General features: G+C 52.9%; 162 protein-coding genes and 2 non-coding genes across 164 annotated transcripts; 80 read left to right on the top strand and 84 right to left on the bottom strand.

The window, feature by feature from the left end:
- The first annotated feature begins 28088 nt into the window (after positions 1 to 28088).
- Positions 28089 to 28213, top strand: IWZ02DRAFT_t109. Its single transcript has one exon. It is a non-coding gene; the product is annotated as a tRNA-His (tRNA).
- A 510-nt stretch (positions 28214 to 28723) lies between these two features.
- On the bottom strand, positions 28724 to 31169 carry IWZ02DRAFT_461564 (MBOAT family protein-like protein). The gene is made up of 5 exons (XM_066768222.1): positions 31039 to 31169; positions 30933 to 30977; positions 30782 to 30881; positions 29711 to 30729; positions 28724 to 29659 (listed from the first exon to the last, which is right to left on the bottom strand). The coding sequence occupies exons 1-5, from the start codon at positions 31058 to 31060 to the stop codon at positions 28995 to 28997; spliced, it is 1851 nt and encodes a 616-aa protein (XP_066618886.1). The 5' UTR covers positions 31061 to 31169; the 3' UTR covers positions 28724 to 28994.
- Positions 31170 to 31438: 269 nt separating this feature from the next.
- Positions 31439 to 33115, top strand: IWZ02DRAFT_384829 (cyclophilin-like domain-containing protein; the record flags this gene model as incomplete). The annotated part of the gene is made up of 1 exon (XM_066765361.1): positions 31439 to 33115. One exon carries the CDS (start codon positions 31439 to 31441, stop codon positions 33113 to 33115), a length of 1677 nt encoding a protein of 558 aa, XP_066618887.1.
- A 56-nt stretch (positions 33116 to 33171) lies between these two features.
- Positions 33172 to 34180, bottom strand: IWZ02DRAFT_85169 (S-adenosyl-L-methionine-dependent methyltransferase). Its single transcript, XM_066771309.1, has one exon. It carries the CDS (start codon positions 34097 to 34099, stop codon positions 33227 to 33229), a length of 873 nt encoding a protein of 290 aa, XP_066618888.1. The 5' UTR covers positions 34100 to 34180; the 3' UTR covers positions 33172 to 33226.
- Positions 34181 to 36132: 1952 nt separating this feature from the next.
- IWZ02DRAFT_385001 (uncharacterized protein) lies at positions 36133 to 37377 on the top strand (the record flags this gene model as incomplete). The annotated part of the gene is made up of 3 exons (XM_066765372.1): positions 36133 to 36348; positions 36589 to 36933; positions 37042 to 37377. Coding segments are annotated over 3 exons (897 nt in total), but the record flags the coding sequence as incomplete, so codon positions are not given.
- Positions 37378 to 38885: 1508 nt separating this feature from the next.
- On the bottom strand, positions 38886 to 39563 carry IWZ02DRAFT_85179 (uncharacterized protein). Its single transcript, XM_066771310.1, has 3 exons — positions 39430 to 39563; positions 39085 to 39381; positions 38886 to 38996 (listed from the first exon to the last, which is right to left on the bottom strand). Coding segments are annotated over exons 1-3 (336 nt in total). The 5' UTR covers positions 39432 to 39563; the 3' UTR covers positions 38886 to 38959.
- Positions 39564 to 39863: 300 nt separating this feature from the next.
- Positions 39864 to 41498, bottom strand: IWZ02DRAFT_461572 (nucleoside phosphorylase domain-containing protein). The gene has a single exon (XM_066768223.1). The coding sequence runs from the start codon at positions 41384 to 41386 to the stop codon at positions 40352 to 40354; it is 1035 nt and encodes a 344-aa protein (XP_066618891.1). The 5' UTR covers positions 41387 to 41498; the 3' UTR covers positions 39864 to 40351.
- Positions 41499 to 44297: 2799 nt separating this feature from the next.
- IWZ02DRAFT_85206 (Gcd10p family-domain-containing protein) lies at positions 44298 to 47025 on the bottom strand. Its single transcript, XM_066771311.1, has 3 exons — positions 46916 to 47025; positions 46640 to 46771; positions 44298 to 46546 (listed from the first exon to the last, which is right to left on the bottom strand). The coding sequence occupies exons 2-3, from the start codon at positions 46726 to 46728 to the stop codon at positions 44740 to 44742; spliced, it is 1896 nt and encodes a 631-aa protein (XP_066618892.1). The 5' UTR covers positions 46729 to 46771; positions 46916 to 47025; the 3' UTR covers positions 44298 to 44739.
- A 347-nt stretch (positions 47026 to 47372) lies between these two features.
- IWZ02DRAFT_85210 (uncharacterized protein) lies at positions 47373 to 50373 on the top strand. The gene has a single exon (XM_066771312.1). It carries the CDS (start codon positions 47477 to 47479, stop codon positions 50132 to 50134), a length of 2658 nt encoding a protein of 885 aa, XP_066618893.1. The 5' UTR covers positions 47373 to 47476; the 3' UTR covers positions 50135 to 50373.
- Positions 50374 to 51544: 1171 nt separating this feature from the next.
- IWZ02DRAFT_508759 (uncharacterized protein) lies at positions 51545 to 55506 on the bottom strand. Its single transcript, XM_066770456.1, has 3 exons — positions 55045 to 55506; positions 54550 to 54993; positions 51545 to 54501 (listed from the first exon to the last, which is right to left on the bottom strand). The coding sequence occupies exons 1-3, from the start codon at positions 55337 to 55339 to the stop codon at positions 51635 to 51637; spliced, it is 3606 nt and encodes a 1201-aa protein (XP_066618894.1). The 5' UTR covers positions 55340 to 55506; the 3' UTR covers positions 51545 to 51634.
- A 1621-nt stretch (positions 55507 to 57127) lies between these two features.
- Positions 57128 to 58451, bottom strand: IWZ02DRAFT_85255 (uncharacterized protein). The gene is made up of 2 exons (XM_066771313.1): positions 57431 to 58451; positions 57128 to 57378 (listed from the first exon to the last, which is right to left on the bottom strand). Exon 1 carries the CDS (start codon positions 58320 to 58322, stop codon positions 57498 to 57500), a length of 825 nt encoding a protein of 274 aa, XP_066618895.1. The 5' UTR covers positions 58323 to 58451; the 3' UTR covers positions 57128 to 57378; positions 57431 to 57497.
- A 46-nt stretch (positions 58452 to 58497) lies between these two features.
- IWZ02DRAFT_471780 (HotDog domain-containing protein) lies at positions 58498 to 59322 on the bottom strand (the record flags this gene model as incomplete). Its single annotated transcript, XM_066768901.1, has 5 exons — positions 58498 to 58786; positions 58838 to 58889; positions 58940 to 59081; positions 59141 to 59198; positions 59258 to 59322. 5 exons carry the CDS (start codon positions 59320 to 59322, stop codon positions 58498 to 58500), a joined length of 606 nt encoding a protein of 201 aa, XP_066618896.1.
- Positions 59323 to 59709: 387 nt separating this feature from the next.
- On the top strand, positions 59710 to 61190 carry IWZ02DRAFT_384944 (major facilitator superfamily domain-containing protein; the record flags this gene model as incomplete). Its single annotated transcript, XM_066765371.1, has 3 exons — positions 59710 to 59787; positions 59846 to 60941; positions 60994 to 61190. 3 exons carry the CDS (start codon positions 59710 to 59712, stop codon positions 61188 to 61190), a joined length of 1371 nt encoding a protein of 456 aa, XP_066618897.1.
- A 303-nt stretch (positions 61191 to 61493) lies between these two features.
- Positions 61494 to 62033, bottom strand: IWZ02DRAFT_384646 (mitochondrial 37S ribosomal protein mS33; the record flags this gene model as incomplete). Its single annotated transcript, XM_066765348.1, has 3 exons — positions 61494 to 61572; positions 61655 to 61857; positions 61995 to 62033. The coding sequence occupies 3 exons, from the start codon at positions 62031 to 62033 to the stop codon at positions 61494 to 61496; spliced, it is 321 nt and encodes a 106-aa protein (XP_066618898.1).
- Positions 62034 to 62696: 663 nt separating this feature from the next.
- Positions 62697 to 63365, top strand: IWZ02DRAFT_368274 (ribonuclease III domain-containing protein; the record flags this gene model as incomplete). Its single annotated transcript, XM_066764373.1, has 1 exon — positions 62697 to 63365. A coding segment is annotated over one exon (669 nt), but the record flags the coding sequence as incomplete, so codon positions are not given.
- Positions 63366 to 64381: 1016 nt separating this feature from the next.
- Positions 64382 to 65150, top strand: IWZ02DRAFT_85328 (uncharacterized protein). The gene is made up of 2 exons (XM_066771314.1): positions 64382 to 64466; positions 64607 to 65150. Exon 2 carries the CDS (start codon positions 64706 to 64708, stop codon positions 65063 to 65065), a length of 360 nt encoding a protein of 119 aa, XP_066618900.1. The 5' UTR covers positions 64382 to 64466; positions 64607 to 64705; the 3' UTR covers positions 65066 to 65150.
- Positions 65151 to 66732: 1582 nt separating this feature from the next.
- On the bottom strand, positions 66733 to 67896 carry IWZ02DRAFT_436407 (uncharacterized protein; the record flags this gene model as incomplete). Its single annotated transcript, XM_066766524.1, has 1 exon — positions 66733 to 67896. The coding sequence occupies one exon, from the start codon at positions 67894 to 67896 to the stop codon at positions 66733 to 66735; it is 1164 nt and encodes a 387-aa protein (XP_066618901.1).
- Positions 67897 to 68808: 912 nt separating this feature from the next.
- Positions 68809 to 71234, bottom strand: IWZ02DRAFT_461592 (cytosine-5--methyltransferase NCL1). Its single transcript, XM_066768224.1, has one exon. The coding sequence runs from the start codon at positions 71153 to 71155 to the stop codon at positions 68921 to 68923; it is 2235 nt and encodes a 744-aa protein (XP_066618902.1). The 5' UTR covers positions 71156 to 71234; the 3' UTR covers positions 68809 to 68920.
- Positions 71235 to 71429: 195 nt separating this feature from the next.
- Positions 71430 to 72221, top strand: IWZ02DRAFT_384693 (cell-cycle control medial ring component; the record flags this gene model as incomplete). The annotated part of the gene is made up of 2 exons (XM_066765354.1): positions 71430 to 71540; positions 71610 to 72221. 2 exons carry the CDS (start codon positions 71430 to 71432, stop codon positions 72219 to 72221), a joined length of 723 nt encoding a protein of 240 aa, XP_066618903.1.
- A 755-nt stretch (positions 72222 to 72976) lies between these two features.
- Positions 72977 to 74321, bottom strand: IWZ02DRAFT_85391 (cofilin). Its single transcript, XM_066771316.1, has 5 exons — positions 74316 to 74321; positions 74144 to 74203; positions 73624 to 74078; positions 73431 to 73479; positions 72977 to 73365 (listed from the first exon to the last, which is right to left on the bottom strand). The coding sequence occupies exons 3-5, from the start codon at positions 73929 to 73931 to the stop codon at positions 73228 to 73230; spliced, it is 495 nt and encodes a 164-aa protein (XP_066618904.1). The 5' UTR covers positions 73932 to 74078; positions 74144 to 74203; positions 74316 to 74321; the 3' UTR covers positions 72977 to 73227.
- A 370-nt stretch (positions 74322 to 74691) lies between these two features.
- On the bottom strand, positions 74692 to 77130 carry IWZ02DRAFT_85382 (chaperonin Cpn60/TCP-1 family). The gene is made up of 3 exons (XM_066771315.1): positions 76791 to 77130; positions 76562 to 76703; positions 74692 to 76505 (listed from the first exon to the last, which is right to left on the bottom strand). The coding sequence occupies exons 1-3, from the start codon at positions 76884 to 76886 to the stop codon at positions 74995 to 74997; spliced, it is 1749 nt and encodes a 582-aa protein (XP_066618905.1). The 5' UTR covers positions 76887 to 77130; the 3' UTR covers positions 74692 to 74994.
- A 1321-nt stretch (positions 77131 to 78451) lies between these two features.
- Positions 78452 to 81560, bottom strand: IWZ02DRAFT_85526 (uncharacterized protein). The gene is made up of 4 exons (XM_066771317.1): positions 81347 to 81560; positions 80612 to 81190; positions 80147 to 80562; positions 78452 to 80093 (listed from the first exon to the last, which is right to left on the bottom strand). Exons 1-4 carry the CDS (start codon positions 81399 to 81401, stop codon positions 78642 to 78644), a joined length of 2502 nt encoding a protein of 833 aa, XP_066618906.1. The 5' UTR covers positions 81402 to 81560; the 3' UTR covers positions 78452 to 78641.
- Positions 81561 to 89156: 7596 nt separating this feature from the next.
- Positions 89157 to 89753, bottom strand: IWZ02DRAFT_508770 (uncharacterized protein; the record flags this gene model as incomplete). The annotated part of the gene is made up of 2 exons (XM_066770457.1): positions 89157 to 89618; positions 89688 to 89753. The coding sequence occupies 2 exons, from the start codon at positions 89751 to 89753 to the stop codon at positions 89157 to 89159; spliced, it is 528 nt and encodes a 175-aa protein (XP_066618907.1).
- A 1928-nt stretch (positions 89754 to 91681) lies between these two features.
- On the top strand, positions 91682 to 92789 carry IWZ02DRAFT_508779 (uncharacterized protein; the record flags this gene model as incomplete). Its single annotated transcript, XM_066770458.1, has 3 exons — positions 91682 to 91756; positions 91883 to 92084; positions 92139 to 92789. The coding sequence occupies 3 exons, from the start codon at positions 91682 to 91684 to the stop codon at positions 92384 to 92386; spliced, it is 525 nt and encodes a 174-aa protein (XP_066618908.1). The 3' UTR covers positions 92387 to 92789.
- Positions 92790 to 95522: 2733 nt separating this feature from the next.
- IWZ02DRAFT_436416 (uncharacterized protein) lies at positions 95523 to 96327 on the top strand (the record flags this gene model as incomplete). The annotated part of the gene is made up of 3 exons (XM_066766525.1): positions 95523 to 95558; positions 95611 to 95677; positions 95732 to 96327. 3 exons carry the CDS (start codon positions 95523 to 95525, stop codon positions 96325 to 96327), a joined length of 699 nt encoding a protein of 232 aa, XP_066618909.1.
- Positions 96328 to 97897: 1570 nt separating this feature from the next.
- Positions 97898 to 98381, top strand: IWZ02DRAFT_85647 (uncharacterized protein). Its single transcript, XM_066771318.1, has one exon. The coding sequence runs from the start codon at positions 97936 to 97938 to the stop codon at positions 98176 to 98178; it is 243 nt and encodes an 80-aa protein (XP_066618910.1). The 5' UTR covers positions 97898 to 97935; the 3' UTR covers positions 98179 to 98381.
- Positions 98382 to 99014: 633 nt separating this feature from the next.
- Positions 99015 to 100703, bottom strand: IWZ02DRAFT_436417 (glycoside hydrolase superfamily; the record flags this gene model as incomplete). Its single annotated transcript, XM_066766526.1, has 5 exons — positions 99015 to 100173; positions 100224 to 100351; positions 100404 to 100417; positions 100477 to 100545; positions 100595 to 100703. The coding sequence occupies 5 exons, from the start codon at positions 100701 to 100703 to the stop codon at positions 99015 to 99017; spliced, it is 1479 nt and encodes a 492-aa protein (XP_066618911.1).
- Positions 100704 to 103182: 2479 nt separating this feature from the next.
- On the bottom strand, positions 103183 to 104605 carry IWZ02DRAFT_484856 (Der1-like family-domain-containing protein). The gene is made up of 3 exons (XM_066769201.1): positions 104252 to 104605; positions 103809 to 104190; positions 103183 to 103757 (listed from the first exon to the last, which is right to left on the bottom strand). Exons 1-3 carry the CDS (start codon positions 104441 to 104443, stop codon positions 103582 to 103584), a joined length of 750 nt encoding a protein of 249 aa, XP_066618912.1. The 5' UTR covers positions 104444 to 104605; the 3' UTR covers positions 103183 to 103581.
- Positions 104606 to 104729: 124 nt separating this feature from the next.
- IWZ02DRAFT_461630 (histone H3) lies at positions 104730 to 106038 on the top strand. The gene is made up of 3 exons (XM_066768225.1): positions 104730 to 105158; positions 105227 to 105348; positions 105425 to 106038. Exons 1-3 carry the CDS (start codon positions 105026 to 105028, stop codon positions 105638 to 105640), a joined length of 471 nt encoding a protein of 156 aa, XP_066618913.1. The 5' UTR covers positions 104730 to 105025; the 3' UTR covers positions 105641 to 106038.
- A 327-nt stretch (positions 106039 to 106365) lies between these two features.
- IWZ02DRAFT_502280 (uncharacterized protein) lies at positions 106366 to 108563 on the bottom strand (the record flags this gene model as incomplete). Its single annotated transcript, XM_066770299.1, has 3 exons — positions 106366 to 108168; positions 108222 to 108287; positions 108477 to 108563. 3 exons carry the CDS (start codon positions 108561 to 108563, stop codon positions 106669 to 106671), a joined length of 1653 nt encoding a protein of 550 aa, XP_066618914.1. The 3' UTR covers positions 106366 to 106668.
- A 1945-nt stretch (positions 108564 to 110508) lies between these two features.
- IWZ02DRAFT_85698 (histone-fold-containing protein) lies at positions 110509 to 111689 on the top strand. The gene is made up of 4 exons (XM_066771319.1): positions 110509 to 110525; positions 110703 to 110958; positions 111027 to 111112; positions 111220 to 111689. Exons 2-4 carry the CDS (start codon positions 110943 to 110945, stop codon positions 111541 to 111543), a joined length of 426 nt encoding a protein of 141 aa, XP_066618915.1. The 5' UTR covers positions 110509 to 110525; positions 110703 to 110942; the 3' UTR covers positions 111544 to 111689.
- Positions 111690 to 113601: 1912 nt separating this feature from the next.
- On the top strand, positions 113602 to 116117 carry IWZ02DRAFT_85785 (putative R3H domain protein). Its single transcript, XM_066771320.1, has 2 exons — positions 113602 to 114394; positions 114466 to 116117. The coding sequence occupies exons 1-2, from the start codon at positions 114047 to 114049 to the stop codon at positions 115987 to 115989; spliced, it is 1872 nt and encodes a 623-aa protein (XP_066618916.1). The 5' UTR covers positions 113602 to 114046; the 3' UTR covers positions 115990 to 116117.
- A 505-nt stretch (positions 116118 to 116622) lies between these two features.
- Positions 116623 to 117399, top strand: IWZ02DRAFT_85802 (uncharacterized protein). The gene is made up of 2 exons (XM_066771321.1): positions 116623 to 117318; positions 117374 to 117399. The coding sequence occupies exon 1, from the start codon at positions 116731 to 116733 to the stop codon at positions 117136 to 117138; it is 408 nt and encodes a 135-aa protein (XP_066618917.1). The 5' UTR covers positions 116623 to 116730; the 3' UTR covers positions 117139 to 117318; positions 117374 to 117399.
- Positions 117400 to 117979: 580 nt separating this feature from the next.
- On the top strand, positions 117980 to 120650 carry IWZ02DRAFT_471789 (glycoside hydrolase superfamily; the record flags this gene model as incomplete). Its single annotated transcript, XM_066768902.1, has 5 exons — positions 117980 to 118101; positions 118131 to 118675; positions 118743 to 118754; positions 118810 to 119145; positions 119203 to 120650. The coding sequence occupies 5 exons, from the start codon at positions 117980 to 117982 to the stop codon at positions 120648 to 120650; spliced, it is 2463 nt and encodes an 820-aa protein (XP_066618918.1).
- A 401-nt stretch (positions 120651 to 121051) lies between these two features.
- IWZ02DRAFT_436424 (uncharacterized protein) lies at positions 121052 to 122836 on the bottom strand (the record flags this gene model as incomplete). Its single annotated transcript, XM_066766527.1, has 2 exons — positions 121052 to 121888; positions 121982 to 122836. The coding sequence occupies 2 exons, from the start codon at positions 122834 to 122836 to the stop codon at positions 121052 to 121054; spliced, it is 1692 nt and encodes a 563-aa protein (XP_066618919.1).
- A 1275-nt stretch (positions 122837 to 124111) lies between these two features.
- IWZ02DRAFT_408615 (uncharacterized protein) lies at positions 124112 to 125305 on the bottom strand (the record flags this gene model as incomplete). Its single annotated transcript, XM_066765694.1, has 2 exons — positions 124537 to 125305; positions 124112 to 124503 (listed from the first exon to the last, which is right to left on the bottom strand). Coding segments are annotated over exons 1-2 (1083 nt in total), but the record flags the coding sequence as incomplete, so codon positions are not given.
- Positions 125306 to 125351: 46 nt separating this feature from the next.
- On the bottom strand, positions 125352 to 126908 carry IWZ02DRAFT_85887 (prephenate dehydratase). The gene is made up of 2 exons (XM_066771322.1): positions 126529 to 126908; positions 125352 to 126438 (listed from the first exon to the last, which is right to left on the bottom strand). Exons 1-2 carry the CDS (start codon positions 126580 to 126582, stop codon positions 125458 to 125460), a joined length of 1035 nt encoding a protein of 344 aa, XP_066618921.1. The 5' UTR covers positions 126583 to 126908; the 3' UTR covers positions 125352 to 125457.
- Positions 126909 to 127209: 301 nt separating this feature from the next.
- IWZ02DRAFT_471791 (eukaryotic peptide chain release factor subunit 1) lies at positions 127210 to 128636 on the bottom strand (the record flags this gene model as incomplete). Its single annotated transcript, XM_066768903.1, has 3 exons — positions 127210 to 128343; positions 128394 to 128443; positions 128510 to 128636. 3 exons carry the CDS (start codon positions 128634 to 128636, stop codon positions 127210 to 127212), a joined length of 1311 nt encoding a protein of 436 aa, XP_066618922.1.
- Positions 128637 to 128996: 360 nt separating this feature from the next.
- Positions 128997 to 131825, top strand: IWZ02DRAFT_461658 (transmembrane amino acid transporter protein-domain-containing protein). The gene is made up of 3 exons (XM_066768226.1): positions 128997 to 129630; positions 129685 to 130733; positions 130783 to 131825. Exons 1-3 carry the CDS (start codon positions 129461 to 129463, stop codon positions 131559 to 131561), a joined length of 1998 nt encoding a protein of 665 aa, XP_066618923.1. The 5' UTR covers positions 128997 to 129460; the 3' UTR covers positions 131562 to 131825.
- A 473-nt stretch (positions 131826 to 132298) lies between these two features.
- IWZ02DRAFT_461660 (putative methyltransferase-domain-containing protein) lies at positions 132299 to 133360 on the bottom strand. Its single transcript, XM_066768227.1, has one exon. The coding sequence runs from the start codon at positions 133328 to 133330 to the stop codon at positions 132404 to 132406; it is 927 nt and encodes a 308-aa protein (XP_066618924.1). The 5' UTR covers positions 133331 to 133360; the 3' UTR covers positions 132299 to 132403.
- Positions 133361 to 133503: 143 nt separating this feature from the next.
- Positions 133504 to 134411, top strand: IWZ02DRAFT_461662 (60S ribosomal protein uL23). The gene is made up of 4 exons (XM_066768228.1): positions 133504 to 133556; positions 133663 to 133715; positions 133777 to 134069; positions 134119 to 134411. Exons 1-4 carry the CDS (start codon positions 133532 to 133534, stop codon positions 134204 to 134206), a joined length of 459 nt encoding a protein of 152 aa, XP_066618925.1. The 5' UTR covers positions 133504 to 133531; the 3' UTR covers positions 134207 to 134411.
- On the bottom strand, positions 134412 to 135146 carry IWZ02DRAFT_426182 (Tim10/DDP family zinc finger-domain-containing protein). Its single transcript, XM_066765900.1, has 2 exons — positions 134876 to 135146; positions 134412 to 134776 (listed from the first exon to the last, which is right to left on the bottom strand). The coding sequence occupies exons 1-2, from the start codon at positions 134991 to 134993 to the stop codon at positions 134613 to 134615; spliced, it is 282 nt and encodes a 93-aa protein (XP_066618926.1). The 5' UTR covers positions 134994 to 135146; the 3' UTR covers positions 134412 to 134612.
- Positions 135147 to 135402: 256 nt separating this feature from the next.
- On the bottom strand, positions 135403 to 136240 carry IWZ02DRAFT_384581 (Alpha/beta hydrolase fold-1; the record flags this gene model as incomplete). Its single annotated transcript, XM_066765345.1, has 2 exons — positions 135403 to 135780; positions 135833 to 136240. The coding sequence occupies 2 exons, from the start codon at positions 136238 to 136240 to the stop codon at positions 135403 to 135405; spliced, it is 786 nt and encodes a 261-aa protein (XP_066618927.1).
- Positions 136241 to 136899: 659 nt separating this feature from the next.
- IWZ02DRAFT_86100 (uncharacterized protein) lies at positions 136900 to 139288 on the top strand. The gene is made up of 3 exons (XM_066771324.1): positions 136900 to 137822; positions 137902 to 137995; positions 138051 to 139288. Exons 1-3 carry the CDS (start codon positions 137261 to 137263, stop codon positions 139216 to 139218), a joined length of 1824 nt encoding a protein of 607 aa, XP_066618928.1. The 5' UTR covers positions 136900 to 137260; the 3' UTR covers positions 139219 to 139288.
- On the bottom strand, positions 139289 to 141196 carry IWZ02DRAFT_86110 (uncharacterized protein). Its single transcript, XM_066771325.1, has one exon. It carries the CDS (start codon positions 140970 to 140972, stop codon positions 139359 to 139361), a length of 1614 nt encoding a protein of 537 aa, XP_066618929.1. The 5' UTR covers positions 140973 to 141196; the 3' UTR covers positions 139289 to 139358.
- An 881-nt stretch (positions 141197 to 142077) lies between these two features.
- Positions 142078 to 142960, top strand: IWZ02DRAFT_86126 (uncharacterized protein). Its single transcript, XM_066771327.1, has one exon. It carries the CDS (start codon positions 142172 to 142174, stop codon positions 142925 to 142927), a length of 756 nt encoding a protein of 251 aa, XP_066618930.1. The 5' UTR covers positions 142078 to 142171; the 3' UTR covers positions 142928 to 142960.
- Positions 142961 to 145728: 2768 nt separating this feature from the next.
- On the bottom strand, positions 145729 to 148207 carry IWZ02DRAFT_86118 (uncharacterized protein). Its single transcript, XM_066771326.1, has 2 exons — positions 147707 to 148207; positions 145729 to 147661 (listed from the first exon to the last, which is right to left on the bottom strand). The coding sequence occupies exons 1-2, from the start codon at positions 148075 to 148077 to the stop codon at positions 145873 to 145875; spliced, it is 2160 nt and encodes a 719-aa protein (XP_066618931.1). The 5' UTR covers positions 148078 to 148207; the 3' UTR covers positions 145729 to 145872.
- A 3767-nt stretch (positions 148208 to 151974) lies between these two features.
- Positions 151975 to 154383, bottom strand: IWZ02DRAFT_86180 (cora family metal ion transporter-like protein). The gene is made up of 2 exons (XM_066771329.1): positions 152691 to 154383; positions 151975 to 152645 (listed from the first exon to the last, which is right to left on the bottom strand). The coding sequence occupies exons 1-2, from the start codon at positions 154136 to 154138 to the stop codon at positions 152066 to 152068; spliced, it is 2028 nt and encodes a 675-aa protein (XP_066618932.1). The 5' UTR covers positions 154139 to 154383; the 3' UTR covers positions 151975 to 152065.
- Positions 154384 to 154934: 551 nt separating this feature from the next.
- On the top strand, positions 154935 to 155727 carry IWZ02DRAFT_461680 (microsomal signal peptidase 12 kDa subunit-domain-containing protein). The gene is made up of 3 exons (XM_066768229.1): positions 154935 to 155274; positions 155325 to 155384; positions 155429 to 155727. Exons 1-3 carry the CDS (start codon positions 155224 to 155226, stop codon positions 155627 to 155629), a joined length of 312 nt encoding a protein of 103 aa, XP_066618933.1. The 5' UTR covers positions 154935 to 155223; the 3' UTR covers positions 155630 to 155727.
- On the bottom strand, positions 155728 to 156530 carry IWZ02DRAFT_461682 (E3 ubiquitin-protein ligase RBX1-like protein). Its single transcript, XM_066768230.1, has 4 exons — positions 156210 to 156530; positions 156081 to 156159; positions 155963 to 156033; positions 155728 to 155916 (listed from the first exon to the last, which is right to left on the bottom strand). Exons 1-4 carry the CDS (start codon positions 156459 to 156461, stop codon positions 155818 to 155820), a joined length of 501 nt encoding a protein of 166 aa, XP_066618934.1. The 5' UTR covers positions 156462 to 156530; the 3' UTR covers positions 155728 to 155817.
- A 468-nt stretch (positions 156531 to 156998) lies between these two features.
- On the top strand, positions 156999 to 158249 carry IWZ02DRAFT_358901 (uncharacterized protein; the record flags this gene model as incomplete). Its single annotated transcript, XM_066764322.1, has 1 exon — positions 156999 to 158249. A coding segment is annotated over one exon (1251 nt), but the record flags the coding sequence as incomplete, so codon positions are not given.
- Positions 158250 to 162130: 3881 nt separating this feature from the next.
- IWZ02DRAFT_384685 (choline dehydrogenase) lies at positions 162131 to 164147 on the top strand (the record flags this gene model as incomplete). The annotated part of the gene is made up of 3 exons (XM_066765353.1): positions 162131 to 162499; positions 162546 to 162899; positions 163110 to 164147. Coding segments are annotated over 3 exons (1761 nt in total), but the record flags the coding sequence as incomplete, so codon positions are not given.
- Positions 164148 to 165528: 1381 nt separating this feature from the next.
- On the bottom strand, positions 165529 to 172996 carry IWZ02DRAFT_86308 (uncharacterized protein). The gene is made up of 2 exons (XM_066771331.1): positions 168718 to 172996; positions 165529 to 168670 (listed from the first exon to the last, which is right to left on the bottom strand). The coding sequence occupies exons 1-2, from the start codon at positions 172810 to 172812 to the stop codon at positions 165863 to 165865; spliced, it is 6903 nt and encodes a 2300-aa protein (XP_066618937.1). The 5' UTR covers positions 172813 to 172996; the 3' UTR covers positions 165529 to 165862.
- Positions 172997 to 173851, bottom strand: IWZ02DRAFT_86307 (uncharacterized protein). The gene has a single exon (XM_066771330.1). The coding sequence runs from the start codon at positions 173772 to 173774 to the stop codon at positions 173181 to 173183; it is 594 nt and encodes a 197-aa protein (XP_066618938.1). The 5' UTR covers positions 173775 to 173851; the 3' UTR covers positions 172997 to 173180.
- A 462-nt stretch (positions 173852 to 174313) lies between these two features.
- On the top strand, positions 174314 to 176216 carry IWZ02DRAFT_461700 (Deoxyhypusine synthase). Its single transcript, XM_066768231.1, has 3 exons — positions 174314 to 174802; positions 174862 to 176021; positions 176089 to 176216. Exons 1-2 carry the CDS (start codon positions 174554 to 174556, stop codon positions 175714 to 175716), a joined length of 1104 nt encoding a protein of 367 aa, XP_066618939.1. The 5' UTR covers positions 174314 to 174553; the 3' UTR covers positions 175717 to 176021; positions 176089 to 176216.
- IWZ02DRAFT_86347 (uncharacterized protein) lies at positions 175892 to 177409 on the top strand. The gene has a single exon (XM_066771333.1). The coding sequence runs from the start codon at positions 176064 to 176066 to the stop codon at positions 177132 to 177134; it is 1071 nt and encodes a 356-aa protein (XP_066618940.1). The 5' UTR covers positions 175892 to 176063; the 3' UTR covers positions 177135 to 177409.
- Positions 177148 to 180700, top strand: IWZ02DRAFT_384909 (uncharacterized protein; the record flags this gene model as incomplete). The annotated part of the gene is made up of 2 exons (XM_066765368.1): positions 177148 to 177394; positions 177441 to 180700. The coding sequence occupies 2 exons, from the start codon at positions 177148 to 177150 to the stop codon at positions 180698 to 180700; spliced, it is 3507 nt and encodes a 1168-aa protein (XP_066618941.1).
- A 1876-nt stretch (positions 180701 to 182576) lies between these two features.
- On the bottom strand, positions 182577 to 182735 carry IWZ02DRAFT_384679 (uncharacterized protein; the record flags this gene model as incomplete). The annotated part of the gene is made up of 1 exon (XM_066765352.1): positions 182577 to 182735. One exon carries the CDS (start codon positions 182733 to 182735, stop codon positions 182577 to 182579), a length of 159 nt encoding a protein of 52 aa, XP_066618942.1.
- Positions 182736 to 183800: 1065 nt separating this feature from the next.
- Positions 183801 to 184661, top strand: IWZ02DRAFT_86341 (uncharacterized protein). Its single transcript, XM_066771332.1, has one exon. The coding sequence runs from the start codon at positions 183913 to 183915 to the stop codon at positions 184369 to 184371; it is 459 nt and encodes a 152-aa protein (XP_066618943.1). The 5' UTR covers positions 183801 to 183912; the 3' UTR covers positions 184372 to 184661.
- Positions 184662 to 185128: 467 nt separating this feature from the next.
- Positions 185129 to 187169, top strand: IWZ02DRAFT_508839 (uncharacterized protein; the record flags this gene model as incomplete). The annotated part of the gene is made up of 3 exons (XM_066770459.1): positions 185129 to 185296; positions 185354 to 185717; positions 185885 to 187169. The coding sequence occupies 3 exons, from the start codon at positions 185129 to 185131 to the stop codon at positions 186892 to 186894; spliced, it is 1542 nt and encodes a 513-aa protein (XP_066618944.1). The 3' UTR covers positions 186895 to 187169.
- Positions 187170 to 188120: 951 nt separating this feature from the next.
- IWZ02DRAFT_426208 (uncharacterized protein) lies at positions 188121 to 189640 on the bottom strand (the record flags this gene model as incomplete). The annotated part of the gene is made up of 1 exon (XM_066765901.1): positions 188121 to 189640. Exon 1 carries the CDS (start codon positions 189519 to 189521, stop codon positions 188121 to 188123), a length of 1401 nt encoding a protein of 466 aa, XP_066618945.1. The 5' UTR covers positions 189522 to 189640.
- Positions 189641 to 191303, top strand: IWZ02DRAFT_461709 (ubiquitin fusion degradation protein). The gene is made up of 3 exons (XM_066768232.1): positions 189641 to 189823; positions 189872 to 190189; positions 190235 to 191303. Exons 1-3 carry the CDS (start codon positions 189821 to 189823, stop codon positions 191033 to 191035), a joined length of 1122 nt encoding a protein of 373 aa, XP_066618946.1. The 5' UTR covers positions 189641 to 189820; the 3' UTR covers positions 191036 to 191303.
- IWZ02DRAFT_86455 (XPA protein C-terminus-domain-containing protein) lies at positions 191119 to 192590 on the bottom strand. The gene has a single exon (XM_066771334.1). It carries the CDS (start codon positions 192468 to 192470, stop codon positions 191310 to 191312), a length of 1161 nt encoding a protein of 386 aa, XP_066618947.1. The 5' UTR covers positions 192471 to 192590; the 3' UTR covers positions 191119 to 191309.
- Positions 192591 to 192753: 163 nt separating this feature from the next.
- Positions 192754 to 194718, bottom strand: IWZ02DRAFT_493879 (uncharacterized protein; the record flags this gene model as incomplete). Its single annotated transcript, XM_066769969.1, has 1 exon — positions 192754 to 194718. The coding sequence occupies one exon, from the start codon at positions 194716 to 194718 to the stop codon at positions 192754 to 192756; it is 1965 nt and encodes a 654-aa protein (XP_066618948.1).
- Positions 194719 to 195471: 753 nt separating this feature from the next.
- Positions 195472 to 198314, bottom strand: IWZ02DRAFT_86457 (fungal-specific transcription factor domain-containing protein). The gene has a single exon (XM_066771335.1). It carries the CDS (start codon positions 198004 to 198006, stop codon positions 195793 to 195795), a length of 2214 nt encoding a protein of 737 aa, XP_066618949.1. The 5' UTR covers positions 198007 to 198314; the 3' UTR covers positions 195472 to 195792.
- Positions 198315 to 198589: 275 nt separating this feature from the next.
- On the bottom strand, positions 198590 to 200170 carry IWZ02DRAFT_508849 (isopenicillin-N N-acyltransferase; the record flags this gene model as incomplete). Its single annotated transcript, XM_066770460.1, has 3 exons — positions 199745 to 200170; positions 198790 to 199678; positions 198590 to 198740 (listed from the first exon to the last, which is right to left on the bottom strand). Exons 1-3 carry the CDS (start codon positions 199782 to 199784, stop codon positions 198590 to 198592), a joined length of 1080 nt encoding a protein of 359 aa, XP_066618950.1. The 5' UTR covers positions 199785 to 200170.
- Positions 200171 to 200554: 384 nt separating this feature from the next.
- On the top strand, positions 200555 to 201131 carry IWZ02DRAFT_385031 (uncharacterized protein; the record flags this gene model as incomplete). The annotated part of the gene is made up of 2 exons (XM_066765373.1): positions 200555 to 200736; positions 200786 to 201131. Coding segments are annotated over 2 exons (528 nt in total), but the record flags the coding sequence as incomplete, so codon positions are not given.
- Positions 201132 to 201423: 292 nt separating this feature from the next.
- IWZ02DRAFT_86551 (glutathione transferase) lies at positions 201424 to 202693 on the top strand. Its single transcript, XM_066771336.1, has 2 exons — positions 201424 to 201560; positions 201615 to 202693. The coding sequence occupies exons 1-2, from the start codon at positions 201522 to 201524 to the stop codon at positions 202542 to 202544; spliced, it is 969 nt and encodes a 322-aa protein (XP_066618952.1). The 5' UTR covers positions 201424 to 201521; the 3' UTR covers positions 202545 to 202693.
- A 3405-nt stretch (positions 202694 to 206098) lies between these two features.
- On the top strand, positions 206099 to 207263 carry IWZ02DRAFT_493884 (uncharacterized protein; the record flags this gene model as incomplete). The annotated part of the gene is made up of 3 exons (XM_066769970.1): positions 206099 to 206404; positions 206595 to 207061; positions 207125 to 207263. 3 exons carry the CDS (start codon positions 206099 to 206101, stop codon positions 207261 to 207263), a joined length of 912 nt encoding a protein of 303 aa, XP_066618953.1.
- A 296-nt stretch (positions 207264 to 207559) lies between these two features.
- On the top strand, positions 207560 to 207943 carry IWZ02DRAFT_385097 (uncharacterized protein; the record flags this gene model as incomplete). The annotated part of the gene is made up of 1 exon (XM_066765377.1): positions 207560 to 207943. A coding segment is annotated over one exon (384 nt), but the record flags the coding sequence as incomplete, so codon positions are not given.
- Positions 207944 to 211782: 3839 nt separating this feature from the next.
- IWZ02DRAFT_436453 (uncharacterized protein) lies at positions 211783 to 212783 on the bottom strand (the record flags this gene model as incomplete). Its single annotated transcript, XM_066766528.1, has 4 exons — positions 211783 to 211878; positions 211918 to 212353; positions 212395 to 212543; positions 212652 to 212783. 4 exons carry the CDS (start codon positions 212781 to 212783, stop codon positions 211783 to 211785), a joined length of 813 nt encoding a protein of 270 aa, XP_066618955.1.
- A 1190-nt stretch (positions 212784 to 213973) lies between these two features.
- On the bottom strand, positions 213974 to 216114 carry IWZ02DRAFT_385135 (Cupredoxin; the record flags this gene model as incomplete). The annotated part of the gene is made up of 3 exons (XM_066765381.1): positions 213974 to 215298; positions 215362 to 215545; positions 215611 to 216114. 3 exons carry the CDS (start codon positions 216112 to 216114, stop codon positions 213974 to 213976), a joined length of 2013 nt encoding a protein of 670 aa, XP_066618956.1.
- Positions 216115 to 217689: 1575 nt separating this feature from the next.
- Positions 217690 to 219575, top strand: IWZ02DRAFT_86597 (glycoside hydrolase). Its single transcript, XM_066771339.1, has 2 exons — positions 217690 to 218039; positions 218094 to 219575. The coding sequence occupies exons 1-2, from the start codon at positions 217955 to 217957 to the stop codon at positions 219455 to 219457; spliced, it is 1449 nt and encodes a 482-aa protein (XP_066618957.1). The 5' UTR covers positions 217690 to 217954; the 3' UTR covers positions 219458 to 219575.
- IWZ02DRAFT_86583 (uncharacterized protein) lies at positions 219567 to 221681 on the bottom strand. Its single transcript, XM_066771338.1, has 2 exons — positions 220752 to 221681; positions 219567 to 220688 (listed from the first exon to the last, which is right to left on the bottom strand). The coding sequence occupies exons 1-2, from the start codon at positions 221274 to 221276 to the stop codon at positions 219693 to 219695; spliced, it is 1521 nt and encodes a 506-aa protein (XP_066618958.1). The 5' UTR covers positions 221277 to 221681; the 3' UTR covers positions 219567 to 219692.
- A 478-nt stretch (positions 221682 to 222159) lies between these two features.
- On the bottom strand, positions 222160 to 225244 carry IWZ02DRAFT_86581 (striatin Pro11). Its single transcript, XM_066771337.1, has 4 exons — positions 224888 to 225244; positions 224532 to 224810; positions 222625 to 224487; positions 222160 to 222578 (listed from the first exon to the last, which is right to left on the bottom strand). Exons 1-4 carry the CDS (start codon positions 224973 to 224975, stop codon positions 222313 to 222315), a joined length of 2496 nt encoding a protein of 831 aa, XP_066618959.1. The 5' UTR covers positions 224976 to 225244; the 3' UTR covers positions 222160 to 222312.
- Positions 225245 to 228946: 3702 nt separating this feature from the next.
- IWZ02DRAFT_471809 (cytochrome P450) lies at positions 228947 to 230535 on the top strand (the record flags this gene model as incomplete). The annotated part of the gene is made up of 2 exons (XM_066768904.1): positions 228947 to 229000; positions 229045 to 230535. 2 exons carry the CDS (start codon positions 228947 to 228949, stop codon positions 230533 to 230535), a joined length of 1545 nt encoding a protein of 514 aa, XP_066618960.1.
- A 99-nt stretch (positions 230536 to 230634) lies between these two features.
- Positions 230635 to 231989, bottom strand: IWZ02DRAFT_86934 (uncharacterized protein). Its single transcript, XM_066771340.1, has 3 exons — positions 231910 to 231989; positions 231057 to 231833; positions 230635 to 231004 (listed from the first exon to the last, which is right to left on the bottom strand). The coding sequence occupies exons 2-3, from the start codon at positions 231653 to 231655 to the stop codon at positions 230734 to 230736; spliced, it is 870 nt and encodes a 289-aa protein (XP_066618961.1). The 5' UTR covers positions 231656 to 231833; positions 231910 to 231989; the 3' UTR covers positions 230635 to 230733.
- Positions 231990 to 232868: 879 nt separating this feature from the next.
- On the top strand, positions 232869 to 233615 carry IWZ02DRAFT_436460 (uncharacterized protein; the record flags this gene model as incomplete). Its single annotated transcript, XM_066766529.1, has 2 exons — positions 232869 to 233141; positions 233193 to 233615. 2 exons carry the CDS (start codon positions 232869 to 232871, stop codon positions 233613 to 233615), a joined length of 696 nt encoding a protein of 231 aa, XP_066618962.1.
- A 252-nt stretch (positions 233616 to 233867) lies between these two features.
- Positions 233868 to 235124, top strand: IWZ02DRAFT_461744 (uncharacterized protein). The gene has a single exon (XM_066768233.1). The coding sequence runs from the start codon at positions 234058 to 234060 to the stop codon at positions 234985 to 234987; it is 930 nt and encodes a 309-aa protein (XP_066618963.1). The 5' UTR covers positions 233868 to 234057; the 3' UTR covers positions 234988 to 235124.
- IWZ02DRAFT_461745 (uncharacterized protein) lies at positions 235125 to 235594 on the bottom strand (the record flags this gene model as incomplete). The annotated part of the gene is made up of 1 exon (XM_066768234.1): positions 235125 to 235594. The coding sequence occupies one exon, from the start codon at positions 235592 to 235594 to the stop codon at positions 235169 to 235171; it is 426 nt and encodes a 141-aa protein (XP_066618964.1). The 3' UTR covers positions 235125 to 235168.
- An 893-nt stretch (positions 235595 to 236487) lies between these two features.
- Positions 236488 to 238715, top strand: IWZ02DRAFT_86976 (glucose transporter-like protein). The gene is made up of 7 exons (XM_066771341.1): positions 236488 to 236983; positions 237035 to 237113; positions 237169 to 237629; positions 237684 to 238068; positions 238119 to 238181; positions 238232 to 238283; positions 238338 to 238715. Exons 1-7 carry the CDS (start codon positions 236636 to 236638, stop codon positions 238552 to 238554), a joined length of 1605 nt encoding a protein of 534 aa, XP_066618965.1. The 5' UTR covers positions 236488 to 236635; the 3' UTR covers positions 238555 to 238715.
- On the bottom strand, positions 238691 to 239807 carry IWZ02DRAFT_461749 (uncharacterized protein; the record flags this gene model as incomplete). Its single annotated transcript, XM_066768235.1, has 1 exon — positions 238691 to 239807. A coding segment is annotated over exon 1 (602 nt), but the record flags the coding sequence as incomplete, so codon positions are not given.
- A 543-nt stretch (positions 239808 to 240350) lies between these two features.
- On the bottom strand, positions 240351 to 242108 carry IWZ02DRAFT_86982 (uncharacterized protein). Its single transcript, XM_066771342.1, has 3 exons — positions 241601 to 242108; positions 241464 to 241548; positions 240351 to 241400 (listed from the first exon to the last, which is right to left on the bottom strand). Exons 1-3 carry the CDS (start codon positions 241631 to 241633, stop codon positions 240694 to 240696), a joined length of 825 nt encoding a protein of 274 aa, XP_066618967.1. The 5' UTR covers positions 241634 to 242108; the 3' UTR covers positions 240351 to 240693.
- Positions 242109 to 242869: 761 nt separating this feature from the next.
- On the bottom strand, positions 242870 to 244301 carry IWZ02DRAFT_86985 (beta-lactamase superfamily domain-containing protein). Its single transcript, XM_066771343.1, has 2 exons — positions 243408 to 244301; positions 242870 to 243359 (listed from the first exon to the last, which is right to left on the bottom strand). Exons 1-2 carry the CDS (start codon positions 244255 to 244257, stop codon positions 242980 to 242982), a joined length of 1230 nt encoding a protein of 409 aa, XP_066618968.1. The 5' UTR covers positions 244258 to 244301; the 3' UTR covers positions 242870 to 242979.
- Positions 244302 to 244454: 153 nt separating this feature from the next.
- IWZ02DRAFT_426236 (inorganic phosphate transporter Pho88) lies at positions 244455 to 245488 on the bottom strand. Its single transcript, XM_066765902.1, has 4 exons — positions 245343 to 245488; positions 245260 to 245280; positions 245071 to 245210; positions 244455 to 245020 (listed from the first exon to the last, which is right to left on the bottom strand). Exons 1-4 carry the CDS (start codon positions 245357 to 245359, stop codon positions 244626 to 244628), a joined length of 573 nt encoding a protein of 190 aa, XP_066618969.1. The 5' UTR covers positions 245360 to 245488; the 3' UTR covers positions 244455 to 244625.
- Positions 245489 to 246476: 988 nt separating this feature from the next.
- Positions 246477 to 247442, top strand: IWZ02DRAFT_436467 (uncharacterized protein; the record flags this gene model as incomplete). Its single annotated transcript, XM_066766530.1, has 1 exon — positions 246477 to 247442. One exon carries the CDS (start codon positions 246477 to 246479, stop codon positions 247440 to 247442), a length of 966 nt encoding a protein of 321 aa, XP_066618970.1.
- Positions 247443 to 247693: 251 nt separating this feature from the next.
- IWZ02DRAFT_493898 (uncharacterized protein) lies at positions 247694 to 248947 on the top strand (the record flags this gene model as incomplete). The annotated part of the gene is made up of 1 exon (XM_066769971.1): positions 247694 to 248947. The coding sequence occupies one exon, from the start codon at positions 247694 to 247696 to the stop codon at positions 248945 to 248947; it is 1254 nt and encodes a 417-aa protein (XP_066618971.1).
- A 98-nt stretch (positions 248948 to 249045) lies between these two features.
- On the top strand, positions 249046 to 250061 carry IWZ02DRAFT_87031 (uncharacterized protein). Its single transcript, XM_066771345.1, has one exon. The coding sequence runs from the start codon at positions 249145 to 249147 to the stop codon at positions 249826 to 249828; it is 684 nt and encodes a 227-aa protein (XP_066618972.1). The 5' UTR covers positions 249046 to 249144; the 3' UTR covers positions 249829 to 250061.
- On the bottom strand, positions 250062 to 251951 carry IWZ02DRAFT_87030 (uncharacterized protein). Its single transcript, XM_066771344.1, has 5 exons — positions 251573 to 251951; positions 251441 to 251526; positions 251366 to 251387; positions 250855 to 251314; positions 250062 to 250768 (listed from the first exon to the last, which is right to left on the bottom strand). Exons 1-5 carry the CDS (start codon positions 251858 to 251860, stop codon positions 250296 to 250298), a joined length of 1329 nt encoding a protein of 442 aa, XP_066618973.1. The 5' UTR covers positions 251861 to 251951; the 3' UTR covers positions 250062 to 250295.
- Positions 251952 to 252692: 741 nt separating this feature from the next.
- On the top strand, positions 252693 to 254105 carry IWZ02DRAFT_87091 (Alpha/Beta hydrolase protein). The gene is made up of 3 exons (XM_066771346.1): positions 252693 to 253104; positions 253155 to 253385; positions 253431 to 254105. Exons 1-3 carry the CDS (start codon positions 252823 to 252825, stop codon positions 254082 to 254084), a joined length of 1167 nt encoding a protein of 388 aa, XP_066618974.1. The 5' UTR covers positions 252693 to 252822; the 3' UTR covers positions 254085 to 254105.
- A 34-nt stretch (positions 254106 to 254139) lies between these two features.
- Positions 254140 to 254745, bottom strand: IWZ02DRAFT_493901 (uncharacterized protein; the record flags this gene model as incomplete). The annotated part of the gene is made up of 3 exons (XM_066769972.1): positions 254140 to 254232; positions 254276 to 254589; positions 254637 to 254745. 3 exons carry the CDS (start codon positions 254743 to 254745, stop codon positions 254140 to 254142), a joined length of 516 nt encoding a protein of 171 aa, XP_066618975.1.
- Positions 254746 to 255193: 448 nt separating this feature from the next.
- IWZ02DRAFT_87093 (uncharacterized protein) lies at positions 255194 to 256461 on the top strand. Its single transcript, XM_066771347.1, has 4 exons — positions 255194 to 255577; positions 255626 to 255697; positions 255746 to 255939; positions 255986 to 256461. Exons 1-4 carry the CDS (start codon positions 255370 to 255372, stop codon positions 256307 to 256309), a joined length of 798 nt encoding a protein of 265 aa, XP_066618976.1. The 5' UTR covers positions 255194 to 255369; the 3' UTR covers positions 256310 to 256461.
- A 33-nt stretch (positions 256462 to 256494) lies between these two features.
- Positions 256495 to 258707, top strand: IWZ02DRAFT_461765 (monooxygenase). Its single transcript, XM_066768236.1, has 7 exons — positions 256495 to 256785; positions 256842 to 256879; positions 256932 to 257017; positions 257062 to 257275; positions 257324 to 257609; positions 257693 to 257965; positions 258068 to 258707. The coding sequence occupies exons 1-7, from the start codon at positions 256740 to 256742 to the stop codon at positions 258346 to 258348; spliced, it is 1224 nt and encodes a 407-aa protein (XP_066618977.1). The 5' UTR covers positions 256495 to 256739; the 3' UTR covers positions 258349 to 258707.
- An 831-nt stretch (positions 258708 to 259538) lies between these two features.
- Positions 259539 to 260733, top strand: IWZ02DRAFT_426245 (uncharacterized protein). The gene is made up of 2 exons (XM_066765903.1): positions 259539 to 259993; positions 260046 to 260733. Exons 1-2 carry the CDS (start codon positions 259579 to 259581, stop codon positions 260696 to 260698), a joined length of 1068 nt encoding a protein of 355 aa, XP_066618978.1. The 5' UTR covers positions 259539 to 259578; the 3' UTR covers positions 260699 to 260733.
- Positions 260734 to 264068: 3335 nt separating this feature from the next.
- On the top strand, positions 264069 to 266106 carry IWZ02DRAFT_87136 (uncharacterized protein). Its single transcript, XM_066771348.1, has 3 exons — positions 264069 to 264869; positions 264923 to 265272; positions 265337 to 266106. The coding sequence occupies exons 1-3, from the start codon at positions 264230 to 264232 to the stop codon at positions 265694 to 265696; spliced, it is 1350 nt and encodes a 449-aa protein (XP_066618979.1). The 5' UTR covers positions 264069 to 264229; the 3' UTR covers positions 265697 to 266106.
- On the bottom strand, positions 265784 to 267828 carry IWZ02DRAFT_493906 (uncharacterized protein; the record flags this gene model as incomplete). The annotated part of the gene is made up of 3 exons (XM_066769973.1): positions 265784 to 266497; positions 266558 to 267382; positions 267454 to 267828. 3 exons carry the CDS (start codon positions 267826 to 267828, stop codon positions 265784 to 265786), a joined length of 1914 nt encoding a protein of 637 aa, XP_066618980.1.
- Positions 267829 to 269722: 1894 nt separating this feature from the next.
- On the top strand, positions 269723 to 270181 carry IWZ02DRAFT_385089 (uncharacterized protein; the record flags this gene model as incomplete). The annotated part of the gene is made up of 2 exons (XM_066765376.1): positions 269723 to 269915; positions 269988 to 270181. Coding segments are annotated over 2 exons (387 nt in total), but the record flags the coding sequence as incomplete, so codon positions are not given.
- Positions 270182 to 270939: 758 nt separating this feature from the next.
- IWZ02DRAFT_87604 (uncharacterized protein) lies at positions 270940 to 272886 on the top strand. Its single transcript, XM_066771352.1, has 2 exons — positions 270940 to 270986; positions 271355 to 272886. The coding sequence occupies exon 2, from the start codon at positions 271417 to 271419 to the stop codon at positions 272779 to 272781; it is 1365 nt and encodes a 454-aa protein (XP_066618982.1). The 5' UTR covers positions 270940 to 270986; positions 271355 to 271416; the 3' UTR covers positions 272782 to 272886.
- A 358-nt stretch (positions 272887 to 273244) lies between these two features.
- IWZ02DRAFT_87210 (uncharacterized protein) lies at positions 273245 to 274537 on the bottom strand. Its single transcript, XM_066771350.1, has 3 exons — positions 274146 to 274537; positions 273844 to 274086; positions 273245 to 273793 (listed from the first exon to the last, which is right to left on the bottom strand). The coding sequence occupies exons 1-3, from the start codon at positions 274349 to 274351 to the stop codon at positions 273568 to 273570; spliced, it is 675 nt and encodes a 224-aa protein (XP_066618983.1). The 5' UTR covers positions 274352 to 274537; the 3' UTR covers positions 273245 to 273567.
- Positions 274538 to 275169: 632 nt separating this feature from the next.
- IWZ02DRAFT_87639 (uncharacterized protein) lies at positions 275170 to 276870 on the bottom strand. The gene is made up of 4 exons (XM_066771353.1): positions 276716 to 276870; positions 275927 to 276613; positions 275466 to 275868; positions 275170 to 275354 (listed from the first exon to the last, which is right to left on the bottom strand). Exons 2-4 carry the CDS (start codon positions 276546 to 276548, stop codon positions 275339 to 275341), a joined length of 1041 nt encoding a protein of 346 aa, XP_066618984.1. The 5' UTR covers positions 276549 to 276613; positions 276716 to 276870; the 3' UTR covers positions 275170 to 275338.
- A 1160-nt stretch (positions 276871 to 278030) lies between these two features.
- Positions 278031 to 280070, bottom strand: IWZ02DRAFT_502326 (uncharacterized protein; the record flags this gene model as incomplete). The annotated part of the gene is made up of 4 exons (XM_066770300.1): positions 278031 to 278153; positions 278230 to 279140; positions 279188 to 279294; positions 279394 to 280070. The coding sequence occupies 4 exons, from the start codon at positions 280068 to 280070 to the stop codon at positions 278031 to 278033; spliced, it is 1818 nt and encodes a 605-aa protein (XP_066618985.1).
- Positions 280071 to 280493: 423 nt separating this feature from the next.
- Positions 280494 to 281529, bottom strand: IWZ02DRAFT_87513 (uncharacterized protein). Its single transcript, XM_066771351.1, has 2 exons — positions 281217 to 281529; positions 280494 to 281072 (listed from the first exon to the last, which is right to left on the bottom strand). Exons 1-2 carry the CDS (start codon positions 281410 to 281412, stop codon positions 280648 to 280650), a joined length of 621 nt encoding a protein of 206 aa, XP_066618986.1. The 5' UTR covers positions 281413 to 281529; the 3' UTR covers positions 280494 to 280647.
- Positions 281530 to 282208: 679 nt separating this feature from the next.
- On the top strand, positions 282209 to 283207 carry IWZ02DRAFT_471818 (uncharacterized protein; the record flags this gene model as incomplete). Its single annotated transcript, XM_066768905.1, is given in 4 exon segments — positions 282209 to 282525; positions 282545 to 282674; positions 282696 to 283040; positions 283109 to 283207. 4 exon segments carry the CDS (start codon positions 282209 to 282211, stop codon positions 283205 to 283207), a joined length of 891 nt encoding a protein of 296 aa, XP_066618987.1.
- Positions 283208 to 286523: 3316 nt separating this feature from the next.
- IWZ02DRAFT_436483 (uncharacterized protein) lies at positions 286524 to 289127 on the bottom strand (the record flags this gene model as incomplete). The annotated part of the gene is made up of 1 exon (XM_066766531.1): positions 286524 to 289127. One exon carries the CDS (start codon positions 289125 to 289127, stop codon positions 286524 to 286526), a length of 2604 nt encoding a protein of 867 aa, XP_066618988.1.
- A 4288-nt stretch (positions 289128 to 293415) lies between these two features.
- IWZ02DRAFT_87776 (heterokaryon incompatibility protein-domain-containing protein) lies at positions 293416 to 294705 on the top strand. Its single transcript, XM_066771355.1, has 2 exons — positions 293416 to 293648; positions 293721 to 294705. The coding sequence occupies exons 1-2, from the start codon at positions 293634 to 293636 to the stop codon at positions 294513 to 294515; spliced, it is 810 nt and encodes a 269-aa protein (XP_066618989.1). The 5' UTR covers positions 293416 to 293633; the 3' UTR covers positions 294516 to 294705.
- A 27-nt stretch (positions 294706 to 294732) lies between these two features.
- On the top strand, positions 294733 to 295489 carry IWZ02DRAFT_87795 (uncharacterized protein). Its single transcript, XM_066771356.1, has one exon. The coding sequence runs from the start codon at positions 294950 to 294952 to the stop codon at positions 295439 to 295441; it is 492 nt and encodes a 163-aa protein (XP_066618990.1). The 5' UTR covers positions 294733 to 294949; the 3' UTR covers positions 295442 to 295489.
- A 788-nt stretch (positions 295490 to 296277) lies between these two features.
- IWZ02DRAFT_87797 (armadillo-type protein) lies at positions 296278 to 304085 on the bottom strand. The gene is made up of 4 exons (XM_066771357.1): positions 303878 to 304085; positions 303764 to 303828; positions 297021 to 303709; positions 296278 to 296970 (listed from the first exon to the last, which is right to left on the bottom strand). Exons 1-4 carry the CDS (start codon positions 303931 to 303933, stop codon positions 296605 to 296607), a joined length of 7176 nt encoding a protein of 2391 aa, XP_066618991.1. The 5' UTR covers positions 303934 to 304085; the 3' UTR covers positions 296278 to 296604.
- A 172-nt stretch (positions 304086 to 304257) lies between these two features.
- IWZ02DRAFT_461821 (uncharacterized protein) lies at positions 304258 to 307076 on the bottom strand. The gene is made up of 2 exons (XM_066768237.1): positions 306966 to 307076; positions 304258 to 306898 (listed from the first exon to the last, which is right to left on the bottom strand). The coding sequence occupies exon 2, from the start codon at positions 306717 to 306719 to the stop codon at positions 304305 to 304307; it is 2415 nt and encodes an 804-aa protein (XP_066618992.1). The 5' UTR covers positions 306720 to 306898; positions 306966 to 307076; the 3' UTR covers positions 304258 to 304304.
- Positions 307077 to 307186: 110 nt separating this feature from the next.
- IWZ02DRAFT_461823 (uncharacterized protein) lies at positions 307187 to 308963 on the top strand. Its single transcript, XM_066768238.1, has 2 exons — positions 307187 to 307344; positions 307470 to 308963. Exons 1-2 carry the CDS (start codon positions 307229 to 307231, stop codon positions 308491 to 308493), a joined length of 1140 nt encoding a protein of 379 aa, XP_066618993.1. The 5' UTR covers positions 307187 to 307228; the 3' UTR covers positions 308494 to 308963.
- Positions 308964 to 312095: 3132 nt separating this feature from the next.
- IWZ02DRAFT_508967 (FAS1 domain-containing protein) lies at positions 312096 to 313479 on the bottom strand (the record flags this gene model as incomplete). Its single annotated transcript, XM_066770461.1, has 4 exons — positions 312096 to 312363; positions 312489 to 312919; positions 312973 to 313162; positions 313217 to 313479. 4 exons carry the CDS (start codon positions 313477 to 313479, stop codon positions 312216 to 312218), a joined length of 1032 nt encoding a protein of 343 aa, XP_066618994.1. The 3' UTR covers positions 312096 to 312215.
- An 882-nt stretch (positions 313480 to 314361) lies between these two features.
- Positions 314362 to 315919, bottom strand: IWZ02DRAFT_385106 (cation efflux family protein family; the record flags this gene model as incomplete). The annotated part of the gene is made up of 3 exons (XM_066765379.1): positions 314362 to 315091; positions 315148 to 315497; positions 315554 to 315919. The coding sequence occupies 3 exons, from the start codon at positions 315917 to 315919 to the stop codon at positions 314362 to 314364; spliced, it is 1446 nt and encodes a 481-aa protein (XP_066618995.1).
- A 105-nt stretch (positions 315920 to 316024) lies between these two features.
- Positions 316025 to 317495, top strand: IWZ02DRAFT_461831 (uncharacterized protein). The gene has a single exon (XM_066768239.1). It carries the CDS (start codon positions 316053 to 316055, stop codon positions 317304 to 317306), a length of 1254 nt encoding a protein of 417 aa, XP_066618996.1. The 5' UTR covers positions 316025 to 316052; the 3' UTR covers positions 317307 to 317495.
- Positions 317496 to 318504: 1009 nt separating this feature from the next.
- IWZ02DRAFT_436492 (chitin binding domain-containing protein) lies at positions 318505 to 319251 on the bottom strand (the record flags this gene model as incomplete). The annotated part of the gene is made up of 1 exon (XM_066766532.1): positions 318505 to 319251. One exon carries the CDS (start codon positions 319249 to 319251, stop codon positions 318505 to 318507), a length of 747 nt encoding a protein of 248 aa, XP_066618997.1.
- Positions 319252 to 320145: 894 nt separating this feature from the next.
- On the top strand, positions 320146 to 321509 carry IWZ02DRAFT_87877 (cyclin-like protein). The gene is made up of 2 exons (XM_066771359.1): positions 320146 to 320435; positions 320501 to 321509. Exons 1-2 carry the CDS (start codon positions 320184 to 320186, stop codon positions 321158 to 321160), a joined length of 912 nt encoding a protein of 303 aa, XP_066618998.1. The 5' UTR covers positions 320146 to 320183; the 3' UTR covers positions 321161 to 321509.
- On the bottom strand, positions 321489 to 323270 carry IWZ02DRAFT_87887 (uncharacterized protein). Its single transcript, XM_066771360.1, has 3 exons — positions 322917 to 323270; positions 322617 to 322845; positions 321489 to 322512 (listed from the first exon to the last, which is right to left on the bottom strand). Exons 1-3 carry the CDS (start codon positions 322953 to 322955, stop codon positions 321818 to 321820), a joined length of 963 nt encoding a protein of 320 aa, XP_066618999.1. The 5' UTR covers positions 322956 to 323270; the 3' UTR covers positions 321489 to 321817.
- A 6443-nt stretch (positions 323271 to 329713) lies between these two features.
- Positions 329714 to 331307, top strand: IWZ02DRAFT_436496 (uncharacterized protein; the record flags this gene model as incomplete). The annotated part of the gene is made up of 2 exons (XM_066766533.1): positions 329714 to 329842; positions 330054 to 331307. The coding sequence occupies 2 exons, from the start codon at positions 329714 to 329716 to the stop codon at positions 331305 to 331307; spliced, it is 1383 nt and encodes a 460-aa protein (XP_066619000.1).
- Positions 331308 to 336094: 4787 nt separating this feature from the next.
- Positions 336095 to 336973, bottom strand: IWZ02DRAFT_461842 (uncharacterized protein). The gene has a single exon (XM_066768240.1). It carries the CDS (start codon positions 336875 to 336877, stop codon positions 336356 to 336358), a length of 522 nt encoding a protein of 173 aa, XP_066619001.1. The 5' UTR covers positions 336878 to 336973; the 3' UTR covers positions 336095 to 336355.
- Positions 336974 to 339377: 2404 nt separating this feature from the next.
- IWZ02DRAFT_461845 (uncharacterized protein) lies at positions 339378 to 340839 on the bottom strand. The gene is made up of 2 exons (XM_066768241.1): positions 340614 to 340839; positions 339378 to 340557 (listed from the first exon to the last, which is right to left on the bottom strand). Exon 2 carries the CDS (start codon positions 340527 to 340529, stop codon positions 339759 to 339761), a length of 771 nt encoding a protein of 256 aa, XP_066619002.1. The 5' UTR covers positions 340530 to 340557; positions 340614 to 340839; the 3' UTR covers positions 339378 to 339758.
- A 2529-nt stretch (positions 340840 to 343368) lies between these two features.
- IWZ02DRAFT_436498 (uncharacterized protein) lies at positions 343369 to 343842 on the top strand (the record flags this gene model as incomplete). The annotated part of the gene is made up of 1 exon (XM_066766534.1): positions 343369 to 343842. One exon carries the CDS (start codon positions 343369 to 343371, stop codon positions 343840 to 343842), a length of 474 nt encoding a protein of 157 aa, XP_066619003.1.
- A 1424-nt stretch (positions 343843 to 345266) lies between these two features.
- On the bottom strand, positions 345267 to 345355 carry IWZ02DRAFT_t114. The gene has a single exon. It is a non-coding gene; the product is annotated as a tRNA-Asp (tRNA).
- Positions 345356 to 359058: 13703 nt separating this feature from the next.
- IWZ02DRAFT_484922 (concanavalin A-like lectin/glucanase domain-containing protein) lies at positions 359059 to 359673 on the bottom strand (the record flags this gene model as incomplete). The annotated part of the gene is made up of 3 exons (XM_066769202.1): positions 359059 to 359239; positions 359305 to 359555; positions 359612 to 359673. 3 exons carry the CDS (start codon positions 359671 to 359673, stop codon positions 359118 to 359120), a joined length of 435 nt encoding a protein of 144 aa, XP_066619004.1. The 3' UTR covers positions 359059 to 359117.
- Positions 359674 to 360518: 845 nt separating this feature from the next.
- Positions 360519 to 361103, bottom strand: IWZ02DRAFT_436500 (ankyrin repeat-containing domain protein; the record flags this gene model as incomplete). The annotated part of the gene is made up of 1 exon (XM_066766535.1): positions 360519 to 361103. One exon carries the CDS (start codon positions 361101 to 361103, stop codon positions 360519 to 360521), a length of 585 nt encoding a protein of 194 aa, XP_066619005.1.
- Positions 361104 to 365731: 4628 nt separating this feature from the next.
- On the bottom strand, positions 365732 to 367133 carry IWZ02DRAFT_461862 (S-adenosyl-L-methionine-dependent methyltransferase). Its single transcript, XM_066768242.1, has one exon. It carries the CDS (start codon positions 366863 to 366865, stop codon positions 365858 to 365860), a length of 1008 nt encoding a protein of 335 aa, XP_066619006.1. The 5' UTR covers positions 366866 to 367133; the 3' UTR covers positions 365732 to 365857.
- Positions 367134 to 368890: 1757 nt separating this feature from the next.
- On the top strand, positions 368891 to 369512 carry IWZ02DRAFT_493928 (uncharacterized protein; the record flags this gene model as incomplete). The annotated part of the gene is made up of 3 exons (XM_066769974.1): positions 368891 to 368931; positions 368975 to 369200; positions 369255 to 369512. 3 exons carry the CDS (start codon positions 368891 to 368893, stop codon positions 369510 to 369512), a joined length of 525 nt encoding a protein of 174 aa, XP_066619007.1.
- A 698-nt stretch (positions 369513 to 370210) lies between these two features.
- IWZ02DRAFT_88002 (serine/threonine protein kinase, CMGC family, CDC2/CDK subfamily) lies at positions 370211 to 371940 on the bottom strand. The gene is made up of 2 exons (XM_066771361.1): positions 370941 to 371940; positions 370211 to 370891 (listed from the first exon to the last, which is right to left on the bottom strand). The coding sequence occupies exons 1-2, from the start codon at positions 371883 to 371885 to the stop codon at positions 370463 to 370465; spliced, it is 1374 nt and encodes a 457-aa protein (XP_066619008.1). The 5' UTR covers positions 371886 to 371940; the 3' UTR covers positions 370211 to 370462.
- A 100-nt stretch (positions 371941 to 372040) lies between these two features.
- Positions 372041 to 373802, top strand: IWZ02DRAFT_384651 (S-adenosyl-L-methionine-dependent methyltransferase; the record flags this gene model as incomplete). Its single annotated transcript, XM_066765349.1, has 4 exons — positions 372041 to 372202; positions 372251 to 372517; positions 372568 to 372769; positions 372817 to 373802. The coding sequence occupies 4 exons, from the start codon at positions 372041 to 372043 to the stop codon at positions 373800 to 373802; spliced, it is 1617 nt and encodes a 538-aa protein (XP_066619009.1).
- A 751-nt stretch (positions 373803 to 374553) lies between these two features.
- Positions 374554 to 375152, top strand: IWZ02DRAFT_88025 (uncharacterized protein). The gene has a single exon (XM_066771362.1). The coding sequence runs from the start codon at positions 374731 to 374733 to the stop codon at positions 375034 to 375036; it is 306 nt and encodes a 101-aa protein (XP_066619010.1). The 5' UTR covers positions 374554 to 374730; the 3' UTR covers positions 375037 to 375152.
- Positions 375153 to 376636, top strand: IWZ02DRAFT_88026 (major facilitator superfamily domain-containing protein). The gene is made up of 2 exons (XM_066771363.1): positions 375153 to 375672; positions 375729 to 376636. The coding sequence occupies exons 1-2, from the start codon at positions 375268 to 375270 to the stop codon at positions 376404 to 376406; spliced, it is 1083 nt and encodes a 360-aa protein (XP_066619011.1). The 5' UTR covers positions 375153 to 375267; the 3' UTR covers positions 376407 to 376636.
- Positions 376619 to 378930, bottom strand: IWZ02DRAFT_461875 (putative monooxygenase). The gene is made up of 6 exons (XM_066768243.1): positions 378614 to 378930; positions 378490 to 378555; positions 378309 to 378428; positions 377829 to 378255; positions 377294 to 377748; positions 376619 to 377224 (listed from the first exon to the last, which is right to left on the bottom strand). The coding sequence occupies exons 1-6, from the start codon at positions 378654 to 378656 to the stop codon at positions 376791 to 376793; spliced, it is 1545 nt and encodes a 514-aa protein (XP_066619012.1). The 5' UTR covers positions 378657 to 378930; the 3' UTR covers positions 376619 to 376790.
- A 991-nt stretch (positions 378931 to 379921) lies between these two features.
- IWZ02DRAFT_88073 (putative pyoverdine/dityrosine biosynthesis protein) lies at positions 379922 to 382114 on the top strand. Its single transcript, XM_066771364.1, has 3 exons — positions 379922 to 380361; positions 380424 to 381424; positions 381472 to 382114. Exons 1-3 carry the CDS (start codon positions 380013 to 380015, stop codon positions 382003 to 382005), a joined length of 1884 nt encoding a protein of 627 aa, XP_066619013.1. The 5' UTR covers positions 379922 to 380012; the 3' UTR covers positions 382006 to 382114.
- A 1616-nt stretch (positions 382115 to 383730) lies between these two features.
- Positions 383731 to 384089, bottom strand: IWZ02DRAFT_436507 (uncharacterized protein; the record flags this gene model as incomplete). Its single annotated transcript, XM_066766536.1, has 2 exons — positions 383731 to 383879; positions 383933 to 384089. 2 exons carry the CDS (start codon positions 384087 to 384089, stop codon positions 383731 to 383733), a joined length of 306 nt encoding a protein of 101 aa, XP_066619014.1.
- A 1123-nt stretch (positions 384090 to 385212) lies between these two features.
- Positions 385213 to 387150, bottom strand: IWZ02DRAFT_88097 (uncharacterized protein). The gene is made up of 6 exons (XM_066771365.1): positions 386918 to 387150; positions 386699 to 386834; positions 386487 to 386643; positions 386314 to 386394; positions 385516 to 386267; positions 385213 to 385458 (listed from the first exon to the last, which is right to left on the bottom strand). Exons 1-6 carry the CDS (start codon positions 386937 to 386939, stop codon positions 385437 to 385439), a joined length of 1170 nt encoding a protein of 389 aa, XP_066619015.1. The 5' UTR covers positions 386940 to 387150; the 3' UTR covers positions 385213 to 385436.
- A 140-nt stretch (positions 387151 to 387290) lies between these two features.
- IWZ02DRAFT_461886 (uncharacterized protein) lies at positions 387291 to 390964 on the top strand. Its single transcript, XM_066768244.1, has one exon. It carries the CDS (start codon positions 387372 to 387374, stop codon positions 390666 to 390668), a length of 3297 nt encoding a protein of 1098 aa, XP_066619016.1. The 5' UTR covers positions 387291 to 387371; the 3' UTR covers positions 390669 to 390964.
- Positions 390965 to 391500: 536 nt separating this feature from the next.
- On the bottom strand, positions 391501 to 395011 carry IWZ02DRAFT_461887 (vacuolar protein sorting-associated protein 35). The gene is made up of 7 exons (XM_066768245.1): positions 394795 to 395011; positions 394097 to 394731; positions 393525 to 394047; positions 393000 to 393474; positions 392402 to 392947; positions 392199 to 392345; positions 391501 to 392137 (listed from the first exon to the last, which is right to left on the bottom strand). The coding sequence occupies exons 1-7, from the start codon at positions 394926 to 394928 to the stop codon at positions 391976 to 391978; spliced, it is 2622 nt and encodes an 873-aa protein (XP_066619017.1). The 5' UTR covers positions 394929 to 395011; the 3' UTR covers positions 391501 to 391975.
- Positions 395012 to 395289: 278 nt separating this feature from the next.
- On the bottom strand, positions 395290 to 396452 carry IWZ02DRAFT_88156 (uncharacterized protein). Its single transcript, XM_066771366.1, has one exon. The coding sequence runs from the start codon at positions 395980 to 395982 to the stop codon at positions 395407 to 395409; it is 576 nt and encodes a 191-aa protein (XP_066619018.1). The 5' UTR covers positions 395983 to 396452; the 3' UTR covers positions 395290 to 395406.
- Position 396453: 1 nt separating this feature from the next.
- On the bottom strand, positions 396454 to 397655 carry IWZ02DRAFT_461890 (3-hydroxyacyl-CoA dehydrogenase). The gene is made up of 4 exons (XM_066768246.1): positions 397462 to 397655; positions 397310 to 397409; positions 397126 to 397259; positions 396454 to 397079 (listed from the first exon to the last, which is right to left on the bottom strand). Exons 1-4 carry the CDS (start codon positions 397594 to 397596, stop codon positions 396483 to 396485), a joined length of 966 nt encoding a protein of 321 aa, XP_066619019.1. The 5' UTR covers positions 397597 to 397655; the 3' UTR covers positions 396454 to 396482.
- A 128-nt stretch (positions 397656 to 397783) lies between these two features.
- IWZ02DRAFT_88204 (timeless protein-domain-containing protein) lies at positions 397784 to 401488 on the top strand. The gene is made up of 3 exons (XM_066771369.1): positions 397784 to 397905; positions 397958 to 398195; positions 398244 to 401488. Exons 1-3 carry the CDS (start codon positions 397828 to 397830, stop codon positions 401396 to 401398), a joined length of 3471 nt encoding a protein of 1156 aa, XP_066619020.1. The 5' UTR covers positions 397784 to 397827; the 3' UTR covers positions 401399 to 401488.
- An 866-nt stretch (positions 401489 to 402354) lies between these two features.
- Positions 402355 to 403263, top strand: IWZ02DRAFT_355152 (uncharacterized protein; the record flags this gene model as incomplete). Its single annotated transcript, XM_066764281.1, has 3 exons — positions 402355 to 402500; positions 402609 to 403032; positions 403144 to 403263. Coding segments are annotated over 3 exons (690 nt in total), but the record flags the coding sequence as incomplete, so codon positions are not given.
- A 1788-nt stretch (positions 403264 to 405051) lies between these two features.
- IWZ02DRAFT_88185 (uncharacterized protein) lies at positions 405052 to 405987 on the bottom strand. Its single transcript, XM_066771367.1, has one exon. It carries the CDS (start codon positions 405874 to 405876, stop codon positions 405262 to 405264), a length of 615 nt encoding a protein of 204 aa, XP_066619022.1. The 5' UTR covers positions 405877 to 405987; the 3' UTR covers positions 405052 to 405261.
- A 1382-nt stretch (positions 405988 to 407369) lies between these two features.
- On the top strand, positions 407370 to 409974 carry IWZ02DRAFT_88189 (uncharacterized protein). Its single transcript, XM_066771368.1, has 2 exons — positions 407370 to 408731; positions 408782 to 409974. The coding sequence occupies exons 1-2, from the start codon at positions 407543 to 407545 to the stop codon at positions 409717 to 409719; spliced, it is 2127 nt and encodes a 708-aa protein (XP_066619023.1). The 5' UTR covers positions 407370 to 407542; the 3' UTR covers positions 409720 to 409974.
- A 1229-nt stretch (positions 409975 to 411203) lies between these two features.
- Positions 411204 to 413684, top strand: IWZ02DRAFT_88251 (uncharacterized protein). The gene is made up of 3 exons (XM_066771370.1): positions 411204 to 411466; positions 411595 to 411671; positions 411772 to 413684. Exons 1-3 carry the CDS (start codon positions 411286 to 411288, stop codon positions 413545 to 413547), a joined length of 2034 nt encoding a protein of 677 aa, XP_066619024.1. The 5' UTR covers positions 411204 to 411285; the 3' UTR covers positions 413548 to 413684.
- Positions 413685 to 413774: 90 nt separating this feature from the next.
- Positions 413775 to 415222, bottom strand: IWZ02DRAFT_426314 (brix domain-containing protein c). The gene is made up of 2 exons (XM_066765904.1): positions 415008 to 415222; positions 413775 to 414958 (listed from the first exon to the last, which is right to left on the bottom strand). The coding sequence occupies exons 1-2, from the start codon at positions 415197 to 415199 to the stop codon at positions 413822 to 413824; spliced, it is 1329 nt and encodes a 442-aa protein (XP_066619025.1). The 5' UTR covers positions 415200 to 415222; the 3' UTR covers positions 413775 to 413821.
- Positions 415223 to 415330: 108 nt separating this feature from the next.
- On the top strand, positions 415331 to 417078 carry IWZ02DRAFT_461901 (ATP-dependent rRNA helicase RRP3). Its single transcript, XM_066768247.1, has one exon. It carries the CDS (start codon positions 415355 to 415357, stop codon positions 416834 to 416836), a length of 1482 nt encoding a protein of 493 aa, XP_066619026.1. The 5' UTR covers positions 415331 to 415354; the 3' UTR covers positions 416837 to 417078.
- A 272-nt stretch (positions 417079 to 417350) lies between these two features.
- Positions 417351 to 420070, top strand: IWZ02DRAFT_384588 (eukaryotic translation initiation factor-like protein 3 subunit 8; the record flags this gene model as incomplete). The annotated part of the gene is made up of 4 exons (XM_066765346.1): positions 417351 to 417684; positions 417741 to 418350; positions 418398 to 418764; positions 418814 to 420070. 4 exons carry the CDS (start codon positions 417351 to 417353, stop codon positions 420068 to 420070), a joined length of 2568 nt encoding a protein of 855 aa, XP_066619027.1.
- Positions 420071 to 420207: 137 nt separating this feature from the next.
- IWZ02DRAFT_385057 (EAP30 family protein) lies at positions 420208 to 421061 on the bottom strand (the record flags this gene model as incomplete). Its single annotated transcript, XM_066765374.1, has 2 exons — positions 420208 to 420535; positions 420586 to 421061. 2 exons carry the CDS (start codon positions 421059 to 421061, stop codon positions 420208 to 420210), a joined length of 804 nt encoding a protein of 267 aa, XP_066619028.1.
- Positions 421062 to 421342: 281 nt separating this feature from the next.
- Positions 421343 to 422726, top strand: IWZ02DRAFT_493949 (60S ribosomal protein uL30; the record flags this gene model as incomplete). Its single annotated transcript, XM_066769976.1, has 3 exons — positions 421343 to 421359; positions 421806 to 421917; positions 422100 to 422726. The coding sequence occupies 3 exons, from the start codon at positions 421343 to 421345 to the stop codon at positions 422724 to 422726; spliced, it is 756 nt and encodes a 251-aa protein (XP_066619029.1).
- Positions 422727 to 422868: 142 nt separating this feature from the next.
- On the top strand, positions 422869 to 423681 carry IWZ02DRAFT_88463 (uncharacterized protein). Its single transcript, XM_066771372.1, has 2 exons — positions 422869 to 423087; positions 423213 to 423681. Exons 1-2 carry the CDS (start codon positions 423011 to 423013, stop codon positions 423589 to 423591), a joined length of 456 nt encoding a protein of 151 aa, XP_066619030.1. The 5' UTR covers positions 422869 to 423010; the 3' UTR covers positions 423592 to 423681.
- A 2663-nt stretch (positions 423682 to 426344) lies between these two features.
- IWZ02DRAFT_436521 (uncharacterized protein) lies at positions 426345 to 426935 on the top strand (the record flags this gene model as incomplete). The annotated part of the gene is made up of 1 exon (XM_066766537.1): positions 426345 to 426935. One exon carries the CDS (start codon positions 426345 to 426347, stop codon positions 426933 to 426935), a length of 591 nt encoding a protein of 196 aa, XP_066619031.1.
- A 321-nt stretch (positions 426936 to 427256) lies between these two features.
- On the top strand, positions 427257 to 429201 carry IWZ02DRAFT_88336 (uncharacterized protein). The gene is made up of 3 exons (XM_066771371.1): positions 427257 to 427530; positions 427579 to 428089; positions 428144 to 429201. The coding sequence occupies exons 2-3, from the start codon at positions 427626 to 427628 to the stop codon at positions 429045 to 429047; spliced, it is 1368 nt and encodes a 455-aa protein (XP_066619032.1). The 5' UTR covers positions 427257 to 427530; positions 427579 to 427625; the 3' UTR covers positions 429048 to 429201.
- A 2793-nt stretch (positions 429202 to 431994) lies between these two features.
- IWZ02DRAFT_88507 (P-loop containing nucleoside triphosphate hydrolase protein) lies at positions 431995 to 434184 on the bottom strand. The gene has a single exon (XM_066771373.1). The coding sequence runs from the start codon at positions 433745 to 433747 to the stop codon at positions 432116 to 432118; it is 1632 nt and encodes a 543-aa protein (XP_066619033.1). The 5' UTR covers positions 433748 to 434184; the 3' UTR covers positions 431995 to 432115.
- A 107-nt stretch (positions 434185 to 434291) lies between these two features.
- On the top strand, positions 434292 to 435614 carry IWZ02DRAFT_461919 (uncharacterized protein). Its single transcript, XM_066768248.1, has one exon. The coding sequence runs from the start codon at positions 434324 to 434326 to the stop codon at positions 435272 to 435274; it is 951 nt and encodes a 316-aa protein (XP_066619034.1). The 5' UTR covers positions 434292 to 434323; the 3' UTR covers positions 435275 to 435614.
- A 585-nt stretch (positions 435615 to 436199) lies between these two features.
- Positions 436200 to 437290, top strand: IWZ02DRAFT_471844 (uncharacterized protein; the record flags this gene model as incomplete). The annotated part of the gene is given in 5 exon segments (XM_066768906.1): positions 436200 to 436385; positions 436408 to 436542; positions 436595 to 436746; positions 436863 to 437073; positions 437093 to 437290. The coding sequence occupies 5 exon segments, from the start codon at positions 436200 to 436202 to the stop codon at positions 437288 to 437290; spliced, it is 882 nt and encodes a 293-aa protein (XP_066619035.1).
- Positions 437291 to 437410: 120 nt separating this feature from the next.
- IWZ02DRAFT_88518 (stress response protein Rds1) lies at positions 437411 to 439334 on the bottom strand. The gene is made up of 2 exons (XM_066771374.1): positions 438331 to 439334; positions 437411 to 438280 (listed from the first exon to the last, which is right to left on the bottom strand). Exons 1-2 carry the CDS (start codon positions 439073 to 439075, stop codon positions 437532 to 437534), a joined length of 1494 nt encoding a protein of 497 aa, XP_066619036.1. The 5' UTR covers positions 439076 to 439334; the 3' UTR covers positions 437411 to 437531.
- A 1260-nt stretch (positions 439335 to 440594) lies between these two features.
- On the bottom strand, positions 440595 to 441665 carry IWZ02DRAFT_384914 (NADP-dependent oxidoreductase domain-containing protein; the record flags this gene model as incomplete). Its single annotated transcript, XM_066765369.1, has 1 exon — positions 440595 to 441665. One exon carries the CDS (start codon positions 441663 to 441665, stop codon positions 440595 to 440597), a length of 1071 nt encoding a protein of 356 aa, XP_066619037.1.
- A 517-nt stretch (positions 441666 to 442182) lies between these two features.
- Positions 442183 to 442764, bottom strand: IWZ02DRAFT_493956 (uncharacterized protein; the record flags this gene model as incomplete). Its single annotated transcript, XM_066769977.1, has 1 exon — positions 442183 to 442764. The coding sequence occupies one exon, from the start codon at positions 442762 to 442764 to the stop codon at positions 442183 to 442185; it is 582 nt and encodes a 193-aa protein (XP_066619038.1).
- Positions 442765 to 443588: 824 nt separating this feature from the next.
- IWZ02DRAFT_493957 (uncharacterized protein) lies at positions 443589 to 444137 on the bottom strand (the record flags this gene model as incomplete). The annotated part of the gene is made up of 1 exon (XM_066769978.1): positions 443589 to 444137. One exon carries the CDS (start codon positions 444135 to 444137, stop codon positions 443589 to 443591), a length of 549 nt encoding a protein of 182 aa, XP_066619039.1.
- A 159-nt stretch (positions 444138 to 444296) lies between these two features.
- On the top strand, positions 444297 to 445607 carry IWZ02DRAFT_509017 (ferulic acid esterase A faeA; the record flags this gene model as incomplete). The annotated part of the gene is made up of 4 exons (XM_066770462.1): positions 444297 to 444631; positions 444689 to 444963; positions 445021 to 445425; positions 445476 to 445607. Exons 1-4 carry the CDS (start codon positions 444490 to 444492, stop codon positions 445605 to 445607), a joined length of 954 nt encoding a protein of 317 aa, XP_066619040.1. The 5' UTR covers positions 444297 to 444489.
- A 1692-nt stretch (positions 445608 to 447299) lies between these two features.
- Positions 447300 to 449628, top strand: IWZ02DRAFT_436530 (putative MFS peptide transporter; the record flags this gene model as incomplete). The annotated part of the gene is made up of 5 exons (XM_066766538.1): positions 447300 to 447303; positions 447362 to 448066; positions 448113 to 448253; positions 448300 to 449306; positions 449398 to 449628. 5 exons carry the CDS (start codon positions 447300 to 447302, stop codon positions 449626 to 449628), a joined length of 2088 nt encoding a protein of 695 aa, XP_066619041.1.
- A 759-nt stretch (positions 449629 to 450387) lies between these two features.
- IWZ02DRAFT_436531 (profilin) lies at positions 450388 to 451103 on the bottom strand (the record flags this gene model as incomplete). Its single annotated transcript, XM_066766539.1, has 5 exons — positions 450388 to 450522; positions 450585 to 450737; positions 450859 to 450943; positions 451007 to 451022; positions 451091 to 451103. 5 exons carry the CDS (start codon positions 451101 to 451103, stop codon positions 450388 to 450390), a joined length of 402 nt encoding a protein of 133 aa, XP_066619042.1.
- Positions 451104 to 452927: 1824 nt separating this feature from the next.
- Positions 452928 to 454480, top strand: IWZ02DRAFT_461940 (ubiquitin-conjugating enzyme/RWD-like protein). Its single transcript, XM_066768249.1, has 3 exons — positions 452928 to 453330; positions 453440 to 453559; positions 453685 to 454480. Exons 1-3 carry the CDS (start codon positions 453298 to 453300, stop codon positions 454003 to 454005), a joined length of 474 nt encoding a protein of 157 aa, XP_066619043.1. The 5' UTR covers positions 452928 to 453297; the 3' UTR covers positions 454006 to 454480.
- Positions 454481 to 458754: 4274 nt separating this feature from the next.
- IWZ02DRAFT_385115 (rab-GTPase-TBC domain-containing protein) lies at positions 458755 to 460170 on the top strand (the record flags this gene model as incomplete). Its single annotated transcript, XM_066765380.1, has 1 exon — positions 458755 to 460170. The coding sequence occupies one exon, from the start codon at positions 458755 to 458757 to the stop codon at positions 460168 to 460170; it is 1416 nt and encodes a 471-aa protein (XP_066619044.1).
- Positions 460171 to 461010: 840 nt separating this feature from the next.
- Positions 461011 to 461375, top strand: IWZ02DRAFT_461945 (uncharacterized protein). Its single transcript, XM_066768250.1, has one exon. The coding sequence runs from the start codon at positions 461055 to 461057 to the stop codon at positions 461274 to 461276; it is 222 nt and encodes a 73-aa protein (XP_066619045.1). The 5' UTR covers positions 461011 to 461054; the 3' UTR covers positions 461277 to 461375.
- A 1151-nt stretch (positions 461376 to 462526) lies between these two features.
- On the top strand, positions 462527 to 466153 carry IWZ02DRAFT_471851 (ATP synthase regulation protein NCA2-domain-containing protein; the record flags this gene model as incomplete). The annotated part of the gene is made up of 7 exons (XM_066768907.1): positions 462527 to 462543; positions 462616 to 463425; positions 463482 to 464339; positions 464400 to 464525; positions 464581 to 464799; positions 465521 to 465726; positions 465828 to 466153. 7 exons carry the CDS (start codon positions 462527 to 462529, stop codon positions 466151 to 466153), a joined length of 2562 nt encoding a protein of 853 aa, XP_066619046.1.
- Positions 466154 to 466621: 468 nt separating this feature from the next.
- On the bottom strand, positions 466622 to 467217 carry IWZ02DRAFT_484957 (uncharacterized protein; the record flags this gene model as incomplete). Its single annotated transcript, XM_066769203.1, has 3 exons — positions 467027 to 467217; positions 466951 to 466983; positions 466622 to 466855 (listed from the first exon to the last, which is right to left on the bottom strand). The coding sequence occupies exons 1-3, from the start codon at positions 467138 to 467140 to the stop codon at positions 466622 to 466624; spliced, it is 381 nt and encodes a 126-aa protein (XP_066619047.1). The 5' UTR covers positions 467141 to 467217.
- Between the last annotated feature and the right edge of the window lie 2981 nt (positions 467218 to 470198).

Below are 470198 nucleotides of genomic sequence, written 5' to 3' on the forward strand. Positions count from 1 at the left end.
CTTCTTCGCTATAGTGTATTAGTTATTCCTAACTAGGATAACCTTCGCGCGAGAATAATTAAAGTAATATATACTACCTACGTTACTACCCATCCTAGAATAAATAAAATGCGAAAGTTACTACGTTAATATTATTATTAGCCCAGCTAGACCCGTACTATTAAGAGATATAGCCGAAACTACTATATCTACCGCCGGAACTATGAATTTACCGATAAGATACCTAGCCTTCTACATCCTTTACTAATCCCTAACCGCCCCTAGTAACACTTAGCTATAGATTTTAAGGAGATACCGTAAGACTAAAATAGATTTAATTATATTCTAGTTATTATAGACCGGTTATCTTAAAGGACCTTTAGTTTACCTTACATAAAGAAAATTAACGCTAAAGGAGTAGCTTAGCTGTTTTACGACTACGTCTACTATATTTTCGGAAATCCTAAAAGTATACTATCTAATAGAGGTCCCTAGTTCATTTTAGCCTTCGTGAAAGAACTTTATAAGTTAACTAGCATTAAATAGCACTTTAATTTAGCTTATTACTCTTAGATAAACGGGATTACTAAGATAGTTAATTAGGTTCTTATACGCTAACTACGACCCTTTATGAATTACTACTAAAACGATTAGTCTAATCTTTTACTATTAATAGATCTAGCTTAGGCTACTCTCCTATATAAGGCTATAGGTCTTACTCTAGTAGAAGTAGATCTTAGCTTCCTACTACGTATATATTATAACTAGACCGCTCGTACGATAATAAACACTTTACTTAAAGGTAGAACACGGTCTATAGCTTAGTCTCTTTAAAAAAGAAGATAAGAGGCCTACGAATACGCTTATAAATTAATTCGCTAATTATAAGAAAAGAATTATTAATAAGTAAATAAATACCGTCGTACGCCTAACTTTAGTATTAGAGACTTAGTCTATATAAAGAAGACTAGCTAGATAACGGACTAGCTAAATGTTAAGCTAGACTCTCTAAACGCGGGACCATTTAAGATTACTAGAATAAAAAGACATTCGTACGAATTAGATCTTCTAAAAAGCATAAAGGTTATAAACCTTTTCTACGCTAATCGCCTACGTAAAGTAGCTATAGACCTATTACTATAATAGAGATACACTAAACTAGAACCCGAGATCATTAATAATTAATAAGAATAGAAAGTTAACTTTATCCGCGTAAGTAAAGTTACTTACGGAGTTCTAAAGTATTAGGTTTAATAGGTTAGATACGATTAAGATAATAAATAGTATGTAGTAAGTTCTTTTATTAGGTCTCCCTAGAAAATAGAGGACTTCTATACTACTAATCCTTCTACTCCTAGGCTACCTAGGAATCTAGAAAAGTAGAAAAAGGCCTTCCTCTAATAAGAATTATAGGAAGAGACGTAATCTAATAACTAACCTACCTATCCTCTAGTAAAAAGAATCCTCCGACGCTATAGTAAATAACTTCTTTTCCGTATAAACTAATTTATCCTTATCCCTTATACCCCTACTCTTCTTCCTCCTTATTAGTAGGGGCTAGCGCCGACTTTTTAAATTTAGGCCTTATTAGACCTTCTAAGGAATCCTATAAGAAATTATTAACTTAATTATCTATTATACGGCGAAGGGTAAGGTACTACCTAGGCTATATCTTATCCTTATACCTTTCGCGTTAATTTAGAGGATGAGCACCTATAAGGTTACTTATAGTATAGTCTAGGTTACTAGTGCCCTAGATATAGTTCGCGTAATAACCCTATAGGAAACCTAGTAACTTATAGTAACCGTAAAAGATACGAGTAGAGAGGTTATCCTAATACTTAGTATAACTAGTAGCCTAATTAATACCCGTGTATTAGATTAAATAAGCATCGCGCGAAGAAGTATAAGATTCTATAGACGTAAGGTTAAAACGATTCTTAGAAACCGTAACGACCGCATAACGGGCTAAGTTACTAAGACCTAACATACGTAATGCGTATTAGCTAGCTTTATTACCTCTAAGGGACTTCTATAAGTTAGTTAGCTATTACGTAAGGACTAATAATAGTGTAATATACCTTAGCTAGTTTTTTAAAAGTCTTATATAGGATGAAAGCTATAGACTTATTAGTAGTATCTACCTCTAAGTCCTAATCTAAAGGTTCCGCTAAGGACTCTATAGGTAAAGTAGCTAGATAAATAATACTACTATTATTACCTTTATACGAAGGTATACTAGGTAGCTCTATAACGTAACGGCTACTAGAGCGCGTACGTAAGGGTAAGGTAGGTAAACTAGCTTACGTAACGTTTATATAAGGATCTATAGGTAGGATAATAACGTACGTAAGCTCTTAGGAGCTAGGTACTATACCTAGACTTATTAGCTTTACTTTACCTTTTTAGACTTAAAATATATAAACGATCGGATAATTACGCATAATATATTACGCGACGGGCTTAAGTGGCCTTACCCTTCTCTTAAGGTGTTATATTCACGTAAACGCGCTAGGAGCGACGAGATTAATTAGATACTTCACGCGATAATTAGTTAAGCATTCTAGACTAACTATAAACGCGAACTTACTATTATTTAGTGTTAGCGGTATTCTATAAAGATAAGTAATATCTTTATTATATACCGTATGGTAGATGGTTTATAGTAGAGAATGTAGTAGATTCTTTACTATAAGAGAACTTCCTTAAAGGACTAACTAGTAGGCTACCTAAGGGTGTTTATATAGAAGAACCTATAGATTCTAGAGAGTTCTATCTCTAGGTAATTAGTAATAGGTTCTTCTATTAATAGAAGACGATTTCTAATTAATCTAGACTAGAAGATTCTAGGCCTTAGTAATGAGACAATCTAGAATAAGGGCTAGAATCTGAAAGAACCCGTAGGAATAAGTTCTTAGTAATAGAAGAGGTCTAGAAGAGTCTAGAACAGTCTAGACTTATTCTTAGGCCTCTAACACTCCCCCTAACTTATTACGCAGGGTAATAGAGAGGAATTTAGTAAAGAGAGCCTTAGTAAGTACCTTAGTTAAGGCGTCTATAGGCATCTTCTTTAGTAGTAGTAGGTTCCCTATTACTATAGAGTAAGTAATAAGAGATATCTTCCTCTATATTACTTAGGCCTTCTATAGTAACATAGCTGCTACTACTAGGGATTCTAACCTCTTTAAAGGTCTCTCTAAGAGGATGAGGTACTTCTTCTATAGGGCTATTAATAGTAGCCTCTATAGTGGTCGATTCCTTAGAGGATTTTTCTCTAAGGCGCTCACTTCTCCTAGGCTCCTCCCTACTAGTATCTATAGTAGTTATAGACCTAGATCTTAGTCTATTAGGAGGGCTAGTTATAGAAGAAGGAAATATAGGCTTAGTATAGTCTATATCTTCCTTATCTTCTATACTTTTAGTATAGGGAGAAGGAAATTCATCCTCTTTAAAGGTAACATCCCTAGTGCGTATAATAGCTTGTTTTTCTATATCCCAGCATCTATAAATATGCTCCCCCTTAAAGCCTAATAATATACTAGGCCTAGAGCGTGGAGAATACTTAGAGGATATAGTACGCTTTTCTCTAGGGATGTTTATAAAGACTTTACTTCCGAAAGTTTTTATATAAGAGAGATTTATAGTAGGAGACCTGCCCTCAGCTATATTTAGCCGGGCTAGAGGCGAAATACCCTCTAGGGACTTCTTAGGGGTCCGGTTTAGAATATAAGTGGCGGTTTTAATAGCCTCTGGCTAGAAGGTAAGGGGGACCTTAGAATTTAAGAGAAGGCAACGGGTAATAGTATCTATTAACCCATATGTCCTCTCTATAAGCCCGTTTTGCTCTAGGCTATAAGGAGAACTCTTTTCTAGAGTTATTCCTTTATTTTCAGCTAGTAAATCTAGCTGAGTTCCCCTATATTCTAGGCCATTATCTAGCCTTAAAGACTAGACTTTACTATGCGGCTCTATAAGTTTAAGATAGTAAACTATCTTATTATAGGCTTCTCCTTTAGTAAATAGGGGGAATACCCATGTAAACCTACTATAATAGTCTATAAAGGCTATATAGTAGGTGTATCCCCCTATTCCCTTAGGAGTAATAGGTCCTACGACATCTAGACCTATCTTCTCATAAGGTTTAGAGACCGCTACTAGTGTAGTAGATATAGTACGCTTAGATTTAGCTAAAGGGCATATAGAACAGTCTATTTTACTACCCTTAATAGGTAGTAGTGCCCTAAGAGCTTCTAAGTTTATATGCCCTAACCTATTATGCCATAGGTTTAAATCTACTATATATGAGTGATTTATAGTAGATTCTACCTTAGGTAGTATAAATAGGTTATTCTGAAGTAAAACTTCGGCATATATCTGCTCTCTTTTATCTATAAGTCTTAAGTTCTTTATATCTAGATATATACCATGTGTATATAGCCTAGATATAGAGATAAGATTTATAGATAAATCGGGGATATAGAGAGTGTCTAGAAGGGTTAGATTTATCCTTCTATTAGCGTACTTAAAGGTAATAGGTATAGTACCTATTCCTTTAGCATAGATCTCTCCTTTACCTAGTTTTATAGGTAAATTTACTTCTTTTAAAGAAGTAAAGAGATCTTTATGTCTAGACATATGGGCTGTAGCGCCGGTGTCTAGAATCTAGTCATTTAGGCTAGGACCCGCGGTAAAATAAGAGGTATAACTCGTAATGTGTAGGGTATCCTCTAAATCCGTAGGACTACTATTATTTTCTTTACCCTTTAAATTCCTAGCTCTTTTATAGCAGTCCTTTTCTAGATGGCCATTCTTTTTACAATAAGAGCACTTCTTAGTACTCTTATTATTATAAGTAGAGGCGTTCTTTTTAGAAGAAGATTTCCCTTTATTACTAGTTATAGTAATAAGGGCAGTATTACTTTCTTCTTCTAGTTCTCGGCGCCGAGACTCTTCTACTAGACGCTCTATAAGGTGGTCTAGAGTAGTCTCTTCTTTTAGCCCTAGCTAGGCTACGGCGCTCTATGAAGAATAGCTACTAGGTATATTACTAAAGAATACACCTAGTTTCTGCCTCTCCGTTAAGGCCATCTTAGTCTAAGATAATAGGGTTATCTCATCTAATAGATTAGCCACCTAGGTATTAATATCTCCCGTATCTTTAAGGCTTAGTAGCCTTATAAAGTGTGAGACTTCCCATAAAAGTCCCTTAGATTCGCATCTTTTTCTAAGGGCTTCTCCTATAGAACTTGCAGTTCTATAGTAGGCAATGCTAGAATAAAGTTTAGGATCTATAGAGGTCCTAATGAAAGTCCTTATTCTAGCATTATTAACCTCCTAGGTAGGATCTTCTACTTTAGGTTAAGATTTAGAGTCTAGATGGGCTTTTAGCCCTTCTATAATCACTATATCATTTATAGTAGATCGCTAAGACTCCTAGTTCTCAGGGCCTTTAAGTTTAGGAATGCTAGGGAATTCTTTTCCCATATTTCCTAGTAGAAGATGTTCCTTTCTTAAGGTATATTAAAGATTTTATACCTTATAGAGGTCTTTAGAGTATAAAACTCTATGTACTTATAGTTTTAAGCGGAAACTATAAGTGTATGAAGTCTCGAAGTTTATTAGGTGCTAATGGGCCTGATGCACCTAATAGAAAGTAGGGAGATTATTAGAGTATCGATGTTTTCTCTAATAACTTAGCCGGGAGTAGAGATATAAGGAATCTGATTTCAGATCCTTGTCCGCCGAGTTTTTCTCTTCAAAACGGTATACTACTTTGCTTACTAAGCAAAGTATTCGGGTCGATGCGGGTCGAAAACGTTTCGAAGTGTCGTGAAGTTTTAGTGTTCCTCGTGCCAAGACACTAGCGGGAACTAGTGTAAACGGGTAACGCTTAGGCCTAATATGGTATAGAGGCCGCGCAGCCACACCTTATATCAACGTAGTTGATAGAAATGTGAGGAAATCCGGAGAAAGGCGGAGAAAGGTAAAGAATAGGTAGCGAATAAGGTTATTCTAGACCACTAGAAGGTTCTAGAATAAAATCCTAGGTAGATATAGGCCCGACGGTCCTAGGAAAAATTCAATAGGCTAAGAGCCTAAGGATAGGGCTTAGGATACTAGTCCTTACCCTAAAAAATGCCTTACTTATATAAATAAGTAGGCTTTCCCTAGACTTCTTTATAAGTTTAGCTTAATAGCTATCCACCGAGATAGTCTTACTAAGCCTTACTTATAAGAGCGGTCTAGTATAGAAAGAATAGTATATTCTTTCTTATAAGTAGGGAAGGAAGTAAAATCCTACTTATAAATTATAAGGGAAGCTATATAGTAATCTATAGATTACTATTAGCTAGGCTCATAACCTGTTAGCGGTATTCTATAAAGATAAGTAATATCTTTATTATATACCGTATGGTAGATGGTTTATAGTAGAGAATATAGTAGATTCTTTACTATAAGAGAACTTCCTTAAAGGACTAACTAGCAGGCTACCTAAGGGTGTTTATATAGAAGAACCTATAGATTCTAGAGAGTTCTATCTCTAGGTAATTAGTAATAGGTTCTTCTATTAATAGAAGACGATTTCTAATCAATCTAGACTAGAAGATTCTAGGCCTTAGTAATAAGACAATCTAGAATAAGGGCTAGAATCTGAAAGAACCCGTAGGAATAAGTTCTTAGTAATAGAAGAGGTCTAGAAGAGTCTAGAATAGTCTAGACTTATTCTTAGGCCTCTAACATTTAGCTTAAGCTAGTTACTTAAGTAAGAGAATTAAGAGTAAAGGAAGAGATAGGAAGTAGAGATAAGTAGAGTAGGTATTATTATTAAGGGTTAGTAAAGAAGGTTAGTTAAACCATAAACCTAACGATAAGATATACCTAGTAGTTCTATACTTTACGCCCTTACTAATATAGCGCTAGTTAGTTATCTACGTAAGTACCTACCTAATAAGCTAACTTAGGCTTTCTCTTAGGGGGGGAATATTATAATAGCTAATAAGCGAGATAACGCTAGTAACGCGAGTATACTACTACGTAATTACTTAATAAGCCGAAGTAAATCATAACTAAGCTGCGTAAACTAGCTAAGCCGAGTAAGCCGGCTATACTAATAAATAATAATACTACTAAGGCTATATAGCCTACTTAGTAACTAATAGAAATTCGCGCGAATAATAAAAAGATTAATTCTTTTATCTATTATAATAACATAACTAAAGTAGTAATTTACGTAGTAAGAAGAGAGTTTAGTTCTTATTTTAATCGTTTAGATTTTATTTTACTTCTTATATAAATATATATAGAAGATAGTAGAGTATCTAGTATCTTCTATATTTATAATAATTAATAAGACTTTACTTAACTTCATCTTTTCTCTACTTAACTTTAATTAAATTCTTTTAATTTTATATACGTCCGACTAAGTAGATAGCCTTCGGGCTAAAGCCTACATATTAGCCGTTTAACGATTCGTGATAATGCCCTTATAAAGGAGGCTACTAGGTTACCCCTAGAGAATAATAACTTAAGTACTACCCTACTTAGAATGCGCGTATAATAAAGAACTATAATAGAATAGATAGTATATACTATATAATACTAGGAAGCATAGATAACACTATCCTAGGGGTTATACGTACGTAACTTCCTATCTATACTAAGGACGTCTATCTAACTCCCTAAGTATAGATAACTAGAAGTATTAGCCTACTTCTAACTAAAACTAAACTATAGCTACTTTAGAGCCTACCTATTACGGTTTAGTAAGATAGACTAGGATAATTATAGCTATAATAATACTGCCTAATAAACACTATAACATCTTATTAGTAACTACCTACTCTATAGCTCTACTAGGAGAGAAGCTATATAGGAAGCGCTTAAGGCGTACGACGATAATAGTAGGAAAACAGCCTCTATACCCTATAGAGAGCTATTCTAAGGAGAAGTCGGTCGATAATTTATACTTAAATTTATACGTTAGACGAAGGTTTCTACTAGGGCATTATCACGAATCGTTAAGCGGCTAATATGTAGGCTTTCGCCTAGAGGCTATCTACTTAGTCGGACGTATATGAAATTAAAAAGAACTTAATTAAAGTTAAGTAATTAAAAGATGAAGTTAAGTAAAGTCTTCTTAATTATTATAAATATAGAAGATGCTATATACTCTTCTATCTTCTATATATATTTATATAAGAAGTAAAATGAGAACTAAACTCTCTCTTTACTACGTAAATTACTACTTTAGTTACGTTATTAAAATAGATAAGAAATTAATCTTCTTATTACCGCGCGAAGTTTCGTTAGCTATTAAGTAGGCTGTATATCCTTAGGAGTATTTATTATCTATCGGCACCGCCGGCTTATACGGCTTAGCTAGTTTACGTAGCTCGGTTATAATTAGCTTCGGCTTATTAAGTAATCGCGTAAGGGCGTAGTTATAATATACTCGCGTTACTAGCGTCTAATAGCTATCGCGATATTCCCCCCTAATAGGAAGCCCGAGTTAGCTTATTAGATGCTCGCGCGGATAACTAACTAGCGCTATTTCGGTAAGGGCGTAAAGTATAGGACTACTAGGTATATCTTATTATTAGGTTTATAGTTTAACTAACCTTCTTTACTACTACCTTAATAATAATAATAGACCTTACTTCTATTATTATATCTTCCTATCACTCTTAGCCTATCTCTTACTTAAGTAACTAGCTCTAGTAATAACTCTAGTAATAATAGTAAGTCCTCCCGTTTATGGTAGGTCTAAAAACGCTTAACTAATTATCGCGCGATAGTATCCGATTAACTTCATCGCTCTAAGCGCCCTAAAGGCAATATAATGCCTTAAGAGGATGCTAAGGCAACTTAGAACCGTCGCGTAAGACGTTACGCATAATTAGCTAATTATTTATATATCCGGAGTTTTAAAAAGGTAAAGTAAAGCTAACTAGTCTAGGTATAGTACCTAGCTCCTAAGAGCTAGCGTACGTTACTATTCTACCTATAAATCCTCGCGCGAACGTTACGTAAGCTAATTCGCCTACTTTACCTTTATGTACGCGTTCTAGTAGCCGTCGCATCGGTATACTACTAAGTATACCTTCGTATAAAAGTAATAATAGTAGCATTATTCATCTAGCTACTTTACCTACGGAATTACTAGCGGAACCTTTAGATTAGGACTTAGAGGTAGATGCTTCTAATAAGATTATAGTCTTCATCCTGCGTAAGGCCTTTAAAAAACTCGCTAAGGTATATATTACTACTTACTTATCCTTACGCGATAGCTAACTTATTATAGAAATCCCTTAGCGGTAACGAAACTAGCTAACGCGTAATATATATACTAGGCCTTAGTGACTTAGCTTATTATACTATCGTCCTAGTTTCTAAGGATTATTTTAACATTATATCTACGGAATCTCATAGTTCTTCGCGCGATGCTTACTTATTAGAGGCCTAAGAATAAGTCTAGACTATTCTAGACTCTTCTAGACCTCTTCTATTACTAAGAACTTATTCCTACGGGTTCTTTCAGATTCTAGCCCTTATTCTAGATTGTCTTATTACTAAGGCCTAGAATCTTCTAGTCTAGATTAATTAGAAATCGTCTTCTATTAATAGAAGAACCTATTACTAATTACCTAGAGATAGAACTCTCTAGAATCTATAGGTTCTTCTATATAAACACCCTTAGGTAGCCTGCTAGTTAGTCCTTTAAGGAAGTTCTCTTATAGTAAAGAATCTACTACATTCTCTACTATAAACCATCTACCATACGGTATATAATAAAGATATTACTTATCTTTATAGAATACCGCTAACAGGTTATGAGCCCGGCTAATAGTAATCTATAGATTACTATATAGCTTGCCTTATAATTTATAAGTAGGATTTTACTTCCTTCCCTACTTATAAGAAAGAATATACTATTCTTTCTATACTAGACCGCTCTTATAAGTAAGGCTTAGTAAGACTATCTCGGTGGATAGCTATTAAGCTAAACTTATAAAGAAGTCTAGGGAAAGCCTACTTATTTATATAAGTAAGGCATTTTTTAGGGTAAGGACTAGTATCCTAAGCCCTATCCTTAGGCTCTTAGCCTATCGAATTTTTCCTAGGACCGTCGGGCCTATATCTGCCTAGGATTTTATTCTAGAACCTTCTAGTAGTCTAGAATAACCTTATTCGCTACCTATTCTTTACCTTTCTCCGCCTTTCTCCGGATTTCCTCACATTTCTATTAACTACGTTGATATAAGGTGTGGCTGCGCGGCCTCTATACCATATTAGGCCTAAGCGTTACCCGTTTACACTAGTTCCCGCTAGTGTCTTGGCATGAGGAACACTAAAACTTCACGACACTTCGAAACGTTTTCGACCCGCATCGACCCGAATACTTTGCTTAGTAAGCAAAGTCGTATACCGTTTTGAAGAGAAAAACTCGGCGGACAAGGATCTGAAATCAGATTCCTTATATCTCTACTCCCGGCTAAGTTATTAGAGAAAACATCGATACTCTAATAATCTCCCTACTTTCTATTAGGTGCATCAGGCCCATTAGCACCTAATAAACTTCGAGACTTCATACACTTATAGTTTCCGCTTAAAACTATAAGTACATAGAGTTTTATACTCTAAAGACCTCTATAAGGTATAAAATCTTTAATATACCTTAAGAAAGGAACATCTTCTACTAGGAAATATAAGAAAAGAATTCCCTAGCATTCCTAAACTTAAAGGCCCTAAGAACTAGGAGTCTTAGCGATCTACTATAAATGATATAGTGATTGTAGAAGGGCTAAAAGCCTATCTAGACTCTAAATCTTAACCTAAAGTAGAAGATCCTACCTAGGAGGTTAATAATACTAGAATAAGGACTTTTATTAGGACCTCTATAGATCCTAAACTTTATTCTAGCATTGCCCATTATAGAACTGTAAGTTCTATAGGAGAAGCCCTTAGAAAAAGATGTGAATCTAAGGGACTTTTATGGGAAGTCTCACACTTTATAAGGCTACTAAGCCTTAAAGATACGGGAGATATAAATACCTAGGTGGCTAATCTATTAGATGAGATAACCCTATTATCTCAGACTAAGATGGCCTTAACGGAGAGGCAGAAACTAGGTGTATTCTTTAGTAATATACCTAGTAGCTATTCTTCATGGAGCGCCGTAGCCCAGCTAGGGCTAAAAGAAGAGACTACTCTAGACCACCTTATAGAGCGTCTAGTAGAAGAGTCTCGGCGCCGAGAACTAGAAGAAGAAAGTAATACTGCCCTTATTACTATAACTAGTAATAAAGGGAAATCTTCTTCTAAAAAGAACGCCTCTACTTATAATAATAAGAGTACTAAGAAGTGCTCTTATTACAAAAAGAATGGCCATCTAGAAAAGGACTACTATAAAAGAGCTAGGAATTTAAAGGGTAAAGAAAATAATAGTAGTCCTACGGATTTAGAGGATACCCTACACATTACGGGTTATACCTCTTATTTTACCGTGGGTCCCGGCCTAAATGACTAGATTCTAGACACCGGCGCTACAGCCCATATGTCTAGACATAAAGATCTCTTTACTTCTTTAAAAGAAGTAAATTTACCTATAAAACTAGGTAAAGGAGAGATCTATGCTAAAGGAATAGGTACTATACCTATTACCTTTAAGTACGCTAATAGAAGGATAAATCTAACCCTTCTAGACGCTCTCTATATCCCCGATTTATCTATAAATCTTATCTCTATATCTAGGCTATATACACATGGTATATATCTAGATATAAAGAACTTAAGACTTATAGATAAAAGAGAGCAGATATATGCCGAAGTTTTACTTCAGAATAACCTATTTATACTACCTAAGGTAGAATCTGCTATAAATCACTCATATATAGCAGATTTAAACCTATAGCATAATAGGTTAGGGCATATAAACTTAGAAGCTCTTAGGGCACTACTACCTATTAAGGGTAGTAAAATAGACTGTTCTATATGCCCTTTAGCTAAATCTAAGCGTACTATATCTACTACACTAGTAGCGGTCTCTAAACCTTATGAGAAGATAGGTCTAGATGTCGTAGGACCTATTACTCCTAAGGGAATAGGGGGATACACCTACTATATAGCCTTTATAGACTATTATAGTAGGTTTATATGGGTATTCCCCCTATTTACTAAAGGAGAAGCCTATAATAAGATAGTTTACTATCTTAAACTTATAGAGCCGCATGGTAAAGTCCAGTCTTTAAGGCTAGATAATGGCCTAGAATATAGGGGAACTCAGCTAGATTTACTAGCTGAAAATAAAGGAATAACTCTAGAAAAGAGTTCTCCTTATAGCCTAGAGCAAAACGGGCTTATAGAGAGGACACATGGGTTAATAGATACTATTACCCGTTGCCTTCTCTTAAATTCTAAGGTCCCCCTTACCTTCTGGCTAGAGGCTATTAAAACCGCCACTTATATTCTAAACCGGACCCCTAAGAAGTCCCTAGAGGGTATTTCGCCTCTAGCCCGGCTAAATATAGCTAAGGGCAGGTCTCCTACTATAAATCTCTCTTATATAAAGACTTTCGGAAGTAAAGTCTTTATAAACATCCCTAGAGAAAAGCGTACTATATCCTCTAAGTATTCTCCACGCTCTAGGCCTGGTATATTATTAGGCTTTGAGGGGGAGCATATTTATAGATGCTAGGATATAGAAAAACAAGCTATTATACGCACTAGGGATGTTACCTTTAAAGAGGATGAATTTCCTTCTCCCTATACTAAAAGTATAGAAGATAAGGAAGATATAGACTATACTAAGCCTATATTTCCTTCTTCTATAACTAGCCCTCCTAATAGACTAAGATCTAGGTCTATAACTACTATAGATACTAGTAGGGAGGAGCCTAGGAGAAGTGAGCGCCTTAGAGAAAAATCCTCTAAGGAATCGACTACTATAGAGGCTACTATTAATAGCCCTATAGAAGAAGTACCTCATCCTCTTAGAGAGACCTTTAAAGAGGTTAGAATCCCTAGTAGTAGCAGCTATGTTACTATAGAAGGCCTAAGTAATATAGAGGAAGATATCTCTTATTACTTACTCTATAGTAATGGGGAACCTACTACTTATAGTCAGGCTATTAATTCTTCTAATAGCCTAGACTAGCAGAGAGCTATGCGGGAAGAATATAATTCCCTTATTAAGAATCAAACCTGGATCTTAGTAGACCCCCCTAAGGATAATAAAATTCTTAGAGGCAAATGGGTCTATAAGATTAAAACTGATAATAAGGGAAATATTACCCGCTATAAGGCTAGATGGGTAGTGTAAGGCCAAAATCAGGAGTATAGTATAAACTATAAAGAGACTTTTAGTCCTATAGTCTCACCTATAGTTTTACGCCTACTACTAAGCCTTTCTGCCCATTTAGACCTAGAAATCGTACATATAGACGTCGAAACCGCCTTCCTAAATGGGAAAATAAATGAAGACGTCTATGTACATTAACCTACAGGCTTTAAGCTTAATAATAAAGTCTGTAAATTAAAGAAAGCTCTCTATGGCCTAAAACAAGCCCCTAGGGCATAGGCAGCCTGTTTTAGCCACTTCTTAGAAGAGAACGGCTATAAACAGCTTCTATCTAAGGCCTGCTTATATACTAAGACCTTTAAAGAAGGCTTATTTATATGGGTCTTAGTATACGTAGACGATATCCTACTTTTTAGTAAGGATATGTCTATTATTAATTCTTTTAAAGAATTAATAAGGTCTAGGTTTACTATTAAGGACCTAGGACCTATTTCCTATTATTTAGGAATTCAAGTCACCCGGGATAGGTCTAAAAAGACTATATCTTTATCACAGGAAGGCTATCTTTCTAAAGTCTTAGAGACTTTCTCTCTAAGCTCTATTACGCCTTCTAAGACTCCTTATTTATATAAGGAGCTTCCTAGACCACCCGCGGACTATTAGGCTAGTGAAGACCTTATTAAAGAGTATAGATCTTTAATAGGCTCTCTTCTATATGCTATAGTCTATACTAGGCCTGATATAGCTTATATACTAGCTTCTTTAAGCTAGTATTTAAGCTGCCCTCTAGTAGAGCACCTTAGAGCTGCTAAAAGAGTCTTATCCTATCTAAAAGGAACTAAAGATTATACTATTACCTATAAGGGTACTAGTTTTAATCTAGAATCCTACTCCGACTCTAACTTAGGGAATGAGCTTAATAGACATTCTCTAGCAGCTTATATTATTTACTCTACTAATGGGCCTATAGCCTAGAAGGCTAGTAGACTAACCTATGTCTCTATTTCTACTATGGAGGCAGAATACATAGGTTATAGTATACTAGCTAAGGTTATCCTTTATATTAAAGGATTTTTAGAAGAGTTAGGTTATAAAGACCTTATACCTACTGCTATAGTCCTTAAAGGGGATAACATACCGGCTATAGCTACTACGGAAGATGCTACTAAAAAGTCTAAGAATATAGACATAAGGTATCACTTCTTAAGGCAGCTAGTTAAAGAAAATCTTATAAGATTCTCCTATATCTCTACTAAAGAGATGCCTGCAGACGCCTTAACTAAGGTACTTACTAAGGCTCTCTTTACTAAATTCCTCTCTATTACCCTGCGTAATAAGTTAGGGGGAGTGTTAGAGGCCTAAGAATAAGTCTAGACTATTCTAGACTCTTCTAGACCTCTTCTATTACTAAGAACTTATTCCTACGGGTTCTTTTAGATTCTAGCCCTTATTCTAGATTGTCTCATTACTAAGGCCTAGAATCTTCTAGTCTAGATTAATTAGAAATCGTCTTCTATTAATAGAAGAACCTATTACTAATTACCTAGAGATAGAACTCTCTAGAATCTATAGGTTCTTCTATATAAACACCCTTAGGTAGCCTGCTAGTTAGTCCTTTAAGGAAGTTCTCTTATAGTAAAGAATCTACTACATTCTCTACTATAAACTATCTACTATACGGTATATAATAAAGATATTACTTATCTTTATAGAATACCGCTAATAATAGGTCTATAGCTACTTTACGTAAGCGATCGGTATAGAAAAGGTTTATAACCTTCATGCTTTTTAGAAGATCTAATTCGTACGAATATCCTTTTATTCTAGTAATCTTAAATGGTCCTACGTTAGGAGCGTCTAATTTTAGATTTAGCCGGTCCGTTATCTAGCTAGTCTTCTTAATGTAAATAAAGTCTCTAATATTAAAGTTAGGTATATAACGGTATTTATTAGCTTATTAGTAGTTCTTTTCTTACGATTAGCGAATTAATTTATAGGCGTACTCGTAGGCTTCTTATCTTCTTTTTTAGAGAGACTAAGCTATAGACTATGTTCTGCCTTTAGGTAAAGTAGTTATTATCGTACGAGTAGTCTAGTTATAATACATACGTAGCACGAAGCTAAGGTCTACTTCTACTAGTATAAGACCTATAGCCTTATATAGGAGGGTAGCCTAAGCTAAATCTATTAATAGTAGAAGATTAGACTAGTCGTTTTAGTAGTAATTAATAAAGGGTTATAGTTAGCGTATAAGAACCTAATTTACTATCTTAGTAATTCCGTTTATCTAAGAGTGATAGGCTAAATTAAAGTGTTATTTAATACTAGTTAACTTATATAGCTCCTACGCGAAGGCTAAAATGAACTAAGGACCTTAATCTAATAGTATACTTTTAGGATTTCCGAAATTTTAGTAGACGTAATCGTAAAAAAGTTAAGATACTCCTTTAGCGTTAATTTTCTTCGTATAAGGTAAACTAAAGGTTCTTTAGGATAACTAGTCTATAATAATAAGGATATAATTAAATCTCTTTTAGTCTTACGGCATCTCTTTAAAATCTATAGCTAGGTGTTACTAGGAACGGTTAGGAATTAGTAGAGGATATAGAAGGCTAGGTATCTTATCGGTAAATTTATAGTTCCGGCGGTAAATATAGTAGTTTCGGCTATGTCTCTTAATTATATAAGTCTAGCTAGGCTAGTAATAGTATCGCTATAATAGCTTTCGCATTTTATTAATTCTAGGATGGGTAGTAACGTAAGTAGTATACATTACTTTAATTATTCTCGCGCGAAGGTTATCCTAGTTAGGAATAACTAATACGCTATAGTAAAGAAGTAATCTATCCTATAGCTTCTAATATGATTTATTTTCCGGTTAAAGACGGGCTATTTCTCTCTATAGTTTAAGATCTAGGTTTTCTCTATTCACGTAGAGGAGTTCATTAAGGAAAATTATTAGTAGAGAAACTTCCGGCTCTATCATCGTAAGTAGGACTACCTAGGAAGTAGGAATAAGATACTACTCTTATACGGCCTTTACTTTCTCTTTTTAAGTCTTAAGTTGCTCTTACTTTCTTATAAGAACATCTATAATAATATTTTCCTTTCCTAGTTAGTAGGTAAACCGGACTTAGTACTTAGTAAGTTACTTAGCCTATCTCACTTATCGTGCGGATAATTAGTGCTTAGAAGTAAAGTATTCTAATGCTTAATAGTCCGTAATTACGAGAAAAGGTTTATAAAGGCCTATAAGCATAGATCTTCATTCCTCTAGTCCTTACATAATAGCTAGGAGTTCTTTATTAGGTATTCCGTAACGGAGTTCGGCGTCTAACATTACCTTAGAATAAAAGGATACCGGTTTCTATTCGTAATTTTCTTAATATTACGATAGAACTCCCGTAACTACTCTATTACTTACATCTATTTCTATATAAGTATCTAAAGTTAGATTATAGTTTACTAATAGTGCTTCACTATATATTAGTTTCTTAAGGTTCCTAAAAGATTCTTCCTTAACTAGCCTAAGTTATCGCTACTTTACTTTTAAACATAGTTTTTCTAGTAGCTAGCTAATTCGTCCGTAGTTAGGAAGGAATCTCTAATAGAAGTTATAGAATTCTAAGAAAGACTAAAGAGATTAGAGGGTTATAGGTAATTACTAGGTACGAATAGGTTTAATTTTTTACGGGTCTATTAATATACCCTTAGTAGAGATAATATATCCTAAGAATTTCGTGCGAGTAGTTAAAAACTTACTCTTTTTTATGTCGGCTTATAGTCCCGCTTTTCGTAATTATTAAAGAACTTTAAGGACGTATTAAGTATAATCGTGCGGGTTCTTAGAAATAATAAGAATATCGTCCATAAAAGCGATAATGAAATCATCTAAATAGTTAAAGAGAACTTAGTTAATAAAACGTTAAAAAGTAGCGGGCCTATTACTTAGCCTAAAAGGTAAAACGCGGTATTTAAATAGTCCGTATCTCGTGCGGAAGGTAGTATATTCCTTAGACTATTCTTAAAGTCGGATTTAATAGAAAGCTTATTAAATATCTAGTTTTATATAGACCTTTCCTTTACCTACTCTCTATAAGAGTTCTAAGATAAGAGGTAAAGGATATAAGTCCTTCTTTATCTAATTATTTAACCGTCGGTAGTTAATATAAATTCGCTAACCACCTCCGGGTTTTTTTACTACTAATACTAGAGAGGCGTAGGGTACGTAACTCTTAGTAATGAATCCTTTCTTTAAATTCTCTTAGACGTATTCCTTTACTGCGGTAAGCTATTCTAGAGACATTCTATAGAGGGGACTTATTAGTAGGCGCGGAGAATCCTTATGCGTAAGAGAAATTTAATGATTAACTCCCGTATAAGAAGGTAGTAGCTAGTTAGACTCTTATTTTAAAAAGATATTACGGTAGTTCTTATACTTAGAGGGTAAATAATCATTAAGGTATTCATTAAAGGCTTCATCTTTATCGGCTTCGTCGATATCGTCTAGTATAATAGAATAAAGATCTACTACTTCTATTAGTATTTTTATAGGTAGGTTAATTTCTATAAGAGAAGTGAAAAAGGTTTCTTAGTTATTAACTTTAATATCGTCGGAGATATATATTAAAGAAATTAATTAGTTTATCCGTAAAACTTTACTTCATGCGGATAATTTTAGAACGTTTAAAAGATTTAAAAAAGAAATTCGGTCTAGAGGATCTAACTAAACGAGTTATTAGTTACGGTAATCCGGAAGAATATAATAATATATAAGGAACTAGCGGCCTAGAATAATATTATAGCGCCTAATATCTAGTATAAAGGTATATATTATAACTAGCTAATGTTAGAAATAGAATTATAATTAATAAATGAAATTAAGTTACTTATTTATGCGTTAGTTAAACCTAGAGACTTTAAGGTTCCCGCTAGTAATCTTTCTTTTCTTAATCCCTAATTCCCTAAGTTATAGAAGAAGTTAAGGATAGATAAAGCTAGATCCGTTTACGCTAGTATTAACTAGGGCATAAACGGGTATAGCGCGACCGCTAGCTATAATTATAGTTTATATAGTAAACGGGTATCCTCTAATAAGGTCATAAACATTCACCTATAAATTAGTAATTTATAGAGCTCCGAGCTTATGTCTTAGGGAGGAGACTTCCCCTAAGACTCATTATTTTCCGATAAAGAAGAGTATAGTTCCGATATTATACGCTCTTCTCCTTCTTTTTCTATTATAGTATTAACTATCTTTACTTCGGTTTCTAGGCACTATTAGATAAGGTATCTAAACTTTCTACATTAATAGTAGGGTCTAATATCGCCTTAGAGTTCCGCTTTTCCTTTATGTATTAGATTTTCCGTTATCGCGCGAGGAGTAGATCTCTATAATGACCTTAAAAAAGGCTATTCTCTTAAACTTCTACCTATTAAAAGAGTAGATTTACCTACTTATTCCTATTATTATTTCTTTATACGGTCTTCCTAGGATGATAAAGATATATTTTAACCGTTTTAGTACTTAATTATACTTCGTGCGATAGGGTACGCCTTTTAAAGGTATTCTTTAAATGAAATAGAGTCGTCTTATTTAATTCCTACTAAATGAGTTTATAGTAGGGGATCTAATAAAGAGTGAAAATCCTCTTTCTATTATTTATGCGGAAGGTTAGCTTCTAAAGCTAGGTATACGAACTCTAACTAGAACTTCTAAAGATCCGTAGGAATTTTATAACGAAGGTCCTTTAGCTTCTTCTTTACATCCTTTCACTAGTATAGATTCTTAAATACTTACTTAAGCTAGTAATATAAGTTAGTATTAAGGACTAGATCATCTATCTTCGCGTAGGCATAAAGAAATAGTACTAAATGCTATACTACCTCACCCTATATCCTAGAGAGGATGTAACTTATAATGGCTTCCTTAGTATCTATAGTAGTACCTCTTTTAAAGTGGTCCTTATTACTACGGATTTTATTATTTATAAGGAGCTACTAATACTCGTACGTAGGGTTTTAGCCGTTCGTTAATTCGGGTAGGTCGGGCACTCTTAGTATACGTTTCTTCTTTTTCTAGGATCCGTTCTCTTCTAAATACTATAAACTTATTAACTAAATAGTATCTTCGCGCGATGAAGTTTAATGACTTAAAATCCTTTCCGCTAAGTTAAGGATAACTTATTTAAGAGTCTTAATTTATATCTTTATATGAATAGTAATATCCTAGGTTTATCCCTTTATAAGAGGAGTAATCTTAGATTAATAGTTATTAGCTTCTTCTAGTAGAATATGCCTAAAAGCTTCTTTAACCTAAAATTATATTACGTAAAAAAGACCTTTCTCTTATACTTACGTATTAAGCTTAACCGGTAACAGGGAGTAAAAAGATTAAAATAAGAAGGGGAGTACCTATCCTCTTCCTTCCTCTAATTTATAAGGTAATTTAGTACCTCTACGCGAGGGTATTTATTATTAACTACTAGACTCCTCTTAAGTACTAGTCGTGTAGGCTTAATTCTTAGCTATACTATCCGCGCATGGAATAGTCTTCTACTTTCTTATAAGTAGGTACGGAGAGGACGCCTTCTTAATGTTTACACGCTATACTATAGCCTTATAAAGACTTCTATAGTTAATACGTACTTAATACTCTTTAGTCCTTAGATAACACTAATGCGCCTTACTAAGATGACTTAAATTTCCTTCTTAAATAATAGACGGTTATATATAAGGCTCGGGCTATACATATAGTATACCTAGTTTAGGTATTCTAATACCTTCCTTAGGTAATAAAAAAAATAGGATAGGGATAATACCTAGAATAATCTTCTATATCTATTACGAATCGTTAAGCGGCTAATATATAGGCTTTCACCTAGAGGCTATCTACTTAGTCGGACGTATATGAAATTAAAAAGAACTTAATTAAAGTTAAGTAATTAAAAGATAAAGTTAAGTGAAGTCTTCTTAATTATTATAAATATAGAAGATGCTATGTACTCTTCTATCTTCTATATATATTTATATAAGAAGTAAAATGAGAACTAAACTCTCTCTTTACTACGCGAATTACTACTTTAGTTACGTTATTAAAATAGATAAGAAATTAATCTTCTTATTACCGCGCGAAGTTTCGTTAGCTATTAAGTAGGCTGTATATCCTTAGGAGTATTTATTATCTATTAGCACCGCCGGCTTATACGGCTTAGCCGGTTTACGTAGCTCGGTTATAATTAGCTTCGGCTTATTAAGTAATCGCGCGAGGGCGTAGTTATAATATGCTCGCGTTACTAGCGTCTAATAGCTATCGCGATAGGTATAGCACATATAAATAGTAGACTAAGGGAAAAGAAGAGTAAAAAGAAGAAGAGAGAATCTATTCTAAGCTCTACTAGTGTTAGAGGCCTAAGAATAAGTCTAGACTGTTCTAGACTCTTCTAGACCTCTTCTATTACTAAGAACTTATTCCTACGGGTTCTTTCAGATTCTAGCCCTTATTCTAGATTGTCTTATTACTAAGGCCTAGAATCTTCTAGTCTAGATTAATTAGAAATCGTCTTCTATTAATAGAAGAACCTATTACTAATTACCTAGAGATAGAACTCTCTAGAATCTATAGGTTCTTCTATATAAACACCCTTAGGTAGCCTGCTAGTTAGTCCTTTAAGGAAGTTCTCTTATAGTAAAGAATCTACTACATTCTCTACTATAAACCATCTACCATACGGTATATAATAAAGATATTACTTATCTTTATAGAATACCGCTAACAACTAGTAGAGCGAATAATAAGCTCTATAATCCCTCTACTTATAGTTCCCGTAGGCACTACCCTAGAACCCCTCTAACTAAAGATAATCTAAAAAAGAACCCCTTTATCCGTAATCTAACCGATACCCTCTAGGCTTATACCCCTCCTCTACCTTATATAGAGCTTCTACTAAGACCCTAGCCCTCTAGATTAGAAAGGCGTTAACATAGCTTAGACGACTACTCTATAACTACTCTAGCTAAACCCTCCTACTCCTAATAATAAGTAGACGACCGTTTAGCGGTAAGGTAAGGGCTTAACGCTATTCGTCCGTATAGTATACCTAGGCTAGGGCGGCATATAGAGCTCTATTATTAGTAATAATGTTAATATATAGGCGTCTAATAGCGGTAATAGGGCTAGATTAAATTATAAGTAATATTAGCGTAGATTAAACTTAGGTTCTTTAGCGTTATTTATTTTCTATAATAAGTGTTAGCTAACTATACTAGCCGGCTAGAAGATATACGCTACTAGTTAAAAACCTTACCCGCTTTTTTTACCTTTATAGGTGCTAAGAAAGGTATTATATAACGCTAACTAAAAATAGTACTATTAGGGATAGTACTAGAACGCTATAGTAGAGCGTATATATAATCTACCTTACCTACTACCCTATACTATATTTACTTTTCTATATACGCCTTCTTCCTATCCCCCTTCCTTTTATTACTCTTACTTCATGCTACCTATCTACTTAGATAACGGTAGGAAGGCTAGTTCTTAGCCCCCTCTTACCTAAAAAGAGCCTAGATAAACTATCTATCTATAATAACCCTATACCGATATTATACTAAGAATTATACTTAATTATATAAGATTCTTTAGCTAGGCATCCCTACTTACCTTATAAACGTACGCGGTATCCCCTATAGATAGCTCCGTCTTAGATAGCCTATAGCTCTAGTAAGACGTAAAATAATTAATTAATTAATTAATTAATTAATCTTTAGCTAGATATTCCTACTTATCTTAGCTAACTTTTTCCGGTCTAGCTACTAATTCTTAGAAAACAGCCGTGCTTAAAATAAGTTATTACTATACCTATAAAACCTTTACCTAACTAAAACCTTATACCTATCTTTTCTTAATAGCGCTTTAGCGTATAAGTAACTAGATAGGGTAGAATAAGATATACCCTCCCCTATAGGAGGGTAACTAGGATGTAGTAATAGGAAATACTATAGAAGAGGGTGAAATTCCCTAGTAAAGCCTATAACTAGACCTCATTAATAACGAGAAAAAACGTACGGATGATCCTCGGGTAAACATCTACCTACTACTCCTACTAGCTTCTAGGTATAGTGCCTTAGGCATATCTACAGCCTTAGGCATAACTATTTTAGGCTAATAGGGAAACTCTACTTCCTATATGCCTTCTAGCCTACTAGCTATCTCGTATAAGGAGTTTCTTACTCTAACTATAGGTAGTAAACGCCTAGCACCCTCCCCTAACTTACTAAATAAGAGAATGTTTACTTAGCCCTTCGTAGCGAACTTTTATATAATAAGCGAAGCTCTTAATGTAGCTCTCTTATGTATAGTTAATACTACCCATCTCACGCTAGATATAGAGATGAAGAGAAAGCTCCTTAATCTTACTACGGTATTTAGAGACTTTACGGAAAAGGGAAGGGTTAACTTTACTAAGTTAATTCTTACTATATAGATTCGTTCCCTAGAATTAGTATCTTATACGCTAGCCTAGAAGGCCTAGTAGACTTAGGCCCCTACTCCTAAACTAAGAATAGTACCTACTATATCCCCTCCTAGCTCCTAGGCTACTAGATCCCCTTATATATTTACCTATATAGTAGCCTAGGGAGCCTCCTAGAGTAGCGTACTATAAGAATAGACGGTTATTAAGAAGAAAACCTAAACTCCCCGCCTTTAGCCGACTCTTTAGGAAAGATAAGTCATCGTAAGAGGCTAAATCCCTAAGATTACTAGCCTTACCGTATAAAATAGCATTAACTAGTAGCTATAGGCAACCGGCCTTACTGCCCCCGTTATCGCCTTTATAAAGGAATCCTTTAAGGGTAACCTAATCCTTATATACGCACCTAGCTTTACTACTAACTTTCTTCTTAGTAAGAAAGAGGTACTACTTTATACGTTCCTAGGGGCTTCCTTTTAAGCTAATATCCCCTAGTTTAAAGTTATTACCTACGGTATTCTAATAGTAGACCTAGATAAAGTTAATATTACTAAATTCATTACTAATAAGGTAGTAACCTTTAACTCTAGACTAAAGGTAATTAGGGAGCCCTACTAGCTTACCCCTAAGGAACGCTATATAACCTAAAAAGTAGGTTTAGTAGTTCTTACTTTCGCTACGGAGGTAGAGGCTAAAAGGGCTATCGTAAAGAGGCTAAACATTATAGGAATTAGTGTTAAAGTAGAAAAGATACATAATACGCCTACCTCTATATAGTATAAGAAATGCTAAACTTTTAGATATAACTCTATACGGTGTATAAAAGCTCCTAGGTGTAAATACTACGCGGAGGCCTACCTCTCTACCGCCTATAAATGCCCCTATTATATGATAAAGGGTAAGGCTTATCTCTATATAGCCCTCTAGTACGTTAATTACTATAGGAACTACTAGGCTATAGATAAATAATGCCCTATTACTACCTTAAAGCGTAAAGCATAATAGAGGACATTAAAATCCTATAAGTTAACCTTAATAAAAGCCTCCTACCTATAGAGACGGCCCTTTAACTTATAGTAGAGATAGGGGTCTACCTAATCCTTATATAAGAACCGTAGATAGTAGCGTAAGACGGAAGTCTATAATTAGTTAGCTACCTATCTTTCTACTAGATCCTCCCCTTATACGGGTAGAAACGCCCCTATACGCTAGTATACTAGTTAAGATTCATATAGGGAGTCTAGATTAACTTTCGTCTAGATATCCTCCCTAGTAAGGATACCCTTATGCTAGAGATAGAAGGACTAACCATATAAACTCGCCTTATTAACGTGTATAATGAAGCTAGGTAAACCTAAGCTAATAAAAACCTTCCTTATATAATAGAGAGGGTCCTAAAATATAATAAGGTAGAAACCCCCTCCCTCTTTATAGGGGATTTTAACGAACATTATCTATTCTAGGACCCCCTAGCCGTATAATTACTAGGGGCTAAGAAGCTAATAGACTAGATTAAAGATAATAACCTTAAGATTATAAATACCCTAGGGGAAGGCATATACTTCCGCTACGGTATAGCTAATAAGACTATTATAGATCTTATAGTAGCCTCCTTATCTATAGCTAACCTCGTACGAGACTAGTAAATAGTTAAGGTAGGCTTAGACTATAAGGGAATACTATTTACTCTTACTATTTAGTCCTAGCCTAGAGGCCCCGGATAAGCTCAGTATAACATAAAGGAAGCTAAATAGCTAGAATTTTAGGAACTATATCGGACGAGACTTACTATAGCTATATAGGCTATATAACCTAAGATTATAAATCTTCCCGCCTAAGCCCCTAATAAGGTCCTTACCTAGAAGAGTAATATCCTAATACTTAACTAAGTAGGGGAGGCACTTTAAATAGCTATTAGTAACTCTATAGCTATATATATCCCTACCTACGCTCCTAAATCTAGGGTAAAGCCCTAGTAGATAAGAGATCTATCTAACCTTCGTACGAACATAGTAAGGGCTAGATGTACGAAGAATAGGGAAGAGTATAAGGTAGCTTAGAATAAATATACTATAGCTCTAAAATTAGTAAAGTCTAACTACTAGGAATTCTTCCTTATAGAAGAAACACCCCGTACGATTTTCTAAGCTATAGTTTATACCTACCTATCTACCTCTAGTCTTATCCCATAAATTTAAGATATAAGAGGGACCTTATACTCTTCTTTCCCTAGTAAATGCTAAGCCCTCTAGGAGAAATTATTCCCCTTACCCCCTTAGGCTTAGTCGTACGACTAGGCATCCTATTAGCCGGACCTAGACTAGGAATAGCTATTACTTACTAAAGAAGAGCTAGCTAACGTATACTCCTCCTAGATAAAGGGTAAGTCCCCTAGCCCGGATATAATTACGTAAGAAATTATTATTAAAGTATATAAGGCTGCCCTAGAGTACCTCCTTTATATCTATTATATACTATTTAACTAGGGCTACTAACTACTTCTCTAGAGAGAGGTACGCGGAGTAATCCTATAAAAGCTAAGTAAACTAGACTACTCCTAACCTAAGGCGTATAGGGTTATCTCTCTTCTTAACTACCTAGGGAAGGTACTAGAGAGACTTTTCATAAAATAGCTTAGGGCACTTACTAAAATGACTAACCTACTCTACCCCTCCTAAATTAGGGGTAGGCTAAAGAAGTCCATAATAGATATAGCTCTCCTCCTAACTTATTAGGTCTAGGGAGCTAGATAGTAGAATAAGAAAGCATCTACCCTCTTTCTTAATATATAAGGGGTATTTAACCATGTAGCCTATAACTAACTCCTTACGGTTATAGCTAGACTTTAGCTTCTAGTACGCCTTCTATACTAGGTTAAATCCTTCCTATAGGATCGTACGACCTAGCTATTATTTAATAGCTAGATAGAGAACCTCACCCTAGTCTAAATAGGAATCCCCTAGGGAAGTCTAGTCTTACCTATCCTGTTTCTTATATATATATGAGAGATCTTTTAAATAGGGGCCGTTAGCCCTCTCTTATATATAGATAACATCTCCCTTACCGCTATCTCCTCCTTATAGAAACGTAACGTAACCCTCCTATAAAGAGCTACGTCGTACGTTTTTTAGAAAGGGAAAGAATGTATAGTAGACTTCGACCTTAATAAGATAGAGCTTATCTACTTCTCTACTAGGAAAATAGACCTAGTCCCGGTCTACCTACTAAATAGGGAAAAGATATAGCTAAAACCCCTCGTACGATAGCTAGGTATTCTATTTAATAAAGGTCTTACCTTTAAATAATACCTAGCTACCCGTATCGCGTAAGCTAAGGGGGCCTTCTCTAGGCTTACCTAGCTAGTAAATACGGAATGAGGCCTTTCTCCCTAAGCCGTACGATAAATCTACCTAGTATGTATGCTTAGTATAGTAGACTACGGCAGCTAAATCTACTAGAAGAACTAGGCTAGCTTTATAAGGAGCTACTAATCCCTATAGGGAGTAGCACTTTAAAGGATTCTTAGAGCCTTCTAGATAACCCCTACCTAGCTAATAGAGCTAGAAGTAGCTCTTCTCCCCCTAGCCCTACGCCTTAATAAGGAAATTAGGTCTTATGCCCTCTAGGTAAGGAAACTTATACTAGTACACCCTATCCGTAAAGCCCTTAAGTAAATCCCCGCTCTAATAGAAGGGGACCCTATATAAAAGTAGCTAACTTAGCTTAAGAGAGTAAAAGCTAGCATTATACATCTTAAGAGTAATAGCTAGGAGAGAATCACGCACTTCTACTTTCCTCTATAGAAGAGATCTCTCCCGTATAAGGTATATATTAGTACTAATTCTAAAGAGGAGGAGGCTATAGCCTATTAGTAGATAGTAAATGAAGCCCCCTCCTTAGATGTTTATATCTATATAGATGCTTTATACATCCCTAGTAGAAAAGGAATTAGTACGGCTTTTTACGCATAGAACCCATCTAGAGATATACTATATACTAGTAAGGGAGCTAACCTTAGCCTACTACTAATAGTATATAACGGGGAACTAGATGCTATTCCTACTACACTTAAGTAGGCTATCTCGTACGGCCTAAAGAATAACTATATTAAGGTCTTTATAGATAACTAAGCCGCCCTCTAGAGGCTTAAGGTCCCCTCTAATAACGCCGGCTAGGAATGCTAAATACGAATAGTTTAAGCTATAAACACCCTCGTATAAATAGAATGTAGGGTTTCCCTATACTAGGTACTAGGGCATACTAGTATCTATAGGAACGAATAAGCTAATTATATTATAAAGGAGGCCGTATTAGATACCTTACCCTCTAGGGATAGGACTAGCTTTACTTACGTCTAGTAATAGCTATAAGCATAGATATATATAGAATAGGTAACGTATATTACTAAAATAGCTAAGAAAGCTATCGTACGAAACCCTAATACCTACTATGCTAACCTATAGTAGAAGCCTAGAGGATACATTAAAATCCCCTATACGGAATAGTAATACGCCTTAGCCTTCTACTAACTAACTTTTAGGCATAGCTACTTTAAAGCCTACCTATACCGCTTTAGAAAGATAGATATACTATACTACCCCTACCGCGGCATCGTAATATAAAACCTAAAATACCTACTTCTTAGTTACCTAAGATATAGTAGTATATAAGAGAAGCTACTAGCTAGCCTCTTAATATAGCTAGCTAAGCTAGTATATAGGAGTAATCTCTTAATAGAGCTCCTCCTAAATACTTATCTAGGAATCTCCTATATAATAGAGTTCCTCTAGTTAATAAAGGTATCTACCTATAAGTAGTATCTTAGTCTTATATCTAAGGAGGCCTAAAACCCTTACTAACCCCCTACCTAAGAAGGCTATAAACCCTTACCTTAGTATACTTCCCTATATTTCCCTTCTATACGACCTATTTCTCTATTCTTACGCGTAGCTACCTACGGTTATACGAGTAAAATCCTTATATAATGGCTAACTATTCCCTAAAAACCTACCTATATACCCTATAGTAAATTATTATATAATAATAAACTAGATAGTCTAGGCACTCCTTACGTAGTTTCTTAGCTATTTATATATAGGGTAGCCCTGTTCTAAATAGCTAATTAGCTCTACTAGGACGTAAAATTAAATTAATTAATTAATTAATTAATTAATCCCTACTTACCTTATAAACGTATATAGTATCCCCTATAGATAGCTCCGTCTTAGGTAGCCTATAGCTCTAGTAAGACGTAAAATAATTAATCAATTAATTAATTATGAACTTCCTAGGTAAGCTATATATTCATAATTAGTTTCGTATTATTACATAATCCACACGGTGATGTGGTGTAGGGGTAGCATGTGTCGTTGTGGAGTATCCACAACACCAAGCCGAGCTTGGTTGTTAACCTATGGATGTTCACGAAACCGACCCGACCTGGGTTCGATTCCCAGCATCGCCAGCTTGATGCTTCCGCGCGCAGCGTGGATCACAACACGTTCTTTTTTGCTCTTTTTGCCCTTCACGGGAGAAGAGGATGTGACGGACGGCTAGACGTGTGAGAGGTCAGGTTCGCTGGCTTGACGTTAGTGCAGTCTCTTTTGACTCCAATTGGAAACAGAGATTAGTTGCCAGTGGCGTTCAACACTTGATGTTGAGTGCTGCTGGCGCGTGATGCGCTGCGTTGCCCACACCATCCATCATAAAGACAACACAACAACCAACAGCATGCAAGCATTTTGACGTCAGCCTGCGTCAACAACAAGCAGCACCGCCGACGGAAGACAATATCACGTCGACATGAATGCAAAGTTTGGCTCGCGGTGCCAACCTTCTCCTCCAACACTCGTAGCAGGCAGATGGAGAGCGCTCCCAGTCTACGCGCGCTCTCCATCTGCCTGCTACCTACGTACATTTCTCATGTGTGCCACGACCTTTTGTCACCAAGCTTCGCAAGACAAAGGAGAAGACGTCGAGGATTTGCCAATTGATACAGGCATTTGACATGATTATGTGGATGATTTGGCTATGCACAGGGCAAAAAAACAGACGATTGGACACACCAACCAACGCTCAACCAAAGACGACGAGACACCACTGATCAGTATACTGATCCACAGTCTCCCCTGACGTTCGACTGAACAAACGCTGGCAGAAAGCGAAGCGGAAAACATGGATATTAGCCAGCCTCGTCCACAACTTTCCTCCTCGCCATACTCCTCCAACCCTCCTCAAACCATCTACTACTTCTTTCCCTTCATCTTCTCCTCGACCCACTCCCTCACCTCCGCCACGCCAGGCGGTCCCTCGCCAGCCGCCTTCCTCCGCTGGATCTCGGCCTTGACCTCATCAATGGCATCCTGCATCTCCCTCTCCGGATCGTCGGGCAAGCCGAGATATGTCTCCTGCCTAGTGATGCCACCAAAGCTCTCGGTGCTGGTGTTGCGGCTGAGGCCCGGCTTGGCGCCCAGTGCCTCGCCGAGAATCTTCTCCTCGAGCAGGTCGTCGACCGTGAACGATGCCGGCATCGTCTTGCGCTGCTTTAGCTTCTCAGGAGAGAGGGCAGCACCGGCGCCGGAAGCGGTGGCACGTTCGGGTGCTTTGGCGCCAACGCCGGGACCGGCAGACTGGCCCTTTGCGGCACGTTGCTTGAGCTTCTTTTGCAGAATTGCTTTGCCGGGGCTGTTGAGGAAGCCAAAGCTGGCGGCCACGCCGACAATGGTGTAGAAGTAGACGCGCTTCCAGACGAGGAAGGAGTCGGAAAAGCTGAGAAGAATGAATGGCATGACGGTGTAGGAAAAGGAGAGCTGCGTAACGAGCCAGGTGAAGATGTCGTAGTAGATTTTGTTGGGTAGCGGGCGTTGGCCGTCGGGGGTGAGGAAAAAGGGACGGAGGAGACGACGTCCATCTGCAATCACGTTAATATGTGGACTTGTCAAGAGAATTGGTGGGAACTTGCGCTTTGCGATGGTTTGGAGGAAGCTTGCAAGGACAAAGGCCATGTAGTATCCAGGATAAAAGCCATGCCAAAAGGCCGAAGTCACAAATGTCGCCAGGGTTGCGCGGAAACCAGGCTTCTTCCCCTTAGGAGTGACGCGCAGATACATGTAGTTTTTGAGCCAGAGGTTGGTGTTGACGTTCCAATTACCCAAGTACGCATGGGTGTTTTGGGCCAGCTCGATTCCAAGAGGCTTGACGTTCTGGAGCCTATTCCAGTTGACGCGGCCAGTCTTGGGGTCAACTCCCTTGTACCCAATACCACTGAGTATGCATGATCCCTCGGTCAACAACCAGACTCCATAATACTTCATGCGAGTAGTCATGCCTAGCATGTGGAGCTGGAAGACGCGCTTGAGGAAGTTGTGTTTCATGTACTCTTCGCTAAGGAGCATTTCAGGGTAGTACCACGCCGAAAACTTGAGGAAAGAAAAGATCCAGATGAGTCCATAAATCGCCTTCCACGTAGCCGGCGTACCACTACGAGGAATCTTGCGATGCTTGCGGGTTGGAGGTGCATGTGTCGGATCAACCCCCGGAGGCAATTTGAACATGCTCGTGGTCAGCCACTGGCGGTAGTCGATGTAATCAAAAGCAGGGCCTGCGAAGAGTGACGGGAAGAAGAGCACGTATCCGGTATAGTCCATGAGGGACGGGAATTCGCGTATGGCACGCTCCTTTTGGTAGTCTGAGAGTTCGCTCTCAGGCAGCCGACCATCATGGACGTTCCAGCAAAAAGCAGTGAGCTTCATGACCAGGACCATTTGTGCTCCGGTAATGTCGACCGTCTGTGGCGCATTTCGGAATTGTCTGTCGAGGTGGTTGACTGACATGTGACCCATGAGGAAGACGAAGCCGATCCAAGGCATAAATGGGCCATCGATGTATTTTGCAATGGCGTATGCTCCTGCAGAACTAATGAAGAGCGTCCGCAGACCCGTCCAAAGGTCGAACAGGCCGACAAGGTAAAAGAGCGCGACCCTTTGCAACTCAGCACATGTCTCTCACACTTGCAGGTCTGGGAAAGACGCACGTTATTATAAAGAGATTCTTTTGCCATGGTTTCGAATCAGGTATGCGCTTGAGGACACCGGCAAGCGGATAGGAGAGTAGAAAAGATGCGATGAGCTTGACTGCAAGATTTAGCAGACACGCTCAGATTTGCAAGGGGTGGAGGGGCGTACGCTCGTCGGTGGAAGCTCCCAGCACGTTTGCAACGTACTCGAAAGCTAGGCCAGAGCAGTTAGTAGCTTTTCCGGCTAAGGGCGAAGCTTTGGAAGCTGTGCGTACGGAGGTTGATGTAGGGCAGCATGGTGGGGGTGGTGCAGCTGCTGAGGTTGTCAAAGAGGCTCAAGATTCACCGCATCCTGTGAGGTTTAAGAGAAAGAGAACCGGCGTGGTGAGAGTTTACTTCGTGTCCCACACGGCCAGTGACGTCCTCGCGCCGGGGCACGCACGGACATGGGCGGTGAATATTGTGACCGCGTTTCTTCGGAGAGTAACCGGTGTCGGCGGCCATGTTTATTCCCCGCCAAAGCCCTCCACGCTTTCGACTTCCTGCCTGTCCACACGCCGTCGCGCCCTCAACGCCAACCATCCAGTCCTACCGCGGGTCACCTCTCTCCACTCCTCGGACCAAGACCACCAGCGTCGACGCTCCGGCCCCGCGCCCGCCGCCCTCGCTGTCGCCATGTCTTCAGTCTACAACTTAGAGCCCCAACCTACGGCCAAGGTCATTTTGCACACCACCGCCGGAGACCTTGCCCTGGAGCTCTTCGCAAAACAGACCCCCGTCACGTCGCGTAACTTTCTACAGCTCTGTCTCGACGGCTACTATGACAACACCATATTCCACCGCCTGGTCCCGGGCTTTATTATTCAGGGTGGTGATCCGACGGGCACTGGCTCCGGCGGCGAGAGCAGCTACGATGGCGAGCCCTTTGCAGACGAGTTCCACTCCCGCCTCAAGTTCAACAGGCGAGGTCTCTTGGGTATGGCGAACACGGGCCAAAAGGACGACAATGGAAGCCAGTTCTTCTTGACTTTGGGGCCAACGCCGGATCTTACTGGCAAGAACACCATGTTTGGGCGCATCGAGGGCGACACCATCTACAATTTGATGAAGATGGGCGAGGCCGACCTGACTGAGGAAGAGGGCAGTGAAAGGCCGCTGTATCCCACCAAGATTACAAGCACAGAAATTGTGGTAAATTTCTTCGATGACATGGTAAAGCGGGTGCAGATTGCACAACCAGTGGCGCAGGAGAAGAAAGGTCCGAAGAAGACCAAGAGGAAGGCAGCCAAGCAGCTGCTCAGCTTTGGCGGCGACGAGGGGGATGACGCAGGCTTTGCGCCTGTGGCCAAGAAGCCCAAGTTCAACCCCAAGCTCGTCAGTGCAGAGGACGACACCAAAGTCTTTGCAGAGAAGGGAAATGCAAAGGCACCTGAACCAAAGCCCCCCAAACCAGCTCGAAAACCAAGCCCAGCGCCCGACGTGCCATCTGAAGAATCTACACGTAAAACACAAAAACAATCTCCCTCGCCCCCACCAAAGCCATCCGCGCCTGTCCAACCTCCGCGCCGCTCGTCCCGCTCCCCGTCCAGCTCAGACTCCGATTCCGAAGATGAACCTGCCCCAAGAGTGAACTCTGCCCTGGAGCGCACAAACGCTGAGATTGCGGCGCTCAAGGCAAGCATGAAACGCACAACTAATGCCCCCAAAGAAGCCCCCAAGAAAAAGTCTGCGTTGGAAGCCATGATTCCCGAGACGGCGACAAGGGGGCGCAAGCGGCGAGGTGGAGGAGCCAGTGACCCACGCGCAGACCAGCAAGCTTTGGACATTCTGAGTGCCTTTAGGAGCAAGCTTGCGAGCGCGCCGGAGAATTCAGCGCCTGAGCGAGACCAAAAGAAAGAAGAAGCACCTGATAAGAAACACAATTTGAGTGGCGACGTGGACGAGGACCCGGAGGCGACTTTGTGCGACTTGCACTTTATACCCAACTGCCAGTCGTGCAAGGCGTGGGATGACCCTGGTGCAGCGCAGGAAAATGAAGATGCCAACGACGTGGGATGGATGAACCACGCGCTAAGCTTTGAAAAGGATCGCCTTGGAAAGGACTTGGAATGGAAGAGGAAGAACGAAGAGGAGCTGGTCGTGATTGACCCAAGAGAAAAGGCAAAGGAGATTGTGGGAGAGAAGAAGGGTAGGAGAGACGGAGAGAGAGATAGGAGACATGGAGACAGAGAGAAAAGGGGTGACAGAGAAAAAGGTGGGCGACCCGAAAGGGAACGCGGCCGGCATGACAACTGGCGGAGCGATGGGAGAGATAGGGAGAATCGGCGCGAGAGAATCATGAGGAACCTGTAGGGCGGATAATGGTATGAAAACGACTGCCAACTCTTCCAAACCAACCAACAGTTCAAACATCGATGACAATATCGGTGATTGTCTGGTATCGAGGTCTAACTTTCAAAAACTTCAAGCCCAGTCTCTGCGGAAGAAAATGGCTTCTCCCTGAGTGTTGTTGTACCACGCGTCGTCCAGCTGGGCGAATTCCCTCCACGCCTTGGCCATACTCTCCAGCTCTTCTCTAGTGGTATACTTGCCATCCAGCGCCCTAGTCATAAACTCGCTCTCCGTTAGCCGCCTCGCCCACGTCTCACACCACTGGACCAAACTTTCCTTTTCAAAGAAAATGGACCCGGCCTGCACAATGATATCCTGCGGAGCGAACCCAGCCTTCATCCCCAACCGCTTCAAGCGCCTGCCGGTCATGGGCTCCGTTCGCTGATCGCGCGCCATGCGCATCCACAGCGCAAACCACACACCCAACGTCCTGCCGGGGCCCTGCTCGCTCTCGTCCGGGAACCAAATGTGCGCGTCGCCCTCGCGCACGGCAACGATGCCGCCGTTCGGCTTGGCCACGCGGCGCATCTCGCACAGCAAGCCCACCGGGTCCGCCACGTGCTGCACGACCTGGTGGGCGTGCACGACGTCAAAAGTGCCGTCGGCAAAGGGCAGCGCGAAGGCGTCTGCCATCTGGAAAGACACGTTCGTCACGCCCGAAGGGACTGCTGCTGCCAGCCGCTCGGCGAGGGCTATCACTTCCGGCGAGTAGTCGACGCCTGTCACGTGGCCTTCTGGCACGAAGGGCGCCAGCGTCGTCGTGATGCTGCCTGGCCCGCAGCCCACGTCGAGCACCTTGTGCGTGGGCTTGAGGTGGGGCAGGAGATAGGCGGCGCAGGACTGCGCCGTGCGGCGGCTGTGGGCGTCGACGACGGCCCGCGAGTGTCCTAGGAGGTAGACCTTGTTCGGCGGGGCTGGTTTGACGGGAGGACTCAGGTGGGCCATAATGTCGTTGTTGTTTTCGTTGCTGCAGATATGGGATGACAATATCTGCTGCGGGTGTGGCGTGAGGCTTTTTTTTTTTTTTTTTTCGAGTTCTCAAATCAGGCGAACTGGGGCGCGGAAGGTGGATGTGGAGAAGCCTATATAGGGAGCAATTTAGAGGAATTACTGAAAGTGAGGGTTGCGGAGTTGGAACCGCGACCCACGACTGGATCTATAATTGAACGATGGTTCCGATATTTCCGATGTGTCTTGATGTGGAGAAGAAGCTGCGAGGGCTGTGATATGGGAAACCTTGGACCGTTTATGGTGTTTGACTGCTTTATTTCCGGCAAGCATCGGGCGGGCGGCATTAAGCGAGACGGGAGTCTGCATGTACAATTGCGTCAGTGGTGTTGCCCCTCCACCCACTGGACTCTTCGACAGCGCTTCCGCGTCAAAGACGATTGTTGAGGGCTTAACAGTTGGACATTCGATGATTAGCGACGACTGCGCCACACCCTCGTCCAAAGGAAGTTGGCCGTGTGCCACGCGTCTGCCTGCACCCACGCATAGGTAACTTGGTCCCTGCAGACCCTGTCCGACGTCATGTCCTTCTTGCTGTACAAAAACCCCTCCAACCGCCAGGCAGACGACTTTTGATTTCCTCATCCCCTCATCTTTCTCCTTTCTTGGTTCTTAATCAAGGCTTTACCAAGATGGCCGACGACAAGCCCCAGGAACATGCCCAGCAACCCTATCAACCCTACCAACCTTATTCTTCGTCACAGAATTCGCCTCCGTCTGCGCCATCTTACCAGTCTTACAAGCCTTGTACGGCATCTGGATCTTCCCCATCGGAAGAGCAGAAAGAATCGGCATACTTGCCATACCGGCCAGCTCAGCAGGGTGCTCCAGACCGAAACGGCTCTCCCTCTGCATTCAAAGACGATAGTCAAGTCACAGAGGACCGGCATCGGCTTCCCGAGGCGCTCCAAGTGTCTGCGCCTCCTAAACGAAAAACTCCACTGCTGAAATCTGGAAACGAGGACTACCTGCCAGGAACCGAAAAGGCGCAGCCCGAACCCGAGAGCAAGGAGCAGTATCGGGCTTACTCTCCCGAGGCTCAGCAGCCTTCGGCGGCTCCCGAGAGAAGAGACTCGCCGGCCGAAAACGCAAGCAAGCACTACGAGCCAGATGTTGTACTGCAGTCCGAGCCCACACAGCAGCATCGGCCTTTTTCGCCCGAGGCCCAGCAAACATCGGCGCTTCCTGAGAGAAAAGACTCACCGGCTGAACATGCAAGCAAGTCTCACGAGCCAGCAGTTGCGCATGCGCAGTCTGAGCCTGAACAGCAGTATGGGCCGTTTTCACCAGAGGCCCAACATGTGCCAAGCACGGTGAATGATTCTGTACCCCAGATCGTCACTGCGCCTTCGGAGGTCCACGATAATTCTGCAGAGACAAGGGATGCGCAGCCGGAGCCAACTCAGCAGCACCAACCACAGAAAAATTCCATTCCTGCAGCTTCGACAGCATCAGATGATCCCGCGGATGGCATATACGACTTGCCCTCTGAAGTCCCCCCCGCGCTGCCACCAAAAGTCAAGGAGGATCCGCAAGAAAGCCATGCAGCTCCAGCAGTTTCTGAATTCCCACCTGATAACAAGACTGCAATTCAAGAGCCGCCCTCAGCGCCGTCGTACTCTGAATATCCACCGGACAACAAGAAGGCATTCGACGAGCCGACTTCGGTACCAGGACTTTCTGACTATCCACCTGATCGCAAAGATGCATCGGGGCCAAAAGAATCACCGCATGAGTTTGAAGAGCAGCCGCCGGCATATCACGAAATCCATCCACCTGTTCAGGACGGAGCCCAAGATGGTGCCTCGGAACCTATTAGGGAGTACTATCCACCTGACCTCAAGCATGCCGTGCCTGAGCCCGCAGAGTACGCTCAGTCGGAAGTGGAAACGCCTCCACCTTTTCCACCCCGACCAGCAGACTACCGCCCTCCGCTCCCTCCGCGCCGATCCTACCAAAAGGTCGAGGACGACGATCCCTCCAACCCTATTCACTACACACGCGACCCTCACAAGCTCATTGCCTACCTCATCCCATTTCCCAAGCCCAAGCTGAATAATGTGCCCGTCGAGAGCATCCCGGACCGCTTTCTCATCTACACGCCGCCACCGCCTCCACTCACCAAACCCGCCGAAAGTGAGAAGGAGGGCCGCGTGCACAAGGTGCAGCGCAAATGGCAAGAAGAGGTGCGCAACGCCAAAATGAGCACGGCAAAGGCTGCCAGCTGGCAGGGCATTCGCAGCAAAGCTACAAAGGGCATCGACTGGGCCATCAAGCAGACGACGAGCTCCAACCTCGACTTTGTCAATCGCATGACGGGATCTGCTACCAGCGAAAATGCCAACGCGCCAAAAGCTATCGAGGGCCATCCCGAGGATGCTTCCGCACCGGCCACCGCCACTGCGGACAGCACCGCCGCCGACAAGGAGAAAGACGGAGGCCCCAGCAAGGCCGTCCCCTTGACGCACCTGACGCTCGTGTACCCGTCGTCGCTTCCATACACGCCAGCAGAGCTGCGCCGCGAGTTCATCAGCAGCATGCTGCGCACAACGTCAAAAGCGCAGCGCGACTCGATCCTCGCCACGGGGCTCCTCCCCGTCAGCGTCGTCGTCGACACGCTCATCATGTTTGTCTGGCCGTTTGGCGGCCTTTTCGAGGCCGACACCGTCTGGGCCTACAGCTCGATCCGCGGCGCCAAGATTGCCCGCTCGACGACCAAGCGCTTGCAGGCGACGAGCGAGGCTGATGGCGTTGATGATGGCGCTGCCGCCGTCGACGCAGATGGCCATTTCCAAGTGTCGCCCGCCGACGTCAAAGACAAGGACAAGGATAAGGGCAAGGGCAAGGGCAAAGAAAAAGACAAACCCAAAACCAAGAAGAAGAACAACGACCAGGAGCCGACGCTCTCGCTGGAATTCAGGCCATCCTCACGCCTGTCGACGCTGCAGCGCTACCTGGCGCACCGCTGCCACGAGCGCAGCCCGGCCTTCTTCCCCTACCCGTCGGGCGCCTGCCCCACCGAGACCGAGGTCCTCGAGGCCATAGCGTGGGCTCCGAGTCAGGCCGGCGGCGCCACGCGCAACTGGGAGGACGAGCGGTGGGAGGTGGCCGAGGTCAAGGAGGACTTTAGGGGTATCATGAGTAAGGGTGCTCGCGAGTGGGAGAAGTGGTGTCGGTTGTTTGAGGAGGATCCTAAGAAGGCGGGGAAGAAATAGAGTGCGGGAGGTTGTGGGAGGTTTTTTGATTGGAGGCGGGTTTTGTCGTTCAGTTGGCGGATACCCTGTTGCTGAGCTGATTCTTTGGAGTACCAGTGTCTGATAAGTTTTGCTGCGCGATGTTGTGATCCATCTGTCTTTGTGAAATTCTTGTGTGCATTCTAATCGAATGCCCTCTCGTTGGACCGCTTCCAACACATCAATGCCCTTGACAATGTTAGTGGCAAGGTCCGCCGGCAGGCTGAGTCTCAGGCCTTTCTTTGCTAATGAGGAATTCGAGGAGATCTTTTCTTTGCCATTCTTCTGCGGCAGCCAAGGCATCATCTAGGCATATCTTTTGCAGGTGCTCAAAGGCCCTTCGAGGATTGCCCTTTCTGAGAGCTGTCTCGACACAAAAGGTCACCAGCTGCACATGTTTTCTGACATCAGCGCCCGAGGCAATCTATGCTTGACTCTGTTCAATGTAAGAACACTCAAATGCCGATAGAGCTTGAAATGGGTCAGCACCATGGTCGAGGAGAAATTCCAAAATCTGGTAGCATGTCGCTTTGGTGCAGCCCTCAACCAGTGGACTCTTGATAGAGGCGTTTCTGACCGGGCTACGTCGTTGACATCTGCACCCCACTTGATCAATCGTTTGATGCTCTCAATTTTCCCCCGGAAGCATAACAGGTGGAGAGGGCCCTCGCCGCAATCGTGCTTATTTGGGTCAGCGCCTCGTTGAAGGAGGACTCGACACTGTCGAATGCGTCATTTTCACGGTCGCAAAGGTCCTGAAGGGCAGTTATAGACCCCTTTGAGGCATTAACGTCCGCGCCCCAATCTATCAATGTCTTCATATGCTGAAGTCTGACCTCATCAACATCTATTTGTTCCCCATGCGAAGCATTGGCGTACGGGACCCAGTCAGTCTTCTTTGATACCGTAACTTGAAGCCGTCATTCTAAAGGATCCATGTATGTGCTCAAGCAGTCAACGTGGATGCAAAGCTCAGCGGCCCTGAAAGGTTCGGATCAGCGTCTGCTTCGAGAACGATTCCGATGGTGTTGATGGCGAAGTAAGTTGCACAATGGCAAACTATGTTGAGCGGAGGGCACACGATTTTGATATGAGCGGCGTTGAGGTCTACCCGCAAATTGCTTTGTAGTAAAAGCTTGAGCGTGCTTTCGGTGCAAGAGTGAGATCAAAGAAGTACAACTGCGGCGTGAACAATTTCAGCGGACTCATGTTCCAGGAATTCATGGTGAAGGTCATTCAAATCAAAACCCTCGCATGCCTCCTCAAAAACCGACTCGGACAAGGAGTACTCAAGTACCACGCAAAATACTCTTTGTTTCAGGAAGAATTGAGCTATGAGCTCTTCGTTTGCCTCTTTCAACCCCTCAAAATTGAAAAAGTCGTCCAGGACTTTCGATGTGCAAAAAAAAAAAAAAAAAAAATATGGATCAATGAATAAATATTTCTCTTCTCAATGGTCCGGGATGGAAATTTTATTTTCAAGATCATCGAGGCGATCGAAATCAGATAAGAGAAAAAGATTTTCACGACACTCGTCTTGGAGGATGCTTCGGAGAAGTTGGTGTCAAAAGGATTGTCTGTCGCGTGAGATTCGAGGAAGTCTTGAATCGAAGAGTGAGCAAAATAAGCTCTGAACGTTCATCAGGATCGTCATAATCCATTCTTGTGACAGGAATGGAAAGTACTGACGATATGGAATCGAAGTCTTTCATCACATTTCGTGATTGAAATGCATCCTCGAGGTTTGCGCAGCACGGATCGATTACCATAAAGTCAAGTGCCTCATCAACCGTGATGATGGAATCCGAATAAGTCATGAGCTGGAGAAGCTGGAAGACGCCTCTTTGGTGGCTACTCGGGACTTGTGACAGGCTCCTGATGTAATATATGTTCAGGTCGTTCGGCAGATTATTGAGAGCTTGTTCAACGGCGGATGCTAACGCGCACATCGCGATTTCCCCCAGCTGAAGGTCAGCTAGTCGAAACCTGCAAACGTCAGCGTTCTAAATTTATCCCTCTTTGTAGAAAACATACATGGCCCCCGCCTTTTGTGTGATTGTTGACGTTATCTTATCTTGAATATCAGGGCTTGCATGTCATCTTCAAAACTCCTTGCTCTCAAGCTTATCTTCAACAAATTTGCAAATGTCGCTCCTGGAATTGACATCGAGTGTTTTTATATGATCCAGTGGCAGCGTGCTTTCAATGTCTGACTGCTCGCTTCGACTGGTGACAAAGAATTTCAAGAAATTTGGCTGTTTCCCTCCTTCATTGGATCGATCACAGATCCAATCTAGGACCGGTCTCCGTGATTAGCTCCCCTAAGGACATTCATCTCGAGCATCCAGGATGATTTTGGTCTCACTGATGGTTGCAATTGCGTCTTTGAACATAAGCGTCAGCTTGTCGGTTGATGGTTGGGTGGTCGCAGATTTGTAGTCCACAAAGAGTTAGTAAACGATTTCCATGCTTGTGGATTGCAAGATCCAGAAAATAGCTATTGGACAAGAGAGCAAAGGAGTAAATCAAAAGATTGTTTTTTCAAATCTTGGAAATCGAAAAAGAAGATTAAGACTACGCACTCCCGATGCGGAAAGGGACGAGACAGCTTCTGCTTCTGTGAGAGCTTCAGGTCATTGATCGCAGATGCCACGAGGCAGGTCTTACCACACCCACTAGGTCCACGGAGCCATATGAAAGGAGGAGATGAATCGTACTTAAAAGAATGAAAAGCCAGATGCTGAAGCAACCAGTTTCCAGTCCGTGCATGGCGTAAAGGTAGGGCGCGGTTGTAGTTGGTGGACGGATCTGGCGCATTGAGCCACCTCTTGATGTCTTCTAACCTCTTCACATCGAGAAGCGTTTTTCCTGTCTTAAAAATTTTTCCTTCCGGCTAGGTCACGGAAGACGTTGTCGGCGAAAGGCAGGATTCTTTTTAGACTCAGCGCTTGGGGGACTAACATTGATTAAGCCCCTTCACAACTTCTCCGACAGCTTTGATGATTTCGACTTCCCTTGTCCCCAGATTTTGAAGAATCTCCTTAAAAAATGCGGCTGTAGTTATTGCAGCATATCGCTGCCATTTGTCGTTTTTATGTGAATCTGCGTAATCACTGACTCCTCTTACAACAAGGCAAGGGAAATCCTTCAGTCCAGCGGCCTCCATTTCAAAACATAGACAATCGAGGTTGTTTTCAGTTCGTAACGCCTGTGCAATAGAGTCCCGCACTGCGCCGCTCTTGATTATGCTGTCTCCAGAGACGATCATGCCGTAATGGATCCGTGGCTGCTTCGGGTCCATTCGTTCCTTCCGGATGAGTGTGTGTTCTTTTCGACAATCGTTGCATTTAGTGCCGCCGACATGCTCATAATCCGACCGAAATAGATGATCATTTTCTGCTCCCTGGAATGAGTATCCTGGAGTTGATCTTTTCAGCTTCGGGTATTTCTGGAAGACTTCCTCTATGAGCGCAGGTATTTTGGTATCCTGTCCTTCGTGCTTTGCTTGTAAGGATTGGACTCCAGCCAGGAGCTTTTTAGGTGGTTTTGCAAGAATTCTAGTCCGTTTGAAACCTTGACTTGTGAGCTTTCCGAGCTTATATTGAACAGTCCCTCCACTCGTCCCTCCGGGTATACCGACGACGATGTCCCCAAGTCGTACGTCTTGTTCTGCGTCCAGATTTGGTACCACTCCGCCAATGCCGACGAAAAGACCGAAACGTATATGCGGAAAGGTCTTCGCCATCTGAGTTGCTGTGGTTGCTGCCGAAACTTTTTCCATGGACTTTCGCGGCAGCGCCGCGATCACCACATTGTGGGATCCGATCCGACTAGATTGGTAGTTGTTGTCATCAGAGACTACATTCAAGTCTTGCGGATAGTCATGCCTCTCATCAAGCATCGCGTTGATAGCTGTCAGTTCAATGGCAAGCGCAGTGATTAGTCCGATCGAGTATTGGTTGCATGTTCGAAATGGCCGCTTCGAAGACATTCCTCCCCGCGAGGAAGTAGGTTTGCGAGCCTACGATCCCCAGATTTGACGCGGGCGTAGGTATCGAAGGACGCGGTGACAAGTTGGACAAAGAGTCGTAAGTTGATGACAGCCTCCCGAAGAAAGAAGGCAGAGAGGATTTTAGATCTCGTTGGAATCTGAGTGGTGTCCATGGCAAGGCTGAAGACTTGTTCACATGACGCTGCAAGAACATTTTGTCAGCCAAATGTGGAGGTGTATTATCCTCCCAACTAGATTGAAGCCATCGCTCCCAAATTCAGCTACTGATAGGACTTATGGCATGGTGACCTGCCAGTGGGTTGAATTGTAACGCTGCGGAAAGCAAAAGGAATTGTGGAAAAATGTTCCCTTAGCCCGCCGCTAAAATTCGAGGATTGGTTGAATAATTTTGCTTTCATGGCGAGCTGAGTTGCCTGCAACCCTAATTATCGTGCAGAGGCAAGGCTGAACAAGACTCGGCCCCCAAGCCAGGGAATGCCTCGCTTCGAGGACAGCTCTCCCATGAACCGCAACAGCTTGACGTGATGAACTCAACTTCGATCTCGAAAGCCGAAGCAGCTTTCCCGAGCGCAACTCCGAATGATCACAGCGGAAGGATTTTGCTGCATGCGTGCCTAGTTCTAGGTGATCTGTTTCCAGGTGCTATGTCTCATGACTGAATGAAAAGTTGTATGTTCTGTCGTTAAAAAGAGAAGCAGGGCATATTCGTAGGTTTAGATGAAGGGGATAACCAACACCATTGGTTCTCCTGTTCAATCCAGTATTTGAACCTGAGCAGAAAATCGACAATGCGTGTATACCTAACACTACACACTTGGACCCTCAACGCCGTATTGTGGACGGCATGTCTTGTTCTTAAAAAGAGCAAAGAGACGATTTTAGGATACAACTATGATTGGGAGGCTGGATTCCAGGTGCTTCCTGTTGTCCCACACGCCTAAAGGACGGCTAATCAACAATTATTGCTAGCAGCTCATGAAGCTTCGAATATATCAACGGCACTTCGTTCAAAAAAATCTCAACTTCAAAATATGTTAAGGAAATTACTTCAGAATCACTTTCTAATTCACTTTCACATTCAACTCTAGCTTTGACGCGAGCATCGGGTTCAGTTACTTACACCTCTGGAAGGTTGTTTACGGCATGAGTCTTAAGCAATTTTTCCCAGATAGAGCTGTTGCACATGCTCACTTAAATCTAATGTGGAGCATCGGCCAGCTTTGTGGATTTTCATGGGAAGATAGAACTGAAAAGTTTCACTGCTGTTGATGTCCGACAGTCTTGACTGTGTTTCAACCATGTGACTAAGTCCTAAGTCTTCTTGCGTGATCTAGTGCCCTGTATCGGGAGTGTTCTTAATTTGAGAGTCTCTTCTTCTCCTGGAGCCACCAGCGGTGACGTATTCGAATGAAATCTAGAGACGTTTAGATTTGCCCCGACATCAAAAACATTTTTCGAATCTCGTTACCTGGGTCGCACGAGCAACAGGCGACGATGAGCGGGGCCAAGACGAGCAGAGAACGGAATCAATTAACGTCTGCTTCTTGGCGGAGTAGGCATCTAAGCGTTCTCTTAAATCCAAAGTAAATGCAAATTGCTAACAGAAAGGCAGGTACCTCCTTTTAGTCCTCTACTATTAGTATAAGATTAAACTTGTTCTAAACTCCTATAACATGTTACTAGTAAAATTGGGATTTAACTATACGAGCATGATAGGACTAATTAGCGCTAAAATAACTTAAAGCAGGAGTTATTAATGTGTGTCATCTAAGGCCTTAGTAGAGGACTTCGCTATAAGTACTAGCTCTACTACTTTTAAGAGAGGGAATTTTTCCGTAATTTCGTTAGAAGGAAAAGACGTTTTGTCTCTAAGGACTTCCTGAATTGAGAGCAAGTAAAATAGTGAATTCTAGGGGTGGAAGGGTCTTGCCTGACATTATGTGTCATCCACTCTTCCGGACTGCACCCATCACAGGTCTCATCACCTCGATGATCGTAACCTGGCATGAAGAAGCTATTTTCCACACCTTAGTATTCATAGTTATACTCTGTCGTGCCCAGTCCCTCAGTAGTTTATGATGATGCTCGGAATTTAGATGCGTGTGCGCTTGAGCCTATGCCTTCTTTTCATCGTTGTAGCTGCGACGAGGAGAGGTTCGGGCAGCTTGTTAAGAGATCCAATACGCCGAAATCCTTAGATGGTCATTTTTCCAATGTCGTACTGCACAACCCCGTCAGTCTGTCCCTGGGGGGTGCTAACAATAATGTCTCCATATCATGTTCGGGGCCCGGAACACGGCACCCAATTCCAACCATCAAACCGAATCGAATTGAGGGAACGTTTACAATCAACTCGGACACGGTCTTTGCAGCGGAGACCTTGCCAGTCATCCCCTCGTCAATGCAGGCAATAATAACATTGTGTCCAGCGATTTCACCCTATTCGTAGGACCTGAGATGGGTGCTGTCCTGAGGAGGATTGTGCAAACTATCTAGGACGGCTGACACTGCCGTCGACTCGATTTCAAGAGCTGTGATTATGGCGACTGTGAACTCATCGCGGCTCTCCAGAGACCTTGGTCCCGGCACTTTGTCTGTTCTAAGAGGATCTGCTTGGGGACGAGAACGGATGTTGGAAGGCAGAGCGAGGTCTAAATTCGTGTGAAAGGCTGAGGCCCAAGGAGAGAACACTCCGTTTTCAGCCCCCGATCGCGCGTCGCGCATGACCACGTACAGGTAGCGGGGCACAGGGCTGACTTATCAGCCTCAGTCTTGCTGTGAATTTGGTAATCGTCTCAATCATGGGGCGCGACTTCCTTTCTGGCTCTGGTGCCACTTACACCTGGGCCGTATGCTGTCTCGACAACTGCATTACTGTCTTCTCGGCACGTCAGTGTGGCAGATATCTGCTTTGGGACCTAGATGTGGTGGGCTGTAATCGTACACATAAAGCGTGGTGAGAAGCTGCCTAGGCACTGTGACTTTTGCGAGGTCGATTTGTCCGTGTAGGTTTGGGCGATGTTGGACTAGATGGTCAAGATCTGGACTCAGCGTTGTCAGAGTGGAGGTAAGGAAACGGAGTAGCTCGCCGCCCTGAGAACGTGACGCTAGACTTTGAAAAGAAAATGAAAACAAGGAATGATGTGGACGTGTGATTAAAAGGAGCCAAATATGTCAATTCGTGCCACCAAAAAAGCCAAGGCCAGAGCAAATGTCGGCCACAACACACAGCCATGCGATGGGGAATATGGGGAGTAATTGCAAAAGGTCCACCAACGCCATGTATGATCCAAAAATGAGCCGATCCCAATCATGACTCTACCTTTTACCTCTCATGCGTTGGCCTTTGGTGCGCTCTCGCCCTCCGGCTGCTCACCATCGACCTTTGTCTTCTTGGCCTCCTTTTCTCCTTCCGTCTGGCCATCGGCCTTTTCTGCCGTCTTCCTCTTCTTGCCAAAGTTGCCTCTTGCTGCTATGGGGCCCTCTGCTGGCAGTACTCGCGTCCCCGTGAAGACGAAGCCCTCAGCGCCACCCTTGCTCGTCATGAGCGGATGCGTGCGACCCGGCAACACTTGCCATGCTCGGACACGACTTGTCTGCAGCATCGGCGCAAGTAGGAGAGTCGGATTGACGGGAAAGTCCTCGTCAAATACGCGCTTCTCCTCCTCTGTCGCAGTGTCAGGGCTATACGGCTTGTCGGAGTTGATTGTGCGTTGGATGAATGCGGCTTTGCGTTCGCGAGAGTAATAATCCATGACTTCGGAAAGAGGCTCGATAGTCGGGCTGTACGCGACGACCTGAGCGCCGCCGCGCAAAAGGGGCACAGTGTGCCTGAGCACGCTGGTCGGGCTCATCCACGATGCGACAATCAGCCCGTCAAAGCCACCACCTCGCGTCTCGGCAATCACGCGCCGGATGCGCTCCCACCTGCGGCGTTTGCGGTAGTAGGTCCCGCGCTTGCCAGACTTCCATGTTGCGAGGACTTCTGGTGCTACGATTTCGGGCTCTTCGTATGATACGTCGGCGGTAGGATCGAGGAGTTGGAGCCAAGAAATGGTCTTGAGGTTCGTGTGAAGTGGATGTGTGGGGGATTGCGCGGGAGATGAGGCGTCGTAGTTGAAGTACTTGAGGAGGCCAAGATTGGGCTGCGCCGCCGAATGGAGTAGCGTGATGCTGTTCGTGGTAGCTGATTGGGCAGGAATGATGTTGTGATGTGCTTTTGACGTTTTGGGCTTTGTTGATTTGGCGTCGCCATTTGGAGTTTCCTGTTTTGAGTCTGCGGTTTCGGAGTTCGCATCCAGAGCCTCTGGTTGATCCTGTGCAGACTCGTTCTCTGCCGGCGCGTCCGGCATATCCTCGTCGCTGCGCTTGTCCTCTTCTTCCTCTGAAAACTCGCCATCCTCCTCTTCTGAAGGATACAGGATTCCCATCTTTTCGGCCAGAGAGGCAACAATGAGCCCTCCCGTCTCATCCACTACCAGCCATCTTCCGCCTCCTATCATAGCGCCATCCCCAAGCTCGACCGGTGTGCTCGCGCCTCCGTAGTGAACATTGCCCCATGCGCCGATAAGACCAAGCATCTCTTCCCTCGCCTCCATGATTCTGTGAGCCTCCCTTTCTAGCATGACCTCGGTCAGCATGCCCACATCCATTGGCAATACTTCGAACCTCTTGAGGTACTTCTTGCTCTTTCGCAGGGTGTACTTGGCAAGACTGAAGCTCGTCTTTTCGTCCAAAGCTTTGTGTGCTGCCATGATCTTCTTGATAATGTCCATGCCAGAGCTGGTTCCGGCCTTTTTGAGTTCCTCAATCTCCTCCATGGATAGCGCTTGTCGGCTCGGGTCGTCGATGGTCAAGCGATTTGAGCGCATCAAAACCGAACCATCTTCGGCGACAATATCGAACTCGACGCCGCCATTTTCACCCTCGTTTGTTGGGGCAGTTGGCGTTGCGCCTCCGGGTTGCGCCTCCGATTCCTCGGACTTGATGACTTCGTCGTGCAGCTCAGAGGCGGATACGACGCGCAGTTCAATCTTGTCCTTTCCATCCTCACGATCCAGGATTTCGTACGTTAGGTTGTAGGGCCGGCCAAGGAGTTGGCTTGCAGGGAAGCTTCCGAATTTCCCGATGGAAATGGTGCTGCCTGAAGGTCAGCGCTTGGGTGTTGGGGAAGCCGACTGTGGCTGGTCATGGAGCGGGAGCGACGGCTCACTCGAATTGACAGAGACCTACGTGTTTGGAGCGATTTCGACGACTTTGAGAAGGCCTGAGGGGAGGCGCAGCACAATGTGGGTGTGCGGGCGGATGTGAGAGTGGACCATGGCGGAGGTGCCGAGGGAACGGATGGAGTGGTTGGAATTGTGGCTTGGAAGTGTATGATTAGATCAAACCATGGCCCTAAGAACAGTGGGGCGGGTGGAGCTGAAGGGTTGTGAAGAATGATGATGGAAATGTTTGGTGGATGGGCAGAATTACATAGAAAAGTTGGGCGGTGAGCAGTGATCGTACCTAGTGCACGGACGCTCGACTTTTGTGCTTGTAGTGGCGGTGCACCGCCACTGGCAGATTCCCGGGAGACATGGTGCTGACAAGGTGCTGACATTGGTTGAGAATGACTGGGCCTCACGTTCAGGTGCAGCGAGACTCCAGAGTCATTGAAGCCTTTTAAGAGAGTCGCTGCATGTCTCCATCTTTGTGAAGCGACACGGCTTCAGCAACAAGTTGTCAAACACCAAAACTTGGCCGTTGACAACATCGGGCAGAACCATGTGGCTGTGCAGGCTAAGCGGCTCCGCGTCATCGCCTTTGCCGGCAGCCAACCACCACCATCTGAGCCCACGTACCTCTCGACGCAAACTTAAGCCGTCGGCTCCTCTCACGCCTGTGTCGCCTCTTCCTCCTCTATCACCTCTCCTTGCCACCGAGTCACTCTCCGACTTCTCTATCCTTTGTCGCATTCCAAAAATACCCAACCCGGACCCGCGCCGCAGACAGCCCGTCAGCTCCGTGGCTGCCTGCATACTACTTTGCCAATCTTGAATCATTCCTTTACTCTGTTTGGACAGCCACATGGTCCGGAAACCAGATCTCGTCCCAGTGCCCCTCTCCCAGGCCATGCATAATCCACCCTACCCCACCACGCCTCCAGACGAGCATCCTCCCCCACTCTCGTCTCCCTACGATGCCTCGGCCTACCAATTCGTCAATCACGAAGACGCTCGCCCGACCGGCTCGAGATCAAACTCTTCTGCGAGTGAGACTTCGGACTGGGAGGAGCCTGGAGACTCGGATGACGAGGTCCCCGCTCCATTGAAGGTCGGCGCTGGCAGGCGGCAGTCCAGTATAGCGGCCAACAAGGATGCTACTCTGCCAGCGCCATTGAGAGTTGGTCCACCGAGCGGGAGTCCAGTACCCAGGATCTCCGTCGAGGACCAAGACCGACCACCTCTTCCTGAAGTCAAGACACCTGAACCCGACGCCAAGAAAGAAGAACCCCCCAAGAGCGAGGATTCGCCAAAGAAGGACGAATCGCCCTCGATCCAACACCGACCTACAATACCGCTTCAGTCGCAGAATCCGTATTTGCGCCTTCAGACAACTGGACAAAGCAACGATGATGGAGAGAGGAAGCCGTTTTGGGAAGGGTCTGCTGCGGCCGAAGTACAACAAGAGCCGGTGGAAATGCCGTTGGACAACAGCACGCCGATAGACGCGTTTTCAAGAATGTCTCTTGGTGAGCAGAAGCCTCAAGGACAAGAATCGCTTTTGTTGGACGCTCCTGTCGAGGAAGAGCGTGGACACGGAAATCAAATATTGGGAACACAAGGTGAAAGCAGCGAAGCAGCGGCAACGTCTTTGGAAACCAAAGCAGAACCGGAGGCAAGAACCGCCCCTGTCGCGCCGCCAGCAGAAGAAAAGGAAATACCACCGGCATTGCCACCGCGTAGAGCGCCAGACGACATTCCTCCTCCAAAGCCGGCACGCCCGCAAGAAGCAAGTCCGACTGCTGAGACCCCTTCGAGCCAACAATCAAGGCAAAGAAGAGAGCACTACTCGATCAGACATGTCCGTTGGCTCGACTCGCGAACAAACAAACTGCGCCACGCTCCCGTCCTGACCCAAAATGCTAACGGTCCTTGTCCTTTGCTTGCGCTGGTCAATGCGCTCATTCTCAATGCGCCAGAGGGTCGGCAGACGCCACTCATGGAAACACTTGAGAATCGGGAAACAGTCAGCCTTGGCCTGCTCTTGGACGCCGTGTTTGAGGAATTGATGTCCGGCCCTAATAGTGCCGCGGCTCAGAGTCTCCCAGACGTTGGCGATTTGTATGCCTTTCTTCTTGCACTCCACACTGGAATGAATGTCAACCCCCGATTCGTAACATCAGATTCTTCAGGGGCTGGCGATTTCGAACAAACGCGAGAGATGCGCCTTTACAGCACGTTTGGCGTTCCTCTCATCCATGGATGGCTACCTCCTCGGGACTCTAGGGCCTACTCCGCGTTCGACCGACGTGCAAAGACATACGAAGATGCGCAAAATGTCCAGTTCCATAAGGAAGAGCTTGACGCCAAGCTCACTTCAACCGGGCTTTCGGAGGAAGAGCAGGCGCTTTACGAAGATCTTTTGACAATCGAGGACTTCTTCCGAAGCTACTCGACGCAGTTGACGGATCATGGTCTTGAGGTCATGAGGAAAACCTTGAAGTCGGGCCAAATTGCCATCTTATTCCGCAACGACCATTTTTCCACCGTTTACAAGCATCCCAAAACTGGAAGGATTCTTTCGCTCGTCACGGATGCCGGATATGCAAGCCACGAGGAGATTGTGTGGGAGAGTCTTGTTGATGTAAAGGGGCAGGGGTCGGAGCTCTTCTCTGGCGATTTCAGACCCGTCTCGCACGGCCAACAAGGTGACAAATCGACAGAAGAGCTTCGCAATGACCCTGTTGTGGATGACGACAGCGGCTGGCAACCTGTCCAGCATCGAAGACGGCATACCGGTGGTGCCGGCAACATTCATACCGACGCCGGTGTCACCTCTCCCCAGGAATCTGGCACCCTTGACTCCTCGGGGCAGGTTAAGAGCTCCCGCACCGAGCAAGAAGATGCCGACCTTGCCCTCGCACTGCAACTTCAAGAGGAAGAAGAGGACCGACACCGTCGCGAGACAGAGGCACGAAGACGACGCGAAAACGAGCTCTCGCAGTCCTTCCTCGGCAACGAAGCTTCGCGCAACAACCAGCGATCCGCTTCCGGCTCCAATCCAAACCCCTCGCGCATAATGGATACGATCCGGAACAACGATATTCGTCCGCTCATCCCGCCCCGTCGCACCGGCCCGCAACAAGCCCAAACCACGCACCGCCCGGCCGATGACGGCGATGAACCGCCGCCGCCAACCTACGAACAGGCGCAAAACTCGCCCGTCTACAACCCGCCCTCAGGTCTGCCCAATCCACCCAGCAACCCAGCTGCCGCGCGCCACGGCCGCGGCCAGTCGGCGTACGCGTCCACGTCGCAGAGCTACTACCTCGGCGGCGAGGGTCGTGGGTCTGGCAGGGGTCGCGGCGCAAATGTGGCGGCGAGGGGCAGAGGCCGAAGACAGACGACTGGGCCTGGCGGCGCGGCTGGCGGGCGTCTGATTGATCGCATACCCGATGGCCATGGGACGGGGGCGCAGGCAGGCGAGGTCGGCGAAGGCAAAGACAAGTGCTGTGTAATGTAGTCGCGGCAGCGAGGTGGTGGAAGGATGTTATCGATTCGAGTTTCTTTGGCGTGGCGCGGTGTATTGAGTGGCGAGCGCAAATCTGGCGTTTGGGCGACATTTTCGCAGCAGCAGCAGCAGCTTGCTCTCCATCTCTACCGTCTTTACTGCGAGCAAGCAAGATAGCACAGGAGCACAGGACCACTTACATACTTGCAGTTCAGTACAGGCGGCCAATCGGTCGGTAAAGGGTTTACAGAAACGGGGATTCAGACATGGTTATGGATACGGAAGGACGGACTGGCAGACGTACAGACTTCGATTCGGACTAACCCCTTTTCAATACCTACCTCTTGCTTACTACTTACTCTACATAATCTTGTAATACCCTGTCTCCCTACTGTTGGTCTACTGACTATCGGAGGAAGCTATTTATGTATATAGTTGATAGGACAACGAAGTAAAGAAAGAAGACATTGACTTGCACAGCGACAGTCAATTATGAATTAAGCACGTGAGGAGACACTCGCCCTTGCACAAGGAACTGGGGAAAGATGATAGTTGCAATGCGCCCTACCGGCGCGGATGCGTGTGCCTCGTGGTCTGCGGCGTCTCGCTCTTCAAGTATATGAACCCAGCCGACAGGTCTCTAGAAAGCGAAAATTCGCAAATCGACAAAGCCATCCCTGTTGCACAAGTACAGCACTAAAGGAACGGGGACCGTCGCAAAAACACTTCTCGGTGAAGTAAACGGACTTTGGTTTAGTTTGCCTGGGAGGCTCGCTCTTCACAACATCACGAAAAATTGAAGGTTTCAGGTAGGAAACACATTTTCCGGAAACGCTGTCATTCACTATGATGACATGATGAAGAGCTCCAAGAAGAATATATAGTCGCAGAGATCAACGTGCGTAAGAAAGTGATGCAAGCTAGAAAGACTGAGAGTTCCTAACTTATAACTAAGAAACGCGCCACCGCGAACAAAGAAACAAGTGCTCCACTATGAAGGGAACACGACCTAGCCCACAGTTTGATAGGGGTATTAGGATAGTAACTTTAAATATTTACCGCTGATACAGCTCTCCCGCTGTCTTGATTGCTGTGAAAGTGTGGGAGATGGCGCGTTCTTATGTACAAGAAAAGGGAGGCTCATGGGACTGGAGGCGAGTGGATCTTCATACTGGAGGATGCCCGTGATAATACACTTATGTGTTGCGTGTGGGAGACTGGTATCAGCGCATAGAGAAAATCAGGGATGCGCGTGATATCGAATGCTCCCCTTAATTGTGACATCTTGATGTTAACACCACGTTAAACCTCAGCTGACTAACAGCTTTTCGGTTTCTTATGGAGGAGCTGGATGGATGACCTTCGGTCGTAGCTCTAGGGCTTAAGCAGACTCTACTGTCAAGTGTTGATTATAGTGAAAGGCATCGTTATTCATAAAGGTCTACTAATTTACATGATAGCACATTGTAAGCCCAAAAAAAACCCCCACAAGTCCTACAAGCAAACACCATCCTATCTATCCGCCCTCCCAACATCAATGCCAAACCTCTTCACCTCCCCATGTGGACCCTGCACCCCCGAACTCCACCAACCCAGCGAAAAGACATAGCCCTGCCACACACCCCTCCTCTCCAACTCCTTATCATCCCACCACTGCGCCTCGCCGTTGAACTTCTCCGCGCTGAACATCTCCATGTTGCCAGCCAACAGACTGGCGCCCGCCGCAATCGACGCCGGATTCTTGGGCAGCACACGACGCGTATCCATGACCCAAAAACTCAGCCCGATGCACAGCGCCAGCGCGACGAGCAGACCGTCGAGGATGCGGGTCGACACGCCGCTCTGCTTGAGGCGATAGACGTGCGGGTTCGTCAGCGTCGCGGTCGTCGTTGCGGCAGGGGCGTGCGCCGCATCGGCGTCGAACAGGACGCGAATGGCAAGATTGGCCGTCTGCGCAACGACGATGCGGTACACGTGCGTCAGACCGGCTGCGATCTTGTGGAAGCCGGCGTCGTCCATGTATTCGCGCATGGGGAAGGCCTTGGGGTCTTCGGTCGTGCCTGCTTGGTAGATGACGGCTTGAAAGGCCGGGTCGTAGAAGCCGGACACGGGCCCGGCGAAGTTTGCGGAGCCAAAGATGGAGGGAATCATGGCCGAGGGGAAGGCGGGCATGAAATCTGTTGCAAAGGTTTGATTGGAGAAGGTCTGAGGTGGGATGCTGCTGTCTATGTTCGCGTCGAGGATGGCAAAGGACGTTGAGGAGAGCGTGACTGAGGTTGAGAACTGCTGGATCTTGAAGGCGCACGTGAAGGCCCGCCAGTTGGAGTCATTTGTTCCATAAGCTCCGCAAAGAGTGTTGCCGAAATTGGCATCCGTGTCCTCGGTGTTGGAAATGTCGAAAAAGCCAAAGGCGTCAGATCCGGGCAACGGCCATGCTCCTTGCATGGAACAACCTAATTCAGTGTATTCGGTAAAATTAACATTTCCGTACAGCCAGTCTGAGATGTTTTTCGGGGCTCCAGGGGTGAGCGAGCAGTCAAGATCGCCCCTGATTGCTGGGAGCCGTGTATAGAGCTTGCTTCCGTTGTTGGCAGTAAAATTTGAGAGACGATCTTGCATCACTGCATCTTGGAACTCGACCTCAGGAAAAACTAGCTCGTCATGCGTCCAAGCAGGGAAGGAAAAGTTCTGTGTTGTGAGCAGACCAATGTTGAGAGAGGCTTGCTTGAACGCATCGTAGCTCGAGCCTTGGCCCAAGTCCTCCGCCCGGAAGGACGAGTTAAACTGATTGACTGTCGACAGTGTGACGAGTTGACGAGTCTCAATTGGCTGAGCGGTGTAAAGACCGCTGACGACGATCGTCAAAAGTGGAGCCATGAGCATTGTGACAGCCATTAAGAAGACTGGAAAGTGCCTGTTCATCGCAGAATGCCACAAGGACTGAATCGCCGTTTTTGAAACGTATTCTCTGACTATGTCGTTGCGCGTACTCGAGTACTTGGTGCGCAGGACGTAGAAGGGAAAGATGAAGACGATGCCAAAGGCAATCGTTCCGACCAATGTCTGCGCAATCAACATCACGATGGCAGGGACGTAAACCCAAATGAAACGAATGTATCCTTGCGCGTCGACTTGGGCCAGGCCGTTGCTCTTCTCGGATCTCCAGTATAGGATTTCGAGAGCGACAGCGACCAGAATGAGAGAAATTGCGACCACTACCTTGAATATTGGCAAGATTGATAGCGGACGCCACCACTTGATCTTCATGTCCTTCTCCCTGGTATTCTCCACAGCGGATACGTCGCTCTTCATGTCTGTAAGGATCTCGACCGAGAAATGGCATCTACTCTCCACATTCTGGACTATGCTTCGGCATTTAGTGCCAAGCAAGTGCGAGCGAACGCTTTCAAGTTCGGAAGAGCCTTGGTGGCAAAGTCTATCCAGTAGTGAAGGACTGTTGGCGAGGATAAGTGCTAGACTTCCAATCGTGGAGGGATCGCGAGGTGTGAAGTTGCGGGGCGCCATGGAGAGCATCGCAAGAGCCACAACGATTTTCAAGACAAGTAATGCTGCCATGAGGTACAGCGAAAGTCCCCTGACACGAAGGCGTTGTGCTGTCGAGTAGCACGTTCCAGTGGTTTCCTTCCTGGCCGGGTCCATGAGGTCTTGCTTTGCCATCTGGGCCGTTGCCATGCTGAAGAGATCGTTCGTCACTTTCTTCAAGGTGTCGGGATTTTTCAGCTCACTCATGTTATACGTGTTGTTCGAGAATGTTTCCAGGAATGCCCACATCTGCAACCAAGGCTTCGCAGCCAATGAGCTGTATGCGTATGGGTTGTCCAAGATTAACCCTGCAGCCTCAGTCGATGTTTGTAGGCCCTCCAACAAATCCCAACCAGTGAAACCAAGGGCTCCAGCAGCGGAGGTTGAAGTTGTGGTTGCGTTACCGAGGAGGTTGCCGGTTAAGTCCGTCCGGACCAAAACGTCGTTGATACTGTACTTGGGAGAACAGATCAACGTCGTGGTTTGATCTGGGAGAATAGTCGTGTTGAACGAGTAGCCTGAAATGTTTTGATAGATGCGGCCAACGATGACCACAAGGCGCTGGGCGTCCGGGCTACCAGCAGTGTTTGTACAATTGATGGGGAAAACATCCCCGAAGTCGCACTCATCCGTTGCCGGATCGCTGTCGCTGCAACCATTTCCGTAAGTCATGTTTCTGAGTTGACAAGACGGCGAGTCAATGTCAATATGAACGTCGATGCCGTGGCAATGAGAATCGGAACAGAAGGTGTCGTAAGACCTAATCTTTGCGGTCTCGCAATCTAGCTCTCCCTGGAAAGCACGAGCAACACTTTCGATCTGGAAATTTCCAGCGCCTGGGTAGTCTTCAGCTACCGGGATTCTTGGAAACTAAAGAAACTTACCAGAAAGAGGGCTGGAAAGATTGAGCGTTTGAAAGGCCATGTCCCTTGTTGTACCGGGCGTGTAGGCCAGAGTTCCATTGTTGATTGCGAGAGTAGACAAAACCGGGGAGCTTCCAATCGCCGACGACTCGAAGGTGTTGACGAAATCATTTGAGGTGACAAGTTGACAGTTTGGGTGCTGGATCTGAGTGTTTTGGAGAACCAAGAGACCGGTGGACGCAACGGTGAGCAGTTTGATTAGCAGAGATCCAACAATTGTGATCACAACAGGCCAATGGGCATGGCGCAAAGACTTGATGAAAGCTTCGGTCTCCGACACGGTGATGTAGTCAAGCAGCAGAGTGTCAGAAGAAATGGTGGTCTCCTTGTGGAGCAACACCCACGGCATGGCCTGCTTCGTCCTGTGCTCGACTTGACCCCATAACGCTGCCACGATTGCTAACACTGTCAGAAACGTCAGTGGTCTGGATATGGCATCAAGAGCGATTGGAATACCAGCTGTTGGACCGTAGGTCCACAGATAATGGTTCGTGGACTTCGCCGTTGTGATTCCGTTCTTTTTGGTGTCAACGATCGCCAAGATTACCAGTCCAAGCAGGAGAAGGAGGTAGCAAGCGATGAAAGCGAGGATACTCTTCTTTTGCAGGAATGAAGGAGTCCATTCGGGCAATCTGTCATTCATCTTTTCCATTTCGCGGCCATCGTCACTAGATGAGCTTGCTTCTTGGACCTGTTCTCTCCCTTCTTTCGTTTGTATGACGCCGTTTTTGGAAGGTGCAACCTGTGCCATCGCGAGTGCGAGTGAAAGTCGAGTATTGTTGTCGAAGTGTCGTGTAAGTGTGTTCGAGGGACCACATAGTATTTGCCAGAGACGTTTCCAGGTGTGGCAGCCAGCCTAAACAAGCCATGATGAGATGGTGGCGTTTTGCAACTTCAAGGGTCGAGCGAGGCCTCACGCCAAAACGCTTAGCGCTGACAAGACTAAAGGAGAAAACACGTCCAGATCCCCTCAATCCTCGAAAGAAACTGGCGTCCTACAACACAGCTATTTATACCGGAGTGCGCACGCCAAAATATCCAACGTGATCTAGCAATCTCGTAGTTGCGTGGGAGAAATTACCAACAGCCATCCTGTTGCTCTGCTGGAAAACTTGTGTTCTTCACAACCCAACCTATTTTGAGAATTCAAGCGGGAATTGGTGTTCTTCGTCATTCATCTCCAGGCTCTCAGAAATCTTGTGACTTTTCTGCGCACAATCCCCTTGCGCGAGTATATTTTCGGCGCTGCAAGCGCCGTGCGAGGTCTAGAGATTTGGGAATCTACAGAACCCCACTTCATGACAGGGACCAGCGGCGAGATATTCGATATCGTGAAGGATCCTGTGCCAACCAGTCTGGAAGTTCTTCCAAGGCATCCTGTGTTATATCGACTGGAGTGTTGGAGCAAAGAATGAAGGACATCAAGCCAAGCATTCCCCGAGTGCTCAAAAGCAAGGCCTTCGCGACTTTCTAGAAAGAAGAAGCCCGTTGTGGATGCGATTCAAAAGCAAGTCCGAAAATTTGCCATTGTCTACCAACCTTGAGTCTGGCATCAAGAGATCTGGTGTACGCGCAGGGCATATTTGCATGATGGCCTCATCTGAGTACGCCTCGGATTCGAATCGTGAGCCCTCGAAGTTGTCTGCGAAAATCAATAGACTCCTGAGGAATTGAATGTCATTTTGCATGAGAGCCATACCCCAAGCTTCTGGGACATCTCTCGACTCATTACAAAGGTTGTCATAGTCTTTGAACTTCAACGTCAGCTTTTCCTCAAAGTTGGGATCCAGATAAAGGATGCAGTAAAACAGGTCCATGCCAAAGAGGCATGAGTTGAGGCAAGCGTGGGCGATTACCTTCGGAAATGGCAAATTATCGAAGGAAATTGAAGCAGACAGGATGTTCGGATGAAAAGTTCCCGCCAGTATTGCCGCAAGGTCGGCGGCACTGAACTTGAAATGCTTCAGGAAATACCTGAAGGCATCCAGATGCCCCTTTGTCGCAGAGATTTTGAGGCATTGTAGCTGCTGTCGTGGGAAAAACTCCATCGAACCCTCTTGATAATTCAATTCAACCAACGATGGAAGGTTCTGTACAGCGGCAACGATTCCCACTTGGAATGACAAAGGCTTTTCCCAGAATAAAAAATTTGCATGCAAGCCAAAATTTAGACGTTTCGAGAGATAACTGCTGGAAGAAGCAGCTTTCGAGAGCTCTCTCATAAGATTCCTGGTTTCCTCATCGGTTTTCCATTCGCTTTGAATGACGACTCGCAAATGGCTAAATAGGTGCCGTACTGAATAGGTTTCGAACTTCTTGGGTGGAATTCGTTCCGGCCGATTCCAGGCGCTCCAGTCATTCCTACAAGCCTTAGTAGTGGTAATGCGGTTGACCTTGGTGGGCGAGTTTCCCGTGAGATTCGACAAAAATTCCAAAACGATCAAGTGGGCGAAACGGAACACGCCGAGTTTTTCGTCCTGGACCACCAAATTGCAGCAGACATTGAGAACATCAGATATCTTAATACTCTCCTCTACCTGATGGCCAGCGAATATTGCTGCAAAGAAGACGTCATACGTCAACGGCTCCCGTTGGCAGATGATCCAGAAGAAGACTTCCTAAGCAAGCCTCTTGCTGTGAGGACCAGAATTGAGAATTTGCTCGTAAATCCCCGGATATGATTCTTTCAGCGAGGTGGGAAGCTTTCCAGGCTCTTCGCGGACGTCGGACTCAAGTTTGAAGCGCTGTTGATTACAGACGTTCTGTATTTGCAAAGTGGCCCACCGGAACCTGGGAGTAGTCAGCATTGAGATCTGCGTTTTCAGGAACAATTGAAACCCACATTCCGCTAGAGCCATTGATGAGGGTTTTTATAATTTCCTTCTGTAACTCTGCGGACACAGAGCCGCCTAAAATTCTGCCATTTTCCACGGCGCTTCCACCTCTGTGGCCACAGAGTCTCCGATGTCGTTATCATTGTCCACTGCGCTGATAAAAACCTCTCTTGCATGCCCCATTCTTCTTACAATATCCTGGTCGTCTCGGCTAGAAGCGAATATCATTATTGGCTTTGAGGACTGTCGAACAACATCATCCAGAGCTCCTCGAATTGTATGTCTTTGAGAGGGGTCGCATTCGTCCAGAGCATCGATGACCTTGATTCCTGGGGTCTGGTCCAGTATGGAAATAATCTGAGCCACGCACTCTTCGACAGAAAGACTTACGGGATCGCATGGGGTGTGATCTGCTTCCCTCTTTTTCGTTTCGTACATGGTGGCAATAGGTTCCCGAATCGGGCCATCTACTGCCGTTAACCAAAGTTTTTGGAGAAAACATCTCAAAATTTCTTCGAGACTGGAACGCTCTGATTCGCTGAGGCTTCTGGCGTAGTAGAAGAATGCGGAAACACCCCTGGGCGAAGTGCAAGATTCGACTTTGAAAAAGTGATCGATCACTAGTGAAACAAGATGTGTCTTCCCGTAGCCAGGAATACCGTGTAGCCAAAGTATCGACGGGCTATCGGACTGCATCCATTCAATGAAGGTTCTTTTTTCCAGGAACCAGGCTCCAGAGCTTGACCACCGTGGCCGGCTGAGCCACCCGCTGAGATAATCATTTACCCTCACTCCTCCAGCGACGGCTGTTGCCACCACCCATCTTCCATTACCGAGTTGAAGCCTACATTCTTCGCAGATCATTGGCTTCGATTCTGTGGGCTGAAAGCTGCGGACCATACATTGGTAAGACCAGCGGTAGCTAAGGAAACCTTGAGGTGTCCAAGGAAACACCCATGACTGAAATCTCGCTTACAAAAATGACCCAAGAAGCGAGCTATCCTGGGTGCAGCAAACGAGAAGGTGCATACCTGCATTGGCTCAAAACCGCACTCTGTTGCAAGGCTCCGCCACCTTATAATTTTGTGGCATTTTCCTTCTTGTCTTGTCTTTGTACTTCTGCCTCGACCTCGTCGTCCCAAGGCACTCGATACTCCAAATGCTGAGGATTTGGCAACGCGTTGACCTTATGGTGCTCAGCTGTCGCGTAAATCGTTTTTCCATCGAGAGAGGTCATTTCGCCCTTGATCATGGCCATCTTCTTGCCAATCTGAATGACCTTAGACGAGAGCAGGACTACAGTGCCAATTGGAACGCCTCGTAGATATGAGATATTGAGGACGCGGGTCACTCCGCCCATGAAGCTGAGAGTGTGAGAACTAAAAAGTCACAGAATAGAAGGAACTGGCACATACAAGTAAAAACCCGGCCTAGCCAAGGGGTTCAGAGCAGATGTAGTTGCCATGTCTGAAGGCAGCAGTCAGTAAGGGCCCCCCGGCAGAGCGAAGAACACGTACCAAAAACAACACCATAAGCTCCACCATGCATGACATCATTAAGATTGGAAAATTCCTTGGACACGGTCAATTCGTACTGGGAAAAGCCGTCCAAAGCGGCGTCGAGCAGCCTCAATTTGGACATGACAAGACGGTCAAAGTCCTGTCAGCGGAAGCCAAGAATTAGCGGATCCCCGCCCGCTGATGCCGTTGTGGTGAGACTGCTTGGACCAGACGAACCACATGGTCTGCAGGGCGCTGGGCAACGATCAGCTCGTAGCTGTGGGTCGTGGTGTGAGCGCTGTCTCCAAAAGAAGGAAATGCATATTGTTGGCGTACCGATCGAACAGGCCCTGTTGGATGGCGCGCATGGCCTTTGCCCTGGCTTCAGACTTGTCGGCCATGTCGAAGAAAGCGTTTGTACATGGCGAAGCAAAGGATGAGGTTGGGATTGATATTATTTCCAGGGCAACCCCTCTCGGAAGTCCGCAATGGAGAGCCTCGGGCCGGAGGTAACGGGATGTGCAACATGGATTTCGATGGGCTGTTGGCCAATGACCGCGTCTCGAAACGTCGGCCAAGCTGACCACACACATCCCCGGTTATGTCTCGCTTCGACACTGCTCACGACACGCTGTCTTTCTTCTTCTTCTTCTTCTTCTTCTTCTTCTTCTTCTTCTTCTCACTCTTCATCTTGGTCCTCTTCTGTCACTCCCTGCTACCCCCATACTTCTTCCCTTCGTTGTTGTTTCTTTGGTGCTGCGCATCGCCCCTACACGACAACCAAAACAATGGCGTCACCACCCGTTACCCCGGAATTGCGGCGAAAGGTGCTGCGCGTTCTCTTCATCTCTCTATTATTAGACCTGGTAAGACATCGCCCCTCTGTTTCTTTCTAGATCCATAGATTGACCAACGGTCCTGCAGATTTCTTTTACCTTTATCCTCCCCTTGTTTCCCAAACTTCTCGAATTCTATCGCGACCACGAAGCCACATACTCGTCCTCAAACACCGTCCTGAACCGCATCCTCGCCGGACTCAACGCTTACAAGAATGCATTCTCCAAACCCATCAATGACCGCTACGACATTGTGCTTCTGGGCGGGGCTCTCGGCTCGCTGTTCTCTTTCCTCCAGGCCATCGCTTCCCCTATAATTGGCAAGCTGTCGGACAAGCACGGCCGGCGCACAGCGCTTCTGTGGAGCATGGTTGGAAACATCCTCAGCGTAGCTTTGTGGGTTGCAGCGACGGATTTCCGCACATTTCTGGCGTCCCGCATTGTCGGTGGGCTGAGCGAGGGCAATGTACAGCTCGCGACAGCCATTGCGACAGATATCAGTGACCACACGCAGCGCGGCGCAACCATGGCCCTCGTCGGCGCCTGCTTCAGCATCGCCTTTACCTTTGGCCCCGCGCTCGGCGCCTGGCTGTCCAGCATTACCACCGTCGCCGCGAACCCATTTGCGACGGCGGCGGGGTTCTCGCTGTTTCTCATCGTCACCGAAACCGTGTACCTGTGGTTGGCGCTGCCGGAAACGCTCCCCGCGACACCCGAGCAGGGGTCGTCTGCCAACGGCGGCGCGAACAAGGACAAGGCGGACAAGCCTGCCCAGCGTCGTGTCCGGACCAACTCGCACACGCTGCTCAACTTCACGCACTTCATCTTCATCTTGTTCTTCTCGGGAATGGAGTTTTCGTTGCCGTTCATGACCTACGACCTCTTCTCCTACGATCAGAAGCAATCTGGTCGTCTGTTGGGCTACATTGGCCTCGTGGCATCGATTCTTCAGGGCAGCGTTACACGTAGACTCCACCCGCTGCGCGTTGTGCAGACGGGCGTGGTTGCCTGCGCAGTGGGATTCTTGCTTCTTGGCAGGATCACGACGCAAGGGGGCTTGTATGCGGCGGCTACGTGTTTGGCCGTGACGAGCGCTACAGTAGTTACGGGTTTGAACAGCTTGAGTAGTTTTGAAGCAGCTGATGACGAGCGTGGTGGACGTTTGGGAAGCCACCGCAGCTGGGGTAAGCAAGAGCTCGTTCTACCTTTGCTTGGACGACCACTGACTGGGCACAGGACAATTCGGCCGTTCGCTGGGACCGCTCATCTTCTGCAGCTTATACTGGTGGGCGGGTCGTGAATTTGCTTACGCTGTCGGTGGTGCGGGCGTGGTTGGCGTTTGTGGTTTGGTTTTCGGAACCCTCAAAATGCCTCCTGGAACCGAAACGACGAAGGGTAAAAAGGTGACGGAAGAGCTCACGGAGAAGGCTTAGTAGCTTTGTGATTTTGCATAGCTCTGGTTGGCATTTCTGGTAGGAAAGGGTAAATGGAGTCTGGGTATTTGGGTCAAGGATCTCTTGAACATCTTACCGTTGGAATCTGCACTATCACCGTACTTTACATTTGGTGGATCGAACTTAGCAGGGAAACTTTTGTGAATTTTTCCAGAGACACACGGAGATCCCGATGCTGCATCCCGTGCCCACGAACGACGAACCATATCAACGCCAGTGCACATGCTCTCCCAATCGTCTTTGGTATAACACCTCTCACGCCTCGCCACTCGGGCAGAACCTTTATTTCTTCTTGCCACCCTTTTTGAAATCCGGCGCCGTCCGCTTCTTCTTTGGTGCACCTTTTCCACGGGCCTTGCGGCTGCACATCATTGTCAATGGCATTGTTCAAAGACCACTTTCCCCAATATTCAAAAAGACACCAGAGACCAGAGAAGACGTACCCAGCAACATGTTCCTCGCGCTCGAACTCGTCGAGATCAATGCTCTCCCATCCTTCATACAGCTTCTTGAAGTCCTGGTATGTGCCGACCTTGCGCGGGTAGTAGGATGCGACCGAGGGACCGATGAGGCGCTTGCGCAGCACACTGGTGCCCATGCGCTGGCCCTCGGGGTTGAAGACATTGTTGAATACTTTGCATTGTGCCTGTGAGGGCAGGGTCAGCGCAGGTACGGCAAGGTCGCGGCACGTTGGATATAGATTGGAATCTGGAATCTGGCCGCACTGTCGTCTATTGCGGGAGAGAGGTGGGGGAGAAGACGGCGGCGGGTGTGGGGCTTTACCCTCATCAGGTCAACAATGCGATGGCGTGGGACGGTCATGGTGACTTGTGGACGGCGACGCTCGCTGCTCAATGTCGGATCGCCTGAAGCTCGCGCGGTGGTGATGGGCGTGGACTTTTTGCCGTGCGTCACCGCTCTGCGGGAGCGATTCCTAGCACGGTAAAGCGTCCAATCGCGACCCCGGCCTGCGGGACTCAAATTGGACGCGCCTTCTTCGCCAACCTTCTATCATTTGACATTTTCCTGATTTTTTCTCGACAGCTGACTCTGGAGCTTTGAGAAGCCAAATTACTCTTCAAACTCAGCAGAATTGCCTGCCCCGACATCTCTTCACTTTGTACTTCGCAAGAGATATAAGACGCACGAGATTTCTGGACGCTGATCACCATGGCTTCGTCTCAGTTGAAGCGGCCGTTGAATGGCGCTGACGGCAGCGGAGACCTCAACCCCAGCTACAACAAGAAGCACAAAGCTTCAGATGGCCGAAGTGTTGGCGTGGAAGGGAATCCCAGAACTGGCGGATACGGCCACGGCCACGGCAATCATCCCCACAGGAAGAACGACTTTTCCCATCGTCCCAAGACGGCGAACTATGACTACTCTGGCAGGTCAAGACACCCTCCAAGTGGCAGCAATCACGACAAGGGTCGGAGCAAAGGCCAAAAGTCACAGAATTCTTCCAGTAAACCTCGCTGGCCTCTACCTCCGCTTCCCGAGATCAGAGACCCAGAGCTCCGCAAATTGCCATTCATTCACTCATCATCAGTCGACGGACAGACAGATTGGCACTCACGATGCTACGAAGGACTTGAGTGGTTCGGCGACTCTGTTCTCCACTTCACAGCAACCAAAGTCATTGCCAAAGACTTTGACCACTACTCGGCGGGACAAAAGTCCACCATGCGCGAGGCTCTGGTCTGCAATAGCACACTCCGGGAATACTCGCAACGATACAACTTTCCGTCCAAGGTAGTCCATGCCACTCCTGGCATCGAGCGCACGGGCAAGTGGCCAAAGATCGAGGCCGACATTTTCGAAGCGTACGTCGGCGCCATCTACAAGGACGATCCTGAAAATGGCGAGGCACGCATTCGCGAGTGGATGTTGGAGCTCTGGAAGCCGATCTTGAACGAAAATCGCCAGAACGACAATTTCCAAGACGTTTCTCAGGCCAAGACGAAGCTCGCGGCTCTCCTGGGCGGCGTCGGCATCAAAATAACCTATGAGGACGTGCCTAGCGACAGCAGGGAGGAGATGAAGCAGGCGGTGTATCTCACAGGCTGGGGATTCGAGAATCTGAAAATGGGCGTCGGGGCTGCTAAGAGCAAGAAGAATGCCGGTGGTGCAGCGGCCTTGAACGCCATGAATAATCTCAACTTGCTCACGCCCGACGGGCCTGGCGAGCAGATTGCGCAGGCCGTGGTGACGAAACGCAAGTTTGACGCAGAGAAGAGGGCGCAGAGGGAGCGGGAGGCGGAGGAGAAGGCTTGTGCGGAGGCTGAGGCACCAAACGGTCCTGCGAAATCAGGTGGATCTGATGACCCGGAAACTTCGAAAGGATCAGAGGAGGAATAAGCCAGCTGGCGATGGTTCTTGTTGGAGGACTCAATGGACCTGTATAGATACCCCAAAACGAGGCGGACGATGGATCCTTGCCCGGGATAGCTTTTGAAGCTCGATTTATCTTCACATCACTCAAGCTTCTTCCAAGCAGTCTTGTCAGGGTAGGTGATTTTATCTTGATCAAATTTCTAGTCGTACAAGCTCCCGTCGTTCAACTGATGCCAGGAAACATCCACAACTGAAGCACGGCAGCGAGTACCAGCAACTGCCGTCCCGCCGGCCCACTTGCCGACAGCTGGAAGTCTCTGAAACCAATCAAATCACGTCCTGGCCAGCGATCAATGAAGGGGCAGCCCATGCGGGGAGAGTAACACAGCTCTATACTAAGCAACGCAGACCCGAGGCGGGGAAACGACTGGCTTGGGACAAAACCATGCAGTAGCCATGTACAGTTCGTGGCAAAGTCATTGGCGGGCTTGGACGAGGACGCGTTGATGCAGGACGACCTGGACGCCCTGACAATGTTGTCGACCAAGCTTTTCCAATCGTCGGCCCTACCCCAGGATCCGACCCAGAAGAGGGAAATTCCGGGAAATCACTACATTGACTGGATGCTTTCCTTTCCGCGACACTACCACCTCTTGGCCTTCACAAGAGACTTGATTACCAAGTCAACACTAGTGGCTACCAACGCCTGTCTAGAAAGTTGACCGCACCATTGAAAAAGAGGTTCAGCAACTTTGCGAAGATAGTTGGTAGACGCGCTGCCGCCAAAGTCGTCGTAAGCGGTCTAACATACGCGTCCGATCGACCGCAGGGTTCCATATGGACATCCAACGCGCCGGAGCGTGGTGGGACCACTGGACCAGCGCTGCCCCCTTATTCCCACATACAGAGCCTTTCTCACAGGTGCATTTGGTATCGCTGTACAATTTTCAGAATCAAGATCGACGTGTGATACGCTCTCATCGGCGCGATTGTTGCAGGATTCAGAGGTCTGAACAAGATCGGCGGTAGTGTGGGCCGTGTAAGGCCGCGGCTTTGTACAGGATGCAGCGAAAAGCAGGGTGTAGTGGTGTCATGGCCAGGGGTAGTGTATAACGACTGGTAGGTGAAGAGCTTGGGTCGCGTTTTCAAAGGCTGTATCTATGCGCATTTCTCCACACAATCTGTGTTTCTTTTCTTTTCCTTTTTCCGGATTTTTTTCTGTCTCCGCTGCCGGCAGACACTCCCTATCAGTTTCTCTATTTCTTGCATCTTTTGCCTTCGCACCAAGTCTATCTGATAGCAGTAACACCTCGACAAGAAAGTCATACCCGCGCCACGCCGCTGTGCATCCCCTCGGCGGCTTCTCATATGTGGTGGTTTGGCTGTGGATGCGAAAATCGTGGCGGAGGTTGAGATTGAAGTCGAGGATGGTGGGGACTGTGCTAATGCTGTGTGGTTGGAATGAGGAGATGGGAGGATTCGTGCTTATCCTGGTTTTGCGGTGCCGTGTTAAGCTATAGAGAGGAGAGAGGGCGGAGGAAGAGCAGAAGACGGTGCTTTCATTTATACATATAGGAGGTGCGATAAAAGTGATAGCGCGTGCATGACGTGGAATCATCTACTGGTGTCATGTTATTAGCTGCCTATGTGACACGCGGAGGGAGGCTTCCCACATGTTAACCTATCTGTAAGCAGTAGTGGTGGCTAGCATGTGCTACTAATAGAGCCATGGCCTAGTACTGATAGGTTAAATCACCTACCATTTAATCACACATGTCTATAGCATAACAGAATTCACATGCCCATCTAGCTTTCTACATAGTACTTGGATCCTTCTAGCGCCTCATTATCTTTTATAAAGTAACTAACGCACTTATAGACTACCTAAGCTAGCACTCGCACTATGTCTATAATAATAGCTAGTCATTTAATTACTATGGAGCCGGTTAGACTAATATTACTTATTCATGAGTCTAGACATGTTTAATAGGTGTATCTAGTGAGTAAGCACTTAGATAGATAGCTAATGAAGTAGCGGCATGCATAGGGAGAGCGTTAACGATATGCATTAATACTATGCCATTATAAAGGTTAGCGGCATGGACATGATTCACGGACTAAAACCTCCTCTTTCTTGAATAGAATACAAATAGAAGAAGAATTACAAAGCTAATCCATAACTCCACCTAATCACCCACCCACCCACCCATCCACTCCACATGATACGAGGAAGGAAGGAAGGAATACGGGGCACGAGGACGGACGGCAAGACCCGTGCATCTCCGCCGGTCCACTACTATCCCCACCTTCCCCCCCCCCCCCCCCCCCCCCCCCCACACACACACACACACACACCCACACGAACGAACCACCACATAATCAAAGAGGAAGAAGCAACACGTATGTGTGCCATATTGAAATGGGATGATGCATTTTGTCAGACAGACTCTTGTTTGGGAAGTGTCTATCTATACAGGTATGTATGTATGTAGTAGTCCCTGCCGTGCTGCACCACTTTCTTCCTCTCTTCCTTCCTTCCTTCCTTTCTTGTCCTTCCTTTCCCTCCCAAAAACACTGCCGCTAAGTCAAAGAAAGGAAAAGTCCGACAGATTCTGATCAACGCCTCTGCTTTGATTGATTCTTCTTGTTCCCTTTTCCCTTCTTCTTGGTTCCTTTCCCCTGAAAAGATGGCGATATTGAGATGATTGTGATTGTGGTGGATAATTTGATTTGATATGTCTTGCTGTTCTTTCTACTCCTTGATTATGGACTTCTTCACCAACTGTGTATCGCTTGATATGGATGGGTGTCAAGCATGACAAATTATCCTTCTAATCTTCTCCTTTTCTCGAAACTTCCAGTTATTGAAGAGATGATGATGGTTGTGACGGCGGCGAGGTGTATGCATGGTGTGAGTGATGGGTTTGTGCGAAGTTTGATCCGCGAGGGAGCGAGCGAGAGTTCAACAAGGCTGGACTGGTTAAGAGGGTCGATTGAAATGTGGATAGGAGAGCGCAAGGCGGGACAGGAAACGACGATAGCGAAGATGACGATGACAGAGCAAGGAGTGGGTGGAGGAGAGTAGAAGACCAGTGGTGTCGTTTCTGCCCGTCTGTCTTCCTTCTCACCCCTATCTGCCAACGACGGCAACCAGATCCTCAGGCTCCATCGAGCGCATCCGTCTCTGTCAGAGGATGCTGTGGGCGACGAGGGCCCAGTCAATCTCGCGCCACAGCGGCCACTTGGCCCGCACGTCGGCGTCGAACATGGAGTCGAGCGCCACGCGCCAGTCCTTGTCGCGCTCGCGCACCTTGCTGCGCGCCTCGCAGTACTCGCGCTCCGTGGGGCTGAAGCCGGCGGCCTCCCAGTCGAGGATGCCCGTGACGCGGATGCCGCCTGGGTCGGGAGCTCCAGCAGTGTCCAGATTGTTACTGGCGTTTGAGTTTTTGGCGCCATTGCCATTGCCGTCATCGTTGCTGTCGTCGTCGCAGCTGGTGCCATTGGCCAGGGGGTGGCGCCGGGGCTTGGGCTTCTCGTCGACCTCGACGAGTATGTTTGCCAGGATGAAGTCGCCGTGCGTCCACACCTTGTCCTCGCCGTCGTTGGCCAGGATGCGGGCGGCCAGCTTTTGGTCGGCGCCCGACAGGTGGCCCTGCGGCCGCGAGTTACGCAGCACCTTGACGACCCCGGAATTGTACTCGGATTTGGTGCGGTACGGCCCGTACCGCTGTTCGCTGCCATCAACGTCACCTAAGCCTCCGCCACCTCTGGAGCCCCCGGATTCGGAACCTGAAGGTGACGCCAGGCAGAGGTGCTTGAAGCAGAGGTCCTCACAAGGCCCGCCGCGACCTACTCCTGGCGTGTATATCACTGGGCTCTCTGCATCATCCACGTCATCATCCTCGTCGAGATCCATCTCTTCTCCTTCCTCTTCTTCCATTGCCCCTGCTTCTGTTTCTGCGTTTGCCTCTTCTGCCACCGCTGCACTACTCCCTGCCGCCAGCGTCCCGAACCACTCACCCCGCAGTTGCCTCCATTCTTGCACATACTCTCTCAGCTCACTAACCACCTTCTCCCTCCTCGCCGGGTCCAAGTCTTTCCAGCGCTCCTCGAGCGGCAATCCTCGCATGCGCTCCATGAGAATGTAGCCGATGCCGTCTCTGACAAAGGCCTGGTACACCTCGGGGACGGGGGCCTTTGTGCGCGGCCGGACGAAGCGCATGGCTTCGGCCTCGGCCATGCGCACCATGGGGCCCTTTTTCAGAATGGCCTGCGACGACGGCAGCCACAAGATCCGCGGGCCAAGCTTGCGCGGAAACAGGTCGATGGCGTCTTCGGGGATCGAGGGCATGTCTTCGGAAAGGAGCGGGCGCGCGCCCGGGTCGGCGCTGAAGGCATTGTTGGTATTGTCACGGCTGTTGAGTAGCCGGAGTTAGCCAGCTACATGATGGTGGTGGTGGTGGTGGTGGTGGTGGTGGTAGTCGTGGGCGTTGGGGAGAGAAGCAGAGTTGTCATTGTCGAAGCGTGGGGGTCGCAGAAGGCCGACGACGACGACAGGATCACAGAGGAAAAATATTGGCGGAGGCATCTCGGATGGGACGGCAGGCATATGCTGGGGAGGAAAGGGTCTAGATGCTGCTGCAGCGTACCTGGAGGTCGAGGACCTCGACTTGGAGGTCCGCATTTCTGCGACGGGGGGTTGGCCGGGTACGGTAAGGTATGTGGGCGGCCGGAAAAAGTCGAGGCGTTTCGAAACGGGCAGTGTGGCTTTTCAGGTGTGCGTGTGCTACTGTACCTATGCAGACCAGACGGGCGAAAGGGCTGGCTGGGCCTGGAGGTCCAGTGCAGTCAGTGGGTGGGCTTCGGGTCCTTGTGGTCCAGGTCGGTGTCTAGAAATTTCGCACGGGATGACGTCGCTGCTTTTTTCCAATGTGCATGCGCTGTGTGTGCGTGTGCTGTGCTGCGTGTGCTGAGCTGAGCCCGCCACCCCCCGTCGGGTCTCAGGTCTCAGGTCTCAGGTCCAGTCGTCAGGTCAGACTCAGGGGCCACGGCGAAAACATCTGACTGCGGCCATTGTGAGGAGAAACAGAGAGTCGCCCTGCTTCCCGTCCTTCTCCAAAACCTGCACGGCCGTCGTCGGCTTCAACGCGGCGGAGCCGGTCACCTCAGCTTGGACCCACCCAGCAGCGTGTGACGCCCGCTCTCCACTCGCCCGTGCATCCCTTCTGCTTTGGGGATTCATAACAGAAACAATTCCATGCGTAGGAAGGTAGGTAGGTAGGTAGGTAGGTAGGTAGGTAGGTAGGCAGGCAGGTGGGTAGGTAGGTAGGTAGGTAGGTAGGTAGGTACTTTTGGTGATGATGGAAAACGCTATCTTAAACAGACTTCCTTCCCTTCTTCTTGTCCTTTTTGGCCTTTTTTGCTTCTGCGGAATCCTTCGAGCTGCTGCTGCCCTTTTCCGCCGCTCCCCCCTTGGGCTTCGACTTCGACTCCAACTTCTTGGCCTCTACTTTGGGCTTTTCCTCAGCAGCTTCCTTCTCAGGCTTCTTGCTTTCCTTGCTAGCAGCCTCCTTGTCTTTTGCCGCCTTCTCGCTGCCCTTCTTGCCCAACACCGCCTTGGGGTTCTTGCCCTTTTTCCTGAGCTGGTGCTTGATGCTCCGCTCAATGTAGATCTGATCCTCCTCGTCATCAAAGCTGGCAAAGTCGTCCTCCTGCTGCTCTTCCTCAGTGATGGGAGCGTGGTCAGCGACACCCGGCGTCTCGTCCGCAGCCTTCTTGCTTGATCCCTTGGACGCCTTTGTGCTGGCATTCTCAGCGAGAACAGCATTGGCAGGGGTAGGGCCCGTCTTCTTGAACTTGGCCACGAAGAAACCGTCGACGTTGTACGCATGGGGATAGTAACGTCTCGTCTCCTTCAAGCTGGGATGGAACTGCCGGCCTTGGAAGCTAGTGAAACCTTCCTTGCCAAACGTCAGACCCGTAGAGACGAGCTTGACGTTGGGTCGCTTCTCGAGGGCGTACTGCACGACGCGCTCATTCTCCTCGACCGTTACGCTACACGTCGAGTAGACAATGTAGCCGCCCGTCTTGGACGCGTGGTCCACCGAATCAATGGCGTGGAGCAAAAGCTGCTTTTGCAAGTGGGGTAGGCGCATGAAATCCTTTTCAGTCTTGTTCGTCTTGACAGAGGCGTCCTTGGCAATAACACCGGTACCCGAGCAAGGCGCATCGAGCAGCACGCGGTCAAAGCCGCCAATGACCTTGGGGAATTCCAACGCATCGTAGTTGCAGACAATCGTGTTCTTGACGCCCATGCGGTGAATGTTACCAATCAGACCCTTGGCACGGTCCTTGTTGGCATCGTTGGCAAAGATGCATCCCGTGTTCTTCATGAGCGCCGCAATGTGTGTCGTCTTTCCACCAGGGGCAGATGCCATATCGAGGACGCGTTCATGCTCCTGAGGGGCGAGAGCCATGACGGGAAGAAAAGAGGACGCGGCCTGTATGATGTAGTGACCAGCAAGATATTCGGGGGTGGCACCAATGGGGACAGTGGCTTCGAATATTTGCAGGCCAACCTTCGACCACTTTCCAACGGGCTCAAGAGTCACACCACGGTTGATGAGGGCCTGGGCGAGCTGACGTCGGTGTGTGCGGAGGGTGTTTGTTCTGATGACCAGGGGACGGGGCGTCTCGTTGGCTTCGAAAAAGGCAAAGGCCTCGCTGGGAGGGAAAAGGCCCCAAAGTTTCTCCGCCATGAACGGCGAGTATCCGTAGTACGCACAAATATCCTTGAGCACCTGAGCAATGTACTCTGCTCTTGACCGGCCGGGCTCAGCCAGGTTCTGAAAGTCTGTCAGGACGCGCAGGGTGTCGGAGATGCGGGTCCTGAGCAGCTGGAGGTCCGGAGCAAGTCTCGAAGGGCCGTCTTCATCCTCGTCGTCGTCCAGGAGAACCTTGGGCCTGTCGCCCGCAATGTTGGTCTGCAGCGCCGCCTCCTCCAACTCAGCCTGTGCTTCGGCCTCCTCCTGGGCTCGTTGCATGTCCAGCTTTCGCGTGAGACCCTCAATGTTGGCTGCCGTGAGCTGCTCCTCTATGTCGGCATCGTCGTCCTCGTCTTCCGACCACATGGCCTGCTTTCCGCCTGCTTCGTTGTCCGAGTCCACCACGTCGTCGGATAAGTCGTCATACTCGTCGTCGTCATCGTCGTCGTCGTCGGAACCCAGCGCGTCGAAGCCGCCCTTGGCCGATTCCTCGCCAGACTCTTCGGCGCTCTCCCACTCGTCCATGTCCTCGTCTTCACTCTGCGACTCCGGCTCCGGCTCCGGCTCCTTTGCCTTTTTGCCCTTGGCACTGCCATTCACGTCTTGCTTTCCCTTGGCCTTGCCGTTGACGTCGCTCTTCTTTGGCGCGAACTTCTGGATGTCTGCCTTGGCCTTCTTCACCGGCTTCACGGCCGCGTCCTCGGCCTCGGACGTCCTCCGCTTCTTCTTGCCATTGGTGACTGCGGGCGCCGGCGCTTCGGGCGCGCTCTTGCGTTTGCGGCTGGCAGATTTGCCTTCAAAAGGGGCCGGGATGCCCTGATGCTTGAGACGGCGCGAGGGACCCATGGTGGCGCGAAAAATGTGGAATGCGTGAGCGAGGGAAAGTGTAGCAGATGGACGCACCTGGTTTTTGCTATGGGAAATTTTGGGCGCACGGACTCGCAAAAGCTAGGCGGTGAGCAGGGCCCTCAATCAACACCATGCCAGGAACTACCTAGGTAAGCTTACAATAGCTTGCTTTTCGCCGACGACGCTTCTCTACTTTCTTCTTCTTCTTCTTCTCCTTCTTCCTCCTCCTCTCGACTCTGTCCTCTCGAAATCTTACGAGCTCTACGCCGTCATGACTGAGCTCGCATTCGCAAAGCAATTCCTCTCCGCGCTGGACGCGCGCCCCATGCGCATCTCACCCGACCACGTCGTCGACGCGCGCGAGTACCCAGCCCAACCAGCCGTGCGAGCCACCCACCTCCCCACAACCCTCGCTCACGCAAGACACTAACCAAACCAATGCCATACACAGTTCATCCTCCCCAAACCCGCCTCCGGACCACGCCTGCGCCGCGCCCGCCCCAGCGCCGACGCATCACCTTCAACCACGAGCACACCCGATGCCACCGCCAACGCAGCCGGCGGCGGCGGCGGTACGACGGTAACGCTCAAGCCGACGCGGCCGTCGCCCTCGACGCCGTCGCTCACGCTGCCTGCGCCGCAGCCGCCGCACACGTCCATGCACGCGCTCAAGACGGCGTACGCGGCGGCGGCGGGCCTGCCCGTCGACAAGGTGCGGCTGCTGTACAAGAAGAAGCCCGTCGGCGACACCAAGACGCTCAAGGACGTGCTGGGCGAGGAAGCAGCGGCCGAGGTCGAGTTCGGCGTCATGGTTATGGGGGGAGCGGCTGCTGCTGCTGCTGCTGCTGCGGCGGCGGCGTCGGCATCAACGCCCGAGCGCGTTGCGTCGCCTGCTGTGGAGGTCCCGTTGGCGGAGCCGGTGGTCAGTGGTGAGGATGTGGTCAAGAGTGAGGCTTTTTGGGCGGATTTGGAGGGTTTCTTGGCGCAGAGGGTCAAGGACGAGGCCGTGGCGCGGCGCATGGCGGGAGTGTTCAAGGGGGCGTGGGAGAAAGAGTCGAGATAGTAGTCAGTCGGGAGAGCGGGGCATGGTGTTGAGGATCAAGAGAGACGTGAGAAATGAATGCTGCGGCGAGCGAGCGAGCGAGCGAATAGGATTATGGGGACAGCAAAGGCGTATTCATGCCGCTGAAGATGAGAGAGAGGAGGGGAGACCTGCGCATCAGCGTATCTACTTTCAGTTCAAAATCGACAAACCAATGCAAACACTCCAACTGGTCGTCGCCCTCGTATCTCTTTTATACAAACGACTGCCTGAGTCTAGCTGCATTATAGTATACACTTGCCCCTGACCGATGGGCGGCAGTGACGACGGGGAGTCAGAAGCTCGAGAAAATGGGGGAATGAGAGAAAGCAGCGCCTGTGTTCGTTGTCCATGGCAGCTGGGTGTCACATCACGAGTCCTTCAGACTCAAATGTTTCCTGGTCGTCAGTGGGTAGGTTATCAATTCCAAAAGAGATCAGATGGCGAGCAGGCAAGACAACTTGGTAATCAGGAGGTCAATCTATAATCGGGGTCCTCTCCCAGGTAGAAAGAGAGGTAAAGCAAGACAGATGCGTTACGAAAGGTAGGTAGGTAGGCAAGACTTTGCTACCACTGAAATCATTCGCCACGTTGACGAGGCGGTCTAAAACATCCCCCACCACCCTCCCAAGCCAACAGGTATTTCCCCTTTTCCTTTCTAAACCATCCCATCGCCCACATGAACCCTCGATCCACAGGCCCCATCCCGCTTTAGCCAGCCCCCAGCCCTGCGCGAGAGACAAAGAAGAAGTAGTGCAAAGAAGAACAATTCCGATTCGCTATAAACCACTTTCTTTGGATGTCCTGTGCCCTGCCCGCCGTCGCTACTACCACTGCCGCCACTGTTGCTGCTGCTGTTCAAGAAAGCACACCAAAAAGAGGCCAGTTCATCATCCGCGAGAAAGGTCAGCGGAAGGCGGGAGGGGAATTAGGGAGTCAAAAGGGAACTGGAGGAACCGCAGCCGCAGGAGCGCACGCCACCGGTCGCTTAGAAGCGACCCTTGGAGACGTGGTTCAGGATGGTGTCGTACTCAATGTCGGCCTCGTCGTTGGCCTGGATGTCGACGGCGATGCCGTTGAGCGCGCGCTTCAGGGCATCCTTGGAAGACGAGTAGACCATCTTGGGCTGCAGTAAAGGAAAGTCGTCAGTGTGTAGTGGGGGATAGGAATGCGGGGCGAATGCTGGCTTACCCAGGGAGCGAGGGTGTCGGGGATCCATGAGAGGAAGGCAATCTTGTTCCTGAGGCATCATTAGTATCAATCGATTTGGGGGTCGTCTGGGCAGCGGCCTGAGTCAAGCAGAGGCTCCGGCCGTTGGCCAAGGCATGGTGTAAACAGAGGCACCAGGAAAAGAAAAAATTTGGAAAAAGAATTGGCAACGAACCTCGTGCCCTCGCCGTAGTTGCTTGCGGCCGCCGCGTACTCGACGTCGTAGACGGCATACCGCGCACCAGCGCCCTCCACGCCGGCCTTGTTCTTGGTCTTGGAGTTGAGCAGGAACTCGCGGAACTTGTTCCACTGCTCCTCTTCCGTCTCGCTCGACTTCTTCTCCGTCTTCTCAACCACTATCTCCTTGCCGTTGTCTGCAATCTGGTACACGATCCACTTGAGGTCCTTGCCAAGCTTGAGGTCGTTGAAGACCGAGACGCAGTCGGGAGCGACCGAAACACTACAAGGAGCAATCGTCAGCATTCATGTCCCGGGGCAAAGCGAGCGAGGGTTGCGCTAGACGATGGCGCTTCGCGGATGGCTGCGATGGCGACTGCGGACCTTCGCAAGCGCAGCTCTGAGGGGGTGGAGGGGCAAGGTAGGGGACGAGAAGACGAACCCGGAGGAGGCCTGGGCGCAGCGACGCAGCGACGTTAGCAGATGAAGCAAGAAGCGGTCGCAGCATTGAGACTCACCATTGCGATGGTTGAACGGAGAAAAGGATGTGTTGTGGGCGGTTGTCAATTTGTAGCGTGCTATCAGGCGGAACCGTCAGCGACAGCAACAGCTGGTATTAGGGATGCGCTGGTCGAGGTGTGGGCCAGGATGCATCGAAGCTGGAGCAGTTCGGCATCGGAGTCGACTCACATGAGGGCAGGCGCAGGAGTGCGTTGTCGAGGGGGAGAGAGAGATGATGATGGTGGTGGTGGTAAAGGTGAGGTTTGGGGAGTAGGGTTAGGTTAGGGTAGAGGGGCACTGGACACCCACAGGGCAGCCCACCACTTCGGCCCATCTTGGCAGCACGGTAAACAAGGCCGCTTGCCCCGGTGCAAATCCAAAATGATTTGACCACCTGTACGCTCCACCATCATTTCCGGGCGCTTACCCTGCCACCCACCGCCACCCACTGCCAGACGTCGTCAAAGCGTCCGCCCGTCCAGGCATCACGCTTGGCTACCTCCCTCTCTGACACTGGAAAACTGCCACGCGGCATCTTTTGGGCAGGCAGCAGAATTCGACGTAGACTTGCACAAACACTCCGCATGACATCACATGGCATGACCAGAGCCCCAAGGTCATTCAATCTCTTTTTTGCTATTTAGATATCGTACAGCTATTACTCCCCGCTCCGCAATGCCCAAGTACATCGAAAAATCCATCCAGAGAGGGGAGAGGAGAGGGTAGTGGAGTGTGTGCATGTGTATATAGACAAGCTCGAAAACATGACGAGACTACATGGGTAGTAGGGAGAAGGATGAGGCGGCGCGGGGGTATATGGAGGAAACACGCTTTTTTGTTCTTCATTCACTCAGCCGAGCGACGCAGCTTAGAACATGCCGCCGCCCATGCCACCCATGCCGCCCATGCCACCACCAGGCATGCCGCCAGCGGGCTTCTCCTCGGGTGCCTCGACAATGGCAACCTCGGTCGTGCCCAGCAGCGAGGCAACGCCAGAAGCGTCGACCAGAGCCGTCCTAGTGACCTTGAAGGGGTCGAGGATACCGGCCGAGATCATGTCCACGTACTCGCCCTTGGCGCTGTCGTAGCCCTTGTTGAAGTCGGCACCATACTCATCCATGAGCTTTCCAACGACGACACTGCCCTCGGCACCGGCGTTCTCGACAATGGAGCGAGTGGGCCTGGTGATGGCGTTCTTGACAATCGAGATACCGAGCTGCTGGTCAAAGTTGGCGAAGGGGACGTTCTTGAGCGCGTTGGCGGCAGCCTTGAGCAGGGCAGTACCACCACCGGGCAGAATACCCTCCTCGACGGCAGCGCGGGTGGCGTTGAGAGCATCGACGATGCGGTCCTTCTTCTCACCGACCTCGACCTCGGAGGAGCCACCGACCTTGATGACGGCAACACCGCCAGAGAGCTTGGCAAGACGCTCCTGGAGCTTCTCCTTCTCGTAGTCAGAGGTGGTGGGGTCGGCCATGACGCCGCGAATCTGCTCGCAGCGCTGGGCAACAGCGTCCTTGCTGCCCTCGCCGTTCAGAATGACAGTGTCCTCCTTGGTGATGGTGATGGAGCCGGTGGAGCCGAGCTGGTCGGGGGTGAGCCTCTCGAGCTTGAGCTCAAGCTCGTCGGTAAAGACGGTGCCGTTGGTCAAAACGCCCAAGTCACCAAGGATGGACTTGCGGTTGTCACCAAAGCCGGGAGCCTTGACGGCGGCGACCTGGAGCTGGCCACGGAGCTTGTTCAGAATGCAGACGGCAAGAGCCTCACCCTCAATGTCCTCGGCAATGATGACGAGAGGGCGACGGAGCTGCTGGGAAGCCTCGAGAGCGGGGACAATGTCCTGGACGGCGGAAATCTTCTTCTCAGAGAGGAGAATCAAGGGCTTCTCAAATTCAATCTTCTGGGACTTGGTGTCGGTGATGAAGTAGGGCGAGATGAAGCCACGGTCAAACTTCATACCCTCGGTGATCTCGAGCTCGTCGTCAATCGTCTTGCCCTCCTTGACGGTGATGACACCCTCCTTGCCAACCTTCTCCATGGCGTTGGAGAGGAGCTTTCCAATGTGGAGGTCGCCGTTGGCCGAGATGGTGGCGACCTGCGAAATCTCCTCGCTGGTGGTGATGTCCCTCTTGTTCTCGCGGAGGTACTCGACCACGGCCTCGACAGCGGCCTGGATACCTCTCCTCAGGTCCATAGGGTTGCAACCAGCGGCAACGTTCTTAACCGTCTCGGAGAAGATGGCGCGGGCGAGGACAGTGGCGGTCGTGGTGCCGTCACCGGCAACCTCGTTGGTCTTGGAGGCGACATCTTGGATGAGCCTGGCGCCCAGGTTCTCAAACTTGTCCTTGAGGGAGATGGACTTTGCAACAGTCACACCGTCTGTAGAGCCGTCAGAATCTGCCTAGAATTTGTAATCCACACCCGTCATTCCGTACCCTTTGTGATCTTGGGAGAGCCGTAGCTCTGGTCGATGAGGACATTCCTGCCCTTAGGACCGAGGGTCGTGGAAACGGCCTTGGCCAGGGTCTCGACACCGTTGAGCAGGGCAGCACGGCCCTCGACGCCAAACTTGAGCTCCTGTTGGTAGTCGTGTCAGCTTCAAGCAGATCTTTTTTGCAAAGTTCGACCAGTCCTGCAGCCAATGCGCCAATGAAGTTTCCATACCTTGTGCGCAAACCTCTGCTGGGTCAGGTTGAAGCTCCTGGTGCTGAGAGAAGAGGCGGCCGAGGCGCGCGCCCTCGAGGTGAGCATGCGCTGCATGGTAGGAAGTGGAGAAGTAGGTGTTCGATTCGAAAGAGAGATTGAAATGGCGACAATGACAGTCAAGTCTTGAGCACCTGATAGAGCAGTCTAAGTAGACCTGAACAAAGCGTGTGCGGATGAGGAGGAGGAAGCGGCGGTGGTGATGAAAAACTAAGTCACCTAAGAACGGAATCTTCGAGACGTGAAGTTTGAGGGGTCCGTGCGTCACAACGATGCATCGCACCGGGGTCGCGCTAGTCGTCAACCAGACACCCGACTCCAGTGCTGCTCTTTGGCTCCTTAGCATCGATCAGCATTGTAGTTGAGTACATCTATGTACAGCTCTGCAGTCTGCTTCCCATTAATTTCCACCACAGCAGAATCGTCGCGTTCTGCAGGAGGCAAAGCACCGCGTACATGTAGCAAGCTTTGACCAGTCCTGCGGCTCTTCCGGTGCCGTCTTACAGCCACGCTGCCAAATTTTCCGCTGCCAAACCGCCACAAGCTATCTGCCGTGGTGCTCCTGTCCAGCTCCAGATTTGGATATTATCAAAAATTCTGCGTCCTGCCACCTTCAATCATGGCCATGGACCGAGGCAGTTCCAATGATGGCTCTCCGCCGCCTCCACTGGCCCGAGGACATGACTCGGGGCAGTTTCGCTATCCAATCAGCGCTCGCAGGTTTGAGACGTTGCCGGAGCAATCGCTTCTGGCCAGCTGGAGACTCGGCCGCATGGTCTCGAGAAAGAACAATGGCTTTGATCAGACACAGCCTTTGTCGTAGCTACATGAACATTCCTTATCATCACTGATCCCACAAGAGCCACCGCTGGTGCCAAAGGCTTTTGAATTTTTTCTATCTAACGCAGCAAGCATGAAACGCATCATCGCAGTGTCCCAGTGTCGTGCCCGTCTCATGAGTCCCAGAAATTGACTGGCCAGCCAGCCCGAGGGCTGATCAGCACTTGAATAAACTGGCCAGCCGACCCATGCGCTGGGCTCATGACAGAAAAGGGACCGAGTAGGAAAGGAGAAAGCAAGAAGTAAGCAAATGGTCAGCGCCAGCCTCCGTATTCCTGCCAGCCTGAAACTCACGAAGAGCGAGTAGCAGCGCAACCAGTACAGGCAAGGTGTCGTGCCGTGGAATCATCAATCCGAAAAAGCAAAGAGAAAGGTCCCGTAAAGTAAAGCAAGGGATTAGTCGTGCAGAATGAGAAGGAGCCGAAAGCAGAAGGTCGGCAGGCCATGGACCGCTTAGTCGGCAATTTTGGGCATTGCAAAAAGAAACAACGCAACAAAGCCTGCCCGTTGCGCCCTCGAGGTCCTGTGGAAAAAGCAGTAATGGCCTGGTGATGGATGTCCGGTGTCCATGGATGCTGGCTTTCGACATCATGGTGCCACGGTGAAGAACGTTGTTGTCCACAGATGGAGGCAGAGAATTGCCATGCTGCTGTCAAACGGAACTCCCGGGCTGTGTTGGTGGGCAATGTACAACGCAATTGCCTGTTCTGGCGCTGAACCTGAGGATTTCGGTAAGTCGAAAGTCGCAGAGCAGAGCTGAAGAAGGCTGAGTGAAAAGTCAAAGTCGAACGCAAAGTGAAACTGAATGGAAGGTGCACTTGATTGGCCAAGGGCACGTCGAAGAAGAAAGAAACAGTCAAAGGAAATGAACCGAGGCAACCCCTGCGGTTCAAGAAGAGCCCACTTGTTGAGAGCGAGCGATGAAAACCTTGACATGAGAAGGTAATCAAGACTGGAAAGCCGGGGCGCTGTTTACGAATCTGGCTGTTCGCTGTTGTCCCGCCAGTCGATGCGAGCAAACTCCTCGTCGGCGTAAGCATTCGGATCAAAGGCAGGCTCCTTGAGCGTGTTGTCGTTCAGCATACCCCGATCCTTGTGGCGCAGATGCTCGTCCTTGAACGCCTGGCCGTGCTGATCAAGATGAGCATGGTCACTGTCGCAGGGGAATGGTGGAAGACCGCCCAGGCGACGTTCGGTAGGGCAGCCATCAAAGGCGCTGGTGCTCGAGCGCCACTCAGAGGTGCTGGACAAGAGAGCCATTTCCTGTTCAGACGTGACGCTATCGAGGGTCAAGTCCAAGTTGGAGCAGGCACCCATGAATGGACCCTCGTAGCCGAAACGGTAGCCCGCGTCCTGATGGCGGCCATGCTGGTCCGCGTAGTTGAAGCTAGCAGACGACATTCCCATTCCCATTCCTATGCCTATTCCAGTATCCGTGCTGGCGTTCATGTCGAGGTCCATGTCCATGTCCAACTCTGACATAGAAGCCATCGACTGCTTGCTGCTTGCCTTCATCATGTTGTTGTCAAAGGAACTATCCATATGACCATGAGGCTGGCGAGTCGGCGAGTACAAGAGTCCTATGTTGAGGTTCTGGCGCGAGGACATGCCCACGTCTGACAAGTCGACAAAAGGAGGAGGGCGGAAAGACATATCCATCGGGGTCGCGTGGGCCCGGTTGAACATCTCTTCGGCTTCAGCCGCAGGATCAATCTCTCCCAAATTCGTGTCATCGACCTTGCGCTTCCTGGAGTAAGACGTTTTGGTTCCAGGGATGGGCTCACGTGGTTCCGGGACCGGGTAGTCTTGGCCAGCATCCGCGTTGCCTTCATTCTGCTTGGAATGCTTCTTGTGGAGGTCAGACGCGAGTTCACGTTGTTCCGGGAACAGGCAGCTTGGGCCGGCATCAGCTTTGCCCTCATTTTGCTTGGAACGCTTCGTGTGATGCAGATCAAAGGTTGTGAGAGGTCCCGGGCTGGTTGGCGGCGACGTTGGTGATTGAAGGGGACTGCCCGAGCTCGTAACGCTGCGCTTGCGCTTCTGCTGAGCCTTCTTCGTCGAGCCTTTCTTTGGACGCGCCATTGTGGTTTCCGGACTGAGTTTCTCAGGAAAGAATTCCAAGTCCTCGGTGCTGAGTTCCGAAGGGACCGTGTCAAGGAAGAAAATCAGATTGGGGCCTGACGGTTTGGCGAAGCGGCCTTTGACCACGTTGTTGGCAACGTCAGAGACGAGCTTTTGCTCTGGGTGATTGGAAGTAGCAATGCACTTTTCTGGTCCGATGTGTGCCACGAATATCAGACGCCGTTCGGGGCTGGTGGTGATTGCAGGGTGCGGTGACTGCGGAGTAGAAGTGGGGGAACGTGAATGGATGACCGAGAAGTCTTGAGAGTCTTCAAGGGCTAGATTCTCGTACTCACTGTCGCACTGAAGAGTTTGCGTTGGCGAAGAGCTTGACGAGGGGAAGTGGAAGAACTCACCTGGGACAACTGGCTGGTTGGGCTAGACATTTTCCTGTTTGAGCGTTGCGCGGGGCGTCGTGCGTCGGTATGGCTGGTAGATTCACGAAGCTCGGCGACATAGGGATTATCTGTCGTCCGCAAAACACCACTTCCATAATCAGGGATTGTAGGTTCAGGATTCATTCCCGCGGCACGCATCATTTCCGCCAGCTCCAACTTGCACTGGTGGCGCGGGTGATCTTTGCTGGGCCTCGGCGGCGGCACTTTCAGTCCCTCTGTAAGTCTGCGATTCCTCAGCTTGACCATGGCCTGCTTGAAAGCCTCCCCAGTGGCTCCAGGATTCACAATAGCTGCCAACTCCGGCCACGGAATGGGGTAGTCATAGGTCTCCATGACCCAAAGCAACGACAATAACGAATGTGTGTACATTTCCGCTAATTTTTGTCAGTAAATCCGCCTGCAAAAAGCCAGACAGAGACCTACCGTCCCAGGTGATGAGCGTCCGCTTGGGGATACGACTCTTCGTGCGCCAGGGCAGGCATCTGACATGCTGAGGCGTGTCGCGCCCAAGAAGAATTTCTTCCTCGTCATTTTGGCCATCATTGCGGTCAGCAGCGTTCTGACTGCTAGATCCCGCGACGGAGAGACCAGCAAGATGGCCATCAGACTGACCGGCGGTGCTCTGATGACTCGCTCCCGTCACGGGAAGACCAGCATTGTGGTCTGGGCCATACTTGATCCTGGTGCGGTTTTTCGAAGTCGCGGCTCTTGATTCGGATTCCCAGTCGGAGTGTTCTTCTTCCGAATTGCTGTGTTCAGAATGTTCGTCGGCACTCTCACGATATTCACTTCCTCCTGCATCCTCAGCCAGCTCCTTCGGGGCGCTCGACCTTTCCTCAGAGAAACCTCGATCATCTTTGTCCTGGAAAATTGGAGACTCTGGCGGGGACTTTTCACTTGGCTCGGGAGAAGAGGCAGATCCATCGTTGTTCGGCATCAATTCTTTGGGCAAAGCATTGCTTGTCGAAGTCATATCCCCACCACGCGAAGACGCAGAGGGTTCTGAAAAATAAAGAGATCAGTACTACGCCGAACTCGAGCGAGGAGCAGCAATGTCCAACAACAGAAGGCGGTGCTCTCATCTGGAGACTCGGCCAAGGCTGTTCAAGTCTCCCAGTGGAAAGAGGGTCTTCTGTCGCGACAACGAACTGGACTCACCAGGCGCCATATTGGTAATAGCCCGCATGCGGGGGCCAGGTTTTCTTTGAGACATTGTGCAGCCCAGCTCTTAATTTTCGTCGCTCGGTGCACAACAAAATGTGGTGCACAACAAAATGTGGTGCACAACAAAATGGCCGTTGCGATGACCACCGCCGGGCTCAAAAATTCGTCGGACTTCGGGCAAGAGATGACCGGTATCATTCGCGAGCTTGGCTAGTCCCTCCAAGTCTTTCGAACGTGGTGCAACAAGGCGTACCTATGCGACACCAGTGCAGGCTATCGGCTGGAGCGCCACCAATGTCTTGTCAGCTGTGTCCAACGACAATCGCAACACGTCGCTGAGGAAGATCAAAAGAGCAAGACATACAAATTAGAGGATGCGGGAGTCAGCGCTGTTCGGTCTCAGGTGAGACTTGCGCAGAAGAACCAAACAGGGCGAGGGGATGAGGATGAGAGCCAGTTCTTGGCAGGCACTTACGGCAGTGAATGCAAGGTCTCCTTGGTGTTTAAGCGACGAAGTGCCACAGCCACACTGGAGTCTGATGTGAAGTGAACAGAAGGCAATGAGCGGGTTTGGTGAGTGGGGTCGAGGTGATGGTGCAGGTTTGACAACAAACGTGCCAGAACACCGCATTCAATCACCGGAAGCGTAGTCGGCTTCTTGATAATCCGGTGTGGGTGAACCGGAGGCTAGAGAGTGAAGCTGCAGAGATGTGATCTACGAGCATTCAGCAGAATATCTAGGAGAGGCAGTAAACATGACTGAACACCGCCATCTCTTGTTCGGCGGCACTTCGGCTTGCATGGCACCATTCTGGAAGCCACCCAAACAATCGACGTCGTGTGAATTTTGATCATCAGATTTGGAGAGACTTTGGAGCGGATTCTTTGCAGCCATCAAATGAAGTATTCTTGGCATTTCTTGGGAAACGGGTTTCTCTGTGTCTTTGTGAAATTTCTTGAGTAGAGGGAATGGCCAGCAAGTTCTCAGGAACAAAAATCCTAGGTCTTCTGAAAGCGATCGATATCGTCTTTAGGGCCTAGTAGGCAGCGCGCACTTTCAAGCCAAAGCGACATCCAGACCAATAGGGAGCTGCTTCCGATGAGGCGCGAGGTGACAAGAGCAAGAAGGACATCTTGCACATCAAGGTCTGCTTTTTCGCAGCTAGAATGAGTTTCGGACTTTGGGATAGAAGAAAGATGAAAAAGCTCGTTGATGCGAGCGGATTCCTTGACGCTCAGGATCAATGCCAAAGAGGTGGGTAGATTTTGAAGAGACAGAAACGCGCATGATGTCAAGAAAGAGGAAGAGCGAAGAGATTCTATGGCAAAGGGTCAAAGGAAGGACAGGAGGCGAAATTGAAAGACGTTGGGAGAATTTGGCAACAAGAAACAAGAAATTTGCAACAAGCTGGTGGCTGGCTGGACCCTCTCTTACTCCCAAGACACTTGATCTCTGGGAATTCACCGCAGGACTATGTTTTAAAAGCAACTGTGCCTATGACTGGCTGGCAGAGTACGGTAGACCGTCAAAGAGATCCATGGGTCAAGAAATGGAAAATCGTTGGCTTGGCATCGGTGAAAGGGTTTGCAAACCCAAAGCCATATTCAACGACATTGACTGTTGCGAACAGAGACTTTGAGAAATAATAAAGGTTATCGAAGCTTTGAAGGATGGAAAATGGGGAGTGTGTGAAGTTGTGGATGAAGGACGGACCAGATGTTGTTGGCAGCTCGCGGGAAGGAAAAAGCGGGTTGCCGAGGTGGGGGCGCAACTAGACGTCTTCCCTCCCGTCGACCGTTCCCCGACTCTCAACCCTCATCCTGCGCCTCTCGCCTATGTCAAGGGCAATCGCGTTTTCCGATCCTTACCTCCTATCCATTGAAACATGGTCTCGATAACTGCAGCATGAAGGAGACTTTTGCTCTCGGTGATGTTGATGGGCCAGGACTCCGCACCGCGCGATTTCTTCCTACTTGGCGCCCCGAAGGCGTTTGCTGGTCGAAGGCTGAGTGGATCTTGCAAAATGGCACCTCATGAAGGCTTGTCCCGCTACAGATGCTCCATCCGCAGGTCAGGATGATCTGTGAAGCATGCCCGTAGCTGTTTCGTCGTCAAGCCCGCATTCAGATGTCGACCAAAACGCTCGATTTTCCTCTCCCACGCCTCGACAACTTTTAAGAGGATACCAATGTTGTGGAAATGGCCAGCTTCGCGGAACTTTGGGCAGAACAAACGGCCGCGTAAAGCCTTCAACATTCAATGAAAGGTTATTACATTGCTCCTCGAAAATGTCGCTTCAGTTTCCTGGGTAGACGTGGAGAAATGTGTCGTTGTTGAGAAAGCAGAACTTGATGTCTAGTTCCAGAGCCCCCGTTGCCTTCAGATCTTTCAAAACTCCAATGTAATAGTGTCCACTTGGACGCAAAAAAAGAAGGCAGAGAGGGTCTATTTGCGTATCGATAGGCCGGAAAAACATATCGCCTTGAGGGAATGGCGCACGAAAGGGCATCATGCTTTAGTCCGGACAATGCTAATCCGCCATCCACCCAAAGTCTTCACTCACCCTTTTCAGCGTGCCCAGTATCCTCTGTCTTTCACCATCACATCCTTTCCAGAAGATTTCGGCCCATAGAAGTCCCGACATCGAAAGCTACCCTCATGACACTGAACGGATTCACGATTTTCGGGGTCCCTGGCCTCATGGCTGGCTGGCGTTTGGACTCATCAGGCCAGGCTCGTCAGCTTCAAAACCCCCGGATGGCGTATCCTCGACTCGAGTAGACCGAGAACGACATCCGTGTACTGAGCCTTCGGTGTTCCATCAAGCTGTGGAAACTCCCTCGCAGAAGCCGCTGCTATGTTGTCGGTTGGCGCTGATGCTCTCTGCTGGAGACAGCAGCATGGATCACCCATAAAACCAATGGTCCATCACATCGGTCCCTGAGGTAAGTATTCTGGTTGTTGTTGCTTTCCAGAAGTCCTCCGCTGCTGCATTGGCTGCTGCTTTTCTCTTCAAGTCTGCCATCTCTGGTTTTCAATCTTGTTCTTGTCTTTCCGCTCTTTCCTTCGTCTGCTCGGTCGTTCTGTTCCTTCTTACTCGTATTCCCAACATGCTTTTCAGCGAGACTCTCCATCGGTTCAGGACATCTGGATCCCTGCGTTTGCAGCTTGGCAACTTTGGTTTGTGGTCCACGAGTCCTTATGATGCAGCTTGTGCTTCCGCGGGCTTGTTTTTGGACGCTCCCACCCCCGACCGGAGCCAAACCTCGATATGTCGCCGATTCCCTGCCAGCCTTGTTGTCCTGCTCTCCGAACCAATCAATGGCGCTGGGAGCTACCGCAGCATTTGAAAGGTCTCGAATCGCAGAGCTTGCTCCTTCAACGTCGACCAGCTTCTGCGGGGCTCTTTTGTGTCTTCGAAGCAACATTGTCCTTGGTTGGGAGTATTGGTCGCCAGGTGCTGTGTATCGGGATGGCGCATTTCTTGCTCTACGTGAGACTGTGGGTGCGGGTCAGCTTGTTATCCAAGCTGCGCAGCGGGATGGGATTTGCCTTGGTCAAATTTGATGCAGTAACGGGTGAGCAGACTGCTCCATCATCTCTGTGCCTGTTGTTGAAGGTTTCCTTGTCAGAACGGATCCAAATGCAACGTTGAGTGTGAGCTCGAGTGGCCGACAAGGTTGACACTTTCGAGACAGGGACGCCGAGACACCCGCAGGTCCAACATCCGAGGAAACGACCACCCAAAACACCGTGGGTCATATGAAGTTGGACGTCCGCGAAAGGAGAGCTGGACTTCTGCATGACCTTGGAGCTCTATCATTCAAACATGGACGATATCTTCCGGCTCTTCCTTCCTGCGGAGACCGGCTCTACGGAGACCCATTCGTACTCGCGTGCAGGCCCTTCCCGACGCATAAACAAATCAACAAGCCCAAGATAATCTTCCATGCTAGGACGCACCGGCGAAGTCAATCCCCACCCAGCAAATACTCAACACTCAGTATCTGGAGGCTCGTGACAGAACTCTTCCCCAAGTGCCCGCATGAAGCGAACAACTCAATGAAAAAATACTCCCGAGGGAGGTTTGCGTCAGCCCGCGGTAGTGCTAGACGGGCGACACTGTGCAGCGACAAATAGGCAAGCCCAGAGGTGCCACCGCCAGTTTCAAAAACTAGGCATCGAAGTTCCACCCGTAGGTGGATACTCAGGGGTCAGCCTGAGTTAGAACAGATACTACAAATGATCTAAGCCAAATGGCAAAGAGTGATGAGGAGGAAAGGAAAGATGTTGGGCGAAGTCTGCAGCTGTTTATATACCCTCGTGGCCGGCCCGTGCCGGCGGGCGCAGGCTTTCCGCTTCCGGACGTGGTGTGCGCCAGGGAGACTATCCGGGGCAACCGCCAGGCGCAGAAGGACCCCTTTCGGAGCACCAGTTCACGTGCTGAGGCTACCATAGGGGAGGTGTAGGTATCACCTGCGCGCCTACCATGGTCGAGTTCTCAGCCAGCAGGCAAACGGGAGGGCAAGAGCACCGCAGTTCGGTCTATCCGAAGAGCCGCTGCCATTGAAACAGCACCCCATAGTGGGATACCCAGTACCCAATCGACGAAGGAGTGTTCGACGCAAGCATCTTAATTTGTCTCCATCCTCGCTGCAGGTCTCATGAAGCTTACTTCAGCCTCAGATGCCCAGAGCCTCCTCTCTCGTGGAGTACAGATTCTACGGCTGGCATCTAGACCTCTATGACTCCTATCGCACCCCAAACACACCAGAAATGCTCAAATGTCTTTGGATCGCACTTCTCAAGCACCAAATAGCGACTTCGCGCGGATATCAGGTGGCTGTCAAACGAAATGGGCTTCGGAGGCCACTACAACGTATTGCTCGCATCCTAGATCCTTGAGACCCTCTGCAACAGGCACTCTGCGTTGGGGAAGGGTGAATTGCGACCGTAGCCCGTCTTTGGAAGGCAGTCACTTGGAACACGAGTACGACGGCTGATATGACTCAATCAAGCGCATCACCATTGAAAAGAGCATCCTTGCTACTCATCGCGCAACGGACAATGGATGGGCCAGCTTTTTGGGCGCCCGGTGAAGGCAAAGTCTGGGGATTCTGCTAGAGAGTACGACTACAAGTAACTCAATCCAGCTCTGTCCCGAGTCTTTCGACGAATCTAACGGAACCATGTATAAAAATCCCGTCACCGTGCCATTTTCTGTGCGCCGAAATCTCGCACCTTGTCCACGAGGTCCCGTAATATCCCGAACTCATGGTTCCCTATTCTCGTCGCCGTTGTGTAGACTGGATCATGGCCCTCGATGATCGGTTGGGGACTCGCCGGGATTAAGTGCGCAGACAGACGAGAACCTGCAAGACTCGGAGCGTCAGCCCGATTCTTGAAATGCGACGGCGAAATCAACGTGGCATGGGGAACGCTGCGATCAGATCGATCACGTATTGTCATCAGCACACATAACCGTGTCTGCTTAGGGCAGCTTAGGGCTGGTCCGAGCGGACAGTTACACGCGTATCGATTGTTTTTTGGGTTGTCGTCATGCAGGGAGCGGGATTCTGGGGAGAGGTTTACTTACTTGCAAGCTACGGACTGGCTGCTTCTGTCGGGGAGGGTTCATTTTGCAGTCCATCAGGATGCGTCGGGACTACCAGTAGTCGTCGCTGGCTTCAGGTCTACGTTGGGCAGATTGGCCCTGAGAAAATTACTATTAGCCAATGTACACTTCAAGAAGGAACGACGAGACGTGGACACAATTTATACGATCAGAACCTGGTTCTTCTCATGCATCTACAACCACCACTTCAGCGCAGGGCTGTAGATTCAAAAAGTGTAGTATAGCAAAGTCATCATGACTGGGCGGACTAAATACAACAGTGGAAGGGCACTTGCCATAATGGAATAAGGGTTTGCAATCGGCTGTGTGGTCTCCCTGATGTATCCGAAAAAGCCAGACAGTCAGCGCAAGCCGCGAAGGCGTGCAAGAAAATGTCGGAAGCGGTGTTGGAATTCAGATCTTGCCTTGTACAATTCTCAAGCACAACCACTGCCATGAAGGAGGGCTGTTTACAATTGACCGTATGACTCGCTTGCTCATCATGGGAAGTTTGGTGCTAACATTGGAGTGTTTGGAGCACTTACCGGGATGTGGACAGGAGAAGCATACGCCCCCTTGGAAACGTCTCTGCAGCGCAAACGGCCCTGAAGCACCGGGGCTTGAGCTTGAGCCCCGGTTCCTACGTCACTCCGAGTTAGCATCGATCTTTCGGAGTGGCGAGGAGCAATGGGGAACAAGAAAGAGGGTCAGATATCTTCTGTTCGTCTCATAGTTGTCTCGGACGAGGAATGCCAAAGAAGAAAGCTGTCATCATCGAAAAGCCAGGATTGAAGGGCAAAATGTTTGCACTTGCCTTTGTATTGGCCATTCTCTCATTTATTGCACAATGTTCATTGTCGGTCAATGTTCGTAGAAGGGGTAAAGGAGGAACGCTGGTACGAGAGCCGAGATATTGATTTGGATTCGAGCAAAGGTCCTATGAGAAATCAAGGGCCAGTGAAGATCGAAACTAGAAGACCAGAGATTCCAAAAGGAGGCTGCAAGGCTCAGCTTCCCCGAAAGAACGCATGGAGATCTCCGTCCGTCGTGTAAGTCCACCGTGCAAAGGTAAGTTGGAGTCATCACTTGCCCGAAGGATAAGTCAGTGGTAAGAGATGATTAAAACTTACCGAAAGACCCCACTAGCTGCGAACATCAATAGGAACAAGGTTCTGGCGAGCCGTGAGCTCAGGAGGCCGGCTTGGTCGGTCGGTTGACCTGACAGGGGGTCAGTTTCAACAAATTGCGACGCTTAAAACCAAAAAGGGAAGCAGATGGAGTTGGGTCCTTATCAGGGTACTGTGGAGTGTTTGCGACTGCTCATGAGCGCGGTCGCTGTGGCCAGAATCGCGACAACGGGCCAAAGCGGTCGTAGAAAGTTCTGGAGTTTCCTCAATGACTTACCTTTGTGCAGAAGACCTTTTGATGATCAAACACCTCCATTGTGGCGGTAAATGGAGTGGCGGGTGTAGACTTGATGGTGTCCATGAGTGGGGTTTTTGTTGAAGTTTGATGGAAAACAGCAAAAGGGTTTGTGGGTGTTGTGGAATCAGAGTGGCCGGCGCAGCGAGCAGGGGCCGCGATGGCGGCACCCGACTTCTTTGTGGAACTCGGCATAAGTTGACATGGCGACCAGGTGGATGGGCGACAGAGTATTAGGCGTGAAAACTTTTGCAGCTGGTGGAACTGTACACCAGCCATTCAGAAGTGCATGATGCTGAAGAGGTCTAGGAAAGGTATCATGTACCCAGGGGTTGATTTATGAGAGAAGTATAACACGATAAAGAAGTCAGCAGAGATGCATTCCATTACAATTGGACGAACAAGGAAAAGTAGACTCTTTGCAGAGGGCGGGGAAAGGTCTCCGAAGCTCAGGGGCAGCGAGATGGGGGCTTATGATGCTCGCATTGCCCTTCACTTCCACGGCGCCGAGCAACAACACTACATTGAGCGCCCTGAATCTACCAGGATGCTTCTTCACAAGTCAATTTATCACAAGCGCAAGCAAAACTTCATCTTATTCAATCCACAAGCTATCAACAAACGCTTCCTCCACCTCACAAAGCATCGCCCGTCCAGGCCAAACAGGTTGGATACCAAAGCCGCAAAACCATTCCCCTTTCTATGATCTCTCAAGCGTTCTCTGATTCAAGTCCAATGAGCTGACAGTAGAAGAAAAGGGCAGTATCTTAATGCCACACAAGAGGCTCCTGCTTGATCAAGACCTGGCCCTCGACCGCCGGCACCGGCTCCTCCACTGCATCATCCATCTTCTGCTCGGGACCCTTGACCTCGCAGTGTGCATCCTCCATGGTCTCCTCCTTGACCTCTCTGTTGGCACGCGGACGCTTCGAAAGCGGGATGTCGTCGTCGTCGCTCCAGGCCTCAGTCTTGGGCTCGCATTTGATGCCGAGCTTGCTGTCTTCCTCCTCGGCCTTGACAAAATACTTTTCCTCTTCGTCGTCGCTCAGACCGCCCTTGCCCTTGAAATAGCCCTTTTCGTCGCCGAGCTTGTTGTGCTTCGAGATCTTGCGGGGACCTCGCTTGCAGGGCTGGATCTTCTCCATGACTTGGCGGAAGCGGTGGTATCGCATGCGGGCGGCATGGCCGTTGGAGATTTTGCACTCTTCGGCAATGAGTTTCCAGTCGATCTTGGGGGGACAGAACGTCAGGCAAATATGAATGGACAAGGATCAGCCAAAATAAGAGTCACCACTTACGTATTTCAGGTCCAACTGCTTGACGATGGAGTAGAGCATGTCGGCGTTTGACTTGTCCGTCGGCATCTTGAAAGCAAATCTACTCCCGTATCACTGGAAATGCAAGAGCACAGCGTCTTCTCCGAAATGCGGACTATGACGATGGTCTTCGGAATGAGGGAAAGCGAATCAAGTACGTTCCCCGAATGGCAAAGACTCTAAAGGCTGAGCGTGTTGAATGTCAGCTCTCCCGTATGTCCAGAGGTTTAGGGTTGAACAAGTTGACAGACACGATGACTGTGGGGGTGTGATCTTTTCAATGCACTCTGAATGTGCAATATCAAAGAAACAATCGGTGCAGATTCCACAAGTCAATGGAAGACAAACGAACAAACGTGTCTTAGACTTGGTATGCCGCGTCGTTTGCTCACCGCGGTCGCGCAGAGTAAGGACAAACCGCATGGAGATGATGCAGCACCGACATGAAAGAGACATCAAAGGGTGGAAAGTGCTTGAAGATCAAGAGACTTTTCGTTGCTCTTCACAACGAGGGGTCGCAGTCAGGATAGTCCGACAGTGCATGCGTCGTTGGCATCTGAGATTTCTTTGCTCTTCTCCACACTTGACGCATGGAATATTCCTTCAATTGTCTAGAACCACTGGTCCTCGCTCTTTCCCAGGGAAGCATCCATCTGCACATCTCGACTCCACCTGTTCATCAAAATCCTGGGGAAAGCTATGCCATTCACGGATAATCCACCACGTTGCCTCCCCAATGAAAACACAGAATCTTGACTAAGAAATTTTGATACTTTCATACTGCCGTGAGGAGAAAGAGAATCGGACTTTACACTCGATTGTGTTGTTACTTTTAGCGACTGCACAAAATTGGTGCTGGTCTCTCTCGGGCTGGGAGCTTGATATTGTACACAACTTCCCCGCCATGGTTCCCATTTCGCTCGCAAATCCTTGCAGACACCTGCTTGCGAGAGATAAGGGAGCTGACATGATTTGGAAAATGAGTCCGGCTTTTATTGAGCCACTGATGGTCGCGTAGGTATAGGCGCTTTGCTCAGAAGTCTCCTATCTTGGAGCCCGGCATTGGCCTGCTGAGAAAGGGTACTTTGGAAGTGCCGAGCATCACGAGACCTTCTTTCCGTACTTGCAGAGCTGATTTCAGAGTGCAAGCGTGCCATTGAGGAAGAGGTAGACCTCTGGCATGAGAAATCATTTGGAAGCGGTACGAACCCATCCGTTCGATTGATTGAATTTCGGCAGAGGAAATACTCAAAACAGATGATTGATGCAAAAAGACTGTCTGACTGAGCTTTACGACTGCAGTGTAACAGAAAAGCTTAGTTCCAACCTGACGGTTTCGGTGGTCGAGTCTCGCAAAGTGGATGAGATCATCTCCCCTGTTGCTGTGTCGATTTCGCCATCCATGTCGCACCACCGCGACACACCGTCTGGGCATGCAAGGTACCCTTGGACTTGGCCTTAGCCTTCGAGCAGAGTGCTGCGGAGGAGCACGGACCACGACCACACGGGAGGACCTACCTACGCACGCCCGCATCGAATGTGTCCGACAAGGGTGATGATTGTAGTCTAGTTCAAGTGCAATGTTCAGAAGGAGATCAGGGCGGACATGCACGCACTTCCCGCAGCCTCCCGCGGACCACCGCGACGCGCACCCGCGTCGATTCGAGGAAGGAAAATGCGAGCGACTTTCTTGTTGGAGAGCGCCGTGCCAATTGATCCCCCTGCATGACGTACTTCCGGGGAGTGGTTGGGTGGTGTTGCGAGGCAAATGACTATCATGTCGCTCTGGATTTGTCGGCGGCATGCGTGGTAACCGGGAGCAGGATCCACTGCTGTCGTTGGGGTATTTAGTACGGACCTCCCACATCATACGGCCACTTCACACGACCACACAACATCCCACGATCTGAACTTTTGTCACATCCAAACTTCATCCTCAACCCTGAAATATTCCACTCTGACACATCAACGTCAAAATGCCCATTGACTGGAAGACCCCCGAATCCTACAGGCGCCTTTTGGCAGCCATGTGTGCTGCCCAGGATGGCACTGTAAGTCTGACTTTTTTTCCCACAAGTTTTAGTTGAACTTCCCAAGCGAGCCGAACTGGCATCGACTCATTGGGAAATGTGCGAAGGAAAGTTCATCTTTGCTAATGGGGGTACACTCCACCGCAGATTGACTTCAAGAAGGTCGCATACTACTATGGCAAAGGCGCGACCTATGATTCGATCGAGGGTCGCTTCCGCCATGCCAAAAAAGAGGCGAAGAAGCTTCAGAGTGAGGCTGAGAAAGAGGGCCGGAAGATGCCCGTGACGCGCCCCAAGTCGGCGAACTCCACGCCTAGGAAGCCCAAGGCGACCCCGTCTATCGATAATGGTAAGCCTCTGTCCACGCAATTGCCGGCTTTTCTCATTCTCACCTTCTACGTAGGTGTCAAGACTGGAAGAGTCTCCAAGTCCCCTTCCAAGAAGAGGAGTACCGCTGGCAACTTATCTCCAGTTGTCAAGCTAGAAGCCGACAGCGGCTCCTCTGCTGCTGACACCCCGTCATCGGTGAATTCTGCCGACATTCTGTTCTCGGGCTTGACTGATTTCGGCGACTTGGGCAACATGGATAGCGTGGACATGGACTTTGGCGTTCCACCCAACATCATTCAGAATGACCTCAACGAGGTTTGAGGACCTCCACAAGATCGCTGTCGACAAGTGTCTCTGGAGCGGTTTCACTTTTCAGGCGGAGTTCTGAGATGACTTGTTCTATCGGGGTCAACAAAGCTTGATTTCCGACATGGCGGGATTTCGTACTTGAGCTCTCATTTGTCAGTCTATCGGGCTGAGGAACGGAACGGAGTTTTGGGATTGGCTGGATTCCTGCCTGGCACCACCTGCATGGTTGTCCATGGCAACCTAAAAAGCACATCTGCTGTTTGCAGCATCGACTGCAGTGGATCTGGAAAAGGGCCGGTTTGTGCCTGGTTTTCCAACCTCCAAAAAACGATGAATGCGATCACGATTTCTGATGCTGAGCCTTCCATGGTGTTTTGCCGTTTTGTGCCACCTGCGTCTGACGAAAGAATTGTTTGCAACCGTTCACCTACGCAACGTTTCTGATGCACTTTGGCGCGCGCCCCAGGGACATTGCTGAGCCATCATTCGGTGATGCTGTGACGGAGTGTCCAGCTGCACTTGTGACCTCCGTCTTGGAGAGGCGCCTCTTGATGCTCGATCATTGATCGCACTTCAACGGTGTTCGCGCACGATTTCCCTAGACAGAAAATTCTTGCAGAAACAAAATGGAGACATGCTCAACTTTGAGAACCCGCTCCGCAAGGCGCTACGATGATTTTGTAGAAGCGTTCTGGTGCTCAATCTTCCATGCTATTTCCTCCGACCGGTGCGCGTAGCCGACAGCCAGAGCAAGTGCTTCGAGCTGCAATTGAGAGACGTAACACGCGAAAGCAATGCTTATGTTGGTGAAATTACAAAACGACTAACGTGCAGCGAAATCATACCTGTGCGTCATAAGAGACTGGTGGTTCGTCTGTTCCTGAAAATTTCCAGCCACCCGGTCTGTCAAAAGAAACGGGCGCCTCGCTCTGCGGAGACTTTCAGATCCAATCAGACAGCAGGGTCTTGTGTAAAGGCGAGGGTATCCTGGTCCATGACCCAAAAGCTTCTTTCCATGGACTTAAAGTCTACGGTGACTAGCCTGGTGTTCACTGCTCACCATAGAAGTTTGGTAGAGGGATTGTGTGAAGTCTACTTGAATACGTTGACTTCCAGCTCTGAGGAGTCATAGTCTTTGCCCGTTGCCATTGCAACAGCCCCTTGCACTGCTAATAAAGTTGGCGGCAAACGGCGAAGATCCTTGCTGGAGGCGGGAGAGCAGCAGTTCCCCGGCGGGCCGACCGTGCATTGAGCACCCAACGGTCTCCATCGGTGGGACGACTGGATGCGAGGGCTCGCTTTTGTGGAGAAGAGGTGTTTCGATGCGCAGGCAGCCCGTCTGCGAGATGTGATAGATCGGCGAGATGGTCGACTCGGAAAAAGAGAGGCGCAGGAGGAGGCCAAGAAGATTGGGCGCTTGCAGGTGCCATGCCGCGCAGATCGGTAGGACAAGCTTCACGGGCAGCTGCAAGCACTTTGACACCGTGACGCGGAAACGCGTGATTGTGTCGTTGAAGGTTTGCGGTGAGGGTCGGTTGGAGTCGGATCCGGAGAAATACGGCGCCGGGTGGGTCTTGACAACTTCTCGCCAGCTCTCCAGCGATTTCTCTGCCAAACCTCCTCCTTCTCCGTAGCCGAGCACAGCTTGTCCGGTCTTACAACGTGCATATCTCCAGCCTCCTCTTGGACATTCCATCCCTACCCATGCTGTCGATGATACACGCCACAAATGAAGAGGACCTGTCTCCTCCTTTCTCCTTTCGCTTTGGATGGTCTTCTATCAGCCGGTGATTTGCGTTTGGTCCAAGAAGTCAACCTGATTGGCTCACCGCATTCACTTTCTTGGTACTGCTCTTTTGCTTTGGCGGCATACATGTCGTGTCTCTTGACTTTCCCCGCACTTCCGGCCAGTGCCTTGGAGTTGTGCTTCACGGCGACCCACGCCTAACACCTGCCATCAACTTGTTTGCATCTATCTCAAGGAAGTCCATATCCTCTTCTGCTGTCTCATCTGTTGTTTTTTGTCCATTTTGAGCTTTTCTCTGGGACTTATGCAGAAGTCCTTCCATTTTCGAGTCTTTGACTGTCTTTCGGGGTTGTTGTGGTACTGTTTTTTGAGTGTATAGGTCAGATGTTTTGTCTGTCACGGGCGAGCTAAAGTATCTTGCCGTAGGAGTTCGTAAGCTCCCACGACCTGCTTCTAAGCTCTACGGGACTCACGGCAACCGGTCCAGATGCGCCATGCAGGGAGTCTTGATCCTTCCCGGGGCTTTCATTCCTGTCCACCGATAGCGATCGGTCTGGATTCCCCCGGAGATAGGTACAGACTGCCCACACATTAGCCCACTAACATTCGTATACTTCCACGCCAGCTTACCTTATGCCACAGCAGAATTTCGCGTCCCTGACCTGACATGCGAGTCTCCTCCATGATGGGCAGATTCAATAGTCCATCTGCACGTTTGACTTTAGTTGCTGGCTTTGAAGCTGGTAGCGCAAAAGATCATTACATGCGTGAGCTCGTCTTCAGGAGGCCCGGTAGGTTAGGGTCGAGTCGCCGGGGCAAAGCAGACGCGTCCCTCGCTAGGTCCTGTGTTTGGAGATGCGTCCCCATGACGCAAACACTCTTGCAGTACATGATTTTGTCGACTTTCTGCCTTTGACAAGTCTCGACTTCCGCTGTGCTGTGGGAGAAGCGCTGGTGGCACGAACCCTAGCACAGAATGGGGCAAGCCCATAGCTATTTCGCGTGACGCGGAGCTTGGGTCACCTTCTTCACCTTAAAGTTGCGCTCCGCTGCTCAACCACACCTCTCCCCAACACCACCTTGCACGCGTCAGTATCACTCACCTTTCCTCATCAGCACTTGCAAGAAGCCCTTTCCAATTGGTACGTTCAATCCTCCTTCGCCAGCTTTCCACCTCCTCTGCCAATCCCATCCACCGCGCGACAATCTCCTTCATCTCAATCTGAGGCTTTGGCGTGGTAGGCCTTCCGTCACTTCACTGCTGACTGCCACGCCCACCCCACGACTTTTGATCACTTTGCACTGAAGCTTCTTATCCCACGATCTGAAGCTCGGGCCTTGCCTTCAGTCAAGCGACCATTGCTAAGAAGTACAGTTTTTCAAAAACACAACGTCGTCAAAATGCCTGTTCGTTGGGACGCGGATAAGCAGGCCACGGTGAGCACTCCGCTTTCCTTTTTATGCAAAACTCGGCTGACTCGGCCTTTAGCTGTTCGTGACCATCATGAACACCCATCAGGTCGCCGTCGACGCGCAGAGGGTGGTCGATAGTTGGCGTAAGCTACTCTCATCACTGGTGTCTTGTCAACTGTCAAGCTGACCCGCCGCAGCTGAAGATGGCAAAGATGGCGACGAGAAGCCAACCCCACGTGCCATCAAGGAGATCTTGGCAAAGATCAAGAAGCGTGTCGCCACCAAGTCTGGTGGTACCTCTGCTGCCACGACTCCAGTCAAAGTTTCCAATGCTTCCAGGCCCAAGTCCAAGGCCACTCCTCGCTCTGCTGCCAAGAAGCGCAAGAGGGCCAACGAAGACTCTGACTCGGACTCGCCGGCTCCGTCGAGCACCCGCAAGCAAGTGAAGAAGCTTGGTGGTGGCTCCCCAACCCCAAAGCGCAATGCGGATGCCTCTGTTGCGCCAGCCTGTCTCCTTTCCAACAGCTCTGAGGATCAGGGCGTCACGGCTCCTGCCAACCGCAACATGGGATACCCGACTCCGGCAGACACTGCTAGCCCTGCAGAGACATCCGCCTACCGCTCTACTCCACGTCGTGCCGCCAGCGTCAAGATCGCCAACTACATCAAGGAGGAACAGAGCGACTCTAACGAAGACGAGGACCAGGACGAAGAGGCCAAGAACGACCAGGCTGTGAGCGACGCTGAGTCGGATGCATCGGCTTGGGAGAACAACGCGGTTGATGAAGTCTGAAAAATGGTGATCGGGATGGTGCTTACTTTGCTTGGACCTTGGGCGTTCTCTTTTCGTGTGGGCGTCTGCTTTTGGGGGAGCCAGCTCCTCTCACCTGGATCCCTCATCAATGGGCACATGGCTCTTGACCTCTAAAAGTTTTCCAGTGGTGGAGGAATGCTGTTGAGGCGGAAGATTGGCAGCGGACGAAAAGTCTTTAGGTACAATTGTGGTAGTCAAAAAATGCTCTCTTGGTGGAACTTTGGCAGTGGGGGACAGCTCGTAGTATGCGGGCGAAAGAGAGCGCCACTTACACAACGTGGCACCTCTCCACACCTCCTCAACGGCCTTGCCTAGATCGCCAAAACCTCACCTTATCAACCCTCTCTTGCCCCGCTGGACGCTCGCGCTCAAATACACTACGGCCAAACTGCCCTCCCACGCAGCACAGCCGGCAAGTGACAACTTCCAGACAGCCAGACAACCAGACGACATCCAACAAGCCGGCTGGAAGCGGACAATGGTTGGCATGGTTGTGACGCAAGACTGCTGCTACCGCTGCCCCACATGGCCCAAGGACGCCTCCGAAGCGGCGTTGCATGCGGCGACGCCAGGGTCCCATCGCTTGAGACTGAGGAAGAGATGAAGTCACGACAACGGCATGGATGGTCCCTGTCTGGAACGCAAAAGCGCCAGAAGGCAGGCAGGAATGGGAGAGTACCAGAGTGACTTGACGCCCTTGGAGCATCCATGTTGCATTGGGAGTCGGAGGAAGTGGAGAGGGTCCACGGCTCGCTCCCCGGACATGCCACGGCGGGAGAAGGAGAATGGTCGCGTGCGCGTTCGCGTGGCGAATGGGATAGTAGTGGGAGAGGTGGCAGTCATGTCGACGAGATGCCAAAGATGTGATGAAGAGCGAGGGGGTCCATCTGAGACGACGACAGCAGCAGCAGCAGCGGCAGACTAGAGCGCCGCAGAGTGCGACAGGGTTGGTTGGCATCAACGCGAGCGTCAAACAGATCAACAAAACAAACATCTAGCGACGGCGGCGGCGGCGATGCGAGACATTTTCCAAACGCGCGTCATGGTGGTCGAACCCCGTAGACCACTACCGCACCACACACCTTCCACCATCTTACTCATCTATCCACCATGGCCGACCCCATCTTGCTCCAGTCCCCCACCACACGCTACACTCCACTCGTAAAAGAAGCCGTCAACGCGGAAGGCACTCTTTCTGTCTCCGCGCCCCCCCACCCGCAACCCTCACCGCGTGGGCACGAAGCAAGCCAGGATGCCACCTACGTCCAGCACCCACGCCGAGTCTCTGAGCCAGCCATGGCATGCTCTGTTTCCGACTCATCTTGTGAGAAGATTCCTCCTCCTCAGATACCACAACTAACGAAGACGTCAGAACGACCACATGACAGGACGGCGCAATTCTGATCCACCACGACACGTTCCTTGGCCTGACCATCCCTCCACACCCCACTGCCTCCCTCCCTCCCTCCCTCCCCGCAAGGAGCGGACCGAACCGGGCTGCAATGAAGTGAATCCTCGGCCTTCGGACCACTACCATATCCCACGTCCACCGGACCCGCCGGCCGGCCGACCAGCTGGTCACCGCACATGATGCCCACGGCCACAAGAACCGCCTTTCGGCTGGCTGGCTGGCTGTCTGTCTGTCTGTATGGACGGGTCCAGACGCCCGCCACGAGTATGGCGGCGGCGTGGTGTGCAGCGAGCGGATCGTCTGACTTCTCTGCCGCTTTTCTGCATGGACCCTGCTTCGCCGCTGTTACTGACCCTCATGGTTTTTGCCTGGATGGGTGGTGCTTCGAAAGGGGATGTGTGTGCGTGACGAGGAGGTGAGAAGGTGGAGTGGGGTGGGCGGCTTGTTTGTGCTGCGCTGCATCTCTGTCTCTATCCCCAACACTTCTCACGGACGACTTCAATCAGTGAGGAGGAGATGCCAAAAATGCCACGGGCAGAATGTCGTCTAAGGCATTTTGCCATGTGTGCAGAAAGGAACACATTAATCAGTGGCAAAGTTCTATTCTCGTAATGCTACAAAGAACCCTATTCATGAAGCGAAAGATAGAGGTACCGTAATGCTGGCGACCGCAAGCGAGTGAGAAGTGTATGCACAGTAAAATACAAGTGCGAAAGTGAAGAAGGGGGATGGATGGAGAAGAAGGAGAAGGACAAAGACGAGGAGCGGAGCGCCTGGCCTGGGTAAAAAAACTAAAAAAAACTACAAACATATATATGGCCGTCGTCTAAACGAATGATAGGATGCTAGAATCGAAGATGCAGTAGTGGTGATAAGACGCCCTGACCGAGAGATACAGAGTAAATCGAGACGTGGAAGAATGGTGGAGAAGGGGGAGAAACGAAAGGCAAGAAGAAGATGTGGAAATCAGCACACGAACATTCGCCAAACGACCATCTCTTCTTGAGCGAGGGAAAGTACAAAATGTGCGAGAGATGACTCCGAGCGTAAAGTCAATCGAGACCGTACCCATACCAGCGGCCGTGTCCAAACATCTGCCACAATTCATCTCATGTGCATGGCCGTCGTCATCCATGTCATGACATGCCCCTCCTTTGACTGATTCCGAACAAGGAACTCGATTCCATCTTCAGCGACCGTTACAACGATAGAGACGCGCCAGGCCGTTCTATCTAGAATCCAGGCACTAATCAATCTAAGCCGCGTCGTCATCGTCTTCGACAATCTCTTCGCAGACAAAGCGATGCGGCTTGGCCCTCGTGGACGACGAAGAGCGCATGGGCGGAGGCGGGCCGTGGTAGAACGGGGGCAGCACGGCCTGGATCGAGGAGGAGGCGGCAGATGCGACGCTGCTGTCGCTGCTGCTCCCGTACGCCGACCTGGCGGCCTCGGACGGCGCATCCGTGGCACGCGAGAGAATCTGCTGAGGCTGGCTGGTGACGGGAGGCGCCTCATAAGACGGGGCAGCAGCAGCGGACGAAGATGAAGCGATGGAAGAAGAGCTGCGGACGCTTGTGACGAGGGTCGAAGCGGCGTTGCTGCTCCTGGACGCTGCCGAGGACGACGAGGAGACAGCGCTGGAGCGCTGCGAGGCCGACGAGCTGCTTGTTCTCGTGCTGGAAGCCTCCGCGCTAGTAGCAGCAGCAGACGTGGATTCCGCCGCCGAAGATTCGAGCTGGCCTGCAACCTGCGCCAGGAAGTCCCCGTTGGCGAGCGCCTGACTGGCATCCCACATCATGACGCCACCCATGCTGGAAAAGTTCTTGACGTACGAAATGACGGGCGCGAGGGCCGTCGGATCGAGGTAGCCGCTGCCGGCAGCCGTCGAGCTGGCCGGAATCCCAAGCAGCACCTTGACGTTCTTGTTGGGCGACGTCTGCGTGGCCCACTTGTCCCAGGTGTCGAAGTTGAAGTTGTTTTGTTGGCTCGCTCCCGGGTTGTACGACTGCACGCCGCAATAGTTGTTGTAGAACTGCACAAGGATTGCGTCCATTCCCACGGCGTCGAGGAACTGCTGGTCTGCTGAGTCAGGGTATGGGCACTGCGGTGCTGCAGTGAGATAACGCTTCTTCCCGTCAGACGCGGAGTCGACGAGAGCGCGCAGCTGTCGCACAAATGGTACCATGTTCTGAACGGTTGACTCGAAATCGAAATCAAACCCATCAACTGCAGAGGTATTAAAGGGTCGGAGGGCACTACTCCCCGCATTATAGGGGCCGAAAATGTCCCAAACTTTGTTGGCGGCAGTGACAGCGGCTGATTCACTTTGGAATCCTCCCTCGGTATATGTAGCACCTCCAATTGACAGAAGTATTGTCTTTCCGTACTGCTCTTGACATGTTGCAATGTCTTCGCTGGAGGAAAATCAGCTATTGTGTCAGAGACCAGGACAGGGAAGACTCACGCAATCTGGGGACAGTTCTTCAGGTTTGTCCCATCAAACATGGAACACGGGTCTCCTTGGTTTGCAAAATTCAATTCTGGCAGGGCATCGGCACCGCCAATCTTTGTCATGAAAGCCATGGGGATGACCTGGGCCGTGAGTCAGCTTAATCCGAAGCGGGTCTGATTTTCTTGTACATACATCGATATTGGTATCTGTGAGATATTCTTGTCAGCATTGTTGTCCTTGAATTCAGTACCTTGATAGATCTTACTTGCGCAGTAGTAAGCCAGTCTCTGCTGGGCTGCTGGATTATCGCCACCCACTCCATGAGAGTTTTGCCCTGCAACCAATCAGTCATTACTGTTTGACCAGACCCCGAGGAAGCATACCCCAATAGACGGCGACGTTGGTCTTAGAGGACGGATTAAAGCCCCCGGAAGCGTGTCTCACAGTGGCAAAAGCAGCTGCCAAGGAGGCAAGGCGCGAAGAAGTGATCATCTCGTGGGGTTGGTAAAGGACCGGAGCCGTGGACTGAGGATACTCGGATAGGCAGTAATCGTTGCTTGGAACCGCAAATGCAGAGATGTGTAGAGGCTACCGAGAAGGGATCAAGTCGGCGTCGGGAATGGATTCTTTATACCCACGACTACAAAATGATGAGGCGCAGGACTGGCATCAAGTGATCCAGCCCACCATCATTACTGTAGTAACTGCTCCGGTATGATCGCGCGGCTAAGACCTAGATAACCTCGTGGGAGCTCATGCAGGGGAGAGGCGGGTGCCATTTTGCTCTGCCTCGGGCTTGGACATCCGAGCGCCCTATCAGTTGGAAATGGCGGGCCGGCCCATTCTTCTGACAGGGGCGGAAAATGGCACAGATTGACGGATGACATGCGGTAGAGGTAACGTGGGCGTCGGTGGGGATGGGCCGAGATGCTAATGGGGAGGCCGAGCCGAGCTTTCAGAGTTGTACCAGGCTGGGCTAGAAATCACAAGATGTTCGTCTGAGATGCTTGACGGGAAGCTGAGGTGCTTTGAAGATACTCAATGCGGTGTCTCTGATTCTGGGCTCCTCTATGATCCGTGGGGGCTTTCAGAAAAATCTTTGGAGGCCGTTGTGCCTTTCGATAAGCAACTGCTAGAAACGCATTCTCTGTTTCGACTTGGTCAATGGGAAATGCTCTGCCATAGTAGCCGCGCATTGAACTGCGTGTGCAGCCCCTGACCACGCAATCTTCGACCAAAAGTCTTCGTTCGGAGATATCGACACGTCGCAAAGTGGCTGGCATGTCGAGAATGTTTTTGATGAGGGATTTCAACCCGTGAGGCCCACGGAGCACGGGCGGACTGAGCACCAAGGCAGGGCAAGTCGCAATGGACGACAACGATCGCATCCCGGGACTCAACGTCCCTGCGAACGCTCCACAGCTGAAGATGTTAGCCATGTTTCATGCTAGTGTTGCGCCTAGGCACGTCGCGAGAGCATTCGTGACGCAGTCCCGTGACAAGTCAAGGAGCATCCGTACTGCGTAGCCGTCAGTTGAGCTGGCAGGATGAGCTGCCCATAAACCATAGGTTGGTTCGGAGAGAGCGAGATTCATCGCCCAGGATTGCTAGGCGCAAGTGCGACATGGAAAGGCTGGAGACATGAGGTCCTTCAGGAGTCGAGAATGTGGGTTTTGCTGCGCCAACAGGAGTGGTGAAAATCCAAAAGCGGCGTCTTGGTCAGACTCGGGAGACTGGGAGGATGTGGCGTTCTAAGATCCAGCCTGCATCTGGATTCGACTGCACATAGTGGAGTGTAATTGCGAAGGTGGCTCCAAAACATCAACGCCTTTCCGGGGTGCAGACGGAACCTGGCAAAGACACTGTCAAAGAGTAACACAGACTTTCAGACTATCAAGCGCCACAGGTATGTCAAGCAAAAACGACTTCCTCGCAGACAACGATAACGAGCGCGGGATGTCGAGTTCAGGCGCGTACGTACTGCGAGCGTGGTCAGTTGGTCAAATACGTAGACATGAACTGACGTCGAGCGAAGACCCAATGACAAAGCAAGGAGATTGAGGTCGAGGGTGAGTAGGGCGGAGTCGCAGATTCTTCATACCGGATTCGTGCAAAATGTCTGAGAATGGTAACTAGAAGAGCGAAGTGCATATTGGGAGTCGTCGAATGGCAAGCTGACAGGGGACCCCACTGTTACACTAGGGCGACATGGATACGACGGGAGATTTTCTCGACCACATATTCCTAAGCAACTTACTGATGAGGACTAGGTTGTCCAGCTCTTCCCCACTGAGTTTTCACGGTTTGACCGTTGCCTGCGGCCGCGGCATGCTGTATCTGCCCACCTAGCCTCGTGATGCGCATTTAGTTCCTCAGGATTTTGGATGAAAGAAGAGACAAGAGGAATCATGCAACGCGAGTCGTGTCGAAGAGGCCAGACCTGTCTCCCAGCTGCAATACTGGACGTGGGTCATTGAGTATAGGGAGGCTCCTTCCGTACCTTGCATGTACATTGGTGGTGCAGCGCAAGGCTTGGACTGCATTCGAGAACATGTGAATGTATCTTTTTACAATTCCACGTGGAGTATGACCAGTTGTCGTTCTCTTGAGCCGAGTGCGTTGATGCAGCGAGGGAAGGCCAAGGTGTGGCGGTGGAGGCTAGTCCAACCGGTTACATTCCAGTCAGGCGGGCCGAGAAGCACACGACCAGCGGGATGTTTTCGGGGTGTACGCCGTCCGACAGAAACCCTCTGACGTGTAAAATGCTGCTGATTGTAAACCACTACAAGGAAAGTAGTCAGCTGAGCTAAGGACTTTCCATGGATACATTTTCCGTGCATGCCTTGACACAGCTTGGACAAAGGAGGCTGGCACAGTTGCGCTGGCATTGAACAGAGCCAGGGCCGGGAAACAGCAGCAAATAGGAAGGTGTGATGTGAAAGGCCGTCTTTTATGATATGGATACCTTGCTCTAATTTTCGTGGGCAATTTTCAACATCGACTCGATCTTCATGCGACTTGGGAAATATCGATAAATGATCAATGGCGATGATCTGTTGGAGGCAAGCCACTCGCAGGGTCTGCACAAGGGTAAGGGAGGCTGGTTTGTTTTGTCGCATACGCTTTCCGAAGACGTCAGACCGGTAAAATTCAAGCTGACTTTGCATTCAAAGAAAGTATTGGACATTTGATAGTTGTCTTTTGTTAGAGTTGGCCATCATCACAGTTGACCTCGCGATTTAAACATACCCAGCTCTTCCTTTCTTATCCCAAACTCCAACATACCGAGAAAAGATTTCCGTGCGCCAAGGAGCCTCCTCATCAACGGGTATCTCTAGGCAACTTATGAAACGAAGCAAATCTGTTCTGCTCATCTTAACTCTGGAGCAGGCACCGCGGCAATATCATGGTCAATAGGTCCCGCAGGCGTATCTTGATTGTCGTTGGCTGGTTGACCTTCCCAGAGACGGATCCACCAAGAAGGCGGATCCAACGGACGAGCGCCGCGGTTCATTGGAGGATACACGTCGTTGAAGAAGTACCATACTGCAAGTGTCAGCTATGAAAAGCAAACCCACATGTGAGGGTCCAGCTTACGGTGCCCGATGATGATGCCACATAGGTCGTCCTTTGGTACTGAGCCGTGGACTGCCATGCTGAACAAGGCCAAAACCCACGGTAGGAATGGCGCCTTAAAGACAACCAGTCCCAGAAAGCTCAGGTTGGTATCGGGATTCTTTCTACTCCAGATGTAGACCAGTACGCTGTTGAGGGCCGATCCAAGGAAGCCCATGGAGAACCACGGTCCGATAACGAGGAGCACGGCAGAGGAGAAGGTGAGAAGCCATGAGAAGTGCGCGGGCGACCGGCCGAAGCCTTCCTCTAGGAGGCGTGAATAGCGCTGAAGGAAGAAGACGTGGAACAATAGGTCTAGGCTGAGAGGGCCGAAGTAAAAGAATGTTGTAAGAATGCGCCAATACTACAATGTCTTGTCAGTACAGCAAACAATGGCCGTGCTGCGACAGCGGGGCCAAGCGAACCTGGTTCTTGTAGAAGACAGCGCGGAAGCTGTAAAAGAGCTGAAAGGGAGAGACGACGTGACACTGGACGAGCACGCTCAGAACGACGGTGATGGTGGTCCACCAGCGAGTGCAGACGGGCAGCTCATAGAACCACTGCTCGAGCGGAAACTGTCCCATCATGCCCTCACCGGGCCCAAGCATTCCGGCCATGGCGGGCGGCGGTCGAATGACAGGTGGGGTGGAGCGGGGAGGAAGGCAGCGGAAGCGAGCGGAAATGGTCAAGCGGCGCAGGCTGTAGGATAGAAAAGGACAAGAGTGGCGTTAAAGAGAGCAGTCCGTGTACGTAGATGTTGCAAGTAGCTAAGATGATGGAAGAAACAAACGTGGACTGTTGGCGATGCGGAGGGGCGGAGATAAGCCACCATTGCAAGTGCCAAGCCACTAGCGCCGGCTTATCCTTGTCGCACGCATAGCATCCCAACCTCCAACTGTGAGTGATGCACTTTGTGTACTCCCACCACGCGAACGGAACCTCAAGTCGCCAGACACAGGCCTCGCCACTGCGCCTCAACTCCTTGCTCCCGCCTCGCCTCGTTTGCAATTGGTCCTCCCGAGTCTCCGCCTATCCGCAGAAGACGCTGTCTCGACTTTTGGCTCATCAACAACGCGCTCTGACGCGTTCGCGACAGCTGCCCAACTCCAACCACTTCGACTACCGATTGTTTACGGACAGCGCAACCAACGCGTCTTATATCGCGCCGCTCGAGCCATTCTATCATTTGACCTAAAGCAATGCCGCCTAAACCCACAAGAGGAGGCCGACCCCCCACAGGCCGCAAGTCCATTGGCGGCAAAGGAGCGCGCAAATCGACTGGCTCTGCCGCGAAGACGACCCCAAATAGACGCAGATCATCCGGTGTCCAGCGTAAAAACGCCCTCTTACCCATTGCTCATGCGGGCTACAGAAAGAAGTGACTGACTGCTGCTGCACAGCCGGCGACCCCACACCCAGGAAGCAGACGCGCTACAAGCCCGGCACGGTGGCTCTCAGGGAAATCAAACGTTACCAAAAGACCACTGATCTGCTACTGCGCAAGCTACCATTTGCGCGCCTCGTAAGTCCCGGCCCCGCAGCAGCAACAATTGCGCTCGTTCGCAAACGACGCTGACGTCTTGGCCTCTTCCTCTCAGGTCCGCGAAATCGCACACAACATGATACCCCCCGGCGAGACTCTGCGCTGGCAGTCTCAAGCGATTGGCGCGCTCCAGGAAGCCGCCGAAGCGTACATTGTCAGCCTCTTTGAAGACACCAACCTCTGCGCTATCCACGCCAAGCGCGTCACCATCATGCAAAAGGATATCCAGCTGGCACGGCGCATCCGCGGAGCCTGGGGCGACTTGGGCTGAGTGAGCTGTCTTTGGATGGCGCAACAGAATCGAGCGAAAAGCAGGGAAAAATTTTTGTCCTAAGCGCGGTGTTCTACAGGTCTTGCATCACGCCTCGGACGAACGGGCGCACGATGGCACGATTCCAGCGACGGATGGCACGCAAAATTTGGTACCATAGGTGGGCTGCTGGTCTCTTGTCATGATTGGAACGCTGTACTTTAATCTTTATTTGGAACAAGCTACGTCTGTCTAGGGCGAGCGGCGGGAGGGAGGAACTTGTTTGCTGCACTGGCACCAATGTTAAGGCCAAGGCGTGGTGGACTTTTGCCATATTCCGGCGTTGACAGGCGTGGGATGGATCGATGGATGGTGCACGAGGGGAGGGCGCGCTGTATCATCAACATCATCTTCATAATGATTGTCTTTCAAATGGGAGCTTTCATTCGACACCACCACGACTCCACTTATGTAGCAACGATGTCTCTGGTGTTTCCGCTGCAGTGATGCAAGACGAAGCATTCAAGCCAGCCATGCAGATGCTCAAAACACCCACTCCAGCCTGATGTCTTTGCCGTGCAAACCGCCTATGCCCCCCAAGAAAAATGCCAGTCTCTCCGTATGCCCACTCGAACGCCGTTTCTAAGCTGTTTATATCTTCTTGTGTTTGTAAGGTGGATGCGTGCGCTTATGCGTGAAGGTCCTTCCCCAACCCCCCCCCCCCCCCCCCCCCCCCCCCTCCAACTCCAAGATTCATGTCAATGGTGGTACATTTTGGGTGCGTAGTACAAGGCGGGTGATGGATGTGATCAGCCCGCCAACATGTTGTGTTTCCCTGTTGCCCACAGCAGTATTTCTCCAGCTAGCTTGCTCGTTCGCTACCCCGCCCATCGACAATGGGCTGAGCAAACGCATGGATCCTTCCGCCCGCCCGCCCGTCCGTCCGTCCGTCAGTGGCGCGCGGATTGATCGGCCATTACTTCGTGTCCGTCGTCACGTCCGTCAGATGTGTGTGTGTGTGTGTGTTTCGTCACCCGACCCCAGCCGTCTCACGCATTCGGCACCCCAAAGCCAGGCAGCCACTCGCGCTCAGGGACAACAGCACTAACGGGCTCCTTGGACGGCGCCGGTGGTGCCGCGCCCTCGAGCACAGCGACGAGGCCCTCGCGGCTGCGGGCATCGTCCAGAGCCTCCTCGGCATCCACGACGGCATCGGCGACCGAGTGCTGGCGCACGCGCATGACGAGGGCGTCGCGCGCGCTGTTGGGCACGCCCATGCCGGGCAGGTGCTTGAGCGGGGCGTCGTCGTCGCTGTAGACGTGGACTAGGCGGTCGACGGGCGGCTGCGCCAGCAGGCTGTCGTGGTTGCTGGTGCTCAGCGGCGACGTCGACGACGGCGGCGGCAGCGGCGAGAGCGGGTCCAGCTCGGCGTCGGACGAGCGCGCCGCCGACAGCGCTGGCGATGCCGTGTCCTGCGGTGTGTCGACTTTGAGTTGCGGAGGCTGCAGCGGCGTGGGCGCCAGGGGGTCCATGGGGTCGAGGTCTGCGTCTGCTTCGACGATGCTTTCAACGCGGGGGATGGAGTCGTTGGATGGAGGTGCGGGAGACACGGTCCGCGAAACAACCGTATCTACTTGGATTGACTGGCGGCGGCCCAAAGCTTCTTCGGGCGGCAATTCGACACTCATGTTTGCCTCGTTGTCCTCGCCGTCATCATTGTCGCTTACCGGAGTGGATCCAGTCGCACTGACAACGGTCTCAACCCAGGGCTTCACGTCGGCCTCGGTCGTCTCTACCGAATGTTCTACGATGGTGTCAACCTGGATAGACTGCTTGCGCGCGAAGCGGGCGTCGTTGTTCGGCGTCAGGGTGTCGCGCCGGCCAAAGTTGAAGTCGCCAAACGACGTGTCCGGCGTGGGCACTGCCGAATTCTCATCCTTGAACGGATTGGAGAAGATGGAAGAGGCCGCCGACAGCGGTTCCGTTTCGGCGGCCTCGACAATTGTAGAGAAGGTCGGAGCCATCCCGGCGCTGCCTGGCCATGGTGCCGTTTCGTACGTCAGTTGAACCGTGGTGTCAACTTGAATGGATTCGCGACGCGACTCGCGGCGTGAGGCTTGCGTGGGTCCTGGCGTGGCTATATCAAGCACGGGGAGAAAAGAATCCGTCCGAACTTCCGCATAGGGCTTCTCGTCCGTGGGGGCCTGTTTGACACCCTCGCCCGTGTCTAGGCGTGGCCTTTTGGCGTTCAGATACGCTGTTCCAAGCTCTTCCTGCGACGACCAGAGGCGTGCCTGTGGAACAGTCGCTTGGTCCGCTGTCGTTTCTGTGTCTTTGCTCCGCGCTTCCACGGAATTGGTCTCGTCATGTGTCTTGTGCGACTCGGGCGATTGTTCCGGCTTGCTCGACTTGAGCCATGACGTCTGCGACCTCCTCTTGCGCCATTGTAGAAAGAGGATGATTGAGCCTGCTGCAATTGGAATGGCGACGCTCTTTCGGGAGAGCATCTTGGCCACCTGCTGCGGGAACGTGGAAACGGCGCTGGAAGCCTATCGCAGAATCAGCAAAAAGGTTGACCTTGGATCAAACGACGGAGACGTACCATTTTGCGGGCGCCCAGTCGCGCTACCTGCAGCTCTGTGATTTGTCGCGAATGGCACTCGAGAGCCTGGAGTGGGGAGGTGCGGCAGGGGAGCAAAAAAGGGCGCTTGGGGAGACAGGATGATTTGCGAGATGCACCGGACCGACGAGGCGGCTTTATAGTAAGGACAGCGACATGGAGACGGTGGAAACTGTAGAGTCACGTCGACCCACCATGGTATTCCGGTATCGAAAAAAGGGGAGCCAGTTTGTTTACGGAGCATGTTGACGGGGATGGAGGCGGCGGCCTGAGAGACGCGTAGGGCGAATTTGCCGCAGGTGGTGGAGCAACGACCTGAGTCATCTGCGCCGCACCGCTCGAGACCAGAAAAAATTACATTCGCCTTTGCACGATTTGGCGGTCAATTTCGCAGCGATACCGTTTGTCAACACAGAGGTCGGTGAGCTGATGGGCCCATGCTAAGACTGTCGACGGTCCAAATCCTTGGGCTGCTCCGTGCTCCAGGGCGCAGAGACAAGGCCATGGCGGCCCGGAGCCGCGACGACTGAACCACTGACGGGATGCGAGATGATCAATGTCGAGGGCGAACATCTCGCGCCTCAAGCTAGGCTGATTGCAGTACGCACCAGCCATCAACACGCCAGCTGTTGCGGTTCCGAGTCCCGCTTCCTTCGTCTTCGGACCTGATACCGACCCACTGGGACTTGCGGGGTGACGGATGGGTTTGGCGGGACGACTACATACTCTCGTCGACCGCTGGTGCAACTATACCCTAGCCTCGACCAACAATTGAACACTCGGACCCTTTGCTCCTTTGGGTTGATCAACCCAGCACAGTGGACGCGTCCAGACCGCCCGCCCAAAACTCAATAGACTACAATCGAGCCACCTTTCTTGATGGTCAAATATGCCACCTCGACCACGTGGAAGCTCTTCAAGAACCATACTTGTAACCTTCCATCTTTGCCGTCTGATGTTACACATGACGTGGTTGATACTATGTCGCTGCGATTGCCAAAGCGACGCTGCTACGGTTTGGTACTGGAGCGAATGTACCGACTTGACAGGGAGCCAAATCGGATGACAGCCGAGAGCGAGCAGGGTTAGAAAGAATCCGCAGCCACAAAAACTTGTGGATACTGATTAACGTTTCCTATAATCTCCCACGCAAAGAACACGCATGCTGTGGTGGAGGCATCCTCTATGGCTGTTGTTGAAATTCAGACCAAGAAAGTAAATGCAGACATGTGAATATGCCATTGGCTCGTCATGGGATTCATTGAAAAATGGTGAATTGCATCCAAGTAGTGACCCAGGTTAAAGGAAGTCCGAGGAGAGATTCAAAGGGGGCTTTACTACTTCCAGGTAGATCGAGCACTTGAGCACTCGGCAGCCGTTTTTTGCAGCTGTGCCACAAGTGCCGCAGTGATGGATAGGCTGCCGAGCTCAGGGGATCGCACAAGAATTTGGCACCACCTATATGGCAACAGATGGCAGATTCGCTTGCTCCAAGAGGACTAGAGAGATCAAAAGTCGCGCACTGCAGACCATTGGTAGCCAGAAATCGTTAGCAAGAATCAGGATGTACAGTGGACACCTGGAATTGCGGCAATCAGGTTCTGTTAGCAGCGGCAGGCTGGAGGATTCGCCGTGAAGCCCGTCAACGGCACGGGAGCAGCAGAGTCCATTCTTGGAACGGAGCGAACTTGTTGTGATATTGCAGAGCGGCGAGTCCAGACGGCAGATCAGGAGGCGCATGAGCAGGATGATGGATGTTGCGGCGGTGCACAGCGGTGGCAGGGCATGACGTTGGTCCGGAGGCCGGCAACAGGTGCTCCGACTTGCCTGGCTGGCTTCATGTCTCTGTACCAACATTTGGACTGCAAGCAGCAGGTCGGCCGCATCCTCAAACCGCGGCTGTGTTACTGCTACAACCTTTCACCTCCTCAGAGAAGCCCAGCTGCAATTATGCTTTGCCGCCATTGCGCCCTCGGCGGCTGCGTGCATCCAAGTTGTTGAGACTGACCCTTGAGATGCGACGAGACTGACGTCGACGCTGAAAGCAAGCCAGCCATACTCGGGATAAGCTTCGGTCTGTACATGCTTAGTCTTCTTTTTTCCACCTCTAACAACCTACTCCAGACTACTTGAGAACCTGACGGGGCTGTCTTGCCGCTAATGCCTTGGCCACGGTCTTGACAAACCGCCGCCTTCACAGGCATGTCAATGTGTACGAGCCAGATCAAGTAATAACCTTGCAAAGGCTCCTTGATGTACATACTCATTGGAACCATGAAACAAATGGTAAGCTACTCAGCTTTTTCCGGACGATTTACACTACCAAGCCAATGCGAGCACATCGGATTCTCGAGCTCTCCCCAGCCTGAGCACGTGACTGGCTGAACTCAGCCGACCACTGAATAATGCCGTCGGCCAACCAGGGCGTGAACAAAGGACTTGATAACAGCTGACGTTTTTCAGGCATTTGCAGCACGTCTTGTTGCCTTTGTCGCGCCGCGGAATGCGATTGGCCTTCGACGTCACGTGGCATGACTCTGAATTCACATTCCTGCCACTTCGCGTACTTCGACCTTCCCAACCGCCATCGCTACCACATCCCGCACCTCACCACGACAAGCTTCCATTTCCAAACTCCCATTCCTAGGATCGCATTGATCGACTCGACCCACTCCACATAGCATTTGACACCCAGCGGTAATAATGCCCGGCGGAAAAGGTGAGCAGAACCGCGTCTCGCGAGGGCTGATGCGCAGGCTAACGCGTCGATTTTGTCGCGCATCATAGGTAAAACTGGTGGCAAGACTGGTGGCAAGGGTGGAGACTCTCAAGTCAAGACTACCAAGTCGCACTCCGCAAAGGCCGGACTCCAGGTAAGGCTGTCTCGGCCAGCAAGTCGACGCGCCACGTCACGACACGCATCTCTCATCAAGTTCGTGGACTTGATCATTGCACGGAGCTGACCAAAGATTCTGCACAGTTCCCTTGCGGTCGTATCAAGCGTCACCTCCGCAACATTACGCGCCAGCGCACGCGCATCGGAGCCAAGGCCGCCGTCTACCTCACCGCTGTACTCGAATATCTGACTGCCGAAGTGCTCGAGCTGGCAGGGAACGCCGCCAAGGACCTCAAAGTCAAGCGCATCACGCCACGTCACTTGCAACTGGCTATCCGCGGCGACGAGGAACTCGACACGCTGATCCGCGCAACCATCGCCTTTGGTGGTGTCCTGCCGCACATCAACCGCGCGCTGCTGCTCAAGGTGGAGCAAAAGAAGGGCAAGAAGAACATCATGGAGGCCTAGGGTGCAGGCGTGGTGCGGATTGGCATGTATCGGCCGGGTTGAGAGACGCGGCAGTGGGAAGTAGACAGGCGGACTGGGCCACGAAACAACACGAATACCCGGCTCGTAATGGGAACAGCAAGAAATGAAAGGCGGCAAAATGAAGGGGCTGCGGCGAGTTGATCGGGTGGCTTGAGCATTCGCAATAGCCACGACTCGGCACCATGAGTACAGCACATGGACGGCGGGCACGCACAGCAGCACAAAGAGGAGTGGGACGGCAGTGGCAAAAAGAACACGCGGCGAATGCACGCTACGATGAAAGGAGATTTTTTGTTCCTTGTTCGACGCTGGATTGCTGCTGTTTTAGGAGGAGGACCTGTTTTGGGATTGAGAAAGTGATATTTTTCTCGTGCGTCAGAACGATGGCCGGGATGGACTGATTGGTCTGTTTTGCTTTATGGCTTGAATTTATGCGGCGCCGATGGCCCCGTCCTTCGCTCACTTTTTGGTCCTGCTTCCCGGTGGTGGCGGTAGTCGAGTGCTTGCTGGATGGGTGACAGGAGAGGGAAGCAGGGCCTGAGGTTGCTATTACGTAGAATGAACATCGTCCTGCTACCTTGTGATTGATATCTGTGAGACTGTGGATCATAAGCATGGAGAGGGAAAAATGAATCAAAGGGAAAAGGGAAGAGGAAAAGGGTGAGTGGGGTTAGCAGAGCAATTCCGACGTTGTCGAACTCCTTGGCAACACATTTTGACAAAACTTGATTTTGCTTTTCTTTGCCCATGTCTACTACGTCTACGGTGTCGGCTCTCACGTGCAGGAAACAGTCTTACATGTGCAATCACTGGCTCCAGTCCCCCGCTGCACAATCCAGCCCCATCCTGTGCGCTCTAAGGACGTGCGGTATGGCACTTTATTCTCGACTCGTATACCTGCACATGCACCTAGACTTACCGATCAAAGCAGCCTGGCACGTCCACACCTTCAAATCCGAGACTGCCCCGCTACAGTGACGTGTGGCTCAAGCTCAGGCAGTCAGTCACAGCAATACGAGAGAGAAAGGGAAAGAGATGAACAGAGGAGTAATATTGGCAGACATCAGTAAGCAGAAGGGCAACTGAGTAAGCTGCTGAAAAGAGGGAACGAGAATCACATGACCGGCGGTTGCTGCGTGCGGCGTGTGATGAGGTGCAAGTGGCTGCCGGCGGTGGCATGGAGGGTGCGCAGGCGAAGATGCATGGAGCTGGTTAGGTAGACGGTGTATGTAGGTGTGTATGCGCGAGGGTGGGGGCGCAGCGCAGGCAGACATGGATTGCGTTTGGCGTAGCAGGATGGATGGGGGCGGCAATCAATCATGCGTCGGGCGAGGGCTGCTGGAGGTGGAAATGGTGAATGAATGGATATGTAGGTAGCGGTCATGTGGGCCAGGCAGAGGCGTCGAGATGACTCGCGGCGTGTGTTTGGTTGGTGGTGAGGTGCGAGAGAGGGAGGTGGCAGAGGTGAGACCAGACGGAGGCAGGGGGCTGAGGGCGTCTGAGAAGTAGGTGGTGAGGTGCGACATGGGAATTCCAGTGGACTGCCGTGGAGTTGCAGCCCGACGCAAATGTAAACAACAGACGCGTCGTGGCAACGGCAGCGAGGATGTGCGTGGTAAGGTGGTGTTGTGTTGGTTGGGTGTTGCCGGGCGGTGTGGTTGGCATGGTCGGGCAGGATCGGTCTTGATACGGGAGCGCCCCCTTTGAACATCATGAGCAAGAGAGATGAAGACGGGCAGCACGGGCAGCATGCAATCTGTGGTGGTCCTCCGGCCCGATCGGACCTCGTCTGTCTCAATTGTCGTCGTCAAGCCGCCTGCCGGTGCGTAGGGGGAGGGGATAGGGGTTCGAAGCAGGCCAGGTCTTAAGCACCATGACAGCCTGCTCTCACCAACTAAACACCAACACCAACTACAGTAGACGGGGAGAAAAGAAAAAAGTCGCCACAGCACAACACTAGGCCATAGTCCCCGTCCCCGCCGCCACCGCCGCCGCCGCCTCCGCCGCCGCCGCCCGCCCGCTGTCAACGTCGCTGTCACTGCATCATCGCTGAGACAGCTGTCTAGTGCCGCGTTGCCAGGTCTGCCTTACCACATTGCCTAGCCTAGTCCCGTGTGTAGTCAGCAGTGCGGTACTCTCTCCTCGCACCGCACTCGACTCGCCAAACACCACCATCTCCTCCTCCTTCAGCACCACCACCACCTCTCCTCCCACTCCCCCCCCCCCCAGCAGTGCTGACCCCAACACCGCTGAATCCGCCACAACCCTCCCATCCCGTCCGCCTCGCCGTCTCCTCCTCGCTCAAGTCCCGTCTCTCGGATGCCGCACCCCGCGCTCCACGACGCCTAACGACCGAGACGACGCGAGAGGAGCCCAGGACTGACGACGCCCACGTCTGCATCCCAAGGGAAAAAAAAAAAAAAAAAAATTTCATCGCCAGCCTCGGACCAACCCCCCTTCCCCCGCCCACTCCATCTGTATAATGACCAGTCATTCGCACGACATGTATTACGAGAATCCATCATCCCGCTCGCCGGGCTCGCATCGTCATCAGCCGCAAACACTGCACCGCCAGCCCTCGCGCCAGTTTGACGCCTACGGCCAGCTCAACTCGACCCTCTACCCTCAGGATGAACACCAAACGCGCTACGACTCGTCGCGCTACAACGACAGGCTCAACGCGACTATTCACGCCGGCTACACTGGCTACGAACTGGGCGGCGCCCAGGGATGGAACGCCAACGCTTTTGCCGGCAACAACGGCCTGGCCGCTTTGAACGCGACCACGAGGATGAAGCCCTCGTCTCGCGCGCGCTCTGCTCTGCCATCGGTATGTTTTTCGGACAAACTCTGCTCCAACGCCTGTGAAAATCATCCACCGGCTGACTCGCACCTTTACAGTCGTGGCTCGACCAGCAGCCGCCTCTGCCGTCCGTCTCCAACGCCTTTTCTGGCCTCGGGGCATCGTCGCTCGGAATCGGCCAGCACCCTGGCCTCGGTCAAAACCTGCCGCAGGGCATTGCTCAGGGACAGATGGGCCGCCCCGACCCCTACAGCTCGACAGACGCCGACGAGGAGCTCATCCCCACAGCCATTGTCATCAAGAACATTCCTTTTGCTGTCAAGAAAGAGCAGCTCGTCCAGCTCATGACCGACCTTCGTTTGCCGCTGCCCTACGCCTTCAACTATCACTTTGATAACGGCGTCTTTCGCGGCCTGGCCTTTGCCAATTTCACAACTCCCGAGGAGACGGCAGCCGTCATTGACACCATGAACCACTTTGAGCTGCAGGGCCGCAAGCTCCGCGTGGAATACAAAAAGATGCTTCCGCTGGCCGAGAGGGAGCGCATTGAGCGGGAGAAGAGGGAGCGCCGGGGCCAGCTCGAGGAGCAACACCGACCCATGGCCGCCTCCCAACTCCACAGCCAGCCCTCGCTGTCTTCCATGTCGTCTCACGTCCAGTCGGCCGCTTCTCCGTCACCCGTCAATGGCAGGAAGCCTGGTGAGTTGGACGTCATGTCTGGCCCACAATGGGCTAACAACGTGGGTACAGAGGTCGACATGAACGACCCACAGCACCTCCAATTCTACTCGCAGCTCCTCTTGTTCAAGGAGGATCCGAACCGCGAGGTGCTCGTCTTTCCCTCGACCCTCTCACCTGCCCAGCGTCGCATCTGCCACACGATTGCCCATACCATGGGCCTGTCGCACAGCTCCAAAGGCGTGGGTGACTCGCGCCAGGTGCACGTCTACAAGTACGGAGACCCCAACACGAGCCCCCCAATGCCCCAGATGGCACCCACCAGCCATCCCCTCGATGCCCAGCGCCGCGGCCTGAACCGCGCCGCCACGACTGACTTCAGCGATGTGCGCGACGGCTTTTACGGCGGCACTCTCGGTCGCCAGTCGTCCGGCTTGCTCGGTTTTCCCGACTCGCCGGGCGGTGGTCTGACGGCTGCGCCGAATCTCAGAGCTGCAAAGTCGTACGCCGACCTGCGCTCCTACACGCCATCTCCGGTACCTTCCACTGCCAGCTTCCCGGCGACGCTCAGTGGCAACATTAACAGGTACCAGGATTACGGACATAGTTCCTCATCGACCAACCCTAGCTTGACGCCGACCGCCATGCTCTCCAAGGAGGATAATCTGCTCGTCAACGGTCTCAGTAACATGAACCTCGGTGGCGGATTCGGTCAGAGCGGCAGCCCTCGCGGCTTGCGCCCCATTGGTAGCCACAGATCTTTCAGCACCAACTACGAGAACGAACAAAACCGCGACCGCAGTCAGGGTTTGCCCACTCGCCAGCCGCGCGGCCCCATTCCCGAGCGCGGCTCCGGCTTCTCGCGCGGTAGGCAAAATGGTCACCATGGCCGCGGTAGTGACGAGCTCTCTTCCCAGTCCGGTGTCGAGATTGTGGTGGAGTGAAAACAGCAGAAACTCACGCCCGTATATGCACTCAAGAAGGAACGGCCTTAAAAAAAAATTCACGGAGGAGCCCGCTCTTAATTGCAAGCAAGAAAAGGGGGCTTTATGACGCATACGACGAATGACGCTACGAAACGTAGACACTAAACACTGATGGAGTTCGCGCTCCGCATTCCCCCCAGCCTTCCTCTTTGCACGACGAGAGCCTACATCATCATTGTCATCATCATCATCACTGAGATATTCGACACTCCATCATCTATTGATATCCGAACAAGAGACGTTTTGACGCGACAAACGTTGGGTACCCCTTTCTGGAAGAGAGACGAGATTAAACACAAAAAAAAGCATTGACGAGGTGGTTGGTTGGCTGGTATCGCGGATCGTTGTGTGCGTTGGAATAATCAACCTTGATTTGGTTGCTTGCGTTGGTGCTCTTTCCACGTTTTTCATCGTCTTGTTTCTGCCGCTACCGCGGTACGGTCGTCGTTTCTCGCATCCTCTGCTGCTTCTCACCTTCACCATGAAGCCCTTCACCGCAACTCTTCATCAACCCTGGCCGTCACCTTCAGACCGAGTCTTGGTGGGGGCATGGGAGACCATCTCCTCTGGTACTCCGGCTGCACCCAGGGGGCAGTCGATCGCTATTGCCGATGAAGCTAGAGAGCTGTCTTTCTCCAACATGGTTGCGCCTAAGGAGCTGTCAATTCTTTTGGCATCCCCTGTAGAGTGGCTGACCAAATGACCCATCTGTCTTATTCTAGGCGACATCTTTTCACGGCGGGCGGGTTCTTGCATTTGTATTATTTGAACAGCAGTTCTTTCTCCCTTTTCCTTCTCACCTGTCTTTTGCTCACCTCTTTACTGGGATCTTTTTTCTTTCGCTGTCTTTTTTTTTTTTTTTTTTTTTTTTTTTTGGCCGTCCGTGTGTGTGAACAAGTCCAGTCAAACAAAGTAGTCTTTGCGCTTCAGTCGTTACACTTTTACCATTTGATACCGGTACCGTGTTTTTTCTATTTTCTCCGATTGCCTGTGCGCAATTATTTTGTCCGTTGCCCGCCGAATTTAATCGATTGGTTAAATTATCGCTTATTTTGTCCAGTTGAATGCAAGATATCGTCCCCTTCCTGTGGTGGGTGTAAGAAGTGACATGACGTTCTTTGAGACAATCTTGACCAGTCCCGTGTTCCAACGTCCTTCGAAGACTTCGTTCATTCGTCACGTGTCGCGCTCTCCTTGCAAGGCAGACAGGGGGAATGAAAAGACTTAATAGGTCACGATCTGACCCTATTAAGTATGGCCTGACCTGGCCTACATTCCACTCGCGAGGTGAGCTGAGATTGACCCGATTTCCGGCTGAAGTCGCGGCTAAAAGCGCCTGCAGATGCATCTCTCACCCACAGACAGGCACATGCACAGTGCTGCGCGACAGCCGCATCTTGAGAGCGGCGGCGCGGAATGCCTCTTGCATTACCTTTTGCGGGTAAGCTCAATCTGACCTTTTGGCATCGTCGGCAGATATATTACCGACAAGCGCGCAGGAAGCCTCTGCCGCCGCAGTGGTCTACACCTGCCAAGGGACCTGATGACGCGATGCAGACACAGAACAAGATGATCATCATCGTGGATGAATGCAAATCTTTACCTCGTCGCAGGATAAAACAGCAGTATCCGTTCTGCCTTTTTTTCGCAGCTCGACATGCAAAGATGCGAGAATCGGACTGCTGTCGGTCAGACTGCCCCTCCTCTCGCAGAGTCGTGAAGGACAACCGTACGAAGCAGTCCTCTGGATTCGCGACCCCGCAGTATGACGTCCCCACAAGTCGGTGGGTTTCCTGGGGTACAATGCGGAGAACGCGAGGTGTCTCCCACGCCTGCTTGCGCGAGTGACCGGATGATTTGAGACTTAAGTGGCCTGGCTTCTTGTCTGGCGCTTTTCTTCTCTTTCTGCACAGCATTGGGCTTGTTCTCAGTCTGGTTGCTAAGAGCCATGGTGCCGCGCAGCTTGACGCGTTTTGCGACTCTCTTGGCGGTGGGCATTGATGCCGTGGCTGGTTTGAAGGTGTACGGCTTCCCCGACTGCGAGAATGGGCCACTCAAGGAGAATCTGGTGTGCGACACCACGGCGAGTACGTACACAGTTTCTCCAACCCCAATGGCAAATCCACGATTGATCGACTGACGTGGTTCACTACAGTGCCCAAGGACCGCGCCGCCGCCCTAGTCGCCGCACTCACCCTCGAAGAAAAGTTCAGCAACACGGGCAACACGGCGCCAGGCGTACCGCGGCTGGGCATTCCACCGTACCAATGGTGGAATGAGGCGCTGCACGGCGTGGCGTCGTCGTACAACCAAGAGGTGTTTAGGGACGCCAACGTGTCAGACGCATTCACCTACGCGACGAGCTTTCCCCAGCCGATTCTCATGGGCGCTGCCTTTGATGATGAGTTGATCCGTGCTGTCGCCGATGTTGTTAGCACCGAGTCTCGTGCTTTCAGCAACGCCGGGCAGTTTGGCATTGATGCTTGGACTCCCAATGTAAACCCGTTCCGTGATTCTCGCTGGGGTCGCGGACAGGAGACGCCGGGAGAAGATCCATTCCACATTGCAAGCTATGTGCGCGCGCTCTTGAATGGGCTGCAGGGTGGGGTTCATCCTAAAAACAAGAAAATCATAGCAACTTGCAGTGAGTAATCTCCGATGACCTTCTATTGTACTACTGTGTCGACTGACTTACGCCTTCTTGTATCTAGAGCACTACTTGGGTAAAAAACGCTTTCACGCGCGAGACACTGCCAAATCAAAGCTAACCATCAACAGGCTATGACATTGAGAGCTGGAATGGAAATTGGCGGTATCAATTCGATGCCCAAGTCTCGGCCCAGGACTTGTCGGACTACTACTCTCCTCCCTTTGCCTCCTGCGCGCGCGACGCCAACGCTGGCTCCTTCATGTGCACGTACAACGCAGTCAATGGCGTCCCGACATGCGCCGACCCTTACCTCCAGACGACGCTGCTGCGTGAGCACTGGGGCTGGACCAACGACGACCAGTACGTCGTCTCAGACTGCGATTCCATCCAGAACGTCTACCTGCCCCACCAATGGGCTTCGACTCAGGAAGAGGCAGCGGCAGATTCGCTGAACGCCGGTGTTGGTGAGTCGCAATAATTCAAAGATGGGTGTGAGGGATCTGATTGACTGACGCCAACAGATCTCGACTGCGGTACCTACTACCAAACGTACCTCCCCTTGGCCTACGAACAAGGCCTCATCAACGAAACCACGCTCGACAGGGCGCTGACGCGCGTCTACTCTGGGCTTGTGCAGCTGGGCTACTTTGATCCAGCTTCCATCCAGCCGTACCGGGCGCTTGGCTGGAGCGATGTCAACACGGAGCACGCGCAGAAGCTCGCCATCAAGGCAGCCCACGAGGGTATCACGCTCCTCAAGAACGCCGACAACGCGCTACCGCTGTCACTCACGGATGAGACTTCCATTGCACTCATCGGCGAATGGGCAAATGCCACGAGTCAAATGCAAGGGAACTACTTCGGGACAGCTCCATACTTGATATCGCCGCTCATGGCAGCGCAAGAAGCGGGACTCAACGTCAGCTATGCCAACGGAAACGGACAAGGTGATCCGACCACCGGTGCCTGGAGCGAGATATGGCCAGCAGCAGCATCCGCCGACGTCATCGTCTACATCGGCGGCATCGACAACGACGTCGAGTCCGAAGGCATGGACCGCGTGACGATCGGATGGAGCGGGCCGCAGCTAGACCTCATCACGCGTCTCGCGTCCCAAGGCAAGCCGACCATCGTCGTCGCCATGGGCGGCGGGCAGATCGACAGCGCGCCGCTCGTCGCCAACCCTAACATCAGCGCCATCCTGTGGGCCGGGTACCCGGGGCAGTCGGGCGGCACGGCGCTGTTGGACATCTTGACGGGCAAGGTGGCGCCGGCCGGCCGTCTGCCCACGACGCAGTACCCGGCGCGCTACGTGAGCGAGGTGCCCATGACCGACATGAGCCTGCGCCCGAACGACGCGACGGGCTCCCCCGGCCGCACGTACATGTGGTACAACGGCAGCGCAACCTACCCGTTCGGCTGGGGCCTGCACTACACGACCTTTTCCGCGTCCATCTCGCTCGCAGACGACGACGAGTCGACCGTCGACGTCGACGCCATCGCGTCCTCCTGCAACGCCACGCACCTCGACGCGTGCCCCCTGCCGCCCTTCTCCCTCTCCGTCACAAACACCGGCAACGCGACGTCCGACTACGCCGCGCTGCTCTTCGCCCGCTTCCCCTCCGCCGCCGGCCCTCAGCCCGTCCCGCGAAAGACGCTCGTCGCGTACCACCGCTTCCACGCCCTCGCGCCGGGCGCCTCGCAGACGGCGCGCGTGGCGCTGGACCTGGGCCGGCTGGCGCGCGCGGACGAGGCGGGCGACAAGCGGGTTTGGCCCGGCGCGTACACTGTAGAGGTTGGCGTTGAGGGCGACGAGGCCGACATGTTGGGCGAGGGGAGGAGTGTTGGGTTTGAGGTGAAGGCTGAGTCGGAGGGGTTCTTAGTTGAGGAGTGGCCGCGGATGAGTGAGGAGGGGAGGATGGGGAAGGGGGTTGAGGGGTTCGAAGGGTATTTTGTTGGTGGGTATTAGGGGGGTGGTGGATGCGTGGGGGAACTGACGGTGAACAGAAGACATGGTCTGCATAACTTCTCTGTTTGAATACTTCCAATCCCTTTGAAGGTATGATTTTAAAGTTGAATGCACCCTATCGCTTGTGAAATCATTGTGGTGGTGCTTGAATAAGCCTTGGACGCGGCCAGCCAATCACTTGCCAAACTTGACTTTTTTTTTTTTTTTTTTTCCTGTGGTGGACCAACACAGGAAGAGAACAAGTGTAGACACACGTATGTGTACAGTGATTCTTTAGCGCATAGTTTGGCAGACAGATCCCACTCAGTCGGTCAGTCGCCATTTCCCCCTTACCCCTTTCTCCCCTCCCTCCCACCCCCTTGCCATCTCTCATCCAACGAACCAAACCAACAATCAAAAACCTACGCAAGAGGCACAACACCGACCCTCTCCCACTTCGCCGCCCCGGCCGCATCCCCCTGCCCCACCCCGCCCGCAAACCGCCACTCCGTAACCTGCGCGCCCACGCCCCCATCCGCAAAACCGTACACGCGCCCCGCCTGACTGGCAACAAGCGCACCACCCGCACTCACGCCCTCCATCCCTGCCACACTCGCCACGCGTCCCCACGCCGCCTTCGCCCCATCCCACCACGTCACCGCCACCCCCCCGCCGCTCTTCGTCGTCAGCACCGCAATGTAGAGCACGTCGGCGACGTCGCGGGCGAAGGCGGCGATGGCGGCGCCGGCGCCCAGCGCGGCCGATGCTGCCGAAGAGTCGGCGATGCTGGTCAGCGGCTCCCATTGCGGCGAGGCGGACGGGATGAAGTAGATTTCCTGCAGCGTGTTGGCGTTGGCGTAGACGGCGGCTTTGGGCTCGTTGGCTTGCACGGGGAAGATGGGGACGGCGGCGAGGCTGGTGCCCGGGACGGCCGAGGGGAGGATGGTCAGGGGCGCGTTCCATGTGCCCGTTGTTTCGTCGGCGGCGGCGGTGCTGCTGGCGCTGCTGCTACTGCTGCTGCTACTGCTGTTTTGCATGGCGAGCACGTTGACGCTGCCGTCGTCGTCTTGGTACAGCAGCCAGTGCGCGCCCGTCAGGCACACGCTGCAGCCCGTCGCGTACGCGGCGAGGCTGGTGCCCGGCGCGGCGCGCACTAGCGAGTCGGCAGAGCTGAGGCTCCACGTCGTCGGCGACGAGATGTTGGATGTGTAGGCGCGGATGAGATTTGTTTTGTCGAGGAAGGCGAGTTGGAAGGTTTGCTTTGTTCAACCGGCCAGTCAGCTTCTGTTTCGAAATGTTGCTCTCGTCGCCTTGAGTTGGCGGCTCAGGGGAAAAGACGAAGATGTACTCACATGCCCATCGGCGCGCCAATACACGTACGCCGCTATCGGCGTGCCATTCTTCGCCTTGATCTTGGTATCTGCATCATCCCCACTCAACCTGACGACCGCCGGGCTCGACCAGTTCCCAGACGCGGAGTCCCACTCCGCCGCCGCAATGTCCAAACTCGCCGTCTGGTAATACAACCGATGGTGCTCGACGCCGCTTCCGTCCGTGTAATTGACGGCCGCGAGGTTTGACTTGGACAACAGGCGCGTCGTCGTCGTCACGTTGCCTGCTCCCGTGCCGCGCCCGCTCTCGCTGTCGTTGCTGTTCGACGACGACGACGAAGATGAGGAGGACTTTCGGCTTCCCAGAGCACCGCCAACGCCGCCTCCGATTGCTGCCGCGGCGATGAAGACGAGCACGATGCTGAGGCATAGCCAGAATGTGCGGCGCGGGATGCCGCATATGGTCCTTTGGCGGCCATGTTCGACGCCGCTCTTGACCTCGGCCCCCTCGAGCGGCGTAAGGGGAGCAGCAGCAGCACCATTGACCGGCGTGCCAGCATTCAAGGGAGCATACGGCGTCGAGGCGTACGAGAAGCGCGCGCCAGGTGTACTGCTGCTATTGGCGTAGCCGGGCACCGAGTTGTACGAGTAGCGCGGGTCCAAGGACGATCCCATGGTCGGCGACAGCATCGACATGGATTGCGGCGGCGAGGCGACGCCGACAACTTCTGGGGCACCGCTGCCGTCGTTGTTGGACGGTGTGTATGGTTGTGCGTCTGCGGCCTTGAGATTTGCTTCGGGCAGCTCGCTGCTGTGGTCGACTTCGAGCGTGCTGTAGCGCTCCGTGGCGGGCGTCTTCCTGTCGTCTGCGGCCATTCTGCGCTGTTTTGTTGTTTGCTGGGCCAAAATGGTGATTTGAGGATGGCCTCGGGGCGAGGTGAGATGGGGTATGTTGGACTGTTGATTGTCATGGCATCAATGGCTTTGCATGTGGTTCTGTCCATCACTCCTAGTTGCGTTAGGGGGTGTGGCTTGAAGCTTCTAAGCGCTAATTCGAAGGACCCTTTTTGTGGACAACGCAGGAGCGCTGTCAAGTATCATTTGAGAGACAAACATGTCCAAAAAGTACTCGCGAAATTGGCAAGATAGCTTTTCGTTATTTTCTCCCCATTGGAGACCTTTTGCGTAGGGAGACTGTCGAAGATGAAGACGGTATCTGGCCAGAAGGCTGAGTATCATCGCCATCAAACAGTCAGTCAACTGTGGCCCAAATTAGCAGGCTAGGACGAAATTGCTCCGTATCTCACCAGCTACAGCCACAGACACGTGCTCATCTCATCATCCCGTGCTCAAAATGACAGCCATCCTCCAGCAGATTCGAGACCCTCCGGCCCCCTTCCTGGGAATAAAGTAAGAGAGCGGTCGAGCCTTCCCGGGACAGGCACGCCAGGCCGAGATATGTGCGGATACTTCTAATTTGACCCGAGGCAAAGTGTGGTTCACTAGCCAGATTGCGCTTGGTTTGGAGCCATTGTAAGAGCCACGCGAGCATCAGAGATGAAGAACCGTGTTTTGCCGTGGATGCCTCTACACTGACGGAGGTGTTGTCCTGTTGCATTAGTGAGAAAGGAACATGAAGGCGGGTTCTGATCGGCAATGTACACCGGAATCGCAAAGGTATGTCGAAAGATTCGCTATAAAATTCAAGGTTGTTGTCGGCAAGACTTCAAGAGTTTGAGGTTCCACCGGACTCAGTCGAATTTGAAAGTCAGAAGGACTTCGCTCAAAGACACACAAAATTCGAATTAACGTAGCGAAAACGACCACCCAAGCTTTTGTAGCGAAAAAGAAGTGCAAAACAATGCGAATCATACCCGAGAGCAAATCTTTCCTGTACCCTTTGTAGGCAACAGGGGCTTACTCTTCATCAAAGCACACCCACGGTCAAAATTTGTGCAGTGACCGCAATAGTCACTACGAAAGTTTTGCCGCTCTTTTGAAATATATAGGTCAGTAATTTGGGCTTTCCGGAAAATACTGCTCTGTGGCAGGCGATAGGCATGACGTTTTCATTCTTCACCACTCTTCGTTCCTTTTGCCGCTAGATCAAGCCGTTCGCATTCTTCATCGGCACCTTACCACATTCTATGTCGTCCACGCCGTTCCCTTGACCGCCAACCCACCTTCAGGCGTCTCAGCCCAAACGTCGTACCTCTCAAGGTCACCATTTCCCTTCTCAACTTTGCGTCCGCAAAACTTGATGGGCTCGTTGCAGTACAGTGGAGCGACGTTGCGGTACTCGATGGACACGATGCGCTTGCCGGGCTCGATGTTGTTGTGCACGAGCGTGGTGAGAAAGGTCAAAGACAAAGGACCGTGGAAGAGCAGGTCGCGGTGGCCCTCGACGTCGCGGCAGTAGGCCGGATCGAGGTGGATGGCGTGGGCGTTGAAGGTGAGGGCACTGTATCGGAAGAGAAGGGATGGCGTGGGGACGATGGTGTGCGAGAAGTCGGGGGCGTGTAGCGCTGTCACCATCGTCATTCCTTAGTTCGTTTTTGTCTTCGGAGAGAACCTACGCTTCACTACCTTTCCGCCCTTGCTGACCTCCGCCTTTGCTTGCTCTGGGCTGCGTCCACGCATGAAGACAATGTTTCTCCTCTCAATCAACCAAGCCTCGCCCCAGTCGTCCTCATCCTCCGTCCACAGCTTCCGTTCCGGCTGCCCGATGCGCCGCTCGATCCCCACAAACACTTTTTCTTCGCCCTCGCGCCCCTTGATCGTCACGTCTCTGATCCCTTCCACGCAAACCCACCTCTTCCCATCCAGCGGCACTGGGCGGTCGCCCCAGCGGACATAGCCGCCTGCCCACATACGCCGCGGATACTGCTCGCCGGGACTTTGCAGCGGGTCCGTGCCATCTGGAAGCAAATGCTCGGCGGGAAGGGCTGGGTTGAAGTAGACGAGATGGTGGGTGGGCGCCAGCGGCAGCGAGGGCGAAGGTGGCGGCAAGGCGGGGGCGCCGGCGTTGTTGCGAGGCAGCGCCGCGACAGGGCTCTTGAGGGTCCATTCGGCGGGAAGAAAAGACGAGAGCGTGATGGCAAGGGCGTGAGAGGAGGATGGCGTCAAGTCGGAGTATACGGGAGGCAGACGAAGCGGGAAAAGCGTATCTCTGAGGTTCGAAGTGGAGTTGCAGCGCGAGGGCGTCGACAAACGCGCAACGGGCACGCGCCGCAAGACTGGACGTGTGAGAGGAGCAAAGACGACCATGGCGGAAATGGGCGCTGAATTGTTTGGAATTGGCTTGATTTGATTGCCAGAGGCAGGAAAGTAGAGCCTACATGGTGGTGGTGGTGGTGGTGATTCGAGGAGGATGACCCGAGGTTGGGGCAACATTGCCCACCCAGTTTTATTCCCGCCTATTCCCGTCCATCCCCGCGTCGCCCGAAATGGCAATTCAGCACGCCCATCATCGCTTCTGTATGAGTGCTGTACTTCTATCACGAGCTCGACTTGCTCTGCCAGCTACCCAGCCATCGCCAGCTCTTGGCCACTTTGCCCAGATCCCTCAGCGCGCCATTGACGGCCCCGCGCGTACCCTCGAGCCGTCTGCCGCGGAACTCGACGAAGAAGATGTAGTTCCATTTTTCCACGCCACTTGGCCTGGTATTGACGCTGGTGAGGTTGAGCTTATATGGCTTGAAGACGCCAAGGGAGTCGGCTAGGGCGCCTGGATTGTTTCCCTCGACCGTGAAAGAGACGAGCGATTTGTAGTTGTCCATATCCTCGTCCGAAGCGCCGGCGGCATGTTCCCGCGGCGAGAACGAGTCGGCAAGCGTCTCCATTTCGGACGAGCCGCGCCGCCGCAACACAAAGAATCGCGTCGTGTTGTCGTCAAAGTCGTTGATTCCTTGAGCCAAAAAGTCGAGCCCGTGCATTTTGGCCGCCGTAGCACTCGAGATGGCGGCACTGCATCCCGTCTTATCTTTTGCTGCTTCCTCCGCTGCCCGCGACGTCGACGAACAGTCTTGCCTTTCGATGCCCTTGAGATACGCGTTAAGGAAATTTTTACATTGACCCCACGCCTGAGGGTGTGAGTACAGCTTCTTCACGTGACTGATGCTGACCAGCGGCTTGCTTTGCGGCTTTGCGGGGTCAGGAGTGTCCAGCGTGGGCGTCGCGGCGCCAGAATCGTTTGGTGAAGTGAGGACATCGTTGGCAATCGGTGACTTGGGAGGCGCCCGGCCAAGAAGACAGTGTTGAATGCGGACGTAAGCTTCTCCGCAAATCAAAATGTCTGGAAATCGGTCTTTCAAGTCGGCAAAGAGGTCCAGCGTGAAGATGACGGCTCCGTTGGATGAGTTTTCAACCGGCACGACTCCGTGTGAGGCTTCGTCGTGTTGGACTGCCGCAAAGACGTCTTCGATGTTTACTGCCGGCCGCAGATTGTACTTTTGCTCGTCAAACGAATCGAGTGCTGCCTGAAATTCTTAGTGGTGCGGAATCGGGAATAGTTGATAGTGTTGTAGAGCGCTAGCGAGAGGATATCTGACAATACAAAAAGCCAATACCTGGTGTGTATACGAAGCCCTGGGTCCCAGAAAGGCGACGGTTTCTTGAGTCATGACGGCCGTCGTAGAGAAGGGTCCAAAAGTCAATTCGACCGTGATATCATGACAGCTGTTTGGAGTGCCTTTTATCGATGCCTTTGGAGACCGATGACCGTGCAAAAATGCCCGAGGCGCTAAACGCGTCGGGCCGAGCGGTGAGGCGCTGCAGTGGGCAAAATGTCAAGGAAATCCACCACTTTATTGCATGACCCACTGGATCACTACTTAACAATCTGAAATCAATCCGAGTTCATCAAAAAAAAGACCTCTGCTGCTACATTGAGAGTGTATCCGCCACCTGCCCGCTTCTTTTCGTCTTGGAGCGAGGACGCCCTGCGCGCTCCCGGCTCCAAGCCATGCCGTGGGTATCACGAGTCCGAGCAAGTACCGTCCAGACTAGTTCATCTGATGCTTTCTCGAGCATTCTGATCAATTAGCTACGCCTGGAACACGCGCCGCCAATGCTCACCGAGGTCTTTGTTTCTCGACTCCCTACAACATGGAGCGGCATGGAAACGGTGCGACCCCGTTCTCCAGCTCCTGAGCGTCAACGCGACGCTCGGCGCGAGGAAGAGCCGTCAGAGTGCCGGGAGTAGCCTTCTCTGGGAGAGCTTCCTCGCTCACTGCGAGGGTACCGAACCGTCAATCATCGTAGAATTCGTCATCGTCACTGTAATCGGCGAGCTGTTCAAAGTTGACCTTGTAGCGCAGAATGGCGCCAATGCCACCAAAGCCCTTGACAAACTGGTTGCCCTCGGAGGAGCGGTCCGAGACGAACTCGAGAGTGGCACCAAAGTCGCGGTACTTTTCGGCGAGCCATTCGAGGAAGGACTGCTGGTCGACAATCTCCATCTCTTGGCCAGTCGACTTGTCCATGAAGTTGCTGCGGTCGTCCTCCTGAATCTTGTTGGTGTGGAGAATGACCTCGGCGCCCTCGGAATTCTTCAAGGTCCAGCGGGTGATCTCCAAGTTTTCATAGACAATCAGAGTCTCGCAGGCACCGAGTTCGAGGGCCTTGAGCATGTCGTCGATGCCGTAACAGACCTTGCCGCTGTCTTGAGAAATCTCCTCAAAGTACTTGTTGATGAGCTTCTTCTCCTGAATGAACTTGACGTTGCTCAGAGTCTCGGAAGCCAGCTCGATGGCCTGGTTGAAGCCGTTCTCTCCACCATACGAGACGTCGACGACCTTGATGACCTTGGCCTGCAGACGCCCGTCGAACAGGTCCGACTGGTTCAAGTCGTTCTTGAAGTCGGCAGAACCAGCCAAAATCAGACCTGCCACGTTGACCTTGTCGTTGGTGATGAAGTTTTGGACCGCCAACTCGGCAACTTTGCGGACGTAGTTGTGACGCTTTTCCTCACGCAAACGCGCGAAACGCAGCGCAGACTGACCACCACGGCCGTGCTTCTTGGGCAAGTCGACCGAGAACTTTTGAATGACCTCGCGAGTGTTGCCGCTCAGAGTACCAAACAGAGCTCCGTTACCGTCCATGATGATGAAGCCAAACTTTTGATCCGACTCGAGCAGCTCGCTCAGAGCCTCGGTGTGGAATTTGTTGTCGCAGAGGTAGAGCGAGGTGTTGATGGGCTTAAAGGGCTCAAAGTCGATGTTGATCTTGCGCTCCTTGCCCTCCTGAGTGATAATTTCACCGCAGTATACGACGAGACCATTTGGAGGGACCTTGGAATAGAGCTTAAGGCGCTGCTGGGTCGAGGTAATGGCGGAGAGGACGGACAGACGGTTGACGCGCGATTTGATGTTGGAGGCGGTACCCTAGAGGCATTCAGCGGGAGCACAGGCAAGTAGTGTGAGCGCCGACGTACGTATTCTTCAGCCAACATTTTGGAGATGCGCGAAATCTGGTCCTTGGGGGCTGCGAGGCACTACAGTCAGCGCTTGTGCTGAGGCGGAGGCGGAGGCGGAGGCGGGAGCGACTCACGGATGATGAGCGAGATCATGCTGGTGCCGTTGCCACGGGCGGCCTCGAGGCGTTTGATGAGCTTCTTGACCTTCCATATTTCGATGTTCTTTTCGGCGTCGTTGGCCTGCTGCTGCTGGGAGCTCATGATGGAGGTGGTGGTGCCGAAGAACGGCGGGGCCAAGCAGAGGCGAGTTTTGCAGCGCGGTGGGCACACGAATGCGCTGGTGCTGGAGCAAAAAGGGCCAGCAACGGGGCTCGACGACTGCGGGAGGGGGGAGCTGTGCGTCGAGAGACGGGGGGGGAGATGGTGGAGGAAGGGAGAGGAAGGTTGGGCGACGGACAATGGGACGAGGGGACAAAACTTGGTGCTTTGGGCTCTGTTCTGCTATTATTCCGTCGCTTGTTGTGCACCTCCAGCGTCATGCGGATCGGATCCACCGAGTCTGAGTCGACGGGTAAGCGACGAGTGCCCAACCCTTTGGCCGCCACTGCACTGCACTGCACTGCACTGCACTGCACACTCCCTGGGGTAAACACCACGCCACACCATACCACGCCGAAAACAATCTTAGCAAGACGAAATAAACCAGAAGGGAAATCCTTCCTGCACGCCTGGACACCTGCTCAAAAAATTTTGCCCCAGCATCCCTGGAACCCGCGCCTTGGCGCATCACAGACGTCTTCCGTGGACGCGGCTCCGATTAATGCTGTGGAGTGCATGCGAGCGCCGCATCGTTCTCTTCTCGTCGATAACCATCTTTCCAATCTATACTTCTCTACCTATATAAATCCCGCCGCCGCCAGCCAGCGTCGTCTAATTCGCGCGTGTCAAACATTAGCTCCACCAGATAAACCAAGCTAGGTAGTTATCGCCCAACGCCGGCCCACCACCCCGGCAGCTTTTATACAACTGCTCCTGCTCTTGTCCCCCCGCGCGTCCTCGTCTTTTTCCTGTCAGTTGTTGTTCTCATGGACGTCCCCCGCAAGCAACCCACTACCTGGGACGAGTATGACGGAGTCCGCGCCGGATCCTTTGGCTCTACGACCAGCAGCCGCATCCAGTGGGACGAAGAGCCGGACCGTCAAGGCCGCAGCCGTGAAAACAATGGCTTCGACGGCCATCAATTGAGGGAACGAAGGTAGACATTGTTTTTCAATCGCCGTTGCATCAAAACCCCCGCTCATTCCGCCAGATCCTCCCTATCAATGCGCATCAACTCGATCCGCGCCGCCGGTGGAGTCAACAGCTTGGACAATTTCGCCCGCTCCTGGCAGCGAGCCGCCGGTTTCTACGAAGTTACCCCGGTGCAGCACACTTTTCGCTTTTCCGATCAGGGTGATGAAGTCGGCCAGGAACGACATGGCGATGTCGAGGCGACTCCAGGAGAGCGTCGGTCGTTGCTCCGCGCCGCATTCGAGAACGAGTCGCGACGGGTTCCCGACCATGCCGTTGTGACCGAAGACGACCCCGGCGTCGACGACTCGCAGTTCCCCAGCATCATCACGAGCACCTCGACCCCACAGGACCGCCTCAATGCCTCGCGGACGGGCTCGTTGCGCGACGACAATATCTTTACCATTGAGCCCTCGCTATCCTCTCCTTTTGGCGGCAGCTATGGCACCAGTTTCAGTAGCGGCCTGAGGGACCGCCTCAATGAATCTTCTATGCGCCATGCGGGCCGACTCTTTCAAGAGCAGCAAGTCAAGGGCGCAAGCCAGCCCGAGCAGGATCGGGAGCCGTTGCTTGTGAAGCAGGTTGAAGAAGATGGCCAAATCATCAACGTTGTAGTCGGGCAGTCGACTCTGCCGCAAACCATTTTCAACTCGGTGAATGTTCTCATTGGCGTCGGCCTGCTCAGTCTCCCGCTAGCCCTCAAGTACTCTGGCTGGATCATTGGCCTTGTGTTTTTCATCTTTTCGGCCGTCACCACCTCGTATACGGCCAAGCTTTTGGCCAAATGTCTCGACGTTGACAGTTCCTTGATCACGTTCGCAGACTTGGCATACGTCTCGTTTGGACAGCGCGCGAGATTTGCTGTCAGCATTCTTTTTACGCTCGAGCTCGTCGCGACATGCGTTGCGCTGGTCGTCTTGTTCGCGGATACCCTCAACGGGTTGATTCCCAACGTTGGCCTTATTGGATGGAAAATCGTCTGCGGCATCATTTTGATACCCCTTGGCTTCTTGCCTCTGCGTCTACTCAGCTTCACCAGCGTTCTGGGTATTTTATGCTGTCTTGGGAGTAAGTCATCATCCGTCACGCACACCGATCTCTTCACTGACCAGTCCAGTTGTCCTCATGGTTTTCATCGACGGCGCCATTAAGCCTCATCAACCGGGATCTCTCCAAGAGCCCGCAACCACGTTTCTCTTCCCCGAGCGCTGGGCAACAGTGCCACTCAGCTTTGGATTGCTCATGTCGCCATGGGGCGGGCACTCCGTTTTCCCCAACATCTATTCAGACATGCGGCACAAGTACAAGTACCGGCGCGGCGTCAACATCACCTACATCTTCACTTTCATCCTCGACCTCTCCATGGCCGTTGTGGGGCTGCTCATGTTCGGCGATGCGGTGCGCGACGAAATCACTTCCAACATCCTCACAACGCCAGGCTACCCGCGCGCGCTGTCGTTTCTTATCGTCATCGGCATTGCCATCATTCCACTGACCAAGATCCCGCTCAACGCGCGTCCCATCATCTCGACCGTGGAGCTCTTCCTCGGCCTCGACCCGCGCTCGTTGCCCGCGACGAGCGGTCTCGTCGGCGCTAGCGGACTCAACCGCGGTATCCAAAAGCTCGCTGTCCGCCTCGGTACTACCATCGCGTTCGTCGCCATTGCCATCGTCTTTCCGGCGTTTGATCGCATCATGGCGCTGCTGGGCGCCGTCGCGTGCTTCACCATTTGCATCATCTTGCCCCTGGCGTTCCATCTGCAGCTGTTTGGCAAGGAGATTGGCCGCTTCGAGCGCTGGGGCAATTGGGCTCTGATTGTCGTCAGCTCCATCATGGCGGTTGTCAGTACTGTCTTTGCGTGCTTGCCGAAAGAGGTCATCATGAAGATGGGATGAAGGAGTCGATTTGGTTTCTTCCATGTTGTGTATTTCCTCTCTCGTATGTTGAACTCCTTGTTTTGCCGTCATTGTCGTTGCGTATCTATCTACCGCTGCCTGTGTCTTCCCACTACCTACATACGTATTCTGTCTCTCTCAACCCACATTAGCCCGGCGCTGGCGGATGGATTTCTATCAAAACAAATACCTACTGTACCTACCTGCATACGCACCAACATTTCTCCCACAGAATAGAAACACAGCACAATTGCTCCCCCCCCCCCCCCCCCCGCATCTCGGACTACGTAACAGAAACTTGCGCGCCCCCCAGGCAGGCCCCTCAGGGAACCCACCGAGCCACTACAACAACCAACAAAAAGCATCATTCAAATCCGTCATCATCATCTCCTCCCACGCCACATCTTAACCCCATCTCCGCCCCCCTGCCCAATATAGCGGCGTCTAGATCCTCCGTGCAGCCATTATCAAGCGATCAATCAGCCGGAAAGGATCGCGTGAGGTCAGACGCCGTCCGCGCCCGTCTCCACCGTGAGGCGAGGCGGGGCACGGGGCGCGCAGCGCATGGTGCGTTGTGGAGACTGGGGGAGGAAGGCGGCGTATTGATTGACGGATGGGGGAGTTTTTATGCAGGACGCAGCGGCACAAGCGACTTTTTGTGCCGTGGATCTGCCGGGGCGATGTTGGCGTTGGGTTTTGTGGTGAATTCGAGTTGTTGTAGGAGGGTGGAAATGGTCACTAATATTTTCAGAGCAAAATGTAAAAGTCATGGTGTTTTTTCTCCTTCTATTTTGATAGAGCACGTATTTTCGGGTTGCCCACGCCACGACCCCAAATCTAGCTCACTTGAGCACAACGCAAAAGTTATTCCGTTTAGCCCCCGGATTGACCTCAACCTTTGCAAACTTTTGAGGCTTGCCCTGCGGCTTGCCTGTCCATTTCCACAGCTGGTATACCAGCTTAGATGTCACCTTGTCCTTGAGCAGCACATAGCCCAGGCTCTCCATGATGCGCGCAAGACGTGGACGGTCGAGGTATCGCGAATTTTCGACACAAGGAGCAGGCAGGACAAAAAAGAGGCACGGCGTCGGGCGCCGCTCTACTTCCGCATTCTCCTTGGCCTGCTCAGATGTGGCGCGAAGAAACTGACACGTCCGTTTGAGCATCTCCCCGCGTCCCTCGGCGTCCGGCACATAGTTCAGCACGAGCGACAGCGAGATGATATCGAAACGGTCGCCGTCGCTCTTTGGCAGTGGCCTCGCCATGAAATCCTGTTGCTGGATGCCCGGGTTTTGCGAGTGCAAGTCGATGCGCGTGACTGAGAGGTAGCGCCGCTGGGAACAGGCGTTTGTCGTCGAGAGGGCACCGACTTCGAGGACTTCGTACGCTTGTTGCGTAGACCGCTGGCCGCTGCTCGCGTCTTTGGCCTTGGTTGCGCCGGGGAGGCGCAGCTCTTTGAGCCAGTCGACCAGAACTCGACTGCTGTCGCCGCCGCGCTCCGCGCTTTGCCCTGTTATGCTGGCCACTTGGTACTTTTTCAGCCCGCCATTGGCCTCAATCTGCTTTTGTATCTCAGCCGCCTTGGCCTGGTCGCCTGCTTTCACGGCCTGCGCATGTGCCTTTTGCAGTTGGTGATGCGTTCGGATGATCGAGGCGGTCGTTTTTGCAGACAAGCCTGACTTGGGCTTGTTGGTGACGAGGTGCGGCGAGCGAGTGTGCGAGAGAAGTCCTGGCGTGCGGCCCTTGGCCTTGCGCTTCGACGCGACCATTTGTGTTCACGGCATCTTGGGTGTAGAAACTGTTCAAGACGATGATGGAAATGCGCTCGCAAGGCCGTCGTTGAAACGGCTTGGCGCACTAGGCTCCTTTGGGAACGGCAAGCGAGTCTGCGCGGCACTCAAACTTCGATTTCTCTTGCCACCCTTTGCTCCCATCACCGACGACTTTCTTCCCGGACAACGACAGTAGCAATGGCCCCCAAGGACAACAAGAAGCGTGAGTGTCAAACTCTCTGCGTCGACTGCATTTCGGCTACGCATGCGAAGTTCCACCAAAATCAGTCGCGACACCAGGAATCGAGGGCAAAGCTAACATTTCGCAGCCTCCAAGCCTTCCGCTAAGGCCTCTGCTGCGGCCAAGGCCACTCTTCGCGGCGTAAGGACTCTTTCAAGTGGCGTGTGAGCACCAATCGCTCACGGCCTGGTTTTCATTACAGGTCAACTCGCACAAGGTCCGCAAGGTTCGCCTTAGCACGTCCTTCCACCGTCCCAAGACGCTCCAGCTCTCGCGCACGCCCAAGTACGCCCGCAAGAGCATCCCCCACGAGCCCCGCCTCGATGCCTCCAAGGTCATCATCCACCCGCTCAACACCGAGAGCGCCATGAAGAAGATTGAGGAGAACAACACCCTCGTCTTCATCGTCGACACCAAGGCCAACAAGCGCCAAATCAAGGAGTCTCTCAAGAAGCTCTACGACGTCGACACCGTCAAGATCAACACCCTGATCCGGTATGCTCGAAACCTCGGTCCTCTTACGGCTCACACTGACAAATTTTAGCCCCGACGGCAGGAAGAAGGCCTTTGTCCGCCTCACCCCCGATGCCGACGCTCTCGACATTGCCGCTTCCAAGCTCAACATTGTCTAAGCGCGTCTTTAAGTCATGGGCATGAGTTAGGACAGGGCAGGAGTTTAAGCGGCTGTAACGGGCTTTGCGCGCCGCCGGGAAAAATCGGTCCCTGGGTTATTCGTGGATAGCGCTCGGAACAGCCAAATCTACTGTCATGACGGGAACAAAAAAAAATTTCGATACCCGCTTCAGCTTGCCAATGAAGCATGTTGCCATTTTTGAATGTGACTTTTGTGATTTCTTGAGTTGGGATCTCCAGCCTTCATGTCCAGTGTCTATTGTACAGGCGCCTTGCCGTGCTTTTCAATAACATCAATCCACTCTTCGCCCTTCAATGCCAATATCCTTGTGCTCTGCTCTTCTAAATATCCATTCAAGCTAGTTGTGCAACCACCGCTTGCTTGTACAATCTGCAATGTCCAATCTAGTGCTTCAGGTTCTCCAGCGATTTGATAATGGTCTGGTTGGCGTCGATCCAGCGGTCCACACAGTTTTGCATGCAGGGCTCCTCGTACTTGTCCAGCTTGCCCGACGAAATCTTGCTGGTAATGCACTTGCGGAAGCAGACGTTGGTGAGTTCGTGGACGGCTAAAGCACACAAACAGCGGTTAGCGGTTGGTTTTTTGAATCTTGTTTGCAACTCTGCCCGCGAGACAGGGCGGGAGGAGGGGCAGTGGGGGAACGCACTTGACTGCATGCGCGCCTTTTGCGACTCGGCTTCGACGAATTGCTGCAGCTCCTTCATCTCTCCGGGCGAGAGGTTGTTCAGCTTGGACGCGACTTCGCTACCGCCGATGCTGTCCATGATGGGCGTGTGTGGAGAGACGGCTAGTTGGTGTGTGGATAGGGATGCGGACGGAGGCACAAGAATTTGGTGGAGGAGGAGGCGGGTGGTGGGGAGTTGGCAAAGGAGGTGTGTTGTCTTTGCGATGCGAAGCTTTGAGATGCTTTGGCAATGACGAAAAGATGCGATGCCTTTTTAGGTATGGTAGCCAGCCAAGTCTCCAAGACCTGCGCCGATGATCCGCTCACCACCATCTTTTGTCATCACTTTCATCTCCAAACATGCGCACCTGCCTTCTGACTTGGTCTACTACCCTTTCAATGCTTTCCTCGTCTCTTCTCACCTGTTGTTTTGAGTGTTTGTCTCGATTCAGAACTATCACCAATTTCAAATCCACACATTTATCCAGACAAGCAGAGTACCACGAACGTCACGAATTGACGCTGTCCTTTCTCAAGTCACCAGTCAAAGTCACCTCGCCTGCTGCTCTCCGAATGACATCTGAAGTCAGTCCTGGCATGCTCAAGAATGGACTGTGTCCAGCGCTGCACCTCTCAACATCGAACTTGCCCTTCCCAACTTTCTCCAGCATCGACTCCTGCGCTTCCAATGGAATGGCGTTGTCTGCTTCGCAGACAAGATAGGTGCTCGGCACATCCTTGAAGGCAGGATAGGTTACTCTGGAATAGAAGGTGCGGTAGCAGTGGTGTTGGATTTTGGCGGCCCATTTGTCCGCATCGGCACGGGAGAGGTCGTTGTAAAATATTTCCTGGGCATTCCGAGGCCTCACTTTGTTGTCCTTTGTGGACTCGTCAGTAGAGTAAGATGTAGTGAGGGACCATAGGCCGGCTTACTCGGACTTCGAACCACGGGAGATCTTGACCGCCCAAATAATCGATCAACGCCATGCCCGGATCCGCGAAGAACGCAGCCAGATATACGAGCCGAACCACTGCTCCAGTCTGCCCGGCTTGTGCACGAGAAGAGCGATCCAAGTTTTTCATTGCGTCTCCGCCAGGAAGCCCAGAGTATGAGTGGAAGACGACAACAGCGTCACGCCCCGTATCAATTACCTCCTTCACTGTTTTGCGGATCGCTGCGACGTCTGGATCCCAATTCTCGAGCGGTGGCTCAGCGCCCAAGCTAGGGAGGTTACAGCTGACGCAGGTGTAGTCGGCCTTGGAGAGATGGTCAATTGTGGACTCGAAGCAGTCTGGACCGTGCCAGGCAGCAGGCGCAAAGATCACGACAGGCTTTTTTGAAGACATGATGGACAAGTAAAGCCTTGCAGTATTCAAAAAGTGGTCGAGACGCAAGATAAGAAATCGGCAATCTCTCCGTCCGCTAAACAATTCTTTAATTTTGGAGGCATATCCCGCCATTTATCATGAACACGGACACCGGAGCAGCCCAACAGCAGTAAAGACAGAGCCGCGGCCGAGGCCCTCACGGGGAATCGTAGGATGGCGTTCATGTTAGCGGCACAACGGAAGCGGGCTCGGTGAGGGGAGCGTGCAAGGAAGGCTGTGGGGAAGCAATACCGCCCTTGCACAAATGGCACAAAAGGGTAAGGCGCACAACTCAAAAACCTCCGCATTCGACTGTTTCCCGGTCATTGCTTAACTTTCTCTAAGCTTGATCCTGGCTGCTTCTTGGTCCCATATCCGTTGTTGAATGCCTCTCATCCGACGTCTGCAAAGCATCCGAAAAGGTAGGGATCCGTCTTTGAGTGAGCTTGATTCACACCGATTGAATTCGCAGGCTGAATGATCAACCGCAATTGCCATTGCTCTCCAGCGGCTTTCAGTCGTTGATGATTTTCGATAGGGGCCAGTCGAGTTGTCTAGGGGTCATCCAAACCTGTCGCCATTCTAAGCGCAGGGCACGCTGCTCTCCGCATGCTCTCCAGATCAAACATGTGCCTACTGCCACACCAAAAGCCAAATTGCGCACAAATCTTGAGGACACAAGCGCCAGAAGTCAGAATCGAACCCAGAGAGGCGCTTCGGCAACACTCGTCAAGGTGGCGTGAAGGAGCGTTGCAAGCTGCGGGTTGCCGGACTGCGGAATGGCTCCCTGTCCTTCCAATCAGTTCAACAACACCATCGTCACCGATCACTCTGCCATCATTGGATGACGTGCTTCAAATACCAAGATGGACGATTCTCTGCGCCTTTTGCAAATCACTTGCCGCGAACAAATCGGCTTCAGCCGTTGACTTCACCGAGATGCCACTACCCGAGATGTAACCTTAGCTAAGCTGAAAGGGTGCTCCAGTTTGCTTCAGAATGGAGAATGCGTCCATGTCACTTGACGCCATGGACACGCTTTCGTGCCAGCTCGTCTCTCGATTCTCACGTCGTGTTTGTTTGTGGTTGTGTGCTACCCTGTACGATGGCTGGTTTCTTTGCTTGCTTGTACATCATCCTTTGCGCTCATTTCATCTCGTCTCGCCTCTAGCTTTCTTCTCTTTTCTCAGCTTTTGGACCTTCCTCCCCACTCGCGGTCAGTCTCAATACTTTCACCAAAAGGCATTTCCAAGGACTTTGGACCGGGACACGATGCTCCAAAAAGCCCTCCTACTTCGATCCATCCTCATCGCAGCTTCCCATCCACTCGTCGCGCTGGGACAAAACTGCTACTACCCGAACGGAGAGCTGAGTTTGGACGCGAACGGGAAGCTGAATGATGGTCCTTGTAGCCATGATGGAGCATCCATGTGCTGCCCTTTGAATTGGGCATGTCTGGCGAATTACATGTGTCGAAACTTGGAAACGAGACAGCTTGGACGCTTTACATGCACCGATAAGAATTGGGCATCAGACGCCTGTCCAAAGTTCTGCGATGGGAGTAGGTGCGATGTTCTTTTTGCTATGCGATTGAAAACCTCATGATAAAAAAGAGACAGGGCATTAACACCTACGTCTAGGCAACCCTCCAGGTGTCAACAGCACGGATTCTGGAAACTCTGGGATAGAGCGATATGGAGAAGGTATATTCTGCTGCAACGGAGACAACTCTGGGTGAGTAAATTGCGAACAACGGACTGGGGAGGGTCAAAGAACTAAAGGCTTTCAGGAAATGTGCATATGACGAGCATCCTGCGACAATTCGACTTGGAGACCTTCCCATGTCTCCAATCACAACAATCACAAGTGTCGGATTCCCAACTCTCTCAAGCACAACACAAATGAGTATCACTTCAACTCTTTCTACTTCAACTGAAGTCTCCGTCGCCATCACGACGAATGCGGACGGAGAAGTCTCTACTACTACGGTCAAGGAATACATTCCACTTACCGACTGCACAACCATCCTCCACAAAGGAGCCACGGTCTGCCAATTCAATGGAAGTCATGACGAGAAAAAATCCTCTCCTTCCAAGAAACCGACCTTAGCCATTGCTCTTGCACTTGGGATAGCAGTGCCCTTGCTGCTCGGTGCAACCATTTTACTTTGTCTCCGGAGCCGACGTAGAAGGAGAAATCAGGTGTGCATCCAAAGCAACACATACAACGCAGATCAAAGGTCCCAGTCTCATCGCAGCCATTCAACTTCTGCCAGGGCTCGCTCATTGGTCATGCACTTCTTTTCCTCTGAGAAGTCTTCGAAGAGCAGCTCGACAGACCCTTCAGAAGCCTACGGAGCCAGCCATTTCACGGAGGGTGCCAATGGAGGCGGAGAAAAGCCATCTAATGTACCTGAACTCGATGGCTTTCCCAGGGCAGCAGGTGGCTCCATCATCTCGACGCCAAACATGAACACGTCACCAGACACGTCGGCGCATCCCACCATCAGCTCGACAATGCTCCGTTTCGGTCTGGATGGTGCAGGGACTTGCGGCAGTGGAGTTGAGTCTCGGAGCAGCATGAACGACATGACATGGGGTCGTGGCTCGGGTAGCGCAGATGGAGGATACTGCCATCCGACAAGCTGTGATTGGTCATGTAGATCAAGGCATGCAAGAGTGGCATCGGAAAAAGATGGCGTAGCGTTGCCAGTGGAGCTGGAGGCCAGAGAAGTGCGGAAACCAGTGACGTCGACCAAGGAGAGAGTTGGAGAGATGGAATCAAGTGCTGGGAGGGGTGGAGGGCAAGAGCACGACCGGAAAAGAGACACTTCGTCCTCTCCCAAGGATCACCAAACCTGGGCGTCAGGTGCCTTTGAACGGGAGTTGGCAGTCGGAGGAGCTGGTGGCCTTGCAAGAATAGCTGGTGACACTACGGACACTGAAGAGCCATATTGAGTCAACATTACATCAATTTCTCGAGGAAAACCACCCTTTTTCCACAAGGAAACCCGAACCCAAATGCTAAAACAAGATACATTTCCTGAATTCCCTGCATCTCCTCCGTCTCCCAAGTCGTCCCAGTCTCTTGAATCTTCTTAGCCCTCAGAGTCCTCCGAGGCTTCTGAATCCGCAGACTCCTCCAAGACATCTCTCATGTGATCATGGTACTTTTTCATAAAATGTCCGACATAACTTCTGAAAGTCTCAGGCACAACCCGTAGCGCCACCGTCACATTCAACGACCGAAAAGAAAACCTGTCGTCATCACCGTACGGCATAGGCGCAATCTCTTCAAGATACATTTCATCCACAAAGGCCTTCTCGGTCTCCTGCGTGTCAGAGATGTAACAAGTTGTGTATTCGCCGTATCGCTTGCTACGGAATCCGATCCAAAGGTTCTCCGGTGCGTGGAAGCAGGACTCGTGGCGCCGCTTCTCTTCCAACCACACTGCAAGGCGGACCGCGGGCTCGAGATACCCTTCGGACGGGCAGATGATGAGCTCCTGCAGCATTGGAGGAAGAATTGATGGAATCACGTCGATTGCAGTCTGTTCGTTTTCGAATGCGTGCTCGAGGGGCAGGAATTGCTCGCCGATCAGTGCTCCATGCGGCAAAGTCAAGGAAGTGAGGTTGGTGAAGCATTCGAGTGAACCGATCCGCTGGACTTGGTGTTGACGAAAGAATGAAGAGTCGATTTTCAATCGCTCAAGGGTGGCGGCGTGGCATTGCAGGTCTGACGAGAGCGTTGAGAAATCAAACTTGCGCTTCGAGAAGAGTATGGGATTGTAAAGCCATGTAAACTCCTTCAACTTCTTGATAGCGCCGAGGAAGGGCTCCATGGCAGGCTCAAGCACAATGAATTGACCGGGAATGGAGGCAGATCTTCCAGGGTCAAAACGTATCGAAAACCCGGAAAAAGTCGTGTCCACCAAGATCAAAGACCGAATTCCTGAACTGAGCTCCGGCATTCGGAAGTCCTCCTTGCCTGTACTAATCAGGCCAAACGAATGTAGCGTCAACTTCGAAAGCGCAGTCAGGCGGAGTATGGGAATAAAGTCACTTAGCCTTTCGATCCGAACCGTCCGTGGGTCGTGAACCCCAGGACCAACGCTCAAGTCGGAAAGGAAATCGAATCCATGAGGAAACACGCCCTCGGGACTAGCAAGCGAAGATGATGACGGTGGTCGCGCATTCTTTCTGCGCTGGCAATATCGAAACAACCACAGAACGTTGAGGGCCTGCCAGCAAACATCCAGCTTTTGCAGTTTCGGCGTCCTCGAGAGGAGGGGGAGAAAGTCGCACCACGACTTGGGATCCTCGCCACAAGAAGGGCTCATCACGGAGAGTTGTCGAACCCGCTTGCCCAGCTGCGGATGGAGCCGCAACTGTTTCAAGAGCAGCCTCGACTGAGCGTGGGAAATTCGGTGGACATCTGAATCCGAGCCCCCTCTTTCGCGGATGGCGATTTTGGCGTACACGTACGGCTCCACGGCCCAGCGGAGGGCTTTTGAAGTTTTCGAGAGGTTCAGAAATACTTTTTGGGAGGCCAGTTGCTCGAATACAATCCAGAGAAGCTCCAATGGGAGGCTTTCGATTGCTGCGGCTATTCGTCTTCGTCTCTGTCGACCGCGGTGGAAAGGGACAATCGACCCGCCCCTATTGCACGTCCTTTTGACCCTTTCAATCCAACTGTGACAAGAGGGCCTCATGAAGCTATCGTAAATGCAGAAATGGACTGAACGAGCAAGACCTGTGCTATGAGGAGCTGCGATCTGCAGCACAAGAATTGAATGAATGGCTGTTGCAGGCTCTCTTCACACATGACCACCACTGGCTTTCTGTATATGGCTCTTGCGAGGTCGGAGCCGAAACTAGGCCAGGTCCTTCTAGTGGGAGGAGATAGCATCACAAAGTCCTCCAACAGCTTCGAGCAGCCACTGACTGAACAAACACTGGTTTTCCAAAAGAACATTTGCATGAAGAACCTTCCAAGCTCTTTGAACCCGATGAAGCGCATAAAGAAAGCGTACGAACCGTATTGATGACCAAATATAGTACCGAAATGCCGAGAAAGAGGGAAGCGAAAAACTTTCAGGGGCCACGTACGTCTCACTCCCCTCCGCCCACCAGCCGACGCAAACGAGGACAAACAGAGCATCAAAGCAAAGCACAAGCATGACTATATCCCACGCGATGGCAACAAGCCGGACACCTGTCCTCTGTCCCGACCTTGGCCCAGGAACTGACTTCATCCCCTAAGCCCAACCTGCCTACGCCGCCACCGCCACTAACTCGCAGTGCATGAACAACCCCCCCCCCCCCCCCCCCCCCGGGGCCACGAGTGCCAGCCTAGACTCACAGTACCTCGTCAAGTCTCCAGATCATCATACAAACGTTCGATCTGCCGGCCGGTCAAGGTGTCCCCTTTTCATCTCCCTCAACCCACAAAAAACCATGAATCAAACAGGACAGTTACACACGCGACTTTGGGAACGGCAAATGACATCCGTCGGGAGCTGCACATGTCTGAGGAGGCCCCCAGGACCATCTTGGCTGCCCTTTGTGCTGATCCCAACCAACCGCGGCGCCCCGTGTCGTGAGCTGGGCCGTTGCGGCAGAAGTGAAGGTCGAAAATGTGGACACGGCCGAGGCGAGCACCCACTCCCATGCCGCCATTTTGACACCGGCTGCATCACCATGACTGTAAACGATGCCATGGTGACCAGTAGGATCTATGCCAGCTCCCTGCGGATGTGGCCGTCGGCCGCATTGACTGCCCTGCCCTGCACTACCCTTCGCCCCCCCCATCCCTTCTGCTGCCGCACAGCCGAGCCTTCACACAGTGCGCGCGTACGGAAGAAGCCTGCCTCGTCATGGCCGTCTCTCTGACGCTCTCTGCTCGTCGACAATGCCCGATTCACGCGCTCCACTGCGATGCAGAGGGGAAATGATCCAGCAGACTTTGCATGCATGGACAGCGCAATCAGGAACCGTCGTCCGTGACCCAATTGCCTCGGTCACGACGGCGCACCGAAGCGGACACGGAGACGCCGTTGCCTTGGTGTCTCCACCGCACCGCATGCATGAACAATCGAAGACTGGTCTGCAGTGTTGTCCTGGGCCAAACGACTCAGCCGGCAGACACACCAGCAGTAGCAGCGCTCGCGCCGTCTCGACCGGCCGACGACGAGGCCCCACAGCAGCACGCACGAGAAGACGACGGGACCCTCTCGACCCCCTCTCGACTGGACCCACACCCAGCAGCAGCAGCAGCAGCCACAAAAGCCCCCGGAGCCTTCCACGCTCGGCCCTAGCCGCGGCGGCCCACGCACGCAAGCACGCACGCACGCATGCTCCTAGGCGGCGCAAACCGGATTCCAGACGGTGGCTATGGGAAATGGACCATGGGAAAGTGCACTTTTCCATGGGAAAGTGCACTTTTCCATGGCACTCGCTACGTCCAACCTTGTCATGTGGCACCCTGTTCCCTGCTCGAGTGTGGAGCCCATGGCCGCGATCGTGCGTGGTCTCTGCCTCTGCGGGCTCGCTGGAATCTTGGTATATGCCAGCTGAGACTTTGGCTCGTTTTCTGCCCCGGAGGAGGCGTGATGGCGTTGGTAGAGATGAGGGAGATGAAGTCGCCTTTTTGCGCTGCAAAAATTGACGGTCTCGCTTTTTGTTTGGATTCTTGTTTGCTCCGTTGCCCGTCTGGCCTCACACTTCTCGACTTCTACTCAGTGAAGCGGTACGCGAGACGACATGTGCCGAGCCGTTGGATGACGCTTGCAGGCACGGATTCAACCAAGAGGAGGGGACTAATGTCGGCTTCCGCTAGCATGGAGGTGATTCTTCCAATCTCTCGCCCGCGTGCTTGCTTTGCTGGCCACAGGTGCTTGCATCTGAAGCCGAGAAACCGCTTTGGGAACGTCTCCGAGCAGCCGATAGGCGTCAGACTCGCGGCCGGAGAAGGGTATCGTCGGTGAGGCAGGACGAAGGCGAGCCATGCCCCACAATCCTTCAGGGGAAGCGAGGCCACATCCATTCTTGCCATGTGAAGAATAGCAAGTAGATGAAGGTCGAGACCCCGGCTGTTAGATGAGAAGCCAGCTGTCACACCGGCCATCCAGCCGCTGGCATCAAGGCCTCTCGCCCTCGCCCTCGCCCTCGCCGTTACCCCTTGGCATCTGCATGATGGCGTTTGCATGCTTATCAGGCCACAGCCAGGGATTGGCGATGTTTGGATGGTTTGATTGTCACGGCGAGCTTGGGATTCAACGGCGAGACGCGTTTTTGACAGCAGGTGCTGCCCCCAGTGGCGAAGGAAGGGAGGGGAAATCAGGAGAAGCTTCGAGAATCTTCGCGAAGCTTCTTCGATGCTGGAGTGTATGGAGACTTGGAGGCGCGGAAAGTGCTCAAGGGCGGAAGTTGGAGAGGAGTGGAAGTGGTAGCGAGTAGCGGGGAGGCATGACGGGAGATTCGACGGCTTGTGGACTGGACTTGAGGATGGTAGAGCGACATGTGGGCGTAGACTCGGCGTGGTTCAATGCATTTGACTCCATCATGACGGAGTGAATGGTCTCGCTCAAGGAGCTTATACTGCGGGCAGGTTGCAAGTGCTGGAGATTTCCTCACAGTCTTTTTGCCGATGAGAGAAGCCGCCTGCTGCTGGCTAGGTGATTACACCCGGTCCCACACTCTGCTCTTCAGGACCTCAGAGCAGCCCGCGATGGACCAGACAGCCTCGTCTTCCGCATCAACCAAAGGCCCGAGGTGATGGGTCTCCAACCTAACGGCCCCCGAGCATCGTGCCTGCGCCACACGAGGCCGTGGCTTTGGAAGCGCTCCACCTCCGCCATCCATCCTTCATCCTCCCGCAATCCTTCCCAAACGCCCCGACAACGCCATCCCTTCCATATGGCAGCGGCCCCTACGATCGACAGGCTGCAATTCCGCAGCGGCCACGATGCGCTTTTTTTTTTTTTTTTTTTTTTTTTTTCGTGAGGTTCTCGCCGCGACTCCAATTGAGAGAAGGTCGGCTGGGCACCGCAGTATCCCCGAGCGGACTCCACCAGAGAGGGAAATGCCGGCGCATTACGGCGCCGGACAGCAGAGGCGTTTATTTTCCCAGCGACCACAGCTCGTCGGCGTCGTGCATTCACCAAGGGCGAAGTTTGTGCTCGGAGATGATCTGTTCCGTTGCCGAAGCCATGGCTTGCAGCCACGCTCGTCGTCGTTTGTGTGTGGCTCGATCTGCGCATCATGTTGGACTTGATAGAAAAATGACGGTGGGCCAGATAGTAGTGTACAGCCCGCGGTGCTGGGATATCCCTTGCTCGTGCGTCAACGGCATGCTTACATGGCTCTCTGTTTTGTCCAGTCAGCTGTCATGACCGGCGGCATCACACGCTAACAGGAACAGAGGGACTGAGCAGCTCCGCTTCCACTCTCCCATCTCGTCTTGATACGCATGTCTGTTGTGCCCAGTCCTCTTCCGAAATCATGTCGCGTCATCCCGGGTGAAGTCGCTTCTTTCCGAGGCCAACTGCTGGGCTGCGTTTGAGTTTGCAGCAGACAGGGTCGAATTGGAGAGGTTGAGGCCCGCAAAAGCGCGTAGCGCGGCAACCGATTGGTAGAAGAGGTGGAGGCATGGACTCGAGCGAGACGCTGGTGGCTGGCGGGGAAAGAGAGTGAAGGAAGGATGCGGTGTCTTTGATAGCAAAACGGATGACTGTTGATCCGTCGAGCGATTGGAACGTCCTCGTTGGGGTGGGTCGATGGCTGGTTCGTTGGTTTGCACGACAAATGCGGACAAGAGGGTAATTTATCTTCACATCCCAGCCCCCCGCCAAGGAAGTCGCTGATTCGAGAGGGCTCGAGAAGCTTGTCGCAGGATCAGGGAAGGACTGGGAGGTACCAGGTCGATCTGCTGTCCGTCTATCGGCGAATCACATGTACCTGTGTGTACCTGAAGGATGTTCATTGCCCTAGGTACATGCAGGTAACGTAGCTGGATGAGGGAGGGTCCAGAGCTGCGGTGAGGTGGATTCGGGGATGACGTCAGTCAGAGAACCGGACGGGAACGGGAGCTTCGAGCTTGTGTAAGATGGCCCGTGTCTGTTGTCGTGAGCTGCCCCATCCAGGTGTAGACGTGAATTCATGCGAGTCGTGCTGGAGCATTCGTATTATTCCTTCTCTGGGCCTCGTCGCGGGGCTTTTGTCCGTCTCCAGGAAAAACACTTGTGAAAAAGGCGCCCCAAGGTCAACGGAATTCCTTCTAACGCCGTGCAAGCCTGCCAGTGTTACCATCATCATCATCATCATCAAAGGAAAATCGTTGGGCCGTAGCTCGTCCTAGAATGACTTCAGCGGTCCTTTCTTCGAGTCAAGCCCTTGGATGCCAGAAGGAGAAGTCATGAATAGAGTAGTTCATAAAGAGTAAGCCGCCAAACCAAAACCGCAATAGCCAGAGACCCAGTTGTGCATGTCCCATTGTGCTGTGCCCGTGCTCCGTCCATACGCCAGCTCTTTGCGCAAATGTAGCCGCCGAGAAACCCGCTCACTCCGCCAAACTCAATTCCTGAAAGATTTTTGTCATGAAAGCAAATCAACTCAACCCGTCTTCCTCTTTTTTCGCGGCGATTTCGGTTCCGCCGGCTCCTTGTCTCCATTCACGACTTCTGTCTCGGGAGGCGTAGCACCTTCACTCGGAATGCTTTCGACCACGCCACCACCATTTTGTGCCATATCCGACGGGCTATCAGTGCCAAAGAGGCTAGCATCCTGATGTTGCGCACCCGTCAAGTCTGCGACAAACCTTCCAAAGTCAAAATCGGAGTTCTCGTCATTGGGCAACGGCGTGAAGTTGGTGCCATTGTTTGCGGACGTGGTGTCACCAAAGTAGTTGTCGGCGTCCGTGTGGATGTACGAGTCAAGATCAAAGTCGCTTGGGGGAGCATCGCCTTGGCCGCTCAGGGACGCATCATACGATGCAAGGCCGGGAATGGAGCCGTGTGGGCTCATTGGCGCTAGCCGCTCAGAGAGATTTTGCACACGTGCGTTTTGCTCCTCCTGCAGCCGCTGAAGCACATCAAGCTGCTCTTGGTGAGCACCGAAATGCTCAAGAGAAGGCATTGGCGGAGGATTAGGATTCATGAGGGCATTGTTGTGCTCGCCGTTCAGACCAGGTGACGCCGCATTCATCAACGATAACATGTCTTCGCGTTGTTGCCGAGTCAGAGGAGTGTTGCCGTCGGCAGTCTGGAAATGCGACAGGGCTGCAGGAAAATCGAATTGCGGACCATTCGAGGTGTTTGAGCTGGCATTTACCGAGTTGATGACGGACATCATGTCATCAGACGTGCCTGGGATTTGTAAAGACGGTGGAGTCTCTGCTTTGATGGCCGGGCTGGCAGTTGCCGATGAAAACTGGTTCTCCAGCGGTGTCTGCGGGCTGGCGCTCAAGCGGGACCCATGCTGCTGCTGCTGCTGCTGCTTTTTGTAGAAGCTTGGCGTCCGCGTTGGCTGACTCTTGGGGCTGGCGCTCGGGCGCGAAGAGCCATTGGCCGGCGAGATGCGAGGACTGGGCGACTTTTCGGTGGCGGCAGGCGGGGGAAGCAGTGCGAGTGGTCGTTTGTTGGGTCGCGGCACGGGCGTGTTCTTGGGCACTTCTACCTCCTGGAAATCGCCCATGTCAACCACGCTTCCTTGATTCTGGTTGGTTTGCGAGATGGACTGGGGAAACATGTCGGCAATATTCATGTTCACACCGCTCTGACCTTCAAGACTGCGGTTGTAGAACGTCGCAAGAAACGTCAGAATCGCATTGATCGAGTTCTCGTGACGCTCGTGCATCTTTTGGAATTGGCTGGCCTGTTGGTACCATTGCTCATTTTGGCGACGCATTTGCTGGATGATGCCCGATATCAGCTTTTGCTGCTGCTGAAGCTGGCGAATCTCGTTGCGCATCGAGTTATATTCGGTTTTGGGGATGAGCTGCATCTCCTGGTTGCCGAGGCCTTCGCCCTCAAGTTTGCGTCCTTCTTCATCGCTGTCGGGTTTCTTGTCCTCGTCACGCTTGCGCTTAGCACCAGACTGCGGGTTCTTCGGCTTTTGAATCAACCAGAGCAGCTCGGGCCGACCTCTCTTGAAGTACTTGTTGAAGTACTCGCTTGGCGTCTTCTTGTCTCTTCTCTCGGCCTGCTTCATGGAGTTGTCGGAAAGACCGACCTTTTTGTGGAAGCCGTACATATTGAGCTGCCGGACAAATGAGGCATAATTGTTGTGTTTGAAGAGCTCTGGGATGAGCGTCTTGGCAAACTCATCTTCGTCGAGGACGATGAACGAGTTGCCGTCGTCGGACCAACGGATGAGGTCGGTGTGGTTCGAATTGTCGAGGAAACTATCAAAGTCAGGGGCGAAACGGACTCTGGGGTGAGCAGCCTACCTGCTGAGCTTCTGCACAAACGGTGGGATTTGCTTCCTCTTGGCTTGGGCTTCCTTTTTGGCCTTGAGCGCCATGGCTTCCAAGTCTTCTTCCTCTTCCTCCTGCCATCCGTTTTGTGACAAGTGCCCGTATCCACCAAAATCACGGGTCGTCAACTGGTGGTTGTTTGGGCGGCGCACAAGCTGCGTGCTCGACACTTGTCCATCGGGGTAGACGCCGTTTTGGAGCGAGGAGAGGACGTTGGCATCGTACAGGGATCCTTCGGGGTAAGCAGACACGCCGTTCATGGCCGACTCACTCCAACCCATGTACTGGTCGTCGGGATATGCCGGGGCCATGGCACCCTGTGCAGTGGCTGTTTGTTGGACCATCGAAGAAAGTTTGGTTGCAGAGTTCGCGTCGCTGAGGTACCGTGGTAGCACCGTCGTGCGTGCGTCTCGAGGCCCGATACTGGGCTTGGGTGGAAAATCCGGGCAGATGCTATGTCGATGGCGATATATCGACCGACGAGCAGAATGTATGGGGCAAAAAAAGGTGCGAGCAGCGGCTGGAAAGAGGTAGGCTCGGTGAAGACTTTTAGAAGGCTGCAGCAGCCGTCATCAAAGAGCTTGTTTCCACGAGGCAACGGACGATCAAAGACGGGCGGTTTGCAGGCGAGGAAGCGATTGTGCGGTTGCAACTGTGTCAGGTGCGATTGCTAAAGTATTTCGAGAAGCAGAAGCAGAAGCACAAGCGCAAGGCGTCTTTTGTTTAGGTCGCAAAAGTCGGATGTGGAGGGCGGGCGGCGGCAGCAGAGCGGCGGCGGGGCAGTGTCTCGGGGAAGATTGGGAGGGGTGGACCAAGAAAAGGTAGACAGGGTTCGTGAGCGGCGAAGCAGGCTGAAGCGGCGCGGGAGCAAGGCAGTAAGTAAATGAGGGTTCGTTGTTGGTTGTGGATATGGGCGGGCGCGGTAGGTGAAGCCAGAGCAATGCGATGCGATGGCGTGTGGATGCGTAGGTAGTAGGTAGAGAGAGAGACGCGCACGGGTCATGTTCGGCGGCACTTCTTGGCGCGAAGGGCATTGGCATTTGCATTTGCATTTGCATCTGCGTCGGCTTCGGAGAAAACCATCAACGTCGATGAATCGAAATGTCGACACGGATCGGATTCTACGCTGCCCATCACCCTCTCTTCGCCATGGGAAAGTGGATCTGCTGATTGCCGACTATGGCCAAAAAACCACCGCTGACTCGAACATCAGAAAGGATTTCCCAACTGCTGCTTGCCCGCCCACCAAGCCACCACATGCCGCTACCTGTTGCCTTTTTCACCACTGTCGCCCTCGTTTTTCTTTGTTGCTTCTCACATCTCGTAATGGCTAGAAATATAGCCGTCACCATGAAGCGCTAGCTCCGTCCCGCCATGCTGGTTCCTTTATGCGCTACAAGAGCATCCCAAGCCCCCCGCTGCGCGTCTGGCCCAATGGCTCGACTGCCCCGTGGCACTCAGCATCAGGCCTCTCATTCTCGATTGTGCCGCCTCAAAAGACGAAACTCTGAGCCGCCTGTCCGGTTGCATTTCCAAATCGGGTCCAACACCTCGTCGGCCATCTCTCCTCGTCATCACCGCCAATCGGCCCTAATGCTACTAGCCCAAGCTTCTACGTTGCTGGCTAGACCACTGCTCTCTCCGCGCTGAAGAGGTCATTATCACTTGGATCTCGATCGTTGCCCTGGGTGTCCCAGGCCCTGACTCGCGGCTCACACCTACCTTGTTGCAACCTCATCCCATCGCTTACAGGCGGTTCTTGCGTCGACCCTGATCATGAGCGAGGCCAGACTATGCCACCAATCATTTATGCTGCTTTTTTGTTATCAGACTGTGCTACAGGCATGCGCGGCGTACTGCAGTGGCCAAGGAAGCCAAGTAGACCATCCCAACAAGCAGCGGAACCCGCGCGTCTGAAGAAAAAGCATGTTCCGTGCCATGGCATTTTGACGGGGAGCTGGAATTTCCCATGAGCCAGCCCGGGACCGACTGATGGCATTTTCCCTTTTGCAAGCAGCCCAGTCCTCGTCATTTTTGATCCCGGTCGACCTCGTGAGCTCCAATCGGAACACACGGTACGCCGGCACGCTCGTCCGCCAGGGCTGCACACATCACCCCATGCGCGGCCATTAAGGTTTGTCAGCTGCGGATTTGGTCCTGTATGCGTCTTGACTGCGCCATGACAGGAGACGTGCCGCCATCGGCGAACCGACTGTCCTACATCTGACTCGATGCCAGTTTAGATTATGACAAACGCCTGCCGCGACACGTGGTGCTTGGTTTGGAGTGTTTGCAGCTCAATGATATCTTCAATTGACAGGAAACAGGATGCCGAGGCATGTTTAACCAATTCCCATCTCATAGCCAACCCGCAGCATTATTTTTGGCACTTCTGTTTTTGTCCCACTACTTTTCTCGTCTCATTTGCAAGAACGAGGTCGCGACGCTTGGATCTCAACAGCCTATGCAACGACAGCTATTTCACTAATGGTGCCTACGTCGAGAACTACAAGAAGCTGTAGTCCAACAGCTACATCGGCTCTTGGGAACCCCAAGTTTTTCCGACAAGCATTCGGCACTGAGGCATCTTGAGAAAGCCCTCGATGAACACCCGCAAATGGAATGAGAGGTCTCTCATATCTGTTTTTCAAAATCTTTCCATGGCCCCATTTCTTACATAAAAGACCCTCCTGACACCGTATCCTTGACTCAGTAGTCCATCACTACCACCATCCACAGCATCAGCCATCAGCCTCTTCCACCGCCAAGCTCCCCAGCTCGCATCATTGCTGCTGCTGCCTCAGCCACACACGCCCTCCGCCTAGGCCCTACAACACACATGGATGAGTCTTCTACCGCACCGGCATTCACTCATTGTCTTTAGCCGCAATCGCCGGCGTGACAGCCCCCCTGTCTTGGTATCGTCTTTTCCGCCAGAGCTATGACTTGTCGGAACGTGTTTGGAAGTTGTCGACGAGGACGTGAAAAAGTGACGGGGAAAATCGAATCCGCCGCCGACACCGACACCGCGCCAAGGCCGCACGGCTCGAGCGAGCTGCGCCAGGGCGAATCGTCGGCTTGGAGGGTGTTTTGCCGAGGTGGGCTGCGGCCGACTGAGGAGACACAGAGGGACAGGACAATCTCTACGCCTGAGAGGATGAGTGTGACTGTGATTGACAACACAGGAGAGGGGAGCAGGGAGGAGAGGAGAAGGGAGTCAAGAAACAGGCAGTAGACCAATCTTGCCGTCCTCCGTCTATTCCACCTGCACCTACATCCCTAAATCGATGGCGGAAATGAGACAGAACAATTAATACTCGCTAAGGTCAGCGGTGTAGATAAACATAGATAGAAGAATGCATATAATATGACGCTTTTCACGTTGCAACAGAGAGAACCCCCGCACAGGGGAACGAAGGAAAAGTGACAGGTCTAGGGAGGCTACATCAGCACTTCAATTGAATGAATGTTAGGCAGGCGTATGGATTGGTCTGGTGCGTGCACCGGCTTTAGTCGTCACTGACGGACGGGTTTGTTATACCTGCCTGTCCCGCATGAATAAGGGGGAAAGGAGATGCGAGGCAATTGGAAAGCAAACATATACGTGGACTTCAACGCGAAAAAATACTCAGCTCATCTCACCTTAATTTCCAACAAAAATAGGGGCTTTTAGACGTCTTTTTGTACGATGCTATACGGGTAGGGTGGATAGACTAAGTATACTTGAGAGGGCAGGGGAAGGGGGAGCTATGTAGATATACACGCGCGTCGCATCGCCGTCGCACAACACAAGAATCCAACTAAGTCAACACTTTCGTCCAACATCCTCCCAACCCTTTCTCAACGGACTTGAAAAGCCAAGAGAAAAAATATCAACGTCATCTACCCATCTACGACCCAACAAGATTGAATCAAAGAGGAGATGACAACGCAAACACACTAACAGAGCTAGGAGGAGTGTGGAGTGGGGATTAACTGGAGAAGAGGGAGGAAGAATCTCAATCGACGATGCAACAACGATGATGAAAGAGAAAGAAATGGCGTCTCTCTTGCTCGCTTGCTGTGCAGATGCATGCTCGCTCGCTCGTTTGCGCCTTTTTGCCAAGGGGATATGAAAAGGGGGGTTGAAAACGAAACTTGAAAAGATCATTCGCAACGGCAAAGGGAAGACGAAGAGACTAGCGAATCAAAAACATACAACGCGAGCAGAACAACAGGTTGGGGCAAACGTTGAATTAGAAACTGATGACCAAGCAAGAAGCGAGAAACTGAGGCGGAAACCACGGCAAGGAAGTCTTTTTGACCAGACACACACCAGGAAACTCTTCCCCTTCATACGTACTTCATCTTCCTCGCAATAATTAGGCAGGTGCACACAAAGGCAGCCATGACACCCAGGACCCCAAAGAACCATGCCAAGGTACCGCTGTCCTGTCCCGGAACGGGAATGTTCATGCCGAACAGACCACAGATGAGGTTGAGCGGGACGAGGATGGTTGCAATGAGGGTGATTTTACCCAGCATCTCGTTGACACTGTTACCCTGCGTCAAGTGGTCGACCGAAATCTGCGCCAAGTAGTTGGAGTGACTGCGCGACAGCATCTTTTCAAAGTGACTGAGGTTACTCATCATGGTCACGACGTGGTCTTGAATGTCGCTAAGGTAGAGACCAACGTCACCACGGGGAGCCATGTCGTACTGCTCGTTGCACCGCTTGGCGAAGCCTTTGATGACGTCGGCCTTGCCGCCGAGGAGTCGCATCATTGACATGACCTTTTTGCGACACTCGCCAATGCAACGCAAGATTTGCCGACTGTCTTCGGCGCGAGCAGTAAAGACTTGGTCTTCGATCGCATCGGTCTCGTGTTCAATGTCTCGAATGACGGGACCGAAGCTGTCGACAATGTCGTCACTAAATTGGTTAGTAGGGTTGTGTCGAAGGGGATGATTGACTTACATTAGAGCGTAGCAGATCCAATCAGCGGACAGGGAAATGTAATCCTTGAGCCGTCCAATCCTCTTTCGCACGTTGGACGCGTGCGGGTTTGGCGCAAACGTAAACGTCAAGAGACCTTCGCGGAAAACGACGGCGTACACATTAACGGGCTCCAAAAAGTCCTCGCTAGTCTTGTCCACCTGGAAAAAGGAGCGGAAACAGATGAAGTAGTATTGCTTGAAAAGCTCCACTTTTTCGCGCGCCTCTTGGGTGAGGATGTCCTCTCTGGTAAGGGGATGGACGCCGAAAGCCTTGCAAATGGCAAAGACTTCCTCCTCGGTGGGACAGAGCATGTCGAGCCACCACATGCCAGAGTCGGGCGGGAGCTCAAACAAGTCCCGGAATGACTCACCTGGCATCAGAAGACCGCCTAGGTCTGCAGCGTGAATGGTATCGTCGAGCTCAGAAGAGAAGAACGTCCATCGATTGGGATATCCTTCGAGCGTGTTTGTGATGAGGCCCGGGTTTTGAATGTTGACATCGGCCTTCTTTTCCTCAAGCTCGGCACCGCTGTCGACAGCATCAGGGCGCGGCATATAAGCATCAGCCGACCCGGAAATTTTGGCAACTTCGGCCAACGAAGGCTTCTTGCGCAAGTCGTGAAAGACGCGCTTGGAATTGGTCGACTTGACGCTGGCTTTGCTTGGCTTGTGCGAGAGCGGGAGCACTATGGGATTCTTTGTCCGGGGATCGCTCTCGGCGACGAACTCCTCCAACTCTTCAAAGTCGATGCGATAAGTCTTGCCAGTCTCTGATGCGACAGGGAAGCAAACGTCTTCCTCGGCTGAGCTGTGGCGCGAATTGGTGTCGTTGATGGTGCCATGGCGACTCTCCTCACTAAAGGTGGGCCGACGCCTCTGGGTGTTTTGGGACACGGTTCGCTGGAGACGCAAGTCGACGTCAGAGGGCGCGCGCTGAGAGGTTATCGTTCCAGCGCGGTCGCGTCGGCGCGGGTCAGCAAAGGCATCGACTGAATTTGGCGGGGAGATGGAGCGAGACGACTTGGACGAGGAGCGCGACTTTGACTTGGTGACCTCTGGAACCAGCGTCACGTCCCTTGGACGGCGAAAGGTGTCCCTTCGCTGGGTCATGGGGCTGATAGAGCCCCGTCGGCCCAAGAAGCCGGCGTTTTCGGACGATTCGAGCGGGCTGCGGTCGTCATCCACGATGGCGTTTTCAAAATCTCGCGTAATCAGGCCGTGCCGTTCCAGCGCGTTATTGACAGTCAAGAGATCCCTCCGCTCGGCGTGAGTCAAGTGCTGGCTGTTGGCCGTACCACGACGGGAAGCCTGAGGGCTTGGGTTGTCGGCGAGTGGGAGGGATTGCGGCTGGTTACGATGGTCGTCGAGTTCAGACACGGGAGTGCTGAAGCGCGTGTGGGAGTGACCCGACCTGGGCGTGTCGGTCATTTTGACGTCTTACGTCGAGTTGGTTTGCGGCAGTGTTCGTGCGAAGCGTTGTCGAACAGAGACTTGGCGAGCCGCTTGTGAGCGCTCACCGCGTGAAGGCGCTCAACTTGACTGTTTGGCTCGGCGTAGGGATCCGCCCTACACTAAGCCGGGTCCCTTTTTTTTTTTTTTTTATCTCTGGCGAGGTAGTATTACCTCTCCCGCCACCGGAACCGTACGTGGTGATTTTTAAGTTTCGTTTTCAGCTGCAAGCCAAGGGGTCGAGAAAGCAAGAGGGCCAGTTATGGAGGCTTCTTGTCGCCTCCGCAGACCCAAAGGGACGGGCCGAGGAGAGGGCGGATGAAGGAGAGCCTGAGGACCTTGATGCCCGCCAACTTGGTGGTTTTGAGAGAATAGCGACGGCGCGGTGCCGGAAGCGAAGAAACTTGTTTTGTCGACTGGGCGTGGTCAGCCACTACGGGCTTTGGGCTGCGGACGAGGAGGCGGTCGGTCAGACAAGACTGACAGCGAGCGCGAACGCAGGCCGCAACGGCGGAAATGGGATACGATGCGGCGTGTAGATTATGAGGGAATAAAAGACGAGTGAGCGATGGAAGGTGAGCGTCCGGTCCGGTGCAAGTCGACCGACAGCGAGAGAGAGAGATTGGTGAGGAGAGGACAGAAATTCCTTGAGAGTTCGTGCGGTGGGTGGAGAGAAGGAACCGGAAGAGGAGAGCACCGCACGGCCAAATTCTCGCGCCGGCGAAAGCTTTGCCGTCGCCCTAGGCCGCTTTGAGAACCCAAGAAGCTTGTCTGGACCTGGACGGCAGCCGCACCAAAAGTCGCTCAAAGCCTCACGCCCACTCGATCAATTGGTTCACGTAGAACCACACGCGCGAATTACTCCCCTCTCATCTGCACCTGCACCTGCACCTGCGCTATCGCTGCGCCAACTTGCGCCAATTCAATTCAACCGCTCACCTGGTCGCTGTCAACATCCCGGCAATCATCACCCGCCTCGCGAACGGACGCTCCGCTCCGGTCCCTTGGCCTTTGGGCTGAGCTCGGGACTCGCTCCACGTCGCCCATTCCTCACCACCACAACCATGGCCGACAATCTGCTCGACAAGGCCCGCGATGTCTTCGAGGGTCAAATAGTTGGTCACGCTCTCTCATGCACAAACACCATCTGATTTTGTCTTTCTAGGACTTCGATGGCCAGCGCCTCGCCGAGCTCTTGACGACTGCTCTACTCACCACTGCCGGCGTAAGCCCTACCCACCCAGGCTACTTCCTTCCTAACTTTGCCAGATTGTCGCTTTCCTCGTGGGCTACTCGACCCAGAATATTGCCCTGACCCTGTGGATTCTCCTTGCCGGTGCTGCCGTTACCTTCCTCGTCGTCGTTCCACCCTGGCCCTTTTTCAACAAAAACCCCGTCACATGGCTACCCTCACACTCGTCGGGACTGAGCGGTCTAGAAGTCGAGGTCGATGGCCAGCGAGTCACATAGAAATCGTGTGCTTGGGACAGGCGTTGGTAGCCCAAAGGGCTTGGAATTGTGTTTGCTAGAGCCTCCGAAGCTGAATGTAACCCTCTTGACCTTTTTGCCTCAACGCCGCCAGTGCACGCGTCATTATCATCAGACCTCCATCCTTTTACCCAGTTGTCGCCTCAAAACCACAGAACCTCCCTGCGCGCTTAGCGTCCGTATTTCTGGAATTCCCAGTCGCGATTGTCGAGCGGACAGACTTGGCGCGTCTTGAGCCATCTCGAGATGCAGTGGAAGTGGAACGCGTGCTGTTCGCCGTCAGCTTCAATTCAGGTATTCAAGGTATTATCTTACGTTGCAGAGACCCCAGGCTACGGTGCACTCTTCGCTAGCTGCCGAAGCTTGGTTTGCTTGACACTCAATGCCTGCTTTCTGTCAGATGCATTCTGAGTGCCTTGTGGTTGCTGCGTACAGAGATCCATGATGTGGTTGCGGCAGATGGCGCAGTTGTCGACGACGATGTCCCATGCCCACAGCGCGACGGCGTTCCACTGCGCGTATTTTAGTTTTGATCTTGCCCAAACTCTCGACTTCTTCCCACCTTCTTAACTTCGAACTTCTTCTTGCCCTCGCTGGCGCCCTCGCCAGACTTGGAAGCCTTCGTCTTGGCGGGTGGAGCATCAGTCATGTCGACGTCGGCCATGGTGTAGATACGGATGGGTGGTGGGCTTTTATGCAGTTGGTGAGCGGAGGTGACGGAGTAATGGAGCGCCTGGACGAATGTGGCAGAGTGTTGTAGACGGCGGTCGAATGCTGGTGTTGATGGTGGTTGATGTTGGAGGCCCAGGTACATAGGTAGAGCTCCCAACCGGGCGGACTTGCCTAGCGCGCCGGCGCTGACAGGTGGGCCCGGGTTGAGGGCGGGCCGGGTCAGCCGCCGCCCGGTAGAGGCAAGAAGCCGCCGTCCTGACAACTCCCACTCTCCCACACTCTACACCTCCGCTTCACTCACCTCGCGCGCCAGTGGCCATGATTATCAGCTCTCTCCAACTGCTCTCCATCATCCGCCCATTCTTATACATGTGCCCCGACCTCTGCGCAACTTCGACCACCCCTCACCTGACCCACTCTCGACCCCCGCCACGTCCACAAACGCCAACATAGCCAACCACGGCCCTGATCCCAACCACACGTCACTCTATCACCTCCGGCCTCAAGAGACCACCCTTTATAACTGCAAGCGATCCGCTCTTTGTCCGCTCGCTATCGCACTGCTTCTCCAAATATGTCAGACGTCATGTCAACACCATCGAGGGGCTCCAAGGCCCACAACCACTCAAAGAGCGAAACACCTGCCAGGGCAGCCTCCAACCCCTCCGACGCCATCTCTACACCTGCACGATCAAGCCAGCGTCGTCCGCGTAGGAACCGGGACAGTAACAATCACTACAACCAACGTCTGCCCAACGCCGACCCCGCAGTCGTGCCCGGTTATGTTTCCGAAGGCCACAACAACGCTTCGACGCGAGCATACGAAGGATCTGTCTCTGACAGTCCAGTTCCCGCAGCTGGCCAGAAGAACCGCCGGGGTATGCAGCAGCAGCGGTACGGCAATGGCCGTGTGTCGCCGCCCAAGGACCCTTCTGCAGCGACCCCGGCCAGGGATAGCGCCTACGCCGGTCCTGCGTTTCACGCCTCCCCAGCGCCATCTGCTCTTCCAATGCCACGGCTCTTTTCCAAATCTGTACCAGCAAATGCTGCTCCCGCAACCTTTCAATCTCGGTTCGATCAAGAATCCGACAGCAGTAGCGGCAGTGAAAACACTGAGTCCCCAACCAATACGGATGCCACGCCAGCGACAGAGGCCACTCCGGCGGAGCGCGCTCCCCTTCGCGATGAATCTTCGCCTCTAGACCTTTTCTTCAAGGCAGACAAGGCCGAAAAGGCCCGCAAGGCCAATGCTGCCGGAGCCTCCACCCCCCCAGGCAAAGCACCTCCGCAGATTAACGGAAGAGTCCACGGTCGCCACGCTTCCAATGGCGTCTTCAATATGGAAATGGACCATGCGATTGCTTATGCACCAAAGCCCGCCTCCCCCAGCCCGATTGTGTCGCGGGAACGTCTCTCTGCTACGAGGTCTGTCACGGCGCCTTCGTCCCTTCCGAGAAACAACCAAGATTCCGAAAACTACCCACAGGCGCTCAAGGAACTCTTTCACTCAACCAAAAAGGCGCAATCCCAATCTCCTGCACCATATCAAGGCGGTACCCCATCTCGTCGCGGCCCTGACTTCCACACTCCCTCGCCTTTTTACAACCCCGGATCAGTGAACCCTGGATCACTCAACAAAGGTCCGGTAACTCCAGCGAACCAGATCAACCTCGAAGCCAATCCATTCTACTATGGCAATCGCAACCTCTCCCCTCTGTTCCAGGCCGCTCGCGGTGACTCTGCCAAGCGTTCTTCCAACCTGCGTCAGGAATTAGACGTTTCTCCTTCCAACACTGGAGAGCTTGGTTACCGTTGTTCTGCACCTGTGCTCAACACTCCTGCACAGCGCAAGCTTGACGCCAACACTGCTTCGCGCAATCACTTGGACTCTCACATTCAACGATCGCCGCTTCCGGACCGTCTCCACATGCCGCAGACGACCGGCACCCCGCCTCACCCAGGACTCGGATCTCCATTCCACCACAACTCTGGCTCCCCAGCCCGAAACGATTCTGCCCAGGCTGACGCCAAGACCATGGAAAACGACCTCAAACGTCTCCTCAAGCTGCAACTTGTCGATACCTAGTGCAATGGGCGTTTTTTTGGTGCGCAGGATATCTTGGATCTGGGGACTTTTGCACTCCTCTTTTGATTCCATCTCCCGAGTCGTTTGGCTCGAAGCCTTCATGCGCATGGTGTCGGATTCTTTTCAGATCTAAGAATCTCTCTTGTAGTTGTACGGCGCTGGGTATCTTCATCTCTCTGCTCTTTAGGCTTTTTTTTTTTTTTTTTTCTTCTTCTTCTTCCTCTTTTTCTTCGACTGCACCAGCGATGGGGTCTCACGGTTTGATCTGATCATGCTTTGTGCTGCGAGGCGTTTTCGTTTTTCGGCTGCATGATTGATTTACGGGTCCTTTGAGGGGCTGCAGTTGACGTCCCGGGATTTTTTGGCGGACCACTCTCGCAGCCTCGAGTCTCTAGGGCTTTTGTTTTCTTCCCCCCTTTCTCCCCCCTCCCTTTCTCTCTCTGGAGTCGCGGTGGTTTTGCTTTGCTGGCTTTTGTTTTTCTCCCTTCTCGTACATACAACTTTGCGTCCCCTACCCACTTTGATTCGCTCTTTTATCTCCTCTCTTCACCCTCGGCTCATCTATTACTCTTCTCCTCTCCTTTGTTCATCATCAACAGGACCGGCGGGATGGTTTTGCGGCAGCCTCGACTAAACGGGAAACGTCGAGGAAAAAGGCCACATGCTCTGGATCGGGGAGTTTTGATTGATTCATATCACTGGAAAGACATAGCCTCCGGCAGGTCCCGACGCGTCTGGACGATGATACCCAAGTCTATGAGGTTTACGGAGCATTCATCATTTGGCTTTTCCTTGAACTCTTGGGGCCTTCGGCACACAGACGAGACAGGAGGGGATGGACAATGGGATCGGGAAAAAAGGATACAACCTTTCTCCTTCTCATGCTTTCGTTTGACATGAAGAGTAGATGACGGGTGTGGATGGGACCAATCGACCCGGTGGAAAGAAAGAAAACCAAAAAATAAGGGACATGGATATCTAATAGATGTTTCTGTCCTACCTTGGGCTGTCTGCGTGACGATGTCTAACTGATCAGTGATTGGCGAGACTGCTGCTAGCATTTATAATCACATCTGTAAGTACAAAGCGCTGAGGGCGCCTCAGAGATGGCTAAGATATGCCATTGTTTTTCGAAGCCTGCTGTGGCAGAGGGGGTTGGCCTGACTGCGCAACAGAACTGAACGCCGCACGCGCAGATTGAGCTGAGAATTGGCGAGGAAAGAGCTAGATTACATGTTGATACGCCAACGCAGCGCATCTCCTGCAACTTGCATCCAAGATTCCATCATTACTCACAAAGGTCACGGGCAGCCTCGAGTACAGCCCTACGTGGCTTATGGACTCGCAGCCCCATGAGATCATGACTGTTGGCACGAGCGAAGCGAACCTAACACTCAGGTCGTCCAGGCGCCAGTTCTCCGCCAACTCCATCTTTCCAACTTCCAACCTCGGTCGGCAACGAACGTCACCAACGTCACCGGTCCAGGGTGGCTCGCGCGCGACAATTCGCTGTCCGCTGCATCCCACCATCATTGTGACTTAAGACGAGCCCAACAACACAACGAGGCCGCAGACCATGGATGTCGCAAAGACGTGCTCGGTTGGCCGTGGCGTCGCCCATCGGCCTTTTGCCTCGACGACTCTTGTTGTGGTTTAAGGTCGCAAGCTCGATCATGTAGCAACGAGCCGCATCGAGACGGAGGAACGAGCCCCGCGGAATAGGGGCTACACCAGAGAGCGTGCCGAACTCGTTTATCAAGCAGACCGTGGCGTCAAGATGGGTAAACTAGCGAGGTGCACTGCCTCGCCAGCAGTCTCCTCCACGTAAAGTCGACATGCGCACGGGTACTTTTCGGCTTCCTTGAGGGGAGTCCTGAAGGGATGCCTTAGGTCACTGTGCGGCTCGTGGAGAAGGAATCCCAAGGATTTGGCCATCGCCCACCTTGCACCCACATCCGGTACTGCCTCTTTTCTTTTGCGGAACAACAGGGCGGGTGACTTACACGCGTACTGCCTGCTCGCTCTGGAGAAAGAGCGCAACAGCTCATTGTCACTCCACGCAGTTCCTGACGCTGACCCTGGTTTCTACAGTCAGTTCATCCATCAATCCGGCTGGTGACATATGGCTTGGCTCGGCCCCGGATCGAAGTGGTGTTTTCTTGACACACGGCTGCACTTGGCACCGCCCTGTTGACCACGGGTCCTGCGGCCTGAGGTGACTTCCGGATCTCTTCACGCGCTTTGACTTTGAGAAATCAGGAACATACCGCGCTGTTGGAGTGCCGAGGCTACAACCAGCCCCGGTTTTAGTAATACACCGCTTCACTCCTGTCGACGCTTCCTCTGCAGCAACCGACCAAGCAATGCGCTCCGCCAATATTTTCGGCATCAAGACTTGTGCAAAACCAATCCGAGGTGATTTCGACAGGGGGCCGGGGCTTCGGAAAACAATACGAAGAAAAATGCCAACTTCGCTAGCCTTTATGGGCGACGGTGTATCTGCAAGAAGCGTTCACGCGCTCGTGGTGATGCCGTACCTGAAAGATCTACTGCAGGGTGCACGGACATTGCGATGAGCACTGCGCGCAGCGTGGCAAGTGGCAGCGGCAAGACTGCCTGATCGAACGACATGCGAGCTCCGTCTGCCATATCCGAGCGCTCCACAGCACAGCGTTACGATGTCATCCGGGACATGCCTCGGGGAACGGCTAGGAGGAAGACCAGAGAGATGTTGATTAAAGAATTGTTCGCCCCCAAATACCACTGGAGAACGACTCATCTGATACTCGGCCGCAGTCTCAGCACCTTTATGAAGCTCCAATGGCGTGCAGATGGACCTTGTTGCCTCTTGGAAGTCCCGAAAAGGAAAGTTTCCATTTTGGGATGCGGCGTGAAACAAAAACGGGGAACTCGGTGGTTGGACAAGGTTTTGGGGAAAAGAGCAGGGAAGACCCAGCCACGAGCTCCACTGGCGAAAAAAGAGTCCATGGCCAAACTAACGCTGCAACACTTGCCAACGCCATTCGCGGCTCCAACCAAAAAAACCAATGGCGGCAGCAGCACATTCTAAATTTGTTTGCCGCTGGTTTGCCGTCTCTGGCAGATCTGCATAAGATGCCGGGCGGTCTGCCGGCCAATCAAGGCCGGACCGCTGCAGGTACCTGTGCGGATCCGCAGAGGGCCACCTGGGGCCGCAACAACCCGCGCAACCAGCTCTCGAAAAATAATACCGCCGAACACGGTGTGTATGACGCCTGGCTTGGAGCCATGGCCCTCCGCCAGGCGATTATGAAAGGGTGCTGTAGGCAAACAAGGCACACCGACGCGGATGCAGCCACTATGGATAAGTAGATTGCCCATTCTCCTCCACGGAGTGTCCTCCAACCGTAAGGTTTTCGTCCTTCTTTCTTCCCCGCTACCTTCGCTATAGCGTTCTATCATTTGTTTTGTAATTGCTGGTCGTTTTTCTCAGCGCCATTGGTTCTTTCATTGATCAAGCATAGTAATTCGACTGTCCTTCGTTATGTTTTCGCAGCTCGCTCTTTTGCTTGCGGTTTCGCTTCCTTCCCTGGCACGGCCGATTAATGACACCATATTGGATGAGTATGACTATATTAGTAAGTGATTCTGTCAACTACAAAAATGGCCATTTTGCTAACCTTTCTAGTTGTCGGTGGTGGTGAGTATCTAGGACCAGCGTGACGTGGCTTCAGTTGACCCTACCAGGCGCAAGTGGCTTGACTGTAGCCAACCGATTGACGGAGGACTCCAGCGTGACAGTCCTCGTCCTCGAAGCTGGTCCCTCGGACCAGAATGAGGAGTGGATTCGTGTGCCCTACTTTATGGGCAACGACCCGTCACCCCCTGCAGATGCACTGTCAGGACATCTCGACTACGATTGGAACTTTGGAACTGAGGAGCAAACTTCGCTCGATGGAGCAACGCGCCACTACCCACTTGGCCGTGGAATCGGTGGTGGCACCCTGATCAACGGTTTACTATGGAACAGGGGCAACGCTGGAGACTATGACGAGTGGGAGACCCTGGGTAACGATGGCTGGAACTGGGACAACATGCTGCAGTACTTTGAAAAGGTAACACATCCGCCTCTGGGTCAGGATCGCGTACTAATTGTATCAGAATGAGAAATTCACTACCGACGTCACTGCTTCGGACGCCTCAACGTACTCGATTCCAGCAACGGACGCCAGTGTTCACGGAACATCAGGACCGGTCAACGTCAGCTTTCAGCAATATTTTTACCCTGCTACGCAAAACGTCTATGCCGCTCTGAACGAGCTCGGCGTACCAACCGACTCTTCCGATCCCAACAATGGCGAGTCGGCTGGAAACTCGTTCTTGCCCATGGCTCTTGATCCCACGTCCAGAACTCGTTCGGACGCGCGGAGAGCTCTTTACGACCCCGTTTCTTCGAGGGACAACCTCTACATTTCCAACGGTCTATTTGTCACCAAGCTGAACATTGAGAACGTTGTGCAGCCCGCCAACGAAGCCACTGTCCATGCGACTTCTCGTGGTCAAGGTGACCATCCTGGTCTCAAGCTCAACTCTCTGGTCAATGTCTTGTCCAAGAACGTCAACATTTTCAACTTGATGCCGGTTGGCAGTTTGAAGGAACTCTTTGGTCTGAGGAAGGTCAAACGCTCTCCCCCTAGGCCCATGCCCAAGCGCGAGAAGAAGGAGAAGCGCGCCTTGCCCAACTTCCGCATCACTGGCGTCGAGTATGGCACGGATGCCGGTGCTACGCGCCAAAATATCGCTGCCCGCCGCGAAGTCATTTTGGCTGCCGGGGCCATTCACACTCCGCTTTTGCTCCAGCTGTCGGGCATCGGTGACGAATCCTTTTTGTCGTCCATGAACGTCACGACGGCCGTTGACTTGCCTGGCGTCGGGAACAACTACCAAGATCACTTCCAAATCACCACTTATGCCCCTTACGGCAACGACAGTTTCCCCATCTGCGAATCGTACGGCGCCGACTCCGCGGCTGACGTTGCGAATCGCGAAGAGTTTTACAGCAGCCACACCGGCCCCTGGACAGCGGGAGCACCCAACGGCGTCGCCTTCCCGTCGCTCAAGTCCATGTCGTCCAACTACAGCAGCATCGCCAGCTCTGCGCAAGGCCAGACCAGCGGCCAGTACCTCGCCGAAAACCTCGACGACACGGTCATCGCAGGCTACGAAAAGCAAAAGGCGATTCTGGTCGCCAATCTGCAAAACGAGAACCGCAGTCAATTCGAGATTCTCAACGACAACGCGGGCCACCTGACTTACAGCGTGATGCGGCCCTTTGGCCGCGGTCAGGTCCGCATCCGCAGCCGCAACCCGTTCGACTCTCCCGTCATCGACCCGCGCTATGGCAGCAACCCGATCGACCTGCAGTTCTTCATGGAGGCGCTGCGCTTTAACTCGCGGCTGCAGGCCACGAATGCCATGTCGGAGCTCCAACCCTCTGAGTCGTACCCGACGGCCGCGCAGGTGGCCGACGACGCGCAGCTCATGACGCTCATCAAGCAGGCCATATTCACCGAGTACCACCCGACGGGCACGGCATCGATGATGCCGCTCGACCTGGGTGGTGTCGTCAATGCCCGCTTGAAGGTGTATGGCACGCAGAACTTGCGGATTGTGGATGGCAGCGTCTTGCCCATGATTCCGGCCGCGCATTTGCAGGCGTGCATTTACGGTGTTGCTGAGAAGGTGAGCAAGCCTCATCCCTGAACTAACCAACCAAACTACCTCTGGCCCCTGCAATCAATGAACATGGAGCGTTCACTGACATCGGCGCCTCTTTTGCGCACCACTAAATATAGGCCGCCGACCTCATCAAAGCCGACGCCACATCCTCATCGTCCGGATCTTCATCGACACCTTCATCAACAACGTCGACATCGTCAGTCAACCCGCCCAGCAGCACAGCCACAGTCACCACGGCTCCTAGCACGACCACCACACCAGCCAACAACCCGCTCGAAAGCCTCATGGACGGAATCGTTGACGCCGGGCAGGACTTGATCGGGCACCATCTCAGCGACGCCGAACGCTAGAAAGTAGATGGTGTTGTGGGTGATTTGGGGATTGATAACGACGCCAACACCAATCAACAGTGATTATGATGATGGTTATTATGATTAAAGAGATAGATGAGGGCGAGCGCAGTGATGCTGACTACAGAGAACGAGATAAGGACAAGAGATGCTGTGTGGTGTGAGTCAGTGATGCTGACTGATGAGACAACACAACACCTTTTTTTTTTTTTTTTTTTCCATATATTTACTTGATATGACCATTTGATTTGGGGAGAAAAGAAAGGGGCAGCGGAGGCATGCGTTTGTTTGTTTGTTCGTTTCTTGTCCATTGTTTAGCATGTGGCATGTATGTATGCTTTTTTGTTGAAAGAAAGGAAGAAGGAAAAAAGGAAGAAGGAATTCAGGACAAAGGACGAGATGCAGTTTTCCCGGGAGCATCAGTCCGGTCGATCGGTCGGTCGGCTGGCAGGAAGAAGTGAGGAGGCTGCAGCAGTATATACATACACACAAAAGGCAAAGAAGAAGAAGAAGAAGAAGAAGAAGAAGAAGAAGAAGAAGAAGAAGAAGAAGAAGAAACGAAATAGTAATGTCTGTTTTGTACCTTCTTTACTTTGCAGTATGCTCGTCGTCCGTCTTCTCGAAAGAGACTGATCCCCAGCCTCAGTCCTCGCACCTCGCACCTCGCACCTCGCACCTCTCTCTAGGTACATGTAGTTGGCATGGAGCAAACGGGAGTCCATCACCAATATACCTAGATGTCACCACAGCAGGCGTCCAACAACCGCAGCATTTGTAAATCTCTCATTTCATCTCTTCTCTTCTCTTTCATCCACTCGAGTTTATTGTATTTATGTACAGTATAAGCAATCAAAAACAACAACGACAACGAGCCCGGCTACCCGTCTGCCAGATCTACCTGCCTGGTTTGCCTTCCAGGTGGTATCCATCCATCTATCCATCAATTAATCCTATCGACCAACTGACTGACCGACCGACCATTCGTTTATTCATTCCGCTTCTTCATTTCTACACTGACCAACCAGCCAACCGGCGAACCAACCAACCAAACAATCATCATCATCATCATCATCATCATCATCATCAAGCGCTTGTTTCTCTTCTATGAAAGATGCGGTGCGGTGGTGCGTACATACCCAAGCAAAGAGTCGGTCAGCCGGTCCTGCCCCAAAAAACGAAAACAACACACGTCTCAGGAGTCTAGTAAAGCACAACACAGACAAACAATACGACACCGCTCCCCTGTGACACACATCAACCCAGACGGCAAACAAAAAATGGCCTTTTTGAACACCGAACACGACACCACCACGCCAACAAAGACGACGACCCACACTCCTACACCACTGGCCCACATCCCCTACACACGAAGACCGGCTCATCAACATGCTATGCCTTTCTCGGCCCGGGCCCAAACAAGCCGCTGCGCCCATCGCGGCCGCCAAACACGTCTCGGTCGAGATCACGTCTGCGTTGCCACTCAATGATGTCAGCCTGCTGCGCAGCATGCTGCTGCTGATGTGCTTGAACCTGCTGTTGCTGCTGCTGCTGCTGCGCCCGCGCCGCCGACATGTGGTAGTCGGCCTGGACTTGGCTCTGGCGGGCGCGGTGGTGGTGTTCGCGGTCGCGGTGGTCGCGATCACGCCGCTCCTTTTCCGCCATGGCTTCCGACAGCGGCTGTTGTTGTTGCTGTTGCTGCGAGTGGTGGTGCGCCGCGGCGGCGTGCGCGGCGTGCGCGTGGTTGCGGCGCAGATTGAGGTCCTGCTCTGCGGCAGCAGCATGCACCGCCGCGGCCTGTTGCTGCTGTTGCACTTGTTGCTGTTGAACTTGCTGCTGCTGCACGGCTTGAGCCTGGGCTTGCTGGGCGTGCTGGTGGGCGGCCTGTGCCGCGGCGACTCCTTCGCGATAGCGCTGGTCAGCGTGAGCCTGAGCTTGAGCCTGGGCTTGAGCGTGAGCGGCGTGGACCTGGGCATGCTGCACGTGTTGGGCTTCTTGTTGCCTCAAATACTGAGCTTCCTCAGCCCTTGTCATGGCCTCAAAGCCTCGTTGGGCGGCCGAGGGAAATGGCGAAGGGAAGCTGTGGTGAGGGGGCGCGTGGCGATCTTGCTGGCTGCCCGGGGGCGGGAGACCAAGTTGAGGCCCTCCAGGTGGAGCAGGGGGAGGCGGGTAGCCCATGTGGCCGGTGGGCGTGTGGGCGGAGCCGCGAGAAGGGCCTTGGGTGCCACCGGGGCCAGCAGACGGGTAGCGTGCGGCCGCTGGGTCTGCCTGGGTCGGAGTTGGCTGGCGCATGTAATGCTGATGCACAATTGCTTCGTGGCGCTGCGCTTCAGCCTGCGCCTGTGCTGCTCGTGCTTGGGCAAAGGACTGTGCTTGTGCCTCGCGTTCGCGTTCGCGAACAAACTCGTACTCGCGCCTCTCTTGCTCCATCAGTGCCCGGTCCCGTCCGCGAACACTATCATACGCCCTCTCATCGGCGCGCGTGTAAGATAGAGTGCGGCTATGCGGATCGTTCCGTCCAATCTGTTGTGCAAGTGGCGGCGCAGGCTGCTGAATGTTCTGCGGGGGAGTCATTTGTGCATATGGATTCGACTGCAGGACGGGTCCTGGTGGAATCTCCCTCGCCGGGCTAGGTGCAGCAGGAACTCCGTGGGGAATCGGCGTAGGAGCCTGCTGCCGGGCGGGTTGCGCGTGCGAGTATGATGGCGTACGAGAATGTGCGACAGGAGTGTGCGAAGGCGTTGGCGAGTGAATGTTACGTTGCTGTCCATTCAATTGAGACAAAGCTGCACGGTGGTTGCCTGGGAACTGTTGAGGCCGAGTATCAATTGTCAGGGCTGGCTGTGGTTGCATGGCGCCAGGGTGTGGTGAGCTGCTTGACGGAGGTTGCGAAAAGGATGGACGAGCCCAATCGCGGGCTGGCGGAGGCTGAGATTGCTCGCGGACAGGCTCCATGTTACGGCGCGACGATGGCGGAACCGAAATTTGTTGAGCGGGCGGCTGGACGTAGGCAGGTCTAGCAAAAGGACTCCCAGGCTTGGGAGACTCTGCGAAGAGTTCTCCACGATGGTACGCGGGAGAACCCGAAGCTATGGCAGTTGGCTGAGGCGGAGGACCTGTTTGGCGAATTGGTCTGCCTTGGGCCGAAAATGGTCGTTCTTGTGGGACAACACTCGGACGCTCCCCAACCTTTTGCTCCTTGGGTTTCGATGGCTCTGACGAGGTGGGATTTAGCAAATCGGCCAAATTGGACCTCCTAGGTGGCTCGACAGGACGAGGCAGTGCCTGAACTGGGGTTGGCGCCTGCGAGACAAAGGGCGGTTGTGCTTCCTCCCTTTTGGGCGAGGGCGGTCGAGACGTGTGGTGTGGTTGCCCTTGGGCGACTGGGAGTTGGCTTGGAGTCTCGACGAGATGCCGAAGCTGCGCGGGCTGACGGGGGATGGCAGTGAGATGCACTGGCGGCCGAGGCTCCGTGTTTGGAGTAGGAGGATCAGAACGGGGATCGCGCGCAAGATGCTGCGAACCCGCCCGGTAACCACCTTGAGGGTGTAGGGCCGATGTGACGGGCTCAGGCATGACTTCCCGCTCACGATGATCAACAGCAAGGCGAGGATACCGCTGGTCTTGCATTGGTTGCGGCATGCCTTGACCAAAAGGCACTTGGTGATGTTCTGGATGAATTTCACGCATCGGCTCAGAAGTTTGCTGTCGCACCTCGGGTTGGATCAAGGGCGGACGCGTAGGCTCTCGCTGAGAAAAGTAACCCCGAGCTGGACCGCGTACATCATGTTGAGGCCTGCCGTAGCTGTGAGGATGTGCTGGTGCTTGGGTTGCAGTTGGGCCAGAAACAGCAGGTTGGATTGCTGCTGTTGACATTGCTGCTGTTGACATTGGAGTCACAGCTTGAGCCAATGGAGGGAAACGAGGAATGGCCTGTGGGTGCGGAGACGACGTTTGCGGGGGCACTTCCGGTTGTTTAGTTGGAGATCGCGAATCATCAATGGCATCGCTCGGCGTTGGAGCCAATGTGCGAGGAACCGGAGGCTGGGAAGTGTAATCACGCCGTTTGGTCGAGGCAGTTGGTGGAGGCGGCGGGCCCATGTCTTCCCCGCGCTTCCTCCTCTCGTCTGCTGTGTGTGCAATTTCGACCAGATCGTGGCCTTTGCCCGTGTCAGTCTTGCGGGTGAATTCATTTTTGACCTGCAATCGTCAGCAACTGTCCATCATCATCATCATCAAGAACTAACCATGGCAGGAGTCTTCGTCCCCATCTGCCGCGCAATGGCAGCGAAATCGGTGCCAAAATACGACAGATAGTTTCGAAAGTCGGTCGTCTCGTTAACAGACCAATAGCTCGACATGCCTCCAGCACGAGAGTTGGCCGTTCGCGCCCTTGGTCGCTCAACAGGCTCAGGTGCACCGGATGGATGCAGCATGGGCGCATCTGGTCCAAGGTGAGGTATCTCGAGCTGAGAAGGCGCCGGTAGCATGCCAGGGTCTTCCGACGTGCGCGGCAGGTGGGAAAGATCGCCAGGTACTTCTGCCTGGTACATGTCCTTGATATCTCGGTCCATCTTTTGAGGAGAGGCTGACGGCGCGGGTGCAAGATTTTGTGTTCGCGACTTTTTGTTGCCCTTTTCCTTGGTTGCCCGCTGTCTCTTGGTCGGCTTTTCCGTCGTTGGCTCCACCGTTTCGCCTCGCGTCGAAGTGCCTCTTTGGCGTCCAGGTGTAGGGGTTGGGGTCGCATGCTCCTGCTCTTGAACTTCCTTGTCTCCAAAGGTGGGCGCAGCAGCACGTCGAGGTCTCCCTCGCTCTGTTGTAGACGCTGGGGCGCCATCTTCGCCGGCGACATCATCCTTTTCGGTGCTAGCAAAGGGAGGCTTCGTCTTGCGAGGGTTGGCTGGTGCTTTACGTTTGGCTTTGCGCCTACCAGTGGGCGGCTTATACTCGCCGTTCCACTTGGTCGAATAGTAGTGGGCGATGCACTCCCTGAAGTCGCGACCAGGAAGCGCCTTGGCAATCTCACCCCAGTCTTTGGGTGTTTGATGATACGCAACCACGAGCGATTTGTGCTCCTCAGGGGTGAAGTCGTCGTCGGGAGGCTCGAAGCCAAAGGTGACAATGCCCTTGCCTGGCTCGCGCAAACGGTTGGTGTTGATAAACTTGGCACGCCGCAATTCTTCCTCGGGGAGCATATCGGGAATCGGCGCCTGGCCGCCCGAAAAGGGATTCTTGGCCTCTTCTTCACGGCGCTGCTTTTCCTTTCTCTCTTCTTCCAGTCTCATAGACTCTTTCATGATATTTTCCAAGTCGTAATCGGTTACGTGTCGTTGCCGAATGGTTGGTTGATTACCAGGCGCAGGCTCAGTGGGAGAGACAGCCGTTTCTTGCTCTTCCGTCTTTTCCTTCTCTTCTCTGGCTGCAAGCTCCTTTTCGCGCTGTGCCGTCTCGAGTCCCCACTCTTTATAGACCACTCTGAAGGTCTGCAGTGCAGAGTCTTGAAACTCCCTTTCCGCCTGGTAGGCGTCCATGAGCTTGCCTTTGATGGATGCCAAGATACTTGGCTTCAATCCGATTACCTCCTGGTCAGGATCAGACAGAGGGGTGGGAGGTCCGCGGTGGAGGTATGGAAGCGACTGCAATTGCGCCTCGGTGATTGAATCCTCCGAAGTCGAAGAAGCTTCATCTTCAACATCTTCCTCCACACGGTGCAAAACCATGTCTGGCATTTCCACGTCTTCGTGCTCATCAGCTTTTGGCGTGAGAAGCTTCGACGGTTCGGGTTCGGGTTCGGGTGCGGCCGGCGTCTCGACCACGGACGACGCCTTGTCCTCCTTTTCATCCTCCATTGGCACATCTGGATCTTCTGGCTTTTCTTCCGCAACTGCAGGCTGTTCGACTTTCTCGTGTTCTTCAGCAATTTCCACAACGGGCGTTGGCTCGGGAGCCAAGACTTGCTCTGGCTGAGGAATGTGTGCATCGGCGACGCGCGACAATCTTAACAGTGAACGTAATGGTACAGTAAAACGTAAGCTTGCATCTTCCAGCTTCTTCAAACGAGCTTCTAGACGAGTCTTTTCGCGCTCATAGGTAATTTTGCTTTGACCAAAGAAATCTTCATCATCAAGGTCCATTTCGTCGTCATCTTCACTGGCTTCGTCAGACTCCGATTCGTGTTTGGGTAGCGAGGGCGGAGGCGAGTCCTCCCTTTTGACAGGAGGATCCGAGGAGGCAAAAGCAGAATTGCGGCGGGCGATTAATGACGAAGGCTCATCGCGCGAACGAATTTCGCCCGCAGATCTTCTCCTCTGGGCAATTGGCTCGGCAGCGATTGCAGGCGATGGAGTCGCTGGCCCTGACACGGGCGAGCCCATTGGGAACGCCGGAGATCTTGGTCTTGAGGAAGAGCCCTTTTCTTTTTCGTCGCCTTCAAAGTCACGTTTCGCAGGTACAACAGGACCAGGCCGGCCATATCGCGGTGCATCAGGCCGGATCCACTGCAGATTTCTGCCGGGCACGCCCATCATTGGTGGCCGAACACTGTTTGGTCCCAGAGCAGCACGTGGTCCAGCGGGAGGCGCACGGTCAGCCTTGGGTCCAGTGGGGATAGCAGGGCCGGGAGGAGGGCCAGGGCCGGCTGAAGGTCCTCTGGGTGGAGTGCTGAATGGCACGGTCGCTCTGGGCCCAAGCGGGATGTTTGGAGGAGCAACATCTCGAGGAGGTCCAAGAGGAGGAACCAGACGGCTGTGTGGCTGTTGAGGAGAGACGAGTCCGCGTGGACCAGTGGGAGGTACGGTTGTAGGAAGCCGCGGTTGTAGTGCAGCAGGACCTGTTGGAGGCGCAGCTGGTGGGGACGGCGGGCGAGAGCGGGAAGGAGCATCGTGAGGCTCTGTAGAAGCAACTCGAGGGGCTGATGGGGGCTGACTCGACGGCGCAGGAGGAGTCTCAATTCTTGACTTGGCTAGCTCCTTGGCTGGACTGCTTGCCGGCGTCTCGACGGGCTTTTCAACAGGCTTCTCCAATGGCCGAGATGCCTTTGGTCCTGTTGGTGCGGTAGGCGGGATGGAAGATGGAGCTTTGGGAGCGCTTGTAGGAATTTTTGACGGAGCAGGGGCGGCTGAGGGGGTGGGTGGCTGTGGCGGGGGCCTCCATACATTCGAGGTGGGAGTGCTAAATGTGGTTGCAGGCTTCTGGAACGACGCTACAGAACCAAATGCAGGAACTTGTGGGGCAGAAGGCGGCGGGGAAGAGGCGCGTGGACCATAGCGGTCGCGCGATGCCTCTGCGCGAGCGGCAATGTACTCTGGTTTGTCCGAGTGAGTCTTTGCCGAAATTGGCTCTTGTGCAACCGATGTTCGTCTACTGGGCAGCAAATCTCTAGTGAGGTCGGGCGCGGAGTTGTTGGCATGGCCCATGGATATCGAGGAGTGGCGAGGGCTATGATGTGTGGTCGAACTCGGCGTCGGTCCATACCGTCCATCGGTAACGACGCTCGCTCGGCGGATGTCTGCATCTCTTGGGCCGGGGTCTCGTTTGTAACGATCCACCTCCCGCTCCCGGTCGTCTCGATAAAACGGACGGTCATCGTCCCGACGATCAAACCTGCGATCGTCCCGTCTGTCGCTGATGCGGTCGTCTCTCGAATCCTTTTCCCAGCGCGGACGAGGCGATCTGCTTCGGGGTCTGAAAGAGTTTCTGTCGACAAAGGATCCTCTTCCTCGACCACGATCATCCCAATCACCCCTGCCGCGGCCGCGACCACCAAATCCCCCACGTCCACCGTAAAAGCCAAACTGGCTAGAAGGAGAATCAGAGTAACTGGAACCTGCAGATGGAGGGCCGTCCCTTCCGCTCTTTCTTGCTCGGTCAATGTCCAACTCTCTTGGCGGGAAGTCTCTCGAGTCGCGCGAGTCGCGCGAGTCTCTGCCGGGCGACCTTGCACGGGGAGAAATGGCTCTGTCGCGTCTATCAAAATGACGGTCTCGATCAGATCCGCGCCAGGACGAGCCTCCCCGGCCGTCGCTCAGCGGAGGAGCGTCTCTCAATTCGCGATACTCGGATCGTGCTCCGAAACCGCGTCCCCGTGGCCCAGCGGGCACTGACGAACCTCCACCGGGTGGTGGACCTCGAGCGGAGTCGGCGAGCGCCTTGGGACCTCGTGGAACGTCTCGCGATGCGGATCCGCTAATTGAGTCGGGATAGGTCCTGGAGCTGGTGACATCATCGTTTCTGTGAACAAAGCTGGATCCATGGGCTGCGGATGGTCGTCTGTCGGTATAACGAGGCGGAGTTCGGTCACGCGAAGTGTATCTCGAGTCGTTGGAAGGGTATCTTGATGACATGCTCTGGCTGTGAGTAAAAGATGAGGGTTGGAAATATCCTTGCAATGTCTATCAGGGAGCCAGCATGTGTGCCCGAGTGCCGGCGAGGGCCTAGACGACGACTGTCAGTGAGGGCATGGGACGAGACGGGAATCAAGGTGTATACGCGGGCAAATGTCGACACGGCTGAAAAAGTGCCGACGGCACGGGTGCACGATGTCGAGGCTTCAGACAGTCATGGAGCAAGTCATGGAGAGGGCGAGACAAAGGCAATGGGGGCGCATTGAAGGGACGGGCAGAGCAAGGGCGCAGCGGGCTGGAAAGACTCACGGTCGGAGAGATGTCGAGGAAAGGCGAGAGTTGAGGTTGCAGGTTCCCAACGGGAGGCACTAGGCCCAAAGGGGGGCTAGCGTGCCAAGCGGGATCGGGGCACACGCGTGCGTGTGGTGTCTGGAGATGCAACTGCGACGGCAGCCGCCAGCCGGACCGGAAGGGACCTGGACCTGACCTGACGACCTCTGACTTCTGTTACAGCTCGCCTCGGCTTGAACGGCCCGCCAGCCTCGGCCTGCGTCAGTCAAGTCGAGCACGACACGGCCGGCGCAGTGGAGATGGCGAGATGGAATGGATGACGGCGACGAGGATTTGCTGCACTGCACCCTGGACGGCTGGAGTTTGACGTGGCGGCTGGCTGTGCGGCTTCTCGAAGGGGCGGGGGTCTGGGGCGGCGGCGGCGGGCGTGCGGTGTGGCAGCAAAGCGGAGTGGAGCAGCGTCTTGCAGCAGGATGAGGCCAGATTGACGAGTCGAGTCGAGTCAAGTCCTGCGGGGTGGTTGGCGTAGAGTACGGAGCTGTGTGGTGGTGGTGGTGGTGGTGGTGGTGGTGGTGTGGAGGGAGAACGAAAAGACGGAGGACGGACTTGACCATCGCTAAGGCAAAGCACTGTACCGTAGTTAGTCGTGCATCCGCTTGGCTTCCTTGCATCGTTTTTGGCAAGGCCGAAAGGTGACGCACAGGACAGGTCCTAGAACCTTTCTGAAGATGATGCACCTCATCCTGGCTGAAACGGTGACGGCTATGTGCCTGGAGCGTGCTTTATTCTCCATCAACCACGGCACTTCAGCGCGTCCTGCTCTGCCTCTCGCTGCCCATCTCCTCGTGCATGGCATCGCTGAAAGACCCCAGAACGTGCTGTGGCCCCAGTGACAGGGCAGCCGAACAACCCTCCCGTCACTTGCAGGCCTATCCCCGTCGTCGAGCCGCACAAGGCCTGACGACGCTTTTCGTCTGTCTCCGACTGCATCATGTCATGCATGCCGCCCGGCTGCGAGATTGTGGCATTGTGGCACCTAACAAGGCATTCCTTTGGGATTGGGGTTGCGGCTTCGATCCGCCACGCGCAATTGGCGCCAACAGGGACTGGGTTGGCTAGCCTCTAGTCCCACGGCAAACCTGTCTGCAAATTTTTTTTTTTTTTTCTTTCTTTCTTTTTTTTCTCCTTCTCCTTGACTCTTCGATTCCCACCCGTCGCCCATTGACGCCCATCGCGTGGCCATGGTTCCCGCCGTCGTGCGGTAGGGCTTCCATCTTTGATCCAATCTCGTCTCGTGTGCTTGGTTGGTTCCCTGCCTCGCTCGCCTCCACACCGCGCACAGATTCGAAACCCTGCCGAGCCTTCTCCGTCGACTAAGATATTCCCGGCCGATTCCCGTCCAAAAACCACCCGCACCCCCTTGGGCCAAATTTTAAAAATTTATAAAGAAATGTCGTCTCCGAGCGCAAATCCTCCACCCACCACAGCCGCAGCAAACGCCCCTTCCACCGCCACAGATGCAGTGCTCAAGCCTTCTGACCCCGTGCCCGAGGGCGCTCGCCAAGTCAAGGGCATCGAGTTTGACGACTATGCGCGCAGCGGCCGCTCCATCACCGTCGACGACCTGGTCGCGGGCATGGAGACCATGGGCTTTCAGGCAACGTCGGTAGGACAGGCTGTGCGCGTCATCGAGAGCATGGTGCGAAGCCAATTGAGAAACCTTTTCTTTTCTTCCATCACCTGACCTTGACTTTGCAGCGAACCTGGCGCGACCCCGAGACGGGCGAGGGCACCACCATTTTCCTCGGCTACACGTCCAACCTCATCTCGTCGGGCCTGCGCGAGACGCTGCGCTACCTGGTCCAGCACCGGCACGTGTCGGCCATTGTGACGACGGCCGGTGGCGTCGAGGAGGACTTTATCAAATGCCTTGCGCCCACGTACCTGGGCTCGTTCCACACCCGCGGAGCCGATCTGCGCGCAAAGGGCATGAATCGCATTGGCAATCTGCTCGTGCCAAACTCCAACTATTGTGCCTTTGAGGATTGGGTCGTGCCAATTCTCGACGCCATGCTGGCCGAGCAAGAGGCCACCAAGAACGACGAAGAGCCCGTCAACTGGACTCCCAGCAAGGTGATAGCGCGCTTGGGCAAGGAGATTAACGACGAGCGGAGCGTCTACTACTGGGCGTGGAAAAACGACATTCCCGTATTTTGTCCGGCGCTGACAGATGGGTCGCTGGGCGACATGTTGTATTTCCACACGTTCAAAGCAAGTCCGCAGCAACTGCGGATTGACATTGTCCAAGACATTCGGCGCATCAACACGTCGGCTGTTCGCGCCAAACGCACGGGCATGATCATCCTGGGCGGCGGCATAGTCAAGCACCACATTGCCAACGCCAACCTGATGCGCAACGGGGCCGAGAGCGCCGTGTACATCAACACGGCGCAGGAATTTGACGGCAGCGACGCGGGGGCACGGCCAGACGAGGCTGTTAGTTGGGGGAAGATCAGAGCCGATGGCGACAGCGTCAAAGTGTACGCCGAGGCGACGGTGGTGTTTCCATTGATTGTGGCGGCCACGTTTGCAAAGGCAGCGAGGACGGATTAGCATCAAACAGACATATACCAGCGCGAGGAAACGAAAGAGTCCAGACGACAGCCGGCCAAGGGCGTTTCACGAAGGCTGAGGGTAAGACTGAGACTGGCCTCAATGCCGTGCGTGGCAGGGCCTGTCAAGTCCACAGCAGTCAGTACCAACGGTTGGCACGACGAGAGTGGAGGTAGTCAGCCACATGACGGCGAGCAGGCAGAAGGAAGGAAGGAAGGAAGGAAGGAAGGGTTATGTTGGTGAGTGTTTTGGCCGGTGGAGCAGCCGACAAGAGGCGCGGGGAGCGAGTCATCGCCCGTTAGTCAGTCAGTCACCCCTGCCTGGCCCTGGTCGCGAGCTAAGCTCCAATGGAAAAGCTGAGGCTGTGGATAGAATATATGCTACCGCTCCCGCTACCCGCCTCATGCCTGCATCCCAACCTACCTGCCTACCTACCTACCCACCTACCCATCTACCTATCTACTTCTCCCCAGAAATTCTTTCAACCTCGTCGATTCCACCTGCAATCCGCCTTGCGCGTGCCTGTGCTTGCTGCTGCTGTACTGTACTGTACTGTACATGCATCCCAGTACCACCTCAACATCCGCCGCCTACGCCTACGCCTACGCCTACGCCTACGCCTACGCCTACGCCTACGCCTACGCCTACGCCTACGCCTACGCCTATGCCTACGCCCACCCGTACTGCCCTCACCTTCCATCTGCATCCAACCACCCATCTCACTCGCCCCGACTTTCCTAGCAAACGCCCGCAATCATTCCAAAAACGCCTCTCCCATTTGCTCCACACCTTGCACTGCCGCCTTTGTCCCCCACACCGCGCCGGCCCGCCGCGCACTGACGTGCCCCGACCATGAGCGTCACCACCAGCTCCGCCAGCGTCGATCCTCCTCCTCTACTCTTTGGACAACGCTCACCCTCGCCGCCCGTCTTCCACGCCTTTTCACAAAACGGCTCTCAAAGTCCTCGGTCCCCTTCCGCCCCACACTCTCCACGCCCTCCCGCAAACGACTCTCACATGAGCGCCAACCCACACGTACAGTCCAGCGACAGCGAGGATTCAGAAATGGAGGAGGACTTAATGGACAACTTCGATGGTGCTTTTCAACAAGGCGCCACTGGTTTCACCCCACCAGCCGAACCAGCCGACGAAATGGACATGTCGACGGCAAACGTCTTCAACCTCAACCCGCCAAGCACCGATGCCCCGCCGCCCGCGCCTGTAGATCACGACGCCATGGATACCAGTCCAGATCCTCCTGGCGCTTTTGCCTTTGCCGATGCACCCCCACCAAACACGGCCTCTGCGACAACCCAGGAGTCGACCATTGTCCCGCCGCCGCCTCCTCCTCCTCCGCCGCCGCAAATAGAAGAGCCCACAGGTCCTCCACGACTGGTGCGCGTCAACTCTCACGGTAGCTCGGTGGACAGCATGGGCTATCCGGGCGTAAATCCTTCAACTCCACCTCCAACATCGCTGCCGCCTCCTCCAGTCGTCATTCCTCCCCCTACTGGTCCCTCGGATTCTCCACGTGAAGAGGGCTCCGTCATGGAGCCCGACGAGTCGTCGGATGACGAGGATGCGCCTCGTTGGCATGAACTGGGTGAAGATCGCTCGGTTCCAGACGAGGTTGAGATCAAAGAGATTGAGGCAGTGGAAGAATTCAGCGCTCACGACCGTAAGGCTCCCCAACGCCTCGGCGATGCTGTACTAACCACTGGCAGATGCCCACTGGGAAGCCAAAACCTTTGTTGGCCTTGACGACCCAGAATACAAGCCAGGGCCGAGCGGCAGGCTTGACTGGACTCTTAACAATTTTAACGGAACCAAGGAAAACCCAAACAAGGAGCTCGTCATGAAGTCGCCAGTCGCCCGGATTGGGGGATACGACTGGCAGATCAAGTTCTATCCACGAGGCAATGACTCCGACTTTCTCAGCATCTATCTAGAATGCCTGTCGGTCAAGAAGAAGAAGAAGAGTCCAGAATCTCGCAAAGACGGTCCCCAAAGCGCCTCATCAAGCTCCCAAGCCCAACCGCAAAGCTCGAATTCTGGTTCCGTTGAGTACCGCACGACGCCCATCCCTCTTCTTGGAGACCCGAAAATCCCAAAGCGCCGCAGTGTCGCGGCGCAGGTAGCGGTCGTCTTGTACAATCCCAACGAGCCACGCGTCAACTTTTACCGTTCCTGCGCTCACAGATTCTGCCCAGACTCGCCCGACTGGGGTTGGACGCGCTTTCACGGCCCACACTACGAGATCCACTATCGCCATCGAGGACAACGACAAGCGCTGCTTCGCAACGACACTCTTGCCTTTCGAGCCTACATTCGGATAGTCAACGACCCGACCGAGTGCCTCTGGGAGCACCACAGCGGAGAGAACTCGTGGGACAGCTTTGCCATGACTGGTCTCCACAGCATGTGCGCCAACTCTAGCGGCCTTCTCGCTGCCATCTGGCCGTGGCTCACGTTCAAACCTTTTCGCCAACTCCTGTACAGTGCCCATGTCCCCCATCCGGAGCGCGAGGCTCGCGCAACTCCCAAGCCACTGATTACAGCCTTGGTACGCACCGTCTATAAAATGCGTTCCACGTGGACTGGAAAACGCGAACCGATCGATCTCGAATACGTTGCCATGGCTCTGGAGTGGTACGGCGAGACTCATTGCTTTGAAAAGATGGACGTCATTGAAGTTTGGGAAGTATTGAGGGCAAAGCTCGAGATTGAGCTTCGGGGAACGCATTTGGAGGGTCGGCTCGACTCGATATTTGGTCCAGAGAGGGATCGTATGCTAAACACCCCAACGTATCGCGCGCCCGTCAAGGGTTGTGCAGATGTACAGGCCGCCGTGGAAAAGGCGCACAATTTGATGGATCCGACGGCTCCCCCTCCAGAATTCTTGCACATTGAGCTGGAACGCCAGGAATTTGACGAGGGACAGCGTTCAGTGAAGAAATTGGCAGACAAGGTCAAGATCCTGGACCGCATCACAGCCAACAGGACAACATATATCCTTCACGGGTTCATTGCGCACCGAGATAGCTTGCAATCGGGCTGTTACTATGCTGTGGTCCGTCCACGTGGCCCTGGCACAAAGTGGTATGCGCATTACGATGACAAGGACAGTCGCGTGGTTGGCCTCACTAAGCAACAAGCAATCGACAACCACGAAGGCGGAGGGTCTGAAAAGTCTGCCGTTGCCTATGTTCTCCTCTACATCCGAGCAGATGTTGTGCATAAGCAAATCAGCAGGGAGGAGGGTACTTGGGATATCCCGGACTGGCTACCCCACGATGATACCGACTCCGAAGTTGAGCTGCCTCTGTCAAACAAGCCACAAGAGTACAAAGTCTTTCTTTCGACAGCCTTTGATCAGCATGATGGTCCAGGGATCATTGACCCGACAGATCCCAAGTGGGCGACATCCGAATGCGTGAGGACGATTCAGTTTTCTTCAAATGACTCTGTCAACCACGTTCGCCATACATTGGCCGACGAGCTTGGGATAGAAGATGCGAGGCGCATCAATTTTTGGTCTATGGACTATGCTGAGGGTAGTGCCTACCGGCCGGTGCTGAAGCGCATGGTCAGCGGCGAGGACCCACACTGCCCGCGTCCATCCGACCCTTGGATGCGAAGGACGCAATTCGAAGACAGTTTGGAGAAGACGCCAGGCCGGTGGATCTGGGTCCATGTTGCAAAAGAGGATGACATTCCCTGCGAAAGTCGGAGAGGCAGCAGCTCTTCGGATGATGGGCAGGACTCGGCAGAAGATACGCCAATGAGTGATCGCGATGAGGACGTCAATGAAAACATGGACCTTGTCATCACCGAAGGACTTACTGCTCAGGCTGCGCGTTTGCACCACGAATTGGAAGGAGAGCAGCAGGCTGCTGCCCAAGCAGTTGCCAGGAGCCGTCTACAGTTGGAATTCGGGACTGCCGCGACGCGCATCGACGAGGACAATGCCGAGCCGAGTGGAACTCTACTACCTCCGCTGCCGCCTCCTCCGTCCGCCCTAATTACACCTCCTCAGACTTCTCAAACCCCCAAGAGTGCCCCCTCCGTCACCCCAGCGAATTCTAGAGATCCGTATGATTGGTTCAGCGCCAACGTAAATCCGAGAGGCGAGACTTATGTCATGCTCAAAGTGTTTGACGCTGAAGCGGCCACTCTCAAGGCCCACAGCAGTTTTGTGGTCAAATTCAATGATCGCGTCGAATCCAGCATCCGCAAAGTTCTCGGCTGGGATGCGTCGACGCCATTGGAGCTATGGGACGAGGCCGAAATGCTTGCCACACGCGCTGGCAAGCTGAACCTACGCTCAACGACAACCTTTGGCCAAACCAGCATCGTGTCGCCCGCCGTCCTCATCGCCAACGTTGTACTCTCCACATCAACGCGCTCATCTCTTGCCAACGCCGGCCTCTTCACCAGGGCTGATGACGCCGTCCAGCACGCCCTTCGCGCCCGCTTTGCCGCGCGCACAACGCCACCGCTTACCGGACACTTCACCCTCGACTACTTCAGCAGCGAGCACTACGTCGGGCTACTGCGCAACGGACGACCGCACGGCCACGGCCGCCGCGTCTACTTTGACGGCTCGCACTACTCGGGTCCGTTCTGCCTGGGCGAGCGCCAAGGCGCCTGCGGCTCCCTCACCTTTGCCAACGGCGATGTGTACACGGGCGCGTGGGCGGCCGACGCGCCGCACGGCATCGGATCGCTGGTCGAGCGCGCCACGGGCAACGCGTACCACGGCGGGTGGCGCGCGGGTAAGCGCTTCGGCGAGGGCGTCACGCACTGGCGCCAGGCGCAGGAGGTCGAGCGCCTGTGCCGCATCTGCTGGGAGGACCCGGCCGATGCTGCATTCTATGACTGCGGCCACGTCGTCGCCTGCCTCAATTGCGCCAGGCGCGTGGATTCGTGTCCGGTGTGTCGGCGCAGGGTGTTGAGTGCTATGAGGTTGTTTTTTGGCAATTGAGTGCGTGTGTGTGTGGGTTTGAAGGTGGATCTATGGTGCAAGTCAGAGTCGGATGGTGTCATGGCATGGGTTGATGAATGGATAATGATTGACTGGCTGACTGACTGACTGACCGACTGGTTTGGACGGATGGATGGCGGGATCGGGGCGTTTTCTTTGGTTTCTTGTTGAGTTGCCTGCCTATCTGCCTGCCTGTCGGCTGCTGTTGCTGGCTGGCTGGCTGGCTGGCTGGGTGTGCAACCTCTCACCTCTTTCTCTTTCCCTCCTTTCTCTCTCTTACTTCTCTCTCCCCTCCCTCTCTATTTAGAAACCAGACTCGACTTCCCGTGGACGTGATGGGGATGGATGTGATGGACTGTGGAATAGAAAGAAAGAAAGAAAGAAAGAAGTAGAGGCAGAAAGAAAGAAAGAAGTAAACCATCATGTATGCAAAGGAGCTGGAGGGATGATGAGTTGGGTCGATCGTGGGAGTGTTGGAATGTTGAAGTGTGTGGGCTGGGCTGGGCTTTGCATGGGACGGGTGCACACGGCGTCTGCTTCATTTCATGATGATGATCAAGGGAAGAGATTACTGTCGTTTGGTGGATGGGTTGGTGGGTGGTGAATGGGAGAGATTGATGGACAAGATTGATATTCGAGGTTTTTTTTTTTTTTTTTTCTCTTCAAAATGGATGGAATGATGGATGATGGATGAGCAATGGATTCTTTATTTGATCGATTCGCTTGATGAGGTAGGTGATCGACTGACGACCTGTTTCCGCTATTCATTCTTTTCTGTGGGGGATGTGTGTGGATTTGGTTTGGTTTGGTTTGGCTTGGCTTGGCTTGCATCCGACACCTCGCTGCTCTTGTCTTTTGCTGCTGTCTCTCCTGTCACTTCTCGTTGCCGCTTTTGTCCTTTTTTTCTTTTTCTTTTGTTTTCCTTTTTTTTTTTTTCTTTTTTTTCTTTCTTCTCACTCTCCTTCTTTTCAACCCTTTTCCAATTTCGACATAACGGCGATCGAGGCCTCCTCTACGCTGGAGGACCAGGAGAAAGGTAAGTGAGTAAATACACAAGTCACTTGACGGCTTATGTAGGACATTTATCAATTTGACCTTTTTTTGTGCGCTGCGAAGAGCTGTTTATTTGGGTTATATGTATGTTGGGGGGGTATCTTTGAAGGAGCTTCCGAAAAACAGCAAAAACAGCGAAACGACGACAACGACAGCAGCAGCAGCAGCAGCAGCGATAGCCGAACAACGACCAACCCACCTCCTCTATCCTTTATCCAGCTCCTTTACGCTTTCCATCTCCATCTAATGAGTCAATTGACATCGCAAGCATGCAGATGCCTCATGCGCCCCCTTGATGCGCAGTGTCCCTCCCTCTTCTTTTTTCTCTGTGCCTTCTCTTATCTCTCCATCCACCCTCCACATTCTCCCTCAATCAAAAAGATCGGTCAGGATGGGCGGTCCAGCCGCCTGACCTCTATGAAGACACTCCCTTTAGGCGTACACGTCCTGGGCCAGCCAGGAGAACGACCGACAGTCGACAGAAAGATGGGACAAGTTGAGTGAGGACAAGTCGAGAGCGCTTGTACATACGCGAAGGCCTGCTTCGCTGGGCTCAATCAGTGTCGGAGGCGTCTTTCTAGTAGGTCGGATTGGTGGTCAAGTGTGGGGCAAAGCAACAAATAACCTGCGTCATTTATCCCCAGTGCGCCGGTTGTGTCGTCTGTGCTGAGAGGGTCCGTCCGAGGATAGTATAATCGCCTTGTTGGAACGCTCGATGATGCTGTCTGGTGCTCGAATTTTGTGTGCGGTCCGTAGGACAGGTGAGCATAACAGTCCTCGTCTTTGGCTCTGGCGTCTCGCATCCCGAATTGATGTCGTTGGATCATTTTCCGCTGCCGCCAGAGTGATTTGCGCAGGTGTATCCAACGTGGATGATCTTGTCTTGAACGGGGTGCCTTCCAACTGCGGCGCAGGCGTCAACGGCGTGCACATGGTACACGCAACCGCAGACGGCGTATTGCTCGACAATCCGGATACACATGGCGAGGTTGATGGTGTATTGTTGGTCTTGATTGCCGAAATGATTGTGATCTAAAAGTAGCTTTGAAAGCTGATGCGGAAGGGGTGGTGGTTGGTTGCTGGCGCCGCGCGTTCTGATGCAAGGGACAGTTGGCGTTGACAATATCCAGTAAAGAGGTAGTCGAGCTATCCAAAAATGCTGAAGACGGCAATGGAGAATTGCAACGACAGGTCGAATAGAGAAATAAATAAGTCGGAGACGGACTGGACGAGAGAAGATATGGTTATCAAGTCCAACGGCCAACAAGACGAAGAGAAGAAGCGCGAGCGCTCAGGTGGAGGAGGTGGTGATCGAGAGGGAGAGGGTTGTCGGTGACGCCGAAGAGTAAAGTCAAACATCGTGACCAGTCAAAACTTTATACGAGTAGAGCAAAACTTGATTTGGAAAGAGTAGAGGTAGAGCAGTAGCCAGATCGTGAATCTTGAGTGTCTGTGTCCATGGTGTTGCGGCGCTGCGGTGCGGCAGTACACACGTGAAGGCACGGCCGCGGCGTGCTAAGGTTAGCACCCACCAGCCACGGCTGAGGCTGACGGCCGCCCATCCGCCAACCAAGTTTCCGCGCCGGGCAATAGGGATGCTGCATCGGGCAAGACGGGGCGGCGCAGATGACAGACAGCCGACGGCGGAGGGGCCAAGGTAGAGGCGCAGCGCAGAAGCCCGGATACGCCCATGGCCAAGAGGGAAAAGGGCAAGAGAAGCGCATCGCTGTGGAGGCTGACTACGCAGCAGAAGGCCCCAGCGCGAGGCCTCTGGTTGGCTGCGTCGTGAGTGACGTGAGGACAGGAATCCCACGAGGCATTGTTTGCTTCCACCAACACACGCATGTTTCTCCCCGTCTCTTCCTGCTCGCGCGAGTGACGAGAGGCTCGTGAGAGGCTGCTGCGGACAGCAGCGTATTTTTGGCACCACAGCATCCGCAAGGCTTTTTCGGCCGATCGCAATTGTGGAAATTGGCTCCTCGGTACAGGCGGGTGTCAAAGTGTCGATACTGAGAGGGTCGCGTCACCTGACGAGCGCTCGTACCTGGCGATCTTGGCACACACGAGGTTTCGGTTGACGATTGTTGCTTTTTGAGGACGACGAGGCAGGCCGTATCCGTCGGCCAGGTTGACGCGAGACAGGGGGCTCGGTCGTGGGGATGGTGCGTCATGGCTGGAGGGAGGTGACTCTGACGATGGATGTGACGGTGTTGAGGTTCTGCCTGTGCCTGAGGTCGGGCGGTTCAGGTTTCGTTCTCGTATCAGGGCTTGTGGCTGCCCTGTGTGGCTGCTCGGTGTGGCTCAGCGCCTCTCTTCTTCCCCTTTCGTCCCATCGTCCCATCCGCCCTCACCGCCCGCCCACAACCTCACCTCTCCTTCACCTTCCACTGGCCTCCCCCCCAATTGTCGGTGTCGCCGTCGCAGATCTATTGTTTCGTTTCGAAGCACCTTGGGGTCGTCTCAGCCCTGCGCTCCATTTGTCAGAGAAACTCCGGCCTGAATCTGGGCCAACCCGATACGAATCCCACCTCGTCTTCTCGGCCACGTTGTGGACTCCCGTCTCCCCGCCTTCTCCTCCACCACGTGCTGACCCTTCTCGACTCGTCCCAGTGGTGTGATGCACTTGTCAGGGACATGTAGATCTCGGCGACGGCGATGTCTGTACGACTTCAACGTTACGTTGACATCTTGGCTTGATCGCGGTTGACTCGGAGTTCGGTCCATCTTCCAGATGCCAGGAAGACTCAATCCATCAATCCTGCTTGCTGCTTCTTCCTTCTCTTGCCAGAAATTTGCAAATGCCCTCGTGCACAGGGTCTTCCTTGGCTGTTGAGTGTTCTGGAAAACTTGGCCATTCTCTAAATAGACGGTCAGCATTGTCCAAGAGTATATCAAGTCTGTGGTAAATATACCCTTGTATTCTCACGCAAATTGGCTTGCAAAAGTCACCTTTATTATCCGTGGTGGTAAACAGTCCCTTTGTCTGCGGGCTTTTCAAGCTTGAACTCTTGTGGTGAATTGACACCCAGTGGACAGCCTGTTGGCGACAAGTCTTGCGGCTGGACAAGCCCCGAATCTCCAGGTTACAAGCCTAGGAGCCTTTGGGTGCCCACACATGAATTCACCTTTTTCTGATTGGCGGCTGGATGTCGTTGGGTAGGTGCGCCTACCTCGACAACGACCATCGCCAATGTGGTCCAAGCTTTTTCCAGTGTTTGTATCTCGACCGCCCACAACATCGAAACTTTTCTCCTCCGCCAGCTTCGACGGCGTTCATCGAGTAACCTTACCAAATCGCACCGCTCTCAAGCCCGTTTCTCGCCTTTCGGCTGTCTCCCCGTCTCCTTTCTCTCTCTCTACCTCCAAGCCGCCAGCATGCCCGTAACCACGCGTGCTCGCGCAAAGCACAGGGTTGCGCCCTACACCGCTCCCCCTCGTAAGCCTTCGATCATGAAGCGTAAGACCTCTCATCCGCCCTCTCCAAGTCTCCCAGCTGTGGAGCAGGTGCCCACTTCGACCCGGCGGCCAAAAGCCGTCCGGAAGGTAAGCATAGCCATATTGTTCGATTATTATGGGAATCGCGATGCTGACATTTTATAGTTTCGTTGGGCGTGGACGGCAGAGCGCAAGCTGCTCGTCAACCTCCTGGGAGTACGTCTTCCGCTTTCTGAAGCGGCGTGCATTAGGCTTGCGGACCTTTTCAATGGTCTCAGCCCCCAAGACGTCCGAGCCCGGGTCGAGCTGTTGCAAGGCCAGCGGGATGTCACCTTGGTGGAGGATGCTGAGGCAGCGGGATTGACAGCCCCAACCGAGGAAGCCGTCGAGACGCATCAACCTGCTGTGGAAGAAGTGGACTTCGTTGACCTTGGTTGGTCAGACACTTCTTCGCTCTCGTCGATCCGGTCTAACCTCTCCGAGTTCGAGGATGACCGCTCGCCGACGCTCCGACCGTTTGAGGCTCCCGGTTCCCCAGATGCCCTCCCTTCCCCCTCTTCTTCCCCTTCCCCTTCTCCTTCCCCCCTCTCCCTCCCCTTCTCGCGCGCCTCGTCTGGAAGCAGAGCTCGAAATCTCTGCCCCCATTGTAAAGCTCAAATCCACTTCAGTACTTTGACTAATTCTAACGGGAACCAGACAATGGAAGTTCCACGGCCCCCTCGTCTACAAGCTCCACCCCAACCTCTGGCTTGTTGATCTCGTCCAGTCAACAAACTACCGGCTTGCAGCCAATCCTCGCTGATGGTCGGCCGCTCAAGCCCATCCTCAAGACTAGCAGGGGCAGAAGTGGTGCTCGCGTCGCGTTCGATCTCAGGAGGACCAAGTTCCATAAGTACGAGTGGGAGTACGAGATGGTACTCCCACCGTACGCACGGGAAAGTGCCCGGTCTTCTTGGCAAGATCGCCCGTGGGTTCCGGTGGAAAATGCCGACTGGGAACAGCCGTTGCTGAAGAGGAAAGCTAAGGATGGCGACAACAGCCAATCACCAGCGACGAAAAAGGTTTGCACCGCCGGGCATGCTTTCCACAAAGAACCCACCGAGAAGCCGAGAGCATATCCTGGCTGCCAGTCAACCTTCCCCTGGCCTGCTCGCACCATCGCCGCCGCTACCGCTGGTCAGGAGTGGCAAGACAGCGATGTAGAGATTCCCTTTTTGATGGGACGTCGCAGCGTGATGGACTATCCGCTCCATTATGGAAGGCATCAAGCCTTCCTGTCGCCCAGGCAATACCCGGACTTTGAGTCCAACACTCCAAACGCGAATCCCGCGTTTTACCGCACTGTCTCGACAGCCGAGCAAGAGGAGGAAGCAGCCTTGAAGTCGAAGCTTGAGGCCAACGCCTACCGCCCGAGTCTCGAAGACCTCCGCGAAGTCGGACACACTGGCCGCCGCGATGCTTCGCCGGATCCCGCGCCAACGACCATGCGTGCTCCCACCCCTCCACCTCCTGAAACGTCCTTAGGAGAGGCATATAGGGTCGTCGGCGATGCCTTTCGGTCGCTCGATCAAGAGGGACGAGACCGGTGGATGGACATTCTTAGAGAACAGATGGAACAAGAAAGGGCAGAAAAAGCACGACACGCGGCAGAGCGTGATCAAGCAGAGGATCCGGGAGACAGGAAATATTTCAATCAGTACCAGTGAATTCTTCAACCCGACAATCGAAGCACCACCATGAGCGACGCCAATCAACCGTCTCTTACCCCGACCATCCTACCCTTGCTCCTCGTCGGCTCGGATCGATCAGTTCGTTCCATCTCGTCAAACGCCACGAGTTGAGCCCGTTCATGACTCCACCATCACTATACAGCTGAGCTCGACAGGCGCCACCCTTTCGCTAATCTGGTTAGGCTTAGTGTTGGTACGGACGGCAGTGGAGTTGAGAGACACGTTGCTTCATCATCACCGCAGCAGCAGCAGCAGCCAGTCAAGACTTAGGGGACCTCTCCGCGTTGCTGTGTGTTGCGACCTCACTCCTTCGACACATGCAATAGGGACAGGTAGGCCTCCCTGGCGCAACCGTCGGATGTCGAGCAAGCCTGCCCATCCACGTCACCCCTTCGGCATACAACGTGGCTGAGACAGTGGTGAGCCCCTCTGTCGCGGTCGTCAGGGCTGATCAAGCTCTACCAGGCAGTCGACTAGTAGTGTTTGGGGACACTACGCGTCGCTGCACCTTTTTCCTTGTGTGGGTTCAGGTGGTGGGATGGTGGTGTTGTGGGCGTGTTGAAGTTGAGTGGGTTGGCGGGGCGCGGGAGTTGCATTGCGCGCTGTCTTCTATGTAGCTTTCTGAGAGACCGGGACGTCTGCTGCTGCTTTTTGCACGTTTTTCTTTTTTTAATTCCCCGGTTTTCTGGGCTGTGAGTGATAATGAAATGAGATGGGCGGCGTCGTCGGTTGTGGGTGCTTTCCCTGGCGATAGTTTCCCTTCGTGCTTTGCCTTTGCTTTTTCTACTCCTCTCTTGAATGCAGGCCGGGTCCCCTTTTTACGATTCCCCTCTTGTGCTCTTTGAATGTTTGATCTTGCCACTGCGATGCCACTCAGGCTTAGATGTACTGCATGTAAGATAATGCCGTCGAGATTGAGCGGCTGTCTACAACTATTTTGCCACGGCATGGCGTTTGGCGTTGACCGAGATACGTGAGGAGCGAGGGAAATGTGGCCGAGGATGAATGTTGGTAGTGGTGGGTCTGCTGGAAGATGGAGATGCAGTACTCGTCACTCGATCTGGATATCGCGCCAGACGAGTCGGATGTCCAACTCCACACCTCCCAGCCTCCTACTAAAGGGTTGGTCCAGTGGAGAGAAGCGGGGAACCGGCAGGATTGATCTCTTATGGCCTCAAACGCCAATATCATAAGGGCTTCTCCTACGTGAAGCTCACAACCACCTTCTCCCACCCCGTGTCTCCCACCCTCCTAAATTCGACACCCTCCCCAAAGTACCCAGCATCATTCCACGCCGTCATCGTTGGCCCATCATAAGGTCCATGTCTCTCCCCACCATCCCGCGCATCGCTCCACCTGTACTCCCACATCATTGTCTCGCCTGATTCCGCCTCCTCTTGCTTCTCTTGCTCTACCCAGTCCTCACCCGTTTCACGCTTGTATTGTCGAATCAGCAGCTCGCGCTCTTGTTCGTAAATGTCGGTCTGACCGCGCGAGAAGAGTTGGTCTGCGGCTCCAGTGATGGCCTCGACCGTCTCGCGGCGCTTCTTTTCTGCCGGATCCTCCTCTTTAGGCGCAGCGTCGACATCCATGGCATCTTCATCTTCGTGACCAGTGGCGCCATTGGAAGATTTACGCTTGTTCTTTTGCCATCTTGGTTTTGTTTTTTCCTTCTTCTTCCCAGTACCCAGGCGTTTCAGAGCTTCCAGCACCGTCTCGCCACGCTCCATGCGCGTGATGAGGGCGGACAAGAGATCGCTCGTCAGGAGAGCGTCGTCGGCCAGGGCCCGCTTCCGCCGATCCTGCTCGCGCTTCTCTTCGGCCGCCTTGGCCGCCTTCATATCCTTCTTGGTCAAACCCTCCATCCAGGTGTCATGAATCGCGTCCGGATCTGCTTTGCGAATGTAGTTGCCCGACTCGTCGAACCGACCTTCTTCATTTTCGGCCTTCATGTTGAAAGCATCCAACTTTGGCGCGTGCTTCTTCTTTGCACCAGCGCCGAGTTCCTCGTCGACATCGCTGCCAACTCTATCGCGCTCTTCATCGCCACCACTTTCGCTGCTGCTCTCGTCTTCTTGTCCTGCCGATTTGCCTTTGCCCTTTCCATCCAATTTGAAATTCGCCGAGACGTGGCCACCCGACTTGCTGTCCGCGACTTGTCCCTCAATGTCTTCTTCGTCCAAGAATCGTACGTCCTTTTTCTTCTTGCCCTCTCGACTCAAATCCTCGTCATTGTCGCCGTCTTTGAAGTCGTCCTCCAAGTCCGCAAATATGTCCACATCCTCCTCATCCTTGCTCTTTTGCTGGTGCTTTGATGCGCGCTCCTTTTCGGCTGCCCGCGCGTCAAAGTTTTCTTCTGAAGAGTCGGATTCGTAACCATCGAGGTTAACTGCGTTGCGTTTCGTCTGAGCACCGCCTTTTCCAATCTCGTCGAGCTCAAGGACCGTGTCTTCTTCTGGGGCATCTGCGGCAAGTGTGGAAGGGTTTCGGTAGTCGAATCTAGGCTTTTTGGAGTCTTGTTTTGTTGAAGAGTCGACCGGGAAGGGGAGGTCCGGAGGTGGGCGCTTCGGACGAGGCGCGCCGCGGTGGGGTCGGCCAGCCATGGTGCGAGCAGAATAAGCGTTGAAATGGTCGAATTAGGATTTTCCAGAGCATTAGATGTGTGTTATGAGACTGATCCGTTCAGCCGGCAGAGTGAGCAGGGAAGTGTGATGCTGGAGCTCCGCGACGGTCAGCTTTTCAACGAAGCTCTCCACGTCTTGGCGGGTTTCGTCATTCCTGCGGAAGCTCTACACACCACCGAACTCTACCTTGTACCTCCTCTCCAATCTTCCATCTCCCTCTTCCTATCAGTCACCTTCGCACTCCATCCACCCAGCTTTACCAGTTTCTCACATTCACCATGGTTGGTCACCTCTTCCAAACTCTGAATTAGTTAATAACCGCCACACAGTTTGGCGGCGGTTACATGGACTCTGACGATCCCATGGCCATGTACCAAGCAGCCATGGGAATGCGCGGCGGCGCACCCCGTCGCTTCGATGAATACTTTCGCTGCTACCCAGTCGTTATGATGCCCGGACCCGAGCGTGAAGACGCAAACCACGGCGGCAAAGTGTTTCTCCCTCCGTCGGCCCTCGACAAACTTACTAGGCTCCACATCACGTACCCCATGCTCTTTGAGCTCATCAACGGCGCACAAAGCAAGCGGACACACGCTGGTGTATTGGAATTTATTGCGGAAGAGGGCAAGATCTATCTGCCGTATTGGGTGCGTGGTCTGCTACTCTATCAGGGCTCCTGCTGACTTGTCTAGTTGATGCAAACGCTTTCGCTCGAGCCCGGTGACCTCCTCCAAGTCAAGTCGACCGACCTGCCTCTGGGCATTTTTATCAAGCTGGAACCGCAATCCCCCGCCTTTCTCGACATTTCCGACCCAAAAGCCGTTCTCGAACAAGCCTTTCGCAACTTCTCGTGCCTGACTGTCGGCGACGTCTTTACCTTTGCATACAATGATCAGGTCTACTCGATCCGCGTCCTCGAGGTCAAGCCCGACACTTCAACACACGCCATTTGTACACTGGAGACGGATCTGTCGGTCGACTTTGCGCCGCCAGTCGGCTACGAGGAGCCAAAAAGGGTGGCAGGCATTGCGGGCAGCGGCACCAGCACACCGCGTAGTGCGGCCAGTCTTCCAGGTGGCGGTCTCGTCCACGCAGCTGGCACCATGGCGCAAGCCATCAACTACGCGGCGATAGCACCGTCGGCGACATCGGCCGCGGCCGGCGCCAAAGCCGTGTCGTCCAACTTTTTGACCGGCGGTCACAAGCTCTCGTCGACTAAGAAGACGGCAGGAAGTAGCAAGGCGCCTACACCTACTCCCTCGACTCCTGTGCAGGGCAAGAGCACAAACAGCCAGCCACAGCCTTACGGCGCTGCTCCGGTGCGAAGAAACAATGGGCCGCAGCCTTTGCGTCTGCCGCCGGGCAAGCTCTTCTTTGGATATGAGATTAAGCCAGTCAAAGGGAAAGAGGGTGCGGCTGGCGAGGAGAGTGAGAAGCATCGGTTCGAGGGTGAAGGCAAGACTTTGAGGGGAAAGAAGAAGGGCGACAAATGAGCATGAAACTGAGTTGCTTCTGCAGCGCGGTCTTTTATCGGTGCGGAGCGCCATGGGAGACAGGCGTGCCTGCCGTCTGCCTGCATTTTTAGTTATCATTCTTGCTTTTCATCGGCTTCTCCAGGGATATGAATGGCGTACAAGATGGACGGCTATCGGCGCAACGGACATGGCCAACCTGGGCAAGGTAGCATCAGCACTTTATGCTGGGATGTTTTTAGACAGCCAATTAAGAACTCTTTTTTTTTTTTTTTTTTTTTTTTTCAAAGCTACTTCAAAACTCCAACTCTTCGACCTCCATCCCACAATCTATGCACCTCTTCTTGACAGCCCCCGTCTCCGGATCTTCCACCGAGCGGCCCCACTCGTGCTCGTGCTTGTCAAAACGCCCTTTGACTTTGTCTCCGAATTGAGCCTCCCTCCCGTCGCCGCCAGTAGGTGCAATACCCGCCGCCTTTTGCCGCCTATACGCATCCACGCGCGTCCGCTTCTTCAGCTCCTCAAGCTTATTCTTCCACTTCTTGTCCTTGCGATCCTTCTTCAGAATCTCCCTGCGCTCAAACTCGGCGTCGAGCGCCTCGGCACTACCCCACTTGCGCGCGCTAAAAGCATACTCCTCAACCTGGCAGCGGACAAACAGCTGCATGCTGTGAAAGCTCGCCTTGTGCGGATTGGGCCGCTCCATGCGCGGCAGCAGCTCCTCGTCGCGCAGCTCCGGCTCGGTGAGCAGGTAGTCTTCTCGCGCCTCGGTCTTGGTCAGCAGGCTATACTTGTCCGGATGCTCCTCCTTGCACCGGTTGCAGACGAGCAGGTTGAACGTCGTTTGGAACGACCAGTCGAGCTCGGGCGTGCCGCACTCGCGGCACAGCAGCTGCTGCTTTCCCTTGCTGCTGTCATCCTTGTCTAGCACTGATATGCCCGGCTCGAAGGGCCCGGATTTGATTGCGCGCAGCTTTTGGAGTAGCCGGTGCCGCTGCCATTCTTCGAGCGTCATGTGCGCCGGCTTGTCCTCTGCGTCGTCCTTGCCGCGGTTCGAGCCGTGCAGCGCCTTGTTGTGCGGGTCGTCGGTTGCTGAGAGGAAGCCGCCTTTGGTGTCGCTCATGGCCGACAAGTCGTACTCGATGTATGCGGATTTGCGGTACTTGGCCGCGGGACGAATATGCGCGTCATCAGAGGGCTGCGACATGGCGCCGGGTTGTGGAGCAGGTGTTCGAGCATCGCGGCGTGTTGAGGGTGCTTGGGATGTTGACGAAAAAGACCGCTTCTGACCGGCGATTTGGGGGGTTTGTGATCTGGAGGAGGTGGCGGTTTGGTCGCGTAGGGCTTTGGCTTTGAGGCGGTTTATCTCGAGCTGTCGTACTTGTTCCGGAGTCAGTGGCGCCGAGTTTCCTGGATTCCTTTGCCTGGGCGGTGTAGAGGGGCGGTTGTCTGGCATTGTGTTCAAGAAGAGTTGGTCGTGAGGTCGATGACTGGTGAAGCAGCCATATGTAGTTGGACGGGACGGGAAAGATGAATGCAATGACGCAGGGATCGCCGGGACAATGGAAGGGTCTGGTCCGACCAAATAAGCTCCTGTCGGTCTTCGGAGTTCCGTGCCCCGTAGACACCCACTCTTTCCAACGTCTTTCCAAGTCTACGATACCTGTTCTATGGACACTGGCCTTCTACAACACTCCAGCTATCCAGGTTCCTTCCACTATACAAATCTTTCACTACCTCTACATTGTTGAGTCGCCATCATTCTGAACCAACGACAAGACAGCCTCAGTTAGTCCTTCTGTGTTGACCTCGGCGCTCGTTTGGTTGAGCAGTTTTATACACGAAGCCACTTCCCACGTCATATCCATCTCTCGATTTCCAATCCTTGTGCCGCCCCTTTCATCTTGGCTCAGCGAGCATTTGGAAAGGTAAGCTGCCGTAACAGCCACGCGAAAAATCTCTACATCGGCTATCCATGTGCGAGGAAATACCAGCGGCACGTGCCTCAGCGACGGCGGGTTTTGAATGTAAAAAGCACGACGAAGAAGACGTGTGAGGTGGCTGGTGAGGCGATGAACGATGCCTCTGCCTTCGGCAAGGAGGTCGGGTGGTAAGACTGGAACTCTCCGCCTAAAGCGAAAATTGTTGCCGAATGGACTCTGGATCGGACCTCCTTGGACCTGCTGCGCTGCACTGGCCGATTTTTGAAGCACCAAGCAAAAGGCAAGGTGCAGAGTCTCGTCTCTAAACTTGCAACCCGTCAAGACCAAAAAGTCTTTGCTGCCATCTCCGCTTTGCTGAGACGGGCCTTGGTTTGGAACAGCTTCGCCGCTCATCTGTTCGATCGACTCTTGCCATTGCTTGAACCACTCGTCGGCGCGCTTGCGGATGGTGAAATACCACTCCAAGCTCCCAGGAGTTTCGTCAATCGAGCTTAGGATCCCCCGCCGCGACTCTTGCGGTCCGGTGCATCTTAAAAAGGTGGCATGTACGTTTTGTCGCATTTCCAACATTGCTGCATGGAGCGCGGGGATCGTCTTGTCACCTGGAGCATATGTTGGCTCGTCATCCTCTGCAAACTCTAGGAAGTCTATCGGCCTCCCAAATGCCATTCCAATCATGCGCTCCAATGAGATGAAGCTCGTGTACAGCAAATTCGGCGGTGATCGAGTTTTGTTCAAGAGCTGGGCCTGGCCACTGCTTCGTCTCAGCTGAGACCTGGCGTTTTGAATGCTCCGCCAAAGACGTTCTGCGAATCCCAGGAGCTGCCATATGTTGCCCTTTCCGGGAGCCGTCAAGACGTAGCACACCATGAGCAGTACTATTTGAAGTTTTTGCATGGCATGTGCTTCCTCGTTTTCAAATGCCGAAGACGACACGACCTCCAGGAGGGAGTTGGAGTCTTGAAAGACGATTCTTAGACTGGAGACTGCCGCATCAAACATTTCGTCTGAAATCTCGAGATATGCCTGTGACTGAGAGGCTGTCCCTTGAGTTGTGGCACTCCTGAACAAGCATCGTGCTGCAATCGCTAGAGCCAGTCGTGCTCGTGTGCATGATCGATAGGTCTCGGGGGTTCCTCTGCCTGCATACAGTTGCTCAAGGTCGCGGTCTCCCAACTCTTTGCCGAGGATTGGCTGGAATCTGTCCACGCACTGGTAATAAAACTCGAGAAGAAATTGACTCGTCTGGAATGGGGGTAACTGAGGTTTTGCGTCGCTTGTTGCAACAGGTGCTCTTGCCGAGGGAATGTCGACAGGAAACGGCACAATCCTGTGAAGAGGACGGGTGATTTGGACGTTGAGAAGAGTGGTGACAAGTCGAAGATGTGCCATGGCAGACGAAGGGCCCCATTCACTAAACACTTCGTACCTGGTCTTGATTTCGGCAAGGCGTTGGGGATGTGAGTTTGAAGATCCAGCCAGGGAAGTGGATGAGCCTTCTGAAACGGACGGAGAGTTGGAAGCAAGAGATGGAAAAGTTGTTGGCTGCCGCGACGGAGAAGTAATGTTTGCGGCCGCAACCACGGCGCGAGCTTGCAGCTGCGGCGCCACGTGCGCTTCAATGGCCTCTAGGTGCTGGAGTCTCAAATACAGAGCCTGCAAGTAGCTGTATGCTCTACTCAGAAAAGGAGAAGCGCAGAAGGTGGTGGCCGCGAAGCTATACGGACCTTCGAGGGAACCTGGTTTCCAAAAAGGGGTCATTCTGCTCGCACTCGACTCCGATGGCCGTACACGCCTGGCAACTTGGCAGCAAACGATCGCAGCCAACCCGCCGCTCGCGGCAGCGGATGCATGATGCCAGAGAGTTGAGCGCCGCCTGCACATTCTCGGTGCTGATTTGCGGCTCCATGAGGTGCTGGGCGAATCTCGCAAGCACCTCGCGATGCACCTCGCGATGCAAATCTCTCCGTTGCTCCAAGGTGCTTGCCAAGGTCCGACATGAAGCCTTGTTTCGTAGGGCAGAAGCTTGTCCAAAGCAAGAGCACCTGGGGTCGCCACTCGTCTGCTGCTTTGTTTTTGCCGCTCAAGAGGCGTCGGGTAGTGGAGTTGTTGGACTGTCCAGCGAGTAGGCAATTGTCTTCGAGTTGATTTTTTTTGACCGACGCCCTTTGGTCCCAATCTTTTTCGGGGCATTGATTCCCGCTCCAAGGTATATTTTCTGGCACGTCAAAGGCCAAGCCCCGGCGAAGCTCCGAAAAACATGGTTCATTGACAACCTTTTCCAATGGATCCGCGGGCGGGGAGATCTCGATTGCGCTGAGCGAACGGATTGGGAACCGAGCCATCCCCGACCATCTCCGCCTCATTGAGTGGTGAGATGGGAGTGTGACGTGTTGGATGGAAGAAATCGGTTTGCGGTTGCAAAAGATGGGGAAAAGCTTGTTTTCGACAGGCGAGGTTGACATGCTGCAGACGAGTGCGGAGCATCGGCTCCCTTTATTCACTCAAGATCGGTGACGCGGTGCACAACCACCGATGGGAAAGAGACGAGGTTGAATCGTTCAAACCTCTCTTCTCGCTCTTGGAGGCTTTTTCCAATGAAGAGGGACAAATCATGTTGCTGCTTGGCCGTTTATATCCATGCTCGGCTTTACGCGGCAGCCTTTCCGTCCAACTGCCGCGAGTCGATCCGTTAACTTTGCTTTATTTCCATGTCTGTTGGGCATCTTCTTGAGCAGTCTGCCTCGGTCTAGACGTCCAAACTTCACGGCTTGGCTCATGACAATACATGTGGTAATCATTGACACTACAGCCGCTACCTTGACCCCCACCGACTTACATTGACCATAACATCATTCCGTCGACGCCGCTAGCATCTGGTTGAATCTCGTCCCATTCCATATTTTGATTCAGCATGACTGGCGCACCCGATATCCAATTCTCTTTGAACGTGGCACTGGAGCCAGCAGATTCAGGGGTAATTGGAAAAGGCGAGTCCAGGGGTATAGTGCTGGTTGGTAGATTGAACGAGGTCTGTTTCTTACCAAAGAAAAGACCTCCGTCTGGCTGACTTGCTGAAGATTCCTGAAAATGCATTCTACCGGACCCCTTCATCTCTGCCTGCAAAGATGTTGGCTGGTTCAATGCTACCGTCGGCGGATCCTCTGGTTTTTGGACGTGCTTCCAAGGATGCTCCATCTGTTCGGCCAGCGCCTGGTGGGGCAAGATTAGCCGATCCAATTCGTCATTCCTGATGGGCGAGGCGACTTGAGGCGACATGAACTCAAGCATGACGATGGCCTTGCACCGCTCGTACGACTCGAGGCTGGCATGGGCCTGCGACCACCGTTTACTCATCAGGACGAACAGCGAACTGAAAAGGTGCATGGTATCGAGAATCTTTTGCACTCCGAACCTTTCAATCAGCTTTTCCTTGCAGTGCCGGACCACAAAGAGCATTGCGATGGCGGCTTCGAATCCGTTGTGCACGGCGTGCCAGCTGTACTTGAGGAAGCCGTAGTGGGCATTTTCCCAGTATCCGGAAGCCACCATTGTCGCCGCGTCAAAGCACTTTAGCATCGATTCTGGGGTTGGATGCGGATTCCGCGGGGTGGGACGGCGGAGGAACACGAGTCCATGCGCAACAGCAATCGAACACCAGTCGAGACTCAAACTCGACCTTTGCCCGACAACTTCCCCCCCCCAAGCCTTCATGCGGCTCTCCATGTTTTCAGCCCACGCCTCGTAGCTTCCAGGCTCGGTCAAGAGCGGAAGACCTCGGCGGAGATAGTTGACGGTCCACAGCTCTGACTGGATGCGCCGGAGCCGAATGTTGTGGAGGAAGAAGGTTCCCTCGATCCCGCTCGGATACTTGGTCGATATCGAGTCGTCGGCGACACCAAGCCGACGGTGGCTCGTGACGCACGTGGAGCGGTCGAAAATGTAAAGGGCCCAAAAGACGCAGCGACGCATTTCCCTTTCAGACTCGCTCAGCCCGCGGCCGCACGTCTCGTCCGGATCTCGGTGGAGGCCAAGCTCAAGCGACATTCTCATGCCCAGCCCGGTGGTGTCCCAGACACGCGCAGCCCTCGGCATGAGGTACGAATACTCAGACAAGAAGAGAACGCCTTGCACGTTTTGCAACGACGTCTCGAAGAGCGCGTCGGTATGCTGCAACGCGTAGTAAAAGACTCTTTGCGAGACGGAGGCAATCTTTGCTGAGTCGTTGAACTTTGACGTCATCATGCCAATGGCGATCATCATGGAGACGATGAAGACGTCGTATTTGGAGGGCGATGTTCCTCCAGCCTGCACGCGGTTGAAGGCTGCCCACAGCCCTTGCCGCTCCACAAATGGATATAGGGGGAGTATCTTTTCAGTGTACAGCGCAACCAATCGCTCCTTGACATCTCGCGGTATCTGATCGAGGGCGTTGAACGCCTTTGGTTTGAAGTAATCATCCCTGACTTGGTCATCCACGGGCAGCGGCGTCGCCGATGGTAGGTGGGACGATGCAAACAAAAAGGTGCCGCACGGAAACTTGGTTTTGGAGTTGATGATGGAGCCTCCCAGATCAGCCCCAAACGACGCAAAAGCCTCGGAGGCCAGATCATATCGCTGGGGAACATTTCTGGCATCGAATTCGGCGATTCCCGGCGACGTCGAGTCCAGTCTCGTCCCCGAACTCGACAAGGGCGTCGGGAGCAGAGGGATCGGCGGACCGTCGTCATAATCCACGCCTAGCTTTTGCAGCAGCCGCTCCTTTTCGGCAATCTTGTCTCGCAGGTACTGGGCGATGCTGCGCGGGATGACCGTCTTGGACTCGCCGTCGAGGATGCCGTGGCACGGCTGCTTGGCCTGGACGCAGTTGGAGCACGCTGGCTTCTGCCCGTCGCACTTGATTTTGCGCCGGTGGCAGCGGTAGCACGCGAACGTCGTGCGCCGAATCTTGGGCCGTTTCCGAGCGCGCTGCTGCTGCACCTCGTCAGTGGTTGCAACGCTTTTTCCGCCGCCTGCTTCGATCTTGAACGCAGGTGCTTCCCCAGTCATTGTGGAATTTTGGGTCCGAGGCGCTCATGGAGGACGACGTTTTGTTTTTCCTGATTTTCTATGGATACGAAAGGCTTGGTGCGGGCTCGACCACCGCCGGCGAGCTAATTTTTCCAATGTGTTTGGACGGCGGGGATGGTCCAAAGCATGCTCTCCGCGGGCCGCCGGAATGCTTCGCTTCTTCTTCCCCAAGCCCGCTCTTCTGGCCCTGGCCCTTCTGCACCTTGCTGTTTTCAGCATCTGCGCCGACATAACTTCCAACGTCTGTTGACGAAAAGCAAACACTGCTATGTCTGTGCTGCGCCGCTGCTGTGCTGTTCTGCCGTCATGATTGGATGGTGTAGTCAGGCCCGCGTGGCTAGTAGAGTTTAAACACTGGGGCCACGCTTCTTGGCTGAGGTACAAGGCTGACGATTCTGGAAGATTTAGAAACATCCTGGGACATTTATCTTGATCAGCTGGTGCTCAAGTCGAGGGACTAGCGACGTGGTGCTTGTCGTTCTACCCTCTCGCTACATCAAAGACTTGCACTGGGATAAAGGATGCTTCATTCTGACTTGTGATCGATTCGTTGTCGACCATCTCAATCGAATCCCAGTTCAAAGTCGTCGCCTCCCTCAGTCGGCCTTCCAATCTTGACCCACGCGCGCCTTGCGAATAGATCCATGATGACATTGAACAGTGTCACTGAGTTCTCGGTATTCCTGACCGCATCGCCCTCCTTGTCGCCGCCACTAAAAAAAGACAGTCAGCAATGCATGAAACGGTCAAACAGAGACTTACCGATTGATAGCAAAAGGTTTCCCCTTTTCATCGCAAAAGACGACACGCAGTCCACCAACACTCGGCTCCTCGCGTCCCCACGCCAGCCCCTCGCACAACTCGCGCACGCGCTCTAGCCGCGGTCGACTGTCGTCAAGATAGGGCACCTCCTGGACGCTCGGTGCGTGCGGAAGGATGTAGTGATTGGTATGCGCAAGGAACGACGACGAGCCGGCCTTGAGCGGCTTTGGCCGCAGTGCCACGACATCGTAGGCGCTGCACTCCAGCGAGACGGCTCCGTCGCGGTCCGCCACACCAATCGTGCAGGCCGCCGCGCAGCCGCCCAGGCGGTCAAGCGTCGCGCGGAAGCCGACGACAGAGCGACTCTCTAATGCTGTCCGCAGTGCCAGATGCGTGGGCAGGCGGTCACGGGATACGCCGAGCGCGCGGATAGCGTTGAGAGTGACGCCGAGTCCATTCGAGTTGAAACCGATTTTGGCAAGCAGTCCAGCTTCGGTCATGGTGTGCAAGGCCGGCTTATCTGGCGCTTTGATTGTCAAGCATACCAGGTTTCCGGACTGCGCAGCCCGCCAGTCCCAATTCTGCGCCATGAACGCCTTTTTGCTGCCGTTTCTGCCCGTCGTATGCCACGCCAGCATCGTGCATCCGTCGCTAAACAGGCCGAATGCGATCTCAGTGCGCACGTTAAGTGCAACAATGTCGGCCAGCGTCGTTCCGTTGCCCGTTCCGTCGGCGATGCCGCGCATCTCTTCGACAAAGTCGGGACAGTTTTGCTCGATGTAAGGTAGGAATCCGAGTGCCGTTTCCCTTACTTGCGGCCATGAGAGCTTCGCCGTTTCCTGGAACATGGAGGCGTAGAAGCTGAGGCTGCCGCGGACCAGTTCTGCCGCTTTGCTGCCATGTGTGTACCCAATCTAAGCGACTTTAGTTGGAAGTTCGTGAAGATTAGTTTGACTGGCCTCATAGGGCGTGCCCTCGCAGTTTATTCGAAGCATTTTGAGAGGTAATGGACTTAATCTGTCTCTTCTCAATCTTTGTATCAGTGTTGATTGTCTGATGATTTCGAAGTTTCCACAAGGTTCAGGTTTTGAAGACGACTATTTTCAATGCAAGCTCGACTCCAACAGTAGTCTCTGTAGATCTTGAGGTTGCCGGCAAAGAAAGATCACGACAGAGAGCACTACCCCGCTTATCGTCATCGAGCTCTTACTCAGCCCCGCCAACAGCCACAGTCTGGATGATGGAAATCGTGGCGCAGAAGCCGGGGCAAACATGGAAATAATGGGCATTCTTACGCTTTCTTCAAGTATGAAAAAGAAACGTTCAAGCGATTCTAGGTTGTGGGCGCAGGCAAAATTCAGACTGCAAAGAAAAAAAATGTTTGGAGCATTCCAGCCCACGTAAATTCTCCACCACAGTATGTGTGTGCCACGACTTTTCGACCCAAATTCGGTCTTGAGATAACCCCCACCTATCAATCTTCGGCGCGATCCAGACTCTTTCCGAACCAGGCTAGCCGCTTTTGGCCACGGCGATGCACCCTGTTCGCAAAACAAGACGACCGATTGGGAATCTTGATTACTGACCCTTGGGCGGAATATGTGCGAAGCCGAACCGAGAGGACTTCATGGATCGTGAATGCGAGATGCATGACGTAGTCTCTTGTCATCGGGTGGCTAAGCTTCTGATGATGTTGATGCCGTAGCTTATTGGTAGAAAGTTGTGTCAACGCAAGCAATTTTCCCAGAATCAGCAGATCTGACAAAATGTGTCTAGAGGAGTCTTCGGTGCCACTGTTGGTGTTGACCGATTGCTCAAGCTTTTAGACAAGAATGAGATCAAAGCGAGTTGGCTCGCTCGGGCCCACACAATCGAGTCTTTCCCAGAGCAAATGGCCAAAATCCGTGATGCTGGTCATGAGATTGGGCTTCATGATTGTAGTCATGAGTCGGTAAAATCCACGGTGAATGTGAATCTTTTGCTGAGCCAAATGCAGGGCACCAGGCCAGTTGACTGCACAGCAGCAGTATGACACGCTTACCAAATCAATTGATATCTCGACCAAGTTTGCTGGCAGGAAGCCGCTCGGGAACACGGCGCCAATGTGGTTCACCAGTAAAGAGTTGATTCCTCAATTTCAAGGGCTTGGAATTGTCTGTGATCACTCTTTCGTGCATCATGACCTTCAGCCGTATTGGGCACCTCATTCCAGTCATGAGTGGATTGATGTTGACCTGAAGAAGGAGGCGAATAGTTGGATGAAGCCAATGACAAGACTTCAGCCGAGTCAAGTTGTCGAGATTCCGTCAAATTGGCATCTGGGGAACAACCGACATGGGTAGTTGGTGGACGGCGAGCTGGTGTCAAGGCAAGCAGCGGGTGTTGACGGCCCGGAGACCGTTGTTGGGTTGAGGCTGGCGGATTCCCCCGCTACCCCAGAAGTCACCTCACTCAGCTCCACCCAGTTGCAAGCCCAAAACGCCCCAGTGATTCGCACACCTAAGCAAAAGCCAAGAACAACGGCTGCCCCCGGCATGAACCTAAGCGCGAGGCCGAAGCACTCTACCAGCCTTACCCCGACTTGCCTCCAGGCTGCGATTCCCACCCTTGCGACTCACCTATTAATATGAAAGACTACCACTCATCACCCTGCTAGACATTCCCCTCTACGCCTGCCATCCTGTCGCTGTATTCGGCCTCTCTACCGTCGAGGCCTTGACTACCGCCCCACCATGTCTCAACCCGATTTTCACAAAGAAGGCGACCTTTTGGTTCAACACCCTACTCTGCTTCCACTTGCCGGCCAACCGCTGACCACCGCGCAGCGCCAGGCTGACCCTGATGGACATTTCCGCCGCGCACCCTCAAAATTTCGTTCGCATATCCCCTCGCCACAATTTCCCCCCGAGAAAGACCGATATGCTTTGCTGTGGCACCGCGGCTGTCCATGGGCCCATCGTACCGTCATTGTTCGCGCCATCAAAGGATTGGAGGACATAATCCAGTTGATAGAACTGGACGGGATGGAATTTGGGCCGAGTAAAGGCTGGAGCTTCGCGCAAACCGTGGACCCTCTTTACGGCTTCAAATACCTGCGCCAGTATTACAACAAGGCGGATCCGCATTATGTCGGACGGGTGACGGTACCCACGCTCTGGGATAAAAAGAACGAGACCATCGTCAATAACGAGTCAAGCGACATCATTCGCATGTTCTACAGCGCATTTGATGGCCTGCTGCCGGAGCACTTGCGCGAGGCGACAAAAGGCGATGCCGGGCTCTATCCGCCCTCTTTGCGCCCCTCCATTGACGGCATGAACGAGTGGGTGTACAACGATATCAACAACGGCGTGTACAAGATTGGATTCGCCGCCTCCCAAGCGGCATACGACGCCAATATAGGCCCGCTCTTTGCGGCTCTCGACCGGCTGGAGGCGCACCTCGAGGTGACGCCCGGCCCGTATCTTTTTGGAGCGCACATTACCGAGGCCGACATTCGTCTTTTCCCAACCATTGTGCGCTTCGACAGCGCCTACCACACGCTGTTCAAGTGCAATCTCAAAATGATTCGCCACGATTACCCCCGCGTCGACCGCTGGCTGCGCACGTTGTACTGGGACGAGAGCGAGAGGACGTGCGGCGGCGCGTTCAAGACGTCGACGGATTTTGGTAGCTTTAGGAGAGGTTATTCTGTGGTCAGCGGGTCAGGGATTATACCAGGAGGCCCGCTTCCACTGATATTGGGGCCGCCATGACGGGCAAGGCAGTGGGCTGGGTTGTGAGTAGTTTGCATGGCAGCATGTAAGTAACTATGATGTTTCATGATGGTTTTGAGCCGCGTCTCCGCGTCTTTCCTAGATCTGCATTCTTTCATCTACTTGTTTCCAACCATCTCCACGGCGCGGCGTGTTGCCGCAATATGTGGGAGGACCGGGAGCCTTTAAGATGGCTTGCGTGTCCAAGCAGACAAGTAGTTATGGATTTCCTTTTCGTCGAGTGTCTCGCCATACAAGAGCGTTGGAGTTGCAAGAGAGACTTGGCGCGTGAGAATGGATGAGCCCTGGATTTTGGGCTGTCGGAATGGCCGAGCTGTTGAGAGACAGTGAGCTATTCAAAGTTCGCGTGGGCGATGCCACAGTGGGTGCGGAAATTAGACTTCCCCTTAGGAAGCGGTTGTTGTGCCTAGGAAGCAGTCAATCATGGCTGCATATGGCGAGCTGTCGTCCATAATTAGTGTCATTTCCTTTTTCACCCACTGTACCTTGGTGCCCTGGCGGTCTTTCTTGCACGTGATTGCCTGCTGTCGGCGGTGTTTGCGAGGCGCACAGCACTCGCTACGCCGGTGGTGGTCTGGGGCATGATCTGAATATTTACATCCACTCCATTCTGCCTTGACTATCCTTCACCACCCACTCCGACTCTGACCTCCGTCTGCGAGCCCAAATTGCGCCCTCTACCATCCGACTGCGAGCTTCGGCTCCTCTACGACGCCGTCTCTGCGTCCACGCATCGTTCCACCTCTGTTACGAGCTTGGGATCCTCTTTCGACGCGGTCTTTGAGACTCAAACACCTCAGTCCTGTTCTGGTCAGTCAGCCTCTCGTTTCTGCTCGGCGGCGGATTGCTGACGGCAGCGTTCTCGCAGAGCTCCTACTAACGATCCTTGAGCTTTCTGAAGTCTTGTGCTGCTCATTGCAGCTGCAGTTGGCCACAAGTTGCGCCTTTCTCATTGCGTTCCAGAGAGGCATCTCGGTTTTTTGGTGAGTCTGCCTAGTGCTGCTCGCGATCACGGACAAGGCCCAGGGGACTTTGGAGGGCACCAATTTCGCCCCTACATATGCCGAGCTGAGAAGGTCCCTCGCGTTCCTCACGATGCCAAAGGACCTTGCTACGAATGGACCTTCGGACGGCCGCTACCCCAACGTACTGTCTTTTCACTTGGCCGACGTCGAACCGCTTGGAGACGCCATCATAGGCCGTCTTTCAGTAGATGCCGAGACATTCACAAACTCCGAAATCCACAAATGATATGAAAGCTCCACTCGGTAGCATCCCAAGCTTCGCACATGCACCATAGTCCTAGCCAAACTGTACGATAGACTGAGCAGCGCCCGCTTTAGGAAAAGAGTGAATAGCCTGCAGGATGGCAGCTTTGCAGCTCCTCCCACACTCTTGGATTCGACAAAAAGACCCGTGAACGCTTATCGGGGAGTGTGTTAGAATGTAGCAGCCGAGGATTTTTCATACGAGACTTGACACGGGAGCCCTTCAGACATTCAACAGGGGCTTTGGAAAGCTCGCGATCACAGTCAAAACGTTCACTGGCGTGGAATATACGTCTCGCGGTTCATCGAGACTGCCGTTGACCAAAATGCTGCGCGTTTCCCTTCATGGATTTTCTTAAGATTCTTTAAGTTTTAGTAAGTCTGCTGCTACTTCGCTTTTACGACAGCACTCTTCCCGGCTTACTCATCTCTCCTGTCCGCAGCCCTCATCACGGCGATTCTGTCCTACATGATCCTGATAATACCCTGTAGACCTTGCGGACACGACAGCGCCGTCTTCACCCTGAGTAAACACTCTGTGGCATGCAACCCCAAGCTCTAGGAAAACATTGTTTCTCTTCGTTACATTGTGGACATCATAGGCTCTTTCATATCTCAAAGCGATACTCTATACTAACCTGTCAGGAATTACTGGCGCGCTTCAAGGCACGAACAGAGCAATGAATGACGCTGGAGCTGTGTTCTATATTATCAGGGTTACTTGGCTTGCTGGATCTGACAAGATGACGGTTGGAATGAGTCGTTAGGTCAAATTCAAAGTCATCTTCATTTTCCTCCTCTGGGTCAATTTTGATGACACCTACCTAGTGCAGGTGATTTTCGCAGCTAACCTCTGTATTTTGTGCGGTCCTTAGATTTTCCGTATTTCTAGACACTTTTGGGTGGTGGAACCGAGCGATGACGGCAGAGCCGCCGAACTAGATCCCAAACGCCCTGGTCGGGTTGGTGTTTGTTTGCGGTGGAATGTTAAGATTGAGTGTCTGCGAGCCATTGGGCGCCGCTATTAGCGAGCTACTCGCGGTGTTGGCAGGTTTACCGTCGGTTTGATCGGGGAAAGGATCGGTCTTAGTTGTGGGCGGAAGGATGTCGAGTGATTGCTAGAAAGAGATGGCTCGTTTGCGGTGCTACACGTAAACACAAATCTCCCGTCGCACCTCAAACCTCTTGCGACCTCAACTACCTGCCCAACCCTCAGCAGGCATCCCACTCGACCTCCACCTCCGCCATCCTCAATACATCACGTCCCTGTTGTCTCACGCCCCATTCCCTTGAGCCCGGTCTGCTTGAGCAACCCTCATTGATTTGTTGAATCTCACTCGTCCAGCTCGCAGCAGCACCATTTTCTCTTACCCTCCTCGACCGGACCTGTCAGCTGGCAGGTCCTGGTGGCTTCGTCGAAGAACCTCGTTCTTTGTGCACCTCGTGTCTGCTTGACAGCTCGCACTCAGCTGCTTCACCTCAGCTCCTGACTTCCGCAATACCTCACAAAATGTCGAACACACCGCCCGAGAGCTGGAGCAAGGAGCTTCGCCTGTTTCCACCTCCGAGTGGCAGAAGCACATCTTCCCTCGTTTCTTTGCAGGACGGGGGCAGGCACGTCAACGTCGATGTTGTTTGCGGCGAGAACTACCTATCGATTGGAGAGGACCACGCCCTGCAACTTAGGTTCTGCACTTCTCCGCTGCAGTCGTACCTCGAGCTCCGACTGAACCTAAGGCCAGGACAAAACCCCGTGGAAGATGTGGTCTTCGCTCGTTTCCTGACATACATGGATAAGGATCACGGCGACAATTATGGACCGCAAAGGGCAGCGCATGCCTTCACGGGACTTACCGGTGCCATGCCCACTGGCCCTTTCAACTTTGGCCAGTCACTGTTCGACCTGACCTACTCGCAGTATTCGGGTAGTCCTATCAGCCAAGTGGTCAGTACCCTTCCAAGGCTCAGTACCTGAAAGGTTCTAATCAAGCATAGGTCAAACTCACAAAATGAAGAAGCTGGGAAGTGTGTTGTCTTCTCCTGGAAAAGTCGACACTGTGTCCGGATTGCTTTTAGTCGTCCAACCCAACACCTTGGCCTATCAGCAGCGTCAGCAATCCAACGTTTCGCGGCTATCATCGACGATGCCCTAACTTCCGGAAAAAATATCCAAGCTCTGTCAAGGCGCCGAACGGTAGACTCGATGCGTTCTTCAGGTTCTTCGTGTCCTTGCATTCTCCAACCCCAGCATCATACTAGCCTTGGATGCGTCAATTTATCCACGACCGCGAGGCACAAATCGGGGAAGAGCTTTTTGAGTTCGCTGAGCCCACATTTGAGCTACATGAGGAGTACATCGGCGTAGCACTAGCGACTAGGAAGGGCAAATGGCACAGAGCCCCCGATGCGCTCGCCATTCCTGACCCGCTGAACCTGAGGTCCCTACCTCAGGCAATTAGTTTCAACGACGAGCGTCAATATCTGTCCTACACTCTTGGGGCTCGCGCGTACGAATACGAAGAAGAACAGAAGCGGGTAGCAAACTTCAGCAACGGCACCCACACTTGCGCCGTATACCCCCACAAAGGCGGTTGTTCAAAGTACATCGTACTGCTCAGCATCCGACCGCCAAGTCCACAAGTCAGGGGGAGAAAGCGACGAGGCGGCAGCTTTTGCGGCGCCTGAGTCAGATGAACATGTCCTTCCGCAAGTCGGAGAGCGCGTTCTCATATAAATTCGCATTGACGCCGAAAACGGTCAGGAAACATGGACTGGAGCCGTCATTAAGGTTCCGCGCCTCTACCTGAAAGAAGGCTGCAATGTCGCCGTTGCCGCCGAACGCCCACCATTCAAGGGCGGGAGGGTGCTAGAGCCAGACACGTACCAAGCCGACTTCTTTTTTGGGCACCACGGCCAGTCACCCTCGCCGATCCGCAACCGAGTCATTAATTTCATGACATCCCCTGCCGACTCCCAAATGTGGTTCTTCAAGCTGCTCCTTGCCCATGACAATTACAACAAAGATCTCATCAAATCAACCATCAAGCCCAAAGTATTGTCCAAGATCAACGAAAGATGTGCTGCTCGTGGTTTGAACAAAGAGCAAAAGCAAGCGGTCCTGCAGTACTTTGGTCAAAATATCTCCATCGTGGTCGGTCCTGGAGGAACGGGAAAGTCAACTTTGGTTGACACCATTGTTGAAATCGAGGGAAGCTTGAAAATTCGGCTGTGAGTTTGCACCGAAAGCAACACCGCCGTGGATGTTCTGGCAGCCAACTTCATCCGCACCAGGAACGAGGCCAACCCTCATCGCTTTTTCCGCGTCAGGAAAATGTTTGATGAGAGGCTGAGCGACGACAAGACTGTCGGGCAGTTGACAGCTACCGTCCAAGGATATTCTGTCGATGAAGATATCCAGGAAATTCTCTAGCGCCTCGGTACCGAAGATGACTCTGTCCGACCAATGTCACTTGATCGAGCCATCAGGGAGCGTCTTGAAACTTGAAGTCTGGGCGTCGTTTTGAACCTTGGTATGAAAACGAGGTTGAGCACTTGAACACATTGAACAAGGCTCGCCTAGACATATCTCACCCGAATTCCGACCCCGACAAGACCGTGGAAAGTCTACGTTTCGCTGAGCTGAAGGCTCTGAGGAAGCTGCAAAACATGTATCTTCGGCTTGCAAACGGCGTATTCTCGACGGCTGCCACTGCTTCATGACCGCCTCTGCGAGGCTTCAAGCCCAGAGGCTTGATAATGGACGAGGCTTCTCAATTTAATGAGGCATCTGCACTGGCTGCTATCCTTCATGCTCTCAATGGTGGTAAGCTCGAACGTATCCTGCTGATTGGTGATCATCATCAGCTGCCACCGACAACAACCGCGACAGGAAATGCGTTCTCGAGCAACGCAAGCTTATCGCTTTTTGAACGCCTCATCCTCGCCGGCACGCCGTATGTGCAGTTGAGGGAGCAGTTTCGTATGCATCCATCAATTTCCGCGGCGGTCAAAAGGGCGGTTCCTTCTGGAATTCTCCTTGATAGCCCCTCGACCGCGTCACTTCCAGGCATTGGCCAGTTCAAAGCTTTCATTTCTGCGCTGGCTAGCTAATCCTCCTCTACCGTGTCCAAGGACAGCTGTGCCATTGTCATCTCCCCAACCAGGTCCACGACGACTCCGCCAAGATACCCGTGGGGCCCACGTAAGCTGTTTGGGTCGACGTCATACTACAACTCTCAGACGGCGGCGATTACTCTTCACCTCTGTTACCTTCTCATCGCCAAACATAACTTCAAGGCCACAAGTATCATGGTTATTGCGTTTTATGCGGACCAAGTCCAGTTCTACAAGGCTCTTTTCACAGGATTCCCCGCCCTCGACGGTGTGCGCATCAAGACCGTCGACGAATCCCATAGCCAAGAGTCCGAAATTATCACGAGCAAGAGTTGGCCGCATCACCCTCTGTCACGAATGCTTCCAGGACGGACCGTACAACAAGGGCGTATGGAAAGCCTTCATCGACGACGCCAAACGGGATAGGTGCATCCTGCCAGACTCCTATTTCCACAGGGACTTCGAGGTTGCGACGCTGGGCGAACGCTTCAGACAGGTGTCGGCCAAGTACGGCAGAGACAAGACCATTGGCCACCACAACAAGACAAGGCAGCAGCCCAATGGGCTTGTCGAGCGTTCAGCGATCTTGATCAGCAATGCCAGCCAGTTGGAACACGCCAAGAAGGTGTTTGCTGAGGCCACGGGCGCCGCCGATGCGCAAGCGGTCACCTACCTCCAAGTTACTGGAGGAAATCTTGCCCATGCCATTGATCGGTACCTTGAGTACCATGCGGAAGCTTATGATGGCGATGAAATAGTCGAAGAAGTCGACCAGGCCCCGGTTCCTGCTGATAGGGGTCAGTCCGGAAGCGGTGGGGAGACGGTGTCGCGTGCCGAATTCGAGGCGCTCAAGAGGGAGAACGAGCAGCTCCGGATGGAGCTGAGGCAACTTCGGCTGGAACATGAGGACCTTAAGCGAAGCAAGACGTAGATAGACCGCATGGAAAGAAGGATAGAGATTCAATCAGAGTAGAAAACAGACGTATTCAAATGCTCTTCAGATAGTGGCTTCCAAGAGCTTGGATGCTCCCAGTACGCTGCCATCAACGAGCTCGAATGCTCCCTGTCCTCGTCATCTGCGGAAAACGCAAAAGCATCGATGCTCCCAGTCGCACGACTCATTCAGAATTTTGCAAATGCCCAACTTCCTCCAGATTCCAGATCCAAGACAGCATCAACACACTGTGGTCCCCATTCTATAAAACATGTCATAAACATCTAAAACTTCAAGCAAGGAGTCAGTAATGAAAGCATTCCGAGAGCTAAAGTCAGACATTATCTGTAAATAGACCATTATAAGGCCCTTCACTATGATTAGGAGCAAGGGGATTAGTAGTACTTTAGGTTTCTACACTATGGGTGTGTTCTTTTAGTCTAAGGAACCTCGTAACCTGCATAAGCACTAAGTAATTTTACTACCTAGAGAGGTTAGGTTTTACCTAGGCATTATGAAAGTAGAGGTCTTGCCCCACTTCGGGTAATTTATGAGGTGTGAGGTAGAAGAAAGGTGTAAGACTAAGGCTAAAAAGAGTATAGTATACGCCATTAAGGACGTCTAGATTGTTTATTATGAGGAAGGTCTAAAAGATTATATAAGGTGTGTATAAAACTACTCTTTTAGTCTAAGGACTGCCCTAGAGGTGCCTTCTAGAGGCGTATCTAGGGCGCACCTCGAACTAAAAGAACAGGCCCTATTAGTGGTCAGAAGTAGGCTTTGGCGCCCGCTGAAGCCAGTGCTTGATGGTGGACACCCCTCTTGCTTGGCTTCTTTGAGCTTGCAACCTTGTCGTACTTGCATAACCGCTTTGAAAAGTATCGAGCACTACCAACGTAGGGGTTCTGTGACTCGAACTGTCTGTCCTCGGTGGAGCCAAAGGTTTCTGAGGCATCAACGTGTAGACTCAGAGTGAGTGAAGAAAGTGACGAAGTAAAAGGCAACGCCGCACCAATGCGACGAGAGATCTGAATTTATATTCTCCAAAAGAAAGAAACGATATTGCCTAGTCCTACCCAGAACTGTGAGCAACAGCTTGTAAAATGTGGTTGCGCCGGCAGGCGACTGCTCCCCAGGCGTGGCTGTGGCCACGGATGACTGCTCCCTGGACGCGGTTGTGGTGGCGGACGACTACGCCCTGGGCGCAGCTGCAACGGCGGATGACAGCTCCCTGGAAGGCACATCTCATTTTTGGCTACCCACAGTGCGCCCGAGACGAAGGGACTCGTGGCATTGATTGTCTTAAGGCCATCTAAAGACCACACGGGGTTGCCCAAAACAACTTGTACGTCCTCAGGGACTGCTTTCATGAGCTCATAAACCGTTACTTTAGCCTTCCCGTTCCTTCTAAGAAAAGTGAAATAAGAGGCCAACAGTGACGAGATAGCGTTTCCTCGCTTTTGAATCTTACCTCCGTCTAGGGTTGTGTAAAACTAAGCCGGTGTCCAATCTGAAGTTTTGGTCACAATTTGAAGAAGATTTGCCCGGAATGATGACCTATACTCGCATGCTTGTGTCTCTGACAGCCCTGGAAACTGCTCTGTAAGGGGTCTCCAAGTCCCGGTATCGATAGCTTGAGGCTTGACCGTTTTGCCCGACGGAGAGACAAGGCAGGTCGAAAATGGTTCCGAATCGAGAGATGGGTCAAGCGGCTCGGTCCAGATCGGCCGCTCAGATTCTGGGAGTTCTTCCACCTCCTCATCGCCGAAAATGACCTTGTCCTCTTTGGGAACAGAGAAGTTCTCATCATCGTCGTCGTCGTCGTCGTCGTCTTCATCTTCACCCTCCATCTGAGATATGAATTCGACAAGCTCATCCTCATCCAAGCTCTCTTGCTCAAGGTAATCGTCGTAATTGTAGGGATTACCAAAGAACTCCGCGGACGAATGCTCCTCTTCCTTGTCATCGTTAATGACCTCCGTCTTTTGAGCCTTAGCAGGAGGCTCTGAAGGCGACTCATTGGTTGGAGGAGTAGGAGCAGATTGCATGTCCGAAGGCTGAGCAGGCCTCAGGGTAAGACTCAGCATCATTTGCCCGACCTGTCAGGTCTTTGGAGTTTCTGGCGGCATTATGGCAAAGAATTCAGGGGGGTATTTTTTTTTTTTTTTGTGTTACTAAAGAAGTTGATAAATCTAAGAACGTCCCGAGAAATCGAAGCACGCTGTAGTCTAGAGAATGCTGTAGCTGTGCAAAAAGAAAAGCTGCTAAATACTTGTTTTACGGTTTTTGCCGTGAGACGTAGCAGCTATTGAGAAGTTGCGCGGTACAGAGAAAGGGGCCTTATGTTGTGAATACAGACGGTGTCGTTGAACGAAAAGCTAATGTCGCTAATGTTGCTAATGGTTGATTACAACGAAGGCCGAGAGGAGATAAAGTCGCACAAGGGGCTGTCTTGCCGACAATCCCCAGCTGAGAGAGAGGACGGCGGCGACGCGCGAGAGGAGCAGCCGCACAAGGGGTTATCTTGCCGACAAGCCCTAGCCGAGAGCGAGGAGATGTTGGCGATGCGTAGAAAGGAGACTAAGAGTAAGGCTCAATGTAGCTGCACAAGGGACTGCCGAACCGACGGACCCCAGCCGAGAGAGAAGACGGGCAAGGCTCAAAGCTGCACAAGGGGCCGCCAGACTGACGAGTCCCAACCGAGAGTAAGGAAAAACGCGACACTGCGGCGAGCTTTTCCAGATCGGCTACGCTTGCTTGAGGAGAAGCTTTGAGGAGATATTGCTCATTGTCTCCGGTGACTTGACCGTGGCGACCAAGAAGGGTGCTGCTATTTGGCTGGCATTGAGGCTTCTGCCTGAGGGCATGAGCAATGAAGGCTGCATGCATTGAGAAAAGGCCATCAAGGCTTAGATGCTTGCGAATGTCGAGAGCCTGGGCTGCCGTGCAATTCTTCCAGTCCAAATTGGAGAGCGCCGCATTGCAGGCGGGTCGGCACCTGCAATCGTGACAAGACAGGAGATTTGTGATGTCTTACACCTGGATTTTGTTCTGCAGCGGATTGAGAGGTGGCTTGAATACCTGCCACATAATCTTCGTCATCAGCGCGCGATGGCGTGGGACGAAGGCCCCTGCGTAGCTTACTCGTTTTCGCGGACCTGGCGTCGTCTTGAAGCTGGGCGTTTTTACGCCTCTTTTGGCCGCGTTGCTTGCCTTGTGAGGAATCACTCGACGACTCATCATCGTTGTGGGTGGGTTCGGAGTCTCCAGAGCCTTCGGCCGGTTCATTGGGCTGAACTTCGGAATGGTCCGAGTCGTTGGAGTTGTCTTGTGCGTTTTCTTCGTCAACGTCGAATTCCTCATCTGCTGCGACCGGCTTGATCATGGCGACGTACGTTGCTCTGGTCTCCAGAGTCCTGCTGTCCTCTACAGCTGTGCCGTTCTCCAGAGATGTGCTGTTCCATAACGCTCTGCTGTTTTCTGGAGTTGTGCCGTCTTCCCGTCGCCACAATACCTCCAAATTGCATCCAAGTGTTCAAATTTTCTCGTCACAGAATTGCGAAGACTGGTTTGCATCGAGAGAAAGTTTCCAAGGACTTGTGCTTCAGAACTGTCATCAGAGTCGCGCCAGGCTTCCGGGTCTTCATTTGCCAGTTCAGAGACCTCATTCAAGAGGATGAACGGCCGTACCAGACTACTTTAGAAGCGGTCACAGAAGACAGCGTATGTGTCGACCCGGCGAGATGATCGGAGTTGGCGGAGCTTAGTTACCAGCTCTTTTCTCTCTTGCAACTGAAGAGCCATGTTGTTGAACTCCAGGGTGCTAAGAATCTTTATGAACTGTCGGGTACCCTCAGGGGTCGAGACATCCTTAGGGAACGTAATATTTGCTGAATTTGGCATGATGGCCGCTTGAGGGAGACTTGGCGTGAAGTGTTTTCGGATTAAGAGGTCCGGAGGGAGGCTTAATGCGCACAAAGGGCACCATTGCTGCTGGAGGCGGAAAGCATTCCTTATTCGCAAGTGAAGAGGCGACGGTAAAAGCGACAGTGGGACAGAGAGGAGGAGATTGCGACGTGATGGAGTCCGTGACGTGATGGAGAGCGCGGCGTGGAGGAGATCACCTCATAATGTGGAGGAGCTGTTGTGCGCTAAGCAAGAAGGGCGTAAGATGAGGTCGCGAAAGACATTGTTGTGCGATGGCCGAGGAGGTTAGGTACTGGGCCTACAACCATGCCTCAAGGCACTGGGCATGTAGCAGACGTCTGTCTGTGTGACGCGGGCGGAGTGACGTCATTGGTGAGTAGTTGGTTGCAAGTGGCTTGAGCGGTCTTCGTGCATGCTCTCCCATATAGAACAACACGACCGTCGAGAGACTTATTGAGATTGTGGTGCAGTGGCGTAAAATGAGGGTCAAGACGTAGGAAGGCTGGCTCGAGGTTCCACCCTCTCAAGGAGCAAGCGTCTCCAGCCAACACAACTTTGCCGTGCGCGCCGACTGGTAGACCATGCAGTATCAGCATCGGGCTTGGCCAAGAAGAGAGTCAAGAAATATCCGTATCTTCGCGCAAAATTTGGTGCCCGTTCGAAAAATCGATATTTGGCTTGTATGAAAAGCTACCTCAACCAAACAGTGGCTTGCGACTTTCATTTTCGACCGGCAAACGCAACGAGACGATATAAAAGAGAGAATAAAAGTCCAATGTGAAGACTATTTAACATTACATTAATGATTAGTTGTAGGTCATGTGCCATGTATCTATTCAGCCCTCAAAGGCTTCTCGAGTGAAAGAGCGAAAGATGCCAAAACAACAGCCGCGCGTGGTATCGTGCTCGTTCGATCGTTTGCCGGGTCGCCAAAAACAAGAAGTCAGACAGAGAAACTGACAGCCGCAGAATATTCTCAAAGACTCCTCCATGCGAGTGGCGCGACTGAAACGTCGCTTGCAAAAGAGAGGGGAGAAGGAAGAGTGCCGCCGCAGCCATGTGGGAACTTGACCTCGGGGCTTCCCGATCCATCACCACCTTCACCTGAACAGCTCTAGAGACAAAAGAGAGCAAAAGACGGATAGAAAGCATACTTACCCTTGCACTTACAGCCCAGAGTCAATCTGACCTACAGTGCCATTGTTGCCGTTGCCTTCGCCCAACGCGCACCAGTCACCCCAGCGTTTGCAGAGATCTTGAGTGGCCTGCGGCACCTGGCCATTTGAGCGAGCCTTGAGCTCGTCCTGGCGCTGGATGACAGTCATGTAGAGCCCATTGCTCACGTGCGCTGCGGTGTGGCAGTGCCAAGCCCACGTGCCCGGGTTGTCCGTCTTGAATTGGACCACGAGATGAGATGGAACATCGTTGCTCGGCGCTGGAGGAAGGACAATCACGTCGCGGCGCGGAGGATTGGTGTGGTTTGATGAGGTGATGAAGCCAGACGAGGATGAGTTGGAAGTGGTTGTGCTGTTGGACGCGTAGAGAGAAGCATAGTCGGGAACCCCAGCGCCAATGGATAAAATGGTGCTGTCGCTTCCATGCAAATGCATGGGATGGGATGTGAAGGAGGCGTGATTGTAGATTGTGACGCGGACTTCGGATTCGGACGACTTGGTGTTGAGATTGAAAACATTGAGTTCAGGGGCAAAGGTTGTCTGTCCAGCGACTGCAGCCGGAAGGATAGGTGCATTGTAATCTCCGTGGAAAGTGTGGTTGTTCAATGTCCACACGTGATTCGTTCCGTTCCACTGGAGTTTGATGTCAACATCGAGGGTGACTTCCGGTTCGGGATTTGGCGTGATGGAATACAGCGGCTCGCTCTTGTCAAGGGCATCATTTCCGCAATATTTGAGCTGATCTTCGGTGATGGTACTATTCGTATTGGGAATCGCATTCGTGTCTGCCCCATCATAGTAAATGGCGGCCACGGCCACGGGAGAGACTCCGTCTGTAAGCGAACAGTCATTCGTGAGAACACTCCTCAGCCATACTGCGGAGCCTGGCTGAGCAGTGGCCTCAACAATAACGTCGGAGCGCTGACCAGGTCCAAGAGATATATAATCGACGGTGTAGGGAACGACTGGAACGAAGTCTTCGGCAATGATTTCCAACTTGTGACCGTCGATGGAAAACTTCTGAAGGCCTTCACCAGAGCCGTTGATCAACCGCAGGCGGTGACGCTTGCCAGACTGGAATGTGAACTTGGAAATTCCCGCGTTGGGAGTACATTTCGAAGTCGTGTTGGCGCACGGATAGTTCATCCGACCTTGGATCAGATTGTTGTTGCTCTTGGGCGCGCCGCCTGCCATGACGTTTTCAACCAAGTCGTAATAGTCTGAATGATACCAGTCATTGATCAAGACTGGACCAATGTCTATGTCGTAGTCCACACTGTTGGGTCCATGGATAATCAAGGGCCCAAAAGCTCCACCTGAATGTAGTTAGCTCAAGACATTTCAGATGCATAGGCCAAGTTGCTTGCCTAGAAATTGACTACTGTAGTGGCTGTGATAGAAGCTCGTGCCGTACAGGTCGGCCTGAAAGCGATAAACATATGTATCATTGGGCGCAATGGGGCATTGAGTGACGGCTGGCACGCCATCTTCCCAGCCAGTCTCCTTTTGCAAAAGACCGTGCCAATGGATTGCAGTTCCTTCGTCAGGTAGAGCATTGTTGACCTGAGACGGAGATCAGTAAATCAAGAAGCTCTAATCAGGTTCCAGAAAACACTAGTTGATCTTACCTTCACTTCAATCCAATCACCCCAATTGGCCTCGATCAAAGGGCCAGGGTACTGGCCATTGATTACGAGTCCAGCCTTGTCGACTCCATCGGGGCTGATGTTTAAGTACGAGACTGTAAACTCGTAGTATCGAGTCACTCCAGTGTCGGGCATATCCGTATAGGGATTTGAACCGTTTGCTGTTCGGGAACCCCATGGCAAGTTTGATTGCGTGTCTCGGCGTTGAGCACCCTCAGCGGGGAGATACTTTCCATAGGTGGGGGCGTCAAGGGTGCCCCATTTGGACGCTCCATTGTTTTTACTTGGGTCAAGAGCTGGTTCGAGTGAGGAAGTACCATCGCTCAACAGTGCGGGGCTGTAGTATCCGTCTCTCCTTGAAAGAGTCGAAAGTGTTGATATCAGAGGGGTCGAGTCTCGTGCATTGAATCGGGAGTGAGGAACAGCTGGTGCTGCATTGGATAATTGAAAGGCAGAAAGCAAAGATAGAAGTGTGACAGAATGCATGTTGAGGGAGGAAAACTGAACGCTGGACGCTGTTTGAAACAAAAGGCAAGGACGAGTCTTAAATATCAAAACTCGTCGGAGAGTAAGAAGGCCGGTCCATGAGTGGGATCATGGTGGCCAACCTTATCGACGTCGTCAAAGTCATGGTTGCAAGCTCTCATGCAAGAAGCATGAACCAGAGGCATCCTATTTTCGTGGTAGTCTACGGTAGGCAACGTTCATGCACTAGCGCGCACTACGCCCGCATTTCCATGAGCAATACAGGGAAGGACATTCCAGATGGAGCACGAGCTGATGCAGTGGCACATGAACTTGAGGCTCTGCCCTGTAAATATCTTAAATAGTGACGAAACGAAGCTGCCAGCCAGAAAAAAGCCAGATGGACATTCAGCTTTGGGATCATTAACTGACAGCTCATCGACAGTCAAGTGTCCAGATTTACACAACACCACGAGGCCGGCTTATTGCGTCTGTGAGATGATGAGGCAGCAGCCGTCAAAGACGCAGGGTGCGTAGTAACAAGATAGCGTGACCCAAAGCAGACATTGGCGATCCTGGGCGGAGTACGTGTGTTGGAATGCACCAAGGACGGAGAGAACGTCTTCCGAACTTGACCGGTTGGTTCCTAGGTGTCGAGGGCAGTAGACTCGGGCAGTTTCTCAGGCCGCCCGGACGTCGAAATGCCCGAAGCGGACGAGGCCGATCTCCAAATGGAAGGAAAAGGGTCTAATGATGGGAAGAAGCTCGTGTCAACACCAAAAGGGGAGAGCTGTGGCCAGGGCCCCTGGAGCAGTGGACATCTGTAGGCTATGAAAAGATCGTGTAGATGGCGGACCCACAAGATCTGAGAGAAGCTCGCACGGTTTGTTTTTTTCTTCCAAAGTCGACGACGTGCAGGACGGGGTCCAGCCGCGCGACGAGAACGAGAATCGAATGTCGCGCGGCGGAGATACCGGCAGTATACCGTGCGACGGGCCATGGCACGGTGAGATTTTCAATGGACAGCCTTAGCGGATTGCATCTGCGAACTAGGGCGCGGGGAAGCAAAGTGGTCAGTGGTGGTGAACGAGGTGAAGAGGGACGGTCGTGGGCGCCGTCTCGTCTCGGAACGGATGAAAAGCTCGGGCCGTTTGGCGACGGGCGGCCGGCCTCCGCCTGGCGAATCTCTCGCGAGCTCCCGTCCGTCTCTTCCATCCAAACCAAACCACACCTGCGCCTCGCACCACTCACCACCTGGCACTGTCTCTTCAGCTGCATTTCTTTCCTGCTGGTCCAAGACCGCCATCACTGCTGCCAAGGCCACCATTGAACGAGACACGCTCAGCTTCTTCACCCCTCCTCTATGACGACTACTTCGGCTCTCCGCCTACCGGCTTTGCCTTGATGATGGATGTCAAGTAATATAAGAATCAAACACTGCATACCCCGCTCTTCACGAGGCGCAAGTCTCGGTCACTCGATTCTCTCGCGCCTTTTTCTATTGCTGTCCAGTCGCCGGGCCGTTCCGTCCAGGCAACAAGACACCCGCAGTCACGACTTGCCTTTTTCCAGCTGCCAGCATTTGCTTCTCCGGCGAGTTTTGAGCGCCATCAAGGGCCAAGTTCCCATTTTGGACCCTCGTTCCGTGTAACGCTGGCCAGGCTTTGAAAAGGCTGGGTTCCTACATTTCTATAGGCGCGAAGGATTTTCCTTCGCTTCTTTTGGCCCCCCGCCAAGCTTTTGTTTGCAGCCACATCCACCATGGAAATAGGTACCCCTTACAATACGATCTCATGTTCTGCCACATTCTCTTGCCCATTCTACCCATCGAATTTTCTTTCTCTTTAGTATCTATACCAAAATGAAGCTCAACTCTTATCCATTCTTTTTGACGGCTTCTGTCGCGACACTGTCGAGTGCTGCCAGCTTCGATCCAACAAACAGAGGTCAGCTGATCTGAAAATATCCACGAAATACAGTACCATTCTGACTGCTAGCAGATTCAGTGACATCCGCGGCCAAACAACTTGCCAGCGGTCTGTTCTCTTACTATGAGCCAACATATGGAGTCGGCGTCTTCCCCAAGAGTCTGTGGTGGCAGGCGGGAGCCGCATGGGATGCTCTGGTCAACTACTGGTTCTTGACCGGTGATGATACGTACAACAGCGACGCCCAAAGCGCACTGTTGGCTCAAGGATTTGAAGGATTCCAGCCTCTCAATCAAACTGCGTCCATGACCAACGACGAGATAGCCATCTGGGCCCTTGCCGGCGTCACCGCTGCCGAGCGCAGCTTTCCCTCCAATGGCACAAACTACATCGACCTCTCCATTGCATCATTTGAAAGTCTCTTGGCTCGATGGGATGACTCCAACAGCACGCAAAGCACATGCGGGGTTCCCGCTGGAGGACTGCGCATGGGCATCTGGACGTTTTCTACTCTTTACGACTACAAGAATACCATGTCGACTGCTCTTTTGTTCCAGCTTTCCGCACGCCTGGCCCGCTACACCGGCAACGTGACGTACACTGATACGGCAGTCAAGACGTACGACTGGCTAGAGAAAGCCGGCTTGATCGACGCCGACGGCTCCGTGTACGACGGGCTGACGGACTATTTCTCTTCTTCCGCCAACTCCTCCTCCGAAGACGACTGCTCCGGATCAGTCCAGATCGACCATCTTCAATGGAGCCACACGTCCGCGGCTCTCCTCCAAGGCGCACTCATCCTGGCCAACATCACGACCGACTCCGTCTGGCGCACCCGTAGCCTGACGCTCCTCTCCGGCATCGAAAATGTCTTCTACCCGGCATCGCCTAACGCCGTGCCCGCCACGAGCACCAATAACAACGCGACCGTCCTCGTCGAGGCCGCCTGTGAGCCCGTCGCCACGTGCAACAAGGAGCAAGTCGGCTTCAAGGGCCTAGCCGCGCGCTGGCTCGCCTGGGGCGCCGTCAGCGCTCCCGCATCCATGAACATCCCGGCGCGCGTCGCGGACAAGATCTCCGGCACGGCGTCGGCGGCGCACCAGCGCTGCAACGACACGCTGTGCACGGGCCGCTGGTTCGAGCTGGCTGAACAATACGACGTCGGCGACATCAGCTCCTTCACTGGCCTGGGGCAGCAGCTGTCGGCGTTCGAAGCCGTCCTTGCGCCGCTGGTCAATTCGTCCATTGTTCTGCAGCGCTCGGGCACTACGGCGACGGTCAATGGCAGCGCTGTCGCGACGCTGACGGGGACGGCGAGTTCGACAATGGCGACGGGCGCGAGGCAGACGGGCGCCGCGACGCGGCTGTCGGGCGTGGCTGGTGTTCAGGGTTTGGCCTTGGTCATGGCTGTGGTCGTGATGGCGTTGGCTCTGTGAGGGAGGTTGTCTCGGTGAGAAAGTCTGGTTGTCTTCTTCAATTCGTGCGATTACATTTTGGGGATGGATTAGATCGAGGTAATGCGTAATGCGTAATGTCTTTTTTACCACCCCTTTTGCTTGTGGACGAATGCTTCCAGTCCGTCCTGTCACGCTATTCCCTCACGCCCGCGAATGCTCACCGCGTGTCACGTCCAATCCAGCAGCCCTTCGCCCAGCGAATGCTCCCTGCTCGTCACGACCCAGCTGCCGAACGCTCCTCATCCCTCCAGTCAAACTCATACAAATCCTTCCAGCTCACCTGCTCTCCTACATCCTCATCCTCCTCTTCAACACCAGCGCGCCACCGCCTGTGAATCATGCCCGCCGTCTTGACACCAATCCACCCCGCCTGCTCCCAATCTATCAGCGCGCGAATCACCGGGCGCTCGAAGTCAGGCGACACGATGATATTACTAGGCGAGAGGTCATTGTGCGTGAATGAGGTGTCAGGGTCCGCAGCGATGGCGTCAGCGTCGCGTTCGACGGTAGTACGCGGAGAGGAAAGGGACGGCGAGGCAGCCGTAGAGGAAGGCGGGCTGGTGATGATGGCGGAGTCGGCAAGGGAGAGCGTCGGCGGTTTGTTAAAGATGTTGCTGCCGCTGCTGCGAGGAGTGGTCGAAGTCATGCTTAGCGACGGCGGCTTGCTAAACACGTCACCACGCGTGAAGCCGTTGCCGCGGCGAAAACCGATGCCAGTTCCAGCAGCAGCCGAGCCGTCAGGCTTGCGGTTGCTCGACGCAAAGACATCGCCTCGGGTGAATCCGTCCGTCGAGAGGCCATTGCCGGACGCAAACACGTCACGCCGTCCGCCGCTGAAGCTCTTGCTGCGCGGGGCCTGGCCGGCCTCTTGCTGCTCGCTGCCCTCCGAGCCCCAGAGGTCGCGCCGCCGGACGCTCTCAACGGTGCCTGAGTTGGCGCGCGCTGCCGAGGGCCGCGAAGGTGGTGCGGGCGGGAGCATGACGCGCCGCTCGCCCGGTGTGAGGTTTCTCGCCCAAATCGACGCGTAGTCATCGACGAGGTAAGTGCGTTTGCCAGTTGGCGAAGCGCCAACGCGGCGGGCGAGAGTGGCAATGAGGTTGCGAGTTTGCTTTTTGAACTCTTTCCGCTGGGAAATGGTGAGAGAGGGCCATGCGGCTGCCAGAGTTGGTCCTTCGATGCGGCGTTGGATCAGGGTAGATGAGCCACGGAGCTGTGATAATGTCAGTGAGCTGCTGTGCGAAGGACGTGAACAAAGGGAGTGAGGTTGGTGTACCTTTCCAGCAAACAAAATATCCGCAACTGGCACAGCATCGCCGCATTTTTCCTTGATGAGCGCAGCAGCTTCAACTTCGTTGCGGTCTACGCCGTCGTATTTCTTCCTCCTTGCGTACACATCTTCGCTGGGCATGACGCCCGCTTTGATAACGACGTCCCCAACAGCAAAAATAAAGCGTCCAATGAGCTCACCTCCATCAAGGCCCTCGTAGTACCCCAAAGGCGCGTGAATGAGCGTTGCGGGCGTGCAGAGGTCGAGCACCGCATCCCAGTAGGCCAAGGCGGCGGGAGTGTCGGAGTTGGCGACACTGAAGTCTGGCGATGATCTGAAGGCAGCGGCATTGGCTGCCAAAGCTTCTGCTGCAGAAATGGCCGTGGGAGCTTGGAATTGCGAATCATTTTGCCAGTCTGACTCGCCCGCCTTCGAGTCCCTGCGATCGTGCTCGTGATCTTTGCCCGTTGCCTTTGCTTCCGCGGCGGAGTCTGCGGAATACGTCGAAACGGATGAGAGATGGATGGCCATGGTTATCCTTGGGACGAATTGGTTTCCAAAGGCTCAAGGTTGAAACTTCGGAGTTGCGGTTGAGGCGTTGTTGGAAAAAAGGCCCAACTGCTTCGGTGGTTGGAGGTGGTAGGTAGTGGTGGCAAATGGTCCCGCCAACAGTCTGTAGGACAACCCGGCTTATCAGGCGTAAGCATGCAGATGCGGGAGTTTGTCGTGCGTTCCTGCAGGAGCAAGACGATGTGTCAATCGCGGTTGGATGAGGCTACTTTTTGACTTCGTGTTCGAGTCGCTCCAGAGGTTCTTCTAGTTTCTGGAATTCAGCCTCGTCCTTGGCGGGGTTTGCGGTCGTACAATCAAGAATTGGGTAGTAATGTAGCTTATAGGGCGGCGACTAATTACGGAATTTTGCAGATGCGAGGGTCTCGTCTGGGGTTGACGGCGGTGTTTCAGCTTTTTGTATTCGAGCTTGGCTTCCTTGTGACCCAAACCACACACGCGAAGCAAGGGATCAAAGCAGAGTGCGGGGAACAAACATGCGCATCGTGACTTCCGTTTTCGTCGACACAAACGCAGACGCACATCAATTGCCACCTCGCCCTGCGCCAGTCAGATTTTACTTCTCCTCCTCACCGGTCATGCCACCACGTCAGCTCAGAGTTGAATGCCTTGGATTCACCATCAGCCATCCACCGATGCCACGGTTCTCTATCGACATGTTCCTGTACACGCCAACAGCCACAACCCTATGAATGCCAGCAAAAGCCAGAGATGCCAGGGCCAAAAGAATAAAAAGTGACATGAGCGGCAACAATGTGGCTGAGAAAGGAAACACAATTAAATGGTATTTGCAACAGAAATTCCTCACATAACAGAAAGGGAGGAGGGTATCGAACCGGCCGCGGTGGAGCAGCGCGCTGTGCCTCTCTTCCTCCCCAATGCCCCAATATGCGTATGACATGAGCGCAGCGCTTTTCCAAGGCCATCCTCGTCGTTTGAAATCGTCATCCCTCATCTATTACACATTCCACGTCTTCATGCTTTAACATCACGGACATCACGTGGCCCGTACAAACACCTTGACGACTCCGTCGCCACCGGCCGACACGACGAGGCGCGAGTCTTGACTCCAGACGACGCTGCAGACACCCTCGCCGCGCATGATGCGGTGGCTTGTCAGTTCCTGGGTGCAGATTCTCTTTTCGAGCGACCAGAACCGAATCGAAGCGTCGTGGCCGGCGGATACGGCTTCGCGGCCGTCGGGCGAGAGGTGGAGGGCAGATATGGCAGCGGGGTGGGCCAGCATCGAGTAAGTGCATTGACCTAAACTGTTAGCCTGCATACCCTTTGATGTCAAGTCGAAACTCACCACTATTGGCATCGAAGAAGCGAATGAATCGGTCTTCGTGCCCACTGATGACCACGCCCTCAACGCCTCCCGCCGATCCGGTCGCGCCGTGGAGACCTCCATCATCGTCACTCGAGCGTCCTACCTCTTGGTGTGCGGGCGATTCTATCGAAGGCGAAGCTACTATGGCATTGATGCCCGTCTGTGTCGTGCCGTCATAGGTCTCACTGCTAGCCATGCCAATAATTTCTTCGCCGGTTCGCGTGTCGAAAATGAGAATGGAAGAATCCGTGTACGATGCCACAATCGTCTCGCCCGTCTTTGAAAGTGGCGTGATGCATGTTGGTGATGGGGCGCCGGGCCGTTCAATCGAGTGGATCAAAGTATAGTGAAACGGTGTCGAAGTGGCAACGCTGGGCTGAGGTGATGACGGAAAGTTTGAACCAGAAGTGACCGAGTGCCTACGGCTGCCACCAACGCCGCGTCTCGAACCACTCGACGGGGAGACAAGCTGGGGGGGTGCGCTGACGGCCCAGATTTTGATGGTTCCGTCGGCAGAGCCAGAGGCGAGCAAGACGCGATCGGGGCCACCAAAGTTGCTGCTATTCTGGCCAAAGAGCTGGCCGCAAGTGGTTGGCAGCACGCACACGGCCCAAACAGCGTCCGTGTGGCCATCCAGGGTTGCCTTCGGATCGACCCGTCCGCGTTCCCAGACCCTGACGGTAGCGTCTTGGCCACCCGAGAAGATCCACCCGTCGCCCGTTGCCCGGCCCCCAGTCGAAAAGTTGGCATTCGACGCCGCCAGCGATGTGACGACGCCTTCATGCCCGCGATGTGTAAAGTAGCTCTGAATGTCAATGTCACCGCCTAGCCCGCCGTGTTGTCCTGCGCCATAGCTTGCTGGAATGATCCACCTCTTGATGGTGCCGTCGTCGCCAGCCGTGCAAATCTCTGGTTCCGAAGGCGTGCCCCCGCCGGTAAAGATGACTGAACGGACAACGTCCAAGTGCCCTCGAAGCGCATACCGGACCTTAAACTGCTGGGGGTCCATCTTGGCGCCAGATGCGCCAGCATTTTCGCTCGACTCTTGACCTTGACTCCGTCTTCGCGACATGGCCGTCGCTCCAGAGCTCTTGCGCCTATGCGAGTGTGGTCCGCTGCGAGGCGGCGATTTGGCGGGTATGCTATTTGCGCTCGGGAAAGCGTCCGTGTCGGGGCGGCGCGGTGGCGGAATCTCTGGTGGCGGCTCGGGCGGGGGTGCCGTCTCATCAAAATTCCACCCCTCATAGTCATCCGTCACCGATCCTCTCGCGGCGGGTTCGCTTTCCCTGGCCGGCACGGGGCGACCGTACGCGTCATAGCTGTGCGTGACCTTTTCGACCTCTTCCTCGGGCAGCGCGAAGTTAGGATCAGTCTCGTGGGGTGGCGGCTGGCCAGCTTCATGCATAGGCATTGGTTGCGCCATGGATTGTGAGCTGGCAGGCTCCCGCGACATGAATGGAGCTTGCTGGGGCATTTGAGGGCCATGCGAAAAGGTGGACATGTCGGCTACGGATGGCACAGGTGGCGGCTGATGATTAGGGATTGGCGCTTGCTGGGGCAATCCCATGCCTGATTGATGAGCCTTTTGTCGCTGCTGGTGCAGATATGCCTCCTCCAAAGGCATCGAAGGGTCTTGGCCCATAAACGCATTTTGGTTCAGCGACTGAAGCTGAGCTTGGGTGGGCGGAGGATGGGCCGGTGGCTGGAGAAGGTAGGAGATTTCCTCGACGCATTTTGTGAGGTAGTGCCTCGCCTTGTCGCGCTGGGCTTCTCGTTCGGCCTCGGATTGCTCTTGCGACTCCGGTTCAATGTCGAGAAACGAGTTGTGGGCTTTCCCGAGAGCTGCGCCGTCAGCCTACATCAACAAGACGACATTCAAGACTTACCGATTCTCTTGGGATCAGCGCTCAGACGGTCCTTTCCCTTTGCATCGGCCTTGTCCTGTTCAGATTGCTTGTCCACACCCTTGTTCTTGGCCCTCTCATTCCTCAATGCGTTTTCCAGCATACGGACATGCTTCTCCAGCTGCTCGTTGAGCTTCTTGGCGCTCCTGACCTCGCCTTCCTGCTTTGCAATCTTTGCCTTCATCTCGGCGCGCTCAATGTCCCATGCGTTGCGGGCTCTTTCGTGATTGTGCCATTCGAGCTGGAGGAAGCGCATCACACCTGTCAAATCTGTCAGTATAGGCTGTAGCAGACGAGTGAAGGGTCGGGGAAGCTTGAAGAGACGAGGGGAGACGTACCCTGCAACGTATACTCTGTGCCAACGGGCCCAGTGGCCTCGCCGCCAGCGCCCCCATTGCTCATCGCGGACGGAGACTGCCAGGCCATCGCGCGCCGCGAGATCAAGTTGTGCAAGGTTCAAGTGGAGCCGGGACGGTCATGCAGAGGGATGTGGTATTGACGTGCCGAGTGTTGTTGGCCAAAGGTGTCGGGTGTTGTTGGCGGTGCCAGGGCCGGCGGTGTCAAAGAGGGAGATAACAGATGGCGACCAGAGACTGAGCGACGAGTGGATTGGGAGAGAGAGCAGGTGAATAGAGTCGAAGCACACAGCAAAGAGACGCGCAGCGTTGGTGGGAGCGTGGAGAGAGGGAGTGCCGTGAAGCTAGCTGCCCTCCGACGCCGACGCAGTGAGCGCACTTGCCGTAGCTTCGCGGGTCCGTGCACCGCCAACCGACTCAGGTCATCCAGACCTCGACCTCGACCCTTACACTGACATCTCTCCACTTCCCCAGCCTCGTCTTGACGCTTCTTGCCCTCCTGCCATCACTCGTCTCACGTCTTGTCGCGTCGCCAATTTTCCTGTTCGCTTGATCTCCTGCAGTACCGATCCTAAACTCCACCATGACGACCGAACGAATCCTCGTCTTAGAGGTTGCCTCGATTGACTCTCTTCCGATCCCCAAGAGCACAACGCGAGCTTCGAAACGCTCAGTACATGCTGCATAGACTAGGAGGCTAAGGTGTTGAAATGACCCCCATATCCAGGCTCAAAGCTTTGTCTTGTGCCTCAACATTCGAGGCCTGGTCGCAAAAGTCGTGGCGCACACAACAATGCGTTACCTTCATCTGAGCCTTGGATGCTGCCAAGCCTCTACTTTAAGGGAGTGAGGAAGTCTGTAAAAGAGTATGAAGGCTCCCCATTATTGACCATCTTTACTATGCCTGCCACGACTTTTGTCACTGAGCCTGGGTAGTTCCTGAGGCCCCATCACCAATTCGACTTTGTGCCTACGACCTTCGCCAACTTCCGGGACGTTCTTTTGGTCTTCGACCGGTGTCTCGCAAGCCTGCAACTCATGAGGACTATATCTTGGTTGAAAGAGAGGCATTTTACAGCGGCTGAAGTGCAACATGAGCAACGAGCAGAGAACAATATCACCATTAAACACACATGCAGCTTTGAAGGACACGGTTGCCCATGAAGATTCTCATCCATCTTGGCAAGTAGCACATGGACCTTGGTGTCCATTTGTCCGGTGGGAGTCTGCAGACTTCAAGGCTGTCGACACCATCACGGGCACGAGCGTCATTATGCGAGGAGCTCAGTCAGATGTCAGGATTTTTGGAGAGAATATCGAGTGATATCGGATTGGGCCATGAAACGCCAACACCCGCCATATTAGACGAGGACACGCGCGTCTCAACTTTCCATTCCTGCAATTGCACCGCTACTCATGTCTCCCATTTGTGGCAGCCGGACGATCCTCTGTTGCAGTCTGTCGTGTTACAGGATTACTGCTTCGTCATCATGCAAGCTGTCAACATCCAGTGACGAGCTTGCCTTTCTTGTCGGCGCAAAAGATAGTAGACTGACCCTCGTCGATTCACGGCGAGTGGCAGCTTCACGATTCCTACTCCTGCTTCGCAAAACACGAAAGATCTTCTTGGTATTGGACCCAAGAAATGAGTTCCCTACCTGACCGAGGCTTGGGGGCATAAGTCATGGCACACATTGGCGGGGTCATAGGTTTGGCGATCGAATGCTCCCTAAGGCTATTCTTCTTACGACTCTTTGCAACAAGCCTCGGACCATCAGTCACTCTCCACCGTGGATTTACTCTCTTTTCACAAAGATCTCTAGAAATTGACAGCACCAAATCTCTGGCTTCAAGTACAAAATTTTCGGGCGAGCAAAAAAGATCATTGGTATTACCACTTGACACTATTTTTCTTCCATCACTACACGCCAAAAACACTTGGCGATGATTCCATTGAGTCCTGCAAAACGTCCCCAGAACCAGACTCGATCCGATCCTGACCACTCGAACACACTCCCGGCATGAGCTCGGTCTTCGACGAACGAACAAGTCTTCTGAAAAGTCTTGGTCTTGCCGAAATACTACAGAACTTTGACTGTTCAGCTCGCACTAATCTAGTCGACCAATCAGTCACATCCCGCGTCATCAAATGTGGTGTTAGGGTTAGCCAGTAGCAAAGACACGAACTAAGCACCCGCAGACATGCGATGACGTGAGAGCGTGCAGCTTGCCTCATAGCACTCGGGCCGGGAGTGAAATTTCCGCGAGGACGACATTGATGCCGTGGCCTTGATAGGCCCAGATTTTGGGGTTGTTGGCCTGACCGGTGTATGAACCGGCCCCGTGCAAATTCCTACTGTGCTATAGTTGATGACCGAGTGAATGCAGCACTGCTGAGCCGTGTCAGCGGAGCACTTGACTATCTCGGACCGGCTAAGTGATTTGAAGGCCATCGTTCACAATGCTAGCCTCGAAAGGTTTCAATACAGAATAGGAGGAAAAAAAGAAATTCTACCGTCGCAAACGAGATCAAAACACTTCAGGTGGCTGCAAAAGAAGCTCGAAGCTTGTTGGGTGAGCTGCCAAGAGTAAGCGAATCCCTCCTCAAGCCACATTTTGAGCTAACTTGTACACCGATCAGTCGTTGAAACAAGCACACCGAGTTTCGATATACTCAAAGGCGACCCCGAGTCAAAAGTGACTGTCCGGCAACACGGACCGGCGCGAAACAAGGGGTCCGTAACCCCTGTTCCCCGCCGTCCGGTAAGCCTCGTTCAAAGTCGTCGCCGCTATGCAAACCCTTGGTAGACAACGGACCGGACGAAAGCGGACCGGACGACGTGAAAGCCGACCAAAGTTGCAAAAAGCTCAAACAGACCATGACGAAAGGGGTGACGACAAGCTCGGATCACACCCTCTTCCGAGCTCCGTGGACTATGCAGAGATCAGGGACAAATAATAGGGCTGCATCGCCACCAGTTAGAATCCTGAACAACCGGTGAGTAAGCGGTTAGTTAGAATGACCGTGTCTTTTAGGGATTATAACTGGGAGATCTATCCTACCCACTAGACATAGTATTTAACCTACTAAACAGGAAGAAGTATAGGATTAGTAGAAACTATACCACCTGCGCGCGTACTAGAGGCAGTTTTTCATACTTACATACTGGGTAAGTTAACTATATCGCGTGTGGGTATCTAAAAGGAGTAAGACTCCCTAGTTTACTCCACAACCTCCCGCCTCTTACTAAGATTCCAACCAGTCATTAACCAGTCAATTCAGCGGTTGGTTACAATCGGCTAGTTCGAAAATGCGGCCCTAGGGGCACTGGTCTAGGATCGACAGGCATGCTCTCTTCTGCTATCAATGGGATGGCCAATCATTGCTCAAGATGAATTCTGTCTCCAGGTGTCCAACCTAGTGGTGGCCCAGCTGTCTGGATGACTTGACCTCATGCGCTATTTGTTTCGGCCTTCGGCCTCGGTCAACGGACGACTGCTCAGAGCTAAGTAGGTAGATGCATCGCCAACAATATTCAAGATGCATCTTCTCCAGTTTTCTGAAGTACCCGCTCGACTTGCCAAATGAGACCCCGCACATTATGCGGCGGGTGTGCCGATTAGCCGCCCAAAGGAGGATTACCCACGATAATATGGAGAAAGCTGAGAAGAGGTCACAGCGGCGTAAGAACCAAGCAATTGACATCGGACGGCTTCGGGCCCTTGAAGAGCGAACCGTTATCCGAGTTGCGCAAGCGCCGTCAGCCGTTGAAAAGCTTGGTCAAACGAAGTTCGATCCTTTCAACGTCCTTGGCCAGGGTCCGCCTGCATGGCGGGCTGCAGATCATCCGCCCGAACCATGCAAAGAGGGAGCATTCACAACCTGCTTCGTACCGAGGCGACATCACTGGCAGGCTTGCTTCCCAATAAGCGTCACTGAACACATGTCCAATATATAACGTTGGTTGCCCGCCAGCATCTCTTTTGCCAATCAAACATTGTTTCCCTTCGATTCAGATTGAGGCCTTCAATAGTCGCATTATGGCGTCGTTTTACTTTTCAAGCGTGGCTACTGCTGCGGCCGGCACACTTCTTGTATGACGAACCTCTGTCTTGTTGCTCCAAGCTGATTTTCGCAGTTCCTGTATTTGTTTGGATCCTTCATCTACAACGTCTACTTTCACCCTCTCCGCAATTATCCAGGACCCAAGCTATCAGCGGGGACAAAGTTCCCGTACGTGTGGGCAAGAATTCGAGGCGAAATCCCGGCGCACGTTGCTGCTTTGCACGCCAAATACGGCCCCGTTGTGCGGGTGTCACCCTGGGAGCTTTCCTACATCACGGCAGAAGCCTGGCGTGATATTTATGGACACAAGATTGGCGGAAAAGGTGGTCTTGAAAAGGATTTGAAATTCTATGGCCCCGACTCGGTGGGTAAGAATGGCATCATTAGAGCCAATGACGCCGACCACGCGCGACAGCGGCGCCTGCTTGCACACGCCTTTTCAGACCGTGCTCTCCGGGACCAGGAACCTCTCATCCGGCAATATGTGGACCTCCTGTCGGAAAAGATGGGAGAAGTGGCAAAGTTTTCGGATGCCACACTCGACATGGTGCGGTATCTCAACTGCTGCACGTTCGACATCATGGGGGATTTGGCCTTTGGAGAACCGCTCGGTCTCCTCGAAAAATCAGAATACACACCGTGGGTTGCTGCTGTCTTCGGCACCATGAAGACGAACAACATCAAAAACGCCATCGCCACTCACTTCCCGCTGTTTTCAGCGCTATTGAAGAAAATCTTTGTCACCAAAAAGATGAAGGAGCGCCATCATATTCATGCTCAGCACAGCATCGAGCGCGTCGACCGCCGGCTCGCACGAAAGACTGACCGCCCAGACATCTGGGGCTTCGTCCTGCGGCACCAGCACGACGCAGACGCCAAGGCGAACATTAGCATGACACTCCCCGAGATGCACGCCAACGGGTCGACACTGATGATTGCCGGCACCGAAACGACGGCCACGCTCCTCTCCGGCCTGACGTACCACCTGCTGCTCAACCCGCCCGTCTACGCCAAACTGACGGCCGAAATCCGCACCGCCTTCTCCCACCCGGACCAAATGAACATGTCGGCCCTGGTCTCGCTGCCCTACCTCCACGCCTGCATCGAAGAGGCTCTGCGCATCTACCCGCCCGTCCCCGTCGGCCTGCCGCGCGTCGTCCCGCCCGGCGGCCGCGTCGTGTGCGGCAGGCACGTCCCCGGCGGCACCAGCGTCATGGTGTCGCAGTGGGCGGCGTACCACTCGCCGCTCAACTTTTACGAGCCCGAAAAATTCCTTCCAGAGCGCTGGCTCGAGCATGATGGCGGCGCCGACGATCGCTTCGCCCGCGACGAAAAGGCCGTGCTGCAGCCGTTCAGCTTTGGTCCGCGCAATTGTCTGGGAAAGAACTTGGCGTACCACGAGATGCGCCTCATTGCGGCGAATGTGCTTTGGCGCTTTGACTTACAACTTCAAGAGGAGAGTCGGGACTGGGTGAGGCAGAAGGCGTACACGCTGTGGGAGAAGCCCCGGCTCATGTGCAAAATCTCGCCCAGGGAGGTTGATGGACTTCTGAACGAGAAATGAAGCAAATCAAGGATACAGCGCCGAATGAAGAACAAGGTAAGCTCGTAAAGCTTTTCCACTTTGGCGAATTCGGAAGACGAAGTCTTGTGTCTTTCTGCATTGACGACTTCCAACCTGATGCCATTCCCCTGTGTGTAGTACATCTCTTTGACACAGTATTATCATGTACCCCTCTCAAAGAAGTTTCTGAGCTTGAAATTACGGTACAACATGCTTGTGGTTGGCTGCATTGGACTTGGAGGAAGGCCTACACAACGAAGCTGTCTCATTCCATTGCCACTTCAAATTCCCGGCCTCTCTAGTCTCTTGACAGACAACAATCTCGTTTTCTCCCTCAGCTGCAACATTCTTTTCATTTTCGGTCTTCTCCTTTGAACTCTTTTCCTGTACCATGCACAGCCCCCGAGGATCGAAGCCGAAAAGAAGCGTACCCCCGAGTAAATCATTGCTTCGCCCGTAGATGGTACATCTGTCCGGCCGGAACTCAGTGACAAAAGACAATGCGGCGTGCAGAGCAATACCTACGATGCCAATCAGCCGCGGAAAAACCAGAAGTCGAGAAAAAAGGGACCAGGGAGTTGGGAAAAGCAAACTGTTGTTGCTTGAATTCATGCATCGCCGAAATAGCTGTTGATGCGCTTTGATATTGTCGAGTCCGCGCCAAGTTTCCTTGGTGATAGGTCATCTCTGTAACACCGATCACACAGGTACTTGCCGGCTTCGTTTCGTCCTCAATCAATGGAAGAGGTTCCCTGATAGCATCCTGAGCAGAGAAAGCCAATGTTTTGGCCTTGGAGATCTTCCCACTTGTTCTCTCTCTCGCGCTCATCTGCTGTGAGGATTTTGTTGCACTTGTCATGGTAGCAACGATAGTCTGGATCCTTGAGTTGCGCCTCAAGCTCGATCTTGGTAAATTTGCTGCAGGAGTGTCCGGAATACACCACATTTGGGTTGGATCAAGCGGGCACCACGCGACTGTTTTCTTGCTGAGAAACGTCTTGCAGTTCTCACAATTTTTTGGGTCCCAAGTTCCCCGCTCAACACCCTGGTTGAGGCACCAAGCCATGTTGGTCGCCAAGCTCCGGGAAGATGGACTCCTGGAATAGCTGGAACATTTCATCAGAGATGGCGATGTTTCGCGTGCCCGATGTCAGAAAGGGCTTCTAAGTCTTTGAATCGGAACGCAAGACGGCGCTGGTTTCGAGAATGAGTCGACGCAGCCAAAGAGCATTCATGATCAAGGCTAGGTGCAGAGAGGGAGCATTCATCTGCCGGTCAAACTCATGAGGACCGACTGGCTGCACACGTGCTTAGCTTCTCTCGAGTCAAGTTTCACGGTTGAACCGAGGTGACTGCTGAGAAATTGGCCTATACATAGGAGGAGAGTGCTTCGTCTAACACCTGCCAAACTTCTCAACTCACTTCACAAAAACCGAGCTCTCATGGAAGCTCAATCCCTGCTCCCGTAGAACAGTGGACGTGGGAATTGGTCGGGTCTGACAACGTCAACTATCGGGTTCCAGCTCGACAATTGAGTTGGGTTTGTTGGGTTATATAGACCAAGTCCGGCCACGTGACGGATGCCGCTGAGCGATAGCCGGAGTGCTCGCCAGGACGGCGGATTAGCTCAAGCCGAAGCCCTCGAATCGTCGTGAATAGTCCATCGTATCTTCCTTCATTGATTGACATGTCTGGAAACGGATTGAGGTTGGATGAAGCTTTCTTTCCCACAGGAAGATGCATTTCGGCCTTGTCCAGAGAGTATTCGATGGTTCCTACAGCTACGCCGAGGAAGCTGTTATATAACACCACAATTGTGGTTGCGCCTAGGGGGCTGTCATTCAATACTGAAGCTAGATCCAGAGCGTCGCCCGCCGAGGAGCTACGACGTCCGAGATGTCAATCAGGGGATGGAAGTGACCACGAATTCATCACCAGAATTACTGATATTTGCCCCAGCATTGCTCCGGCATCGCTCCCACAACCCACGTCGTCTCTGGCTATCTCCCACAACCCACGTCGTCTCTGGCTATCTCCACTCGCCAACAACGTCGACATGCAGTGTATTAGTGTTGTGGATCTACAGCCGATCTCGCAGCCCCAGGGCATTGTCACTGGTCCACTCATCAGGTAACACGACACCCGCGCAAGATGGGCAGTGTGGCGCGGGAAACACCACGAGACGCGAGCAACGTCCAAAGGGGGCGCGGGCAAACGCTTTGTTCGCGCCTGGCGCATGATCGACAGAGCGTTTCCACGGAACGAGGGGCAATTGGCGCAAAAGGTCTATCCCAGCTCTTGCTTGATTTCGGCTTTCTCGACGATCCTGAATGATGGCCACGGCCAATGCCAGCCAGGAAACGATGGGGCCTGACCAAACGCCGTTCTCGCTTCTCGATGCAATGGTTGAAGCGACACGGACGAGGGAATGCAACAGAGGCTGCCACGTTCCTGATGGGCGTCGTTGGCCTCCCTCGCAGATGCACGTTGAAGAGTCGAAGATTGAGGAACGAAGGGAATGGAATGTGGACGGTGACGGCGAGGATGACGATGTTGGATGTCGTGCACAGAGGTGGTCGCAAGGTGCAATGGCGCTAACCGTGTTTGTACGACTGGGGTGATGTCAGTCGAGACTGGAGAGCTCCCACTTAGCTTAGCCTAGCTTAGCTCAGCTTAGCTTCAATGTTTCCCCGCATCACACGCAACTAAGCCAAGGCCCCGTCACCCCCGTCACTCCGTCACTCCGTCACTCCGTCACTCCGTCACCCCCTCACTCCGTCACCCCCTCACTCCGTCACCCCGTCACTCCACACATTTCCTTCTCAGCCATCACGCGACTGCCCGCCCTTCCGTTTGCGGAGGAAGCGATGCGCTGCCCTCGACCTCGACCTCCCTTGCCCATCAACAGCTCAGTCATCACCAATTTGCTCTCACACACAGCTCAGCTCCAATCAATGGCCTCGTTCAACTTGCCCACGGTAAGCTTCTACGGCTCCTCCAGCCATCCCCAGACTGAAGCTGAGGCCGAGGCACTGGGCTCCCCTGGGCTCCCCTGGGCTCCCCTGGGCTCCCCTGGGTAGCTTTCCGTTAACTCTGGCGTGCGTGCTTTGTCTTGCTCCCCCGCATCACTTGGCGCCGTGCGGCTTGCCTGACCTGATCGGATCCAATAATGGCATGATGATCACGGGGACCCGGCGAATAATGGCTACGCCTGCCGGGGTAGGGTAGGGTAGGGTGACACGCTTCGTGAGCGAATAGTGCCAATTGCCCTGTCGCAGTGAGCTGGAAGGCTTGCTATATAGCTGCCGTGGCCTCCCAGCTCTTTGACACTCCATCGTTTCTGCGACACCATCATCCACTGACAACAAAGCTTCATCACCCACCACTGTCGACCTCCTTGTTCAAGGCTGGTCGTTCATTCAATTCATCAACTCACCAACCAATCCAACCAACTTCCTCTTTTTGAGGTCCACCAACCACCCCCCCTTTCCCATCAACCCCAACATCAACAATACCGGCAAGATGAGTGCAATGGCTGCTACCCCGCTGGCTGTCAACACCAGCGTGGCTCCTACCACCCACTCGGCCACCTCTCCCACTGGCCGCCTTCTTCCTCACAAGCGTCCGGCTCTGCTCCCCAAGCCGTTCCCTTCGGCCACCTATGTCGTGGGCGATCTCCTCACCGACCCTACCAACCCAACTGCTCCAACCCTGCACCGTCCCAAGGGTGCCCTCTCCGACCGCGACTACGATGACACACGCACAACGGCCTATTACAAGGACATTGCAACCGTCTCACCGGCCAGCGGCAACTTTGCCCGCTCGCTGGGCGGCGAGCTCCTCGTGCGGCGCCCCAAGCGTGCCGACGTTGGCTTCTGTAGCATCGAGGCGGAGCGAGCGGCAGTCCGTGGCTTCAAGTCCAACACGGACGCCTTTGAGAAGGCCGTCTTCAGCGAGGGTGCCAAGCAGTGGCTGCTCAAGGCTGCCGAGGCTCACAAGCCCGTCTACTTTGTTGCCGCCGTCCAGGAGGTTGTCAACGCCAAGTACTCCCACGCCCATGCCCGCGATGCTGGCAATGGCTTGCTCGAGGTCGAGAAGGAGGCTCGCTCGCCCTCGGACCCCAGCGAGGAGGCCGTTGACCTCACCACCGAGGCTCCCGCCAACAAGCGGCCGATGAAGAGGAGGGATTCAGCCTTTGAGAAGCCGACACACACCAAGACGGACGTGTTGGGTCTGGAGCTGAGGGAGGTCCGCGTCAAGCTGACCAAGGAGGAGATGCCGCAGAAGAAGTGTGACCTAAAGTTTGAGTGGCTCAATTTGGACCTCGAAGGTCAGGAGGGCATGAAGCTTGCTGTCGGCTTGGGCCAGCCTCTCGACCAGGAGGAGCTGGTCGACTTGTGGGAGGAGGATGAGCCGCAGGACAATGAGTCGGACGAGGAAGACGAAGAGTAGGGCGTTTGGGTTTCGGGCGAACTGGGAGTTTTGACGAGGGGACGATGGGCGGCGTTTTGACAATGTTTTACTTGTACTATCACCGAAAAAGGTCAACCGTCACGACTCAATGGCACTTCATCAACTTGCTTGAGGATTGATCAGCTTGCGTGCAACGAGCAGCCCCCTTACTCGTCACACTTCAAACTCGCTCACCAAGGTAGGCCGGAGAACGGCCGCTGTGCTGCAATGTCCGAGTCAGATAGGCATCCTGACGAACGGCACTGGTCGCCGGCGGTACCTGCACCTTGTTTGTGGCGTTTTGCGGGCATGGGCGGGACGAGAAAGAATTTTTTGGGGCGAAAGAGATGGAAAGGGGACCTGTTCGAAGGCACAGTTTGAAGTTGAGCAAATTCAACAGCAGAGAGCGGAAACAAGACGTGTGAGTAGTTGTTGTCAGCGTCGTTCGCTGAGAGTCTTGGAGTTGTTGTCGAGGTTCCGCATTTCTCCAGGCCCGTCGCCATCTCCACTCTTTTTCCTCCGCAGTCCTCTTGCGCTCGGCCGACGGAACCCTCCGCTCGACCAACAACAACACCACTCCTCCCATCATCATCATCATCATCATCATCATCATCATCACCAACCCGGTCCGTCCAAGCGGTCCTTGCCATGTATTCGTCCTCCCAGGCAGTCGAAGCCCTGTCGCTTGCCAGCTCCGCGCTTCTCGAAATGACCAACTGAGGCCAGCCCATCCCAGAATCCGATGACAAAGGCTCCTCAGCCGCAACACCTCGCCACCCGTCCGCAGAGACGCGGCCCGATCGATACTCGGCTTTATCGCGCCGGAGCACCCTCTCTCTCGGGACTAACGCGCTGCTCAGCTCTCTCCCAAGGCCTCTCCAAGCCAACAAGCGACGCCTCTCGTCCAATCGCCGCGCGCTTGGTCGTCGTGGCCCGGCTCGTTGTCCAGCCTATCACGATGTCGTCTCTCGTCGCCCAGGCCTTCAGGCGGTCCGCAGTCTTCGTTTTGACAACGCCAAAGCCTTACCTCTTTGGGCGCTGCCGCGACGTCGCTCGGCTGCCGAGAGACAACCTGGGGAGGAGTGCTGACACCCCGGGCCGATACCCCAGGCCCCATCCCGGGGTATTCGAGGCTCAGGGCAGCCAAGCGGTCAAAAAGTCGTGCGGTCAACTCTTCGAAAGAGGTGAAAGATTGGCGAAATGCTGTTTCATTACTTCAGGCAATAGTAAAAGATTTCACTCTGATGTCAATTCAAACTTTTGTCCTGCATCTTTCAGCTGCGTGTTTTCAAACACCGCGTGTACCTACGGCCGTGATGGCATGGCGTCGGCCCTGACCTTCCATGGCTAGCCTCTCCACGGGGCCCCCTTCTCGACAGAGCATGTTGACCCACCATCACGCGGGCCCGCTTTCGCTTTCTCCAGACCTACGTCTGCTACTAGTGTTGGATGACTGCATGGACTCGCCTTACGGCCTGTGCTCCACAGTCTCTTCTCCACTGTTGGGGTTGGATTTATAATTGACCTGCCTCCCCATGTTTTGTTCCCATCCCACTCCTCCCCTCTCCCCCGGACCGTCTTCGACTTGAGAAAACACGGTCAAGATGCCCTTTGGATTCGAAAAGCCCAAGGACGTGCCCGGCGCGGCATGGTAGGTCACTCACTCACTCATCCAACACCAGCAACACCAGCCAAGCTGACTGATGCCAGGCCTGCCATCATGATTGGCCTGTTTGTGGCCTTTGGAGGAGTCTTGTACGGATACGACACTGGAACAATTTCTGGCATCTTGGCCATGAAATACTGGCTCAAGTTGTTCTCGACACAAGCTGACGGCACGCTCACTGCCGGCGAGGACTCGCTGATCGTGTCCATCTTGTCCGTCGGAACCTTTCTTGGTGCGCTGACTGCCTCGCCCTGCGCCGATATCCTTGGTCGTCGCATGGGTCTCATGTCGTCGACCACCGTCGTCTTCTGCGCTGGTGTCATTATGCAGGTGTGTAGTCGTCTTGGTCATTCACGGCGACTGCCGCTTACGTGTTATTAGACTGCTTCCACTTCGCAACCCCTGTTCATTGCCGGCCGTTTCTTCGCCGGTTACGGTGTCGGTCTCATTTCTGCCATGAGTAAGTCATCACCAACATGATAGGTGCGTTGTTTGTCTGTCTAACCTCGACCCAGTCCCCATGTACCAGTCCGAGACGGCGCCCAAGTGGATCCGTGGAGCAATTGTCGGATCCTACCAGCTTGCCATCACAATCGGTCTCCTGCTTGCGGCCGTCGTCAACAACGCGACCAAGGACAGGAACGACTCGGGATCTTACCGCATCCCGATCGCCGTGCAATTCGCGTGGGCCATCGTCCTCGTCGGCGGCCTGATCTTCCTCCCCGAGACCCCTCGCTACCTGGTCAAGCGCGACAAGCACGAGGCCGCGGCCAAGTCGCTCGCGTCCCTGCGCCGCCTCGATGCCAACCACCCGGCCGTCGTCGAGGAACTCAACGAGATTGTTGCCAACCACCACTACGAGATGAGCATCGGCACGGCTAGCTACCTGGAATGCTTCAAGGGCACCATTGGCAAACGTCTGTTGACGGGTTGCGGTCTCCAGGCCCTGCAGCAGCTCGTTGGCGTCAACTTTATCGTATGTTTTCTCTTTCTGTTCTGTGATGTCGGTTCCTCGCTTACATTTGTGCAGTTCTACTACGGTACTTCGTACTTCCAGAACGCCGGCTTCGACAACCCCTTCATCATCACCGTCATTACCAACTCGGTCAACGTCGCGTCCACCCTCCCCGGTCTCGTTGCCATTGACAAGATGGGCCGTCGCAACCTGCTGATCTATGGTGCCGTTGGCATGGCTGTGTGCCAGTTCATCGTCGCCGGTGTCGGCACTGGTTCCTCAGTTGACAACTTGCCCGCCCAGAGGGCCATGATTGCCTTTGTGTGCATCTACATCTTTTTCTTTGCATCCACCTGGGGTCCTGTTGCCTGGGTCGTCACGGGAGAGATGTTCCCGCTTAAGGTCCGCGCCAAGTGTCTGTCCATGACCACCGCCTCCAACTGGCTGCTCAACTGGGCTAGTATGTTATTCTTATCACTCTCTCTACCATCGTATACTGACGCGTCATAGTTGCTTATGCGACCCCGTACCTTACCGATGCCGAATACGCCAATCTGCAAAGCAAAGTCTTCTGTAAGAGTCCCAAAGTCCCACCCAGTTTTGTCCAAACTAACAAAGGGAAGTTATTTGGGGATCTTTTTGCTTCCTTGCGATTCTGTTCTCATGGGCGTTGATGCGAGTATACCCTTTTCTCACTCTCAAAATGATGTGTACTAACGTCCCAAATAGCTACGAAACCAAGAACCTCTCCCTCGAGCAGGTCGACGAGCTCTACGCCACCGTCAGCTGCGCGTGGAAGAGCAAGGGCTTCAAGCCGCAAATCAGCTTCCAGGACGTCGACGACGTCAACAACGGCAAGGGCATCTCGCTCAACGAGGCCGCCGACCTGGCGCGCGTCAAGCGCGAGGGCGTCGCCACCGAGGATGTGCTCGTCGAGAAGGTTTGATGGAGCGAGGAGAGTGCGGTGGGCAAAGCGTAGGCGTCGGGTTTCTTTTATACCTTTATTGTATGCGGAGATGTGCTGCAGGGGAATACCCGTGTTGCGGTAGAATAAGTGCTTTAATGAGATATGATTTTTACATGAAGGTTCTCGGGGATCCTGCTTCGGGTCACGTGAAAGGGGTTTCAGGGGCCCGACGATGCGCCAGTGCGCACGGACCATCGGCTCTACTAAGGTGTGTGACATCGCGCGAGTCTTCTCCCTTCAGTTGTTCCTTTTCTTTGACAACAGATACCTGCATGTCAAACACCCTTTTTCTTTTCTTGGCTTCCGGGCTCTTCTTCTGACGCTAACTCCTCAACCTCATCCATCCCTTCCTTCTTGTTGTCGACTGGCTAACTACGGCATCGCTGGACGCCACACTCAGGCGAATCCAATCCGTCGACGACGACGCAGCTCTGCGCGTTTTCTTTCTCGACCTTCTTGACCACCACCTCCCCATGTCCAACACCAACACCAATGCCAACATCTTCCCTCACAGTCTCGACAACCACGTCCTCCTCCTCTTCCCACCCAGCAAATTCAAAAACTCCATGTCCCCACCTCACCAACACCCTCGCCGCCAATGCCTCCCAATCCTCCCCCCGCATCTTCTCCACCACCTCACACCCCTCTAACCGTCGTCTCGCCGGCGCCAGAAGCAGCGATGGTTCTTCATGCGGGAACAGCTTCAACAACAGGCGTCCGATGATATCGTCATCCGCCAGAGTCGGGCAAGTGGTGGTGACAGGGGAAATTTTGGGGCTTGATGATGATGATGATGATGATGATGATGATGATGATGATGATGGAGCCGCTGCGTTGGTGTTGGGAGTGAAAGTGATTGTTTTGATATCGTTGGTTTCGTCGGTGCTGCTGCTGCGGGAAGGCGGCGATGGCGCAGAGGAGCGTGCAGTTCGTGGGGGGAGAGACATGTTGCTAGAACGAAGCATACGTCTCATGCATGAGAGTATTCAGCGCTGGATATGGAGAGCTGTGCGGCGCGGTACGGTACGGCATGCGTTCGTTCGTTGGTTGGCTCTAGTTGAGCGTCGATGAACTAACGATAGAGCAGTTGCTGGAGTGGTTGACACGGCAAACGATTTCGTCTTCGTTGAAGCCAGAACAGATGCGTGTAGAGGATGTTCGAAAAGAGTGTGTGTTGTGCTGTGGATTTTCTGGGCCTTGTGACGTTTTTCGTGACGACGGTCGCAGCGAGCAAGCAGTGTTTTGATAGCGACGTCGAGCGCGGCGAGGCGCAGCGGGAGATAGACAGACCGGAGGGCTTGGTTTCGTTGCGCGGTCGTGAGCCAGTTTCTGTCTTCCCTTTCTTTGCACGCGGTGCGGAAAGAGCTCAAGAGCAGACGCCGATGATGATTACCTGGAATTCATTACCTCGCGCGGTGCCTTGGAAGTGTCGGCAAGCTCAAGACGACTGTTGGTCGAGGTTCAGAGCGCAGTTGGGCTAGACATGCGAGGAAGATGGAAATGGTTGTGTACCCACGAGACGGCGGTGAACAGGATGAGATTGGCTTCTGCTGGCAGACACAAAGAGTCGACTCTTAAATCCTCCAGCGGGTTCCATCCGACGACACCGATCTAACCAATCGATCAAGCACTGCGATTCACCATGAACCCAGTAGCACATCTGGTAGCGTCCAGAAGCAGTGTCGATTTTGGAAGTAGTTTTGCGCTTTGCCAGGTACTTCTTCAGTCACTTTACAATGACGACGTACATCACGAAGCAAGTACTAGAAGAAGAAGAAGAAGAAGAAGAAGAAGAAGAAGAAGAAGAGAGAGTCACGTTTTGATCCCTATCTAAGCCTAGCTCCCAACTGATGAGTCACCGCCGGTCCTCTCATCCTAGAAACCTTTTGTATGCCCATCAGGGCCATTCGAACTCGAACAAAGCGCAAGCTACCGCATATCCCGAAAATCATTGCATGCCCTCAGGCATCATGTAAGCTCGACCTTCCCAAGGCTCCCACGCGTCGCAAAGACCCTTTGTACGCCAACGAGGAGCATCCATATCCAGCCAACACCCGCAAGACCCAAGACGCCGCCAAACGGCCGCTCGTCGATCCAAGCAAGCGTCCAACTATCCACCTAGTGCTGTTGCTGCTGCTGGCCAAAGTACCTGTCCATGAGGCCTTCGTAGTCGAAGTTGTAGTCGACGTCATCGAGGACGACGTTATCATCGCCGTTCTCGGCCTTGATGGAGCGTTGAGTGTAGCCCGGAGGGGCAGGGACAGGCTGCTCGTAAGCGGTGCCGGCATACATAACACCAGCGCCGGCGCCCATCATCGGAGTAGTCGTGTTGCCACCGGCGCGGCTGTAGAACGCGTTGTTGGAGGCTCCGAGAGGGAAGTTGTTCATGTACTCCGTGTTATTGTTGGCCGTGGGAGCAGAGTTGACGTTGTTGAGGGTACTGTCGTCGATCACGGTGCGCATGGGCTTGGGCTGGATGGCAACCATGCGCTTGGCCGGCGACTCGTCATGCATGGGCGTGTCCTGAGCGACATTGCGGAAGCCAATGTCGTCGAGGATGCGCTTGCGCTTCTTCTCCGTGTTGGCGGGTGTGGAGGAAGCAGAGCCAGTGGGAGTGTCCTTCTTGCCGTTGCTGTCATTCTTCTTTTCGGGCGTGGAGGGCATGCCGGCGTTCTTTTTGGCACTTTTGGTGAGCTTGCCGGCCTCGGCGACGATGTTGGAGACGTTTTTGGCGTGGCTGCTGTTGTCCGAGGGCATCTTGCCGCTGGCCATGTCCGTCTTCAGCTTGTCGATGTGGCGGCTGACGGCTTTGCCTGTGAGGCCGTCTGCAGGTTGAAGGTTAGCAAGCGGTTTGTTAGTTCGATAAAATCAGACCGTGCATCACTTACTCTCAAAACCCATGGCGACGAGCTCAGAAGCGATAGCCGCGTAAGGAATGGGCTTATCCAAAACCTTCAGAATAGCCAGGAGAAGCTGTAACTTGTGAGTGATTACTGTAGCAACCAAAGAAGAGATTCAAGCAAACCTTTTGGTCATTTTGAGCTGTCCAATTGACCATGGTGGGCAAGGATTATGGAGTGACGAAACAACCAAGAGGTGAGTGATAAGGGGATGGTGAAGGCTGAGTTGCACCTTAAGGCTGGAGATTTTTATTGTGGGTGTTACTGATGCGGACCCACGAGGGGGGTGCTCGGCCGTGCCCCTACCCCGTAACCCCAGGCGGCGCTGAGTATCGGCACCCCTGATGTGACCTAATGAGGCGGGTGCTCAACAGTGCTCCTACTCCATAACCCTAAGCGGAGTTGAAAGTATCGGCGCCCTTGATGCGCTTCCATAAGGCGGGAGCTCGTCGATGCCCCTATCCTGTAAACCTTGGAGACTTTGAGCATCGGCACCACTGGTATGCTCGGTGTTGATCCTTCCCTGTAGCCCCAGGAGGCGTTAAGTGTCGGCGTCCCATGTGCGCTTCCACAAGGCGGGTGCCCGGCGGTGCTCCTACCCCATAGCCCTCGGGAGCGTTAGGTACTAGTGCCCCTTGTGCGCTTCCATGAGGTAAGTATGCTTGAGTATGGATGCTCCATACGCTCTCTAATAAGGTCCTAGGACCTCAAGATTCGGATGGTCTTTGATATGGATGCTCCTCATGCGCTCCTTTAAATTGACTTTGTGCCCACACAGTCTCCCTGGTGCCCACCATGGAAATGAGGTGCTCCAGAATGCGTAGTACGCCTATAAGGCGAGCGCACGGACTTCCTACCAAGTATGGAAATGTCACTCCCTAGGTGTAGCCATAGTGCTAGGAGCACGAGCAGGTACTTATTCATGTTCTCGAAGTAACCAAGGAAGCTAGGCTTTCACTACAACAGATGAGGGTAGACGGTTCTGGTCGCGGCGGTTCCCGCCAGTTCCAAAAGAGAGCTTGAAAATCATCCTGAATCTTCCCTAGGTGTGGCCGGTTTGCTCCTCCTAGATGGTGGTAGTCATGCTGACACTGGATTCAGAGAAACTTACTGGAACGTTCTTCCACAAGGCGAGTCCGTGACGCTTCCAGTATGTTGTCGGCGACAATTTACCATTGCCATTTTCCAAGCCAGAGTGGCAGCTCAATGATTGTGTAATTTTTTTTCTGTATTTTTTTTTTTCTCCCCCCACCCAGGGGCTCCGTCTGCATCGATGAGGCCGCATCCAGAAGACTGACCAGTAGGGCAAACAATTGTCCACACGAGGGAGCGGGAGAAATTCACACGCTTGGATGCGGAATGATCTGGCTGCTGCGAGCCAGAAGTTTCGGTACAGGTCATCTCCAGCATCCTCTTTGAACCCAGAGCTGACATCAAGCCACAGGAAGATTGCGTTGCGGCAAACGGACAATAGCTTTCAGATTCCTCACGATGGACTTCGAGGTCACACCACGACCGTCTCGCCAACGGCGCACAAGCAAATCTCTTCGCCCCAGACCAATCCCGCCTCTTCAGCAGCCGTTCTCCAAAGCCGGGGAGGGTCGCGAACGTCTTCGAAACACTCGCTCATGGCTCCACGAACGGTCCCATAATGCATGCCCATGCTCTTTCTGCTCCGAACGTCGCGATGGATACAAATGGAATCCTCTGGCGCACAGTGGATCGGAGACATCATGGTCCGAGGCAAGAAGCAGCCGATGGGTAGCAGAGCGAGATCAAAAGGGCCGTACAGCTCACCAATATCTTTGAATGCAGGACAATGAGGCAGAGCGGCAACATCGGCAGCACTTGTGCCTTCGGGGACCGTGCGGTACCCAGTGTCTCCTGCAACATGGTCAGTGGGATCTTCCCGCCTAAAAAGGACAGACAAACCAGCAAAGTACAGCTTCTTCCCAGGCCCTTTTATGTCGTGGCCTGGAAGCTCTTCAATGATCCAGGAACACCACAGCCCGCACCCAGCATCCCAAATGCTTCTCCCACTAAAGTGCTGCGAAGGTGTGCAGACCAGCCTTGCTTTGGCATCTCCAACGCCAACTTCGACGCCGTCCCACCAATCCAGCTCGAGAACTTCCTCATTGCCAACTCCCATGCTCAGAAGGCTCGATTTGACGCCGAGGCCGCAAAGAAATCGCGCATGGCCTTTTCCTCGCTCATGGATAAACCGTATGGTAGCGACATCGAGGTGGTCGTAGTGGTTGTGGCTGATAAGGACAATATCGACCTCTGGCAGTTCCTGAAGGGCACACGGCGGCGGCGTAAATCGCTTGGGGCCAGCAAAGGAGACAGGCGACATGCGATCGGAAAATACGGGATCGAGAAGAATCGCAATGCCTCTTTTATTACTTCGGTTGCCATCCTTTTGACCACCGGTGGAGCTTTCTCCACCCGCGCCGCCCGCATTGCTTCCACAACAGACGCCACTGCCCACCTCGACAAGCCAGCTCGCATGCCCAATCCAGGTCGCTTTGAGCCCACTCTTTCCACGTCCCCAATCAGGCTTCATGACTGAGACCAGCTCAGCTCTGTCAGTAGGAACGGGTACAAAATTGCGTTCTTTGTTTGGGAGAAAGCGCGCTCGCAACGCCGTCCCCAAGCCATGCGCTTCCCGCTCAAAAGAGGGCCACGGGTTGCGAAAAGAGGTCGGTGGGCTGCCAACATGATGCTCCTTGGTGTAAGATGGCGGCTTGGGAATGCTGGCGAGAGGAGTGATTTGGACGGCCATGGCGACAAGAAGCTGTTGCCAAGGAAAAGAAAGATGTCAGCAAGATGTCGCCAGCCTTGTGCGAGCGAGCAAAGGGAGTCCACGTGAAGCGCAACATCCCTGCCACCGCTGGACCCTGTGCAAGGATCCCGTCAGCAACTGGCGCGGCGGAGACGGTGCGAAACACTTGCCGTGGCCGTGGCCGAGGGATGTTCACAGGTCGTGATCATGTCGCGATCGAAACGGGTGCGAGTCGAGCAGAGCGCATCAACTGTCCTCTATTTTTTGCATCCTCTACTCATCAAGCATCCAGGTAGCCACCAACATTTCTATGAAACACCGTTGCCCATCAAAATGCCCAATTTTCGCCCCATCCTCTAGAATCAGAATTACTCATCCTTGACGCCGCCACGGCCAGCCCGCTCGGCCTGCTCGATGCTCTTCTTGTCCGTCTTGATGTCACCGCCAGCCATAGCACCCATGAGGCCGCCACCAGCCTTCCACGGGCGCTTGAGGTCGCCGACAGCAGGCTGGCCAAGGAGATGAATCTTGACGAGGTTGCCCTCGAACGCGCCCTTGACGGGGATGATGGACTGGATGAGCAGAGGGTTGGTGTACTTGAAGTACAGGTGCATAACGCCCATCATGCCAACACCCATCAGCTGCGCCTTCCACAGCTGCTTTAATTGTTGCAAGTCATACGCGTGGACGGTCGTGGTGACAGCCTTGGGCTCCTCACCGCTGCCTGGGGGCGCGGGTTCGACGTACTTGAGGACGTTCATGTCTGATCCGGATCAGTATCAATCCAACCGTGCGCAAAGGTGGGGGGCGCACCCTTCTTCTTGTCGATTTGCATCTTGACGTAAAAGTAGACGCCGGCGATGATCAGGTTCGACACAATGTACAGGGCGCGGATGCCGTTGAGGACATTGGGGTCGTCAAAAGGAATCTTCTTGGAAACCTGCATCATCACCCTGGAAGGAGTCAGAGAGGTTCTAGCGCAGATTCGGATCAAACACGTACAAGATGATGGCGAGGTTGGTTCTGTCGCAGGCCGGGTTAGCACGCTATTTCCGAATTCCGACGGCGCCAGACGGCAGACTCACACTTGAGGGTTGACCATTTCGACGGCGAGACTGTGACCTGGGCAGATGGACGGGCACGAGGATGTAGAGGATGGAGGGACGCGTGAGGCGACGCGGAGGGATTTATTGTTGAGGAATCGTTCTCAGAGTGCGGCCGTGCAGAGTAGAGGACAGGCTGGAGATCTACGCGGCCGTCACCGCCCAACCTGGAAGTCCGTCTTGGCCCGGGCCCGGCCTCTCCCGTGCCGACCCTCCGCCCTCCTCAACCTCATCTCTGCAATCATGAACGGGATTTTGTCAAAAGAGCCCACTATCAAGATCACTCTCCCTTCAATCAACAGACTTGTCGATCTAGAAACCTTTTTCGCCAGAATGGCAATTAATGGTCTGGCCTCTGCCTCCTCTGAAGGTGCCAACCATACAGCACTCGGATTCTCTGGAAAAAGCCTGGCTATTCGCACTGTGAGTACCAAAGGCGCCGCCTCTGGGGTGGATTGAAGTTTGGTTGTCCCAGACTTGCGATACTCAACAACCAGCCGGTTCAAAGGAGAACCATCCCTTGTCAAGAGAAACCCGATCTTTCCATCCACTGTCGGTCTGTTCAAAGCCCACATGAGTCTACGAAAAAGCCTGTAGGAATTCGAGAGGGCTAATTCCTTCAATTTGTTCGTTTCAGTCATCTGTGTGCCATGGGCTATTCATCTTCTTGCTGTCAAATCTCTCCTGGATATTCAAACCAAACTTCCAGTCCTCCAAGGAGCTTGGAACAGTCTCAATCGAGAAAGTGGCTTCCGAAATCCTCAACCAAGGCTAAAACGTGCTTTATTTGGCCTCACGACCTCGACGAGGCGCTGGGCCTCTGCCCGAAAATCTTGTTGCAGTGTCACGGAGTAAATATTAACCTCGACAGAATTTGCGCTGCAATCAATCTTGCAGCATGATAATCGGCTATCGTTGGGCTTTAGTCAGATTTGTTGATTTGTTGTTGACCGCGTGTTGATTTGTTAGCGCCAACCACAACACAAGCGTGTCTTCGGAACAGAATCGCTCCAGTGGCTCCTCCATAGATGCCCATCTTGTAGTTCAAACTCAAACCCTCTACCTCCTCTCTCTGCCACACCTCTGGAGGTTCCGGCTACGCAACGACTCACGACCATGGAAAAGGAGACCATGGATATCGACAGGGGCCCCGCCACCCCCTTCATCAATCCATCTTCTACAAACAATATCGCCGAAACAAACGCGTCGACTCCGAATTTTCGCGCCATAGCAGCCTCCTTCACGCAACGCAATGGAGAGCAATCCACCGATTCGGACGCGGCAGGTCCCAACTCGCCTCAGGTCAGAAACTACCTCTTTCAAAATGGGAAGCCAAGGTCGATCGAGGTGCCTGGCGATCTAGCTGGACTGGCAAATTACCTCTTGGATGAGGAGAGCAAGTCTCTGAACATAAAGACCAGAGCCCGCCACTCGAGACTGGCTGCTGTTCGCGTCACTACTGGCCAGATGATAGTCTCGTCGGACATTCCGATTAGGCAAAAGCGCCTCGAAATATTCACCTCCAACTGGATCAAAGAAGTGTGCGACACATTCGGCCTAGAGCTGCCAGCCCTGCCAAAACTCCCAAACAGCCATCGAGAGATCGACTGGCGTCAAGCTGAGGCTCGTGCCGAACTTCCTGGCTTGTTTGAAGACGACGCCGATAATCTTGACTTACTAGCCGCTGGTGCCGCTGCCATCACTATCAACGACTCAAGCATGGAGCCTCGTCTTCCCAACAAGCCACACAACACCTCGATAATGCGACCCAGGAAGCGGCAGCAAAATGTGGATGAAAAGAAACAGGAGGCTGGTGGCAGGAAGGTGAATAATGGTCGCGTTGGAAGGAAGAATATGGACAAGAAAACAAAGCCCAAGTCAGGATTTCTTGCCACGATGAAGGCAATGATGGACAACTGCAAAGACGTGGACACTGATAACAGAGACATGGCCATGGATGTCGACGGCAGCGAGCGTGACGGACTCGATCAGCAGTATCGCGAAATCGACGCACACTCTCGTAGATCTTTGCGCGTGAAGCTAGAGACTGAGAAAAAGGAAGATATGGACATGGATTTGTGACGTGGTCAACAAGTCGTTCACAAATACGAATGGCAAGCATTGCATCTTGATGCGGGGCTGCAGTTAGGTTCGGTCGTCAGTTGTAGGCAGTCTTCTTTTCTGTTCCAAGGTTTCTTTACATTGGCCTTATATTACAACGTCGTCAAAACACGCCGCAATGTTTTTGCCTTAGCCCACCTTGTACTTTAGTCTCTACTCACACCCTCAACTGATTCCACCACAACAACAACAAGCAGTGGCCCTCCTTAGCCATGGACAAGCACCAGACCAGGCAGAACCACCAGTTGTCTTCCAACATGACGAAGATAAACCCGACAATGCCTCGCGCCGGAAATCGATTCGCTTCTCTGCCCAAGGAAAGCTTCGACCTTCGCTACTGGCCTTCGAAGACGGCGCCCGAAAAGCCCTCCACCTCTCCCGTCCGCAACTACCTCCTTCATGAATGGCCGCCATACAAGACCGAGCTTCCAAGCGACCTGAGGCGCGTCCAGCTCTACTTCGAGACCGACTACAAAGACATGCACCCGCACCCCAAAATCATTTCAGTCCACATCGGCACCGGCGAAACCATGCTGTCCGAGGGCATCCCGCCCACGCGCCGCCTCTGGAACCGCTTCATTCACGGATGGCTCAGTCTCGTCCACTACACGCTGGTCAAGTGGCAGCCCGACCCGGCCTTGCTAGTCGAGCCGCATCCGGACGACGACTTCTTCACCCCGCCGCGTCCCAGCGCTGTCTTTGGAACCGATTTCCCTTCTACCGACGATACGACCGCTGCTCCTCCTAGCCGCGACGACCCTTCCAGAGATGATATCATGGCGGATTACTTCAGGATGCTGCAGGGAGAGGGGAAGAAGCACAAGGCGTCCATGCGCGACAGGCGTCAGCAGATGAAGGATGCCAAGTCGACCAACGCCGAAGTGGACGCTGACAGAGACGTCAACATGGGGGATTCGGGCTATGCGAAGAAGCCGAACAACAACAGCAAGAAGCGGCGCCAGAAGCGCCAGCTGAACGAGAGGCTTGCCGCCAAAGCCTTGGAGGACGCAAACAAGATGCAGCCCGCGGAGCGCGAGGCATTTCAGAGCACGGCGAAGGAAATGGGCGGAGCCCTTGCTGGAGGCTCCGTTGACGAAAACAAGCGCACCGTCCAGGACGAATTGCTCGGTCATGGCTACACTGCCAACACCCAGCTCCTCGACATGCCCCGCCCCGCTACTGCAGTTGACGTCTCTTCTTTGGGCGACAAGTCTGTTGCGCAGCAAGACATGGCCGACACCCGTTCTTTCGACACGCGTCGTCCCGCTTCTGGAGCCAGGATCCTCACCGTCTACGAGCGGTCCGTCGCGTCGCAGGGCATGGTCAACACTGAAGAAACGACTGATGTCGCCGTCAAGCCAGTCACGCGCCAGATGCACCACTTGACTCTTCAACATGGAGCGCAGCACGGCATGGAAGAAGGTCCTGTCAAGGAGGATGACGAGCTCGACATGACAGAAGGATAACTGGACGGCACCTAGTGTTCGCTTGCCAAAGTCTACGATAACGGACTTGGTGAGGGAGAATTCGGAGGGCTGTCCGGATGTGGGCGTTGATTGATGATGGTTGACTTTCTCCACTCTTTGACTTTTTCCGGGCTGTTAGGCAAGTGCTTGCTTGCTTTCGAGTCACCTAGTCCTAAGCATAAAGTCATGCGTGATGGATGACAAAAGATTATCATTCTCCTTCAAACTTTTTTTTTTCTCTTTTATCAAAGATTGTCCTTTTGTTGTCCTTTCTTGATACAGCAGTTCCTGGCCTTTGTTTATTCCGTTGCAGACAGCCGAGCCTGTCTTCCCTTCACTCGTGCCTCCAATTCCAGATGCAAGTTGTGAATGTCACTTGCGAGTCTTTTTCTCAGTCCCCCCCTTTCCCCCGCCCAAACTTTCTCGTCTCTACTGTCTCTAAACGGCCCCTGCATCGAACCACAGTCCGTCAATGGTCCGCGCCGGGGGCGGTCCGACTCTGGCACAAAGCTCGAGACCAACCGATAGCTTTCCGTTGCTTTTTGGACGAACCACACTGTCTGTCTGGCAGAGCAGCTGCCACTGCTTTTCCCCCTTCGGTCCACTCACTTTCTCATCTACCGCCGAGGAATCGTCACCTCGCAAAGTACCAACAACCGAAACGCCGACAGTGTTCCCGCCGAGTCGAGTTGTCAGAGAATCTAGGAGAACGCGGGGCAAATGTAAATCTAAACGCATCTTCCTCCTTCTTCTTCTCCTCCTCTTCCTCCTGCAGTAGTCGTGGCTGTTGCTGCAGGTGGTGGTGGATACGCGTCCCGACGGGAGCCACCAGGCGCCAGGCGGCGACAGCAGCGCTTGGACTCCCACGAGGTCAAAGATGAGGCGGGCAACCCACCTCAGACAGCGGGGGATACCTGCGTGCTCCTTGTCATTTGCTCGTTGCTCGTTGCTCGTTGCTCGTTGCTCCTTGCTCCACCGGTACGGTCGGTCGTTCGATCATGGATGGCCGTTTCCAGCCTTCGCCCGCCGCCGCCGCCGCTGCTGCTGCTGTCTGTATAACACGCGCCTTTTGGTGATGACTGACTCTAGACCGCGGCGATGGTTTCCGCTTTGACGCTGTGCTTAAGTCGGCGAATGAGGATGGCGGAATTTGCCATTGAGATGTCAAGACGACTTCAGGGTGAGTGCGTGGGTGTCCAAAGAATGGCAAGTCCCGACACCGATGTAGGACAGAAAGCAAAGGAGCAACGTGCTGAGGGTCTGAAACAGATGGACAGCAGCTCACGCAAATCCGCGCAGCACCGCACCGTAGATCAGCGCCGTCTTATCATCATCATCATCATCATCATCAAGGATCGGGACATTCATTCAATCTACTCTTGCTATTACTCCAGGTGCGCGAATCCGAAAAGCGAAACGGGTTGCGGTGCTGCTGCTGCTCGGTGGGATCGATCTCGCTCGTGAGCTCAATCTCGTCGTGGCGCATGATGCCCATCGTGTCGCTCTCGACGTCCGACGACGGCGAGCCCGCCAAGTGGTGCGTGTCGTGGCGCGACTTTGTCGACCTGCCCGTGAAGCCACCGTGACTGCTGCCACTACCGCTCCCACCACCAACGATGATGATGCCGCCATCGGCAGAGCGGTATTGGCTCGCGCGATAGTCGCTCGACCCAAACGTGTAGTGGTTCTCGTAGCTGCCCGAGGCGCCCCACCCGTGGCCACCACCTCGCGCAAAGACGTTGCCAAGAGTGGGGAGCGAGGCGGCGAGCACGCTGCACACGAGCTCCACCAGCGACCAGGCCAGGAGATCCGTATAGTTCCCTGCGTATGTTTGTGTCAGCAACCCTGCGCATCATTTCATTCATCACTCATGCTGAATGAGAAAGAAGGGGAGGGGAAGCACGGACAGAGCGTGTCGCTCTTTAGGCGAGATTTGGCGACTAGCGTCATGGCCGAACCGATACAGGCGATTGCTCCGACGGAGAAGAGGGCGCCGAGCTGCAGCTTCTGGCCCCACGACATCTTGAGCTTCCAGAGGACGATGATGGGCACGGCGAGGAGCAGGTAGTCGAGCGTGATGTTGATGGCGCGCAGAATCGTTCCCATGCGCGCCACGCCCAAGCACTTGGGCGCCGTGGCCATCTTGCCCGCGACGACGTAGTCAAAGTTTGCCGCCGGCGGCGTGCACTGGAAGACGTTGAGGAAAAAGGCCACGACGACGTAGCAGCTGACGATGGCGAAGAAGCTCCAGTTGCCAATGATCCAGGCGCGCGAGACGAGCGACGTCAGACGCATGTTGAAGACGACAATGGACATTTTGACGACGCCGATGCAGACGAAAAAGTCGATTTGCGCGACCAGTGCGAGCTGTGGCAGTCAGCAGTGTTTGGCGTCGGCGTGCAGCGGCGACTGGCCTACCCAGTGGTAGTAGTGATAGTTCCTGCATCGGGCTGTCAGCCACCAGAGTCGCGCGGGTTCAGTCGCTCTACTCACTCGTACGTCACATCGAACATGTGTTTCCCCGCGCCGCCGTACTGGACCATTGCGATCTGGAGAGCCGGATACGCCACGGCCATGATCTACAGACTATCAGCGTCTGCCAGCGAATGCTTCCAATGGTCGTACAAGTCCCGGGACCATCAAGGTGTCGTCAATGCCCCATTCCAGCCTGCGGACGTGATAGCGCAGGAAAAGTCGGAGGCCGGTGACGAGAGTCATGATGGCTATACAAAAAGCCAAGCTGGCCACGATCCTGGGGCCCTTGGTCTCGAAGATGTAGCCGTCAGGCCGGTCTGGCGCGAGCTTCACGCCCTTTTTGGGATCAACATGGTACAAACCAGCGGATTGCAAAAGCGCCTTGGTAACCCAGTAGTCCGTCTCGGTGTTTGGCGGGTCGTTGATGTAGGCGGACATCGGAGCAGAGAGCGAACAGGTCCAGAAGACCAGCCTTTGTCGAAGCGGGAGCCGGAATGGCAAGAGGTGTCAACGGTAGCGTGTACGATCCATCCAGAATACAAGGTGGGAGGGGGAAGAGAGGTAAACTGCGTTGTTTGATAGGGCTGTCTGTCTTTTGAGGCGCACCACCCTATAATAACATGGTTTGGCTGTGTACAAAAAGCTCGCGAATCCGGAGTCGAGACCTGTGCTTTTCGCTTAAATCCTTGACAACCTGCCCATTCCGTCGTGCAGCGGGGAGGGTTCAGGGTTTCAAACTTCTACCGGGCGTAGCACGGCTCGTCGAAGCCAAAAACTACGACTCGTAGAAACATCGTCTCTTTTCGACAAGAGAGAGCGAGAGAGAGAGAAGCCAGTAGGAGGCGCAAAAGAGGTTGATGGGTGATGTCGTGGTCATCAACAACCCGGACTCGGCTTCCTGAATGCGGAGGACGATGATCAATGGGGCGGCCTCGTGGGCATGCAGATTCCTTCCGTCTTTCTTCAAGCCCAGAAAATGTTTGCGCGGCCTGATGTCACTCACCTCGGCGGCTTGACGACCTATGTAGCGAGCTCCAGGCCCGGCCTCGAACCTGCAGGCGGATCAAAGGAACCAGAAGCGTCGTCCCCTGTACAGCGCATCTATAACAATCTATAAAACGTCCCTAAGCCCAGAATTAGTATACTGGTTGAAACACGAACATGTATGCGGTGATGGAGTAGAGGCCGTGGGCGCACAGACGGCCTCACCGCCTCGGCGTAGACCTGATTCGGCAATCTCACCGCTCAACGGCTCCGGCCGTCGCGTATCATTTCATCTCGGCCATGGGCTGGCTGACTGACAGGGCCCCTTTTCCCTCTGCTCGTAGCATGAAGAATGACTTTTTGCATCCTCGACTACTGCAGCTTGTCAGGCCTGCACAGTCTGCGTGTTTGACATCATGCGCTGGCTAACGACGGTTTCGCTGGCGTTTGGTGCCCTGGCTCCTCTCGCCCACGCGGCCTCGTGCACCGGTATCTGGGCTGTGAGTCCCAATTGCACCTCGAAAGAGGTCGCGTATCAGAGGGACTACTTCTACATTGGCGGCGAATATGTGTACAGCGCGTCGTTCAAAGGGAGCATCTTTTCAGATCAGCTGTACGTGGAAAAGTTGACGCCTCAGACGGGGGTGAATCGAGCAAACCCCATTGTTTTTATGTCGGCCGGAGTGCCTTCAGGAGCAGTAAGTGACTGATTCATGCACTTGGGTGCTTTGTCCGCTGACTAGCTCAGGTGTGGTTGAACACCCCAGACGGCCGTAGAGGCTGGGCGTCCTACTATCTGGATCATGGCTACCAAGTTTACATCGTGGACATTACCTCTGTCGGCCGTAGCAGTCAATCGCAGTTTTCCACCTATCCTCTGAAGATTGGTTCAACGGATAACATCACCGAAAACTGCTACACTGCCCCAGAGCTGATTGATCCTTATCCGCAATCGCAAAACCACACGCAATGGCCCGGTGTAAGTTTGATGTGGATTGATAAAGAAGAGTGCTGACTGGTCCAGACGGGTGTTCGCGGAGACCCCATTTTTGATGCGTTCATGGCGTCCATGATTCCATTGACGTCAAACGCGACAAGTCTGGAGCTGGCGATGCGCAAGGCTGGATGCCAATTGCTGGAGATGATAGGAACGTCCTTTCTCATCAGTCACTCGGCCGGATCAACGTACACCATCCTGTTGAGTGATCAGTGTCCAAGTCTCATCAAGGGAAATATAAACATTGAGCCTGGAAACACACCGTTTCAGAGCTTGGTGGGCAACTCGACTGTGCCTGCAGTCGGCCGGACATCCGCGCGACCCTACGGTCTCACGACTACCGAGATTGGCTATGTCCCAGCGTTGAACAGCTCTGCGGACCTGCAAACAGTCTGGGTCGGAGAGGACCTTGCTGGAAATCGATCCTGCGTCATGCAAACGGAGCCTGCCCATCAGCTGCCCAACATTGCCAAAGTGCCCTATGTTGCAATCACTGGAGCTGCCAGCCCGCACATCACATACGACCACTGCATGATCAATTACCTCAAGCAGGTTGGCGCGGATCCCGAGTGGATCAAGCTGGAGGACCGGGGCATCTTGGGCAACGGACATTTCATGTACCTGGAGAAGAACAGTGACGATATCGCCACCGTGGTGCTCGAGTGGATGCAGAGCAGGTGATTATCAAAAAGGTTTTGCCTCGTTCCAGAGCGCCAGTAAAATTTATATCAGCAATTTACATTGACCAACCCACAGCCGATGCGAAAATGAACAAGAGCAAGGGATTCCAATCAAGAGCGGAGCCTGCAGAGGTAGACGAAGCAGAAGCCTGGTGCTTTTAGTTTGGTTGACTGAAGATGCGAAATACTTACTGCCGATGCGGTTCCCGATGATGTGGTAGAGGCCGAGGCCGCTGAAGAGCTGGCCGTGGTGGGGCAGGCGGCCGTCGAGTTTGCCGCCGAACCTGTGGGTGCGGGTATGGCAGTGGGCACTGTAGCTTGGCTGCCAGTGAGAGGGGCGGTTGCCAAACTGCAATTGGCGGCGGCACTGGTCAGGGAGGGCCCATAGTATTGCCAAATATTTTGGTTGTCCGAGCCGGCGCACTGCAGGCAATTCTTGTAGTCTTTCAGGAAAGCCTGGTCGGAGCAGACATTGCAACCGGCCTTGGCAAGCAGAATCGCCTCGCCTACTTGGCGTCAGAAGGTTCATCCAAGAGGAGCATGTTTTACTTACCGCAGTTGTCGTGGCAGTTGTAATTGGCCGTGTCGTTGTCCTGGCGCTTGCCCAAGAACTCGGCAGACGCGGTCGAGAGAAAGGCAAACAGGAGCAATTGGCGCAGCATGTCGATGGACTTTGATTCTCTCGGTGTCGCCAGAGTGGTGGATGCCGCGACGTCTTTAAAGCTTCCAGGTCAAGCCGCGGCAGGAGCTCACGGTCAGTGGTTGTCGGAGCGCCATTAGAGGTACTGGCAACCCCGACGCGGGGATAGAGTTGGCATGCATCAGGGCGGGACGCGAGGTAACGCTTCGGTGGAGGATGGGCCGGAAGAAGGGCTCGATTACATGGGTTTGAGCAAATTCTTGTCGCGACAGAGTTTGTGGCCGGCGGTTGCATGAAGTCGGAGACGATGTCGGTGACGGATCAGTGGTATCAGATGATCAGATAAGTATCCTCCATCCTTTCGATCAATCGCCTCTGCATAAACAACACCTGCTAGGCCTAGACGATGGATTTGCCCAACTCTTCTGGCCAACATTTGCTCCGGCGTCTGCCAGGCGAGCTCATAAACTTTTGGCCAACCGACCAGATGGCACCACGGCAACTATCGACCCAGTCCAATCCACCATTCTGGGTCATGAAAGCTTGTCCGACAGCAAACTCCACGCCCCACTTCTACAAATACTGTACCTCTTGCACGGCTCTCAAATCTCAATCTCGTTCACAGTCCTGAATAAACACCATCTCAATGTCCGGCTTCAACAAGGCTTCGACAGCATGTCTGCTCGCTGCTTTGCCCGCTGTGCTTGCAGCCCATGGCGACGGCGCTGAAGGATCCATCATGGGCCCCGTCGCTTTTCTCTGGCCGAAATATCGGACCTGGTCGGCAGCGAGCGACAACACCCCTCCATGCGGCAGCGCCGCAACAGTCACAAACCGCACTGAATTCCCGCTTGGTTAGTACATCGGCTCGTGCGATGGTGCCTTGTCTAACCAATTCACAGATCAAGGCTCGGTCGCTCTGACCATTGCACAAGAAGCTTGGAACATCGAGTTCCACATTGCGTTTGGCAACAGTGAGTAACACCAAAACTCTGGAATGTCACGCCTCTAACGCATCGTAGATCCCACGAGCCAGAGCGACTTTTCAGAGCAGGTTGTGAGCAACGTTAGCGAGGTAGAGCCTGGACACGAGTGCTACAAGCTCGACGCCCTTCCAAGCAACGTGACGGCAGGCTCAAACGCCACCATCCAGCTCGAGTACTGGGCCGAGTACGACTCGGACAGAAATCAGACCTTTTACGCTTGCGCAGACATTGTGAGTGGGACAGCCTTGGCTGTTGAACTGTTCTGACAAGTAGTAGACATTTGTCGAGGCGTCCGCCTTTACCCAACAGGTCCCTTGCTTCAACGTCACCGCTTCTACCTTTGGATCGCCAAGCAGTTCCTCTACCAGCAGTGCAACATCTTCGGCGTCTGCCTCGGCTGCTTCAAAGAGTAGTCTGAGTGGCGGAGACAAGGCTGGAATTGCTGTTGGCTCGATTGTTGGTGGTCTTGCCATCATTGGGGCAGGTCTATTCTGGCTCCTCCGCAAGAGGCGCCAGAGCAAGCCGGTACCGGTCGCCATGACTCTGGAGAAGGAAGAGGCTGGCTCGACGCTCTCTCGGGCGGAGACTGCAGGAAATTGATTCGCAGACGAGTAACGATTGAGACGCATTCACGACTGAAAAGCTGAGTTTCTAAGTTGCACAGCTGAGTTTCACGAGGAGCATTCATCTCAGCCTCACGCTCGTACAATATTTTGATATCACAGTGCTGAAAAGATTTTTTCCCTTGCTCGATCTTTTTTATCATTCGCTATGCCAATGCCTCTCAATTGTCGCCCTACGGATTCACGCACGATGCCATGCTGCATCAGCTCAGCAATTCAGAACGGCAACCACCGTCATATCAACTCGGACCCCAAGCGGAGTCGGGCATGTAACCCAAAGAGAGCCAGTCTCCGCAATCCCCACTAAAACAATCCGCGCGCGCGGCGCAGTTGCAGATCAATCGATACGGGGGATAAGGGTGTGCAGATATTCTCGTCATCCACTTTCTTCACCTCCTGTTGCAAAGATGAAGCACCCAGGCGGCGCGCCGCATGTCTTGATCGTTGGAGCCGGTGGGGAGTTTTTTTCTCTAAATTAATACTTTTACTGTTGAATGCTGACTTGACAGGAATTACCGGTCTCCTCATTGCTCAGGGCCTGAAGAAGGTTGGGGGGGGTTCTTCAACTGAGTGTCCATCGCATGCCTGACCTCGCGCAGGAAGGAATCCGTTACACCATTTTCGACGCCGAGCCCTCTGCGACCCACTACCGACCGCGCGAATGGGGCATGTCAATTCACTGGGCGTTAGTATATCATACACCTTCGCAGACTCAGCTCACAAGTAAAGGTTGCCTTTGCTGCGAGACTGCCTTCCAGATGAGCTCTTGGACCGCGTCCGGTCCACGACGGTGGATCCTTCGTATGATCCCCCGGAAACCCTTCTGCTGCCAACTTTCAATGGCAAAACGGGCGAGCACATGAAAGACCTTCCGCTGCCTCTTCTGTATCGCGTGGTGCGGCGCAAGTTTCGAAGCCTTTGCGCAGAAGGCATCGACGTCGAGGTCCAACTCCCCCTGTCCCTCCTCGACGTAGGTAGTTGACGGAAGCAGTACGGCAAAACGCTCAAGGACGTCGTATACCGCGAGAACAGCGTCGTCGCCAGATTCAAAGATGGGACCGAAGCGGCCGGGACGCTCCTCGTTGGCGCCGACGGCTCGCAGTCGGCCGTGCGAATGCATCTGCTCGGCGAAGCGGGCAGAGCGCAGCGCGTCCCCTTTTCGGCTATCAACACGCACATCCAGTACAAGGACGCGGCGAAGGCGAAATACGTCCGCCAGATCCATCCGCTCATGGGTCATGCCATTCACCCCGATGGCTATTGGAGCTGGATCTCGAGTGCGTCCATTCATTCCATCAATCATCGGCAGTGAGCAAATCAAGGCCGCGACAACTGATTTTTCTGTTTGTTTGGTGTACAGTTCAGGAAGTCCCCGACCCAGCCGACGCGTCGACCTGGACGTTCCAGCTCATGAGCACGTGGAAGGCGCGCGAAGGCGAAGATGTGACGTCCCTTGCCCGCCTGAAGGAGATGGCGCAGTCATTCGCCGAGCCCTGGCGTTCCGCCGTGCAGTGGATTCCCGAGGAGACGCGCATATTCGAGAACAAGCTGTCGTGCTGGGTGACGGTGCCGTGGAATAACCGCGACGGAAGAGTGGTTTTGGCCGGCGATGCGGCACATCCCATGACGTTCCGTAAGAAGCCTCCCATCCTTCTTTCCGACCAACTCTTTCATATCTTCTTTTTTTTTTCTTTTTTTTGTGCCATGGACGTGAGCTAACACACACAATAACCAGAGCGCGGCCAAGGCCTCAACCACTGCATCGCCGATGCCTCGAAGCTCAAACACTGCATCAAGGCGGCCGCGATCGACGGCGCGCAAACGTGGGCCGAAGCCATCAATGCGTACGAGCAAGAGGTTGTCGAGCGCGGCGGCGACGAGGTCCGCACCTCGATGCAGAATACTGAGATGCTGCATGATTGGGCGCGCGTGGTGCAGTCGCCGCTGTTCAAGAGGGCAGGCGATCCGACAGATAGGTTTGGGTATGGTAATGTGGCGCGCGAGTCAAAGCTTTAAGATGTTTAATTAAAAGAGGAGGGCAGGAGGGAGAATGGCTTTTGTCTATCTCTTTTTGGCTTGCGATGTTGGAAGTCATATACTACCAAATTTAGGTTTTGCATAGCTGTGCCACTGGTTTGGCCTCTAACTGCTGCGCCACACCCTGATAGCGTGTACCAGGCCCGCAGAATGATTCCTCCTCGTTTCCAAACACCAGAATGCCGTATCTCTTGGACATGTATTTGGAGAGACTTGATCTGCCTGGACAAGGAAACTTCACGTGTGATGGTGCTGTGGTTTGCTGGCCGTAAGAGCTGACGCAGCGCGACGTCGTGGAAATGGAAGGCGAGACGTGTCCGATCAACAAGATCAAATAGAGCAAATATGGATGGCATGATCGCTAATGAAGCGAACATCCCAAGTTCCACGACTTTCTTTTCGCTGATGCGACCGGCCAAGCACAAACCCTGCGAAAGTCCAGCCAGCTCTCCGAAGCGCTTCGATCAAAGGACTTTGCTCAGGACACGAAACTGGGAACAACAGAAAGCCAAACCGCTCCTCCAAGTGCGTCATGAGCCAACGCTCGACACTGCGTAGCACGGTCTCGCCGCAGGAATGGACAGAAGCTTCGATGGACATTGAACAATCCTACTCCCACAAATGGCCAGCGGTCTGTCGGACTTGCGCGTCTCCTTGCAGGCTGTTTAAGCGCCCTTGAGCCCGCAGCCGCCGCAATTCAAAGCCACCGCCGCACAACATATTTAAAAAAGCGAAGGATTATGCAGGTGTGGCAGTCTTGATGCAACCACTGGTATTCCAATTGGTCCAGCAGCACTGAGAGCACTCCTCTCGATAAGCTCGAGAAAGCCCTACTGCGCGATATCACCTTTCTCACAAGCGCCATGCTTATTGCGTATATCAAGACACTTTGGGTCCACTTTCTTTCTTCACCGTTTGTCGCCTTAAAAATCTCGAATCCGGTCTACCGCGGATTGAAGGAAGATGCGCGTCGACCGTGACCTCCAGGATGCCAACCTAGCCGTCGAAAAAGAATGGGTCGAATTCACCAGCTCCCCCGAGCGCCGAGAACGCATGTGGACTTATCTGCAAGGTATTGCATCCACGCATCGCAATGGTATGAGTTGCAAGCTTTTCCAAAAGTGTCCCGGCGGCTTCAAATACTGCTTCGCGCTTCGTTTTGAGGATGGTCTGCAATGGATTTTCCGCTTCCCGCTTCCAAAGAGTTCGATGCTTCCCCAGCGCAAGACTGAAGCTGAGGTCGCCGTCGTGCAATTCATCAGGGAGAAGACCTCCACTCCGGTTCCAAAAGTGATAGCGTCGGGCGTAACTGAGGGCGAGTTTGAGAAGTTAGGCCCTTATGTCCTGATGGAGTTTGTGGAGGGAGAATTGCTCAGCGAACTGCTGCTGGATTTTGACGACGAAAATCAGAGAATGAGAAAGGACATTGAAGAGTCGACTCTACGACACATCTACCGTCAGGTGGCTGGTTTCTACCTCGAACTCTTTGCGCATGAATTTTCGGCCATCGGCTCACTTGAGATGGAGTGTCTGGAATCGGGCAATGCTTGGCGCGCTGCTTCGGAGCCTTTGACCTTCAAATTGAACGAAACACAGAGAATGATGGTGGCCGCCGAGATGCCGGGTACGTGTAACTACAGTGGGTTGTCCTACAATACTGACCAGAGTGCCTCCAGTATCAAGTAGCCCCTTTACTTCCACTTCCGAATACTTTGAACATCTCGCTTTTCAGACACGGACGAGCCTGGCCAAGAACAAAACAACGCATCTACACCCACAAGAAGCATTCCAGAACTTCAACACCGTCTACTTGTTGCGCTCCATGGCCCAGCGCTTTGCAGCCAAAATCGAGGGCATGCCGCACAAGCTCTACTGCGACGACCTGCGATTTGGCAACATCATCGTCAATGACTCGTACGACATCCTCGCCATTATCGACTTCGAATTCACGTATGCCGCGCCTGCAAGCTTCCTCGGCTCCCCTCCGTGGTGGCTGGCAGGCACCGAACCATTCGAACGGAACGACGATGACAAGAAAGACTACGAAGCCAAAATGTATATGTTCATCGACGGATTGGAGCAGGAGGAGACGGCCCGTAACGACCAGGCACATGTGCTTTCCCGCTTCATGAGACAGTGCTGGGCTAACGGCTTCTTTTGGTACAATGTCGCCGTCCGCGAGAGCGTGAAGCTGCCCCAGGTCATGACGCATTGTCTGCGCATCGAGCCATTTCGCAGTTTCCTGCAGAAACCCGCCTGGGACGCAGAAGACGACTTTGATACTATCATGCTGGCTCTGGAGTGTATGAAGATCAAACCCGGAGAGTAGGGATTTTCTCGTTCTGGGAATCGGGAAAGCAACACAGTTTCGAAAATTACTCTCGCATCAATTTTGAGCTATTCTGATCCAAATTGAGTGTGTAACGTACCGAAACCCAGATCCCAGCTTGTCTCGCCGCATAGCAGAGTCTCTTGCCACCACTCCCCATCGTTACCGCCGTTGAAATGGTAGATCTGTCCCTGGCCATATACCAAATTGAATCAATAATAGGAATCCTCATTGCATACAGTCTTGTAAGAGGTTAAACATGGCCTCACTAGTCGCCAGATCCATCGCACTTTGACCCTTATCTGTCATGATTTCCACCCCGAAGTTACAACAGCCAAGTCTAATGAGCTCTCGTGCAACTTCAACCAGATCCATACACACTGCCAGATGCAAAGCAGTCCAACCTTCGCTGTCTTGTGCGTTGATATCGACCCCAGCGCTAATTAGAGTGCGAACGATTCCCAAGCGATCGGAAACGAGAGCCGTCTATCCATTGCCGCGTTGTGACTGAGTCACCACGGTTGAGCGGAATGGCTATTTCAAAATTTCTTCGACCTCAGACGCAATGGACAGGGCTCCATGATGCTACGCCAGCTCAACGATGCCATGCCTCAGAAGAATCGCAGCAGCTTTTTCGAGGTCCCTTCGACGAAGCTTTCGACGAAGGTATTTTGTCCATCTAGGAGGCGTCAACTAGTGGGTCCCTCAATCCAGTCGTGGTGTTGACTTACATCAAGTCGCTGATGGCCCGGAAAGAAGAAATAGCATGAAATTCCTCCAAGCCTATCGGCAAGAGCACGATAAGCTTTCCCTTGCCTTGCCCAAGCAGAGACGTCCTTTGCAATCATGTCGCTGTTGCACTCCAATCTCCCTAGGGTGACCGCAGCGATTTACGCAACTCCCTCTTTGATAATGTCGTATCTGTCAGAGCGAGAGAAAGCGGAGACCACGTCGAAGTATCCGGTTGCCACGAATCTCCACAGAATCCTGGAAGTCGACGAAGTTGTTTGTACACGTCGCGCAAATTCGTAATTTTCCCAAGGAGATGCGGGTGCCCGAAAGCTTGCACTGCATCAAAAAGATGCGGGCTCCATCTTCCACCTCTGAAATGATTCCTCGACTTCCGGAGCAAGTCTGACGTCCCTTTTCTCGATTCGCCATAGGGGCGAGAGTCTGGATGAGTTCCTTTCTCGCATGGTGTCAACCGGGGATGTTGTGTGGGCTAGAGTCTCATAAGAAGATGTCGCGATGCTTTCCCTTGCGGCGTGACACGTTCTGACACTGTTTAGAATGTCAAGAGATAACAGAGGTGATCGGACATTGTTCTTTGCGTGATCCCTCAGGAGGTGAATACGCTTCCCCAGCTCGTCGATGTACTATGGACAGTGTGAGGCAATCAAATGATTTATTCTTTCGACAATACAGTACCTGAGTATCCGCCAGTAGCTCATCCAAGTGTGTTCGATCCAGTCGCGAACAGAGCTCTCTGCTGAGTTGAGCACCCATCCTGGGAGATGACATGGAAATCCCTTGAAGAACTTCTACCGTCGATCAAATACTCATGTGTGAAACACAGAAAAATAAAAAACTAACATGCTTCCGAGACATTGTTCCTCTGTTAGACTTGAAGGACGCTGTTGGTTGTCCCAGCTACCAACCAATATTGGACGCAGGAAGAGAAAGTAGGGAATGCTTCACGTTGGAACATCAGCCACCAACAGTACACCGTAATTGCGCAAGCTATTTCAGTCAATCACAAATATTAATCCCACGTTGATACTTCATGTTTTGTCATACCCTACACCTTTAATGACACACTGTCGAATGGTAAGTGAAAACCAGAGCATATGTATTGGCCGATGCACCCAAATGGAAACCGAGAGGATCATGGGCTTCTCGAATTCTACTTCGAGATGAGCTCTGACCATATTTTCGTAATGAGAATGGCAAAATACTAAAAACGAAGTGTCTTCGGCTCAATGACGACATTTACCTGCTTGCCTTGACCGACAACTTCATCGCAGATGACTGATGACTATTTTTCTTCGTCTAAAGCCCAGGTAAAAAAAAGGGTATTTTAACCATAGATATGCACCAAAAAGGCGCTGGCCAATTTTGTCGTACATTAAATACCTGCATGCATGTCAAGACAACGTCCGTAGGCTTCGTACTATAGGCCGAGTATCATTTGAAAGGTGTCAAAATATCTTGGATCTGCTGAATTATCGTTGATGAAAAGCGAGAGCTCACTGTATAAAAGGGCATCTTTGTCAGTGCTTGAAGTTAACACACCAACAGCGAAAGGTACGATTCTCAATTTTACAGAATTTGCACGATTCTCCAACACCATGACAACACGACACAAAACCAGCAGACCCAGCAGACCCAACAGAGTAGCAACTCCAACAGCGGAGGCAGCTTAGGATCTTCCTCTGCAGCCACAGGCTCAGACACCAACAACAGAAGCCAAGCGAACTCTGGAGCCAAGAGAGATCCGAAACCAACGGATGGCTTGGATCAAGCATTGCAGACAAACAACCCAGAACTTGCGGCAGCTGTCAAAGCAGGCTGGGTTCCTAGAGAAAAAAGGCGAGCTCTCTAGGTCTGTGTTGCCTTGCGAGCTGCGTCAGATAATTGCTGACATTTTCAAGGCCACACAATGACCCCTGAGACAATCCCGCCGAGAATCAGGTTGCAATATGGGGAAGCTTGGTCCCATTTTTTTTGTTCCCGACACGATGCTCGAGTTTGTGTGGCCCGTATGAGGTAATGGAAGGTTGAAGTTCTGCCCGGGGAACAAATTTGGTCACAACATCTCGGTACTTAGTTTCTTCAGAAAATCTCCAACATTGTTGAAATGACATGATCTTTTGCTGAACCAAGAGCGGAGAAGTTTCGATTTCATCCAGTTTGCAAGCGGGACAAGGCGCACAAACTAAAATAGCCTGATAGGGGATTGGTACAAGAATTCCTAATTGAGGCGGGGTGGAGCTGGAACTTACTGCCTAAGTTTTGCTACTGATGCTGCTGCTACAATTGCTACTACTGCTGTCACTCCTAAAGACACTATTTGATTTACCGCTTAATAAAGTACTTCGAATGTCCTTAGAATATTTGCAGCTCAATTGACTACAAGTCTTTTTACTTTTCTCGAGGTACTTATTCCACTTACTCCACTCAATGACATACACATCAGGACTAAGGTACAAAGGAGGCACCTGGAACTCCCGGTCACATGACGTTGTGTCCCTAGCCCTCCGCTGGCCTTTGCAAGATTCATGTGATAATCATGTGATGGACTGCTCTCGACTCGCTAGCGGGCTCATGCGCGAAGTGGGGCGCTATTAATTTGGGCGATCATGGCGCCCCGCGTCAACCGTCATTTCTCGACAACTACACTCCATCCCGTATTTTGAAACTTTCTGTTCCTTTCAATTGTTGGAGATTCAGTCTTCCCTCATTCTTACAGTCCTGCGTTCCTTCTCTTCTTCTTGCTTCCCTTCCGACTCATGTCATACGACTCCTAGCTGAATGTCTTTTCCGTTTCCTATGCCGCGCCACCGTGCGCGCGTCTTCATCTTTGCCATTGCAGTTTTGTTTTTCTTTTGCGTGCTGCGCAGCCAATTCACTTATACTGAGACTCCTTATGCATCCGATGCCATTGACCTTGAGGATTTTGAAGAAGAAGTGGATCCAGAGTCTCAATTGCCTTGTCGGGCACTTCCCGGCGCAAAAGATGTCCTGGTGGTACTCAAGACGGGAGCAACCGAAGTGAAGGACAAGCTGCCTGTCCATTTCAACACAACCTTCTCCTGCATCCCACATTACGTCCTCTACTCGGACTTGGAGCAGGAGATCCAGGGCCATGTCGTCCACGACGTCTTGAATGACACCGACCCGTCGCTTCGGGAGGAGCACCACGACTTTGAACTCTACCGTCAGCTGCGGAAGTGGAAGGAGGACGGATCGCCAGAGTTTGAAAAAGATTTCGAGACGCGCAAAATGGCCTGGAATCTTGACAAGTACAAGTTTCTTCCCCTCATGAAAAAGGCCTTGCAAACGCGTCCATCGGCGAAATGGTTCGTCTTCATCGAGGCCGATACGTACCTCGTGTGGTCCAACCTCCTCTCTTGGCTTCAGCACTTTGACCATCATAAGCCGCTGTACATTGGTGAGTCCAGCATTGCCCCACGTCGCGCATCACCTTAGCTAAATCCCAATCAGGCGGCCAATCTTATATTCGCGGCACTTGGTTCGCCCATGGTGGAACCGGCTTCATCGTGTCGAACAAGGCCTTGAACATGATTGTTGCCGAGTACAATTCCAAAACGGAGCGATACAATGAGCTGACCAAAATGGAGTGGGCCGGGGATTTCATCCTCGCCAAAGCTTTCAAAAATATTGACATTCCCCTGACCAAGTCCTGGCCCAGACTTCAGGGAGAGACACCGCACAGTCTGGACTACACTGAGCATCACTACTGCTACCCGGTCGTCTCGTATCATCATATGGCGCCCGAGTGGATCGAGAAGATGTGGGACTTTGAGCAAGCCTGGACGAGCGACAATGAAACTGTAAGTACAGTCGTCGGGAGCAGTCCGTCCCAAACACACCACCTCGTGTCTAACAAGCGAGCAGGCAAAGTCGCCCATATGCCACCACCACGTTTTCAAGCACTTCATCGCGCCCGACTTACTGGCGGTTGAGCAGAGGCAAGACTGGGACAACATGGCCGGCGACGCCGAGCCCGAGGCCGTCCAGTCTGCCGAAGCGTGCCGCCAGGTCTGCGAGTCGCAGGCCGACTGCCTGACGTGGGTCTACGTGGACCCGGCGTGGACGTGCAAGACGGCCAATGTGGTGCGCTTGGGCGACGAGAAGCCATCGGATGGCTCGCAAACGACGACGTCGGGGTGGATGTTGTCGAGGATCCGCGATAAGGTCGCTAACATGGACGCGCAGTGTACAGGAGACGGCAGTGAGAAGTTTGAATTGAACTGAGTTCGAGAGCTACGGGAGAATTCATCCGCTTCGATGGGCGAGCAAGAGGAAGCATTCAAAGCCAGAGTACTCGGTACAACGACTCGCTCATTCAAGGCCCGTCTCCCCCTCCTCCTCCAACCCCTCGACAACACTTCGCGCAGAAAAGACACAATCATGAACACCAATCCCGCCATACGACTTGCCCGCCACGCGCACCCCCCCCGCAAACCTCGCAAGCAACCACTCGCGCACCCGCGCCACGCGCGCATGATGCCCGACCGTATATTGCGGCAGCGCGTCGCGCTGGAGCGTCGCGACCGCCGCCGTCGGCTCTTCCACCAACCCGATATGCCGCGCGAGCAGCTGCCTTGCCATAGCCACCGCTTCATCTCGACCAGGCAATTCGCCCTGCCCCTCTGCGTCGGCCACTCGTCCCATTCCCGCTGACGCACCTCGCGACGCCGCGGACCAGTAGTGGCCGCCGAGCACGACGCTGATTTTGGTGCCGCGCGGTCCGGCATCTTGCCCGTCGATAATGGCGTCCGAGTCGAAGACGACGGCGAGTGCGCGCTCCGGGTTCCAGCAGTGCGGTAGGCAGGCGGGGATCAGGTAGCCGAAGCCGCGGTAGGGGTGGTTTGCGGCGGGGGAGGTGTAGAAGAGGGTCACCATCATAACAGACGTTGTTTCTTGCGTGAGATTTGGGGGTGGTGGGGTGGTGGGCTGGGTCTTGGCAGCAGCCATGGAGAGGAGCGAGTTTAGGGGTGTGGTTGCGATGACGTGCGTGAAGTGCTGAGTTTGGGTCGTGGAAGAGGATCGTGCCTATGTGTGGTGTGTCGGTCAGTTGTGAGAGTTGGATAGTGCGATCAGAGACAGACATACCGTGACTGAGATAGTGTCATCTGGAGATTTGGAAATGCTTTCCACTCTGGAGTTTCTTTCAATCGATATGTGCGCGTTTTCGTCCAGAGCTGCTTCCAGCGCTGTTGTCAGGTCTGCCACGCCACCCTTAAAACTAAACCAGGTCACATCTCTGAAGAGCAGCTTTTCCAAGTCGCCTGCCGGTCCTCTCCGCAGCTCTTCAAGAAGGTCATTCTCTCGCTTGCGTGCGTGGCCCACTAATGCTCCCTGTTTCGTTTCCTGAGGACGCTGTCCAATGCCGTTGCCAGACTTGTGATTTGTCCGGAGAAGACTGGGAAACAAATGATGCAGAAGCGTCTCGGTTATGACTCCGCCGTATCTTCCTCCTTTCTCTTCCGTTCTAGTCTCGGCGTCCCACATGTCAGGTAGCAGAGTCCTGGCGCTCAATCGATCAGCGTCACCAGCGTACAGGCCGTGCGCTATCAAAGGCGCAATGACATGGTCAGTAATCCTCTGTCCGAATCTCCGCGCAGCAAACGAGCGGATACTTTCATCGGCCGCTTCGATGACATGCTTGGGACGCTGGGCCAAAAAGGTGTCGCGGACGATCCCAGAGACTGCGCTGTCGAAGAAGGGATGCGTCAGGACCGAGTGGGCGGACTTGAGCGCAGTGGTGATGGACTGGGGATGGAGGATAGGCCGCTCCGACACGGAGTAAAACATGTCGGCAGGGGGCAGTGGGACTGGGGAAGGCGGGTGGAAAATGTAGCGCGAACATGCTGCTGCAAAAGACCGAGGAGTGAAGAGAATTCTTGAAAGCGGAAGGTACTTTTCCAGGGAGCTGATCTGTCAAGTTTGCGTCTTCTCATTAGCAAACCACGTCGAGACATGAATGGCAGACGGAGTACATATCGTACCAAATCGACTGTGACAATGGATCGAGCTGTGTTCGCACGAAGCGTGCGTGGACCAGTCTCGCAAATGATTTTTCTACCTCCGCCAGCATCGACCTTCAAAGATTCAATGACGCCCCCAAGTCGATTCGACGTCTCAAAGAGGGTGACTTGAGCCTGCGGAAACTTTCTGTGCGCGAAGAAAGCAGCCGCCAGCCCCGTGATTCCGCCTCCCAACACGGCAATGTTCCTGACGGGGGGCTTCTGATGAGTTCCCCTCGCGCTGAAACGTCGTGTCTTTGAAAAATCAGGGTCGTAGGCATACAGAGACAACATTGGCTTGCTGCGTCTTCTCAAAGTTGCCATTATGAGCGTGTTTCCGTGGAGTACCGACTTCATTGTGCTTTCGTGATACGATGGGACAGTCTGCTTCGAAACTTGGAATTGCCCTCTCACAATTGAAAGGGACGGCATCGTTGCGGGCGTCCGATATAAGCTTCATTGATGCAAAGAAGAGGAGATCTCATCTGCAATCCCTGAGCACTGGACGCCGACTTTTACGAGGTACCATGTGTTGAGTGTAACCAGTAAATCAGACTTTTGATTGTTTGGGAAACGGCAGCACCGACCCGGTGCCGCTTTCCATCGCCATCGCCGGAGAGATCATCTTATTTCTTGCTTCTTTGTCTTGGTGGGGATACTCTCCTCCACTCCAGTTCAGCTTCAGATTCGCACACGTTGGCTAGTGGGTCTCTGGGATGCTGTGAGCCGCTGGGCCGCCAATGGACTCGAGTATCCGTCAATACACGACAAGTGGGAGCAGTCATGCCCCGAGTGCCTCAATGGGTCTAAGGGGTCTCACCTTTCTGTGCCACTAGATTTTGGGTCTTTGGCGATTGAGTCTTTTCCAACTTTTGCTATTCGATACTCGTTCCTACATCACTCCGTTCGTACAGAGCAAGAAAGGGAAAGAACTTCGAGGAATAATCGTCTGCAAAGAGGCTCAGCGTGGAGTAAGCTCAAGACACTACAGCGATGTCCGATGTGAGTTCAGTCAGGCTTGGTTGAGTTATTTCTTTCGAGCTGTCTTTGACTTGACACGCAAATCTGCATGAAAAACTGTACCATGAGACCTTAAAGAGGACTGAAGACATCTGTAGTGCTATGCGGCTATGAGCAGCTTAAAATTAGTTGATGGATTAGTGATAGGGCTTCTTTCCTGTTCCTATTCGAATTGGGTAACATGGTTGGGAAATCGGCTCAGGAATTACCTCATGGTTTCAAGCTCTCAACGCTGAGCCTGCTTTGTGATCTGATTGGGGCTACCAACGTAGTGCCAATGTTGCACAATACGCCGGCAACCGGCCCGTCCCGTACTGTGACTCCAACCGTTGGAATTCGCACGACAACCCGCCGGTCCCGTGGAATATGACCGGTCGCAAGCACAAAGGGAGGCTCCTTCAGCAGGATAGACTGTTGATCGTCGTTGTGGCAGGCGTCCTCCCGTCGTCGCACAGACTGTTTGTGGGAACACCGACAAGGTTCTGTGGATATGATACCACAGGTCCAAGTCGGAATCGCGTAACTTGTGCTGTACTTGCTAAGGTACCGGCTCGTCGAGGAAGGCTGGTGTCTAGCACATTCAAGATGCAACTGAAGTGTTTAAAAAGCCCACAAGCATCCTGTTTCTCAGTATCATCAGCCAAAGCTTCCATCCAGTTCAAGATTCACTCTCTCTTTCACAATGAAGACTGTCATTGCTGCATTCCCGCTGTTCGTTGGCGCCTTTGCCCGCGCCTTCAAGCCTGCTCTTGAGACTTTGACGGTGCCTGTCCCGTCCGAGGGATCGCCCTTCACCAGCACTGTGGCTGCTTGTGGGGAGACTGTTTCGGCATTCGTCGTGGTCGCGGTGCCGTCGGGAGAATTTGAAGCGGGTACAAAGACCATCTTTTTGCCGCCGCAGGCCGATCCGACGTCTTCGACCTTCATCAACACCTCTTTGAATGCTACACAAGTCATTATTGCCACTCCGCTTGGTGGTACTTGCGAGCCATTCGCTCTTCCGACCGGAACAACGACCGGTCCTGACTCTTCTGCGACGTCTGCATGCCCCCTCAAAGGCTGTGCTGCCGGCGCCAGCAAGGCCGGCCAGTCTGTCATCGAGGCCATCAACAAGGTCACTCTTCTCTCGGAAAATCTCCAGTCGTCGGCGAAGCAGCTCTTTGCGGATTCGGCCAATGCAAACGGCAGGCGTTCTGAACTTGGTCCTCTGGATGCCAGAGCCCCGCTCGCTCCACTCACCGATGTTTTGAACGGACTGCGCCAGGTCGTCAGCACACTGACCCCTGCGATTCCGCGCATCACGGTGCTTCCTCCCTTTCCTCCAGGCTGTGACACGGACGCAATCGTTATCGCGTTGTCTTCGTTCGTTAGCGTTCACCAGGCTCTGTTGAACATCATCATTGGACGATCTGGCTTGTTGGAGAGTAGCCCCTTTGCCGACACTGCGTACGGCGCTGAAGTCAAAGCCTTCTTGGATGCGGATGGAGGATCTGCAGCACTCGTGGCGCGCCAATTCCCGTTCCCCACCGTCGGATCCACGATTGCTACGGTCTTGCGCGGCGTCGAGGGTGTCGTTGACCAGCTCGCCTTTGCCCTCATCGATCTCATTCCCGCGCGCTCCGAGTGCGCCAAGGGCCAGAAGTCCGCGATCGACGGAACTCTGGACGAGGCGATTGAGGCTTACGAGTGAGGCGCTTGGGAAGCATCTCAAGACTTGAAAAGCTTGTTGCACCTTTCTCACCCTCCTTTACAGAACTTTTGCAAAGATCTTGCAAATCAGAATTCTTTTCCTTTGCTTCTTCTTCTGGATGTTTCTGCATGTCGAAGAAATGGTCCGGCTGTAGAGAGCAAGGCAGCGCCATCAGACAAAGCAGCCTTTTCAGAATGTGTTTCGGACGCGAAAGAAAGCTTGATGTATCGTGAGCATAGTCGATGGTAGAAAATCAAACGAATGAAAGCTCGTTTCTGAAATTGTTGTCAACTTGCTCGTGATTGAGTGAAGGGTGCTGCGTCCAGCAGCCTGGGTCGCATGCGTCGACGCGGTTTTGAATGATGGCCCGCCGTGATCGAGATGTTTGGGAACGGTCGTGCGCTCGGCTGTCACCTGTGGCTGGAGAGGCGCCCCGCGGGTGTCACCCGCCCCGCTCCGCTCCGCCATCGGAAAAAGTCGACCTCCGTCTTCCGCGGTGACTCCCAGCCGCCTCCTCCTCCTCTTCCGTCCCAGCCACCATCCAAGGCGACGCCGCTCACCATCGCTGCATCACTACCATCACTCTTCGTTCATGTCGCGCTTCTCGCCTCTCTTCGTGTTTCCCGTCATGCGCCCCTTGATGTCGTAACTCTCGCCACCAATCGAACGACGCCCTGTTGCAATCGCACCTCACTCCTAAGTCAGGCCCTCCTCCCGACACGGTTTCTCAAACGTAATTCCCCACGGCGATACATCCCCTTCATTGAGTCAGAGCTGCTCTACAAAGCTCGGTCGGGTGGACGGGGTAGGTTACGGCACATTGCAGAACAACTCCACAGATATCCGCATCGCGCGGATCATCGTGCTCGTCTGCTGAAGCTCGAATTGGAACTGGAGAGTCTGCGAGCAGGCCAATCTTCCAGGAATCCTGAGGCTCAGTCTGAAATGACTTTCCCAAAGGTTCTGGGGTCTGTAGGGGCCATTCGACTCCCGGTCGTAGGTTCTCTCGGGACAACGAGACTTCTTGCGGTTCGGCATGGTAGTCATCTGCAGAGTCAAGGCTGCTCAGAATTCAACATTCGCAAAGCCTGGGCGGGAGGGCATCTGCGCTGAAATGCGCAGGGTGTCTAATGCGATTCCTCTTTCTAGTTGATTGCTGATTTCCATCTGCAGATCCTTTCCACCACACTTGAACTCCCGGTGATTCTCATCTCGATCTTCGCTATTCCTCCGCAATGTCCCACGCTTACCTGAGCGGTTCCTTAATATCGAATGCGCCAAGTATAGTCCAGTGGAATGCGGCGAGCGGCGAGCAACGGTTCGTCGGCGATGAGTCTTCCAGCCCAGCTATCCTTGACGTCAGCTATGATGAAAAGTTGCTCTGCATGTACTGCAGATTGCGGGTCGCCGTGAAATTGAAGAGCTCCGACAAAAAGGTTCCCATGTACCATTTGCTTGAGCCAAGACACTTTCTGGACCTGGAAGTAGTGAATGGATTTGTGCCTGAGAACGTTGTGAGCGCCTTTGTGCATGGTGACAAGTGTTCATCGTCGGAAGACATTGTCGGATTGCGAATGACTCTCCGCTCTCCAGGCCAAATCGTCGGCCCAAAAATGGCGACTTCCCCCAAAACGGCGGCGTCGCGAAAAGTCCTGGAAAATCTCTTCTCCCTCGGCCAGTCCCAAGGGCTCACCACCTACCTACCTTCGTCTTCTATCAACGCGACGCGATTAGAGCATATGCGAAGACGTCTCCTCGATGGCCTCCTCAAATTCGATAGCCGCATTATCGACACGCTGTATGCAGGTGAGGGGGGTCGCCGCGTAAACACTCTCGAAGACCTTGCTGTGCCAGCTTCTGTGCAAAATTTGGATGTGAAGTCGGAGAACCCGCCGCCCTATTTCGAGGCGACCTCGCTCGATCCACCAAACTTGCGACGGCGAAAACGTCAACATGGGTCACCGGAATCGCCGATGGACGCTGCACTATGCACTTCAGCAAAGAAACCGCGAGAAAAGTCCCCATTGCTATCCCCGAAAGAGGCGCCACAGCTCACGGAAAACCGAGAGCCCTGGCGGCAAGCTTTAACAGAGCATGCGGCACAATTTGCCTTGCTTTCTGAGCAAGTGGTAGCTTTGCAGAAGGAGCTGCATGATCGCCGCCAAAACACAGTGGATGCTGCCACTCAAACCGAAGAGCTCCAGAGATCTGAGGCTAAAAGCGCATCCCAGGGTACCGCCAGTACCGTCGAAGATGGTGTTGAGGACCGCCTTGAAATAGCTGAGCGCGAGATAGCTGCCCTGAGACGGGCGATGTGCCGAATTCAGGAATCTCTGCCATCTCAATTTGACAGTATTGTCCATCGAGCTGTCCAAGAATCCACTGAAGCCTTTGACGACCGCTTGGCTATCGAGTTAGATGATCTCCGCTACGAAATGGATGGTAATGCCAAGGACGATTTTGAAGACCAATTCCTGGACATCAAAGTTGAGCTACGAGACTTTGTGAGCGAAGAGATGAAGGATATCGAAGAAAACGTCAAGAAAAACATCAAGAATGCTGTTCGGAACGCTGCTCTAGACATTGAATTTGATGATTGACAGAACGAGCCATGGAGTTCCCTGAGCTCTGGTCAATTCTGGAGCTGCAGCGCAGCTTCTCGTACTGCTCTGCCATTCTTCAAACTCCGTCGCATCCCCTCGAAGAGGACCAAGCCTGCGTCTTCTTGGACCGATGCCCGTCTGTGTTTCAGTCTCAGTCTTTTGGATATGCAGTCTCAGACGAAACAACTACTTCAAGGCCGTCAGTTTCACGACACGCGCGATCTCTGGAACTGCCCCAGCTTTGCACCGCCTTTGTCTGGGTCGCTTACAGACTTTACTGTGGCTGCATTCCCGGTCAAATATTGAGGCAGTTCTCGCCAAGCGTAGCATTTTCCTTTCACGACGCTGGTGGGTTTGCGGAGAACGACTTGGTCAAGGCAACACTGCCTTGTCATCCGCATGCCGAAGCCTCTTCGTGATGCCGCCGTCTTCCGCTCGAAAAAGAGTCAGTCAGCCTAGATGCGCTCAGCTGCCGAGAATTCGAACAGTCCAGCTCAAGCTGCCCCCCTGCTTTATATGCAACACTTGCAGCCGGGCCTGTTCAAATCTGACGTCATCTGAACGAGCTCAGCGACCTGGAAGATCGACACAGGGTAACTGAGAGACGGCAGACGCGCAATCATCCCGCGCAGGTCTCTGCATAATCTAAGACGTATTTGGACTGTCTTCAGAATCTGAGTCTGAATTCGAAATTATGGAAACATCTATACAGTCTATACAGGCCAGATACAATGACAATGATCGATTCCTACACTGTTCAGTCCAACTCAACTCTGGCAAAGATTACAGTATCAATACACCAAACAAAGACGAGAACAAAGCCAGGTATCCAAAACCGGGACCAGCACTTTCTAGGAGCGCAACAGCCTCTGAGGAAGATGTAGACTGGGATCCTGAAGCCGTGACTGTAGCCGTGGCCCCGCTTGCAGATACAGACGGAGACTCGCCGTCGCAACCGCTTTGGCAGCCTTTATCCGCTTCGCAGTGGAGCGATGTGCTCCCGCAGAATCTGGAAACGCCATGAGATGGTGATTCAACGTTTGCCTGAGCCTTACTCACCCGGAAGAGCTGCAGCACTGTCCATACTGGTATACGCCGTACCGAGCAAAATCATTGGGACCAGCGTCTTCGTTGCAGATGGAGCCGTTGAATTGACTCCCACAGCGCCCGTCACAACGAGGACTTGTGCCTTCGCCTGCCCAGCTACACGGTGGGTTGCCGAGGGTAACATTCGGTACTCTGCAGCTGCCAAATTCACTCTGGCAACCTGAGCCGCAGAATTCTGACGTGCCTCCGCATTGTCTGGTGTTTGTTGTCGCGTTAGCATCGAGGGACAATGGTGGCTGGGACGATTGAGGTACCCGAATTGACTGCAGCACGGCGAGACACCGTCCGACTTGCACATGAACCCAGCAGACTCCCCGCATGTTGCGTTCACGGTGTCCACCGGGTAGGGGCTGGAGGCCGTGGTAGATGCATTCCAGGAGAGAGTGGTGTTGTTGGCCGCTCTGCCGACTTGGAAAAGCTGCAGCAAAAAAATTGCGCACAAAATCGACTGAAGAAACATTTCTGAGACTGTTCTGAATGCAAAACAGAAGATCGGCGGCCATCTTTGCGGCCTGCGGCTCTTTCAGTCTTTTGAGCAGGTGGCCGCCAGGACGTCACGGCCACGCGCCAAAATACATTTTCTTCTCATGTTACCTCTTCAAATGCAGTCAAAAAAGCCATGTGTAGGCTACAGGTAAGACAGTCCCAGCCGTGAATGCGTCTGGCTTAGACCCTTGTCTCTGGCTTACGAAGACTTCAGCCTCTAGGAAGGAGGAGACTTGACACGAGCTTCGACACGTCTGAAGGTATCTTGATTTTTCTTCCCTAATCAGCCACAGCTTTGTGTGGTTTGTTCGGAGTTGGGTCTCAAGTCTGTGTTTCAGGCACTCCTGTCATTCGTCGCAGCTGGCAGAGGCGGACATGTCACCCTGCTTGCCACGTCCTCCGTGCCCTGCACCTGCGCGCGATAACGAAGCCTCCATATGCGGCACACAGGGCCAATGTGGCGACCCGCTGCCCGCGCCAAGTACCGACACACCGGCCGCAAATCCTCTAATACGATTCTCCCAAGAGTGCCAATGCCCCGCGTTGGCTATAATCTGATCAATATTCACAGCTCTTGGCGTTGCCGTTGTAGGGCCCCAGGCTCGAGCAACTGCCAAAACCATGTTAGCTTTTGGCGTTCAGTAGGGTAAGCTGCAGCTGAGGGCCTTCAGACTGCAGCCATCTTCAGCCCCGTCGGCTTCAGTGCGGGGTCCCAGCTTCTGTTGACCTGTGACATTGTTGAACATTCTTTGGATGCCACTGAGAATAGTGGAATATTGGGAGAAGACACAAAAATGGCCATCTTAAAATTGGAATCATCTCAAAAGGGATTACAATTTTATTTACAAGAACGATTAAGAACATAGAAGCCCAGTCAGAAATCTTCAAAACGGATGTGGTAACATCAGCCGAGCGGTTCCTCAAACAGTCGACGCATCTACGTCAGGAAATGCGCGGGTGATCAATAACATTTGAACCTTGATGAAGCAAAAAATTAACGCCAGAATACACCTCACCCATGATCCTCTCTTGTGTCCTCCTCAATAATGGGCGGATGCTTCGGACTCGACGCATGCGGGGCGGCGAACCTCGGGGTCAAAGGCGACGAGGCCTCGCTGCTGACGGCGCTGTCGCTGTCTCTCGGAAAGGACATGCTATGCGGTGAGGGCGACGACTTTGGACTGCCGTGGGCTGACACGGTTAGTTCCGACTTCTCGTCGCCGCCACCGCCGCCCCCATGCTGTGATGGGGCCAGCTTCTTGACTCTGGCTGCAGCCACCATGGCGGAGCGGCGCAAGCCACGTGGTGTCGATGGAGCGGAGCTGCCCTCCAACTCGGACATGGAGTCGCCGACGTCACTGCCCTCGAGCTCGGGGCGGAGTCGCGATGCGTCGTCACCCTGGAGCTCAGACGTGCCGCGCCCCGTGTCCTCGAGCTCAAAGGCTTCGTTGGTATTGACGATGGAGGAGTAGCGCGGTGGGTAGAGAGCTCCTGCGATTGAATCGCATTAGTTGAGGCTTTGATCTCGTGGTGAAAAAGTGTCTCAAACCTTTGATCCTCACGGAGTCACTGGCGGATAGCTCGGGCTTGACTGCTGGGATCTCCTCCGTGGCAATCTCGTCTTTGGCTTGTTTTGCTCGAGTCTTGCGCCGACGTCGAAGACAGAAGAATATTGCTAGTCCGAGAATGAGGCAGCCTGCCAATGCTCCTCCGACAGCTGCCCCAATGACGGTTCCAGTGTCATGAGAGTCGTCGCCCGAGGAAGCATTCGAAGTCGAAGTCGACGTAGCCGTAGTCGAGGGTCCTCCAGTGGGCGAGTACGGGCTTGCTAGCGCTGCGTTGTTTGGTAGAAATGCGGCCGCAAGTTCGGCCTGAGGACAGCCCGTGTCGTTTCCGCAGGCAGATTCCTGACAGCAGCCCCAGAACGGTGGTGTCGTGAAGTTGCAGGTGTAGAATTTCCCCGTGTTGCAGGAGAGATCTGGGAACTCTCCATACTTGGCCGAGTCAAAGGTCGCCTTCTTCAAAGTCCCATCGCCGCATCCGACATCGTTGCAGGGGTCCTTGGTACAACAGCCGACAAATTTCGTTCCACTTCCGCAAGAATACCACTCCCCTCCGTCGGGGCAGTCGAATCCGTAGTTTTCGCGAGCGAACAAGTGTTTCAGAGACATTAGGAATGTAGGATCATGCTGTAAATAGCGCGGGTATCGGCGAAAGCGGGGGTGAGAACGTGAGCCTGAGAACGGAGTTGGTGTGGGTATGAATGTGAAAGTAGAGAGAAACAGAGACTGGATGATGCGGCCAGGTGAGAGACCGGCTGAAAGACCGGCTGACTAACTATTGTTGGACTGGGGACATCTTTCGCTGTTGGAATCGCACCAACACGGGTGGCAAGTTGGCTGTGTGTTGATTCATACAAGCTCCCGTCCTGTCCGATTGCTATCAGCGTCATCATCGGGATTCGTGGCGAGAATGCAGCTTCCTACCATGTAGAGGCTCTGTTGGTGCAGCGCGGATTGGGGGCCGCCGTGACTGAGGCGCTGTCTCGCCGCAATCCGTACAATTCAAGTCAACGTGCCGAGCGTGGCTGTTCAGCACTGTCAGAGCACCCAAGATATCACAGTGGGTTTGCGCGAGACGATGGTGTATATCCTTCGAGTATCAAACCACGCGTGGCTGAAGCTGTCCAACACCGATTGGAAAGAATCCTGGGATGGTTGTTCAACTCTCGCTAATATAAGCAGACAATAAGGCAGGTGAGCGCTGCGATTACCTCGTAGTAAGCTGCGGTCAGCGTGGCTTGCAGAGCCTGGAAGACCTGTTAAGGCTCTCATATTCTCGGCATTCCTGCTCTGCACCATCACGCGCCTCCTCGTGTTGCCCGTTTTTGGTCGATGACGCTGAAAATGTCGATTGTGCAATCAGTTGGGTAGCGCGGTGTGTCCATGTTTCATTCTCGAGTCGCTCCAGGCAGCGCGGTATGTCGCATAAGAGTTGGTCAGTCTGCACAGTCCCTTTGCACATCTCGTTCATCCATACCCCTCTTTGCGCGGGGTTCTTTACGTGGCGATTGAGCGACCGGGGCTTGATGCCGTGGCACACTGCTAACAGATGGGGAAACAGATGGAAAGCATTCGCACACTTCAACCAACAATTGACAGGAAGTATTCAGAACAACATGAACCGGAGTAGTCAGGAAAATTCATGCACGTCTGGAGATCTGTAGAGGCGAATGGCAGGGAGCATTCAAGCTCCAACTCGTCAAAACTCTGTAAGCCATGATTTTCGCCACCGAACCAGAACATCCAGTCAAGATGATTTGAGAAATTTCGATGCTGAGCACTTTGTCTTTCCATACATCCGCACTGACCAGGGATAAGTGATCTGAACGACCATTTTTGATGGCCGATCGTGAAGCACCTCAAAGGAACGCAAGCGAACAAGTAAAACTGGTTGCACGTGTTGCGGTGCAACAGTCACAAGATCTGCTCGCGTGGTTGTTGTTCGTCAAAGTAATGCTCTGTTGGTTCTGTCTTGAGGAGCAAACTCTGTTGGCCAAACGTGACATCAGGAAACCTCAGCTCTTCCTTGTAGGTCTAGGAGACTTCACCAACCTTTTCATCGCTCTTTCTACTTTCAGATACTCCAGCCCATCAATGTTCAATAATGAACTTGAGCCGTTCGGCATCATTGCGCCGGAGCTGCGATTCCAGGGATTCTGCAATCGACTCTATTTCCGACAGCTTGTCCGTCGCGCCAGCCTCCTCGTAGCCTCCCTCAATGCCATGGAACAAGAGTGGCATGAGCGAGGATTTCCACAAGAAATTTTTCGTTCGCTTCGTGCTGACTGACCATAGAGAGTTGAAGTAGCAGAAATGTGCCCAAGGCGAGAGCAACCGGAAGGATGAACCACAGCCAGTCGACGCAGATGTAAGTCTCTGTCCTTGTGGCCTCGCCGGATACTTGAGTGACGTTGTCGCTTCTCCGCAATCGAGCGGTCATTTCATCGGCGACATTTTGGAACAAGGCCGAGAGATTCGAGGATTTGTAGAGTGTCCGGTCGAGTCCAAAACTTTGGTCGCTTGTGGCACCTGTACCTACAACGAAGCTCATTTTTATAGTCAAAAGATGGCCGAGAAGATTCGAGATACTCTCCTGGTTGGAGTAATTTATTTGATAAATATCCCCATTGTCCGACATCACTGTCAAGAATTGCTCTCCGGCTCCCGTGACTATCGAATAGTAGTCGGAACTGTCGATTTCGGCAAATCGTAGCCGGCTATTGACGCTGGAGACTGGGGTTGCGACTGCGTTTTCCATCGATTGGACTAGATAGGCTCGCAAGCACCAGGAAAAGGTGCACTGTTGGATCTCCACATCCTCAGGGGTTGGAATGTCCTCCCCCTCCATGAGAGGAATCCGCAGAATGATAGATTGCGTAATTCCTCCGTCTTCCATAGCGAACCCATGCCTTACAGTGGAGTTGAGCTGTGTGGATCGGACCTGCCCGTCTGCCTCGATTTCCAGACCGAGAGTGATGTCGTTCCTTGTGGTATAGCTGCAGAATGAGACCGAATCGCTTTTGCTGTTGGAAGAGCAAGTTTGGTCACATTCGGCTGTAACATCCAGACAGCTCGAACAGACTCTCAGGGTGACACAAGGGTCCCAGGTGCAATTTCCGGTAGGACATTGTAGCAGCGAACCGGACGACAATCCGTAGGCACCTGCAAACATTGCACCTTGCATCTGATCGTCTTTGGAGTCTGACATGTGTAAGCAGTTTTTCTTCTTGTTTGTTTCAGAAGCATACCCGAGTCGAATGTTGCTCCAGATCCTCGCACTATGCCGGCATCGTATGCATATGCGCTCGGCGTTGAGGCTGTGGGCCCAATGGCCGTGATGGACCTCGAGGGGTAGCTGATGATTTGCTAGGTAAAACTATCCAGAGCCAGCGCCGCTACAATAATGATACAACCCATTGAAGCGAGGATTGTGGGTTTTTTGAAATGAAAGTACATGAGAAATGTAAATGATCCCCAAGGTCCTCGGCTCGCGTCATCGAAACGTTGAAGATCAGTCAACCGGCGGGAGCTGCTGCCAACGTATAACCATTTCAGCTGACTAATGGATTCAGTGGCAGGCAACACCAGGGCAGCCTTTGCAATAGCTGCGGGAATCGAGATGAGGGAGTTGGGGCGGATCGGCAAAGTCCACCAGTTGAGCGGTTTGTCATCGATTTTGTACAGAATACCTGCCATTACAGCCAAGGCGATGAAAGACAAGGCAATGCTCAGTATTTCCCAGATCCACGCATCTCGGATCAGCGTCTTGTCCAAATGTGGCCTCTTCTTTTTCTCTGGTCCGGTCTCGAGAAGACTGTTGAGTTCCGGAGGCCGAGCTTGATGCGAGTTTCTCGGCTCAGAAGTCGTTTCATGGGGCTTCTTGGGTGCAGTAGCCTCGCCAGATGTCTGCAGAGCATCTTCCACCTCGCTGATTATCGTGGATTGCGAGCTCCGTGTTGAGGATGCCGAAGCTGCTCTGCGTGATATTTCAGCTGTCCGGAGGACAAGGCTTCCGCGATCCGATCCAGTCGACATGTATATTGCGGGGTGTAGATTTGGTCCTTCAAAGCGCACAGCCTTGCGCTTTTTGAAGTTTCGGCAGGGTGTACGAAGGGGTACGTCGTCCAACATGGGGGCTAAGCCTTGCACACAAAAAGGTATCCTTATGCAGGACAAGTCTGTTGCCTGGTGCGTGCCATGGCACCGTCATGGTAAGTGTCGAAAGAATTGAGCCCTCCTGGCCCTGCGGCTGCGTCAAGGGAGCATTCATTTGCTACCGTAGTTACACCAAAAAATTTGTCGTCCGAGATCACAGTTTCGATTAGGGAGTCGTGAATGAATTCAGCAGCTGGATTCAGGAAGTTTCGCATCTCTCGACGCCCACTGCACCACCTAGCCATGACAGGTTAGCCAGGATTGACTACGAGCGCATGGGAAGCAGCCTTCTGATGTAAGATGTTTCCATCTGGGATGCAGAAACTTGTTCTGAAAATAAAAAATAAAAAAGGCAAGAATCAACCACACTGCATTCTCAACCCCAGAGCGATACCAGTATCGCCATCACTGGACGCAAGAGAACAGTGGACTTCATCCGTCCACGGCGACTCGAAGTTTTCCACCGTAGCGGAGAGAGAGTCGCGCAGGCCGATCGTGGAGCCGGAAAAACAGCTCTTTTCCCAAATGAGCAACTTGAGCCTCATTTGATACATCACCTCCTTCTTCGGAGATACTTTGCGTGAAAGTAGCGGTGTCCATCAAGAACAAGATCACCATGCTCCTTTATATGGTCTGAATAGGTCTCCTCCGTATATTCGTCATTGGGGCAACTCCCAAGCGGGCGACTGTCAAACAGTAAAGTGGCGCATCCATCGCACTCAAAGGTCCACTCGGCACTTGCGGCGCCAGGTTTGATGATCGGCGCACGGATGACTGCTTCGTCGCAACATTTCAACTGAGCCATCCAGAGCGATTCTCGCAGCTTCTTGTCCGAGACTACTGGCCTTACTTGACTTGACCGATTCGATTCGTTGGCCTTGCTCTCATTCTTGTCGTAAAATATCCAGCCGTGAAGTTTGCTATACGCAATTGATTGTTCGGGAAGCTTCACCAAGATGAGTCGCTTGGGGTTTGAAGCTCGTTCGGGCAAAGTTAGCATGTAGGGAAACTTTTCCGTTCTGCATCGCAAGTTCGCGAATTCGGTCTCGGACATCGGTGTGGGATAATAGTCCTCTCTAGATACGAGAAAAGGAAAGCGTTTTCGGTTTAGGCAGCGCGTACAGAGTCTTTTGCAAGCAAGGATGTGGAAGTAGGCAGCGACGCGATTACATTTTCGACAGTTTTTCTGGCTGAGTTTTCTGTGGAGGCTTTCACAAGTGATGAAAGATCCTGTTTCAATACTGAGGATAGTGCGAAGAATGTTGGGTGCTTGTTTGAAAATGGTCTTGTACTCGGGGACCCAGTCGACGATCTGCATCGCGCGCTTGTTGACTCGTCGAATATCTGTCAACGTGCGGAGGTCGAGCTTCGCCAGAATTATTTGCACAATTTCAAGGGGAAGCTTTTCGAAGTCGCGAAATCAATGTGCTCGGCGTAGTCGTTGCAAACATGACGTCCATTGTCGAGGGGACACTGACGTTCTAGACGGCTGTCAGTGTCGTCATGGATGGTCTGACGGGTCCTGGCGGTAGGTGCGTCGAAGACATTGGTAGTCATGGCAGAAATGCCCGGGCAGAGACGAGAGTACTTGGAACGACGTATGGAGATTTGAAATTGGTAAGACGTGAGCAAAGAGAATCGAAAGGCTGGGGTTGTAGTTGCATAGGTCTCTAAATTGCCGACGTGTTTGGCGCCCGGCAAACCTTCGGCATTGTGTCATTGGGACAGTATCTCCGATGGGTCGAGCGCCAAAGTCCGCACCCCGGGCGTCAACGTCCCGGGTCCTCTTTACGTTGACCATGATGCGGGGGCAACACCTCGACTACATGTACGGCTGCATCTGGGTCATCGCGTTACTGTCTTGCAGGTAAATAACTCTAAAAGCTTCATTGTCTCGAGCTCATCAAGAAATCTGAGCTAGCTAAATACGCCGCAAACGCGCCAAACACTACCACAGCGCGATGCGCTACTCAGTCACCGCGAGCTCACTCCGTCTCTTCTCCAGCTAAATGAAGCCTCGCCTCCCCGTGCTCTACCAGGCGCTCGACCCGCCTGTCCTCAACGGCGTGCAAAAGCCCAAAAAGCCCAATGGCTACCTTGACTCGTGAGCCGACATGGCTTGCACCATCTCTCGCTCTGGCGCAATCGCTGTGGCCACGCCCGCCGCGACGCCAGACCCGGCGAGAGATGCTGACTGGTCGATCGGGGACAACGAGGCTGGAATGTCGGACGCAGTGCGTGCCGGCGCGACGCACCTGTGGGCCAACACGGTGCTATTCAAGAATCATCCGTTGCAGACGTCTGCCGCGCTAGACGCGTACCAAGATGACGTCCGCGTCGTGGGACTGCCGCCTTTGCTGGCCGAGACGTACGACGAGAAGGCTCTAGTGAACCACATCTTGAAAGAGCAGGGGCGCTTTATGATTGCCGTGTCCCGCCTGGCAAACGAGGGCGACGACCTTGGCAGCCGGACTCGAAAAAGAAGGGGTGAGCGGGCATCCCGTCATTGCAAAACCAGTCCGCGGGCGAGGCAGCCATGGCGTGAAGCTCTCCCAGTCTTTCGTCGAGTTGAAGAGCCACGTCCAAAGCCTGTAGAAGGAGTCACCATCCGTGATATTGGAGGAGTACCTCGCGGGCCAGGAAGCCACCATCACAGTGATGCTGCCATCAGCAGAGCGGCCGAGCTACTGGGCCACGCCCATTCTGACCAGGTTCAACCACGTTGAAGGAATCGCGCCGTACAGCGGCGTTGTGGCGGTGACGGCTAACTCACGGACGCTGACTGAAGAGGAAGAGGCAGCAGATCCAGCCTACAAGCAGGCATCTCGAGAGTGTGCCGGCGTCGCTGAGTTGCTCAAGACCGAGGCCCCATTCCGAATCGACATACGGCGATTCAACGACGAGCCGGGCAGCCCTTTTGCTCTGTTTGATATCAACATGAAACCGGTTGGTCTTGTTTTGGCACTACGTACTCGCACGCGCACCACTCCCTGCTAACCATCTCGGGCTTCTAGAACATGACGGGACCAGGTCGGCCTGGCCGGGAAGACCAGGCGAGCCTGTGCGCCCTCGCCGCCAGCGGTCTGGGGTGGGACTACGCCAAACTGCTGTAGGAGATACTGCAGTCGGGGTCCATGCTTCGAGAGCTTCGTCCGGCGAAGCTCGACTAGATGTACCTAGGCTCGCGTGCCCGCCCGTCATCCAAGCAATCATGTCCCCGGATCTGATCAAAGTGCTTAGCCATTTCATTTCCTGGGCGCGGTCTCCTTTTCTTGGAAAGACGGCGATGTCGCGTGCATTGCCTCAAGCTTCAGGTACAGACTGTCTTTTTTCATCTTTCGATTTCCCGGGAAAGCGCACCACACGGCATTAGATACCTTGTACCTTGGCTGCCAGCCGCCGGCCGCGAGCCGCGCAGCGCATTCCCCCGTTCCTGGTTCTTATGGGAGCCGCTGTCCCGGTAAGTGTGGCTTGCTTATCCAAGCAGAGGCGGTGCGCGAAGCCGTCCGGGGCGCACGCATGGTAAGCAGTTGCAGGTAGAGTAAAGCACCTCGGTAGAAAGACAGACAGACAGACAGACAGACAGACAGACAGACAGACAGACAGACGCAGACGTTGAGCGGCACCAATTTCGGAATCCTAGTGCTAGTAGCTAGCTACATAGCTTGCTTGTTTGCCATCTTCCTTGTCTGGCTGTTATTATCTGCATCCCTTACACGTGCGCGCTAAAAGTAGCAGCACCACCTAGGTACCTACCTACCCCTGATTCCCGCCCTCCCAACACAAACCCACGCAGGCACCCTGTCCCGTCAAACCAAATATAATCCGACGCCAATAATTGCACACGCAAAAAGACAAGGTCCCGTCTCGTCACCTCACGTGTGCGCGTGGTCCATCGTTAACGACCAAACAAGCAAAACTCACCACCCTATCTATCCGACCGACATGATTCTATATTTAGCAGCGCTTGCATGCATCCTTGACCAAGGGATGAATGGATGGATGGAATCGCATTAAGCTTAAAGCCAGCTGCCTGGGTCAAGGTAAGATAGGGGACGGACGGACGGACATGTATCTAGAAAGTTCGCCGACGGGCGCGATTCAAGCGGCTCGAAGCTTCGCAGTCAGAGGTCGGTCCCCTGATAATATCGCGGGCAAGTTAAAATTCGGTGGAGGTGGAGGAGGGATGGAGGGACGTCGTTGGAGATGGTTGCGCTTCTTCTCGTGCTGTATCTGGTGTGAACAGTATACTGTGCGCTTCTATCTACAGCCAGTAAACTGATAAGGGTTGTGCGTTTGTTGTTGGCTGACGCTAGCTAATGGTGGATAGTTTGCCCACGCGATCGTTGTTGTTCTTGTTGTGGTGGTGGTGTCGTAATATTCCCACCTCCCCCAGGGTTCAAGAAAGAATTTAGCTTTTCGGTTCGCTGGAACCTGGCAGCGGCCGGCCGGCGTGCGCAAGGAAAGGAAAGTATTTCAGGCACGTCAAAAAAGGCGCGCCGTCAGACAGACAGACAGACTACTACTCATGGATCCCTACACTACTTACCTACCGTTCGCCTGTCCTTTAGACGATGGTCCTGCCAATTGCACGGTTTTCGTCGCTTGTTTGATGAGGCGATTGGGAGTAGAATGGGGTAGAGTGTGCATGCATGTATGCGACGGTCATGGTACTGGCGGGATCCATGTTTTCATATTACGTTTAAGGAGCGCGCTTCAAACGCATCGCAATGCAAACTGGCGGGATTGCCCGAATGGGTATGGTGGCCGAGGTGTCAGTCTTGTGAGTATACTCGGATGAACTGTTGGTCGGCTGACGGGATGATGATGATGATGATGATGATGATGATGATGATGATGATGATGATGGAGTGACTCGATGAAGTGCGCGCGGTATTGATGCAGTAAATAATGCAGAGGGAGAAGCGAAGCAGAGTCAGCAACCAAAACTCAACGTATGCTTACGGGATTGCTAAATTGATCAGCCGACGGTAGGAAGATATATACAGCATAACCGTCAAATGTCGTGCAAAGAGGCCTGATACATACGGCGTCCGTCAGCTCACCCGCCCGCCCCCAATCTCGCTTCTAGCGTCCCGAACACTAGAAGCAGCATCTTCTATCTTTAATTGCATTTTTAGCTCCATGATGCTAGAGCAAGGTACCTAGTCTCCGCAGCTCAACGGCGAGAGAGAGAGAGAGAGAGAGAGAGAGAGAGTGTGTGTGTGTGTGTGGAGTTAATATTCACAAGACACACGCACCGTACCCAACCAACCGCCCCGCCCCACCCCGTCACAGTCACGATAAGCGAGAAGCGAAACGCATGCGCGAAAAAAAAAGAAAGAAAGAAAAAAAAAAAAAAAGGGCTAACAGCCCTGTGGGATCAGGTCAAGTGCGCTATTAAGCTACAGCAGCCAAATTTTGCACATGCACACGCACATGCGAAGGAAGTTGGAGGAGCGGCGCGTGCTCATTCACCCACTCACTCCCTCCCGTCGTTAATCCTTCGCTATGCTGCTCGCCGCATGTTGTGTCAATTTGGATACATGTGCTGCAGCGATGAGGTTTTAGCCTGTGGATGCTCGGTTGGTTGTTTGCTGGACTGGCTGGTCGGTCGGTCTGGTATCTACCTTTGTAGCTGTCTTCCATGTTTTACGTGGTCGAAAAGATTTGCAGGTTTGCAGCTGTCGAGCGCGCGTGCGTGTGTGTGTGTGTATGTGTGTGTGTGTGTGGGGTTCTTTCTCTGGACTGAGGTGGTGGTGAACCTGTCGTTGTGAGTCGAGACCTTTCGGATCGACGTCACTGTGTTTCGACGCCTCGTCAGCTAATTGCGCGGATGATGACCACCGCTCTCATCATCCGCCCACACAACAGGGTTGGTTGGGTTAGGTTGGGTTTGCAAATTGTTTTCGTAGAGCAAGATGCTAAGTCAATTCACAGCGGACACAAGAGGGTGCAAATTGGAGAAAAGAGTATGTAGAGTCGTATTAAACGAGAAACAAGAACAGATAAGAGTGCAAGAAGGTGCGGTGCGCTTGCTTGAGCCCCAGAACAAAAGGTGAAGAAATACCAACAATCCAATCCAAAACTCAATTCCAATCCAAACCGTACCTCCGCCTGGGTATCAATCTCCAATGAACCCGTGCAAACAAAGGAAACAAGGAGAAAAGAAGAAGATTAATGAGATAAGATACATATCGTAGGGCGCCACGGCGGCTTTTTGGCACCGCCGCAGGCAAACCAGACAAACATGGACGAGAAAGGATGATGATTGCGCAAACAACCGCCAGCCAGCCGATGGATGATGATACAAACGCTCAAGAGTAGTTCATGAGTACAACAAAGGAAACACGGACAAGGAATACAACAAACGAAATACAAACATGTGTGTGTGTGTGTGCTGTAACAAATTTGCGTGAAAAGAAAAGATCAGCCGTCTAAGGCATCAACGACCTGGCCATACGCGCTTTTGCGGTTGGGAATGTCGACCAAAACCGGAGTAAGGTTGCGACGCTCGACGAGCCGTTCACCTGTGGGACTTCGCTGAACAACCAAGAGCGAAGCACCCCTTTGCAACGATGGCGTCGTCGTCGGCGTCGTCGCAATGGCGGTTCCCGTGTGCGACCTATCCGTGCCCGGACGGACCGTCGTCTCGAGCCGTGGGCGCACTGTACTAGTCGTCTTGCTGCGGCGGATGGGACTTTTTGGAAAGTCGCTGCGGCTGTTGCTAGTGCTAACCGCCATGTCGTCAGCTATGGGAGTCGGTGCTGCTGGAATTTTTCCCGTCACCCTCGCCGGCGCAGACTCTTGCTCTTGTTGCTCAGCTCCCTCACCTGCACGTGCCCGTTCCCTTTCGGCAGCTCTTTCAGCAGCACGCTCCGCCCGACTCGCGCGAATCGTCTCAGCTTGCGCACGTTGCCGACTGATGGACACTTGTCGCGCAATGGCGACCCGAGTGGCATTTTGGACTTCTTCAGCACGCTCCTTGAGGGTGGGCTGACGCTTGATGGCGCTCCTTTCGATAGTATCCACGTCCAAAGGCCACTTGGGCTTGCCATTCGTCATGTCAATCGTACCAATGTGGGCTTGCGCGTCGCTGTGACTCCTCTTGGGTTTGATCTTGGGCTGCGCATACTCCTTTTCCATTCGTCGAATGCGCTCGCGTTCCAGCGCTCTCGCTTCGTTCACGCGCGCCACCTTCTCTTGCGCTGCCACAATACTTTGGCCCGACAAGCTACTCAGCGGACTCTGGCTCTGCAGCGAGAGCGTCGAGTCTGACATGGATGTCGTCCCAGAACCAGAGTGCGCCGCACTCCTCACTCTGAGCAAAGGATTCGCCATGTCCCATCCAACACCAGCGGCATGACTACTCAGGGGATGGCGATCATCATGACCAGAGTCTGTTTGATGTCCCTGTTGAGCGGCAATGGCCGTCTCAAAGGACTGCGCACTGTCAAGACTGCCGCGTGCAGAGGTGTCAGGCGACAGCTCATGTACAAACTCTTTGGGAACTTGAGGCTGCTCAGCCTGCAGGGCCTGAGCGGGCGTGACTTTATTTTTCTTCGACGGCTTGGCCTGCGCCTTTCCAATATCGCTACCTTTCCGTCCGTTGCTATCGCGCACCAATTTGGGAGAAGTCGAAAACTTGATCGTTGTCGGCGGGTCAGTAAATGCTCTTTGCGGTGTTTTCCTGAGTGGCGAGGCCGATGTCTTGGGAGTTGGGGCTGGCGAATTGGCCCGCGAATCCTGCATGGATTTCCGGGGAAACAAGGAGAGGCCAGAGGAAGGAGGTGCGAATGATGGGGAGCCTGGAGAAGTTGCCCGTCGCTTGGGTTCCGCAGGTCGTAGTGTGTCTTCACGACGATCCAGCTTCTCTTGCTGGCAGATGCTCTGGTCGGCGGCGCACTGACGGCCCGGGTTAGTGAGCTTGCCCCGCTTGCGAAAACGCAGCGAAACAGAACGACGCATGCTAGTGAATCTGCTTACTCTGAGCGATTCCGAATTGAGCGGCTTCAGGGCATCTTTGTTACCCTGACGTCGCTGGAGGAGGTTTGAGGAACGGTCCTTTTTGAGAACATTGCCAAACATAATGCTATACCGCTCCATCTCCACGCTCGGAATATCGACGTTGAGCAAAGGGCTTGTCGCAGCCTTCTGGGCTGGAGTCAAGTCGTTTTCCTGAATGGTAGGTGGCGGTGCCTTAGAATTAAGAGCGTCCAGTGTTTTCCCATCTGCATTGCTCTTGCTCCTGGACCTGCTCTTGCCATGTTTTTCTGTCCTGTGTGCCTTGCTTAGTTTCCGACCTTCTGTCATCTTGTGTTGGTGGTTCGTCAACGAAGGATCCACGGGAACGACAATCTCCTGGTCCCCACTCTTTTCCAAACTCGACGGTGGCGACGGTGGCTTCGTCGCTCTTTGCGGGGTAGCAGGCTGAAGCTGATAGAATGGTTGTGGAGTCTTCGGGGCCTGCTTCGCACCAAACAGGCTCTTCCAAAGATTCTTCTTCTTGCCACCATCGCTCGTCATGAGACGCGCGGCAGGTGTAAAAGTTTGCTCAGCAGTGAATTCAGTCTGTGAGGGCGTTGGAGGGTTAAACTGCTTCCACATGCCCGGTGTAATGTGGGATGGGCTGCCTAGCGCCATTCCGATGGGCGTGGTGGTTTCCAGGCGCAAAATGTCGGTGGAGTCCTTGACAACGGCAGCGGGAGTAGGCGTGGGATCTTGGACTGGCTCAGCGTCGGCGTTGAGCACAATGCACAACCGGTGATCCTGAGGAGCAGCTTGATGGTCGGATTTGGCACTGACCGTCTTTGGTCGTTGCGATTCAGATTCCGTGCCAGAGGCTGTGCCACTATCTGCACGATGTGGATGATCTCGAGGAGGGTTGTTGGTGTTCCGGGCGTCACCGCGGGGCTTCACATCTGGGTCGACGACACGTGGCGCAGATAGGTCAGGAACGGTGGCTCTATGGTCGGGGCGCTTGGAGCGCTTCAGGTTCATAGACTTGGAGCGTGACAGGGACTTTGTGGCCATCAGGAGGAGTGGGACGAGGGATCAAATGGGTCGAAGGAGAAATCGGAAGGATGGGAAGGAAGTTGAAGGATAGGACGGCTCTAGAGCCAACAGGGTAAGAAGGGTGAAGTATGGTCGGCTCGTGACAAGGAGCTTGGTGGGATCAAGCGGAAGAAGATGGGAGAGGAGGGGAGGGGAGCCGCAATACAAAAAGGCAGCGGTCAGATAGGGCCGCAGCAACGGGGTTCGAGAAGCTCTGAGCCCTGTCGAAGTGGCAGTCTCACGCAAATGAAGGGGCCGGCGCTGGGGTCCTGGGATCCTCCCCGCGCAGAGGGTGGGCCGCAATTCTCAGCAAGCTTCGGGGGAGGGGAGGGGAGGGGGCCAGGCCCTTGATGTCAAAGAGAGCAGCAGACGCAGGGCAGCACGACACGACGCGAGAGACGAGGACTGCCAGGTGGACAGGGCTGGCTCAGGCCGAAAGTGACGTTGAGGCGTCCGGGAGCCATGACCGGGACCGGTCGACGCGGGAAGCGTTTCAGGTAGAAGAGGCGGGGGCAACGGCTTGCGGGCAGAGGGAGGGAGAGGGTGGACAGAGAGAGAGAGACGCCGCTGTTGGACTTGGTTTTCGTGGCATCGTGTAGAGCGACGTCGTATCGCGGTGGCAGAAGTATCTTACCGTCAGTGTTTGTGCAGCGAAAGCGACCAGACTACTGTAGACGGGACCGGACGACAGGATGCGGTGCCGGAAATAATGCTGGCCGCCCCACTGTCCCAAGCTGAAGGATGCGCCGGCCACGAGCTTCCCGGTCCTTGAAACGCCTCAATCCCGCAACCCTTGTCCTCACCCACCCACCCACCCACGGTGAACCACAACAACCTCTCCATTCCAGTTCTTTGCGGCTCCGTCATCTGAAACAACTTAGTCTCTCGCAAACATCGTAGCCATGGCCGTGGCCGTTACGAAACGACAAACAGGCTTAACAGGCCCCGGCATATGCAGGCAGGCAGACCCTTTGGCGCCGGCCATCCGAGACAAGCAACCAAGATAAGACAGTGCAGAATAGAAACACTCCCGTCTGTTGAATAATGATTAGTCTTTCGCCAATCTCAGCTTCGACGACTGCACCGTAGGGCTGAAGTCCGAGAGGTCGTACAGTACCCAGCCTGACCTGACCTGACCAGCTGTACTGTAGGTACCAGCCCGCCCCCGCCCCCCCATCGACTGCTCAAAATAACCACCTGTGGCTTGCGACTGTCCAATCACACTGGTACCACCCTCCTGTCCCCACCACGTCGACCAGAGCTCCAACCACCCGTGATGTGATGTGTTTAATCTCTTCACACCCAGCTTTTGCTGCCAAATTGCCCAGCCAACCAGGCTCACAGTTGTCATGTCGCCGAAGCCTATGTGCCACCTGCAGCTGCCACGTTGAGAGAAGATTGTGCAATCTCCATGTCTCCGCCTTCAGCCGCACACCTCCGCTCAAAGACATCGATTGCAGAATCAAACACGAGGTGCCATGCCGCTACTGTCGAATTCAGTGAAGACAGCAGCAGACGTGCGTCATCTGCCACCCAATACGACATGGTTTAAGCATGCTCTCGTCGATCCGTTTTCGTGGCCCCGCGCATTGCCGCCCTTGATGCGCATTCTAGAACGCCTCTCGAAGTCGACCCAGATGCGCGCCCAAAAAGCTCCACCACCCTCTCCCGCGAAAAAAAAAAAAAAAAAAAAAAAGAAGGAAAATAACCATTTGCAGGGCTTGAGGCCGGAATTCAATCAACCTCGACCGACCACTGCCACCATTGCTTCTTTTTCCGCAAACACAGAGCGACTACAACCCAGTCTCGGTCTCAGGTCGTTTGTGATCACCACCATCACCCCGCCTGATGTACGCTCGCACTGCCCCACTCGGCCTGCCTGAATCGCAAATACGCACGATCCGCGTGTCCCGCGCCAATTTTTTTTTTTTTTTTTTTTTTTTCCTTCTGCGCTTCCCGTGACCTTCTGCTCTTTCGCGACGCAGCGCTCCCGCGACATGCTGTGATGTCATTGACGCCTGTCATGGAAGGTTTGTTTCAGCGCCGCTGCAAGCGCCTAAGGCAGACAAGCCGCAGCCATTCAAGCGGCTGCCTCTCCAGCCCTGCGCATTTGTGCCTCGCCGAGGCAAACCGTTGCGACGTGCCTAACAACCTTTTGTGGTTGCGCGATTGCCGACGCCATCAGTCAGTCATCGGGCTTGTTGGTGTGTCGCGACGCCCTGCCAATGGCCCGGCCTTTGCAGCGACACGGCATCAACACTGAAGATAGGCCGATGTGGAGGAGGAGTCATATGTCTTGGGAGACGGAATACCAGCCATGACAATTGACGATCGCAAGGCTCTTGGGTTGATGTCACAAGCGCGCCGCCGCAACCAACCACCAAATTCATGACTGCCGATGGTACAGTACAGAGCCAACGTTTGAGATTTGGAGAAGCCGCAGCGGGCGGGCCGAGGGGCAGCTAGACCACGGCACTTGTGTCTACAGTAGCAAATTTCACACGTGGGAAAAAAGGGCGGGTCGGTCAAGAGAAATTGGAGACGGTCGAGGTCATTCTCGAAAGGCCGAATCGCAACTCATTTCCAATCATGGGCCTGGAGACGACGGGTTAGAACAGGACGATGCATCCCGGCCGGCTCGCCTCCTGTCCATCACATCAGGCTTGGCCTCCCCAAAACGAAAAAAAGCACACATGGATGGGCGCGCAATTAACCACGTCAACACCTGCTGAGACTGCAAACCCCCTCCCCCAATCCTGAAACCCCTTCCGTACCGCCGCGCGCTACCCAATGGTGTGCGCGGCACTTGGCTCTCACTGACGGGCCAACCTCGCTCATCCCGGTTCTCTGTCTCGTCTCCTCTGCCGTTTTGTTTGTTTCGTTCGTCGTTGTCATCGGTATCGCCTCCCTTGTCAGCAGACGGCTCGTCTCGTCCTGTCCTGTCGCGTTCCCGGGTTTGCTTCTAGCTGTTTCGCTTGGTTAGTCTTCTAGGCGGTCCGGGTGGCAGCGTTCAGGCGTCGCCAGTGTTCAGAGTCAGGGACACTGTGCAAAAGCAAGCAGTGTTGCCACCACCACCACCATCCTTACGACTACCACCATTGTTACCGGCCAACAAATGGCGGACGCCGCGTGGCCCAGTCCAGCCAGCAGCCTGCCTGCCTGCCTGTACGTCTGGATCGTCAACCACATGCGACACAGATGCCCCATCTAGCCGTCCTACTACTCTGTTTCGTTTCGCCGTCTCGTTTCGTGGTTCCGCTTCGAGTCGTCTCGTCTCGTCTCCTTTTTTTTTTTTTTTTTCCCCTCTCTCCCATCCCGCCCGCTTCGGCTCGCCCGTCGCGGCGTTTCGCATGCGTCCCGGTGACCAACTAAACCAACCAACCAACCTACCTACTACCGGCCAGCGGTCCCGTCCCGTCTCTTCTTCGTCTCCAACCACGTCTAGGCACAGCGACGTCGGCTTTCGATGACGGCGCGGGACGAGGGAATGCAGGTAAGTTTCAGTGACGCTGTGATGCCATACCATGGCCCAGCCATTTCACACAGTCCGTCAGTCAGCGAGCAATGAATCAAGCAACCCGGCAGAGGTGATCGGGTGGACGGTGACTCAGAGCGTGAGTCTGCGTACGCGTGTATGAGCCGCGCCGCCACGCTCTTGGGTCTTGGGATTTCTTCAATTCTCTCTCCATTCATCCATCCATCATTCCTTCCCTCCGCCCCTCCCTCTTGAAGCCGGCCCAAGAAAGGGGGACAGAGGGGCAAGAGCCTTGGCTCCTCCAGCGGCGGCGGCGTTGCCTGCATTTCTATCTTGCTTTCGATGACGGATGGATGAATGCTATGCTGCGCTGCGCTGTCATGGGCTGGGCTGTCATGGGCGAGCGAGGCTGGACCGATCTTGCCAAGACGAGGCGAAATGAGATGAGCTGAGGTCGTACTGGCCTGGGGCTGTGTGTATGGATGTTTTCTGATGCGAACCTTGTGGGTGCAGTGTAGGTGGGTTGTTTGGATGGTGGTCAGCGAGATCGACCCATTGTGTGCCTGGCGTCATGCGTGTGCGGGGCGGGCTGCACGTACTGTGTGTGGAGAGACATTTTGGACGGACACGAGGTGAGTGACGCTGTAAGATAAGTAGTCACAGTGCGTTTTTCTCTTCCCTTTCTTTTCTTTTCCCGTCTTTTCCTTTAATTGACTCGCGCTTTCTCTTCCAAGAGGGACATGCTCGTGTCGAACGAAGCTACCAGGCGTTTGATGAATGGAATGGAATGGACTCTTCCACTCTCTTCGCCCGTACATCTCTCACTCGGTTCTGAGCTTCTCGCGTCTCGTTGACCGGCATCTCACACCTCGTCTGTTGTCAGTCTAGGTAGGTAGCCAAACGCTAGACTCACATTCGAACACACCTACGCCTGCGCCGCTGTCGGCTCGCTCGCTTGCTTCGCCTATGCTTTGATAAAGATTCCAAGGTCGAGCGTGTGGGAACGATGCATGCTGGTGGAGTGGGTAGGCGTCAAATGATCGCCGCTTTCGATTGTGTTGGGCGGATGCACGTTGCACTGACTCAGTTGGGTACAGGTAGGTACATCACTGAAAGTGCACGGTGGACCGATGACACTGGCGCGCGCGGTGGACGACGCGTTCCCTGAGCCAGTCAGAGACGAAATCTTCGACTCTGAACGTTCGAAAGTGGCAGCTGCAAGTGACTGCCTAAATAGGCAGGGAGGGGTCAGTAACCTCCTGGTAGCCTTTTCTGCTCGCAAGTCGCGACAAGAACGCTCAACGCCTTGCCTGTCTACACCTTTGCTGTCTCGACGCTGGTGTTCCAGAGATGTTGTGGATTTTTCAGATCTGCACAAGGCTCGTGTTTCTTCGGTTATCGCTGCCCAGGAAGCGAGCGTCGATCAATCGTTGGATGGGCTAAATGTCCCAGCAACAATTCGGGATTCCATGACTGCATGTCGTTATCTTGGTATAGGTTACCTGTGGGCGGACAGGCTCTGTATCGTACAAGACGATGATGACGTGGACGGTGAGAAGCAGATCCAAATCAACAACATGGGTCGCATTAACAACCACGCATCCGTTGTCCTTGGCGCAGTAGAGGGTAAGGATGCAGAGTCCGGACTACGTGGGGTATCGAAAAGTCTCCCTCGGACTACAAATGGCATGTTTTATTTCAAGGATCACGCTGTCGTTATGGAATCGAAATGGGCCAATCGTGGCTGGGCATATCAAGAGGCCATTCTCTCTCGCCGACTCATGATGTTCACTTCTCACCGCGTTTTCTTTGAGCGAGAGAGAGACATTTTGAAGCGCAAAACCACGAAAGCTTGGCCAGGCCATCATTGGTTTCACGGCAGCCTCACTTAGTACCCCGAGGTCGTCTCGAACTATAAAAAACGTGCATTGACCAACCCCAACGACATTTTGAATGCTTTTCACGGGATATGTCGCCATCTATTCGAGGAGAACCACCGACTCGGCCTTCCCCTGAATAGTTTCCACACCGCAGTCATCTGGCTTCCAGTCGACAATGGAAACGATCGAAGGTTCTCCCAAGGAAATCACATTTTCCCAAGCTGGTGGTCCTGGAACTCAGTCAAAGGGCAGGTAGCCATCCGCCCAACGAGTGAGTTTGGTGACAACTGGGGTTCGAGCGCTTTCCCTGCGTCATCCTGGATTTTCATCCATCGGATCGACATCGATGGAAACGCTTCAATGTCTTTCCCAAGACCACCAGGCAAGTGTCTTCTTGACGACCCATCTTTCCGGCTCTAACATTTGGATGTCATAGATCCGGGGCGATGGACACACATGGTGTCTCTTGCGGGTCCGGCCTGCCGCTCTGGCTGCATGCCCAGTGTGCCTCCCAGGACTTCGATGAAAAACGGAGTGCCAGCTTACGCTGCAGGGATTCCGGTCGAGCAGAAAACGCCCTGCCGCGGAGCCGGGACGCGTCCGGGTTTTCGCTTCAGCTGCAATCTTGCCCATCACGGCCTCGAACGGCTGGGAGGCCCATTGCCCCCGGTGTCGCCCCAGCACTGAGTCTTGCACAGGCGGAAACAGGTGTGGGGTGTACATCGGAGGTAAGATTGCTGGGATCATTTCATTTGATCTGGAAAGCCATCGGCATGAGGTGCTCAGCAGGAGCAATCAAATTCAGCCCGTGTCCATACTGGCTTCCAAGCACGAGATTCTGGGACTGGAACCACAATTCAGCGAGGGCAATGCCGGCGAAAAGATCTTGCACTGCCTTCGTCGCGAGTTCCATAAATGGGATGAAGATGAAGACATGATCGACGTTTTCTGCGTCATGGCCGTCGAAACGCTGCAGAAAGAGGGGGGGGGGGGGGGGGGGGGGGGATATCTCGTCGGATCGGCCTTGGATTTGTTAACTTCTCAGAATGGCTCAAGTTGGAAGCACAGAAATCCTTCTTTGTACTAGAATAGCAACGTAGGAGGCGGCGAAAGCGTCGCAATATCTGCCTTTCGTGGTTGGACCACTGAGAAACACTCACCTGCCCGGTACACATTAATGTATGCTTCACCTACCCTCGAATCAACTAGGGACAGACGAACCAATACCAACATGCAATCTACAACACGCTCACACAAGCACTCGTCTGCACACTCAAGTCGCATCAAACAAATGCATTTTTTTTTCATCCCAACCTAGCTCCGTCCTGCCAACCACCCAATCAGTCCAAGAAGATGAATCACGGAATGCACCGCCTCATCCATCCGCCCGCCGCGCCATCATAATCAGCCGTTCAGCAAAGACAAAAGGGGGTGAAGAAGTGGGATGAGGAGTCGCTAAAATCATTTTTTTCGGGTAAGGAGGCTCGCAACATTGTGAAAGCAAAAAAGGGGGAGGAGGTAGTGTCGTGATGAAGAGCTGCATTCAATTACGTAGAGCAGAGCGGGCGTCAATGCCCCAAAACACGACGACCGTGAACGGACCAGGAAGACAGTGGGGAATTAGAGAAACTGACTGGCAATTGGGACGAGATGGATGGAAAGCAATCAATCTAAGGCCAGGTGAGATGAACGGGATAGCAAGGAAAAAAGGAGAGGAAAGAGAAGAAAAGGCAAGGGGGGTCCGTAAAATTTTTTTTTTTTTGGGGGGGGGGGGGGGGTAATAGAGCAAATTCCACTAATTACGCCAGTCGTGATGCCCAGCCTAGATGAAGACCCAAGCAAAATCAAAGAAAAGGGAGCTCCCGATGATAGACCCCCGCCATGGCATTGCGCCAATCACACCGTGCTCCAGTCCCTTGGCTAATGTCGAAAGGAGAAAAGGGTCGTAATGGCCAATGGAGAAAGTTGACCCAAGAAAACCAAAGAGCAAGAATCGAAGTCGACGACCCAAAGCACTGATGAAGCATCGCCAACTTCCCCCCCTCCCCCCCTGGCCTGCGCGCTTCGCAAATCGTACACAACTGTCTTTTTTGATTGGGCTCTACCAGAAACTGCACCATCCAATGTAGTGCTGGCAAAGGTTCTCCAGGTTCGTCGCCTCGCGAATGAGGCGATCGACTTGGTCGTTGACTCTGAGCTCCTCGGAAGGCCGGAAGTCTCTGCCTGTGAGCTTTTGCTTGACGCGGCTCAGGACCTGCAACGCGCGCGCATTTTGCTCTTCCCTGGCCTCCGGATCGCCGGGCGGAACGATGCTCGAGCGGTGACGAGGCCTGAAAGACGATTCAGGACGCTCGCCAGGAGCGATCTCGGCGCCGATGATGCTGGCGCGGCGTTGCGATTGGAACGAAGGTTCAGGCGGCGACTCGCGATTGCCTAGGCGCCAGTTGAGGAGAGGGTCATGAATGAACTAGTTGAGGTTAGCCTTTGGACGGTCGAGTAGATGATAGAGTGACTTACAGCTTCAAGGACCGCCATGACGGACTCCTTGTTGGAACGCAACACGCGCATGACGTGCTCGCATGTGGTGCGGTAGCTACCTTCAATGTTGCTCACTTCCATCGCGTACGTGAGCATGCGGGTGAGACGGAATGGCACGCGCTCGGGGTATTTCTCTCGGTGCATGGCGACTTCGAAGCAGTCGCCAAAGTCAATGTGGATAATCTTGCCAGTGACCTTATCAAGCATCAGGTTGGACGGGTGGCGATCACCCAAGCCCAGGATGTATCCAACCATGGACATGACAGCAAGCGAACGCGTGTAGTTGGTTCGACGATCGAGCCAGGCCTCCGAGCTCTTGCTCTTAAGCCAGAGCACTCTGTACAGGTCTTGGCCGGTCGTGTTGTCCAGCGCGTATCCAAAGACTTCGACCTTTTGCATGAGCGTCAAGCAGTCGTAGTCAGGAGCCATTTGCAGCATGATTCGATGCTCAATGTTGAGCAAAATCTTACGACTCTCGCGGTATTCCCTAATTAGCACATGGAGGGTGTCGCTGTTAGGAACCCATCCGAGCAGACCAGACTGCGTCGACAACGGAATGGCAGGGTAGCGTTGAATGTTGAGGTGGCGCTTGCGACACTCGGCATCATGTTCAAGGAGTGTGTTGACGAGCCCAAACAGCTGCATGACGCGCTCATCTTGACGGATATCTTCGTGTCCTTTGAGAGCGTACATGTAGTTAATACCGTCGCTTCCCTTGATCACGAGCTTCCTCGGGCGCTGCTTGGACTGGATGACGGTCGACACGGGATCGAAAGACTGGATGCGAATGACAGGCTTGCCGCTCTGGTAAGTGCCTGGTACCGCAAGGTCGAGGTCATGAACGTCCTTCAGCTTCGGCGAGACGTATTGCAGCTCAAGCGTCATGAGCGATGGCAGCTGTCGAGCAATCTTGCGGAAGACTTGGTAGTAAAGGTCCCAAGCCTGGTTCAAGTCGCCTTCTTCGCCAGAGTTGCGGAAAGTCTGACACCAGTCACGTGCCTCTTGAAGCTCACGTCCGAATGACTGGATGAAGGAAATCTCACGCAAAGTTTCCGGACCTCTGTCGAGCATAGCATGAAGCGGCGCAAGAGTGGCAAACATGCCTTCGATATTGCGGTCGCCAAAGTACAGCCTCGATGCCTCCTCAAGCCCCTCGTGCCATTGCTCATGCCAAAGCACTGCAATGCGGATGAGTTCGTGACTAACGAGATCGGCCTGGTCCACAAGCTTGGGAGAGTGCTGGCGCATAGCGTCCATGAGAGCCGTAGCTGACCGTGATCTCCTAGATACGTCGGACTTCATCGAGACTGTCAGAGGGAACACCAGCGCCTGTGGATGAGCTCGTCCAACTTCGGACAACAAGTTGTGAATGGATTGCCGCACTCTGACATTTGGCTGGTTGATGCGCGCAAGCAGCTGTGGAATAACCTCAAGCCAGGTGTCAATGCTGACAGTGCCGACGCCTTCAGTGACGGCCGAATTGACTTCAGGGTGCCCACCATGAGCAAACCACAAGGTGAGCAAACGCAGCGTGTCTTGCAAAGAGCTGGTTGAAGACAGCGAAATGGACTTGAAGAATCCGTGAATGGCCGGAACAATGTGCTCGTGAACAGCGCTGGGAGGAAGCTCAGGAGTGGATCTTTCGGTCTGAGGCGTCATGGCGTTGACCACCTCAAAGTTGGCAAGAGCCCAGGCGTGCCATGCCTTGTACCAGTTCTGGTTGTATCTTGTCGCAGCTGCGTAGGAAGAGAGAATTTCGTGAACCTGCTCATGGGTCCAGTCGCCGTGATGAAGGTGGGTCTGCCACTCTCCTTGCTTGAGGTAGCATTTGGCGAGCAGCTTTTGCGTTTCGGCCAAGTCGTACTGTTGCGAGCCATGGCCGTGGTTTGAGTTGAGGCTGAGGCCATTGACCAAACCGTTGAGACCATGCACACCATTCACAGCGTGCACGCCATTGACGCCATTCGTCAAGGTGCCATTGGGACCCATGTTGTCCCTGGACTTTATTTGCAAGTCGTCGGCAACCCGTGCAGTAAAGTCCTTCAACAGGTCGAGGGCCTCCTCGTTGCGCTCAGAAGACCACATGAACTTGAACACGGCGTAGGAGATGGGATGCGGAATCTCATGCGCGTGATCCCGGACGTAGGTGAAAATGTCTTCGTGGGTGCCGCCCAAGAGGGATCGCAAGGATTTTTCAGCCACCCCAACTCTCTGATTTTTGCGACAGAGGTTCGTGAATTTGATCCACATGTGCATGTTTTCTCTCGGAGAAATGACCAATGCGCGCACCTTCAGCATTCTCTGCCAGACTTCGGGGTTGGGCTGACAGCCGCGCAGACGCTTGTCCCAAGTGGCCCGCATGCTTGCCTGCTTCTCAGGGTGGCTGTTGTTTTGCTTGTAGGTGATGATTTCCTCAAGCTCCGCAAGCATCTGAACACGAACAAGAGGCAAGTAAGCCCGCTGGTATGACTCCCCAAAGACGGCACTCAGCTGCGTGTCCAAGCCATCGCGGGCTTTGGAAATGTGCCTCTGCGCCTCCTCAAACTGGTTGCGGTGGATGGCCAAAATGGCACCGAAGAAGGACCAGTCGGGAGAGGACGACTTCATGACCGACAAGTATTGGTCCATCAATTCCCATTGACCAAGCGCCCAGGCAGCAGCTGCTGCCAGAGGAGCAATCGTCCTACGGTACTCTTGAGGCGCATGGATCCACTTGTCTTGAGCCAAAGTGGACAGGACTTCCCACTCGCCAAGTGCGTGAAGGCACTTCATCTTGCCCATGGTAATCTCAAACGAATCGGGCTCGTCCTTTTCACGCCGCTGGTAAGATTTGAGCGCTTCTTCCCACTTCTCCAGCTTTTCAAACCATGTCTCTTTAAGTTCCACGTCCTGGTAGTTTTGCGCTTTGCGGAGGATACCAAAGGCGGCGTCAGTCTGCTGAAGCTGGTTGTTGATGCTAATCAAGGCCTCAACGGCCCTAGCATTCTGCTCCGCATTGAATTCGAGCTCCTTGTAGTGCAGTGCTTTGGCGTATGCATGGCATCTCGCGGCGTACATGCCCAATGAGCGAACGTCGATTGGAAGTGCCTTGTCATCGTGCTCCATGAACTCTGCCAGATTGAGAAGGATTTGGAGGATTTCAGGTGGAATGTTGGGAGATGCCAACGCAATTTCAATCGATCTCACGAGTTCCTCCTGGTATTGGTCGTAAAGCTCGGTCCAGCAGCTAACAAAGGCCGAATTGAAGAGACTTTTGGCGATTGGGTTGTAGACGCTGGCGAGTGGCGTGCACGCACGAAGCGCTTGCTGTGGCGACTCCCTCAAGAGCTCGACGCTGAAGCGTCTCATCCATTCTATCCAATCCTCGCGTGTTGTCTTTTGGGTAGCATCCCAGGCATTTTTCAAATGTTGTTGATTGACTGCCAGCTTTTTGGTGGAGATTTCCGTCGAGTTGAGGTCCTCATCATCGTCGCCATAACGTTCATCTGGGCTGAGGTCTTGGGGGAGGGGCTCGCCTCTTTGGAGCTTTGACACGATGAGGGCATAATTCGAATGCGGCACCTTGTGTTGGACGAGGATCTTGTGGATTGTAGGGATGAAATGGATGTAGTCTGGGCCAAGCTGGAAAATGAGAGCGGATAAAGTGTCGAGAGCTGTCTGCTTGAGAGCATTGTCGCTACCCCCCAAGACGCGAGAAATCGGATGGATGATCATGGCAGCGAACTCCGAAATATTCACCTGACGAGAGAGGCGTCCAATCGTCTCGATTGCCGACTTTCGCAAGAGGTGTGGTTGGCCCGGCTTGTCGAACATGCGCACAATGACCGGGATGATGAGGTGCATGTACTCTTCGGCACTGGAACCAAATACCAAAAAGGCATGGAGGACACGTTCCGAAGGAAGTCGCTTTACGGAACTGTCTTGATCAAGCACTCCCAGCATCAGGGGGAGGACGTTTGCAAGATAGATCTTGAACTCTCCTTCCAGAGCTCGAGCGATGGCCTCGATGAGCGACAGAATCGTGGCTTGGAGTTGAATACCCCCATTCCAAAACTCCTGAACCGTGTCCAAAATCGAGGTCAAGAAGGGTCGGATGTGTTGCCGCACGATTCTGACGAGTTGACTCAACTGGTTAAAGTAACCTTCGACACGGCCCGCTGGCGCTCCTCTTATGACGCCCAGAAAGCCAGGGACCACCTGTGGAAGAAAAGGCACACACTTCAGTCCCATGGTAGCGTAAATATTCATCACCGCGTCGACCACAGCCGAGTGATATTGCTGTAACGAGGTGTCTTTGAGAAGTCCCATGAGCGTGTTGATCACGACCGTGGGGTAGAATTCCTCGTTGGAGGGAGTGATGCCGCTCATGATCAAAGAAACGTCAGTCACCGCTTGTGCCTCTGCCATGAGGTTGTACTCAGGGGACTTTTCAACAATGTTCTGGTACTCGTCGGGATCCAAAGCACCAAGAACACCCATGAGCTTGACGGTCTCTTTCCTAAGGGTATTTGCCGGCTCCGTGCGGACAATGTTGATGAGGATCGTGAGAAGCTCCGTGTGTTCCTTGTATGGTTCTATCACGTAACCAGCGTTGGCAGCCAATTGGCTTAGCGTGATCAAGGCAGCCATCCGCTTGGACTCGGAGCTGAGGTCCTGGAGATTTTCAATGATTATCTCCATGAGTTCAGGGACATATTGCTTCATATCATCACCACCAACTCCGGCAAGATCACCAATCGCTTTCAAGGTCGTAGAAGCAACCTCTGGATTGTGGTCCCTTGCTTTTGGCAACAGGACTGTGATCATGGGATCCACGTACGGCTTGATCAACTTTGACGAAGCACCAACAAGGGTACTGATTAGCCTTGCACTCTCTTGTTTGTCGCGTGCACTGTTTGAGTACTCGATTTCCGTCAAAAGCTGGACGAGCACTTTGCGCAGCGAGGGGAAGACGTATGCTGGGTTGACCGAGGTCAAACGCCCGATAATGTTCATGGCGGCCTCCCGTATCTCGAATACTTCGTCATTGAGGGCCAAGAAGAGGCTTCGGACATTTTCAGCCTTGCCAAGATGACGATCGAAGCGATAGTCGAGAGCTCTGAGGACGGTGTGACGAATATCAGGGTCGACATCTGCCACACCACAAGTCAAGAGCTTCTCAATGACGTCTCCGACTACCTGAATAGCATGCTGACTTTGTTGGGTCACGATGGGATCGGCAATGAAGAGCTGACAGGCAGTGAGGGCGGCAGCCTTGCGAATTTCCCGGTTGTCAGCCTCGACGTATCTGATTGCAACATCGCGGACGAACTCGTTCAGCACGTGTCCGGAAAAGTTGAAGTCGCCGAGCGTCTTGAGGGCCAGGGCAATTTCTCCTTCCTTTTGTCGAATGACCTCAGCGGTCTTGTGGTCGCGATTCCAGATCTGGGGAGGTGGAGCGTTGTGATGCTGCGGGCTGCCCATAGGCACGAATGGTCTTCCACAGAGGACCTGGCTAAGAAGGTCAAGAAGACGCTCTTGGATGGCAGCCCGACTTGACGGCACATAATGCGCCATGTCCACGAGGCACTGCGTGAGAGGGTCGCTGAGTCCACATGAGAACATGGGATCAAGGAGAGAATCCACGTGCTTGCTGAGCGCCTGTTCAACTGCGATCGCCAGCATGCTGAGACACTCAAAAATTGCGGGCTCTTCCTGCGCCCTGTATCGCGTCTTGCGAATGAGAGTATTCTTAATCACATTTAGCGTGCCGTCAATGTACTTGCCAAAGTGGCTGCCAACAGCGCCGGCGATTTTGCCGACGACAATGAATGCTGCGCTGCGGTCCTTGTTCTCTTCGCGCAAGAGACCTTGGAGATGGAGCATGCAGGTATGCAGGTAATGTTGGGAGAAGTCGTTTGGAGAGTATGCGGCAAGCAGCGGGATGGTGATGATTACTTCCTGCCGGATGAGTAGGTCTCTGTGGTCCTTGTAGCGCAAAACATTATTGCAGGCCTCGATGTACCTCGTGCCATGCATGAACATGGCACCTCTTCTCAGCAACTCCTTCATGGCGAGGATGGAACCGTGAATGGACTCGACTGTATTCACCGAAAAGCCGTGGAGAACTTGCTCGTATACCTTGTTGAAAAAGTGTGATCGCATCTGCTGATCGCGCGCAGAGATGATCTCCAAACAGGAACTGATGGCTTCTGCAGCGGCCTGTCGAATGCGGACCTTCGGATCTCGCAGAGCGTACCAAATGACCTCGAAGATTTGAGCAACCCATTGGTACATCAAAGTTGGCGAATTTTTGGCCAGTTCCCGCAGGTTCGACACGGCGGCGAAGCGGCGATTCTCCTGGCGATCCATCTGCAGCCATTCCAGTGCGCTCTTGACCTCCGCTTCCACAAGCTCCGCAGTGAGCGTTCCTCCAGGTTTTGCCAGTCTTCCCAGCGCGTGTGACGCAGCGTCGATGGCGGCATTGTCGTTGCCCTGTGATATGGCGCGCAAGTAGCTCGCAAATCGCGTTGTCTTTTGGCCGGCGTCATCGCCTTTGAAGTCGATAAGTTGGTCGAGGGCTTGGATACCGCCGAGTCGTTCATTTGTTTCGCTTCCTTGCACTACAAGACCATTTATCCGATTGCATACTCTGTCGTAATAATTTGCGAATTGCCCGGGGGGCAGTTCTGGGACCAGAGGTAAGCTTGGAGGGTTTGGACATTGTTTTGGAAGCTACTTGCCTCGATGGGCGGCCTCCAGGCTCTGGCGCAGATTCTTGGCCGCATTCTCTCTCACATCGCCGTTCCTGGTAGTGTTAGCCTCTACCGCCAGGCTCAGGGTGTCTGGTGCAATACCTCGACTTCAGTTCATTGAACAACCGGTCCACGGTCTCGGGCGAAGCTTGCGCCATGTTGACAGTGGCCTCGGGGCCGTTCAGTGTCGCGGGGAGAGGAGAGTATCTGCCATCCGAGGGTGGATGTCGGCGCGAATCAGGAGTATGAGGTCGAGATCTTTTATAGGGGTGGTGGGGACGAGGGTTGTTGTTGCGCCGTAAGCTGTGTTGCGTCGAAGGTGAACTTGGGCAGCTTCGTCATGTGCTCTGGGAGACCATCCCTTGATTCCCCGAGGTTTAGCCGATTGGACCCCTGCCCGCCCGCGCCTTCCCACCTGTACCCCGCGCTCTGCCCAATCACGTCACGACTTGGTGATCAAGTGCACATTCCCGGTCATGTTGGTCCAGATCATGCATTTTGCTAGCTGTCTAGGTACTCTACTTTACTCTTACTCTCCATCCGAGTCTGCAAACATGTCTTCAGCCTTGGGTCGCTTTCTACGCGCTTTGGCTGCCTCTGTCTCACCAGCTAACCCCCTTGAGTCATCCTGCACCGGCTGAATGTGAGACCCATTTTGTCCATTTCTCTCCACATCTTGACCGTTGGCCTCGCCTTGTTTCCCCGTTGCAACGTCCTCCATTGGCTCCCCATCCACATCATCTGCCTCCATCGGTTCGCCATCCACATCTCCATCCATGGGCTCGCCATCCACGTCGTCGCCAGCCATAGGCTCTCCGTCCACGTCTTCGTCAGCATGATTTCCTTCAGGGGATGCCGCAGGTTTGCTCGGTTCTTGTTGAGGTGGAGTGTTCACGTCTACCGTTTTCCATTTTGATTTTGTCGCTGCCTTGGCCGCTTCTTGCTCAATCTTCTCGGCTGCCCTCTTTTCCTCTTCGGTGGGCGGTGGGTTGTTGAAGATTTCCACAAAATGCGCCAGACCCGCTGGTGAGAAGACATTTCCACTGTCCCAAGCATTCAGGAGATTGTTGATGCTGCGCTTCCACTTTTCAGCCCTGAGCCGGCCCCACTGCAACTCTTTGTCAAGTCGCCCCAGATGCTCAAAGACCTTGCGCTTTTTGAGTGCTGCTTCGAACCATTCTCGGTAGCGCCATGCTTGTCTGACGCCCGAGATGCCGCATGAAGCAAAAATGTCGGAAATAATGAATAGGCCAATCAACTTGGCCGACGAGGGATCATGCTCGGGCTTCTTCTCGCCCCGCGCCTCCGCTTCTTCGTCCTCCTTCTTCTCCTCATCTTGACGGGCCTGGAAATCAGGGTTGGCCTTGGTCAATGCAAACGGCTTCATGATGTTGTCGATGAGCATTCCCACGATTTCGTCGGCTCCCTTATCCGCGTGGCTAATGGCAAACGCAGACACCCTTGCAACGTCTCCTTTACGTAGTCTTGCTGTGGCAATGGGCAATCGAGCGAGTAGGTGGGTGAGTTTCGTCTTTTTCAAGGGGTTGAGGAAGGTCTTCAGATCGTCCTGATCGAATCCGCTCTCGGGCTGCGCGGCACCGATGTTTGGCCTTCTCGACTCATCATCAGATGCCTCTTCGTCAGAGGAGTCGTAGTCCGGATCTGTCACAATGTCCTCAAACTTCGTGGTGAATTCGAAAGGAAGCTGTTGTTCTGGAGCAACCCAAGGCGCACACTCTTGGAAGAGCTTCTGCTCAAGGGTCCTGAAGCGCGTGCTTCGTGATTCGTCCCCTGTGATTACCTGCCAGAGCCGCCACCTATACCAAACTCCGGCTGGCGATCGCGGATTCCAGAGCCACTCCCACCTCTGACTTCGCTGGACATCTGGACGGCTCATGAGCAAGGCTTCGAACTCAGGGCCTAGATTGATGAGCGACTCGATGGTCCGGTTGATCAGCTTGACCTGCTTAAGATCGGAAGGTGGTCTGACCGTGACTTGAGTTGGCACCGAAGCTCTGTCATATTGGCCGTGATAGCCCGGTGATCCATAGGATGCCGGGGGCGGAAATGCGCCGCGCAATGAAGGCGGTGGTGGTGCTCGACTGAAAGACGCCCCTTGTGGATTGGATGCGACTTTGGTCTTGGCACCAAACGGCTGGGATAAGGAAGCAATTGTTGGGAGATTGGCAGTGGAAGATTCCAATGCTGCCGAGGACAAATGCCGTGAGATGGACAGATTGAATCCAAAGCCAAGATAGCGTTTCTCCAGGACATTGACGACCGCATCAATATCCTTGGCCGGTGTGTTTGGCGCAAGGGTTACGATGGCTGAAGCTGATCTCCGGTCCATCGATCCAGAATCTTGAGATGGCGTGATTCTCACAGCTTCCACTGAGAGCGTCGATGGAACCAACTTTCGAATTTCCGCCTGAGTAATGTTTGGTGGGAGAGACGACAGGCGCATAGTAGGTTTGGGTACCGCTTTTTCTGTGGTCTTTGAGCCTGTGCCAGCGTCGTCCTCCTCATCATCCGACTCTTGAAAAGCTTTTGCTGCATCGATTGGACCGCTCGAAGCGTTATGTCCAAATATTGCTCTGCTTTCTTCTCTTGGTGCCCCATCGAAAGCCATCTTCCTTGAAGGAAGCGGCGGTCCTAATGTTCCTGGTCCACTGGCACCCCTCGGTCCGCGTGGAGCAAAATGTCTGCCCGTGCTCATTCGAGAGGGACCTGAGCTACTGGGTATAGGGCTGGGGTCTTCATCATCGTCAACTCCAAACGATTTGCGAAAATCTTCGAGAGTAGCTTTTGTTTCCTTGAGGTCTCGCAATCGCTTCGCTTCAGCTTCTTCGCGCTGGCGCTCGCGCAAAGATTTCTTGCCCGGCGCGCTGAGCTTTTCCGACACATCAAAGAGATCCTTCATTCCAGATGGCTCTTTCTTGTCCATGATGAACCTCGAGAAACTTTTGCAAACGGCGGATGAACGAGTGAGAAGGGACGAGGTGTATGCGGTGGAAGCGTAGTTGAAAAGGAAGCAAATTTAGCAGCGAATGCTATCGGGTTACGTGGGACATGAGGAGACGAGAGCTGATTTGCAGCTGGCGATAGGTAGGGTCGCAGTGAATCCTTGCAAAATGTTAGTAGTGGTAGTCCATGCCAATTGTATATTGATGTCGAATCTTTTACGGCCTACCGGTCTCGAAAGTTGGTCGACCAGAATGCCTGAGCAGCGAGCGATGGCGAGAGAAAGCTCAAAGCTGTGAATGCAGCAGGCTTCTTGATGACCTGAGGTGCGAGGGATGCCGGCCAGGCCACCTGCACGCTCGGACATTGGTGATCTCCATCCATCACCGAAGTAATTCCGACGCAGGCATGTGAGACCGCGCGAGCGCGCCGTACTCTCTCAAAGTAACCATCCGCTTTTCTCACCACAACTCTCTACTCACATCAACAATCATGTCGTCAGCTGGGAATCTTCAAGCGCTCCTGCGCTTTCTCACTCAAGATGCCAAAATCCCGTTGTCAGCTGCCATGGGCAAGATCCAAGAGCTTCAGAAGGCAGGCCTTTCAAGGTATGACGCAATGCATTGTGGACGCGCCGCGACCTACATGACCCGTCAACAACCCACCCACTGACTATGGCTGGACTTTGCATTCGCAACGCATCGGCACCAATCTAAAATTAATGGTTCGGCAGTCCGACCGACATTTCCAAAAGCAAAGTCGAGGTCCTCCAAAATGTGTTTCAAGATGAAAAACTGGCAAAGCAGGTGTTGAGCGCTGCAAAACGCGTCAGCAAGAAGCGCATTTCCTCGACCGATACTGGAGCGAGCAAGAAAGCAAAAGTGGACCATCCGCCGGGCTCTCCGGCAGCCGTTGAAGCATCGCTGGAGCTGCCCGATCCTGTCACTGATGAGTTACAACTGCGAAATACCATCCTGGTGACAAACAGAGCACCTTTGCTCATGGCATTCGCTTTTCAACTTTTGAAATACACCAAGCCCGAACAACCGCCTTCTAGCCGTCTGAGCCTGGCTCAAGCCGTTGTCAGCGCGAACAGCAAAACCAAGGCAATCAGTATCGGACTCGAAAAAGGCAAGACTGCAGAGCAGGAGGGCTGGGGCGAAGGGCAGCCTATGGCCAAAGTTATGGGCAGAGAAATTCATGTGATGAAACGTTGGGGATGCGAATGGCGCTCTGAATATGACCCACAGGACAAGGCGAACACATCTCACGAACCACTGGAACAGACCGTGAAGCAGGGAGGTTCTGACGGCATCAAGCCTGAAGCATCTCCACGGGTCAAAGAGGAGCCTTCTCCTTACGAACCGCCTCTGTGGGGAGTTGACCTCGAAGCGCTTCGGACGAAAGTTGGACCCTCCAAGCAAGCATTGTCGAACCCAAGTGGCCTTCCAATACACAACGCCGAGTCTGCACGCGACTACCTACTCAAATCGTTCAACGCTCCTGATCAGACGAAATACAAACAATCGGATGCTTTGAAGCAGGCCGAGAAGGAGCATAATCTTCGCCTCCTGCTGGGAGCACTGGATCTTTTGCTTCAGTCCTGGGCCAAAACTTTGAACGAAGAAGATCTGGATAAGAGGGCTTGGAATTGGTACGCCGCCGTTCGGCCACGTATAATGGGAGGAATCGCCGGTTGGGGAGAGAGAAATCAGGTCAAGCTTGCTGCACTGCTCGATTTGAGGAAGCCTGGATAGCCGAATGTCGCCTCTCCATGGATCACCAGCGAAAAATCAAGTTGATGATCAAGGAGAGCATGCTTCTACGCCACGGATTAGTGTAGCAGCGGTTTATGCTTTAATGGCTCTGATACTAAAGCGCTTACTTGGGATTCGAAAGTTACAAAAGATTGATGAGACTTTCCTCATTCGAAGTGCTCACCTAACATTTGCCGCTCCAATTTTAGTCCTCCAAGTTAGTTAATTGGCAAGCCACAAGTTAACATCATGTTTACTTGTGGCGCCACCATGGGTGCGGAAAGAAATGAAAATTCCTGAGTTAATCCGCGGTGTTGAATGACAGTTCCCTCGGCACAACATTGGCAGCGACCAAACTCTTTTGCGGTGCAGCCTTACTTTCAGGCAATAACATAGCTTTTGACACCCATTATAGCGCCTTCAAACCCATTTGCGGACTGGCTGCTGGTTCCAGCAAGAGTGGCGAAAATACGACAACCAGAGTTTCGTTACAACTTGCCGCTCTCAAAAAGCTACCCCTGTCTCGGTTATCAGGGGTCATCACGGCACGATTCAGTAGTTGCGTGAACTAAGCCGCCGAGCTGGGAATGCTTTGAACCGTCTACAGTAATGCTTACGAATGTAAACGAACTTTCTCACTAGCAGCATGCAGAAGCTGTCACTCTCGAACTTCAGCTCTGACACTTGGCTACTCGAGCGCCACCTCGTCACCGGAACGCAGTCTTGCAGACGGAATGCTCTTCAATGACAGTGCATTAAGGGCGCAGCATCGTAGCTATACTGGGAAAATTCCCGAGACCATGTGAAATGGTGCCGTTTAGGCAGTTGACGAGATCTGCGGGGCGACGCGCAAAGTCAATCAACCCCTGGACGACTCATCACCCCGCACGCCAATCTGATCGCCAAAAGGGTCTCAAGCCACCGCGGACGCACGCGTGCATATTGTTTCTATTCTGTGCCTTATTTAGCAGCCTTACCTGGTATGCCCGGCGGCACAGCACGCAACCTGGCCCCGCGATGGAGCCATGCCACCACGAGCGGAGACTCGAAAAAGAAAGCCGCTCCGAGCCGTTTGGCTGCTGCGTGCCCGGCGGCTTGTCTCGCTCGTCGGCCAGCCAGACTGCTTGATTCAAGCATCGGCTCTTTGAACTGAGCTGGGGCTGGGCGGATTAAGCTTATTGTACCTATGCCCGCCGGCAGCGGGATGGCTCGTAAATCGTACTGCGGTACGACTTTGGACGAACGAGCGGCGCAAAGGACTGGCTTCTTGGGTACCGGTACAGTTGTTGCTGCTCTCTGCGTGATCGATTGAACACTTGCAATGCTTGCGTGGAATTTCTTTTTCTTACTGCCTTCTGCATGTCTGGAGATAAATGCCTGTCGCCGGCGAAGGACAACAAAGTAATACATCACGCGATCTCTGGGCATACTCCTCCACGATGGCTTCAAAGCTATCTGAAATGAGCAAATTCGCACTAAACACTGACAACACATCAGCAAGCGGACGTGACAAAAAAGAGGCTGGCGCCGCCAATGCCAACACCTCCGCCATGCCAGCACCAGCCAAGCCCAGCAGCACTCGATGCAAACCCGCCAACCCGCCAACCACCGACGCTCCCAATACGCTCAAACTCTGTGGGCCTTCGCTGTCGGCGGAGAAAAAGCAACGGCCCCCGTCGCCACCGACACCCTGACAGCAGGAGCGGAAAATGCACGGCGGACCAAGGCGGGCTGTACCAACACGTAGTTTGGTTTGTCGATGCAGCTGCCGCCGCGTATTGGAAAAACAGACGTGGGCTGAACCTTTTCACTTGCCTCGTCGTCCCTTGTTTTGCTCAACTTTTTTGTGTTTGCGCATCGCTACCGACATGCAGGTAAGCAAGTATCGGACAGGCTGACTGGCCGGCTGGCTGGGGTCGGAGCAGTTGGGGAAAATACGTCCGTACCAACAACATGTCTACTTCGTCGAGCAAGCAAGTGAGCAAGCAAGTAAGCAAGCTCGTTTGATTTGACTCGTGACACATGCCAGTACAAATGGCTTAATTTGTGCGCTCGTCCCCCTCTCCAGCCTTTGCTCTCCAGACAGACAGGTCCAGCCAAACGCCCAACCAACCACTCTCGGATCGTCCCGCTCGCCTGGCTCCACCACCTCTGCTGCCGCTGCTGCTGACCCCTGGCCCTGGCTGGCTGCTGCCGCGCATGCATTCGACGATGCCTAGGGTGTGGTGTTGGTGGGCGTGGGCTGGGTTGGGACTGCAAACGCGGCGAGCTAAAGAGCTTACCTTAATGCCAGGTTCCTCGCGGGAACATTTGCCGAGATGAAAAGAAAACTGCAGGGGCATGGATGTTTGCTCGTCGTGGGCGCGGAGGAGGAGAGAGAGGGGCGGGCGGAGAAGCGTTGTGCGAAAGCGGCGGGTCGAGCAGGGATGGGGAGGCTGTGTTGGGAGTTTGTGTCCGGACGACGGACGGGTTGCAGTGGCGTTGGATTGCGCCGGTCTTCTGTTTAGCGGTGTTGGAATTTTCTGCTGTGAAGAGATATTGTAGAACTGGTGAATGAATTGGAGATGTAGCTGATACTGATCTTCTCTGACTGAACTGCACGTTATGTGTTCCTCTGCTCGGTTTGTTCATGATGACTGTGTGCTTTGACATGTTATAAATTCTGCACCGTTGGATAGAAGTAGTCGAGGCAGATTTTCACAGCGAAATCTTTGTCTACCGGTCTCTGCTCACTTCAATCCCCTCGAGGCGCCTTCTTCATTCACGCATGCAGCGAGCAATCGAGTGTCTCAGATGACTTGATTGGGCGGTCTGAAAGACCAGTATCCACTGACCAACAAAATGGTCGCTGAAAGACTGACGCAAAGGAAATACACCAACAGAAGGACAAGCCAAAAGAAGCTCGTAATCACAAGATTATTGCTGCTGCGAACCACCACAGTTACCCCCGAGAGATATTTAAATGCAGCAAAACACCACCGGAGATCGACTTACAAGTCCGTTACCTCTGTCGTCTTGTTTCATCCGAGAAACGAAAGAGAGGAAAGAAGGAACACCCCTGGGCACTAAGCATTACCATTTCCATCCGCAGTATTTCGACAAGGGGGTTGGTAGAGAGGGAAAGCTGCCAGAACGCGAAGCCACGCAGTGTCTCCCACCTGATGGCGCATGGCGATCGCAAGAGGTTGTCGTGATTTAGATAGCGGCGCCGAGAACCAGAGCCGCAAGACCAGCAGCCATGGCCTTGTCAATGCCCATGACTGCCCAGTTGGCCACGGCAGCTCCGGTAGAGACGACTGGCGTATTTGTCGGAGTGGGAGCGCCAGGAGCGGTGAAGTTGGTTCCGGGGACGGTGACATTGGTCTGGTTGTTCATGCCGCCACCAACCATACCTCCTCCCGCTCCGCCAGCGCCCGGGCCTGTACCGGCGCCAGCTTGACCCGAGGGTTGAAGAACTCTGTTGGTAAGGGAATCGTGTGTTAGTTTTGATTTTGGCGTGCAACATTCACGGACATGAAAGAAACGAATGACGGTGAGAAGAAAGGAGAGGAAGGCTCCAGTACGCCCTTGGATTCTGGACGGTGTTCGCCGCGGCTAATTCGAACTCGGAAGAGGCGGGGGACGACAGAAGATCGGAGGTAATGGCGGTGGGTTTTGCAGGATTAATGAAAGGCAACCGTGATGGTCGACGCAATCCCTTGTCGTTCATGCTGTAACTTTTCTTAGGCCTCGTACGGGTGATTGGTGCCGCAGGACCCACCCTTGAAAGAATACTTCTTGCGCCGACCACCTTTTTGTCCTGGTCCGGTATTTCCTCCTCCGGTATTTCCTCCTCCGGTATTTCCTCCTCCGGACGGGGGTAGGAGGACCCTAAGTGGAGTAAAAGGCCGTGTGAGGACGCGCGCATACAAACAAGACTGACCAAGGGGCGCAAGGACGGACGGGAAAACAGAGGAAAGGCCGGGGGAGAAGTGCATGCTTGGAGTGGTACTTACTTTTCAATCACGTGGGCGACGCCATTCTTAAGAAGCACATCAGCAGTGACGACTTTGGCATCATTGATGGTGATCGTGCTGCCGGAAATTTTAACAGTAACCGCATCGCCATTCACAGTGCTAAGTGTAAGACCATCCGAGAGAGTTTGGCTATAGCCAATGGTGCGTGAGACGATATGGTAGGCTAGAATGTTGCGAAGGTCCGGCAGGGAAATTCCATGAACAGTGCTCGCGATGGCATTGAAAGCCTCATTGTTGGGAGCAAAGACAGTGATGTCGAAGCTAGAGTCAACAAAACCGTCAAGTTCGGTCGCGTCAAGGACTTCAACAAGCTTGTTCAGACCAGCCACCAATGCAGTCTCGGAAGTCGTTGCCGGAAAGGCCAAGACCCCGTCGACGAGGTGGGCTACACCACCCGTAAACCTAACATCCTGCGGGAAAGATCAGTTTGACCAATTCAACCATGATTGATCAACATGCTCACAGCCTTAGTGACGGTGGACTTCTTCAAAAGTCCGGAAGTGAAGACAACGCTACTGCCCTCAGCGGCAACCTTGACTCTTTGCCCGCCGGTGACAAGCGAATATTCCGGGTTTGAGAGCAAGGTAGCAGGAAACACTGGTCCTGGGCTGCCTGTGATGGCCGCAGAGTCATAGATACCAGTGATCACATGGCTTTTACTGGGTTAGCGGTCTGTGACAAATTTCAAAAGCACGCACCAAACTTACTAAGTGATCAGATTCTCCACAAGATCTCGGTTCTTGTCTGCGCCTGGATTCTCGCTGAGGAACTTGTTGAACGCGTCGTTGGTGGGGGCGACAACAGTGATATCATGCGCCTGGGACAACAACTCTACGAGATCCTGATACTTAGTGATCAGGGACTTGAGAGTCGAGAGCTCAGGAGTAGTGTTCAAAATGTCGATAATGGTCTGAGCATTGACTGAGGCGAAGCCGGCGAATGCCGCTAGAAGGACGTTCTTGAAATGCATCTTGAGGGCTGACGATGTGGACTTCGACACTTGCAGCAAACAGGGAAAGGGCACACCTCATATTTAAGCAAGCACGATTCGAGAAGGTATCCCCAAAACTAACAGTTTATTTGACTAGGATGCTTCGCCGCATACTCCGACCCATCAAGCAGGCTGGCCCGTTGGCTATGGCAGAGTCAAAGACATTGGCGCGAGGGGCGCGAGGCACGAAGGAATGGATGACGACTATACTAGACCATTCAGACGACCCAGGCATTGGTAGTTTCCGTGAACGGCTCGTCCGGATGCCTCGCAAAACCGGCCAAGCTCACTATTCAAGGCTCGGGAGGGGCGGGGACCGGCCGCTGTGAAGCACGTATATTGACGGGGGTTGGTGCTTAGTTTCCAACAGGCTGAAGCCCCGAAGCGAATATGCGAATAACGTAAGGAACCGGTCCATGACGAATAATTGGTAATTGAGGTGCCAAGAGGGAAAGTCGACTGTTGGACACCAGCCGTTAAGCGACTTAAGGTTCGATCAAGCAGGCGTGGTCGGCAGACAGGGATCAAGGACCGCGATCTCGCGGCCGGGATCCACCCTGGAAGAAGACGGAAAAACATCCAAGATTTCTGCCATGGCTCGCGAGCTTTTGAAGAGAGAGGGCGTGGCTGTGGCTGAACAAGTGTGTATGCCGTCGGAGATGAACGGTCTCCGCTCCACGTGACTTCAGGAGTACATTGGAGAGAAGAAAAGAGTCTCAGCCAGCCTTGCCACAAGACAGCAGTTGACATCATTGACCGGATAGCAGACGTTGAGCATTGCCGCAAATGTGGATTTGCTGCGGTCAGTGCTCTGGGTCGTGGGCAACAAGCCCACCCATGAGCGTGTTTAGTTTATTCTTTTCAGTCCTTGTCCAATAGCACTTGAGTACTCACTTCCCATCTTTGCCCACCAGCGCCATACCCTCCGCCAAGCTTGTTGCGCACAAGACTTTGGATCCGCTCCCGCAGCCTAGCCATGTCATCTAAACTTCTAACCCGCAGTTTGAAGTTTGCTTGACACAGACCATAGTGGACTTGCCAAACTTTGGCTTCTTCGACATTCGATACGGCAGGATCGGCTTCGATCATACGCAAGAGACTCTCCAGGCCGGGGCCAGAGTAAGACATCATAAGTATGCGGCCAAGGTTCCACATGAGTCGGCAGCCCAAGGTGGTCATGGAGATGGCGACCGTGGCAGTGATTGTACGGTCCATCCAAATGTACATCTTGATGGAGAGCAGCGGGAGGAGTAAGAGGAGAGAGGAGCACGAGAGGGTGAGAAAGTGAGATGGATTGCTGAGAACCGACGGTAGGGATTCGAGGTATGCAAAGCGCAAGACCTTGGAGATGCGGGCGTGATTCTTGAGCACAAGTGCCGAGATGAGCGTAGCGACGATGGCGGCTAGGGCAGCAGTATCGACACTGCCAGCCGAGACTCGCTCATCTGAATGATCCGGATGGGAATGATGGGCTTCATGACCACCGCTGTTCTCGAGAGCATGCTGCAGATTATGACTGACCAAGTCAAAGCCTGTAAAAAGAAGAATTACAGCCATTGCCAGACCCGCAAGCACCTCAAATCTCTCAAACCTAGATCGCTGTCAGACATGTGCCCAGGCTGGGTTCTACCCGTGGGCCTAACGTACCCAAACGGCCGCTTCAGGCTCGTTCGTCTCCAACACTCAAAGTTGCTCCCAATGTCTGCAATGCAGCAAACCCCGGCGCCGACAAAGTCATAGAACATGAGGTGCGACAAGGCCGTCATGGCAGTCGAGCCTTGGGCGCTGTATTTGACATAGCCGCCCACAAGCAAATGGCACCCGCACCAGAGGACTCGGAGCTTTTGCTCGGGGGTCATGCTGCTGCGGACCTCGGCGAAGGTGGGCAGGGGAAGTGATGCCGGGACTTTGAGGGGTTCGCGGGGAGTGGGCTCGAGGAAGATCTGGTGGGAAACACTACTGTGTTTGTACTTGTGGCCGCGACGTCTTCCAAGGTCCTGAGAAACGACTTAGCACAAACCGCGCTTCTGGGTCAATTGGAAGGCCCGCTCACAGATTTGGGAGGAGATTTGCCGCCCACGACATATTGCTGCGGCTGGAAGTTGAACGGGTTCCTCGAGAGTTCTGGGCTGTTTCCGCCCGAGGCAGCGCCGTCTCCAGAAGAAGACTCCATGGAGGTATATCTCGTAGGCGTGCGCGGAGAGAGTTGTCCTCGGGAAGAGCTCGATGCGCCAGCGGCTGGTGCTGAGACGGTCTGAGGAAAGGTCGCAGAAAGCGGTGAAAGGGCATCGGGGTCCTGCGATAGCTCGACGAGCGGAGGAGGCCCGTTCAATCCGAGGCCCACTTGGTGATCATCGTCGGAAGAGGGCGTGGGCGTGCGCGGTGGGACAAGAATCGGGATGTCGGAGGCAGAAGGCATGGCGACAGACCTGCGGAGAGATGGGATCGCGCGCAGCGATTGGCCGTGTCGGACAAAGACAGTTCCTGAGAGAACCAAGACGCCGGGAGATGGTGGACAAGATGCGGAGAGCGAAGCGCGGACCTGAGGAGCGATGGCACGCGGTCGAGATCCCTGTCGCCTCACCATCAGATGTCGCTGCGCAGGACGCCTTGCGCTGCTTTTCTTCTTCTCCTCTACAACATCTTCTTCCATCGCCTCGGTGACAGCCCGATGCCCGTCGCCCGCTCCGTCGACCGCCAGTTGGTGTCATAACGATGCGATAAAGACATGGGAGATGGACCAGACCGCCAGAAGGCCAACCACCAGCAGCGCCGACAACGTCGATGTCCGCTTCAAAGGAGAAAAGATCGCGAGCGGTCATGGACGGACGCTGTCTGGCAACATTCTATCCAAGCTGCCGTTCCTGCGCAGCTCGTGTGAGGACCTGCCTCTTTCCCTCCCTCTTCCCGCCGAGGCCCGAACGGAGGAGGCGCCCCCAACTGGAACTGGAACAACAACAAGACGCCTCACCCCATCCGCACACCTCCAAGCCGTGCGCCAGACCATCGGTCGCCGTCGCAAGGGCTCATTGAGAAAGACTGCGCTCCTCGGCACCGGCCGTCGACGCTCCAGCGACTCTCAGCGCATGGCTTCCTCGCTCAAGGATAATCTGGCCTCGAGCCAACAGCCTGCCCACGAAACACAGCAGCAACCTCAACCTCAGCAACAAACCCACTATCCACCGCGGTCCTTTACCTACTCAAATCCCTCTGCCACTTCGTCTTCCGAAAGCGGCTGGAGTGCTCCCTCCAAGACCATGTCCCCGGAACACGAACCCTCACGCCCTGTCCTCGCCTCTCCCATATCCTCGCCCGTGTCCAATCCATATGCCAGCACCACCGACGAGGACAACGACTCGCTGCCCTATCCCTCTCGCCCGCCCGTCCCGAACCATCTTTCCTCGAGCTACTTTCCCCCGAGCTCCGTCCAACGGCGTCGATCCACAAAGACAATCACGCCGGCCACGCGCCAATCATCTCCGCTTGCGCTGCCACCCGCGACACTGGACATTGACGAGTGGGACTACAGCGAGACGGAGTGGTGGGGCTGGGTCGTTGTCATTGTGACGTGGGTCGTATTCGTTGTCGGCATGGGCAGCTGCATGGGCGTCTGGAGTTGGGCGTGGGATGTGGGCGAGACGCCGTACGCTCCACCCGAGCTGGAAGATGACCCAACATTGCCCATTGTTGGATACTACCCCGCCTTGATGGTTCTCACTGCCGTCATGGCTTGGGTGTGGGTCGTTGTTGCGTGGGTGGGCATGAAGTACTTTCGACACGCCAAAGTTGTGGGCGAAGAGGGTTGAAGCAGCAAGCAGGTATCTCTTGCTTGTAATGACTCCATGAAAACTGGGGGAGACGCTTGTACGATTTGGGGGGGAGATTGAAAAGGGCAGGAGACAGACTTGATACCCAGCCGCAAGCACCCGAAGTGTTTGCGGTGAGAATACTAACACCTATTTGAATTGACTCATCAAAATGTCTCATTTAGTTCATCGACTGCATGATCCACCTCCCAGTGTTCTGAGCATGCCTACCGTTGAAGTTGCCTTCTGCCACCTCCGTGGTACAAAACTCATGCTCACCAAGCCGCCTGAATCGCATTTTGACTAATCAACTCCCAACCAGTTCCCCGAAGAACAAAACCAACTCATGAACAGCTTCCTACTCACTGCCCTCACTCAACCTCCTTCAACATGCCACCCTGACATGCATGGCAGGGCACCTAACCGCCACGCCGGGCCGGGCCAACAACCTTGTAAGCTTTCTTGGCCACGGGCGATCTATTGACCCGGAAGTCCGACCATCCCCATCACCGCTCCTTCAGGGGCTCCCAAATACTTTGCTCCACCCGATCAGGCCTACTGGATGTGTTTTTCTTTTCTTGTCTTTTTTTTTTTTTTTTTTTCTCCCTTATGAAGGGGGGGTGGGTGGGGGGTTGCCCAGGATGAGACAAGGTGGGCGCGTGCTTTGGGGGGCAGTGTGGCTATGTGCGGTGCAAATGCCGGTGGGGCTTGTAAGAGAAATGGGATGAGAGAGTGGGAGAGGCTCGGGTAGGCGGAAGTGGCGGCAGGAGAGGGACAGGAGTCGTCGAGGAACGAAGGCAGTAAGGTACATATGTGGCCGTACAGGTGTGGTTTGCGAATGCACATGCTAGTGTTCAACGCTACTGCCCTGTGCAATGCAGACGGACCCCTGAAGGTCCCTGAAGTCACGGCACTGAAACAAAAAAAGGCTTTGGGCATGAAAGCCGGTTGGTCGGTATGTACCAAGTATTGCAGTGGTTAATAATCACATTGAAGGGTTTGTCAAATCGATCAGAACGGACTGCAAGAAAAGGCGTCGTAGCATCCAATCCATATCTGCCGCTCTCTCTTCTGAAAAAGAAAAAAATCCCGCAGAAATGGTCTCCAATGCATGCGCGCAGTCCCCCCACACGTGTTCTGTTTCTTGTCTTATGGTGGCGTGTCAGGCACACAAGAGACACGCGTGCGTGCGAGACGCTTAGGCCATGAAGTCGCGGGGGTGGTTCCTGGACTCGCCGGCAGAGGCGGTGCGCTTGGCCTTCTTGGAGCAGGCGGACTTGGAGGCCGAAGGAGTGCTGACGACATTGGCGGCGACAGCGCTGGGCGAAGTACCCGAGGAGGCACTCGAGCCGGTCGAGGAACCAGAGCCAGATCCCGAGACGGTGAAGTCGACGCACGACTCGTACGTCTGATCAATAGACTCAGCGTACCAGTACCACTGGATGACGCAGTCGCCGGCCGTGCCGCACTTGGAGCCAAGGTCGCTGGGAATAGTGATGTCGAAGTTCTTGTCGGTGTCTTTGACGCCAGTCTCGGTCGACGCGTAGACGTCCCAGCTCTTCAGCGCGCTGCCGATGACCGAGTTGCTGGCCGTGTCGACAATCGAGACGTTGGCAACACCGGTGTGGGGAGCGCGGACATCGACGACCATGGACACCTTTTGGCCGGGAGTGTACGTTTGGACGTTGTCCTTGTTGTCGGCAAACTTGTAGCCCTTGCAGAGCCAGATGTCGCACTCGGCGGCCTTGTAGTCGCTCTGCGACTGGGCGACCTGGAGCTCGCCCTGGACGTTGCCGTAGTTGTCCGACTTCTGGTTGTTGTAGACCTGCTCACCGCAGGCAGAGGACATGGCGGTACCGGGCATCCGGGCCTTGGGCGTGGTGACGAAACCGTGGCCGTAGACGGCGGAGGCAAGAGCCGGGAGAACGACGAAGGACGACTTCATTTTGGCGAATTGGTTTTTCGATTGGTGGAATGAGTGTGGCGTCAACTGCTGGTACCTGTACCAGAGGAAAAGAATGTAGGTGTAGAGAGAGAAGGGTGGTCACAGACCGGAAAGAGCGAGTGAAGTCGAGAGGGGATATGGATGGCACGCCTTGGTGTAGAGAACGAAAGGAAAGGAGCCTTGCGAGGCGGATCCCAAGGTCAAATATACTTACCTCGAGGGAGCTTTGTGCACGCTCTCCTGGAGAAGTGCTGGATGAGGAAGCTCCACCGGCAGGGGGCAGGCCGCAAAAAAATTGCGGATACCAGCAGGCGTTTCATTGATTGGGCGGCTGTATGCCAAAAGGGTGAGGCTGGTAGTCCTCAAGACGCTGTGCCTGGCTACTAGCCGTCTCCGTGCGCATGTTGTCGCAAAGAAGGCTCGCTAAAAGACGTCAAGGGGGCGTGCCTCGCCAATGCTTGTCTCATGTTTACTACAACTTTTGGACCCATCTGGCCGCGGCGCTGCACACGGGGTCGAGCTGCCGCAGATGACGAGATGAGGATGAGGACGCTGGGCGCAGAATCTTGCTGTCTGACGTTAGTTCAGGCTTTCAGTGTGCGCCAAAGTGGCTGGAAAAATTTGAGCAGAAGGAAAGAGTGAGAGAATTCGAACAAAAGTTCAATCAATTGTAAATTGTTGGCGAGATTACATATGCTCCTCCAGGTTCCAAATGATGACGAAGTCGAGACTCGAGATGGAGCAGAAAAGCAACAGACTCGACGTCCAATGGAAGGAAGTAAACGGCGAACCGAAAGTGGAGGGGGCGTCGGCGCTAAGCAACGACGGACCGACGTTCCGCCGGACGCGAACTGGCTTGCGGCGCTCGGCTCGCACCCGGCCGGCATCTCCATCACTCTCATCTCCATCTCCAGATATTGCCCGCTGCAGCCATGGCGCCTGCTCAAACATCGCATCTATCAAACCCGCTCGCTTCTCCCGCGCAGCTTGCTCAATCGGGTTCGCAGCTTGATGGCCTTCCTGCCGACCTTGAAGACTCGATTCGCTTCGCAGGCGCCCGTCTGACCCAGCTGGCGGGCGTGCTGCTTCGCTTGCCGCAAGACATCATCGCTCAGGCCATTGTCATCTTTGCGCGATTCTGGATCGGCGCTGAGGGCGGGAGTCTTTTGGAATATGGGGCAAAGGTTGCCTGTGCCCCTCTCAAATTCCACGTGATTCAATGTTTGGACTTGTATTAATGCCATCCCAGGACGTCTCTGCCGCTTGCCTGTACATGGCATCAAAGCTTTCTGCCTTTCCAAAAAGTCCAAAAAACGTGGTCAATGTCTATGCCTACCTGGATTCGTTCCCGTCGACGTTCGTCGAGTCATCAAAGTTCCAGGAACGGATAGACGCAGAATCCTACTACGTCTCAGAAGGAACCTATCATGCGCTACGTTCCCTCCTCATGAGAACAGAAGCCCACATTCTACGTGTGCTTGGATTTGACACCCACGTCGCTCTCCCCTACACCCTGTGCATCAACTATCTCCAAGCTCTCGGCATCAAGTTGGATGTCTCTGCTGGACAGAACCTTGCTAGGCGTGCGTTTGCGCATCTCAACACTGCCTTGCTCAGCCCACAGCTTCTCTACCTTACCCACCAGCCGGCACAAATTGCAACCGCGGCCATTTACTTGGCCGCACGCGAGGTCGAAGTCAAACTGCCTGGCGAAGAATGGTGGGAGGTCTTTGACACGGATCGAGAAGAGCTTGGCTTTCTTGTCGTTGCTCTCATGAGCGTTGCCGGTTTCGTTCAAGAGGAGAAGAGCAGGTGGGGACGGAGAAAGGTTCCAATGAGTCTAGAGGATGTGGAGGCAGAGTTGGAAAGAAGACAGATGCTCGAGGCGTCGGAACCAGGTCCCGCTTGAAAGAGAACACGACGACCCAAACTCGAAGTCAGAACGCCCGAATATCCGGGGGTTGGCCGATTAAACACGACCTCAGCGAGGAAACACCTTGAGGCGGGCTCTTCGCGTCCAGGCGATGTTAATGAGTGCCAATAACCCCTAAGATCTCGCTTTCACGCCCCAACGTGAGACAGAGACGAGAGTTCGCCCACCAAGTCTGTCCATAGATGGACGTAATGCACCACGGGTTGGCCCGCATGGTTGCCCGAAGGTGGAAGCGCTAGACCTGGTGTGATTTGTTGGATTCTCCATTCACCCAAGGCTACTCCCGATGCCCTGCCAAAGTAAAGCGTGGCGGTGCAAGAAAACCAAAGAAACAATTCAAAATGACCACAAGATCAAAAGTTGAGCTCCAGTGACCAAGCAAAGTGCGAACGCCATGTTTGTCAAGCTTACTTGCTAAGACAAATCATCTTCACGGTAGTCGAAAACAGCTATGTTTGTCGCCGCTAAGCATCTATCCACAAAATTTACCAGAGAATCGGTTTCCTTCCTAGTTTGAGGCCGTTTCAAAGACGAAGGAAAACAACAGGGGTATCTGAAGCCAACTTTTCTCGTGTCCACCTCACATGTCTGTCTTGCTTTCCCAGCATTACTCCCTACCCTTTCATCCATTTATCAGCCCTCGAGTCCAAGTTCGTCATCATCATCTGCGCCCATGACCAGGCCCCTCAACTGGTCGTCCTCGCCCCAGTCAACACCGCTTCCAACCACGACACCAGCAGCCACCCCCTTCATGACCCGCCATCGCCGCTGGGCGTCCCGCATCTCGCGTTCTGCAGCTTCGAGTGCTGCCCTGAGCTCGTCGAAAATGGTGGAAGTAGGTTCAACTCCTTGCATCGCGTCATCGTCAAGTGGTTCTCCGTCGCCTCCTGAGCGGCCTTCTAGTGCCTCAAGATACTCGCGCACAGAGCCGGCTCCTCGATTCTTTTCGCTCTTGCGCGCCGCGAGCTCGAGCAACGTCGCTGCCAGCGCCTTGTTGCGCGTATTTGCAGCAGCGACGGCTGTGCCTGTATTGGCGAGCGTAGTAGTGGTTGCGCTCAGGTCCGTGGTGAGTTGGGCATGTGTGAGAGAAAGGACATCGCGAGTGTGGACGAGAGGGAGGAGGCGAGGGTTGAATGGAGCAAGGGGATTAGGTGTGGTAGTGTTGGGTGAGCTGTGGGTACCGTGGACGGTCTTGAGGATTGGGTCGGTGATGAGGACTTGGTCTGTTATCCTATTGCGCAAGAGGTAGGTTGCACGAGAGTCGAGGGCGGCACGCTCGGCGGTGAGAAGCGCGTCTGGTGAGGTGTCTGTGTGGGATGGTGGTGTTGCTGTGGATGGTTAGTGGTGATTCGGAAAAACACGTCCTTTTGATTTCTCTTCTAGAAAGAAAAGGAAATGACGAAACAAAAGAATACGAAAGGACGTCACTTGCCCTTGTTTTCGGCTTCTAGCAAAGCGCGTTCCAATTCCAGCTCACGCAGTTGGTCCCACAGGCGCAGCACGAGCTGCTCTTTTGCTGCCAGCGTGATCGCATCGCTTTCGGGCGTGCCGAGAGAGTCGAGATCAACTAGCTGCGCGTGAGAGGGCGCGTCGGGGTTCATGGCGACGCGTGACGAAGTCGCTGGTTGTCTCGGGCAGGTCGGTGGTGGTTTGAGGTGTGGCTAGTGGTCGCGTGGCGTCAGCTACCGCCGTCACTTGATAGAATGTGGAATGGCCTTATGGCACGGCTTACCTCACTCTCGCCGTTACCTTTTCCTTCCCTACCTCTCATTATCACCACCGCCCGACGGCCCTCCTGGCCGCGAGTCTATGCCTGTTGAATGCCACCGCTCCTCACCGCAACCACGACAACCACCGGGAGAGGCGCATGTCGCTGTTCGTCTTCGTTGCCCACTCGGGCCAGCGCCTCGAAGCCGCCCCGGTCGTCTTCAGCTCCCTGGATGCCTTGAAGAGCTGGATCAACAATGCCACCAAGATCCCGCCCCCGGACCAGATACTGCTCACCCCGCGCGGCAAGCATGTTAAACTCCAGACTCTTCTGACTGAGGCATGTCCATGTCGCTGTCCCGAAACCCGCGCTTTCTAACTCGCACTCTAGAAGGAAATATTCCTATATGACCGCGACCTTTTTGCCCTCCCAGCCCCGCAGGATATTGACGCAATCGTTCCTCCCGCTCCCTCGCCAGATCCCTTCGTCCCAACGAACCCGCCCGACACGTTAGAGAATCCCAACGTCCTGTCGTCATGGCAGAGTCTGTACAAAGCGCGCCGCGATTGGGCGCTGAACCTTCAAGATCGCTGTCGCGGGATCGCACAAAGCGCCACATTTTACATTGAGGAATTAGCAGTAGTCGAGCGTGGAGTGCGCGTCGCAGCCAACAACCATGAGGTGCATATCCAGAGTCTAGAACAAAAGCAAGCAGAGGCGCGCGCCTGGTTTGAGGCAGTAGTGAAAGAGCAGGAGGAATGTCTCAAGTCCTGGGAGACAGATCTGGTGAAGCTCAAGGCCATCCCCGCGCGCGAGCCCTTTATGCGCTTTTTGGCGACGAATGATGATACGCCCAAGAAGATGCGAAAGGGAGATGCTTGCACTACTCTGGATACCTTTGCGAACGCAGAGAGAGCGCGACGCGCGGCTTCCCTGAGCAACACCGTCTTGGAAGAGTTGGGAGGCAAGATTACGAACATGGACAGCCAGATTGACAAGATAAGAGGCGGATACAACCAATTCCAGCAGGCCATCGACCAAAGCCAGTCGCGGTCACAGTACTCGTATAAGGAAGAACCCCAGCGCCTCATGGAGGAGGTTGATGTGATTGTCAAGAAGGTGGCTTCCGATTACGAGCACGTCCTCGGTCTTCCCGCAACCCCCAAGTCAACTACCCAGGTCTCGAAAATGGCTCTGCTGCATACGCGCAGCTACCTACCCAATCTTGCAGAGGTGGCCAAGGAAATTAGTGAATGCGAGCGCCGTGCTGTTGAGCAAAAGAATCACGCCGTCCGTCGGGCTATCGAGCATATGCAGACGATTGCCACGATCGAATCTACTCTTGCATCCGCAAATCAATCCCTTTCGTCGATCGACATTGCCCCCGAAAGCCAGGAAGCGCTGGAAGCCTTGTCCATTATTTCAAAAGTCCCGTACATTTATGGAGTCCTCCTCATTGAGGCTGTTAGAAGGCACGAGTGGGCTGAGAGGCTCCGGAAAGATTCGTCCTCTTTGGCGGAGGAGATTGCTGGTTATAGGGAAGAAGAGGATCGTCGAAGAAAGCGCTGGCTGAAGAACAACACGGACGTCATCAACGTCGACGCCGCGCACGACAGTGCCCTTGGAATCGACATTAACGTGCGCGGTCAAGACGTGGGATGGCCCATGGTTACACGACAAGAGTTTCAAGAATACCTCAGCTTGATTGGGAGCATTGGTGGATTCGAGCAGATTGTGGAACCGCTAGCCCAGCTCTTCAAGGACCTCGATCGACCGACCCGGCAACAGATCAAGCACGCCAAGGGCTTCAAGACGGGAAGCATCCACGAAGCGACCCTGGGTAAGGGCTCCCTTTTGATGCGTGGGGAGAATGAAACTCGGGTATTGAGGGAGACCATGGCCAAGATGGAGGAGGAGCTCAAGGGCTCCAAGAGCAGAGTCCGAAAGCTCGAAGATTTGCTGCACCGTCAGAGTACCATCAGCCGCTTGTCCATTGCCAGCGGAGGTGCCCCACCGCCATCTTCGCAAACACCCGAGACTCCAATGATGGAACCCTATCCGACAGCGTCTTCTCCGAGACCCCAAGAGAATCTTTCCCGCCATTCTTCTGTGTCCTCCCGCCGCTACTCAGCCACTCGGTCTGCAGAGGAAAAGGCGCTTGTGAAGCGCATCGCTCAACTTGAGACCGAGCTTGCTACGGAAAGAGATGCCAGAATGAGCCTCGAAAAGGAGCACTCAGCCCGCCACGATGACCTCCAGCGGCATGTGGAGGAGCGCACTTCTACCAATAAGGATCTTATGGAGAATATGGAGTCGATGCAAAAGGACTGGGCAGAAGAGCGACGATCCCTCGAGGCAGAGATGAGGAGATTGAAATACCGAAACGAAGAGTTGGAAGAGGAGCTTGACAGAAACCTCGGCAGCAGAGACAATGAGCGGGTCGAACACGAAACCAGGAGACAATCAATCGAGGCGGACATGGAGCAGTTGAGAAAGGAAGTGGCCGGCGAGCTGGAGAGCGAGAAGCGGCGCGCCGATAAGGCAACGAGTCAACTCGAAGAACTTCAGCAGGCTGTACAAGAGCGTGAGGCTGCCAGCGCTGAAAGACACACCACTCTGGTGAATGCTTTTACTTCGCTCTCCAAAGACGACTCTCCTCCGGACAGCAGCGCTATGCTGGCAGCTGAGCTTGAGAAGGTTGCTTTGCGTTCCAAGGAGTACGCCCGCGAGCTGGCAGAAGCCGTGGAAAAGGCAAGGGCGGAGAATGATGCTCTGACGTCCGCCGCCGCCAAGCAGCGAAACGAGTTGAAGGCCGAAATCAAGTCTCGCGAGGTAGATATTTCCAAGAAGAGCAACGAACTCGCCGTCGAGAGTTCACGGGCTCTGGCACTCGCGAATGAGCTCAAAGACGAGCGGAGTCACCTCGAAGACCTTCGAGCCAAGTTCACCGAGGGTGAAGCTGGAGCCGAGACGCTACGCCAACGTGTTTCGGAAGAAGAATTCAAGGTCGAAAAACTTTCTGTGGAGCTCGCCGAGGCGAGGTCACGCGTTACGAGCCTGGAAAAGTGTCTAGCTGAGCTTCAAGATAAACACAACTCGCTGCAGGCTAGTTCCACAAACGGCGCTTCTCTGTCAGAGCTACATGCCAAACGGACTCGCGAACTTTCGGAGAAGCTACTTGCCAACAATGACCGCCTCCACAGACTTCTTGAAACCCTTGGTTTTGTTGTTACGCATCAAGACAATCAGATGGTGATTCAGCGGGCGTCCAAGATGGCCAGCAATAGTACCGTCCTGCCTGATGGATCACTGGCGATGACTCGAAGCCAGTCAAACAGCCTGATGAACAAGAAGTTGGCAGACGAGGGAGAGATTGAGGCCCTGCTCAAATGGACTCAGCAGGATGGTGCGGATGATTCTGCTGGATATGCATCATTCCTCAAGGCCCTTTCGCGTTTCGACGTTGAGACTTTCAGCGACACCATCACCAAGAGGATGCGCGACATGGAGCATACGGCCCGCAAGTGGCAGCGCGAAGCGCGAACTTACCGCGACAAGTCACACCGCTACCAGTCGGAGGCTCACGAGAAGATTGCCATCCGCGGCTTTAAGGAGGGCGACCTTGCTCTGTTCCTACCCACCAGGAACCAAGCCACAAGACCTTGGGCCGCTTTCAATGTTGGGGCACCTCACTATTTCCTCCACGAACAAGAGAGTCATCGCCTCCATAACAAGGAATGGCTGGTGGCTCGCATCACCAAGGTGGAAGAGCGCGTCGTTGACCTTTCCAAGACAATGGACGGCACACGTGGTATCAATAGCGATCGTCGGAGCATCACTTCGGAGCGATCCGGTATCTCTTTTGAAGACGACAACCCGTTTGAACTCTCGGATGGTCTCCGCTGGCATTTGGTTGAGGCAGCAGAGGAGAAAGTCGGCGCGCCACTAACGCCCGGTCTAGGCAAGGTCACGGTAGACAGCACCAAAGTCGATGCCCGCGGTAGTATTCGCATGAAGAAGGGTTTGATTGGAAATGATGCCAGCAAGACGCTGAATAAGAGTCTGGACTCTCGACGCAGCAGCGGCACCAGCAAACGGAGTCTCCCAGCCGCAACCACAACACCTCGCAACGGCACCACTTCTACGGCGACGGCGACAGCCGGCGGACCAGAGATTACCAACGGCGGATCGAGCAACGATGTGACGACAGCAGGAAGCAGCAGCAGCTCTACGGCTGGTCCCGGCCAGCAAGCGCATGTTGGAGATGCCAATGGCGGAGAAGACAATGGCGAAGCCGCCATCGAACAGGTCAGGACAGACCAGCTCCTAGGGCCGTGACAGCTCGCCGCAAACATGTGGTCTGCCCATTTCTTGATTTTCGTTCGTCCCGCAGCCCCTGCAATCGACACAGGGGCAACGGACAGATGAGTAGGCAGGCAGACTGACGGCCGGTCATGGGCGCTTCGCACAACTACGACAGTACTGATTTGTTTTTGAACGCAGACCGACTTTGCCTCGTCGCCGGTCGTGACATCATCCACGCTCTCTACACCTACTTTATCTCAGCCCCTACCGCCACCGTCGTCGTCGGCGACACCTACGCCTACACCCAGCCGCGCCCAGCAGGCCTTGGCCTCGGCCTCATCGTCCGTTCCCACCGCATCCAGCGTCCCGCACCGTCTCCGCGGCGAACGAGGCGACAGGAGGAGCGTCAGCGCCAGCAGCGACGGCGTTGGCAACAGCACGCAAGGTCGAGGTGCGGAGGCTCCGGCGCAGGGACAGGCGCCGCTGCCGGTAGAGCAGCAGCCGAAGCGGCGGAGTGGCTTCTTTGATTCTTTGTGGAGTTTGGACATTAGCTACGAGAGGGGCAGGGGCAGGGATTGAGAGGCTTGGCGGGAATTCCAAAGTGGGAGAGGCTGGATGTGGTTCCAGTAGAGCAATTGCAGCAATGTGGGCTGGTGTCTTCTTGCTGGCGTCTACTCCTGTCGGTCGCGCTGCTGAATGCTCCATATGAGCTGCTTGTCTTCCTTGTCTCATTCATCCGTCTCTGTATTTGGCGCAGGTGCGAGTGCGGATGCTAGGCTCGTCCTGCGTGCAAGTAGTCGTGGTTTCGGTTCTGTTTTATTCTTTGTCTTTTGTTACCTCGTCCTTGTTCGCACTTGTTGCCTGTGCATGATTGGGTGGACGGAGGTCGTCATGTCTGCCGAGTGAATGACGGTCTCGCGGTCGAGTGGATAGGTAAAGGTTACCCAGGGCTCGAGATGTCGTGTCGTCAGTGTGGGTTGGCGATAAGGAGTCTCCGTGTGTTGGTCGGGACGGGAGTGGTAAAAGCCTGGCCGGTTCGACTTGTGCTGTAGAGAGAAAAGATGAGGCAAAGTTCTGAATCCGCACCCTGTTTTGTCAAAACGTCTCAACTCGCACCTCGTCTCAACGTCTCAATCAGCCAACCAACAGGGCCGAAGTCCAAGTCATCGGGCATTTGCCAGATTTTGGAGATTGGTCGCACCTGAGTATTCGGCCCCCACATGGAAAATTCACCATGTACGCTCACGCAATGAGCTATTTCTTTAATCAAAGCCCAAACCAATCGAATTTCGCTCTTCTCAAAATCATCGTGTACGCAGGTCGATGCGGATAATGATGCTCATCATAGACATGAAAACCACTTTGAGTGACATCGCAGATGAACGATGATGTGTGCTCTCGACGCCGGAAGAATTGCAGGATGAAACCGATCCATCGTGGATGCGACCGCAACCCAGACCCACGCTTCCGTGTCCTCCACGGCATGACGTGGTGCTCTGTTGTTCGACTCTTGTCCTCATGGGTGTTTACGAACAAGTCAAGGACTCCATCGCCGCCACTCTCTCGATCACCTGGCTGAATCCGGCATGTCCGAAATTGGCAGCTTTCAAGCGCTCGTTTTTCTTGGCCCGTCGTCTTCCAGTACTTCTATCAACCAAAGAAATCGCATAGACCTTGCTGAAGACGGCTGTCCGGTTTGTGAGGCAGTCTGGTGGATATTTCAACAAAGGACGTGCAGTGGAAGGGGGCCGCGAGTCTCGTTGGCTCAGGGGCAAGTTGTAGATGGATTAAGGCGTCATGCTTCTTGCGCAGTGGAAACTTCGCTGTCCCCCATTCACAGTAGAGCTTCATGCGAATGCGAATGTAAGCGCGTCGATGCACTGCTTGCTCACTGCACCGCCTGCCTGCTTGCACTCAGCAGTCAGGGGAGTGGCGCCCTTGACCAACGATAAACGACAACGCAGCCCTGCTGCTGACATCGCGCCGCGGAGAGAGCGGCAGCGCGCGACGAGGAAGCAGGGCGTGTAAGAGGAAAAGAAAATGGATGGGATAAAGGCTGCGGAGATGTTCGATTTGCCACCGCCCACGCTTCAATACTATGAAGGATTAGGTTGAGGGGAGCAAGAAAAAGAGAACTGAGGGGATCGAAACGATGCACCTTTTGCCCGATTGGGGTGGAAATCACCAGAAACACACACACACACACACACACACGACATATGCGATTCACTCCAACCGCAGCTCCACTGCACTTGAGGCCTGACGATCTTGTATCCCCAGTCCTCTAAGAGAGAGAGGCCAATCTGTCAGATTATGAGGCAACTTTTGGCCTTGGTGCCCATTCGTCCCGCATACTCTTCCGTAAAGTAAGTAGTGAGTGATCAGAACGGTACATCTCATAGAGCCGGTCTGGATCAACACCCAGACAGCAAAGTGACACCAGAGAGAGAGAGAGAGAGAGAGAGAGAGCGGCAACATCGAACCAAGGCAACGTCATCTCACTCACCTTCTGCTACATGAGCGACTCCCTGAAAAGTCAGATCAGCAGTCGGACCAAGATGCGTCGGCGACAAATTGTTGGCAAAGTCCTCGCATTCCGCCGTCCTTCCATGATCGAGAAACAAAGGGCCAGGAATATCAAGACGGTGAGCTTATGGGGTTGATCGATCTGGGCCATCAAACTCCTGCTGTCTCGCTGAGCGACACGATTTTTCTCGGTTTCCTGCCTTGCTTGTGACGAGAAGATATCCGGGACTTCTGTTGAGGGCCTTGGATGATGTCATGTACAATGGATGATTTTGTAGTGCGCAAGGATAGCCTTTTTTTTTTTTTTTCTTTCTTTTTTTTTTCTTCTAGAAACCAAAGAGATGGTGGCCGCGAGAAGACGATGCTCCAAGTCTTGCTGTGTATGCTCTTGGAGGATGGAGCATTCCTTACGCTGACATTTTGTCGACCATATATTTCCATGTGGCGGCGAAGCTAGACGCAAATGATGATGTTGAGACTGAGCATCATCATGTAGGGCTGGCTCTGTATTCAACGTTGTGGTGTTGCTCGTCTCCATCGGGGGGATCAAGGAAGCATGCGGGGAGGCTACTAGCAGAGGGCACCACTGATGGGGGGTTTGCAAGTATTGAGCCATTCTTCACTCCCTTGACCTCAGAACAGCCCACCATTGCGGTGCTGAGTGTGGTCAATGAACTCTTGATGGCGTGTAATACGTACCCAAACAAGCTGCGCCGCCCCGGTTACCCCAGACCTCGACTCAGCACCCGGTCCCGACTCACGACCCCGGCGCCAAAGACTTACAACTTACGTAGCTCTTACAGCATTCTGGTGCTCCGACACCATCAAGACGGGCACTCAAGCAAGCAGGCGAGCACTCGGTCACTCAGGCGAGCCAACCTGGCATCGGGAAATAGTGATCCGGCTGCATGTCGTCGTTGTTCTCTCCGCTCAGACACGCACCACAATGTACCTACCCCAGACGGAGGTCTGCGGCCCGAGACGTCTACAAATCGATCGCTATCTGTGGTGCCAAATGGACAATGGCTTCGTAGCGCTTCTGTCCCGCTTACTCGCCACGTGCATTTCGCAGAGGTGCCCGGCTGTCTGGGTTACTCTACGAAGCGCCCGCAATCTACAAAGTGCCCTTTGTTTCAAACGAACCGCAAACCATTGGCCAAACAGTCGGAAAAGACAGAGGCATCCAAGATTGTAGTTTGTGGTCAGGGCAGGCCGCTCGTGTTGTCCTTGCGCGTAGGTACGGGCCGCCGCCGCCGCCAGTGGGCGGAGGGGTCCCGTCGAGGTACCACTCTGCCAGGACAGCAGTTCGGTGCCCGATGTGACAGGGCGCACAGCCGAGCCATTGGCAAAAAGGGCAGGTCGTTTGACGGCCGAGGTGCTTGCCTTGGTCGGGGGATGGACGCAAGCTTGATTGCGAGTCCGTCGCGTCAAGTCGACATTGAAATGACGAAACCTCGGAGGGAAAGAATAGTAAACGACTGGACCTGCCCAGTGCCACGTGCGGGCGGGAAGGCAGTGGAAGGCTGGGCTGGACCTGTCTTTGCCGCTGGTTGCGCAGTCGAGACTTGGATGCTCGCTTGGTAATGTGGGTGGATTGCGAACTTGATCTGCACGTCAACGAACAGCACACGTACGTCATGGATGGCAAAGCGCCCGATTTTCCGCGACAAAAAGAAACTGGAAAACGTCAACCGCGAGTCTGATTCTGCCGGCAGAAAAAAAGAATTCATTCACACGTTATCGTCCTAACCGGATGATGGCGTCGAGGACGAACGCTTATGACGCAAGAGTAGCGGGCGCAAGCATGAAGGCAACAAATGAAAAAGTGGAAATTGGACGTTCGACTCGTACGGTCCAACGGGACGGGCAGAGGCCGAGACTGTGCAGCTCGGCGACTGAAGAGTACAATTAGAGTTGCAGCGGAGCAAACTCCTCCCAGCAAACGACGCCATAGCCTACCGGATGCGGCATGTCTAGACGGGGTTGGTCGTGGAAAAGACTCCGGGAGATCGACGAGCATGATGTAGGCCAAGCGCAGATTGTGAGCAGATGAGATGCAGATGGGAGTTGATCTCGAATTCTGTTGATCGCCATGACAAGCTGCATCGAGCAGATCAGATGGGATGGCGATGTGGTCAAGTGCGAGGAAGCTTTGTGGAGGTGGAGCTGGGTTAGGGACGCTTGGATGGGGAAAACGGTGAAACGACTACGAAGCAGCCAACAGTCAGCTGGAGGACTGATCCCCGAGAACTGCGCACCAGGCACGCTGGCCTCGTGTCGAGGACATGCACGCGGCGCCTTGGAGGTTCCTTGTTGAAGCCGTGGTGGCACTGTACCTGTGTTGGTGTTTCGCTGACGGGCAAGCAGGCAGCAAAATGGATGCACAAGTACTCCCCCGTGCTCGTACGTATAGCCCTATTCACTTGATTGACCGAGGCTTGTCTCAACCGAGCGTCCCATCACAGCCTTGCTCCGCGCGTCGTGAAGAAGGGCAGGGCAAACAGTCAGCCACGAGACTCGGAATGTTGCTGTGGTGGTCGACCTGAAGTACGCCCGATGTCGCAGTACTCTGGCCGTGGGATGTCACATCGCAAAAGGGATCCCGCACACAGCTTGTCCCTGACTGACCTGATGACGAGGCGCCGTGACGATGTTCGCCAGGGACAAGCAACGAAAAGAGGTAGGTGTGCTACTATAGCCCGACCCCCACACTCCAGGAAAGCTACAGCCCGCTGGGCTGGCGGAGAGGTCGCCGTCTGCCCGGGCACCTTTGTCGCTTTGCCGCAAATGGAAATTCCGCGCGACACAAACGCGGGGGCGCGGGCGGCCCGTCGACCACGTGGTGCGATGCGGCCAGCTTTCCAGGCCGTGGGATAGCATCGCGAAGAGGTGTCGAGTGTGGGCGTCGAGCGGGAGACTGGCTGGCTGGCTGGCTGGTTGGTGGGGGAGAGGTTGGTGGAAGAAGCGGTCTGTTTCGACTGCATACTGGTGGTGGTGGTGGTGGTGGTTCTGCCGGCAGAAAAAACGAGCCCAAGCTGTGTGCGACGGACAGGAGTCGCACTTCTGGTCAGCCATGTCCAATTTCGGACACAACAGCGGAGAGCGTGTGGACATGATTGATGAGATGAAAGGGTCAAGTGCTGCTGACAGGCCGAGGCCGAGATGCTGAAACCGGCCACCGCGTCGGGCAGGTGTTTCTGCAAAGGCCGCCAAATGTTCAGCTCTCGGACGCATCACGTAATCAAGTTTCTCGAGGCACAAGTCTAGCCCACCAGTTTCGTCCGGACGCCGGCCGAATCCCGCGGCAAACCACCAACGACAAAGACGCGCGAGCCGGTCGCAGCCGGGAGGTGAACGCAAGCACGCTCTCTGTGGATTGGACAAAGCCCGAGCTCCGCCCGGATCCCAAATTGCTCACCTGGCACAGCACTCACTGTTGCGGGCTCGAGGTTGGAGGTTCTGGTAGGACAGAGGGCAGGATAGAGTAGAGCAGGGCAGCAACAGTATGGCGGTTGAAAAAAAAATGAAAAAAAAAAAAAAAAAAAAAAAATGAAACGAGCAGATGAAGCGCGAAGAAGCGAAAAGATGCAGTGGTGATTAGACGATGGTGGTGGATGAGGGATCCATGGCGGCAATCTGATCCGGATCCATATCCCTCGCTCCCTCGCTCCCTCGCTCCCTCGCACGGGCAACGCAAAAGATGTGGTCTGTGCACAAGGTACAGCCAGCCTCCAGCCTGCCGGAAGACGGTTCCTGGCACTTTGGCTCTGGCTGGCCTGGGCAGGGCTGGGCAGGGACAAGACGACGAGAAAATTTTTGCAAAAAGAGGCGAAAATTGATAATGAAAAGTGTTCACCGTGGTCCAGAACGCCGTCTTCAAAATCTTCATCCATCTGCCATCTTGGACTGAATTTCGCCAGACCTTGCGATGGTGAATGCCTGAAGCAGCATCAGCATCCGCGTGAGGCAGGAACCTTGATGTCTGTCTCTCGCGACTTTCGGATGAGAGCAATCAATCCGCGGAAAAGAGCTTCAAGCCACAGTGAGAGTAGAAAACCTGCAAGAAAAAGCCCCCTCCCTGGTCAGTTGAGTGAAAACAGTGGGGAAGAGCAAAAGATTGCAGCCCCCAGGTCCGCTGTCCCAACCAACACCAACAGTTTGCGGGCCAAACAGCCAACCAACGCCCAACAAGCGTTCATCGTGAGAAAGAACAGGGAAGAAGAGTGAGAAGGAAAAAAAAAAAAAAGTTGAATAAAAATGGATCGGATTCGCCTCCGTCTCGCTACATCCACTTAAAATCCGGCCCGGCCAAGATTCTCCCCCGGCGGCCCCGCAACACTACCACCACCACTACCACCACCATCACCACTTTTGATTCTCGTCATCGTCGGCCGTCCTGTGGCGAGCGAGAGTGAAGCCTACCTAGGGCATACAACACAAGGTCAAAGGGCATGGCAGTTCGAGAAAAGAGTGGGCACCGGGCATCGTGGTTTAGCCTGCCAGCCCCGCCACCTGCAGCAGCACAGCATGGCTTCGCGGCATCGCATCTTCATTCTGCTGACTATAGTCATCCCTTCACCGCTTGTTTCCGGCTGCCTGCCACGGATTCGCTTGCCGAGGCAGGCTCCTTGAACATGTAGGGCTGGCTGGTTTCTCGTCCAACATACTCACACAAGAGGACCAGCCTTGCTCGTCGCTGTCTTGCGCCTTGTTGGTCAACTGCTACAGCCACTGCTGCATGAAGACGATGACTCCAAAGTTCCCCGCTCAGCGCATCTCGCACTCTGCCCTCTCTTTTTTTCGTTTTCCCATTCTTCGTTTCCCTCGACGTGCGATGCGAAGCAAACCACGCGCCCCATCACCAACACGCGCATCGTCAAACAGCCAGGCCAAGGCAAGGTGCCCCGTGGTCCGTGACCCTGGAATGTCCGGACTCTGGCGTTCCCGTGCTTGGTTTCTATCCTTCTATCGATTTGCAGAGGCAGACCAGAGCACGTACCGTACACATGATCGCAATTGATGGTTGATGATCTGCCCGGCGCGCCGATCCCACTCGTGCATCCGTATAGGGGAAATTGTCCGCCATCCGTCCTTTTCCTCTGCGCAGCCAGCCGGAGGAAAATCGCGAGTGATCCTGCGGCACGCTCGTCCCGCGCTGTGCTTGTCAGTCCTGTCAGACATGTCAGCAAGGCAGGTTTTTGTTTTAGCGAGCGTGCATGAAGAGGAAGGGCATGGAAGGGCTTGTCGCAGTCGTTCTCTCGACTAACTACTGCAGACAGCATGCATGCAATGCATGAACGGTTGAGGGGAACAACTCATCGTCTTCCCCACACTGTGCCCTGGCTAGGTAGTAGTTTGCATGCACTTGCTGCTGCCAACCAAATGACGCCTGCGCAGGTGTGCGACGAGGGGCGCAGCCGTTGTCAGTCAGTCACTGTCGTCTTGTGGCTCAAATTTACCAGAGGTCACAATGCACATGCTGCATCTCTGTTGCCCGTTTGTATGCAGGGAGATTCGTTGATGCCATCGAGCCAGCAGCACGTGGACCCCGGAGCATCTCAAGTGTCCATTCCGAACTGAACCAAAGGCGTCGGATCGCGTCGCGTCGCGGCGCCGTGCGTTCTCCCAGCTTTCAGCATATCCACATCCGTGCAACAACAATGTCGACACAAAGCGCGAGAATCTAATCAAAGGAAAACAAGCAGAGCACCGCCATTGATCAACGAACCATTCAAGCCAGGGCCAAGACCAATCGACAAGCCACGCACGAGGCCAAGGCCAGGCATGCGCGCCGTCGTATTCGTTTCTCTCAAAATCCCCTTCCCCTTCTTGCCCCGCTGTCCCGAACGCATGTCTGTACTACTACAGCGGAGGAGGGTACGCGCTACGGCGGATGGATTGACAGTCCCGACGCGCCGGGGCTGGACGAGCAGCTAGCCACCTAGCCTAGATAGCCGGCGAAAAGCGAGCCACGCCCTGGAAAGACGAAAAAAAAAAAAAAAAAAAAAAAAAAAAAGGGACGTGAATGATCTAATCTGCCTTTGCCGCGGTTGGGCGACGCCGACGAACAAGGAACGGGAAGCTTGCTTGCTTTCTTCCTTGCTTGTGTACCTTACCGGCCGGTACCGTACCCGGCCGACTCGATTTGGTGCCCTGCTCGACCAAGGCACGCCGGCAAGCTGCCGCCTGGCGGAACGAGACGTTTCCGCGCCACTGGCCTGCGTTGCTGGTACGGCGGGAGTGGCTGTGGTTGGCTGGAAGGAGCTGCGCCACAGGGTCCACTTTATTCGTCTGGTCCTTTTTGGTCCTGTTCCGAGGCATATTGCGTCTTGTTCCGGTCGTGGTGAAGAAACAAGCAGGGGGGGGGGGGACAATTAGAAAACCCAGAGACGAATCTTCATCACCTCTCTACTCATGAAACAAAGAAGAGACAGACATGGAGAGAGCAGACTCGGCAAGCAAGCATCTTCGGAAGCACCGACAAACATAAAGGATACCAACATCAATGACAACAGAAGTCTACCCAGACGAATCCAATTGACTCGACACTACTATCGTCCTCGCCATTGTTCCGCTCACGCCCCGTCCCGCCAGTTAGCTAACCCACCCATCCATACTTTCGTCATCACAAATCAACAAAGCAAAAACCAAAAAAAGCTTGGCACCTTTTCACATCTCCGCTTCTCATCCGCGCCCTGCACGGCAGTACGTGCGGTCCCCGCCGCCGCCGCTGTACCGGAGAAATGTATCGCGCCGAGCCCTTCTTGATCAGATTGCATCATCTCCGCTTGCTGAATTCCTCCTTTCTCCGCCTCCGCCCGTATCCGCCATGCCCTCTTGCTCCGTGGGTGGTTGTTCTGTGGATTAGTTATGCAGACGGAGAGAGGAAGAGAGCGGGACGGCGGGCAATGGAGTTGTGAGAGAAGATGATGCCTTGGCGGACCGCGGATGAGCGGAAGTATCGGGTGCGGGTGCACTCGAGATGGGCTGATGGATGAGCTAACGGGAAGGGAGAGTGTGCGAATTGAGTAAGCATTGAGGGCGAGGTAGAGGGTAGAGAGGAGGAGAATGCAGCGGACAAGTCTTGTAGCTTCCTGCGAATGCCGCGGCGCAAGAATCATTCGCCTCAGTGTTGTAGAAGTCGACTGCACCATGGCACTTTGCAGCTTACACAGCTTACAACAATTGTAGTTGTTGGAAGGAGTATGGGCAGTGGAACAGCCGTCCTACCTACCTACCGTAGTTTCCTTCCACTGACATCAATGCCACATGGCAGCGACATGGATGATGGCATCTATCGACCGTGGTAGCTTTCAATGATGTCACACATACTCGATGCCGCCCGCAAACTGAACCCCCATGCATCAAGGTGCTCTCCTACGTCAGTACTGCGCGTACATAGTCAACGCATCATCATCCTTCAAAAGCCGCGTGCCCTTCCCCATTACCCCAACTTCACACCTCACTTTTCCCCCACCCCATCTTCGCCTCGTGGGATGTCGCCTTATCGGCCTGAAACTGACCGGCAAGGCGCTCAAGCCCTTGCGCACTGGTGCTCTTGTTGCTTGCTACCTAGGTACCTGTACTCTGCTCCGCTCCGCTCCGAAAGCGAACGGGATGCACGCCCCTCGGCGGCCGGGCTCGCTTGTATCCGCGTTTCCGTCCATCTCGGGAGGTCAGGTGGGGGAGGAGGGGCAGGGCAGGGCAGGGCAGGGCAGGGCAGGCAGGCGGATGGGTTGCCTTGTTGGGCAGTTCCGTCCGCGCGTGCGAGGTACGAGGTGCGAGTTAGTTGCAAACGCGACAGGGAGACTGGGAGATGCGGGAGTGGACGAACGGAGGTGGTCGGTTGCGGTTGTTTTGATGGTCGACAACGAAATTACTTAGATTGAGAGAGTGGTGAGGTAGAGACTGCAGAGGCAGACAAAAGGCCCCCGGGGCCTCGTGCTCTCTCTCTTAGGCACGCTCACCTTGCACGCGAGAATACGGTGCTGGTAGGTACATGCATGTAGGCGCGCACGCGGTCAGGTTGTACATCGCATTCCATTACCTGTGCCTATCTATCTGTCTTTGGTAATATGTTGTACCACCCACACACATACACACACACACGCATGCCCAGTAAGGCAGGCAATAGTCAATCAACTCGGTTTACTTACTTCATCATTCGTGCGACGGCTGGCCGCAGTAAGTCAGTCACGAAATAAGCTCAACCACCCTGCCCCATCCGCTCCATCCTTGCCTCGCCGCCGCTGCTGCCGCTGCGGTCGCGTTTCTCGCGCGTAAAGCACCCCTACCCCGCCTTGCTTCTCCGATGATCCCCTTGTCCCTTATTTCTCGCGCGTAAAGAGCTTGCGTTGCAAGTTGCGTTGCAAGGAGAGTGAACGAACGGGAACTGAAGTGGAAACATGCTCAACATTGACGCGCGCTGGTTTATCGTGAGAATGAGTGCGTGCTATCTGCCAGTCTGGTCGCTTCCATTTTGACGATGAGGAGCTGCTACTGTTACTGTTACTGCCTGGATACCTTCTCAATCTGGGCTTGCTTGTCTGTCTGCTTGCGCCTTGACAAAGCAGTGTTCTTGCCCTTTGCTGTTGGGTAGGTACCTCCATTGTTTTCTCGCTCCCAAGCCCTTCAGCTCCGGCACCGCCTCAACCTCGCGGATGATACGCCATCATGGCGTTTAAGCGGTGAAAGCAGCTGTATCATTAGCAGCAATGACGGGGCAAACGTTTGGCGAGTAAGTAAGGGCAGGCATGTCGGTCTCAGGATGCAAACAAGGTGTTCATCCCATGCCATCTCGTCGCGTCTCAAACACCACCACCACCACCACCACCACCACCACCACCACCACTACCACAACACGAAACGCAGAACAGCACGGAAGACGATAGGCGTTTAGGCAGTAAGAAAGCTAGATAGGTTGATGGTCGGTCGGCGCGCTCTCCGCGTCCGACGCTGGGAATGTTGCCCTACCGGTATCTTCCATCCATCCATCCATCCATCCATCCATCCAGTCAGCCAGCCAGGCAGTCATCCAAGTCGAGACAAGACGTGCAGACTATCTGCTTCGCTTCGCTCGTCTTCCACTTACCCACCGCTCATTGCTCAGCAGGCAGACAGGCAGGCAGGCAGGCAGGCCAGAAGGCAAGCAAGCAAGCAAGTCAGCGTGTGGGGGTGCTTGCGCGCGGTGCGGTGCTCGGAGTGCGAGGGCAAGGGCGTGCGTGGGTAAGGTAGGTAGGGCGAACGGAGGGCGGGCGGAAACGGAGGACAGGCTAGGGAAGCCAGACCAGGCGAGGCGAGGCGAGGCGAGAGGTGGAGGAGGGGTCACATGCCGCGAGTTTTTGTTTACTGACGGAGGGGGTCCGACGTGGATGCGCGGGTGCGTGGGTGCGTGGGTGAGGGAGGAGGGCGGGATGACTTGCGCGCGCGCGCACACACACACACACACAAAGGGAAGTGAGGTGAAGCTCGTGTTGGTACATTTGTTCTGCCGTCAAAAGTGAGGTTGGCCTTGTTTTGCTATTGAGTGGGTGAGGGCAAGAATGAGATGAGTCGCTTTTCTCACCTGCTTTGATTGATGGAAAGCACATGCATGCAAGCAGTCAGTCAGTCACAGTCACAGCCATCAGGGTCTGCAGCAAGTAAGCACAAGTATGGCGGATAAGTCGGTTTTGGATTGGATTGGTTGGATTGTAGCTTGTAGTAGTTGTAGAGTGTGGTGGGGTAAGAGAGGAGAAAAACAAAAGTCGTCTGGGGTCTCGACCGTCTGCGTGCATAACAAAGGGCAGAGGGAGAACCACTGCAGACAATGGACAACGAGTAACCAAAAACGCCGGCGCGGAATTTCCCATCGCGCATCAAAATCCTTTGTTTCGAATCCTTGATCCATTCCCATCCAGACCCGCCGATGCTTCTTCTTCGTGAGACAAAAAAAAGGAAATAGGTATCAGACAAGAGTGCCCATAACGCCGCGCTAATGATTACGGAAAACGCCCAGTCGAATCAAACAAAGAGGTTGTTGTGGTAGACAGGCAGTTAACATGTCGCAATCATTGGTGCGTTTTGTTGCGGTATGAGGTAGTCGTCGGTGATGAGGGCGGCGTCTTTGCGGTCGTAAAAGGCCGTTGTTGAGATGGCCTGCCTCTCCTTCTCGCTGTACTCTAGAGCGGCAGGTTGAGGCGGAGTGGTGGGAGGCTCCTCGTCTGAGTCGCTGTCCTCTTCGTGGACCAGCTCGGGAGGATGTTGTTGCGAGGGCGTGCGGGTAAGAGCGTGTGCCTCGTCAAACTCGTCGTCGACGTACTCCTCGTCGTCATCGTCGTCGTCATCTACTTCAGTGGTGGTGATGACAACGGGAGCTTGGGCGATGCCGCGGAGGGGAGGGATCATGTCAAAGGCCTCTGCGTCTTCGTCGTAGTCCGAGTCGGAGTCGCTGTCGGAGGCATCCTCGTCATAGTCCTCCATGACCTCCTCGTCGATGGTGTCGACCCACTGGATGTGCTTTTGCTGGGAGCGGGCGGCGTTGTTGACGGTCTTGTTGAACCAGGCCTCCTGCTCACGCTCGGCATCGGCAAGGTCGAGCATGAGCGAGTCGAGAAGGTTCGCGTGGCCGACGAGCAACCGAAGGTCGTGGTCGCTCTTTTGGGCCTCGTGGGTGAGCTTTGAGCGCGCCGAGGCGGCAATGTAGTAGGTTTGCGAGAGGCTCATCTTTTGCTTCTTTGCTGGAGGAGCGGCAGAAGGGTAGACGGAGCGAGTGGTCTCGGCGGTAAAGGGCTCAAAAGAGGATTGTATGCGGAGGTGGGATGGCATTGTGGGCGGCTTTGTATATGTGGAGAGCCTGGGGAGTGAGTCAATAAATGGTTGGATGACGAAGATGACTAGGCGGAGACGTACCTGAGAGGCGGGCGGTGAGTAGGCGGCAAGGCGGTGGATCTGCGTGGTGGTGGACCGGGGGGTGGGCAGTTGGCAGGGACAAGCAGCGGAGATGTTTGCGAGATTGTTTGAGTCGAACTGGGTGTTTGTGGGTGTTTATCCTGAAGAGTCCTGGAGTGGTGGGAGTGGATGATGGGATGTGGCGGAGGGCGCGGGCTCGTTCTTATGTCCTTCTGGCACGTTGGTGGTGCCGGTGAGGGTGGACTTATTGCTCGGGAAGACGGCGTTAGGGTGGATGGGCGCGCCCCCTGCTCACCGCTCAGGCGCAGGTGGATTCAATGTCATCGGGTCCGAGAGCGAGTGTGCGACCCTTGGCTTAGACAGCGCCAAGTCGCTGCCTGTCCGTCCGTCTTCGGTCGCCCCGGCCGGCCGTCGATATCCTGGCGATGGATTTGACTGCCCGCGCCCTCGCCCGACAGACCCACCGCTTTCTTGCTTGCTTGCTTACTTGCTGTGCGTGCTGTGCTGTGCAGGGCTGCGCGTTACAAGCCACCGCTACTATAGGCAGACAAGACGTTCATTCATTCATTCATTCATTCATTCACTCACTCTCCATAAAGCGCACCATTCGTCCGCAGCGTTTACCTCATCCGGGTGAGTCACGGCTGCAGGCGGACAAACAGTAATGGACAGGACAGTAATCCAAGCTGCGAGGCCCGGGACGGCTGATGAGGTTTTCTCGGCGGTCGGATTTTGGCTGCCGCGACCCGCGAGCTTCGTCCTTCTGGCTCGGCAACGCCTCGTCCGTTTATCTTGCTCGCATTGCATACATCTCTCCCTTACGCAGCCGATCATTCTGGCTTCCGGTCCGCCATAGCTAGCTACAGTATACTTTCGCTATCGCTTCACTTCCAGCGTGCACATCACTTCCGCCGGCCCTTTGCAAAAATCAGCCACCATATTACTCTTCATGACTAACTCTTGCTAGTGAATCCGGTCGGCGACAAAGTCTGCACGGCGATTACACATGTCCTGATGCGTCATTGGGCGGTCTTTACTGGCTTAACTCCATCCCCAGACGGTCGGAGCATAGGGCTGGGCAGATGACAAAACCTCCGCATCAGGACTCATTGATGCGCAAACTCTGCCTGTTGGTTGATCAAGAATGCTCTCCTCGGCCTGTCCGACAGGGACTCATGCAATGCGACGGCATCAAATTGTCGAGTGCATGTACGGTGAGCCCTCGCGCCATGTGTCCCAAGGCAGCATCTCAGGGCTCAGCTGAGTAACACAGCCCGACCAGCTGGACAGGCACATGCGCTCGACTCCTGCGTTCCTGAATTTGCTTTGTTTCTCTTCCACTGTTGCGGTCGTGGCTCCCCCGCATTACCCTGTGCTGTGGTTCCTGTACGCAGTACGGCACCGGATCGCTGCCTCGTCCGTCGGTCTCGTCCGTGTGTGACGCTATGGCTATTTCAAGCTCTCCCGGCCCGTGGCTCTCAAGTCAGGTCGTCGCCGACACGGAGACGGACACCGCCCGATCCGTCTGCCGACCAATGACAAAACTCTCTCGAGATGAACGGTACGACCCGAGCACCGAGGCCCGCCCATGACGTCTTTGTTCCTCTCTCCAGTCTGTCCCCGTCTTGTCCCCGTTCCTGTCCACTCCCCAATGTGCTGCAGAGCCGCATATGCAGGGTTACTGCTCCTCTGCCAAAGCAACAAGCCGGCACGTGAGCTGCGGCTCTCCCGAAGCCGGGGAGACGGACGCCGGCCACTTTTGCCCTGCTCTGCTCTGATTCGACCGTCATCATGTCGCTGCTTATGCCCCAAATCGTCCTCAAAGACTCCAGCAGCCAACAAAGCGGACCAGGCTCCGTCGCTGCTGCCCTTTCATTCTGATTCATCCACGACCGTCCCTGATCAGCGCTCTGTCCCATGGCACTCGACGCTTTGCTTGCCCTCCACACTATCGATTCCGCATCGTTTCTCTCGTTTATGAAATTGCGCGCTGCCTAGGCGTCGGTCATGTGCGAGTGGAGGCCAAAAATCCTCCCCTCGCTTCTCTGCCAACAAAGATTCCAAGTTGAGATCTGCAGTCCCTTCATCTGACGTGGATTGCTATTTTGCGCCAACCCCCACGGCAGCCCACTCTTTCTCTCTCTCTCTCTCTCTCTCTCTCTCTCTCTCTCTCTCTCTCGCACCCACTCCAGAAGAATCTCACTCGGTCTCGGATCCGCTTCGACACGGTGCCCTTTCTGCGCGGTGGAGTTCCTACACGGGAGAACCGCAGGTAGGAGCGTTCGTCTGTGCTTGATCAATAGGGCCCCCACCCCTGTCGCCGATCTCTCCCATCCATTTGGGTCTTGTGGGGCTGTCTCGCACTCGCTGATTTGTCGCCCTGTGCTGTGGGGCTGTGGCGCCGGCCTGGGCTGCACAGCCTCTTGTCATTTCGAGCATCCACTCGTTGCTCTTTCTTTCCTGTCGAGCTGGCGCAGTGACGTTGTCGCTGCTGACTTGATTGCTGACCCTTTGGTTTGGCACTCAAAAGCCATGAGGCTGGGTGCCAGAATTCGTGGCACACAATGAATGAGCAAATGGTGAGCGTTCGTACCGTCCCGCGATGTCATGACAGGAAGCATTCAAGCTACCTTGCTTCAAAGCCCCGAGGAGGATTCATGTCACCACAGGAGATGGTGACGGTGACACGGTGTATTCAAAATCCTGATGGAGGACGTGGCGTTGGCAAGAGGTCGTGGAGTGTTGACAGGAGAAGATGAACGCGAGATGTTGCTTTTCGAAAGAACAGAGAAGCATTGCTGCTGCAAGGCCTGGACGCATTCTGGGGTTTTCTCAAGTTGCAACTCTGACTGTTGGGTCTCAAAGAGGCAACGACAAGGTTCCCGAACACATCAGGATCTGCAAGGGAAACAAGTGTGTGGGAACCGGTTACCTCGATGACTCGATGCACGAGCGGCTACCAGGAGAAGCGGAGGTGAGCTTCTTTGCTCTGTCTACTTCTGGGAAATCCGAGCTCGGGACCATCTATGGGCCCGGCAACGTGAAGATGGAGGCCGCTCACCCGTCCACTCGCAGCGACGACAAATGGCCGAGAAATGTCGTAAGTGCCATTGCCATCCAAGAGACACACGATGGAAGTGGTGTATTTCGTCGTGTAGGGTTTGGTATCATCTCTTTGCTGGCCTGGGCCGAGCTGAAGCGAGAATGGCGCAGCATTGTACTAGAATAGTCGCCGGCGTCACCTTCAAGCCTTCAAGAACGGATACATAAGGTATCGTAGGTGTCCTTGCTGGCGTGTACCTTTCTTACCGTGCTTAGAGCAGAGCACAAGGCGCTCCTGCCACAGTGGGTATATAAAGAAATAACACCCGGTCGGTATGGACTACACCTCGCCAAGCGCAGTTGTGGAAGTGGACGACTGCTCCTTAGGTGTGGCTGTAGCCGTGGATGACTGCTCCCGAGGTGCGGCTGTGATGGCGGATGATTACCCCCTAGGCGTGGCTGGGACGGCGGACGACTACTCCCTACCTGGAGGATGTCGGCGGCGAGGGCGGGAAGCCCAAGCCAAAGTTGTCCAAAACAGCCAGTGAGTATAGCCGGATTTGAAGAACGCAGAGATCTAATGTCTGCAATTTCTAGAGCATCATCGGAGGCGCAAGGAGAAGCTGGCGCAGTTGACGAGGGAAAATGAGGAGTTGCATCAGAAATTGGAATATCAAGGCGATGAATGGGAAGGGCAAGGGTGACGCAAAGGGCGGCGGCGATGTCCATATGAAGGATCTGCCGGTCAGAAACGCTACTTCGTAGATTGTCGACTACATGTAGCAATGGATGCAGTATTACTACAGGTAGGTATCTATAGAGAAAGTTGTAAGAAACTGTAGCAGCAACTCGGAGTTGGTGCTTCTTTTTGGTTTCGCATGACTGGTAATTCTTGCCTTGCGTTTTGATCAGTAGCAGGAGCGCGCCTTCTACTCTAAGCACGGTGTTCCCTTGGGAAACGACAATTCAACTCTCTAGCCTCAGGGCATCCTCTGCCTCTTCTTGTAGTCTCATACTGGATACAGCCTTGCGTCCTGAAAGATGGACGGAACTTTTTTCGAGACTTCCTCTAGGGAGCAGTCGTCCGCCATCCCAGCCATGCCCAGGGAGCAGTTATCTATATCTATCGCTGGAACCTGTGGTATCATTTCTTTCTGCACCCATTGTGCTGGCGGCTTTGAACAGCTTGGGCTTGGGCTTCTCCCTCTCACCGCCGCCACCTTGCTGCTGCTGCTCCTGCTGGCGCGCCGCGTTCTGTTTCTTCTCGCATAGAGCATAACACGAAGGCGCCCCTACTACTGGTCAAAAATTAAGGCAATAGCCACCTGTGGTGCCAAAACGAAAAGAAGTGCCAACTCTAACCAGGTGGAACAGAGGTGGTGATGACAGCCGATTGCCTCTATGTGCTACCAGCTGTAGACGGAGCTATTTTCAAACATTTCAAGGACATTGATCTGGCTTAGAAGTAGCGCTACATGTTACCGGGGGCGCGGAATCCCCTCCCTTCCCCCCCTTGCTCCACTTTTCCCCTTTTTCCGCCCCTTGGCTGCAATAAGATATGCCGGTATACCAACAAAAAAAAAGGACTCTCGTCTTTGACGAGAGATGGCTCTCTCCGACGGGGAATCGAACCCCGGTCTCCCGCGCTTGAACTACATTGTAGTGACAAGCGGAAATCATCACCACTAGACCATCGAAGACGTTGTGGTTGAAAGTATACCGTGAATGTTTAAATATCTAAATACAAATATCTTAAGTTAGGGCTGGGGCAATATGGCCCGTGCGCACAGGCAAAACAGTGCAACAAAAATCTGGACGAAGACATCTTGACAAACTCTCAAAGTCAACCACCGGAAGGCACTGTAATTATGCAGGAACAAAGCTTGGTCAAGTCCCCAGCCACACAGATGCAAGACGGACAGCACGCAGTTGCAATTGATGAGGCGGTGTGTGGGTGATCGTCGAGCCGACTTGCAAGAGTGGAGCAAAGACACGACATCATGACTTGCGGAAAAGCACAGTGACCGTTTTTTCTTTTTCCACTCTGCCGGGTCGCTTTCTGCTGCCCATCTGCCCCTGCGGCTGGCGTCGAGACGTGGCAGGGAGTGGAGCACCGGTCAACAATCACTGCCACAGCCAACTGTCCTCCAAGCGCCGACGCAAATCACCTCCACGCCTCGATTTTTTTTTTTTTTTTTTTTTTTTTTGGATGAGCTGTCGCATCGGTCAGGAACATCATCTTGGATGGTATCTCGCGGGCATGGCAGAATTCCTCCATGGACATTGCCCGCTGCGACCTCGTTTGGTTTAGCCTCCGCTCCGCACGCTGCGCATAAACTCCTCAAGCACACCGCTCGAGCATCTGGAATTCTTGGAGCATGAACATCGGCATCATACTCAAGTCTTCCCAATCTCAACTCTTTCTCGCACCCTGCTGGCGTTTGGCCGGGAGATGTTCAACGGTTCGGGACACTCAGATCGAAAGCAACACCCAGCATTTGCCCCTCCCCTTTTCCAAATCTCTTTGTTTTGTTCTCTGTCAATTCCTCTCATCAAATTTTTTCCCATGTCCCGTCACTTCCATCTTCAATCACGGGCAGACCAACATTGTTCATCAAATTCAGTCCCTTGCTGCAATGCCATCTCGCAGCACGCGACCCCGCACATGCAATGCCCCTTTGCTCCCGGCGCCATATCCGCCAACGCAACCACCCGTTTGTTTACTCCCTCGCCTCGGGGACCTTCTCAAGCGGGACACGTGGCCGAGGATTATGCCAATTGAAATTGCGAGGCAATGAAGGCGCGCCTGCAATTCTCTGTTTCTCCTGCAATCGGAGCCGCGCAAGCCAAACGAAACGCTGCCGCCTGCCGGACGCGCGTTTGATCTCGGCACGCGGGCGGTGCTGCTGTCCCGCCTGCGGTACCACACGCGTCGGGAGCGCGATCCCTTCCATGGTCGATACTGTACGCATCTCGGCAGCGGCAAGTGCATGCCATGCGAGCAGGAGCAGCTGCCTGTTGAAGCGGTTGACCAAGTCCCTGGCGACGCGACGCGGAAACAGAGCCCTGGCATGGTGCTTCACAGCCGCCTCTTCGCCTCGCTTTGCGCCACACCCGCTCTACCTTTTCATTCCTCAGAAGGAAAAATGCCAAATCAAGGCATGCATCAAAGGGGGCATGATCTATTGACGCCACCACGCACCCCAAGAACAGAGTGCTGACCGGCAAGCCACATCATCACCTCGTCAACAAGCTTTCATCCTCGACATCAACGTTTCGCAGACTGTCAGTCGCAGGGTGGCGCACAAATCCAAATGCTCCATGTATCAATAGCGTCAGCGCCTAGCCGACAGGCAGGAATCGATTGGGCCAAAAATACCTTCGTCATCGTCATCACGTCGAGCCAAGGCACAGAGGTAAGAGAAACCGGATTCCTTTTGCCTGCTTGATTTTTCGTGTGTGTCCGCTGCCCAGAGGGCGACGGAATGCTTCCTCCTTGTCCATTGAAATTCCATTCTGGGCTTTCGGAGCTCCGCATTGCCGTTGGGGTAGCGCTCCGTGGACTGGCAGTATCGATGCTGCAACGTCAGTGGCAGAGTGATCCGCACCCTTCCCTTGACATGTTGACGCTTAGAGGAGTTGAACTTGAAGCTTTCACGCCTCCTCTGGTTCTGACCTATCGTCTTGCTTTGTCGTCTAGGTCGTGCCAACAGCGAAGCTTAGCAAGAAAAATGAGACCTCTGCCAACAATTCAGACACTTTCTGCCGACCACTAAGCTCCTCAACCTTGCATGGGATTGAAACAGCAAAGAGCTATGGCAGAGAAATCTGCAGAGTTAGGTACACTGCAAAACAGCGATGCTTCCACCCGAGGTGTGAACTCAGAGTCGTGGCGGACAAAGTAACAAGATTGCGAACTCGAGCTTTAGTGCTTGCTATCAATCTACAGGGGATGCCGCGTACGTCTATGTTTGTATAGGGATGCCCGGCTAAAGAGTCTCGTATAATAAGGAAAGTTTCTTAGTACTATGTTAGTATAGGGGTAGTCTAGGTAGATAGTTCGTCTAGATCTCTCTTTTAGTAAGAGGGGGTTAATTTCTAACCTACCTATTATTATCTAAGTAGACTAATAGCATATAGTAATAGAAAGGAAAGGAAGGGGGATAGGAAGAAGGTATATATAGAAGAGTAAATAGTAGGTAGGATAGTAGGGGGTAATAGATTATATATATACTCTATACTAGTATTCTAGTACTATCCCTACTAGTACTATTTTTAGTTAGTATTATATAATACTTTTCCTTAGCACCTATATAGGCGTAAAAAGTAGGTAGGATTTTTAACTATTAGTATATATCTTCTAGCTAACTAGTTATCACGAATTATTAAACGGCTAATATATAGGCTTTCGCCTAGAGGCTATCTACTTAGTCAGATATATATAAAATTAAAAAGAACTTAATTAAAGTTAAGTAGTTAAAAGATGAAGTTAAGTAAAGTCTTCTTAATTATTATAAATATAGAAGATGCTATGTACTCTTCTATCTTCTATATATATTTATATAAGAAGTGAAATAAGAACTAAACTCTCTCTTTACTACGCGAATTACTACTTTAGTTATGTTATTAAAATAGATAGGAAATTAATCTTCTTATTACCGCGTGAAGTTTCGTTAGCTATTAAGTAGGCTATATATCCTTAGTAGTATTTATTATCTATTAGTACTACTAGCTTATACGGCTTAGCCGGTTTATATAGCTTAGTTATAATTAGCTTCGGCTTATTAAGTAATCGCGTAAGGGCGTAGTTATAATGTACTTACGTTACTAGTATTTAATAGCTATTTATAACGTTATATTACTAGCGTCTAATAGCTATTTACGACATTCCCCCCCTAATAGGAAGCCTAAGTTAGCTTATTAGATACTTATATAGATGACTAACTAGCGCTATCTTAGTAAGGGCGTAAAGTATAGGACTACTAGGTATATCTTATTATTAGGTATGTAGTTTAACTAACCTTCTTTACTACTACCTTAATAATAATAATAGACCTTACTTCTATTATTATATCTTCCTATTACTCTTAGCCTATCTCTTACTTAAGTAACTAGCTCTAGTAATAATAGTAAGTCCTCCCGTTTATAGTAGGTCTAAAAACGCTTAACTAATTATTACGCGATAGTATCTAATTAACTTCATTACTCTAAGCGCCCTAAAGGTAATATAATACCTTAAGAGGATGCTAAGGCAACTTAAGACCGTCGCATAAGACGTTATGTATAATTAGCTAATTATCTATGTATCTAGAGTTTTAAAAAGGTAAAGTAAAGCTAACTAGTCTAGGTATAGTACCTAGCTTCTAAGAGCTAGTATACGTTACTATTCTACCTATAAATCCTCGCGCGAATATTACGTAAGCTAATTTACCTACCTTACTTTCGCGTATACATTCTAGTAGCCGTTATATTAGCGTACTACTAAGTATACCTTCGCGTAAAAGTAATAATAGTAGTATTATTCATCTAGCTACTTTACCTATAGAATTACTAGTAGAACCTTTAGATTAGGACTTAGAGGTAGATGCTTCTAATAAGATTATAGTCTTCATCCTACGTAAGGCCTTTAAGAAACTTACTAAGGTATATATTACTACTTACTTATCCTTACGTAATAGCTTACTTATTATAGAAATTCCTTAGTGGTAATAAAACTAGCTAACGCGTAATATATATATTAGGCCTTAGTAACTTAGCTTATTATGCTATCATCCTAGTTTCTAAGGATTATTTTAACATTATATCTACGGAATCTCGTAGTTCTTTACGCGATACTTACTTAATCTAATATATAGGTATTAATTAGGCTACTAGTTATACTAAGTACTAGGATAATCTCTCTACTTACGTCTTCTATAGTTACTATAAGTTACTAGGTTTCTTATAGGGTCGTTATATGAACTACGTCTAGGGTACTAGTAACCTTAACTATACTATAAGCGACCTTACTAGTACTCATCCTCCTAATTAATACGAAAGGTATAAGGATGAGATATAGCCTAGAGAGTACCTTACTCTTTACTACGTAATAGACGACTAGGTTAATAACTTTCTCTAGGGCTCTATTAAAGGTGTAATAAGGCCTAAACTTAAGAAGTTAGCTCTAGTTCCTACTAAAGAGGAGGAAGAGGAGTAAGGGTATAAAAGATAAGGAATAAAATTAAAATAGAAAAATAGGATAGATAAGGATAATTTAGTTCATATAGATAAGGGTTATTTACTATAGCGTTAAAGGATTCTCTTTACTAGAGTATAGGCGGGTTAGTTATCTAATTATATTTCTTCCCATAATTCTTATTAGAGGAAGGCTCTTTTCTACTTTTCTAGGTTCTTTAGTAGTCTAGGGGTAGAAGGATTAGTAGTATAGAAGTCCTCTACTTTTTAGGGGGCCCTAATAAAAGAACTTACTACATACTACTTATTATCTTAATCGTATCCTACCTATTAGACCTAATACCTTAAAATTCCGTAAGTAACCTTACTTACGCGGATAAAGTTAACTTCCTATTCTTACTAGTTATTAATAACCTCGGGTTCTAGCTCGGTATATCTCTATTATAGTAATAGGTCTATAGCTGCCTTACGTAGGCGATTAGTATAGAAAAGGTTTATGACCTTCATGCTTTTTAGAAGATCTAATTCGTACGAATGTCCTTTTATTCTAGTAATCTTAAATGGTCCTACGTTAGGAGCATCTAATTTTAGATTTAGCCGGTCTATTATCTAGCTAGTCTTCTTAATGTAGATAAAGTCTCTAATATTAAAGTTAGGTATATAATAGTATTTATTAGCTTATTAGTAGTTCTTTTCTTACGATTAGCGAATTAATTTATAGGCGTACTTATAGGCCTCTTATCTTCTTTTTTAGAGAGACTAAGCTATAGACTATGTTCTACCTTTAGGTAAAGTAGTTATTATTATATAAGTAGTCTAGTCATAATATATATATAGTACGAAGCTAAGGTCTACTTCTACTAGTATAAGGCCTATAGCCTTATATAGGAGGGTAGCCTAAGCTAAGTCTATTAATAGTAGAAGATTAGACTAGTCGTTTTAGTAGTAATTAATAAAGGGTCATAGTCGGTATATAAGGACCTAATTTACTATCTTAGTAATTCCGTTTATCTAAGAGTAATAGGCTAAGTTAAAGTATTATTTAATACTAGTTAACTTATATAGCTCCTACGCGAAGGCTAAAATGAACTAAGGACCTTAATCTAATAGTATACTTTTAGGATTTCCGAAAATTCGGTAGACATAATTATAAAAAAGTTAAGATACTCCTTTAGCGTTAATTTTCTTCGTATAAGGTAAACTAAAGGTTCTTTAGGATAACCGGTCTATAATAATAAGGATATAATTAAATCCCTTTTAGTCTTACGGTATCTCTTTAAAATCTATAGCTAGGTATTACTAGGGACGGTTAGGAATTAGTAGAGGATATAGAAGGCTAGGTATCTTATTAGTAAATTCATAGTTCTAGTAGTAAATATAGTAGTTTCGGCTATATCTCTTAATTATATAAGTCTAGCTAGGCTAGTAATAGTATTACTATAATAGCTTTCGTATTTTATTAATTCTAGGATGGGTAGTAACGTAAGTAGTATATATTACTTTAATTATTCTTACGTAAAGGTTATCCTAGTTAGGAACGACTAATACGCTATAGTAAAGAAGTAATCCATCCTATAGCTTCTAATATAATTCGTTTTCCGGTTAAAGACGGGCTATTTCTCTCTATAGTTTAAGATCTAGGTTTTCTCTATTTACGCGGAGGAGTTTATTAAGGAAAATTATTAGTAGAGAAACTTCTAGCTCCATCATTATAAGTAGGACTACCTAGAAAGTAGGAATAAGATACTACTCTTATGCGGCCTTTACTTTCTCTTTTTAAGTCTTAAGTTACTCTTACTTTCTTATAAGAATATCTATAATAATGTTTTCCTTTCCTAGTTAGTAGGTAAACCGGACTTAGTACTTAGTAAGTTACTTAGCCTATCTTACTTATCGTGCGGATAATTAGTGCTTAGAAGTAAAGTATTCTAATGCTTAATAGTCTATAATTATAAGAAAAGGTTTATAAAGGCCTATAAGTATAGATCTCTATTCCTCTAGTCCTTATATAATAGCTAGGAGTTCTTTATTAGGTATTCCGTAGTAGAGTTTAGCGTCTAATATTACCTTAGAATAAAAGGATACTAGTTTCTATTCGTAATTTTCTTAATATTACGATAGAACTCCCGTAACTACTCCGTTACTTACGTCTATTTCCGTATAAGTGTCTAAAGTTAGATTATAGTTTATAAGTAGTAATTCACTATATATTAGTTTCCTAAGATTCCTAAAAGATTCTTCCTTAACTAGCCTAAGTTATTACTACTTTACTTTTAAATATAGTTTTTCTAGTAGCCGGCTAATTCGTCCGTAGTTAGGAAGGAATCTCTAATAGAAGTTATAGAATCCTAAGAAAGACTAAAGAGATTAGAGGATCGTAGGTAATTACTAGGTATAAATAGGTTTAATTTTTTACGGGTCTATTAATATACCCTTAGTAGAGATAATATATCCTAAGAATTTCGTATAAGTAGTTAAAAACTTACTCTTTTTTATATTAGCTTATAGTCCTGCTTTACGTAATCGTTATAGAACTTTAATAACGTGTTAAGTATAATCTTACGGGTTTTTAGAAACGATAAGAATATCGTCTATAAAAGTAATAACGAAATCATCTAAATAGTTAAAGAGAACTTAGTTAATAAAACGTTAAAAAGTAGCGGGCCTATTACTTAGCCTAAAAGGTAAAACGCGGTATTTAAATAGTCCGTATCTCGTACGGAAGGTAGTATATTCTTTAGACTATTCTTAAAGTTAGATTTAATGGAAAGCTTATTAAATATCTAGTTTTATATAGACCTTTCCTTTACCTACTCTCTATAAGAGTTCTAAGATAAGAGGTAAATAATATAAGTCCTTCTTTATCTAATCATTTAACTGTTAGTAGTTAATATAAATTCGCTAACTACCTCCGGGTTTTTTTACTACTAATACTAGAGAGGTGTAGGGTACGTAGCTCTTAGTAATAAATCCTTTCTTTAAATTCTCTTAGACGTATTCCTTTACTACGGTAAGCTATTCTAGAGACATTCTATAGAGGGGACTTATTAGTAGGCATAGAGAATCCTTATGCGTAAGAGAAATTTAATAATTAACTCCCGTATAAGAAGGTAGTAGCTAGTTAGACTCTTATTTTAAAAAGATATCACGGTAGTTCTTATACTTAGAGGGTAAACGATTATTAAGGTATTCATTAAAAGCTTTATCTTTATCGGCTTCGTTAATATCGTCTAGTATAATAGAATAAAGATCTACTACTTCTATTAGTATTTTTATAGGTAGGTTAATTTCTATAAGAGAAGTGAAAAAGGTTTCTTAGTTATTAACTTTAATATTATCGGAGATATATATTAAAGAAATTAATTAGTTTATCCGTAAAACTTTACTTTATGCGGATAATTTTAGAACGTTTAAAAGATTTAAAAAAGAAATTCGGTCCGGAGGATCTAACTAAACAAGTTATTAGTTACGGTAATCTAGAAGAATATAATGATATATAAGGAACTAGCGGCCTAGAATAATATTATAGCGCCTAATATCTAGTATGAAGGCGTATATTATAACTAGCTAATGTTAGAAACGGAATTATAATTAATAAACGAAATTAAGTTACTTATTTATACGTTACTTAAACCTAGAGACTTTAAGGTTCCTACTAGTAATCTTTCTTTTCTTAATCCCTAATTCCCTAAGTTATAGAAGAAGTTAAGGATAGATAAAGCTAGATCTATTTACGCTAGTATTAACTAGGGCATAAATAGGTACGGCACGACTACTAGCTATAATTATAGTTTATATAGTAAATAGGTATCCTCTAATAAGGTCATGAATGTTCATCTATAAATTAGTAATTTATAGAGCTCTAAGCTTATATCTTAGGGAGGAGACTTCCCCTAAGACTTATTATTTTCTAATAAAGAAGAGTATAGTTCTAATATCATACGCTCTTCTCCTTCTTCTTCTATTATAGTATTAACTATCTTTACTTCGGTTTCTAGGCACTATTAGATAAGGTATCTAAACTTTCTACATTAATAGTAGGGTCTAATATTACCTTAGAGTTCCGCTTTTCCTTTATATATTAGATTTTCCGTTATTACGTAAGGAGTAGATCTCTATGATGACCTTAAAAGAGGCTATTCTCTTAAACTTCTACCTATTAAAAGAGTAGATTTACCTGCTTATTCCTATTATTATTTCTTTATACGGTCTTCCTAGGATGATAAAGATACGTTTTAACCATTTTAGTACTTAATTATACTTTATGCGATAGGGTATACCTTTTAAAGGTATTCTTTAAATGAAATAGAGTCGTCTTATTTAATTCCTACTAAATAAGTTTATAGTAGGGGATCTAACGAAGAGTAAAAATCCTCTTTCTATTATTTATATAGAAGGTTAGCTTCTAAAGCTAGGTATATAAACTCTAACTAGAACTTCTAAAGATCTATAGGAATTTTATAATAAAGGTCCTTTAGCTTCTTCTTTACATCCTTTCACCGGTGTAGATTCTTAAATACTTACTTAAGCTAGTAATATAAGTTAGTATTAAGGACTAGATCATCTATCTTTACGCGGGCATAAAGAAATAGTACTAAATACTATACTACCTTACCCTATATCCTAGAGAGGATATAACTTATAATAGCTTCCTTAGTATCTATAGTAGTACCTCTTTTAAAGTAGTCCTTATTACTACGGATTTTATTATTTATAAGGCGCCGCTAATACTCGTACGTAGGGTTTTAGCTATTTATTAATTCGGGTAGGTTAGGTACTCTTAGTATGTATTTCTTCTTCTTCCGGGATCTATTCTCTTCTAAATACTATAAACTTATTAACTTAATAGTATCTTCGCACGACGAAGTTTAATGACTTAAAATCCTTTCTACTAAGTTAAGGATAACTTATTTAAGAGTCTTAATTTATATCTTTACGTAAATAGTAATATCCTAGGTTTATCCCTTTATAAGAGGAGTAATCTCGGATTAATAGCTATTAGCTTCTTCTAGTAGAATATACCTAAAAGCTTCTTTAACCTAAAATTATATCGCGTAAAAAAGACCTTTCTCTTATACTTATATATTAAGCTTAACCGGTAATAGGGAGTAAAAAGATTATAATAAGAAGGGGAGTACCTATCCTCTTCCTTCCCCTAACTCATAAGGTAATTTAGTACCTCCGCGTAAGGGTGTTTATTATTAACTACTAGACTCCTCTTAAGTACTAGTTATATAGGCTTAATTCTTAGTTATACTATCTACGCATAGAATAGTCTTCTACTTTCTTATAAGTAGGTACGGAGAGGACGCCTCCTTAATGTTTATACGCTATACTATAGCCTTATAAAGACTTCTATAGTTAATATATACTTAATGCTCTTTAGTCCTTAGATAATACTAATACGCCTTACTAAGATGACTTAAATTTCCTTCTTAAATAATAGACGGTCGTGTATAAGGCTTAGGCTATACATATAGTATACCTAGTTTAGGTATTCTAATACCTCCCTTAGGTAATAAAAAAGTAGGACGGGGATAATACCTAGAATAATCTTCTATATCTATTATAAATTATTAAACAGCTAATATATAGGCTTTTACCTAGAGGCTATCTACTTAGTTAGATATATATAAAATTAAAAAGAACTTAATTAAAGTTAAGTAGTTAAAAGATGAAGTTAAGTAAAGTCTTCTTAATTATTATAAATATAGAAGATGCTATATACTCTTCTATCTTCTATATATATTTATATAAGAAGTAAAATGAGAACTAAACTCTCTCTTTACTACGCGAATTACTACTTTAGTTACGTTATTAAAATAGATAGGAAATTAATCTTCTTATTACCGCGCGAAGTTTTATTAGCTATTAAGTAGGCTATATATCCTTAGTAGTATTTATTATCTATTAGTACCGCCGGCTTATACGGCTTAGCCGGTTTATATAGCTTAGTTATAATTAGCTTTAGCTTATTAAGTAATCGCGTAAGGGCGTAGTTATAATATGCTCGCGTTACTAGCGTCTAATAGCTATTTATAACGTCGCGTTACTAGTATCTAATAGCTATTCGCGATACTAGTATAGTTAGCTAATAACCTTTATAGAAAATATATAAAGAATTATAAGTTTAATCCTTAGTTATATTACTTACTATTTAGATAGATACTATTATACCTACTACTAGATAACCTTAGGTTAACATTATTAAGAATAATGAAGGGCTATATACTACCCTAGCTATAGTATGCTATATAGATGAATAATACTAGGCTCTTACCCTACTACTAAATAGTAATCCCCTTATTATCTAATATAGTTAGGTTTATCTAGACTAGTTATATAGTACTTATCTAAGCTACATTAATACCTTCTTAATATAGAGGGCTAGGGTCTTAGTAGATAGAGGATGTTATAGAGATTATAGATAAAGAGGTCCTTTCCTATAGTATTAGTATTTAGAGAGGTTCTAGGGTAGTATTACGATGGCTAATAAGCTAGGCTATACGACCCTAGGCTATATAATAAGCTAGGCTACACGCTAGTAACGCGAGAATACTACTACTACGCCTTTACGCGATTACTTAATAAGCCGAAGCTTATAATAACTAAGCCGCGTAAACTAGCTAAGCTATATAAACTAGCTAAGCTAATAGATAATACATACTACTAAGGCTATATAGCCGACCTAGCGGCTAACTAGGACTTTATACGATAATAAGAAGGTTTAATTCTTATTTATTTTTAATAATATAGTTAAAGTAGAAATTCACGCAGTAATAAGAGGGTCTAGGTCTCATTTCGGTTCTTATATAAATATATATAGAAGATAGTAGAGTATATAGCATCTTCTATATTTACTATAATTAAGAGAATTCACTTAACTTCTTCTTTCTACTTAACTTTAATTAATTTCTTTTAATTTTATATACGTCTAACTAAGTAGATAGCCTTCGTGCCTAAGCCTATAAATTAGCCGCTTAACGATTCATAATAGGTAGTACCTACGGTAATTATAAGTAGAGGGACTATAGAGCTTATTATTCGCTCTACTAGTAGGGTAGTTAATAGAATTTCTCTTTTCTTTTTCTTTTTACCCTTTTTACTCTACTATATAACCATGCTATGCTCTAGTAGATATACCCGTATAACATATGAACTCTAGAATAAACTATTATCCGGCTTACTATTAAAATAGTTCACTATAGGGGAGTGGTGTTGATAGTAGTTTTCGTCCGCGCTATCGTCTACCTGGTACTATTAATTAGTAAAACTTCTCTATAGCTTCCCTACTACTCATACTATGGAGGGAGTAATCAGTAATGAGGTATTATAGTGTTTATCATGCTGTGCCATTACAGCTGCAGGTGTCGTAGTCTGTCTTGCCAAACCTATGCAGGTATGCCTTGAAGTAGCCGTTACGGGTGGGTAATCAAAAGAGCAAAGAATCTTTTCAATTTCTAACCCATTATCCTGCTCGAAAAAAACCACGTCGCGGCCTCTCTTTATTCAACACTCGCCGCTTCTCCTCCATGCCATTCGCTTCATCGAATCCAGTGCCTTATTCCACGTCTACCTCTTCCACAGGCCGCAGTGGAGTTTCAGCCCCTGCCCATCGCCTATCACCCGCTGTCTTTCCTTCAAAGCACTTCTTCCACCATAGCTGCTCGCCAGTCTGCTCATTGATGGTATAGCAACAGATATTCTCCTCGTAGTTTGTGGGATTTGCCACAGCGCGAAGCCCCTTGAACAACGACCAACCAATGGGGTTTTCGTTCGAATTGTTCGGGATGCACTGAATCCGCCGTCAGCTCTGGAATCACATCAGACAGTCGAAGAGACAAACAAAGACTACTTTATACACCCAGCTGGGCATCGGATCCGTCAGATGGGCATTTTCGGCGTACGTAAGCGAGGTGCACACTTTCATGGTCGGGTCGTCGATGTCAATTCCAGTTTCTGAGTGCTTCATGCATTTGCACCCAAGATGGCCCCTTGCGAGGGCCATGTCGGCACTGTTGAAATGTCAGTAGTTGTGTAACACAACAGCAAAATCGATTACTGACAAAAAGAGAATCCCGAGGAAGAAAAAGTGCCTCATTTGAGTCGCCTTTCGTCGCGCGTTGTTGGACACTCCAAACTTGTTCCAGCGGATTCGCACATCGGACGCATCCCAAATTGCCGCAATGATACGCGATATTCGATAGCCCCACCAATGTTTTCCGAGGAAAACTGAGGCAGTTGCTCAGTGGGCATATGTTTCAACACCACCAAACCGCTTCAGTGGGTAACCTTCACGAGGATTCTGAGCCCATGCGCAGATCGGTTTGAGGAATCCCCTTTGAAAGATTCGTCATGCAAGTAGCGCCTTGGTATGATTTATCTTCTGCTGTATGATACTTTAAATCCCGTGTCGGGGCTTACCTTTGTGCGGTTGCATCCTGTTGTCACTTTCCCATAGGCTGTCTTGACTCCAAAATTGCCTCCCGTTTCTGTAGTGCCCATGCTTAGCCTGGTTCCGCATCCACACGCGTCACTAACGCTCTGGTACATGACTTCCTACGGAGCGAGTGGTGATTCAGTTTTGGGTGATGGTTGGGGAGGCTCCATGCCGTTGACATTCAGGACACAGATGTTCATGAGTCATTCCTTGGTACCCATGTTAGTATTGGTGGTGCAGGGTCGCATACGTATTCGAATACCGGGCATCGACACGTCGGATTGGAATGTTAATAACCACGAAAGGCCTCTTTTCAGGGGTTGAACAGGCCATGCGATGGACCAACTTTCCGCTTCAGGCTGAGCTCTTGCTTTACGGAGTTATTAATGCGCTTTCAAAATTGCCCTTTTCCCTCCATGCAGGGCCTGAGCTGTGAACTTGTCTATTACCTTATCTCTTCGGATCTTGTCATGCTTAGCAGCGAAACAATCGTGTGCAGTGTGATTTATCCACCTTCCTTGCGCCGGTCTTCCAAAAAAGTTATATGAACTGGCGACCTGGCGTTTAACAATCGACGCTGTCCAAAGTCTCCCGTTCTGATGTCCAAGCTTGAAGACGAATCTACGGCTTGGGAATCATTGCTTCTATTTGATAACATCAAACGGTTTCCTCTGTGGCCTCTTGTACGGTACCATCTCTCTCGCCCAATAAACCTCGAGCGCTATTGCCCTACCGTGGACATGTAGTGTTGCCGTCATAGAAGCCGGGAATCTCCGATGTTCCTGAATTGCTGGCATTTCAGTCGTGTTCTATACAAGCGAAGCTTGGCTCGATAGCCGTTATTCACACTACTCGAATGGATATTTGAAATCCTGCACCCAAAAATTGGTACGGATCTTGATCCCGCGCACACCACAGCCAATCATCGGGGAAAGCTTCCCCTTGATAGTTTCGCCGGAAAAGGAAGTCCCTGGATAAATTCACGAGCGGTCAGTCACACAGAATGTATGAGTGGAAGCTTCAAGAAGCACTTACCCAATCGAATACCATTCTTGGTGAAGAAGACTTCTCGTTTGGTAAAGTCGACGCCAGCACCGACGGTATCTCCTGATCCATGTAAATGACCATCTTCTACTCGGAAATTATTGCCGTATTTGTGACCGTCGTTCCCGTGGTATCCCCATGACTGGTACGTGGACGTCCAGCCGGGCATGGTATCGAGTCGCAAAAATTGCGAGGCGAATCCGATACCGACGGCACCACAATTTCTTGTCAGCCAAAGAGACCTTCAAATGTACTGCACGTTGACATTGTAAGAAACAGACCCTTTTGGGAGTCTTACCATTCAAGAGTTCCATTCGATTCACTCTCTACGACTTCAATCTCGTAGTAAAAACGATCCATTCCCGGAGGTATGGGAAAGTCAGCTCGCACAGCTCGTATCCCGTCCCTGCGAGGCTCCACACTCGACGGAGAGCAAGAAACTTCAATTACATCTTCAGAAACAACGATATCCTTATGCTTGTCCGTTTTACTCCATCTTGGAGCGTGGTCCTTGGGCCGAGAAAGGAGGATTCGGTCAATGAGGGACCCTTCCCGGAACTGAACTGCCAAATCGAGCAATGACCATCCATGTTGGTCTTTGTCATCCCAGCGAGCCGTGAAGCTCTTCAGCACCCCGACTGCGCGTCTCTCGAGAGCGATGTTCAAGATGTTGAGACAGACGTCCTGCGGGAGTTTGTCGCTGTTCTCCAATAGCGCTTTGACCAGTGCTTCATCGTCGTCCGTCGTCAAATCCTGGTCCCTTCATGAATCGACTATCATTTGAAGGATGGTGGTCCCATCACCGGGGCAGATAATATGCATCGGATTAGCACCTGCCCGCACAAGCGACTGAATAGAAGGACCGTCCTTTGTATCCACGGCTAAGCGGAGCAGCGTTTTGCCGCTTTCATCCTGAGGGTTTGGATCAGCTCCATTTTCCAGCAGAAGTGAGACACAACTGCTGATATGCGCTTGGTCCCTTGCCCCATTTGACCGTAAAGGGTCTTGTCGAGGTCTTTCCCTGTACCACGTTCGACCTTGAGAAGTGCTTTGATAGCCAAGTGGAGCGAAGCCGCGCCAACATCGTTTCTCATGGAACAGAGCTCTTTTGCATTCCCGCACTCGATAATGAGCTTTGTGCAATCGAGATAACCAAGCATGGCCGCCTTATGGAGGAGGGAGTTGCTGCGATGGTCTGGCTTCTCTCAAAGCGCATTGATCTTGTCGCTGCTGTCCTTTCCAGTCTGCAAATGCGCTTGTGTTCCTCGATCGCTGTCTGCGGGATGCTCCTCAGTGTTGGTTCGTAGGTCGCTTGCCAAGTACTTCAAAATCGCTTCCAGGATTCCTGAGTGACCATATTTGGCTGGTAGGTGCAGCGCCGTTCTCGATCTGTTGTCTTCTACCGAGATATCTGGGCCCGGATCATGTTGGAGCAACATCTCGACAAAATCAATGTGTCCTTTCGATACAGCTTGGTGTAGAGCGGTCCAGAGTCTGGTGTTCTCGATTTCGTCGATGCATGCGTTGTGTCGTAGGAGCATTTTCCCAATGACGGAATTGCCAATGCGAGCAGCCTCGTACAAGGGCTGTTGATTGTGATTGTCCTTTGCGCAGACAGGTGCTCCATGATCGATGAGCATCTTTGCAATCTCGGGCGACGCGTTGTCTACATGAAGAAGCCAATGCAATGGTGTTTCGCCCTCGTCATCAACAACGTCCGGGCGGCAGTCTGCTTGTCTCAGGATGTATCGACAGACTTCAATGTTGGGATGCACAATTGACCAGACCATCCATTTTCTGCCGAGATGTCAAGTCTTGCTCCATACTTCTCGACAATCAGTTTGATGATCTCCAGTGGAGCTCCATTGTGGATAAGAAGGAAGACTGGTGTCTCCCCTCGTTCTTGTTCTTCTTCGCAATTGATCAAGTCTGTGGATTTTTTGAGAATTTTCTCGAATTGTTGCATGCTCCAAGGTGCATCTCTCCTCATTCGTCACGCTGCATGGAGAGGACTTCCGTACCCTCTAATCATTCTTGACATGCTATCGCCTTTTTCAAGAAATCGTTCTATCAGTCCAGTGATTTCACATCCGACTACTTCATTAAAACGGACGTCGTAGGTCTGAGGCCTTGTGTACTCCCTGTACCAGGCTCTGAAAGCCGGCGAGCGACCATCCATGAATTTTTCTGCCAGAGAATACAATTCAGTCCATTCGTCTGAAGTTCGCTCTTCGGAGAGCCAGTGATATTCGGCGGCTCTCATGTTATCGTCCCACTAAAACTCGTAGCGAGGTCCGGCATCTTCATTCAAGTCCTTTGGAGGTTCGCTGGCAGACTTTAGATAGGCCATGTGGTCGATGACTGCACCTACTTCTGAGCCTGCATCAGATGGATTGTCCAGCGCTTCGGCTTCGACCGACAGTAGACCTTCTTGGGCTCTCTCTTTTACAAGCCCTGCTGCTGTTTCGACTTCATAAGTCAACACAGGCGTGAGCTGGTCCAGCCGTGGTGCACTGCCGTCTAGGTACATTTTGTTGTCCAGAAACATTTCCAATTCTTCGTTCGCTTTGCCAGAACGAAAGAGGTGCTCCCTTTGGAATTATGTAATGTTGATGGTCCTCATGATGTACAACGCCATCTGAAGTGAGCCGTATTTTGATGCAATCTCTTCTGCTGAAAAGGCTTGCGTGTGCTCAGAACATCTCGCGCAATGCTGGGGACTTTTGAAGTCCACACTTCGCACTTAATTGAGTACCCAATCTCTTATGTCTCGAGACCTCAGTTGGACATTTCTAAGCTCATGAAACTCCAGAAAATCTCTTCTGAATTCGTTCAAGGCTTTGATCGACCGACGTTACGACTGTGTTCCGACTGTTGCAAGGTTGTCCTCTCTCCACGGATCTCATTGTCTCCTCCGTTGCTGAGGGAAGACTGGTGGTTCAGATTGTCAGTTTCGCCGTTGCCTACTTCGAGGCTTTGTTGGGATTGACGGTGGTATCTTCTTTCGATTTCATCGGCAGTAAGTGTCGTTGTGATAGCGACGCGGGCATAGATGACCCAACGGAGGGCAATTGACAACTCCGTTAAGAAAGAGAGAAACCGTCCCATTTTCGTAGGTCTTCCAAAGCCTCAGTGACGTCGAATTTGGCCTTCTCTCCGTGAAGGGAGTTGATTGCTGTGGTTGCACCTACGCTTATTAGCCACTGATTGATCATCAGAATGTTGACTTACGAAGAAATGATCCTTGAGCGTGCTCAATAATGATTTTCTGAGCTTGCTCTTTTATATTTGCTGGAATATGCCCCATCTTCGTGAACTCGGCCTTGAGATATGTGTGAATTTTCTTATCTTTCGCTTCTTTCTTCACCTCGATCACGTTGTAGTGTCCTTTCTCCACCCCCTTTTGAGTGACCTCTTTCGGGCGATCTTCAGGTCGGCTTGAGATCCAGAGAAAAACTTTCTACCGCTCTCCCTGCGCCCTTGTCTCGGCCAGAACATTTAAGAACAACTTCATCTCAGGGTCGATGCACTCATGGAGATCATCTAAAGTGATTAACACTTTCTTTCGAAAGACCTTCCGCAAGTCATGAAAGGCTGCTTGTAATTCTTCCATCAATATCATGTCCGGCTTTTTCTTTTCGCTTTGAATTTTTTCACGACACTCGTTTCCGTTTGACCATCTTTCGCCCTCTTGATGAACTCGAGACATTCCCTTCGATCCTCGTATTCCAGTTCTACACAACTTTGAAATAGCCACTTCAGCAAATAAAGTAGTACTTGCTTGCTGCTGCTTGATGAGTCGCTTCGTTTCTAACAAAAGAAGGAGAGGACAAGTGAATCTTCCTCTTGCTTCAGAAGCTTCTCAGTGACCGAGGATGTAACGTAGGACTTCCCCGACCTGGAGCCTCCAAAAAGCCAGCATACACATGCTTCGCCCGATTTCCATGACTGAAAGTGCTTGTTATTGAATGTCCAGTCGCAACTTCCGGCGGTTGGCTCCAGCTCACGTTGCCGGTCGCGAGGTTGCTTTAGGGGAAGCGCGGTGCCGGATTGCAGCCACAGAAGATGTTCTTTGAACTCATCTTGGCCAAGTCTCTTTCCCCATCGCTCCACTGACACTTTGGTTTCCAAGATCGCCGCTTTGGTTGCCAAGGTCGTCCCTTCAAACCTGTCGAGCCTCCCTTCCAAAGGGCCCAAAATCCTGTGCAGTCTTTGTGGAAGGTCCTGGACGTCCTTCCTCAGTATCTGGAGCTGGCTTACAGCAATCTCCTGAAAGCTCAAATCACCGTTTTGCTGTAACACGGCAAGCTTCTCCTTGCCAATCTAAAGCATCCCCTAGATTTAACTGCCTTTTCCGAAGAAAGCTTGGATGTGTCCGTGAAAGGATTCCGACACACTCTCGGTGGCCCTCTTCACGCGCCCCTTAGCTCGGCTCCTCTAAAAAACTGTATTCTTTTCGTCTTCGCAATTCTTGTCGAAAGCTTCTTGGTGGTGGCTGAGCTTCAAACGAGAGACCTCCAGACAAATCTCGAGGACAAGGACGAATGGATCGACTGTCCCTTCCATTGTTGCATGTACCAGGTCTTAGGAATCGCTTTGGCTCGACAGATCTTTGATCTCATGGCTATACTTTCTCATGTAAATTTCGCCGACGAATATCCAATGGACGACGTTCTCGACCGTTGTACTGACGGTGTCACACAAATCTTTGTAGGCCGTAACAAATTTGAAAATGAAGCTGAATGCCGTAAAGGCGATTCCAACGATTTGAGCCCCGTACTGAACAACTGATCCGGTTGTGATGCGGACGACTTCCAGAGGATCTATGGATCGACCAAATCTTGCCGCATACTTTTTGTCGACTTGACATTGCACATCTTCAAGTTCGTGGATGAAATCCTGACGACTCTGCATATTCTCACTCAGCTTTATGAACGCTTCCCATTCTTCGGGTTTGACCGTGCCCTTCTTCTCCTTTTCAACACTCTCCCAAGCTCTTGTCCAAGGCCAAGGAGCAGCTATGTGAAATGGTGATGTTCGAGTGAGATACCGGTGAAATATAAGAGGCTGAGGACTGGAATTCAGACGAAGATGAAGTGTGTACTCGATTTGACAAGTACATTCCGACCTGGATGCTTTTTCTATCTTTTTCTTGTCTCCGCCACGAAACAGTGGAGCAGGTCGATCTTACCGGATAGATGAGGTCTGCGTTGTCAGGAGCCACAGCTGGAAAGTTGTGGCACACACAAGTCCAGCTCTCGCGATTTGTACGGAGTATCACAAGAACTGTCAGCTCGTCGGAAGCGAAAACCCACACCACCAAAAGAGATGATGGCACTTTGCAGCAAAGGGCTTGCAACCTCGGGTATTCGCGGTCACTCCACACCACCAAAAGAAATGATAGAATCTCGTAGCAGTGGAGCTACCACGCCCAACCGACGCCCACCCAAAGACCCACAATTTGCATATGTGGATTGAGAGTTGTACCCGAAATATAGAGGATTTTGTTGATCTCTTCTTGCATAAGAACGCCGGCGTCGAGTTGAAGGATAGTCTCTGAAAGACTGCGAAATACCTAGCTGTGGCCGACCTAGGAAAACAGTACGAGGATAATGAAGCTGCTTTTGGAAAAGAAAATGCGACCTGGACTTGCGAACAATGAGCATACCAAACATTCTCTGCACATCAAATGTTGCATGGAAGCCCTGAGCTTGCCCACATGTGTTAGTTATATTCATCTTCATGAGCTCCCTTTCATCCCTGTCACATAACAGCCATTGGGTCTGTGGTCTAGGGGTATGACACTCCCTTAGCACTAGCTACTTCTGGCAGCCGGAGCTTGAGGGAGGTGCCAGCTTGAGGACGGTGGGCTGGGTGACAGCTGGTGGATGGGTCCTCGGTAGAAACTCGGCCTGAAGCTTAGAAAGATACTTGTAATACGGTCCGAGGTCCCGGGATCATGGTGCATGATGTTGAGATCATGGTGCATGATGTTGAGATCATGGTGTTGAGGTGGTGGTGTTAAGTTTTGGGGCGTGGTGAGGTGTGAGAGAATTTCTTGCATTTTTCGGCCTAACAACAGAGCGAGACCTCACAAGCCGGCACCGCCAGTGTAATAGAGATTGGTTGGGCAGATTGCAAAGGTAAGGAATGCGTGGTTGCGCGTGGTTGATTGGTTGTCGCGAAGTGAGTGAAATTTTTCGTTGTGCGCTTGTGGAGGCGGAGAAGTGGCCGACAGCGGGCGGACACTAAGCGCGTGTTCCCCAGTCCCCCAACAATGGTGTCGGCGCGCGATAGGCTGTTATTCACAGCTTCTGCGTTTGCACGTGCCCTGAAGAGTGCCGCATCGTTGTTAGAAACCAAGCAAGGCTTGATGAGATGGAGTCGCTTCTTTAACTCACAAGCAGTAAGCTTTAAAAGTCGCTGATTTGGAAGCTGCATTGTCGCTATGTAATGTGTTCTTCCGCATGTTCAACGACAAGTCTAATTGCCTCGAACAGGCCAGCTGGAAAGCGCTTGTCCTCCGAGAACAAAGAATCCCAGTTCACCCTTTCTTCGCAGCCTCAGTGGAGCTTGAAGACTTCCTTGCTGAAATGGCGACGTACCGCCAACGTCCATGTCCCCGGTATGATTCCACTCCGGCCACAGTATTGATAAAGTACCTCTCCAGCCCAAAAAGAGTTATGATGAGGAACGGAATGTAGGCCAGGACGTAGAAAAGCCTCGTCACAGGCTTAATATTCTCTGAATAATCTCGGACAACGACGTCTGTAAACCCAACATCCTCAAGCATTTCCTTGAAAACGCCCGGATGCGACAGAGCGTTCGTCGGCATGGCGGCGAAGTTGTTGATTTTGCGCATAGAAGCTGCCATCGCCTCGGGAGAACTTTCGACATGTTCATGGTCATATTCGAAAAGGGACAAACGACCGTCGGCACGAAGAAGGCGGTGGAAGCCAGCAAGCACCGCTTTTGGGTCGGTGGCGTGCACGAATGTCTCCATCGTGTAAACGCCGTCAAATGACTCGTCTTCCAGGCTTTCCAAGTGATGGTAATCCATTTTGCGCACTGTCACCTGACCCTCAGGAAGGCCGGAACGAGCAATGTTGCGATTCGACTTCACCAGATGATGATCCACAATGTCGATTCCCTGTACCCGGTATCCGTGTTCCTTTGCAAGATGGATTGCGACATGACCGACTCCACACCCAGCGTCAAGAACTCTTGCTCCTGATGGAAGCGCCAACGAAGCCGCCATCTTGTCTTCCATGGTCCGCAGTGATCGGCCTAGAGGAAAAGGCCAATAAGTGTCATGCTCGTAGTAGGCAAAGTGGCGCGTGCCGCCAAGTAGTAACCGGTATCCGATTCTCGACTCGAGCGAATGGTAGTAGGATTGCAGTTTGGGGTTGCTGTTTATTAAAGGCTGGCGTTCAGATTCTTGTGCCATTTTTTTTTTTCGGAGGGTAAGGTGGTCTTGGAATGAGGCTGCCTTGTGGAAGAAGGTACAACGGTGCACGACGAGGAAAAGAGTACTTTGCGACGCAAGTGACATTGGGGAGATGGAGGGATATGTGCCAGGAACTAAATCTGACTGGCGTGGGGCTCAGCGGCTTTCTTTAAGCCTTGAGTGGCTCGATGCATGTTGGTCATGGTTAATGACCACGCAGCACAGTACCATAGACAACGCCTTGCTCTTTTCAACCCAGTTCCGGAGAAAGTGTCAAAGAAACGAGATTGCAGCACCAGAAGCGCCAGTATCGACTGTAAATAGCGGTGCTGTGATGGGCAGCTCCACAATTTTGTGGGCGTGAAAGATGGTGTGGTGGCAGATGGTCATCGAGTACGCGAGCCTCATCCCAACTTGGGCTAGTGCGGCGCAGAGCATCCCGGCAACAACACATCCCCCACCTTTGACTCCACAGAACCAAAGCTACACACAATCCAAGGCGATAAATCTTGGAATATCCCAAATCATCAAGATCAAAGCCTTTCACTCCGCAAGTCCGTGATCGTTGCGGTAGCGATAGCGAAATTCTGCAGCAGCGCGCCTAGGTGACGTAGCAGAGGTCAATGCGTAGAGATGAAACTCGGTGTGATTTTCAGCGAGCTGAGACCGGAGTGTTGCAGCAGTTTTTACCTACCAGTGGCTCCACGGCAAACTTTGTGGCGTTGGTTCGGGAGAACCCGTCGGACAGCAAGTGGCCAGTGATTGTCGAGGCTTGTTTCCGTCAATATTGCAATGTAAGTCCAATCCGTCGAGAGACGTGGCGCATTTGCACCGAAAACTATAAGATTATCACCACGGGAGCGAATTGAGTATCCAGGTAGACGAAAGCCGAGCAAAGGAGGCGTACCTTGGTGAGCAGATGGTCACGCAGATGCCCAGCCTCAAAGCTGCCATGTTGACAACAGCCAAATAGAGTGTGGCTTGCAGTACAATTGAATGTGGACTCGCCAGACTTGCCAGACTTGCCATGTGATGGAATCTTTGAGGAGAGATTTGCCGAATTGGCGTCAAAACCTATCAGTGACAAAGCGGGTGGCTCAGAGGAGCTGCCTTTGGCCTCAACTTGGCTACTTGGAGTCACCAGGGTTTGTGAAGACGCCCCCGGCAGCTTGTCTTGCGCTCTGGACCAAGAAACTACCAATCAGCTTATGATGTTCAGCCAGAGGATCGGTGGATTTACTCAACTCGAACAAAAAAAGAGGGGATGGAGTAGCCAGGAGGATGAGAGGAGCCTTAAGCGCTGATGACAGTCCCATCTTGACGCAGGTCGAAGACGAGGCACAGTAAATGCTTTCTGAGCCGAAGTTTGCCGATCATTCTTTTCCAATCACAACATGCTGCCGAATCTTTAAATTCTTTGCGCATGTCTGCCGATTCGTTGTTGGAGGTTGGACAAGTCCCTAACCAGGACCTCTCTTCATCATTTCACTTCACCTGATACAATTCTGCGCCCCGGAGGCGTCTTGTTGATTGTAGGAGACAGCAAAGATACCCTGATCTTCTGAGAGGATATTACCCATGGAAAGCACCACCATTTTACAAGTGCGAAATGTCACAGGGATTGCAAACGACGATGTGATCCAAGGCTGGAAGTCATCCGGAAATGACAGAGGCTCCATTGACATCCTGTGGGCATCAGTTATCACTACCATCTTGTGTCGCTGGGTTTCAACATATCCCTTGTCGGCTCGCCAAAAGATAAGTGGTATCACACTTTTTACGACAAGTTCAGCCTCACCCTCATCAGTATGCTCGGCCCGGACTTCTTGTTTGGAATTGCATTAGGACAATTCTGTAGTGCCAGGAGGAGTGTGAAGGTGAGCAGCAAACTTGATCGAAAGATCTGTATTGCCCGATTAGACGTTGGAGTTTCTGACAAGCACGTAGAAATTCAGAAGAGATAGCCACTTGTGCAACGGTACGCACTGGACAACCACTCATGGTTTTTTTGTGGACATGGGAGGCATTCATCTCACCAGTCCTGATTTTCCAGAGGGGTTCCCAATCAATGCAGAACAGCTTCACTACCTCATTTTGCATCAGCATATTGATTTTCCGGATATGAAGCAAATGGCAATCGAAGAGCGAAACTCGCTAGACACTCTTTCTCGGTAAGGCGAGCAAGTGGTTAGGCTTTGGCTTACGCCCCAGCAGCGCCATTACTGTCTTCCAGGCCTTTTGGTTCATCGTCACCGAGATACAGCGCGTCAAGATTGGTCTGCCGATGACCACATTGGAGCTGACGGCACTTTCTTTCGCGTTCATCATGTTTGCAACCTCCTTGGCTTGGTACTCAAAGCCTTCCATCACAAAACCACGGCCAATTGCGACAAAGAATGGAAAGACTGTCGAGGAAATTCGAGAATTTGCTAGACGGCATGTCAGTCACGTACATGGATAGAGAGTGATCAATATGCTTACTATTGCGCAATAGACCCACCTGCAACTTTCAGACATGTGGTATCGGACGCCGCTTGATTTTATCGGCCGGAACCAATTTCGAATTGACGCCCACTGGAATTACTATGTCAACCTGGCGCAGATGATACATTTTCCGTTCATATCCCGGCCGATAACGTCGCATCCTTGGGACCGATTTCCGTCGGACGAATGGCTCTGCCCGGACATTCTATTTGCTCCTCTGGCGGCTGTTGTACTGATCGTCTTCAGCATCCTGTTCCTCTTTGCATAGAATTTCCATTTCCCGTCAAAGTCGAGCAGCTTCTGTGGAGGATATCCAGCGTTTACCACGCATTCTTCTGCATCTATGGCGAACTCTACTATTTGGTTGAGGTATTCAATTGCCGCCGACGGACGGAATCTCCAGAAAAGGAGCGGCTACAGCCTCCTGTCCAAGATCCGGAGTCTCAAGCGGCAGGGCTTTTCTGGTGGCGCCCAAAGACTGGCATACGTCAACGTGTCGAGCAACTCCTGGAACGCACTCGAGCCCGGAAGTCCCTGGACCAAGATCCTGATAGGGAAGTGCCCCTTCGAATCATTATACCAGTAACGATCCTCTGTTTCCTTTACGTGCTTTGCAAAATCTTCATCTACTTCGAGGACTTGTTCGCCCTCAAAGTGCAATTGGCCGGGGAATATGTAACCGTCAACAAATTCTTTCCATTCGTAGGGACATGAGCCTGGACTACCTCATGATTTTCTCGAGCCGTCTGGCCAATGAGACAGTCCGGAGGATGGTCGATTGTCAGGGCACAGTGGGTCTAGAGGAAGTGGTGACTGCTGGCACTGCGGGCGGGACTAAGAGAGATGCCATTCCTGTGGATACTCACTACGAGGACGCTCGCAGAGTCAGAACCAATGATGCCGCACCTCTTGTTCCTTGACCAAACAAATGACGAGTGCTGTTGAAATGTTTCTTCGCCACGGCGAACATTTCTTGTGTGATGCCACCTGGTGTAGTCGTCGAGTTGCAAGTCTCAAGAAGAAGTGATCGAGCATCATCAGGATGCCATGGAACGGAGGACCGCGAGCTAGAGTTCTGTTTCACATCCTGGTCTGGCGGTCTTCTACTGGGGTGAACAGTTTTCAAATGGATTTTTCAGCTTGTCGTAGCTGCAAGAGGTGTCTCAAACTTTCCTCTGGATCAACACGACAGAATGACAGGGCAAGATAACACGTAGGCTACACTAGCTTGAGTTGAAAGCCAGCTCCACCCTCTTCCCTTGATGAGAAAATCCCACTAAAGTCCACATCACCTCCAATCCTCGGCGCGTCTCCTCTCTGGGGTGCTTGTGGACTTTCCCTTCTCCGCCTCTTTTCCTGGCCAGCCTTGCTTGGGAATGTGGGAAACATGGCCGTCGACTTTGGTCTTGGGTTTTCCGAAAAGTATGCGTGCTTTAGGACTTCGGAAGCCGTAGGGCGCGCGTCGGGATTTAGAGAGAGAAGCGAGGTGAGGAGGGAGGCGCCTGCGGCAGTTAAGAAGGGAAACTTCGAGCGGATGACGGCGCCGGTCGTTTGTGGATTACGAGGCAGACGGAGTGATTTCGCATTAGGAAGACGCCGGAAGCCTGGCCAGGTGTCTTCGGTGGGGATGCCACAGAGCTCAAAAATCTAACCACCAAATTAGCATTTGCGTGTCCGTATCTGACATGAGAGATACCTTTGACAGCTCGTCAACCTCGTTTTTGCCTTGCAGCAGAGGTTCTTTTGTCAACAGCTCGCCGAAGATACAGCCCACACTCCACATATCAATGGATTGGCCATATTCCCTTGCTCCGAGGAGAAGCTCAGGCGCTCGGTACCACAAAGTAACCACCAGCTGAGTGAGATTCGGTGGTGGGGGATCGCCAACATGTCTCGCCATCCCAAAGTCAGCAATCTTGATCTCGCCCCGGTTGTTCATAAGAATGTTTGACGTCTTCAAATCTCGATGTAGTATCCAGTGGTCGTGCAGATATCCTACGGCGCTGGTGAGTTGCAGCATCAATGTCTTGATCTCCGACGGAAGAAACGGCTCTGGCATCTCCTCCTGCAGAGTCTTCAGGTCGTGCTCCAGAAATTCCATGACCAGAAAGACATCGTTCAAAGTGTCCCCGACGACCACTTCCCGTAAATCTACAACGTGCCGGTGCCGCGACTCCTTGAGGCACTGGATCTCGCGCAGCGCTGTGACGGGAAACCCATCATTGAGGTTGTCCATTTTCAACTTCTTGAGCGCCACAATCTCTCCTGTCGCAGTCTCTTTTGCGCGCGACACCCATCCATATGATCCCTCCTCGATGTGGTTCAACCTCTCAAAATTGTCCACTCGGCGGCATGGTCCCCACTCGGGCGCTGCAAACCTGAGCAGTTTCCGTGGTCGATCTTTGCCATCCTGTAGCTCTGGCGTAGATGAGAGTTTTCTCCGTTTCGCTGGCCGGTCATCCTGCTCGCGTTCGGCGGCTTCGACTTCGGCCTTCTTGCGTTCTTCCGCAGCGCGAGTTGCTTCCTCGAGTTTGCGTTGTTTCTCGACTTTGGCGCGTTTCTTCTCTTCCTTTTCGCGTTTGCGTTGAGCTTCTAGTTCTGCGTCTTCTTGATCATCTGCCCATCGAGATTTGCCGGCCATTGCTGCGACAATTGGGTCGTGGAGTCGGGGGTGGATTGGCAATGTTCGGAGGTGGTGCGGCGCGCGGGAAATTCGAGCAGGACGGGAGCTTAAGCTTTGGACGTCATGGGTCGGAGCGTCGGAGCTTCAACCAAACATCACCACACGTCGCCATCATGCGCTCTGCCACCACCATTACCCTTCGAGCTTTGGGTCGTACCTTCAATCGTCCTCAAAATGCCACAAGAATATGTCACCTCGCTCGAAGATGGTCTTCTACCTCTTCAGAAGGTCGCCCTTCGACGCCACTCGCAAAAACGCTCACGCAGGCTATCAATGTATGTTCCTCTCAAAATCCTGGACTTGCTGCGCTGACACCACCACAGGCGACCGGACCTATTCCTGTGGCAACTTACATGCGCCAATGCTTGACAGCTCCAGAAAGCGGATACTACACAAGACGAATTGAAGGCGCAGACCAATTCGGCCAAAAAGGCGACTTTGTTACCTCTCCCGAGATATCACAAATTTTCGGAGAATTGGTAGGATTATGGATGATAACAGAATGGATGAGTCAAGGAAGAAAGAGTTCGGGCGTTCAATTAATGGAGGTGGGCCCTGGTAGAGGCACCCTGATGGACGACATACTCAGAGTAGGACTTGTGTGTCTAATTGGGACGATTGTGTTGACAACGTGCCACAGACAATTCGCAACTTCAAACCATTCTCCTCGTCGGTTGAGACGGTCTATCTCGTAGAAGCTAGCCCTTCATTGCGAGATGCGCAGCAAAGGTTGCTCTGCGGCGATAATCCCATGAGGAATACGGAGATAGGACATGAAAGCGTTTCGAAGTACTCGAATATAAGGGTTTTGTGGACAGAGGATATCAGACTTGTGCCGAAAGGTAATACGGAGAAGCCCCTCCTTGTCTCAGGAATTGACCATGTAAAGACGACAGCAAGACCCCATTCATTGTCGCCCACGAGTTCTTCGACGCTCTCCCAGTCCACGTCTTCCAAAATGTCAAGCCTTCGCCAACTAAGCCTGCGGAACACCCAAAAGATTTTTCACAGGAAGCAGTTATGGCATCAAGTAACATGATGAACAAGAGACCGCAAGATCCCAAAGCGAATGAATGGCGCGAGCTCTTGGTCGCCCCTACACCTCTGACCTCGACTCACGCCTCTCTCAACACTCCCACATCTCTCCGCGATCATACACCGGTACCCGACTTTCAGCTCATTCTCAGCAAGGGACCTACTCCTCACAGCATGTACTTGCCTCACACATCTCCCCGTTACTCGGCTTTGCAAAACACTCCCGAGTCTGTTATTGAAATTTCGCCGGAATCCACAGCTTACGCCTCCGACTTTGCCATCCGTATCGGCGGCTCTCCAGCGACTTCCAGTAAGAAGAGCTCAGGCGCAATGGGCTCTCAATCTTCAGGCTCCATGAATACGCTCTCGACGAAATCGCAACCTTCTGGCGCAGCTCTTATCCTTGACTACGGGACCGCATCCACGATACCCACCAACTCGCTCCGTGGCATCCGTGGCCACAAGGCCGTGTCTCCTTTTGCGCTTCCGGGAGAAGTCGACATTAGCGCTGACGTCGATTTCACTGCGCTGGCCGAGTCAGCTATTAACGCCTCGCCCAATGTCGAAGTGCATGGTCCGGTGGATCAGTCGCATTTTCTGGAATCTATGGGAATCCGAGAACGTGCACAAATGCTACTCAAGCATGCGGAAGGCCAGACTGGCGTCACTGAAGATGAAAAGAGGCAATTCCAGGAGCGCATTGATGCCGGCTGGAAGCGGCTGGTGGACAGGGGTCCGAACGGGATGGGAAAGCTATACAAGGCCTTAGCAATTGTTCCGTATCGACCTGACAGCGCCGTCCGGAGGCCGGTTGGATTTGGTGGTGATGTGCAGGTGTGAGATGGAGAGGTGAGTTTCAAATTGCCATGACGCGGCCTTTTGCAACGGTTGAAGGCCATTACTATTCGATTTGACTCGTATGTACCCACGAGAAGTTTGACAGGGCTTCTTCATAGTGCGTTCGATTGACGTCAGTCTAGAGGCGGTTGGAAGATCAAGGAACTTAACCTGAGGCTTTCAACGAGCACCTTTTATGGCCTCAGAACTGGCCAACGACCTCTTGAGCAAGCTGCTTTAACGGTTCCTGCGCATTTCCCCGGCAAAATCCGGTCTTGCTTGAATCCTAGCTAGATCGTTTGGTTTGCAGCAGAGTCCATGAAAGACTTCAAGTTCGGGAGACATCCTCCGTCATCAACTTTACGTCCCTTGGTCCCATTTCATTGTCGTCTATTTTTTCTATCGATTCTCCGTTTCATCTTTCTTCAGAACACTTGGGGAAGCCTTCATGTTCCAATTCTACGTTCCGCAACCTGTGCGTCGTTTTCGAGCCGCGCCCTCGGAAGCACATCATCGATGCCGACGAGAATCAGGAGCCGTTCCGAAATCGCAACATTCTGGCCTAGGGAGAGCTGAAATTAGGCCTTGAAGAGATTTTTGACTCCTTCTCAATTCAGTTGTGCACCCTGGAGATGCAACGACAAAGCGCCAAGACTGGCCTGAGTGGGTCGGTAACCAACGCCACCACCATTGGGCGTCCTCTTCTGACTAGACAAGCGGAGCAAGGCTTGAGTAGAACTCCATGACTCGAGGCCACTCGGCGGTCAGATCACGTTTTTGCGGCGACGCCAGGCCCTCGCGAAGAAACCGTCCAGGGGTCCATGAGAAAAAACTGGGTCCTGAGCTGTTGAGCGGCTAGATTCCGCAGAGCCCTACTAAACGTCCTGATGTGTACAACGACTTTCCTACCTTCGCTGTCCAGTCGAACACCATGGCGACCAGCTCCCAGGACCACGAAAAGGCGCCGCAGGCCGCCACGGCTCCCTCATTGGCCACAAGTCGAGAAACCTCTTTGGAGGATGAGCCCGCGCCTGTAGTTTCGCAGCCCGCGGCTGCCGCACCAGCTTCGCCAAACGGCGGGCATGGCTGGGTCTGTTGCTTTGCGATATTCTGGATCAATGCACACACCTGGGGTATCAACAGCGCAAGTCTCCCCTCCGAATCAGATTGTTTACCAATCCAACGGCGTCACTCATGTCGGATTGATTGGCGGTGGCAACGGAGACGAAGGCCTTGAATTTGCCAAATTATCGCGGGACCCCAATAATTCCATCCAGTTCGCCAATCAATCTCGTCAGGAACGCGACGAAGGATGGATTGATGAAAATTCTGTTTTGACTTAACCTGAATTTTGCAATCTGACTTTCTCAAGGCTTACGGGATTTTCCTCGCGCACTTCCTGACCACAAACACCTTCCCTGGAGCTACGCGTCTTGATTTCGCATTCGTGGCCGGCCTCTCTCTTTCCATGGCGCAGCTGATTTCGCCTATTGCCACCATCTCAACTCGCAAATTCGGCACTCGCGTGACACTGTTGATCGGTGTATTCTTCGAAACCCTGGCCTTGATTGGCGCTTCATTTGCGACACAAATCTGGCACCTCTTCCTCTCGCAAGGCGTCTGTTTCGGTTGGGGAATGGGCCTGCTGTTTACAGGGTCTGTCGGAGTGATCCCACAATGGTTCACAACCCGCCGCTCTTTTGCCAACGGCATTGCCACCTCGGGTACGGGCATCGGCGGACTCACCTACTCGCTGGCCACTGGCGCCATCATTCAGAACATTGGGGTTGGCTGGGCTTACCGTATCTTGGGAATTTGTGCCTTCTCCGCCAACTTGATAAGTGCGCTGCTTGTTCGCGACCGCAATAAGCAGGTGAGCTACTTTTCATCTTTGGCTAATCTTCCTACATTGCTGACACAAAAATCTAGATTGGAAGTTCCCAACTCGCCTTTGACTACACACTCCTCAAGCGGAAAGAATATCTCTTGCTCCTGGGCTTTGGCATTCTTAGCATACTGGGCTACGTTGTCCTTCTCTTCTCTCTTCCAAACTATGCGACTTCTATAGGCCTTACCGCGCACCAGGGCTCGGTTTTAGGCGCCATTTTGAACCTCGGACAAGCTCTAGGTCGCTCACCCATCGGCTATTTCAGCGATTCATTTGGCCGCCTAAATATGGCGGCATCCATGACCTTTCTTGCTGGTCTCTTCTCATTAGTCATCTGGACCAACGCGCACACCTACGGCGTTCTTATTTTCTTCGCTCTCGTCGCAGGAATGGTTGCAGGGACGTACTGGGCCATCGTGGCGCCTGTTACAACCGAAGTCATTGGTTTGGCAAATCTTCCGTCAGCACTTTGCATCACTTGGCTGTCACTTGTGATCCCAACGACGTTTTCGGAAGCCATAGCTCTCCAAATCACGGCATCGAGCGGTAGCTATCTTGGGACCCAACTCTTTGCCGGTTTCATGTTCATTGGAGCTGCTACGCTGATGTGGATACTGCGCGCTTGGAAAATTGGGCATCTAGAAGATTCGACTGAGAAGGCGGCAACGCTGCGACACAAGAGCTTTGTCGCGAGGTTGTTCGCGATGACGAGAGTATAACCAAAAAAGACGAGGAAGTGTAGTTGATAACACCGAACAAGACGACTAAAAGTTTCATTTGAGCTACTGAATCAGTTCTTAATGTCAAATGTGGCGAATCCTGGCACTAATTGAACCAAAAAGATGTCATTCATAACGGCTGCACTTTGGAAGCTTTTGTGCACTAGGTAACACGACTATACCTACGAGGTCTCAATTCATCATCAAGGTTGCGCCCACAAAGCCATCAGTTTGACATTCTTTATGCTGATACAATGTAATCTTTAATTTCTCACCACAACTCCACTCTTCCAAAAGACAGGAACCAAATTTTTTAAAAAGAAGTTCGAATCGAATGCGTAGGACCACGAAAACAAAGACTTGCGCTCAAGAAAAGGAAGAAGATTACAAAAACCCTCCCCTGAACATTCCTTCAAAATATCCAGTAGGGTCTTCTCCAGCATACCCGGTGTACATGTCGGGTCTCACAACAACGTACCCCGCGGTCCCCGCATCTACCGCCGTCTCGCCCCCATCCTCGCTCAGGCGAGCAAAGGACTTTCCGGTGCCCAACTGTCCTTCGCTAGAAAAAGCTGGGGATACTCTCCAAGAATCCACAAAACGGGCCCATGCTGCGTCTGCAGGCGGAGTCCACGATGCCACTTCTCCCAAAGACAGCACAATGAATGTCCCGTAGGAAGGAATGGTGTAGAAACGTTTTCCAGCACTGTTGGACTGCTCGTGGAAGTAAACATCCGGCATTCGTCGACCAGGCACAAAGATGCCCGCGGGAGCGCCTTGAAGGACTGGCGTATCAGCTTCGTAGTTGACGCCCATACCTAGAGAATGTGAGTGCCAGGTCTCGCAAAGCCTGCGGGAAGGGAGGCCGAAATAGAGTGGGGACCTACCAGTAATGTACGCCGCGTTTCTCTCAATGAGATCGACATACTCGGTTGCCGTCTTGACTGTCGACCGAACTAACTTCGCCGCCACATCGATGATTCCCACCGCGCTAGTCCGTCTCTCCGTCTCATACGACTCAAGAACCTCCGGGAACCCCCGCGTCGCGAGATTCAGGCGCCATGCGAGGGCGAATGCGTCTGCGAGCCCAGTGTTGAGTCCCTGCCCGCCGTTGACGGCGTGCACGTGTGCTGCATCGCCTGCGAGGGCAATGCGCCGCTTCGGCGAGAAGAAGGTGCGCGCAACGCGCTCCTTGATCTCAAAAGTGCTGAACCATTCTGTGGCGCGGAAGTCAACGCGGTGGGGCTCCAGGAACTTGCGAATCTCTTCCTCAACGGCTGACTGTGGCCTCCGTGTTTGTCCGTCATCAAACAGGACGTAGAACCGCGCCATGCCACGCTCTCTATCCACCAAAGTGAGGTTATTCAAGCTGCCACAAGTGGATCTCTGGGCATGTCGCAAGCTGCGACTTGGCAGACGAACCTTGGAATCCAGCTCACGCGTGCCTGTCCGTTGACCTGGAAGGTGATGATTTCCGGGGCTACAGGGAAGTCTGTATCAAGGAACGTGTCTAGAACGTGCCAGATCATGTTTGGCTTTGTTCCCTCAAAAGGAATGTCAAGCTGGCTCCGAACAATGGATCTCGAACCGTCTGCGCCGACGGCATACTTGCTGATCACGACGGTGTTTGGGAACTCTGTTCGGACAAAGTCTTCGCCGTCGATGCTGATCTCCTCGATTTTGGTTGCTTCGCTGTTGCGATGCACCGGGATGGCGAGTTTCGCCTCCAGAGCACGCTCAATGTCGGCTTGCCCAATCATCAGGAAGTTGGGCCGGTGGCAGTGCTTCAACCCTGTCCACCAGTGGCTCTGTCTGGAAATGAATTCGCCATTGGCAAAGGTGGAGCTGGCTGTTATCGAGTAAGTAAAGGTGCAAGTGAGGCGAGAAAATGGAGGAACATACTGTTGCACTTCAGACCGTAAGGTTCGAGCTGATCAAGCACGCCCATCAACTCTAGAGACTGCTGCGTTCGTGCATTGAGTGCGTCTGCGCGACCAAGCTGAAGAGCTGTGGCTGATTTGTCTGTCGGCCGTGACCAGTAAGCTTCTGTCTCAGCATGAGATCGACCATCTGACTTTCATACCCGCGATGAAAACTGACAGTCCCAGATTCTGTGCCAACAAGGCAAGAGAAAGACCAGTCGGTCCAGCTATTCCATTCAAAGTCAGCAAATCGCGGAAATTTTCTTGGAGGTGAGTTCAGCGTACCCCCAATTATGGTCAGGTCTGCGTGTACTTCCTTTACCGTCATAGCGATGTCGTTTGTTGTTCAGCTCCTTGGATGTTCCTCGGAAAAATACACAAGTCCGCAGTGAAGGAGGCGTTGCCTTGATTGTGCCTCTTTATGCTCCGCGATTTATGAGGTCTAATAGAAGAGTCTTCAGGCAGGCTGGTCGCCGCGACATCCCATCCTACCACAACAGGCTAGAATCTCCTGCGAATTCCACGTCGAACGGATCTCGCCCTTTTTGTGCTCAATTCCGCGAGCTTTGACGGTTTGTTCTTTTTGGGCAAAAGTCCTGGAGGTGGTGGTTTAAGGGCCTCCGAATACGAGAGGTCACCCACACCAAACTATATCTCGCGTGAGACTGCGCCGATCGGGAAGGAACATGGCCTTTCGTCACTCGGTGGTTTCCGGGCCAACACCTAGTCATGAAGCGAGATGGCCGCGTGCATCAGGGTCCTGGCCACAGATAATCGTTATCTGATGAAACCCCAAACACGAGATATTCCCAAGGCGTCATCCACCATTTAGACCGGCTCTGGTGAGCCTGAGTCGAGCAAGGACGGCAATCATTATTCACTTGGGGAATACCGGGGGTCTACTTCGGTCAGTGTTTACCGAACCCGTCCTGCTGGAATCACATGGCTAATATTGACGTCTCGAGCGTCCAGTGATACGCTTACAGCACACAATGCTTGAGAAGCCTATAAACACTTGCCGTTCGTGGGAATAAGCTTGGTGACCCAGTTAACTTTTCAAGCGGGCCGGCCCGAAAGTCCCACCCTGGTGTTTTGCAAATTTCCAAATGTCTCTTGGCGGCAGGGGGCACCTGAGGCGGAACTCTGCCGCGCGGCTTACCAACAATAATCCGCATTACTATGTATAGGTGGCTATCGTGATCACGGTCCGACTAGTGTTGCAAGAAGGAGAGAAATCAGGTTTGATCACAGGCCTTACTCTCCAGGCGGCACAGGCCATGGCGAGAATCTCCGCAATTGAGACTGGTGGTTCGAAGACCTACGAAGCTCCAACCCCCTACGTACTGAATATGGCAAGTAGCCAAGAGAACATTACGTCGGCACCGACCCAAACCGTTGCCTCGGAGATGTCCTTCATGCAGGAGTTCCTGAAACCGGAGTACTGGGGTAGGGTAAGTTGTCCTCGGAGTCTGTTACCAACTGGAGAACCTGCTGTGACATGATGGATGGCCAGAGGCGGGCTGGATTCTCAATTGATCGACGACGAAGCGAAAATTGTATGCAACGTACTTCAGGATAAATGAGGGCTGTATTCGTTTGAGATGTTGGGGTTATCTCCACAATCTTCTCAGTCACTACCGAGGTCTCGCTACACTTTTTCGAATTTCCTTGCTTGTTGTTCATCATGGCACTCCACAACAAGGAACCATCGCAAGTGGCCGACTCCGTTCTTTCTGTCATTGAATCCTATCGTTTGAAGGCGTCGCCATTCGAGCCCAAGACAGTCCAAGATGCGAGAGATACCTTCCTTCCCTATCTCACAAGCACGGTGAAGGCAGAACAACCCGTCGTACTTGTGCTGCCAGCTTTTCCCTTCAAATCGCCGAACGCCAAAGACAAGGTTCTTGGCGTTCTGCCAGACAAGGCGGAGGAAGTCTCGCTCCTCCACCTCCAGTCACTGTGCAACAACATCAAGGATGTGTACGCTCCAGGGGCCGAGTTGTGGATTGTCTCGGACGGTATCGTCTACAATGGTAGGAATAGATCTCAAATCAATCGAGGTGGCTACTGACATCCATGGCCGACCTGCTCGGAGTCTCCGATGAGACTGTCTACACCTTTGGAGAGACTCTCCGAACCATGGCTAAGGACCTTGGCTGCACTTCTGTCAAGTTCGCCAGGCTTTCCCAAATGCCAGCTCTCAAGAAGAATCTCCCCGTCGAAATGCTCGAATACTCGGACAGCCGTAGCTACGAGAGGATCGCGCCTTTGGTGCGCCAGAACCTAGTGTCCGTCTTCGGTGCAGCCGACCACGATGTGGACAAGGACATTGCATCCAACCCAGATATCAAGGCGACATACATGGGATACCTCAAGTACCTTTCCCACGATCTGAAGAAGAAGAACGACTTGGAATTTGGAGAGGTGTCTGAGTCGTCGGGCTCTTCGACTGCTTCGTCTGACAGCGAGGTTCCCAAGACTACCAGTCGCAAGAGCTTCAAGAGACACGTCTCGAGGGTTGCCAAGAGCATGATCTATCGCGGCAAATGCTACGCAGCATGTGTGCAACAGTGGCACCCGAATGCAGTCCGTCTGTCAATCCACGCCGCCAACTCTGCCACAAAGATTCCGATTTCCATCATCCCGAGCACGATCGGAAGACCCATTACGCCGTGGCACTCGACCATGGTCTGCCGCTTGGATGGTACTTTACAACCCATGACAAGGAGCGAGGCTGAGGCCTGCTCGGACTTGGAGCTGGTCTACCGCAACGGACAGCCTTGGTGTTTCCGCGAAAAGTCCCCTCTCTACGACCTGCCCAACGCCACCATCGAGCATGTGTACCCCTGTGGACTTTTGATCAAGGCCGCCAAAGGAGCTCACATCTCCGATGTCAACGTCATGAAGGTGCGCCAACTGGCAGAGCGCAACTCGCCCGTGATCCTGCGCGACTTTGAGGGCACTACAGACCGACCAACCTTTGTGGCCACTGGCCGTACAATGGGACCTATCATGAGGTGGAAGTTCGGCGAACTCCTTGAGGTCAAGGACGGTGGAGAAAACACGAGGGGACTCAACAACGTCTTGAGCACCGAGGTAAGCTTTCACTCCTGAAGGTTCTGGATGATCACTGACGTTTTCAGCCTATGCCGATGCACTACGACGGTCTTTTCAAAATGGTCAACGGAGTCTCGACGCCACCCAACTTCCAAATGTTCACAGCTCCCACGGCGTCTCCCAAGGGACTGGGCCGCACCCTCTTCGCGCACTCGAAACTCGTGTTCCAGCACTTGGCCGAGCCATACACAGCAGAGTCTCTTCGAGGCAAGACGTGGCGCGTCGAGACGCACTCCTTCGATGATAGCCACTTTGGAAACCTGCCCTTGATCGTTGACCACCCGCAGACCAAGGAACCTTGCATCCGCTACCACGAAGACTGGCCTCAAGAGCGGACTGCGTTCGAGCCGACCCGCATTCACATTGAGGACGCACCGCAGGCAGAAGACGACAGCATCCGCGAGGCGATCGAGAAGGCCTTGTATGACTGGCGCGTCTGTCTGCGGATGGAGTGGGAGCAGGGTGATCTCCTCGTCAGCGACAACATTCTGATGATGCACACGCGTGAGGGCTACAAGGCGTCTTTCCCGCGTGAGCTCTGGAGGCTTCACGTTGACTAGGAGTCGGTGCCGCTTCTTTGACACGTTGACGTACGGATTTCTTTTCAAATTGTCATCGCTCTCTTATAATACCCCTTCAGACTCTCCTCTTCATTGTTGAAAAGAAAATGTTCAGCAATTTTAGAATTCTCATCGCAGCGGAAACATGCGACGTCGTCCCAGCGGTGGTCTCTTCATTATGATAGAAACTTTTTTTGTGACGGAAAATAGGAGTTAGCATGGTCAGAATTCACAGCGATTCCCTGATTTCACAAGCTTTCCATCGCTGTTGGTCAATCGAAAATTCAGCGCTTCTATCTGAACAGATACGTGCTTTGGCTTGGTCGAGGCGACCACCCAAATCAGACGCCTAACGCCTCGAAGCATCGAACACACGTTGACCGGCAAAGTAGTTGAAAAGGGAAGGTCCTTTGGTTACATGCCTTAGCCATGTCAGCCAAATTTTGCAGCAGTCTACAGTCGACCGATAGGTAGCTCCCTGCATATGACTTGCTCCTGCAACCACTGCCCTAGTACGACCCACTTGGTGGATGTTGGATGCGGTACATGGGAAGACAACAAGGCTGACCAATAGGCGTTGGGCCAAATACGGGCAGTTACAAACTCCGAGAAAATGAGGACCACCTCAACTCTAACACCGAACCGCAGAAAGCTTGCGATGTCGCCATGTGCGAACACGAATACGAAAAGAACAGGGGCGATGGAAAACATCACGCTTTCTACTGAATACTACTGGGCCTAATCAACAATTCCGGTGGGGTTCGAAGAGGTGGATCAGCGTCAAAGCTGTGGAGCTCTGGAGATGACTAGGAAGTTCGCCAAGAGAATGGCAGGGGGAAGGAGTTGACAAGAAAGGCAAGTGCGCGAGTAAAATTGCTCTTTCTGCATGCGATTTGCCTTCATCATCAGATATCGATCTCTGGTCTCCTCTTGATCCTGAAGTGCACGGCGCCTTCCTTTCAAGATTTGAAAAACATGCACGCAACAAGGCGATTATCATGTGACAAAATTAGCGAAATGATGGATGGAATCCTCAGTGGAATATGATTGAGAACCCGTGGAGTTGCAGGAGATTTTGACTGGGCTCAACGACGGCTCTGTCTCGTCGTCTGAGTAGCGTGGAGATAGGAAAGTGAGGAGGAAACCGGCACGTGGAACGGGAACGACATATCGCGCCCGCGCGCACATCTTCCACGACAGTCTTTGCTTGTTCGCTCCTCTGTCTTAGCACTGTAACTAATCAGTAAACGAGCAACGGCTTGTTGGTTCTCTTGTTTCGTTTGTCTATAGACGATGTATCATCGATATCTTGCGCACTTTGCGCACTGGATTCAACCCAACTTTCTCTAAACTTCTTTCATGAACAATATTTACATCACTGTGATCCAGCACCTATTCGTAGCTGTCCAGCTATGCGCTTCTTGCTGAAATTCACTAACCCCTAAATACCTCGCCCATGGAGTCTCTAAGTTCAGTACAGCTCATAGACTAGAAATACCCCTCTCATGGACTGCACTCTTGACATACTTCAATTGTATAAGCTCCGCTTCCATGCATTTGCTCGTGGTCTCTGCGTTTGATGCACTCAAAAATCAGACAAATCTACATCATCTGCAGTTTATGAACTGCTCACTTGACCAAACGGGATTTTCCCCTTGGAAGCTTTACAACATATGTAATCATATTGAATTTCATTCAAGGTAGCACAACGAATATCCAACCAATCTACTGACGTCCAGAACTAGTGCCATCCTCAGTCGGCAAGCCTTCCTCATCACCCGGCTCCTTGTACGTTCCCGGCGGCACCTTGACGCCCCTCGTCTTGCCGCCGTCGAGGATGTTCGACTCGTCGATGGCAGCGTTCTCGTCTTTTTCTGCAAACACGCGTTAACTGATGTTCCTTGGTGATGGAGGTGCATAGATTTACCAAGCTGCTCGTCCGAGTCGGGATCGACGTTGGAATTGGCGACGGGGTCGTCAATAGGCGCTTCGTCCGATTGCACGGGGACGCCGGCTTTTTGCTGTCCCGGACGCGAGATGTAGGAGTTGTCGACTGGGGTCTCGTTGACGGGGCTGTCGGACATGGTGATGGTCGTAACTTATTTCTCGGGGGTTGGTGGAATTGATTTGTTTGGTTGATTGAAGGATGAGAGATCGGTTTTTTGTTGCGAATGATGAGCAGTTCCAGCGATGCAGGGACTGTTTATATGCGTCTTCTGTGTACGAGAGTTTCAGTCCGTCTGTTCGTTCGGCACCGTCTGGTTCGACGTCACTACCGCGCTTCTTTCTGACCCATACCAGCGCTACCATCGCCAATGATGTCACGGACGGCGCCCATCCTGACCGTCTTTCGCGTTGAACTGTGTCGGATCAAAATGGCTTAGGATTCCGTGCACTGGTGGTATTGGAAAACTACCTGTAGTATGACCTCATCGTGCGAATGTGACAGCCATGTCGACGCATCTGTGAGACTTTCTGGCCCAGGGCTCATCGAAAAGTAAGACGTGCATATGATGAGCGCCATGGTGCTGATCGGAATATTCTGTACCCAATCGACTGTGTTTGGGACGAGTGTCAGCACTTGCAAAGCGGAGGAGGATTTCAACGACTGGAGCTTAGCCATTCGATGACTAGCAGCGCCACCTTTCCACGCCAACGGATCTCAATAAAGAAAGGCTAGATGGGGCCCCAGTGCCTGGACGTTTGATGCGCGAACCGCGGCGCTGGTGGCTGGAAGCCACACCCGCGGCTCCGTTCCTGAAGCTAACCTGCATCGACCGGTCTTGACGTCGGCTGCGGCAGGTATCGTACACTGCACGTGCTGAGCCATGCCGGAGTCGGGGCTCGTTACGAAGATTAGAATGGCCTCTCCGGGCCGTAGCTGGCGAAAGTGCTGTGGCTGTTCCTCGGTGTTTCTTAGGACTGCACGACATCAGCGCGGAAAAGAGAGCTTACTCGTACAAAGTCTGCAACCAATTCTGTGAAAGTAATCCGTCTTGATCTTTGTAAATGATACTTCTAGAACTTTATTGAATGTTCACAGCGCCCAAGTGGAAAAGTGCAATGTAGAAGGACTGAGTAGGCACGTCATGACCATTCGACTCTGCTACACTGTACTATGAAAGAGCAGGAAAGGTAAAAGGAAACTTCTGTCCCAAATAACGAGACTACCTGCTTTTGAGACCCGAAAAGGCAACCTGAGAACAGCCGAGCAACGCTGAAAGGGTATCCGCCATATGAAATACTTGACCCATGGATGTAGTAAAAGAGCAACAACTGAAGGCGCGTAAAAGCAAGAAGAAGCTTTGGCGCTTGTAATTGTCGCTTGACGGAGTCGAGGTCTTGATCGTGAAGGTCGAAAGCGTGGACACGAGATTCCTCATGTCCGAGTTTGGATTGAATCCGTGTGCAGGTTGACTGACAATCAGGCCTTAGACCTTAGCCTTCCTGCCCCTTCATAATGTTAGCAAATGCCTGGCTGGCGGAGTAAAGCTTGGACAGAGAGCTTACCTCTTCTTGGGAGCTGGCTTCGGCTCCTCAGGAGCCTCCTCCGCAACAACCTTGGCCTTCTTTCCGCGCTTGGGCTTAGTAGCCGGCTCTGGCTCCTCGTTGGCACCATCAACAGCGACGGGCTCTGAAGTCTCGACAGCAGCCTTGGACTTTTTGCCGCGCTTGGACTTGGGAGCGGGCTCATTCTCTTCGTCGACAGCAGAGGGCTCCTCCTCTTCGGGCTCGGCCTGAGACTTCTTGCCACGCTTGGACTTGGCAGCAGGCTCCTGATCAATGTGGTCAGCACTCTTGACAACAGCCTTGTTCTTCTTGCCGCGCGTGGAGTTACGAGCGGGGGGTCCCTCATTCACCTCGGCAGCAGAAGCGGATTCATCGTCAGAGACAGCCTTGGGGGCAGCCTTCTTGGAACGAGAAGACTTCTTCGCCTTGGGAGCAGGGGCCTCCTCAGGCTCCTCCGCAACGAGCTCTTCATCCGACTCGGCCTTTGGGACAGCCTTCTTGCCACGCTTCTTCTTCGGCTTGCTCTCGGCGTCCTCCTCCTCAGCCTCAATGGTAGATTCGACCTTCTTGCCACGGCCCTTCTTGGGAGCAAGAGCTTCGTCTTCGCCGTCGCCTTTGGTGGCCTTCTTTCCACGGCTCTTCTTGGGAACGGGAGCTTCCTCTTCAGCCTCATCATCGGCATCCTTGACGCGAGAACGCTTCTTCGACTTCTTCTTGGCGGCCTCCTCTTCGAAATTTTCCTCTTCGTTGTGCTGGTAGGTTTAGCATCGCCCACAATTGGTTGTAAGAAGGACTCACGCTTGTGATGCCGAGACGCTTCTTGGCCGCTTTGGTCAGGAACATGCCCTGACCAGCACCGGGACGATTCATTTCAACATCCTAAGAGCGCATCAGCAACGCGTTTCAAGTATTACGTCTTTTCAAAACATATCCAAAAGTTGAGAAAAGTCAAAAGGAGTTAGCAAACTTACTCCATTCCAATCGGCATCATCGACGTGACCCTGAGAGATGGCCTCGGTGATTTTTCCCTGGATATCTTCGGGGAGCTGATCAAAGCCATCGAGCAGTTCAAAGTCGCCATCGAGATAGGTCGAGACGTTCTGCACGACTTGTGGAGTGACACATCCCCTTGTACAGTCAGCGCAAAATGGAATTGATTTTCAGAGGGAATCATGTGACGTACCAGTGCTTGTAGGTCCAAGATGTGTTGTCCCTGATGGTAACGAGCACACCAAAGCGGAGTTCGCCCTTCTCGATCTTGGTGCCTTCCTTCTGGCAATGGGTGCTCTTGCAGGTCGCGCGCTTGTTCGGGCTGACCTCTAGACGAAAGTTAGCAAACAACAAGAAGCAGAGAGAGGAAGCCCAGGCAATGTAAACTGTGGTGGAAAAAGACGCGACGCACCGACTCTGTAACCAGTAGGCATGGTGGCTGGCGTGAGCTTGCTAGAGCAAGGATATTTATCGGTTGTCTAGAAGAAGCTCAGGTGGTGGAGCTGAAGAAGACAGCGTGATCCAAGGATGGATCGGGATTACTGAGGCGATTGCGAAGCTCAGCAAAGAAAGGGAAAAATTGCAGAGGGGCGGATGGGTCAAGATTGTGGAGCGAAGAGGTTGTTGTTGTTGTTGTTGTCGTTGTCGCAACAGCTCCAGCTCCAGCTCCAGCTCCAGCTCCAGCTCCAGGCGGCCGTGGCACTTGGACCACAGAAATTGGTGGCCGCCCCGCCATTAACCTTCGGTAAGTACCACCCACGCGCTTCTATCATGACGATTTACTTTTTTTCGATTCCACCTCACCCTCCTCCACCCAACAACCTTCGCCGCCGCGCGCGTCCAGCAATGCTCCGCCAACACCACAGATGTACCTGACCCTTCGCAATGCGCCCAGTCCATCCTTCCTGCGGCCGGTGACCTACGTAAAACTTGGCTACGCTGCTGCAACCCGCTCGATTTCTGTCCCCAGATTCCTCTCCCAATCCGCAACATGTCGCGCCAGGATCTCTTACACAACGACGGCTTCCCTGCCCCGATTGCATTTTCCAGGATCGCCCCGAAACAAGCTGGCCCTCGACCCGGAAGCCTGGGCCAACGAGTTCGACCGCTACCTGCCTCATAGCCTCCGAAAGACGCATCTGGACAGCCCCGACTACACCAACGACAGCGAGACCAAAAACCTTTTGGCCAAGATTGTCTGTTTCTTCCTGAATGAATCGCGCAAATCGGACGAGCCTGTCGACTTTTTGACACATGTGGCCGTCACCCAGGGGAGGTGGAATGCTGTGACCTGGGTCGTAAAGGCAGCAACGGAACTCAAGCCGCCTGCTCCAGTCCAGCTTGAACATGTAGACCCTTTTTCGGCAATTCAGTGGCCAAATGCGCCAGTGTCTTTGGAAGAGGCGACTGGACAAGCAATCTGGGCTGAGAGGGCCATTGACGGGACTATGGCGAGCTCCATAAATGGCATCGTGAACTGGTTTCCTTTGAGATGGGTGCTCTCTCGCAACGGCGCGATAGGCCGCATATGGCAGAGCCTGGGCAACATGATTGCCGTTGCTGTCAGAAGTCCTCCAGAGGAGAAGGAGACCATCATGTCCCACGTCCTCGAAATCATCGCTTACTTGCATCACGATGGAGTGATTCCGGAGTCGGTCTACAAGCATGTGCCGCCGCACACGCCATTCTCACTCTGCCAGCCGCCAGTTCTGCCGTTGCTGGCACCAAGAATCTTCACTGCGATTTCTGACGCTGCAGTGCGTGCGCAACTGCCTAACTCCAAATCCACCACCGGAGGCCTTTTCTCATTTTTCGGACTCTCAAGGCCCAACGAACGACCAGCTGTGCGCACCACATACGGGCTTGGGCCGGAGGTTTGGCTCGAATTGATTCTCTGGTCATGCTTGCGCGGGCCTTGGATAACTGATGGCATTGAAATACTCATCAATCTCAAAAACTCCACCCTTGCCAACGGCAAAAAATGGAGCGCCATTTACTGGAGCGACCTCGCAGGGCAACAAGTGGATGATGCCGTTGATATTACTTGGCAAGACAAAGCACGGTTTGAGGGTATGCGGCCCGAAAAGGCAGACTCTGATCTTGTTGAAGGAACAGTCACTGTTGAGGTGGTTGCTGCATCAATTGATGCATTGCTCAATAGCATCAACGTAGGGACCAAAGCTGGCCATATTGGATGGAGCCTTGACGCCACTTTGAAAAAGCTTCTGGAGCTCAAGGTCCTTCTTGGAAGATCGAACCAGGGACTCATTGGCGCGACTTGGGATTCCGTCATTTTCCGCCTCATCGAAGCCGGCCTGGCAAACCCCGACCTGGACCCGCAAGTCGCTGAGAAGCTTTTGCGTCAATTCGCAGTCACTTACCCAGGCACGTCCAAATACAGCAACGCTCCTCAGGAGAGACCCCAGACTTTGGGTGCACCGTCTTACATTATGGAGCCCTCGGCAGGCCCCTTGGGGATTTTCCACTCTGTAATATGGTCGTTTATCAAGACTGGAGACCGAATCAAAGCTGTCAAGGCCGTCGGGGATTTGGTAAAGCTTACGGATTCGAACAAGAGGGTCGTGATGGAGAGATTTTTCCGGAACTTCAGGAAATGGAGCAGAGAAACGAGAAATACTCTTCAAAAAGTCCCGGCTCAGTTTGACAGCAACCTATCCAGAGGACCAGATCCCGTCTTGGATCCTCAGTTCCCTCCTTCCATTCTCGCTGCCCTGCTGGGCCTCGCTCGCAAATCAGGGGCCTACAAATATGGCGAGTGGTTGCTGTTCTCCAATGACATTGATGGACCCCTCATCCCAGAGCGTCTCTACGACCACTCCAGTATTGCGGCCGAAGTCATTCAATTCGGACATGCTACGGGCAACCAGCAGCTCATTGTCAACGCTCTCAGCCGGCACTCTGAGTCAGAAATGTCTCTTCGCATGATTGAGGCTCTGTTCGAAACGCATATGCATCAAGGCAACTGGAGTTCTGTTGAGGAGGTGCTCACCATTCTCTCTTCAGAACAAGACCGCAACTTCATGGCTTGCGTGTCTTCCCGACTCGCCAAACGGGTACTCCTCTTACAGAGACAAGACAGGAACAACAAAACAGAGTCAATGCGTATGGAACAGCTCGAAGCGGCCTCTGTAATTTTCAGGCGTCTGGTGAAGGGCACCCTCGGCGATACGACGCCTCTAAACAGCTTCGACCGCTTCCACGGCATCCTCAGCGTCCTCGCTACCGTCGGCCCCGAATGGCAAACATTTTGCAACTCGCTCTTCAGCCCGTCGCTCACCAGTTCGCACTATCGCAAGATTGAAAAATGCATCTTCGAGGAAGACTTTCGCGAGCTGGTCGAAGGCGTCGCGCACTCCCGCGGCTCGTGGGAAGCCATGCGCCTCGTCAAGATGTGGTGTTCGACCGAGGAGCCCTCCCAGCCGTGGCAAGTGTCGACGTTTGCACGCTCCCCTGAGCCCTGGCATTATCGGCGGGTGCTGGGTCCGCGGCCGCCACCGCGACGTAAAAAAATCAGTGTCATCGACGTATCACCATGCGTCAAGCTTGAGGGCCGCAAGCCGCCCGCCTCGCTGCCGGTCTTGCGCATCGTGTACCACCAGGCTTCGCGCGAGGAAGAGGAGGACGCCGTTCAACGTATCGGAGGCGAAAAATCCGTGGACGACCCTTACCACGCTGACCGTGTCGAGGTGTGGCTCTGGGCGACGCGGGCGTTGCGCAACACGGGCATGACGGCAGAGGAAATCGACCACGAGCTGGGGCCGCGGCCGCCCAAGGCGCTAGCACCGATGGCGCGAATGGCAGAGGGCGACCTGGAGGAGCAGGATTGGGCGAAGCAAGGCAACGGTGATTTCGAAGTCAGTCCTGTGCGGATAGCCGAGGCCGAGAGGCGGGCGAGCACCGATGAGGAAGGAGTGGTCAAGAACCAAGAAGAGCTTTCCAGCGTGGATGAGTTGTCGGCGGAGACCAAACCGGTCGAGTCGCAGACTGACCTAAATGACGCTCATAATTTGTCGCCTCCACCGGATCAGCAGCAGCCACAAGAGCAGAGCCAGGAAAACACAAATACCACATTCCTCGAGCAGGAGCGGCCTCAGCAGCATCTTCAACACAAGGAAAATCCGAGGAAAGAAGGGGAGGACTAAGCGTAGATTTCTTTCTTGCCGCTACAAGTACAGAAGCAATTCCTTCATTAACATCAACGGGCGTCAGGTGTACAGTACGAAATTCATACATGTATTTTAGTTCATACTGGGACTGGGGAGGAATGGAGGGAGGCCATTAGTTTTACCTCTTGCGCTGTGGCGGATCGTTTGTCTTTTGGGATTTTGGTTCGGCGTTGCGTGCAGGTCTTTTTGAGATTTACAGTACAGGTGCCGTACCATCTCTCTGGTTTGTAGAAGACAATCAATGAACTGTACAGTACAAAAGTGAAAAGTCCAGTGGGCATTGTGGAATCCTGCATCTACTTGCTGTGGCTCCGATCAGCGTCATCCGACAAAGGACTCGCTTTCTTTTGTACGGATGCATATGCATGTAGATGCATTGCTACAGTGGTAGATCCCATGTGAAACCAGCATTTAAAGCTACACTACGACTGGGCATGCAAACGAGGGCGAAGACCCACAACTAACTCGAAGGGCCAGGGTACCTAACTGCCCGCACGCCTTCAAGGAGAGCAAGGAGAGGAAGAAGAAGGAGAGGAAGAAGAAGGAGAGGAAGAAGAAGGAGAGGAAGAAGAAGAAGAAGAAGAAGAAGAAGAAGAAGAAGAAGAAGAAGAAGAAGAAGAAGAAGAAGAAGAAGAAGAAGAAGAAGAAGAAGAAGAAGAAGAAGAAGAAGAAGAAGAAGCAACAACGATAATCAGCAATACATACGCATCAGCCAGCCCACCTCTCAATCTCACACGCAGCAGCAGCAGTAGACTCACATATCCCTCCCAGATTCACGTAGCAAGACAGGTTGGGTCGGGTCGGGTCGGGTCGGTCGATCGGTATGATATTTTAATCTCGCAAACGGCACACGCTAGGTACCTAATCACTCTCTGCACTCACTACGACTTCGCTCTCTCTCTCTCTCTCTCGCTCAACCGAAGTCTCCCGTCCTCTGGCTCAACCACCGCCGCTGCCATACATGACCTGACTGCCTGCCTTCCTTACTTTCTTCATTCCTTTTTCTTCGCTCGTACATGGGTGTGCGTGAGTCGATCGACGCATTCTGCTACCGTACCGTCACAGCAATTGAACCAGTGGTCCCCCTCATGTCCTCTCCGGCACTCGCCATCAAAGTAGATCGACACAACAGGAAATGCTCGCTCGCATCGCAGCCAGCCAGCCATCGCTTCCTCATTCCACGCCTACATCTACATTACAGCAGACTCGAAATGCCCCTAATGCCGCTCTCTTTCCATGCCCGCAAATCCTCGTCCACTTGTCCACAGAACCCACTGACCCGACTACTTCGCCTCGGTAACGACACCCTCGTACTCGCGGCTCGCAATGTAATCGAGGGTGCGCTCAAAGTGCTTGCGCGGGTTGTCGAGGCTGCTGGTCGCCTCGTTGGTGTTGAGGTTGGAGTGGATGAGCTCGATGAGGCCGTTGAGGTACTTTGTCGTCACCTATTGCACACGCGTGAGATGAGCTCGCTTTTACTCCCAGGTGACATATTGGTTTACTTACTGCATCATTCTCCTGGTCAAAGTAGTACATGTAGCGGTTCAATATCTCGACGAACAGCTCGACGCTGACAGCCGTGTCCATGCATGCGTCGGCGACGCGGAGAGCGCGCTGCAGGCATTCGAGAACGCGCTTGCCGTCGCGGTAGAGCTGCAAGTTTTTAGTTAGAACCGTCACAAATGGCTGAAAAAGAGAAGAGCACTGACATCTTTAGCATCCTCCTCGCCCAGCGCACGAATCTCCGTCGCCCACCACAGGTGGCTGGCGAGATATACTGCGCGACACTGGTCCGGCTTCTTCAGCAGCTTGCTGCCATGCAGCGCGCACTTCGTGATAAGCGTGTCGTAGTTGTCGCGTGAGAAATTGCGCGTCGTGTGCAGTCCGCCCGCGATCACGCAGACGGCCTGGAATTGCGCGCGACTGTCGCTGATGGCCTCCTCGTAAATGGTGAAAGCCTGAGCAAAAAACTCGTAGGCTATTTCCTCGTGTCCCGTTTGGTCGGCGACCTGGCCGCAGCCAACAAAGAGACGCAGTGATAGGTCGGCAGCGCCGGCCACGCGTGCGTAGAGCGTTGAGAGTGCCGAATGTGCGAATTTGTACAGCGCGCTGGATTGCGAGTTCCAATTCTCGTCGAGATGTTCCCGTGCCTTAAACTTGCGCGCGAGCTTCAGAGAGGCGGTGATTAGGGCTGGGGTGGTGTACTTGACACGTTCATTGCCATCGGCAAACGCCTTGCGTGCGATTTGAAGGAGCTGTCGACTGTAAGTTACTTGCACCCAGTTTTTTGGGAAGCGGCAGGTATACCTTGAATTGAGTGTCGTTGTCAGGACCTTGAATCAGATGCACGAGTCGTGCCAGCCACCCCTGTTCCTCAATCGTCTCGTCCGTCTCCATGCCTTTCCTCTGGAGCGGGCCGCCTGGGTATCCCGTCGGTTGTTGTGCGCCCTCGCGAATGAGGACCTTGACAATCTCCAGCACTGCCTCCAGATTTTCTGTTGATGTGACCTTGGTTTGATTCCTCAACAGACTTCGAGCAACCTCACCAGCAACTGCCCTTCGTGTAGGGTAGGGCTGAGAATGGAGAAGAGGGACAAAGCTTGGCAGGGCCAAAGCCGTGAACAGGGAGGTGTATGCTTTGATAGGGGCAAGGAGGAGGTTGAGGACGTTGGACTGGGAGGCTTGAGAGTGCAAGTCAGCACTGTTGGCGTATTGTGCAACCTTTTCGTTTGCAAACGAGAGCACGCGATCTACGTAATCGAGACGGTCGGGATAAATGTTCCTGGAAGAGGTCAGCAACAACAGCCCGGAGGGTGAGACTGGCGATCATACAGGGCGAGGTTCGTAAGAGAGTGAAGAAGCGCAATTGTATCCTGAATTGGCAGTCGTTGCATCTTGACCAGCGTCGCAACCTGCTCATAGAAGATTTCGAAGAGCTGAACATTCTCTGGAATGCCGCGGTTCTTTTTGCTGTCTGCGTCTTCTGCGGCCGCAGTCTCTGGCGACTCCGTTTCGGCATTTTCAGCCGGCTCGACAGCTGTAGTCTCCGAGGGAACAGTCGAATCTGCTACACTTTCCACGTGGCTTGCCGCGTCACCATTTCTCGTTGTTTCTATGCCCGTCTCTTTTGATATTCTCAGCTGCTCGAGAAGCTTGGTTGCAGCCTCCTCCTCTGTCTTCAATCGTTGATCAGGAGGCTCTTGCTCAGACTCTCTCGCCGCATACGAAGATAGACGGTCCATCAATCCAATGACTATGGCCTTTACGTTCACGTGAGGGTTCAACCGTGATGTCGCGGAGAGAAATTGGTCGAGCGTGTGAAGGTGGAACTCGTCGGGAAACACTTGAATGATGACTGCCCAACATCAACAAAGCACACGGGCGACAATTGTGTGGCATCTTACCTTCCAAAAGATATTCCTGCGCCAGAACATCTCTACACTGCACCACCTGCTCCAAAAGGGGGCCCAAGATCTTCTTGTAATTGTCCAAGTCTACCAGCTGGCTCAGCCGAACTAGGTTGCTGCCAACGAGCAATTGAAGCTCTTTCCTCTCCTTGGTCCTCTGTTCCCGTTCCCTGGAGTGGCCCTGATGTTGGAATCGCACCCACAGCTTGTTCATTTCCACAAAGTTGGTCAGAATGAAGCTGATGGAGTCTTGCAAATTGCCCTCGGGTCCATCGCCATCGCCGGTCGGTAGGTGGTCGCGGGCCTGGCCTGAGAGGTAGTACCGCAGGAAGAGGCCGCGGACTGGGTGTTGGACGCCGCGGCTCATCTCCATCATGTCCTTCATGATTTCCTTGACGGGTGCATCCTCAATGGCCATGTACACGGTGCCGACGGTGATCATGAGGTACAAGCGGGGAATAATGTTGCCGGCATACTGGACGAGCTCGTAGAGATCGGCGAGGTGGTTTACGGGGTGGTTGTCGCGAAGGTATACGGACAGATATCGTAGCGCATCAAAGACGGACATGTACAGCTCGTAGTACTGTTTGGGGCCCAGGCTGCTGGTGCGCAGCTCGGAAACTAGAGTGGAGCTATGGAAGGCGGCAGTCAGCAGTCATGTTTTGAAACTCGAGATCAGGAGGCGTGCGGCTCACCAGCACTTGAGCGCGTCCATGAGTTTCCCGGGGGTCTCCAGGCAGCGCCGCATTAGCATCGTCTGCTGGCGCACCACGCCCAAGGCATCCTCCAGCAGGCGCGACTGGTCTTCGACGGGCGTCGGCGACGCCATGTTGGCTGCTGTCGGAGTCGGATGGTGTTTGAAGACGGGTGGGGGGCAGTTTTGCGGAAGAGGTCGGTGGTGCTGGAGCTGGGGATGACGACGCTGCGATGGCGTCTCCGTTGGCGACTTGGAGCGCCCAAGCGGGAGCCGCCATCCCAGTCCGCCGCCGCCCACCGCCACACGTGCCACCCCGCCTGTGCGATATCGAAGGGTTGGAGATGCCATGGCCTGCATGATCGTTGAATATTGACATTGAATGATTAAACTATCTACACGCGAATTGCATCATGTCTTCCTCCGTGTGCTTTCCCAATGCAAATTACCGGCAAGTGCGCTCCGTCTACGTGTCGCTCTTGATGCTTCTATGTCGAACTTTCCCAGCGAATCGCTTCCCATGTCTGCAGTCGACATGAAAGTAAACATTGCAATGCTGCATCTCATTATCATCTCTCATGAAGAGCGACTCGGCGCTCGTGACCCAACTCGCTCATGCCTTGGTTGCAGGCCCGTCCGTCGGCCAAGTCTTGACAGGATAATATGTATGCCACATGCCATTGTCGTAGTAGGACGTGGTATCTGTTGGAGAGACAGTTTTCGTGACAACTATGACTGAAGGCTGCGTCACACTGGGAGCAGCTCCTGTATTGGTGACGGGTGTAGGAGTGTTTGTGATGTCGACGGTGACGGTGTAAACCAGTGTCTGCGTTTGGGCTTCCTCGGTACTGACGACAACCTGGGTGGTGGGGGGAACGGCAGAGGCGGTAATGACAGCCGTTGATGTGAGAACAACCGTCGAAGGCTCTGGAGTTTCCGTAGCGTCGCCGTCGACATTGACTACCGAGTACGACTTTTTGGGCGACCTCGAGTCAATGTTTTTTGTTTGGTCTTGGTCGAGAGGTGGCGAGCGTAGGTTGAGGTTGGATGAGCCATCGACATTGACAACATCGTAAATTTTTGGCGTCTTGTCTTGTGGATCTGCAGCGTTTCGCGCGTCGAGTGGTAGCGGTTTCGCAAATGTGCAGGCTAGCAAGAGGCAGAAGAGCAGGCTAACAAACGAGCGCATGCTGGGTACCAACGGGACGGCACAGAGTTCAGGGCGACGGTCAAAGAAAGTCTATTGATGACTCGAGGTTTTTGGGTGTTGATAAAAGAGATAGACGAGATGCAAGCGCCCAGTCAGGCCAGGCTACAGCACAGTGATTTCAGATGCAGAAAAGGGTGGAGAAGAAGACTGTTTTCTGTTTGCTGAGGCAGAAAGCTGCCAGGAACCCGCTCGCCAGCCATTTTAGCAGCGTCGGGGCTGGAGAGGGCTGGACAGATATGCGGAGGCTGGCAGGGAGCAACAGGAACCAACAAGAGGTGGCTGGGAAGGCTGCACCGCAGCTGTAAACAACAAGGAAGGAAAACAAGGTCCCTCGCTTGTTGCCGCCGCTAAGCCCTACGGCCCCGAGCATGGAGCCCCAGACTTTCATTTCACATGCCCCACGACACAGCTTCCGTTCGCTCTGTGTTCTCTCTCTCTCTCTCTCTCTCTCTCTCTCTCTCTCTCTCTCTCTCTCTCTCTCAATAATCGTAGAATCCCTTGCCGCTCTTCTTGCCCAACCAGCCTGCGTCAACCATCTTCTTCAAAAGCACCGCCGGTCGGTACTTGCTGTCCCCCGTTTCCTCGTGCAGCACCCGCATAATGGCCAGGCAAGTGTCGATGCCGATAAAGTCGGCCAACTGCAGAGGGCCCATCGGTACGTTGGTGCCATTCTTCATAATGGCATCAATGTCCTCCTTGGCCCCAACGCCAGTCTCGAGACAAATGATGGCCTCGTTGATGTAAGGCATCAGAATGCGGTTTGCCAGGAATCCAGGAGAATCCGCAGACTGTGACGGGATCTTGCCCATCTTCTTGCAAAACTCCACGGCTGTGTCGATCGTGTCTTGAGACGTCTGGAGACCCGTGATGATCTCCACTCCCTTTTGCACTGGCACAGGATTCATAAAGTGTGTACTGATTACCCGAGAAGGCGCAGACAAATCTGTCGCATTTTCAGTCGTTGATGCCGCAATGCGGGTGATTGAAATGGACGAAGTATTGGTCGCGAGAATGGCGTGGGAGGGGCATGTTTTGGCAAGCTGCGAAAAGATCTTGGTCTTGAGATCTGGTATTTCCTGATCTTTTGTCAGAAAGCTCCGCGACGTCATTGCTCTCTCTTACAGGTACAGCTTCAATGACAAAGTCCACACCAGAGAGTTCGTCCATGCTGGTGCTGGTGCTCAGTCTTTCGCGAGCAGCAGTGGCTTCATCCTTCGAGATCCTTTGTTTCGACACGTCCTTGTCCAAGAGTTTGTCTGCCACGATCAATAATCCGATGCCTGTCTGTCAGGCTTGCTCGGCGTACCTGCAAACTTCAAGCCCTTGTCGATCGACGCCTGTGAATTGTCGATGAGTTTGACCGGGACCTGGGCTTTTTGCGCCGCTACGAGTGCAATTCCTAGGCCCTGGTTGGTGTGAGAAGATGAGTAGATGAAGGAGTTGACAATGGGCGCTGACCATTTGTCCCGCACCGATCACACCCAGCTTCTTCACCTGGGCAGCAGCTCCAGCCGCCGGGGTAGAGCTAAAGGTGCGCGCACGAGCAAGCCCCGTGTGCCGTGCAACATGACGAGAAAAGGTTAGAAACGACATTTTGAAATTAAAGATGGTTGATACAGTGAATTGATGCAAGAAGGCGACTGGAGGGCGGGCTGGCGGGGGAAGCACTGCATGCGGGCCAACGTTAGCCGTCACAAGTGATCCTCGGCTCAAGGGACGCCGGCCACGACTTTATTCCCGTCCATCCATTTACGCGCTGCGACACGCTCGACGCGTCCCGACAATTTGTCCCTACCACCGCCAAATGCCATAGCCACCACCACCATGAGTCTCGACGGCTGGATCACGGTTGAGACTGTCGATCCCGTCGTTCGCGGGCACGTCTACAGTCTCGTTTCGGCTGTATGTCTCCATTTCCTGCGGGACCATCGCGGTCACTGACAACAGCAAATAGGTTGGTGGCTCTAGCCTTGAGACTGACGGCCGCTACGTACTCGGAGACGACGCTCTTGCATGTTTGAAGGATATACGCCGCTGGCTCCGACTCCATGACCAGCGAGACAATGTACACGACGTTGCTAGATGTCTGGCCGAGGCCAACATTGTAAAGGGAGACTTGTGCGAGATCCTGGCCCTATGGACAGAGGACAGGGCAAACGATGTTCTCCGCTCAAAAGCAGCCATGGCGGCTTGTAGGCATACCACGAATGAACACCGCGTTGGTAGCTAATTTACGGTAGTGGAGATTCTCGTCCCTTTGACATGGCCGCTGGAGGTCCTCGATGACGAACCGTCTATGAACCATCTCAAACACACGCCCTATCTCCAGTTGGCGCATACAAACTACAAACGTACCATCCTCCAACATGACGCCATGGTCCTCCGCACAGCTGTGCGCCTCGCGCTGCCTTCGATGAACGAGCCCCGACGCGAAAGAAGCCCACGAGACGATGGAATCATCACCATCGTACTATACTTCCTGCGAAACATTGCATTGATCTCTGTACCACACAATATACCTTATGATGGAGACGGCGCTGAAGTTTCTCGTTCGGCAACCATTGAAGCGTTCGATAAGCAGGACATATTCCCGGTCCTCCTTACCGTTGCCTCGAGTATCGGTGATGAGTTTGTTCAGCAAGACGTGGTTATCCTTGAGATATTGTTTCACTTACTCAAAGGTGTCGACGCAGAAAAGCTGTTCATGGAAGAAGAGAGACTCGCCACTTCAAACACACAAGAGTTGAAGAGCTTGATTCAAAAAGAAAAGGCGATGCTTGCAGGGTACTCGAAGCACGCCCCTACACGACACAATCGCTTTGGAACCATGATTTGGGTCAAACGGGATGAAGACAAGGTATCGACATTATCTGGTCAGGACGTTTTGAGCAGCCATGAACGGAGCCTGGAAAAAATGGACAAGACCAAGAAATGGAACAAGCCAAGGCACCGTGGCTCCAGGATCGACAACACTTCGCTGGATGAGTTTGACAAGAAGGAGCGGCTCAACAGCACAGCGCGGCAAATTCTTCGCGAATTTGTGGAGGAGTTTCTCGACTCCTCATTCAACCCTCTCTTTACGCATCTTCGAAAGGCCATGGAAGTGGAAGCACCTCGACTCTGCTCAAATCACAGGCGGCAGTTTTGCTATCTAATTTCTTGGTTTCTTCAGGCCGAGTGCGCTCGTCGCGCACGGAAAAAGAAGAAAACTGAAAAGACCAAAGGCCCGAGCAATCATGAAGATGACAGCTTTGCGCTCGTTGCATCAGTCATGAACCAAGAGACATTCATCTTCCTCAATCGCTTCATGCAGCGTAGTGTCGATGAAAAGTCCTGGAGAGACCTGAATGCGAGCATGAAATGCTTCACTAGCATTTTGCAAACCGTCCAGGAAATGGCAGACTCTCCGAGTGAAGACGACCAAGAAATTGCTGAAAATATCCTGAGCCGCATATTCTACGAAGAGTCGACTCATGACCGAATCATTACTCTTCTGCGGAGCTACAAGGATCAAGGCTTTGGCTATCTCGATGCCTGTACCGAGCTGGCGCATGTCTTCATCCGTATGCTCGAACGCTACTCGAAGCAAAACGTTGATCTCCAGGTGCGGACGCGTCGGCGTGCACGGAAAAAGGCAAAAGCGGCTGCCCAAGCCAATGGGGACGCAGAAGACCATGGAGACGCAGCGAATGACGAGGTCGAAGCACATCGCGTCTCAACAGAACGAAAGTTCGACTTTGCACGCTTTTCTGCACGTTTCATGACACAAGGTTGTGTGGACACTTTCGTGGCTTTTACTCGCTTCTACAGTGACCTTGATCCAGAGCAATTGAAGCGGGCACATCGTTTCTTTTACCGTCTGGCCTTCAAAAACGAACTTGCCATCTTGCTGTACCGAGTCGACATTATCAGCCTGTTCAACAAGATGATCAAGGGACCCGACGGCCTGCCCACAGATTTGCCCGTCTTTCGGGAATGGCAAGAGTTTGTGAAGCAGCTGTTCAAGAAGTGCGTTAGAAAGGTTCAGGAAAGACCTGAACTAATCGTGGAGATGCTCTTCAGCAAAATTCCATCCACCATGTACTACCTGGAGTACGGCCACGAAAAAGAAATTGCAACAAGGGCGCCACGAGCGCCAGCAGAACTCGAAGTCAAAGGAGACCTGGACAAGAAAGGACAGATTGGTGTTGCCGTGAGTCTTTTGATCAATCAAAACATGATGGACCATCTGGCTTGGGTCAGGAGAGTACTTTCGTCTGCTGCCGCGGATCGGGAGGCATGGGAAAAAGAAAGTGAAGCTAGAAAGACGACAGCCTCTGAGAATGGTCAAGAAACGACTCAAGAGGACGATGAAGCCTCGAAGGCACCCTTTATCATGGTCAAACCAGACAATGACGAACGTAGAGTTGCCCTGTTCAAAGACAACAAGCTCCGCTTGCTGCTTAAGGTCGTTGGCTTCATGCGCATTGGACTTGATGACGACACCGAGGCCAGCTGGGTTATCCCATCCAACCTCACTTCGGAGGAGCTGCGTGAAAGCGAGCGCCTGATTCAGCAGGCAGAATGGGAACCGCCAACTTTTGAGGACAAATCTGCTGAAGACATGGTGCGCACAAGACGCCAGCGGCTGAGGCTTCGCGATGACACGGACATGTCTGACGACGACGACGACGATGGGCCCGACGCCTTGGATGATGAGGAGCTGTTTCCTGCAGGAGGTCCCACGGCGCGCAAGTCCGACTCTGTGGAAGAGAAAAGGGCGAGGAGAAGACGCAGAAGGAATTCCAGCGAAGAGCCTGACGATGCTGAAAAGGAAAGACGAAGAAAGGCCCGTCAATTGAAGGAGCTGGAGAAAAGGCGAAAGATCAAGAGTGACGTGCTCATCCACTCTTCGGACGAGGAGTCTGACGAAGAAAAAGACAAAGCGTTTTTCGCAGCAGAAGAGGAGCGGAGGAAAAACACGAGCAAAGCAATCGTCAAGGCGCTGCTCGACACGAAACTAGAAGAAGCTTCTGGAAATGGAAAGAAGAGGAAATCGCTGGGCAAGAATGCAAAAAGCAGGAAGAAGACCAAGACATCGAGGTCTGAAGAGGATCCCGATAGCGGCGACGACGTTGTTGCACTGAGCAGTCGCTCTTCATCCGAGGCACCTGCTCAGCCTATCACGATTGACAGCGATGAGGACTCGGATTCGGACATTTCAGATACGTCTCTTTCGTCACAACAGGTTTCCGGTTCTAGGCCTGTTGGCGACATGGACAAGGAAACCGACGAGATTTCTACAATGGCCGCAAAGGAAGTTGACATGGCCGATGGCGACGAAGACGAAGAGGCTACGGTCCAGCGGCCCGTAAGGAGGCGAGCAGGATTCCTGGTGGACAGCGACTCGGAGTAGTTGGAATCGGAGCAGAAGGCGTTTTGCGGGGAACAGGCGTACAACAAGGACGGAAAGGGGTCATATGGTGTCATTGGGCCAGTGGTAAGGCATTGGATTCGTTGCATCTAGCAACAGGTGCAGAAGCGGCACAGCACAGCAGCTGGAACAGGGACGGAAATCAGGTATTGAATCAAGACATGACGAGGAGAAATGACGCCACGAGCAATTCCCCCACTGCTGGTTCGCCATGGGCTTCCGTGCCGACGACAATTCTTTGTGAAGCTGACAGGATTCGCAGTGGATGCTGGACAAGCAAGCAGGCCGAGCAGGAGGTACCGCCGCGATGGATGGTTGCGTGTTCGGTTCCGCAAGGTGACACCAGCCTTACGCTATAGGAATCGAATCAAACAAACGAGGAGCAGCAGCTGCCTTGTTTGACAGCTAAAGATGGCTCAGGGCCAGGTCAATCGCTGCCTTCGCTGGCCAAGTCGTCCTTCATGCGGCGACCCCGCAGCCACAGCTGTGATGTCACGCTTCGTCGCCATGACGCTCCGCCGAGTAGTGATCGCCGCCCGCTCCCGCTTCCAGCCACATCTCGACGCCACACGCTCCTCCAACTTGGACATGCATTGACAAGTGCTTGACAACCATTGACGTCACGCTCCGTCCTTTTCTATCCATATATACCTGATGGACGAGGCACCTTCAGCACCATCTTCAGAACAACAACTCAATCAACACTCAACTCACCAACGAATCCTTCCACGCTCGTCCAAACGCACTTTACGAATTACTTTCTTTTTTGATACCCGATCAACGTAATCAATCATCATGTCGAACATTGGATCCAACACCGGCAGCGGTCTCAGGGGTGGCGTCCACAGCGTTCACGGTAGGTTTCCCCCTTCCACCCCCTTGCCCCCTTATCACGTCCACTTGCAAGTCTACCATGGCTTTCCACTGACACCACCCGAGGAGCCGGAGAGGCCATCCGCGGACAAATCAACGCCTTTGCTGACTCCGCCTTAGGCAGCAACGACAGTGCTGCCCAGAACCAGGCTATTGCAGACCGTGGCGTCAACGAGTTCCAGACCGGCACCCGTACCCACAACCCGGGATCGTCCTTTGACAAGCACCCCTCCGACACCTACCAGGCTCCCGCCGCAGGTCACCACCCAGGCTCGTCGTTCGACAAGCACCCCTCCGACGTGAGGGCTGCTGGCCTCAGAGGGAACCCCGCCGCGGAGAACTGGGGTTCTGCCAACACCACCTCTACTACTGGTACTTATGGCAACCCCTCGTCTGCCAATGCAGGCCCGCACTCTTCCAACGTTGCCAACACGGTCGACCCGCGTGTCGACTCGGATCTGAGCAACCGCGGCGTCAGCACCTCCACCACTGGCACTGGAAACCCTGCTCACGTCTCTACTGGAGCGTACGGCAACCCCTCATCCACCAACGTTGGCCCCCACGGCTCCAACATGCTCAACAAGGCGGATCCCCGGATCGACTCTGACCGTGACAACCGTGGTTTGACCGGCAACCAGACCGGTGCCGCTGCTGGACCTCACTCTTCCAACATGGCCAACAAGGCGGATCCTCGCGTCGACTCTGACCGCGACAACCGTGGAGCTCACCCGACTGGCTCCCAAGTTGGCTCTGGCTCTTACCACACCGGCCCCAGCAAGGAGGGACAGACCACTGGCGACCCAACCGGCGTCTCGCGTCCCAGCAACGCAGGTCTTCCCACGCGTGAGGACAAGAACGGCGTCTTGAGGCAGACTGGCCCCGGTGGTGCTTCTACCTCCACCAACGCCGGCCCTCACGACTCCAACGTCGCCAACAAGGTCGACCCGCGCATCGACTCTGACCGCGACAACCGTGGCCTCACGGGCACCACGACCGGCGCCGCCGCTGGCCCTCACTCGTCCGGCGCCGCCAACAAGGCCGACCCGCGCGTCGACTCTGACCGCGACAACCGCAGCGCTGCCCTCCATGGCGTGACGCCCGGCAGCTATGGCAGCGAGGATCTCGCGACCGATGCCCCTCGCAACACCACGACGACGGGCCGCAACACCACCACCACCACCACCACCACCGGCACCACCGGCAACGTGGGAACCGGCGTGACGCCCGGCAGCTACGGCGCCGAGGCCCTCGAGACCGACGCGCCCACCACCACCACCACCACCACCAAGCACCAGCGCCCGGACTCGGGCCACGGTCACGACCACGAGGACAACACCGGCACTGCCAATGTCCACGACGACGACAAGAACAAGGGCAGCCACCCGCCGCACAAGTCCAACCTGCTCAACAAGATTGACCCCCGCGTCAAGACGTCTTCTTCCTAAGTGTGGGCGAAGACGAGAGAAGGCTTTGATCAGTCTGCATGGTTGGTTGGATGCATGGATTGCATTGGAAAGGAAACGTACGCATTATGATGGCACGACACGCACTTTTTCTGGCTTTCTTTGTACTTGTATAGCGTCGTCGTCGTTGTCGTTGGTCGTCTTCATACCCCCTCGATCGACTGTATAGCAAATGTATCTATCTGTTGGTGTATGCTCCGGCTGCCCTCGAGTGCCAAAATGTATGTGTCTGGCTTTCGATTCACATGAACTGAAAAAATTTTTAAAAAAAAAAAAAAAAAAAAGTTTACCTGCGTGTTCTGGCGTTGTGCGTGCCTACATACCCAGGGTCCTCCCGCCAACTGACCCCTCTCCTGCTTGTCTCCATGAACCAACCACACACACCGTTTCCTCTCGCCAAATGGTCCCGTATTTCCGCGAAAGAAGCAGTCTCCGCAAAAGGGCGCGCGCAAGCAGGTCTACCATCAACAATCCAAGACTCATCGTTTCCGAGACACGTATTAATGACAGAAGGGAGAGAAGAGGGTGCAATTCGAACGAATATGCCTTGAATTGAAAAGAAACATGAGGGTTGAATTAAGGATGGCTTGGGTCCTGTCGTCGTGAGAGGGCGGCATCTGTAACCTGGCAAGAGAGTATCGACGCGTGGAGCGAGCGTACTCGCCGATACAGGCTGATGGGACCTATGTGGTAAATCACTTTTTGTCCCAGGTGTTTGTCTCTTGTTGTGCAAAGGTGCCAGATTCGGGGGGGAGAAGGGGGGGCTCGATGTGTTAGCAAACCCCCTGTGCCCCGGTTGCTGGTATTTTGATGACAGCTCTGCGTGTCGAATGACCGACACTATTGCATATTGAAAGATTCAATGGATACTGGATTGCGGAGGATAGGGCGCGCGGCATGCAATCGCCACAGCTCGCCGAAGCTCTATGCCAACTGCATTCGCCGAAAGGGTTCAAGTGGTAAAGCTCGTCGAAATCTTCAAGAAGCGGACATGGCTTCTGCTGGCTTGGGGGGTGGCGGTCTTGAATAACCTGCAGCATTATACATGTCTCAAGGTGGCGGGCGAGCAGTGCTGCGCTCGTGGCCATTCGCTGGGCAAGCAAGCCTTGATTTAGAAAAGTCTCATCGACGATTCCGCGAAGCCGTGTCCGGCCGCGATCGAGAGGAGCGGTGTCCAGAACGCCGACGAAAGACAATGGATTCTGGAGTTGGAAATGATGATGCTGCCTACGCAAGTTGGCACCGTTCGGACAGCAGGTATCAGAGACCTGAGCGAACCCACCGTACTCGTTGAAGCGGCCTCGCCACCAAACCGTCGCCGGACTTGGTTGTGGGTCCTTCGTCGCCTGTTCTCCGCAGAGCAAACAACGTTGCAGGCGTTCTTCATCGTCGCGGAGACGTTGCGTCACTGCGTAGAGTCTGGGCGCGCAGCCTCGAAGACGTCAGAGCGTGCCGCGTGAGCATGCAGCAGCAGTAGCAGCAGTAGCAGCAGCAGCAGTGTGTCACAACTCATTGAGTAGCAACGTGCGCAATCACCATCAACTCGGAACGCATGACACCACTCCTGCCTTTTTCGGTTGCCCCGCATGATGATGGTCGGCGAAGAAGAAGGGGGAAACGAGAAAAATTCTGCGGCCGAGGAAAGTCCCGTGCGTACGTGCGTGATACGATGTTGAGCGCGTGGTGGCGCGGATAAATTACGATATCAGCAGAACGATGGAGAAGGAAACCAAAAAAAAAAAAAAAAAAAAAAAAACCAAGGAGTGAAAAGTCAGAAAAGAGATATAGGAGAAAGCACAAAGGTTCGGAACAAAACTGGGGCACAAGGGCAACGTGATTTGGAGTGGTTTGCGGGGGCGAGGGGCAATGACGTGCAGAGGTGGATGCCTGAGCCTGAGCACACAACGATCGTTGTGAGGTGTGGGTGTTGGCAAGGAAGGGAGCACCGATGGGGATCGTGATGATGATGGTGGGGAGAATGAAAGCTTGTTTGGACCAAGGGTTTTGGAGGAACGCACGAATGACGGAAGAAGTTGCGTGGGCAGAGGTATGTATGCGCAGGGCAGAAGACAAGGCTGGCTGGACGTGGTGGCGTTTGCATGCCAGAGCGCGGAAAGGGTTCATTCAGATTCGTTTTTCTCTTTATTTTTTTTTTTTTTTTTCACTCTCGTGCTCGCTCTTTTGCGTCGCAGAGTTGCAGCGTCGGACAGCGCGTGGGAAGCGTGATGTCTCACGATCAGACACAGACGCAAAGTCAGGGTCCAGAAGGGCGAAGCGTCACGTAACTGGAACTGGACCAGAGAGTGACGGAAGCGAGGAGGCGATTGACGTGGATGGTGGTTATGGATGACGCGTGATTGGCCAAGGCAGGTGGAGTTTGGTGGAGGAGAGGAAGCAGGAAGAATGCAAGGGGGACGCAGGGCCGACGGGCGCCAAGGGCAGGGAAGAAGTACGGCCAGCGTGGCCCATGTAATGTGTAATGTAGGTAGTACAGCACAACGCAGGCGTTGCCCAGCTGGTGAGGTCGCGCAGATGAGATGGGACATGGCACGATGCGGTGCAGGCAGCCTCATCACTCACACCGCTCATCTTTGGGTCGTGACTGGGTAGGTGGGGCCGCAAGAGATGAGTCGACTGAACAGAACCTAAGCCATGAAAGACAGCAAGCTGGGCTGATGGCTACACACGCGGGACAGACACAGTGTCCATGACAGGGCAGATGACGGCGCATCGATGACTCCTAGTGGTAGTGGTAGTGGTAGTGGTAGTGCTAGTAGTGGTGGTAGTGGTAGGTGTTCCCTCTGATGAATTAATTATTGGACTGCAACCATGATGGAGGGAGGTTTGCATGTGCATCATGCTAGTGCCGCCTGATTGGCTCATTTTGTGGCTGGTCCGCGGTCCCGACATGCAGCCTTAATTTTGGATCAACGGGCGACTTTTTTTTTTTTTTTTTTTCTCGTTCTGCTCGTTCTCCTCCCTTTTCGCCAACGGCCTTGGATCTCAACAGTAAGAGGGAGTAAATAATGGATAGCTCGAGCAAACAATAATCCAAGTCGAGGCAATCAATGGAATGGAGGGGCGACTCGCGCGCCTAAAGCAGGCCACCGACCCCTGTTTACCGCTTGCCCCTTTTGGTCCTAGCGTCTCAAGGGCAGCCCTCACAAAATGTTCGACCACCTCTCGCTCGTCCCTCGTCTCTCTCCAACATCGCCATTCCACACCAGACAACGAAGTCGCCCTATCACAACCACTTTTTACTTCCACAAATTTAACAAAAACCACCAATTTCGTCGAGAACAATGCCGCAGGCTGTCGCTGAGCTGTAAATCCCCCGCTGGAGGGTGCGCGTCCTGGTGCGCCCTCCAGTCCCGGCAGCCCATCGAGAATCACATCTACTCTACGACGATCCTCAGCTCCGATTGCTTCAAGCAACCCGCTTGAAGTCCATTCGCATCCAGCAGAATCACTTGCACTGCATCCCGGAGCTCCACGAGTACAGCGGCAAAACTTCACTGCCCGCCTTCCCTGACGGGCTCGACGACTCCACGACCTGAATCTCCGCCCCTCAGGCTCCTTCAGGTCCCACAGATTACAAAACGAATCATCAGCATCGTCCGAAGACGAAGACACTCGACACTTGACTTGCTGCACCCGATACCCCCTCTCAACCTCACTCTTCCCCGGCGCCTCCTCTTACCCTTTTTATCCCTTGTGGCTACCCCTCAATCCACGACAGCTATCAACCAACTACAACCACAATAATTGAATCGATCAATCTCGACGCAAAATGGCATCCGCACGTGCCGCAAGAACTATGCCAGAGAGCGGCTCAGCCGGCCTCCTGGCCAGCAACCACCAGCCTACCCCTGCAAAGGCAAGCAGCCAGTCGCCATCCAAGCAGACTGCGCAAAACAACATCTCGAGCAATGGAATCCAGCCAAACACTAGTGATGGCTCAGACAATGACCAAGACCAAGGCAAAGACGAGGACGACGGAGCGGATGAAGCGGATGCTGAGGAAGACGAAGGAAGGAGGATTGCCCCGTCTGGTGGCTCTGGCTTGGGCCAAGGGAAGCGCCCTGCCATCCGCATCGACTCTGTCGACATGAGTCGGGAAGAAGACCGCGAGGCGGGTTCAATCCAACAAGACGGGCTCATGCCAGGCCCCAACAAGAAGCGTACCTTTAGCTCAACTAGCATCCTGTCCAATCTAGAGAGCCATGATGGCGAAGATGGGCAGCGGGATGCCGACTACCCTCGCAAGAAGATGGCCCGTACGCTCGGCGAAGATGAAAATGGTCTCATGGCCTACGAAGGCGAGCAAAATGACAGCCTGGCTCCCGTTCCTGAGCACGTACTCGACTCCTCCGACGATGACGAGATTTACAAGGCTGTCGAGGACATTGACCCGTCAGACAATGACGAGTACATTGACGAGACTCTAGAAGAAAAGGCTCTTCGCAAGGCCTTCAAGAATTCCTCGGACGACGAGAGCGACTTTGGCGAAATTGATGGAGAAGGCCCAGACGTCTCCATGTTGATTCAAAATGGCTTGATTGACGATGACTTTTTTACCATTGACGACGACTCTGTCTCGGCATTTGCTACTTCTTACTGGGACGATGGTTGGCCCGTCCACAACGAAGAAAACGGCAACGAACTAAACCCTGAAGACAAGCCAACGACCAGACGTGTCAGGTTCGACGATCAAGTTCACACAGTCTCTGATATTGACAGCGACGAAACCTCATCCGAGGACCTCAACAGCTACTGGCCTGACTTGTTCCAGAACGATCCCCTCGTTTTTCGAGCCAGCAATGACCCAGAGAATGTACTCGATGACGCTGCTAGTGACAGCGAACGGTCGTACTGGGACTGGGGAGACGACAAGGACAAGCTTAGCGACTGGGACGATGACCAAGATGAGAATGCAGAGTCAGACTCGGAGTCAGAGGCTGGCTCTAGTGGCTATGAGAGTAGGGTCCAGAGTTTCCTTGTTTGTAGATGCACGCTGACACTGTCGAAGCCGACGAAGGGGACACTACTGATGAAGAACTCCCGCCGCCGCCAACCATTACCACGCCGGCCCGTATTCATCGTGACTCAACCTCTTCTGCCAGCAGCGCCACCCCGAAGCCGCTCCCGCGCACCAGAAAGATGCTGCCTCCAAAGAAGCCCAATAAGCGCAAAGGCCCCATGCGTGGCTTTTTCGCAGTTGACCCCAAGAGGGCCTTGGCTTACATTGATGGCACTGGCAAGCGCATGGTGCTCATTCCGGGGCGTGTCAGGGACGGCTCGTCCTGGGCGGTCAGCACTGCCAGTAGCACGGCCAACAACAGCCCCAGGAGCCAGCTGATGAATGCGGATGAAAGCGAGTTCAGTGACGCCAACCACCAAAGCTTGTCAGACCTGATGGCCCTCGGTGGCTTTTTTGGTACAGACCTGGACCTGGCCCTGTCCATGTCCAACCAGTGGTCGGTCATGGGTGAAGATGATCTCATTGACGAAGATTTTGATGAAGACGACGACGACGACGATGACATGGAAGACATGCTCGACGTTGCGGACTTTATTGATTTTGGCCAGAGTGATAGCGAGGACGCCGACGAGACGGACGCCCCTACTGACGGCTCTCCCACCAAGGCTCATGCTGGACACACTCCTGCTAAGTCAGCCGCCCATGAAATGAGTGAGAAGATGCTCCAACACTTTGATCGCGGCAACGTCACGTCTTTCCGCCGAAATCAGAATCGCTACCGCGACATTGCTCGCCTCCCTGACGACCCTGCCATGCGCGCTTCTGCCTCCCGTCCTGTGCGAACCGGCGCCTCTGCCGACGCAATCATTACGCCCATGCGAAAGAAGAAGCGTGCCAAGGATCCGGACACCCTTCAGCCGCGCGCCAGCCCTCTTGCCAGAAAGTCTGGTCCCATTGCGGGAACCTTTGGCCCTCGCCGTGTCTAGCTTTGGACACTGGCATCCTACTATGATTCTGGAGTTGGGGAGCAGGGCTCTCTTGGCGCTGGTTCTTAACCATTCGAGTCCGGGACGAAGTGGTTTTCGTTTCGCGTCTTTGTTGGTTAAGAGCTAGCGTGGTTTGTTTGACAGGACGCCATCTACATAGGAGCGGGCCCTATGCTCGGGATGGCGAGGCACATATCAAGCCACGCAATGTTCCTGATGACGTTACGACGTTACGGTCTGGGAGCGCGGCGCATCACAACGTTTTTGGAACCTTTCCTCGATACCACGTACCACTCTTTCCTTGATCCTTTTTTTCGAATCGAAGCAGGACTCTTGCCACAGCAAACCATGGTAACGTCTTGGGCAGCGGCAGCGGCAACACCAAAGAGTGGTTCCAGGAACTCGAATCTTTGTCTCCTAAGGCCTAATCTCTCCGATTGAACACAGCCTGCGAGTCGTTGCGCGCGCATCATGTACGATAGGACGACCGGACTAAAAGGCCTGCCTTAATGTCTTCTTTCAATCGCCTACGCTACACACCTGGCCTGCTTGTCCGGCTGCTGCTTTTACCTTTTGCTCCAACTTTTTCCTTCGTCTCTTTCAATCGCCGTTCCCTTTTCCCTTCGCCGTTTTCACGTCTTTTGAGGAGTCTATTTCGATGGATCGTTTCGTTTTTCTGGATCGTCGAGGCGCGATGTGACAAGATTACTCTTTTGTTCAGGGGATCTCTGAATAGGTGGGGTATCTGGACCGGATGGAAAGGTGTCGTGCTCTTTCAATGACTGATGGATGGGTGATCAAAAGCTTTTTCCTCCTTCTTTGGTTTTGGCGCTTCGTGACAGTTTCGTGCATTCCCCTTTGCGCTTTCCTACAACAGTAGTAATCAAACTCTGGTTCATCTAACTGTGCTCTGTAATGTGATGTATATACCTCAAATGCAGACTGATCACCGGTGGAGGCTGTCAGCAAGCCATCCATATGTACTCTGGAAAACTCCTCCAGCGGACCGTCTTCGAAGGGCCCCTTCGATTCAGTTACAGCCCGAGACCTCACGAACAGGTTCTTTGATCACCAGGATGCTAGCGCCTTGGCGGTTCGCGGGCGGCTGAGTCATCTGGGATAGCCGACGACGGACGATGTCCGTGATGCTCTGCCCAACATCTACACATTCAAATCAACGCTCGACTTTGAAAAAAGAGGTCATTGGGTGCAGCTTGAAGTCGCTTTTACGGAGAGATTCTTGGAAATCATAAACTTGATCCAACTCCTGAGAGCGCTAGAGCAAGAGGGAAAGAGAAAAAAAGAAGAAAAAGCTGCTCCTAGCCCGATTTTTCCAACAAATCCGAGAAGAGCTCAAACCATCTATTACGGGCACATCGACACTTCGATAACACACCATTAAAGCAGCATGGACTGAATATTTCTCCTGGCATCCCTCCCGCCAACTAGACTTCCCCTTCGCCACCCAATCTGGCCGGCCAGCCGTCTATCACCAACACGATCCCAGGACCCAAGATCGGATTCATTCTCAGTCAGCAAATCGGCGAGTAAGGAAAGTAAGGGAGCATGAGTCTCACACGCATCGCGCGCGTCAAGCGACTGAATCGGCCGCTGCTCGTCACCTTTGATGCGTACGGCACGCTGTACCGGCCGCGCGCGCCGATCGCTCTCATGTACGAGGCCGTGGCCAAAGAGCATGGGATGCTTATACAGGGGACGAATGAGCTAAACGAAGCGTTTATGACAGGTGAGTCTGCCGTCGTCTATTTATTCATGTGTTTGGCTCTTGGTCTATTTTTTTCGCCGTTGCGCGTCCAAAGTGTTGATAAGATTTGTGAGGATGAGATGACTGATGATTGGTGTGGTGTGGTACAGTCTTGCGGAATCATATGAGTAGATATCCGAACTACGGCAAGCATGTTTTGAGCTCGCCAGACGAATGGTGGAAAAAGGTCAGTACCTTCATTCCCCCCCAATTTGCAAAAATCATCGGTCCAATCGTTTGCTACCCTCATGCTCTTTTCGAAACCAACTCGCTGATAAAGATGGCAGGTCATCAACGAGACGTTCACAGCCTGCGCAGTCCCAGGGCAAAAGGTGCCTCGTCATCTCGCCCCAGATCTCATCAATCGCTTCTCCGGATCCGCGTTTTACCACTACATGAGGTCGGCCCCGTCGACCATCAAAACACTGCGCAACATCGAAGCCAACTCCGACTACCCCGTTATCATCGGCGTGATATCAAACTCCGATCCACGCATCGCATCTATCCTGCGCTCCTTTGGCTTCAGCGTCGGCGACGACAAGCCGGTGCGCAACACTCGTCCCGTTTTCGAATCTCAAGAAGATAAAACCTTGCCGCAAGAGGACCAAGAGGAGCTGCATCAGCAAGATCGACCCCCGCTCATCGACCGCGCCAAGCGGCCCGACTTTGACTTTGTGCTGGCAAGCTACGACGCCGAGTACGAAAAGCCGAAGCGCGAGATCTTTGCGCTGGCCGAGCGCTACGCGGCCGACGTAATGCGGCAGCTGCCGGCGCCGGCGGCGCACGACAGCCTGGACTACCCGTGGCCGTACCCTTTCCACCGGCTGCACGTGGGCGACGACATTTTCAAGGATGCAGTCGCGGCGGCGAACGCGGGGTGGAAGTCGCTGGTGTTTGAAGACCGCGAATTCCTGAAGAATCTTCCGCCAAACGAGAAGGACGCGCTGAGTCGTGTGCAGGCGCCGCGCTGCCACGATTTGCTGCGCGGCGTCCAGAAGGTGATGAATGAGCAGCAGTGGTGCGAGCTTCACAGCGTGCGAGTGGAGATGAGCGAGGACTCGAAGGAGGCGCGGGAGAAGCGAGCGGCGGAAGCGAGGCGAATAGAGAAGCAGGAGCAGAAGAAGCTGCATTTGGATCCGGAGAAGCTGGCCGCGCACTACGAGCGCATGGTTGCTGAGCAAACAAGCGCCAGCACGCCTGAGAAGCTTGGTGTCAGGCAGATTGACAATTCCACGCCGCTAACCACCTCGCAACAACAACAACAACAACAACCGGCGCGCTCTGAGGCCAAATCTATTCGTCCGTCGTCCAATTCGCCCTCGTCTTCGTTCTCGTCCTCCTCCTCCTCCTCCTCCTCCTCCTCAAAGCCATCAGAAAAACTATCTCCCCGTGCTACAGCCCTCAAAATCTTCGACAACAGCATCGAGTGGCGTACCGCAGGCTTCATGAACAACCTTACCAACGCCAATACGTCCTTCCTGCGGCCCTCAAACCTTCAAGACATGCGCAAACAACGCGAAAAAGCCCAAGGCGAGAAACCAGAACAGCAAATCACGCGGTCCCCTGAGGTGCGAGAGCAGCGCGCGCTGCAGCGAAAGCGCGGCAAACTGCTCAAGCGGCTGAAAGACATGGGCAACGTCCCGATCAGCGTGCCCAACAGCGCCATCGCGATTTACAACGTGGAGAAGAGGCGGAGCGTGGCTGAGATGGAGGCCAGGAAGAAGCAGAGGCGTGAAGAGCGGGCTAGGCTCAGGGCCGAGTTGAGAGGTGAGGCTGGTGGAGAGGAGGAGGAGGAGGAGGAGGAGAAGGAGGAGAAGGAGGAGGAGAACGACGACGACGCCAACGAGCTATTGGGCGAGGAGGACGGAGAAGCAAGGGAGTGGGATGACTTTGGGAGTGTGTTTGAGCACACTGAACCATTGGAGGATGATGGTGGTGGTGGTGGTGACGGTGGTGCGGCGAGGAAAGTGGAGGAGCTGGAGACGTCTTCTGCTGCAGATAGCACACCGAGTCCTCCACTAGACGTGGGCGATGGGACTAAGAAGATAGATTCTAGCGGATGAAGAACTGAATCCGTTGTAGTAAGTCAGCAGAAGAATAAATGCATGGGATAGAACGAAGTCAGATACGGGCACTCTCCTATCATGTCATTGTCCTCCTATTTAATTTCATGGCGTTGGGAGAGACGGGCTAGATTGATCAAGTGGGTTGGAAAGGTTTGGGTGATGCAGGGTGACCTTTGGAACATTTCATGGAGGTAAGCCAAAAGAACAGCAGAGGCAGTCAGTGGATTTACAGAAATATACTTTTGATTGAAAAAAAAAAAGTTGGCATGAGCTACCTTCCACCATCCACCATCTCCTCGCCCTCCAAGCCCTCGCTATCCCACTCGTCCCCTTCACTATCCACGTCCATGTCTTCGCCCTCTTCACTCTCACTGACCTCTTCGCCCTTCTTTCTCCGCTCCTCCTTCTCTTTCTTCTTCCTCTCCACATTCTCCCGCTGCACGCGCTTCCTCTCCTCCTTCTCCTTGCGCCGGCTGTCCCACATCTTATCCATGGCACGAACCTCCTCGGCCGTCTTGGAGATGTGTTCATGCCACATGACCTTGCCGCCACACAGACCCTCCTCAACCTTTTGCAGCCGCAGAGTCATGCGCGGGCCCAGCTCGACTAGCTTGATAGCCTTCTTCTCCACGCTGGTCCGAATGTTTGGCGCTTTCGACGCATTCTCCGCCGCAGCGGCAGCGGCAGCCGCACGCTGCTTCTCCTTGCGATTCAATACCTTGCGCGTCGTCTCGAGCACCTCGACCTCGGCGTCCGTCTCAACCTCGGTCTCGCTCGCGCTGGTGTAGCCGCCGGCGCCCGTGTCGGCGTCCGGGTCCAGCAGGTAGTCGGCAGCGTCCTCGAGGCGGCCCAGGTTGGGCAGGCCGCGGTGCTTGGCGTCGCGCGTGGCGCGGTCGAGGCGGCGCAGCGAGCGCGGCACGTCCTTGCGGACGTGCTTGCTCGTGATGGCGTAGTGCCGGAATAGGATCATGTAGGCGTTGGGGTCGGACGGGTCGGGCACGCGGTTGAGCAGGAGGACGCGGCGGATCGAGGTGAGCGGCGTGGCGGCGGGCGAGATGGGCGGGAAGAGCGATTGGAACATGGTGGTCGTGAGGGCTTCGAGGTGCTTGGGGATGGGGTTGGTGGCCGAGGGCGCCGTGGCGGTTTGCGAGGATGTGAAGTTGTTCATGACGAGCAGCGGCGCCGTGTGGTACTCGTGGCCGCCGGTGATGGGGTGCTTTTGCGCGCGCTGAATGTCCTTGCATAACGAATATTTCTCGACACGAAAATGCAGTGTAGGTCCGCGAGGACTCTTTGCCAGCCGCAGGTTTGTGTTGCCCGATGTCGATTTGGAGAAGAGGAGGAGATGTGTTACGCCCAGCGGGCCTGCCATAGTCGTATAGTCGCGGAGCTTGTTCGATTTCCGTTCCTATCGACATGTTAGTTGTGGAATTGAAAGCTGGAACAGTGTTGCTTACCTTCAATCGAGCCGCCGTGTTTGGCTCCATGACCAGTCTCACGTCCTTGACCAGTTGCGACACGCTGGGTCCGACTTCTCCTGCTCCCACTCGGATGACCATGCTCCTGGGGCTGCCATCGTTGGCCTGGATAGCCGCCTTGGGCTTGTTGGCGCCTGCGTGCGTCCTCTTCTTGGTCCTCCTTTTTACCATTTTGGTCGGATGGGGTTGTTTGGTGTTGCCGTCGCCTCGAAACGCGACGGAGCTTGTGAAAAATACTTATCGATAACCACTTTTTTCTGGCCTGCCGATCGCTCATCCTGGCAGTTCGCGCCAACGCCACGACCTACCACTTACAACACACAAAAATGCCCGCCGTCAAAAAGCGCAAGCTCGATCCCGAGCAGGCAGCTGCGAAATCCAAGTCAATCAAGCCAAACACCTCCTCCGAGCCCATCCCGAAGAAGAAGAGCGCTCCTGTCGAACCCGTTGCCGACGATGCGCAAAGCGAGAGCGAAGAATCGCAATCCCAAAGCGAGGGCCCGAACGGCGAGGACAGCCAGCCCAAGAAGACTTTCCGCGATCTCGGAATCATAGAAGAGCTATGCAACAGTTGCGAGGCACTGGGATACAAGCACCCTACGGCGGTCCAGGCTGAATCCATCCCGCTCGCCCTCCAGGGCCACGATCTGATCGGACTGGCTGAGACAGGATCCGGAAAGACGGCCGCTTTTGCGCTGCCCATTCTACAAGATCTCATGGAGAGGCAACAGAAGCTGTTTGGACTGGTTCTCGCACCAACTCGCGAATTGGCCTACCAAATTTCGCAGCAGTTTGAGGCGCTTGGCAGTCTGATTGGCGTCAAGTGCGCCGTTTTGGTTGGAGGCATGGACATGACGCCTCAGCAAATTGCACTGGGCAAGAATCCGCACATTATCGTTGCGACCCCGGGTCGTCTGTTGGACCACCTGGAAAACACCAAGGGCTTCTCGCTCAAGCATCTCAAGTACCTTGTCATGGACGAAGCCGACAGGCTGCTCGACCTCGACTTTGGTCCCATCCTCGACAAGATCCTCAAAGTACTGCCCAAGGAGGGAAGAAGAACGTATCTTTTCTCGGCCACCATAAGCTCCAAGGTCGAGAGCTTGCAGCGCGCTAGTTTGAGCAACCCTCTCAAGGTCTCCATCTCGAGCTCCTCCCACCAAACCGTGTCTACACTGATTCAACGGTACCTCTTCATCCCCCACAAGCACAAGGACCTCTACCTCATTCACCTCCTCAACGATATGATTGGTCACCCCACTATCATCTTCACCCGCACGGTCAACGAGACGCAAAGAATCGCTATCCTGTTGCGCACGCTCGGCTTTGGCGCCATCCCGCTCCACGGCCAACTCTCGCAGTCTGCGCGTCTGGGCGCGCTTGGAAAGTTCCGCAGCAAGTCCCGCGACATCCTCGTCGCTACCGATGTTGCGGCTCGTGGTCTAGATATCCCCAGCGTTTCCTACGTCATCAACTACGACCTGCCCCCTGACTCCAAGACGTACGTCCACCGTGTCGGCCGCACGGCGCGTGCCGGCAAGTCGGGTAAGGCGCTGTCCTTGGTCACACAGTACGACGTGGAGATCTGGCTGCGGATTGAGAACGCGCTGAGCAAGAAACTGGAAGAGGAGCCGGTGGTCAAGGACGAGGTCATGGTGCTGAGTGACAGGGTAGGCGAGGCACAAAGGATGGCCATTAGGGAGATGAAGGACCTGCACGACAACAGGGGCAAGAAGGGCAGTGTGTTGCGCGGACGGAGGGGCGCTGGGAAGAGGGGTCGTGATGACATGGATAAGGAGGAGGGTTGACCAAGGAATGGAAAAAAAGAGTTGGCTTTGTTGGCGCGGGGAGTTTTCTTCCGTTTGCATTTTTCGCATGATTTCATTAGATACCGTTGCCTGTCACCATTTGAGAAGAGGTATGGACATTTGTCACCGTGTTGCTGAATTGAAGTGGTATTGCTGGTAAAGATTTGTTTAGCAGGCTGTGTAACAACAAGTCGCAGGAATAGGTCAATGAAGGACAAAAGAATCGACGGCTTGCATCCAGATCTTCGAAATGCTTCCTGCTTCTCGCCACACTGCAACTCCAACTGATAAACAATGGAGAGTTGCTACCGGGAGCGTGGATTATCTAAGGTTGTCAGCCATTTACCCTTTTGGGCTTAGCGCTAGGGTCAATGAAAATGCGGTGCGTTCGCTTCAACACGAAATGCTGCTATCGGGCTTTCACAAGGCAAAATAGTCCCCGCGACTCCCACACGCGCCACCCCACTCATCACCCAACCTCAGTCGACTCGCCGGATCCTCGCCAACCACAACCATGTCGTCTCGTTTCTTTGCCGGCGACAGCTCGTCCGAGTCGTCTTCCGAGGAGGAGGAGCTCTATGGCGACGAGGAGGAGGAACAAAGCGAAGAGGAATCGAGCTCTGAAGAGGAAGAGGACAGCGAGGAGGATGAGTCCAGCGACGAGGAAGGTGGCCGCGTTGGAGCATCCAAGTTCTTGAAGGACGTCTCCGATGAGTCGGACTCTGAGGATGAGGAGCGGGTGACGGTCGTCAAGAGCGCAAAGGACAAGCGTTTCGAGGAGCTCGAAGGCACCATCCGGTTGATTGAGAATGCGGAAAAGATTAATGACTGGGCAGTCATTTCGACGGGTTTGTGATGCGACAAGCTGGATGGATGGACGGCAGCGATACTAACTGCGCTGCAGAGTTCGACAAGATGAACCGCCAGGTCCCCGCGCTCGTTAGGCAAAACGATGGCAAGACTCCCAAGGTGTACGTCAAGGCCATTTCGGACCTCGAGACCAAGATGCTGGAGACGATTGAGAAGCAAAAGGTCACGCCCAAGAAGATGAACGCAACCATGACGCGTGGTCTCAACGCCGTCCGCCAGCGCATGCGCAAGCTCAAGCAGGACTATGCCAAGGAGATTGAACAATTCAGGGCCGACCCGGACAAGTTTATGGAGGAGGACACCGTCGAGGAGGCCACCCCGACCCCCAAGAAGTCGAAAAAGGCGGCTCTGCTGGCCCCGGCCGACGACAAGGACGCCGACGATGACGGCTTTACGATGGTTGGTGCCGGCGGCAAGGCTATGACCTACACTCCCGAGAGCATCCTTAAGCACCTCCGAACTATTGTCGAGGCCCGTGGTCGCAAGAACACGGACCGCCTCGAGCAGATTCGCACCATGGAGAAGCTTGTTGATGTCGCCAACACCGACTACCAAAAAGTTCGCGTTCTGCTCACCCTGATTCCCACGCGTTTCGATCTGACCTCTGGCTCTGGTAACCAAATGGCCCAGGATCAATGGAAGAGGTTCGTCTTGAGAAATCACTTGTAAGACGAGTGCTAACGAGCTACAGCGCCGAGAGCGAGTTCAAGGAGCTACTCCTGACCCTTGAAAACAACCGCGACATCATTGTCATTGAGGGTGCCGAGGAGTGGGAAGACGACGACAAGCAGCCTGTCATCAAGGAAGGCGAGGTCTTCAGGGTTCCCGGTAGCATCGTGTCTTTCATCGAGCGTCTGGACGACGAGCTCACCCGCGCATTGCAACACATCGACCCTCACACTGCCGAGTACGTCGAGAGGCTCACGGATGAGACCGCTCTCTACAGCAGCATCGTTCGCGCCCAGCTCTACGTCGAGGAGATTAAGAAGACGCACCAGGGTCCCCAGGAGAGTGTTAACCGCATTATCATGCGCCGTCTGGAGCACGTCTACTTCAAGGTAAAGAGCAAACAGGAGTCTGTGGTTGTTAATGTGCTAACTCTTCCAGCCTTCCCAAGTCGTCACCATCCTCGAAGAAAACTCCTGGAAGACGATTCCTTCGCAGCTCGACTCGGTGGTCACGCCGCGCGCAAACGCTTCCGATATTACTAACCTTCTCGCCACCCTCTGCTCGTACCTCTTCCAGCACAGCGAGGGCATCATCAGGGCTAGAGCGATGCTTTGCCAAATTTACTTTTTGGCGCTGCATGACCACTACTACAAGGCCCGTGACATGATGCTCATGTCCCACCTTCAGGAGACGATTTCGAACTTTGACGTCAACACTCAGATCCTTTTCAACAGGACACTAGTCCAGGTTGGTCTCTGCGCCTTCCGTGCTGGTCTCATCTATGAGGCCCAAAACTCGCTCCAGGAAATCTGCGGTAGCAACAGGCAAAAGGAGCTGCTGGCGCAGGGTCTGCAGATGCAGAGATACTCCCAGATCTCGCCCGAGCAAGAGCGGTTGGAGAGGCAGCGCCAGCTTCCTTTCCACATGCACATCAACCTGGAGCTTCTGGAGTGCGTCTACTTGACGTGCTCCATGCTTCTCGAGATCCCGCTGCTCGCCCAGGTCGGCTCGTCGCCCGATGTGCGGAAGAAGGTCATCAGCAAGACTTTCCGCAGGCTCTTAGAGTACCACGAGAGGCAAATCTTCACCGGTCCTCCTGAGAACACTCGCGACCACGTCATGCAAGCCTCCAAGGCACTGGCTGCCGGCGAGTGGAAGAAGGCCGTCGACCTCATCAGCGCCATCAAGATTTGGGACCTCATGGCCCAGTCGGACAAGATCAAGGTCATGCTCGCCGAGCAAATCCAGGAGGAGGGTCTCAGGACTTACCTCTTCACCTACGCCCCCTTTTACGACACCCTCTCCATCAAGACGCTCGCCTCTATGTTTGAGCTGTCTGAGCGCAAGGTCGCTGCCGTCGTCAGCAAGATGATCTCCCACGAGGAGCTTGCTGCCGCCCTCGACCAGGTCAACAACGCCATCATCTTCCGCAAGGGTGTCGAGCTCTCGCGCCTGCAGAGCCTCGCCCTCACCCTTAGCGACAAGGCCAGCGGTCTCATCGAGGCAAACGAAAAGACGCTGGAGCAGCGGACACAGGGCATGGCAAATGCTTTCGAGAGGCAGGGTGGCCAAGGCGGTCGGGGCGGCCGTGCAGGCCAGCGCGGTGGTCGCGGTCGTGGCAGGGGTGGTCTTGGTGGTGGAACCCGGGGCGGTCAATTCACTGGCGGTGCATTGGGAAGGGCGATTCAGGCTTAGACACGAGGAGGAATGCGCTTCTGACCTTCATTCAGGATTCATGCAGGTTTTCTAACGGCTCATGGGAGATGCAAGCAAGGCATCGCGCTAGCTCGATGGGTATCATAAAAGTGCTAGTAGACCAAATGGCCAATTCTTCATGCAACTTCTTCGCCTGCCGCTGCATCGTGTATAAATGTTGGTGACCAATACTCGGTTTCTTCTGTTTGTTTGTCCACCCAGACCAGCGAGTCGGTCATGAGGTCGTCCATGATGGCCATGCATCTTGCTCGCTCCCAGCCCAGGTTGATTTGCAACATCGATACCGTCACGTACCCCAGCACTTGTATGGCTTCGAGGACCGCCGACTGATCAGTGTTCAGCTCCTTTGGCACTGATCGAATCATTTGCTTGTGGCCCAATTTCATAATTGTAAAGCCCGAACCCAGCGGCTCCAACGACTTGACGGCGCGCAAAATGTCGTCACTGTAGGATGATGAGCATTCGCAAATGTAGTCGTTGATTGTACTACGTACTCTGAGACTTCCATGCCGCCACCAATGCCTCTGCCCTTTTGTACCCTCTGCCGGACCTCGAGCAACGCAATCATGCCTCCATTCTCCGCCCGCGTTTCGCGGCACACCTCGACAACGCGGACGGCCAGCTCAAAGTAAAAGTCGTTGACGCTGCCTCCTAGCATCTGTGCCCAAAAGCTGCCGCCCCCTCCCGACTTGTTCCCGCCGTCGCCTCTACGGTTCGACGATGCTAGCGGATCCACGCCGATGGCGTTGCACATGCGGGCAAACTCGGCGCGGAAGGTGGGGTTGGAGCGGATATCTTTGGCGTGTGTGATGCTGAATTGGTGGAGGAGCGACTGGAATACGGAGAGCTGAGTTTGCAGCGATTGCAGGTGCTGTGCGCGCATGTTGGTGCCGTGCGAGGCATATTGGGCTTGGGTGATGCGGTGTTGGTCAAAGGCGGAGAGGCCGACGCCGCGGCGGTTGGAGGACATGGTGCACGTCTGGGCAAACGAAAGACAGTGCAATGGAATATTGTGATCGAGCTTCGAGGGCTGGGACGTGGAGAAGAGCAAGCGACGATTGATGGTGCTGCAGATGTCGTCCAGCTTGCGCCTGGAGTAGCAGCACCGGCAGATCCATGCGCTCGGACCATCCAAGCCGCAGACCGCCTTCGCTAAGGGCACCACACCTTATCCAAATTTCGCCGTCCTCTACTTTTTTCCTCCACGCCTCACGACTAACTCACCAGCAGCACCGCCGGCAACCCGTCAAAATGGTCACCGTCAAGTCGTACGTCTACCTCTACTCGTCGCGTTGAATCCAAGACGAGAACGCAGCTGGTTCGGCCTTTCCTGCTGGAGAATACTGTCGCGACAGTACCAGCTCGATACACACTCCTGGGCCATGGTCCTCCTCTGACCATGATCTTCGCATGGCGGTTGAGAATGCATGGCTAGGGCATTGGGGTTGAAGGTTTCTTCTCCCTGAAACGGAATTGCCGCCGTAGCTAAGCTGGGTAAAACCACGCTGTCCCTACGCGCGCGCATCCTCTCTCGAGCTCTGCTCGGGGTCTTGTCGCTTGGGGGTAATCCCTGCCGCGGTTCGCGAGGTTCCTCATCGATCAAAATCCTCCATCGAGTCCATCTCCAGTCGGGAATGCCGCACTTGCTGCAGTTCTCGTCTGGGAGCGCTCTGCTCACCAAAAGGCCAGCCTGCTGACATGTCGGTTCATGTAGCACCATCCCCACCAAGGACCAGGTCCTCGTCCCTGAGACGCTTCTCAAGAAGCGCAAGACCCAGCAGAAGGACCAGGAGGCCCGTGCTGCCGACCTCCAGAAGAAGCGTGAGGTCAGTACAGTCTTTTTTCCTCTGCGATGGAGAAGCAGCCTGGATGATGCAAACTACCAACTGAGATGACTAGACCCTCGGGTCAATGCTGTCTCCAAGTTAACCATCTTTCGGGACTGACAATGGCTGATTCTCCGGAGCCCGCTGTGTTGTCTAGAAGGTTCAGACTAACATTGCAACAGGCCAACAAGAAGAAGCGTGAGGTCATCTTCAAGCGCGCCGAGTCCTACGTCAAGGAGTACCGTGATGCCGAGCGCGAGAAGGTCCGCCTCGCTCGCGTTGCCAAGCAGGAGGGCTCTTTCTACGTCCCTGCTGAGCCCAAGCTCGTCTTCGTGACCCGCATCAAGGGTATCAACAAGATCGACCCCAAGAAGCGCAAGACCCTCCAGCTTCTCCGTCTTCTCCAGATCAACAACGGTGTCTTCGTCAAGCTCACCAAGGCCACCCTGGAGATGCTCAAGATCGTCGAGCCCTACATCGCCTACGGTTACCCCAACCTCAAGTCCGTCCGTGAGCTCATCTACAAGCGCGGTTACGGCAAGGTCAACAAGCAGCGCATCCCGCTGACCGACAACGCCATCATCGAGGAGAACCTCGGCCAGTACGGCATCGTCTGCATTGAGGACCTGATCCACGAGATCTACACCGTCGGCCCCAACTTCAAGCAGGCCTGCAACTTCCTCTGGCCCTTCAAGCTCTCCAACCCCACTGGTGGCTTCCGTCCCCGCAAGTTCAAGCACTTCGTCGAGGGCGGTGACCTTGGCAACCGTGAGGACCACATCAACGCCCTCATCCGCCAGATGAACTAAGCGCGGGAGCTGCTACGGCATGCTGCTGCGTGGTGGGCAATCAAAAAAAGGTGTTTTGACTGGGATGGGTTACGACTGGCAAGGCTAAGGCGTCTTCGTATCGTAGGGTAGCTGGCTAAATACCATGGGAGCCGCTGAGCCACTCATCCTTTATTGGCGTCTGGAGTACCGCGAATCGAGTGGTTCTACCTTCTTCATGTTCAATTCGCCCAAATTCTTCACTGTGACACGGCTGATGGCTGTTGTACCTGCGCACCAATTTCCGCGTCCATCGACCTATTGTGATGCCGCCCTTCCAATGTCCAGACCTTCTCTCCCCTTCGTCCCACCGCGCTCAACAATCAGCAAAAACGACGTACAGGTATGACAGCCAAACACTATCTGTTTTATCTCCCCTGAGTTTTTGTCCAAACCCCCTTGCGGCTTGTCATCCTATGCTCCCCTACACTCGCTAATTTGGCACTCATTCCCTTCACTGAATCACAGTGCCAGCAGGCCCCTTTGGAACCCTTTCTCGGTTCGCCACTCATTTCTCTCATTTCTCTTCGTAGCTTTCCCATCTGGTGCGTCTATTCTCCACTCCGAATTCAAAGGGTTACCACAAGCACAGCGACGGCCAATGAATTCACAATCGGCTCGGCATGCCTTTTCTGTTGGTAGAGTTGACACAGTCGATGTGAAGACCGATGGAGACGGGAAGGACGACCATGGAGAAGGACAGATTAAGAACAAGAGCGAGTATATTCCCAGCCCGAGCAGTCTTAGGGGTAGCATGGCACTGCAGGGAGAGAAACCCTCTTACCCATCAATCCATCCATCCATCCAACAAGCCCTTCAACCTCTCCTTCCTTCTGACCTACTCTGAAGTCCCAACCCCATCCGACGTCTTGCTTGTCGCCTTACAAAGCAGCAGTAGCACATCACCACCACCATCACCACCATCCTATGTAACCAGACCAAAACTCACCTGGCCCGCCCACTTACCATCTTCACTATTATACTGTACATCCACCCGATGCAGCGGAACATGCCGCGGGCTTTCTTTTCATAGCAGCCAGTCAGCGAATGCGGCGGCGGCGGCGGCGGCGGCGGCGATGCGCAAGTAAGCAAGCACGCGCACGTTGCAGCTGGCATGGCATGGCGTGAACGGATGGATGGATGGGTGTAGATATGCAGGTGCAGCACGGTTGCATGTAGCTAGCGAGTGAGCAGCGAACTGGGTGGCTAGACGAATGGGTTGAGCGGCGGCGGCCAGCTGGTTGGGGTCGGGGTACGGTAGGTAGGGGCTGGATTGCCTTTCCGGATGAAGTGGGTCGCACATCATCACATCCATGTGGTGGTGGGTGCCGGCAATTGTTGACGGGAAACGAGCGTGCGTGCGCGCAAGCAAGCAAGCAAGCAAGCAAGCAAGCAAGCAAGCAAGAAAGCCTCTTAGGCCTCCCCGGCAAATGAAGACAAGTTGCAGAGGCTGATTACCTAGCAAGGACGGCAAAGAGAAAGCGCGCAGTGTGTACGAGATGGAAAGGCTGGGATTAGGAAGCATGAGAGACGAGATGCACACAGCGAGCGGGGAGAAGAACGTGGTGGGCAACATCGACGGGACGGATGCGGGAGGCAGTGCGGCCACGTCCGTCCGTCCGTCCGCCGCCGGAAGCGAGGTCAGGACAGGACAGGACAGGTCAGGACTAGTAAGAGACGGAGGTAACCGAGAGCGGACAAGGGGTCTTTTGAAGATGTTGACATGTTCTTCCAGACACGCAGCCAGGGCAAGGCTGGCGAGTGGTTGGCACGGAAGTGTCTCTTTTAGAGTACCTAGGCGCACGGGCGGGGAGGATATCTTTGGCAGGGCGAAATACGAAGCGCGGTTCAGCGGGGAAAAAAAGGTGGCAGTGAGTTATTCGCGACGCGCTGCCTTGGTCGCCGATCACGAGCGAGAATGGTCTAGGACCACAGGACTGCGGGAGAGAAGGGGAAGAAAGGAATCAGCCGCTGTGAAGTGAGGTCATCTGCTGCCAAGGGCAGATGGTGTGGATAGGTGACTTTGTGGACATCCTCGGGGCTGACTGGATGGCGGTATGCAGGAGAGGATGAGTGATGAGTTCGGCGGGTGGAGGGATACATCCAGGCTTTTTTTTTTTTTTTTTTTTTCGCGGTTGTAGACAGCCAGTCGGCTTGGAGGCGCGACTAACTTGGGCCAAGACAGTGACGATACGAATGTCGTCCTAATAGTGTGGCCGCCTGGAAGACTAAGTCGCCGGCACAGACAAATATCAGCTGCACGCCGTGGCGCTTGTGAGTGGTGAGAGAGCAGGAAGCAAGCACATGGCCGGCGGGGTTTGTCGGGTGTCCGGGTCCAGTAGGATCTGGACTCGGAGCGCGCAATGACGTCGGAGAAGAGGGGGACAATGCGACGGAAGATGCCTGGTGTTGGTTCTGATGACGGGCTGGCGCCGACGGTCTGTCAGATGGATGGTTGCAAAGTGATGATGTCGTCGAGGTGGGTAAGGTAGGTAGATACTAGATTGGGTACCAGTCGTGGAGCACTACAGCACAGCACAACCCGCGCGTGGCAAATGTTTTTTGTCCGCAATAATTGATGATGGATGAAATGGCACGCTATCAGTTACTAATTTGTAATTGTTCTCTCTCGCATGCTTTCACTCCCTGGCCACCTCGCCGGGGCGCCAGGCATGCTCTGTCTGAGACGGGCTGCGGTGATTAGGTCAGTCTGCCATGCGTCGAACTGAGCACGGCCGTGGGCAGAGGGAGACAGCCACAGCGCTTGAACGCGTCCCCTTGAATATCCACGTGTTGAGGAGGGAATACTGTGTCTTGTGTCGCTCAGTGATTGCTCATCAATCAGTCTCTCGAATCACGGGCAAAACGCTATCGAAATAATGGTAGCAGCGTTTGGCCCGTGTCAGGAGTGATAATCCGACGCCCAGACGTGTCCCGCAGGATCCTCATGTGTCCCGCAGGATCCTCATGCCGCATACGCAGGGCAGGGCCTGTGGAATTTTTGAGAGAATGAGTGACCTGAGCTGAGGCAACGGGGAATCGTTGGTGCACGTGCAAAGGCCAACCGGAAACGCTGAGGGAATGGAGGCGCAGCATGGCAGGCAGACAGGCCGTTAAGTTGTCCTTTGACGTTGACGCCGCCGTGCAGAAAGAATCAACAAGATGACCACGGCCGCGTCAGTCTTGGCAATACATTGTCAACGCTGCGTACAAGACTGTACCTACTTACGTGCCAGTCCCGGTCCCCTTCCCTTGGTCGCGAGGCCAGGAATGAAACCTGTCTCAGCCGGCGCAAGGTCGAGGCCAGCGAGCGTTGGTCAGACGCGGCGTGGCTCAGCGACACAGAACACTCACTGCACGGTTGCCACCACCTCACGACGCGATCGTGACGGGCGCCATGGATCTCGAGTGTGACGACGTCCAAGGGGCTCTGCCGGCTGCTCGTCCAAAACTGCATTGATTGATTGCGCCCGCTGCCCTTGGCTTGACACAGCCAGGCCAGGAGCAACTAAGCAATTTCGCCGCCAGCCCTCCAGGGCCACGGGCAGAGTCGCGGATAAAATTATACATGACACTTGACTCGTTCGGCTGGCTGGTTTAATGCCAGAGAGCGCGCGGTTCGTGGCGTTGGGTTGGCTGCCCGGATTTGTTCTCGCTTCTCTCACCACCCACCCAAGCACTTGCCCTCGCCCTCGCCCTCGCCCTCCTCCTCCGCCGCCGCCGCCGCCGCCCCGACTCTTCCGTCCGGCTGTCTCCCTTCTCCACCCATCTCATCCTCCACCCACCCACCTTCTCTCTCTCACTCTCTCGCTCAACCCCCTCTTCTCCTCCCTCTCCCCAACCATCTCCTCCTTGCGCCGCCCAAACACTCGATACAAGCGCCCTGGCCACAGCGCTCCCCTTCCTCCGTCCCCACCACCGCCTGTGAGTCTGCTCACCGTCCCTGGCCCCGACGCTGCCTCGGACCGCCGACAAGGGCCCCGTGCTGCGAAAAAGTTACAAGTCCTGCTTCCGTCCCCCATCTGTCGCGGCCATCGACTCGCATCCTTCTCCATCCCCTCTCCCTGCCGTGGCTCGAGATCTGGCATCGTGAGAATCATCTGCCCGAATTCTGTGCCCTGCACCGACTTCAGCGGAATCTTCTCCAAGCCACGGTTTTCTCTCCCGTCGCTTGACCGACCGACCGACTGACCGACCGACCGACCGGTTGCACCTTCTTCTTTTTTTTTTCTGCCTGACGCTGCAGCAACACAAACGCTTCGCCATCATCCAGTTTCGATCGCCTTGAAACGCATCTTCCAGCAATTTCAGCAAGCGGTCTGCTTTGTTGCAGTCCGGCTTCATCGAAAAGGCGGTCGAGAAAAGGGCTACCCACGACGAGCTATTTACTTAGAATCGTCCCGGCCTACCCACCGACATTCTGCCCCCCCAAGACAACAATCCGCCGGTCTTGTCAAGAAAAATACCTCAGCATCGTTGTCTTTGGATCCGTGCCCGTCAAGGATCGACTGCTGTTTGGTCTCGGTTTTCCCACACGCAACTCCCTTGTGAGCTCAACTTCAACAACAATAAACGGACCACTGGTCGACATCCGCGCATAGATCGGCTCGCTCTACTCCTCCGCTTATCCTACCCAAACATCGACAACTTGCCAGTCTTCGCCACACATTTTTCAACCAACCCGTAATTCACACCCGCGCATGAGACACCGTTACTAGATTCGCTTGTCAGGGTCGTTTCCAGAGCTTTTGCTCAAAGTCCGCTTCGGTCGGAAACAAAAGAAACGGTCAGTTTGGTCCAAATCGCCGCCAGACTATATCTGACTGTCTCGGAGTGTCAGCGCACCGTTTCTTTTATTTCACTGCGCCTGTTCAGTCCAGGATGCCCTCCTTCTTCCGTCCTTCCATGCCGCGGCACCTTCCGCTGTCGCCGCCGGAGTTCGTTCCAAGCTACAACGCCAACAACGGTTGTGGAAATATTCAGTACCAGCAGCAACAGTACTCCGCCCGGCCTGGCATTGGTAACCACGAGGAGCACCGCTACGACTATTCAGACAGCTACGGCCACCCTCCCGGCATGGCTCCCCAGCACATGGCTTTCCCCCAGCACGCGGGGTATCATAATGCGAACACGTCTACCTTCCAGCCTCCTCCATACTATGAGTCTGTTGGCGCCCCAATCCTACCTCTTCCTATGCCCGAAATGAACATGCAGCGTTCGATGCAGGAGCAGCCTCGCGTGGACATGACCATGAAGGAAGAAAAGCCCGTTGGTGGCGTCAGCGCGAAACTCGACTATGAAATGGAGACCATGACGGACTTCGTGTCTGAAATGGCACAGGGAATGTATGATCTGCTCAAGTCCCCAATCTGCCTCGCAGATATTGACCTCATGCGAAGCATTCAACCAGGTCGCCAGTCGCCTCCGTCTTTTAGGAAGTGGGTTCACCAGGTCCTCTGTGCGACCCGCTTGCCCTCGGCTACGATCATGCTGAGCCTCAACTACTTGTCGATTCGCATGGACATGCTTTCGACTGGTGCGCCGCTCAAGGGACCCGACTCTCAAATCTATCGTCTTCTGACGACGGCTTTGATGTTGGGTAGCAAGTTCCTCGACGACAACACGTTCATCAACCGTTCTTGGTCCGAGGTCAGCGGCATCAATGTTGTTGAGCTCAACCATCTGGAGCGCGACTGGCTTGAGAAGCTCGGCTTCAACCTGCACCGCCAGCCGAACGAACCTCGTGGTTTCAACTCTTGGAACGAGCACTGGAAGGAATTCGAGACCCGCGCGGCCGCCCGCGTCGCCAACCAGACGAAGCTTGCTCCAATCGACACCAGGGTTCACCACAACATGAACCGTTTACGTTCGCTCCCGAAGCTGCCGTCTCCCGTCCAGTCGACGTATGCCAAGTCCCTGTCTTCCTGCGAGCCTTTGTCGCAGCATGGTACGCCTGGTTACGCCCAGCACGACCCTTGGGGCGTGTCTCGCAGCACGACCGAGCGCTCTCCTTCGTCTGCGCCGCACACTGGACCTACGACTCCAGAGTACTACGGCGGACCTGGAACCTGGGCACCGCCCGAGGGTTACACGCGTCGCAGCGTCTTCGGTTTCCCTCCCTACCACCACCAGCTGCCCAGCCCGCAGGAGCAGGCTCCGCTCTTCACCCCGTCGGCGTACACCCCCGTTTACGGCCACCACATGTGGAGCGGCCACGGGGTCGGCTGCACCTGCATGTACTGCGCCCGCCAGCACCCGCCTTACTTTATGGCTACTGGCTTCCCTCAGTCTGTGGCCGGCTGATGCACCAAAGACACATGGTGCGCCGGGTTTCCGCAGCATGGGCTGTCTGACTCTTGACTGCTGTCAATAGGCTTCAGACTTGTTTCGCATTGCTTTCGCAGCGAATTGGCATTGAAAAAGTTTTGGGGGATTGTTTTCAAAAGCTTGCGCATTTTCTCTTCTCTCCTACCCCGGTCTCCTCCCTGTCGATACCGAGATTCTGGTTTCTTTGTTTTTGACGACGGCACGCTTGCGCAGATGCAGCTTTTCCTTCCACTCCTCTTCGACACCGGCGCCTCGACACCGGATTTGCTTTAACGATTACGGCATGCGCATCCCCCCAAATTGCTCTCTGGCTTGCGTAGATTTCATTGGGATGGCTAGGGTTTTTTTGTTTTTGCCTGTTGAGTTGCGATTAGACCATACGGGCTCGGGTTGGGGAACAACACTGTTGAACGGGGTGTTGGTGGTTGGGTGGGCTCTTGCCGCGACGGGGCTTTTTCGGTTGCACTACGCGGGTTGAAAATTCTGCTCTTTATGCCGCGCCTGCCGGGCTCGTGGATCAGCCAGGTCCCTCCTTTCCGTCGACAAGTCGGCAATCACCGCGCTGGCTCTCTTACTGGCTTTTCCGGTCCATCTTCCGCGTCTTGGGTCCCCGTGGTTCTTTCAGAGTCCTTCACCATTCCTTCCTCTGGCCGCGCTTCTTTCTCTTCTTCCTTCTGGCAATATCCGGTTTTGTTTTGTTTCTTCCTTTGGCTCCCACCTCTGGTCTCACCGGCGATGGTCAGCCATTTTTTTTCCACCTTCACCACCCGCACACGCCTCTCGCCGTTTGCACAGCACGAGCATTCCCAAATTTGACGACTTTCGATTCCCTCGACGGCTTGCCTGCCAGCGTGGCGCCACTTGCGCCAGTCATCCAGCATGCTTGCTGGGTTTGCCTCGACTTCACTCTTCTCTTCTATAACACACTAATGGCATTCGGATTGATTCGTTTTTCTTTTTGTTTCGTGACTTTTTTCTCGCTTGTTGGTTGCTAAACACACCGTGGGATAGCTCGAAGGGTTTTGGTGGAACTGTCGCCGCTTTCTGCTCTCTTCTGTTCTTTGCATACATTATACCACCAAATGCTGCAAATACCCCAGCCAAAGCACGTTTGTTGAGACACTCATTGTGCAGGCTATTAGTTTGTCTTCTGGCATTTCCTTACGTTTCGTTGGAGTTTTCCTTGCTGGTCTATTGTATTGCATTCATTTTCTTGATTTTACATCCTTGTTTCTATCTGTTCCTGGCGCGGGCCAGGACTCGGCTGCGTGTTAATGTTGCCCTGTTCTTTTCAAGTTTCGCATTTCGATCTCCTCACCGGTGTCTCGCAGATTGCCGCGCTTGCCGCGTGTCTGGTTTCGTGCCGCACGGTACGGCGCGGTGGCTGGGAGATTGAGGTGCCCCTGATACCTGGCCCGCTGACGCTGTTTTCTTATCTTGCCGTTCCAGCGTGATCTCCTTCGGTTGCCTTCTCTCTCCGCTGATCGCCCGTCTGCTCTTGTCCAGCGCGAAGAGCACGGTTTGAAGTTGGGATGGGGCTGTTGGACACGTCTGATGCCGAGGGCTTCTACCCGAGCACTTTTTGCTTCTTCTCTTACCAATGTTTTACACACAGACACACTGGTCCAGCCGGCACTCCTGATGCCTGTTCAGGTGCCGAGCTGACCAAAAATCATGAATTAAAAAAATCGGCTTCTTTATTGCGGCTAAATCAAAATCACAACACACCGAGACCCCCCTTTCGCATGCCTTGAAAATTACAAGTGATTTCGGGAATGCCGACAAAAGCGTGGCGGGCGAATAAAGGCCGATCGAACTTCGATCGGCGCGTAACGGCACATCAAATACCGTGCCGTACGCGGGAAGCGAATCTTCCATCCCTGCTTCGCCTTGTGGTATTCCTGCCATCATTTCTCTGATGCTGCTTTTCTGGGATACCCTGGAGGGAGCTTTTTCCCATCCGTTTTAGCTGTTTGCTCATTTGCTACTGCTACTACTGCTGCTGCTGCTGCTGCAGCAGCATACGATGCTGACCTATAATACTACTATTCTTAGATATGCGCGAGCGGTACGGTTCGGTATGTTCATTGTCGCGCCATGCGTGTGTTGTTTTGATTGAACCGCTGGCTACCGGTCGACGTCACGTTTTCTAACCTCCAATGTCGAACTTTGGATGTAAAGCCCACTGTCTATCCAATCATTCGACGTTTGAGCGGGCGGTCGTGGGAAGGAGGCAATGCCGGGTCTTGGCGAATGAGAACGCGGAGTAGTTGGATTCTTATGTGTACAGCGGCTTGCAGAGCGGGCGAAAAGGATGGCGACGCTTGCTCGGTCTGGCCGATGTTTCCACGTGCAAGGCACGTCAGAGAGACGCGTGTGGGTCATGTTGCTTGTCCTGGAGGACGAGCTGTTCACTGTTGTGGCTTCGACTTCAGTGATGCGGAGACGAACTAAGGGGGAGCGACACGGGATGAGAGTGATAGTCTGACCGGTGGAATGAGGGATGGAGGCGTTTCTGCCTCTCAGATTTGTTGTTTGGTGGTAAGCTGATAAAGACGTGGTAGTAAATAAAAAGCAGTTTCAGCAAGTATGCAAGTTTTGGTTAATGGGAGAAACTTAACGTGAGCAAGAAGAGTCGGACAATGCTGCAAAGTAGTTCAGAGAGTGCTGACTTGAACCAAGAAGGAAGAAGCATCAGGGGGCAAGTTGTTGTTGATTTTCGCTCAGTGGACAAGTACCAAATGAAGGTTGTGCACTTGGGGGCACGGAATCAGAAACGCTTGAACCTTTGTCTTTGTTGAAGTCTTTGTCGCACTTTCTTTTACTGTATCACGGTCTCTGAGTGAGGCTGTAGAGAAAGGGAAGCAAAGGCAATCAAATTTTGCGATACCCTGTTGCGGGTCAAGATTCATGTTTGTGACGCCACAGTCACACTTGCTCTAGGAAACGGGAATTCTTGTGACCCAAGTTTATTTTGACTTTTGTAGACTACCAGCGTCTTGGACTAAACTAGATGCTATCAACGCAAAGGGCGACACAGACAATCAGGGACTCCAGTGCGATCTAGCCGAAAAGTAAACGTCGTCATCTGAACAGTACCCCTGCGTTGCGGTGCTGTTCGCCTTCGCTTGATTTGCCCTCCGCTGTGGTTGCATCTTCTTTGCTCCGCCGGCTTCGCGCGCCAACTTAGCCGTCATCGTCTTGATAGCCCACTGCTCGAAATCTCGCACAGCATCCGAGGGCGAATTACGGCGCTCCAAGAGAAAGCACTGCAGTTCGGCTGGCGTCAGTGCACTCTCCGGGACCTGGAGAGCAAAGGCATCAGCGAGGAGGTCCAGGTCCTCGACGGCATCGACGTCTGTCATGACATCGTCCAAGTCAGCATCCTGCTCCTGCTCCTCCCCGTCACCGTAGCTGTTGTATATGCGCTTGAACATGGCGGCCGCGATGCTCTTGGAGACGTGGCCGAAGTAGACTTGCTTGTCAATGCGGCCAGGGCGGATGAGGGCATGGTCGAGCGTCTCCGGGTGGTTTGAAGTCATGATGATGAGGCGACCTTCGGCGGCGCCGGCGCCGTCAATGACGTTCAAGAGGCCGCTGAGGGTGACGCGCGGCGGAAGGTGCTTGTCGTCGAAGCCCTTCTCCCTGTCTGCGAATTTCCCACTTGCGGCTTGGGCCATGTTCTCGCGGCTGATGCCCGCACTGTCAATGTCTTCGAGCAGTACGATGCACTTTTTCGGCAGGGTGGAGAAGAGCTTCTCCAGGTTGCGATCGTTGGCGTTTGCAGACGCCAGTGAAATGGAGAAGAGCTGGAGCTGGAGCATGCTGGCAAGGGCAACACAAATGGATGTCTTACCGCAGCCGGGAGGGCCCCAGAAGAGGTAGCCACGGCGCAGAGGAATGCCTCGATTCGCGTAGTAGGCCTTGGAGGCAGGGTGGAAGTACTTTTGTGCGTCTCTGACCAAGTCAGCTTTAACGTCCTCTTCCATATCAATCGACAACATGTCCCTTCTTCGCGTGAAGATCGGTCTTTGAAATTGGCGGAAATGGTCGTTCGGCTTGAAAACCTGGACGGCCTCGCTAACGAGCTCGTCGGTAAAAGCCTCGCACATCTTGACAAAGTCCTTCAGAGGCCGTGTGTCCCTGCCTCCGCATGTGATGGTCAAGTAGTCGATTGCATCGTTGGTATTTCCCTTTGGCACTGTGTGCTCCAACCAGAATCGGAGATTTTCGTGGACAAACGCATATCTTCCGGCGGGCTGAAAGTCAATGCTTCGCTCGTTGAGGCCAGTGACTCTCTTGTCCGTGACCTTGATGTTTCTTCCAGTGGCCGGGATGTTATGATTGGCCCATGCGATGACCTTGTGCAAAACATCCCATTGGCTATCGTCAATGGTTACTGTACTCGTCCAGTACTCCATGTAGACTTTGTTGAGAACTTCCGGTACTTTGGCGACTCCAGTTACTAGTCCAGTCACGGCTGAACATAACATCGGAAGGAGGACCATTATGTACCCGGATGAATAGACAGAAGTATTTAAATAGGGGCGGACAGCATCCCATATCGCCATGACCAATGGGCTGCAGCCATGTGCTGTGACGTAGCCGTAGTTCTTGAGGCCTTCTGACAGGACTTGGGAGAATTCTCTTGTGTTGAAGATCTTGGTTTCGCTCATTCTGAAATATATGTATTCGCCACCAGGGCCAGAAGAAGATGAAATGTGAAAATATGAAAATATGAAAAACGAGAGGAAAACTTGAGGATAGGGCGCCAAAGATCTGGGCGGTACCTACGCGTAGTACTTGTACTGCGCCTTAGGCGCTTCCCTTTCCAGTGCTTTGAGTTTGCTGGAACAATGGACGTGACTGTGGCTGCTGCCAGTGTCTAAGCATAGTACCAGTCAGCACAAGGGCTCTTTGTTCCACGGGCTTTTTGATAAGTTCACGAGTCGTGGCTTTGATTGGAAAGCGACAATGAGGGCATCGCGAGAGCACGTCATCAGCCGTCGCTCAGAACGGTCGCTGCTGCCATTGGTGACTGCAGAAGCTGAGTTTCTTGGTGTTCGATCCGCCAATGCTAAGAAAAAGCGCAGATGAAATAAGGGCTGAACGAGAGTCGAATTGAAGCAAACAAGACGTCAAGCCGAGGGATCGTCGTGATTAGTAACAGATCTCTGCCGGCCGAAAACCGGAGCGCTTGAACGCCTCGAGTCCGTGCAAAAGAAAGAGACCGCATTATATGTGGAGTCAAGATGATTCGTTGTTTGCAAAGCCGATTTCCTCTCACGCTCTGGCGTCGAACTGCTCTGTCAACAAGGTCAACACGGGGAGCTACGTACCTCAACATGTCGACCGTCGCCGCAGCCCCAGTCTTGCCGGGCTTCAAGCCCCTCAACCACAAAACGCACCTTTACACGCCTGAGCAAAAGGAGACGAGAGCATCTCGGCAAGTAAAGGATCCAAAATTGGTACTGCTTTCGAGTTGGATGGACGCAAACCTCAAGCACGTTACCAAGTACGTTCTATACTACCAACAGCTGTGGCCCTGCACGCCAATTCTGCTCCTCACGTCGTCGGCGTCGGATTTTTTCTTCAACAACAAGGCCCGTCAAAAGAAAGAATTCGCTGCCGCACTGGCCGCTCTCCACAACTTCATCCCCACACCCGACTCGGACGGACTTTTTGTCCACACAATGTCGAATGGAGGCACCGGCAACGTGACCCTCTTCGCTGAGCAGTACCGCTTCATCACAGAGAGACCATTGCCAGCACAAGCCGTTCTCCTCGACTCTGCGCCCAGTCAATCAAGATTGCTGCCTGCTTTATCGGCCATGAGCCTGGGTCTGCCGAAGCAATTCTATCTGCGGTGGCCGATGCAGTTCGCCATCGGGATGCTCCTCGTCGTCTTCTACCAAATTCCACCAATGTTTGGATTTGAAACCATGGCATCACACATGAGGCAACAACTCAACTTGACGTCCTCAGAAGTCATCCGCAAGGAAGCGCCCAGGTGGTACGTTTATAGCGATGGCGATTCACTGATTCCGGCGAGCGACGTTGAAGAGCATGCGGAAGATGCGGAAGCCAAGGGTTTGGTGGTTAGGAGAGAGAACTTTGGACAAAGCCCTCACGTTGGACACATGAGAAAGGACCCGGACCGCTATTGGACCATTGTTTGCAGAGCATGGGAAGAGAGAGTTTGAGGGGACCGACTCATTGGATGCCCCTGACTCATGGATATGCATGTTCCAACGACATACACATGTAAAAACTAGCTGGCAGACATTCCAAGTGTGGAGTCATCAAACCAGGGCGCAACGGCAAATGAGAGAATCGGAAAGTCTCTCCGTTGCTCCTCGCCGAATCAGAACTGTAGCCAGAATATTTCTCCCCATCACGTGTTGAGGAGACGCCTCAGGTCCAATAGGTGAAAATGACTGACATGGGTCTCCGAGATCTGATCCCGAAACTACATCAGATAGCCGAGACCCTGACCCCGCAACCCCGCGCTTGGATGTGATTTTGGACAATCCAAACATAGGCACCTATTTTCAATGACCTCAAAAACTCGCAGCATCCGCATAAGAATTCATCACTTCGAATTCCGCTCACCTGGACGGCAGAAGGAAAGTAAAGTCGCTCAACGCTCGTTACTCTGCAGAACCCCGCATACAACGACCGCGAAAGATGGAGACAACTACCACTGGAACCAATCGAAGACTTCGAAATTCGTCATTAAGGACCACGGAACTGCCATCTGCAGGATATCTTGGAGACGAAAGGCCCGTAATCCGTGCTAGTACGGCAGATTTGGCCCGAAAATGGCTATGGATCTGGCCTTCCGAGAAGTACGGCGCCCTGAAGAGAAGTTATTTCCCGATACTGACGCCTGGAAGCTCTGCTGTTGGGGACGGCATCAATAAGGGGTAGGATGGTCAAGAGCTATAAAACCAAGGGCATTATTGTCTGTTCAAACGTCAATCAACTGCTCAATTCTCTTTTCTCCATCTTTCCCAAGACCGAGCTTAACGAAGCGCCCTGTTCGCCCATCTCCGCACCTTTTTTGCCGCGCCCCACACCTCCAACATTCCTCAAGTCAAGCCACAGAGCATGGATGCTCTCAGCAGCATGCCCGAAAAGTTCCCCGCTCCTCAAATCAACATATGCGTCGTGGGTCTCGGCCGCATGGGCAAGCGGCACTGCAAGACGCTCATCTACCGCGCACCGCAGGCGAAGCTAACGGCAGTCTGCACGCCAGCACCAGCGGAGCTCAAATGGGCACGCAATTTCTTTGGGCCGGAGAGCGGCGTCGAGGTCTTCGACTCATACGAGAAAGATGCTGGAGCAGCCGGGCCTGCAAGCCGTCTGGGTCAGCACCAGCACCGACCTCCACGCGCGAGTCACAACGGCAGCCATCCACAAGGACCTGGACGTGCTGTACGAGAAGCCGCTGTCGTACGATCTGGAAGAGGTACGCAGCTCAGAACCGCCGAGGCTTGGACGATTTCGACTCACGCGCAAAGCGACCTCCTGCAGGCTCGCGCCGTCGTCCAGACCTCGCAAAGCAGAACACCCACCTGAAGATCATGGCGGCCTGCTCGTGCCGCTTCGACGCGTCGTACACCGGTCAGCCAAGGCGCAGATTGACGCGAGCACCATCTGACGGCCCTTCATCGTGCGCAGCGCAGCCAGGCGGGCGACCTGCGCAACGACAGCAGCTTCATCAGAGCGTACGCGCAGGAAAAAAACAGCGCCATCTTCTTCGACCGCACCATCCACGACATCGACCAGCCGCTGCGGTACCCGGGCGAGCGAGGACGTGGTGCCCAAGCGCGTCTTCGCCGTCGGCACCATCGCGCACCACGAGGGCCTGGCAGAGGCCAACGACATCAACAGCGGCATCGCCGTCGTCGAGAACTGGGACGGCAAGATGGCCTACTTCTACGCCAGCCGCACCCAGACGCACGGCCACGACGTCGCCAACGAGGTTCAGAGCGAACGAGTACCGGGATCGCTTCGAGCACGCCTTTGATACCGAGGCCAACGAGCTCCTGGGGAGCGTTGCCGAGGACAAGCCCGTCCCCGTCGGACTCGACCTCGGATTGAAGGGCATGGAAATTGGCTGGGCCCTAAAGAAGGCGCTGTGGGAGGGCCGCAGCGTCACCTTCGATCGCCAGGGCAGGCGGGTCGAGGAGGGCGGACAGGCCACTGGCGTTTGAGTTGATATTCCACGGGCTTGATTGACTGTGCCTGAACGTCGCAAATTGACAACATGGTTAGAAGAATCTCTTCGGTAATTTTTTCGGAAAAGACGTTCACTGTTTCATCAAATTCATGATCTAAAGTAGTAAACATTTTGTTGAGATTAAGGTCGTATTACTCGTACATCACAGGTATCATCTCGCAAAACTTCATATCTTCCTAGCAATGCTGTTACTTCTCCACTTCCATGAGAAGAATTCATCCAGCCGTGTACAGACCCAAAGCCTTAACATGAGGGTTAATCATGCTCAAGTTGAAAGGCGTAAGGTAAAGGTCCGAATCGGTCAGCGCAACGAAGACAGTCTCGTTGACAGCGCCGTCGCCCTGGTAGACGACGTCAGGGGGCTGGTACGTGAAGCCCTTGTTCTGGCCAGTGACCTCGAGCGACGTGTACGTCAGGTTGAGCTGGCTGACCCAGGCGACGAACTTAGGGTCGCCGGCCGTCGACGAAGTGACGTAGCTGTTGTTGGGGCCGACGGCCTGGCCAGGCTCGTCCCACGTGAAGCGCACCTGGCGGCCGGGGAAAGACAGGGGCTCGCTGCGGTTGCGCGAGATGGCCGGGCCGCAGTTGTAGCCCGTCACGTTGAGGTTGACGCATGACTCACCCGAGGGGATGCGCGAGTCGGACGGGTCGGCCGTGCGGTTGCCGACGACTTCAAAGTCCTCGGTATCGTTGGCCGACAGGCGGTTCGGGTTGGGGTTGTTGACAATATGCAGGGCGGGGAAGTTTTGCCATGCAAGGCGCGTCGTACCCTCTGGGCAGGACGAAATGTAGGGCGCGAGGTAAGTCCAGGCCCACGACTGAGGGATGCCAGTCTCGAACCACACGGGCTGAGGGTGCAAACCGAGCATCTGGCGGAAGGACATTTCCTGGCGAGCCTCGGTAGCAATCGACTGGGACAGCATTTGACCAACTTCGCGCGAGTCAAGGTGGTTGATGAAACCCCCTGATTCTATCGTCAGTCGTGAACACTCGAAATGTTACTTAATGACTTACAAACTCCAGATTCACCCCAACGCGTCAGCTTCGAGTTGAAGTCGATGAACTCGCGGACCGTGGTAAAGGGGTAGTTGTACGTGCACTGAGGAGCAGCCGCCTCTCCAAGCATGCGGCTCAACAGCGTTGCGTGACCAGTCTCCTGGTCCGCCATGAAGCGGATAAGCTCGCGGTGCTCGGCAGTCAGACCGGCGGCGATGAAGTCCTCGTCGCTAAAGGTCGCAAGACCGTTGTTGAAGAGGTCCAACTCGATCCACTCCTGGTACAGACCGAGCAGGATGGACTCGAAATCAAAATCCGAGTTAACCATGTAACGAGGCTCGGTGCCGTTGGTTCCCAGCCCACCTGCAGGGACGTAGGGCGCGGGCGCGGGCTCAGTAAGTGTGCCATTCTTGTTGTAGTAGGTTGCGGTAGGGTTAGGAGGAAGAGCAGAGACGGTAGAGGCCAAAGTTGTAGGGGCCTGGACAGCACCAGTGGTGGTCGGGGTACCAGAGTAGGGGCCGTGGCTGGTGTGGCCCGTAACGTCACTGCTAACCCTTGGGGGCTCGGTGGAAGGAGTGGTAAAGGTAGCAGAGATTTGGGAATCCAGACCAAATGAGGTAGCTAGCTTGGTAACAGGTGTTGGCGTTTCGGTGGCGTATGGCGCATTCGCGTCTGTGTAACCAGGAACGTCAGGAGCAGGAGCAGGAGCAGCTGCGGCCAAAGAGGCCAGGGCAGCGCCGGTCAAGAGACTTCTCGAGAACATTTTGGAAGCTGGAGATCGAGGCTCGAGATGCTTGGTCCTTGAAAAATTGGCCAAGAGGAGCTTGTCATCTTATAGCTACAACGGTGCAAGTCTAGAATTGGATTACAATGGCTGTAGTGCAATGACATAGTGGTCGGCACATGGCCCGATGGCAATGTTTGCTGGAGACATGGGAAAGCACGTTGCTGTGACTTCATGACCATCTGGAAGAGGAACGGTCGAGCGTGCCGGACGCCAACACTGGGCCAAAGCTGGCCTGGATGACATTGTGTGGCAGGGATCATGGGCAGCCACCCGTGGAGCGACCAATGGGTGGAGTGCAGAGGTCGTCACGTCGCGTGGTTCGGCATCGATGACACCAAGAACAGGGACGGCTATTAGGTCTGATGGGAGATGTACAGCAGGGTAATGGACCGAAGTCGGGCATTGATGATCAACCGTTGGTGGAGTAGTCGACGCTGAAGAAGCCGTGTGTCGTCCATGGCGAGCTGCAGGTCGGAGTCGGAATGGGAGGCTGATTAACCAGCAGAATCGAGACTTCGGAAGTTATAGACGGGACCATGTCGCAGGTGAGATGGCACAGGAGATGCGATCGAGATAGAGTGAAGCGGAGTCGATGGAGCAGTACCGTAGTCCCAGTGCCTGTAGGAGCCGCACTGAGTGGCCCAAGCTTTTTTCGAGCCGAGCGGCTCTCCCGCAGCCACAAGTGAGCGAATGACGTCCTCTCCACGCCATCTTCCCGTCACTTGCATCGCGGCACAGTGGCGACCAAAAATTTGTGATTTCGGTGGCTTTTCAGCCAGCTCTCCGCAGCGCTTTTCTGTTTTCCTCATCCGAACCTTTTCCAATCAGCCTCGATCACTGCGTCCATGTGGCCTGTTGTCTGGGGGTGGCAAGATCTTCACTGACTGTCCATCCCGGGCTGCTGGCAACCTCTTCTCCGCGCCTTTTCCACTGATGCACATCTCTGACCACTGCGAGCTCATCATTGACGCGTAAGACCGGCAGTTGCGGCCAATAAACAAGTCAACATCGTGCCCCGATCGTCGGGTTGTGGGTGGTTCCTTGGAATTTTTGGTACGGGTCTCACTCGTGGCGCCGATAGATTCGAATTCTTGGTCAGATCCACCAAGTGGTGTCACAAGATCGCCGGTTGGAAGATGACTGAAGCATCAAGTTCTAGGTCTTTGGTATTTGGACTGCTTACTGTCCACTGCCAGCCAACTCTGGAGACCAGCATCAATCCACGTTGCCTCGACCTGCACGTGCCCAGATGTTTGGTCCAGGTGCTTGTTCACTTCGACCGGCAGGCGTTACTCAACTGCCGTAGAGCTGTCCTTTCAAGTTCCGCAACGATCATGGAGTTGGGGAAATCTTGAAGCCCTTGGCCTCCCAACTCAAGCAACAGTTGAAATTGAATCTTATTTCTCAACACTTCGATTGACTGATGTGCTCTTGCAATTGTTGTAACTTTTCCCGCCTTTGTCGTTTTGAGCCATCGAGATGACGTCGTCCAAGGTTAATCCCCAAGACTGTGGTCGATCCATTCGCCGAGAATCTCTCGGACTTTTCCAACCAACTCGGCTTCTTGGGGGCTCAACAGGTCGTTTCCGTTCCTCAAGCTGCCGATATCGTGGCTCTTTGCCTGATCATCCGGCTGCAGCGTCGGATTGCGCCTCGGCACCGTTGATGCCACCTTCCAATTTACTTCCAGCTCCGCGATGCTCCCAGCCGCCACGACAACATTGACATTGGTCCCGGTCCGAGCCTTGACAGACAAGGCTGTAGTAATGGCAAAAGTCAGTGCCAGCTCCGCCAAATTGGCCCCTCGTTCCTCGACAAACTCCGACGCCCTCGCCGCAGCCTCCCTTAGGCCTTTAGGAGCGGGATGGAAATCTCCCAAGTCACCGACGGGAACGCCTCCAGAACGTAGCAGACCAATCGCAAGCGGGCTGGAGCAGAAGATGCAGTTGACGCCTGCGTCATTCAACTGGTCCAGCCAATCATTCTCCAGCAACCGCGTGTTTTGCAGCGTCAGTTGGCCCCAGACTTGTACTGCGTCAAGCGAGCGTCCATAGTGCTCCCGCACTTTACGCGCAACGGACAGGAGTCGTGGTATGGGATAGCCGGAGATGCCAACGAAGCGCGCGAGACCCTCGTCTGCAAGCCGGAATAGCTCGCCCACGGCGGCAACGGCCTCTTCTTCAGTCACGAACTCGACGTCATGCGCAAACACGACATCCAAATACGGCGTGCGTAGTCTCTCCAGACTGCGCTTGACGGATTTGCGAATCCACGCCGGCGAATAATCAAACTCTTCTGCCGCGATACGGCCCGCTTTGCTGAAGAGTAAGTACGAGGAGCGAGGGTACTTGGCCGTGACGGCCGGCTGCGACAGGGCGTCGCCGAGTATCATCTCGGATGGCCCGTAGTACGGCGACGTGTCGATGGCGCACACGCCGAGCTCAAAGGCCCGGGAGATGATAGCACGGGAGGGGAGCGACGCCGGGTCTGGGTGCAGCTGGTTGCTGAATCCAGCGCCGCCCAGGACGACTGGGGGGACGATTGCGGAGAGCGGCTGAGCAGACATGGCACCGGGATTGCTGCTGGGTGCTGACGTGGCGTCATTCAATGGTGTTGAGTCGTTGCTGACCATGTTCACGGTGTTTCGGGATTTACTCCTCTCAAGCCGGGCTCTTTCTGCTTCGCATCAGGGCAAGTTGAATTCCATTGCGACCGTTGTGTTGTTTTTCCAAGAGACTCGCTTTGAATACGAATTGCAGCGGAGTCATGAGGCTAAATAATCCACAAGTCTACCCCGCTGCCGCACGAATCATCCTTGATGATTGTGGCGTAAATCAGGGAGTGGGTCCTCAAAGATATCCGAAGGCGATGCTTCCTCATTAGACCGAAAGACCGAAACGTCCGTCTCGAGCATGTCTTCGACCTCGTCTGGATTCTGCACTCGCAGCATTTTCTTGATGCTCTTCTCCTTAGATTGATTCCTTCGCCGTCGATCTCCACCGTCCAGAATCCACACTTTTGACTGCGACAGGAGGCTAATGAAGCCGTGCCACGACTCAACTCGTCCAGCGCCGGCCACAGCCCTACGACATGACATCCACGACTCTGGTAAAATGCCAATGCAGATCGCCAACGACGAGAGGTGCGGCAATCCTGACGCCCTTGACCATCTTCTCCATCAGGTTGCCTCCAAACGCCGTCGTAGCCTCCCTCAACGCAACCAAATCGGCGCGCACGAAGCGCCGCGCGCTGACGAAGCTCAAGGCGCCCGCGCTCGTGGCGTCAAACACCATGCGACGGCTCTCGAAGGCGTCGAGCGCGGCAAAGGCAGCGTCCTTGAGGTCGGCAATGGCGTTTGCGATGGCGGCCGAGGCGGCGTCGTCGAAGGGCGGTGCGGCGGCCGCGCTGCGCGACGACGTGGAGATTTGCGCCGTCGTCTGCTGCAGCGAGGAGCGGATGGCTTGGATGGTCGAAGCGGGGGGCGCGGGCGTGATGGCGAGCGGTGTCAATTGGCGGCCCAGCGAGGTGAGGAGCGACGAGATTTGGTAAATGTCGGCGAGAAGGGCATCGGCGGCGTGCGAGGAGCTGCTTGCTGTTGCAGCGCGTGGAGCAAGAAAGGAAAAGAGCGCAAACGGAAGCACAACGGGGAGAAGAAGGAGGCGCATGATGTGTCGTTGACGCTGAAGTTCTTCGTGTTGAAGATGATGGTGGGTCTCAATTGCCAGATGCGGTGACGGAAAGATGAAAGCCACAAAGTCAGGCGCGGCACTGAAGGAATTCACCAAAGCTGCAGGGACCAGCAACAGTTTCCTCGCAGACCGTTGACGATGGATGACAGCATGGTAGTGCGGTCGAGGGAAGACGTGAGAGAGCGGGACTACGCACGGTAAGGCATCTTTCTAATCTAGACAGGCACATGTCGCGAGCCATCGGCCGCATTCCTGCATCCCGAGCCTTTTAGCTCGACCTCCCGTTCCGCCCGCATGCAGTGAGGGTTAGGCCCAGAACCAGTCGTCTTAGGATCCATGGCTAGCCGTAGCCGTTGTCTGTTCAAGCACGAGAACAACGCATGCAATGCCAGTCGAGTTTTGGCAAGAGAGTTGAATGTATTCAGTTTTCAGGCTGTTGTCCATTTTGGGAGTCGAGCTCGTCTGGCATTGTGACCAAACTAGGCGTGCGGGATGTGTCCATGTTTGAGGCATCTGTTGCTCTCATGTGAAACCAAGGGTCTGGAATGGTTCATGACTTCGACATGGCGGCGTGCCTCGGCCAGACCGTGGGGTACAGGGGAGGTACCTTTCCACCAGCTCTGTTCTCCCTCCAGCGTGACAGAGCTCCTAGCCGTCGAAACTGCACACAGACAACGGGGTTTGACTGATTGGCTCGCAGAAAACGCTGTTTAGAGAAGACCGCACAGTTTCCACCAAGCCTTCCTTGCAGGACTACAAGAGTATTCAGACATGCAATCCGTAGACTGGCGCTCTCCAACTCATCCCCCAAACGCTGCCAAGGCGTCTTCAAAATAGCCATCGATCATCTTGATCAGCGCAGGCGCAAGGACGCGCTCCAAGCGCCCCAATCGCGGGACCAGTTCTCCCCCAAAAACAGCTGTATCATGTCTCAATTGCAGCAGCGTTGTCTGCACAATGGGACTCAGCTCGCCAAAGGCGTCGGCTTTTGCCGCCGTCGTCTTGAGACTCTTGCGCACCGCGATTTGCAGCGCGAGCATTTTGAGCGCCACTTGTAGTGACTGTGGCGGCGAAAATGTGGTCGCAGGGAACGATTGCAAAAGCCCCGATGTCGACTTGAGGTGCTTGTGCAGTTTTACGGCCGTCGAGTGGACTTGGAGTGCGGGCGCGACGCCTAATGGACCGGAAATCACATAGCCGGTGTTGTGTGTAAGGTCGGCGGTGCCATCTTGGATGTTGCTGACGCCTTTGAGAATCCGCGAGAAAGAGATGCTGGGTGAGGCGTTGTCGGCGGAGGCGCTGTTGAAGAAGATGGTCAGGATCGAGACGAGAAGCAAGAAAAGTCGCATGGTGGCAGTCGAGTCGCTCGAACAATGTCGGGAATGCTGTGTGGACGCTTGCGTTGAGGTGGAGATCCATCAGTTGTCAAACGTCAAGTTCTGGTCCTTGGGAAGCACGATAAACCTCGGCTTCAGGGAAGACAGATGAAAAGCGACCCTGAGACTTGGGCTAAATAAAACCTGGACTGCGGAACGGAACAGCGAGTAGCGTCAACCTTGATCCTTCTCGGCCATAGAACCCCACCTCCAGCTGTTGCAGAGGGCCTGTCGATGCAACAGGGCCTGTCAATTTTGGAAAGGACATTGAACTTGACAAGATCAATCATTTCATTCCTGCTGCAGCGAGCTAGCAACCCTCAGCATGGATCTCCTTAACTCACCACAGGAGCCCATAACCGGCGTCGCAACATCTCCAAACCTTGCGGCGCAAAGCTTTCTCTTCAGCTCCAATGCTTCAGGCGCTGATGTGTTTCGAGGCGCAAGAGCTCCCGCGCCCATAGCTGGTAGGCGCGTTGTGAGGCGCATCAAGGAAAGGACATTCATTGCTTACTCTGGCTCAGTGTCGCCCAATGTCTACGACAAGATTGTGCAGTACAACCAGTTCTCCGCTGCTTCATACGCGGTAGACTGCGACAGTCCTCCATTTGGCTCGCGGATACTCAAGTACTTTGACGATCCTCGGACGGATACGCAGGCGTACTTGTATCGCTGGCCCAGTGCAAACGAAGTCGTGCTGGCCTTCCGGGGCACTGAAAGCGTCAGAGATTTGGATACTGATATCTCATGGCAACTGGTCCCTCTCGATGCTCCAGGAACAGATTGTACATCCTGCAAAGTGAGATGTTCTCAAAGTAGGAATACAACAAGCAATTGGCTCACAATAGTTTACTAGGTCCACAAAGGCTTTTCCGAAGCCTACGCCTCAGTCGCCGAAGACGTAGTGCAAACCCTGCGAAATGAGGATCACTGCAATCCATCGGCCTCGCTTGTTGTGACGGGTCACTCGCTCGGTGGTGCTATTGCCGCCATAGCAGCTGTGTCGCTGAAGGGATTGGGCTTGGACCCGACGGTCTACACGTACGGCGAGCCACGCAATGGCAACCCGGCCTTTGCACACTATGCAGACGCCATGATCTCGCCTGAGCGCCACTTTCGAGTGACACATGCCAACGATGGCGTTCCCCAGATTCCGCCAAAGGTACTGGGCTACCGGCATCATGGCATCGAGTATTGGCAAAGCCATGATAGAACCAACGGGCCGGAGACGACCTTTCGATGCGAGGGCGTTGATCCTGAGGTGAGTTCCCTACGTCGAGAAAGGATGAGTTAAACTAACAACGCTCTCAGCGTTGCAATGCGAATGCTGACCCGGGGCCTGCTCCCATCAATAGCGCGCATTTGTGGTACAGCGATTCGCTGATTGCAAATATTTTGAATATTGAAGCATGTGGAGCAAAATATCCGGTCAAACGGCAATGATGAATGAGCTCTATGAGGCCGTTTGTGCTTGCTGAAGACTGCTTGTGGTCCATGTACGATGAAGCGTCCATTTCATTTCTAACGATATCGAGCGCCTTCCATGTAGCCAGTCAGAGTGGAGAAGCGCAACGAGAGTTCGGTAAAGAGGGGCCATCGTGGGCGCGGCAAGATTTGATTTTCCCCGAGTCTGGCTGCGGCAGTGAACGTATGCTGCTCAGGCGCGACTATGACAGCGGATGGCAGCGCCCTGAGCGCGAGCGTAATATAGTAGTGGATGATGGCTCCTTAAGCACAACCGTATTGGGACTTGAACGCTACCTGGACGTGCCCATAGTGCCAGGTGCACCGTTGCGTTCGACACCCACTGTGGAGTGACGTTTGCAAAACTCGTGGCACGTAACATCGGGCGCTGGTAATCAAGACGTCTGGTCCTCCTGCCTTGTGAGCTGTTCGGCCAGCGACTCCTCACTTTCACTTAGTCCTGGCCTGTGTCGTGAGCGAACAATGGAATCGGGCTCAAATTCGTGCGGACCAATGTGTCGATGGTTGTGTGAGGTTGAAGAAGAAGGCGCGTTGGCGTGGAGCAGGGTCCTTCAAGTCAGCAAGCCACTCAAACCTCATCCGCCTCTACATCATCCATCAGCCCCATGCAAACACCAATCGTCGACCCTGCAGCGAATGAACCTCGCTCCTCGAACATTCTCATCATCGACAGACTTTTGCTTGGGATGCTTCCTGAAACGCTATGGAAGAAGCTCACCGTGTCATCCTTGAAGCACCTCCAGCACAGATACTTCCTTCACGGCCATCGCTGCCTCTGTTAGGCTACTTTACCTATCTCTCCCTCTTCATCTTCACATTGATTCGCTCGTCGTTCGAATCTCAGCCATCGTGGAGAAAATACGGATCTTCTGGACGTCCACGGCAGATACCTTCAGCCACATCGGCAGTCGCCGTCCATCTGCATGCCACGCAGAGAGTTGGCACTACACATCTCACGCTCAGTGGCACCAGAGTCGGTGGGAAAAGATGCTGTCATATCATTGGAATATTTCGAAAGAGCCGGCCCCTTGTTATAGTTTTCGCCATTTGCCATGTTGGCGAACCCAAATAGCGTTATCACGCCATTCGCTTTCTGGCGGCACCTGCCGGATTCGATGTAAGGCGCCGCGAAGCGTTGCAGACCTCGCTGACCTCGACAACTAGACATTCGGCAAAACCGAATGATTTTGAAGCGTAGAGGGTATTCTCGACTCAAGGCGTGCTTCTCCAAAGCAGCTCTTCTGATTGCGCCGGGAAAAACGATTGTTGTCTCAGACAGGGAGCATGACGAAGAACCCCCGGTCAGTCTTCATATCGAGATCTAGTCTCGATGCTCTCCACTACGGGCGATGATCGCGGTCGCCAATCATTGGACTGGATTGCGGCAAAGTAGAGCAACGCTATGCGGGGAGTTGGCGCGGTCGAAGACTATCGGCCGCATGGATAGCCTGCATGGGGTCGCGTCGCGCCGCTGCTTCGACCCAGAGAGGAATTCGGTCCGTCGAATGCGTTCTATGTCAAGGCCCGAAGTTGCCACAATATGGACATGCCTTGTTTGGATAAGTAGAGTATGGTGGCCGTTTCATGGAGGAAATCGCGGCTGGTTCCTCCTCTGCACGCAGATTCATTATCGATGTAGATCGGCCCAGCATGTGTACGCTCGCCCACTCTTGATTTACTTAAACATAGATCTATTGCTAACCAGAACACAGCGGGCACTACATCAGACTCGGTGACAGCCGACACTTTGTCTACTCAAGTACCGGCCGCTGTCGCAAAGAGACACACCGTCGAGACGCTAGCTGGGTTAAGTGACGGCACAAGTGCTAGAGAAACGTCCTCGGACAAGAAGTTTCAAGGAAACGTTGACACTGTCTCTGTGCCTCCTAGCCGCCATGATGGGCTGCCAAATCCGAACCCCGAGGAACAGCTCACCCTACGAAAGATTCCAGGCTCCATTCCCATGGTATGCTGGCTGTTGTGTATAGTCGAGTTCGCAGAGAGAGCGTCGTTTTACGGCGCCAAAACAGTCTTTTCAAACTTCTTGGAATATCCGTTGCCGAAAGGAGGTCAGTCTGGAACCACCTACCACGCCAATTCAAACTCACATGTGCCAGGAAACGGAGCGGGCGCCATCGAAAAGGGATCAGAACAGACTGCAGGTGCTCTGGGAAAAGGCCTGCAATTCGCCAATGCCTTTGTGTTGCTCTTCAGCTTCCTCGCCTACGTCATTCCTATCCTGGGAGCGTGGCTTGCCGACGTCAAGCGTGGCAGATTCAATACAATTGTGATTGGAGTCGTCATTTGTTTTATCTCCCATGTCATCATGATATTCGGCGCCCTGCCGAGTGTGTTGCGAGCGTACAAGGGACTGGCCCCCTTTATTGTCAGTCTTTTAGTCCTTGCGTTGGGCGCAGGTGAGCATTTGATATTCCCGTCTCCAAATGGTTTTAACAAGCCCAGGTATCTTCAAACCAAACGTCGCTCCTTTAATTCTGGATCAATACACGGCTCAGAAGCCCTATACCAGGATTCTGGACTCAGGTGAGAAGGTCATTGTTGACCCTGAAGCCACTGTCAATCAGATCATGTTGATCTTCTACGGTACGAAGACCACGAGCTCAAGTTGAACAGATGTTGACCTTCCCAGCTCTTATCAACGTCGGAGCTTTCTTCGCCCTCGCGACGACATATGCGGAAAAGAACGTCGGATATTGGCTCGCGTTTCTTCTTCCCACAATCCTCTTCATGCTCCTCCCAGTGCTGCTTGCGTTCATGTACAAGCGACTGGTCAAGGTGCCGCCAAGTGGCAGCGAATTGACCAAGTTCATCCAGGTGTGCTCCGTCGCTGTCAAGGAGAACGGCTTCAAGTTTTGGAAGAAGGATTACTGGGCCGCTGCGAGGCCATCCAAGCTGGCCGAAAAAGGCATCACTACGTTTGGTGGCAAGCCTATCCGCTGGTCCGACAAGTTTGTTAAAGATGTTTCTCGCATGCTTGACGCTTGCAAAATATTCCTCTACTTTCCCATCTACAACCTCAACGACAATGGCATCGGTAGCGTCGCAAACGACCAAGGTGTGTTGAGCTCCACTATCACCAAAAGCTCGATATTCCCCAAAGCTGGACTGAACACTTCTTCCCATTCTCAACGTTGCACGCGCAAAATTAGGAAACTAATACAAGTCGCAGGCTCAACCATGACCAGCAGAGGCGCCCCCAACGACCTCCTCTCCAACTTCAACCCCATCACCATCATCGTCGCCGTGCCCATCCTCAACGGCATCGTATACCCCTTCCTGCGTCGCAACAAGATCGCCTTCGGCCCCATCAAGCGCATCACCTTAGGCTTCTGCATCGCGTGCATATCGAGCGTCATCGGCGCCGTCGTGCAGTACCGCGTCTACGAGACGAACCCGTGCGGCTACAACGCCACGTCGTGCGTGTCGGACGGCAAGGTCAGCCCCGTCCGCATCTGGTGGCAGGTCCCCATCTACTCGCTGGGCGCCCTGTCCGAGTGCTTTTGCAACGTGACGGCGTACGAGCTGGCGTACGCGCGCAGCCCCAAGAGCATGCGTGCGCTCGTCGTGTCGCTTTTCTTGTTCACGACGGCGCTGTCGAGCGCCCTTGGCGAGATTCTGAGCCCTGTAATCAAGGATGTGAGTCCCGTATTCCCACCTTTCCTGTCACCCTAAAACGAATGGCGCTATATGATCGAGGAGGCATACGCTGACATTGGCTTCTTGACAGCCTTACCTCGTCTGGATCTGGGCCGGTCCGGCCATTGCCCTTTTCGTGCAGACAGGCATCTTCTGGTTCAGATACAAGCACTTGGACGGCGAGGCGTTCATGACGACCGATGACGACGACGAAGACACGTTGAACGACGAAGAAGCATCTCAGAACCTTCACGTACGGCATGCCGCTGGGGACGAGAAGGGACAAGGCCGTGGAAACGAGGGTGGTCCAGAAAAGCTTTAGACGTTGTAACGACCCGTATGTAGCCGAAGTAGTGTTGACTGGGGCGGTGAATACAAAGACGAGGAATAAAATCTTCCATTTTGTGGAGCGGAGCGGAGCGCATCAAGTGATTTCGTGATCCAAGAGATAGCTACAGCGGCAGCCGAAAGAAATGCTACTTCTTAGTTTAGCTGTAGTTGTGAACGACAGATCCCTAGGCGTGATTGTGGTGGTTGACAAGAAAGTGGCCTTCCTTACCAACCAATGGAGTGAACCAAAGAGGAAGGAACAGAGACGAGGGGGTCGGCCCGTCTGTGGCTGTGTCCATTTAGCGATGCTACAGGGAGGTGCGGTGCTCGTGAAGTGTTGTCTAGGCCAAAAGGCTTGTTGCAGTGCCCTTGGCAGCGCTGCTTGCCAAAGCTTATTGCTGCTGGTCAGGCGCTCGTGTCGAGGGAGGATGGGAGCAAAAAGTTTTTGGATGAATCCATTCATTGCTGGTAGCAGTACGTCCAACACCTCCAGTAACTCAATCGACCGGCCGGGCGACTGGTGCTGCTCCATCGGTCGCTGCTTGCGCTTCTCTATAAAAGTCGGAACCGAACCGAACCTTGAACCCTCTCGCCAGGAAGGGGGTGGGAGGGTAATGCCAGTTAAATTGTTTACAACATCAACAGCGCATTCATTTCCGTTGTGAATCGCCATCGTTGGCCCTTCTCAATCGCTTGCTGTTTGTGCGCGCGACGGCGTCTACGACCTCCGCCATGCTCCTCCTCCCAGCCCTTAGTATCCGACGCTGATGAGGTAGTCGGCCAGCTGCTCGACCGTGTTGGCGGCAGCGCCCGGCTGCACAGACTCGGGGTAGTGGGTGACGAGAATGGCCTGGGTAGTCTTGACAATGACGAGACCCTCCTTGCCCTGGATTTTTGCCGTCGTGTTAGCGGACATGGCTTGACAAAGGGGGATGGGTTGCGCCGCACCTTCTTTCCGTACAGACTCCGCTCGTCAGCCTTGAGGACGACGAACCGCTCGCCGGCGACGTGCAGGCCGGTGCTCTGGACCTGTTTGATGCCGTTGGCATCGCCCTTGTCCTTGTACGCGTTCACAATCTCCGCCATCTCGTTGGGGGCAACCTGGTCGCTACGTCAGCCCACGTGCTCCACAGCCTTGACCTCTTCCTTGCCCCCGAGTCCGCGACCCAGTTCTGCGCCTGGGGTGCTTGTGGATGCCGCGCAAGGGATGCGATGGACGTACGGTGAAGCCGGGCGATGCGGCCCAGACGCTGTTGCCCTCGGCGTTGAAGATGGCGGCCTTGTCAATATTGCCGGTGCCGACGAGGCTGTTGTACGATTGTCAGCATGCGCGGGTCCCGTCGACTCTGGATCAGGCGGGCGAGCAGTACCTCGTGTCAACGTATGCTGGGAGGGGCGTCAGTTGATGAAAGCTACGTTGGCGCGAAGAGGGGCAGGCAGAAGGAGCAACGTACCTTGCCAAGACATTGTCAGATGGGGATGAGGTAGGTGGGTGGGTGGGTGGTTGTTGAGGAGACGAGGTATCGAGAGCAGGAGGCGGAGCTATGTACTGGTGATGAGTGAATGGAAGAGCAGGAGATGGAATAGGGTTTCGGTGTTGGCGAGTTGAGTGGTCGAGTGGGGCCTCCAGTGCTTACCAGCGCAGTGCCCCTCCTCTCAGGACGTCTCACGTCGCCGGCTGTCAGTCGGGATTTCGTTGACCGCCGGGGATCGGCTTGACCTCAAACCGATGCCATCACTACATCTCCTGAACAACATCTCTCGCTTTCTGATTACCGTGGCCTCAGTGCGCCCTTCACCTGCTCACCTGCTCTGCATCTCGCCGCTGTTTATCCTGCATGCCGGCCTCATTCTACAAGCCTATCTGCAAGCCGAGCCGACATCTGAGCTATCCCGCAGCTCGCGCAATGCGAACAGGCGGGGACTAGACGGCCTCGTTGGACAAGGCGTCATCAGAGCCTTGTCTTGACCAAGACGTACCACGGCAGCATTCAGCTGACGAGACTGCCATGCCATCGCTTCGCGCGCTTATCAGGAAAGCTCCCCCAACGTCTCTGGTTGGGCAAGTCGTCCCATCTGCAGAGCCCAGACAGAGACACGGTGGCACACGTGTTCCTGCGACGCTGCTAGGTTGACCCCAAAAAAGAAATGCCGCCATGGCAAGGATGACTTGCAGAGAGCTGCACACCAGGACAAAGATATCCAGGGGCGCATGCCACGCACGGCGGGAAAGGCTGATCCCGCACGTGTGGACCGTGATCGTCTGGAAGGACGGCTGTTTACTCCCACATCAGCTTGCCTGTTGGACTGACCAATGGCCCAGTCTGTGCTTTGGTGGGAGGCTGCCCCTGTGAGATTTCTCCTGGAATGCCAAAGCCTCGCCTCTGCAATCCAGCAAATTTCTATCAATATATGTACATGGCAAATTCTTGGAAAATAAAGAGCCATGAGTCACTTCGAAGAAATGCCTTGAGGTTCGAAATGGCGTCATTGAGGAAGACACGTCCTTCCGTACACTTCTAACAGCCGCTGAAACAGCAGTTGTAATCTTGAAACTGCTGATATCCATGTCCCTCGAAGAAAGGCCGTCGCTAATGTTTACTGAGTCGACGGGAATTGGATCTGGAATGCGTTCACAGCGTCTTCATCCCCGAGCAGATTTCGCGAAGGATGATCCTCCTTTTCCAGAACGTCGATCAGAATACCTAAAGGCTACGTCGGTCGACTCAGCGGCTTCGGTTGATCGACCATTTATTGTTGGATTCCTCTGTGCGGTGATGCAGGTTTCAGCTGTGCTGTCGTGTCCTGGTTGAAAAGGAGAAGCCCTGGGTTGCTGGAGGAGGTGGCCGACTATGCACGTCCTTTGAGGTAGGCAAGCTGTAACAAAGAGAAGGCCCTCTTGACAAGAGGCAAAAAGGCATTAGTCGCCAAGGACGTTGAAAAGAAGAAATGTACATATCCAAGGTGCATGTCTCGCATGACACGTTTAAACAAGCATGCGGTCGCCCGGATGACTCGAGTCAGGTGGGGTCGCACCTTATCGCCGCGGTTATCGAAGCCGAGAAGTCCTGAAAATGCTCAAAGCAGCAAAAAGTAGAATCGCAGTCTGTCGGAGCAACAGCGTCTTTGTTAGACGCTAAGTGCCAGTCCTTCTTGTGGTACTCAGGGAGGCAGATGGCTTACCCTGGAAGCTAAAATAGCAGCTGTTCCGTAACTCGCATGCATGCATGCATGCATGCATGTATGCATAGGTAGTTACCCCACCACCGTGATGTCTCCGCTGCAGATTGTTTTGACTACATCTTCCACTCACCTCTCCAAGAAGCCCCAGTCTACCTGCCACTTCGATTCGCCACCGAGAGCGTCCATCTGTCAGCGAACTAGGCTTTCCAGCCATCACCAGCTGCCTCTCCTGTAGTTTGTCACCATTTGTCACCTTGCGCTCGGACAAGCCAGCCATCCCAAGGCGGTGTCCACCACCGGTTCCAGCGACTCACCAAAACCGACCCGCTTTCCACTAATCCACTCCCTCATTACCTTATTTTTGGTTCGCCTCTTCACTGCCGCCGCAAGTCGTCGACATTTTTGCTGTCCGATACCTCGCTGGAAACCAGCCAGCAGTCAGAAACCCACCCGCTGCTACCTGTCATCGACCACCACCATGGCATCGGGAGCACAGCGCCGCATCAGCAAGGTACGTCGTGCGCGAAACCTCTCCGTCTGGAAGGGTACCTATCCAGAAGCCTACGCGTTTCTCGTTCTTGTCTTTGCGGCAGCAACAGTGGCGGCTGACTCTCAAATAGGAGCTGGCCGAGGTCACCAACGCGCCGCCGGCAGGCATGAAGGTGACGCTCGGCGACGGGGGAGCCAACCTGCACGTGTGGGAAGTGTTGGTAGACGGTCCAGAGCAATCGGCATATGCGGTGAGTTTCTCTCGCTTCCACGGCCCCCACCGCACCATAAACCCCTTCTGTCTCAGCAGCAGCAACAGCAGCAGTAGCACCCAAACCACGACGAGAACGATTCTAACAATGCACGCAAACTTCAGGGCGGCCAATTCAAGCTCGTCATCACGCTCCCAAAGGAGTACCCATTCAAGCCGCCGACGCTGTCATTCCACACAAAGATCTACCACCCCAACGTGTCCAACGACGACAAGGGGCTCATGTGCCTGGGCATGCTGCGGCCGGACGCGTGGAAGCCGCCCAACAAGCTCAGCGCCGTGCTCGACATGGTGTACAACCTGCTCATCGAGCCCGACGTCAGCGACCCCGTCGAGGCCGCCATTGCCGATGTCTACAAGCGCGACAAGAAGGAGTTTGAGAAGACGGCCAAGGAGTGGGTCAAGCGGTATGCGCAGAGGAAGTAGGCGGGCCCCACCGCCTGCGTGCGAGGCGGATGGGAGAGGAGCGGGAGAGAACGCGCGGGCGTGGGCTGGGCTGGCTGTGGAGAGATTCTTAGAGTCTGAGACGTCGCTACGTTGTTCGTTCAGAAGAATTCGCGCTGGCTGGGGAGGCAAAGTTGCGAGTGCGTTTTTGGATGAGTCGGGCGAGCGTAAGTGGAGCGGAGCGAGCGAGCAAGCGTGGAAGTCGGGAAGCAGCCCAATACTTGCCTGGCAAGGCACCTGGGGCTGATGCTGGAAGACTGTGCCAGGAAACAGAGCAAAGCTGTGTTAGCGGCGGAATGAGCCACAGATGGAGCTGATAGATGGACGGACGGACAGCCAGCCGTCTTCGGGCTCTTGAACAAAGGAATATCGCGGGAAAACAATTCTAGGACTGTGTATAGACAGACAGACAGACAGACAGACAGACTAGAGTTGATTGGTTGATTGGTCGATGCATCGTTTGGTCACCGATTACGTCTATCTTCTATTCGTCTTTTCCTCCAACTGCCACGCTTGCCATTTTCTTTGCAAGAAATCCTCAAACTTGCCCCGAACCCGCTCCTCACGGATCTCGGACCACAAGAAGAGACGGGAAGAGAGAAGGGCACCTCTAAACGGCAAGACCTGTGAAGCAAGTCCATGGCAGGAACGGCAAGAAGCGCAACCTCCCGCCGCAGTACAACTGCCGCGGAGAAACAACGACAGGGGAAAAGAAAAGGGGGTTAGCAAGTGTAGCAATTTTGAAAGAATTGTCATGTGCCATGTCGACGGTCAAGCTGTGCAGAAGTCCAAGGACAGAGGTAGGTAGGTGGTGACGAGTCGTGGCGGGACGCGACCAATTATACCGTTGATGATGTTGATGAAATTGAGGAGCAGGGGTGGAGAGGGTGAGGGGCGAGGCGTTGCTTTGACGTCGTCTCTCTGTGGTCAGTGGGATTGCGCGAGCTTGTGATGGATTGAAGTGAAGAGGGGGAGTTGTTGGTCTAGCTGCCTCCTTCGAGTCGAAGTCTGAGGCGGCTTTGAAGCAAGCTCTTTCCTGGGGTGAAGAGGACCGGCAGGACTGGGGCTGTTTGATACACGACGGACTTGGAAGCAGAGGTGGTGAGCATCAGCATCGTGATGGTGTTTTTCTTTCAATCCATGCAAGCTTGGTTGTACTCACTTCACCAGAAATCTCGTCTCCTTTCTTTCTCCAAATAGCGTTTCCTCTGCTCCCGTAGGATCATATCCAGCATCTTCGTCCCAGAAAAAGTAGGATTGGCATGCGTGTGCAACTGCATCTACTCATTTGCTCGCCGCGTTGTCATGGCCATCGGCCTCCTATCCGACTCCAAGCAGCGGCAGCAATGCCCATAGTTGAACCGTGCGTCAACAAAACAGACATGTCGACACTGCTCAGTCATGGAGAGAACCTGAGCAACAGCACAGGCGACTCGCGTAAGACTGGGATCAGGAGCAGGAGCAGCCACGGCTACGGTTGAGTCCATCCGCTCGTGACCGGGTGTGCGGGGAAAACTTTTCAAGAGATGACAATCTAATCAAAAGCACGAGGAAGAAGAAAAAAGTTTCTGTCGACAGCCTTCTAGAACACGTCAATCCTGTTCTAATGCGGCTTCGAGATTTCCCCGTCGACCTTTGCTTCTGGTGCATGCGCGCGCACGGTGTGTAGGTACGCAGGGACGGCAAGCTCGGCGTTCATCTGCTTGTTGATCCGCCTGCGTGCCGAGATTGCCTGCAAGTGCGGTTGTTGGGGGAGAGGAACAGCGCAGCCAAGGGCATGCTCTGGGGTAATGTTTTCTTTTCAAGATAAGAGACACGAGGAGCGGTGAAGTGGAAGGGATGCGCCTGGGTGAATAATCAGGACAGCCACAGCCCGCAAGCTGTGATGCCGCCTTGGTAGTTCACCGGCGACGACGTTGCGAGGTCCGCGGACCAACGCCGCGGGTGCGAAATTTGGACGCTGTTGCCAGAAATCAGAGTCAGTCATGGATCCGCCAGAGGAAGTCAGGCAACCAGCGAGCAAGCGATTCATCAGCGAGCGAGCTGCAGACGGGAGGCTCCCGTCCGTCGCCCTACGCACGACTATTGCTCGGCCTTTTGGAGAAGGTGGTGGGCAAAAGACGACTGGCCATGGATGCGACGGATTGCCTGGTTGGACAGGGCAGGAGATGATCAGCAAGGCAAGCTTTCTCTAGTCTCTTTCTAGCAACGAGCAACGAACGATGATGGCGACGATGATGGCAACGGTGATGTAATGTTGTTGACGTTGCATGTGGAATGCTCGGCACATGAGGTCTTGGTTGCTTGGCTGAGATGTGCTCCTCGTGTCTTGTGTCTGGCAGAGGGTGGAAGGAAGAGCCGCTGACGTTTGCTGTGAGAGGACGCGGGCCACGCTGTGGTGGAACGGTGCCGACGGCCTCGTCGGAAGCAAGGAAAAGGACGGACATTAGACGGCTTGTTGAGCGCGTGGGAAGTGGACTTTTTTCGGTCATGGCAGGCGAGCGATGCAGACGACCTGCGGTCATGGAGACAAAAGCGTGGACATGGCCGTTGTTGTGTTGGAGGGTTGTTTATGCGTGGTTGACGATGGTGGATGGCTTTGAAGTGGCTTGTTTCGCCAGGGTGCGAACGGTTTGTCCATGGGATGTTGAAAAGTGGTCCAATGGGAGTGATTGAATTATGCATTGCTGCAATTTTAGAAGAAATGCTGGTGTAATTCGCTAGGCGGCGCCGGTTGGAGCAAGCTAGAGGTGTAGACGCCCACAACAACAAAGCCCAAACTGTCAAGCTTCGCGCTCGTGTGTTTCAACTGAGCGAAGCGCGAGCAGGCGACTCCACTTTGCATGCTCTCGGTGCGACTGGCAGAAAAAAACATGAACACACGGGGCGCCAAGCCGATCCATCTGCAGGGGGATTCCGTGTCTCGCGCGGCCCGTTGCTGATGGGAAGATCTGCCATCCTTTGAATTGCTCTCAACTGGCAGCACCTACACACAAACCTTGGACTGGCTGCAGGAACCTGTGCCCAAGACGCTGGCGGTGCACACCAGAAGCCCATGACTCGCAAGATGCTCATGGCCTTTTGATTCTCGACGACTTTTCCGTCTGTTATTGCCAGGACCAGGCCGTCAGCGCGCCGGACATGGTGGCATCAGGAGCGCCCCAAGGCAAGGGCTGCTCCCGGTCCTCTGCTCCTCATCTCGACGCTCGAGCGCCACAGAGTGAATCTCCGGCTCCTGTCAGCGCTTGCTCCTTCCATGCGTTAACTACTGGCGACTCGCCTGTGTCAAGCCTGCTCGCAAGCAAAAACCCTGGAGTCGACGACCTGGACTGGACTGGACTGGACTGGACTGGACTGGACCTGACCTGACCTGACCCGACCCGAACCATCGCAGGGAATGCTCCGCCTAGCCATCGCCCACTCCTTGCGCCTACCATGGGCCCTCAGGTCGACTTTCACCCGGTCCACGATGCCCTGCACAGCATCCTCCACCACCACAACCACCACCACCAGCGCAAGAGGCGTCCTGATGGTCTCCAGCACGTCGACGTCGTCCGGTCCGGGAGATCGACACCCACCAGCGCTCCGCACTCTCCACGCCTGAATGGCTTGGGGATGCACCCTGTCGACGCCCCAACTGGCCCGCCCTTGGCAGTAATCGATACTCCTCCCGAGTCTGTCGCGTCCAACGAGTCTCGCGAGTCGATTGTAGACGTCGACCGACCCTTGCCATTTGCCGCCCCCCTTCCGCACCTCCCGCTCCGCAAACAGTCCTCCCAGCGACTTCGCCAGCGCGCCCAATCCCCGGCCGTGCCTAGCCTGGGGTCCCCTATCCGCGAAACTCATCGTATCCCCCGCTCCGTCGAACCCCCGTCCTCACCCATCTCGACCTCCGCCGGCCGCTCCCGCGCCACTAGCATCGCCTCGCGCCCATATACCGACGACACTTCCCCTGGTCCAAGTGTGCATCCCTCGCCCTTTGGTTCCCCGGCGCCCTTCTCGCCCCAAGACATCATTGCCCATGACCTTGCCCGCCCGCTCCCCCGTCCGCGAGCCTCGTCTCACACCCTCATCAAGCCCCATCGCCAGCTGAGGACCTCAGCCTCGATTCCAAATTTGGTCAAGTTCGGCGAGCGCCAGTCTGCCGCCGCCCACCGATGGGACAAGACGACTGCCTCGACGCCCGTTCGTGACAGCTACGTCTCCATGCTCCGTCGGGAACCCCCCGTTCGTCCAGCCCTCGTCGACTTTCACTCCAGCTACCGTTCAGGCTTCACCTTTGCCTCGACCGGCGCCGTTGGCACCACCCGGAGCAGCGTCGTCTCGTCCCGAAGCGTTTCCGCCAACACTACCCACACCACCACCACCACCACCACCCACCCCGACCCTGAACGCCAAGCATCCGACCACACCGACGTTGAGCACAGTGATGCCGAGTCCGAACAAGGCATGACTGTGGAAGATGCCATCGACATGTACGAGCAGGGTTTCACGGATGATCTCCCAGCTGAGGAAATCCCCGACGGATCTGACGAGGGATATTCGTCTCAGGTTCCCACTTACCCTGGTCCCGAAGAACATCAAACCCCGCCAAGGGTGCGAAGGCATTCCACCAACGCTGTACGAGATTCCGCCTTAGGGCCGGAACTCCTCCCTGACAACGACATTCCTTACGTCACGCCCTCTCGCATCTCCCGAACCTCCAAGATCATGGCTGCTCAGGAAGAAGCAATGAAGATAGAGCCCCCCTCATCTGCAAAATCGGCCAAGTCCGTCGCACCAAAGCCTCCCGCAAAACAACGCCCAGTCATTCAGTCACGGCCAGAACGAGCCTACGCCCGCTTAAAGGACTCTTCGTCGATTCCGCGCGATCGCTATGGATTCAAAAAGGCAACCCAGTACATCACCGTCGACCAGTACGACGCCTGGAACAAGCCCTACACGGAATACGTCGAGCGTCGCCGCAAGAAGTGGCATCTCCTCATGAAGTCCAATGGCTTGCCGACCGAGCAACCCTCGCGCTTCCCTCCCCGGTCGGAGAAGATGAAGAGGTACATCCGCAAAGGAATTCCCCCAGAATGGCGTGGACAGGCATGGTTCTGGTATGGTGGCGGGCCTGCGCGGCTGGAGCAAAATCCTGGCCTGTACTGGGACTTGATCGAGCAGGTTAACGACGGCAAGCTCAGCGAGCAGGACCGGGAGCACATTGAGCGGGATCTCAATCGTACCTTTCCAGACAACGTTAGGTTCAGGCCCGAGTCGCGCGCGTCGATGAACGCTGCCCACTTGCTTGACACGCGTGCGACGGAGCTCACGCCAGAGTGTGAGACGCCCATCTTACGCGCGCTGCGCCGAGTGCTCCAGGCTTTTGCTGTGCACAACCCTGGAATCGGTTACTGCCAGTCGCTCAATTTCCTTGCTGGTCTGCTCCTCGTGTTCCTGGACGAAGACGAGGAGAAGGCGTTCATCCTACTAGACATCATCACCAGTATCCACCTCCCTGGCACACATGGCCGTGTGTTGGAAGCCAACATCGACATTGGCGTCCTGATGCAATGCATCCGCGAGTCCATGCCTGCAATCTGGAACAAGATTGACGACACAAAGGACATGGAGCCCAACATTTCGACTGGCGCCGCGCGCTTGCCTACCGTTTCACTCGCCATGACCTCGTGGTTCATGTCCCTTTTCGTTGGCAACTTCCCCATTGAGACCGTTCTCCGCGTGTGGGATTCCTTTTTCTACGAAGGTTCCAAGACCCTGTTCCGCATCGCTCTCGCGGTCCTCAAGATGGGTGAGGCCGAAATCCGCGCCATTCACGACCCCATGGAAATCTTCCAGATTATCCAAACGATCCCCCGCCGTCTCATCGACCCCAACTCCCTCATGGAGGCTTGTTTCCGGCGTCGCAATGGCTTTGGCCACGTCTCGCAAAACACGATTGACAGCCGGAGAATAGAGCGGCGTAAGGCACATCAAAAAGATATGGTGCGCATTAGTGGTGCTTGGGGCAGGCCTCCGCCCCCGAAAGAAACGGAAACCATGAGCATCTTCGGCAGGCCCAAGACAGCGGCGACAGTACGCAGGGTAGCGTCCAGAAAGCTCAAGAGCAAGAGGAGAGCCAGGACCGATCAAGTGCAACAATAGAGTTGGCGAAATGTATTTGGCAACGGCGTTGATCGCGGCGTTTGGAGGTGGAAAGCTTGCATTCTGGATACCACACTTTTCGGCCCCTGCAGCACGGCGCTGCTCGGTTGGCTGCTGTTTATTTTGTTATTTCTTGGATCTTTCAGACTCGCCAGGTCGCCCATCTTCTTTTACTACCACCATCTTTTCTCAACTAACGGCGGCTTCAACACTCTCACATGAACGGCCAACGTATCATCACATACGGCACACTTCTTCAAAAGTCTACATTTAACTTGATGTTTCCTTTGTCGGACAATAACTTGTCAACCGCCTGACGGGTGGGAGGACGCGTTGGATCAGCCAAGCTGTTCAACACTGGGCTTTTGGCGGTGACTGGGCGAAATCGAAATGTCCAGTTGGGTTTTGCTTTGCGCCATGAACTCTGCATATGATGAATCTTTCCCTAGTCTCTCGAACGTTGTTGTGTCGGTATCTACTGGCATTCTTTTCCATATCATTTCCTTGATCTTTCTTGCCTCATCTTCGCTTTATTGGTTCTCCTTACGCTATTCAATTCCCTTGCTTTAGCGCACCTTTGGTCAATAATATTTTGGCATGTCAACATTTCACTCAATCATCCTTAAAGACGGCCGACCGTTCTTTGCATCACCAACTTCCTTCACATCTACGTGTCCCATCGAACTTCACCAAGATGGTACACGAGGGTCGACTCCTTTCTCCTCGCTCTTTTCGCGCTTATCGCATCCTCTATCCGCGTTTAGTCATCTATACCACGCTCGCCAATTTCTCTCAAAAGAAAAAAGAGATGGACAGATTTAGAAAAGCACTCAGCAAAGGAAACAAAAAAAAAAAAAAAAAAAAAAAAGGCGTCATGAGATGAAATGAAGTGCAATTTGTACTATTTCCATGTTTGGGTTTGCTCTGGCCTATTCTATTTGAATGTTTGCGTTGTTGCCAGTTGCGAGGTCTCTATCCCAAGAGCCAAGAGATGCAGGAGTTCATCCAGTCAGCAAGCTATGTTGTTGACCGTGTCAATGTGTATACGACTGTCTTTACAACCGGAACATCGAGCTTTATTTGCTTTCTCTGAATCTAAATCTTGAACACTTCACTTGGTTGTAGCTCATTGTCTTGCCCTGCCTAGTTGCTCGCTTTTACAAAAGCAAGATGGAAAGAAGGGACAAGTGTGCCTTTATGCAAGGTCCCCCACACTGTCAAATTAGACGTGCCTGGCATCTGCAAGGCATGCAGTCTTACGTCACGCCAAACTGCTCCCACTCGCCGGTCCTCACTGACCGCCGCCGCACACGGTCGGGCAGCGGGCCGCTCCACATCCACCCATCCACACCCACCTCACACTCATGTCCACCGCCTTGTCTACCTAACAGCTAGCAATGTAGCGCGCTCACCCTGACCATTGCTGCTCACCATCTTCTCGAACTTGGCTCACAAACGGACCGCATGCTAGGCTCCTTGTCTTGTCCAAGGCCCTCTCGCGTGACAGCCAGCCAGATAGTTACAGGGAAAGAAAGGGAAGCTTAAATTTGAGAGCAACTAGCGGTGGGGCCTCAACCAACGAGCAAACCACTAACCCCGCTGCCCCCGCCTGAACCTTTACAAGTGCTTAGGGAAAAAGAAGCGCAAAGAACACAGCCCTCTCTTACTGTAGCTTCTGGTTGGCAGCAAGCAGGCAGAGCTTGTGCTGGCAAGGTCGGGCCCCCCCCCCCGCATCATCGCGTCCAGTCGCAGCTTTGGAGGGGCGTGCGCGCGTGCGTGGGACCGGGCCAGGCCTACGACCAGGGCAGGCATACAAACAGCATCATTGTCTTCTGCCTCTTCTTCTCCATTCTTCCCTCCGCAGTCGTACAGCTTTGCCTCGATTCGACTGTCGGCCTTTGCTTGCTTTTGCCTGTGGCTGTCTGGGCCAATTTGTTCCCCCCGCCCTTCCGCATTCGTTCCTCCGGGCATCCTACGTCCTCCACACATGCGCCTGCTGGAATAGAGGCCTCTTGTGTTGCGTGTGCTGAATAGGGCCTAGGCTGGCGTTTGAATGTTCCGAGTGGGCACCCATTGGACGCCATAACGCATTGCAGGGACCCGGGCGCAAGAGCTGGACTGCCAGAAAGAAAGGGCTGCCTGGGAAGGCTGAATGACGTACGACCACGACGAAACGAATCGATACGACGCGAAACGAGACGAGACGAGACGAACTGCATAGGCGACGCGACGCGCCTACACACGACTGAGACGAGCTGTGCACAGGGCCTGTTGCGGAGTACACCCACTAAGCACCTGCTACTTGGACGGAAGAAGCAAAAGGACTTGCGGCGCGAACTGGCAGGGAGCATTCATCATGTCGTTTGTGGTTGAGTGAGTCGGTCCAGGGTCTGCCAAACCACCGTCACGAGAGCAATGCCCGCTAACTTCAGGCGCGCTCCTTAGCCAGATCAACCGCATTGACAGCCAAATCGACCGCTTGCCGCTCTCCACCAGCAGCAGCCCGACAAACACCACTGGCGCAGCCTTTGTCGCAGCCGGCGCATCGGCAGCGGCATCGGCCGCCCACGACCTCCTTTCGCACCCGTATGGCCATGGATACAAGCCCTCGACGCCGCGCATCGCGCACCTGCAGGCGCTGATCAAGAGCCTGTCGGCGGCCGGCGTTGGCCAGAAGAAGCGACTGCTGAGCGCGGAGCGCATCCGGGGCGCGCTGGGGCAAGCCCGCATCGCGCAGCAATGTCCAACATGCGAGGTACACTTTGCGTCTTCGACCACGACGGGGGCGGTCCAAGAAGGTGGCGAGGTTGACGACTCGTACGAGCACGAGCTCGAGTGGCTGCTGCTTACCAAGGCGGCGGTGCACACGTACGGCCTCGTGCTCAACACGATCCTCGAACAGACGCTGCCGCTGGCCGACGACATTTGGTACTGGGACGACGTTCTGGGCAGCTACCGCCACGCCGGGCTGTACTCGGTGCAGACGTCCCCTGTGCGTCTGTGGTCGTGGACCAAGGACATCTACGGCGACGTGGTGCGCCGGGGCGGCTGGAGGAACGGCTGGGCCGAGTTTTACGGCATGGTTAGGGAAGTGGTGCGCGAGAGGAACGTCGAGGATTTGCAGCGCAGCGTACTTTCGCCGCTGGCGAGGGTAAGGAATGAAGCCAGAGCGAAGCAGTCGGCGTTGAAGAAGTTGCGCCTCGTGAATGCCAACGCATTGGGCGTGCTACTAGGCGAGGGCTTGAGCAATCACAGGTTGGTTTATTCATATGGGTTGTGGTCGTCAAACGGGCTGGCTGACGAATGTGCAGCTCTCACGATGACGGACTCCGCACACCTACAGTCAGCACAGCCGAAGAGAGTTTTCACAAATGGAAGGGAGCCGTCACACGGTCCATTGCCCTCATGGACATTGTTCTTCGAGAAGTCAGCAATTCTGACGTCTCCGTCGACGACTTTGACGACAATGTGGCTAGGACCACCGACAAGGACCAGTACTACCAGATTCTAGACACAACTGGGCAGACGGCACTGTCGCTGAGCCCGTCGCTGGTGGCAGAGCGGCTGACGAGCATCTTGGACGATCACCTGTTAAGCTATTCCGCTCAGTTCAAGGCGCGCTCACGGCAACATGGACGGCCTTCGGGCCTCATCCGCTACTGGCTACCAGCGACGGCGCTCCTCGTTTCCTCGACCACCATCTATCGTATCATCATGGGCCACAAGGCAGAGATTGTCGATTCGATCCGCGACCTGGGCCGCACGACGATAGACTTCTTCAACAACTGGGTGCTCGAGCCGACGAAGCGCATCATTGGGACAATCCGCCACGACGAGGAGAGCGAGGTGTCCATCATGAGCAAACGCAGCCTCGAAGGAGACCGCGCCAGCCTCGAACGCATGGTCGTCGACTTTGCCGTGCAGAACCCAGATAACAAGGGTAATCTTTCCGAAGCTGAGATCATCGACATAAGGGCCAAAGTGAGAGAGGGCGACCTGACGCCGGTGCTGAAGGCATATGAGAAGGACATGCAGAAGCCCATTGTGGGCGCTCTGTCAGGAAATCTAATCCGAGCACTGCTCATCCAGATCCAAAAGACCAAGGTTGATGTTGAGGTGGCCATGAGCGGCATCGACTCGATCCTCAAGAGCCAGGAGCTTTTGTTCGGGTAAGTCATAGAGCACATCTGGCCAGGAGCATTTGTGGTTTCGGGCACTGACAGGAACAGCTTCATCGGTCTGACACCTGGGGTGCTTGTGTGCTTTGCCATTACGCGATGGCTGCAAAGTACCTTTGGTGACCGGCGCGGATGGGAAAAGACTCAGCTCTCGAGCCAGATCGTGCGGGTTATCAGGTAGGCAAACATGTCCTTTTGTCCGCTGTCTTGTTGTACTTACGATTGCGGCCAGGAACATTGACCGCATCCTTGTCTCGGCGCAGCCGAATCAGTACGGCGAGCTCCTCTACAAAGACCACGGGCTGCTTCTTTGCGAAGTCCACGTGTTGCGGCAGCTCGCTGGGAAGGTGTTGCCCGTACGAATCTTCCACGACTTCATCGAGGAGATGGACGAGCTGGTCGACATTCGCACCGGGGTGGCAAAACAGCGGAAGGTGCTGAAGCGCATGCGGTGGGCGTATGCCAGGTGGTGGTGAGAAGCAGGTACATAGACGTAGAATACCCGTGCTGCAAGTGGAAAATAAGTAGCAAGTTGTCAAAGTGGCCGAATCTTCAGGAGGAGACGGTGAGAATGAAAGGCTGACTCTGTGCGGGTCAAGGCCAGTAGGCGTGTGGAGAAGGTGACGGGTCTCAGTCTCAGGCGGTCAGGTCTTGGCTCCTTCCCCGGTGCCAGGAGTCGTGCACTGCGGCTTCAACTAACCTCCACGTCTCGACAAAGACTCCCCCATCCATCAACTCTCTGTTCCCCAGACATAGCCTTCGGCCGCACCACCAAGGCGACTTTTCCGCGACCCAGCCACGCCTGATTTCGACTCCGAGTCCTCGCTTCCGCCGCTCTCGCTCCCTCGTCACCGCACTCCCTCCCTCTCTCCCGGGCAGAGCTCGGCCCACGTAACCACGACACACCTCAACCGCCCGCCTCGACACTTACGCCCATCACCCTCGCGGCCCTTTTTCCACTCCCAGCAGTCATGTCGGGCACAAGAAACTATGACTTCCTCGTAAGCTCGTCCCCGCAATCTGTCCCTTTGTCCCGACCCCGCCCCGCCGCCGCTACCGCACCTGCAACCCACTGTTCGTCTTCGCTGACCTCACCGCGACTCTTGCCAGATCAAACTGCTGCTGATAGGCGACTCGGGCGTCGGCAAGTCGTGCTGCTTGCTGCGCTTCAGCGAAGACTCGTTTACGCCCTCGTTCATCACCACCATCGGCATCGACTTCAAGATCCGGACCATTGAGCTGGACGGCAAGCGGGTGAAGCTGCAGATCTGGGATACGGCAGGGCAGGAGCGCTTCCGCACCATTACCACGGCATATTACCGCGGCGCCATGGGTATCCTGCTGGTGTATGATGTCACGGATGAGCGCTCCTTCAACAGTGCGTCCCCCTTGTTCCTCCTTCCTGCCCTTCCTCCAACCACTATTCCACCGAGCAGAGCGACACTTTTCCTGCATGATATACTAACCTCCTCTTCGCAGATATTCGGACATGGTTCTCGAACGTGGAGCAGCACGCAACAGAGGGCGTCAACAAGATTCTGATTGGCAACAAGTGCGACTGGGAAGAGAAGCGGGCCGTGTCGACGGAGCAAGGGCAGGCGTTGGCTGATGAACTGGGCATCCCGTTCCTTGAAGTTTCGGCCAAAAGCAACATCAACGTCGACAAGGCTTTCTACAGCCTTGCCGCTGACATCAAGAAGCGCATTATCGACACGGCGCAGACATCGGCCCCCGCCCAGAACACAGGCGTCAACGTCAGCGACCAGGGCGGCGCCGGCGCCGGCATGGCCGGCAAATGCTGCTAAGAATATGCTCCATCTCTCTATATCTCTTTCCCCTTCTTTCCTTCCGAGTCTTCGCTGTGCGTATGTGTGTAGAGAGTGTTGGATGCCGAAGGATGAGTGGACGGACGGACGGACGCTACTACTACGAGATGTATCATGGATCATGTATAATCTAGACTACTACCAGGAGACGGTCAGACGGGCGGGCGCCTACTTCATTGGATGGGGGGAGGCCAAAGAGATGCGTACGCGAACAAGCGATTCAATCCATCAGTCGCCGTTGTCCAGTGGGAATGGCGACGTCGTCACTACCGGGCCGAGTCTACGGACAGCGGACCAGGAACCACAGGACGGAACGGGCTCATGGTGGGGGGATGGCTGGATGGACAAGTGGAATGACGATGCGGCGGATGGATGGATGGGCACGAGGCGGCCTATTTGCTTTTCAACTTCCTTTTTTTCCTTCTCCTTTCTTTCTTCCTCTCTTCTTCACTTCTCGTCTGTGCCTACATTTATGCATTGGTTTGGGAGAAATCTTCGTCTCTTGCTTGAGTCGTCCGTCTGTCTGTTTCGTTGCTGTAGCCGCTGCTGCTGCTGTTGCTCTAGTCCGTGGTGCCGCTGCTTTTTTCTTGCTCTCAAAGATTCATCATCATTTCGGATATATGCGTTGTCGTCATCATCGTCATCATCGTCATCGTCGTCGTCGTCGTCGTCGTGCTGTGTCTGTTGTCGTTTCTTTTTTTCGATTTCCAGTTTTGTTTGGCATGCGTGGTGTGCGTGATGTGATCTCGTACATACATACAAACAAACATACTTACACTTGTGTGGTCGGAGCGTTGTTCGCAGATGGGCTACGGCGGTGGTGCTCATCGTTGGTACCGTACCGTACCGTACCTCCTCCCTGGCAATGAAATGAGTGAATGGATGAATAGCAGCAGCAGCAGCAGCAGACAACAGCGCTAGACAACAGCGGTAGTGAGTAAAAGTGTGACGATATAATGAGCACATCGTACAGGTACCTAACGGTCAGATGGTTGTGGTCGTGGATTGAAACAGCCATGATGTGATGTAATCGTGTGCGTTCGTTCTTTTTTTTTTTTTTTTTTTTTTTTTTTTTTTTTTGAGAGGTAAGCAGGGTACCTAGGTAGGTACGTGGGTAAATAAGAAGCAGAGCATGACCAGATTTACGATCCAAGTCGAATGCCGCAAGTTTGACACGCCGGTAGTGACTCTCTCTACATGCGGGCGCTAAACAAGAGGGATTTTTTCGTGCACGTTGGAGTACACGGAACATAGAGTGACGACGATTCAGTCACCTACCCAATGATCCTCCGGCGCAAAAAGGGGGACAAAGATGTGGCAAAGTGATGATGAAGCGGCAGCAAACAAATAAAGACAGGGAGAGAGCCAACGATAGCAGCACATTTCCATCAACTATCCCAAAACAATCCGTCTTCTGCAACAAATATCCCCCCAACCACCCATGGTTCCTTTCATCACTCGACAATCTCTCTTCGTTCCGTAATACACACAGCCAAAGACAAAACGACACGACTACTACACACTCCTCTTCCTAACGCCGCCCTCGGCCGCCCCGCCACCACCATAATTCCCCGTCGCACTCGCGCTCGCGCTCGCATTGCTGATGCCACTCAACGAGCTGAACACGCTCTGCCCACTGCGCCTCTTGCCGTTGACCCAACTGCCACCGCTCCATCTCCTGCTCCCGACACCCAAAAATCCGCTCCCGCTCCCGCTCCCGCCGCTATTTCCCTTGTTGTTCGGCGCGCCCGCGTCGTCCGGCGGCGGATCGGCGACAGCGTCGACGTACCCGCCGCCGTCGGACGTCGAGCTGCCACTGAAGCGACTGCTGCGCCACGCGCTGCTGCTGCTGCTGCTGCTGCTGCCCTTGACTTCACCTTCTCCTCCTCTGGCTCCTTCGCCTCCTTCCCGCTCGTTGCCGACGGCGGCTTTGTTGTTGTTGTTGTTGTTGTTGTTGTTGTTGTTGTTGTTGTTGTTGTTATTGTTGTTAGGGCCAGCCGCGACGACGCGCCGGTTCGCCTCGGCCGCCGCATTCGCAATGGCTTCGTACTTGTCTTCCTCTTCGTCCAGCACCTCCGGCGGCTCCGGGCTGACGGGATGCATGCCCAGCCCGCCGCGCCCGCGACCCGGATGCCTCACGGCGTCGCGGACGGACTGCGGCGACGTGAAGCCGGGCTGCTGCTTTTGCTGCTGCTGTTGCTGCTGTTGCTGCTCCTTCTCGTCTTCCGTCGACCTGGCTAGCTTGAAGCCCAGCGTGCTCGCCGTGTCGCGCGCCCAGCTGGGCAGCCGGTGCGGGTTTGCTACTCCACTGCCGCCGTTGCCGCTTGTCGAGCCTGGTGGCGGCAGCGCGGCTGTCGTGGCTGAGCGGCCTAGCTTGATGATTTTGGGTGACGAGGGAGAAGTCCCGGTCGAGAGGTGTGGGACAGTTGCGGACGTGGCTCCTCCACCGCGCGCTTTGGGCGCGGGAGTGGGCGTGGGCGGCAGCGAAGACGAGGCAGAGCCCGTTGAAGCAGTGGAAAGCGCTGATGCAGGGGCAACTTTGGTGCTGCTTGGTGATGACGAGTCGGGCGGGGTGAAGAGGTGCTGGGGCTGGTGGGCCTGGAACGAGAAGGGAGAGATGTTTGGGTGGGCGTTGTGAGGATTCGGGGCACAGGGAGGCTGCTGGTACGGCGCCTTCAGGGGCGTGGCAAGCGAGGTGAGAGAGGCGGGCGTCCGCGTAGCTGCTGACGGGAGAGGCGATTGCGAAGGCGAAGAGGACCCAGGAAGAGACGGCAGCCCAGTTGAAGGAGGCGGTGTCGTGGGTTTGAGGGCGTGGGAGAGCGATGGCGGCCGGCGATGGTGTTGCTGCTGCTGCTGAACCTCCAAAGATGCATAGTCGGATACTTGTACGCCGTGGTCCGTCCTAGCAGCAACATGATGGGGATCAACTCTTTCCCAGTCGCCTGTCGCGAATGGCGATACGCTGCGGCCTGTACTCGCACCCATGCTGTCTCGTTCCATAGTGGAGTTGCCACCTATCCCGACGGACGACCCAACGGATGACACGGCCCCGCTAGAACCGGCCCACGATGCTTTGCGCTGACCGGCAGCCGTGGGATGCATTCCACCGCTGCCAGGCACGTTTGACTTGTTAGCAAGACCAGGACCGCCAGCGCCGCGGCCAGCTCCTCCAGCACCATTTCCCCTACCTCTACGCGAAAAGTTGAGAGGTAGAGGGGGCGGGGGCGGAGTGACAGGGCGACGATTGTCCCAATTATCCGTCGCTGACGAGAAGCCGGCATAGTACTCTGGGTGGTTGGACAGGGGCAGGGGGTTTGAGACGGGACTGGTGACATCCCTTCCCTCGTCCTCGGCCAACCCCCTGCCAGCAATATGCGCAGCGGCGGGCGTATTCCACGGGCCTGTCCCAAGCCCTCCCACAGGCAACGCAATGCCCAAACCTATTCCTTGAGTGCCAAAGCTGCTCCCGCTATCACGCAAGTTGCCGCGCGCAGCCTCGTCGAAGCTGCCCGCGCTGCTCCGGCTGTTGCGCACACCGTGGTCGTACTGCTGAAAGTCGAAGTCGACAATGTCGCCCGACCGCGCCAGCCGCCGCCGCTCAGCCGGATCCGTCACGGTGCTGGCCCGCTCCGACGGCAGCGCGAATCCGTATGGGTGCGAAATTGTGCGCGGCGGCGCGTGCCCCGAGTCTGGCCCGTACACGTCGTCCGAGTCGAATTTGTCGTAGCCGTCGTGCGCTTGCGTTGGCGTGTTGGCGAGGGAGCGCGCGATGGCGCCACCGCGGGACGGAGACCGAGTGTGGGATGAGGCGCGGCGGGAGAAGAATGATGGACGCGACGAGAGGTTTAGACTCGTGGCTGGGGTCTTGGGAGTAGCTGGCGTGTTGGCTGAAAGGAGGGACTTTTGTGTGGCAGACGTGGGCGTCGTAGTTGCCGAATTTGTAGTTTGCGGAGGAATCTTGTCGGTTGCGTTGATGTTGGCGCCAGTCTTTGACGCGGGAGAAGTAGCTGTGGGTGTGCCCAAA

The sequence above is a fragment of the Phyllosticta citriasiana genome (assembly GCF_038021145.1).
Source record: "Phyllosticta citriasiana strain CBS 120426 chromosome Unknown IWZ02scaffold_15, whole genome shotgun sequence".
Taxonomy (NCBI): domain Eukaryota; kingdom Fungi; phylum Ascomycota; class Dothideomycetes; order Botryosphaeriales; family Phyllostictaceae; genus Phyllosticta; species Phyllosticta citriasiana.

Excerpts from the sequence above, each read along its gene's own strand:
- IWZ02DRAFT_426245 (XM_066765903.1), top strand. The coding sequence starts at position 259,579 with ATGCTTCCCCAGCGCAAGACTGAAGCTGAGGTCGCCGTCGTGCAATTC. Across the intron at positions 259,994-260,045 it reads GGTGGCCGCCGAGATGCCGG|TATCAAGTAGCCCCTTTACT; the intron begins GTACGTGTAACT and ends GAGTGCCTCCAG.
- IWZ02DRAFT_88156 (XM_066771366.1), bottom strand. The coding sequence starts at position 395,982 with ATGCGCTCGTTTGTTAGCCTGCTCTTCTGCCTCTTGCTAGCCTGCACA.
- IWZ02DRAFT_461662 (XM_066768228.1), top strand. The coding sequence starts at position 133,532 with ATGGCCCCCAAGGACAACAAGAAGC. Across the intron at positions 133,557-133,662 it reads CCCCAAGGACAACAAGAAGC|CCTCCAAGCCTTCCGCTAAG; the intron begins GTGAGTGTCAAA and ends AACATTTCGCAG. Across the intron at positions 134,070-134,118 it reads AAGATCAACACCCTGATCCG|CCCCGACGGCAGGAAGAAGG; the intron begins GTATGCTCGAAA and ends GACAAATTTTAG.
- IWZ02DRAFT_461744 (XM_066768233.1), top strand. The coding sequence starts at position 234,058 with ATGAGTGCAATGGCTGCTACCCCGCTGGCTGTCAACACCAGCGTGGCT.
- IWZ02DRAFT_86581 (XM_066771337.1), bottom strand. The coding sequence starts at position 224,975 with ATGGCCTGGCAGTCTCCGTCCGCGATGAGCAATGGGGGCGCTGGCGGC. Across the intron at positions 224,811-224,887 it reads CACAGAGTATACGTTGCAGG|GTGTGATGCGCTTCCTCCAG; the intron begins GTACGTCTCCCC and ends CAGATTTGACAG. Across the intron at positions 224,488-224,531 it reads CGCTGATCCCAAGAGAATCG|CTCTCGGGAAAGCCCACAAC; the intron begins GTAAGTCTTGAA and ends CTGACGGCGCAG.
- IWZ02DRAFT_87093 (XM_066771347.1), top strand. The coding sequence starts at position 255,370 with ATGTCCGGCTTCAACAAGGCTTCGACAGCATGTCTGCTCGCTGCTTTG. Across the intron at positions 255,578-255,625 it reads CCGCACTGAATTCCCGCTTG|ATCAAGGCTCGGTCGCTCTG; the intron begins GTTAGTACATCG and ends ACCAATTCACAG. Across the intron at positions 255,940-255,985 it reads TTTACGCTTGCGCAGACATT|ACATTTGTCGAGGCGTCCGC; the intron begins GTGAGTGGGACA and ends GACAAGTAGTAG.
- IWZ02DRAFT_86347 (XM_066771333.1), top strand. The coding sequence starts at position 176,064 with ATGGAAAAGCTGAGGCTGTGGATAGAATATATGCTACCGCTCCCGCTA.
- IWZ02DRAFT_461862 (XM_066768242.1), bottom strand. The coding sequence starts at position 366,865 with ATGTCACTTGCGTCGCAAAGTACTCTTTTCCTCGTCGTGCACCGTTGT.
- IWZ02DRAFT_88204 (XM_066771369.1), top strand. The coding sequence starts at position 397,828 with ATGAGTCTCGACGGCTGGATCACGGTTGAGACTGTCGATCCCGTCGTT. Across the intron at positions 397,906-397,957 it reads TCTACAGTCTCGTTTCGGCT|GTTGGTGGCTCTAGCCTTGA; the intron begins GTATGTCTCCAT and ends AACAGCAAATAG. Across the intron at positions 398,196-398,243 it reads AAAAGCAGCCATGGCGGCTT|TGGAGATTCTCGTCCCTTTG; the intron begins GTAGGCATACCA and ends AATTTACGGTAG.
- IWZ02DRAFT_87797 (XM_066771357.1), bottom strand. The coding sequence starts at position 303,933 with ATGGCGCAAGCTTCGCCCGAGACCGTGGACCGGTTGTTCAATGAACTG. Across the intron at positions 303,829-303,877 it reads TTCAATGAACTGAAGTCGAG|GAACGGCGATGTGAGAGAGA; the intron begins GTATTGCACCAG and ends TAACACTACCAG. Across the intron at positions 296,971-297,020 it reads TCATGGCGGTCCTTGAAGCT|TTCATTCATGACCCTCTCCT; the intron begins GTAAGTCACTCT and ends AACCTCAACTAG.
- IWZ02DRAFT_461875 (XM_066768243.1), bottom strand. The coding sequence starts at position 378,656 with ATGACGGTAAAGGAAGTACACGCAGACCTGACCATAATTGGGG. Across the intron at positions 378,556-378,613 it reads AGACCTGACCATAATTGGGG|CTGGACCGACTGGTCTTTCT; the intron begins GTACGCTGAACT and ends TGAATGGAATAG. Across the intron at positions 378,256-378,308 it reads TTACGGTCTGAAGTGCAACA|CCAGCTCCACCTTTGCCAAT; the intron begins GTATGTTCCTCC and ends ACTCGATAACAG.
- IWZ02DRAFT_86597 (XM_066771339.1), top strand. The coding sequence starts at position 217,955 with ATGAAGCTCAACTCTTATCCATTCTTTTTGACGGCTTCTGTCGCGACA. Across the intron at positions 218,040-218,093 it reads CTTCGATCCAACAAACAGAG|ATTCAGTGACATCCGCGGCC; the intron begins GTCAGCTGATCT and ends GACTGCTAGCAG.
- IWZ02DRAFT_461660 (XM_066768227.1), bottom strand. The coding sequence starts at position 133,330 with ATGGTCGCGTCGAAGCGCAAGGCCAAGGGCCGCACGCCAGGACTTCTC.
- IWZ02DRAFT_86126 (XM_066771327.1), top strand. The coding sequence starts at position 142,172 with ATGCCCGATTCACGCGCTCCACTGCGATGCAGAGGGGAAATGATCCAG.
- IWZ02DRAFT_85802 (XM_066771321.1), top strand. The coding sequence starts at position 116,731 with ATGACCCATCTGTCTTATTCTAGGCGACATCTTTTCACGGCGGGCGGG.
- IWZ02DRAFT_87877 (XM_066771359.1), top strand. The coding sequence starts at position 320,184 with ATGGCGCCTGCTCAAACATCGCATCTATCAAACCCGCTCGCTTCTCCC. Across the intron at positions 320,436-320,500 it reads TTTTGGAATATGGGGCAAAG|GACGTCTCTGCCGCTTGCCT; the intron begins GTTGCCTGTGCC and ends ATGCCATCCCAG.
- IWZ02DRAFT_86110 (XM_066771325.1), bottom strand. The coding sequence starts at position 140,972 with ATGAGGCCCTCTTGTCACAGTTGGATTGAAAGGGTCAAAAGGACGTGC.
- IWZ02DRAFT_484856 (XM_066769201.1), bottom strand. The coding sequence starts at position 104,443 with ATGGCCGGAATGCTTGGGCCCGGTGAGGGCATGATGGGACAGTTTCCG. Across the intron at positions 104,191-104,251 it reads CTGTCTTCTACAAGAACCAG|TATTGGCGCATTCTTACAAC; the intron begins GTTCGCTTGGCC and ends AAGACATTGTAG. Across the intron at positions 103,758-103,808 it reads TGGCATCATCATCGGGCACC|TATGGTACTTCTTCAACGAC; the intron begins GTAAGCTGGACC and ends TGACACTTGCAG.
- IWZ02DRAFT_508759 (XM_066770456.1), bottom strand. The coding sequence starts at position 55,339 with ATGGCACAGGTTGCACCTTCCAAAAACGGCGTCATACAAACGAAAGAA. Across the intron at positions 54,994-55,044 it reads GACCTACGGTCCAACAGCTG|TGTTAGCAATCGTGGCAGCG; the intron begins GTATTCCAATCG and ends CGTTTCTGACAG. Across the intron at positions 54,502-54,549 it reads TCTTTCCAGCCCTCTTTCTG|GCGCTGGAAATTTCCAGATC; the intron begins GTAAGTTTCTTT and ends AAGACTACCCAG.
- IWZ02DRAFT_87136 (XM_066771348.1), top strand. The coding sequence starts at position 264,230 with ATGTCTTTTCCGTTTCCTATGCCGCGCCACCGTGCGCGCGTCTTCATC. Across the intron at positions 264,870-264,922 it reads TCATAAGCCGCTGTACATTG|GCGGCCAATCTTATATTCGC; the intron begins GTGAGTCCAGCA and ends AATCCCAATCAG. Across the intron at positions 265,273-265,336 it reads GGACGAGCGACAATGAAACT|GCAAAGTCGCCCATATGCCA; the intron begins GTAAGTACAGTC and ends ACAAGCGAGCAG.
- IWZ02DRAFT_85698 (XM_066771319.1), top strand. Across the intron at positions 111,113-111,219 it reads CCGCAAAGGCCGGACTCCAG|TTCCCTTGCGGTCGTATCAA; the intron begins GTAAGGCTGTCT and ends GATTCTGCACAG.
- IWZ02DRAFT_87604 (XM_066771352.1), top strand. The coding sequence starts at position 271,417 with ATGTCCCACGCTTACCTGAGCGGTTCCTTAATATCGAATGCGCCAAGT.
- IWZ02DRAFT_86457 (XM_066771335.1), bottom strand. The coding sequence starts at position 198,006 with ATGACTGGGGAAGCACCTGCGTTCAAGATCGAAGCAGGCGGCGGAAAA.
- IWZ02DRAFT_86976 (XM_066771341.1), top strand. The coding sequence starts at position 236,636 with ATGGTAGGTCACTCACTCACTCATCCAACACCAGCAACACCAGCCAAG. Across the intron at positions 236,984-237,034 it reads GCGCTGGTGTCATTATGCAG|ACTGCTTCCACTTCGCAACC; the intron begins GTGTGTAGTCGT and ends ACGTGTTATTAG. Across the intron at positions 237,630-237,683 it reads TCGTTGGCGTCAACTTTATC|TTCTACTACGGTACTTCGTA; the intron begins GTATGTTTTCTC and ends ACATTTGTGCAG.
- IWZ02DRAFT_86982 (XM_066771342.1), bottom strand. The coding sequence starts at position 241,633 with ATGGTCAATTGGACAGCTCAAAATGACCAAAAG. Across the intron at positions 241,549-241,600 it reads CAGCTCAAAATGACCAAAAG|CTTCTCCTGGCTATTCTGAA; the intron begins GTTTGCTTGAAT and ends CACAAGTTACAG. Across the intron at positions 241,401-241,463 it reads CGTCGCCATGGGTTTTGAGA|ACGGCCTCACAGGCAAAGCC; the intron begins GTAAGTGATGCA and ends TTCAACCTGCAG.
- IWZ02DRAFT_88189 (XM_066771368.1), top strand. The coding sequence starts at position 407,543 with ATGGCATCCGCACGTGCCGCAAGAACTATGCCAGAGAGCGGCTCAGCC. Across the intron at positions 408,732-408,781 it reads TGGCTCTAGTGGCTATGAGA|CCGACGAAGGGGACACTACT; the intron begins GTAGGGTCCAGA and ends ACACTGTCGAAG.
- IWZ02DRAFT_88026 (XM_066771363.1), top strand. The coding sequence starts at position 375,268 with ATGGCGCAGCTGATTTCGCCTATTGCCACCATCTCAACTCGCAAATTC. Across the intron at positions 375,673-375,728 it reads TTCGCGACCGCAATAAGCAG|ATTGGAAGTTCCCAACTCGC; the intron begins GTGAGCTACTTT and ends ACAAAAATCTAG.
- IWZ02DRAFT_461890 (XM_066768246.1), bottom strand. The coding sequence starts at position 397,596 with ATGTCGTTTCTAACCTTTTCTCGTCATGTTGCACGGCACACGGGGCTT. Across the intron at positions 397,260-397,309 it reads CAAGGGCTTGAAGTTTGCAG|ACAAACTCTTGGACAAGGAC; the intron begins GTACGCCGAGCA and ends TGATCGTGGCAG. Across the intron at positions 397,080-397,125 it reads TTGTCATTGAAGCTGTACCT|GAAATACCAGATCTCAAGAC; the intron begins GTAAGAGAGAGC and ends ACAAAAGATCAG.
- IWZ02DRAFT_426182 (XM_066765900.1), bottom strand. The coding sequence starts at position 134,993 with ATGGACAGCATCGGCGGTAGCGAAGTCGCGTCCAAGCTGAACAACCTC. Across the intron at positions 134,777-134,875 it reads AAAGGCGCGCATGCAGTCAA|CCGTCCACGAACTCACCAAC; the intron begins GTGCGTTCCCCC and ends TGTGTGCTTTAG.
- IWZ02DRAFT_86180 (XM_066771329.1), bottom strand. The coding sequence starts at position 154,138 with ATGACCGACACGCCCAGGTCGGGTCACTCCCACACGCGCTTCAGCACT. Across the intron at positions 152,646-152,690 it reads TGGATCTGCTACGCTCTAAT|TGACGACATTGTCGACAGCT; the intron begins GTAAGTCAATCA and ends TAACCAATTTAG.
- IWZ02DRAFT_87639 (XM_066771353.1), bottom strand. The coding sequence starts at position 276,548 with ATGTCTCTGAAACACTTGTTCGCTCGCGAAAACTACGGATTCGACTGC. Across the intron at positions 275,869-275,926 it reads TGACTCCGTGAGGATCAAAG|GAGCTCTCTACCCACCGCGC; the intron begins GTTTGAGACACT and ends ATTCAATCGCAG.
- IWZ02DRAFT_461709 (XM_066768232.1), top strand. Across the intron at positions 190,190-190,234 it reads AGATCTATCTGCCGTATTGG|TTGATGCAAACGCTTTCGCT; the intron begins GTGCGTGGTCTG and ends TGACTTGTCTAG.
- IWZ02DRAFT_461919 (XM_066768248.1), top strand. The coding sequence starts at position 434,324 with ATGATTCGTTGTTTGCAAAGCCGATTTCCTCTCACGCTCTGGCGTCGA.
- IWZ02DRAFT_86985 (XM_066771343.1), bottom strand. The coding sequence starts at position 244,257 with ATGGCCGTCCAAATCACTCCTCTCGCCAGCATTCCCAAGCCGCCATCT. Across the intron at positions 243,360-243,407 it reads GAAGAAGCTGTACTTTGCTG|GAGACACTGGGTACCGCACG; the intron begins GTTTGTCTGTCC and ends ACCATGTTGCAG.
- IWZ02DRAFT_86934 (XM_066771340.1), bottom strand. The coding sequence starts at position 231,655 with ATGAAATGTTCCAGCTATTCCAGGAGTCCATCTTCCCGGAGCTTGGCG. Across the intron at positions 231,005-231,056 it reads GCGGCTGATTGGCATCGTAG|ATGTACCATCTACGGGCGAA; the intron begins GTATTGCTCTGC and ends CCGGCCGGACAG.
- IWZ02DRAFT_87887 (XM_066771360.1), bottom strand. The coding sequence starts at position 322,955 with ATGAGAGGTAGGGAAGGAAAAGGTAACGGCGAGAGTGAG. Across the intron at positions 322,846-322,916 it reads AAGGTAACGGCGAGAGTGAG|CCACACCTCAAACCACCACC; the intron begins GTAAGCCGTGCC and ends CGCGACCACTAG. Across the intron at positions 322,513-322,616 it reads GCTAGAAGCCGAAAACAAGG|CAACACCACCATCCCACACA; the intron begins GCAAGTGACGTC and ends AACCATCCACAG.
- IWZ02DRAFT_88097 (XM_066771365.1), bottom strand. The coding sequence starts at position 386,939 with ATGCCTACTGGTTACAGAGTCG. Across the intron at positions 386,835-386,917 it reads GCCTACTGGTTACAGAGTCG|AGGTCAGCCCGAACAAGCGC; the intron begins GTGCGTCGCGTC and ends ACTTTCGTCTAG. Across the intron at positions 386,644-386,698 it reads TCTTGGACCTACAAGCACTG|GGGATGTGTCACTCCACAAG; the intron begins GTACGTCACATG and ends TGACTGTACAAG.
- IWZ02DRAFT_88518 (XM_066771374.1), bottom strand. The coding sequence starts at position 439,075 with ATGTTCTCGAGAAGTCTCTTGACCGGCGCTGCCCTGGCCTCTTTGGCC. Across the intron at positions 438,281-438,330 it reads TTGGGGTGAATCTGGAGTTT|GGGGTTTCATCAACCACCTT; the intron begins GTAAGTCATTAA and ends CGATAGAATCAG.
- IWZ02DRAFT_461945 (XM_066768250.1), top strand. The coding sequence starts at position 461,055 with ATGAAGTGCAATTTGTACTATTTCCATGTTTGGGTTTGCTCTGGCCTA.
- IWZ02DRAFT_86583 (XM_066771338.1), bottom strand. The coding sequence starts at position 221,276 with ATGGCCATCCATCTCTCATCCGTTTCGACGTATTCCGCAGACTCCGCC. Across the intron at positions 220,689-220,751 it reads ATATTTTGTTTGCTGGAAAG|CTCCGTGGCTCATCTACCCT; the intron begins GTACACCAACCT and ends ACATTATCACAG.
- IWZ02DRAFT_86100 (XM_066771324.1), top strand. The coding sequence starts at position 137,261 with ATGGAGAATGCGTCCATGTCACTTGACGCCATGGACACGCTTTCGTGC. Across the intron at positions 137,823-137,901 it reads TCCAAAGTTCTGCGATGGGA|GCAACCCTCCAGGTGTCAAC; the intron begins GTAGGTGCGATG and ends ACCTACGTCTAG. Across the intron at positions 137,996-138,050 it reads TGCAACGGAGACAACTCTGG|GAAATGTGCATATGACGAGC; the intron begins GTGAGTAAATTG and ends AAAGGCTTTCAG.
- IWZ02DRAFT_461901 (XM_066768247.1), top strand. The coding sequence starts at position 415,355 with ATGCCCGCCGTCAAAAAGCGCAAGCTCGATCCCGAGCAGGCAGCTGCG.
- IWZ02DRAFT_426236 (XM_066765902.1), bottom strand. Across the intron at positions 245,211-245,259 it reads ACCAACCTCGCCATCATCTT|GGTGATGATGCAGGTTTCCA; the intron begins GTACGTGTTTGA and ends GACTCCTTCCAG. Across the intron at positions 245,021-245,070 it reads GCAAATCGACAAGAAGAAGG|ACATGAACGTCCTCAAGTAC; the intron begins GTGCGCCCCCCA and ends GATCCGGATCAG.
- IWZ02DRAFT_85391 (XM_066771316.1), bottom strand. The coding sequence starts at position 73,931 with ATGCTGACGATTGCTCCTTGTAGTGTTTCGGTCGCTCCCGACTGCGTC. Across the intron at positions 73,480-73,623 it reads AACTACGGCGAGGGCACGAG|GAACAAGATTGCCTTCCTCT; the intron begins GTTCGTTGCCAA and ends ATGATGCCTCAG. Across the intron at positions 73,366-73,430 it reads CCGACACCCTCGCTCCCTGG|CCCAAGATGGTCTACTCGTC; the intron begins GTAAGCCAGCAT and ends CCTTTACTGCAG.
- IWZ02DRAFT_85255 (XM_066771313.1), bottom strand. The coding sequence starts at position 58,322 with ATGGTCCGCAGCTTTCAGCCCACAGAATCGAAGCCAATGATCTGCGAA.
- IWZ02DRAFT_86341 (XM_066771332.1), top strand. The coding sequence starts at position 183,913 with ATGGTGCGTCATGGCTGGAGGGAGGTGACTCTGACGATGGATGTGACG.
- IWZ02DRAFT_85328 (XM_066771314.1), top strand. The coding sequence starts at position 64,706 with ATGCGCATTTCTCCACACAATCTGTGTTTCTTTTCTTTTCCTTTTTCC.
- IWZ02DRAFT_461630 (XM_066768225.1), top strand. The coding sequence starts at position 105,026 with ATGCCGCCTAAACCCACAAGAGGAGGCCGACCCCCCACAGGCCGCAAG. Across the intron at positions 105,159-105,226 it reads CAGATCATCCGGTGTCCAGC|CCGGCGACCCCACACCCAGG; the intron begins GTAAAAACGCCC and ends GCTGCTGCACAG. Across the intron at positions 105,349-105,424 it reads AGCTACCATTTGCGCGCCTC|GTCCGCGAAATCGCACACAA; the intron begins GTAAGTCCCGGC and ends TCTTCCTCTCAG.
- IWZ02DRAFT_88463 (XM_066771372.1), top strand. The coding sequence starts at position 423,011 with ATGCCGCCCTTCCAATGTCCAGACCTTCTCTCCCCTTCGTCCCACCGC. Across the intron at positions 423,088-423,212 it reads TCAGCAAAAACGACGTACAG|TGCCAGCAGGCCCCTTTGGA; the intron begins GTATGACAGCCA and ends ACTGAATCACAG.
- IWZ02DRAFT_461845 (XM_066768241.1), bottom strand. The coding sequence starts at position 340,529 with ATGCCATCCCACCTCCGCATACAATCCTCTTTTGAGCCCTTTACCGCC.
- IWZ02DRAFT_88507 (XM_066771373.1), bottom strand. The coding sequence starts at position 433,747 with ATGAGCGAAACCAAGATCTTCAACACAAGAGAATTCTCCCAAGTCCTG.
- IWZ02DRAFT_86551 (XM_066771336.1), top strand. The coding sequence starts at position 201,522 with ATGTCTCAACCCGATTTTCACAAAGAAGGCGACCTTTTG. Across the intron at positions 201,561-201,614 it reads ACAAAGAAGGCGACCTTTTG|CGCCAGGCTGACCCTGATGG; the intron begins GTTCAACACCCT and ends ACCACCGCGCAG.
- IWZ02DRAFT_88336 (XM_066771371.1), top strand. The coding sequence starts at position 427,626 with ATGCCCTCCTTCTTCCGTCCTTCCATGCCGCGGCACCTTCCGCTGTCG. Across the intron at positions 428,090-428,143 it reads TCTGAAATGGCACAGGGAAT|CATTCAACCAGGTCGCCAGT; the intron begins GTATGATCTGCT and ends CCTCATGCGAAG.
- IWZ02DRAFT_461842 (XM_066768240.1), bottom strand. The coding sequence starts at position 336,877 with ATGGTGCAGTCGACTTCTACAACACTGAGGCGAATGATTCTTGCGCCG.
- IWZ02DRAFT_461821 (XM_066768237.1), bottom strand. The coding sequence starts at position 306,719 with ATGGACAAGAAAGAGCCATCTGGAATGAAGGATCTCTTTGATGTGTCG.
- IWZ02DRAFT_85785 (XM_066771320.1), top strand. The coding sequence starts at position 114,047 with ATGACCAGTCATTCGCACGACATGTATTACGAGAATCCATCATCCCGC. Across the intron at positions 114,395-114,465 it reads CGCGCTCTGCTCTGCCATCG|TCGTGGCTCGACCAGCAGCC; the intron begins GTATGTTTTTCG and ends GCACCTTTACAG.
- IWZ02DRAFT_87030 (XM_066771344.1), bottom strand. The coding sequence starts at position 251,860 with ATGTCCGCCTACATCAACGACCCGCCAAACACCGAGACGGACTACTGG. Across the intron at positions 251,527-251,572 it reads CCTTGATGGTCCCGGGACTT|ATCATGGCCGTGGCGTATCC; the intron begins GTACGACCATTG and ends GATAGTCTGTAG. Across the intron at positions 250,769-250,854 it reads CCTAAAGAGCGACACGCTCT|GGAACTATACGGATCTCCTG; the intron begins GTCCGTGCTTCC and ends AAACATACGCAG.
- IWZ02DRAFT_85887 (XM_066771322.1), bottom strand. The coding sequence starts at position 126,582 with ATGACTCAAGAAACCGTCGCCTTTCTGGGACCCAGGGCTTCGTATACA. Across the intron at positions 126,439-126,528 it reads GGGCTTCGTATACACACCAG|GCAGCACTCGATTCGTTTGA; the intron begins GTATTGGCTTTT and ends TAAGAATTTCAG.
- IWZ02DRAFT_461823 (XM_066768238.1), top strand. The coding sequence starts at position 307,229 with ATGTCGTCAGCTGGGAATCTTCAAGCGCTCCTGCGCTTTCTCACTCAA. Across the intron at positions 307,345-307,469 it reads CAGAAGGCAGGCCTTTCAAG|TCCGACCGACATTTCCAAAA; the intron begins GTATGACGCAAT and ends ATGGTTCGGCAG.
- IWZ02DRAFT_86307 (XM_066771330.1), bottom strand. The coding sequence starts at position 173,774 with ATGCAAGGAAGCCAAGCGGATGCACGACTAACTACGGTACAGTGCTTT.
- IWZ02DRAFT_86118 (XM_066771326.1), bottom strand. The coding sequence starts at position 148,077 with ATGGTCCAACAAACAGCCACTGCACAGGGTGCCATGGCCCCGGCATAT. Across the intron at positions 147,662-147,706 it reads TTTGTGCAGAAGCTCAGCAG|TTTCCTCGACAATTCGAACC; the intron begins GTAGGCTGCTCA and ends TGACTTTGATAG.
- IWZ02DRAFT_88251 (XM_066771370.1), top strand. The coding sequence starts at position 411,286 with ATGAGTCTCACACGCATCGCGCGCGTCAAGCGACTGAATCGGCCGCTG. Across the intron at positions 411,467-411,594 it reads AAACGAAGCGTTTATGACAG|TCTTGCGGAATCATATGAGT; the intron begins GTGAGTCTGCCG and ends GGTGTGGTACAG. Across the intron at positions 411,672-411,771 it reads CAGACGAATGGTGGAAAAAG|GTCATCAACGAGACGTTCAC; the intron begins GTCAGTACCTTC and ends TAAAGATGGCAG.
- IWZ02DRAFT_426314 (XM_066765904.1), bottom strand. The coding sequence starts at position 415,199 with ATGGTAAAAAGGAGGACCAAGAAGAGGACGCACGCAGGCGCCAACAAG. Across the intron at positions 414,959-415,007 it reads ACACGGCGGCTCGATTGAAG|GAACGGAAATCGAACAAGCT; the intron begins GTAAGCAACACT and ends ACATGTCGATAG.
- IWZ02DRAFT_461831 (XM_066768239.1), top strand. The coding sequence starts at position 316,053 with ATGGCACGCGGTCGAGATCCCTGTCGCCTCACCATCAGATGTCGCTGC.
- IWZ02DRAFT_85179 (XM_066771310.1), bottom strand. Across the intron at positions 38,997-39,084 it reads AAAGACTTCGATTCCATATC|ACTTCCTCGAATCTCACGCG; the intron begins GTCAGTACTTTC and ends CTTCGATTCAAG.
- IWZ02DRAFT_85382 (XM_066771315.1), bottom strand. The coding sequence starts at position 76,886 with ATGCAGCGCATGCTCACCTCGAGGGCGCGCGCCTCGGCCGCCTCTTCT. Across the intron at positions 76,704-76,790 it reads AGCAGAGGTTTGCGCACAAG|GAGCTCAAGTTTGGCGTCGA; the intron begins GTATGGAAACTT and ends GACTACCAACAG. Across the intron at positions 76,506-76,561 it reads CTCTCCCAAGATCACAAAGG|ACGGTGTGACTGTTGCAAAG; the intron begins GTACGGAATGAC and ends ACGGCTCTACAG.
- IWZ02DRAFT_461700 (XM_066768231.1), top strand. The coding sequence starts at position 174,554 with ATGTCGTCTCCGAGCGCAAATCCTCCACCCACCACAGCCGCAGCAAAC. Across the intron at positions 174,803-174,861 it reads TGCGCGTCATCGAGAGCATG|CGAACCTGGCGCGACCCCGA; the intron begins GTGCGAAGCCAA and ends TTGACTTTGCAG.
- IWZ02DRAFT_461658 (XM_066768226.1), top strand. The coding sequence starts at position 129,461 with ATGGACGTCCCCCGCAAGCAACCCACTACCTGGGACGAGTATGACGGA. Across the intron at positions 129,631-129,684 it reads CATCAATTGAGGGAACGAAG|ATCCTCCCTATCAATGCGCA; the intron begins GTAGACATTGTT and ends TCATTCCGCCAG. Across the intron at positions 130,734-130,782 it reads TATTTTATGCTGTCTTGGGA|TTGTCCTCATGGTTTTCATC; the intron begins GTAAGTCATCAT and ends TGACCAGTCCAG.
- IWZ02DRAFT_461886 (XM_066768244.1), top strand. The coding sequence starts at position 387,372 with ATGTACCTGACCCTTCGCAATGCGCCCAGTCCATCCTTCCTGCGGCCG.
- IWZ02DRAFT_87091 (XM_066771346.1), top strand. The coding sequence starts at position 252,823 with ATGCGCTGGCTAACGACGGTTTCGCTGGCGTTTGGTGCCCTGGCTCCT. Across the intron at positions 253,105-253,154 it reads CCGGAGTGCCTTCAGGAGCA|GTGTGGTTGAACACCCCAGA; the intron begins GTAAGTGACTGA and ends TGACTAGCTCAG. Across the intron at positions 253,386-253,430 it reads ACCACACGCAATGGCCCGGT|ACGGGTGTTCGCGGAGACCC; the intron begins GTAAGTTTGATG and ends TGACTGGTCCAG.
- IWZ02DRAFT_87210 (XM_066771350.1), bottom strand. The coding sequence starts at position 274,351 with ATGTTTCTTCAGTCGATTTTGTGCGCAATTTTTTTGCTGCAGCTTTTC. Across the intron at positions 274,087-274,145 it reads CCGTGCTGCAGTCAATTCGG|ACAATGCGGAGGCACGTCAG; the intron begins GTACCTCAATCG and ends AACAAACACCAG. Across the intron at positions 273,794-273,843 it reads CAGTGCTGCAGCTCTTCCGG|ATTCTGCGGGAGCACATCGC; the intron begins GTGAGTAAGGCT and ends TGGCGTTTCCAG.
- IWZ02DRAFT_88185 (XM_066771367.1), bottom strand. The coding sequence starts at position 405,876 with ATGAACCCTTTCCGCGCTCTGGCATGCAAACGCCACCACGTCCAGCCA.
- IWZ02DRAFT_88025 (XM_066771362.1), top strand. The coding sequence starts at position 374,731 with ATGGCGACCAGCTCCCAGGACCACGAAAAGGCGCCGCAGGCCGCCACG.
- IWZ02DRAFT_461564 (XM_066768222.1), bottom strand. The coding sequence starts at position 31,060 with ATGCTGCCCTACATCAACCTCC. Across the intron at positions 30,882-30,932 it reads GGGAGCTTCCACCGACGAGC|TCAAGCTCATCGCATCTTTT; the intron begins GTACGCCCCTCC and ends TAAATCTTGCAG. Across the intron at positions 30,730-30,781 it reads AAGAATCTCTTTATAATAAC|GGTCGCGCTCTTTTACCTTG; the intron begins GTGCGTCTTTCC and ends TGAGTTGCAAAG.
- IWZ02DRAFT_88002 (XM_066771361.1), bottom strand. The coding sequence starts at position 371,885 with ATGGCCGGCAAATCTCGATGGGCAGATGATCAAGAAGACGCAGAACTA. Across the intron at positions 370,892-370,940 it reads AGGTTGACGAGCTGTCAAAG|ATTTTTGAGCTCTGTGGCAT; the intron begins GTATCTCTCATG and ends TTTGGTGGTTAG.
- IWZ02DRAFT_86455 (XM_066771334.1), bottom strand. The coding sequence starts at position 192,470 with ATGCCAGACAACCGCCCCTCTACACCGCCCAGGCAAAGGAATCCAGGA.
- IWZ02DRAFT_461940 (XM_066768249.1), top strand. The coding sequence starts at position 453,298 with ATGGCATCGGGAGCACAGCGCCGCATCAGCAAG. Across the intron at positions 453,331-453,439 it reads CACAGCGCCGCATCAGCAAG|GAGCTGGCCGAGGTCACCAA; the intron begins GTACGTCGTGCG and ends ACTCTCAAATAG. Across the intron at positions 453,560-453,684 it reads CAGAGCAATCGGCATATGCG|GGCGGCCAATTCAAGCTCGT; the intron begins GTGAGTTTCTCT and ends CGCAAACTTCAG.
- IWZ02DRAFT_87795 (XM_066771356.1), top strand. The coding sequence starts at position 294,950 with ATGGACACACATGGTGTCTCTTGCGGGTCCGGCCTGCCGCTCTGGCTG.
- IWZ02DRAFT_461765 (XM_066768236.1), top strand. The coding sequence starts at position 256,740 with ATGAAGCACCCAGGCGGCGCGCCGCATGTCTTGATCGTTGGAGCCG. Across the intron at positions 257,276-257,323 it reads CAGAAGGCATCGACGTCGAG|TACGGCAAAACGCTCAAGGA; the intron begins GTCCAACTCCCC and ends TGACGGAAGCAG. Across the intron at positions 257,610-257,692 it reads CTATTGGAGCTGGATCTCGA|TTCAGGAAGTCCCCGACCCA; the intron begins GTGCGTCCATTC and ends TTTGGTGTACAG.
- IWZ02DRAFT_461680 (XM_066768229.1), top strand. The coding sequence starts at position 155,224 with ATGGCCGACAATCTGCTCGACAAGGCCCGCGATGTCTTCGAGGGTCAA. Across the intron at positions 155,275-155,324 it reads ATGTCTTCGAGGGTCAAATA|GACTTCGATGGCCAGCGCCT; the intron begins GTTGGTCACGCT and ends TTGTCTTTCTAG. Across the intron at positions 155,385-155,428 it reads CTCTACTCACCACTGCCGGC|ATTGTCGCTTTCCTCGTGGG; the intron begins GTAAGCCCTACC and ends TAACTTTGCCAG.
- IWZ02DRAFT_88073 (XM_066771364.1), top strand. The coding sequence starts at position 380,013 with ATGGCACTCCACAACAAGGAACCATCGCAAGTGGCCGACTCCGTTCTT. Across the intron at positions 380,362-380,423 it reads GGACGGTATCGTCTACAATG|TCTCCGATGAGACTGTCTAC; the intron begins GTAGGAATAGAT and ends ACCTGCTCGGAG. Across the intron at positions 381,425-381,471 it reads ACAACGTCTTGAGCACCGAG|CCTATGCCGATGCACTACGA; the intron begins GTAAGCTTTCAC and ends TGACGTTTTCAG.
- IWZ02DRAFT_461887 (XM_066768245.1), bottom strand. The coding sequence starts at position 394,928 with ATGGCGTCGCCGACGCCCGTCGAAGACCAGTCGCGCCTGCTGGAGGAT. Across the intron at positions 394,732-394,794 it reads ATGGACGCGCTCAAGTGCTG|CTCCACTCTAGTTTCCGAGC; the intron begins GTGAGCCGCACG and ends CGCCTTCCATAG. Across the intron at positions 393,475-393,524 it reads TCTCTTACGAACCTCGCCCT|GAACATTTATCCCGACCGTC; the intron begins GTATGATCGCCA and ends GACCTCTTCCAG.
- IWZ02DRAFT_461572 (XM_066768223.1), bottom strand. The coding sequence starts at position 41,386 with ATGTCTTCGAAGCGGCCATTTCGAACATGCAACCAATACTCGATCGGA.
- IWZ02DRAFT_85206 (XM_066771311.1), bottom strand. The coding sequence starts at position 46,728 with ATGGTCCACTCTCACATCCGCCCGCACACCCACATTGTGCTGCGCCTC. Across the intron at positions 46,547-46,639 it reads GTCGAAATCGCTCCAAACAC|CACCATTTCCATCGGGAAAT; the intron begins GTAGGTCTCTGT and ends ACCTTCAGGCAG.
- IWZ02DRAFT_461592 (XM_066768224.1), bottom strand. The coding sequence starts at position 71,155 with ATGGGTCCCTCGCGCCGTCTCAAGCATCAGGGCATCCCGGCCCCTTTT.
- IWZ02DRAFT_86308 (XM_066771331.1), bottom strand. The coding sequence starts at position 172,812 with ATGTCATCAAGATACCCTTCCAACGACTCGAGATACACTTCGCGTGAC. Across the intron at positions 168,671-168,717 it reads GGACGAAGACTCCTGCCATG|GTCAAAAATGAATTCACCCG; the intron begins GTTAGTTCTTGA and ends TGACGATTGCAG.
- IWZ02DRAFT_461682 (XM_066768230.1), bottom strand. The coding sequence starts at position 156,461 with ATGTACCTGGGCCTCCAACATCAACCACCATCAACACCAGCATTCGAC. Across the intron at positions 156,160-156,209 it reads AGAAGTTCGAAGTTAAGAAG|TGGAACGCCGTCGCGCTGTG; the intron begins GTGGGAAGAAGT and ends AAATACGCGCAG. Across the intron at positions 156,034-156,080 it reads CAACCACATCATGGATCTCT|GCATTGAGTGTCAAGCAAAC; the intron begins GTACGCAGCAAC and ends GACAGAAAGCAG.
- IWZ02DRAFT_85169 (XM_066771309.1), bottom strand. The coding sequence starts at position 34,099 with ATGGCCCACCTGAGTCCTCCCGTCAAACCAGCCCCGCCGAACAAGGTC.
- IWZ02DRAFT_87031 (XM_066771345.1), top strand. The coding sequence starts at position 249,145 with ATGACAAAAGATTATCATTCTCCTTCAAACTTTTTTTTTTCTCTTTTA.
- IWZ02DRAFT_85647 (XM_066771318.1), top strand. The coding sequence starts at position 97,936 with ATGATGCCCACGGCCACAAGAACCGCCTTTCGGCTGGCTGGCTGGCTG.
- IWZ02DRAFT_85210 (XM_066771312.1), top strand. The coding sequence starts at position 47,477 with ATGGTCCGGAAACCAGATCTCGTCCCAGTGCCCCTCTCCCAGGCCATG.
- IWZ02DRAFT_85526 (XM_066771317.1), bottom strand. The coding sequence starts at position 81,401 with ATGTCTCAAAGAAAACCTGGCCCCCGCATGCGGGCTATTACCAATATG. Across the intron at positions 81,191-81,346 it reads TATTACCAATATGGCGCCTG|AACCCTCTGCGTCTTCGCGT; the intron begins GTGAGTCCAGTT and ends TTTATTTTTCAG. Across the intron at positions 80,094-80,146 it reads CAACCAGCCAGTTGTCCCAG|TGCGACAGTGAGTACGAGAA; the intron begins GTGAGTTCTTCC and ends CAAACTCTTCAG.
- IWZ02DRAFT_87513 (XM_066771351.1), bottom strand. The coding sequence starts at position 281,412 with ATGCAGATCGTCGACTGGGTCCCCGAGTACAAGACCATTTTCAAACAA. Across the intron at positions 281,073-281,216 it reads CCTTGCTTGCAAAAGACTCT|CTTCAAACCCCAAGCGACTC; the intron begins GTACGCGCTGCC and ends TGCCCGAACGAG.